Source organism: Arvicola amphibius, chromosome 1 (assembly GCF_903992535.2).
Source record: "Arvicola amphibius chromosome 1, mArvAmp1.2, whole genome shotgun sequence".
Taxonomy (NCBI): domain Eukaryota; kingdom Metazoa; phylum Chordata; class Mammalia; order Rodentia; family Cricetidae; genus Arvicola; species Arvicola amphibius.
In genome coordinates, this window is record NC_052047.1 from 54,545,403 (window position 1) to 55,122,118 (window position 576,716).

At 40.4% G+C, this 576,716-nt stretch overlaps 8 protein-coding genes, 2 long non-coding RNA genes and 2 pseudogenes across 22 annotated transcripts; 7 read left to right on the forward strand and 5 right to left on the reverse strand.

Moving 5' to 3' along the window:
* Positions 1 to 40,597: 40,597 nt before the first annotated feature.
* On the reverse strand, positions 40,598 to 109,173 carry LOC119817259. Of its 2 annotated transcripts, XR_005285885.1 has the most exons (5): positions 108,685 to 109,173; positions 106,384 to 106,480; positions 42,630 to 42,689; positions 41,936 to 41,959; positions 40,598 to 41,352 (listed from the first exon to the last, which is right to left on the reverse strand). It is a non-coding gene; the product is annotated as an uncharacterized LOC119817259 (long non-coding RNA). The 2 variants fall into 2 exon arrangements; XR_005285884.1 differs by lacking the exons at positions 40,598 to 41,352; positions 41,936 to 41,959; positions 42,630 to 42,689 and adding an exon at positions 98,522 to 99,549.
* A 285-nt stretch (positions 109,174 to 109,458) lies between these two features.
* Lcorl (ligand dependent nuclear receptor corepressor like) lies at positions 109,459 to 256,705 on the forward strand. 12 transcript variants are annotated; one of them, XM_038328353.1, is made up of 8 exons: positions 109,459 to 109,743; positions 159,510 to 159,575; positions 176,085 to 176,164; positions 177,106 to 177,235; positions 214,424 to 214,675; positions 222,921 to 223,014; positions 224,270 to 225,101; positions 256,399 to 256,557. In XM_038328353.1, the coding sequence occupies exons 1-8, from the start codon at positions 109,593 to 109,595 to the stop codon at positions 256,417 to 256,419; spliced, it is 1,626 nt and encodes a 541-aa protein (XP_038184281.1). In that variant the 5' UTR covers positions 109,459 to 109,592; the 3' UTR covers positions 256,420 to 256,557. The 12 variants fall into 12 exon arrangements, with proteins under 12 accessions (XP_038184281.1, XP_038184290.1, XP_038184298.1 ...); XM_038328362.1 differs by lacking the exon at positions 256,399 to 256,557 and adding an exon at positions 230,951 to 231,039; XM_038328370.1 differs by lacking the exon at positions 224,270 to 225,101 and having other exon boundaries at positions 256,399 to 256,705.
* Positions 188,952 to 189,836, forward strand: LOC119813216 (annotated as a pseudogene).
* A 1,208-nt stretch (positions 256,706 to 257,913) lies between the features above and the next one.
* On the reverse strand, positions 257,914 to 295,907 carry Ncapg (non-SMC condensin I complex subunit G). The gene is made up of 21 exons (XM_038314962.1): positions 295,797 to 295,907; positions 294,741 to 294,938; positions 294,158 to 294,386; positions 292,125 to 292,270; positions 291,804 to 291,888; positions 290,584 to 290,776; positions 290,014 to 290,163; positions 288,160 to 288,300; positions 286,360 to 286,483; positions 283,112 to 283,195; positions 282,668 to 282,847; positions 271,308 to 271,418; positions 269,398 to 269,517; positions 267,508 to 267,732; positions 265,753 to 265,934; positions 265,174 to 265,348; positions 262,983 to 263,144; positions 262,608 to 262,749; positions 262,181 to 262,255; positions 259,741 to 259,810; positions 257,914 to 258,885 (listed from the first exon to the last, which is right to left on the reverse strand). Exons 1-21 carry the CDS (start codon positions 295,905 to 295,907, stop codon positions 258,762 to 258,764), a joined length of 3,027 nt encoding a protein of 1,008 aa, XP_038170890.1. The 3' UTR covers positions 257,914 to 258,761.
* A 2,409-nt stretch (positions 295,908 to 298,316) lies between these two features.
* Positions 298,317 to 301,348, forward strand: Dcaf16 (DDB1 and CUL4 associated factor 16). The gene is given in 4 exon segments (XM_042054847.1): positions 298,317 to 298,361; positions 300,781 to 301,090; positions 301,093 to 301,170; positions 301,173 to 301,348. Coding segments are annotated over 4 exon segments (609 nt in total).
* Positions 301,349 to 311,765: 10,417 nt separating this feature from the next.
* Positions 311,766 to 407,243, forward strand: Fam184b (family with sequence similarity 184 member B). Its single transcript, XM_042054866.1, has 20 exons — positions 311,766 to 311,912; positions 354,575 to 355,333; positions 356,098 to 356,233; positions 358,250 to 358,377; positions 359,110 to 359,313; positions 368,961 to 369,071; positions 382,150 to 382,253; positions 383,796 to 383,925; positions 388,190 to 388,341; positions 388,686 to 388,833; positions 391,678 to 391,743; positions 392,479 to 392,622; positions 393,495 to 393,612; positions 395,193 to 395,341; positions 396,326 to 396,480; positions 399,568 to 399,714; positions 403,363 to 403,480; positions 404,745 to 404,849; positions 405,378 to 405,583; positions 407,150 to 407,243. Exons 1-20 carry the CDS (start codon positions 311,766 to 311,768, stop codon positions 407,241 to 407,243), a joined length of 3,321 nt encoding a protein of 1,106 aa, XP_041910800.1.
* Positions 407,244 to 410,809: 3,566 nt separating this feature from the next.
* Positions 410,810 to 417,981, reverse strand: Med28 (mediator complex subunit 28). The gene is made up of 4 exons (XM_038348615.1): positions 417,776 to 417,981; positions 415,151 to 415,217; positions 414,400 to 414,512; positions 410,810 to 412,501 (listed from the first exon to the last, which is right to left on the reverse strand). The coding sequence occupies exons 1-4, from the start codon at positions 417,932 to 417,934 to the stop codon at positions 412,304 to 412,306; spliced, it is 537 nt and encodes a 178-aa protein (XP_038204543.1). The 5' UTR covers positions 417,935 to 417,981; the 3' UTR covers positions 410,810 to 412,303.
* A 1,504-nt stretch (positions 417,982 to 419,485) lies between these two features.
* LOC119809054 lies at positions 419,486 to 420,238 on the forward strand (annotated as a pseudogene).
* Positions 420,239 to 439,260: 19,022 nt separating this feature from the next.
* Positions 439,261 to 457,894, reverse strand: Lap3 (leucine aminopeptidase 3). Its single transcript, XM_038326768.1, has 13 exons — positions 457,740 to 457,894; positions 455,795 to 455,910; positions 454,185 to 454,239; positions 453,691 to 453,796; positions 452,534 to 452,693; positions 450,963 to 451,127; positions 447,926 to 448,084; positions 446,659 to 446,783; positions 445,263 to 445,351; positions 443,876 to 443,978; positions 442,171 to 442,250; positions 440,433 to 440,542; positions 439,261 to 439,664 (listed from the first exon to the last, which is right to left on the reverse strand). The coding sequence occupies exons 1-13, from the start codon at positions 457,839 to 457,841 to the stop codon at positions 439,475 to 439,477; spliced, it is 1,560 nt and encodes a 519-aa protein (XP_038182696.1). The 5' UTR covers positions 457,842 to 457,894; the 3' UTR covers positions 439,261 to 439,474.
* Positions 457,895 to 496,761: 38,867 nt separating this feature from the next.
* Clrn2 (clarin 2) lies at positions 496,762 to 503,536 on the reverse strand. The gene is made up of 3 exons (XM_038318404.1): positions 503,284 to 503,536; positions 498,025 to 498,204; positions 496,762 to 497,027 (listed from the first exon to the last, which is right to left on the reverse strand). The coding sequence occupies exons 1-3, from the start codon at positions 503,534 to 503,536 to the stop codon at positions 496,762 to 496,764; spliced, it is 699 nt and encodes a 232-aa protein (XP_038174332.1).
* Positions 503,537 to 507,598: 4,062 nt separating this feature from the next.
* Positions 507,599 to 524,991, forward strand: Qdpr (quinoid dihydropteridine reductase). The gene is made up of 7 exons (XM_038324354.2): positions 507,599 to 507,780; positions 510,161 to 510,253; positions 513,472 to 513,568; positions 514,438 to 514,578; positions 519,161 to 519,269; positions 520,883 to 520,966; positions 524,393 to 524,991. The coding sequence occupies exons 1-7, from the start codon at positions 507,685 to 507,687 to the stop codon at positions 524,496 to 524,498; spliced, it is 726 nt and encodes a 241-aa protein (XP_038180282.1). The 5' UTR covers positions 507,599 to 507,684; the 3' UTR covers positions 524,499 to 524,991.
* Positions 524,992 to 530,385: 5,394 nt separating this feature from the next.
* LOC119801894 lies at positions 530,386 to 554,299 on the forward strand. Its single transcript, XR_005283316.1, has 3 exons — positions 530,386 to 530,621; positions 530,705 to 530,813; positions 554,241 to 554,299. It is a non-coding gene; the product is annotated as an uncharacterized LOC119801894 (long non-coding RNA).
* Positions 554,300 to 576,716: the final 22,417 nt, after the last annotated feature.

Consider the following 576,716-nt stretch of genomic DNA (forward strand, 5'->3'; position numbering starts at 1 on the left):
AACTAGGATTTAAATATCAACAGAAAATTACATTTCATGTAATACTGAAAGATCTATAGCATAACACACAAACATGCGTCCCCTTGTCTTCTTTCCTCCATATTTCAAAGACAAGCTTCACCATGCTGAACTCATTTTCACCCAACTACAACTACTCATCTCTATCTAAATATTTAAAGCTCCAAGAAGTGAGAGATTTTATGGCCTTTTATCCATATCTATAATTTATTTTTATCAATTTTTCTTTGTTTTCCATGAAGATATCTTTCTCGGTGAACTACACCCTGGAATTTCATTGTTGGCTCTTTCTGGAACACTTAATCAGGTCTGATTATGATTTTTGAGGCTCCTCAAATCTACCTCTTTACCTGATATTTTATATACCCTAAAAAATGAAATGTCTTCATCATCAACAGAGTCACACAGTTCCTAGCACGAAGCCTCCATGTTTAGGTTCCCAGCTTCTTAGCAGTGGTGGCAATGACTGAAAATCTTGCTGTCAAAGAACATCAACAGATTGCATTACAATCTGTCAATCGTTCTCTAGAGAGAGGAATTGGCAACTTGTTATATTAAAGAACGGCAATCAAGCATCTGGAATGTGGCAATGCACGCCGATTTTAATGTGAACTGATGAGTTTCCGCCATTTATTATCCCACCCTTTTTGACATTATCTTATCCACACTGTCTCTCACACAAATGTACATTCCACCTGAACCACAATTGTTATTCAAGCTGTGTCTGGCTGAATATCCTCCCTGCTATGAGAGGTTTATCTTTGTGGAAGTACATACTGATTTACTGCCAAACAAGAATTATATACATTTAAAATTTTAATTTAAAAAATATCTGCATCCTTCATTTGCTTCATGACTGCAGGAAAATTTAAACACCTTCTTGAAACACATTTTGTGTGCCCTGTAAAATAACAACCCTCTCACTTATTTTTTTTTTTCTTATATGGAGAATTCACAAACAGATTCTATACCGGAAGGGTCTGAAATCCAAATAGCTACAGTTTTACGGAACACTCATCCTATGACCAGTATTATGGCTCTGTTTTACATGCAAGTGTCATCACTGTGATCTACATCCCCATAACAAAGAAGACAACGAAAATTCGAAGAGTACGTGATCTGCACAAGTTCTGTGGCAAGGAGTTTGCATAGTGGGGGTTATCTGTCTGCTAGCTTTGCTGCAGTCCAAGTACCCCAGGACTGAGTAGCCTAACACAGCAATCATGTATTTAGCTCATAGACCTTTAGATCAGAAATTTGGACTGTACTCAATTAATCTCAGCTAAGCCTTGCTCATGAGTCCACATCGGCTAAAGAGCTAAAGCTGGTACTAGCTATGGTACCTGAAATATCATTCACACTTCCATCATCAGAAGGCTAACATAGGTATATTTCCTGATAGTCCCAGGGTTCCAGACACAGCAAGAAAGAAAAATTTCCAGCAATCATATACTTCCTTAAAATATATTCGTATTTGCCCTTTGACAGTTTCATATATATACACAATGTGTTTTGATCACATTCAAACAGCATTTCCAGGCTCAAACTCCTCCCAGGTCCGTCCACATTCTGCTCCAAACTTTGTGTCATTTTTTTCCTGTTCTTAAATAAATATCTTTGGGGGTGGGGGTGGGATGGAGGTAAGGGGAGATGGGGAGAGAGAAGTGAGAAGGGGAAGATGAGGGAGAACTTGGGGGAATGGGACAGTTAGGATGGACAAGGAGTGGATATGGGAGCAGGGAAGTATATATCTTAATTAAGGGAACCATTTGAGGGTTGGCAAGTGACCGGACTCTAGAGGAGTTACCAGGTGTCCAAGGAGATGTCCCCAGCTTGTTCCTTGAGCAGCTGAGGAGAGGGCGCCTGAACTGGCCCTATACTATAGCCACTCTGATTAATATCTTATATACCACCACAGAACCTTAATCTGGCGATGGATGGAGATAGAGACAGAGACCCACACTGGAGCACTGGACTGAGCTCCCAAGGTCCAAATGAGGAGCAGGAGAAAGAACATGAACAAGGAAGTCAGGTCCGCGAGGGGTGCGCCCACCCACTATGACGGTGGGGTTGATCTGATGGGAATTCACCAAGGCCAGCTGGACTGGGACTGATGGAGCATGTGATCAAGCCGGACTCTCTGAATGTGGCTGATAACGAGGGCTGACTGAGAAGCCAAGGACAATGGCACTGGGTTTTGATTTTACTCCATTTACTGGCTTTGTGGGAATCTAGTCTGTTTAGATGCTCACCTTCCTAGACCTGGATGGAGGGGGGAGGACTTTGGACTTCCCACAGGGCAGGGAACCCTGACTGCTCTTTGGACTGGAGAGGGAGGGGAAGGGGCAATTGGGGGAAGAGAGAGGGAAATTGGAGGAGGGGAAGAGGTGAAAATTTGTAATAATAATAATAAATAAATAATATATCTTTGACTCTTTGATAAGGACTGCTTTGACCCTATTGATCAATTTAGGCAATAAGGACATTGTAATAACATTAATTCTATTTATGATCTTGCACTATTTTACAATTTATTTGTTTTCTCTGATTGCTTTCATTAATGTTTTATAGCATTCAGTGCATGGGTCTTTCATTTCCTTGGTTATATTTATTCTTGAATATTTTGGGCACTATTATAAGCACTATTATATTTTCTGGGTCATCATTAATATGTGGAAATGTTGCTGATCTTTGATTTTGTTTCCTACTACTTTACTAAATTTACCTATTTGAAAAATTTTTAGGAGTATCTTTAGAATTGTCTTTATATGGAATAAATATAATCGCATGCATGTGTGTGTAAAAGGGGGGAGATGATATGCAAACAGAGACAATTTAAATTCTTCTTTTCCAGTTTGGATACATTTTTGTACTTGTCTAATTCTTTGATTTAATTTAAGGCACCATTAACACATATAAATTAGGCATTGTAGTAGGATGTAATGTCTTCATACATTCATAGAGTATACACTGCTCAAATGCAATCCCCTTCATCCCATACCATCTTCACCAACCATGCTTTTTCCAGCCTCTAGTAAATTCTATTCTACTGTCAGATCAATAATTTCTTTTAGCTTTCATTTATGAGAAACAGAAAAAAACATGCTTTTTTCTGTGTCTGGTTTATTTCATTTAACCCCTTTCTAGTTCTATTTTGCTACATGAAGCATTATTTAATTTTTTGGACCATGTTTTCCTTATTAATCCCCCCTAGTGATAGGCCTCTTGGCTTATTCTGTGTCTGAGCTATTGTTGAGCAGTACCACAATAAACAGGGATGTGCTGGGATATCTTTGGTGTGCCAAATTATTTTCTTTGGGTATGAAATGGCCGCATTATATGCTAGGTCTCCATAGTGGCTGTGCAAACTTACATCCTGACCACCAGTGTAGGAGTTCCTGTTCTCCAGACTTTACTATTGTTTGCATGATTGAGTGAGTGAGTGAGAGAGAGACTGTTTTTAAACGGATACTGTAGCCAGGAATTACAGTAAGGAAGTTCAAACAATTTGCATTTCTCTGATGGTTAATGATACTGAGTGTTTTTTAAGTACTTGCTCATTGTATATCTCTTTGGAGAAATATTGCTTGGTGTGACTTCTCCCATTTTGAACTGTATTACTTGGATTTCTTGTGAGCGCATACATTTTAAGTATTAATTGGCATCAGATAAGCAGGAGGCAGACATTTTCCCATCCTGCAAGTCATCTCTTTGCTCTGCTTAATTTTGGCTTTGTTGTGTAGAAACTTTCTAGTTTTATGCAATCTTGTTCATCAGTTTGGACTTCTGTCTCCTGTGCTTTGAGCCCTTCTAGAAAACCACTGCCTGCCTTGTGTCTTTGCCTTGTTTTATTCTACTGGTTTTAGGTTCTTGGGTCTTATGATCTATCTTGAGCTTATTTTTGTACAGGGTGAAAAGACAGGGTCAGGTTAGTGTGCTACACGGGAATATCCAAATGCCCCAGTACCACATGCTAAGATGCCATTCCTTCCTTAGCGTATGTCCCTGGCTCCTTCCTTATGAGCTCTAGATGCATGGGTTTATTTCCTGTATCTCTCTTCCAGCCCATTGGTCTGTATCTTATAATGTCCCCCACCCCTTTCTGCCCATCCACCTTCTCAGATATACACTTTTTATTCTGCCTTTTTCTGTGGACTGTAAAGGAAGAAATGAGTGCTCGGTGCCTCTTTTCCTGTTACCTTGGATCCCAAAATGTGATGCTTTTCATTTCTTTTTCTTTCATAAAACGTTTTTGGTTAGACTTCCTAACTAAAGTGAATGAACATAGCAAGGGTTCCCATCCTTATCTCATTGAACTATGAGAAAAGTATTCCAGTTTTTCACCACTGAGGGTTATATTAATATATATATGTGTATATGTATATTTATATACACTGCCCTTGTTATACTGAAGTACATAGGTTCAAGATTTATAGACCTATATATTCCTTCCATACTGTGTCCCCATTTGTAATGACATGGATAAAGCCAGACGACATTAATTGAAGTAGTCTAAATATAGAAAAACACTGCATGATTTTGCATATGTCTGAAAACTATGTAAGTGCTCTACCACCAAGCTACAACTACAGCCCCCTATGTCTGAAATCTAAAAATGTTGGACTCAAATAGACAATAGAATGGTGGTTTCTGGGGAATGGGTGTTTGGGAAAGTGGAGAGTTATTTGTCAGAAATACAAAGTTTATAGTGCACAAGAAGTAATGTCTGAAGATCTACTGCACAATATAGCTGTAGATAAGGCTGCTTTGTAAGCTTGTAATTTGCTAAGATAATAGATTAATATTCTCATCATACACAAAAATAGTAATGATGTGAGAAGATGAAAAGGTTAATTAGCTCGATAATGTCAACTAATCATAATATATGTATGTATACATATATATAGCTTCATCCCACATATTCAGTTTTTATCTGTTAACTATAAATCAATAGTTAGATAAAATGAAGTACTTTAGAGGATATATTAATAGAGGTGAGGATGTACAGCATTTGCCTATCATGCACAAGGTCCTAGGTTTGATTTGGAGCACTAAAAATTATGTAATTTAAATCCTTATTAATTCTGAATCTAAAAATATCTTAAAAACTGTTAGGAGCCATTTGACATATATCACACTATATTTTGCTTACTCTACTTTCAAAAGGAAGTTGAACTGGCTGAATAGGTAAAAAGCACTTGACACAGAAGCCTGATCACCCGACTTCAATCTCTGGAACCGACGTTGGAAGGAAAGACCGACTCCTGAAAGTGGTTTTCTAGCCTCCACATGTATAGCATGGCAAGCATGCACCTGCACTAATAAATACACACATGCACACACAGTTGGCAAGCAGTACATCAGGAATGAAGCAATTACAGAATTTTCAACTCTACTGTCTCCATATACATATATATATATATATATATATATCCACATATACACACAAGATAAATATATGTAACTTAGATTTTTAAAGAGAAGTTATTAACCCATTGATAAATCTTCTTACACTTAAAGTTCTGGGACATCTAAAAACTGCTGACCTTCATATGGGTTCATTTTCTCAATTAAGGATGAGCAAGTATCACACATTCTGCCATGTAGGAGTATTGTGGGTTAATGAGGAGACAGAGCTAACTATCAGGTACCTGACATAAACAACCTTTTAACATACTGCTTTTATCAAGTATATGTATTGAGCAAGTGCTCCTTTCTACATGTCAAACCGGATCCTTAAGACTCTGGGAAACAAAACAGAAACTAACCCACTTAGCTTCTTTCCTTAGAAGTCATCGTGTTTCTAGATATTGGGGAAAAAATTACAAACAATCATCTGAAATCTTATATCAAGTGCTTGCTTGACTACTGGGGCAATTCTGAATTCGGCAGTTAACAATCCCTGTTTATCCTCTCAGAACTCAGTACCCCCTGTTCTCCATGGCTGTCTATCTTCGGTGATCATTACCCCATCTTCTCTTGCTTCTGATCTCATCAGTTAAGAGTACTAAATAAATCTTTGTGTTTTTCCTCAGTACTTTACTTCCATGGCAAAATATTTCTTTAATTTTTTTTGTTACTAAAATTGTTCTTTCTCTGAAAAAGGTAGAGACAATGATTGCCTCCACTCTTGCTGTAACCAATGTCAGCCATCTAAATGACAGCCATCTGCCTGTCATTTCATTGTGTCCACTGTTTCAAGGAAATCCCTCTTTTCTGCATTATGGAGATATACAACATGAGTCTTTGATATATATGACTTAGGAAATTGTTTAATCAGCAGAAGAAAGCAACAGGGCTTTTGTTTAATAAATTAATACCATGCAGTCTATGTAAACATAGTTTCTTCGGGACTGTTCCAGAAAGAGACTGTAAGTAGAGTTTTGGCATGTAGTTGCTAACCTCTAACTGCACGCCAGACACACAACTTGCTGAGGACATGACCATAAACAGAACCCATGATCTCTGCCCTTCCAGAGCTCAACAGCTAAAAACTAAGAAAGATAAATGTCAGACAAGTAATTATATCTAACAGTGATGAAAAAAAGTATGCAAGTGCTATCAGAGCAAGCCAGAGATACCACCTATAAGATAAATATATTCCTTTCTACCATGTAAGGCAATGCTACTTTGAGTATGAGCCAGGGACCAGTACCCGACTACAAACTTTTCACTGGTGTTTATGACAAAAATGAGCATGGTCATACAAAGGTTGAGGACCTAAGGAACATAGAGAATTTTTATGAAGTAGTTTTGTCTGTTAAATTTTAAGCAAAAGTAGAATTTGTAGCCAGGCACAGAATCACGTTACTTTAATCCCAGCACGCGGGAGGCAGAGCCAGTAGGATCTCTAGGAATTTGAGACCAGCCTGGAGTATATAGTGAGTTCCAGGCCACCCAGAGCTACATAGCAAGACCCTAAAAGCAAAACTTGTCTTTTGTATGTTTTCAAATTCATTTTTACATAGAATAACATTTACTTGCATTTTGAAAATATTGGTCTGTGATAGATTACAGCACCCCTCCAGGGACCAACTTTTCTTCTCTCTATTCAACATGGATGTGAGACAATATGCTTCCATTTTCTTCCATTCACTGTAATCTGGAAACAGATGACTCCAGAGTCTAAAGGCACAAAATGAAAGGAGAAGCATAGTCTAAGGTTTCTCCAACGTGGTCTTACACTGTCTCATGCACTGAGGCAGCTTTTCCACAGCAACTGGTGTGTGGTGGACCAACAGAGAAGAAAAGAAGAGAAAAATGAAGGACAGCCCAAAGCAGGGCCCTTTTTCTGACAAAGAAAAGCTAAAGGCTCCATTAGTCCTTAGGGACAAAAGAAGTTTAAATTTGCTTATTAATTATAATGAACCATAATATAACTATACTTAAGTTATATGTGAAATAAATAAACTGTACATGTTTCTCATTGGCTGTTATGAATTTGGTTAGTCTCAGTTAACTCTTTCATTAGCTCTGTAAATTTTTTAGCTCCATAAAATTTTTAAATTTTTAGATACTTTATTTTTTATTTATTTATGTGTGTGTGTGTGTGTGTGTGTGTGTGTAGACACGTGCAGGCACACATGGAGGTCAGAAAAGGGCATTGGATCCCCTGGAGCTGGAGTAACAGGTGGTTGTGAGCTACCTGATATGGGTACTGGGAACTGAACTCCAGTCCTCTTCAAGAGCAGCTTGTGCTCTTAACCACTAAGGTATCTCATCAGTCCCAGCCTGTTAGGGGAAGCTGCTTGTTTATTTCCAGCTGCCCAGACCAGAAATAATCACTGCTTGGCCAATCACTTAAGTGCATTGCTAGCTAGCTCTTATATCTTTGGTTAACCCATTTCTATTAATCTGTGTATCACCATGTGGCTGTGGCTTACCAGCAAGGTTCTGGCTGGTGATTACATCTTTCCCCACTGGAGGCTCATGGCGTCTCACTGAATCTGCCTACTCTCTCTCTGTATTTCTTTCAGCCTGGCTTTACTCTGTTAAGCTATTAGCTGAAATCAGCTTCTTTATTGACCAATAAAAGCAACACATAGACAGAAGGACTTCCCACACCACAAGCCCCATAATACTTCTAATGAAGTCACACAAGCAGTATTAATTAAAACAATTGGTATAGGACAAGCTCAGCTACCACCCAGACCCACATCCTGGATTTGGGTTTGCCTACCCTAATAGCTGCCCCATCTATGACCTGCTTGAGTGCACAAAAGGACTGGTCCTACAGAACTAACAGTAGGATCTTCATGACTCGGGGTAACAATAGGATATCCAAAAGGAGTTTAGATGAGGGCCCAGTAATACCAGAAACCAGAGGCCTTAAACCAAACCAATGATGCACTCAAAATGAATATTTTGCAGGTGATACTGATGGGACAAAAGGGGTATATATACTGCATGACACACCACAGCTCCCAATGTGACTAGGATGAATAAAGACGTACTGAAAAGAAGGAGGAGAGAGGTGAGGTTTTTGCTTGCTTATTTGTTTGTTTTGTTTTTAATTAATTTGGGGAGGCATACTGCATGTGGAGGGGCAGATATGAAGGGACTGGGGGGTGAGTAGGACTGGGGGGCATGTTGTGCAATATCTGAAAAATCAATAAAAAATATGTTTAAAATAAAAAACAATTGCTTTAGTAATAGTAGTAGTATCTAAATGGTACTGACTCATCTAACAGTTGAAATTACTTATTTAAATTAAAACTATATTTTATTTGTGTGTGTGTGTGTGTGTGTCCTATATTCATTAGGCACATTCAGGCACCCACAGAGGACAGAAGAGGGTGTTAGATGCCCTGGAACTGAAAATATAAGCAGTTGTGAGAGGCCCAAAGTGGATAGTAAGACCCAAATTCTAGTCTTCTGCATGAGCAATAATGTTTTTTAATGTTCCCTCTAGGCCCTTATTTAGACTTTTGGTCTCATGTAACGGGGTCTCATGTAACCCAGGATGACCTTGAACTCCAGGGGATAGCCTTAAACTTCTGATACTCTGACCTCCACCTCCACAGTGCTGGGAGTACAGCCATGTATCATCATGCCTGGATTAAACAACTTTGGGGATCAAACCCAGTGTATGCAAGCACTCTACCAACGGAATCATAGCCCCTGCCTCAACAGTTGTATTTAATCTTTTGTAATCTGGAGAAGTAAAATAGAAAGCAATTCTTCCCTATCTACTTGTCAAAATGCTCCGAAATATATTCCATCCTGGATTTGCTGTGTACTGTGGGAGGTTTTTATATTCCTCCCTAGCATATAATCCACTTTGTACTTTTTATCCTGTAGCTTTATTTACATGTCTATTTATTCCCCACCGATGAGTTGAGTTTTCCAAACTAGTATCCCAGAGGACAGCCCTGCTGTAAAGGAATTAGTCATTATTTTCATGCGCAGAGAACAAAGTTTAGTTTCCCCTCGCTGTTGGCATAACACTTTCCCCCACACTCCCACCTCTTCGTGCACACGCCAAACATGTTGATCTCACAAATGAGACATTTGCTATAATAAGTGAAACAAACATAAGAGGTTATTGTGTTTTGAAATTTAGAAATCTGGAAGTTTTCAATTCTGCCTCAGAAAAAATCAGCCAAGGCTGAAGCAAGCTGTGCATTTGAGTTTGTTGGCTGAGGACCACCTGTTCTTTATGAACTCCAACGGATGGGTCTGTTGGCTTTAAACATCCTTCACGGTGACTGTGTCATGTGTATGCACACCCAGGGCACATCACAGATTCTTGTGGCTGGAGGGGAAGCTGAAAGAATAGGAGAGGAAGAGAAGAGGATAGAGGAAGGAGGGAGGAAATAAATGTAGGAAGTCGAGCTAGGAGACCAGGAGGGGCAAAAGACACTGCTGCGAACCTGATTTCTGTCTGACAGCAAAAGATTTTGAAGAATCAAGGCCATGGCTACAGAAAAAGCCAAAGGCAACATTCTTCTTTCCTTTGAATACTTGACTCCAAATGAACAGTATGGTGATCTGATGTGCACTTGGACTTGGGTGCTGAATAAAAAATGCATCTCCTAATTCTTAGAAGAGAAGAAGATCATTTCTATGCTAGAGTCTGCCTGGGCTCTGTCTTCACTTGGTTATTCCTGCAACCATCACCCACCTATCTCCTTCATGTCAAGCAGGATTCAGACCCCCATGAGAACTTTCCCAAGCACTCACTAGTAAACAACCCTGCTTGAGTCTCATTAGAAACTTACTACTGGTTAATGTGGGGGGTTATCACTTGTCTATTCTGTGGTAAGAACAGGTATTTTGCTCAGAAGGTTTTATTGTTGGCTTCTACCCAGTACCTAGAACCTAGTGACCAGAGAAGGCTTCAAATAAACGCTTAGTGAAACACTGATGTTTGTTTTTCTTTTGAAAGAACACAAGAAAATATCTGTGGGCTAAGGCCCACATCAGAACACATATTCCTACCACTGCTTCTAGACGGATTTCATATTCATTTTCGAGTCAAAAACTGGCATTTTAATGTATTAGTTTCTAGACTAGTATTCTAATTTCCTCATTTCTACACATATGTATCATTGCTAAATTTCTAAGAATTGTTAATGGTATTGTATTGACTCTGTAAGTAAGTAAAGTGGGAATCTGGGGTGGGAGGTTCACAAGTTCAAGGGCACCTTAAGCTACACAATGAGACCTCCTCTCAGACACACACACACACACAACAAAGAAAGCAAATATTATTAACAATGAAAAGGCTTGCAGATTTCTAATCATTCAGATAGGCTTTTCAAAGTAATTCAATCAATAGATATATTGCTGCGTATACAGACAAAAAATATGTTTACCAAGAAATATAAATGCCCTATTGGTAAAAGTTCTGTGTATTATAAACTTAGAACTGAAAATTCTCAGAAACCCATAAATTATACAAATTTATGTGACTGTTTTTCCTGTCATTCATTTGTTTCCATAGCAACTTGCCCATTCCATTGTATGCATGCTACCTTGAAGACACAAAGTGTCATTCTCTCTAAGCTATTTAAAGTGAAGTACTGTTATTTCTCACTGTTATGTTCTGTCTGCTTAATGAGAAAAGAAAAAAAACACTGCATCCATCCTACACAATTCTGTTAGTTTCATGTTGCTTGACTTGTAGTTTTGAATTCTCTTTTCTGTCAAAGTTTTCAAGTTGTTCAAAGAGATTGGGCAAGATGATGATAAAGTTAAGATGCTTTCTTTCTGGTGGGCAAAAATATTAATCAGGGTTGAAGAAATAACCAAGAAGATGAGAATCACATTTGTAAAAAGTGTCTAAAGACTGGCAGCATGAAAATGTGGGTATGCATTTGCAAGAACCGAGAGAGAGTGGAGACAAATTATACCATTTATTTGGGTGCTGTTTAAAGAGCTGGGATCATTTTGTGAAGTCTGCGGAGTATTGGAAATGTGTGCACATTTATGAATATGTGTTACATTCAAAAGAACATTTTAAACTTAAGTCAGTCTATTCCAAACACAACTATATTGAACCCAGAGGACAACCAAGCCTTTTTAGTAAGCAGGTGAGCAGTATACATTTTAGGTCATTGATTCACACACAGCAGTCTCTAGCTCTGGAGATTTTGCTTGCTCATCTTTGGTTTTGTACAATGCTAGTTATATTTTTAAAATTCTTTAAAAAACTTCCAATTATTGTGTGTGCATGCTAATTTATGTATATGTGTTGAGTGAGAAGATAATATCCTGTATTTAACTTCCCATGGGTCCTGGGAATCAAACTCACATTGCAAGGCCTGCATGCCACATACCATTACTGACAACATTCTGCTGGCCCTAATATCCTCTTCACTTGAGAACTGTAAAAACAAGTCAGGATAGTATTTGAAGTCCAGAGAACTTGGATCCAGGGGAGTAAATATAAATAGGAAAGAGAAACCACAGATTCAATAAGCTCTGGATCTCTGAAATTCAATTACACCTATTAATATGGTGATTGCATTTCTAGAATTCCTAATGATGGATCCATGACTTCAGAGAAACGTGAATTTCTGACTTAGTCATGGTGCTTACTTACCCTTACTGCACTATAGTGTTTTCATTGTTCATGTCTTACTAGGATGTTCTATCTGGATGTTTGTTTTGTTTTGTTTTGTTTTTTGAGACAGAGTTTCTCTGCATAACAGCTCTGGCTGTCCTAGAACTCATTCTGTAGACCAGGCTGGCCTCAAAATCACAGAGATCCACCTGCCTCTACCTCTGCCTCCATAGCGCTGGGATTCAAGGCATGTGCCATGACTGTCCAGCTTTATCTTGATTTTTGATGTAAGATAATAATATAATTTTTAAACTATTTCTTAAGCTGTGCTATAATGTTTTTGGCATCACAAAATAAAATTACTTAGGAATTCCTCCTATTTTTCCATGTTTAGAAGATATAAAATTGCCCTTTATATGTTTAGTAAAAGTCCCCTGTAAATTTACCTAGACCATGTATTTTTTTCCTTAGGGAGGGGAGAAGGGTGGTAAATAGAGTTAACAATAATAACAGTATGTGTGTATGTGTGTGTATGTGTATTTCTGTATGTTATATATGTATATATATGGCATGATATATTTAATATGAATGTGTATGTGTGTTTTACTTTAACCAAAAATACATATATTTATGGGATATTTCAATACATACATATGTTGAGTAACACTAATCATATGTAAACATATGTTCTAAGAACCTACCTATATTAACTTATTTAATCTGCATAACCAAATTAAGTGTTATCACCATCTTGTTCATCATCATCTCCATTTCACATCTAAAAAAATTAAAACACAGAAGGAATAAGTCTAACGGAAATACACATGACACATTTCAACAAATGGATTTAAAAAAAAGAAGTGTATTACACAGGTATTAAAAAGCCAGAAGAAGCAGGGAGCTCTGAAGAACAAGGGATATCACTGAAGCTGGTCCCACCCTTAGGAGATGGGCAGCAAAGGAAGAGAGAATGAAGTTACAGGAACCTAGGAAGTTAGAGCAGGAGCCCAGCTTCATCAAGAAAAGGACCTCGGGGATGCAATGATACCACTACACACAAGTAGAAAGGAACTAGTTTCCCCTGCTCAGACAGGGAAGCTGTAGGAAGGACGAACAGCAGAATCAACAAATAAATGAAAGGTCCTCTCTATGGCTATGGCCATGGCCTGTCGCCTCCCTTAGTGCCCCCTGTCAAGTCTTGGGCCCCCTGGTTTCTGAATTCCTCTGCCACTGATGCAATAAGTCAAATCAGATGAATTAATAAGTCCAGATTTAATAAACAGGGCAATGCAAAGCAGAGCACTCCCGGGTGGCCCTCAGAAAGGCAGGAGACAGAACACAGGGCATGCAAGCAAGGCAGATCTATGGACCAGGATCTATAGCCAGTAGGCATAGATCTTGAGCAGCCCTGGGGAGGGGCTAACTCTTGGTGAGCTTTCTGAGGGGACAGGGTCTGGGGAGAGAGAAAGGTGGGGCTTTCATCTAACCACTCCCTACTAGTAGAGGTCAACAGAGGAGCATGTAAAGTGCCCTGTGAAGAACATAAGGTGGCTACATGGCTTTAAAGTCCCTTTTCACTCATAAAAAAACTGGCACCAAAATTACATATATTTACGGGATGTCATGGGATGCTTCAATGCATACATATGTTGAGTAACACCAAAACAAGGTAATCATATCTATCTCCTCAAACACTTAGCAGTTCTTTCTGGCAAGAAGAAAAAAAGAGAAAAAGAAATTTTACGTTGCAACTTTTGCATCCTTTTCCTTCATTTGACTGTGTACATTTGATCATGTTTAACATTTCTGAACTAATCTAAACACAGAACTCAGTCTTGTTTAATAACTCAATCTAGAGGCCATTTTCCTCTTACAGGTGAATAAGGTACATTTACTGTTTCAGGGGGCAGGGGCCACTTGTTGGTTCCCAGCCACTTAGTCCCAAAATAATCACACAGAAACTGTATTAATTAAATCACAGCTTGGCTCGTTAGCTCTAGCTTCTTAAAGGATAACTCTTACATATTAATTTAACCCATTTCTATTAATCTGTGTATCACCACGTGGCTGTGGCTTACTAGCTAAAGTTTCTTCTGGCTCTGGTGGGCTACATTGCTTCTCTCTAACTCCACCTCCTTTTTCCCAGCATTCAGTTCCTTATTCCCCACCTACCTAAGTTCTGCCCTGCTATATGTCTAAGGCAGTTTCTTTATTCATTAATGGTAATCACAGCATACAAAGGGAAATCCCACACCAATTTATAAACACTGTTTTATAAGAACTGCTTTAGTTGTCGTTTTCAAGGGAGAAGCACGGAAGAGCCCACAGATGCACTCCTTGACAGTCTCTTATTTTAATAGGAGTGCTTCTGAGCTCTTAGGAAGGTTTTATTTATTTATTTATTTATTTATTTATTTATTTATTTATTTATTTATTTTGGTCCCTGCATAACTACTGATACCCTGATGTAACCTGAATCAGGTCTGGAGTTTTCTAAAAGAGACCTCACAGGATAGAGAATGCAATTTCACTCATCCTGTAAGGTATTATGGTGAAAACATATGAACAAAATCAGCAGAGAAAAGAGGTACAAGGAGGCAAAGTCTGGAGGAAAACCAGGCATAAGCTAAGAAAAACAAGGTAGGAACAAGCATAATACCTCAAGTTATAATGGCATGGGAGCTGTCCAGCAAGGAAGCTCATTGGAGATTGTACCCAAGGTAGCAGATCATATAGCAACCCTCTACCAAGCACATATAAAAATGCCAGCCTCCCAGAAGGAAAAATGTGTACTTAGAATTTTCTTTGGGCCACCAACTAGCTTCCTCAAATAAAGACATGGAGGCTTATTATTAATTATGAATATTTGGCCTTAGCTTAGGCTTGTCCCACTAGCTCTTTTAACTTAATTTACCCGGTTTCTATTCATCTACATTTTGCCTTATTCTGTGTGTCTTACTTTTCTGTTATTGTGTCTGACTGGCTGGACCCCAGCATCTCCCTGGCATCTCTTTTTATTTTTTACTTTTTTTCTCAAGCCTCAATTCCTCCTCCTACTTACTCTCCCTGCCAGGAAGTTCCAGCTATACCTCCTCCCTCACTACTGACCATTCAGCTTTTTATTAGACCAAGCAGGTACCTTATTCAGGCAAAGTAAAATAGCAACACATCTTTACATAATTAAACAAATGCCATAAACACATCTTTACATACTTAAACAAATGCAGGGCAAATGCAACAAAGGTACTTAGTACAAAACATACTTCACAGTTTAAACACAGCAGGTCTTCATACATCTAAATGGCAGACACTCTCTCCAAATCAAGTTACTAGGTACCAGCCAAAAAAAATAACCTTTATAGGAAGACTTTTTAAAGAATAATCACCCCAGGCCCTTCCTTAAACATTTTTTGAGTCTGTCCAGAAAACATACATATTAACTTAACATACTTAACTTTGACCCCCTATTTTAACTATGGTCTCCCCTTAGAACTTTCTATGTGTTTCTTCATTATCATTTAGTATGTGTAGCTCACCCTCTGGAAAATTGTCTTAAGAAAGACTTGGACAAATATTATGCCCTGATTTTTCTAAAGCTAAAGGTTGTAAGACGATTTAATGTTATATAAAATTGTCTTTACATTAAGTAGTTTCTAGATGTCGTTGTATACTTCTATAATATTACAGGGGAAGACATCCAGTGACTGTCTAATTTACTTTAACTTACATATGGGACAATCATTTACTTGTTTAAGAAAGAATTATCTTTGTGCCTTAAACTAGTGCATCTTGACAGTGATTATTCTGGGCCATTTTCTCAAGAAACACTATGTGCCCTTTCAGTGTGTAACCCAGAATTCTCGTTTCTAGAAGGATTTTTATGAGCTATACTTCCTGCATTTGCTACAATCCACTGTGTTCGGTAATCTTCAGAAACTCCGGTTGTGCTCCTCCATTCCTTTCTTCTACTCTGTCTTCTCTCCTCTGTTTTTTTTTTTTTTTTTGTTTTTTTTTTTTTTTTTTTTTTTTTTTTTTTTTTTTTGCACTTGCTTCTCTTCGTTGTTTCTAGTCCTTGTGACTCTTGCTGAGCATTTTAAATGACCTTCTCTCTTTTCTGCTCCTTGTAACTCAGTCTTAACTTCCAAATACTTGTTTCTTCTCTTTCTTTTTGGTACTCATTGCCTCAACTACTCCAATTATCTTTCTGGTGCCTCCTGATGACTCCTCAGCAGTTGTTGGCCTTCTTTTCCTTCTGTTTGATGCTCTTCCTTTGTCTCTATAATTACCACATTAGTTCTTACTATATTAAAACTTTGAATTAGAGGATTATTTTACTTTATATGTAATTTTCAACTGTTTCCCAGACAGTTTTTATTGACTTTTCTTCAATATGGCAGAGTTTGAATACTCCTTTGCACACATTTCTGACACTTTTAATTTTTAATTAATGCTTAAAGATGCTTAATTCATTTTTCCTTTCCTCACCTGGTCCGCTAAATCCCCAAGTTCCAACTTCCTTCATGCCCCTCACTCTCAAATTGATAGCCTCTTCTTTCCTGATTATTAGTGCTACAAATATATCTCTGCATATAAAATAAATATTCGTGTGGCTCTCATGTGTTACTAATAATCAACAGCTATCTAACTGGAGTCAAGGTCCACTCAATGGTAGGGAAACAATGCCTGGTACTAGAATTCTACCCAACTTCCTGGGCCTACAGAGGTCATGAGCCTGAAAAGAGAATCGGCTATCACCACTTTGCAAGATCAACATAACTGGTTGTTCTGGTTTTGTTTTGTTTTGTTCTGTTGTTTTGTTTGAGACAGGGTTTCTCTGTGTGGCTTTGGAGCCTATCTTGGAACTAGTGTTTGTAGACCAGGCTGGTCTCAAACTCACAGAGATCTGCCTGCCTCTGCCTCCCGAGTGCTGGGATTAAAAGCATGTGCCATCACCACCCGGCTAACCAACATAATTCTTAACTAACATTCTAAATATTATCCTTACACCCCCATCAAAGAAGTTTCTCTTTACGGAAAATGTAGACCACCATGTAAAACTACATCTAGATAGTGCAGAGGCCAATGCATCAATGGGGAGCCCAGCTTCAATAGATACAGATAACTTTATTTTTATCTTAACGATGTGTTTACTCCAGTCCTTACTCATTTTAAATCAGTTGGATTTTCCCGGATCACCTATTAGCCAGAAATCCCAGATACTGACTTCTAGTGTCTTTTGTTCAAGACTCTCCTTGGTTTCAGATGAGACAGCATTCTTTTCACAGCAGGACTCACAGGCCCCGTAGTCCTGTACCAGGATGACTCAGGAGACCTTCTAACCCATCTCCAATTGCCCATGGTTCCTTTATTTGCCACTGATATGGCAAGGGGTTTCTTTGCTTCTATTGTGTTAGAACATGGGATTTTCTAAGCTAAGTCACCTCTTGATTTTCCCTAGATGCATTCTACAGTATCTTTGCTCTCCTCCCTTAACAGTTACACCCTGATGCCTCAGATTCACCTCACAGAACTTCTTCCTCACACAGGGCCTGGCTCCTTTTGGAAGTGAATATTTGCTTTTGAGTTCTAACATCTGCCACTTCTAGGCCTGTATTTACTTCCCATGTTTACTCGCCCCAGTGGCAGTCCTCATGACTCCTCTACAGACATGAAATTCAAGTTTACCTCATTTACTTAGACGACTGCTTAGAGTTTCAGATTCTTTGTTTTATAGCTTTGCTGAGAGTCTAATTTGAGGGTAGGTTTTTTTTTTCTCTCTCTATCCTCCTAGTATGTAATTTACAAGGGAAAAAGTGTGAAGATTTTCAGCTAAGCTGCCACTACGCTCCTATCCTATCTACTTCAGCGATAAATTTATTTCTGCAGAAATTGTGGGGGCAAGGAAGAACTGACAATCTACTGACAAATTGAGTAGTCAAATGGGAAGCCTATGCCATGTATGTGTTTATATAAGTCCCAGCGTCCTTAAGGGATCATCTGATGTACTTTATAATGACTGTTGATCTGGAGAATTGATTGTAAATATTTTTTTATCTGAGCAATATATATACTGGAATCATAATATCATCTTTTATAAGCATGATGTACATACTACAAGCCCAGATAATAGTGTAATTCCCTATTTAATTATCTCCTCTGGCATAATAAAACCACCTACTTTCATATTACACTCAGCATAATTAAGTCATAGAGACACTCTGTCTCTGAATTTGTGAACACTATAACCTGAACAAAGAACAGAGAGTCAGAGAACAACTTGGAATGACTCTTACTATTTACTGAAATATTTTTCTCTTACAAGAAGGGTTCTGCTTTATATAGGCTTTGTGTGTGTGTGTGCAGTAGCAAAGGCAAATTCTAAGTTTTTTTTTTAAATGTCCACAGATGGTTAGAAAATCTGTCAAAAGAGGTACCATAAACCTGGATCTGAAAACTGGGGATGTAGCTCAGTTGGTAGAGAGCTTACCTAGAATATATGAAGCCCTGGGTCCATTTTTTTTACTATATAAAAGTGGGCATGGTGGTGTGTACCTGTAATCCTATTACTTGGAAGGCATAGAGACGGGAAAATCAGAAGACAGATGGAATTCTTGGCCACACAGTGAGTTCAAAGCTAGTCTGGGTTATATGAGCCATTCTTAATATCCAAATTGTCACATCTTAACCTACTCTGATTTAGTCATTACATCTGCCGGGATTAGACCCTCCATTCTTTGACTTTAGTAACCCAGTCTTTCTCTCCTTCCGTCTTTCCTTGCTTCCTTGCTTCCTTGCTTCCTTCCTTCCTTCCTTCCTTCCTTCCTTCCTTCCTTCCTTCCTCCCTTCCTCCCTTCCTTCCTTTCCCTTCTAAACCATTGTCAGACTTTCTTCAACCCATGCTAAGAATTATACACCAAACAGATTCATCCTAGTAAATTAACAACCAAATTGGCAATAATTGCCTTTCTTCTAGTCCCCCACAGCAGCTCCTCCAGGATTTGGAGTAGGAAGGGGGAAAGTTAGCATCAGTGATATACTGAGTCCATAAGCAGCTCTCCCTTATTGAAACTTTTCAAGAGACGTAGCTGGATAGACCCCCTCCTTTACTCACAAGACATGCTAACTATTGCTATTACCGTAATAAGTGTGGTTAGTACAGAATGAGCATTAAATAAATGCTTGATGGTTATATGGGTAGATGAGTGGATGAGTAGAGGTAGCTTGCTTCTCCTCCACCACTGTGAAAATAATAACATAAAGAAATACAAGGAATGTGTCTGGCAAAAAGGACTTTGTGACCGAAAAGAACAGTGTCATGTTGTTTTGGTGGCAAACATTAAGTGGAATAAACTCTTGAATTCAATACATGTTTCAAAACATAATTTTAAAAGCAGCATCCACTTTGAAATAAAAGAGTTAATCCCTTCATGTCAGCAGTCATGGATATAAATGAAATAAGCAATTAAATTTTCTTTCACTGCCAACATCCTTGAAACTATACCTTCCAATTATACAAAACACTGCTTTAACAATGCAGCCATAGACCTTGCTTCATTGGCTTGAACTACTGTAGCTAAACATTTTATTGCTTTTGATAAAAGGCTTGTTTTACTGTTAGAGCTTAGAAAAGCAAGTGAGGTAAGACAGCAACAGTTTGCCAGTCTAAGAGGAGAGAACAACTCTGAGAAATGTGGGTGCTCTTTTAATAAACAGCTGTGTATAAAACCACGGTCATAAAGATTTTCACAATTTCCAAAGCAATTGTGAATTTTATTTGCATTTCCATAAATTATTTTATGTGAACTTAGTTTCTGTGGTAAGTCATTTGTCTGACATTATTATTATCATTAATCTCTTCACTCTGAACTAATGTGAACAATTTTATGACCACTTTACTCTGAGGCTTTGGATGTTAATATGTCATCCAGGATTTTCCCTCCATAATATTCAAGACCTACAACCATGGCAATGCATCATAGACATGAAATAAATATTTGTGAATGAATTGTGATACCTTATATATGTAATGTTGGTTATCAGACCCACATGACTATTACTAAGTAAGTTACAAAGCCTTGTTTTATCACAACCAGTGTTAAAACACAACCAGTGTTAAAAGGTATTTAACTTCTAGAAATAGAAGGTATTACAACTCTATGCATCATCTGATGAGAAGATTCAGCCTGAGCCAGAAAGTAGAGTGTGGACAAAGGAAGATGAAATGACTTCTTCTCTTAGAACAAAGCCCCAACTAGATATCTCTTACCACTAAATAAAATCTTCAATGCCAGGAATGGGTTACGTCTAATTGAGTTGTTGGCTAACAGGGCCCCAAGGAAATCCCCAAACAATCCAGGCTATTGCCAAGGCTATTGTTTATTCTCTAAAAACTGATGGTAAGGTCCTATTGCTGAAGAAAACACCTACATGACTCATTAAACATAGAGAAGTTGAGCTAGTACCTACTAGAGACTTCACCCCTTCTGATGCATGTTCATGGTACTGGAAGGTATTTTACACAGTATCGGATGAGAGGTAAACACCAACCCAGATACAAATCCTTCAATCTAAAATGAGCTACCTGAAATAATATGCTAGTGCATACTGGTACAAAAGGTGTGGGAGTAACCAACTGCTACCTGATTTAAGTCCCCTTCCATAAGATGGAACTCATGCTTGACACTGCCTAGGTGGTGTACTGGTTAGTTTGATGTCAACTTGACTCACGCTGGAGTCTTCAGAGAAAAGAATGCCTCGACTGAGAAAATGCCTTCATAAGATCAGGTTGAAGGCAAATCTACCGGGAATTCTCTTAATTAGTGATTTATGGGGAAGAGCCCAGCCCATCAAGAGTTGGACAACCAATGGACAGGTAACCCTGAGTTCCATAAGAAAGCAGGATGAAAAAGTCATGAGAAGCAAGCCAATAGTATCTCTCTTCCATGGCCTCTACATCTGCTCCTGCTTCTAGTTTCCTGCGTTTTCTTAAGTTCCTGTCTGACTTCCTTTGATGATGAACTGTGATGTGTACACATAAGCTTAATAAACCCTTACCTTTACTAGCCATAAACAAAGGACACTGAGCCTATAGTTCATGATCTTAGAGAAGCTAAGTAATAAGGTGAACCCAAAGAAAAACATATATAGATCCACCAGAAAATTGGTAGCAGATGAGATTACTTGACAAAATTTGGGAGCATGGAGGCGGGGGTAGAAGGAAGGGAAGAAAGGGAAGAGGAAGGGAGAAGGGGAGGGTTGGGGGAGCTTGAGGGAATGGGATAGTTGAGATGGCGGAAGGACAAATATGAGAGCAAGGAAAGAGATTTCTTAATTGAGGGTGACATTTTGGGGTTAGCAAGAAACTTGGATCTAGAAAACTTCCCAGGAATCCACAAGGATGACCTCAGCTAAGACCCTAAGCAATAGAGGAGAAGGTGCCAGAACTGGCCTGGCCCTGTAGTCAGACTGTTGATTATCTTAAATATCACCATAGAACCTTCATCCAACAACAGATGGAAACAGAGGCAGAGACCCATATTGGAGCACTAGACTGAGCTCCTAAGGTCCAATTGAAGAGCGGAAGGAGGGAGAGTATGAGCAAGGAAGTCAAGATCATGAGGGGTTCACCCACTGAGACAACATGCCTGAGCTAATGGGAGCTCACCAACTCCAACTGGACTGGGAATGAACGAGCATGGAATCAAACAAGTCCCTCTGAATATGGTTGACAGTTGGGGCAGACTGAGGGGCCAATGACAATGGCACTGGGATTTGTCTCTACAGCATGTACTGGCTTGGGATCCTAGTCTTTTTGGATGTATACCTTGCTCAACTTGGATGTAATGGGGAGGGCCTTGGACTTTCCACAGGGCAGGTGCCTTGCCCTCTCTTAAAATTGGAGGGGGTGGAGGGAGGGTGTGTGGAGGGAGTGGGAGGGGAGTGGGAGGAGGGGAGAAAGTGGGAATTTGGATTGGTATTTTTAAGTAATAAAATAAAATAATAATAATAAAAAACCTTTCCTCCCTAAGTTGCTTTGGTCATAGTGTTTTATCACAGCAATAGCAACTGTAAAACAGGTGGCCAGGAACCTAAGATTAGATAGGCTACAGACCTAAGGGAAAACCAACTACTACTATTCTATTCATGGGACATAGCAATAAAATGACTCTTAAAGACATTTGTCTATACTCATATGTCAGTGTTTGGCTCAGTCATTATCAGAGAAGCTTCCTCCAGCAATAAATAGGAAGGAACAAAGACAATGGACAATGTTCAAAAAGTCAAAGACCTTGGAACACCTAATTCTAAATGGGATGTTTCTATAAATCCCTCCCTTCAGGATCCCCCTCCAGGACTCTGCAAAAGAGGAGGTTGAATGATTATAAGAACCAATGAGGATGGAAGACACCAAGGAAACAAGCCTTCCGGACACAACAGGAGTGATGCACACAGGAGCTCACAGAGACTGTAGTAGCATGCACAGAAGCTGCACATCTGACCCAGACTAGGGCCCAATGACAAGAGGGAACATGGACACAAGTTCCCATCTCTAACCAGAAGTTATCTTCAGTTGATAACTACTCACAAAGAAAAAATTAGTTTACTCCTGCAATATATCACTGGGTATACAAACCGTACTGATGGGTACATCCCATGCCAAGCAGGAGCTGGCCAGTAAAAAAAACAAACTCAGTGATATTTGGGGAGTTTTTTGTTTGTTTGTTTGTTTCATAATGCTTTGTCTGGGATATTTTTTAACCTTACAGGTCTTTTGCTTATATAATATGGTTTCTGACATTTTATGAGATTTCTGTGTGTACAATGCTCATGTCTTTGTATTTTTGTGTTTCTTGTGTTTTTTCTTTGGGTCCCTTTTTTCCTGTTTGTTTAGGGATTTTTTTTAAATCCTATTCTTGTTTGTTTGTTTGGTTTTGGTTTTTTAAGACAGGGTTTCTCGGGTATGTAAGCCTGGATGTCCTGGAACTCAGTCTGTAGTCAAGGCTGGCCTCAAACTCACAGAGATTCATCTGCCTCTGCCTCCCAAGTGCCGGGATTAAAGGTGTATGACACAACCTGCTTGTTTGATTTATTTTTGATTTACTTTATTCTAATTTATTTTTCTTTAGATGACTGTTTCTAATGAGAAAGAGAAAGAAAGGGTATGGATTTGGGAGGGAGAAGATGAGAGGAGCAGGGAGGAGCTGGGGGAGGGAAAACAATAATCAGAATATTTTACATAAAAATATTTTTTAAAACACCAACAAAGATGTGTAAAAACAAAATAAACAAATAAACAACGGGAAACTTGTTCATGAGTAAGCTAACCAGAAAAACAAATTTAAACTAAAATACACTGGAAAAATTCTGAACTCCAAAGAAGTTTGGAACGTTTTAAGTACCACAGCCCTTGGTGGCATCTAATGTACATTGGTACCTAGTGACTCTGTGAAGGCTTGAGAGCCTATGGCAAGAACACCTAGGATAATGTTCTGGGTTACCAAGATATCTGACTTCAAAAGAAAGAGAACTGATTTCTGACTCTATTTGTGAATGACAAAACCAACCAGAAATGATGAGTCAGAAACCAGAAAATCCAAGGAGTCACTGTGTATATGAGAAAAATTCTAATAAAAGATACTTGCTAGCTCCAGACCTGTGGAAATTTGGAATTGATACACTTTAAAGTATGACTCATTTGTATCTCAACCTGCACATACTATTCAGAGTATTAGTATTATCTCTAACATCAGAAGCTATACTTGAAATATCAAGACACAGGCATCTGTGTCATGGGACACATTAAGGACACATACAGAAGTCACATAAATTGTACAGATATGATACTTTAAAATTCCAGGCTTTGAATAGTCTTATATTTGTTTATGTCATACTTCTACATATTCTTACAGACTGTTGACATACAACAATCTAGAAAATAAAACTCTCTTAGAGTCTAAAAATTGGAAGGGACCCCTAAAAGCATCATGCAAGGCCACCATCTGACAGCCCCAGTTCCCCTCTACAGCACCCCAGACCACAGGAACACACGGGGTCCCGGAACTGTGGAAGATGAAGCAATAGTCTAAAACTGCCCACTGAGGTCACATTCTCTTCTGCAAGCCCTCAAATCAAAGTGGTGTTCAAAGCAGCACCCCCTTGTTGTGAGTCAGAGCTGCAATGGGCATGAATGAGGGACTTCTTGACCACTTGTCTTCCAGCCAGGAAAGCAGTTAATGTGTGCTTAGAAATCAGGCTCATCTCATAAGGAAGAGTGGGGTCAGAAAGCACATGTAGGATCCTCATGCCTTCCTCTCGGTTTTGCTATGAATCCAAAATTGGTCTAAAATAATTTGCCTTTTATTAAATAAGCAAGATTCCTAATTTAAAAAAAATCAAGTTTGGAATCTGAAGGCTAAGAGTCAGAATTCGTCTGTGGGTGGAGGACACAGACCCTGCTGGAATCCGGAGAGAACTTTATACTGTCGTCTTCGTGCACACACACACAACAGCTATTTTGTTAACTCCTCCGACTTATTTTTGACATGAATTTCAGAATATTTTTTAAATCTACAATAAACATGTCCAGTGTAGGGGCAAGACATTATGGTAATTTGGCTGTAAATTGCTCGCACATCTTATGAGAAAAAAAGAAGTGGGAAGGAGCTGATCATGAATGTGTTGGTCTGTCTTGTTCTCTGCTCTGCAGGGTAAAGTCTCAATAAGGATTGGAGATTTCTGAAAGGAGCTTTTAAGGACTCGCATAGTGTGGGTCCTATTTCACACACAGAAAGGGGCATACAAGGCATGCAGATGGCTTTTAATTATGCGCTGCTCCTGATTACACCATTTTTTCGGGCTGGCTTATTGGCTTTTTCTCTCCTGTCAAAAAGCACCAAGTCAGAGCATTTAGGTCTCCAGTGGCTTGCTTTCGAGACACAGCACTTCTTTCAGATGCCAGGACATAACCAGAGCAAAGCTGGGACGTGAATCGGGATTGCACAGAGCCTTTTAGGGAGGGATTATTAGAGCGGTCTTGCAGGGTCGTGTTGTTCAGGTAGCTGCGTGTACCATCATCCAATATTGCTCCGTGGAGAACTAAAATGATTGCCCCGAGGAGTATTCTCACCAGTGTTTCAAAATTTCAGCTACTTCCAAAGTAAGAGTTTTGAAGGGACAGTGGCTTGCCAGGTTCCATGATGAGCGAGCATGCATTCCATGTGTTTTAACAGGACGATTGTCACAAATATTACCAGCGCTCTAGTCAGGACATCAAATGTATTCTTGGTCACATAAAATATTGAAAAGGTGAAAGCTAAATCCCTTAAGAAAAATATGCTGAAATTTTAAAAAAAAAATTCAACAAAAATAGGGCTCCTTTGGGGGTGGGGATTATGACAATGCTTTCCTTGTGGCAATTATTTGCCGTTGTATTGAAGTCTTGCTTTTGTTTGCATCAAATAGAAAATAAGAAACTAAGATGTGAGTTACAAGACACAAATTGCTTCATAGCCTGTATGTAGGAAATGTGTTTAAGTTAGTAAACAATTACCACTAGCGTTTGACAGAAAAGACAGGAGAGAGAATAGAACAATTGTTTAGATTCTCAGTCCAAAGAACATAACATCACTAGAGGTCATGGAAAGGCATCTACTAATACAAAAAAATGTCAGAGGACAGGAGATTAGAGCTCATTTTACAGCTTTTATTGGACATTCTGAAGCCAAAGAGCTGGAAGTATGTGGAAAGGATTTATGCGGCATAAAGAATGGTAGACATTGTATTATTAGAAGAGTGTAAATGCATTATTCTTTATCAGAACTATTATAACTGCTCAGAAAGCCATTTTCCTCAGACATTAACCCTCCAAAATGAATGTGAATATTTTACCTCTCCTTAGAATTGGAGCCCATCTATGTATAATACAATCCCTGAAATATTCAGGAGTGTCAAGACTTACGCTTTTCCGGGAGTCTCAGGCTTTGACATCAAGTAGAAGGCTCTTATTTTTAGAAGTCATAGGAATCAATAAGGACAAAAGTGCAAATTTTGTTTTACTTAGGGACCTAAGCTACCTCGATGCCTTTATCTTAAGTACAGTCAATTTGCTACTTTTTCTCTAGCAAGCATAGCTTTGCAGATCTGTTGTAATGGGAATATAAGCCTTTGGTGTCATCTGTCCTTACCTGTTTTAACTTCTTTCATAGCTGAGCAACATGATTACAAATGTGGTTCTCTCTCTCTCTCTCTCTCTCTCTCTCTCTCTCTCTCTCTCTCTCTCCCTCTCCCTCTCCCCATTTCTCTATCTCTACCTCTTTTTGTGTAGAAGGTGTGTGTGTGCTTTTGTGTGCCTGTGTGTGTGTGTGTGTGTGTGTGAGAGAGAGAGAGAGAGAGAGAGAGAGAGAGAGAGAGAGAGAGGTGCACATGTTCATATGTGTATATAAGTATGCTCACCCCTATTTAATTGTGAAGGCCAGGAAATCCTTTCACATTATTTTTTGAGATAGAGTCTCTCACTGAGCCTGCTAGATTGGTGGGTCAATAGAGCCTCCCCCAAGATCCACCTGTCTCTGTTCCCTACAGCCAGGATTACAGGCAAACACTGCCATGTCCAGATTTTTACAGGGTAATGTGGATCCAAACTTGAGTTTTCATGTTTGCACAAGTACTTTATCCACTGCCCCATCTCCTTAGCCCCAAACATGGTCATTTGAATGCTTCCAGAGTCTGTTTAAATCCTTACTAATTTAAAGTCTGACGGCTGCTGAAAATTCTGAGTCACCTATAATGTAATTGATATAGGCATCCTTATATCACTCATGCTAACTTCACGTCTACAAAAAAAAGAGAACAATAATCATAACTTAGCCTTCTTACCATGTAATACTAATATCTCTAACTCAAAGTTGTAGGAACATGGAAATCAGAAAGCATTCAAACAAGATAGTCCATCAATATATAACAATAATAAAATATTGTTTTACTTATCAGTTTGAAAAAACTAAAAGTATTTAACCAAAATGTTAGAAATCTGTGTAAATCAATAATTAATTAAACTTGGCACCAATCACTACAATAATAATTCATTTGAGGTGAATTATAAACTACACTGGAAACTCAGATTGATAAAGTTCCAAATAGAAAAGAGAAGTGACCATGTGGTATGCAAAAATTTCTTATAATACATAATAAACATATTATTTTATACAATAACTAGAAAAACAAAAAGATGATATAGTGTGGTTTATCCTAATTTAAATGTCTGTTGATAAAAATGCTTTCTGGGGAAAAGTATACACAACATATACACTAATAAAGAACTTGTATCTATAATTTACATGGAAGATCTACAGATGGAAAATAAAAACAAAACTCAATTTGAACAAGAAAAATCTTGAGCAAACCTTTTACAAAAGATGTGTCAACATTCCATTAGGACACAGAAAGCAGTTCACCACTGTCAGCTGTGCAGAAAATGCAAATCAACACTACTCACCATGAAAATGGTTAAAACTCAGACTGACTATGTCAAGTGTTTGCAAGACGTCAGGCCACTGTAACTTTTGTGCACATGCACTGTTGGTGGGAGCATTAAGTTGTACAAACATTGTACATAGCCAAGAATATGTTGGTGACAGTCAAATGTGCATCTACCCAGTGACCCAGCAACCCTACCCTAAGATTGTTACCCAAGAGAAATGAAATGAAAACCATATGCCCACAATGTCATTTTCATAATAACCTCCAAATTGGAAATAACCTAAATATGTATAAAGAAGTGAAAGGTTTTATTTTGATGTGGTAACTTCATACTTCTCATCATTATTGACATTTTTAATAATACACATGGATCCCAAAACAAGAAGTCAAGAACTGTGCAATTCTCTTTATTAAGTCCCCAAATAAGCAATTAGAAAGAAAATGGTAGCCTGTGTGTAACAGTGGTTGAAAATCGGCACATGATAACTTTCTGGATAATGGAAATGCCCCATATATTTCTGAGCAGCAATTACATGGTGTGGTGGTTTGAAAGAAAATGGTACCCAAAGGGAATGGCATTAAATTGTATGTTTTGAGCATCAACATCAAGGATGGACAGCAAAAGGAAGGCTTAGCACAAGACAGGGCTAAATAGGAGAATAAGGGAATGAGGTAAGAGACACAAACTGGCAACCACCAAGACACTAAAATGCTGAGCGTGCCCTAACTGGACAGTGTGAGGAAAAGCATGTGGAATTCCTTGGGATTCAGGAGCAGTGGGTTTTTTTTTGTTTGTTTGTTTTCGTTTGCAGAAAATCTGCATACTTACTCTGAACAGAAAAGACAGGTTCAAAACATAAGGTCAGCACATATTGTTACTTTATAAACAACTGACAATGACATAGACACTAAACAGACATGAAAAACCATTTCTAAATTTCCCACAATTACTGTATCCTCCAAGCTTTACTAAGTGAGTCACATAAAGTAACACCCAGCTAATATTCAGTGCAATCTTATGGGTTACTGCTGTGACTGCTCTTTCACTAATAAGGGAACTGGAGTAAAGAAAGGTTAGCTTGCTTGCCCAGTTACTCAGCCAGTGAGAGTTAGAGGGAGACCTAAAACACATGTATCCAAGCTGTGGAGTCTGCTCAGAGACACAACCATTTCTTATCATTTGAGTATTGAGGGGTTTGACTTATTCACATGCTGGAGCTTTCTCTCACACTATTGATCTTTTCTTCTGTGAATTGCCTTTTCATCTTCTTTGCACATTTTCTCAGCCAGGTGTTCGCCAAATCCATTTCCACATTGATGCATAAGAGTCCTTTATAAATTAATGACATTAACCCTTCATCAGTTTCACTTATTGGACCATTTTCTCAGGATATTTTTTTCTTTTGTCACTTAATAATTTTTTAATTTATTTAATTTTTTTTTAAAAAAGAAAACAATCTTTTTTACATACCAATCCCAGTTCCCACTCCCTCCACTCCTCCCATTTCCTCCACCTATCCCCCCACCCCACTCCCCATCCAGTCTTCAGAGAGGATAAGGTACATTGCTTTGGAGAAGGTCCAAGGCCCTCCATACTCATCTAGACTGAGCAAGGTTTCTATCCAAAAAGAATAGGTTACCAAAAAAGCCAGCACAAGCAGTAGGGATAAATCCTGGTGCCACTGCCAGTCGCCCTGCAGTCTGCCCCAGCCAGACAACTGTCACCCACATTCAGAGGGACTAGTTTGAACCTGTGCTGGTTCCTTCCCTATCTGACTGAAGTTGGTGGTGTTATCACAGGTAAACTGTTTCAGCAGGTATTCCCATCATTGTCTTGACCTCTTTGCTCATATTCTCACCCCTCCCACTCTTCAACTAGACTTTGGAAGCGCAGTCCCGTGCTTCCACGTGGGTTTCTAATTCTGTTTCCAGGGATGAGAGCAAGGAAAGAGATATTTTGACTGAGGGAGCCATTTCTAGCAACAACAACAAAAAAACTCTGGCACTAGTGAAATTCCCAGGAATCCACAAGGATGAGCCAAGCTAAGACCCTAAGCAATAGAGGAGAGGGTACCTGAACTGGCCTTGACCTGTAGTCAGACTGATAAATATCATAAATATCATCATAGAACCTTAATCCAGTCACTTAACATTTTTATAATATTATATTCATTTAAAACTTTCAAAAACATGTAAATCCTCATTAAATACTACCTGTGGGTCTTTTATTCATTTGATTGTTGTTTTTCTAGAAAGGGTTTCTCTCTGTAGCATTGGAGCCTGTCCTGGAACTCGCTCTGTTGACCAGTCTGGCCTCGAACTAACAGAGATCCACCTGCCTCTGCTCTAGAGTGCTGTGATTAAAGGTGTGTGCCATCACTACCCAGATTTTTTTGTTTTGTTTTTGTTTTCTACCTGTGAGTCTTATCGATAAAATACCAATGCACAAAATAAACAGCTTGTTTCTCACAACTTTTCCAGTTGCCTTTCACTTATTATATACAGTTTAATTGCAAGGCAAAAACACTTGCAATGTTTAAATACAAAGGAGAAAAGTCCATATGCCTTTGCCATGTCAAGGATAAGAGAATCATCTATCTCCAGTATAAGCCAAAGACACAGATATTTTCTTTAACTTTTCTTTCCTTGTTCTTCCCATATTGTCTGCCCATCATACACACACACACACACACACATACACACACACACACACTTACATATGTTCACTTCTCTCCCTCCCTATCACCACCATCAGAATTAAGACTCTAACATCTACCTCTCTGGTGATAACCAAGTATCACCTCTTCTATATTCTTGTCTTGTCAACATTCATTCTCTTCCTAACAGTCAAGTTGATCCTTTTTTAATAAACATATGATAGCTTCATTCCCGCTTAAAACTTCTCAGGACGTTTCTTTCACAGTTAAAGTAAGAACCAAATCCCAGACCACAAAGTTCTAGGCTTGTACTATGGGCAAACAACCTCCAATCTCCCTTTTTATTTTACATTTTTTTTGAATTTGCTAACATTCTTTGATTTCCAAACTTTATGCTTCTTCCCCAATATAAGTTGAACATATTCACTGCATGCACTGTGCTGACTGAATACTGTGTGATGGTAGCATTGTCAAATTATTTCAGCTTTCACCACTCATGCTAAACACCACACCCCTGCCTATGCTCACGTTCCCTTGGCTGCCAATTGCTCCCATTCTTTACCTATACTTTGATCTTTCAATGGTCAAGTTCTGGTTTTCCTATCTCGTTGGGATAGTTTTTGGTCTTGAGAACTTAAACACCAAATGACTGCTAAGTACAGCTACAGATAGGTAGCAAGTTACATAGGCCTATTATCGCTACTCATGGGACACACACATCTGTACAAGGGACAATCTGCAGTTGCTGGTTCTAATCTATCTCTAGAATTTCTATTACACACGAAACATATTTTAACATTTTAGTTCATATGGTGGGCCTTTAATATATAATAAAAGCTTACTAATGTCATTACTGAATGCAGTTTATCCAAGAAAATTGGGAATGAAAATGTTAAACTAGCTCCCAAATTACAAGGACTCTACAGTTGTAGAAATAATTTACAGAGTCATCAAATTCCAAAAATAGACAAAAATAGACAAATAGATACACTTTATAGATTTCCAGAAACATGCATATATGAATATTGAAGCTCCCATTTGAAGACTTTTCTCTCCTTGGCCACTAATTCAAAGATACATTTTATTCCCCTGTGCCATTACCCCTTAGACAATCAAAGGGAACCATATGTAACTATAACTCAGTTATAAACCATTTACTTAAGAACTATGCATGCCTGCTCTTCTAACTCTAATAATTGAATACTTCAAGGAGATTGCTGGTCTATCAGTAATTCTCTCAGAATAAGGTTGGGAGTGTGTTGTCCTCCGGCAGAGCAGTGGCCTTCACACCTGTTGTAGGGGTCAAAGAAGTAGGCTTTTCTGTCTTACCACAATTACATATAGTTTATTGCAGGGAGAAATATCTTTAAGTCAGCTCTGTTGAATAGGAGGCCCTATGAATATTTGATTGTCCTTGATCACGCTTTTCAAATGTGAAGAATTTCCACATCTATATAAACAGTTTTAGTTTCTTTGTATTTGTTCCAAAAGAACTGTGTATTCATAGTTCAGCAAATGCTGTGGAGTGATTTATTTGTATAAATTTGCCATTGACTTTACCTTTCTCCACTTGGAAAGTGAAGTATTTTTAAGTGTAGGCAGCTTGTCTACATTTATATACAACTCCATTACGCCAAAGACCTTTTTATGTTCAGTGCATTAAAAAGCTCCATCATTCCTACCAGTCAAAGGAGACAAGTTGATGCAAATTATGGGAAGCTGTCAGCTCAGGGCACTGATGCAGGGGACACCTGCCCAGCAAACTTATCTAGTCTTTCACTAACTTGCTGGTATTTCCAGCTGGAATAAGGAACTTCTAAAAACAATGTCATGATAAAATATATGTACCAGGAGCTTTTTACCTCACTGCTAAATAAGCATTATGCCCCTAACGTTGACAGAAAGCAATAGCTAGTGTTCCGCTGGCTTTCTCCTTTTCCCATTTTTATTCAATCCAGGCCCCTGGTCTGAGGGGTGGTACTGCCTGCATTCAAGGTAGGTCTTTCCTTTTCATTTAACCCTTGGGTAAACACCATCCCTGATTCACCCAAAGATTCCTGAGATGTTTCCTGATTCAATCAAGTTTGAAATCTAAGTTGGTCGGCTATTGGCATTGGCTCAGTCTGGCCACTGGCTGTCACTTGTCGGTGTCTTCTTCCATGTGGAGATGTTTTGCCCTCCAAAGAACTTCCTTTAAAAACCAGTTTTTATTTTCTGTCTAAATTATCTTCTACATAATACAAGCAGCGGCTTACCATCCACCAGAGAAAACCATTTATGGTGAATATAAGGAAGACCTCTCAAAACATTAGCGGCTTTGTTTCTAACCCAAGGCATCAGCATGGCTTTACTAGGTTTGCAAATATAAAAGCTCAACAAAACAGATGTATAAAAAAAGAGATTCTTTGATATCTGAAGAGAACATGTCAAAAAGATCTGTGAAACATTAGAATTATCTTTTCATAGTGGCTCATCTGAAGTGCTCCCTTCTTTTGTCCTGCCATAAGGTGTTTGGCCCTGACCCTAACCCTAACCCTAACCCTAACCCTAACCCTAACCTTAACCCCTACCCTAACCCTAACCCTAACCCTAACCCTAACCTTAACTTTTATTCTCACAGGCAACAAATCCCTGGGACCTACATGGGGTTAGATCCAATCAGCCTAACTTGGTCCATTGTCCTCAAGAACTTCCTGTCCAACATTCAGCCCTAAATCCTGGTGCTTTAGAAAAACACCTCTTTGGATGCACCCAGTCCACCTATTGTGGTGTTTCAGACTCATACCATGAGACAGACAATCCCTGCTCATAAAGTAACACATACTGTGCACACCAACCTAAACTCCAGACTGCCTTACATGCATAAAAATCTCTTGTGGGTCCATATTTTAAGAAACACAAATTTTAAATCATGTTCCATCATTAGAGTAAAATAAAAACATCATTCAAGTTTGTTCTTATTCAATGGCAACCTAAGCTCGTAACCTCTGAGTCTACCGAACCCCACATTTTGGAAGCCAGCACCTGTGGTAAATATAAGCCTCAGATTTCTAACACAAGTGATGCTTTAGTTCATTCATTTAGTTCCCCGAATCCTATCTCATCTCAGGGTGGATCCCTCTGTCAGGGCTTTGTCTTTACAAGTTCTATTTCCTTAAAAAGGAAGGGACTCTGGAGTGACTTTTAAATTTCCATTTTTCCTACAATAATCTGTATACTGTGAGAGTAAAGTAGGCCAAAGATTATTTTAAAAAAAAGATAAATGTTGGGACAATAACTTTATATAGCTCCATTCCAGGATAAAGCCTAAAATCATTAGTGTTTATATATTTTCTATAACACAACACACAGAATGTATTCCTACTTATAAATACATAAAACTCATCCAGAAGCAGTAAGAATTAGGTACACATTATAAACTCTAAAATAAACATACTGAACTGCAGGCAGAAAATCTGCAACTTGGATGATTCTCATTTTCTTCCAATTCTTCTCAGCTTCTCTATTTTTCCCACCTTTAATGCTATTTCTATACAGAAAGTGAAATTACATTTCTTTCCAGCCAATACAGAGGTCACCACTTGAAATTCAGCCAACAATTCTAACCACTTTGAACTTACATCTCTCTCTCTCTCTCTCTTTTTAATTACCAATGCTATATGCTAGTTCCCTAGGTAACCACTGCAGAAATGGACTGGGTAGTCAAAAGAAAGTATAACACATATCACACCATACCAAACAAAAAGTGATTTTCTTCATTTGCTAAAATAAATTTGACCAAGTGTTTTTACATGATGACAGATGGGAGCTGCATTAATATTTATGCTGGACATAAAGAACGGCTTGGAAGAAACAGACTTTCAATTGGAGATTCCTTCTTGGAGATGCATGAAAAATCAACTTATTTTTGCTTTTGTAGAATGAGCATAGGCTCCAAAGTGGGGGTTTGAATCCATCCTTTTCTACATTATCATAATTTTGACATGTTCTTTGATACCTGAACCTCAGTTTCCCCATATGTTAGAATTAAAATTTAAAGGGTGCCATGGAGATTAGAGACAATGACGCTTGTGGATGGTAATTATTGCTACTATTTCCTGTTCCTTCCCGTGGGACAGAAACAACATGATAAGATAAGTAGTGAGCCTCCACTTTACTTAAAAGAAAATAGGATTGTCAAGTGTTGCTAGTTAGTTCATGGCCTCACAACTAATGTTAAAGTCAAGCCCATGCTTTGCAGACCACAGAGCTCATACTGTGGATCTCAGCTACCCTGTTTCATGATAATAAACATGGTGAGCATTCATTATACTTTTGTGATTAATGAATTAATACTGTAAATGCAAAGAGTACCTTAAAGACTTCCAAAGTGTGGAAGTCCATGAAGCCATTTATGATACAGCACAGCTGAGAAACCATGTTGGCAGTGCACAACCATCGTGTCTACACAGTGGCCTAGGGAACAGCTCTCCATAGGATTCTGTAATTAAGAATAAAGAAATGGAAACAGACTTGAAGAAACATTTTTATTGCACTGATAGCAGGTCTGAGATACTGTGTCTTCCACACATCTTTTGAACAGCTTATACATGGTTGAAGAATTTACTAAATTATGTCTCTCACCATTTCAAGGGAGAATGCAGAATTCTTTTTTTCTAGATTATCCTGTATGGAAAGTTTGAGTACAGTATAAGATCTGTATTGATACAATCAAGCTTCATGCAGTATATCAAATAAAGATCATCTTTATTTCATTTCTAGAGAGCTATATAAACCTCTACTATTGGAAGGAGGCCACTGTTCTTCCCGGCTGCCTGGCTAGCTTAGACCTAAAATAATCACACAGAAACTGTATTAATTAAGACACTGCTTGGCCCATTAGCTCTAACTTCTTATTGGCTAACTCTTACACCTTAATTTAACCCATTTCAAGTAATCTGTGCATGACCATGAGGTCATGGCCTACTAGCAAAGTTTCAGCATGTCTTTCTCCAGTGGCTCCATGGCTTCTCTCTTTGACTCTGCCCTTCTTTCTCCTAGCATTCAGCCTGGCTTTCCCTGCCTAGTTCTGTTCTTACCTGCCATAGGCTCAAAGCAGTTCTTTATTCATTAACCAATAAAAGCAACACATAGACAGTAGCAATAATGTCTCCTAAAGAGTTTTCTCTTCCTAAAATCAGCCATTGAGAAAGCAATATTTTTCTGCCTGTTTATTCATGTGATGTGCTTGGTATAAGAGGACAGCATACAGAAATAAATGGCTTAACTACCGCCTTCCCTCACAACCTATTTCAGAAGGCATCAGGGCTGGCCTTATGCCCCCTGGTGCACCCAGTGGTGAATGTAGGTATGTATACATTAGGATGCCCAAGTCAGTGGACACTGATTAGGTGGCAGTAGCAGTCTGAACCCCAAATCAAAAGGTATAGACATGGTATAGAAAATGATTCATGCATAAAAGATGCAATTCATTTTTCACAGAGGAAAAAAAAGAATAACAAAGTAACAACTGTAACTAATTTTTCTTTTGTCTTTTAAAATATTTTGCTGTTTTCTATGCCATCCTTCAAGTAATTAGGAATTTTTTTCTATTGAGCTATTTTCCTAGCTCAGCTCTCTCTTTGGTTTCATTAAACCCTCACCTGAGCATTCCCAAGGCTCTTGGCAATATAAATTAATTCCATTGAGGCCAATATAATCACCTGGTGACAGAGCTGTAGCAAGAATATTACCTGCCATGGGTATCAGAGAGAGTTTCCTGGGCCAACTCAGTTACAACCCTATATTCATGCAGGCACACCCTTCAACAGAACCTTAACCCCTTCTACTCTGATGGTGGCCTTAAAGACTTACTGCTTCTTTAGCACGTGGCCCAATACACAAAGTTGCCCTTTACCCAAACACTGTTTACCCAGGTTGGCTTCCTCAGTACCCTGTAAGCACTAGTTGCTCACTGCTTCTGTGCTTAAACATTTGTTCTTGCAGAAGCCACCCATCTGTGTCTTCTTTTGCATATCAGCAAAACTCTTCTACAATGCCTCGTCTGGCTCTGACACTTACAAAATGAGTATAAGCACCCATCTCTTTGTCTACACACGGCACCTTCAGAACATAGACCTGTCCTCGGGGTTGCGTGAGATGCGGTCTGTAAGGTACCCAGAAAAGTGCCTAGACAGAAGGCAGTTTCCCTACCTTTCCCACTCAGTCTGCCTGTCCCAGCATGTCACCTTTCCATGAACCCCTTTAATAGACAACTATACCTCCTCCTGCATTCATCAAAAATCCTTATAATTTGCTTTCATTTAATCCATTCCTTCACTCATTTGGTAAGCAAGAAATTTGTGCAAAGCTTTCCTACAGAACTGGGATACAGATACACTTGGAGCCTAACAACGCAGAGTAGGACAGTGAACGTTTGAAACTGAACAAAACTGTTCTACAGTGTAGCCTCAGCTGGAAACATGGGATGAATGAAAGACAGAAGGACAAACACTGCTGGGGAATACTAATGAAAAGATATTGAAATTGAGCATTAAATAATTCATTGTGGTGAGAGCATAGCACACACAATCACACAAAAAGCAAGCAAAGGAACACATTTTATCATAAAGAAATAACTACACATTTAAAAAATATTCTGCAGGCATATCCACCCCTATAATGATCTACAAACTATAATGATCAAGAGCGAATTTTAAGCTAAAAAGGAGTGCACACAAATACAAAGAAAAGTGGAGTAAAAACAAAATACTTTAGAAACTTAGAATGCATAATGTGTTTTGCTTTCCTTAAAAGCAAAACAAATGAACTAAATCTTTTCATTTATTTTTCATTTTAATTTTTTCCCAGCCTAATCACAGCTCCCCCTCCCTCCTCTCCTCCTAGTGCCTTCCCCCAACTTCTCCTCCTCTCCCACACCCAATTCCTTCTCCTTTCTCTTCAGAAAAGTGCATGCCTCCCATATATATCGGCTGCCATTGCATATCAAGTTGCAGTAAGACTAGGCACCTCCTACCCTATTAAGGCTGGATAAGGCAACTCAGGAGGAGGGAAGAGTTCCAAAAGTAGTTAACAAGAGTCAAAGACAGCCCCTGCTCCCTCTGTTAGGAATCCCACAAGAAAACCAAGCTAGACTATTGCAGCAGAGGACCTAGGTCAGTCCCATACAAGCTCTCTAGATGGTTAGATAATTGGCCAAAATCAAGCTCTTATAAAGCCTTTATCAATGATAATAAAAGAGAAAGTATAATTTTGTTGTGTATCTTCAGATAACATAAAATTGAATGCTTTTCTAATTATACGTGGACAAAGACTCTAAAGGAATACACAAAATAAAATAGCTTTGGGTCTTGAATTGTTAATACGTTTTTAAAATTTTATGTATATGGGTGTTTTCACTGGAAGTATGTAAATGCATTATGTGTGTGCTTGATACCTGAAGAGAGACCCAAGGTGGTGTGGGGGCCCACAGATCTGAGCCTGTTCCACCTTGACTGGAGATCAGAGAGTATGAGCTTATTCTTCTTCTTTCAAAGGTGTTGACAACAGATGTGGCTACAAACAAGATTCTGACTTAGGGTGTGGTTAATTAGTGTTTTGGGTGGGTAGTAGAGGTGGAACCACTCCACCCAGACCAAAGGTCAGAGAATTCATGTTATTCCTTGTATCGTGTTAATGAAGTCTGTGTGTCATTCCCCCCCACCTTCTCTTTTGAAATGAAATGTATAAGCATGTGAAAAATAAACATGGATGGATTCAGAATTCAGTATTGACTAAGTTTCCCTCTCGATGCTGTTTTGTGTTTCTGTCTCTTATTTCTCTCACATTTCTGTTCCTTTTGCTTAATAATTCTAACCTCATGCTCCTACCCTGGAACGTACAAATTTTGTAGAGGCTTGTCTTCAACAAAAGGGCTTCAGATCCCGTGTCTATAGTTACAGACTGTTGTGAGCTTCTGTGGGGATGCTGGGAATCAAACCACGTCCTTTGGAAGAGCAGCCAGTGCTCTTAACACCTAGCCATCTCTCTAGCTGCAATAAAAATATTTTTAAGTCTTTGCATAAAAACTCACTATATTAAAAAGCAAAGATTAAATATCTATATTTCAGAGACACTTTTATATCTACAAAATTATTTTCAATTATTTTCCAGTTTAATTCATAGCAACTTTTCTATTTCATTAAAAACAACAAACCAGACATACATCATACCAGATGTCTGAATTCCTAATGATAATTTATCCTGTGTCTTCAGGCTCTCCCCTTTCCTCCAACCTAGAAAACTCAAATCATTGCCATCTATAATTCTGGTGAGTGTTTTGTAGAATACAGCGTGCTCAAACCACAGAGTATTTAATTACTTACAATCTGAGATTTTCAACCAAAGCTGCCTCCCTAAAAACACATTTATTTGAAGACAGCATGAACTTTCCTAGTTATTATCTTTTCAAAACATTAATATAAGCCAGAAAGACCTTCACCAGGCATGTAATATGAATGCATGAGATTGTTTCCCCAGTTAATGTGGTGTCCGAAGGAAAAATAAAGGAAAATTAAAGGTTAAGAAAAGGCAACATGTAGATAGCAATTTATCATATATTTCAAAACAGCCAGAAGAGAAAATTCAGAAGGTTGCTAACATGAAATTGATGTGTGTTTGAGGTGATTTATATGCCAGTTATTCTGGTTTGATCATCACACTGTATGCAATGCAAAATATTATATTAGACCTCATAAATACAAATAATAGTTCTGTGCCAGTTAAAATTTCAAGAACATTTTTTAAAAGAATCATGTAAAGTTCTTGTATTTTTCTACTTCTGTTTCCTAATATTTAAAGTCATGAATGGTTTAGCATTTGACTTTAGCACACTTAAAAGGTTCAACTTGGAATTTCTTATTAATTGGTTCTTAGAGAATTTTACAGGATTAATGCATACATTTTAAAGAATATATCAAAATAATTAGAAAGCATAGGAAATGTCACACATCTAATTTTATAGAAGGAAACTGAAATGATTTTTATATTGTTACTAAAGCATGGTAAATGCGTATATGCATTTTATTAAAATTTTAATAAATGTGACATTCTGTACTACAAACAGTAAAATAATCATTTCCTTTCATATTCTAGGCAATTTTTCAATTGTATTGGATGCCACAGGTTCTTTCTCGTAGGAATTATTAATCTTGAAAGGTCAACTATACATATCTTCTCCTAATAACTTTGTGGCTGGTTAAAGTTGAATATCTGCCTAATGAGCAGCATGTCTGTCAACTTGAATTTTCTTCTATTGCTATAGGTGGTCAGAAACTCGCAATGCATTTCCTAGAGCAACCTGGGATCAGGAACCCAAATCCTTCTGAAGAGCCGCCTAGTGTGAGAAGCTAGCAAGGGGATCGAAGAAAGATGATGACCTTTTTGAATGCATAAAGGCACCCAGAAGATCGGGAACTGCAACAAGCCTCTGACATATTCATAAATAAATCACACTTAAGCAATATCCTTGTCTTCAGAGAAGGTGTAATGAACTTCAAAGCACAGTAACATAGATATGGTCACTCAGCCATGGAAGGGCTTAGAAATGGAATTTCCCAAATCATAAACTAGGCTTGTCCAAGCACACCGTCATAGATCACAGGCCTTCAAATTGGAGGAAGGTGAGCTTACATTCTGATCCTGCTGTTTTCCACCACAAGGCTTCTATGCCTTGGCTTCATCGTCTATCACAAAGGGTTCGTAGAAATCCAGATTGCATGGAGCCATGATCTTGAGATCATGAAGATAGCCCTTAGCAGACCTGCAGCTCCTGGAACATCTTAATCCCAGTCGTTGCACTTGTGACTGCTCTTTGTTATTTATCCCTAAATGGGTATGAACATTGGGAATTCAAATTTACTCAGAACCATTGCTGAGTAAAATTCATGTGACTCCAGACAGGTTAGGAAATTTCTTTTCTTAAAGTTTCCTCTGTACAACACAATATGATAGTGAAACCTCTCTCTAGGTTCTTAGAAGAATTAAATGAGTTCGAATGAAAACACTTTAAAAAGTGGTTTGAAAAATGAAATAAATATCATTTTTATCTGTTGTATTTTTTAAATTAATTTTCAGAACCTGCCACCATGTTCCAGATTCTAAATCTATAAGAAGACAGCAGAGATTCCATGATGTGGAGAATCTAGCAATACATAAAAAGAAAGCAATGCTTCTTGCTTTGGTTAGTGGTTGTTATGGTTGTAGAGTGTGTGTGTGTGTGTGTGTGTGTGTCTGTGTGTGTGTGTGTGTGCGCCTATCTTAGTCTTTATTTGTTTATTTGGTTTGGGTTTGGGTTTAGTTAGGTCTTTTGTTGTTGTGTTGTGTTGTTTTGCTTTGGTCTGTAAGAAAACATCTCTCACAGGGAACTAGAACTCATCAATTGCGTTTATTGCTAACCAGCAAGCCCCTCAGGTCCTCCCTTCTTTTTTCTCTCCAGAACTGGAATAGGAAGTGTACCACCATGCCCAGTTTTTCCATGGGTGATGGGGTTGAACTCAAGTCCTCAGCACAGCAAGCACATGAAAGACAGATATCGATGCCACCGTGCAGGAGACAGAGCCCTCAAAACAGTAAACAAGGCATAATTAAAAGAAAGCATTTTGGAAAGTTTTAAACAACTGCTTCGAGAGAGACTACTTAAACAACATGTAAGTTGCTTATAATACAAGATACCATATTCTAATCTCAAGAAAGGGTAACGATAACAGCTGAGACAGGTGGTAGAGACATAAAACTATTTTTAAAACATTAGTCTCTTCTCTTTGGAAACAGAACTGCTTCATGAGGGTTGATCAGAAAAAATCAAGGTTCAAAGAAGGAAGGAAGTAGGGGACATAGATTCAGAACTCTAGAACCTGTGGACCTATCAACTTCGTTCAGTAATAACAGGGGAGAGAAACAGAGCTTTCCAAGACCTCTTTATCCTGTCAGGGGCAGACACTAATAGAACTTCTACTTACATCTTAACTCCTTTAAAAGGTATTTTAATGTAAATATTAGACAAGAGGACATACTCTCAGAATAACAAACAACCTTGTTAAAGAGGCATCAGGGGAAAAGGCAGACAGAGAAGGGTGTGTGTGCTGTGTAGATTCACACGTGTATCTGATGTGTTAACAACATTGTTCCTTTGTTTTCAGCTTCTCTTCAGACAATCTACAACAGGACAAAAACACAGAGTGGTAGTTAGCAATCATTGGGGCGACACGCACCACAGCACGCAACAGGTGTAAGGCAGGTCTTTCCCGGAAGGACAAAGAATTGAAATTAAGATAAGCTGAAATAACATACAAATAAGCTCTATGTTAATCAGCCCTACCCAAATTTTGCTTTTGTTTCCTGCTTCAGCTTTTGAAGAATAAAACCTTATTTTAGACTTATGCTAAGACCATCAGCCCATGGCCATGTGAGCTGCAAGGGGTTAATTGTAAGCCAGGCCAATAAATGGAGATGAATGGTTAGTGTTCCTAGAAAGAACAGCCCAGTTTTCCAGATTTCCTGAGGAAGGAGCTGCACAAACTGGCTTATTTGATTTTGCAGACGGAAGCAGGTAGCATGAATCAAGCAGGAAGCAGAGCCCTCAAGAGAATATTCAGAGAATGATTAAAAGGAAGCACTGTAGAATTTTTAAAAAAAATTGATGACTTCAAGCAAAATTAGAGAGAGGTTGTGAAGGAATGAAGATGGAGCTTAATCCCTGTGCCACCCTTTACCAGTGACATCTTGGAGCCTGCTGTACCTTTCTGAGCCTCCACTGAGTCATCTACAAAATATGAAGGGAGATGTACTTGGCAGGGTTAAAGATTAAATTATAATAAATTACAGCTTAAGTCAATTGCCTGACCTATACTACATGTTTAATATGGATGGCCATAATAATTTTAATTACAAGCTGCCCTCAAATGAGGATCACTAAGGTTATTTATTCATCCAGAAAATATGTTTTGGGGACAGTTATAGTACCAAAAAATTCCTCAAATTCAATGTCCTAGACCCCCAGCAGTAGAGATTTGAACTTGAGCAAATAATGTGACTGATTTTACAGCAAAACCATGACTCAGTTCTGGAATCATGGCCAGAACAATCTAAAGCCTAGGAGAGGAGCTCAGGGGAGCAAAGTTCTCAGAGCCTATCTTAGAAGGCATGCCATGTTATGTGTGGAGAAAAGAAAAAAATGGGGTTTTACATTCAAGAAAATATCTATTCTTTCTAGAGAACATAATAACTTCCTAGAAACCTCTGAACATTTCATTTGTCATGAGGATTTTAAAAGGATGTCCATATAATTTTACCAAATGCAATATCTTCTCACAATGTAACATTCATTGTGCACCACGCACAATGCAAATACAACTATAAAGTAATTGGTCACTTTTTCCTACCCATCATTCAGTCTGTGAGCACTTTGGCAGGTTCAAAGATTTAATTCTCACCTGTAAGGAGAGAAGTGGTGGTAGAAATAATTTCTCCCATCATTCCAGTCTTCCTCAATTCTGTGAGTGAGACACATTTTTTTACATAACGATCAATTTCTTAATATCTATTAAATGCAAAAATGTGGTTTTCAGCATGCACAGAGTTCACATACATACATGCAGCCAAAACATTCATTAACATAAAGAGAAATAAATAAATGTTGAATATTTTAATGTGAAACTAAATATATATGTATAATGGTAAAAACAGATATATCAAAGGTAGATAAATGATGGATGAATAGATAGATGATAGATAGATATAGATAGATAGATAGATAGATAGATAGATAGATAGATAACCTTTGCTTAGCCTTGCAGTTCTAAAACACTACATTTTCTTGACTAACTATTTATGATCCCACTTAGCAAATTACAGAGAGAAATTTCTATGGTCATAATGTAACACACACATTATTTCATGCCAAACTAATGCATGGATTTAATGCAAATTCTTGTCAAATCAGAAGAGACATCATTCTGCTTTCTACAATGTCAACTTTTAACTGAGTTCTTGGATGTTTTTATCAATAGCTTAAAAAATGATATGCTAGTAGTCTTTAGCCAAAATCTTGGGATACAACACATCTTTCCTAGGCTCATTTAGTCTTAAGAATGTGAACTATTCACTGAGAGAAAAAGAAACAAAAAAACTCAAAGGGTAATTTGTAGTGAAGGCAATACTCATTGCCTTCAGTGTGATATGTAGTTGGTCCTTCAAGAAGCAAGATGGGGCCATCACTGCAGAGCCATAGCAGGATATAAAAGAGAATTCATTTTCTAGATTGAGAAAGTGTCCTTGAAAATTGAAACTAACTTACTCACCTATGCAGTTATATGATTTAGGACTAAAAACCCAAACCAAGGAGGCTCAGGCAAATAAAACTTTTCCCTGTGGGGACAAAGCTGTCCAAAGGTGAGGCTGACTTTTGGGTGTGGCTGACTGCAGGTGACCAAATGGTGTTGGCAGCACAGTTGCTCTTTTCCTCCTAATCTATCATTACCTTCTGCTCTCTTGGCTTTTAGTCAAGGCCACACAGTAGTAACCAATCCAGTCCCTCCCAATGACAGTGCCATAAGAAAAGAGGAGGTGCTGTCTAAACCTCTTTCCAAAAGGCTGGGAAGCTTTTACATGAGTCTGCTTTGGTTATGTGCCTGCTCTGAACTTATAATTGGAATCAATGAAAAGCAGACTCTGACTTTCAGGACAAGATAATGCCTGAAGAAACAAGTAGAGTCCCATTTAGGTCACAAAGACACAATATGGGGATGCTACGGGCCCTACAAATGTAGTTGATGCTGGAAGAGAGGGGAGAGTAGTTAAGATGATGAGCACCCAGTTAGTCCCATATCTCCTACTTCCCAACTACTGCCAAGGACAAGTTGGCATGCCACAATTCATCTCAGTCACGTCAGTAGTAAGATTTGAAGATTACAAGACAATTAAGCCTAGTTTTAGATGCATACACATGCACAGCTCAATGGTATAAGTCGGAAATTTTTCTAAACTGCTTAGGGAAAATATCTAATTATTCACTAGTCTTCATAGTTACAAATCAACTTTCACATGCCAATATTAAAATACTACTTTATCTAGGTGTAAACTAGAATACATGTACTTCAAATAAGAAAAATCTTAGCATGTGGCATATGAAACATCTCTTAATTCTGAATCCTGTTTGAATGAAGAGCATTCATTTGACTGCCTATAGGATTCAGGAAATAAAATGACAGGTAATAGTCTTCAGGCAACAGACTTGAACATGGCAAGGGAGGAGGGGTCTGTTATTGTTGTTTTTCCTTCCCCAAACCAGAATGAACCGAAAGCCTCTTTCTGCTTCATTGCTCATAAGCAGTCATAGTCAGAGGCATTATTCTGAGGACCACCACTTTATCTTTTCCTATACTGCCTAGATGTCTGCAGTAGGGAGTGGAAATGAAGAGAGCTAATGCAATACATAGTAGTTGCAGTCTAACTAATGGTTGAAGAGTAAACTGAATGTAACCAAATGAAGTTGCTCTATATTATAGAAGATGACACTGGCACCACAAGCAATTAGTCCAGGGGATACAATTCAACATGAAAGCAAAAAAGAAAATTTTTCATATGTATATATGTAGTGAGGGTGTATATGTGTTTGCATGTATGGGAGTACATGTATATGTGCTGGTACAACCAAAGGTTAGTGTTGGGTGTCTTCTCAATCTCTGTACTTCTTAGATGATGAGACAGAATCTCAGAATCTCAGAATCCATAGTTTGATGATTAAGCCAGCCTAGCTATGCAGCTGCTCTGGGGATCCCTCATCTCTACCTCCGGCACGTTGGGTCTTCAGGCTGGCCACCATGTCCGCCCAGCTTTTATACCTCCGTCCCTCATCTCCATCTCCTGAACGCTGGGTCTTCAGGCTGGCTGCCATGTGTGCCCAGCTTTTACAGCTCTTTTGTTGGGTCTGGGGAATCCAAATCCCCATCCTCACACTTGTCAAGCAGGCACTTTATCCAGTGAGCCATCTCCCCTACCCAAAAAACAGTTTAAAAAGTGAGGATTTTTACCAACCACCTTCCAAAAAAAAAGCTGTTTGAAGACAAGATCCACACCTTAGTTATCATCACACCTACACTCATTAGCACACTGCACTTTCCATCACTGGTAGTGGTTCAAAAATTATTTCCAAATACATTTTATTTAATGAGCAGAGATGAAATGCAACAATAAATATTAAGTTACACTTCTGACAAACTCACTGCGAAACAACACTCTGAAGATAAGCTGAAGCCAGGTTTCTAGCCATATCATCTATCTATTAACCTTTTCATTGTTTTCAGTATTCTGGGTATGGAATCCTGAGGATGGAGAAATCAAATACAGTTAGTTATCTGTTGTCTAGTTTGCACTATTCGGTCACTCTTTCGTCTCTCTGATATCTGAGCTAAATCAGTTTAAAGTTACTTTCCAAGGGAGAATTGAGCAGGCTAAATCCATGTTTTATGGTAAGGTCTATACTTAACTTTTAGCAGAAGTTATAGCAATCCCAGTAGCATGACTATATATGAACAGGGATTGCAACCTGGGTAAACAGCACTCACAGGCCATGCAAAATAGTTACAGTGTGCTGGGATGGATTCTAATATCAACAACCCACCTTGAGAACTGCAGAAGTAACTTCTTTCTGATTTGGTGTGTGTGCTGTATCCTAATAACTGGACTCTAAAACTGAAATACTCATTCTCCCATAATTCCCCTTGCTTGTGTTTCAAATGCCACAGACAGATTGGCACCTCCAGTTTAGGGATCTCAGTATGCAGACATAAACAGAAGATACTGTAAGGAGGGGCTATTTCTGCAGTTTTCTGATACAGAAACTAAGAGCTAGAATCTAGAATTACCTTGACAGCTCTCCACCCTTCGCATGGACCCTCTATCACATCTGAATAAAGGCAGTGTGTGTAGGTTGGATCATGAGACACAAATCTACTGTGGTACTAGTTTTGTTCTTCTAAGCTCTTAGACACTCACTTTGGCCCATGTGATGGGACATGTGGAGTCATCTTAGTGGATAATTCATTTTGAAACAAAGCAGACTCCATCATCAGAGGCAGCCCAGTCACTTTACCTCCCATTTAACTCAAGACTCAGGGCACCAAACTCCCCAGTTCTAAACTAGCCCTAGCCTATGGTGATGGAACTGCCCCTAGAGGTAGGACCATATAAAAGAACAAAGGCAAAGTCCTTTATCTCAGAAACTTGCCTCTAAGAGTGAATACATGCAAGATGATACATACACACTAAATTCATTGGATAATTTGTGGATTTCTTCTTGATACATCATACCATTTGTCACAGTTTTTTTATTAAGAGTATTTAAGATATTAATGAACAATATTGACAATGTGAAGGGATACTTTAATATCAGACTTGGGTAACCAGGGAAAACTAAGTGACTTCTCAGATGACAGGTGAAAGATGGATATTTAGGCCAACCAAGGACAGCACTGATTAATGCCCCAGGGTAAAGCAGAGCATGTCAGAGTCAAAGACTTTCTAAAAAAAAAATTAAATAGTGCTCACCCAGAGAAAGCAAAGGAAGAAAGTGATCGGATGCTATGCTGGAACATCTGGCAAAAAATAGATCATAGACACAATGGACCATCACAAAATTAATGATGAAGCTTCAGGGTCTCCACTTCCTCAGAATCATTCCAAGGGCCTGGTATGGACCCTAGTAAGATGTTGTCATGAGGTCATGTTCTTGGAATTTTTAAATAGAAAGATAACAGCTGTCTACTCCACACTGACTTCCTCTACTTCAAAGTTCCTCTCATGCCAGCTGGTGTTGGACTGACTTGGAAGTTGGGGACATTAGGTTAATGTCATATCAGTCATATCAGCTATTGCTCCAACCTGAGTCTAGTGTCACAATCGTGTCTAAGAATGGGAAATTCATTGCAAGCCATCTCAGTGAAGGCAGGACTTTCTTCTTGATGGGTATGGCATGGCTGATGAAATTTAAAGACACAATTTTTATTGTCATTTAGAAAACCATTTCCATAAAACAGGTATGGGAATTGAGAACTATAGATTCCTAATGTGGGTGAATAGGAAGAGTATTATTACTTACCACTTTTAAATTATTTTTAAACAGTTGGTCTATTTCAAGTTAAAGTGAGCAATAAAAAATGAAATCAAAAGGAATTGTTCTGATGTTGATAAGCAAATTATAACAACAATCTTCTACATCGTATCAAATAAAATGACCAAGAGAAAGAAATACATTTTGAATAGAAGTAATGAACAGTCTTCTGGATGCTCCACTAATCTAATTAATGAAGAAGAGTAAATGATGTAACATATTGGGGAACACACTTAAATTTCTTGCTGATTTAACATGAAATGCTTACATCAACAAAGATGACTGCTAACACTCCCATGCAACGGGGCAAATTGCTTACTGCCTGAATTAACTCTACCAGTAGTGAAGATTTGTCACCAAACAAGAAACTTGAAATGCCCAGAATCTTACATGTATTTGAAAGCAATTTTAGAGGTTTCCCCAAACTTGACAGCATTATTAAATATGTACACAGCATATAAATAATGAGCTGTGAAGCTGAAAGTGATCTCAAAATATCATATTTTAAAAATCAAACTTGACTACCATGTCAAAGAAAAGACTGATTAATTTTTCTTCCATGCGCTATAGGAAAAAGTCACAAAATTATTGTCATATAAAAATATAATTAAAAATATACAGCTAGAATAACAAAGCAGGTATTCTAGCTGTATGGCAGATGGTTCATTTGAAGATATTTGTGACATTTTTCATATTTTTAAAATGGTTATTTGCTGGCCTTTACCTCTCCGTGTGGGGCTCAGTAGGTAAAGGCACTTGCTGGCAAGCCCAATGTTCTGAGTTCAATTTCCATAACCCACATGGTAGAAGAATCAACCCCCACAAGTTGTCCTTTAACTTCCAAATGTGTGCCATTGCATACATACAACCATATAGCGCACATACTTACCCACCCACACATAATAATAATAACAATAATATTTTAAATGTGCTAAATATTCAATTTTATTTCTCATTTGGTAGTGAAATTTTTGTATTTCTGAAAATTGTGATCAGACTGAAACCTACCCTGTGCTTGAACATTTCCCCAAGACATTGCCTTCCCCTCCTATCTGATCTATCATCCTTTATATCCTACTCAAATGCCATCTTTATACCATAGTTCTTTATGGTGGTGAGGTGTGTGTTTTCACAAGGCAAGAAGGCACTAAAATGTTTTAAGCAATTACTCTCTGATAGGTGCCCTATGACATAACCTCACTTAATCATCCTTGTCTTGAAAGTCAGACAATTGTTTCCATACTATTTCCTGCCAATCAAACCAATATGCCAATTGTCATAATTTTTGCTATCTATGAATGCTATGGTGCTAATTATATAACATAACAAGTACTGCTTAAGTATGTTTGTTAAAGATAAGCTTTAACCCTTCAAAGGAACCATTTCAAACTCATACATGGATTTTAAAATTTGGGTTCTTTGTCACAACTACCAACTGTTGGAAGAAGACCACTTGCTTGTCCCAGCTGCCCAGAACCAAAATAATCACACAGAAACCATATTATTTAAATTACTGCTTGGCCCTTTAGCTCTAGCTTCTTATTGGCCAACTCTTACATATTAATTTAGCCCAATTTTATTAATCTGTGCACGCCACATGGCTGTGACTTACCAGTTAAAGTTCCATCTGGTTCCAGTGGGGCTCCATGGCTTCTCTCTGACTCTGCCTCCTTTCTCCCAGCATCTATTTAGTTTTCCCCACCTAGCTCTGTTCATCTATAGCTCTACTATAGGCCCAAAGCAGTTCCTTTATTTATCAATGATAATCACAGCATACAGAGGGAAATCCCACATCAATCAACCTTGCAGGTGCTACAGTTATGTGCGCAAATCGTTCATCCATATTAAAAATAAACATATATGGATTGAATTGCCACACCTGGGACTTGGGGTACACTCGATTTTCTGTATGCATTGTGCTTGAATATATTCCCTTTCAGCCCATCCTAGTCAGTTCTTAACATCCCTATTGAAAATGACACTCTAATCCTCAGGGATTATGCAAACACTGCCCCTGGTCTTCTGCATTACATTGTTAATCCATTAGGATTTAGAAAAATACAGCTTGAAGGAAAAAAAAAGGAAATAATTCTATTGCCCATAATTTAAGATGTTAAAATCAGATCAGTTAAGGCTGCCAACATAAGATATAATTAACACAGCCATTGTGTGAAGGGTATCGCAGCACATATGGTATGGTGTGTAAAACCAAACAATGTTTTTTTTATAATGTGTGAATATGGATATTCTGGAGTGAAAGATCAAGTGGGCGCCTTCATTCTGAGGCTGCTGCGTTTTAAGCATGGCCCTGACTGTATCAAGCGCAGGTTCCCTATCTGATGATAAAATTCTCTGTTGACATAGAAAGTTATACCCAGTTTTTTTAACTTTATATGTCAGGTTCTTAATAGTTTCCTAAATAACAAGGAACACTCTTAGTCAGTTGGCATTTTCCAGTGTTTTAATTGCCTGCTGTGATATAATTATTGTGACATTTTGGGATGTTTTTAACATCCTGAATTAAATATTCTGACATCCCACAGAGCACTTCATGAAAACAGTCAAACTGTATTCAAGTCATTAGCAGTCTACAGCTGTCCTTTAATATTAAAATTATTTTCTAACACAAAACACAGATGAAAATTAAAGTATTTAACAACTTTGAGCTCAGGTTAGATTTTATTCTATATTACCCTAATTTGTCAAGTAAAGGAGGACAGGGCAACTCTGAGATTCTTCCATTAAACTTCATCTGAAGAGCAAGCAAATTAGGGCCACCTCTTGATAAAAAGATAATGAACAAAATGTACTGATTTCAAAAGTGCAATTAGCCCTGGATTACACAGTCACAAGTCTGGATCAGGATAATCACAGGAACACCCCAGCTCCTTCTCTATTGTCCTAGAGAGCTGACTCGCTCCATTTTATTCTCTTATTTATCTGTGTCCCTGTTTGCTTCATCAAATATGTTCAAAAAAGAATGTGACATCATTTATCTAATTGGTGTATTTCAAACCGTAGATCCTATCCTGAGCCTCTTGTGGTAAAATGCTGAAGGATTTCTGAGAGGGAGCCTAGCTGGAAGAACTAGTGGTTGGTAAAGCAAAAACTTTTCATCTAAAGCCTCATAAGCATCTCGACCCTTAGCACATCTGGAACTAAACCTTCCCCCTTTGTATCAGTTGCATTTCCTGCTGCTTTGCTAAAGCACCCTGACAAAGGCAACTTAAAGGAAGAAGATTTTTATGCTCACAGTTCTGGGATATTGTCCCTCGGGAAGGGGGAGTCATGGTTGGGACAGCTAAGTACATTAAATCTACTCAGGAAGCAGGGAGCATTCAAGGTTAGCATGTATCTGGCTTTCTCTTTTTTATTCATCCAGCATCTCTGCCTATGGAAAGGTGCCACCCAGAGTGAACGCAGGTATCCCATCTCAGTTAATGCAATCTAGATAATCCCTCATAGAAATGCCTAGACACAGGTCTTCTAGATGAATCTAGATCCTGTCAAGATGACAGTATTAAACATAATACCTTCCCCCCCTTTACCTTCTTCACCCGCAATTCCTTTCATATTAGAAAAGAACAACTCTACAGTTTCAGTTCCTCAGACTCATAAGGTTGGTATTATCATTGACTTGTGCCTTGTTCTTAGACATGAAAGCTAATTGAAATCTTATGATCTCATCTTCAAAATATATATGAAATCCAGAACTTCTTACCACTTCTCCACTTTTGCTCCTTAGTTCAAGCCAGCATCATATATCTTTAATTGTGGTAAAATAAACACTACATAAAATTTACCACTTTAAGCATTGAAGCCGAAAACGCTACATTCACAGTGTCACCACTTCAGCCCCTGCTAACCTCGCTGCTTTCACTCTTCATGGAACTGATTTTCCCAGGCAGCTATGGAACCATACAAGATTGTTTCTATTGTACCTGGCTTATCTCACTTAGAAAAGTGCCAGGGAGTTCATCGACACCGTACTGTGTGTCCGAACATCTTTTCCTTTTAAAGCTGAGCAGTAGTCTATTGCATGTTGATGCTACCCATTCTTCTGCCAGTGTTCGTATGGATGGCCTCCAGCTTTCGACTGCAGTGGACAGTAAACTATCAAAGCTGGTGAACACATTTTCGGAATCTGAGTGTTTACCTAGATGGAATTGCTAGATTCCTATGGTGACTTATAATAATCTTATGATTGAGTAATTATGAAAGTACTCTATCCACTCTTGCAACCTCATAGTCCAGTCTCCCTAGAAGAGTCAGGGTGATGTTTTTAGATTTTGTATCCTATCATATTTTCTCCTCCAGGAACTTCTGAATCTGCCTGATCTAGCTCCTGACAGTCACCTCCTCACCCTCCGACTCCCCCAACTCTCCAGTTTCTCAAGTCTGACTATTCCAGTGACTGTTCCCATATCCTAGACACCCAATGGAATGATTAATCTTGCCGACTCGATGGGATTTTGAGGCATGTAGGAGGCACACTTTTGGGTATATCTGTGAGGACTTTTCCAGAGGGGGTTAAAGGGTAAACACATACTATCAATGTAAAAGGCACCTTCCAGCAGTTGCCTTCTGCATGCCTTTGCAGGTCTCTGCTTCTCTGTGAAGGAGTCAATCTACTATCAATGCTGCCATCATCGTTGGCATCAGACTCCAGCATGTCAGTCTTCCAATATGGACTCAGTATCAGCAACATTCCAAGGAGCTTCAGCCTTAAGCACTAGATTGAGTCTGCCAGGTATTCAGCTTTGTGGACTGAGCAGTACTAGGTAGACTGCCTCTCTAGTGTGCAGACAGTCATACTATCCAACCCTTTATAGCACACACACACATATATAATTTTGGCTTTATTCCTTTATATTAGTTAGATGTCAAACATAGCCAGGTGACTTAATGAATCCAGCTCTCAGTTCCCTTTAGGTGTCTACTCAAATATCATCTTTTTTTATTTATTAAAAATTTCTGCCTCCTCCCTGCCTCCCATTTACCCCCTCCCTCCTCTACTCCCCCTCCCTCTCCTGTCCAGAGAGCAGTAAGGGTTCCCAGACCTATGGGAAGTCCAAGTTCCTCCCCCCTCCATCCAGGTCTAGGAAGGTGAGCATCCAAACAGGCCAGCCCCCCTACCCCAAAGCCAGTATGTGTAGTAGGGTCCAAATCCCGTGTCATTGTCCTTGGTTTCTCAGCAGCCCTCATTGTCTGCCATGTTCAGGGAGACCGGTTTTATCTCATGCTTTTTCAGTCCCAGTCCAGCTGGGCTTGGTAAGCTCTGAATAGATCAGCCCCGCCAGGGTTTCCTTCTCCATCTCCCTGTCTAAGAATTACATTGGTATGCACATACCACACTACTCATTATCGCCCTCTTAACCTATTATAGTTTTTGTAGATCTTTTTAAACCTGATTCCTTGTATAGTTTATCTATAATTGATGGTCTTTACTTACTGAAATGTGGAATTTCTGAGGTCAAAGCTAGAGAACTGTTGGCTACTATATTAACACTGAGGGCTTCCCAGTAACTACGGGTGATTCTCTGCTAATTCCCCCCCCCCCCATTGCTCTCAACGGAGATTCTAGGTTCTAGTGAAAGGAAATGTAAGCATCAGCTACCCATATCATTTGCTTCCAACAGTCATCAAAATGGAAGGTTAATATTCATAATCATCTTGACTATTTCTGTAGATATATGGATGTAATATGAAGAAAATGGCAGTAAAATTTTTTCCTTCTTTTCAGTAACGTTTTTGCTCCTTACAAAAATAACACATTATATTCCCTGTAGAAAATGAAAAAAAAAATCTAGCCAATCACAAAAACGAAATTAAAAATCACATATAATACATCAGCAAAAAGTCATAATTCTTAAAGTCCCTTTACATCTCTTTCAAGTCTTTTTCTATACATTTTTCAAATAGTAAGATCAGATACATATTTTTATACTGTCTTTCTTCACTAAAATGGTGCATATTAAAGCAAGCCTGGCCATTCAATGCTCTTCCATACCACCAGGTTCAAAGGCTGAATAATATTCATTATATATTATAATTTAACTCTGAATAATAGATATTTAAATAGCTTAAAATCTTTTTGGTTATCAGCAAGGTGACATTCATCAAGTTTCATCTTTTACTCTACAATGAGTGAACATGTCTTGTTAATAAATTTCCAAAAGCAGAATTTGGGAATCAGCGGCTATGCAGGATTTTAAAGATTTTCCAGGTTCTATGAATTTATACTTTTCCAAGCAGGGCAAAAGGGACATGTTTCAGTGATCCCGTTGTCATCCATAGCTAGTACAATCACTCAGAAGAATAAGCACCACAGGAATAAACCCACATTGGTTGAATTTAAAGGACTATCAGAAAAAAAATCCTAGCTCAGAGGGAAGATACCAATTTGACCTGGAAGTGGGAGGGGTGTTATCAAACACAGTGTTTGCCTCTGCTAACCAGTGTGGTAAATAGCAGTATGGTAAGGACATCATAAACAAATTCTAAGTATTCAAAGCACATAATGAATATTAATTTTGATGTGAACAGTGCATTGACTACACTTGATTTTCCTAGGACTCTTGAGTTAACACTTTGTGAAATAGCAATTCAAAGATTCAATGTTTTGTTCTGATTATTTCAATACATGGCTTCAAAAGATTTATAGATCATTTCACAACTGGAAAATACAGTTCATAAAGATACAATTGCATAATAGAAGACAAATCGGACAGAGTTTGGCAATAATACCAGTAACAACAGTGGATGGATAAAATTCACATTTCAAAGAGCAGCAATTGTTTGAGCATTTTAGTCAGATTCCACTCAGATTAAACCTTTGCCAGACATTTCCTTGAGGCTGACAGAAAGTCTGTACTGGAGAGGAAGGAGGTCTTCCACATTCTCTGAAGTTAAATTATTAAACCTCTTCCTACTGATGCAGTTTATTTGCAAATATACTTTCCAGAAATTTGCTCACTTTTGAATGGTCATTTAATTGGATCACAGCAATGTAACCTACAGAATTTCCCTATTTGTTGTTCTCTTTCTCTCTCCCTTTTCTTTAATTTTGCTTATGGTCTAAGAGGCTCCAGTCCATCATGACGGAGGAGACATGGTGGCAGGAGGGTGGGGTGATTGCTCACCCTGTGTCCGCATTCAGTAGGCAGAGGTAGATTTGCATAAACTGCAACAGCAGGGAGAGGTTTAGCAATTTAACTGCAAAGAATATGGAAAGAACTCCTTCCTTCCCAGGACAGACTTTCCTTCAGTGATGAATGGTAGCACTTGGCTCACTTTCCCCCTTTTCATTCTGTCTGGAACTCCAGCCCGTGTAAAAGTCTTATCCACATTCAGATCGGTTCTTGCCACCTCAAGTAATCCAAAATCTAGGAACTTCCTAATAGACGTGACCTGGGGACTATTTCTGCAACTACTTTAAATCCCATCAAGATAACAATCAAGAGTAACCATCAGGGCTCTACCCTTGTCAACCTGACACCCAAACACAGCATGGTCAAGCAATAACTAAACACCCTTGATCTTCATAGGTGCATGTAAAAAAATGCATTTGATTTAAAAAAAAAAAAACCCTCATAGTCCTTTACAATCCTAACACTTTCTCAAAAGTGTAAGTGCAAAATCTCTTCTGAGACGCCAGCAATCTCATAAAGGTGAGTTCCCCATACAGTTAAAAATAAAATACTACCAAAATTCAATAGCAATGAGTAAAAATTCTCATTCCAAAAAGGAGCAATGGGGACATATCAAGAAAAGATCAAAGCAAACTAAGATTGAGACCCATCAGGGAAAACACCCCATCCTGCAGCTCCCTACTATGCATCTGGAGCTGGTAATGAAATCAGCAAGGCAACAAAAGAGTTGGGTAGTCCCATCCCTCCAGCTCTGCTACCTACAGCCCACAAAAGCTGTCTTGGAATGGCTCTACACTGAGCCTTTGAGTGCAGCTTTTCTCAGCAGATGTTATAAGGTTCAGGTATCACCAGCATCTTGGGATTTTCATCGTAACTTCGACTTCACCTTCTCAGCTTTATATAGTGTCCTCTTGGTACCACCTCACAGAGAATCCTAATCCTGCTGGAACATTGGAACAGACCTCCATGTACTGAAAAAAAGCATTTTTCCTTGTTCTTTGTATTTAAATTGCTAAATCTCTTTTGAATGATGAAGTTCTCCCTTTTTTGAAGCTTATTGAAGAATAATCTTCTTACCAAAAAATCATACTTTTTAAGTGTGAAATTTAGTTCTTTTAAAATAAAATTATAATTATTCAATCACCACCACAATCCAATTATGAAATATTTCCACTATCTCAAAAAAAACATCCTTTTAGCTACTTTACCCATTTAAAAATACCCATTGTAAATATCATGCCTGTTTTCTTAAAAACTACTTTTTTGGTCCCATGACAACACATTCAATTTCCATCCTGTCTTCTTAAAAAGTATATGTTATTAATTGGAAGAGAAGTACACACTTTCCCCATCCCTTTCCTCTTTCCAGCCCCTCCCTTGTTCATCTTATCTATAATCTATAAAGCAGACTGCAAATTTTTCACAACAGCCTCTGAATCCCCACAAACCAATTTCTGTGGACCCTCGATCTCACTAGACTTTCCCGTTCATCCTTGCTCACAAAGCCCACCACCGCAATAGAGACCCAAAGCCTCATTGGCTCAGTAGTGTGCTGTTCCTGCACTTCTCTCTGAATCTCTCCCCCTTTTAACTTCAGATTTTATTTAATATTACTCCCTGCAAGGAAGCCTTTTCCCCCTGATCCCCCATTACTTGTCTGTTTTTCTGCAATACCCCCTCACAGACACACAAGAAACCAGAGCCAAAGAGGAGTTAAAGAGATTGGGAGGGGGGGATTTGATTCAGGACTATTTCAACAGGGGGAAAGAGGCCTCTGTGGACTTCTACTCAATGCCAAATACAGTGTGGTGGCTGGAATAAAAGTGTCCACCACAGACTCATGTACTTGAACACTTGGTTCCCAGTCGGTGACACTGTTGGAGAAGACCTAGCAGTTACAGCGTTGGTGGAGGCAGGTCTTCTGTGAGTGCTAGTTTTAAAGCTTCAGAACCTCATGTCATTGCCTGTGTTCTGTCTCTGCTTCATGCTGTACTGCAAGATGGGAGCTCCTAGCACCCTGCTGCAGCCATCATGCCTACCTGCTACCTCCTCTCTGCCGTCATGGACTCTTCTCCCTCTGCAGCTCTAAGTCCAAATGAGCTCTTCTGTAAGTTCCCTGGGTTAAGGCATCTTGTCACAACAACAGAAAAGAACTAATACATAGAACAGAACAAATAAAAATGAACGAATGAATGGGAAACTTACTAAAAGGAAGTACATCGGTAGTTAGGAGAATTCTGGCTAAATTGAGCTGGACGTCTTGCTGACAAAAGGCCAGCATAATCAGACATCACTGGAGATGAGGGCTTAAAGGACATCAAACCATTTGGATCTAGTAATCATTTAATTGACTTGTCAGGCCGGGCGGTGGTGGTGCATGCCTTTAATCCCAGCACTCGGGAGGCAGAGGCAGGTGGACCTCTGTGAGGTCGAGGACAGCCTAGTCTACAAGAGCTAGTTCCAGGACAGGCACTAAAAGCTACAGAGAAGCCCTGTCTTGAAAATCAAAAAAAAAATTGACTTGTCAGAATTTTTGATGAAACTTGGTTTTAAACCAAAACTTAGAAGTAGAAAAAGAAGGACCCAGAAGTAGAAAAAGTAATTTTGATGGATCAAAAATCTTTGTCAATATTTCCCTATTTTTTATTTTGTACTACTGATTACAACTGTGATAAAATAGTAATCTGTATTATTTAATGTCTACTTTACCTCTGTAGACTGTAATCTCCAAGACAACCAAGCCAATACCAGCTTTGTTTTTGTAACCTTAGGTCCTGGCTCAGTGCCTGACCCAAGCAAGCTCTCAAATTCCCAAAGGCTCTATGGTTTCATGTACTACTGATAGAAATCCTGAGTGGTAACCAAGATCAAACCAAAATTTTATGCACTGTATAGGCAAAGAAACTAGGATTCCAAGAAATGGCTAACTTGCCCAAGATCAATCACAGGATTTTGAAAGCATAAATAGAATGATGCATTGAGCAATTTAGAATGCCTGTTTAATCAAAGCTGAGTAATGAATAATGACACTCATTGCCATTACTTTTGTTGAGCTTTTAAAGAAGTCTCCCAGCAAAGCAACAAAAGAAGTTCAACAGCTTAACGAAGCAAAGTTCCAACTGTGCATCCAATTTTTAACTCTTGAAAAATTGCTTGCAAGGTAGAAATTAAATTAGTTCATCTAGAAAGGCCTACCTGATGGCCAGCCTATTATTGGTACGCACCATACAAAGATAACTGATGGAAAAAATCCAAGTTTTTCCCACTTCTCATTCAATAGCTAGATACTGACAAAGGCTGCAGTGAATCAAGGACTCACTAAATGCTTGGTAGTATGAGGCAGAATAGCAATGACACTCTAATACACTCATTATAAATGTGCGGTGATTGATAGAGAAATGAGCTGAAACTGGAACTATATTTCAGACTCATATTTTGCATGTAACTTTTTTAGTTCTTTGTCTATAAGCTTTGTATGAGCTAGCTCTTTAATGAATAATACTATCTGCCCAGTAAATCTGTCTTCACTACTGCAAAAATAAAAGCGAAATAGCTCATCATTGGAGTCAGGTGGATCTAATGAATTTTCTTTGCAGCAGCAAGATTTAAAAGAGAAGCAAACATGGGTGTACAGAAGGAGCTGCTCTTAGAGCAACAGTGAATAACAATGCAAAAATCATCCTGTTCTTTGGAAGAACTAAACTGCCTAGCTGAATAAATGTTAAATTTTATTATTGTACTCCTAAAGCAAGCTCACAGTGGACATAAGTATGGTAATTGACATCCCTGAAGTGACAGCTTCTACACAGACTATTCCTTTCCCAGACCTATTCTCTCTCTCTCTCTCTCTCTCTCTCTCTCTCTCTCTCTCTCTCTCTCTCTCTCTCTCTCTCTCTCTCTCTCTCTCTCTCTCTCCCCGCTCCCTCTCCCTCTCCCTCTTCCTCTCCCTCTCACTCTCCCTCCCTCCCTCACTCTCCCTCCCTCCCTCTCTCCCTCCATCCCTGCTTCCCTCCCCTGTCTCTTTTTTGCTATCTGGACAAAGCTAGGGATGGATGAAGATGGAAAGTCGCTATATGCTAATGCAGAGAATATATTAATCAACATTTGCTTTGAACTCTATTTAAATTAGTAGTGAGACTTTTAGAATGAGAGCTCATGGGAAGCCAGTTTGTGAATAATGTTGATTAATCATTGGCCCACACTATACATTCACCAGGCACCATACAGAATAGACATGCTATTGTAGATTGCCCTTTATGTCTCTGTGTTATTTAGCTAATAGCAAAGGTCTAAGAGTGCATTCTTATAAATGGTAGAATAAAATATACAAAATAATAAGAAAAGACACAAATCTCAACAGATGGAGACATAAAAGGTTAAGGTTGAGATTTCTTCTTTAAAGTCAAAGCAATGGGGTGAGGGTAGAGAAATGTCAGACAGAACGAAGGTAAAACAAATTAAATTCTCCACTGTAGACAGCTTATGTCAAAATCTCAAAGGTGATGAGAAAGGCCTTTGAAGTCTAAATAAAGGTGGGAAAATATCAATAATTGTGCTTCTATTTATCACTTTCAGGAGCTGGAGATATTTTACAAAGTTTAACTCATTAATCCTCACAAAATGATTATAAGTCAAGTGGATGACAACTGGTCTTTGTTGTTTCACAGAAAAATGATGAGACCCAGGGGGCAGAATAAGTGGCAGAGATGTCACACCATGCCTGTGAAGTAGCCAGAAAGGAATCTAAGCAGTACCTGGCAATTAGAAAATGCAGACATTAAATCCATAGAAACTAAGACCCACAAAGTAATGTCCCATTATAACCCAACTTAAAAGTCTAAGATCTAAAAGCCATTTTCTTCTAATGAGCTTCTGAGACTATGATTTTCGGGTCTGTTCTTTCTGGGTGATAATGAGAGAGTTCTCCATTTGCTGTCATTCCGTGAAAGAGAGCATAATCGGGCATGGTCTTACGTCTTGTGTTGCCCCCCTCCCTGCAAAATGATTAAGCAGCCCTACTCTACTAGTGTCAGACCCCACCCTCTAACCACCTTAACCAGTGAAATATGAGGGAAAAAAAGTCACTCTTGTCACATTGTGAATGAGACTTAATGGCTGAGCCACAGTTAACCACATATGTTTTCCCTGTGACACATAAACTGTTAGTTGGAGCTGCTCTAGAAAGTTGTTTAGGGCCACACTCGTAGAAAGGACAGAGATGAGATTTGAACACAGCACCTATTCTCATAAGCATCATTCCGTATGTTTACCAGTATTAGAGTATGGCTTCAAAGAGACAGGAAGAATTTTTAAGTTGAAAGCTTGTCAGCAACTATCTTAGGCCTTGGAGAAAATCTGGCAGGGGCCTAGAAGGACAAAAGTTAATTAAATATTTTTATTATTCTCTATGTTTGTTCAATTCTTTATGAAATATGTTCATTTTTATATTAGATAGAAAGTTATGTTTATTTTTTAGGGAAAAGCACCTTCTATGTGATACCTACCTATCTTTCAATTCTAGTATGTCACTCCTAACGCCAACCCCACTGTGAACAGTGCTTTGGAACTAAAGTGTTAGCTCCCTAATTCTTCCCTCCATTTTGCATGTCACCGTAAAAGTTACTCTTCCCCACGGACAGAAGTTGCCTAAAAAAGCAATGCCCATGTAAGAGAATCAGCAGACTTATCAATGGTTTTAAAAATTTGTGACTGGAGAAAACTGGGGTATTGTGACTAGAAAGTCAAAATTATCTCCAACTATCTTTAATCTCTTTCATGGTCACTTCTCGCCCTTCTGTGTGTCTGGCCTATATCCATGTAGATATTAAGCAAAAATCTTAGGAATGTATTCTTAACAAACTGCTGGTTTCCACCAATCCAAAAGCTAGGAATGTCATCACATAACATGGGAAGCCTACAACAGTTTTCTTTACTTTACTGTAATCCATCTCTGTGTTTAGCAATAAATTGATTTATGGCTGCCCTTTATTCTGTGATTATAAAAGCTAATGTCACCATTTTCGTGGTGAGACATATTAGTTAGGAAACCCTAAATTTTTGTTCTTGGGCTACAGCAATTCATCTTTGGCTCAGAATAAACTTTCATAGTCCTTTTGCAATGAAATTTACATTTTATATCAACAGTTTAAAGTTTATGCCTCCCCATTCAAAAACTGAACCCCTAACTCCCAGTGTGATGGTATTTGGAGATGAGCCATTTGGGGGTAGCTAGGTCTAAACAACACTACAAGGGCATGCTCTATGAAGGGATTAAATCCATATAAGAAGAAGAAACAAAGCTTGCTCTCTTCACCATTTGAGGAGTAATGAAGAAGACAACTGCATGAAGCCAAGAATGAGCCATCCTACTGGCAGTTTATTCTTGGATGTCTCAGCCATAAAAATGAAGGGAAATAAGTACCAGTAAGTCAGTCAATCTATGGCATGCTTTTAAATTATGTCTTCCTTTCCAGTGATTCCTTGGTCCACCATTCTTTTCAGGTCTGGAAACAGATACAAACTATGCCTTTTGAATACAAGATTCTGCTCCACTTCCCTTGTCTGCCCATCTTGACAGTCATGGGCTATACTAACACAGTTCAACCACTCATGCTCCACTCCTCTCGTTTGCTCCTTCCCTTCACTAGATTCATCATCATACACTTCCACTCTGTTTCCAAAATGCACCGTTCATATTCTGTTTCTTAATTGTTCTGCCACTCTTCACAAATTTTATGCCTGCCTCACCACTTAAGATTCCCACATGACACCCCTAACCTGCTTCCATCTGGGACCTCCTACAGACTGTTCTCCACAGAGCCGCCAGGGCCCTTACCAGAGATAAGTGAGACTATGCGCCCTCCTCTTCTACTTCCATTATTCTCATCCAGGTCAGTATTGAGCGGCCAGCAGGAAGTCACTGAACACAGGTTTGGGAAGAGGTGTAATGCTACTGATCTCTTAAATCACACACCTGCCTATCTAAGTTTTGCCTTATCAAAAGGCCAAGGCAGTTGCTTTATTAACCAATGAAAAATACAGAAGAATCTCCTACACCATTTCCCCTTTTTCTGTTTAAACAAAAAGGAAGGCTTTAACTTTAACATAGTAAAATTACATATAACAAAACAGTTATCAAGCAAGAATTACAGGAACAATATTTATATCTATTTTATCTTTTATTATAACAATGGAAAACTATAACTATCTATCTATTTTTTAACTCCATCAAAGACTCCAGAAGGATATAATACCAGTTAGCCAATAAGAAGTTAGAGCTAATGGACCAAGCAGTGATTTAATGATACAGTTTTCTGTGTGGTTATTTCGGGGCTAAGCTAGCTGGGTGGCCGGGAAGAACAAGTGGGCCTTCTCCCTACAACATCACTGGAAATCTAATCAGGAATTAAAATGAGACTGTTAGGTCCCTGACACTGTCTGCTTAGCCTCTTGCTATACTATACAGTTTCTTTGATGGTCACTTTTGGGTCACAGTTGATTTCATTTACTTTTCTAATTTTGTGTTAATTCACCAGGATTCAAGTCCCAGGAGCAGCACCACATCCAGATAGTTTGGTCCTTGTGTCTCTACTTGGCCCAGAGAAAGAAGCATGGCACATTTCTAACAGTGCTCTCAACCTTGCACAAAGAAGATCCAAGGGAACCCATGGTAGAATCACCTAAAGCATCAAAATACCAAAAATCTCTACCATATCATTTAAGCCAGTTTTCTAAGATTTTCAAGATAATTTTCATTCCATACATGTTTGATTGTTATAAACTCTCCAACAGTCAGACAAGAGCAAGAGCAAGACACTAGTGTATTTTACAAAACACACACACACACACACACACACACACACACACACACAAATACACACACATGAGGAGAGTGTGGGAGGGAGAAAGAGAGAACTGAAGACTATTCCCTGTCCTTTTAATGTGTTTAATGTGTACCAGTGCACTTTGCTGTTGTGGGAGCTCTTTTCCTGGAGAAACATTAAAAAAAAAAATAAAAAAAATAAAATCCACCTTCTCTTTGTAGGGTAACACCGATACTATTCCAACCAAAGTTCAACTCGGGGAATCAATGAGTTTATTGGACTTACATACAGGGCATGGGTGAAGGATTGCCCACAAAAGTGCGAGTAACACCAAAGCAACCATCCACCAGAGACAATCACCCCAGCGTGGATGATGACTTGCCCATGGCTAGACAGATAAGAGTCGCCCCTCCACTTACCCCTCTGCAGTGTATACTTGTCAGCACCTCCTAAGACTACAAGGTCACACACAATTAGGACAGAATTATATACAAACGGGCTGGGAGGTGGAAGGTCAAGCAACAGAAATCTTGAGTGAGGGCTCAGTGGCCCTCACTATACCCACTTCTTTTGACTGAAGGTCAGTAGTTAAGAAGCCCGTTTTCTGAGGTCACGTGAAAATGTTTACACCTGTTCTGATAAAGATGATGGCTATTATGCTGGAAGAGAAGCTATCTACAGCATATGCTAACAACTTTACATATATTCTCATTTTATTTTGTCAATGCTTTGACATAGTCCACATCTGAGAACATGGGGGGTGGTTGGAAAAGTCTAGTGGTTTGCCCAAAGCAACCAATCTTAAGGCTTAAATGTCAATTTGTCAGATTATAATTTTAATGTATAATTTTTAATGTATAAAATATTAAAATATGGTTGAATTGTATCAAATCTGAAGAAGTTCTTCTGGTGCTATGAAAACAATTCTAAGCATATGTAATATACATAACATGCAAATTATTTTATAATAGAAACCTTTGAAGATTAAATTAAATCATAAATGTGAAAATATCTTAAAAGTTAAAAGCACTAATCAGATGGAATAAATTAGGCTATAATTGGTACAAGGATATTAAAATCACACATTGATTATAAAAATACATTGACTGAGTAAAATGTCAAGACTCTCCTTTATAACAAAGCATCATAACCTTGAACTTCAAGTACACATCTTGGGTGTCGATATGTCTCTGATCTCCAGCCCAGACAGGGAAGAGAGGAGGGGCATTTGAGAAGATAAAAAGGTTGCATGCTGATGGTGTTTTCTAGTCTCCCCAAATCAAGTCAGCTGTCCAGGCTACTTCACCCTCCATCTTCCATGAGAATAGAAAGATCAGAGAGGCTTTGCTAAGAATAGCTGTTTCCTTTGACTTCAAATGACTGTTTTAATAAAGGGGAAGGCAATGCAGGGGAAGTTCTTTTCTTCATAAAATATAGGGAGCCACACTGAAAAGAATGGCGCAATAGATAAATCTACAACTAGTCTTACAAATCCACATACACTTGTTTACCAATTTGTGAATAGTTGGGAATGCATAGCATAACTATGCCACGAACACATCACATGTACCATGTGTACAATAAAAATACAAGGCTAGAACTTTCGACCAAAGATAGAAACAGCAAGTAATTCAGATTAAGTCATCAAGTAATTACATGACTCTGCCCAAGTCATTTGATTTCACTTTGCCCTTTGGTCCACCCTCTTCCCCCCCAGATAGGAACTACAAAGAAAACCCCTGAATACCAGATGTTACATCAAAGTCAGTATTTCCTGGAGGCCAGCTTTGCTGACTTCTTTGAAACATACTAAATTTAGACGTAGCGTGCGAATAACATTGCTCAGATTAAACTCGCTTATTAGTGGCCCAGATGATAATCAAAAGCAAACAGATGGTCGCTTAATGAATGTTATTGGAAGGAAGACATCTTTAAATATAGGATTTGTGTGAAAAGTTTGCTTTTTCTTGCAAGTTATTTTGATGATTATAGTAGAATGTTGGCATGTCTTTTCAGACTATAGCTTTGTGGGGCCTCGCATAAGCATGCTGGGAAAGATCAAAGCTTTGCAGAGCCAATGAAAGGGTTCTCTAAGTCTAGTAAGCAAAACTATTCAGTTAAGATGGAGATCAAAGCCTTAATAGAAAGCATATAGCTACTGTGCCAGACTATGTATTTCAAGGAATCAGAGACATCAAGTATACCATGCTTTTAGAAACCTGACACGTGAAACCAAATCTACATCAGTGCTAAAACAAGGAATTGCTTGTTTTACAAAAAAGAAAGGCATGCTTTATGATATAAAGTACCCTATCATGTTTAAAGCAGGAACTGACTTTTTTTTTTCAAAGAACATCTAGTGCTCAGCAAAGAACTATGGCTAAGTAGCTACATATGATCCCTTTCTATATGGGAGACAGAGTTAGAAGCCACATTGCAAGCAGGCAAATCAACATTCTGCCTGTCTACTGGAGACCCAACCATCATCTGCTCAAATTAACTATGTTGACAAACATTAGTCAAAATGAATTTATCAAAACTTCATATACACACATAGTGGTCTTCCTGGCATAAAGCATAGACTAACACAAAACAAAGCTAAAAGGTTGTTGTATAGTTCAAGGTCTAGAATACTAACCTGGTGAGGTGGTTCATACCTGCAAACCCAACATTTGGAAGGGAAAAGCAAGATGATCTTGAGCTATATATCACATTCAAGACCAGCTGGTGCTAGATGAGACCCTGACCCCCTCAAAAATTATTCAGAACACAAAAACCAGACAAGTTATGTGTACAGAAAGAAATTAATACTACATGCATTATGAAGTTGTTAACTAGGTAATGACGTGGTCATAAGAAAACCCAAAGTAGGTCTTTGGGGCCACAAAATCCCACAGCTCAGCCTGTTTGGGCTCTGGGGACCTGGAATTGAGTGCTCCCAGGCCGGTGGGAGGTCCCCTCCTTCATTTGACTGCCCGGAGCAAGGTAGGCCTTTGTCTGAGAGCTGCTTGGCCTGCAAGGGGACCTGAAAATCTGCAGGAGGATCCATCGTTCTTTGGGGTGAGTGAGGAGTGAGTGCCCGAACCGCGGCAGCTGCCCGGAGAGGGACCACCGACTCTCCACAACCCCCTCTGCCACCAGCACACTTCCTGCTCTTCCTGCAGGGGTTATTCTCCCCGGATACTGCCTCTCTCCCCCTGTCCCTTCCCAGCTTGCACCCAGAATCCTCCCCCCCTCCCCCTTCCTCATCCTCCCGTCTTTGGGGCCACAAAATCCCACAGCTCAGCCTGTTTGGGCTCTGGGGACCTGGAATTGAGTGCACCCAGGCCGGTGGGAGGTCCCCTCCTTCATTTGACTGCCCGGAGCAAGGTAGGCCTTTGTCTGAGAGCTGCTTGGCCTGCAAGGGGACCTGAAAATCTGCAGGAGGATCCATCGTTCTTTGGGGTGAGTGAGGAGTGAGTGCCCGAACCGCGGCAGCTGCCCGGAGAGGGACCACCGACTCTCCACAACCCCCTCTGCCACCAGCACACTTCCTGCTCTTCCTGCAGGGGTTATTCTCCCCGGATACTGCCTCTCTCTTCCTGTCCCTTCCCAGCTCGCACCCAGAATCCTCCCCCCCTCCCCCTGCCTCATCCTCCGGTCTTTGGGGCCACAAAATCCCACAGCTCAGCCTGTTTGGGCTCTGGGGACCTGGAATTGAGTGCACCCAGGCCGGTGGGAGGTCCCCTCCTTCATTTGACTGCCCGGAGCAAGGTAGGCCTTTGTCCGAGAGCTGCTTGGCCTGCAAGGGGACCTGAAAATCTGCAGGAGGATCCATCGTTCTTTGGGGTGAGTGAGGAGTGAGTGCCCGAACCGCGGCAGCTGCCCGGAGAGGGACCACCGACTCTCCACAACCCCCCCCTGCCACCAGCACACTTCCTGCTCTTCCTGCAGGGGTTATTCTCCCCGGATACTGCCTCTCTCGCCCTGTCCCTTCCCAGCTTGCACCCAGAATCCTCCCCCCCTCCCCCTTCCTCATCCTCCCGTCTTTGGGGCCACAAAATCCCACAGCTCAGCCTGTTTGGGCTCTGGGGACCTGGAATTGAGTGCACCCAGGCCGGTGGGAGGTCCCCTCCTTCATTTGACTGCCCGGAGCAAGGTAGGCCTTTGTCTGAGAGCTGCTTGGCCTGCAAGGGGACCTGAAAGTCTGCAGGAGGATCCATCGTTCTTTGGGGTGAGTGAGGAGTGAGTGCCCGAACCTCGGCAGCTGCCCGGTGAGGGACCACCGACTCTCCACAACTCCCCCTGCCACCAGCACACTTCCTGCTCTTCCTGCAGGGGTTATTCTCCCCGGATACCGCCTCTCTCTCCCTGTCCCTTCCCAGCTTGCACCCAGAATCTTCCCCCCCTCCCCCTTCCTCATCCTCCCGTCTTTGGGGCCACAAAATCCCACAGCTCAGCCTGTTTGGGCTCTGGGGACCTGGAATTGAGTGCTCCCAGGCCGGTGGGAGGTCCCCTCCTTCATTTGACTGCCCGGAGCAAGGTAGGCCTTTGTCTGAGAGCTGCTTGGCCTGCAAGGGGACCTCACAGTCTGCAGAAGGATCCATCATTCTTTGGGGAAGAGATGGGCAGGCGCCAATGCAGGAGCTCCTCCAACAACATGAAAGGCAACATGACATCACCACAAGCCAGACATCCCGAAACAACAAGAATTGAACACCCTACCCCAGAAGATATAGAAGAAACCGACATTAAACAGTACTTTATAAAAATAATAGAGGACCTTAAACAGGAGGTAAAAAACTGCCATAAAGAAATGGAGATGACAAACAAAAAGGTAGACGAAATAAATAAATCTCTCAAAGATACCCAAGAAAAACAAGAAAAACAAGAAAAAGCAATCAAACAGGTAAGGGAAACAGTACAAGACCTGATAAATGAAATGGAGGTATTGAAGAAAACACAATCTGAGGGACGACTGGAAATGGAAACTCTGAGTAAACGTACAGAAACTTCAGAGACAAGTATTTCCAACCGAATACAAGAGATGGAAGAAAGAATCTCGGACTCTGAAGATACTATAGAAGAAATAAACTCACAGATTAAAGAACTAAACAAATCTAACAAATTCTTAACACAAAACATTCAGGAAATCTGGGACACCATGAAAAGACCAAACCTAAGAATAATTGGGGTAGAAGAAGGAGAAGAATTACAACTCAAAGGCCCAGAAAACATATTCAACAAAATTATAGAAGAAAACTTCCCCAACCTAAAGAAGGATGTTCCTATGAAGGTACAAGAAGCCTACAGAACACCAAATAGACTGGATCAAAAGAAAGCATCCCCACGCCATATAATAATCAAAACACAAAACATACAGAATAAAGAACAGATATTAAGAGCTGCAAAGGAAAAAGGTCAAGTAACATATAAAGGGAAACCTATCAGAATTACACCTGATTTCTCAATGGAAACCATGAAAGCCAGAAGAGCTTGGATAGATGTGCTACAGACACTTAGGGAACATGGATGCAAGCCTAGACTATTATACCCAGCAAAGCTTGCATTCACCATTGATGGAGAAAACAAGATATTCCAGGACAAAAACAGATTTAAACAATACGCAGCCACAAATCCAGCCTTGCAGAAAGTAATAGAAGGAAAATCACAAACCAAGGAGTCCAACAACGCCGACAATAACTCAGGCATCTAGCGACCCTTCACCAGCACAACTAGAAGAAGGGAAACACACAAACTCTACTACTAAAAATGACTGAAGTTAACAACCACTGGTCATTAATATCACTTAATATCAATGGACTCAATTCACCTATAAAAAGGCACAGGCTAAGAGACTGGATACGAAAACAGAATCCAACATTTTGCTGTTTACAAGAAACACACCTCAACCACAAAGACAGGCACCTACTCAGAGTAAAGGGTTGGGAAAAGGTTTATCAAGCAAATGGCCCTAAGAAACAAGCGGGTGTGGCCATACTAATTTCCAACAAAGTTGACTTCAAACTAAAATCAATCAGAAGAGATGGAAAGGGACACTTTATACTCATAACAGGAAAAATCCTTCAGAACGAAGTCTCAATCCTGAATATCTATGCCCCTAATATAAAAGCTCCCACTTATGTAAAAGAAACACTTCTAGAACTCAAGGCAGCCATCAAACCACACACACTAATAGTTGGAGACTTCAACACTCCTCTCTCACCAATGGACAGGTCAATCAGACAGAAACCTAACAGAGAATTGAAAGACTTAATGGAGGTAATGAACCAAATGGACTTAACAGACATCTATAGAACATTCCACCCAAATAGGAAAGAATATACCTTCTTCTCTGCGGCTCATGGAACCTTTTCGAAAATTGACCATATACTTGGTAACAAAGCAAACTTCCACAGTTACAAAAAAATATTAGTAACCACCTGTGTCTTATCGGATCACCATGGATTAAAATTAGAATTCAACAACAATGCTACCCCCAGAAGGCCCACAAACTCATGGAAACTGAACAGTCAACTACTGACCCACACCTGGGTCAAGGAAGAAATAAAGAAAGAAATTAAAGTCTTTCTTGAATTTAATGAAAACAAAGACACAACATACTCAAACCTATGGGACACAATGAAAGCAGTGCTAAGAGGAAAGTTCATAGCACTAAGTGCCCACTTAAAGAAAACGGAGAAAGCACTCATTGGTGACTTAACAGCACACCTGAAAGCTCTGGAAAAAAAAGAAGCAGACTCACCTAGGAGAAGTAGAAGACTGGAAATAATCAAACTGAGGGCAGAAATCAACAAAATAGAAACACAGAAAACAATCCAAAGAATCAATGAAACAAGAAGCTGGTTCTTGGAGAAAATCAACAAGATTGACAAACCCTTAGCCAATCTAATCAAACGGCAGAGGGAGAACACGCAAATTAACAAGATCAGAAATGAAAAGGGGGACATAACCACAGACACAGAGGAAATTCAGAAAATCATTAGATCTTACTACAAAAGCCTGTATGCCACAAAATTGGAAAATGTAAAAGAAATGGACAGTTTTTTAGATAAATACCATATACCAAAGTTAAACCAGGACCAGGTAAATGCTCTAAATCGTCCTGTTAGTCGCGAAGAATTAGAAACTGTTATCAGAAACCTCCCTACCAAAAAGAGCCCAGGACCAGATGGTTTCAATGCGGAATTCTACCAGAACTTCCAAGAAGACCTAATACCTATACTCCTTAAGGTATTTCATAATATAGAAACACAAGAGTCACTGCCAAATTCCTTCTATGAAGCTACAGTTACCCTGATACCTAAACCACACAAAGACTCAACCAAGAAAGAGAATTACAGGCCAATCTCACTCATGAACATGGACGCAAAAATTCTCAATAAAATACTGGCAAACCGAATCCAAGAACACATTAGAAAAATTATCCATTACGATCAAGTAGGCTTCATCCCAGAGATGCAGGGCTGGTTCAACATACGAAAATCTATTAATGTAATCCATCATATAAACAAACTGAAGGAAAAAAACCATATGGTCATCTCATTAGATGCTGAAAAAGCATTTGACAAAATTCAGCACCCTTTTATGATAAAGGTCTTGGAGAGATTAGGGATACAAGGGTCATTCCTAAATATAATAAAAGCTATTTACAGCAAACCGACAGCTAACATCAAATTAAACGGAGAGAAACTCAAGGCTATCCCACTAAATTCAGGAACACGACAAGGCTGTCCACTCTCTCCTTATCTCTTCAATATAGTGCTTGAAGTTCTAGCAATAGCAATAAGACAACATAAGGGAATCAAGGGGATCCAATTTGGAAAGGAAGAAGTTAAACTTTCATTATTTGCAGATGATATGATAGTATACATAAGCGACCCCAAAAACTCCACCAAAGAACTCCTACAGCTGATAAACTCCTTCAGTAACGTGGCAGGATACAAGATCAACTCCAAAAAATCAGTCGCCCTCCTATACACAAAGGATAAGGAAGCAGAGAGGGAAATCAGAGAAGTATCACCTTTCACAATAGCCACAAATAGCATAAGTTATCTGGGAATATCGCTAACCAAGGAAGTGAAGGATTTATATGACAAGAACTTTAAGTCTTTGAAGAAAGAAATTGAAGAGGATACCAGAAAATGGAAGGATCTCCCCTGCTCGTGGATTGGGAGGATCAACATAGTAAAAATGGCAATTCTACCAAAAGCAATCTATAGATTCAATGCAATCCCAATCAAGGTCCCATTAAAATTCTTCACAGAGATTGAGAAGACAATAATCAACTTTATATGGAAAAACAAGAAACCCAGGATAGCCAAAAAAATCTTATACAATAAAGGTACTTCTGGAGGCATTACCATCCCTGACTTCAAACTCTATTACAGAGCTACAGTATTGAAAACGGCTTGGTATTGGCATAAGAACAGAGAAGTTGACCAATGGAATCGTATAGAAGACCCGGATCTTAAACCACAAACCTATGAACACCTGATTTTTGATAAAGGAGCCAAAAGTACACAATGGAAAAAAGAGGGCATCTTCAACAAATGGTGCTGGCATAACTGGATGTCAACCTGTAGAAGAATGAAAGTAGATCCATATCTATCACCATGCACAAAACTCAAGTCCAAATGGATTAAAGACCTCAATATTAATTTGAACACATTGAGATTGATAGAGGAGAAAGTGGGAAGTACTCTACAACAAATGGGCACAGGGAACCGTTTCCTATGCATAACCCCAGCTGCACAGACTTTAAGGGCAACATTGAATAAATGGGACCTCCTGAAGTTGAGCAGCTTCTGTAAAGCAAAGGACATTGTCACTAAGACACAAAGGCAGCCTACTGACTGGGAAAAGATCTTCACCAACCCTGCAACTGACAAAGGTCTGATCTCTAAAATATATAAGGAACTCAAGAGACTAGACGGTAAAATGCCAATTAACCCAATTAAAAAATGGGGCGATGAACTGAACAGAGAATTCTCAACAGAAGAAGTTCGAATGGCCAAAAGACACTTAAGGTCATGCTCAACCTCCCTAGCTATCAGGGAAATGCAAATCAAAACAACTTTGAGATATCATCTCACACCTGTCAGATTGGCTAAAATCCAAAACACCAATAATAACCTTTGCTGGAGAGGCTGTGGGGTAAGGGGCACACTCATCCATTGCTGGTGGGAATGCAAACTTGTGCAACCACTTTGGAAAGCAGTGTGGCGGTTTCTCAGGAAATTCGGGATCAACCTACCCCAGGACCCAGCAATTCCACTATTGGGAATCTACCCAAGAGATGCCCAATCATACAACAAAAGCATATGCTCATCTATGTTCATAGCAGCATTATTTGTAATAGCCAGATCCTGGAGACAGCCTAGATGCCCTTCAGTGGAAGAATGGATGAAGAAACTGTGGAATATATACATGCTAGAATACTACTCAGCGGTAAAAAACAATGACATCTTGAATTTTGCAGGCAAATGGATGGAAATAGAAAACACTATTCTGAGTGAGGTAACCCAGACCCATAAAGATGAACATGGGATGTACTCACTCATATTCGGTTTCTAGCCATGATTATAGGACATCGAGCCTATAAGTTTGGGATCCTTGAGAAGATAATAAGAAGGTGAACTCCCAAAAAAGATATAGTAATCCTCCTGGATATTGGAAGTAGACACGATCGCCAGGCAAAATTGGGAACTTGAGGGTTGGGCAAGACTGGGCCAAGGGAAGATGGGGAGAGAAAAGTGTGAAGGGGAGAGCGGGGGGAGCTCGGAGGAATGGGGTGCTTGGGATATAGGAAGGGTGGATATGAGAGCAGGGAAGCATATATCTGAATTTAAGGAGCTACCTGAGGGTTGTCAAGAGACTTGACCCTAGAGGGGTTCCCAGGTTTCCAGGGAGACGCCCCCAGTTAGTTCCTTGGGCAGCTGAGGAGAGGGAGCCTGAAAAGGCCAGTTCCTATAGCCATACTGATGAATTTCTTGCATATCACCATAGAACCTCCACCTGACGATAGATGAAGAAAATGACAGAGCCCCACCTTGGAGCACCGGACTGAGCTCCCAAGGTCCTGATGAGGAGCAGAAGGAGAGAGAACATGAGAAAGAAAGTCAGGACCGTGAGGGAACCTCCAGCTGGCGACAGATGGGGAAGGTGACTGAGCCCCACATTGGAGCACTGGACTGAGCTCCCAAGGTCCCGATGAGGAGCAGAAGGAGCGAGAACATGAGGGAGAAAGTCAGGAACGAGAGGGGTGCGTTCACTCATGGAGACGGTGGGACAGAACTAATGGGAGATCACCAACTCCAGTTGGAATGGGACTGATGGATCATGCGACCAAACCCGTCTCTCTGAGTGTGGCCAACAGCGGGGGCTGACTGAGAAGCAAAGGACAATGGCTCTGGGCTCTGATTCTTCTTCATGGACGGGCTCTGTGGGAGCCTTCTCAGCTTGGTCGATCACCTTCCTGGACCTGGGGGGAGTTGGGAGGACCTTGGTCTTAGCATAGAGTGGGGAACCCTGATGGCTCCTTGGCCTTGAGAGGGAGGGAGGGGAGGTATGGGTGGAGGGGAGGAGAGGGAAGGGGGAGAAGGAGGGGAGAGAAAGGGGAGAAGGAGGGGAGGGAGGGGGGAGGAGGAGGGAAGGAGATGGAAATTTTTAAATATAAAAAAAAAATAAACCATGAGGAAAAAAAAGAAGAAAAAAAAAAGAAAAAGAAAAAAGAAAAAAAAAAAAAAAAAAAAAAAAAAAAAAAAAAAAAAAAAAGAAAACCCAAAGTAGTGGTGGGTGCCTTCCTAAATGTTTCTTTCATGTCGAAGAAAATGGACCAAAAGCAATTGCCTATTTCCAGAGTTATTCAGTATTATTCCATGATTCCTCCATGGCTGACTTTCAGCTACCAATGACCACTCTAATCACTACTAGAAATACTCATGAAAATTTCAAGTAGCCAACAGGCCAAGCATTCAGGAACAAAAGGAAGAGATGAGAAACTACTATCACCAATTTAGCTGTGTGACCTTACAGAAATAAAACTTAGTGCTCAAATGCTGCTGGAGAAAAAGCAGAAGGGACACCCCATCTGAGTGGTCTGGTACTAGTGTCCCAGTGTGGAGAACAGTTTTGTAAAGTGTCAGATTCACCTCCAGCTGGATTTATTGCCTATATCAGAAAGCACTGTCATTGCTGGGATGGAAGAACATACTAGAGGCAGCAACGGGAAGCAGAACAGACTCCAATAGGAGCAGACAAGAGTCCAATCCATACTCTTCTTCAACTAACAGTCTTTCTTTAGTGCTCCATAATGGGAGAATAACAGGAAATCACCAACACCATGAAAGCATTTTTCCAGGCCTCAGCCCTATGTTTTGAAGCCGTATTTAATGACAAGATGAAAGATAGTATTTTAATAATATGCAGAGTTATATTAAGAGTAAGTATTTGTCCTGCAAAATGCTTTACATTATGCAAAGATTTTTTTAAAAAAATCATTTAAAATAATAACCATTACTACTATGCATTTAAGTCGTGCTAAAATCCAAGAGAAATAGTTTAATTCTTTCTTATTCTTTGACCTCTTCATACATGCACACACAGTTTTATTAATTCTCACTCCGGTTACCACTCTTCATCCTTCTTTCTCCCTCTGAAACCTTTCTTCTCCCTCTACTTTCAAGTCCTTCCATTTACTTTCATGCTTTTTTCATATGTGTGACCCATGCCGCTTGCTTGAGAAGGGCTGAGAGGCTATTTACTGAAGCATAGACAACTTAACCAGTGTTTATGCTACTAAGGAAAAGGAGCAGCTCTTCCCCAGCCACTGTTAACTGTCAACACCCTCTCAGCAAGGAGTGGGACCTCATGGGCTCTTCTCCTTTCCATGATGAAATTTTGATGAGCTCAATTTTGTGCAGGTAGATCTTGTTGCTGGTGGCCAAAGCCATGGTGAGTTTGTGAGTACATTGGTCATGGCATGTCTAGAAGCCATTTTTTTGCAACACTCCTCCCCATCCTGGGATCTTGCATTCTTTCTCCTTTCTCTTTACATTTTTTTCTGAGCACTGGACGGGGGTAACAGAGATTACTCATTCAGAACCATATACTCTACAATCCCTTATTCTCTCTTTGAACTTTGACCAGTTATGAATCCTAACTGTCACCTGCTGCAATAAGAAGCCTCTTTGATGCCCTGTGGTGGTGGTAAAAGCCTTTAATCCCAGCACTCAGGAGGTAGAGGCAGGTGGATCTCAGTGATTCTGAGGCCAGCCTGGTCTACAAAGCAAGTCCTAGGACAGCCATAGCAGTTACACAAAGAAACCCTGTCTCAATAAACCAAAAAGTAAAAAAGAAGCCTCTTTGACAAAGGCCGAGGAAGCACTAGCACACACAAGTATTTAAAAGGCAGTTTAACTAAACGTTCATTTATCCAAACAATGATAGTGGGTTTTCCTCTAACGCCTGTGATCTCCCTAAATGCTAGCTCTTGACCAAGATTACAGTATCAGGAATGCCTTCTAACCTGTGAGTCTCAAATCCAATCAGAATGAGGGTGGTTACCTGATGGAGGAGGGTCATCTGTCTATGTGTTACTTTCATTGGTTAATAAAGAAACTGCCTTGGCCCTTTAATAGGACAGAAAATTAGGTAGGTGGAGTAGACAGAACAGAATTTTGGGAGAAAGAAAGCAGAGTCACACAGATGCCTCAGGCAGTTGCCATGACGCTCCTCTCCGAGACAGACACAGGTTAGGATCTTCCCCGTAAGCTACCACCTCGTGGTGCTACACACATTAATAGAAATGAATTAAGCAAGATGTGAGAATTAGCCAATAAGAGGCTGAAACTAATGGGCCAGGCAGTGTTTAAATGAATACAGTTTCCATGTAATTATTTTGGGTAAAGCTAGCCGGGTGGCAGGAAGTGGCCCTCTGCCGTTCCATCTACAGTTACCCCCAAAGCATTACATCAAGGAGTATGTGTTTCTGTGCCAGTCACTGTTGCAGCTCAAAGGAAAGAGGGTCCAGTAAATTGCATGATCTTGTCCAGGTACATCTGTAGGCAGGCTGTCAGGAAGGATGGGTAGAAACACTACTACAGTAGCCAGGGATGCAGTCCACAGGTACCATTCCTGTTCCCTCAGGAAAACCTAGGTTCTGTTCTTCACACATTTCAACAGATTGGATCAGGCAACTCAGACCATTCAGAGATAGCTGATTAAAGATATTTGTCACATTTACAAGATGTATTTACAGCAACACCCAGGAAATGTTTAGATAGAATAAGCTAGGATTAGTGTTTAGCCAAGCTGATGAATATAATTGCCACCACATTCACCCATCTCTTCCCTCCATCTGCTCTGAGTGTGGGTACAATCACAATGACCTGGATTTTCCCAGATGTTGTAGTCCTACTTCCCCTCTCTCTTTTCTTCCCTTCCACTGTGTAGAGTCTTCATCTCACTCAGATCTGGCTAGTTGTTAATATGGGGTGGATGTAAAGATAAAATTTCTCCTGGATAAATAATCAGACTAATGCAATATGCATAAAAAATGGGGATGCCATATAGCCATGTGGAAACAGGATGAACACAAACTTCAATAGTTAGGAATTATTTGCGAATGTTGGAGCACTGAAGACTAATAAAGAACTGAGGCCCTCAATTCTTGCTTCTCTATTCTTGATTTAAGTGTACACGATAGATATTAGTACTCAGCCCTTATAATCAGTTAGGAATATAGGTCACATTACCTTATGCAATGTTCCAGTTTGCTTTTTATTTCTCTGATAAACAACACAGTCAAAAGCAATCTGAGGGTGGAGTGATTTCACCTTACAGGTTACAGTTCACCATCAAGGGAGGCTAAGATAAGAACTCAAGGGAAAAGCATGAAGCAAAAATCATGGGGGAACATTGCTTACTAGCCTGACTCCTCTTATCTTTTTTATACAGGCTAGGTTCACAGTCCCAAGAATTTGTCTGTCCACAGTGGACAGGATCCTTCCATATAAATTAGTAGCCAGTAAAATATCTCACAGACAGGGACTGCAGGCCAATCTGATGGAGGCAATTCTTCAATTAAAGTTCCCTCTTTACAAGTGTGTCAAGGTGACAACTGAAATGAGCCATCATAAACAATCCCATAACCATTCTGAATCTGAGTTTCTTCAGCTGGAGTTTGTATGATTAACAAGCCTGACAAGTTGTGGAGTATAAAATGAGAAAACACAGAGGTATGTAGCACAAAGACCAGCATAAAGTTTCAAGGTTTTAAAAAGCTGACTCGTAGCTGACAGAGTAGGAGAAAGAGGTAAGCAACTTGTGATCCGAATCTTTGAAGACCATACAAAACCCAATGAGAAACTGACATGGAAACCATTTCAATGTGGTGTAAAAATCCAACAGGAGGATAAAGCCAATGAAAAAACAAGTAAGTATATCAACATCGGGCTCCTCGGTAGGAGTTCATATGGGCCACATCACTTTCATGGTCAAAAAAAAAAAAAAAAACCAGCAAGGGCACAGCAAGGATAATGAAGAACATGTGGAGATAGCAAAGACATGGATGAGCACAATGTGCCTGGAAGAACGGCAAGCTGTCCCCTGTGGATGGAGTGTCAGGTGTGTGTGAGTGCAGAAGAGTCATGGGAAGGGTGGAGGGTGAGAATGAGAGGACAGTGAGAAACCAAGTATCTTCTGAAGTCAGTAAGGCACGCTAGGGAGTTGGGGCTTCATTCTGAAGACTGCGAGGCAGACTTCCAACTCTGCTTTAGGCCACAGAGCGACTGTATTGCAAACTGATGAAGCAGCATTTGTATTCACTTGTCTACCAGCCAGACATAGCAAATGCACATCCCTCACGGATATGATATGTTCCTGGCCAGGATCTTCAGTAATCAGGGCAGAGTAAGGACAGAGGGATTACCTATAACAAAAACAAATCAAACATAGCGCCCAACCCAGCCTGACACCTTATACCACTACATGGAAGTCTGGGGAAGAAAGGCAAGTTGCTTAGTTAAAACAAGGAACTATTTTCCCAAATAGTCTCTCTCCTCTCCCCTCCATGCATGCAAGCTCTGCACTGCTTTGCACGCTGGCCATTCCCTCCTCCTTTCAAGGCTTGTTTCTCTTGGCTTCTGGGAAACTCTTTCTCCTGGTTATTTTCCCACCTCTCTGGATGACCCTTCTCAGTATCCTCTGTTGGTTCCTCTTAAAGTTGGATCTCCAGCTTTCAGTTTTTTGGACCTCTTCCCTCCCTTGGTGACTTCATCTAAATTTATTACTTTAAATACCATCTATGTGCTGACAATTTCCAAATTTATATGCCCAGCCTAGACCTCTCTGTTGGATTCTGGGCTCTATGCAATTGCCTGCTTGATATTTCTACTTGAGATGTCACACATCTCAAACTAAGATGGATAAAACCAAACTTTTGGCATTCGAAGCCAATCCTGTCCAGTAAACATAAATCACACTACTCCTTTTAAAAACGTAAATCACCTCACGCCTCTGTTCAAGTCTGCCCAGGATTCCACATTTCATAGAGGAATGAGGAGCTAAAGTACACATAACCTCCCCCAAAATCCAGTTCCTTTCTGATATTGGTCCCTGACGCTTTCCACCTTGAAGGTTCCGTTCCTCAAACAGTGGCTTCCTCATGTCCTCAGATCTATCGAACACCCAGTAGCCCCAGAGCCACTGCACGGGCTGTGCCCTTTGCTAAGGAGCTGTATCCCTGAGATTAACTCAGGACAGGCACCGTTTCCCCAGTGACATCAACCTTATCCATCTTATTTAAGACATTAGCACTTATAGCACCAATTCCTTTTTCATAACACTCACTCACCTTGTCTTTGCTTCATCTTCACAGCACTAACCATCATCTACTGCTACATTTTCTACTTGTTCATTTATTATCTTTCGGCCTCCCCTCCCACCACTTACCAGTAAACTATAACAAGGCACGAGAACTTCCTATTTTCTCTGTTGTTCATTGTTCTCTCCTTGGGGCACAAAACAGAACCTAGCTCAGAAAGCCCAATAGTTTTTTTGTTTTCTTATTAATATATATTAATTTTACAAAGGGGTTTCATTACTACATAAACATATACTGTACTTTATTCATATCCACTCCTGTGACCATCTTTCATGTTATTCCCCCACCACCTTTTTTTTTAAATTAATGAATCAGGATAGAAAGAAAGTGGAGACTTTGAGTTTGAAGATATGTACATTTCAATATAAACTCCATGGCTTATTTTCTTCTTAACACTAGGTGATTAGTCCAGCCTCTTTGGTCTTGGCTCCTTTATTTGTGGCAGAGTAATTTGGATTATATGGAAAAACATGATATGATAGGCATTCAACTAGATGCTATATACTTATTTAACTTATTTAATTTTGTCAAAACTAAGAGCCTGTAAGAACCCCACATATTGTTAAGCCATTCTAAGCCAAAATACAAACTGTAAAAGCTAAGTTTAAAAATATACATTTAAAAACACTGTCATCTACATATTTCATATTAAATTCTCAAACACCAATATAAAGTTAAGGATAGATTAGCAGGTTGTATTTTTATGTTAGGACTTCATTTGGTTTGGTAAAATTAGTCCACAAACATTTATTAAGTATATACTCTGTGCTAAACACTTTTCTGGACTCCAGAGATGGACCAATGGACAAGGACACATATGTCAATACGCTTATTATGTTGGGGAAATAAACAAGTATACTGAAACACTGTGCTATGATGAAAAACGCAGTGGGTCAGCGAGTAATAGTGAAGACAAGGTTGGCATTTTAAATATGTTTTATTTATTCTTACAGAATTGCATGCATGTGTATCATCCCCCCCGCCAGATTATTATTCTCCAACCCCTCCCGAATCTTTTCTCTATATCTTGTTGCCAACTTCACACACACTTAATGGCAGCAGTCAGTGTCAAAGAATGGTATTTTTGATGCAATAGTCTGATAAAGTGACAGTAGATTAGAAACCTGAAGAAAATAAAGGCCTAACTTCAAGGATCTGTTGGAAAATAGTAGCACATGAATAGAAAACAGCAAGAAAATGGCCCTAAGAGAGAGACACAAGTGTAATGTGTTGAAGAAGCTAAATGTGCCCATAGCTGAGAGTTCAATAGGAGAATCCAAGAAATGTGACATATTAGTTAGGGATCAGAGCATGTAAGGAATTACAGGTACTAGCTGAGCTACTATCCATCAGTTTCTTTTTAAAGACCAGGATATACATTTTAGGATTCAACTACTGATATTTAATTAATATTTTGGCATATTTCATATCGATATTTTAAAGAAATTAAAGTGATCCTTCTAACTTCATCATAATCATACCATAGATACAACTTTGAATTTTGTTTTTGATATTGACTATATCATAATAACTTTGAATGAACTTAATCATTCTTTTACTATGGGTCATCCTCATTTAAGGAGATTTCCACTTACTGTTTTGCTGACTTCGCTATTTGAAACAATCTCAAACTATTGCACTAAAATACTGTCTAGTGTTCCTAAACACAAGAAAGTATTGTTGCCTGATAAAGAAGATACACATATTTGATAAGCTACGCTCAGGCATGAGTCAATGATTCAACTATATATAATATTTATATATCCATATATATTAAACAAAACGTCTTTAAATAGAAACATCCATAAATCAAAATTGGCTATCCATCAATTATTGAAAACTCTGTGTCCAGAGACTCACAGGCACCTAAACCTGTATTTCCTGAAGGGCCAGATTTCTTATTTGCCAGCTCAGTGTTTGCAGTAACTTAACTACCATGAGATCAAAAACTGACTTTGCAGTGTTTGCCCTCAAGCAGACCACAAATTATCACATACTAGATAATGTTGCACAAATAAAAAGCAACTTATGTCATTTAAAGACTGGAAAATATTGTGCCACCATATTCTTTAACCATTACCATCCTGTTTCCATGTTTTTTGATGCTGAAATCGTCTAAATGTAATGTACCATTGCTAGCCCATTGAGCGCCTAAAACACAAAAAGAGGGGCTTGTGCTTTTTATCCAACGCTTTGCCTGGACAGTCAATCAGAATGTGCTTTCTCTTTATGCAAAAATCACTATGAATTCTTTTCTTTTTTGATTTATTATCTTCTTAATTGCTTTTGGAATCCTCTGTAGGAACCTGCAGTACAGCATCCATTTCATGAAAGAAAATCCGTTTTTTAATCCAACAAGTCAAACTTCTGTAACTTAAATAAATTTCTAATTTTTTTCAGAAATGCTGATCTGCTTTTAGTCATTTTCACCTTTTCAAAAGAAATTTACTAAGAATTAACTCGTGAAAAGGATCGACACACAAACAAAATTAAAATTTAAAAAAGCAGTTAAAGATAAATAACTATTTCAACACTTTGGAAATATTTGCTCTTACAAAAATGTCCTTTCAGAGGTCATTTCTTTTTTAATTGTATTAAGCAACACAGTACTTCTTAAAACAAAAATTGATCTGCTATCGCAATTGTTCTCCCTTATTTGCATATCTGGTAAAACTTCTTTCTGTCTAGCTCTTATCTGTACTGCTGAGACATTTGAAAGACCTAAAACCCCAGGGCTGATGGGAGTATCACCTACTAAAGGACAATTTTATTCTTGCTGCCTTTGCACAGAAAAGTTAGGAAGCTTGCAATTCATTTTGGAGTCAAAGGTCATGAGAAGGTAGAAAATGAATTCTAAAATCCAGTTATTCTGAAAGTGTGCATTATTGACCCCAACTCCTGTTTGTCTCTGTTATGATAAAGAGGAAGAAAGAGATTACCAGTTTGCCAGGAGCAAATTGCCCAGTATGGAGCAGCATACTTCTGAAGAGGACTTCTTTGAGGTCCTGGCTTAATAATATCCAGCTTTAGACAAAGAGAAAGAAAGGGGGAAAAAAGAGCCCTTCCTTTCACAGAAAAAAAGAGGCTTAATGATGGTAGGGAACCCAGATAAGGCTGGAAGTGGGGCTGTGTAATTCTTCTATTTCACATTTTTCTTGTGTGGTCATCTTTTCCACCGACTGCCATTGTTTTCTTCTGATCAGAGATAAGATATACTTTACAAAAACTAATTCAAAAGCTCCTTTATATAATTGAGAAGTTAAATATAAAGATTTTTTTATCAGCCGGGCGGTGGTGGCGCACGCCTTTAATCCCAGCACTCGGGAGGCAGAGGCAGGCGGATCTCTGTGAGTTCGAGACCATCCTGGTCTACAAGAGCTAGTTCCAGGACAGGCTCTAAAGCTGCAGAGAAACCCTGTCTCAAAAAAAAAAAAAATTTTATCACTTCAATGTAACAGAAACAGAACCAGTTTTTAATTCACTCTGATTAAAATTGGAAGATCATTTTTAGGTGTTCAAAGTATTCTAATGTTTCCTGTCATTAAAAGTAACTGAACAAATAAAGATAGGAATGAGACGTCTGTATTTTGTTCCACCAATAATCTGAATAATTTGATCGTTTTCATTGTTTGTGTCAATGACAGAATACTAGGCTTTGGAATATGGAGTAGAATCAGCACATTAAACTACAAAGAAGATAAAGAGACATTGCAAAACAATGACCGGAGGAAGCTGTTCTGGCTTTGTGTTTGTTTGGTCTTTTATTTTTTTTTTTATTTTTTTTTTTTTTTGGTTTGCTGTCATTTTACAACTTGTTCTACAAAGTTGTTTTCCACTTACTGACTTGAATTAAACATAATCATCTTTTAAATAATCATTTGAAGTAACGATTGTATTTTTGTGTTTGGAAACAACTTGCTTTCACTGTTATTAATTGCGTGTGCATGCCTAAGTGTGCTCTTTCACACATGCACAAGAATGCATAGCACGATACATATATGGAGGTCAGACGAAAACTTGTAGGAGTGAATTCTCATCTTCTACCATGTGGTTCCCAGAGGAGCAAACTTGAGATGTCAGGCTCAGTGGCAAAAACATTCATTCTCTAAGCCATCTCACGGGACCCTCCAAAAAGTTTTTAATAGTCTACAGATATTAATGAGAAGCCCTCAGTATTTCAAGTGAATGAAATGGTAAACTAAAATGTAGATTTTAAATTGCTCTTCTAAACAATCTTTCAATATTTTTCTACTTTCTGCATTATTTCATGCATAAACGTATGTGTCATGTCTTATATTCATATGATAAGATCTCTGACAACAAAATTATCTGTTGGTTTCATGTCTGTAACTTCCCCAGAGCCTGTGCAGAGTCATTCAATGAAAAGCAAACCAGCTTAGTTTTGCTTGAATCGTGATCTAACATCAGTCATAATTCCTTTCCTGATGCCAGTTGAGCACCATAATCTAGTCACGTGTTTTGTAAAATATTAGTGAGGGTTTTGTGGGTAGCAAATCCTACAGTGACATGTGAAATATATTACCTATACATACACTTGGCTTCTAGATTAGAAATCATCACAGCTCCTTAACTTTAATTTTTAATTCATGCTCATCTCCCACATGTTGCCAACATCTCAAATCTCCATCTCCTTAGTTCTTCTCTATTAAAAAAAAAAAAGGATATTTGAAATCCTTAAGTTTTGTGGATACCAAGTATCCTGGTGGCATCTCTCCACCCCATCATCAATCCTCTGTAAGAAAAGAATATCTCCAATTACGATTTAAATAGAGCATTATAATTTTGTAGTTTTATAAAATAAATGTTTTCCTTTTGTATCCCTGCTGACATTGAAACATTGAGAATCTTCACTTCTTCTGAGTACTCCAGTTCCTTTTATCTCACTATACTCCCAGAGCTGACCTCACTATGGCTGGATGCACTCAGGCAATGTTGATAATTAAGGTCATCAGTTGAGACAACCTCATTGCTTGTTTATCCTGGCCTTATGCATGAACATCTGGACTTCTTAGGGAAGCCCTGACAAAAATAATATCCAGGGAATTAATCAGTCAGTGTAGTCTTACATTACTCAAAGGGGGATATATAACGGAATAAAGAAGAAAGGGAAAAGAAAGGCGATAGAGAGAAAAAGAAGGAGAGAGAAGAAAAGAAATTTTATGGTTAAAAAAAGCACACTAATAATTACACAATATTTAGAGAGAATACATTTTGTATTATACCTTTAATTCATACTTTTTATTCAACCATCAGTACAGCTTGGATGTAAGATAAAATGCTGCCATTTTGCTGCAGAAGAAACTCTCCAGTTAATATCTACAAAAGATTTTCATAAGTCCTTCTTCCCTGAAGGGAGAAAAGACGCCTTTTTTATGCCCAAAACCTACATTCCATGCCTGTACAATGGAAGCTGCTTAACAAATGTGGGTTTTTCAGAAAAATCAGATGCATATTCAATACTAAACAATAAAAAGTTGTTTCAGTGTTTATTTTTGACAGCTTAGTGATTTTTTATTTTCAGTTTTGCTTCACCTAGATTTACCCAAGTGTGTTTGAACAGTAGACACTATTTTTCAAGGATTATCTTTAAATAAAAAATAGTCTTTCAAAGATCAAATTTCAGGAAATGTTGCCATGCACAGTGGATGAAGCCAAAGAAAACCCACATGGTTCTACAGGTTGGAAAACATTGTTTGTTTGAATTCTCTAGCATATTGACAGATCCTGAAGGCTGTCAGGTTCACTCAATGGCCTAAATAATTCTTCTTGGAGAGGGTGTTAATGAAGAAAGTAAACAGCATAGCAGATTCAAAGTGCTGGTATTTCTTGGCATTATGGGGATATTAATCAGCTAAGTAGTTTGAAGAATATCATGGCTCAAAGTTCTCTAGTAGCCTATTTTTCTCAGGGCAAAAATCAGTTTGCCATCTTTATCACCTTTTTAAGATAAAAATACAACTCTTCAGCTCAACTATCAACAGCTTTTCTTAGAGTTTAAAACAGTTTCGATCTTGAACATTACTCAATGACCTAGTTTTATAAGCACAGAAAGGTCCAAGAATCCTAAAGCATTTTGAACTAAAAAAATCTGTTTTATATTTTTGGAAGCTTTTGGAAAGCAAATATTAAAAAAGTTTCGTTCCTTCAAAAATGTTGACAATAGCCAAATTACAGAATCAGCTTAAATGCTTATCAAAAGAAGGATTAAAAGAGGTGATAAACACAGACAGACAGATAGACAGACAGACAGACAGAGTGAGAGCGTGAGGAAAGAGAGCGGAGGGAGAGAATGGTTTATACCCAGCCACAAGCAAGAATGAAATGACAGTATTTTCAGAGAAATGGATGGAACTGAAGGTTATCAAGCTGAGTAAAACAGGTCAGTCCAGTGACAATAAGGATCGCGTTTTCTCTCATGTGGAATTAAAAGACAAATAAAAGAACATAAAAGTAAAAAAGGAACTATTAGTACTGTGGAAGTGGAAAGGGGAAAGGAGGTAAAGCTTGGGGTAAGAAAGAGTGAAGGAGAAGTAAATGTGATCACCATGTGTTATAAGCATATAAGGAAATGTCACAATGGAGCCCTTTACTAGACATGCCAGCAAAAATGTTAACAATGATCTTATTTATATTTAGACGTCTGTTTCTTCATGAGCAAGTTGATTAACTCTGGTTCCTCAAAACAGACCTCAACCTTTCTTGTTTTTAAATGGATTGGTAGCTATGACAATTGATTCTGCTAAATAAAAAAAAATGATTAAGAAAAAAATAAACAAGCATCCGAGTATCAGCCACGAGTCTAAGAATGTCTTTATCTCTGGGGCTGTATAGATGGCTGCATTATTCTGAAGGGTTTTTCTTTCTTTCCTTAAACTCTGTCTCCCCAGAAAAGCATCTACTGTCATAACTGCCTTGATCATCTAGGTGGATAACAACATATTCTACCTTCACTCTTGACCCTTCCTTGTACGCCTCTGTTTATCCAGCTGACTCTAGACATGTCTGTGGGACTGACACTCTATTTTGTTTTCATTCATCATGACTGAGATGTCAGTCACTGTTGACCCACTGTAGCCTCTGTTCACCATCATCCATCTTTCTAAATAAAAGAAACAAACTCCTATATTAAGTAGAAAATCAACTGATTCTCAGACCCTATGGGCTAGCACTCAGTACCATTAGGAAGTCTAGAGGAACAACCTCAAGAGAATTAGCACAAACCAAGGAGAAATACATCTCCACTCTAAGGCCAGGTTGTCAAGGATGCTGGCCTTATGTCACCCAAAGCAAATGCTTTCATGTCTCTAATTCCATAACTCTGCCACAAATAATAATCTCTAAGTATCCATTGATTCTTTCCATCACTCCCTGGTGAACTAAAATTCAAGACAAGAACATCCGATATGCTGGGATAAAGCACATACTTCAGAAGTGTGCAGAGGGATCATCCGCTCCTGAAAATATACAAATATACTGTTGCCTCTTATGGTCAAATGTAAACATATAAATCAATGTTATCCAAAGAAGCTGAACAAATAGGTCTCTCTCTCTCTCTCTCTCTCTCTCTCTCTCTCTCTCTCTCTCTCTCTCTCTCCCTCACTCACTTTCTCTCTCTCTCTTTCTCATGCACAATCACATGCACATGTTTATGGAGTCTGGAAAATTCCATAACCTGCTGCCTACAAGTTGGAGGTTCAGAAAATCCAATAAAGCTACTCCTTTCTATATCTAAAATCATAGGAACCAGGAATATTAACAATATAATTCCCAATCCAAAGACGAGAGAAGAATAAAGTTTCACGTCTCGCTATCTTATGGTGATCAGATAGGCTCCATTCTTGATGTCTCATGAAAGAGTCCTGGGAAGTACTAATTGGTGTGGCTGAAGCAAAAAGTTTCTTTAGCGGGACATAGTGGTGCACAGCTTGAATCTCAGCTTTTGGGAGGCAGAGAGAGGTGGATCTCTGTGGGCTGGCAACCAGCCTGGTCTACATACTGAGTTGAATAATGGCCATAGCTACATAGAGAAACCCTGTCTCAAATGTACTCTCAACAAAAACCATCCTCTATACTACTGTTAACATTCTGTATGGATGTTTAATGCTTGTACATGTTATTCTAACACATAGACATGCATTTGCGTATAAAAGAAATAACATATATTGTTAAACATTAAAAAATACCCTTGACCTAGAAAAAAAAATGGAATCTTTCCTTCCTCTTCCTTCTTCTGTTTCAGCCCTCATAAGACTGAATGATCTAATATATCTACTCATATCACATTACAGAAGGTCATTTGCTTCACCAGGTCTACTGACTCTTGTTAATAACATCAAAAAAAATTCCTAATTGCATACCCAGAAATAATTCATCTAAGGTTGACACATAAAATTACCAATCACAATAAAATCTTGTCATTTTATTTTGCTGTTTTTAAAAATATTAACTGTTTAAATGAAAGGCATTCAAACTAATACATATCTATCTTTCTAAAGACCAACTTCCATCCTTGACAACCTTGCTTTTGTTGTGATTCTCAAATCTGCTTGCAGCTGGTGGAAGCTACTATAGAGATCTACAAGCTGGTCAAAATGTGGAGAACACGTGACCAGTTGTCCCAGTTAGTACATCTACGAGAGGGCCAATAGGGCCCAGGGAACAGAAGAGGGGATGGGAAGACTCTAAAAACAGAGAAAAAGGTTACTACCCCAGGATAATGCCTTCTAGACATGAGAGGGATTCCGTTTTCTCTCATCTGCCTCCCCCCCCCCATAATTCATGCTATGTGCACAGAAAACTAGCAAGGGGAAGGAACCACGGTCCACTCTGGTCTACGCTGTATATCCATCGCCATCAAAGCACCAGAACATGCAGACAACAAATACTGCTAACTGAATGAATGATTGTATCCTCTGTCCCTCCTCTGCCCCATTCCCACCAAAACCAACACATTTTCATAAACCTGCCCTTGCAAGCACTTTTAAGACAGTCTTACCACCACTCTCTATTCCAGTTTATCTACCACTGTAGGTCTGGGTTCTTTATGTACTTCAAAAAGACATCATACCAAGGTGGCAAGGAACTGAAATTCAACTTTTTCTCTGCTCTTCTGATGGGAGTCCTGGCATATGTCTACTCAGAAAGGGTGTCCCTCCTAATTCTCATGTATTTCAAGTAGGGTAACAAGGGTCCTATCCTGACTGAACTTACTTCTATTCTTGAGTCTATGGCCCTTCTTTACACTTTGTCATAGCATGAGTCCTGCTTCCCTAAAAAGTTAAACTGCAGTCCATTCCCCCAAAATGTGACCTTATTTTGAAACAGTCATTTCAGCTGTAATTAATACAATATTATAAAAAACCATCATGTGAAATCAGAGACACACACAGGCAGAAGGTCACATGACAATGAAAGTAGGTGTTGTAGTTAAGTTATCGTAAGCCAAAAATCTTCAAAAAATTGTCAACAAAACCCCAGAATCCAGGAGAAGCGATGCAGACTTCCTTTTAAGTTTCAAAGTGAGTATGGATCCATCAGTGACATGATTTGCTGACTTCTGGCTTCCAGAACTGGAGGATAGCATGTCACATGCAGATACTCTGTTGTAACAGCCTTTAAAACCTTCTACATATAACTAATATTTTTTCTTTGTCATGTAGGATTGATAAAGGCTTGGGGACAGACACAGAGATAAAGAGCAAACATAATACCTTGCCCATTGTGCTTAGCAACTACTTTTCTTGATACTTTATCCCCCATTGTTGAATTGAAATATTCAATTGCAAAATAAAAACTACATTTTTATTTATGAAAATAGTCTCTATGCATCTAAGGCTATCTGATTTGTGTGTGAGCTTGCCAAAAAGAACATTATAAAATCATTTTTATTTTATTTCATTTTTAATTGAGTATATGAAGGGAATGAACTATGTACACACGAGTATATACAGATGTCCATGGAGGACAGAAGAGTGTGTAAGAACTTTAGTTACAGGTTTCAAATAGCCACTTGAGAATGAAGCAGAGGAAGGACAGAAGATACAATCAGGGTAGTGGGAACTGAACTTGGATCCTCTGCAATAGCAATATATGCTCTTAACTGCTGGACCACCTCTCTGGTCCCTTGTGGAATTAATTTTAAGCTCAATATTTTTACTTTATGGAAAAGTCTCTTGTTGCCTACAATATGGAACCATTCATCCAAAATAAATCCAGAGATTTAGATAATAATGCCATTGAATGCTTGGCATTCAATGGATAATAAATTCATTCCTGAGCCCCAACTCTGAAATTGAAAACTTTCTATACCTGAAACACTCCATGACAACAAAAACATATCTGCAAAATCTTTTCACTTTTCTATATTTTCATTCTGGAGAGAAAAAGTAACAGGAAATATATTAAATAAAAGCCAAGGAGACAATGTGGCATATCATGTCAAGGCACAACTATAGGCCACATTGGTCGTCCAACACTAATCTCCCACCAATAAAGATAGAATACTATTTCAACAAAATAAGTGAAATAATGAAGTCAAATTCTACACTTCACAGAGGATATGCCACTGTGGCTATAGAAACATGCATTTCACTGACATTACTTCAATCATGGAATTATCAAATATATCATCTTATAACAAGAAATACTTCAAAGAAAAAAAGTCAAGCCAAGGTTGTTGGAGTTGTCATTTATTTGGCTTCATTAATGAATGGAATTCTCGACCTTTGGCCTGAAAGCCTTAGAAATTATTCATCTTTTCTAAGAAGCTTAATCAAAGGAGTCATTTTTAAGTACAATATTTTATCTAATCATCATTTTAAACTTTTTAGGAAAGAAAATCATTCAGGCAAATGCTTTGATTTTATGGTGTTCGCAAAGTCAGGCTTAAGCTGAAGCCAGTAGATGCCATCTAGTAAGCATAGAAAAAAGTGACTAGCATTTTCCATGTGTTTTAAGCCAATCTGTTTTTCTTCTGAAGACTGCTAATACAAATTTACTTTTTAAAACATGCCAATATGATGCATTTTCTATTTAATTCTGTAACAACAGCACTTGATCCTAAATTTTTTCAACCATCCTACATAGGAGGTAAAGAAAGAAGTGAAATTGATGTATAAGGTAAAGTTAAAAACTGAATGTGTCCCATGAATAATTCCAGAATTTAGGAGAATTAATAGTGTAAATAAAATATATTTATACTTGTAATTCTAAAATGTATAAAGTATTTGGGGAGAAAAACAAATACTTCTAAGGTTTCATATCATTCCAAATACTGATTTAATATATTATTTTTTTAAATGAATTATGTGTATGCCACAGCACAAAAAGTAAAGATCAGAGAATAATCTGCAGAAATCAGGTCCCTCCCTCTGTAAAATGGGTCCCGAGGATCAAAGCCAGCTCATCAGGTTTGGTAGCAGTTCCCTCTACTTGCTGAGCTATCTCACAGGCCCAACTTGCCATCATTTCACTTGTTCCTTGTTGAATTTTACCAAGTTCCTGCTTTACAAAGGCACTTCGATGAGCTGCCGCCTTATTATTCTGTGTGCTTAGCTCCTTTTCTCAAATGGATGATTTATTAAAATAAGAGGCTTAGTGTTTTCCTAGTATTCCCCTCCAATGGAATTTATCAAACTATTCAAGGGAAACTATGGCAATTAAACACAACTGTTGGTAGCTGTACGAAACTGCGTGGTTGGCTCACAATTCTCTCTTCTAAGTACTTGCCAGGTTTTGCACACGTAGGGTGTATATATATATATATATATATATATATATATATATATATATAGTATCTCACTATATTTTGACTTGGCCATGTAACTTGACAAGTGTAGCAATGGGTGTGACAAAGGCGAGGCTTTTAAGTGATCTACGTTGTCCTGCTTGCCTTCAGGTACTTTCGTCATCTTCAGAGTCACAAATCCCAGAATAAGGCATATGGAAAATACATACACCTAATTAAAAAACGGAAGCCAAGGCCTCTCGAACCTATAAAACCAATAGGTCCAAGGTAAGAGAGAAGACAGATACAGAAACATAGACAGACTTGATATTGTCATAGGCCATAGATGCTGGGAGCTAATGTAGAGCAGAATAACAGTGATGTGTAGGCCTCCTCGTTCTAGCTTGCCACAGCAACTAAAAGGAGAAATTGCCAAGTCAAAAGGCTATATTTTGAAACCGTGCTCTTGTTACCAAAAGTCCATGTCTCCAGGTGGTGCTATGAGGAGGCAGAGAAATTTTAATAAGAGACATCAAGTGTGAGCTCCTTGGGTCGTGGGCAGGCCTTTGAATAAGATCGCAGAACCTGAATGTTGCTTCCTGAGAAGATCAGCATTTTGATCTGCAGTGCATTCCCGTTGTTATGTGCAGCTTGTATCAAGCCAAAAATAACAGGCCCAGTTGCTTATGGCCTGCAACCTGCAAAACTGTGAGCCAACATAAATCTTTTCTCTTTATAAGTAGATCATCACCCAGGTTTGCTACAATGTTGGAAAGCTGCCTAACTCAGTCTAGGAAACAATAGTTTCTCCCAGTTTTTACAATGCTTCTTTACTAAACATACACATATGTAAAAAAGTTTCCCAGCTATTTAATGAATCTGTAAACAAGAACATGAGAAAGTTTTCTTTTTTATATAATAGAAGAAGTAGGATCCCAGAGGAATCAACTGAGGATAGAGAAGTTAACTTTAAAATAAGTTTAATGGCTAGTCTCAGGTATGTTTAACAGGAAGATGTGACATAAAGCAAGAATGTGATGCTATAAAAATAATAATCATTTTGTAAACAATGTATATATGAATTGTAAAAGCCTGTTTTTGGAGCTAACAAAATAAGAATCATTACTAAGCAGACACAGTGGTTTTTTTCACAATGTAGAAAAACAAAACAACTATTAAAACTATGAGAGAAAAGGTTTTAAGCCAGGGAATAAATCCCTGATAGGACTATAAGAAAGGAAGGAGAGGAAAGGAGTTTTCTAAATAAAAGAGAACTTCCCGGAGCAGAAATACATCATTAAAACTGAAACTTCTTTTTAAGTATTCTGTGTAATGCATGAGTTCTTTACTTTCTTATTTATTCAGATAGAGTATTAAATTTCAAATAAATATTTCAAAGGTCCCAGAGATTGTTTTCTTAAATGGCCTTACAAAGGAATGAAACATTTAAACTGCACAAAACTTCAACTGTTCAGGTTGCTACCAGATATGGCACAGCACGCCTCAACGTTCTAAATAAACAATGCTTAAGGGTGAAGAAAGACTAGAGATATTCAAAATAGAAAGGTTGAGGACATTCACTTCTCAAGGTAACCATTTCAGAAAATGTCTGCAGGATATGTTCCCACACATGAAGGGAAGAAAGGAAAGCCATGAGATCAAGGAGTCAGTTTCTGAGAAGCGTGGCAAGGGCAGGGAGGACTACCTGGATCATCTCCCTAGAAGACAAAGAAGGCTTCCAGATGAGCCCTCTGGGAAAAGAGAGGCTATTTGCAATTTGTAAATATCCTCAAAAATTCATTTCGATTCTGTAAGGATTCATAATTCATGAAGAAGACATGGGAATTGGGAACCTTGAGAAAATGAAAAACAAACTACTTGACTGTTAAGAGAACACCATCAGACATTGTAAGCATCTGTGGTTTGCCCATTTATAGGCTCAACCTAAAGCAAAGTTAACTATGGTTAGGGAATGGATGCCAAGGGTTATCAGAATGGATATGAAAGTATACAGGATGAGAAGTGGAAAATGGAGGGGTAAGAAAGAACAAATAGAAAGAGAAGGGAAGGGCGGCTTTAAAAATTAAAAGTTAAAAACAACAACAACAAAATTTGTCCTAATAAATGGAGAATCAAATACACCCTGGGTGGTTGGTGAAACAAATCATAATTTGTTTAATCATGCATTTATGATTTAAACTATTTATTTCTTAAATTTCAGTGTGGTTTTCTAGTGATGTTATGACAACAGAAATGTAATCTTTCTCACACATCTAAAGCCTAGAAGTCCAAGGTGAAGTCATCAGCAGAGGTGGTTTCCCTCTGAAGTTTCTGGCCTTTCCTCAGCTTGGGGATTGTTGGCCTTTAGCCAAGTCTAATGGTCTGTTGTCAGAATGTGTCGTGGCTCATATTCCCGATCTTTGTGTGTCTAAACAGCCTTTTCTTCTAAAGACACCAGTTATATTGAACCAGGACATATTCAACGTCTTTACTTTTATTTAATAGGTTTATCTACAAATAGTCACAGTCTGAGGTACTTGGACTATGAACATCTCATGATCATGGGGAGTGTTTTAGCCTATAGTCATAACAAATTTATTTTTTACATGCACAAAGCTAAAGATATAAACTATAGTTAAAGGCTTGTTTTGTCCCATTCCAATGTGTTACTTTTTGTTTTCTCTTACTTTATTTTGTTATTATCCCTTGGAAGTCTGTTTGTTTTCTAATGAGAGACAGAAAGGAGATGGATTTGGATGGGAAGGGAGGTAGGAAGGAACTGGAAGGAGTAGAGGGAGGGGAAACCATAGTCAGAATACTATATGAGAAAAAAGAAAAACCTGTTTCCAATAAGAGAGAAAAAGGAAAAAGCACATTTTCTTACAAAACACAGTTAAGTTTTTAAGAAATCAAGGAAACATTTTATTCCTACATTTCCAGCTATAATTAACATTAATGATATTGAATGCCTTATATAGATATTTGTCTACTTTTCCAGTTGAACTCACAGGTGTACAAATTGAATGCATATTGCCTTCTGTTTCAGTCATTCTTTCTTAACCATCTTTTAGGAGGACAGGTCATCTGCTCTATAAAATGTCCCATTTCTGGGTAGCTGGTGTCTTTTGGAATTACCTTAACTGTGATGAGTATCTTCCTCTCTCAGAGTACCTTTTTTGGGCACAGACACCCAATTTATTTGTTATTTGTCCCAATTTTGGTGGTAATAGGGTTATTGTCTTTTTTTTCAGTTGACATAACTCACATTTGTCAGTATGGCAGAAAGTATTTTCCTTTAAAATAAGTAGCTTATGGAAAGATATTTTAAAGTGATTAATGACTATAGGATCTGGCCTTTTCCGGCTCCCTCTCCTCAGCTGCCCAAGGAACTAACTGGGGGCATCTCCCTGGATACCTGGGAACCCCTCTAGAGTCAAGTCTCTTGCCAACCCTAAAATGAAAATGGTTCCCTTAATTAAGATATATACTTCCCTGCTCCCATATCCACCCTTCCTATATCCCAACCATCCCATTCACCCAAGCTCTCCCCATCCTCCCCTTCACACTTTTCTCTCCCCATCTCCCCTTACCCCCATCCCACCCCGCCCCCAAGTTCCCAATTTTTGCCCGGCAATCTTGACTACTTCCAATATCCAGGAGGATAACTATCTGTTTTGCTTTGGGTTCACCTTCTTATTTATCTTCTCTAGGATCACGAATTATAGGCTAGATGTCCTTTATTTATGGCTAGAAACCAATTATGAGTGAGTACATCATAGAACCTTCATCTGGCGATAGATGGAGATAGAGACAGAGCCACACATTGGTGCACCGGACTGAGCTCCCAAGATCCAAATGAGGAGCAGAAGGAGGGAGATCATGAGCAAGGAAGTCAGGATTGCGAGGGGTGCTCCCACCCACCGAGATGATAGGGCTGATCTAATCGGAGCTCACCAAGGCCAGCTGGACTGGAACTGAAAAAGCACGGGATAAAACTGGACTCCCTGAACATGGAGGACAATGAGGGCTGCTGAGAAGCCAAGGACAATGGCACTGGATCTGGATCCTACTATACATACTGGCTTTGGGGGGGGGGGAGGGTCCTAGCCTGTTTGGATGCTCACCTTCCTAGACCTGGATGGAGGAGGGAGGAATTTGGACTTCCCACATGGCAGGGAACCCTTAATGCTCTTTGGACAGGAGAGGGAGGAGGAGTGAAGGGGGAGGGAGAGGTAAATGGGAGGCGGGGAGGAGGTGGGGGAGTGGGATGCTTGGGATATAGGAAGGGTGGATATGGAAGGAAGCAGGGAAGCATATATCTTAATTTAGGGAGCCATCTGAGGGTTGTCAAGAGACTTGACTCTAGAGGGGTTCCCAGGTATCCATGGAGATGCCCCCAGCTAGTTCCTTGGGCAGCTGAGGAGAGGGAGCCAGAAAAGGCCAGATCCTATAACCATACTTATGAATATCTTGCATATCACCATAGAACCTTCACCTGGCAATGGATGGAGATAGAGACAGAGCCCCACATTGGAGAACCGGACTGAGCTCCCAAGGTCCTGATGAGGAGCAGAAGGAGGGAGAACATGAGAAAGAAAGTCAGGACCATAAGAGGTGCGTTCACACATGGAGGCGGTGGGACAGAACTAACGGGAGATCACCAACTCCAGTTGGAATGGGACTGATGGAACATGCAACCAAACCGGACTCTCTGAATGTGGCTGATGGTGTGGCTGACGGTGGAGGCTGACTGAGAAACCAAGGACAATGGCGATGGGCTTAGACTCTACGGCATGGACTGGCTCTGTGTGAGCCTTGTCAGTTTGGTTGAGCACCTTCCTGGACCTGGGGGGAGTTGGGAGGAACTTGGACTTAATGTAGGGTAGGGAACTCTGTTGGCTCTTTGGCCTGGAGAGGGAGGGAGTGGGGGTATGGGTGGAAGGGAGGGGAGGGACGGGGGAAGAGGAGGGGAGGAGATGGAAATTTTTAAAATATTAAATTAAAAAAAGAAATATGTATTTGTAAGACATCACGGTATTAACAAAGAGTGATTGAAAGAACAAACAAATAAACAAAAAAATAAGTGATTAATTACCCTGTTCTTGGTCAATATGCTAACCTGTGATTCCTAGACAGGCCTTTCTTATTATGTTTGTTGTTTGGAGTTTTATTATTATGACCAGCTTAATTAATTAATTAATTAGATCAGTGCATTTTCATAGTATATATTTTTAAAAATGAAAAGGAAGTAGATAGCTTGATAACATGTAAAACCAAAATCCTTAACGAATGGTAGACATTATGAAGGCTGCTGCATGAAATATGGAAATTGTTTGGGGTGTGATCAAATATGGTTGTTCTTCTTGACCATAAGAATGGGCTGGTTCTGCCAGGCAGTGGTGGCACATGCCTTTAATCCCAATACTCAGGAGGCAAAGGAAGGCAGATCTCTGTGTGTTCAAGGCCAGCCTGGTCTATAAAATCTAGTTCCAGGTCGTGCTCCAAAGCTACAGATAAACCCTGTCTCAAAAAACAAACAAACAAACAAACAAACAAAACCAAGAATGGGGACCTAAGGCAAGGCCACACCATGGCACTGATTGTGGGAGAGGAATCTAACCTCATGGTATCAAGTCGGGGGGAGAGAAAGAAAGAGAAAGGGAGAGACAGAAGGAAGAAGGGAGAGAAGGAGAAAGAAAAAGAAAATAAGCTGGTGTAATAGGCTTCTTCCTTCCTCTTCTTTGTTCCTTCCAGGTCCCCAGAACACTGGACAGTAGCACATCAACTGCTGTCTTACAGGCAAATGTTTGAAACACCTCATGGACATACTCAGTGGTATACCTAGCTAACATCCTAGGTTTCTCTTTATCCAATCAAGTTGATGAGAGCTACCATAATATTCTTGCAGCACCTGGCCAATAAAAGGTGACCAAAGTGTTTGCTGAATTTTTATGTGATATATGTTACTTTCTGGCTAAAATATATTTTTATGATAAAGTATACATCTTAAATATTGATATTTTGAGACTAAAGCACCAAGCTTACAGTAATACATATTATGCCTGTGTAAAAGTTTTATAGTTGCACATAAATCCCAACCATGCTCAATTTACAAAATAAAAGCATATTACTTTTTGGTACATTTTTGTAGTTTAGTTTGAATTGAGAAAAAAAATCAAGAAAAACCCATCCAAAAATATTTGACATTTTGAATGTATTATTTTAGCTTTTCATCTTTCTCAATAAGTGCTTGAGAGCAGTACTATGAAAATGCCACTTCAGCACTAAATTGTACATAATTCCCAAAGAAGCAAACAAGCATTTGAATCTAGGGATACATAATCGAAAACAATCCTATTTTTTTTAAAGTACAGAAAATCACTTGTGAGGATTTTCTCAAAAGCCAGTGCTTGCAAGCCTGACACGCTGTTAGAATAAAGGTGTGCTGAGGTATGAGCTATCCTGGTTTCTGAGAGTCCCCAACTGCATGATGCAATTCTTTCATGAACTACATGCGAGTAACTTGATTCTTCTAACACTCCCTATTCTTCGTAGAATTCGTCTGGGCAGCTTTCTAATGCTACTAAGCCAAATTCTTTCTTCACTTATTCCTGCCAAGTAGTACCATACTTGTCATCAGGATACGATCATCTGTTTCGCATTGCTGTCATTCATGCGGAATTAAAGGTTCAGTGCTACTTGCCATTTCATTTCAGTCCTTATTCTTGAAAAGTAGAAAATACGCAAACACTTCATGTTATTCTATTTTCAAAACTGTATTCCAATTACAACTCTGTGACTACATTAGCATTATTCTGTTTGATTGAAGAAAGCCCAGCAGAGTGGAGTGAGAAGGTTATTAAGATAAGAAACTGGCTGAAGAAAGGAGAAAGGGAGGACTCTGCCTGGTAGTTTATAATGTCTTCCACAGTCCAGAACGGCTCTACTCAGAAGAGTCTTTGCATAGTGACTCTGAAATGTGACCAATCTAACTTAAACTCGCTGTAATTTAAAATACACAGGGAATTTCAAGCACTATAGAAAAGAGAGTGAAAAATATTTCATTAATAACTTTTATGTTGACTATATGCTGAAATGATTAATTTTTAGAGAAATGAGATTAAATAAAACATCCTTAAAATTAATTTCACCTTACTTTTTTGTTTTCTTTGTTTGCTTGTTTGTTTTGTTTTTCAAGACAAGGTGTCTCTGTAGTTTTGGAACCTGTCCTGGAACTAGCTCTTGTAGACCAGGCTGGTCTTGAACTCACAGAGCTCTGCCTGCCTCTGCTTCCCAGGTGCTGGGATTAAAGCCATGCATCACCACCGACCCACTCTCACTTTACTTTTTAATGGCGGCTACAAGTAAATTTAAAATCACAGATTGCATTTATTTCTATCTTACATAATATTTCTAATGAGTATGAACAGTTCTCATATATCATATACAATGCATAGCAGTTAGAATGTTCAGAGATGAGACAGAGCTGTGTCATAGCATTCTCAATGCTATTTCTAGGGTTGGATGGTTTATCTGGAGAAATAAGATGTCTTAGTTACTACTGTTAAAATAAAATACCCTGACCTGGTGTCTTGTAAAGGTTTCTATTGCTGGGAAGAGACACCATGACCATGGCAACTCATAAAGAAAATATTTAATCGGGGTGACTCGCTTACAGTTTCAGAGATTCAGTCCATTGTCATCACGTCAGGGAACACAGCGACATGCAGGCAGATATGGTGCTGGAAGAGTAGCTGAGAGTCTTACATTTTGTCAGCAACAGGAAGTCAACTGAGACACTGGACAGTGGACAGTATCCTGAGCATGGAAAACCTCAATGCCTGCTCCCACAGTGACATATTTCCTCTAACAAGGCCACGCTTCCTCCTAGCGCCACTCCCTGTGAGATTATGGAGTCCAGTTACATTCAAACTACCACACCTGACAAGAATACCTAAAGGGTGGGCTGCTTTATTTCAGCTCACAGCTGGAGTGACAGTACATCATGGCAGAGGAATCGTGGCGGCAGGACAGCAGCGAGGAAGCAGAGAACTTAGACTCAGCTTCCTCCTCAAGATTCACATCCAGCCCGTAGTGCTGCCTCTTTTCATGTGTGTCTTTCACCTCAGTTAACTTAATCAAGACAATCCCTCACAAGCATGCCCAGGGAAAAGGACTCCTCACAGGTGTGCCTGATTTGTCTCCTAGGTGGTTCCAGATCCTGTCGCATTGATAACACTACTTTTTGAAACAATTTTCAACTTCCTGCTGGTTATACCATTTCTGTTCACTTTCGTCTCAAGAAATTCTTTCTTGGGTTCCCCTCTACCGTCCTACCTGCACATGGAATTGTTGCTTTCCGGGTTTATTTTTGGTCCTCCTCTCTGGGTGTCCTTTCTCAGCTTTGAGATTATTGGACCTTTCTCTTAGATTCGTGTTTCCTCTTAAATTAGATTCGTGTTTCCTGGCTCCCTTGCACTCTTTGCTTTGGGTTTTTGTTGTTGTTGTTGTTGTTGTTTTTTTGTTTTTTTTTTGTTTTTTTTTTTTTTGGAGACAGTGTCTCAGTCTGTAGCCCAAGCTGGCATTGAATTCATGAATCTTCTACTTCACTCACCCAGTATTGAAATTATAGGCATATATCTCCATCTAGGCTCCTCCTCTTTGTTATAAAGAAGCCTATCTTGTAGCAGTATTCTGAGAGGGGTTTATTGGAGGTCAATGTTATGTGATTTTGCAGTCCTGAAAATCAATTCACACAGCTGACTGCTGCTATGACACATCTTGGAGTTCTAAATTGGTGATCATTTTCCGAAATAATTTCAAAGGAATTGCTCCATTGTCATTTGTTGAGAAGCCTATATCTCTTGATAAGTTTCTAGAATTTTGTCATTATTTATAGGATATAACATTTTCATTATCATTTCACTATCATATGTCTTAGAATGAAACTGGAGGTTCATTTCTCTCAGCTCTGGAAACATTTCTTTCACTATTTCCTTAATAATATCCTTCCCTCAGTTTATATATGGCCCTTGTAGAATTAACAGCAGTCAGTTTGTGTACCTTCTATATTGATCTTGAAATTTTCTAATCTCCTGTGATCTCTTCCTATATCCTTCTTTTAAAAAGATACTTCAAAGAAATTTCCTCATCTTTATCTCTCCATGCTTCTTTTGAATTTTAAATTTCATCTGACATATTTTTAATTTCCACATTTTTTGTTTTCTCATTGTTCTCTGTTGCTATAGCATCTCCATTCAAAGCAGTTTCTGTTTTGATGATACAATGTCTTTTCTCTTTGATGATGTTAGTCATAATTAGAACATCTTTTCTGTTCCCTGTAATGTCTCTACTCTTCTCCAAATTCTTTTTATCTGTTGATGTATTCTCTTTGTGTCTTTCAAGTTGGGTGCTTTCTGCAAAGCACAGTACGTGGGCATGACAAAAGTCCTTCAGTGTTTAGGGCAAGCTCTGTGTAAGGGAGAGGGTTCTGATGACTGCTTGTTGTTTGTTGTTTGGCTTTACTGAAGCGTAATCAAACCAAGGCCAGCTCTCCATCAGAGAACAGTCAAATGTCAGGATTTGGGAGTCTTTTCTGCAAAACTGTTGAGCTTTTCTTCAAAAGGTATCTCGCTTCCCTGTGAAAGGCACAAATCTAATTACATGATTTCAAAAATTGAAAAAAAAATCAGCAAATGGTTTATTTCAGAATCTGTGCTCAGTGTTAGTCCCATGCTCCATTATGCTCAGCAGCCTTGAATCCATAAACTTTCTGTGCAATTCTTTCACAGAGTAATTTGACACTGAAGGTCAAATCCTGTTATCAAAAGCATTAGAAAATAGCTGTCAGATCCATAAATGGTGCATATTTCTGCTTCATCAAGGCATTTAGCAAATAAGATGCTGATAAAAAGAAATCATAGCTAGTGTCATTTTTATTGGGAATTTTAATATGAAAAGGTTGCTGGGTGGTTGTGGTATGCACCTTTAATCCCAGCACTTGGGAGGCAGAGACAGGAGACCTCTGTGAGTTTGGGACCAGCCTGGTCTAAAGAGTGAGTTCCATGACAGCCGGGGAATTACACAGAGAAATCCCGTGTCCAAAAAGAAAAAAAAAAATAAAAGGTTAAATGTAGTAACTCTCTCCTTTAAAAGACAACTCCTGTTAGTATGTGGTCATGTCAACTCCTTCAGCCACTATCTCAATGTTAGGGATAAGAAATAAGTTTGGCTTTTAGAGGAGGTCTTGAGAGTATGGGAAGGTAACGATGAAAGAAGTTCAGTGTCATCCATGTTGTTCTTTACTCACTGAAATTCTAATGTTTTGTTCTCTCATTTCAACTAATCAAGAGTCTTGTTTGTACCCTGTGAGTGTAGGATGCAGGTAGATAGATACATTAGTAACATTACTCATCATTATGACAAAATATCGACCAGAAGAAACTTAAGGGAGGAGAGGTTTATTTCCTTGGATTCATAGGGCTGTAGTTCACTGCCATGAGCAAGGCACAGCAGCATTCAGGTAGTGGGAATGTTCTGGAACAATTTGTTCACACAGTAGTAGATGGGTAGATGAGGAGCAGAGAAAAGAAGCAAAAACCAGGAACAGGTACAACCTTGACTGACCTGACGTAAGTGACAACTTCTGCCAGATAATCCCCACCTCATACAATCTCCACAACACTCAAGCTAGTGCCATTTACTATAAAGCAATCATTAAAAATAGGATTTTAGATTCAAACTATAATCACAAAGATAGTGAACCACCCAGCCATTGAATTCATAAGTTACAAAATGGTTGCAAGTATATGACATCACAAAATAATTTTAATACATGGGAAAATATGATTAAAACCTGAGGAAAAGTTTGAAGGAAGAATTTTGAAAGTGCAGAAAAAGTAATCATCATTCAGTAGGAAATACTGGGCTGATCAGAGAAGGACTCATGGGATGATTGAGGGGAAGGTGCACAGCAAAATCCATCTGGCTTAATGAGAATGAAATATTTGGTTGTGGGGCAAATTGTGTATCTCTAAGTTTGCTTGTTTCATTAAGGAAATACAGTGGGATCATCAGTAGCCCCTCCCTAAAAACAAATATAGCTCGAATTCCTGAATTCCTTTCTAAATAGCTTTGCCATCTTTTTTTTTTCCTGTTCTTTAAGGGACAGTAATAGTTGAATTTGAAGGACAGAGGTTCAATTTCTAAGTTCACCACTAACTAGATGCATAAGGCTGGTCAATTAATTTAACTTACCTGTTCCAATTTGTAATTTTTCTAATAGTAATATAATACCCAAAGTGCTCATTTAAGATTATGGTGAACACAGAGTAGTACTGCATTGTGCAAATGTACCACATTTTCTTTATCCATTCTTTGGCTAAGGGACATCTAGGTTGTTTCCAAGTTCTGGCTTTTATGAATAATGCTGCTATGAATGCAGATGAGCATATGTCCTTGTGGTATGAGTGTGCCTCCTCTGGGTATACACCCAAGAGTGGTATTGCTGGGTCCTGAGGTAGATTCCCAATTTTCTGAGAAATTGCCATACTGATTTCCAAAGCAGCTGGACAAGTTTGCACCCCCACCAGCAATGTAGGAATGTGTTCCCCTTACTCTGCATCTTCTCCATAAGCTATAATCAGTGTTTTTTTATCTTAGCCTTTCTGACAGGTGTGATGGTATCTCAGAGTCATTTGATTTGCATTTCCCTGATGGCTAAGGACGTTGAGCAATTCCTTAAGTGTTTTTCAGTCATTTGAGATTTTTCTGTTGAGAATTTTCTGTTTAGGTCTATATCCCATTTTTTAATTGGATCATTTGATATTTTGATGTCTAGTTTCTCTATTTTGGAGACTAGCCCTCTGTCAAATGTGCAGTTGGTGAAGATATTTTCCCATTCAGTTGGCTGTCATTTTGTCTTATTGACTATATCATTTGCCTTACAAAGGCTTCTCAGTTTCAGGAGGTTCCACTTATTTATTGTTACTCTCAGTATCTGTGCTACTGCTACTAGGGTTATATTTAGGAAGTGATCTCCTGTACCCATGTATTCAAGGCTACTTCCCAATTTCTCTTCTATGAGGGTGAATGTGGTTGGCTTTATATTGAGGTCTTTGATCCATTTGGACTTGAGTTTTGTGCATGGAAAGAGATATGGATCTATTTGCATTTTTCTACATGCTGACATCCAGTTATGCCAGCACTGTTAATCAGCAGTAAAAAACAAAGATATCTTAAAATTTGCAGGTAAATGGATAGAACTAGAAAAAAAACATCCTGAGTAAGGTAACCCAGACCCAGAATGACAAACATGGTATTCACTCACTCATTAGTGAATATTAGACGTAAAGCAAAGGATAACCAGCCTATAGTCCATGACCCTAGAGAAGCTAGGTAACAAGGAGAACCCTAAGCGAGACATACTTGGATCCCCTGGGAAGTGGAAATAGACAAGAACTCCTGAGGAAATTGAGAACATGGAGGGGGAGAGAAGGGAGGGCAGAAGGGGAGGAGGAGAGGAGAAGAAAGTGTGGGAAGAACATAGATAAGGAAACGACAGAGAGGGAGATCAAGGAAAGAGATTTCTTGATTGAGGGAACCATGATGGGGCTAGCAAGAAACCTGGCACTAGGGAAATTCCCAGGAATCCACAAGGATGATCCCAGCTAAGACTCTAAGCAATAGTGGAGAGGGTACTTGAACTGACCTTCCCCTATGATCAGATTAATGGCTACCTTAATTGTCATCATAGAAACTTCATCCAGCAACGATGGAAGCAGATGCAGAGACTCATAGTTGCACTGGGCTGAGCTCCCAGAGTCCAGTCCAAGAGAGGGAGGAGTGATAGTATTAGCAAAGGGGTCACGACCATGAAGGGGAAGCTTACAGAAACAGCTGACCTGAGCTAGTGGGAGCTCACTGATTCTGGTCTGACAGCGGAGGAACCTGCACAGGCTCAAACTAGGCCCTCTGAATATGGGTGACAGTTGTGTGGCTGGGCAGTCTGTGGGGCCACTGACAGTGAGACCAGGATTTATCCCTAGTACTTGAACTGACGTTTTGAAGCCCATTCTTTCGGAGAGATACCTTGCTTAGCCTAGATATAGTGGGGAGGGCCTTGGTCCTGCCTCAAAGTGATGTGCCAGACTTTGTTGACTCCCCTTGGAAAGCCTAACCCTCTCTGAGGAATGGATGGGGTGGTGTGGGTAGAAGGTTGAAGGAGCGGGAGGAGGGAAGGGAGAGGGAATTGCGATTGGTATGTAAAATGAGAAAAGATTGTTTTTAAAAAAATATGGTAAATTATTACAATATGGAATAATGGATACCTCTTATTAAAGCAAAAAAAAAAAAGAGTCAAGAACAAGGCCTGTTTGTGCCATCTTTGTGTTTACAGTCTAGCACTTGTGGTACAGCACCAGCCTTGTCTGGTGAACGCCCCAGACTTACCCGCTAGAACCATCCCCTCACCGCCAGGCCTAGTCCAGCCACACATATCTTTTTTTGTGGTAAGTTCCTGAAAACCAAACTTGCCCATACCATCTCTATACTCCCAGGCCTAGTTACAGATGCACAGTTCTTGTACCCACCTAGCTGGAGGCGGGCCTGAATCTCACATCAGACACATAATCAACGAAAGAAGTTCACATGATCATAAATAAAAAAAAAAAAACAATGATTGTGAGGGACCAAGACAACACGTTTTCCCCAGAAATCCATAAGCCTTATAGACATGTTCTCCAATGACAGTTACTGAGATGAACTTCAGGACAGAGAATCAGAGAATTTAACAGAACAATTATAAATTTTATTGAAGATTTCAAGGCATTCCAGGAAGTTAGGAACAGGGAACTCAATGAACTGAAGGAGGATATCTAGTAAGAGCCTTAGGGATGCTCAAGTAAACCCAAATAAACAAATGAATGAATCAAAGACAGTCCAGGATTAGGAAACTGAATTCAATCAAGGGTTAGCAATATCAAGAAGCATATATATATATATATATATATATATTTTATATATATATATATAATATATATATATACACACACACACACGTATATGAGTGTGTAATAATAATAATTAAAGATTATATGAACTTGAGAAGTAGGAGGCACAGGTGCTGGAAGGAGGAACAGGATGGGTGGAAATCATGTAAACATAGCACCCACTTATTAAATCTCAAAAATTAAGCAAAACAAGCCGGGTGGTGGTGGCGCACGCCTTTAATCCCAGCACTCAGGAGGCAGAGGCAGGCGGATCTCTGTGAGTTCGAGACCAGCCTGGTCTACAAGAGCTAGTTCCAGGACAGGCTCCAAAGCTACAGAGAAACCCTGTCTCGAAAAACCAAAACAAAAAAAAAGCAAAACAAAAGTCAAAGGAGTCCAGACTAGGAAGAAGGAAATTGAACTCTGGATGAGGTGTTTTATGCACAAATGCTGCGACCTACATAAATTGCTTATTCTCTCAGGATCCCAGTTTCCTTATCTGTAAATCTATGAGTCGATCCATATAATCTTTATTTCTTCTAAACTAATAGTTTAGGTGACATAGATAACATTTTTATTTGGCTTTGATATTGAGCCATACAATTTGACTAAATTTGATCAAATTGCCATTATTGAGTCTCTAATACATTGAGATTTTATTAAGAGACTGAAAATGAAAGTGGTAATGACGCATTAGTCCACGGGAGTGATTTCTAATGGACAGAAACCGTAGCGATAAATCGGGTCCTATTATCAGGCCTGGATGCAAGAGAAAGAAGATGGCAACTGGTATTAAATTCGAATACCAATCTCTGAGGTGTATAATTTTACTTTTTTAAAAATGGAAATAGGCTCACCCTAATTTTAGTATTGGTTATATTGGCAGTTTATCACCTAAGTCTACCAGTAAAGTAAAAATTATATGCAATTAAATGATATTTGTTATGAAGATAAAAGGATCCATCAGTAATGCTTTTAAAATTCTCCATAGTTACACTTATTTCAGATCATAAGTATAAAATTTTTGAGAACCCACCCTGAGAGGAATGACAGAATTGGAGTAGCTATTAAGCCTGTTCTTACGTACATTTGGGTTAATTCTAGGATAGGAAAGATTGTGCAGTCCAAGAAACACATCTCATCACCATCCTCTATTTGTTTATGAAATTTTATTATTGTTCCTACAAAATGTACAAAAAGCTGTTGTTGGCATTTGGAAATTATTACGAAGACAAAATAATCTATCTTAAGTATCTTTAAGATTCTGCTGCAGCTGGGCAGTGGTGGTGCACGTCTTTAATCCCAGCACTCAGGAGGCAGAGACAGGCAGATCTTTCTGAGTTTGAAGCCAACCTGGTCTACAAGAAATAGTTCTAGGACAGCAAGGGCTGTTACGTAGAGAAACCCTGCCTCAAAAACCAAAAGAACCAAAAGCACACACACACAAAAGAAGATTCTGCTGCAGTACTGATAACAAATGTGTTATATGTATAAATCTGATACGATACTGTCCACAGTCTATGCTCTCATAAGAAAAAAAGGAGACTGTGAAATCTGCTCATAAATACAGATGAATTTCAGGTATCTGCATGTATGTCTAAAATGATGAAATTTGTGGCTAATCAGAAAGTTTGTGTACAAGGGCTAAGGTCCATGTACTAATAACTGATTAATCAAATTTCTTTCTGATTTTTCTTTTTTAATTGTAATTTTAATTGTGCATTATTAATAGAGTATACTGTGCTAATTGGATACATTTATACAACGTGGAATGATATAATCATGGTGTTTCTGACTTTTTTTTTCCAAATCTCCAATCAGTGCAATACATTATAGTTCAGAAATAAAGAAAATAAAATAAAGTGTGATTATTTAAAAGAAAATATTCAAAATAGAGCTTACTATTATGCTTTCTATGATTAATTAAGGTATCTGTTATGCTTTATAATAAGAAATATGTAATATACACAAGTGTTTCAATTTTATTAAATTGTATGTGTTTTTGTTTACATGTTGATAAATTTATAATTGTATAGGAACTTTATAGTCTTACTGGTGTACTAGATTATTTGCTTGTATAATAAAGTAAAACATATGGCTTTAGTGATATTGTTCTGCAAATTTTTTATTCTTTTACTGTGGAAATATATTGCAATCTACTGTATCATCTTCATTATACCATGCTTTCCTAAAACGTCTCTTCAATTTGAATGCTAAATGTTCAAATAAATACATCAGTGATTTGGCAAGCAGTTTAGCGTCGTATAAGAAGTCACAGGTGTACTGTCAGCTTTCGGTGGGTATTAGTGAAACTGGGTGGATATCCATGGTGGTTTGGTTGCAGGAATGACCCTCATGTATTGACCTTTCTGTGGTTGGTTTGTTTGTACCCTTCCACTCACATTTTGGGTTTACTTTGTATTTGCTTTGGCCAACAAAAGAGTGTCAAGCAAACAGAGAAAACATGCACATGTGCGTACTTACCCTCTTGTGTTTCACATGCTAGCTCTACCTAAAGAAGCTTCAGCAATGGCAGTCCCAGACAGGATTGGCAGAACCTCGCCAAATCAGCCCATCTGACCTGTAAATTTAAGAGCAGTAAGGAATGGTAGTGCTTTTATGAGATTGACTTGTTACGTAACAATACAGGAATGATACGATAGGTACAGGAAGTACATGGGGCAAGACTGTCTTGTTACAGAATATTAACATCTTCATATCATACATTTGTTATTTTATTAAAGTCTGTTTCAGCTGAATTTTTGGTGCAGGAGACAATCTTGGATATTACCCTCCTTTTCCTGTTGGCTTTATAGATATTCTAAATAGTCATCAAATCAATTGGTAACAATTAAGTATTATCTGAGTGTCAGCAATAACACTGGATGCTTAGAGGGAAGCAGCTTGAGTGCTATAAGTTTATGGGGTTATTATATGGCACTGACATACTTGCTATGAGGGATTCTTTGCTATTGTCAGTGAAGCTGATACCCAAAGTGAATCCCATTAACATCTGTCATTATTTACAGTCATGGTTTCCCCCTTTGGAAAAAAGGGGGAAAAGTCTAGAGATCTGTTCTATTCCTCTTTGCGTTTCCCCTTTATTTGGGAGAAACATTTAATTCCTCCTTTTCATGTGACTTACACATCTTCCTATTGTGTGGCTTAATATATTACCCGTATTAACACCGGGCTTGGCCATGTTACTTGTTTTAAGCATTGGGATCTAAATGTAACCCATGTTGACTTTTAAAATGTTTATGAATATGGGTTAGCCCTCATGCTACTCTTGGAACCCGTGACAGTCACCACGTGAACAAGTCAGGGGTAGCCCCTTGAAAAGTAATTATTTGGTTTCTGCGATCGCGGATGACAGCTATCTCTTAGAAATGGAACTGTCTAGCTGTCAAACAGCTGGCAACAGCTAGCCACAAAACCCCAGTCAAAAGCCACATAAAGGTCCAGCCAAACCTAGGACAAGTTATTTCATAGAATCATTAGCTAAAGTCATTTATTTTTAACTATTTATTATGTGTGCGTGTAAATGCGCATGTATGTGCAGATGTACATGCTTGTGCTGCAGTATGTTTGTGGAGGTAGGTCAGAGGAAAACCTGGAGGTCAGTTCTCTCCTCCCACTATGGGTTCCCAAAGATCAAAGTCAGGTTGCTAGACTTGATGGCAAGTACCTTTACCTACTGAGACACCTCACTAGCCCATAGTTAAGTTTTGGGGTGGTTTGTTAGGCTCTCAAAGTTATTTAATGTACCATTCCTTTGAAGTTAGCATGACCACATGCTTTTGCCAAAGTGCGACTTTGGTCAGAAGCTACTAAGAGATAGGTCATAATTTTGTGTCACCGCTCTCTTGTCATGGTAGCTGACAAGACCTGAATAGATATGGGACATTCTTCCAGAGTCCCAATTCTAAACTATGGGGATAACATAGTGAAAAATAAAGGTTTGTATTAAAATCAGTGTTACTTTGAATTTCTGTTACTGAAACACCATCTAGCCTATCTCTGTTCTACACATAACCCTTGTTCTAGTCTTCCAAAAGACCGGGCTGCGAACATGCCATACGACACATGGCTTCCAACTTCACACTCAACTTTTTGATGAAGATTTAATATTACATTTTTTTTTCTAGTGAGGCAACGCTGAGCAACAAACCGCTCTCTCAAAAGAAGGAAAAAGAGGATCTCTGTGAGTTCGAGACCAGCCTGGTCTACAGAGCTAGTTCCAGGACAGGCTCCAAAGCTGCAGAGAAACCCTGTCTCGAAAAACCAAAAAAAAAAAAAAAAAAAAAAAAAAAAAGAATATGCCACAAAAAAAGAGAATACTGCAGAGCTGAGAAGTTATGCGTGCCCAAGGATTAAAGTGTATTTCTCCGCAGAACTGAACATAAATGCTGGGTAACACACAGCATTTCTCTGTAAACTCTAGATGGCTCACCAGCTTTTAGCTCCCTGGGACCACACAAAAATGACTCAGGTGCAAAGGAGAGGGGTGGGGAGTAATTTTAAGAATATGTTTAATCAAAAGATTCTCCTCTCTCCAAGGAAATTTTCTTTAAAACAGCGCGGGATCCACCCTTAACAATTACAAAGTGCTAATCCCATGCCACGCACTGTATTAAGGTTAGACAGCCCAAAATTAAGCAAACAAATAAAAAAAGATTCAAAGATGTCAAGGCACCAAACTCCCAGTGAATCATAACCCTCCAAGAGTTTACATTTTGGGCAGTATGTGAAATTTCCCTCAAGTTCTCGGCCAGCTATACTCACTATTGTGAAAAGCCCTTGATCGTTTCCTCGATCTCTGCAAATAGTCTCACTTTTCAAGATCTCTTGGCTTCGTAAATTGATGCCCGGTACATCCTTCCCGAGTACAGTGGGATGACTGGCTTGCCCTTTCCCTGAGGAGCGAAGACCCTGAGGACAAGGAACCTGGAAAGTTCCCAGGCTGGCCGCTCAAAACGCAGTCAACTCTTTTTGAGGTTTCCACCAAACTTCCCACGCAGACCCTGAGGAAGCTAAAGATAGGCCAGGGCAAGACCCGCCCTGCAGGCTTTTGGGTGGAGGGAGTTGAAGGCTAACCCCACCACCAGCCAAGCATTTGAAGTCTGTCTAGGGCCCCCCGCTGCCAGCTGGAGAGTGCGAACCCGCTCAGAGCGCGCTCAACGCGAACGGACTACAAAGCCCAGAGTGCACAGCATCGCGCCCGTGGGCTCCGCTTCGGGACCCTCACGCAATGGAGGCTGGGAAATGAAGTCTGCGGACTTGCAGCGCCCCACGCGAAGGTAGAAGGGAGGCGTCCCTAGTCCGCTCCTTCTGCACGCGGGTTCCTGGCTGGCCTCGGGGTTTCTCGCTCCCGCTCAGGGTTTTCGCGGCCAGCAGGAGCGGTATGGCTCGCCTGAGTAAACTCCGGCGGGAGGAGGGGAAGGGAGTGGATAGGGAAGGAGGCGGGGTCAGCGGAAGCGGCAGGTTGCTTCCTTCTCTTCGCGCTCCCTCCCCGCCTCTCCCCGAGGGAGCGGTGGGAGGGGGGAGGGGGAGGGCTGAGGGAAGGTAGTGACACGTGTCAATCAACCCCCCTCCGGGGGGCGCGCGCTCCGGGGCTCGCGCCGAGGGCTCGCGCCCCTGCCTCGTGCCTGCGCCGCTCGTATGTAAATGAGGGCGCGTGACGCGGGACGCAGATGGACAAGGGAAGAGAGAGAATGGCCGCTGCCGCCGCTGCTGCCGCCGCCGCCGCTGCCGCTCAGTGCCGGAGCCCTCGGTGCGCGGCGGAGAGGAGAGGATTCCGGCGGGAACTCGACTCTTGGCGCCACCGCCTCATGCACTGTGTAGGTAAGAGAGACACGGGCCGGGCCGGGCTCGGCGCCGCTGTGCGGCTGCCCGAGGAGTTTGTGGCAGAGGGGTGTAGTTGGAGCTCCGGTTCGGGTCAGTTCAATGGGGAGCAATGGGAGCGGCGGCGGCGGCGCGGCGGCCCCGGCGGCGCCTTTTGTCTCGGGGCTCCCTGCCTGGCGCGGTACGCGCCCGGCCGCCCGCCTGCCCGCCTCCGGGCTCCCGAGGAACTGTTAGTTCGGACCCCCTCTCCTCCGAGCTCCCCGCGTAAGCAGCCCGCCCCGGCTCGCGCTGCCCCGAAACTCCGCGGCGTCCGTCTCGCCACCCTCCGGTCCCCCCTGTCACCGCGTCTCTCCGCCGGGGCGGAGGGGACCCAGAGGCAGCGGGCCGGTCCGCGCCCTTCGCCGGACGCACACACACCCCCTTCTTGCCGCCGGGGGGCTGGACGGGCAGAAGCTGCCGAGTTCCCGGGACGCCCGACCTGGGGGTTGCGGGGCGCTCGCGGGGCGGGGGCCGCCGAGGGCCGAGGGTCGGTGGGGGCGGCGCCCGAGGGGCGGGGGGGCGGCCGCCTCTGCCCTCTCGCGCGCGGCCTCGGATCTGTGTGTACCCCTTTAAGAAGGAGCCGCTCGAGCGCTGACGGTTGGGATTTGAAGTTCTTCCTCCCTCTTTGGAAGTCTGGACGGATGGGGGGGGTGTTGCTATGACGACGGCACCCTCCCCGTGCCGCGTCCCCCCCTCCCCTTTTCCTTGAGGACGCCCCGACGACTCTGGTCCTCTTTCGCTGTCATGTGATGGACGCGCATCGCCCTCCCCACCTCCCATTCCCGTGCTAATGCCATTCAGTTTTCCGATTCGGTGGGGTCTGACTGGTTTTTTGCTTCAAACTTCCGCGCTCCGGGCTGTCATTCAGTGTGCCGCTCTGGATAGCGGGAAGTCCTGGGACTCCCTACCTCGTTGCGGTCCCCGCTTTTCCCCACCCCGAGTGAGACGAGTCCCCTCAGCTGTTACCCAGCAGGTTGGTTCAGTGCAGTAGAGGGGCTAACCCGGGTCGAGGGGGCTGCAGGGCGTGTGCCCCGGCGGGGGTCACAGGGTAGCATTTGAGAGGACGAGGAGGCTGCTCGGTGTTAGGAGTAGCGTCGCTGTCTTTTCTGATGAGAGTAAGTGTCAGTATTGGGAGTTGAGGAGTAGGTTCAGTTCCTTGTGAAGACAACTCTCCTACCTTGTTTTCATCTGTTCTTGCGCCACCTCGCGCCCTGTCCCCCTACCCCACCCCTTGGCTCGAGCCTTCAGGACTGTCTTGTTTTCACTAGTGAAAAAGATCATAATAGATTAAGCCAGAGGCAATTTCAGTGCCGTACAGAGTAAGATGTATATAGGGAAACAGAGGGGGAGAGACTGATTTAGGAACATTTCGGTGATGTTTAAGCAGTTTACTGTTTTGTATCACCTCTATAGAATTTTTGTGTGATCTGTGACAAAGTTATGGGGGGAGGTAGTTGTAAAAACTAAACAAAGACCAACACCTCATACTGAATGTGTTGGTACTTTGTACTTCGTGAATGCAAAGTGGACCCGTTTTGACAGTCCACACATGCGAGTATCTGTTCCGTTGAAAACCCGCCTAGAAATTGTCGACTTCATTCCCGTGGAGTCCAACAAATAGCACCGACAGCGTTGCGCTCCTAGCTCACTGCATTACTGTCTTAAGTTTTGATAAGGCACACAGTGATTTAAAAGTGACCATGGCCGAGTTTGTTTTATAGAATGTGAGGATGTTTTTCTCAGCTTGTGTCTTTGATTACATTGAGTATGGTTTTAAATCACAACAATGCATGTACTTTTGAAAGTCAAATTTTAATTGAGACAAATTAATTTAACGGGAGGTGAAGTTAGTTTTTTTGAATAGCTAATATGTAATCTATATTATTACCCTTTCAATGATATACACAATTATTGTACCACATATGAAAATATTGTTTTCCTGGGCAACAGCCATCCTTTGAGAATTGTTTCAAACAGTCCCAGTTCTTTGTCGAGAGACCTACTGAGATCCATCTCATATATTGTTTTGTCACTGTTATTTTTAAGTAGCAAACCCTTCTAAATAGGATGTGCACTGTTGGTTAGGTTTATTTTTTATTTTATTTTTATTTTTGGTGTCATCTTTAATTGTGGTGTGAATAGGTGTTAAATTTCATTGGTTTTGATGTGTACTTTGCAGAAAAAAACTTTTCTTGTTCTTTATATGTATGAGTGTGAGATATATACGGTGTAGATGTGTAAATGTGTACATTTCTTTATTGAGTGGTCCGTGCTCTTATTGCTTGAAATACTTTTTTGTAAAATATTCTCTTGGCTTTTGAGAAAACCAGTCATTCAAAAGTCTTGGTTTTCAGTAAGAGTTGGAAATTCTAAGTATCTTCAGGTTGTATAACATTAATATTGAATCTCTAATGAAGTTTCTTGAAATTTCCCTTCTTCACTTAACTACTTAAACAAATATGATTCTTCTTTTGACGTGTATATTTGAAAATTTGGGGAAGAAAATTATATTCACTGTTAGTGTGAATGGTGATAGTAATTGAGAAGGGAATATGTTTGAATCCATCTAGAATAATGTTTACTTTCCTTTATAATTATAAAACTCATGTCTAGATTTACTCCTCTGATTCATTCCTAGTTTTGTTTTAGATTGGAGAAGTGTCCTTCAAGCTTTGTCTGTTTATAATGGACATTTGTTTTATAGTTTTCCTATACTAGAGTATAATTTTGAGTATCCTCATGTAACCAATGCTTGCGTGCATATTGGACGTTGTACTGTTATCCTAGTATTCACAATTATACTGAGCATTAATAGACTGTCACATATTTTATAGAGTATGTTACTAGTATCTACTAACTAGAATGACGCTGACATAGTCCTTATGGAATAATACTAGTATCTAATGATTCACAAAATTAAAAACAGTTAAGCAAGTATAAAATAAATGTATTAACACAGTTTAAAACATTCAGATTTGCAAAATAATTATAATATTAATCTGGGACAGGACAGTTTTCTAAAAATTTTATTGTGGTATAGTTTGCATCTTAAAATATTAAAGGATAAGAAACTAATATTTACATTTGCCAGTGTTAACCAGTTGTTTGCATTTTGTTGTATTTCTTGTTATTCTTGTCCTAAATTCACACACGCGCGCGCATGCGCGCTCTCAGAGAGAGCGAGAGAGTGCAGTTTGAGAGTAATTTGGAGCCCCAAGCTCTTCAGTGTTCCCCAAACAAGAACATTGTCTACATACACTATTACCTACTTTATAGTTCATTTTCAAATTGTATCTGTTTTCTCTATCCATCTCCTGTCTGTGTCCTAGTTCAAGATTCCCTCTTAAGGTCATGGGATGCATTATTGGTTATCATGTCTCTAGTCCCTTTTGATTGGGGATACTTGTTCAGCTTTTCTTTGTTTCTTGATCTCGACATAAAAGAGCAACAAGACGACATGGCATTATTCTGTAGGATGTCCCTTAGTTGGAATCTGTTGTTTTTTTCATGATTAGTTTGTTGTGCCTTTGGCAGGAGTACTAATGAAGAAATGCTCTGTTCTTCCCAGGACATCATATCTTGAAGTTCATAATGTCGGTGTGTCTCAGCCATAAGATTTGGTTTTGTTTGCTGTATTTCTTCTTGAAAATTATTCACCATTTTGCAGTTAATATGCAACTTATGGGAAATTTCCTTCTGTCAAGAACAGGGTATTGCCATCATCTCATGAGAATCTCGCCGTTGTTTAACGTCTGTCAGTATTCTGGCCTGTTCCTTCTTTTTAAGGATTGATACTCATTCAGTTATACTTTGTATGATTTCATAAATTCTTATTCAAAGATAAAAATATATTACTGAAATTATATTGACTATCAAATTTTGGCATACTAAACTTAGTTTCTCTCTCTCTCTCTCTCTCTCTCTCTCTCTCTGTGTGTGTGTGTGTGTGTGTGTGTGTGTACATGAGTGTGTGTGCACTTGTGCTTCTAAACAAGATAATCCACATTCGTGTATTTACTGTCCCGGGTATAGTATTAGTTATTTTACCAAAATGACCTTCAACCTTTTTAAAGGAAAAGATGAATTTAGATACCAATACTAAGCAGCGGATTTTAGGTCTGTTTTAATCCCTATTTCTTTTTTTCAAATATATATATTTTTTTCTTAAGATCACAAAGTAAAACAAGGAAAAGATTGGCTTAGAAACATTCTATAAAACACTAGTGTCTTTTCTATATAAAACTATCCAAGCTGGATGATGGTGGCACACACCTTTAATCCCAGAACTCAGGGAGCCAGAGGCAGGTGGATCTCTGTGAGTTCGAGTCTAGCCTGATCTACAGAGTTCCGGGACATCCAGAGATACACAGAGAAACCCTGTCTCGAACCCCCCCCAACCCCAAAAACCCAATAACAACAAAACCCAACCCCCCAAAAACTAGTTCAATAATTGAGTCGAATATGAAATATTAAATCTTCTGATAACCATATTCAAATACATTTATGTAGTCTATTACCTTTTTATTAAAAAACAGTACCTTTTTTACTAATCCATGAAGAAATTGTTAAGGAGTTGAGTTACTATTCATATATTAGAATTGGGTGTTTTACATTTGGACTACACTTCAATATGAAGTATCTGTTTAACTACAACACATGGCAAGTGAACCTCATTGGGCATTTTAGTTTTCTTGATTTCCATGGTATCATTTACCTTAAAAAAACTCTCCATAATAAAGAATATATATTTTACCCTGATCTTTTATTTGATTAGTATAGAACAAACAGATCATTAAAAAAAGTTTTAGAGCTAGACTTCTGAGTTGGAACCTAGTGGCACTATTTGTCAATGGGCAAGGTTCTCTTTTATTTTTCAGTATCATCAATGATTTGGAGAGAGTTAGGTTACTAAAGAAGAAATTTGTTGATTTTGTGCCAATATGCTTCTTCTGTATAGAAAGCACCCAATAAATGCTACCTATTATTGTTGGTGATGGTTTTTCTGCTTGGGCTTTATGATTTTTGTCAGTTGGCTTTAGTAGAAATGGTGCTACATAACTAAAACAAGATTATGGAACATACTAAAGTAAAAACAAAGAGTCTAAATGATCTGTATTTTCCAGTTTTCTATAGCCTTTTAGAGTGTTATAGAGTTTCGAATCATGTAACTTTGTACTAGCTTTCTGTGTGAAGATAGCATTTTTTTTACCATTCTAAATTCTAAGGAATCTGTGGTAACTGATAGAAGAAATGAGATTGTAGCTCATTAGAAACTCTTTATTTTTTTAATTTTTTTTGCTTTATAAATAATACCATTCAAAATTTCCACCTCCTCCCATTTCTCTCCTAGCCCCCCACTCCTCCTTCCCCCTCCCCCTCTAGTCCTAAGAGAGGGCAGGATACCCTGCCCTGTGGGAAGTCCAAGGTCCTCCCTCCTCTATCCAGGCCTAGGAAGGTGTGCATCCAAAGAGACTAGGATCCCAAAAAGCCAGTACACGCAGTAGAATCAAATCCCAGTGTCATTATCATTGGCTTGTCAGCCCCCATTGTCAGCCACATTCAGAGAGTCCAGTTTGATCAAGTGCTCGTTCAGTCCCAGTCCAGATGACCTTGGTGAGCTCCCCTTAGATCAGTCACACTGTCTCAGTGGGTGGACGAACCCCTCACAGTCCTGACTTCCTTGCTCATCTTCTCCATCTTTCTGCTCTTCAACTGGACATTGGGAGCTCAGTCCAGTGCTCCAATGTGGGTCTCTGTCTCTATCTCCATCCATCACCAGACGAAGGTTCTACCATCTTACACCTGTCAGAATGGCTAAAATCAAAAACACCAGTGATAGCCTATGCTGGAGAGGATGTGGAGTAAGGGGAACACTCATCCATTGCTGGTGGGAATGCAAACTTGTGCAACCACTTTGGAAATCAGTGTGGCGGTTCTCAGGAAACTGGGATTCAACCTACCTCAGGATCCAGCAATTCCAATCTTGGGAATATACCCAAGAGATGCCCAATCATACTACAAAAGCATTTGTTCAACTATGTTTATAGCAGCACTATTTGTAATAGCCAGAACCTGGAAACAACCTAGGTGCCTCTCAATGGAAGAATGGATAAAGAAAGTGTGGCACATATACACATTGGAGTTTTACTCAGCGGTAAAAAACAATGACATCTTGAATTTTGCATGCAAATGGATGGAAATAGAAAACACTTTACTGAGTGAGATAACCCAGACCCCCAAAAATGAATATGTTATGTACTCACTCATTAGTGGATTCTAGCCATAAACAAAGGACATTGATCCTAGAGAAGCTAAATAATAAGGTGAACCCAAAGAAAAACATATATAGATCCTCCTGGAAATTGAAAGCAGACAAAATCGCTGGGCAAAAGTTGGGAGTAGGGTGTGGGAAGGGGAGGGAGGAGAGAGAAGGGAGAAGGGGAGGATTGGGGAGAACTTCAGGGAGTGGGATGTTTGAAATGGAGGAAGGGTGGATATGGGAGTAGGGAAGAAGATATCTTAATTAAAGGAGCCATTTTAGGGTTGGCAAGAAACTTGGCTCTAGAGGGCTTCCCAGGTGTCCAAGGGGATGTCCCCAGCTAGGTCCTTGTGCTGTAGAGGAGAGAGTGCCTGAACTGGCCTTGTCTCATTAGAAACTCTTTATCACCAAGTGCAGAGATGCACACATTACCTTTCATACCAGCACTTGGGAAGTGGAGCAGGACTGCATAGCAATAACCCATGTTAAAAACAAAACACATAATAAAACACTGTCACATTAGATCATCTTGAGGTTGTTTTTTGTTAGCATGAACTCCATTTTCCCTTTCCATTTAGTCAATTCAATACTTCCTTCTGGTTTCTTCTTGCCTGTTCTTCTGTTATCTTACCGTGAGTTCTCTCTCATCATTGTTAGCACCTGAATCATGGGAGAACTTAGAAATCTGTATTGATGGGTTACTATATGGTTTGGGCAACTGTCAGAAAGTGTTGGCTATACAGCTTGTTTCAAACACCAGCAAAAATAATATCCATTTATTTTAAGTGATGGCAGTTGGGATACCATTTAATCACATACCTTGCATAGCTAAAATCTGTGGTGCTGATAAGTAGTTGAATAGGTTAAGACATATATTCAGATTCACTTTTTAAGAAAAGCATCTTGGATAATTTTGTATGCAAAATATTAAATTCTGTATACTCCTGGATCATTTTATACTTGCAGAGTAATGTTCTCCTGTCTTTGAAACCAATGAATGAATGAATTTTGAAATTTTTTTGCAAGTTTTTTTCCATGGCAGGCTGCAGGCAGGTCTTTTTTTAAAGATGTATTTGTGTGCGTGTACATGTGTATGTGTGTGTCCCCATCTGTCTGAATTTATTATCCCTATCAGTCTATGCCCCATGTGTGCAAAGGGCCCTCTGCTGCTTGAGGAGGGTGTGGAATCCTGGAGTTACAGGAGATCATGAACTCCTCTGGAAGAGCAATAATTGCTTTTAACCACTGAGTCGTCTCTCAGCCTGCAGAATCGTATTCCTTGGATTGACGTGGCAGCACACATGACTAGTTGCTGTATGTGTCCCAATAGTCCTCTGACCTTCATTACTTGGTCTTTAGTTCTGTCTCAATGCAGTCTTGGGAGTGACAGCAAAGATGTGTACTTTTTGATTGCTTTTGTTTGGTTATAGAAGTGTTTTTCATTAGTACATCTAGTTTCACAGTTAAAATATCTTCCTTTGGGTGGTGTGTGTTTATACTTTTCCTTTTTGATAATACTCTTTACTTGCGATATATAGATGGCCCTTAGAGTGGTTAAACATAAGATTCGCCACCTTATAATATCATAAAAGTGATAGTTAGCAGATATCATTTAAATTTTGAATTTTGTTTTCTATGACAAGCAATACATAGTATGATATTCTTGATATGCCAAGTGGTAGCTTGAACCATAGCTTCACATATTCATTGGCATAAACAATTGATACTTTTACAGTGTGCTTCTATCATAGTATTCAGTAAGTTACATGAAATATTCTACTCTTTATTGCTTTAAAATATGTTTTGAATTTTTATTTTTATAACTGTTGGCAGTTTAAGTGTCCTGAGCACATTTAAGTCTAAGCTATGATCCTATACTAAATCAAAGAGTATCTATTGTATACAGACTAGCATTTATCACAATACTGAGGCCCCCACATAGCCTTATTACAGTACAGATTTAGCATTAAATCTGTAATCAATGTATCCTTTAAATTTTTTTATTTGTAACATAACCTAGAGAAGAAATTGTGATGTGTCCAATGCAATCGGCTGTTACTACTAGGAATGTAATTAATAAATATGCTATCTTTGCATTTGAAGAACAGCACATTGTTCTTAGTTAAAGCTAAATAAAATTTTTGTAAGAGTTTTTATGTTTGCTATAAAATTAAAAAAATAAAATGAATCATTTTTTTCTATATCTTCTTTCCTTTTGTAGTTGGCAATAACCTTATCCTACTTACATTTGCATGTTTGGGTTTTTTTTTTTTTCTTTAATCTGCTGCCAAGTTAGTACTTTCCTTGAAATAGTTCGTGGATTTAGTTTTTCTGATAGTGCAAGCAGTTGGGCAAATTGAGATAAGATTCTGGTTTATATCAGTAGATGCATTACTGATTTTACCGCCTTGTGGTGTAACTTATAACTTAAAACATAGTAAATCATTATTTGAGCAGCGGCTTTGATTTCATAGTTCACAAGGCATTTACGTCTCCCATTTGTCTCTTTATCAAGTATTCAACTCTTTAGTCATAGACTATCAGAGTATTTCTTTCATATTGGTTCTTTAGAACAGCCTTCTCTTTTCATCTGATTTTATTTATTACTGATTACATCAGATTCTTTGGTATCTTCATAACCATATCGTCTTACCTTGGCTCCTTAGTCACCTTTAAAATTTAACTTCAGTTATGAATAATACCTTGAGACATTTCTCCATTAAGTCAGATAGGCCTATTCTCCTCTAATGGGTATGTGCAGGATGTGGATATTGGAATAACTTTGTCCATTAGTCTTCATTTTACTAAAGTCTTCATTTTACTAAACTATTGACAGACAAGGAACTAAGTCTTAATAAATACAAAGAGCTATATAGAACACTGATCCTTTTTAGTATTTCTCAGTATAATCTTAGGCAAAATTCATTTTTTGTAGGAAAATTTATGAAACTGAGGTAATGTCATTGCTCATATGTTTACCTTTTTGGCTTAAAAAAAGTGTATTGAAGCATTTGACTTAAAACTGTGATTAAAAATAGGTGTCATTGCTAATGTGGAAAACAACTTCTAAGACATTTTCCAGTAGGGAACAGATATAAAGATGTAGTCAGTATTAGTAAATTTTTTCTTTTGAGAAGACAGTAAAATATTAAAGAACAGAAGCTTTTCCTCTTAAGAATGTTTTATGGGGAGTTCTGTTTTATGTGCTATCAAGAACTGGGAGTTAAAATGCTCCCCTTTGTCCTGTGGGTTTGTAATTAGATTTTGTTTAGAAAGACTGAACTGTGATTAAGGTGCTGGGTGTTAGACATGGTATAAACTGATGGAAAGAGAGAAGAAACAATTTCTCAAATGTCTAAAATGACCAGGTTTCATAGAATTGAGGAACAGCAAGAATTAGGAATCTTTTAACTATAAAAGAATGGTTAATAAATATTAGGACAGTAGTCAAGTGGGGAGGTTGAAGCAGCCTTCCTCCCCATCTAGTCATAGATATGCTAGAGAAGCGCAGTGTAATATGAGCAAGCTACAGGTGTGTTCTGTCTGGATAGTTCATTCCCAAGGGCCATCTGGTCTCTGCTGGAGCTAGTCACCTCTGCTGTAATGCAGAGGCAATGCAAAGGCAATACCAAAATGAATAAATATGGCTGGTTTAATAAGAATTTATTTTTATAAACAAATGAATTTGGCTTGCCAGCCATAGCTTGCTGATTCTAAAGTTTCAAAGATGCTATATAAACCAATTTATGGAACAGTCTGAGAGGAATAGTGTAAGCAAACACACAAATAGCAACATATCCTGAAAATATTTAGCATGGAATCACTGAGTGTAGGGTGGACATGGAGCAGGAATGCAAGTATAAGTTCTGTTCCTGAGAAGAGATTTGAGCCTTTGAAATTTTGTTGATAGGTAATAATAAGCATGATCAGATATGTCACTTAATTTTTTATTTTGAACATGTATTGTTGGTAAGTTTCAGGTGTTTTGCTTTTGTTTACTTTTTTGTTTATTTTGGTTTTAAGAAACTCAATTGTACCAGCTGTTTTATGTCAACTGGAGATATGAGTAGTCTATAGTGTACTAATGAAAACATTGGCTAGCCAAAGTACTCTTGGGTGAAATTATTTCCCCCGCTTTTTTCCTGCATGAACTTTGAACAATTTGAACAATTAAAAACAGAAAACAAATCCTCCCCCCCCCCTTTTTTTTGGCCATTAATAGAGTCATAGGGCTTCAGGTGCTTTACAGGAATGCAGTATACCCTATCTTGTCTGGCTTCAGTTCTCTGGATGACTCTCTCCCAAGGCAGAGAGGCAGAACTGGGCTTGTCTGCTCAGTGATTCCTAAAATCAACCATTAGAGAAGTCATGTCCCTTTCTGTGGATGAAGAGAGGTTCAAATCCTACTTCTGAAGCATCCTTTCTGGTAGAAACCAGGAAGAAGGAGGAAGGTTGTGAAACCTGTAACAGTCAGGGTTTATGTATGTATGTATGTATGTATTTATTTATTTATTTAGTATGCTGTATTCTGTTTGCATGTATGCCTGCAGGTCAGAAGGGAACACCAGATCTCATTACAGATGGTTGTGAGCCACCATGTGGTTGCTGGGAATTGAACTCAGGACCTCTGGAAGAGCAATCAGTGCTCTTAACCGCTGAGCCATCTCTCCAGCCCCACATTCAGGTTTTTTAAGACTTTTTTGAAAGATTGTATCTGTAGATAAGTGTACCAGAAACAATGCAAATCTTACTGTATAGAAAGAAACGTTACATGTTCTGGATATTTAAAAACTTTTAAATTCTAGTATTCTGAACAACCTTGTTCTTAAAATTCTTAATAAATAAATGCACTTTGCTTTTCTTTATATATTACTATTTAGTTTTAGCTAGGACTATTTCAGATACTTTAAAAATGCACATTAAGATGAAAAAGAGGTGTTTTTCTTTCTATATTGTAACTTTCATTTGAATGTTTAAATTTAGAAGGAGTTATCTTTTATTTTTAAGATTATTTTTGCCTTTTAGTTATGTCCTGAAGAGTGCAGGTATCCATAGAAGCCATAAATATCCTCTGAAGCTGGAGTTGCTGATGGTGCTAGGAACTGAATTTGGGCCCTATGGAAGAGGAGGAGTGTGTTGTGCTTTAACCGCTGTGCTGTCTCTCCAGCTCCAGTAGCTCAGTGGTGGAAGCAGGTTGGCTTAGCCCTCCACGTCCAATTGTGTGTTCCCATCTATGGATTCAAACATAATATTTGGGGGAAATTGTACCAGTTTGTTTTTTTTCTTAAATAATAAAATGTCTGATCTTAAAACCAGTTCTCTAAGGATATTGGAAGATAACTAACTATACTTTGAAAAATAAATTACTGTTTTCTTTAGCTTTGATTGTAGGTGCTAATATAATTGAGTTGCTGGTGATTCCTTTTTTTTCTTTTATTTTTTGATAAATGTCACCAAGTATTCTGTGTCTGCTTTCTCTTTTTCTTCTGAATATTCAGAACTAGAACTATCACACAAGATCAACCAAGAGTAGGTGTCCACACTGGGTGAGGTGTATTGGCATGGCTATGTCCTGTAAGAGCCTAAGGGGATGAAGAAGTTAGCCACCTGAGTTGATGGATTTCTGTATTAGCAAACCTACTATTGCAATATATTAGAGCCTGTGTTATGGTACCTTTAGAAGAGAGTGGTCAACATAGCAGAGGGTCTTTTGATCTCAGAAAGAGATGTTCAAACCTCTCAGAAAGGTAATAAGAGGACATAGACTTGGAGGAAGAGTTAGCCTTCTCTGTATGAGCTTAGGACCCCAGTAAGTAGCAGGAGAGCAGGAGGATATCTGTGTTAGAAGTACAGCTTTGTGCTGTACTGATGCTTAGGTGGGGAAAGGAAGCATCCATGCAAGGAAAATATCTGAGTGCAAGATTTCAGTTGTGTCACACTAAGATCAATATCTAATCATTAAGTGTGTCTTTAAGTACAAGGTATTAGAACTGCAGTATAGGAGGTAAGCTGGCATTTTAGTGGAGATATTTTATGGGCTGTCAGGCAGGAGCAGGTATACTTGTATAAAGGTTATACTTGTTAAAAGGGTGCCAGATCTGAGGAATAGGAGCCTTTACAGATGAGGAGATTATATATATTGGGCAGGTGGGGGTTAGAGTAGTAATACCAAGATGGATGGGAAGACTGTCAGTGCTAGAAAGTGAGTCATGAGAGGTTGATCATGTATAAGGAGGCTGATTGAGTAAATAAATAATAAAAGTAGTGGGAGCTAAATAGTTGGTTTTTGTTGTTGTCATTGTTTATTGTATGAGAAGTAAACTACTGAATTGCCATCTGTAATGTTGGTTTGGAAACATGGTATTTCAGGAACTCATTCATTAGGTATGGAAAAGACAAATATAGAAGTGTGTGTCCATAAACCCACATAAGCATATGCCTTAATATTGGTTGCTGAGAAGATACCTAGAAGCATCAATAGGAAGAACACTGAACAAAATTTGTCATTGTCTACAAGAGCTAGTTCCAGGACAGGCTGTAAAAAAGCTGCAGAGAGACCCTGTCTCGAAAAACCAAAAAAAGAAAAAAGAAAAAAAAAATTTGTCATTGTCAGTATGTTGTGTATCGTTTTTCTATTGGTAGAGATTGTTCATAATTTCCTAATTTTAGTGGTCGTTTTCATAATTACATTTTGCCAAGAAAATTGAAGGATTTATTTATGTACAAAATTTAATTATGAAAAGTATTTTTGATATTCCAGAGAGAGTTGTTTTATTTGATCTCATATAACATTGGAAAACATACACATTTTATAATCTTTGTTAATAAATTTTAAAACTTCAAACAGAAAAGATGTTTTCCCTTTCCCTTCCTGATAAAACTGTATTTTAAAAAGATATTTTAAGTACTAAATGTTTTAAAATACAGAATCCCACTCTGAAAAGTCTTGAAAGTATTATACTGTATGCAGACATCAACACACACACACACACACACACACCACACCCCTGCCCCCCTCACATACACACGGGAAATGAAAATTGACTTTAAAATTAGCTTTCAAAAACTTGACACTTCTCTAGAATCTTGCAATCTATAAGTAGTAAATAAAACTAAAGTGACTTCATATTATGTTATACAATGACACACAGCATTCACAGGTAAAAGTTATTTCTGGGAAATAGAAGCAATGATGTATGTACAGTTCTATACCCCCTAGGAGACAATTCATAGCAATTTAGCAGGCTGAACAAAATTAATTCAGATTGTAATAAAAAACCTCTCTGTAGTGTTGCTTGTGCAAGAATCTAATGAGTTTATTTTTTTAGTTTTCTGCACTGGTGACACTACAGAGCCCTTACCTGCTGTCATTCAAATTCATGGCTTTTTTTTAGTAATTATTAATTGCATGTATATATGTACATATATACATATGTGTGTATGCATGTGCATGTACAGACACACATGCACACACATTCCTTAAAATAGCCTCAGTCCACATAATGTTACTTGTATATGTGTTTTCAGGGCTGACCATTTGTAAACTGGACAACCATCTGTGTAAAGGGCTTCACTGGTTCCTCATTAACCTTTAGATAAAGGTTAAATTTATAAAATGTCTTAGGAAGCCCTGCTTTAACTTGCCTCCCTTACAATGCTCTACGTCTTTTTCTTGTTCTACACTGAACTCCTTAAACAGTTGAATTAATAGTACAGTAGTGATAGTGATATAGTGACTATAGCAGCTGATACTATTGACCACCATTAATACTTAGGTTGTGTAATATGTGCTTTACAGTATTAGGTCTTCTAAGCCCTATAGTCATCTTGAGTAGTAACAGTATTATAATTTTTGAGTAACATTGAACACTTCTCAGATTCTCAAACACTGCCTCTAGACTTTGTTTTCTCAGTAACTGTTCCATTGTTTCTCTCGCAAACCTTACAGATACAAATACATAAAGAAAAGTATGAGATCATAAATGTATTTCTCAGTGAAGAAAGTGAGCATATTCCCTTAAGTACTACCACCAGATCAAGATCTAATAGAACCTCTAGAAGCCCTCTGTAGACTGAGTTTTCCTGTCCCAACTGTCAGTCCCAAGTAACTGACATGAGAGTTAAGGTTCCATACAAATGCTCAGCCAGTTGCTCAGGCTTGTTACTAGGTAACTCTTACACTTTATTTTTTTTTTAACGCATATTATCTACCTGCTGCCATGTTACTTATGTGACTTATTTTCTACACGTCCTGTTTCCTAGGCATCTGGCAGGCTTCCCTCTGGCTCTGCCCTTTCCTCATCCCATCATTCTCAGTTTGACTTTCCAGTCTAATTTTATCATGTTCAGCTATTGACCAGTCATCTTGTTTATTAAACAAATCATAGTGACATTCACACAGTATACAGAAGGACTATTCCACAGCTTTCCCCCTTTTTGTCTAATTAAAAAGGAAGATTTTAACTTTAACACAGTAAAATTATATACAACAAAGCAGTTATCAAGTAAGAACTACAGTTATAATATCTAGTCTATTTGTATTTGGCAAAATTAGAGAAAATATTCTATTATCTATCTTGTGAGTTTAAAGTTTTGTATCTAATTTACTTTCTATCATAACTAAGGAAAACTGTAAGTTTAACTGTTTAGTCTTTAACTCCATCTAAGTCTTTAACATTTTATCAAATAAGGATGAAATGTTACCTAATGACAGGGATATCAGACTTCCTGGACAGTCACCCAAAGTTTCTCTGCAATGTTGGGACATCCAGCTCTGGCCTATAGGCATAGCATATCTGACAGACTTTCCTATGAATCAGAGAATTTTGAAGGACTGTCATACCTTGTCTTGGCAAAGTTTGGCAGTCACCTTTTTGTGTCCTGCTGGTTCAGTTTGGATAGTAACTATTGTCAGCAATTGAGGCAGGCAAAGGCAGTTTCTTTGCCCACTTGGCTAGTTTTGCTATAAAAAAAAAAATAAGATTCCACATGGAGTTTCTTGGATGCCCATCTTCTCTAAAGTAGATTGGTGATGCCAGGAGCAGACCTGTCTCACTATCATGAAAAGCCTTAGGTTATTAAATATATTAAATGTTATATTCTGTAGGTCTTTGAAATGTTTGAAGACCATCTATCTAAATATATCTGTGTATGATCTTGAAAACATACCTAACACAACTATAAGTTTGACTCTTATAGATGACTATTGACCTGTATTCTTAATTATACATTACTTTTTAAATGAGCTGCATAAACATACCTTAAATAAGAGTAAAAATATACAAACAGTATAACAAAATTAACTTTAAATTTGTATCAGTAGACAAAAATCCATACCAATGTAAAATATTTAAGATTAATAGCTGTTTGGGGGTTAAAGTAGATTTAATAATCTACCCTTTTATTCTATCATTTCTATATTTCCCTTTTCTTTTTAGAATGAGACCCTTGAATCTAATCTTTGTTTAGCTTTGTTTTGACCATTGCCAATAATAAGCTGTAACCAACCACCCCTTATATGATAATAAATATCTATAACCCATATTTTGGGAATGTGGGCATAGTTCAATAGACTACTTCCTGTTGTTTGGGAGCATTCACATCTTTTGGAGATCCTTGAGAAAACTGGATAATTGTTAAGTCTTTACTAGAGTTTTCTGTTAAATCGCAGTCAGTAGCCTTGAAGCTGTTTTGGATGCTGGATTACCTGGGTTGTTTTTATTGGTGTCTGGTTGCTGTGGAATAATCCTTGTGTACAAGGTAAAGATTTGCCACTCTAATTGGTTTAAAAATGCTGATTTGCCAGTAGCAAGGCAGTAATTATAGTCAAGGCAACTAAATTGATAATCATGGGAAGAAGGAGGCCTGAGTCAGAGTTGCCAGCAAAGGCAGAGAAGTAAGATTAGAATGCCATACTTAGAAAAGTTACCAAGCCATCTGGCAAGACATAAATAAGAATTATGAGTTCATTTAAGTGTAAGAGTTAACTTGCAACAACCCTGAGCTATTGGTCAAGCATTTGCAATTAATATAAGCCTCTGTCTGGTAATTTGGGAAGCATATGCTGGATATTTGGGAACAGGCAAGTGGGAGAGAAACATCCAATTGCATATGGTGTTGCATCGTGTGACTGAAATTTCTACATAAAAACCTGAGAAAGCTTAAAAAAGGATTCTAAACACACAAAAACAGAGCCAAACTTGGCTTCTTGGTAGCTACTTTTTCAAGGGTAGGCTCTATTTGCTAGCGGCAAGCAGAGGTGTGACTCCTTTAAGAAATGACTTCCTGGCTTGGTGCTAGCAGCAAAAACGGGCAACTGTTTTAAGAGGCCTTGCTACCAACCACTTAAATGTTTATGAACAGTGGGTGGCATGCTACTTGATGATGGCATAGACCTAGAAACTTCTCAGAGTTGGGTTGGTAAACATGGCTTTCAAAGCTGGCAGTAAATATGCCTCCACCTTGAGTCAAGATATCTTTAAAATAAATAGGTTGAACCTAGAAGTTTACATAATCCAGTGTTTTAGCAGCCAAAAAATGCAAAGACAATACAATAACATACATGATCTAGAGTCTCTATTTCTCATCTTTATGTGACTCATCATATTTTTATTACTCCATTCCTTTTTAAGGATTTTTTTTCTACCCGTTTTCTTTTTTCTCCCCAGCCTATGTATATTTTTAAACATGCTGTAACCTATTTAGAGGTTTTTATTGTTGTTGTTGTTGTTGTTGTTGTGTTTTTTAATCTGAATCTGCCTTAACCTTTTCCGTCTGCATGAGCAAAAACCCCATACTCACTATGCAGCATGTTGGTGGAGCTTAATTCTGCACGCAGCATCTGGGAGAAACCTCTCTGTACTGAGGCCCCAGTGAGAGACTGCAGGAACCTGTCACACTTGCTTAGCTTTCGATGGGTGGGGATTGGCTTTATCTTGCAAGCATCTTTTGGGAAATGCATACTGCAACTGGCATGAGACTATGAGACTAGGAAGCTGTATTTGGCTCTGTTTTTGTGTGTTTATATCCTTTTTAAAGCTTTTTTAGTTCTTAAGTGAATCTACGCCAGATGGTGAGTGCCATTTATAGGTGGAGTTTTTTTGTTCCAGCCACCTGCTTCCAAATAACTGACTTAAAATTACTTATAAATGCTTGGCCAGTAGCTCAGGCTTGTTACTAGCTAACTCATTTTTAAGTTGACCCATGTTCCTTATTTATGCTCTGCTACATAGCAGTATCTTTATTAGCATGATACATTCATCTCCTGTTCCCTCTGCATCTGGCTGGCAACTTTAGACTCTGCCCTTCTTCCTTCCAACATTCTCCTAGTCTCTTGCCTAACCTTACTCTGTTCAGCTATTGGCCAGTCAGGTTGTTTATTAAACCAATCATAGCAACCTTTATTTACAGAGTGTAAAAGAATATTACACAGCAGATCCCATAGCCCTTCTCATTCACAGCTTTTTATTCCTCTCTCTGAGTGCACACAGCATGTTGATTTTGTAACACAGTGGATTAATTTTTCCCTAGTTTGGGACACTTTGTATAAATTGAAGTATATAATTTATATTCTTTTGTGTTATCTCAGTGTTGTGTTATTTATTCTTTCTTCCTTCCTTTTTTGTTTTTTGTTTTGGTTTGTTTTTTGAAACAGGATTTCTCTGTAACAGCTTTGACTGTCTTGGAACTTTCTTTGTAAACCAGACTGGCCTCAAGTTCACAGAAATCCACTTTTAATCCCAGCACTCAGGAGGCAGAGGCAGGTGGATCTCTGTGTGATTTATTCTTAACACTTACATGTAGATAAGTATTCATTTTGAGTTCTCCATGATTTTATAATATGTAAATATTTCTAATACTTTCCTAAAATATTATGTTTATTACCTGTCTTTTCAGGGATATTTGGCTTCCAGTATATATTGTTAGAAATAAACCTTTCATTATACTGGACTATATTTTACTTTTTCTGGGATTCCTCTTAATCTCTCCAGGTTTGGTAATTTGTACTCTTCTGTTTACATCAATACTGTTTGTTCCTCCTTTATAAAACACTCATGTTGCTGGGCGGTGGTGGCGCACGCCTTTAATCCCAGCACTCGGGAGGCAGAGGCAGGCGGATCTCTGTGAGTTCGAGACCAGCCTGGTCTACAAGAGCTAGCTCCAGGACAGGCTCTAAAAGCTGCAGAGAAACCCTGTCTCGAAAAACCAAAAAAAAATTTAAAAAAAATAAATAAACACTCATGTTGTATAGTAACTGTTCGTTGCTTATTTAATACCAGGGGTGTGTGTGTGTGTGTGTGTGTGTGTGTATGTGTGTGTTTTATACAGGTATGAAGGCTTGCTTTGTCATCAAATGTGCGGTCATTTGTTGTAAATGCTCATTATTACACTACCATTGCCTCTTGTTTCAAAACTTACAGAAAAGATGTTATGATAAGTATAGTTGATTCTTCCCTCCCTTCAATCTAATCTATAACATGAAGCCACAGGTTCTTATTACTGATTGTTCAGCTGTGGTTTTCAACTGGTGAAATGGAACTTAAGACCAATCAGAAAGTGGTTGGTTACACTAATGATGTTTGTGACATTACTGGTATCAACAGGCATATATCTTGCCAGGGTGGTCATTGTTTTAACTCAAAGGATTTGTACCTACGTAAGATTGGTGATTACTTTTCTGCTTTTGAAGTATGCATAGCACCTTCCAGCAGTAGGGCTGAATTTTTCAGGTGAGTGCCGTCTTGATTTCTCTGTATTTTAAGCATGAAATGTGTAGTGTCTTCAGCAATAGAGTCTTACCATCAAGTTCTGGAAAGCAACCAATAGCACTGGCTATATAGCCTATAATGTTTGGGGGTCTATAGGACTTTACTTAACAACAACTCCAAAAGAAGTAACCCATTTTTGGCACTGGGCTTTTTAATTGTGGTGTTTAGTATGAGCATTGTTGTCCCATTTTCAGGGTTTAGGGTTAAACTGTTTGCATGTGAGTGTGTGTGTGAGTGTGTGTGTGTGTGTGTGCGCGTGCGTGTGCATGCGTGCATGTGTTCGCTCTTCTACAGTAGGTTTCCATATGACTTTTTTGAGATATCGTTGGTGTTAGTCTTCCCCTCTCATCCCACTCCCTATTTATCTCCCCATTCCATTATTTTCCTCTCTCTCTCTTTATACCACTATGTAATACAGTTCTTCCCTTGAAATACTATCCCCATGACTGCCTGATTTCATGCCCACTTCTTTTTCACTGTAGTCTGTGCTACTTGTGATTTGAATGGTCTCTTTAAAAATAATCCTAATAGTATTTTATCACAACAAAAGAATAGTAAGCAATACACCTTTCATCCCAGCTATACTGTCTTTTCTGTTCTGTAGTTTTGGATTTTTTAAAAAAAATGTCTTATATTTAAATCCAGAAGTCATTGATTAATAGTAAAATCTAACAGAGATGAAAGTTGTATATGAGTGTATAGTTTTTATGTATTTTGAGCATGGTACATGATTTACCACTGTGGAAGTAAAGGAGTACTTAAATGAATTTCTTTCCTCATTACTAACTGAAGAATCACTTAGTTAATTGTGACCTGAAGAAAAGACCACGCTTGTGTAATAATTTTGCAGATAAAGTCAATAGATTGACTATATAAACTAGAATAGTGGCATGTGTTTAAAACTATTTGAAACAGAGAGTTGAATCTAGCAATTTAGAATTTTTGTGTTAGTAAATAATAACTTTACAGGGGAAAAACTATTTTTTCATTTCTTTGAAGTAAAGTGATAATGGTCCACTTGTGTTGTATGGTGAGCAGCAGGCTGCTTCCTGCCACCCTGATAGCTTAACCCCCGAAATAATTACACAGAAACTGTATTCATTTAAACATTATTGTAGTAAGGAAGAGCGGGCCCCTTGTTCTGTCCCATCCGGCTAGCTTACACCCAAAATAACCACATGGAAATTGTATTAATTAAATTACTGTTTGGCCATTAGCTCTAGCCTCTTATTGGCTAACTCTCACATCTTGATTAACCCATTTCCATTAAATCTGTGTATTGCCACTTGACTGTGGCTTACTGGCATGAGTCTAAGTCTTGGGCAGGAGAAGCATGGCGTCTGCCACACTTCCCTTTTTCCCAGCATTCTGTTCTGTCTACTCCACCCACCTAAGGGCTGCCCTATCAAAAGGCCCAGGCAGTTTTCTTTATTCAACCAATGATAGCAACACATAGAAAAAAGACCCTCCTACACCACACTTGAATCATTGCCATTGTGAAAAACAGTAGAGAATATAGAAATTATGTTTGCTCAGAGCAGAGGAAAACAAATTGTTTACAGGAAATTCAGAGTCTTGTGGTCTGCCTCCCCCAACATATCCCCTTTTCTATATAATTAGACCAGGATTTTGGACTGGCACGGGTGTGGCACAAATAATCTGCCACAGGGGCTGCAGTGGTAACAGTAGCGGCCACTACAGGCCACGGGGATCCAATCCCAAAGTCTCTCTGGCCAGGGCGGCTCCACCAGGACAGGCCCTGACTGGTCCCGGGAGATGCGCCTCCTGCCACAGCTGGGAGAAAGCCCACCACTTGCCGCAGACTCCTGGGTGCACAGAGTGGCACCACCACCATCTTCTGGGCCTCTCCGCAAGCACTCACAGTAGTCAGCTGCCTCCCTCTGCTCCAGCCGCCTTCTTGCTCGAGCCATGCTCACTCCAGGTCCTAAATGGTTCAGGGAGCAGAGTGGGACTCCAGACTGAGCTGCCTCACCTTCCTCTGCCGCTGTAGTGCCCACAGCCTTCAGTAGGGAATTTGGGCGTCATTCTCACTCCAGACTACTTCCTGCTGTTTATTTGGCGAAGTATCTTTTGGGGGCCCTTCATGGCAACATTCAGGGGGTCTGCACTCATCTTCAGTCAAAAAAGAAAACACAATAATTAACAAAAACAAAACAAAACACAATAACACATATCTGTTCACATTCCATCTTTTTGCAGCCTCCAATTCACCTTCCAGCCTCCTCTTTATTACTTTTATTACTTTCCTGCTTGCCAGCCTTCCTTAGAGCTTCCTTCAGAGAACCTCTAGTTCCCAATATCAGTGGTGCCTCCTGTGCACCACTCGGAATTGCTATCAGGCAAGAGTCTGGAGATGAAAAACACGTATAGACACATACACATCTTCAATTCACTCTCACCATTCCCAATGGCGATCTCTCAGTGTCTCCCTACTTCCCGATCTCTCTGGGGCCTCTACTTGTAGCTTCCATGCTATCACGGGTACTACGGTCCTATAGTGCCATGCTACTATGGTATTATGCCTGTAGCATACTTCCTGCACTACGGATCATTCGATTGTTCGCCAGCCCCGCAAGGACCCAGAGAGTCAAATACACATAGACAGAGACATGGGTCATCCTTGGATTCCCCAAGAATGCCCCTTTATTGTGTTCCAGGGCAGCTTATATAGGAATCCTTAACTCATAGCCGCACCCCCAGCCAAACCCACCAGAAACCACTCCCCTGCCATCAGGAACTCCTGAGGGTCTCGTGCTCAGAGCAGCTACAAACACAGGAAAACAAGTTGTTTTGCTCAGAGCAGCTGCAAGCACAACAGGTTGTTTACAGGAAATTCGGGGTCTGGGGGTCCTCAGCCCCAACACGCATCAAGCAGTGTAAGATTTTCACGGGGGTAAATTTGGATGCTGAGTACTAGAAAACATCTTCATGGTATATAGAAACTAATAGCTTTCCCAAGTATTTCTGACTTAAATTATTAATATTAGGAAAGTGTCTTAGTCAGTGTTCTATTCCTGTGAAGAGACATCATGACCACGGCAACTCTTATAAAAGGAAGCATTTAATGAGGTGTGTTTAAAGTTTCAGAGGTTTAGTTCATTATTACCATGGCATGAAGCATGGCAACATACAGGCAGACATGGTGCTGGAGAAGTAGCTGAGATCTGGATCTATAGACAGCAGAGGAGAGCCACTGGGCCTGGCTTGGGCTTTGAAAACCTGAGCCACCTCCTGTGATAACACTTCCTCAAAGGAGGCCATGCTTCCTAATCATTTCAAATAGTGCAACTCCCTGGTGACCAAGCATTCAAATTTATGAGCCTTATGGGGGCCATTTTATTCAAACCAACACAAAAGTATGGTTTTTATTTTGTCGGTTCCTTAAATATTTTTTCCCGATAGTCAGTTGATTTTCCTGCTCTTTTACTGCCCTTTCTTATCCCCAAACTCTTGTCTTTGTTTCCTCTTCTTGCTCACATTTACTTCATGCTCTCATACCACATGTCTTCTAATACTTTCTCCTTTTTGTCTTCTCTCCCTTTATTTCAGATTTACAATTTCTTCCTCCTTTTTTGTGGTCCCATTTCTACTTTCATATCCCCACATATATATTTCTACACACATGTGTGTATATAAATTTAAATCTGCAGTCTATATAAGGCAATAAACATGCACTATTTTTCTGAGTCTGGCTTATTTGGCTTAATATAATGATCTCAAGTTCTAGTCATTTTCCTTCAAATATCATGATTTCAGTTTCTTTTTGGCTATGTAAAATTCCATTGTGTATGTGTGCACTTAGCTACTGTTTGGTAACGTACATTTAGGATGGTTACATTTCTTATCTATTGTGAATTGTTTAGCATTAAGAATGGATACACATACATCTCTGTTGACTTAGAATCCTTTGAGTATATTCCCCAAAGTGTTATATCTGATCCTATGGTAGTGGTACTTTCAGTTTTTGTTTTGTTTGATGTTTTTGAGAGAATTCACACACTGACTTCCATAGTGACTCTACCAGTTTACCTTAAAAACCAGTAGTGTATAGAGCTCCTCTTTCACTGCATCCTGTCCAATATTTGTTGCTTTTTGTCTTAATGATGACTATTCTGACTGTAGTGGGATGGAATCTTAAGGAAGTATTAATTTATATTTCTCCCATGACTATAGGTGTTAACACTTTTTTCAGATATTGATGATTTATATTTTTTTGAGAATTGCATATTCAGTACATTAGCCATTTATGGATTTGAATGGTGTACGTATGTGTGTGTTTCATATATTTTAGACATCAGTGGATAACTGGCAGAGACACCCCTCCCATTCTATAAGCTATCCTCACTTTAGTGCTTTCTTCCTTTGTTCTACAGAAGGTTTTAAAATCTTTTATAATTCTACCTGTTTGTTCTTGGGATTGTTTCATGTGGCACTGAGTCTTTTTCAGAAAATCCTTGCCCATACTCTTTTTAAAAGTATTTTACCTATGTTTTCTCCTCTCAGTTTTAATGTTTGAGGCTTTATGTTGAAATATTTGATTATCCCAGGTTTGTTTTATTTGTTGTTTGTTTTATTTTTATTTTTGTTAACTTATGTTGAAGTTAGCTGAACTTGGGGGTGAGGTAGAAAGACTTCATTGATTTGACTTGACTACTTAAATGGTGTAACAATAGGTACAGTGATGTAGGTGGGTCTTCTATCTGTTGCTTTCATTGGTTAATTAATAAAGAAAACTGCTTGGCCTGATAGGTCAGAACATAGGTAGGCAGAGAAGACAGAACAGAATGCTGGGAGGAAGAAGGCAGTGAGGCAGACACCTCATGCAGACGCCATAGCTCTCCTCTCCTAGGTAGACGCAGGTTAAGATCTTTCCCGGTAAGCTGCCACCTTGTGGTGCTACACAGTTTTATAGAAATAGGTTAATCAAGATGTGAGAGTTAGCCAATAAGAGGCTAGAACTAATGGGCCAAGCAGTGTTTAAATAAATACAGTTACCATGTAATTATTTTGGGTAAAGCTAGCCGGCGGCCAGGAGCCTGGTGGCAGGATGTGGCCCTCTGCTCCTTCTGTAGTACAGTAGACATGTTAACTAAGTATTATTGAGGAATGAAAGAACAAAATTTTAGGTAGTCAAAAGAAGGGATGGAGAAGTAAAGGCCTATCAACCCTCCCTCACCCCAAAAGGAATATGGGTGTATTTGAGGATGGTCTTGAGACCGAATAACAGCATCTGCCTATGGTTGATAGTTCACTAGTGCTGAGATAAGTTATTCTAGATTTGTATTTCCCTGATGACTAAATATGTTGAATAGTTCCTTAAATGTCTTTTGGCCATTTGAGATTCTTTGATTGAGATTTCTCTGTTTAGATTTGTATCCCAAGTATTTTTAAATTATTTGGTATTTTGATGTCTAGTTTCTTGAGTGTTTTATATATTTTGGAGATCAGCCCTCTGTCAGATGTAGGATTGGTGAAGATCTTTTCCCATTCTGTAAGCTTGATGTTTTGTCTTATTGATCATGTCCTTTGCCTTACAAAGGCTTCTTAGTTCCAGGAGACCCCATTTATTAATTCTTGCTTTCAATGTCTGTGCTACTGGTATTATATTTCGGAAATGGTTTCCTGTGCCTATGAGTTCAAGGCTACGTTCTACTTCTTTTTTGTCAGGGTCAGTGTAATTGAATTTATGTTGTGGTCTTTGATCCACTTAGACTTGAGTTTTGTGTGTGACAATGGATATGGATCTATTTACGTTTTTCTACATGTAGACATCCAATTATGCCATACCATTTGCTGAAGATGCTTTCCTTTTTCCATTGTACGATTTTGGCTTATTTGACAAATATCAGGTGTTCATAGGTGTGTGGGTTAATGTTAGGATACTCAGTTCGTTTCCATTGTTCTACATGTCTGTTTTTATGCCAATACCAAGGTGGTTTTATTACCATAACTCTATAGTAGGACTTGAAGTCAGGATGATGATGTCTCTGGAAATCCCTTTATTGTACAGGATTGTTTAGCTATCCTGTTTTGTTTGTTTGTTTGTTTGTTTTTCTGCATGAAGTTGAGTATTGTTCTTTCAAGGTCTGCGAAGAATTGTGTTGGGATTTTGATGGAGTTGCATTGAATCTATAGATTGCTTTTGATAAGATTGTCAATTTTACTCTTAATCCCACCTATTCAAGAACATGGGAGATCTTTCCATTTTCTGATATCTACAGTTTCTTTTTTTAAAGACTTAAAGTTCTTGTCATACAGGTTTTTCACTTGTTTGGTTAGTGTTACCCCAAGATATTTCATGTTATTTGTGGCTATTGTAAAAGGTGATGTTTCTCTGATTTCTTTCCCTGCCTGTTTATCCTTTTTATATAGAAAGGTTACTAAGATTACTGAGATGTTTATAAGCTGTAAAAGTTCCCTGATAGAATTTTGGGGTCACTATACTATCATATCATCTGCAAATAGCAAAAGTTTGACTTCTTCCTTTCCAATTTGTATCACCTTGAATTCTTTTTCTTGTCTTACTCTAGCAATAGATATGGAGAGAATGGACAGCTTGTCACGTTCCTAATTTTAGTGGAATCGCTTGGCATGTCTCACCATTTAGTTTGATGTTGGTAGCTGGCTTGCTGTATATTACCTTTATTATATTTAGATATGTTCCTTGTATCCCTGTACTTTTCAAAACCTTTATCATGAAGGGGTGTTGGAATTTGTCAAAGGCTTTTTCAGCATCTACTGAGATGATCATGTGTTGTTTTCTCTTTCAGTTTGTTGATATTTGTTAAATTTCATATGTTGAACCATCCCTGAATCTCTGGGATGAAGCCTGCTTGATCATGGTGGATGACTTTTCGGATGTGTTCTTGGATTCGGTTTGCCAGTATTTTGTTGAATATTTTCACATCAATGTTTATGGGGAAGACTCATCTGTAATTCTCTTTCTTCATTGCTTCTTTGTGTCGTTTGGGTTTCAGGGTAACTGTAACCTCATAATAGGAGTTTGGCAATGCTGCTTTTGTGAAACAATTCGAGGAGTATTGGCATTAGCTATTCTTTGCAATTCTGGGTAGAATTCTACACTGAAACCACCTGGACTTTTTGTTGTTGGTTGGTTGGGAGACTTGTGCGGGGCAGCGGTTCGAGACAGGATTTCTCTGTAGCTTTGGAGCCTGTCCTGGAACTAGCTCTTGTACAGCAAGCTGGCCTCTAACTCACAGAGATCCGCCTACCTCTGTTGGGATTAAAGGCATGTACCATCACCCTCTGGCTGTTTGGGAGACTTTAAGGTCTATTTAAATTGTTTATCTGGTCTTGATTTAATTAAGGTATGTGGTACCTATACTGCCTCTCCAGAAAAATTGTTCAATTCTTTTAGATTTTCTAATTTTGTGGAGTACAGGTTTTTGAAATATGACCTAATGATTCTCTGACTTTCCTCAGAGTCTGTTGTTATGTCTCCCTTTTCATTTCTGATTTTGTTAATTTGATTATCCTCTCTCTGCCTTTTGGTTTGTTTGAATAGTGACTTCTCTATCTTGTTGATTTTCTTGAAGAACCAACTCTTTGTTTCATTGATTCTTTTTATCGTTCTCTTTGTTTCTATTTTGTTGATCACAGGCCTCAGATTGATGATTTCTTTATGTTTATTCCTCCTGGGTGAGTTTGCTTCTTTTTGTCCTAGAGCTTTTTGGTATGCTGTTAAGTCACTAGTGTGGAATTTCTTCAAATTCTTTATATAGGCATTTAGTGCTGTGAACTTTCCTCTTAGCACTGCTTTCCTAGTGTCCCATAAGTTTGGGGATGTTGTCTATTCGTTTTCATCAAATTCTAGGAAATCTTTAGTTTCTTATTTCTTCTTTGATCCAGTGATGATTCAGTTGAGCAGTGTTCAATTTCCATAAGATTGTAGGCTTTCTGTAATTTGTGTTGTTGTTGAATCCTAACTTTAAATCTGGTAATCTGATAAGGTACAGGGGTTATTCCAGTTTGTTTGTTTTTTGTATCTGTAGATATTTGCTTTGTTAGCAAGTGTGTAGTCAATTTTAGAGACGGTTCTATGAGGTGTTAAGAAGAAGGTATATTCTTATGTTTTTAGGTGGAATGTTCTATAAATGTCTGTTAAGTCCATTTGAGTCATAACATTCTGTTCCCTTTTTTCTTTTCTTTATTTATTTATTAAAAATTTCTACCTCCTCCCATCCTCCCATTTCCCTCCCCCTCCCTCCTTTCCCCCTCCTCCTTCCTCTCCAGTCCTAAGAGAAGTCAGGGTGCCCTGCCCTGTGGGAAATCCAAGGCCCTCCCCCCTCCATCTAGGAAGGTGTGCATCCAAACAGACTAGGCTCCCAAAAAGCCAGTACATGTAGTAGAATCAAAACAAAGTGCCATTATCATTGGCTTCTCAGTCCGCCCTCATTGTCAGCCACATTCAGAGAGTCCAGTTTGATCACATGCTTGTTCAGTCCCAGTCCAGATGACCTTGGTGAGCTCCCATTAGATCAGTCTCACTGTCTCTGTGGGTGGACGCATCCCTCGCGGTCCTGACTTCCTTGCTCATCTTCTCCCTCTTTCTGTTCTTCATCTGGGCCTTGGGAGCTCAGTCCCGTGCTCCAGTGTGGGTCTCTGTCTCTATCTCTATCCATGGCCAGATGAAGGTTCTGTGGTGATATGCAAGATATTCATCAGTGTGGCTCTGGGATAAGGCCAGTTCAGGCGCCCTCTCCTCAGCTGCTCATGGACCTAGCTGGGGAAATCCCCTTGGACACATGGGAACCCCTCTAGAGCCAAATCTCTCACCAACACTAAAATGGCTCCCTTGGTTAAGATATCTTCTTTCCTGCTACCATATCCACCCTTCCTCCATCTCAACATTCCCATTCCCCCAGCTCTCCCCAATCCTCCCCTTCTCCCTTCTCTCTCCCCATCTCCCCTTCCCCCAACCCACCCCGTGCTCCTAACTTTTGCCTGGCTATCTTGTCTACTTCCAATATCCAGGAGGATAAATATATGTTTTTCTTGGGTTCACCTTGTTATTTAGCTTCTCTAGGATCACGTAGTTCCTTTATTTCTCTGTGAATTTTCTGTCTGGGCAGATCTGTCAATTGGTGAAGAGTAGGGTAGTGAAGTCTCCCACTATTAGTGTGTGGAGTTTGATATGTGCTTTAAGCTTTAGTAACGTTTCTTTTACATACGTGGGTGCCCTTGTATTTGGGGTATACATGTTCAGAAATGAGGTTTTTTTTTATTGTGATGAATATGAAATTTCTTCTCTTTTGATTAATTTTATTTTGAAGTCTATTTTGTTAGATATTAGGGTAGCTACACAAGCTTGTTTCTTAGTTCCATTTGATTGAAAAATCTTTTCCAAACACTTTACTCTGAGACAATGTCTATTTTTGAGGTTGACACGTGTTTCTTGTATGTGCAGAAGGATGGCTCCTGTTTTCGTATCCATTCTGTTAGCCTGTGTCTTTTTATAGGTAAATTGAGTATATTGATATTAAGGGATATTAATGACCAGTGATTGTTATTTCTTTTTATTCTTTGGTGTTGTTGGTGGTGATAGTGTTTGTGTGTTTTCCTTTTTGGGGTTTGTTGGTGTGAGGTTATTTATTGCTTGTGATTTCGTGAGTATAGCTCTAGTACTTTCTAGAGTATTCCTTCTAGTACTTTCTGTAAGGCTGAATTTGTGGATGGGTATTGTTTACATCTGGTTTTGTTATGGAGTATCTTGTTTTCTCCATTTATGGTTATTGAAAGCTTTGCTGGATGCAGTAGTTTGGGGTGGCGTCCGTGTCTCTTAGTGTCTACAAAACGTCTGTCCAGGATCTCTGGCTTTCAGAGTCTCCATTGAGAAGTTGGTTGTTAATTCTGATAGCTCTACCTTTATATGTTACTTGGCCTTTTTTCCTTTGCAGCTCTTAATATTCTTATATTCTTCCTTCTGTATGTTTTGATTATTATATGGCGAGGGGATTTTTTTTTTGTCCAGTCTATTTGGTATTCTTCTACCTTCATAGGATTGTCCCTCCTTAGGTTGACAGTGTTTTCTATGATTTTGTTGAATATATTTTCTGTGCCTTTGAGCTGAAGAAGAAGTCTCCTTCTTCTATCCCTATTATGAGTAGGTTTTGTCTTTTCATGGTGTCTCAGATTTCCTGGATGTTTTGTGTTAAGACATTGTTGGATTTTGTTTTGCTTTGTTTTTGACTGATGAATCTATTTCCTTTATCCTATATTCATCACCTGAGATTCTCTCTTCCATCGCTTGCATTCTTTTGGTTATGCTTGTATCTTTAGTTCCTGTTTATTTACCCGGATTTTGCATTTCCAGAATTACCTCGGTTTGTATTTTCTTTATTGTTTCTATTTCAATTTTCAAGTCTTGAACTGTTTCTTTCACCTCTTTGATTGTCTTTGCTTTCTTGGCTCTAAGGGATTTTTTGATTTCTTCCTACTTTTTGTCTGTTCCTTGATTTCTTTAAGGAATTTTTCATTTTCTCTTTAAATACCTCTATTATCTTCATAAAGTTATTTTTAAGGTCGTTTTCTTCTGCTTCTTCTGTGTTGGGATGTTCAGGTCTTGCTGTTGTGGAACTACTAGGTTCTGGGTTTGGAGTAATTATAGATACTGGTGTTGATTCTTGTGATGGCTTTGTTGAATGGGTCTATTGTTCTTTATTGTCTGTTTTCCTCTATAGACTTTTGGCCTTAATGGCCAGGTGTTCTAGTGATTGGCTCTTTGTCAGGTTGAGTACAGTTGTCTCAGCTGAAGTTTGTGGAGGTTTGGGGACCTAGATCCATTGTATTATTCAGTCTGGCTGGTGGGGGGGGGTGCGTTACTTGTGCCTATCGGGCTGATTTTCTAATTGGTTTAGGTTTTGCCTGTGCCTGTTATGAGTGGTGTTGCACTTATAAGGTCTGCTGATGTTGCTGGAGAGGGTTGTTCATGGGGAGGCTCTTCTTCCAATTTTGTGGAAGAGGTGCTTGTGCCTGTAGGAGAGGCATGTCCACAGGGCTCTCACCTGTTGACTGGCTGCTAGGGCTCAGATGGAAGGGGAGGGGCATAAGATGTGCCCTGGAGACTGGGGCAGTTCAGCTGGGAGAGCAATCACTCCTTTAATCAGTGCATCCCTGGCACTTGTGGCAGGGATGGGAGTAGAGAGGTGGGAGGGGGATGGGACAGGATGCTACAGGACTGATGCCCTATCTGTGCTGTTCTATGAAATGTCCTATCTATATGACCATACTACTTTTACTCTCCAGAATCCTTTTTACTTGAAAGAAGCTTTTCTGTGTGCACTTTATTGGTGCTTTTTTTTTTTTTTTGGTTGTTTTCTAACCATTTATGTCCTCATAAAAAGCTAAATAACTTTAATTTTGAGGATCATGGAATTTTTAGTATATTTTTGAACATTTTGAGAGCAATTTTATTGTTTGGAGATAATATAGTTCAGTGATCAAGCATGAGCATATGTTTAAAGAATACATGAGGTCCTGGGCTCAGTCCCCAAGCACCACCAAAAACGTTTTCATTATTCATTCATAAGTTGAAGAGCATTTAGGTTATTTCCATTTCCTGACTGTTATAACTAGAAGGACAAAGAATGAGGCTGAGAAAGCATCTAACTTCAACTTCTAGTGTATTTAAGAAAAAATATTTGGCCGGGCGGTGGTGGCGCACGCCTTTAATCCCAGCACTCGGGAGGCAGAGGCAGGCGGATCTCTGAGTTCGAGGCCAGCCTGGTCTACATGAGCTAGCTCCAGGACAGGCTCTAGAAACTACAGGGAAACCCTGTCTCGAAAAACAAACAAAAAAAAAAGAAAAAATTTTTTTGTTTGATTGTTTTTGTTTTTATTATTATATTTTTTGTAGATTACCTACCCTTTTCTTTCTAGGAGAGGAATCACATTCTGAACAGCTTTTTTCATTCTAAGTGGGGCACACACAGACTGTACTTTAAACAAGAAGTCTGTCTTTTAGACTTCTTAGCTTAAATAATAAAGAAAAAAAATTAATGTTTTATATTTGCTGTTAAGCAAAACTGTAGTATACTAATTTAATGAAGTAAATACTAGTTCTTTGTGAAGTCACATTTTAGTTATGTTACTTGAGATATTCTGAATGAAAAAGATGGAGACTACAATGGTTAATATTGTTGATGATATATTCATTTTTGTACTCACTTGAAAGATAATAGACCTTGCTTGTCTTAGGAAAGTGTATTTTTACTTCTTTACCTCTTGTTAATAATGTTCACTAAGGTAAGGTTACAAAATGCACAAAATCTCTGCAATGAACCATAGATTAAAGGTGGAAGTAAAATGTATGTATAAGTGAACAGGAATCTAAGCTTTAATTAAAGTGCTCTTAGAATATTTCGAGGTAATAGCAATGCAATTCTAACATTTGAAAAAAGATAAAAGAATAAAGATAAAAATCTGATAATTTATGCATGACTTTCATTAATAATGAACCTTATCTTAAATGTATATCATGATGGGCAAAATTCTAAGATGGTTATGTTAGAAGGCAAGGTTGACATTTAAGAAGCATATTATCTAGGTGATCCTGATATAATCAAATGAGTCCTTTAAAGACAGAGAATTTCCTACTGCTAGTGGAAAAGGGTAAATGAGATATTTAGGTTTGTGTATAGTTGCTAGATAAACTGTACTAGGTTATGGTGCTGGGGATTGAACACATAGGACCCTGTGCAGGTAGGCAAATGCTTTACCATTGAACCACACCTCCAGTTCCCAAATTAAATTTTTTTCTTTTAAAAAATTTGAATATGAGGTATATAGTCAAATTTTTACTGAATAGTAATTTATGTTCCAAATTATAAAATAGACATAAATGATGCACATAGAATTCTTTCACATGGATTGTGTACTATACTATAAATACTTTTGTTTTTCTCTCATCAAAATATCTGGTCCATGAGATTGTCTCTCTGTTCCCTGTCTCTTTTCTTATGTCTCCAGCTACCAAGTTCTATTACTCTGGAAAAAATAAAAAGAGATACAACAAAAGGAAATATTTGTGGTATTAAATATAGGTTAACTACCAGAAACTCACACCAAGCATTACGTGTGAATTCAAAATGTTGGAAGATTTTTGTTTGTATTTAGTTACATTCAAAGGATGCTCTCCATTGCCAGTTCTATTTAGCACCAACTAGAAGCCATAGTCAACACAATAAAAAAAAAGTGGCTGTTAAGAATTATAATTTTGGTTTTCATAGGTAGTTTGCTAGAAATTTGAAAGAAAAAATACAGAATATTAAATTTGGAGTCTCATCCCTTATCTACCAGTCTGTCAACCACCTCACCTACCTAGCATGCTAACTTGGGACCTCAAGAAGTTTGAACATGAAGCCCAGATGGTACCATCAGACAGGAACTGTACCTGGGACTGTTCAGTACTTGACCTGTAATCTTAGAGACATCTAGAGTAAGACCTCTGCCATCCTACTCATTGTGTGTACCTGGGAACTTAGAGGATTTGAATCTCAAACCTTAAAGTATCCCAAAGACTGAAAACAAACCATCCAGCTAATCCACAACATGACAAGTTGGAATAACATTAAACTAAGATCCAAATAGCTAACTAACAAAAAGAAGACCAGATAGCCATACCAAGAAACACTTAAAACAGCCTCAATCCAGGTTAGATTTTAACTTCCCACACCATCCCCAAAATACAAACAAACAAACAAAACAAAACAACAACAAAAAAAACCACTAAGAACATGAATAACCAAGACAGTATGTCCAGTTCTCCAAGGAAAACAACTTAGCTGATACACAAGACAAGGACTTCAGAATAGCAATTATAAATTACGTTCAAGTAACTTGGGGATATGACTAAATTCCTGAATGAAGACCACAGGGACACACTGTTGAATGAAATAGTAAAAACTATTTGAGATATTAAAATAGAATTTAATAGAGAAGGAATCTTTGAGGAAATACCTAACTGGAATAAAATGCAAAATGAAAAACTCAGGAAGTAAAATAAAGTACCCAGAAGAAATTGGATAAAGTGGAAGAGAATAGGGGGTGGTAATATAATTGTAAAATAACTTCTTAAATGGTTGAAGAGAGAATATCAAGTCTGAAGGACAGTATTGAAGAAATCAATCACTCAGTCAAAGAAAATGTTGATATCTGTGGGCTGAGTTGCTACCAGAGGCTGTATTGCTTTTGTTAGGCTGTACTGCCACCGAGGGCCATGATGGTTATCTATGATCTGTACTGGCCGTATGGATATCTATGGTCCGTGTTACCACTGAAAGCTGTATTGATGTTTGTGGTCTATGCCCCTATAGGAGACCATGTTGAGGTCCATGGTCCTACTCTCAGAGACTATGTGAATGTCAGTGGTTCATGTTAACCACTGAAGGCCACGTGGATGTCCATGGTCTGTGCTGCCACCTGGATCCATTTTGATGTCCATGGGTATGTTTCCACCAGAGGCCATGTTGATGTCTGTAGCCTGTACTGCCACCAAAGGCACTAATGGTGTCTGTGGTTCATGCTGGCCATGTAAATGTCCATGGTCTGTGCTTCCATTGATGTCCGTGGTCTGTGTTATTACCAAAGACCGTGTTGATGCCTGTGATCTGTGCTGCTGCTGGAGACCACGTTGAGGTCTGTATGTGGATGTCCATGGTCTGTGCTCTTGAAGGAGGCCATATTGATGTCTGTGGCCTGTGTTACCACCGAAGACCATGTGGATGTCAGGTCTCCTGCCACAGAGAGAGAGACAGAGAGGTGGGGGAGTAGGGAGAGAGGGAAGGAGAATATCTAGACAGGATGCCATTGAAGAGAACTATTAAAAATTGTGATAGAGATACTGAAGAGTTTATAGCTTCTGACGGGGTGAGAGTGGGGAAGGATTCAGTTTTCTTTAAGGGGCTGGCCATACTCCAGTTAGTATATGGGCAACACAAATTGGACTTGGTCTTTTTTTTTCTTTTCCTCTTTAATTGGGGGAAATCACAAGAGGGAAGTGGATCTGGAAAGATTGTAAAGTGAATGTGATCAAGGTGCATTGTGTGAAACTCCCAAATAATCAATAAAAAATATTATGTTGGGAAAAAAGTTAAAACCAGAAAGAAAGAAACTAGAAACAAAACATCCAGGAAATCTGGAACACTATAAAAAATGTCAAACCCATGAATTATAGATATAAAAGGAGAAAGAAACCCAGATCAAAGGCAAAGAAGATATTTTCAACAAAGTAATGGGAGAAAAATTCCTAACCTAAAGAAACATGGATAAGTATATAGAATAAAGAAAGGATATTGAAAGGCATTGAAAGTTATAGTTAAAACAATTCATAATAAAAAATATCTGAGAGATTTATGTCCACTAATCGAGTTCTACAAAAAATACTTCAGTCTGAAGGGAAGATTACATATATGCAAGGACACAATAAATAAATTGATAAATTGATAAGTAATTTCAAAACAGTTAACCAGAAGAGGTCTAAAAAACAGTACAGCAGAATAATAAGGATTAATAAACACCGTTTAATAACAATATTAACAGTCTTGATTCCTCAGTATAAAGATTCAGACTAACATATTAATAAAAAGGATCCATTCTTCTACTGCCTCAAAGAGACATACTTTGCCATCAAGGACAGATTAGAGTAAAAGGAAAGAAAACGTTATCCTAAGCAAATAGAACTAAGAACAAAGCAGACATAGTTATTCTAGTATCTGAAAAAAATAGACTTGAAATCAAAACTAGGATGAAGGAGTAAGGAAGGGCACTTTATAATTTCTAAAAGAAAAATTCAAATAAAGAATATTAGAATTCTAAACATTTATGTACCAAATACACCCCTACTCAGTTTCATAAAAGAAACAGCATTAGATTGAAAATTACTGATATTTTCTAACAGAGATAAGTGAGTTCAATACCTCACCCTAACTAATGTCCAGATAGAATATCTGGAAGAGGACAAAAAAATAACTAAATGGAAACTTTGGAGTCAAATGACATTATTAATAAAATGAATCTAATGAACAGCTACAGATCATTCTACCCAAACAATAAAGAGGACACTTTTTTCTCATCAGCCAATAGAACATTCTCCAAATTTAAGAAAATTGCAATACCATTTTAAAGCTAGTTATATAATAACAATGGAAATGGCAGAAATAGCACACTACTGAAAATTGGATCAAGGGAAAATCAAGAAGGAAATTTAAAATTTTCTAGAATAAAAATGAAAATATAGCATATCAAAGTCAATGAGACATGATGAAGGTAGTCCTAATAAGAAAGTTTATAGCACTAAAGGCCTACATAAGTAAAGCTGAAAAGGTATCTTATTAATAACTTAATGATGCATCTGAAAAACTTTAGAAAAATAAGAAAAGAAACATCCAAAATGGAAAAAGAAAAAAAAAAAAAGAAATCAAAGTCAGTGCCGAAATTACTGAAATATAAATAGAAAAAATATAATCAATGAAATTGAGTTGATTCTTTGAAAAAATTAACAAGATTGATGAACCTTTTGCTAGATTAGCCTGAAGAAAGAGGATGCAAATTAATAATTTTAGAGATGAAAAAGGAGACATTATTACTGGACCTGAGAATTTAGATAATCATCAGGTTATACTTTAAACGTCTATAATTCACTACACTGGAAAACATAAAAGAAATGGATGAATTTCTAGATATATATGATTTATCAAAGTTAAATCAAGAAGTAACTAATTTAAAAATATACACAAATCTTATGAGACAGACAAAGCAATCAAAAGTTTTCTAACTGGAAAAAGCCCAGGGCCACATTGACTAAGCAGAGATTTATACCAGACCTTCAGAGTAACACCAATACTTCTCAAATTTCAGCTTCTCTGTAAAATAGAAACTGAAGAAACATTTCTATATTCTTTTACAGAGCCAAAAAAATTAACCCTGATAGCAACAAAAATGTGGTCATTAAATATGTCTGATGAACATAAATGCAAAATTTTCCAGTAATTATTACAAACTGACTTAGTTAGGTTTTCTATTGCTGTGAAGAGACACCATGACCACCACAACTCTTATCAAGGAAGACATTTAATTGGGGCCGACTTACAGTTTCAGAGGTTAAGTCCATTATCGTGGTGGGACATGGTGATGTGCAGGCAGACATGGTTCTAGAAAAGGAGTTGAGAGTTCCACATATTGATTTGTAGGCAGCAGAAGGAGACTGTGTGGCACAACAAGCACAGCTTGAGTGTATGAGACTTCAAAATCCGCCCCCACAATGACACACTTCTCCCAAAACACACCCTATGGGCCAAGCATTCAAACACATGAGTCTTTTGGAACCATTACTATTTGTACCACCACACAGATCAAATTTAAGTACACATAAAAATTTATCCACTGTGACCAAGTTGGCTTCATCCCAGAGGTATAGTGATGATTCAACATATATGAAACTATGAACATAATCCATTGCCTAAGTAGAATGACAGAAACCATATGATCATCTAATAAAATTTAGAAAAGACCTTTGGCAAAATCTAGCATCCCTTAATGATTAAAGTCACAGAAGCACAGGGAGACTAAGGATATTAGGACATACTTTGACATAATAAAGACAAGTATACATGGCCACAGTCAATATCACTCTAAAAACAGAGAAATTCAAAACATTTCTACTAAACATCAGGAACAAGACAAGAATGTTCAAGCTATTCCGGTTTATTAGAATGCTTGAAATTTTAACTAGAACAATATGACAAGTGAGAGGGATTAAGGGAATACATACAGAAAAGGAAAATGTCAATATACCTTTATTTGCAAATGATATGAATTATACATAAAAGATCCTAAAGTCTCCACCAGGAAACATTCACAGCTGATAGATACACTCAACAAAGTAGTAGAAGAATACTAAATCAATCCACAAAATCATTTTTTACACAAGCAACATTTGAGAACAGAGTAAACAGTTCCATTCACAGTAACCTCAAAAAGTGATTACAATCAATCTAACGAAGACTTGTATAATAAAAACTTTAAGACACTGAAGATAGCAGAAAATGGTAAGACCTCTCATGAATTGGTAGGATTAATATTGTGAAAATGGCCATCTTACCAAAAGCATATTCAATGCATTCTCTATCAAAATGCCAACATAGTTCTCAGAAATTGTTTTAAAAAAAGAAATCTTGGGGCTGGAGAGATGGCTCAGTGGTTAAGAGCATTGCCTGCTCTTCCTGAGTTTAATTCCCGACAACCACATGGTGGCTCACAACCATCTGTAATGAGTTCTGGTGCCCTCTTCTGGCCTGCAGACATACACACAGACAGAAAATTGTATGCATAATTAATTAATTAATTAATTAAAAATATAAAAAGAAATCTTAAGCTTCATATGGTAACACAAAGACCAATATGGCTAAAACAATCCCAAGCAACAAAAGAACTGCTCTGGAGCTATCACCATTTCTGCTTTTAATTTATACTGCAGAACTATAAAAAAAGCAGCATGATATTGGCACAAAAACAGACACATTGGTCAATAGAATAAAATTGAACACTCATACATAATCCCCATACCTGCAGACACCTGACCTATCTTTCTTTCTTTCTCTCTCTCTTTCTTTCTTTCTTTCTTTCTTTCTTTCTTTCTTTCTTCTTCTTTTTCTTTTTTTTTCAAAGACAAAAAAGAATACACACTGGAGAAGAGGCAGCATCTTCAACAAAGGGTACTGAGCAGATTGGATAGCTAAATGTAGAAGAATAATACTAAATCCATATTTTTAATTTGCAAAAAACTCAATTTCAGATGTATCACAGACTTCAACATAAGACCTGATGGCCTGAATCTAATAGAGAATATGTTTAAAATTACAAGAACAGGAAAGGACTTAGTGATCCAGGAGCCCAGTAGCACAGGCATCAAACCAATAATTGATAAATTGACATTAAACTAAGAAGCCTCTTCACAGCATAGAACACCATCATGCCAGTGAAGAGGGAGCCTACAGAATGAGAATTTTTTTTCTTTTACTATTTATGTATCTGACATAAGTTTATTATCTAGGGTATACAAAGAAGCATTAAAACAACTAGATATCAAGAAATTAGATGAGCCAAGTTTAGGTGGCACTGAACTAAACTGAGTTCTCAAAACACTAAGAAACACCTTTTAAAATGTTTAAAACTTAAGCCATCAGAGAAACGCAAATTAAAACTATTTTCATCTTACACCAATTATAATGGGTTAAAGAGCTACATGTGAAAACCAAGTTCACAGATACAGAAAATGATTGATGTTCACAAATTTTCTTGTATAAAAGAAAATCATAAAACAAGACAAAGTTAGATTATAACATACAAGTACAAAACATCTGTATGAAGGATGCTTGTGCTTTATAAAAATTGATAATTAAATGAGTATATGAAACTATTTTGAAATTCATAAAAGGCCCAAAGCCAAATTATAAAGTGTCAAAAGGAAAGTCTGAATATAGATATGTGATGTGAAAATGTTCTGCACCTCAGTAATTGGGAATTTTAAATTAAAGTGACAATTTTATAGTTACATGTTTGAAAAATGTTTTATATTGGCCTTTGATCATTTAATGAAAACAGGATGTTAGATTTAAATTGACTTAATTTCATATCCCAGAACCACCCAATTCCACTTATAAATTTCTACCTAGAAGAAAACTCTTACACTTGAACACAGCAAGGTATTTATGAAATAAATGGAAGCTGGTTTAGCCCTCTAGCAAATATGTGACTTCTGCCAATTAAAGAATTTCAAGTCATTGTATTTAGTCTGAATCGTGTATTAGTTTCCTTTTGCTATTGTAACAAAGGTCACAGGTTTGGTGGCTTAACATAGTATATCTTAAATCTTATAAATCTAGTGGTTAGCAATCTGAAATTGGTGTTATTGTGCTGTAGACTATGTTATTTTCTGTATCTCTTTCATTATTTAGAGCTGATCAATAGTCAATGGCTTTAATCTCCTTAACGTGGTAAGGAGCCACCAGTAGTCATTACGTCTCACAATACAATTTCATACTTAAAGGAATAAATAATAGTGCTAAATATTTGCAAAGAGAACTATTAGAAAGCAAATATTTGGAAATAACTGAACAAAATTTGTTTAAATAAAATTACTCAAGTTAACAAATCAGCGAGAATAAACTTTTTTGACAGCTAATAAACTAGAACACAAGCACACAATGCATGCATTTAAAAATACGTTTAATATTTGCTTATTGTGTATTTATGTGTTTGTACATGTGAATGTGCCATAGTGCACACAAATGGAGGACAGAAAACACTGGTGGGATTTAGTTCTTTCCTTCTACCATGTAGGCTCCAGGGATACACAGTATCTCAGGCTTAGCAGTATGGCAAGCTTTTTTGAACTACCAGCCTCCAAATCATGACATGGAGACTTATTATTAGTTATGAATGTCGGTCTTAGTTTAGGCATTTCCCACTAGCTCTTATAACTTATATTAACCTGTTTCTCTTCACCTTTGTTTTACCTTTGGATTTTTATCTTTCATTCTGTATATCCTACTTTCATGCTTCCTCTGTGTATCTCTGGTTGATGGCTTCTGACTGGCTGTCCCAGGGTGTCTCCTTCTCTTTCTCCCTTGTTGTCTTTTGAGCCTAGATTCCTCTTTTCACTTATTCTCACTACTTGCCAGCCCTGCCTATCCTTCTACTGCCTTGCTTCAGCTTTTGTTGGACCAATCAGGTACTATAGGCAAGCAAAGTAAAACAGCAACACATTTTTACATAGTTAAATAAATGCAGCATAAACAAATACAAACATCTCTACATTGTTAAACAAGTATTCTATTCCATAACATAGCAGCAAATGCCTTTGACCTCTGAGCCATCTCACAGATTATGGAGCATTTATTTGCAAAAAAAAATTGTGACATTGGAAAACAAGGCGCAGGGCGTAGTGGGACAGGACATAGAAATTGTCACATAGCTAAGTCATCCAATGTGTAGAAAAGCACCAAGATCAAGTTGGAGAAATGAACAATCTTTTAATCCAGTGATACCAGGACAATTGGGCATCTCCATATTGTTATAGGGAGGTCAGCTAAGGAAGTCAGACCTCTTCTGTCTAGGTTCTTGGTATAACAGTTTAAAAAGTTATAGATGGACAGAAGACTAACAAGCAAAAGCTGTAAGTGGTTGAGGATATAATTGAGAAGACACAAGCATATGTTTATCCCAGGGAACAGTGCAAAAACCTTGCCAGTGGGGACTGTATTGGGATTAATTGAGACATTAATTTTTTATGATCTTACATGTTGATGAGGGGGAAGAGTGTAGTATTATTGCCATTTTTTTATGGTAAGCCATATAACAGACCATAGTCATGCTTCAGGTGCATGGAGATTACTGATTTGCCTCTGGGCTATGTATAGTGGGATCAGTTTTCTGCTACCAGTCAAATACTATCAATGAAATACCTTATACCAGTCATCTGATGGGACTTTAGAGCACTACATATTCCTAGGGGCTTTGCAGTTGGCTGTGATTTTTCAGGGTTCTGAAGAGCATCTGGGAAAGCTAGAGCCCCTTTCTTCCTGGTTGAATGAGAGGGACAAGCAGTTTGTCTCATTGTATGTAACATAAGGAAGAGATAATGAGAGTTGGCCATGGTACCTAAAACCTGACTTTCTGATTAGTAACTCTTTGTCATATGTAGAAGAATAAAATTATATCTACATCTTACCCTATACAAAAATAAACTCAAACTGGAGCAAAGACCTTAAAATAAAAATTATTTATTTGAAACTACTAGAGGCAATCACAAGAAAAATGCTTGAAGCTATAGGGATGGGCAATAGTGTTTTGAATAAGACGCCCATTAGCACAGGAAATAGAATAAGAAATGGGCTCTAGGAGAAAAGGTAACAGTTCCCAAGTGAAGATATAGCCTGATTGAGAGGATAAAATCGTTGGCAATTGTTCTTCTGACAGGAGAGTAATATCACAAACATACAAAGAATACCAAACTTCAACACAACACCCAATGAGCAAACAATTTCAGTCAACAAATGGTATATGAACTAAACAGAAACTTTTTGATAGAAGTAAAAATGGCCATCAAATACATGAAAACATGTTTCAACATCTCTGTCTTTAAGGAAAATGCAAATCAGTACTACATTATATTATCTCTTCCCAGTCAAAGGGCTGTATCAGTAATTTAAAAAAAATTCTTGGTAAATGTACCATGGAAAAGGAAACGTTAATGCACTTTTAGAAGGAATATAAATTGATCTAGATGGCATGGAAAGCAGTATGGAGGTCCCTCAAACAAAGCCTAAAACTAAACCTATCGTGTCCTTTAGCCATACAACTCCTGAAGAAGTCAGTATAAAATGCCTACCCACATACCTGTATTAGGTAACAGAACTTTAAAGAGTGAATCTCTCTCTCTGTGTCTCTCTCTATATGTGTGTGTGTGTGTATGCATGCATGCATGCATATATATGTGTGTATGCAATATGTGTATATGTAGACATGTATAATGTATGTACACACATGCCTTAGGGTTTCTATTGCTGTGAAGAGACAGCATGACCATGGCAACTCTTATAAAGGAAAAGCATTTAATTGCTGTGACTTTTATTTTTAGAGGTTTGGTTCAGTATCATCGTGGTGAGACATGGTGGTGTGCAGGCAGATATGGTAATGGAAGGTTAGCTAAGAGTTCTATATTTTGATCAGGCAACAGAAACTGGTCTAGCACACTGGGTAGTATTTTGAGCAAAAGAGATCTTAAAGCCCACCCCTCCACAGTAACATACTTCCTCTAGCAAGACCACACTTTCTTCAGCAAGGTCACACCCCTAATAGTACCACTCCCTTTGAGGGCCATTTTCTTTCAAACTATCTCAATATATGTAAAGGAGATTTATTAGAATGACTTACAGGCTATATTCCAGCTAACCCAACAATGACTGTCTGTGTACACAAGGTCTGATAATCCAGTAATTTTTCAGTCCACAAAGCTGGATGTCTCAGCTGTTCTTTAGTGTATGCCAGAATCCTGAAGAAGTAGGCTCTAAAGCCAGTGAATGGACTTGCTAGCATGGTGTTGGAGGAAACTGCTCATTCATTTCCCTGCTGCTCAGACCCAAAATAATCACATAGAAGCTATATTATTTACAATTATGTTTGGCCAATAGCTTGAGCATATTGCTAGCTAGCTCTTGTATCTTAAATTAACCCATTTCTATTCATCTGTGTATTGCCACGTGGTTGTGGCCTACTGGTAAGGTTCCATCTGGCATCTGTCTCCTTCAGAGACTCCATAGTTTCTCCCTGACTCCTCTATCTGCTTGGAATTCCCACCTTGCTCTATTCTGCTAAGCCACTGGCCAAAACAGCTTCTTTATTAACCAATGACAATAAAACATATTCACAGCAAACAGAGGAGAATCCCACATCTGCAAGGCAAGAGCAAACAGGCAAAGAGCAGAAGTTTTTTCTTCCATGTCATTGTATAAACTTCTAACTGAGGACATGGACAAGATTAGAGGTATACCTTTCTACCCCAAAGGTCTAAATTAAAGGTGTATCTTCCCACCTCTAAGATTCTGAGTAAAAATAGATTCCACTTCAAGTTAAGCAAAACTCCCTCAAAGATGTGCCACTCCAGTTTTAGATTTTAGTTAATTTCAGATGTAATCAAGTTGACAGCCAAGAATAACCATCACAATACTCATTTGTTTATTGGAGCACAATTTATAAGAGCCAGGATGTGAAATAGTTTAGGAGCCCATCAATGGACAAAAGAGATAGTGTGAATACACATATATACTCCTACATACATACAGTAGATATTACATACATACAGTAGATTACTATTATATTGTAATATAATGTAACTTATTGTATATATTATATTATATATCATTATAAATATATATTATTCAGCCATAAAGAAGACTTGAGTTATGTCTATAGGAAAATAGATGGAACTGTGATATTAAGCTAAATAAGCTAGACTGTCTTAGTCACTGTTCAATTACTGTAAAGAAACACCATGACCAAGACAATTCTTTTTTTTTTTTTTTTTTTTTTTTTTGGTTTTTTTGAGACAGGGTTTCCCTGTAGTTTCTAGAGCCTGTCCTGGAACTAGCTCTTGTAGACTAGGCTGGCCTCGAACTCAGAGATCCGCCTTCCTCTGCCTCCCGAGTGCTGGGATTAAAGGTGTGCGCCACCACCGCCCAGCGACAATTCTTATAAAGAGAAAAGAGAGTTTAATTGGGGCTTACAGTTTGAGAGGGTTAGCCCATTGTTATGGCATGGTGCGTGGTGGCACACAAGTAGACATGGTGTTAGAGAAGTTCTATATCATGATCCGTCAGGCAGTAGGAAGGAAAAGAGAAACACTGACCTGGCATGTGCTTTTGAAACCTCATAGCCCACCCCAGTGACACACTTCCTCCAACAAGGCCACACTACCTAGTCCTTCTTTCAGTTTCCACTTCCTGGTTACTAAGTATTCAGATATTTGAGCCTCAGGGGGCCATAATTATTCAAACTACCACATTTCACTCCCTGCTCCCCCCATAGGCTTCTAGCCATATCGCAATGCAAAAATAAATTTAGTCCAACTTCAAAAATCCCCATAGCCTTTTAGTTTCAATGCTGTTTAAAAGTCCAAATTCTATTCTGAGACTCCAGGCTATCTCTTAACTATAACTCTGTAAAACCAAAATAAAAAAGCAGATTACATACTTCCAACATTCAGTGGCACATACTATATATATATATATATATATATGTGTGTGTATATATATATATATATATATATATACACACATATATATATACATACATACACTTTCCGAAAGGGAAGAAAGGGAGCGTAATGAAGATATGCTGACCCAAAACAAGACCAAAAACCAGCCAGGCAAACTCCAATTTCTGTGTCTCCATGTCTGATGTCAGTTATTGCTTAAAATCTCCAACTCCTTTCAACCTTGTTGACTGCAACATACTTCTTTCTTTTGGGCTGCTTCCACACCCTGTTAGCAACTGTTATTGACAGGTATCCCACAACTTTGGCATTCCTGTTCAAAAGTATGTAAAAATGGAGGAAATAGTTAGAACTTGAGATAAAGAATAAAAGTAGATTAGATCCTGGGTTTAAACTTGGAACATTGGTAATTTAAATATAATAGCTAAACTCAGAAAACATGGTACAGCTTGAAATATAGTTGTAAAAAGATAACTGAAATGGGACAGGTATGGAAGAAGTAATAAAATGTATTAAAACCTTGTAGTATTAATTACTATAAATTATGTTCTGATGCCCAAACTGCCAGAACAAAAATGAGATTTCTATTTTCCAGAACTATATATTATTTATAATGTTATATACTATGACAAACCCTTGAAACTATAACACAGTTTTTCAGTTGTCAAAGAAAACAGAAACCCAGAATCTAAAAGAAGATTTTATATACTTTCCTCACAATTGATAACAACAAGCCGACATTAAAAAAAAAAAAAAAAAAAAACAGAATGTCTAATAGTTAAAAGTACAGTGTTAATGCTGTGGACAAATTTAGAACCCTGCACTTAATGCTTTGTGATACATATTCCTTTCAATTATTTTGAAAATATTTGCATAAAAACAAGTGCCAGCAAAAATTCAGAGATTGGAATCAGATTGAACATTTCCTTTTCCTAAAACGCAGTGAAGTTATTAGCTAGTTTTAAAGAGAGAGAGAACTCGTCTCATGTGGTTGGAATTTGATAGATTTATTATTGCCCCATAGATCAAAACAGTTATCATTCCAAAGTTAGTAAATATTTTAACTAATACAATTTATACATATATAGTTGTAGGATACAACTCCAAAGTAGTACTTAGAAATTTATAGCTTCAAGTGCCTGTGTGCAAATGAAGAAATGCTGAATATTAGTGTGCTAATCAACAACCTCAAAATAGAGGACAGAAAGAAATCAAAGCAGAGCAGAAATTAATGAATAATAAAGTGAACATAATAAAGTCTAGAGAGGTGGCTCTGCAGTTAAGAGCATTGACTGTTGTTGTAGAGGACTTGTTCCATTTCCAGCATCCTCATGCTAGCTCATATCTGTCTGTAACTCCAGTTTCAGGCCTCCACATGCACCAGGTACTCATGTAGTTTAGAGACATTCATTCATTTACGCCCCAGCAATAGTTAAGCATACGTGGGCTGCCTGTTTATGGCAGTTCTCCAGTTCCTATTCTGGGCAATCCTAGATGCTTATGTTATTGTCATATCTAAGGTTCCAGTCTGTCTTTATGCTGTGTTTTTTGTGCCTTCCCTTTCACCTTATCCCATGTATGTTGTATTGAGGAGTGGCGGGCCGTTTTTTGTCCTGCCCGGCTCCCAGCCACCCGACTACCTTATCTCCCAAAATAACACACAAATTGTATTCATTTAAACACTGTCTGGCCCATTAATTCTAGCCTCTTATTGGCTAATTCTCACATCGTGGTTAACCCATTTCTAATAATCTGTGTAGCACCACGAGGTGGTGGCTTGCTGGGAAAGATCCTAACCTACGTCCGTCCGTCTCAGGTCAGAGAATCATGGCGTCTGCCTGACTCTGCTTCTTTCTTTCAGCATTCTGTTCTGTCTACTCTGCCTATCTAAGCTGCTATCCTATCAAAAAGCCAAGGCAGTTTCTTCATTTGACCAATGAAAGCAACACATAGAAAGAAGACTCTCCTACATCACATGTACTCCTCCAAGCAGTGCTTTCTTCGGGTATCTGCCATCATTCATTCTCATAACATGGCCAAAGTATCTTAAGCGCTGTTGCCATATCCCATAGACAATCTGTAGACAGAGATTTTGTAAATATCATTGTTGTACAGTGTATCTCTTCGTGTGACACCAAGAATCCTCCTGAGACATGGCCATCTCAAACACATTCAGCTGCTGTTCCAAGGATTGTTTCATTGTCCAGGTTTCGGAGTTGTAAAGAAGGCAGCTCAAGACAAGTGTCTCATATACTTGTAATTTTGTTATCGTTGTGTCTCTTGCTGACCAAACCTTTCCTAGTGCCTGGAATGCAGCCCTCACTATCCCTATCTGCATCTTGATGTCTGAAATAATTCCCTCCTTTGAACTGAGGTTTCCTCCCAGATGAACAAAGTTGACTGCATGAGGTTCCGATTCTTTATTACAATGTTAAAAGTTGACTGTTTGTAGCCAGGCGGTGGTGGTGCACACCTTTAATCCCAGCTCTTGGGAGGCAGAGGCAGGTGGATCTCCGTGAGTTCGGGCCAGCCTGGTCTACAAGAACTAGTTCCAGGACAGACACCAAAGCTACAGAGAAACCCTGTCTCGAAAAACTCAAACAAACAAACAAAATAATTGACTGCTTGAGTTTCTGATTCTTTATTACAATACTAAAATTTTTGTAAGTATGTAGACATATGTGCAGGCAAAGCATAAAACAAAATAAGCATAATAATATAAATAAATTTAAAAATTGAGAAGCATCTACTAAACTTTATTGAAAACGTAAAGAATAAAAAGCAGCAGTATTGATTTTGTGACAGGAAGTAAAGACATAGTGAAAACTATGCAAATATCTGTTGTTTGATACTAGAGAAGGGAGGAATATCCCTGTACTCAGAGCAGTATCAAAACATGTACAAAGGAAATTTTGTTTTAATCTTTTAAATTTAAATGTTTTCACATTGTTTTCCCCTTCTCTTTCTTCACTCCTCTCATGTCCCCCCTTGCTCCCTCTCAATTTTATAGCTTCTTCTTAAATTGTTAGTTGCATGTGTGTGTGTGTGTGTATAAAAATAATCTGTTCAGCCAGGCGGTGGTGGCGCACGCCTTTAATCCCAGCACTTGGGAGGCAGAGGCAGGCGGATCTCTGTGAGTTCGAGGCCAGCCTGGTCTATAAGAGCTAGTTCCAGGACAGGCTCTAAAAAAGCTGCAGAGAAACCCTGTCTCGAAAAAACCAAAAGAAAAAAAGAAAAAAAAATAATCTGTTCAACAGTCTATTTAGTGTTATACTCATCTATTTTTAGAGCTGATCATTGGTATTGGATAACCAGTTAGGGGATCATGCCTGGAAAAGACTATTTTCCTGCTCTCAGAATTCCTTAGTTGCTTGTTTTGAGGTATGGTTCCATGAGATTTCTCCCTTCCATATTGTTCTTGTTCAAGTCATGTCTAAGGCAGCCGTTTTAGTGAGAGATTGTGCTTGAAATTTCCCAGTCTTTTCTCTGAGATTTTACAGAAGGCATCCTGGTCCTCTGGCTCTAACAATCTTTCCTCCCATCTTGCTTAATGTTAAAGGGAAAACAGTTATAAGCCAATTTCATTGGTGAAATTTCAAAGGAGATACCAGAGTCAGAAACCTGACCAGCATGTAAAAAATGTCATCTGATACTCAATATCCCTAGGAATGATACTCAGTATCCCTAGGATTTGACATTCAGAATCAGTCAGGGATGTTTACTGTAGTTAGAGGTTTTTAAAAATCATTAGTTCAGTAACCAAAATAAACCTGATAAAATTAAGTAACATTCACGATAGGAAATCAATGCTTGCCAAGCTAGAAATACAAAGAAATTTCTTTGAGCCAGTTCATCTTTGTTTTTACATACATACATTTATCCAGGGATGACCAATAGGGATTGGATAGTCTATGTGGGAGGGCCTGTCCCTGGGGGCATTAGATTCTCATCCCTCAGCAAGCACTGACCATCTGTAGTTCTTCTTGTCACCTGGTTTTGTCATTATGCTGAGTTTGTTCATGTAACCGTATATTAAGAGCTTATGGGTACAGCTTCCTTATCATATATAGAAGAGACTATCTAACATTAGTGGTCTTGGTCTTCTTGATCTTAAAATCTTTCTGCCTCCCCTTCCACAGTTTTTCCTGAGTCATAGATATTGGTGTTGCACTGAAGATATATCAATTGGATTTGGGCACCCTATAATCAGTTATTATCTTTATTTTGACCAATTGTGGATCTCTGTAATAGTCTCCTTCTCTTGCAAAAAGAGACTTCTTTGGTGAAGGGTAAAAGATGCCATGGTCATTTGTGGGTATAAAGACAAGTGTTTAGAATAATACAGTTAGAAATTATATTGGCTTAGGAAACTATCAGTAGAGAGTTCTACCCCATCTGTGACCCCTTCATCAATTGGAAGTTGGCAAGAGTTACAGTACGAGGCATGAATCACTTCCTGTTAAGTTGGCTTAAGTCCAATTAGATAACTGTTGTCCCAGGATGTAAGTGCCACTATTGCATCACTGGATAGCTTGCCGATCCAGTCAGTGTTGAGATTTATGGGCCTTAGATCTGGGTGGAAGTACCAACTGTTCTCTCCCTTGGCAGTTTGTGTACCACCTTCTGATATTCAAGAGTTTATTACTAGGGAGAATGTATTCAGAAAATTTCTAGAAAATTCTGTGTCTGAAGTATGTGGTGTCTTCAGCTGTAGTGCTTCAAGTTCTGGGAGGCACTAAAAGCCTTGGAAGTCTGTTGGACTCCCCCGATCAATAAGTCAAAAAGGAGATGCCCCTGCCTGGAACCAAGGTTTTTGTTAGTCTATGGCTCTTGTGGGAGCAATATCACCCTGAGTGGCATAACTTTATGTAAATTATTCCCATATTTATACACATGCATGCATATTATTTGTAAGTAAGCGTAAAATCATGTTTTCTTGTGTCTTTTTCAGTCATCTTTGATGTTCTTTATCCCTCCTTCTCTGTCCAGTGTTTCCCTCTCCACCTCCCTTTCACACATAAAGTCGCCCCTCCCTATTTTTCCTATTGCCCTTTTTATAGCACCTCTTTTCTACTATGGCCTTTTTGTAACTCTCCCCACCTCCAGCCCCTTTTACCTGGTCCCATTTTTACTTCACTAGTTTCAGCAGTATGGTTTCTCCAGACTATATATTCACATCTCAATATTTAAGCTAGGATTCAAAATAAGAGAGAATATACATTTGTCTTTCTGGGTCTGAGTCACCTCGTTTAGTATAATGTGTTCTAGCTTCATTATCAAGTTGCCTGCAAAATTCATGACTGAACTTTTTTTTTACAGTTGCCTAGTGTTCTATAGTATATCCATACCACATTTCCATTATCCATTTGTCAGCATAGAACATGTAGGCTGTTGCCATTTCTTTGCTGTTGTGAGTGGAGCAGCAATGAACATGGCTAAGTTAGTATCTGTGGAGTATGATGTGAAGTCCTTTAGGCATATGCCGCATAGTGTTTTAGGTGTATCATATGGTAGATCTGCTTTTCCTGCTTTGAAATTTTTCCACGCTATTTTCCATAGTGGTTACATAGTTTTGTTATCCAACCAACAGTGAATGACTGTTACCCTTTCCCCGTATTCTCATCAGCATTCTTGTCTAAAATATTAAATTATGCTTGACAGTACTTTAGCTTGGGTTAATATATACATTTGGAAATTCTAATTACTTTACAATCTTAATTTGACAGTCACTATATAGTTAGTATACTGTCTAGTAATTTTTTAAACTGGGTGAAAATAACATTATACTATGGTAAATTATTTGCTGATTGACATAGGATTAAAGTTTTTGATCATTAAAAAGTAAAGATTTTCCAAGAGCTAATAAACTTTTCTCTCTTTGAAAACACAGGTTTTGAGAGTATTTTAGAAGGGCTTTATGGACCACGGCTACGAAGAGACCTCAGTTTATTTGAAGGTAATTCATATTTTAAAAAAAATTAAAGTTACAACCTCCTACCCTATTTAACAAAGTTGTTCTATCAAAACTATATATTAAACATAATTTTATGATCACTTTTAATTTGACAATTTTTAAAATAAAGTAATACAAATACTCATATATTTTATTACATATATGTGTTATAATTTTTTGAAAGGCACAGTGGCTTCAAATAGAAAATTAAATTTGTCTTCATCTTAGTAATATTTATTTTTATGTGTCAGTTCTTTTATAAATTGCATATCCTGACCTATTCTTAAATTGGATTTAAATTAAAAATTACACAAATGTCAAATCGGATTAATCAAATTAAGATACTTAAATTGAATTAAATAAACGTTCTGTGAAACAAATGTCTGCTAAAAAGCTGTTACTCCAGTTTTTATTTTAGCTTTTTAAGTTTCACACAAATTTGTATTTTATGTTCAGCACACTCCCTACCCCCATGCCACCTACCCTCCATCTTCATTCCCCTCTTATTCCTGTTAGTCTTTTGTTCCCTAGACAGTATTTTTTATTAATTTTGTTGAGCTCTACATTTTCCTCTGCTCCCCTCCCACCCTCTCCTCTCCCTTCTACCCTCCCGTGGTCCCCATGATCCCAATTTACTGAGATTTTGTCTTTTTCTACTTCCCATGTACATTAGATCCATGTATGCCTCTCTTAGAATCTTCATTGTTGTGTAGGTTCTCTGGGATTGTGAATTGTAGGCTAGTTTTTATTTTTTATTTTGACTTATGTCTAAAAGCCACTTATGAGTGAGTATATATGATATTTATCTTTCTGGGTCTGGGTTAACTCACTCAATGTGATGTTTTCTAGATCCATCCATTTGCTTGCAGATTTCAAGATGTCATTATTTTTTCTGCTTTGTAGTACTCGATTGTGTAAATGTACCACTGTTGACAGAGGTTTCTGTCCCACCCAGTGCCGCAGTCATTCAGTCTCAAAGAAACACACAGAGATCTACATTAATTATAAACTGGTTGGCCTATTAGCTCAGGCTTCTTATTAACTCTTATAACTTACATTAACCCATAATTTTGGTCTGTGTTAGCCATGTGGCTTGGTACCTTTTGTCAGTGAGGCATTCTCATCTTGTTTCCTCTGTGTTTGGGTGACGACTGCAGACTGCCTTTCCTCCTCCCAGAAATCTCTTGTTCGGGTAGCCCTACCTATACTTCCTGCCTGGCTACTGGCCAATCAGCATTTTGTTAAAATACAAGCACAAATCTTTACAGGGTACAAGACTGTTGTACCATTGTCCCACAGCATACTACATTTTCCTTATCCAGTTTTTGGTCAAGTGGCATTTAGGTTGTGTCCAGGTTCTGTAGACAGACAGTTTTACTTAATACATTATTTTATCTATAAATTCTAGGAACCACAGGTGAGAGAAAACGTGCAATTTTGTCCTTTGGAGACAGGCTAAATTTACTCAAGATGATTAACTCATCTGTTTTTTTTCCTCTGCAAATGACCTAATTTTGTTCTTTATGGCAGAAAAGAATCCTGATGTGCATACATACCACATTTTATTCTTCCTCTGTTATTGAACACGTAGGTTGGTTCTATGACTCAAGCTATTGTGCATAGTGCTACAGTAACTATTGATCTACAAGTAAATATATGATGTGTTGATGGTTTTTGTTCTTGGTAAAAAAATTTTTCTGCTAAATATCTGAGAATGATTCTAACTAAGTCATAAGGTAGAGTGAATTTTATTTTGAGAAACAGCCATATTGACTTTCATGATGTTTGGATTAGTTTGCATCCACTAGCAGTGTCTAAGTATTGATTTTTTACTTGTTTGTGTCTTAGTTATGGTTTCTATTGCTGTAATGAAACATCATAACCAAAAAGCAAGTTGGGGAGAAAGGGTTTTTTAGCTTATGCTTCAGCATTGTTGTTCATTAATGAAGGAAGCCAGGACAGGAACTAAAACAGGGCAGGATCCCAGAAGCAGGAGATAATACAGAGGCCATTGGAGGGGTGCTGCTTACTGGCTTGCTCCTCGTGTTCAGCCTGCTTTCTTAAGAGAACTCAGGACCAGCAGTCCAGGGGCTGGCACCACACTTTCATGGTCTGGGCCCTCCCCCATTGATCACTAATTGAGAAAATGTCTTACAGCTGGATCTCATCAACTGAGACTTCTTCCTCACTTGACTCTAGATGACTCTAGCTTGTGTCAAGTTAACACAGATCAAGCCAGTACAGTTTGTTTGTTGTTGTTTGAAATTTATATTATTTTTAGTTAGGTATAGGTGTATGTGTCTATATGTGAGTATGTCCATGTGAGTGCAAATGTCCTCAAAGGCTAGAGGCATTGGAGAGCTGGAGTTACAGGTGGTTGTGAGCCTCCTGACATGCATGATAGGAGCCAAACTCAGGTCCTCTTGAAGAGCAGCGAGTGTTCTTAACTGGAGACATCTTTTCAGCCTGTTACTTGCTAATGAATGCCATTTTGACGAGTATAAGATGGAATCTCACTGTAGTTTTGACTTATTTCTCTGATAGATAGTGAGGTTGAGCATTTTAACTTTTTGTTAGCTATTTGTATTTTATCTTTTGAGATCTGTCTATTTAATTAGCCTTTGTATTAATTAGGTAGTTTGACTTATTGTTGGTTAGTTTTTTTGAGTTATTTGTTCTAACATTAATCCTCTGTTAGATGGGTGACCTGCAAAGTCCTCCTCCTGTTCTGCGGGCTCTCTTTTTACACAGTTGTTTCTTTTAATTTGATGATGTCCCGTTAATTATTGTTGAGTAACTGAATGATGTCCCATTTATCATTCCTGAGAGACTAAAGTCCTGTTTCCTACTTTAGTCAGGTTTATTCCAAGATTGTAAATGAACTGTTTAGGTCTATCTATCCACCCTGTTTATGAAATCCTGAAGCAACAACAGGAAGTGACTCTGGACACAGCCATTCAACCATAGACATTTTCTGAACAATTCAGGCTGACTAGAGTGCTTCCTGGCCAGACAGGACTTTGATAGCAGTGTGTTCTTCAACCAATCAGGGTATTTCTTGGCTAATCAGGGATTTGGGATTATTTTTAGCTAAATGGGTATCAGAAGGTCTCCTTGTCTAGTCAGAATCTAAGCATAGTTAATCTAGGAACGGGGATCTTTCTGGGTAAATTTGAGGCTAAGAATATGTCATTTCTGAAAACATATTGGTTTAGTATCTAAGGAATGCACCCTAAATTACTACCACCTTAGTTGGGACAATGGAGTCCTGTCTCAGGATGCTGGAGAATTGATGTTGTCCAGTGTCAGAAAGGTTGTATAGAATAGGTGCTATCAGAAGGACAGGTCAAGAATTTGTGAGGTTACAGAAGCAGTGAAGGGGTGCAGGAGGCGAAAGACAGGTGTCAAGCCTTGTCTAGGGAGGAGGTGATGTCATCAAGGTGGACTTAGGACAAGAAGACTCCTCTCAGTGATAAGTGAAGCTAGTTGCCCTTGCAGCTATGCTAGATATAGTCGAGGCTCTCATCCTGTCCCTTATGCTCACAATAGTAGTGCAATATGTGCTGCAGAGGGGATTGCGAACTTCAGTGGTCAAGAGGGACCGTGCCATAGTCACATAGTTCTGCTGCAGTTAAAATGGTAAGTGAGCCTATGCTCAACCATGAATGGGACATTTTCCTGTCCTTGTCCATTTCACTCTAGAAGAGGTCTCTAAATGTTGCATGCAGTCAGCAGCAATAGCATAGGCCTCTCTCATTTTGGAGAACACAAGGCCTGCCCACTGGACGAAGTTTGTACAAGGCTTCCCTGGAGCTTCTACATCTTGTTAAGGATGGGGAAACAAAAGCTGAACCTAGTTTCAGGGTTCTTACTGACAAATTCCTGGGACCTCCTCAGCCTATTGCATTGGAATGGGTTACTTCCTGTTGACTACCTTGACTAAATGGCCAGTGATAAGTGCATCAGTCATGGGGATGGTACATTCAGCCTATTCAGACCAGGATATAGTTTAATGCCCAACAGGTGGCTGAAACTTGTAATGCTAGTATGATGTAACTATACACTGCACCAAAAGGATGGCATCATCCTGTTGAGTGTGTTAGAGCTCTAACCATTGAGGTGTTCTACTTCTTGAGGTTGATGGGCTAATGCATGTAGACTAGCAAGGAGTTGTAATGGCAGATTCCATTGACAATATTGGAGCTATACAGATGGGGAAAGAGGATTAAAACACTGCTAATTGCTGCTTTTTGTTGCTACTCATCTTTCTCTGGTGTCTGCTAGCATGTAAGGGCCAGAATCCTGCAGGTTTCACAGAAGTCACACTTTCTAGCAGCTGCAAGACACACAGTGGCCAAAGCTGTAGGGTTTCAGTCTCATCAAGAGAGAGTCTTCAGCTGACCCCACACCATCCATTAGACCTGTCAGGGTCCATCATCATGTACTTGGGGAAAGTCATACTGCATTTATAGATAAATATGCATTTCTTGGATGAAGTCAGCTTGATCATGGTTACTGATTTTGTGTTCTGGATTTGATTTTATAAATACTATATCAAGTAATTTTGTATCAGTTCATCAGCAAGATTTTTTTGTCTGTAATTTTCTTTTTTATCTGGTTTTGAAATTGGTATTACTGACTTCATAAAAAGAGCTTGATAGTATTCTTTCCTTTTCTATCATGTGGAGTAGTCTGTAAACCATTTGGTGGTTGCTCTTTAAAGTTACTGTAGAATTTTGCAATCTGTGGATCTAGACTTTTTAGAAGGGAATTTGTTTTTAATTGTTATTACTGCTTCAATACCTTTGTTTACTATAGGTCTGTTTAAATTATTTATCTTGATTTAATTTTGATAGGTTATATGTATCTAGAAATGTATTTGTTTCTTTTATATTTTCCAGTTTAGCAAAATATATTTTAAGGTATTCCCTAGTTATTTTATCAGTTTATTGATACTAGTTCAGATTATTTTCCTTTTATCTCAAATTTTATTTGTCTTTCTCTTTCAAATTGTTTACCCTAAGTGTCTTATGATTTCTATTGCTGTGAAGTTTTATTGCTATGACCACAGCAACTCTTATAAAGAAAAACTCTTATAAAGAAAAGCATTTAACTGGAGCTAGCTTACAGTTTCAAAGGTTTAGTCCAATGTCATCATGGCAGAACATGGCAGTACACAGGCAGACATGATGCTGGAAAAGGAGCTGTGAGTTCTACATCTGGATCAGCAAGCAGCAGTCAAAGTGACACTAGGCCTTGCTTGAGCCTCTGGAACCTCAAAGCCTACTCCCAGTGACACACTTTCTTCAATAAAACCACACCTGCTACAAGGCCACATCTCCAATGATGAGTCTGTGAGGGCCATTTCATTCAGACAACACTAAGAGATAGTCATATTTATTGGGCTAGAGAGATCGCAGAACAAATCTGTCCTGCTAAATTAACATTGGATGTTAAATAAAGTAAGGGAACGTGGAGAGCAGAGGACTAGATGGGGTACATATTATGAATCCAGTTTGGCTTGTTTTGCCCAGTGTTGAGCCCCTTAGCATTCCCAAATGCTTGCCATATTCCTGGGCCTTCTTTTTCTCAGATGCTGGTTATACCTACTAAGGACCTTTCAGATGCTCTTCTCACCTCCAGACTGTGCTTTGGAAAATTGGGCTACCTATGCAAGTTCAGTAAGTGGGCTTTTCTTCATAAGCACAGTCATAGATGCTGGTCACACCTGTGGGCAGTCCTTCAGGAATATGATTGGGAATGCTGGCTTTGCCCCTGAGCAGCGTTTTGCAAGGTTGAGTCTAGGTCTTTGGAACCTTAAGTGTATTTATCTAGAAACCTAAATTTCTGCCTCTATGACTAACGGTTACTGTGTGATTCTGATTCAGTTTCTTCCCTGTAGTCGAAAGTTCTGCTGACCAGGTTTCGGTGTATAGTCTCTGACACTTTGCTGAGCTTGCTGGGAGAATAGATCATAGAAGTCTTTTTAACATGGTCTTGCATGGCTTCTCCAGGTGGGTGCTGAGTGCCAAGAAGAGAGGTGTTCCTGCCATCTCCAGTCTCTGCCAGTGCCAGTGTGCATCCCTTGTCTGATTCTCCCTTCTTTTCTGCTTCTTAATAGTTTCGTTAGTGTAAGTATGTTTCAGGTTTTCTAAGTCCCTCTGCCTTAATACCTTGAAGCTGGCCATCTGCTATTGGCATTCTTTGCCCTGACAGCCAGGAGCTCCTAGACTAAGACAATCCTGTCAGAATGGACTTTTAAAAGACTTTCTCTCCTACTTTGTAAAGTTCCTTGTTTTACTTTGCTCTTGAAGCTAGAGACATTTGAGTGTCACTTACCTTTCTGCTAGCCATTGTCTGGCTTTCCTCACTGTTTCTTGGAGAGTCTGTTAGACCACACTTGCTTGTCAACCCAAGGAATCATAGATTTTAAGGGACCAATTAAGTGAGTTTTGTTAATTGTATTTTGGTTTTTATTTACTTTTCACTTTATTTTTATATAGATTTTTTTTTTTTGGCTTGGTGGAAAACTTGTAAATTTTGAGAAAGGAGCACGGAGAATTTATGCACTGAACTTACTGTCTCTTTGTCAGGGCATTTCTTCTGGTATAGATTCAGAGCTTCTCTGAGACAATGTTTAGATAAAGGTTCAAAAACAAACATTGAAGAGAAGTCAGGAAACAGGTTTTTTGTTTGTTTGTTTCTGTTGAGTTTGGGGAAGTAACTTGTGTTTGTGATGATACATTTAAAAACTAAATTTACCTCTTTGCTAGCATAGGTTCTGAAAAGTGTAGAGCTTTTCATTGCCATTCATCAAGGGAGGAAAGTCCTTGGTCATATTGGCAGTAATGACTTTGGAAGTGACTAATAATAGAACAAAAAGTGTTTCAGTTTAACAGGAATATATTTTTTCTTTTTAAAAAATAGGTTTTTTCCCCCCACATATAATGTATCCATAGTTTTCCCTCCCTGTACTTCTTCCAATTCCTTCCCACTTCCCCTCCCATCCAGATGTGCTCCCTTTCTGTCTCTCATTAGAAAACAAACTTCTAAGAGATAATAATAAATTATTATTATTTTAATATTTATTGTGTTAATGTTATTTACATTATTAATATGTTAATATTATTAATAATAAGATATATAATAAAATGTGATATAAAACAAAAACACACCGAATTGAACAAAACCAACAGAAGAAAAGAGCCCAAGAGAAGGCACAAGTGCCAGGCCCACTTGTTTCCACACTCAGGAATCCCATAAAAACAGTGAACTGGAAGCCATAATATATAAACAAAGGAACTGTTGCAGACCCATGCAGGTGCTGTGAATACTGCTGTGGTCTCTATGAGCTCATAGGAGCTCTAATCATGCTCATTTGGAGGGCCTTGTTTTCTTGAGTGTCCTCCATCCCCTATGACACTTAATGTTCTTTCTTCCTCACCTTCTGCAGGGTTCCCTGAACCCTGATGAGAGCATTTGACAGATGCATCCCATTTAGTGCTGAATGTTCCAAGGTTGAAGGCATGATACCATTGTAGATAAGAGTGTTTGTAACTGGATTGGTGTTTTATGTTTCACTTTTGGTAGTGCAGAGTACTTTTCTGTACCAAGATACAGCATGAATGGGTGAAGGCTCTATGTAGGCACTATCTTGACTTCTCCATGTTCAAGGAGTTATATAGGTGTTGTCTTCAGCAATGGGGCCATGTGGGTAGTTTATGGTAATCAACATGTAGTCTTAATAACAGCCTGGGTTGTTTGGAGATTCCCATGGTACCACTTTGGTCAACAACTCATAGATGTAATACAACCCCAGATCTTGAAGCTTCATTTGGTGACAAGAGATGACTAGTTGGAGTGCTCCAATTATTTAGTGATTTCCTTTAGATGACCTTCTTTTTGTATATATTTTAGGAGGCTTCTACTATATTATGTTTCCATACTGCTCTCAGATGGCCCTTAATTTTAGCTGTCTCTCCCCATAGTCTCTCCTTTGCCTCTACTCCCACTTGATCCTCCTGTTCCATCTTCTTCCCATCCATCCATAACTGTCTTTTCTATTTTCCTTTCCTAATCTAATCATTCTGATCAACACCCCCTCCCCCGACATTTACCATATAACTAAACTCTGTGGTCCTACAGGTTATTATTGATTTAATAGCTAATGTCCACATTTAAGTGAATACATACCATATTTATTTTTCTAGCTCTGGAATACCTCCCTCGGAATAATAATTTTTCTAGTTCCACCCATTTACCTAAAAATATTATGATTTCATTGTTTTCAAAGGCAAGTATGCATTTTTGGGATATCTAGGTTATTTCCCATTTCTGGCTGTTATGAATAGAACAGCAGTGACCAAACATGGTTGAGCAAGTACCTTTGGTAGGATGAAGCATCCTTTAGGTACATGCCCAGGGGTAGTATAGCTGAATCCTGAGCAGATCAGTTTCCATCTTCCTAAGGAACTACCACACTGATTTCCAGAGTGACTGTACAAGTTTGCATTTCCACCAGGAAAGGAGAAAAGTGTTTTCCTTGCTGAACCCACATCCTTGTCAACATTAACATCACTTGTTTTATTGATCTTAATCATTCTTACAGGTGTAAGAAGGAATCTCAGAGGAATTGTGATTACATTTCCTTGATGACTGTGGATGTTAAACTTTTCTTTAAGTGTTCCTCAGCCATTTGAGTGTCCTCTGTCAAGAATTCTCTGTTTAAAATAAGAGGCCTTGAGCCAGACCTAACTCAAGCCAATGAATGCTTGCAAGTCAAGATGAATAAACTAAAGGGTAAACTGTGTATCTCAACGGCTATGCTATGGTTTCCACAACTAGAGTCTTCCTTTTTTCTTTTGTTTTGGTTTGATTTTTCTTTTAAATTTGGTTATGATTTGGGAAGGGGGTGGGTTGCAAGAGCAGAGGGCAGATGGGAGGAGAAGGGGTGATAAGTGAGATCAGAATACAATTATGTGAAATCCACAAAAAAAAAAACTGAGTAAAAGTAAAAACAAATTATCTGTTTAGACTTGTACCACATTTTTAAATTGGGTTATTTGTTTTCTTGATATCCAGTTTTTTTGAGTTCTTTGTATATTTTGAATATTGGGTCTCTATCTGATGTATAGTTGATAAAAATGATTTTTCTTTCTGTAGACTTTATCTGAATGACACTGTTCTTTTTTAATTTTTATTTATTTATTTATTTATTTATTTAAAATTTCCACCTCCTCCCATCCTCCCATTTCCCTTCCACTCCCCCCACTACCCTCCCCCTCGCTCTCTAGTCCTAAGAGAAGTCAGGGTGTCCTGCTTTGTGGGAAGTCCAAGGTCCCCCTCCATCCTAGGAAGGTGTGCATCCAGACAGACTAGGCTCCCAAAAAGCCAGTACATGCAGTAGAGTCAAAACAAAGTGCCATTATCATTGGCTTCTCAGTCAGCCCTCATTGCCAGCCACATTCAGAGAGTCCGGTTTGATCACATGCTCGTTCAGTCCCAGTCCAGCTGGCCTTGGTGAGCTCCCATTAGATCAGTCCCACCGTTTCCGTGGGTGGATGCACCCCTTGCGGCCCTCACTTCCTTGCTTATGTTCTCCCTCCTGCTCTTCATCTGGGCTTTGGGAGCTCAATCCAGTGCTCCAATGTGGATCTCTGTCTCTATCTCCATCCCTCACCAGATGAAGGTTCTATGTTGATATGTAAGATAGTCATCAGTGTGGCTATAGGATAAGGCCAGTTCAGGTGCCCTCTCCTCTACTGCCCACGGACCTAGTTGGGTAAATCCCCTTGGACACCTGGGAACCCCTCTAAAGCCAAGACTCTTGCCAACCCTAAACTGGCTCCCTTAGTTAAGATATCTTCTTTCCTGCTCCCATATCCACACTTCCTCCATCTCAATTATCCCATTCCCCCAGGCTCTCCCCAGTCCTCCCCTTCTCCCTTCTCTCTCCCCATCTCCCCTTTCCCCCACCCCACCCCACCCCCATGCTCCCAACTTTTGCCCGGCGATCATGTCTACTTCCAATATCCAGGAGGATAACTATATATTTTTCTTTGGGTTCACCTTCTTATTTAGCTTCTCTAGGATCACGAACTACAAGGCTTAATGTCCTTTGTTTATGGGTAGAATCCACTTATGAGTGAGTACATACCATATTCCTTTTTTTGGGTCTGGGTTATCTCACTCAGTAAAGTGTTTTCTATTTCCATCCATTTGCATGCAAAATTCAAGATGTCATTGTTTTTTACCGCTGCTACACCTTCTTTATCCATTCCTCTATTGAAGGGCACCTAGGTTGTTTCCAGGTTCTGGCTATTAGAAATATGCTGCTATGAACATAGTTGAACAAATGCTTTTGTAGTATGATTGGGCATCTCTCGGGTGTGTTCCCAAGAGTGGAATTGATCCTGAGGTAGGTTGACTCCCAGTTTCCTGAGAAACCCCCACATTGATTTCCAGAGTGGTTGTACAAGTTTGCATTCCCACCAACAATGGATGAGTGTTCCCCTTACTCCACATCCTCTCCAGCATAGGCTATCATTGGTGTTTTTGATTTTAGCCATTCTGACAGGTGTTAGATTGTATCTCAAAGTGTTCTTTACTGTGCAGAAGCTTCTCAGTTTCATTAGGTTCCATTTATTAATTGTTGATCTTAGTGACTGTGCCATTTGTATTGTGTTCAGAAAGTCTTTTCCTGTGCTAATGATTTCAAGACACTTCCCCACCTTGTCTTTTCTCAGGTTCATTGTTTCTGGTTTTATGATGAGGTGTTTGATCCATTTGAACTTGAGTTTTGTGCAGGGTTATAAGTACAGATCTGTTTGGATTTTCCTACGTATAACTATCCACTTTGACCATCACCATTTGTTGAAGATACTGTCCAGTGTGTATTGCTGGTTTTATCAGGTGTCTGTATGTATGTGGATTTATGTCTGGATCTTCAGTTTGATTGCATTGATCAGTGTGTCTGTTGTTCCAACACCATGCTGTTTTTATTACTATGGATCTGTTATACAGCTTGGAATTGGTGATAGTGATACCTCCTGAAACTTTTTATTCAGGATTGTGTTAGCTGTTTTTTGTTTGTTTGTTTTTGTTTTTTGTATGCATGTGTGTGTGTGTCCATATGAAGCTGAACTTGCCCTTTCGAGATTTGTGAAGAATTGTGGTTGATGGGGATCACATTGAATCTGCAGACTGCTTTTGGAAGAATGGCCATTTTTTACTATATTAATCTTTCCATCTCCTGATATCTTCTTTAATTTCTTTCTTCATTATCCTAAAGCTTTTATCATACAAGTTTTTTACTTGCTTGCATAGAGTTAACCTGAGATACATTACTTGAGGCTATAGTAAAATGTGTTGCTTCCCTGATTTCTTTCTCAGTCCCTTTGTCATTTATATATAGTAGGACTACTGATTTTTGTGAGTTAATATTGTATCTACCTACCTTGCTAAAAGTGTTTATCAGTTGTAGAAGTACCCTAGTAGAACTTTTAGGGTCACTTATGTATATAGTATTATATCATTTGCAAATAAAGATATTTTGATTTCTTTCTTTCTAGTTTGTTTCTTCTTGATCTTCAGTGTTCTTATTACTCTAGCTAAGACTTCAAGTACTATATTGAATAAGTATGGAGAGAGTGGACAGCCTTGTCTTGTTCCTGATTTTAATGGAATTGCTTTGAGTTTCTGTTCATGTAATTTAATATTGTCTTCAAGCTTGCTATAGATTCCCTTTATTATGGTTAGGTATGTCCCTTGTATCCCTAATTTCTCCAGGGCTTTTATCATGAAGGGGTGTTGGATTTTGTCAAAGGCCTTTTCTTCATCTAATGAGATGATCATGTGATTTTTGTCATTCAGTTTGTTTATAGAATGGATTACATTTTTTGATTATTTATATATATTGAAATATTCCTGCATCTCTAGGATGAAGCCTGCTTGATCATGGTGGATGATCCTTTGGATGTGTTCTTGGATTAGGTTTGCAAGTATTTTTTATATTTATTTGTTTGTTTGTTTGTTTATTTATTGTGTATACAATATTCTGTCTGCGTGTATGCCTGCAGACCAGAAGAGGGCACTAGACCCCATTACAGATGGTTGTGAGCCACCATGTGGTTGCTGGGAATTGAACTCAGGACCTTTGGAAGAACAGGCAGTACTCTTAACCGCTGAGCCATCTCTCCAACCCTGTTTGCAAGTATTTTTATTGAGCATTTTTGTATCTATGTTTATAGAAGAAATTGTTCTGTAATTCTCTTATTTTTTGGTTGGGTCTGTATGTAGTTTGGGTATCAGAGTAACTGTGATCTTAAAAAGAATTGGGCAGTGTTCCTTCTGTTTCAGTTTTGTAGAATAATTTAAGGAGTATAGGCATCAATTCTTCTATGAAAGTGTTATAGAAATCTGCACTTAAACCATCTGGTCCTGAGCTTGTTTTTGTTGGGAGAATTTTTAATGACTGCTTCTATTATACTTAGGGTTATAGGTCTGTTTAAATTGCTTTAGCTCATCTTAATTTAATTTTGATAAGTAACATGTATTGAGAAAATTATCCATTTCATTTAAATTTTCCCATTTGTTGGAATATACGATTTTTAAGTATGTCCTTATGATTCTCTGGATTTCCTCAATTTCTGTTATATTCATTTATATTTGTTATGTTGTTATATTAATTTCTAATTGTATTAATTTGGATCTTTTGCTGCATTTTAGTTAATTTGAATAAGGGTTTATTGATCTTATTGATCTTTTTCAAAGAACCAACTCTTAGTTTCATAGATTCTTTGTATGTTTGTTTATCTTGTTTCTCTTTTATTGATTTTGGCCCTCAGTTTGATTATTTCTTGTCATCTACTCCTTTTGAGTTTGATTACTTTTTTGTTTTAGAGCTCTTGGGTGTGCTGTTTAAATTGCTGAGTATGAGATCTCTGCAGTTTTTTATGTGGGCACACAGTGCTATGAATTTGCCTCTTGGAACAGCTTTCATTGTGTCCCATAAGTTTGGGTGTTCTTTCTTGTTCATTTTCATTCTAGACAGTCTTTATATCTTCACCCAATTTTCTTTCAGTAGAGAAATGTTCAGTTTTCGTGAGTTTATAAGCTTTTTGCTGTTGTTAATATCAAGCTTTAGTCCATGGTGGTCAGACAGGGTACAGGGTGTTATTTCAGTTTTCTTTTATCTCCTGAAACTTGGTTTGTGTCTAAGTATGTGGTCAATTTTGGAGAAAATTCCATGAACTGCTGGGGAAGAATGTATATTATTTTGTGTTTGAGTAAAATCTTCTCTAAGTATCTATTAGATCCATTTGGTTTATGTTAGTTGGCACCAGCATTTCTCTGTTTAGTTTACTTTTTAATTTTCTAAAGTTTATTCTTCTTGCATATATTATATCCCAACTGCAGTTTTCCCTCCATTTCTCTCAGCTCCCCAAACCTCCCCTCTCCCCAGATCCACTCCTCCATTTCCCTTCAGAAACGAGCAGGTCTCAATGGTATCATAACAACCTAACAAGTTACGATAAGACTAGTCACAAATCCTCACATCAAGGCTGGATGATGCAACCCAGTAGGAGGATAATGGTCCCAAGAGCAGGCGAAAGAGTCAGAGACACCCCCCTCCACATACATATTGTTTGAGTCCAAGAACACCAAACTCACAACCATAACATGTATGCAGTGGACTTAGTTAGCTCAGACCAATTCATTCTCTGTGAGCTCCTATGGGCCCTGCCTAGTTGATTCTGTAAGCCATGTTCTCGTGGTGTCCTCAACCCCTCTGACTCCTACAATCCTTCCTCTCCCTCTTCTGTGGGGTTTTCCAGGTTCCGCCTAATGTTCGGCTGTGGGTCTCTGCATCTGCTCCCTTTAGTTGCTGGATGAAACCATGGCTGTACCACACTGAATCTGTTTGATCTTGTCTCTGTTTAGTTTTTGTCTAAATGATCTGTATATTGGCCAGAGTGGAATATTTAAGTCTCCCATGATCAGTGGGGGGGAGGGGGATTTAAGCTGTAGTAGTATTTCTTTTATGAATTTGGATGCCCTTGTGTTTGGTGCCTAGATTTTACAAATCTCAGTGTCCTCACATGGATTTTTCCTTTGATGCGTATCATGTCCATTCCTGTCTCTACTGATTAGTTTTGGTTTAAGTCTATTTTCTCAGTAATTAAATTAGCCACACCTGCTTACTTTTTAGGTAAATTTGCCTGGAATATCTTTTCCATTCTTTTACTCAGAGGTGATGTTTTTCCTTGATGTTAAGGTGTTTGCTGGATACTACAGAAGATGCAACAGAAGAATGGATTCTGCTTTCAAATCTGTTCTGTTAGTCTGTGTCTTTATGGGAGATAAAGACCATTAATGTTTAGAGATATCAGTGAGCAGTATTTTTTGATTCCTGTTATGTGGTGGTGGTGAGTGTGTTTCATTTGCTGATTTAGGATTATTTATTATTCCATATGGTTAACGTCTTTAGGTTGGAGTTTTCCTTCTAGTGCCTCTTGTTTGACTGGATTTGTAGATAGGTATTGCTTAAATTTTATTTTATCATGGACTATTTTCTTAGTCTGTTGTGAGTAAAAGTTTTACTGGGTATAGTGTTTTCTTATGACATCTGTGATCTGTTATAGAGTCTGTAGCATATCTGAGTAGGCCATTCTGACTTTTAGAGTCTCCATTGAGAAGTCGGGTGTAATTCTGCCTTCATATGTTTTTTGGTCTTTTTCCGTTGGAGTTTTCAATATTCTTTCTTTGTTTTGTACATTTAGTGTTATATTTATTATGTGCCAAAGAGACTTTGTTTTCTAGTCCAGCCTATTTGGTGTATTGTGTGCCTCTTGTACCTTGAAAAACATCTTTGTTTAGGTTAGAGAAATTTTCTTCTGTGATTTTGTTGAAAACATTTTCTGTGCCTTTGACCTGGATTTCTTCTCCTTTCTTTATTCCTATTATTCTTAGATTTTGTAGTGTCCCAAATTTCCTGTTATTTTATACCAGGAGGTTTTTAGATTTAATATTTTCATTGACTGAGATATCCATTTCTTCTATTGTGTTTTCAGTGCCTGAGATTCTTTCATCTCTTATATTATGTTGACAAGGCTTTCCTCTGAGGTTCCTGTTCCAGTTCCTAAATTTATCTCAGTTTGGGTTTTCTTTATAAATTCAATTTCCACTTTCAGTTCCTGAGGTGTTTTACTCATTTCTTTATACTCTTTGTGTTTTCATAGATTCTGAAAGGGATTTATTCATTCCTCTTTAATATCATCTATCATATTTATAAATGCCACTAAGATCTCTTTCTTGTGCTGCAGGTATATTTCCATACTTAGGGCCTGCTCTGGTAGGGTTGCTGGGCTCTAATGGAGATATAGTGTCCTGGCTGTTAATTGATTATATTTCTTCTGTCTACATTATGCTCAATAACCTCCTTCCCACCAAGCCCCTCTGCCCAGCTCTCCTTTCCTAAGTTTTTCATGCCCCTCTACATTTAATTAGAGTGCTTGCAACTTGGTTATTTACTTGAGCAAGGACATCTTACTCTTCCCTTCTGCCAGCATCTACTAACTTCCTTTAACTCTTCATGGGGAAAGTGAGGCCTAATGAGCCCTTTGGCATTTATGATGGAATGTGGATAGGCCAAGTCTTCTGCAGGTAACCACTGCCTCTCCCAGTACATAGGTGCAGTAGCTCTGTCATGTCCAGAATACAATACTTCTCTCATGCTCCAACTCTTAAATTTTGCTCCTTCTTCCAAGATGTTCCCCAAGTGTCAGGGTGGACAGAATGTGATATAGATGCCCCATAGGGCGAAGCACTTAAAAATCATTTGTTCTCAGCACTTTTTGGCAAATTATGAGTCTTTGTATAACTGTCACCACTGTAAACAGGAATTTCTCTGACCAAGGCTGAGAGCAGCACTAATCTATGGGAAATAGTATATGGTTTGCATTGGATTATATACCCTATTTGTTTCATCCATTTTTCTTGTAACTAAGCTTTTGGAAATAAAAAGAGTCTGGCCTTATTTTTGATTTACCAATGGATTGCTACTTGTTTTTGTAAGCATCATTCCGTTTTCTCAAACTTGGTGTTCTTGACACATTGGTTCTTTCTCTGTGTTATATTTTCTCTCAGATTGTGCACAATTTATTTCTTTCTTTCTTCCTTATATCACCCACTTTGGTCTGCCTGTCATAATGAAAATAAAAAGGAAATGAATAGTTATGATTGGATCCTTGAAGTGATTAGATGATACTTAAAATTCTGTTAGAAAATTATTAATGTATAACCAGCTCATTTTCTTGATATTTTATGTCATGGCCCATTGTTTATTTTTCTAGATATCAAGAGGTTAATTTGAAAGTTAGACTTTCTCCCCTTACTTTTAGTAGTTAGGTTTTGTTTTTTTCATTTTTCCTTTTGCCATTGCTGTGGAAGATGGTGATTTTGCTGGTTTTTATAAAGTTAGTATATTTAATGAATATTTTCCTTCTTTTAAAGACTGTGAACCAGAAGAGCTGACTGACTGGTCTATGGATGAAAAATGTTCATTTTGTAACCTACAGAGAGAAGCAGTCAGTGTAAGTGCTAGTGCCATGAAATTATTTTAAAAATAATTACACAATTGCAATAGTTTTTTAACTTAATTTGTTCTGATAATTGTGACTCAGTGAAAATTTAAATACTTGATTTTGTTGAATGGAAAGAATATGTCCAACATTTAGTTTAGCTTTTAGAATTCATAATTTTTTTCTTTTCTTTCTTCCTTTTGGGGGGAGTTCTTTTTGTTTATTTGTTTGTTTTTGTTTTGTTTTTTATTTTTTGTTTGTTTGGTTGTTTGATTGGCTTTGGTTTGATTTGGCTTTCCTCCTTCACATTTACTTCTTATTTCTCCCTGACTCATGAACTTCACCTTAGGTCATGTTGGTAATTTAGGTATCCAAGGGTGAACTTGGAGACCTAGTTTATGTAAGACCAATCTATAATCTGGTTTCTCAGCATTTGGTAGTAAGGGGATAATATGCTACTATCTGTAACCCTTTCACTACTTTTAAAGTCTTTGGCTATCAGAAATATATCCTGTATTGATATGAAATATATACCTACTATATGGAGGACATAGATGTGTATAACTAACATCTTTTTGTATGGTGAGAAATCCTGATTTCTTATCTTTTGTGATGAGAAGAGCTAAGAAGAATTTGAGACTCTGTGAAGCTCATCTAGCAGGATTACTTTATGGCATGCATATAGTAAAATTTCAGCAGTGCCTGCCCACCCTCTCCTTTGCCTCCCAGTACACACATTTTATCATAGTTTTGGTAAGGAATAAGGCTATTTTGCTTCTGTTCAAAATACGTTTGTGTTTTTTTTTCCTGAATCCTATTAGACTTTATATTCTTTTTATGTAATTTTATATTTTATAAAAGGCAGAACAACATTGAAACAATTTTCACATACTTAGTTGGAACTCAGGTTTAAATGAAAAGTAATTAGGTTTGTTACTTTCTTATAATTTTAGGATTGTCTCCCATCTCTTGATTCTTCACAGTCAACGCCAACAGAGGAGCTATCATCTCAGGGCCAGTCCCACACTGATAAGATTGAATGCCAAGCAGAAAATTACCTAAATGCACTCTTTCGAAAGAAAGGTAATACTGGCATGCTTTGTCATTTCACATGTGCAGTGTTTGAATTCTTCTCTAGAGGACTTTCATTCATATGTCAGGTCCCACTTTACTTTTAATTACTTTCTTTGTTCTTGTAGGGCCAATAAGATTATCAGTTCTCTTGTGCTAGCCATTTGTTTTCAACATCCTATTCCCAAATTTCTCCTTCATAGGCACCTTTCAAAAGATTTTTGTGCTTCTGACTTTCATTATTTTATAGCTGTTCTCAAGTCTTAAAAAATTGTTAGATGATAAAGTTATAGAATGTTATGTTGCAGACCTATCCTTAATGATGTGTCTCTTACATCTTTTGCCAACTGGCATACTGCTTTAGTGTCAGCTTGAGTATGCATAATTGACATTAAAAAGTCTGCTCCGTATTTGTCTGTCTGATGTATTTCAACCAAATGTGTTTTGTTTCACTTATGCTCATACTTGACACATATCTATAAGGTAAAAACAGTTTTTATATTTAAACTACTTGGGAAAAGTATAGGGTCTTCCATGTATGTACCTAAACATTCCCATGGTTGTAAGTTGTCTTTCTTCAACCCCATGTGGATGTTTGGAGAAAGGAGTGTTTGGGTTTGTGTGTGATGAAGTTATCTTTAACTTAATAGAGATCAAGAGAACACTGCTGTGTTCTTACCTTGGTGCTGATTCTATTTTACTCCTCATCAAAGTTAGGTTCCAGCATATATTTTCTGCTAAATTATAGCTTCATAGTTTAAAAATATTGAACATTAATATTAAAAGTACTGTTCACCTTTGAGTCTTTTATTAGAAGAGTTGTTGACTCTTCTAAGTTCTTTGGATTCAATTTTGAGAATCCTGATTACAACTATCACTAATATAATTAAAAGGTCTAAAATCTACTTTTCAAAAATCTGAAATAACTTAGAAAAAAGCCTATCTGGTATATTACTAAAATAGTTTTGGAGAATTTGTATTATCTTAAAAGTATATTTCCTCACAATTTTTTACAGGAACCATTGTTAAACTTAGTGATGCATTTTCTTTAAGATTTGTAACACACTAATTTAGAAAAATATTCTGCCAGTGTGGTTATAATACCTGGTTGTCAGTCTTGGACATCTCAGGATTAAAGTTAACACAGTGTGGTTTGATTTACACTGGAATTCGTCATTCCTTATTTTTCCTTTGAGGCATTTATAGTGGTAATAAATAGAGTTGTCAATATTAATAACTTTCAGTTCATTATAGTATGGAGTTAGCCTATGCTCCATTGCCTTGTTAAGAGTAATCAGTAAAAACTTGGTACTATTTCAGCTGATTCAAGCATCTGGGTCTCCAAGAGGTCTCCTACCAATAGTTGGGTGAGTGTTGCTGGGTATTTAGTGACCTCTCCATTTGGAATTTTCTTATTTTCTTAGTGATTGTTTGAAAGATTACCAAGAATTTAAGTGAAAGATTCTTATTAGTATAGTACTTTTGCCTTATTTCAGGACTTTGATAATTCCTGTAGTTTTAGTACATCACCATTTTTTGGATTTAGCTAGGGTTTTGTTATTATTGTTTGACTATTTTCCTTCAGTAGAACTGTTTTAGAGATGTCCATTCTGGTTTGACCAGAATAAGGACAGAAAAGAATACTTTCTTATGGTATAAACTCTATTAAATAATTGGTTTGTTGCTTTACAATAATGTAATAAACTATACTTTGACATAACAGGTAATAAATGTTTTCAAAGACAGGAAATACGTGAATGTTTGGAATAGCAGCTGAGATATTGATGAAGCTTTTGCTTTCTGAAACATTCCTTAATTTGATCATTTTTAGATATTCTGGATATTCACAGCAGTAGTATTGCTACTTTGCTATTGAATTTGAGCAACAGGTTTATACTAATCTCGTCTAAATATAAAGTAAAATTTATATTCTATTCTTATTTATTTATTGTGTTTTTCTAACATAGAAATTTGAGGGATATGTTAATGATAAATATAAATAATTATATGTGGATTAATAATGTCATCAATTAGGATTGAACATTTAAAGCTTGTGTTAGTCACTCTTCTTATTCAATGACAGAACTACTTGAGAGAGTTATTTTGACTCACTGTTTCAGGAGATTTCAGTCCTTCGTGGTGGGGAAGGCATGTAGACTTAAACAACTCTAGCTTTCATAGTTCTGTGTAGGAATATGAGGCACAGCTCCTTGCACAGCAGCCAGGCAAAGAAACAAAGCATAATACCAAAATGTGGGCTGTAAGCTTTAAAGGCCTTCCTTCATCACCCATTTCCATCATCCTGGTCCCACTTCTAAATTTCCCACAGCTTCCCTCAACAGTATCACCAGCTAGAAGCCACAAGTTGGAAGATTCAAGCCTAGAGAGTCACCTCTGTTGAGACCACTACAGTGCTGCACCCTTCTGATTCTAGACTGTATTAAAAGAGAAGTTGTTACTGCCATGCTAACGGCAGAGAAAGTGGTGCTCAAAGTCACACAGCACCTCAGGTCAGGGTTTTGAACCTAAGGAGAAATGTCTAACCATCTCAAAACCTCAGCATTTCAAGAATAAATGAATGAGACAAAGAATGTTCTGTGTCATGAGCACCTTAATTTAAAAAGAGAAAAAAAGTACATTTGCTATTTTTGTAGCTTAGTATTATAATTGTTTTATTTAAATTGAGTAGTCTAGAGAACTATGAAAATGTTGGTATTTGTCATAAATTTATATTTTCCCCTTAGAGAGCTTTTCTTTCTATTTTCCATGATTAGTTCCTTATATAGGATGCCCTTGCATCCTATATAATTTTTGGAATGGAGGATCTCTATTATTACTTAAACCAAATTCAGGCTGGGCAATCTCTTGTAATTAGAAGCAAGTGAAAAGCTTGTTGAAGCTTGACAAAGAATGGTAGAGGGATGTCCTAGTACACAGACAAACTTTTACTTATTTCCTAAATGAATTTTGTCTGAAGTTCAACTATAAAATAGAAAACAATTAAGTTTTATGTTAAAAGAAATTTCATTTTTTTACTCTATTCTTCAACTTCCAAGGAGAGAACCTGCAATATTTTAGTCTCTTAGTCAAGATTTTCTTTCTTTTTTGAGTCCAGAAACTCAAAATCCTCCAGTCTCAGCTTCTCTGGTACTTGTATTACAAGTATATACTACTAGCAAATCTTTTTTATTTTTTGAAATTAAAATGTAATTGTATCATTTTTCCCTTTCTCCTTAGACCCTTCCCATGTACCCCCTTGCTATCTCTCAAGTTTTTGACCTCTATTTCTTTGTTGTTAAAGTTGTGCGCATGCATGTGTGCACGTGCAGGCACGCACGCGTGCGCACACGCACACACATTCCTAAATATATGAATACAACCTGCTTAGTCTGTATAATGCCACTTGTCCTCCTCCTCATGTACTTGATTTTAGAACTGACAACTTGGTATTTTGGATAGCCAGTTTGGGCACTCTTCCCTATAGAAGACTATTTTCCCACTTCCAGCATTCCTTAGTTACTTATAAGGTTTTTGTTTTATTTTGTGTTTTGTCTAGACCTGAGACCACATAAGATTCCCCCTTCTATATTAACTTGTCTATTGGTACAGTCCTTGTTCGGGTCATGTTGATGAGACTTTATGGTGTGGCTTTTCTTACATTTCTAAGAGATGAAATTTCACAGCAAACTTTCCGTTCCTCTGGCTCTCACAGTCTTTTCACTCCCTCTTCTGTAAAGATCCCTGAGCCTTAGGTATAGGAATTGTGTTGTAGATGCATCAATTGGGACTGGACTTCACAACTGCATTTTGATCAGTTGTACTTTTCTGCAAATGGCTTGCATCTATTGCAAAGAAGTTTCTGCAGTGAAGGGTAAGAAGTACACATATCTGTGGGTATAAGGATAACTATTTAGAATGTAATTAGGGATTATGCTGATTTAGTAAAGTAGAAGTTATAGGTTCTCAGTTTTCCTTCAAGATCCATGTCTTTACTAGCCCCAGCTAGCTGGCTGGATTTCTAGTACCATCCATGACTTCCCTCTTGTTGAATGGGCCTTAAGTCCAGTTAGAGCTGTTGGTTACCACCAAGGTATATGCCACTTTTGTAACCTTAGACATACCATGCCATGCTGCTCATTGTTGTATTAATAGGTATCATAGCTGGGTGGGACTACTAGTGGCTTTCCTCCCTTGGAAGCTTGTGTAGAAGGAGTTGTGGGCAGCTTCCCGCCACCCGGCTCTCGGCTGCTTGGCTAGCTTATGCCCCGACATAACAACATACAAATTGTATTCATTTAAACACTGCTTGGCCCATTAGCTCTAGCCTCTTATTGGCTAGCTCTCATATCTTGCTTTAACCCATATTTAGTAATCTGTGTAGCACCACGAGGTGGTGTCTTACCAGGAAGGATTCAGCATGTCTGACCTGGTTGCTGGCTTCATGGAGACTGTCCCAGAGAGGAGAGGTGTGGCAATTGCCTATGGCGACTGCCTGAAGCATCTGCCTTCTTTCTCCCAGAATTCTGTTCTGTCTACTCCACCTACCTAATTTTCTGTCGTATTAAAGGGCCAAGGCAGTTTCTTTATTAACCAATGAAAGTAACACATAGACAGATGACCCACCTCCGTCAAGCTTGCATATCACCTTTGATACCATAAATGCTAGTCCTTGGGAGGAGTCTTTCAGGTTAGAGCCAGCTCAGATCCTCTGGGACCTGTGTCCAAAGTATGTTATCTTTAGCAGTAGGGACTTACATTCAAGCTGTTGGAGACAACCGTGCATAATAGCAACAACCATTGTTTGGTGATTTTCTTGGACAACCCTGACCAACAACTCAAAGGGAGCTTCTCATGCTTGGTCATAAGAGTGTTTGTTAGTCTGTGGTTCTTGTGGGGTGCATTGTCAGTCCAGATGTAAAAATTCCATTTAAACTGTGTATCTATACACAGACTTAACATGTATCATATATAAACTTATGATTATGATTCCATGTGACTTATTCTGATACACTTACTGACTTTTTTTACCCCCTTCCTCCTATATTAATCTTTCTCCCACCTCGCTAATTAAAGCCCCCTCTAAGAAAATATTTCTTGAGTGAATAATTAATAAGATAAATTATGTTCAATTATATAAGCTTCTCTAAGCATTTACTAGTGTTAGTGCTTCATTTGATTTATTTAAAGAAGTACATTATTTAGTGCCTATATGTATAGTTTGCTTTTGCTATTTGTAGTTAAAATTGCTATGTATAGTATGAATATCAACCCATTTCCTTGTGTTTTGCTTTTGTAGTACTAGGATACAAACCCAAGCCCTTCCTATACTAGGCAAACAGTCTACAAATGAGGTATATTCCTAACCCTTAAGTCAGTTATTTTGTTCTGTTGTTTTTAATTTTCTTTTAATTTTTAATTTTTAGATTATATTTAATAATAGTGTATGTATATATGCACATATATGCATGTAGTCAGGTTTTTTATGTATATAATCATAATTCTGTAGCTATTTATGGCCTTGTCGAATGTTGTCTTGTAAACTAAATTATATTTTGGATTTTAGGTTCATATTCTCTGATTACCTATAGTATGAAAGTCATTCCTATATGGTTCCAGAATATGAAATATGCTGATTTTTTAATTAATATTGCCTAAATTGGACAAAGTATGTACATAGTAAACCAAGGGCCTTGAGCATATGAAGCAAGCTCTATTCTGAACTGTATCCCCAGCCATGAACCTTTAATTTCCAGAACCAAGTGTCTACTTTTGACTGCTTCAACCCCAGAGTGTTTGACTGTCAATCCTCCCCTCAGAAACACATGTTGTGGCTCCCTGAGTTTTTACTGCATGGTTTCCTTCCTCTTCCTTTATTCCTTGTACACTGTTTGTGTTTTTCTCTCTACCGTTTTCCTCCTGTGCTGAATTCAATAAAGAAATGAAGAAAGAATGAATATGTTAGATTAAAGAAATTCTGTTTAGAAAAAGCTATAATGATTTATTGTATGTTCGTGTGATTATAAGTGCAGTTGTACTACCATGTGTGTGGATGGTGTGGGAAGACAGCTTGCAGGAGCAGGTCCCCTCCTACCATGTGGACCCTGGTGATCCAATTTAGGTCTTCAGGCTTGGTGGCATTTGTTCACTGAGTCTCCTTATTTGTCCTGCTTTTTCCATTATTCCAAATTCGTCTGTGAAATGTTTTCTTCTAAAGTTAGAACTTCAGTCTCCTTTTAATTTCATCCGTTTTCAGTACCTAATCTTACCTAATTCTGAGAGCTTCAAGCTCTCATTTTAGATTAAAAAAAAAACAACTTTTTAGTCCTGACTGCTGTAAGCTTTATTTTTATTTATATGTAGATGTGTATATCTCTGTGTTTATGTGTTCAGGTTACCACAGAGGCCAGAAGAGGCCTTTAAATCTGCTGAAGCTAGAGTTAACAGGTGTTGTCAGCTGCCTCGCGTGGGTGCTGGGAACTAAGCTCTGGTCCTCTGCAAGAGCAGCAAGCGCTCTTTAACTGTTGAGTCATCTCTTCAGCATCCTGTCCTGAGTTCTCAAGTTCATATTCCTGTTTACTTCTTTCTAGGTATAGGAGACATTAGGTGTGACACGAGCTTTATTTACTCATTTTCAACTCTTCTACATCCTCTTTGCTACACTGTTAGATCCCTATACAGTGTTTTTCATTCCCGATTTATGCCTTAGTTTGTCTCTCTTCTGTTAAACTGTAAACTCTTTGTTGCCATGTTTTATTTAATTCTTTGCCTATATTAACCATATCAAGTTATGCTATATAAGTGAATGAATTTTTCCTCTCCAATTTCCCAGGAAATGGAAGGCTTTAAAACCTGTTATGTATATTGGGTTCTTTACATAGCTAACTGAAGCCAGGTGGTGGCGGCGCACACCTTTAATCCCAGCACTCGGGAGGCAGAGGCAAGTGGATCTCTGTGAGTTTGAGACTAGCCTGGTCTATAAGAGCTAGTTCCAGGACAGGCACCAAAACTACAGAGAAACCCTGTCTCCGGGGAAGGGAAGGGAACCATAGCTAACTGATATACCCAGTTCTGTTGAAAAGACACTACCTGCTAAATGCTTCTTATAACTACCTTTGTCATGGATCCATTTGTTTTATCTTGAAAATGAGTTTTTAAAAAATAATTTTTAAAAATTTTGACACTAATTTTAATTTTAGTACAAAGGCATAATTATCATACTTAAAAACCTTTGCCTGTGTTTTGCTGCTTAGTACTAGCATCAAAGGCAACTGAAAATCACATCCATAGCATTTTATATTCCTCTCTTCTGATACATTTAAAATAATCTGTGAAGTAAGAAATGTTCTACTTTTCTCAGAGACTTGGCCTGTTTTTAATTCCACACAAAAATTAAATATACTAGATTTTCTAAACCATTACATATACAAAATGGAATATAAAGTAACTAATTAAAATCTGAATCATGTTATTTTTTTTACTCTTCTACCCAGCTGTAATCCACTTGATAGGTGTACCGGCGGTCGGAGGGGTTTGGAAATAACCAAAATAGTCCTTTTATAATAAATCAGTTTTAATAAAAGGGGAAATAAGGGAACTTACAGAACCAAGGGTCCAGCGGAGCAGAAGGTAACACGGGGAAGAGCAAAACAGGGCTCCTTCCAGTGCCCCGATCCTTTTTAAGGGTATCCTACTCCCCTGGGGCAGCCACGCCCCTGAACGCAGGGATTGGGCCAGCTTCCCCAACAGATAGGGACCACGAAATGGGCAATAAATGAATCAGCTATTTTTTTCTTAGTTTTAGGTTCTACTTTCCACATAAACTGTAGTTATTTCAGTAAATAGAAATACTTGTAGGATACTTTAGAGAATTTTAAGAATAATTTTGACTGCAAAATGTCAATTGAGAGTATTAATCTGTGTAAACTTAGAACTTTAAAGGGAGAAATTTAATATTTTAGTCTTTTATATAATAAGTAATGCCTAATATATTACATGGTATTTTGGCCATTCATAAAGCTGCATTGTGTATGCCTCTTTATATGTATAGAGAGAGAAAAATGGAGGGAAGGAAATTATTTCCTGGTGTCTATGAGAGATTGGTTGTAGGACTCCTGCAGATACAAAATTTCCTACCTGCTCATGTCTTATAAAATAAAATGGTACAATATTTGCATATAACCTGCATATATCCTTCCCCTTATTTACTTTCTACAACAGACATTTCTTTATTTCTTAGAATTCATTGTGCAGTATAAATACCTGTGTAATTGTTGCTGGGAAATAATGACAAGAAACATATCCGTACAGGTTTGGTATAAATGTTTCATGAATGTTTTTGATTCACATCTTAAATCTAAGGATGTGGAATCTACAGTATGTAAAGGGCTGTTATGCTAGTCATTCAGTTTATATGCAGTTTAAGCACACATTTTAGTTATAAAATGTCTTTTTAATTAATTATTTATTTACTTAAAATTTTTGCCTCCTCCCCTTCCCCTCGCTCTCCAGTTCTAAGAAAAGTCAGGGTGTCCTGCCTTATGGGAAGTCCAAGGCCCCCCCTCCATCCTAGGAAGGTGTGCATCCAAACAGACTAGGCCCCCAAAAAGCCAGTACATGCAGTAGAATCAAAATCCAGTTTCATTATCATTGGCTTCTCAGTCAGCCCTCATTGTCAGCCACATTCAGAGAGTCCAGATTGATCACATGCTCGTTCAGTCCCAGTCCAGCTGGCCTTGGTGAGCTCCCCTTAGATCAGTCCCACTGTTTCCGTGGGTGGATGTGGTCCTGACTTCCTTGCTCATGTTCTCCCTCCTTCTGTTCTTCATCTGGGCTTTGGGAGCTTAGTCTAGTGCTCCAATGTGGGTCTCTTTCTCTTTCTCCATCCCTTGCCAGATGAAGGTTCTATGGTGATATGTAAGATATTCATCAATGTGTCTGGGATAAGGCCAGTTCAGGCGCCCTCTCCTCTGCTGCCTACGGACCTAGTTGGGGAATCTCCTTGGACACCTGGGAACCCATCTAGAGCCAAGACTCTAACCAAAAAAAAAACAAAAAAGTATGTGCAGTAGCTGGGCAGTAGTGGTGCACATCTTTAATCCCAGTACTCAGGTGGCAGAGGGAGGTGGATCTCTGAGGTCAAGGCCAGCCTGGTCTACAAAGCAAGTTCCAGAACAGCCAGGGCTACACAGAGAAACCATCTCGACAAAAACAAACAAAAAAATGTTTGTATGTTGTGTTCTCATCAGTGGCATTTACAGTAGTATGACTCAAAGCTTTAGAGTCTCACATGTAACACTATATTGTAGGACTATTAGGCCAGGCCAGTAAAGTAGAAGTATGAGTTAAAAAAAAATGCCAAACTTGGTAGGCCATCAGGCCTCAACCCTATGTAGAGCTGTAGGTAACTGAGGAAAGCTGGGAGTGGGAGCATGGTCTTTCCCAGGGAGGAGCACAGCAGTTTGTTGTACAGTACCCAGATGGTCGGCCCTGAAAACATACATATAAGTAACATTATATGGACTCAACAAGTGATATTTAGGTGTGTGTTTGTGTGTGTGTACAAATAATATATATACATGTAATAACAGTTAATGAAAAAAGATACCATGAATTTGAAGGAGATGGGTATATGGGAATGTTTTGAGGGAGAAAAATGAAGGGAGAAATATAAATAGGTTACAATCTCAAAAAATGAAAACAACAAAAAACCTTTTTGAGTTGATAGAGATGGTTCGATGTTTACAAGCACTTGCTGTTCTCGCAGGGGACAGGAGCTATGTTCTTAACACTCGTGTCCAGCAGCTCACACTAACGCCATGGAACCACAGCTCCAGCAGACAGCCACACTCTTTTGACCTCCATGGGCACACAAATTCATACCCTCCAAAAGACACAACATACAGATAACTAAAATGAAAATAAATCCTCTTTTTAAAAATATGTTGATACAAAGGTCATTTCCTATTCCTCATTCCCCTTTTTTGTTAGCATGCATTCAGAAATCATGAACTTTTTAATATGTTTTCTAAAGTAGAATTAATTTGGTTTTAAATAAAAACTCATGGTTTCATATTCACTTGGCACAAAGTTTATAGATGTTAGAAAATGCTGTGAAAATGGTTTGTCTTCTTTGGGCTTCTTAGTATAGCTACAAATCTTAGAGGTCTTCTTGTGCCTGATTTTTCTTTCTGTTTTCCTTTTTATATTTTATGTTCTTCATGGAACTTTTAAGTGTTTTCAGTTAACCTACAATAGTCATTATTAGTTTTGTATACTTTTAAATTGGTATTAGTATGTAGAAGGAGCAGCGCGGCTGTGTCCTGCCACTCGGCTAGCTTTACACCCGAAATAATTACTCGGAAACTGTATTCTTTTAAACACTGCCTGGCCCATTAGTTTCAGCCTCTTATTGGTTAATTCTCATATCTTGCTTTAATCCATATTTAGTAATCTGTGGTGGTTGCTTACCAGGAGAGATCTTAACCTGTGTCCATCTCAGAAAGGAGAAGCATGGCGACTGCATATGGCGACTGCCTGAAGCGTCTCCCCAACTCTGCTTCCTTTCTCCCACAATTCTGTTCTGCCTGCTCCACCTACCTAATTTTCTGTCCTCTTAAAGGGCCAAGGCAGTTTCTTTATTAATAAATGAAAGCAACACATAGACACTCCTCCATCATTAGTAGTTTGCCATCTCTGAATATACCCATGATGGTTAAGTAAGCTTTATGGTAAAACCAATGTTACAGTTCTGTCACTTAGTTTTGTTATAGAAATATTTTATTGAGGCATAAAACAAAACTTTTGTTGCCCTTACAAATACCTGTAAGTTCTAATATAGAATTTTAAAAACTTAATTTCTTTTTTCTATTCTAACTATGTGACTTTCCTTTCCTGTCTCCCCTCCCCAGTTTCCCCTTTCAATTTAATGTGTTCTTTTTTTTTTCTTTAACTATCTGATTTTACTTAGTGCTGCCTGTATGGTCATGGGTATAACATATGTTCATCTAGTAAAAGCATGGAGACCCTCTCTGGGGCTACCCCCACCCAAAAAAACCAACCAAACAAAACACCTTTCCTGTTTGTGTTGATTTCATTCCTTAATAAAGAAACTGCCTTGGCCCATTTAATAGGCCAGCCCTTAGGTGGGTGGAGTAGACAGAACAGGAAGAAGGAAGTGAGGCAGATGGCTCAGACAATTGCCCTGCCTCTCCTTCTGGGACAGTCGCCATGAAGCTAGCCACCAGGTCAGACATGCTGAATCTTTCCCGGTAAGACACCACTTTGTGGTGCTACACAGATTATTAGAAATGGGTTAATCAAGATGTGAAAATTAGACAAAAAGAGGCTGGAACTAATGGGCCAGGCAGTGTTTAAATGAATACAGTTTGTGTTGTTATTTTGGGTTTCAAGCTAGCCGTGCGGGAGCCAGGCAGGACGAAAAGCAGGCCTGCTCCGCTCCTCACTACACTTTCCCTCTTCTAGTAGCCGTCAGTTGCCAATAACTTCTCAGCTGTTGGTGGGCCTTTGTGAGCTCTTCCCCATCCCTGGTGGGATTTTGGCTGGCTCAATCTTGTGCAAGTAGTTACAGCCACTGGGTTGATATGGACAACAACTCCTGTCATTTCCAGAAAATAGTGTTTGGCTACATATGTCTGCTACTTTTGGCTCTTAAATTTTTTCTGATTGGCCTCCCTGGGACTTCAAATGTGCTCCATGTGTGGTTACTTTTTCTCTGGTCTCAAAAACTGCCCTCATGACCAAGGTAAAGATGAAGGTGCAACCGCTGCAGGGTGTAGATCTGGTAGAAATAAAACACTGTCTCACATAGAAGCCAGATAGTGGTCAGTGGCCATCCATGAGTCATTTAAATACTTTAAAGAGTAATACAGGTCTTTTATATAGAATAAAGGATTCTCAGAAAACTTAAAATTAAGATGTCCAATCAGAAAAAAAAATGGTCTATCAAATCATGGAGGATGTAGGGGATGAAGGAATGTGGAAGAGAGTTGTTTCATACTAAAGTTACTTGCCATTAACAGAAATCGACAAAATTCTCAAGAAATTGGCAAGTAAAATGCTTATCACAGATAGAAAATCTGTAACAGCCTTCAAGAAGAAGGTTTTTTGCTCTATAACCTGCAACCAGACTTATCTGTCACTGATGGAGCCTGGTACAAGGACCAGGATTTTTAGTCTGAATTTGTTAAGATGGTTAACTATTAATGTTTCTCAAATTCCTACAAGCCAAAGCAGAAACAAATGATAAAGTAAACAGACTCCAATGATAGAAACAGACAGTCCATTTGCTTCATCACATGGAGTGTGGAAGTACATCAGTGAACTGGGCATCAGTAAGGGCAAGTTGTCCATGGAGAACATTGGAACCATTTTGAACACAGTTATGATGGGAAAGTGGAGATGTCACTCATTGCTGTGAAGGAAGGCTCTTTTGGCAGTGTTGATGGACACGTGAACAGGACAGTCAGCCCAGTCCTCCACCACAGGCTTGGTCTGGGCACCCTGTGGACTCTGCCCAGTTTTTTTTGACAGCTGTGAAGGTGGTGAGCTTTCATTATCTAATTATATTTACAAAACAGAGTGGCTTGAATTTTAGTAGCGAGCTGAGAAATTTCAAATGGACTTATTGGAGAGCAAATAATTCATGATGGAACATCAAATTTCTTTGAAAGCATACTTCACAGTGGTGGATACTGATTTCACTACTATGAAAACATTGTTTATGAAGACAGAACACAAAGCAAATTAAGTTTAATGAGGAAATCTGTTTTTCAGTAAGTAGTAGAATATCTTGAAGCTATGGAAGACACATCTTTTGATGGTTCAAGGAAAAAGAATCCAGCTATTCTCTAATTGACCAAGTGCTGTGCTAACAGAGCCAGAAGATGTGTAGCTTATACTAAGACACCAACTTTCAAATGTTTTCAGACCACTGGCATTCCATCCTGAAGGGGATTATCTTACTCATATTTCATTGTTAAAACTGTAGGTTTCGCTGTGTGTTTAATTATATTATTTGTCAGAATTTCTCTCCAGATTCTTATTCCATGTCTACAGTGTGACCCTCCCTACTACTAGCACCAAATTTAAATGCTGTAATCCCTATGTGGAATGTGTAGGCAGGACCTGTGGAAGGTGGCAGATGATGAGTGCAGGCCTGTATAGAGAAGACCCAGTGTTCTGTCGCCCCTGTGCAGCCCAAGATTCCCAGATTCTAGAATTAGGATAAATAAATAATTTTGATAAAACATCACTCTACAATGTTCTATAAAAGTAAATAGAAGGACTAGACAGTATCTATTCTCTTAACTAAAATTAAAACCAGAAGTATCTGGGTGTGGTGGTGTGCTCCTTTAACCCCTGCACTCGGGAGGCAAAGGCGGGCAGATCGCAGTGAGTGAGTCCAGTCCGGTCTATATAGGAAGTAACAGTATAGCTATAGACAGCCTGTCTCAAAAATAAAAAGAGATCATTGCCCCTTATTCACAAATCCTTGTTCTCACAGTAATTACAAGATACTGGGAAATACGTTATAAGGATGAGTAAAATGTAATAATGAAACCATTTCATATATCTAATATATGCTAATATAAAAAGTGATCTTTCTGCTCTCTGAGCTGTAGGGGTGGGATATATGGATATCCTGTTTAGAACTAAAAACTCAGGTCTCCTATTCTCTGCATGTTGACCACAGTCTACTACACTCTTATCCATTATCAGAAAAGCCTCTTCTTTCAGTTGGGATACAGACACCCAGTTTTCATTTCTTACTGTCACATAAATATTTTGTCAATGCAGTTTTCATAGAACTAGTATTTTGTTACAAATACTGTAACATAAAATTTTCACATCTCATTTAGCAATATGATATAGCTGTAGTTCCATTTAAAAGATTGTTTAGATTCAGTTTTGGAGTCTCAGAGACCACTTAATTTCTAGGTTTCTCTTATTTAGTTATTTATTTATACAAGGAACTTAAAATTCTTGTAATTTGGTCAATTCTGACCTTTTTTTAAATGTGACCAACCAGTTTTGAAAATTAGTATCTCACCATTTAAAATGTTGATGTAACTGAATTATTTGGTATAGTTTAATATTTTTTGCTGAGTAGTTATATATTTTAACTACAATTCACTCACTCTGTTTTGTAGTTTGTTGGCTTTTCAGCCCCTGAACTTAGAAACAAGTGAGTTATCCATGCTTATAAAAGGTCCATGATACACACTTTTTGTAACAGTGTGTGCATGTATTCAGGGTATATAGAAGATAATCACTGAAGCATAGAAATTGATTTACATGGAAATACATTGACAATTCTTCTGTATAAAAAAAATCAAGGCCTCCTAAATTAGTGTTTGTTTTCATGGCTTCAGATGGGAAAACATAGGATACTGGCTTTTGGAGCATGTTTATGTGGAGCATGTTTTAGAAATTAAGAAAGTGCAGTAAAAGAATTAAAATAAAAAGGGCTACTGATGGCAGAGTTGAAACAATTTGAGAATTAAATAATAATCATTGAACTTTATCTTACAACCCATTTAATAATAACCCATTAAATAAATGATGCATGTTTTGTGCTGATAGCATGTAAGCAAACAAACAAATGAAGGAGGGATAGCTTTTTTTTCATAGAAAACCTCCAATTTTTGTTTTTTTATTTTTTATTGCTTTATAAATAATACCATTCAAAATTTCTACTTCCTTCCCTCCTCCCATTTGTCTCCTGCTCCCCATTCACCCTCCCACCACCCCCTCCAGTCCTATGAGAGGGCAGGGTACCCTGCCCTGTGGGAAGTCCAAGGCCCTCCCCGCTCCAACCAGCCTAGGAAGGTGTGTATCCAAATAAACTAGGATCCCAAAAAGCCAGTACATGCAGTTCTGCGGGAAACCTCCAATTTTAAGAATGCATAGAAAATGAAAGAAAAATGCTTACACTAGCATAGTGATAATTTGTGTACTCCATAAGTACTAAAGTCAGTGAGAAAGGTATGTGCTTTGTATTGAGATGCTTGGCTATACTCTGCCTTCTTTATAGATCAGAACCCCAAGCTGATAAACCCTCTATTAAGTATTTTTCTTTAATAGTTCCCTTCAGTGACTTCACCGTTAAGTAATTTTGTGAGGAAGTGAGGAATATTCTGTCATTTTTCTATGAACTGTAGTTTTAATTTATTACTTTAAATTTTTGTGTTTTTTAAATTAAAATATAATTACATCATTTTTCTTCTTCTGTTTCCTCCCTCCAATCACTGCCCTCTCACTCTCTGAAACCCATGGCCTCTGTTTCTTTATTATTAGTGTGTATGCCCTTTTTTTTTTTATCCTATTCTGTTGTTTTTTACCCCATCACTTCATTCCACCTCCACCTCCCCTTTTTTAATGTAAGGAATGGGTCTTTCATGTTTTCCACACTGGCTCTGAACTATTATCCTGCTTTAGCCTCTTAGTAGCTAGGACTAAAAAGTACAGATCATGATCCTATTAGATCCTAGATACTTGATTTTTAGTAAATGCATTCGTAAAAACAAAAAGGCAAGCTTTAGTTAAGATATGGCTCTGTGTCTTTGCAGCTCTTTTTAAAAAATACTTAGTAATAATTTGCATTTATCTGGAGTCTTGTACGGTAACTAAAGACGGTAAGTTCCAAAAGCAATGCTTGGAAGGGTGTTATTGGCAGATACTCAGTGGACAAAAACAACACAGAAATATGTTTTTAGTTCAGTATTAGGCCTCACTGTTTCCTTCTGCTGCTGTAGCATTTGAACACTAGATGTAGGGTTTATTTGTTTGCTTGTGTTTTTTGTTATGACCAGTATGTGATCATTATGTCTAAATTCTATAGTAGTCATTAAATTGAACTTGTTTAGAATGGACCTTTTAGCCCCTGTTGTCCCTTATTCACTCTGTTGTTAAAACATAGCATTTTACTTGGTTTTATGTTTTTCCTACAAGTAACCCAGACATAGCACAGACTCACGAAGTACTGAGAACCGTTATTTGTTAGAGTGGCTAAGTTTATCACTCAGACATTTGTGACACTTCCAGCAGTAACTTCAGGCTTCAGCTTTGCTGAAGATGGTTGTATAGAGAAGGAAAAGGGCTTATCCAGACAACGAATTTGTTGGTCAGAGATTGAAGCAGAATAACCTATTACTAAAAATGATTCAGCATTCTGAATACTTTCTCATCACATTTCTGCCATAGACTGTGGGTAGACATAATGTGTTGTTGAGCTAATATGTTTTTGAACAAATTACCAAACTACACCCCCATATGAATAGAAACTAATTCACCCTTTCTGTCCAGTGTCATTATAAGTTTCTTATTTTGCAATAGCAGTTAGGCCAGCTGAAGAGTTAGCAGTTAGGCTACTTATTGTTTCTTCTGAACTTGTCTTGGATAATAGAATATATTAGCATGTTGTGTACCACATAGCCAAAGGAGTCCCTGCACTAAAATGTTCACGAATCCCATTTGTTCCTTTACTTTTTGATCTTCATACTTTGCTTATACTGCCCTACCTTTAAGAATGTATCTGTAGATTTTCTGTGTACATGTAAAATTTTTGACATATACCTATTCTGACTTTTAGATTTTTCTGTCTGCCTTTAGTGACTTCGCCACTTAACCTGTGCTTAAATGCTCACAGTCTCTATTAATAAAGTCTGTGTTACTTGCTAGGCCTCTATACGTTGCAGGAGGAATTTTAAGCTCATTAAATTTAAAGCTAAGCTTATTTTCTGTTGTAAAGCTGTTCTTTTTTTCTGAGTAAGCACTAATTAGGGCTATTGATACCATCTGACCCAAAATTAAAATGAAAGTTGTTTTCCTTTATTCTTTCTTGTTCCTTCCTTAGAGAGGAGCTATTAATAAGTATCAAAACATTACTAATAAGGCTGCTATGACCATTCTTAGACAAGTTTTTGAGCATGTATTATTCCTCTAGGAAAAATTCATAAATATTTTTACCAGGTCATAGGTCTTTGCATACTGAAAATGTGTTGATAACGGCCAGGCCATTCTCTACAAGCACAAAGATCTCCATACTCCAGGCCGTGTCAGCATTGCTGTTGTCACTGGTGCTGCCTTTTCTAGTGGGTGTGGATTGACGTTCTGAGCAAGTTTGTGCACCTTTCTTTTTAAACTGTCTGCTGAAATTATTGGGCCATATTAATTTAGTTGTCTACTGTCATTGGTGGTGTATAGGCATTATTTATAAACTCTCAACAAAAATCCTTTATCAAATAATTATCAATGTTCCTTGTTTCCTGAATGTTGATTATTTTACTGAAGTACTTTTATGCCTTGTACTTGAGTTGTTGGGTAGAGTAACCTTATAAGAGTTAAGACAATCTAAGTTATGTCCTTCATGTAGTAGTAGAAAAATTATATACTTAGACCCGTAGAAAATGAACATGGCTAAGAAACAAAAGCAAAAGCTCTGAAAGCTTGAGAGAGGCTTGGCAAATTTATGTTTGGAGTGGGCTACAAAATCTTTATATTTTAAATGTCTTGTATAACAAATTAAACTTTCGACATATTTATAAAATGAAATTATAGTTGTAAAATGATTATAGGATCTATAAAAAGTATTACTTTAGAGGATAGAAATTTGGTTTTAAGATTAAGCCTTTTTCCCAGGCCCATGGTGACAGCCCGCCTAATAGGCCGCTGAGGAACATGACTGGTTCTGTGGTCCTGCTGCAGCCAGGGTCTTTGTTGATGTCTGTGGCCCTAGTTCCCAACAAAGTCCACAGGGATGCCTTGCTTCCAAGTTCCAGTGAAATGAAGAGGGGATGAAGAGGCAAAGACAGAGGAGCAAAATGTTGTGTTGTTTTGTTTGTTGATTTGTCTCTATTTCTCTTTTAATTTTCCTTTGGGGGAAATACTACAAGAGTGAGGGGCAGATGTGGAGGGACTGGGAGATGGGTGGGTTTGAGTTACATGATAGGAAATTTCAAAAAAAAATTGTTAAAAAAGATTAAGGCTTCTTATAATCCTGACATATAGAAATATATAACCTTATTTGAAAAGGGTATTGTGTAGGTACATATGTGTGCATGTGGGTATAAGTGAGAGAGAGAGTTGTGTATAAAATTTATAAATGTGGGGCTCAAGGCAAATGACTTTCCTGTTTGCTCTCATGATAGCTACAGAGCTGGACCATACTTTTTTCTGCTCTATCATCCTTTAGTTGAAAATACATACCTTGGTTTACCAGTAGGTAAATGGAGAATTGATAGAATAAACATATCATTTCTATTTATCTTAGCTGTATTTCTTGGGGTTTTTTCTCTTTAAGCATTAGTTTATTAATTCTCAGTGAAGCAAATTTATAGTCACCCACTGCTTCCCGAGCTCTTGGTGACCAGTATGTTAAAGAAAGAGAAGTGCCGTATTTAGTTGTCTTGGGGAGTCAACAAAGTCTGGCACATTGTTGGGACAGAATGAAGCCCCCCCCACACACACACACACATTAAGACTGAACATGACATCCCACTATAGGAAATAAGCTCCAACAAGTTAGCTTATGCACCAGGGATAGATCTGGTCCTACTGACAAGGGCCCCTCAGATTGTGTGGGAGACAGTGATGAAACTTGGACTATCTGACTATCCACTGTCTCCTATACATGGAGAGGCTCCACACTGTCAGTCTAGAGTTCATGAGTTTCCACAAGATTGGTTCAACTGTCTCTGTAGATTTCTCCATCATGATCTTGACCTCCCTTGCTCATATATTCCCTCCTCCCTCTTTCCAGTTGGATTCTCAGAGCTCGGCCTATTGCTTGGTTGTGGATCTCTGCATCTGGTTTCATTAGTTACTGGATGAAGGCTCTATGATGATAATTGGTGTATTCACTAATCTGATTACAGGAGAAGACCAGTCCGGGCACCCTTTTTACTATTCCTAGGAGTCTTAGCTGGGATCGTCCTTGTGGATTCTTGGGAATTTTCCCAGCTCCAGGTTTCTCCCTAACCCCATAGCGGCTCTCTCTGTCAAGATCTCTCTTTCATTGTTCTCCCACTCCATCCCTCTTCTCCTCAACCATCCCATTCCCTTATGTTCTCACACCCCTTCTCTTTCTTTTACCGACCTCTTGCCCCTGTTTACCCAGGAAATCTCATCTGTTTCCTCTTCCTAGGGCCATCCATGTGTCCTTCTTAGGGTCCTCCTTGTTACCTAGCTTTTCTGGAGCTATGCATTGTAGTCTAGTTATCCTTTGCTTTATATCTAATATCCAGTTAGGAGTTTCTATCTAGAAGAATCCCCCCCCTTTTTTTTTCTTCTCTAGATACTACTTTGATTCCGTGTAGTCTTTTCCTAGCCCCACCGTAGTAGCCTATAGTACAATTTACTCCTTTGCCAGGGAGTATATTACAAAATAACCAGACTCCTGTATAAGACCATTTGTCCTTCATCTGAAATCAAAAGTTGGGATAATAAGTTTTATCTGATAAATGAAAGCTGCTTCATTTGTTGGCCATAAAAGTGTACATCAGGTTTATCCAATGGAATGCCTGTGGGTGAGTGACTAGTTGCTTGATGAATTAAGGTGTTAGCATCCTGTTTTTGTATTATATATTTTTAAATTCCATATATGTATGCTATATTTACATCATTCCTGATCTCCTCCCTCCAAGGCCCCCTATAAAGAAACATTATTATGTTTCAGACTGAAGAGAATAGAAACTTTAAAATATCTTCATGCCATGTTTAATGCTCTTCATTCTGGAGAAAGAAAGTTTACTGAGAGGCTTGCTTGCTAGTAGTTGGGAAGTGTCAGCTGAAACTGCTGTGTGAATGCCACAGTGAGTCAGAATTTGGCTTGTAAATAGCGTCGTATACCACCTTCTTGATTCACCAAATTGGCATTCCTACATTTCCAAGTTTAGGTACCTAACTATGGAATGACATCACTTGCACTCAAATGTAGAGTTATTGATAAATAATACCTCTTTCTTAGAGCATCAGTCATATTATTTATTAGTAAAGAGGATTTCAAAAGCATATATAAAAACAAAATATGAGTAGCACTGTGCTTCTTGTTATATATTCTAAAACAGTCGTACTTAACCTGTGGATTGTGACCACTTTGGGGGGTCAAACAACCCTAAAAGGGTTGCCTAAGACCATCCGGAAAACACTTATTTCTGATGGTCTTAGGAACTGAGACACCATTCTATTGTCTCCAGGCAAGTCCACCTACATGCTTTTACGCCCACATTTAAATACCTGACTTGATGACATTATTACAGCCAACCCCATCACATACACCCCAAATAGATACAAGTGTATATGACAGGGTCAGCACCATAATGTACTTACATGGGACTAGTCACACACTAGAGCAGCTACTACTGTGTTAATATCAGCAGTATTGGAGGAAAATATTTCATGAATTATAATTACTGGGTAGATGTAAAATCGTGTGCTGTAAAAAAAAATCTGTATCATGGAAACTTAATCTGGATGTTGATCTTTTTTTTTTATATTCAGCTGTGGTTGATGTGAATACTGCCCCCTTGTGATAGTAACAGGTATGTTTTTAAAAAGCAGAATGGTAAATCATGGGAAATTTTAATGAACTTTATTGACTGAACTATGCCATGTATCATCTTTTGTATTATTAAAGCTATTGTTATATATTATTTTCATTAGAAAACCATCCCATAACATTGGATCGTGTAGAGAAGAACGTTAAGAAAAGAAAATATAGTGAGGATTTTTTACAGTATGGTTTTATCTCAATAATTACAGCAGGAATTGAAAACCACAATGTGTTGTTTGTTGTGAACTTCTATCAGCCAAATGTATGAAGCTGAACAAATTAAAATGTCATTTTGATAGCAAACATCTGAGCTTCACCGGCAAGAATACCAGCTATTTTAGAAGCAATGCTGATGGACTCAAGAAATCCAGGCTTGACACTAAGTACCACAAACAAAACATAATAGCCATTGAAGCTTCTTATTTGGTGGCACTCAGAATCGCTAGAGCCATGAAACCCCATACCATTGCTGAGGATTTACTGTTGCCAGCAGCCAAAGACATTGTTGGAGTTATGATTAGAGACAAATTTGTTATACATTGGGTGAAATTTCCTTATCATTAGACACTGTCCACAGAAGAATAGATATGTATGCTGATATTATAGAACAAATAATCCAAGAAATTAAATCAGCTCCACTTCCAGTATTTCGTATCCAGCTTGATGAATCTACAGATGTTGTAAACAGTTACTGGTTTTCGTAAGGTATATTAATGATGGCGACTTTAAAGATGAGTTCCTTTTTCGTAAACCTCTTTAAATAAAATTACTGTGCGTGATGTATTGGTGCAGTTGGTTCATTTCTGAAAGAGCATAAGCTCTCTTGGGAAAGGTTTGTGGTGTTTTCACAGATGGCACTCCGGCTATACTAGGATGTTGATTTGGTTTTCAGTGTTTGGTATTGAATGAGTCACCAAAGTCATTGGAACTCACTGTATGATTCATTGGCAAATATTAGCAATGAAGACAATGCCACAAGAGTTACAAGAAGTAATGAGAAGAGTCGTAAGTTCTGTCAATTTTGTCAAGGCGAGCACTTTAAACAGCCAATTGTTTTCAGAACTGCAATGAGTTGGATGCACCAAGCAAAGCTCTGCTATTTCAGACTGAAGCGAGATTGTTGTCCAGAGGAAATGGTTTTTTTCCCCAGGGGAAAGGTTTTAAAACAAGTTTTTGAGCTTCATGATTAAACATTTTTTAATCAGAAATCAAGACCACAGTTTGAATCACTTTTCAGCAATAAAAATGAATTGCAGAAAATAGCTTACTTGGTGGACATCTTCGCCATCTTGAATAAGTTAAACTTATCACTGCAAGGACCAAATGCAACATGCCTCAATTTGTCTGAAAAGATCCAGTCATTCCAAAGGAAACTTCAGCTTTGGCAAAAAGAAGTTCAGTGAAAGTAAAATTTACATGTTGCCTGTCTTATCTGTTTTGTGGAACATAACATTAAACCAGACAAAAGGATTATGACATGCTTGCAGATGAAATTTGATCATATTTTCCAAATCTGCCTGACACCCTATTTGTGATTGCCAGAAGCCCATTCACAGTCAAAGTTGAAGATGTTTCTGAGACAGCACAAGAGGACTTCCCTGAACTTATTACAGCAAGAATTGAATTCTCTACAATGTCAATTCTGGATCAAGTGTTTACAGTCATATCCTGTTCTGTCTGGGACTGTGTTGTACCTTCTTCCATTTCCAACAACATATCTTTGTGAAACAGGGTTTTCCAGCCTGTTAGTTTTCAAGTCTAAATACAGAGATAGACTTGTGGAAGATGATCTTCGTTCTGCAAAGACTGCCCCAGGAATTTCTGATCTAGTGAGAAAGAAGCAATCTCAACCTTTGCACTTACATTGGCTTTTTACACATACTGTTACAAAACGGAGCAATGTAGTTTACTTTTGTTATATTGTTACCCATGCTATACCATGCTTCAAGACAAAGTTTCATTTATTTGTAATTAGAAATAAATATTTCACAGCCTATTGTTTTGTGATTAATCATTATGCTTTAATTAAGTTCAAATTATAACAATAAAAATACATCCTGCATATCAAATATTTACATTATGGTTAATAACAGTAGCAAAATTAAAGTTATGAAGTGCAAGAAAAATAATTTTATCGTTGGGGTCACTACAACATGAGGAACTGTATTAAAGAGTTGCAACATTAGGAAGGGTGAGAATCACTGTTCTAAAGGATCTCTGGTGCCATCTACTGAAAGATTTTTTTAAGGAAGAACATAAAAACAAATACAGATTTTTCACTTAATCTTTTTAAAATTATTTTTTCGTTAACAGACCTTTTTGTTTTTTCAGGTGTGGTCTGATTATTTAGCCATACTGATCATAAACTTTAAATTTTTTTGCCTCAACCTCCTGAGTATTAGAATTACAGGCATTTACTACAACACCTAGTTAAATCTGTTTTTTTAAAGAGTGAATTTAAGTATGCAAATGAAGCAGAAAGCTCAGTGTTCTCATATATTTTTTCCGCTTTCCTTCATTTTCCATTATAAACATCTCATTCATTTTGTATTTGATACAGTTAATAAACCAACATTGATGAACAACATGGCCAAAAGCAACCTGGGGATGAAAGGGTTTATTTCATCTTGAACTTCCTAGCAGTTCATCACTGAGAAAAATCAAGGCAGAAACTCAAGCAGGCCAGAAACCTGAAGGCAGAAACTGAAGTAGAAGCCATGGAAGAAAGCTGCTTCCTGACTTTATTGCTTTCTTACAGCATTCAGAACCACCACTGCAAGTGTGGCACTGTCCACAGTGAATGGGCCCTCCCACATCAATTACCAATCATGAAACTATGCCACAGGCTTGCTCACAGGCCCACCTGGAGGGTGCATTTTCTCATTTGAGGTTCCCTCTTCCCACATGACTCTAGTTTGGGTCGAGTTAAGATAAAACTAAACAGCACATATCTAAAGTCCATAATTTACATTAGGATCATTTTATATGTGTTGTGCATACTTGTTAAACTTATTTGTAGGGTTTACCCAAAGCATCCTGGCTTGCAGGCTCTTTGGAAGTGTCAGGCAACAGTAGTGTTATATCCTGAGGATCTTCTGTATTCCATCTACTTATACCCCATCCCATAACATCTCCAAATGGTGGCACTTTTCACTATCAGGATCAATCTATTTCCTCCATAAGATCCTTTAATTGGAACTGTCCAGAATATATATTCTTTGGACACATTTTTCACGTAGGAATATACATTTAAGGTTTCACTGTTTTTTTTTTTCTTATTAGCTGAGTAAGACCTCCATGGTAAGAGTAGACTGTAGTTTTGTTTATTCATGTATTTACTGAAGAACATCTTGGTTACTTCCAGCTTCTAGTAGTTACAGAGTTGCTTTAAATATTGATAAGTTTGTGTTTGTATGTAGATATCTCAGTGCAATGACTGCATTATATGGTAAGTCTCCTTTTCAGTTTAGTAAAAAAAAAAAAATGCTGCGTTCCTGTGTAAAGAGCCACAAACCTACCTATGTCCCTATACTAAGTAACTACCATCTTACTTGTCACCAGAAATGAAGTTCACTATATTCATTTTCTCCAATGATATGGTCCAGAACTGTAATAGGTTTGCATTTTGCATTTAGGCATATCTGTACTTTGACTTAATTTTTGTGAAAGGTGTATATTTAGTTCCTGTCTTTGTAGGTGGATATCAAGTTGCTTCTGTGCTGTGTGTTAAAAAGACTTTGCATTAAGGACCCTGTTTTGAAAAACAAAAGAGAAAAAATTTATTTTGTTGGGTGTTGGTGCATACCTTTAATCCTAGCACTCAGGAGGCAGAGGAGGAGGTAGGTAGAACTGAGTTCCAGGGCAGCCTGATGTACAACCCAAGTTCCAGGGCAGCCAGTGCTACAGAGAGAAACCCTGTCTCAAAAAAAAAAAAATGAGACAGAGGAGACTCTTTGATATTGCAATCTATTCCTGCTTTTTAGAAGACATTTTAGGCAATTGGTGAATCTCTTCCTTAAATGTTGGTAAAATTCACAGGTGAAATTATCTGAGTTGATGTTTGACTTGTATTACTAATGAAGTTTCTTTAAACAAAAGCTACAAGCCATTCTAATTATTTGATTTTCTTTTGTTTCTCGAGACAGTGTTTCTCTGTGTAGCCCTGACTGTCATGAACCAGCTCTGTAGACCAGGCTGGCCTCAATTCATAGATCCACCTGCCTCTCTCACTCTTGAGTGCTGGGGTTAAAGACATGCCACCACCTAGCCTGTGATTCTTTCTGAAAGTTTTGACAGATTACTTTACAAGAAATCAATATATTCCCAACTATTAGTAAAATTTTAAGCATGAACTTATTCATATCTTTATTCTCTTTTTAATTCATTGACATCTATAATAATGATTCCTTTTATTTCTGGTTCTAGTAAGCTTCTGTGTGTTTTCTTATTCTTTATATTATAGTTAGGGGTAATCAACCTGATTATCTTTTCAAAGAACTAGATGAATTTTATTTTTTTTACGGTGTAAAATACAAACCATATTCTTTATTCCAGTCTAAGCAATACAATTTCTTGATGTTTTTAAAGCAAAGAAATCATGGAAGTTTTTGCTTTCCTTGTTTGCATAGACTTTCTTGACTAGAGCACAGGGGCATCAGGAGAGGGATGAGGAGATGCTGCTTTCAGGGCAAATGACTGGGTGGAGAGGGATTTACTCTGGTTCATATCTGAATGAATTGTACATTTTCAACATAATGAATATGGATAATTTGGTTTCAAATGAATCATCAGTTATAAGAAATGCTTTGGAAATTTGATTATTTTAAAATATCCTTTAATATAACAGGGGAATTTATAATCAAGGAAGCTTTTTGTCCCTAGTAATAAAGAAGATGAGAACTATAAGAGTCTCACTAAACAAAATGCTCTGACAAAAGCAGAATAAAACTGTAAGACAGACAAAAAGAATTCTGTATCCAGAGGGGGGACTCTTCTCTGGTAACTTATCAGAGAGGGCACAGGTAGGTGCATGCCATGTGGAGGTCAGACAGACCTTTGGGTGTCCCCATCTTCTCACCGGGTTTGAAGAAGGTTTTCTTTGCTACAGTATGTTGTAGTGAGAGCTGCGGACAGGCCTGCTTTTCATCCCACCCGACTCCCACACAGCTAGCTTTACACCCGAAATAACAACACACAAATTGTATTCTTTTAAACATTGTTTGGCCCATTAGCTCTAGCCTCTTACTGGCTAACTCTCTCTTGCTTTAACCCATATTTTAGTAATCTTTGTAGCACCACGAGGGGTGGCTTACCAGGAAGATTCTAGCCTGCATCCATCTCGGAGAGAAGAGTCATGGTGACTGCTTGAGGCATCTGACTAACTTCCCTCCTCCCCAGCATTCTGTTCTGTCTACTCCACCCACCTATGTTCTGACCTATCAGGCCAAGCAGCTTCTTTATTAATTAACCAATGAAATCATCAGATAGATAGAAGATACACCTACACCAGTATGTAGAACCAGGCTAGCTTGCCCAAAATTTCTGGAAATTGTCCTGTCTCTCTGTCCTATCTCCCTTCAGGGACATACTGTAACCATTGTTTATGGGCATTCTGGGCATCTGAGCTCAGGTCATTAGGTTTGTTCAGGAAGTGCCTTAACAGTTAAGATTCCAAATTCACACTGATTCAGAAATCTGAAATTCTCCAGGAACCTGGTAAAACGAAACAAACAAAGAACACATCCTTAATTAATTTTTGAACATTCCCAGATACAAAGTTCTCTAGAACATTTACTTTCCCCCCAAATAAGTAGGTTATAACATACAAAAGAAAGAAAAAAACTGGAAGAAAATGATGAAGAGCAAGACCAGATCATCAAAGATGAGGTTTAGAGTTGGAGAAATGGCTCAACAGTTGAAAGCCTTGCTCTTGCAGAGGAGCTGAGTTAGATTTCCAGCCCCCATATAATGGCTCAAAACTATCTTAAATCCAGTTTTTGGGGTATCTGACATCCTTCCTGGCCTTTATGAGCATTAAGCATGCAGATGGTAACATACTTCCATGTGGTCAAGACCTTGTGTTTATAAAAGAAAAAATCCATTAAATAAACAAGGTTTTCTTTAAAATAGTAAAGAATGAAAAACGTGGGTTAACAGCTAGTACAGCATGGGACTGTAGAGATGGCAAGGCAGTAAAAAGCTCTTTCAGAGGACCTGGGTTCTCTTTCCAGCACCAACAAAGTGGTGGTTCACAAGCATCCGCACTCCAGTTCCTGGGTATCCAATACTCTCTTATGAGATCACAACCATCCATAGCTCCAGTTCAGGAGATCCACTGTTCTCTTCTTTCCTCCCTGAACACCAAGCTTGCATGTGATGCACATACATTCATGCAAGGCCAAACACTCATACACATAAAATAAATTTAGCTAGACATGGTGGCACACAGGGAGGCTCAGGCCAGCCAGAGATACAAGTGACCCTGTCTCAAAACTAGAAATAAATCTTTTAAAACTTTTAAAGTTTTTTGACAGTGAAGCATATATAAAGTAAACAATCAGAATATCTAAAAATTCAAATCACTACAATGGAAATTTAAAACAAACTTTTAAACAGTATGTTGCACATAGCAAGAGTTATTGAAAGTAAGAATTCTGAAGAAGCCATGAATAATTGAGCTAAAAGTTTAAAATATTAAAAGTGCTAAGAAACAAAAGGTAGAACAAAATAGCTATTATGTATTTAATGATAGTCAAGTGGGAAAGAATTAGAGCAGAGACTAATGCCAAACAGTACCTGGAAATCATGATATGACTAAAACTAAAGACTTGTTCTTCACACTTTATAGGACAAATATGTTAAGTGTAGACATTGATAAGAAAGATAAGCTTTTGAATATTTTGAAAGAAAAACTGACAGTAAGGAAAATGTAAATGAAAATATCAGTTATCTAATTTGTTAAAATGGATTATCAAGTATCATAAAATCTGTCATTTGAATGTTCTTCATAGTGGTTTCAGCACAGATTAAAAAACTAGTCAAAAATAAATGCTGAGGGACTTAGAGAAAAGGCTAGTGGTTAGCATGCTTGCTTCTCTCGCAGAGGGTCTGAGTTTAGTTCCCAGCAATCTACAGCAGATATGACATCTTCTACTGGCCTCAGTGGGCACCTGCATTCCAATGCACTCACCTCCACACAGACATACAAGCATGCATACATACAATTATAGATGAATCAACCTTTATAAATAAGCACTAAGAAACTGTCCATTCATATATGATAGCATAATAAAAGCAAACATAATGAAATTCTAACAAATGACAAATTGAATCTGTGAGTCAAAATAATATAGGTTAAAAATAGAACCCAGAAAATTATTATAGTTTAATATTTTAGTTAATTCCAACAGCTCAGGATTAAGAAGTTGTGCCCTATGGCCCATTCCTTTATTTTAGTGTCCAGTAAGGTAGAAAAAAAGAAAACTCGCAGGAAGATTGCAGTGTTCAACAGAGCTACATAGTGAAATCCTGTCTCACAAAGAGGGGAAACTACAACATTTGCAATCGTCATTACTATGCCATGTGGATTGAAGTAGCTGTCTTCTATTCTTAGTGTGTTAGTACTGTTATTACAAAGGCTTGCTGCATGCTGTTAAGTGCTTTTTCTGCATTTAAGGAAATGATGCTTTTCTGTGATGTATTCTATTAATAAGTAATTTTATGGTTACTAGGTGATTCTTATTTGTTGACCCAAACTACAGTCCATGGGATAAGCCTCTCTTATTTTGTTATTCAGTCCGTTTTCCGTTTTATGTATTGCAGGACTCTATTTGAGCCCCCCCCCCTCTCTCTCTCTCTCTCTCTCTCTCTGTGTGTGTGTGTGTGTGTGTGTGTGTGTGTGTGTAAAATGAATAATTTTCTCTCCTTTTTTTCGTTTGTTTGCTTTGTTTTTTTTTTCCCAAAACAGGGTTTCGCTGTATAACAATCGTGGCTGTCCTGGAACTCACTTTGTAGACCAGGAACTCACTGAGATCTGTCTGCCTCTGCCTTTCAAGTGCTAGGCATGTGCCACAACTTCCTGGCTTGTTTTCTTTTGATAGTGTTCAACATGCCTTTTTTGTCCTGTCTTGACATCAGATTTATAACCTTACAGAATGTGTTAGTATAGCTGTTTTTGACTTAAAGAGTTTTAGAAGAGTTCGAACTAATTCTTGTTTAAATGTCTGATGGCAAAATAGCAATCAAAACCATCTGCTTCTGTATTTTTTCCCCTGTAGTAAGTGTTTTTGTTTATTGATTCGATCTCTACCTGCTTTAAGTCTGCATATACTTTCTGTTATTATTTCTTGAGTCAGTTAGCCAGCTGTGTTCTTCTAGGAATTAGATTATTTTGCCTAGGTTATTTGATGTATTGAGGTATCATTTTTATAGTATTTTCTTATATTTCTGTGTTTTTTCTTAAAATCGGTGGTATTACTTTTCACCCCAGTTTTTGCAACTATAAGCTTATCTAGTTTTTCATTATCAGTCTAGTTAATGTTTTACATTTTTTAATTTTAAGTAATGAACTTTTAGTTTCATTGGTTTTTGTTTTTCCATTCTGTATTTCATTGATTTCTTCTCTAGCCATTTATTTACATTCTGTTTGATTTGATTCAGTTTTTAATTCATTTTCTTTTAGCGTGAGACATGAGGATATTGATTTGGACTTTTTTGTATATGTTTAGAGCTATAAACTTCCAAGCACTGTTAGCTGCATCTCCTACCTGTTAGTATATTGATTTTGTTTCATTCAAATTATACTTGATCATAATACTCCTTCTAACTCTTGACTGTGTGTGTCCAAATGTATGTGCACATGCTGAAGGGGATACATGTGTGTGGAGACTGGTGTCTTCCTCAGTCACTATACACTTTACTTTTTGAGACCGGTCTGTCAATGAATCTGGAATTTGACAGTTTGGCTAGGCTGTCTGTCCAGGAGACCCCAAGTATCCTACTATTTCTTCCTCCACTGTTCTGTGGATACAGGAACATGTCACTATGCACAGGTTTATGTGGGTGCTGAAAATGGAACTGGGGTCCTCATGCTTGCAAATCCTTCAGATGTTTTTAATTCTTCAACATGAGACTTGTCTTGAAGCATAACATATCCCTCTCCGTGGAGAATTTCCATGTGCACTTGATAGCAATATGTATTCTCCTGTTAATGTCACGGCATTCTGTGTGTGTGGTAGAGCTGTGTTCATCTTACTGATTCTTTTCACTTTTCTATAAAGTTTACTTGTCTTTTTCATGTTGTGTTTCTTTTTCAACCTTTTTCTTTAAACTTGTTTTGAGTCTTTGAATTTAATGTATCTCTTTTAACAGCATACATTTGAATAATTAAGAATTTTCAAACCCATTCTCCACGTCTCTGTATATTGCTAGGAATGTTTAGTCTGCTTATATTTAATATAAATGCTGATAAAGTTGAATTTCTATTAGTCATGTTATTACTTGGTTTCTTCATGTCTTGTTTCTTTTTGGTTTCCCTTTGCCTCCTTTGTGACTTTCCTTTGTGATGCTTTTGTAGTGGATCATTTAATTTTGTTGCTGTTTTTAAAATTATTATTTCAAATATTTTCTTGATAATCGTCATGGAGATTACAGTTAGCATCTTAACATGCAATAGTCCTATTTGAATGAATAGCAGCAACTTTAAAAATATATGTAAAGCTTATTGCCATATGTTCTCACTCTGTCTTAATTCCTTTATGTTGTTACTGTCATTCTATTTTATCTTTATACAGAGGATGTCGACCAACTTAGTTTTATAACACTTCTATTATACATAGTTTCTAAATGAGATAGGAAGAAGGAAAGCTTAGAAACAAACATACACTGATAGTTTTTGTTTTACATGCTACTCTATGGTTACCACACTTTTGCACTCTTTATTTCTTCTGGCCTCCATGGTTTCTGATGTGAAGTTTGTTATTAATTTTACTGAATCTCCCTTGTATGATTTCATTTGTATTTCTCATTACATTCATTCAAGCTTTATTGTTTTCCATTTTTTCTGGTAGTTTGATGTGAATATATCTAAATAGGAACCTGGCGGAGCTTACTCTGCTTGTCATTTAGTTGAGTTTCTGAATGTGTAGACAGATGTTTTTCATCAGATTGGGCAGTATCACATTTTTCACATTGTGTCTTTTTTTTACTCTGTCTCCTGTCTTCAAGGATATGTTTAAACTCCATGAGTCTGAAGCCTTTGTTGCCCTCATCTTCTACTTCCCTTCTTTCTCTCTTGCTCTTCCTTTCTTCCAGCTGCCTGAATAATCTCACTTGGTCAGTCTTTGGGTTTATTCATTCTTCTGTTAGAGTGAACTCTTAGTTTTAAATAGTATTCATTCAACTCCAGATTTATGCTTTTTATATATTTTCTGTTTATCTACAGATTGTTTGGTGGACTGTTTATTCTCTTTATACTTCTTTAGAACTTTGAGTCTATTTCTGAATCAGTGCTTTAGTTTCTGACTATTAAGTGCAAACATTAGGTTTCCTCAAAGACATTTTCTTTCTTTTTTTTTTTTGTTTTTTCTATGTTTATTTTTTTTCTGTTTTTTTTTCCTCATTTTTTTATTCAAGATTTCCATCTCCCCCCCCCTTCCCTCCCCTCCCTTCCACCCATACCCCCACTCCACCCCTCTCCAAAGACAAAGAGCCATCAGGGTTCCCTTCACTATGTTAAGTCCAAGGTCCTCCCAGCTCCCCCTAAGTCCAGGAAGGTGAGCAACCAAACTGACAAGGCTCACAGTGAGCCCGTCCATGTTGTAGAGTTCATGTTCATTGCCATTGTCCTTGGTTTCTCAGTCCTCCTCCACCGTCAGCCACATTCAGAGAGTCCGGTTTGGTCCCCTGTTCCATCAGTCCCATTCTGACTGGACTTGGTGGTCTCCCGTTAGATCTGTTCCACCGTCTCAATGGGTAAAAGCACTCCTCACAGTCCTGGCTTCCTTGCTCATGATCTCCCTCCTTTTGCTCCTCATCGGGACCTTGGGAGCTCAGTCCGGTGCTCCTATGTGGGGCTCTGTCATTTTCTCCATCCAATGCCAGGTGAAGGTTCTATGGTGATACACAAGATATTCATGAGTATGACAATAGGAACTGGACATTTCTGCCCTCTTCCTCCCAGCATTCAGTTTAGTTTTTCTCGCCTAGCTAAATTCTGCCCTGCTATAGGTCCAAAGCAGTTTCTTTATTCATTAATGGTAATCCCAGCATACAGAGGGGAATCCCACATTAGCAGTGTGACAGTGTGGGCCTCAGATGATCCCCAGTGCCAGACTTACTTAGTAACTCCTCTGCACTGTTTTCCTCTATGTTAATGCTCTTTTCTTTGTTTACCCACTGATACTTATGCTTTGATACCAGTTAGTAATAGAGGTTTCCTTCTATGTCTAGAACCATAAAACTCATTCTTCTCCAGTGCGGGGTTAGTGGGTGTGGGAATATATGAATTTAAAGGTTCATAGCCTGCAGCTGGGGATGCTAAAATGCTCTGAAACCAAAAGGTGAATCGAATCTCTGGTTAATTCTCAGAGGGGTTTGGGTTTTTTGTTTGTTTGTTTGATATTGTAATATCACTTTGATTTGATACTGTGACATCACTTCTCCCTCAAAAATAAAATCTCAGGCTGGGTATGTAGGCACATGTCTTTAATCCCAGCACTCAGAGGCAAAGGCAGGGGATGCTTTATGAATTTGAGGCTAACCTAGTCTACATAGTGAGCCCCAGGCCTTCCAAGACTGAATAATGAGACACCCTCTTTAAAACAAAATAAAAATAAAAGCTTAGGACAGCAAATAAAAGCAATCTATAGGAAGCCCACAGCATTCAGCAGCAGGAAACTAGTGTCCCAGGTGTAAGTTTCCAGTAGTTCTCTCATTTGATCTTTCTGAATAACCATTCTTCAAGTTGATCATCCTCTCTCTCTCTCTCTCTCTCTCTCTCTCTCTCTCTCTCTCTCTCTCTCTCTCTCTCTCTCTCTCTCTCTCTCTCTCTGTGTGTGTGTGTGTGTATGTGTATGTGAATATGTATACATGTATATATATATATTTATATGTGTATATATACATATATGGAGATAGATAAGTATGAGAATTTTTAAATAGGCATGACTTGATAGCATTTATTTTAAACATTTCTTCCTTTAATTTATCTCCATTTTCATTTTAATTTAACTAGCAAGAACAAACCAAAGTACTTCCATTTTCTCTTAGAAATTTCCCCAGATCTTCAACATTAGGCCCATTTTATTTTGACTTTGGAAGTTACTGTACACAAAATAGATTTGCCGTTACATAATAAATATATATTTATTTCTCTATATCTAGTATCACTTCCTAGTTTTCCTACTTAGTTTACTCTTGAGGCTATTTTAGGCTTTCATTAGAATCACTTCTTAGCTCATGGTCTGGTTCAAAAGTCACTACTTTAATCTTTTATTAAAATAGCATCCCACTAATATGTAACATAAAGTACAGTATTTATTTATGACAAATTACCTCTGAAATTTGGCTGTTTAAAACTATAAAGATATATTCTTTCACATTTTATCTGGATCACAAATCTGAAAATGACTATTGAATGGATTTGACTCACGGTTCTTCACAAGGCTGCAATTGAGAATCAACTGAGATTTCAGCCTTTTAAGATTTTGTTAATGTGGAATATAAACTTCCAGGAAGTAAACTATTGACTTTTATAAGGGTGATTTTTCTTGTGAGCCTCCCATGAGGGCTGCTCACTCTTCTGAAGAGAGAAATAAAATGGAAGAGGCCAGAGAAAACAGTGAGGGCAGAGTATGACTGCAAGTGGTGGGGAGTAAGAGCATGAGCGGGTGTGTGAGATGGAGAGCTCCGTCGTTTATAAACAGCGTCTCGTAACATACTTCTGGGATATACTCTTAATCACCTCAGCTGCCATATTATAATAATGGAGTGAATTACACGACACTGGAATACCAGACAGTACACAAATCATTGACAGCTATCTTGAGTCAGCTAGCACATGAAATATGCTTTAAGGTTTTGTTTTGTTAGCTTTGAAAAATGAAAAAATGAGGCAAAAAATTAGTAAGTCCATCTTGGGCAGTAAACCCGTTTCTGGGTGGCAACCTTCTTTCTTTTCTATCCAGATAGCATTTTTTCCTCAGTACATGTGGAGGACTGCTCTCTAGACCATCACTGCTATTTATTACCGTAAAGCTAAAATCCCTGGATGCTTACATTGTACATGAAACAGCATGATTAAACTTGTTTCTCAAGGATTGGGCTATCTCTCACCCGTAACCTTAACTACAAATGATTCTGTAATGACTGTTCCAGGAATGGCAATCATACCTTTGCTTCAAAAAGTTATTCTTAACCATTTTGAAACCCTATCTTTGTTTCAAAAAGTTATATAGCCACCTATGACTACCTTGTTAGGCCCACCTTGCAACTATGTCTTTGTTTCAAGTCATTAATACTAACTTGTTCTGTGACCCCCTCGTGCCTTGCCCACTAAACCCTCCATTTGAAAAATCCCTATCCCTGAGCTACAAAAGCCTTGTCTTCTTCATATCTAATACTGATCCCCTCAACCTTCCCCCCAACTTAAGGAGAGGCAGCCCATGTACACAAATGAAAAAGCTTGCTTTAATTGCCTGCTTTAATTAATTTGGCCATGATGATTTGGGTTAGTGGTTTTTCTCATTGCATCTTTGGTATTAACAATATAATCTGCATATCCTTTCAGATGATACTTGCCCATAAACCTGAGTTTAAACTCGCTTATATAGATCTTAAGTTACACTTTTTTGGAGTTATAACGGTTGCACGAGCATCTTCAGAGTAATATTAACTATTGAACAGCTGAGAAATGTCTCTTTCTCTTATCCCCTCTCACTTGTACATATTCCATAATATACCATAAGGGGACAAAATGTGACTTAATGAATAGAACAGAATTTAAATTTAGCTTTAAACTCAGATGTGATCTAGTTGTTCAATGAGCTGAATTGTTTTTGTTCCTTCTGTGGTTAATTTAATCATTGTGAACTGGTGAGTGACACTAACCAATAGACTGCAGGGATTTTACACAAAAATACTTAACTGTGAAACTATCATCTTAAAAACAGATACTGTGAAGCAAAATTTAGTTTTTAAAAATGAATTTTTATAGAAGCCTTCCAGTTTTCATTAAGGTAATAATTAATTGTGTTAGTAATTTTTGTGTCCAATGAAGAAACTGTTTATTTTGCTTTAATTAGGAAGCATATAACCACTGGAGCTTGTATATTATTTCAAATATTTCATATTTAAATTTGAAATAATATACTTACTTGCCATTTTAACTCTGATATATAAAATACCACGCAGTCTATGTCTGTTTGCTTCTCTTATTCTTACAAACTATAACCTCTGATAACAGGTCACATTTACTAATTTGCTTATATGACCAATATAGTTTCATATTTTAGCTACAGTCTCATAATTTCTGCAGTATTTTATGATGAAGCGCTTTTATGATAAAAGCACATTCTTTCATCACTCCTTTAATAAATGAGAGACAAAACATGGAGACAGTATATGGCTAGCCTCAGTTCACAAAGGTTGCTAAGATTTCCACCTATCTAGGTCTTCTGGTTCATTGCCACATTCTAAGCAGAGTCAAAGACTAAAGTTCTGCTCTTATATCCCATGGTGCCTTCACAGATGTTCTTCATAATTTAAAGTATTTGCTTTGAAATAAACAGTATGTTATGCAATGTCTCCACAAGGTCTAAACGAATGCGTCATGATTTGATAATGGTCTACTGGTCTATAATTGGATTTATATTGACTTTGGTTGAATTTTGTTACAAAAAAAATGATAGTAGCCACGTTAAGAATGGTTTTCTTGAGGAGCCAAGGACAATGGCGATGGGCTTGGTCTCTACGACATGTACGGGCTCTGTGTGAGCCTTGTCAGTTTGGTTGCTCACCTTCCTGGACCTGGAGGGAGTTGGGAGGACCTTGGACTCAACATAGTGTAGAGAACCCTGATGGCTCTTTGGCCTGGAGACGGAGGGAGTGGGGGTATGGGTGGAGGGGAGGGGAGGGAAGGGGTAGGAGGAGGGGAGAAGATGGCAATTTTTAATAAAAAATAAATAAACTGGGAAAAAAAGAATGGTTTTCTTGGGGCTGGAGAGATGGCTCAGCGGTTAAGAGCACTCACTGCTCTTCTCAAGGACCCGGGTTCAATTCCCAGCACCCACATGGCAGCTCACAACTGTCTGACACCTTCACACCAATACACATAAAATAAAGTTAAATAAACCATTAAATAAATTTAAAAAATGGTTTTCTTCCTCCCTGTGAATTTTAATATTTTAAATCCTTTTTTTGTAGAGCCATGAGCCTATTATGATAAATACTATTGGAATAATTTTCTTTTGTCTATTTAACAAGTATTCTAACTAGTTAATACTGAACAATGAAACTAGAGAGCATTACCCCCTTTTCTCATACAGCTCTGGGCCAGACAGGTCTGTCTGTATAGTACTGGTCTACATAAGTAAGAATCTCTAGGTCTGTTTGGAAGAAACAGGAGGAAGCCTTCCCAAGTGTGCTCAATAATCTTTCACAGCTTTTCATTCTTCTGCCTCTGCAAACTAGAGCAAATAATGGGAATCAAATGAGGCCAGATCTGTTTGTAAAAAAAAGGTTACTACTAGGCCAAAGTGTCTTGCTGTTATTCAGTGTTTATGGATGACCTGCCATTATCCTAAACTTGATACAGTAAAGTCATTTGATTTTTTTTTTACAGGTTCTTCCAGAAGAGGGTGTGTGTCTGTGTGGTGTGCATGTGTGTGTGTGCCTGTGACTTTGTGAAACTACTAAGGTTGTAGCAGATGAACATGTTTTGTATAATCAAGATCTCCAGTAATAACTAATACCACCCTTTTATAGAAGTTTGTTGTGAGTTTTTTTAATAAGTGAAATACCCTAGTTCTAGATAGCTTGTTTTCAGTGGCTTCACAAATTTAAGAAAAGAAAGCAATTGTGATAGGATATTAGTAAATCTTGAATCTCGATTGCTGCTGTCTGTGCTACTGTACTTGCTTGATGTTCTTGATAATGATAATTTCTCTATGTAAAAGAATATAAATCATTGATGACCTTGAGAGTAATATATGAAGCACATTTGACAGAGTGTTAAAGAAACATTGGTATAGAGTTCAAACAGTTCAGATGTCTTCTTAGTCACTGATATATGTTGTATATGGCCTACCCTTGGCTCATATATAAAGTTTGTATTTGAATACTAAACTTAATCTTAATATCTAATAGAATGTTTAAACATTTAACTATGGAGATAACTCCTGCTTCGATGACTAATTCTTTGATCTGTACTTTTGTTTTGGGTAGAAATAAATGAATTTTTTAAAAAGTCACTTTTGGAAGAAATGCAAAACTGCATCTACATAGTTGGCATTTCTAAGACACAGACTGCTGGCCACTGTGGATTGCTTGTAGATAGTGCTAATGTAATTTTCTTGTGAAACTCCTTGGTTGTTTGTATTCGCCTTCTAATGACACTATGTTTATTTCTTTCCCAGATCTTCCTCAGAACTGTGATCCTAACATTCCCTTAGTTGCTCAGGAATTAATGAAAAAGATGATACGTCAGTTTGCCATTGAGTACATTTCAAAAAGTGGTAAAATTCAAGAAAATAGAAATGGTTCGATTGGAGCAAGTCTCATATATAAAAGTATCCAAATGAACCAAGCAGAGCACTGCATTCAGGATGAGCAGGAAGGCCCCTTAGACCTCACTGTGACTCGAACGCAAGAGCAAACCGCTCAGCAAGGTACGTTGTTTGTTTAGCATGTGATACTTACTGTTTTTGTTTTAAAACATTTAAACATGGATGTTTTATGTTCAAAGGGGAGGGAAGTCATCTTTCCTTGATTCATTTATATGGCATAGCCTAGAGATTAGAAAGTGTACATTTACATTTTTAAGATTTGAGTTATGTATGTGTGGTTCTAGTGCACATGAGTGAAGGTACCCAAGGAGGCCAGAGAGGGAGTCAAATATCTAAGCTGACCTTACACACAGTTGTGAGCCTGTTAATGTAGGTTCTGAGATGCAAACCTAGGTCCTCTGGAAAAATAGTATATGGTCTTAACCACTGAGCCATCTCTCCAGGCCACTGTACTACATACATAGTTTATAAGAGAAAATTTGATGTTTTGTGTTTTCAAAACAGTATCTCTATATCCAACTTAAAAATAAAGGACTTGTATATATAAAGAGAAAGAATTGTTTTCTAGACATTAATTTAGTATTTGTTCTTTTGTTTCTGCACTGAAATGAGAAATAAATAGATGCTTTACCATCCGGTAGGTTTTTGTTATTTTTTAGATTTATTTGTTTATATGTATGAATGTTTTCCCTACATGTATGTCAGTGTATCACATGCATGCCATGTGACTTAAGAAATCAGAAGAGAGTATTGGACTCTCTGGAACTAGAGTTACAGATGGTTGTAAGACATTATGTGGTTACTGAGACCCAAATTAGGTCCTCTTTAGAGCATCAGATGCTTGAAACTGCTAAGCCATCTCTCCAGTTCCCCCTTCATCCAGTTTTTTATGATGTAACTGAGAAAGGGGAAGTTGAAGTTGTATCTGTGATAAATACACTACACTTGCATAACTAAGCATAACAGCAAAATGTTTTCATTTATACCATGTTGCATTTATATAAAGAAGGGTTCATGTGTACTATATCTGTGACTTTACAGAAGAAAGACAGTGTGGGGGGAATACCAAATAAACAGCTTATCTGGAGATGAGAGAACAAACAGCTTTTATCAGCATGGCTTAGGGATCATGTTACTTCTTGAAGCTGTGAAAAGAAAGGTATTGTTGACGTGACCTTAGAATGTATTGGCGTTAGGACTTCAAGGGTGAGCACATCATGGTCATTGTTTAGAGGAGACGACAGTGTTGCAGGAGGGGCCACTTGTTCATCCCAGCTACCCAGAACTGAAATAATAATAGTCACACAGAAACTGTATTAATTAAATCACTGCCTGGCCCATTAACTCTAGCTTCTTACTGGCTAGGTCTTACATCTTAATTTAACCCATTTTTATTAATCTGTGTACCACCACGAGGTTGTAGCCTACCAGCAAAGTTTCGGCATGTCTATCTCCGGCAGCGGATCCATGGTGTTCCTCTAACTCCACCCTTTTTCTCCCAGCATTCAGTCCTGTCCTCGCCACCTACCTAAGTTCTCCCCTATCAACAGGCCAAGCAGTTTCTTTATTTATCAATGGTAATCACAGCACACAGAGGTGACTCCCACATCATGACAGTGTGTGAGATCCATCAGTATTGAAACAGAGAAGTAATGCCCCTTATTTGGTCCCTAATTTTAGACTTTGTTAGTTATGTTTATAAGAAATATTAAGTTTTTAGTCTATTATAAGGGTAAAATAAAGCTGCAATATAAGGCTTAAGAAAAATATGCATCTGTACTTTGACTTTTGTACATTGTAAGCACAGGGGTTTTTTTAATTTTTATTTGAGGCTATATTTTATATCTCCTCTCATTTTACAGAAGCAATTTAGCATTCTACAGGCTAGAACATGAGCCTTTTTATGTGACAAACTTAGAGTTGCAAATAAGAAAGGATGGCAAAAGTAAAGGAAAAATGAAACTTAACAAACCTTAAGTTCAAAATCCTAAATAAATTTCAGCAAATTGAATACAATAAGATACTACATACATCCATATATTCTCAACACTTAGAACGTAGAGGCAGGAAGTTCAGAAGTTCAGGGCCGGTCTGAACTATATGAGACCTGTTTGAAAGGAAGAAAAGAAAGAAAATTCATAATAAATAAACACCAAACAATGATTAGTCTTTTAGCTTTTCATAACTTAAATATAATAATGTACATTTATATCAACTGGTGATCTTAACCTCAATATTACATTCTGTGGTAAATAGAGAAAAGAAAACAGATACTATTTTAATAGATGTGTATTTGTGCACAAACATGTTCTTAATAAAGTAAGACAGAAATAATGATATGACTTGATTCTGTAGTGGTTTGTGTGGCCTCCTCTGGTATTTATAACTACTGTTCTGTAAATGGATTTATCACTTTATAAACACCATTCTGTATGTCCTCCACCTTCAGCAGCTCTTAGTTCTTTCACTGGAGTAGTGACCTATATTTTCATTCCTCAAGAGTCTGTGCCCTTTGTCGTCCAGCCTAGATTAGGTTGTTGTAGTTACCCATTGACTCTAATCATATGGTAGCATCAAGAGATACCCTAGAGAATCTCATACACTACAGATGTAATCTTCCCTACTTCCAATTGCTCTTTGGTAGTCTGGATCAGTCACCCCTTCTAACACCTTTTTTTCTTCTCTTCTCTTTCTGTCTGTCTGTCCTTCCTTCTTTCCCTCCATCCATCCCTCTCTCTCTTTGCTTTCCTCCTCCTTTTTTAAGATTTCTTTATTGTGTAGGTTTTTGGCCTGCATGTATATCTGTTACTATACATGTGCATTGCCTGCAGAAGCCAGAAGTGGGCATCAGAGTCTCTGGAACTTGAGTTACTGATGATTTTCAGCCACCATGTGGGTGCTGGGAACTGAACCCAGGTCTTAGAAGAACAGCTAGTGCTCTTAATCACTAGTCAATTTCTCTAGTCCATGTTGTTCCTTTTTTATCCATCTGTTAAGGGCATCAGAGTCCAAAATAACCAGTTCAGTGGAAAGTTTAATCTGTCTCCTAATAGAAGTATTCCCTTCTCTGAAACCAAAACTTGTAAGCCAGTAAAGTATAAGGTTACAGGAACAGGAAGTAAAAGTTTTCCTGGTCCGTCACTAGCAGTGATAGTATGTGGTAGCTCCTAGTTTCCACCCCTTGATTCTTGTACCTGTTAATCCTAGCTATAGAATAAACAGTACCATATATTGGACACTGATTCCAAGCATATACTGCCTTCTAGATAAAATTCCCCAGCACTCCAACTATTGCCACCTATTTAGTGCTGGAAATGCTTAAAAAGCAATTTCACTGTTCTATCAAGCTAAATGCTTCAAGATCATGGGGAACATGGTATGACCAGTGGAGTTCATGACATTGGGTATACTGTCATATTTTTCTGGCTATGAAATGAGTTCCTTTGTTAAAAGTGATGCTGTGTGGAGTACTGTGTGACTGGATGGTAGTTTGGGCAGAAGCATTATATACAGAAAAAATCCATAATCAGAATAAATATCTACTCCTATAAGGACAAAGCATTACCCTCTTCATGAAGGAAGTGGTCTGATTTAGTTAACCTACCACCAAGTCACTGACAAGGAATGGCACCAAATTAGGGGCTCAGTGTTGGTCTTTGCTGCTTGGTGATTTGGCACCCAGCAGCCTTGTCAAGTGAGAGTCCATCCTATCAGGCCATTGCTCCAGCACAGCACTTTGATCATGGCTCTTGCGCAGTAACAAATAAGGGTGAGCAGAGAAAGGCTGACTGCACAGAATGGGTAATGCTGTCTACTTGATTGTTGAATTCCTCTGCTAACGTAACCTTTTGATAAGCATTTACGTGGAATAGAAATCACTTCATGTCCTTTGTCCATTTAAAGAGGTCTTTCCATGTATTTTCCATGTACTCACATGTCTTTCTCACCAATTTTCCAGTCATGCTTCTTCAAGTCCCTTGACCATTCAGTCAAACCCTGCAAAGGCACTTTGTGTACTTCCCATCATAGAAAAGAATTGTAGCTTTACCTATCTTTGATTTTATGAACCTCAATTATTTTCTGGCTATCAGTTAAATACCCATGGTTAACAGCTAAAACCATAAGACTTCCCCTAAGAGTACAATAAGAAAAGGGCTAAAGACTTACTAAACAGTGCATTGGGTGAAGAGGAGAGGAAGGGTCCTATTTGAAGAGATAGTTAAGGAATGGCCAGAGAGGTAAGATGAAGATGGCCTAAGGGATTTTTAATATTGGCATCACTTTGTGTCAAGCAGTGATTATGGCAATTTCATTATTAGTGATAACTTTAACATTTTGGTGGAATTTAATTTTAAATAGTTTTTCTCTATCCAGACAATGTAAAATAGTTTCCTTTTCATCTATATTCACTGTCCTTCATGAAACGAGTAATCATTTGTTTTATATATTTAATATTCATGATAGATAATGTGGCTTCAAAGACTTTTGAACTCATGTCTATAGTGGAGTATGACTGAACTTCCTGATTTGCATTATAAAGTAACTACAGACCAATAATATTGTGAGAAGTTAAACATGTTTTTCTCACTTAATATTCATATTCAATTTAACAGTAATGGTTATCTTGACGTTTCTGAAGTAAGTCTTTAAGATTTTTAGAATCCAGCCAATAAAGGAATTGATTAAAAGTCACTTTTAGCTCTTTTGGGGAAGCTGCTAACACTCTTTCCCAGATGATCATTACTGATTCAGTGAACAAAGGTCACTGATCTCAGTACTATTCATTAGTCAATAAGAATCTACTGTATACAATTCTGTGTGCTGGTTATATGTGCTGTGTGTAATACAGAATTGAGTAAGCCAGTAATAGGTTAAGATAATAATTATTGAATTACTACCATTTTTGTGTCATTATTTTAAGAAGCAAATATGAGAAAATCTATTTATTAACTGTAAAGCTTAAATAGACTCTAAACCAGCTTACCCCTCAGACCTTAATGGATTGATGGTTTTAGACCAGGGAAATTAAAAGAAAGTGACATAGTATAGAATTGATATACATAAGATGCTGTGAACTTTTTAAAGGCAACTAACTAGGGGATGATGCTGAAAGATGGGTGGAAATTAGCAAGGCTAGTGGAATACCATATAACTGAGTTCAGAGTAACAAATTTAATCAGAAATGAAAAAGTACATGACTTAAAGAGTAGAAAATTTTGTATTGTGAAGAATTTTTTGTCAATAATTTGCAAGATGAGGACATTTTATAAACAATTTTTAATTTTTTGTCAGGCTTGATAAAGTATTATGCCAAAGAAATCATTCACTATGGTCATAGCTTAAATTTTCAAATATCAGTCCACTTTTGAATTTATCTCTGCTAGTACTGAATGTACAGTTCATTATATATTATTTAAAAGTTAGTTGCCTGCATTCTGAATATTTTGCTGTAGGGTTTGCTCACAGGATGTTAAGTTGTAATGTTAAATGCCAGTCTGCAACTAGTAAATGAAAAGAGTGTTGTTTTATCTTGAGGGCAGTTTTAAAACAGACAGAAAAATACAGCTTAATAACCGTACACTGACACCTAAAATTAGTTAATATACTATTGGCTCATGTATTTCTAATTTGTCTAGAAATAGAAATACATGTCTAGAAATATAGTTAAGATCTCTTTAAATCTTTTATTTGACTAATTGTTGATATCACCAATTTATGCATTTAATGGAAAGTAGTTTTCTACTTTCACATAAATTGTATGCTGAATGTACTGTTTTTAATTATGACTGTTTGAAATACCTACTAATGTTGAATATGCACATGGCCCATTGTCTAGCACTTCGACTTGCAGGTATAACTTAAACCTTATAACTTAAAACATGAAGTGACACACGGTAAGGTGCTTGTTTACATCATCGTAGTTGCTAAGAAGGAAAATTGTGCATGAATACTAACAGGTGAAGGGAAAGAAAACTATAATATATTAGAGATAACAAATCATTCCTTCCTCAAGTATATCGTCATGAAAGCATAGTGAATACATAGTTCTTATTTACTAAATTAGTCTTTAGTACTTTAGATATGTACATACATGAAAGAGAAATACCAGTAGATGGATCCACCATTTGACAATTTATGAATTATTCCTAGGATCAAGGAATAGTCTGTCTCCTTTGCTCTTTCTTCTAAGCTGTCCTCCTTACCCACTGTTCTTTTCCAGTTCAGACAATACTAGGAGTATTTTTCCCCTTTCTAGACAGAGGGAATGCTCTATTAATGTTTGACAGGTGTAGTATCTTTAACTAAACACAAGTGATTAGATGCATGAGAAATAATGTTTGGTGAAAACGAAGCATATTGGGCTGAATTAGTAAACTGACCGAGATACTTGAAATAACTTTATGTAGCAGAAACTTTGTCTCCCTCCTTACACTTCTAAGTGTTCTAACCTATAACTCAACCCTAAGTTTCTTCCAATTTTTCAGGTTTTTATTTAGCAAATATTCTCTGAACAGTTGGAGCAGGCACTCTTGCAGACAGAGTGATGTATTACTGAATAAAATAGATGCGCTGGCTGTGTAACTACAGCAGCTTGAAGGTGACTAATGCATATAAGCAGTGCTGTAATGGAAACCTAGCATGATGACTGTCCACCTAGTCCAGATTATGTCTCAGCTGGCTGGGCAATGCCTAAGATTTTGGAGGAATCAGTGTGACTATAAGGGGGAAAGAATAGGAGAAAGAAAACAACTAAATTGTGAAGCCTTAGAGATGAGAAACAGCATAGAGCTTTCCACATGGAGTTCCCTGTTGACCAGGCCTTTGTGGTCATTTCTTCACACAGCATTGAAGCTTTATAAAAATGAAATCTTACCAGATTGCTGGACTCTTCCCATGGCTTCCTGTCTCCTTCAAAATTGAAGTCATGGCCATGTGATCCTGTATGACTTCTGCTACATTTCTGCTCTTACCTCTTCTGGTGTTACTCTACTTCAAGCAATTTTATATGGTGGTCCTTCTGTAGGAACCATTCCATCTAGAGCCTTCTCCAGTACATCTGTTTGATTGTTCTCAATCTCACCTTGCTCAGAATCCTATTAATAAATAGCAGTCCTACACCTGGGTGTGGTTCTCAACAGCTGTAATCCTAGTACTAAGACAGGAGATCACAAGTTGGAGGTCAGTCTGGGCTAGTTAGTAATTTCCAGATTAGCCTTTTCTAGGTAGTAAGTCTGTGTTTTAAAAAATAAATAAAAAGATGTATGTGAATATGTGAACACATGTGCGTGACCTGCTCAGCCCAAGCTCCATTGTTCTATAAACTTGTTTGCAGTGCCCTTCCTAGGCAGCACTTTTGTCGTTGGCGGGAGCATTGTACAGCTCGGGTTGTTTTACTTTTACTGAGCACCATGAGAATGGGCATTTTGCGTGACTTTTCTTCTTTTCCTTTTTTCTTTTTGTGCTGCCATTCTGCCATGTTGCTTTGTACATTATGAGCACTCAGTACATGATTATTTCTCCAGAGGAGGCTATGGATATGGTGTTTTATCCATTCATCTTTATATTTCCCCCAGACAAGTAAATATGAGGATTGACCTTGTTAGGTTTTTGGTATACTTTTAAGCTGGTATTTTTTTTCCTCCATGATTCCTTTCCAAAGGCTTAATTTTTCAGTTTTTGAGGAAAAAGAAAGACGTGTCTTCTTGGCCTTATTTCTTATTGGATTTTAAGTTAATCATGCATTCTGTGCTGGCCTTGTCCTTAAACAATTTCTGAATCATTTAAGTTTTTTATTTGTGAAAACTCACTATTATATCTGTGATAACTATATTTTAATAAAAAAATACTGAAAAGTTGTTTTATAGCCATTGGATTTCCTAGTTTTTTCTATATTGTTATTTGTAGTTTCTTTATCTAGTCTTAGTATAATGTCGGCACAGATTGAACTCTTGTACATTTCAGCAGTTTAAAGTAGTAGATAAGTCATTATTCAGTTCTCATTCATAACACATCCTTGCATTGGTTTTGATTTCCCAAAGTGCCAGCCTTGGGAAAACAATCATGGATGAGCTGTCAAGTTGACTTAGCACTGCAGAATCATGGGAAAGTGACCAAAATTTGATTTTAAGCAAATCATGTGTTTGTTCATGTTTCCTTACCACCTGGCAGTACCAGCTCTCCTCTCCTTTTTCCTTATGTAGCCCCTTCCCAGTCATGTCCTGTTCCTAAAACTGGATCAGATAGGTGTTGATTTATATCATTAATACATCAGCAAAATAAGATAGGAAAATGTAAGGGCTGGTGTTCTATTGAAAATATAAAGTTTTTTCTCTTGCAATAATTATAGGGGATGGAGTGTTAGATCTCTCTACAAAGAAAACCAGCATAAAATCTGAAGAGTCGTCCATATGTGATCCTTCTTCTGAAAATGCAGTTGCTGGGTAAGCAATATTACCTAGGAATTAATCCAATGTCAATATAAATACTTCTTGCAGGAAACACTTAGCGCTGTGCTGAGCAGGACGGACAGGGTTTCCTCAGAAGTTTTGTCACTCACAAGTCTGTCTCTCTCATCTTTTCATTTGTCCTTTCTCTTTCTTTTTTCTTTCTGTTAAAGAAAAGTTATCAGAACAATCACCAAACTTCAATTCATGTTACTAAAATGAACTATCAATTTAATCATGGGGTACAAACTAAGAAGCAGGACAAGTAAGATAACTTGAAATACTCAGGAGGCAATTTAAAGGGAAATATGTAATTTTAATATTTAGATTTTTAAAAGAATGAACCATTTCTAAAAGTGCTGTAGTTACTAATTCTAAAACTAGCATATATATTTATAGTTTTTGCTTTAGTGTGGTGGCAAACAACTTAATATTTATCTAGTAATCACCACAAAAAAAGCCCTTTCATGTCTTTAAAACTGTCACTAAATTAATTTAAATAAACAATTACTAGTGAAATGCTGTTCTGTTGGATTTGGGGGGGGGGGGTTGTAACTTTTGCATCTTCTCATTAACTGCATAGAAATCTTTTTTGTCCCAATTAAATCTGAGATAAATTTATTTCAACTAAGGCTGTAATAGAGCTGGAGTCACAGGTGTAACAGGCTTTAGAAGATTACAAAGTTGCATTTGAAATAGAGTAACATTCTCAAATGGAATTATTCATATACATCTTTGTTGAAATTTTCAGTTCTATGCAGAGGAAAGAGTCTGTGGAACTGAGATGTGTGTTTGGGAGTTCTCTTGCTGCTGCAAATTCCCTTTAAACGGGTTGACTCTTTTATTACTTGTTTAGCGGTAACGTCACGTTTCTACTAACAAAAACTCCTTGAGGATTTGGGTATTTTTATAATGGAACTCTAATTGTAAATAAAATTTTAAGTGTTGCTCTGCAAGCAGCTTTCAGAGGAAAAGCAACATCATGAGAATATTTTTACAAATACTCAGTTAGGATTTTATGTTCTTGGAAGGTCTGCCCATTGCGGCCACCGTATCATTGACACATTGTCCTACCAGGACTGTAGCGTTTGCTTTGATATGGAGTAACTACTACATTCCACAGACCTAACGTGTCATAAGCAGTGATGTTACCTAAGCAAGGAGTAAAATAAAGGAGTGGACCCTCCCCTTCCATAGCTGTGTGAGAGTCTCTCATACATGAGTTTACCATCGTTTCATTCCATCCATCCAGGAGCCTCCACAGAAACAGAGAGGACTATGTGGAAAGAAGTGCTGAGTTTGCAGATGGTTTGCTCTCAAAAGCTTTGAAAGACATTCAGTCTGGAGCACTGGACATAAATAAAGCAGGCATACTTTATGGCATACCTCAAAAAACTTTACTTCTCCACTTAGAAGCCTTACCAGCAGGGAAGCCTGCATCTTTTAAAAACAAAACTCGAGATTTCAATGATAGTTACTCATATAAAGACAGTAAAGAAACTTGTGCTGTGCTGCAAAAGGTAGCCTTGTGGGCAAGAGCTCAAGCAGAGCGCACAGAAAAAAGTAAACTCAACCTACTTGAAACCTCAGAATTAAAATTCCCAACAGCTTCCAGTTACCTCCATCAGTTAACTCTACAGAAAATGGTCACTCAGTTTAAAGAAAAAAATGAAAGCCTTCAATATGAAACTTCAAATCCTCCTGTACAGTTAAAAATTCCTCAGCTACGAGTAAATTCAGTTTCAAAATCACAACCTGATGGTTCTGGTCTGCTGGATGTCATGTATCAAGTTTCCAAAACCTCTTCAGTCCTTGAAGGATCAGCTCTCCAAAAACTGAAAAATATACTCCCTAAACAGAACAAAATAGAATGTTCTGGGCCTGTAACTCACTCAAGTGTTGACTCTTACTTTCTACATGGGGACCTCTCTCCTTTGTGTCTTAATTCTAAAAATGGAACAATTGATGGAACCTCTGAGAATACTGAAGATGGATTAGACCGGAAAGATAATAAGCAGCCCAGGAAAAAACGTGGCCGCTATCGGCAGTATGATCACGAAATAATGGAAGAGGCCATTGCAATGGTAATGAGTGGGAAAATGAGTGTTTCCAAAGCACAAGGAATTTATGGGGTACCTCACAGCACTTTAGAATACAAGGTAAAGGAACGATCTGGAACACTGAAGACTCCTCCGAAGAAGAAACTACGATTACCAGACACTGGGTTATATATGACAGATTCAGGGACTGGCAGCTGCAGAAACAGCAGCAAGCCTGTGTAGATTACTGTTAGAGAATGTCTGTGTGTGCGAGCACAGGTGTGTGTGCACAGGTGTGTGTGACTGTGTGTGTGTGTGTATGTATGTGTGTATCTACATACACACATGGAAATTACAAATGCTCACTCTGACAGGAGACATGAAATTTTACAGTTCAAAAACCACTTACATGCCTTTTGAAAAAGTTTTATTCAGGGTTTTCACTGTGGACAGAATTATAGAGTTGCTTATTAATTCTGATAGTTTGTATTTAATCCTTGTATAAATAGGTGAAAAAAGATTCAGGTTTTCTTTAGTAGTCAATAGCATAAAATGTGGGAAAACAAGTAATTGTCAAGTGATACATTTTTATTGGTAAAAGAACATTCTAGCCATTCAGTTGAACCATCTTAAAATGGAAGTATGATATTAATAGTTTGTGAACACTTTTGTGTAACATACCTACAAGTACTGTGAGTATGTCAAAGAACCCATCAAAGTTAAATAGTTCTCTCTGCACCAAGAGTGACTAATAGATACAGTATTAATATACTGCAGTGCATTCTATGAAATACAAAATGCACTGGAGTGCATCCACCAGGACAGAAGAGAAAACCTTAAAGGATATGTATAGTAAAATTTAATATTTATCATTTAATTGTTGATTTAGCAGGAAGTTGGGGTTATAAGTATATAATTTAAAATTTAAAAACTGACATAGTTAACCCCAGCAGCTATAGAATCCTTTAATATAAGATGGATTACTAAAAACAAAAAGTAATTTAAATTTAATTATTAAAGTAATTTAATTTTGTTTTTCATTTGAAAAATAAGCTAATGTGTAAGGTTAGAAAAGAAAGTTGGAATGCAACTTAGAGCATGTTTATAATGTGCACAGAACAAGCTTGAGAATGGTCATTTTGGTTAAATGTGCTGGTTAGTTGATGTTATGACTACTTTAAGGATTGTGACACACTCCTATTGAAAAACCTCAGTGTAACTTTAATATATTTGCTGCTGTGACATTTCAAAACATTTTCAGTTTATCAAAATGAATTACAGATTTCATTTTGGTAGGTGATACATTATCATTTTGCTAATAACCAAATTTGCAGTTTGTTCAGGGTCTTGAATAGATTTACAGATATATAACACTGAAGCTGTTTTGAACATTCAGTAATGTAAACTCTTTACTAATTGGATAGTTAGAAGCTGGGCAGTGCATTTTAACTTTTACTACTCATATGAGACCAGGAATTTTTATAAAACAGTTTTAAAACTATGGATCAGAGTATTCATGTGGGTTTATGGAGTGTGAGGTTTGGTAGTAAAAAGCATGTACCTCCATGTAAAGAATGGAGATTTGCTTTATAGATGAGAATCCTCCGCAGTGCCCCTTTTCTCTGTTAGAATTCAGGTTCTGGTCATTTTCCTAAGCCACTTTTTCTAAGTCCAAAAGGAATTCTTACAGCTGAATTTAAAAAATGAGTGCACCTTTTCAAATACTTGTGTTTTACACTTGTGTTTGTGTGTGTTTAATAATCACATCAATATGTGATTGTTCAGCTACTAAAATTTAAAACTGCTTACATATATTGAAAGAAACTGAAAAATAAGAAAATATATAACCAAGTAATTACTTGGTCTCTGAGATCTATATTGAACATGTTCAGCTGTTAATGTTACCTGCATACTAGGATATGAATCCTCCTCATCTTTTTCTTCCCCCAAGAAAAATATACATAATAGATTACAAGACAGCATTTGTCAGGGTCATCTTTCTTTTTAAAGAATTAAGCCATATTTTGTGAGGACCGGAACATGGATTATTTATTATATTTCCCCCTATTCCCATTGATAAACAAACTTAAAAAGTAAATGCTTCAGAAACAATTTTCTTGACCTCTTTATACAGAATTTTGCTTGCAAAACTTTGGGAGCTCGAATGCATTACATAATATTTATATTGTATTGACCTTTTTTATTCCTCACACTATATTTACATTGATAAATTGATTGAGAAGTTTATAGTAAAGGGAAACTTACAGAACACTTTTATATCATTTAAAAGATGACCTGACCAAAAACTTTACAGGATTCATATATCAGGGATCATTTTGCTATTGACTTCACAGTGATCAGTAGTTTTATAGGTAATATTATAATTAATTTGCAGCATTTTCGTACTTGTATTATTTATTTTTGGTCAAATAGTAAATTAAATATTTTTTGATAGTTTATAGGCAATGATCAACCCATAACTTTTAAAAGAAACATAATATTTGTATTACTGAGTTGACTTTTTGATTATACAAACTAGGAAAGGCAGGGAAGTTTATGGGTTCTCCTCTCCCCACTGATTCTATTAAGATATCCTTTATGTTATACTTTCAAAGTACTTTATAAATTTAGTTACCAGTTACGACTTTAATTGACAGATTCTGAAAAAAGTACAGTTTCAGCTGACTTTTAATGAACATGAAAGCAGCCCTTATGTGCTTTCTACTTATTTGAATGTTCCTCAAGTATTTTATATTTAAAATAAAAAGAAGGAAAAGAAAAAAAACAGTGCCTCTGTTTTTAGAAAACTACTGCTCAGTAAAGTTGTTTAAAGCATTTCTGGTAGCTGATGACAATTTTATATTAAACTGTATACTGACTTTAGTGAGACTGATTTTTTTAGTTGTTTACAGTGCAGATACTTGTGTTTGTTTTTAATTGCAGTATTTTCATTGTCGCAGTAATTTAGTAAAACTCTGTGGCTGCCTTGATTTTGACAGATTTTGTTAATATAAACTGATTGTTAGGCAATTAGTTATATTTATGCATAAATCAATTGCACTATAATTCATGAATTATTTATTACAATATTTTCTAATGAATTCATGTATCTGTCTTGTGTTGTACATGTACTGTAACTTTGTTCCTACTTTGTGTTATTATATATCTAAATCTGATTGTATGAATTTTAATTGTTCAGTTAACGTGTTTCTAGGTTGTAATTTGTAGTAAAGCACTTCAATGCTTTTGCACTTAAATTTACAACACTGTCGGTGTGTGGTTAATTTACTCATTCAGTAAAAGAAAAGAAAAGTAAAACTGACTACCCTGAATTCTTTGATTCCCTGTGAGGAGTTTTTGGTTTCTGTTTTTTAACGGTATTAGAAATTGACTCTCAAAAAAATTGCCACAACAAATTTCTAGCAGAAAGGGGGCAGAGTAACATAAATGAGATGTTTGGACTTATAAGGAACAGGAAAGAATTAGAAAGAATTGAACCTAGAAAAAACATGAAAACCAGTGAGACTAAGATGTCCTTTAATCTCAGCATTTAGGAGCCAGAGACTGGTGGATCTCTGTGAGTTCTAGGCCAGTTTAGTGTTCATGGTGAGGTCCAGACCAGCCAAAGCTACATTCCGATACTCTGTCTCAAAAATCACAATTTTAAGAATTTTACATAGTTACTTGAGAATAAATTCTGGATTGGAGATTCATACATATGCCTGTTCACTCATTACATTTGTCTTTGAGATTCTAAGGTGGAACAAAAGAGAGGAAAAAGCTTTGAAACCAAATAAGACTATTTTAAAATTCTGTAATTTATTAATGTAGTTGTCCACCAGGATATATAAGATAAAATCTAATATCCGAATATATTTGTACTAATCTATTGTTCATACTGCTAGGTGAGTATCAGTGACCACTGATATTTTTCAACTTCCAGTATAAAAACTAGCAAACTGAATAGGAAAACTCTTCCTGTAAAATAAAGATTTCCTTGGAAGATCAGAAAAGTCATATAGACGTCAGTGATTTTCATAATTTTATGATTAACAAATTGAAAATATAACATTTTTATATTACTTAGCATTTGCTGCTTTTTGATCATTTACGCTTTGACAGGGCTTATTTATTTTTATATTGGGAATTGCACCCTGGGCTTTGGACACGCTAATCAGCACACACTCTCCCATCTCCTCACTGCTTCTGTACAAGTCATTTCATTAGCAGCATTTTAGGAACTGCTAAAAGGATATATTGTAATTATATAAAACATACTCTAAAAGTTTGTAAGCACTCCACTTAGTACTACTTAATAAGTATGCTTAGCAAGCCTTAGCATTATTTCAGAAACTGTTTGAATCTGCTTAGAGGGTGTTGACTTTTCTTTTGCTTGTCTGAAATCATAAATTTGAATTGCTGGAAAAGGATATAATTTTCTAATATTTGGTAACTATCATTTGGTGTTACCTTTGCTCTACATTTTTTAAAACTTTTACATTGAATCTTGAGTTATTTCTTATCATTGTATACTCTACAATATAAAAGTAGATTTAAAAAATATTTACAGAAGGGACCGATACTGGGGCTATTTATCTTCTTCTGTCTGGAGGCAGCTCTGAACTTTAAGGTCTTTGCTTATTTTGGTTTATTTTCACTTTGTTTGCTTCTGTATGTCAGAACATGTTGCTAGTCTCACTAAAACATTTGTAAAATATGATAATTTTTTCAGTGAAATTTTGATCACACGCTCAGAACTTGCTTCGGTACTTTTTAGTACTCAAACAACATAATTGTATAAAACTCAGTAAATTATTGTGTAATGGCTATAGAGAAAGTTATTCCAGTGTCAGGTAGTAATATAAAAATATTGATTTCACTGCTATTTTAAAACAAACCCCTTTAATTTTTAATACCATGAACATAGTGTTTATTTAAAAGAAAAACACACATTCTTCAATTGAGTCAGTTGTAAGTAGTATATCCCAATTACAACCCTAAGTAACATTTTTTTTCAGACTAGGAACAAATGACAGGCAGATTGGGTTAGGAGAGAAGGGCTGTTCCCACAGAGTTTGGTGATGTTTCATTAAAATGGATACTTTTCTGAAACAGAATTCCTTTAATATATTTTATTCTTCTTGCTGCTGGTATTGAATTAAAAATAAAGGCGTCTATATTGTTGATAAGCAATCCTGGGTTTTAGTTAAAGTCAGATATGTATTAGTTTCTGTGGTGGGGCATTTTCCAACATTTGAAATTTAATAATTAGGTAAGTAATACCTTTAGTTTTCCTATGCTTTTCCATAGTTTTTAAAAATCAGTTAAAAGTAGATTTAATTTTTAAATAGCTTCCTTTTTCTTTTATATTCTTCCTAAGTTAAAATGACTGCAACGTAATCTCAGAAATTTGATAACTTTGTGATTATGCAGAGCTCTTTTAATATTACATTTCTTCTTTACTACCTACCAAAGTATTTTAAATAAAAATAAGATTTTACTCCTTACCTTTTTTATTTGCACTAACATGGACATGATAATTATAAAATATGGCAAAGTGTCATACTTTACAAAAAAATTTATTCCTTCTGAAGCACTTTTCCTAAAAGTTTATTAATATATCCAAAATTCTTAATATTACCAATGTGTTAATCTAATAATGTGGAATCACCAGCTTTGTATTGCAAAGGCTTCACTTTGACTCCTGTACTTTGTCATAGGAAAGTACCAGTGCTTCATACTTTTTCTGCTATAAGTAACCAAGATGTCCTTGGCAGTTCCGTCTGTAGGAGTCAGGAGTCCAGCAATATCAAAATACGTCATTCAAACGCTGTCAAGAATTATAACTCCTTATCTTTGCTGTAATTCATTTTTTGTTTGATTTTTATTTTTAGTTCAACTGTTGATGCAAAATCAGAGGAAGCTACTAAAATGGAAAAAGGAAAATCAGCATTAAACAAAGTTTTGGAATCTTTGTGCATACATCACCATCAACAAGTTTTGGCTATGTTGAAATTTCTAGTCCAAGAGCAGAATGCTGCTTCTATTTGCTGTTGTAACTCATCATGTACTATGTCTTCAGAATCTCAAAAACCCCTATTCGAAGATGATTTACATGATCTGTTCTGTAGCTGTGAATATAGACTGGCAGAAAGAGGGTGTTTACACAATGAGAGACAAAGCCCTGGTTTAATGCCTCTGCCAGTCTGTATTAAAGAATTACATTGTCTGTCTTGTCAAACTGTAACTGTTGAACACATTAAGACAGTAATGAATAGTGGTGTTGAAAGCAGTTATAATGCACACAGGTGCTGTTGTGGACAGTTAGCAAAGAATAACTCGACAAAATCAGCCTTTCATAGTCCTCTTTTGTCAAGGGAAGTTTGTGATCTTTCAGTCAGTCTTAAAGATGCCTGTAGATCTCGAAGTCCCTCACCCCCACCATTATCACCTGTGGAGACTGGAGGATTTGAAAAGTGCAAAGACATCGTCTCAGAGCTTTCAACCTTAGAAAATAACAAACTTGAGTCAAGCATTAATCAGCCTCCATCTCTCACACCAGCCGAGATAAGCATTCACAAATGTGATCAAGACAACAAAATAAATAAAACTAAGCAGTCAAGTAACTTTGATTCTGTGCTCTTGGATACCAGCAGTAGTTATTCCTCAAATTATGAAAACGGTGAAACAGCTATAATTTTTCAAGATTTAATGGATCGTATTAATGAAAAATTAAAATCAATAGAAACCACAGATACATCAAACCTCATAAAATTATCTAGCACTGATTGTGATCCAGATAATGATTTTAAATTGGGAGATTTAATAACATCTCTCTTGCACAGTGCAACAGCCAGTGATTATAGTTTTATGGAATTACTGAGTCAGCATGATAAGAAGGTAGAAAATAAGATTATTCAAACAAGATTTCGAAAGCGTCAGCAGACCTTATTTGCTATGCACAACTCTCCTGATTCCCCTGTGGTCAGAAGGCAATCATTACAGATAAAAAGAGAACTTGCCAGTCTTGATGAAAACTTTCTGAGGAAAAGATACAGTGAAAAAAACCCAAGAAAATTGTCATGCAATGATAAGATGCTTTCTCTGAACAAAGAACTCCAGCCTTGTCAAGAACCTTTAAAAAATTCTAAGAGCTTTCAAGATAAAAATCGTGCAGAAACACTTTCTTCACCAAATGATGTAGCACCATCACTGCAGGTGCCTCTTGAGAGCTTAGGAACTAGCAAGGGTTTTGATCAATTTTCAGAAAACATTAAAGCAACTTCATCTGAGAAAAGGAGCCAAAGAAAATCACCAGAGAAATGTACAGCTGAAAAACTGACTGTACAAAATAATAGTGAAAATACAAAACTAGAAAATACTCAAACACTTTTGAGAACGGATGCTCCTTGTCTTTTAAGCAGAACTAAACGAAATATTGTGCCTCCAGGGTGGTATTCTATATATGTAACAAACAATTCTGTTTCCAAAAAATTCACTGAGGGCAAAAGAGTATCAGACTCTGCTCACGGCAAAGATCCAGTCAAAGATCCAACTGAAAGTCTCCAAAATAGAGACTTAAACAAAATTGCAATGAATTCTAATTTGCAAGTTGTTGTGGAGCGTTTGGAAGACACAATAAATATGGCTCAGAGGTCTTGGACTAATCAAGCACAATCTGAAGGATTTAAAGCCTCTGAGAAATTGATAGGAACAGATGGTAAAGACCAAAATGGGACAGATTTGACCTGTACTTTAAGTAGAATGGCTTGCAAAAGTCAGGGTTTATCAAAATCTGTAATACCATCTAGCAATAAAAGAAGTTATGATATGCCTGTAATGGATCTGAACAAGAGACCTCATAATCCAAAAATAGCACCCATTTTAGAGAGGGGGGGCTTGACATCCAGTGTTGAAAGTGTGCCAACAAAATGTGAAGGAATTGAAAGTTCTATTTCTAACTATTCTAGTCCTATCAAACTCATGTTTTTATCTGAGATTAAAAGCAGTGAAGGAATCAAATATACCTTAACTTCAGTCAGCACATCACAGTCAAATGCTGAGTTTTCTTCTCACAAACATAAAACCCATCAAGTAAGTGGAAGAAAAAGAGAAGCAAAGGAAGACATATCATGCATTAGCTTTGAAGATTACAGTTCTAATCATGATATTAAGTGCCTTCAAAGCAAATTAAACAAATTTAACTGTGTACAAGAGGCCACACCATCATCTGCAGAGTTTACTGACAGTTTAAACAATGATAAGCCACAAGAAGACCCTGAGGGAAAGTCAAGTGGTGGTGTTGACTTACCATATAAAAGAAAGCCAGGGAGACCTAAAAAAATTGGCCCCCAAGTTGTGAAACAGACTAAACGACCAATTGGAAGACCACCCAAACCTAAGACTGATCAAACAGATGTCAGTGTTGGCCAAAATGAGCCTTTTAATGCTGGAAAGAAAAATCTAGAATGTCTATCAGAAGTGAAAGAAGGTCTTTATAGAAAGAGTATTACTGTCACTGTTGTTTATGGAAGGTCAAGAAGAACTAAGAGATGTGTTTCTGAAGGAAGCATGAACATCAGCAACATCTCATTGAACAATGATATCTCTGACTTTGCAGTTAACTCTAGTAGCCTCAGAAATGCTAAAAATTATGAGACTGACTGTGGTGAAAGTCTAAGTGCTGTGTCAAGATTGACAACTGAAAGTGGGGTTTTTTATTCTGACTTTGAATATGTTAGACCCATCAAGACCAAGTCTGTGATCCCTCAGGCTTCCAAGAACATTATTCGACCAAATCAAAAGCCTTTGTCAATTGTTAGGAAGCCGGGGAGACCTGCAAAAGTGAAAATCTCTGGTATATCCGTGACTGTTAGTAGAATTTCACCTCAGGAAAGAGAAGTATGCCTTAGCAGCAGCTTACCTCCTTTAGAACAGGAGACTATGTTAGAGAAAACTTGCCGAGAAGAAAAGCTTGACCACCAGTGTAGTAAGTTAGATAAGGTCAGACCCACTGATGTTGACATAGTTAAGAATGAATCAAATAGTGATGTTGTTTCTATACCTCCACAACATTCCATTGGGGCCAGAAAACCTTTCCATTTCTTACATTCACTTGCATCTTCTGGCTCACTTACTTACAAAAGTGGTTTGCGTCATAAATCATGTAAACTCCATTTGCAGAAAGGCAAAAGTCCAAAGAAGAAATACAGGCAGTCAAGTTTTAAACTAGCTTCCAGAGGATTCCCAGGATCTAGACGTTCAAGGAAAGCAGAAAAATGTTTGGAAGATAAAAAATTCATGCCCATTTCTGAAGTATCCTTGGACCCTGTTATTTCTTCTAGTCCTTTACTCAGGTGGTGGGCTACTTCTGCTTCAAATGATTCATTGTTAGAGGAATTGAATAATAGATTTGAACAAATAACAAATGCTTGGGTGCAGGTGAGTAGAGATGAAGCTCAAAATTCCGTTCATAGAGCAGGCTCCAGTGAAAGCGATGGTTTTAAAGCAGCAAGCCCTCTGGAAACCTGTCTTGTAGAACTTGAAGTCTCACCTGTAAAAATGCTTTTTCAGAAAAAGTATAATTTGAATGAACTTTGTACCTGGTTTATGCAAACAACAGAAACACAGTCCCTTTCTTTAGTTAGAAAAGCAAATGCTAGAAACCCTTTGGAAGTGATAAGCACCAAAGGCATTAAATTAGGGGTGAAATGCTGTGCGTTTAATGCCAGCCCCTTCAGGAAGCACTTTAAAAAATTTGCTGTCTCCTCTCCTTCAAAGTCAGCAGGGAAATTCCATATACTACATAAAATGGTTGGCTCACCACTTTTAAATGTGAGAAGAAATTTAACATTAGCTAGGTTGAAAAGGACTGAGTTTAAGAGTTTGCACTGTGAAAGGTGGAGAAAAGAGGAAAAGCCTCACAGCCACAGAACAATTGATTGGAACTCAAAAAGAAGGAACTTAAGATTTTTCTGCCAGAATCAATTTTTGACTAAGACAGAGAGGGAGACAAATGCAGTGACATCACTCCGTGGGAAAAGTACAGTGGGTAGCCAGTGGGCCTTGCCACCGGAAACCAGAGTCAACTTTCCTCAAGAGAGGGTGGCAGTTAATGATGTCACCACACCTGATAGTTTAGAGAATAAAGTTAAGTCAGAAACAAAGGAGAATGGAACAGGGTGTGGCCAGACTGGTTCTGAAAAGGGACAAAGACTAGAAAATGTGTTTTCCAATAATTGGAAGTCAAAAACTTTAAAAGACTGTAGAATATTTTTGAGGAAGATCAATTGTCTTGAACACAGAAATACTTTTAAGCTAAATACAATCATTTATTCTCCTGAATCTGTTGACAGTGAGATCCAGGTGCAAGGAGAAGACTCAAAGCGTTTTAATTTAAGGTCCCATTCAGCAAGGCAAAATTCCTTTAAAACACAAAATAAAGAAAGAGGAAATGCCAAAGCAACTAGTCCTGCAAGTGATAGATTAACTGATGAACTTGACAGTAGTCAGTTAAGTAAGCTGGTTAATTTTGAAAAGAATCCTGATCATTCTGAGGCTCTTAGCAAATTAAACAAAAGAAAAAGACCACCATGGAAGACCACAGAAATGCCACCTAAAAGACATAAACGACAGTCTTGCAACAATGGACAAAAGGCAAATTGTACAAAATCCCAAGTAGGTAAGTTTTTCTCTCCTTAATCTTAAGTTTCATTGTAGGTGCCTTGAGTAAAACATAAGCTAGTGGATAGAAAAGGAAGAGCTACTTGGATTCTAATTTATTTCTAAAATATTTGAACAATCTCATTTCTTGGCACCTAGTCTGAAACCCCTGAAATCAGGTGCTGCGAGATGTGGCGCACTTGGCCACTCAGCATCAGACAAACAAGTCCATTAGAAGAGATGTGAAGGGCTTCCTGAGAATACCCATGAATATATTTGATAGATGGCTGTGACAATAAGCTAGACCTTCACCACCACAGGCTAACACATGCTTTTCCTTCTCAAAGCTAACTATGACAGTATGCAGAAAACTGCTAAGACTCACTAAAGACGTGACACTAATCCTAGGGTGTCAATCTTCCTTAGGAATCCGTTCCTCCTGTTGATATTGCTTTGAAAACCTGCTGCAAGACTGCTTATTAAAAAACCAGTAACTAAAAGTTTCTCAGTGATCAGCAAGTTTAGTGGACATCTGTGTTTCAGACATTGAGCTCACTTGTATAGATATAAAAAGGAGAATTCCTTTGTAGCTGAGCAAGTCACTGTTAAGGTCATGTCAGATTTAGAATACAAACAAATTAAATTGTAGTAAGGTACCTTACATGGGTACCCCATGGAGATTATTACCCTTGTGAATGTAAATGAAGTGAAAACATGAACATAGTAGTTGCCAGCATAGCTATTGCCATCTGTTGATGTAGTAGGTGCTGGACAGTGCAAAATAGATACTAGAGATGGGAGCCCATGAGAGAATGCCAGGTTACATTTAGAAAGAAGAATACTTTACGGTTCGTGTTCATTTTTACATTTTATAGTTTAGAGAAGTCTTTGAGGGCTGAGGGAAGTATTGGTGTCTTACCAGAGTCGATAGCATCAGGTCTCATTCAAACATTCAACACGCCAGGCAGTGGCGGCGAATGCCTTTAATCCTAGCACTCGAGAAGTAGAGGCAGTGAATCTCTGTGAGTTCAAGGCTAGCCTGGTCTACAAGATGAGTTCCAGGACAGCCAAAGCTACACAGAGAAACCCTCTCTCAGGGGAAAAAAAATAAAATTAAATGCAGCAATTAAGTTGAAAAGTTTTAAATACACTAATGGTTTTGTGTGTTCCCCCAATTCAACTAGGTAAACAAATTTAACATGCAAAATTCTGTACTATGTAACACATAATGATTAAAATTTTAAATATCTATCATGAAATGACAAAATGCTTAAAGGAGGTCAAAGTAGAATCTCCATTATGAAAGGTAAATAAAAACTAGAAAGAATAACTTGCTTGTGATACTCAAGAAGGCTAAAAAACTAACATTATAACAAATGCCATGTCAGAAAAATACCTAATAGAGAATTTTTAAGCTTATAACTTACCTAAAATATGTATACAAGTTTCACAAAGAATAAAATATAGTTTCATTTTTACTTGTTTCATCTTCATCTCGTTGCAGATTTTCAAAAGTAATTTGCATTAATTCATTTTACAAGAGAACCGTATTTTATCCTTGCAGCTTCTCACCCATTGTATTTCCTAACAATCAAACACAACCTTACTTTAATATTATTCTTTACCCTGCCAAATATAAGATTACCCTAAAACAGGAAGATGGAGAATATTTAAATATTACTTTTGCAAATTAATTTTAAAATCCTTTTGGGGTATTTAAAAATTAGCATCATATGAAGAGTTTGTCTTTCATCTTTTCCATTTTAAAATTTACTAGTACTGTTTCCTGTTCTGCTTAAAATTTTATTCATCTTTACTGATAACTTTCCTTCTTTATTTTTAACATCCTTTTTTAATCAACAAGATCATTATTTTTATAAAATTGTATTTATAACAATATTTGTTATGTTCATGTGATTTTTAAATGTTTCTTGCAGTGTTGTGTTCTTTTCTCATTATTCTTGGCAGTCCATACTTGTTTTTGCCTTTCTGGAAGTAACACTAAAGCTCATCATTAGTTTTATGTGTTTTCTTTTGCATAGAATAATTAGTGACCGGAGACTTGAAATACTGTTAACCACAGGACTTTTCTAGAAAAATTCTTGGGCAATGTATGTTTGACTTTTGAAATATTTCTGTTGGTGAAAAAGATTTGTCTCTATCTTGAATGTTTTGCCTTTGTACATATTAACTATCCAGATGTGTTTAATACTAAAGATCTCACTGCATTTTCTTTGCTCTGTATTAATTGTAGACATGGGAAGAAAGGCAAGTGCAGTTATATCCTCTTGTATTTCTCCTATTTAAGGAATGGCTACAATATGTTCTTAGTCAGTGTGGAAAGTTCAGGAAGTTCCGTTTCATCTAAGTGAGAAAAGACGCACACGTTTATATAAATAAAATTATTTTGTGTTGTGAGCAGGAAACAGTGATTAATGTCATGGGTCTTGCTCTTAGAAAACTTAGGTTTTTGTCATAGAAAACTAAATATGCATTGAAAACAGAGTAATGTGACCAGGAAAAAGTGACCTGATGGAACATGAAGAAGGGAAATGGAACTCAGATGCATCCAACATTGCTGCATAAGTAGTGAGACTTGAAAGAGCCTCAAATACTAGAAACTAATAAGTGGTGGGCAGAGTCTAAGTAGAACAAATTACACACAGAAAATTTAGTCAATAAAGTTGGGTCATTTGGAACAGTGACTAATTAGTCAGAGCTAAGGTACGAAATAGGGAATATGCATTGGTCGGGCTGAAGGTATAAAATCACAAAAGGCAGAATCACTGGGGGAGGCATTGTTTAAATGGTGAGGTCAACATCAGTTAATAGGGAAAACCGTTCTAAGCCCTAAGTAGAAGATAAATTTTACAGAAGTCTATGAAATAAATCAGTGCCTTAGTAAAATAGAGGAATGAAATGAAACATCAGAATTGAGCATCTAAATACACTTTGAGGGTTCGGTTTTAGTTTTAGGGGTTTAGATGTCGTTAATGGTTTCTAAAAGAGATGTTAAACAAGGTAGGTAATGTGAGTCCTGTGCAGAGATGAGGGCAGAATTGAGACAGACTGGCAAATGAGCAAGTCTGGAGTGGGAGAGAAAGACTGCAGGGTCCTAGCCTCCCAGAGTCGCCCCAGGGTGGAGGAAACAGGTGCGCATGAAATGACGCTGATGAAAGTCGTCAAGAGAAGAGGACAGAGACGGAAGGAAAACATTTTAATAGAGGAGTGTAAGTTGTGCTTAAGTCAGTTGTGATGACTGCTGAGATGGCCCAGTGATTGCAGAAAGGGGCCATCCTGCTGGAGGAGGAGACACATGTACTGAGTAATAGACACAAAAGCCACCTTCAGTGTCAGGTGCTAAATGCTCAAGGAGGAAATGAATATAGAAAACCAAGAAGCTGTGAGGAGACGGGAGATAATGGTGGGTAGCATTTGCCGAGATTTAAACATTTGAAATGTTTAAAAGCCAGTAAGAAACAAATATATAGGTCGAATATATGAAAATGAGAGGGATTGATAATTGAGTATAAGACCAGAAGTTCTTATTTCTCTTAAAGTGGGAAACAATAGGTGGGGATAAAAGTCAGTAACTCATGGGCAGAATCTTGAGATATTTGAGTTTGTTATAGTTAAGACTCAAGGTAATCTGGGGCTACGGGATGGTTTAGTAAAGTATCTCCTATGGAAGCATGAGGACATGAATTTGAATCCCCAGAATCTATACAAAATCCGGGTACAGAAGTATGTACAACTGTACCTCCAGCACTGAGGAGGCAGAGAAGGGTGGATGACAGGAGCTCACTGGGCCTCTTTCAGGCTAGCCAGATCACAAGTTCAGTTTCAGCCAGAAAACCTGCCTCAAAAAATAAGGTGACAAACTATTAGAGGAAGGGTCCCATTACTATTTTTTTTTTTTGGTTTTTCGAGACAGGGTTTCCCTGTAGTTTCTAGAGCCTGTCCTGGAGCTAGCTCTTGTAGACCAGGCTGGCCTCGAACTCAGAGATCCGCCTGCCTCTGCCTCCCGAGTGCTGGGATTAAAGGCGTGCGCCACCACCGCCTGGCGAAGGGTCCCATTATTGACCTGTACTCCCACATGCATGCTCACATGTACACACATTCGCAGTTGATATATACTGTGAATAGTTTGGTTGGATTAGGAAACATGAGGTTTGAATAGCTGTCTCTAGATATATAGATCTAAATAGTGGTGTATTCTTATCTCAGCTGCCAGGGTGTGCTTTGGTTCATCATGTGTGTAAAGAAAAAGGCTAAAGGAATGAGTCTGCTATGACTAGCATTCTCTGAATAAAGATCCATATAATCAAACTGAGTTATGAATAATCTCTTCTAATAGTGGCACAAAACATGGGAGTTGGAGAAGAAAAGGAGCATTTGATTAGATGTAGTTTACATATGTATATATAATGCTACAACTTGAACCCAGGGCCAAGTACATGATAGAAAGACACTCTGTCACTGCACTACATCCCCAGCCCTAAAGTGGGGTGTGTGAAGGGCCAGGTGATTAGGACTTTTAGGTGATATTGACCTAAATGGACTGTGTTGTCAACAAATGGTAATACAGACCTTTGCTGATGTTCATGTGTCTCAAGTCCAGAGCAAACAAACATGTCTGTCGCTAATTGCTAACTGCCTGGCTAAACACACACTGACATTGGACATATGTGACTTGTTAAGACTGCCAACCTACTAAGGACTTGTAAGTACTGTAGACTCATTTGAATCATCCTAAAATGTTGTATTTTCTACAAATACTCAAGAATTTGAATTCTCACATAACTCTTAAAATATTAAAAATACCAGCTTTTCCGATTTTGTCTTCTGTCCTGAAAAAAATGACTGAAAATTTTCATTTATTTTGTGTTCAAAAAGCTGCTTTTTCACAAAAATTTATCACTTAATGGGCGACTTTGAAGTAACAGATACCTTCAGCTACCTGAGACCAGGGCTGAAACTTTAACCCACCCTCTCCAGTACCCTTAGAACATTCAGTCACTTGGATGATTGAACACAAAATACTCTTTCAAGTCTGTGGAGTTCAGGTACCTCATTGTGGCATAGTCACTGTAGTTTTTATTATTCAATATCATAATTGTCACATAATGGATAAACTTTCAGGTTCAGAGTGGATTATTCCTACATAGTTCAGTCACCTAAGCTGTACTTTCTGTACAAGCTTCCAAAGGTGGATTCCAAGGAACATCAGCACTATGACACTCGTGTGTGCAAAGCTCTCTAGCACCAAATATACTGGAGTGAATCAGTTTTGCCTCGTTTCCCCTAAGGCACAGTTCCTCCTCAGTCAGCTCCCCCATCAGCATGTTAAATTGAATTTCCTAAACTTTTTATGTCACTTTTTGTTTACCTTCTTGGGAGCATTTCCTTTCAGAGTTTTCTGATAGGGATTCAGAAAAGGATGTGAGTGTAAAGATAAGGTGTGTGCCATGTGTAAGGCTGTTCTGCGTGGAATCAAACCCAAGTAACAGGCTTTGGTAACATGGCAGCAATGAAGGAATACTGTGGCAAATGCCATTCAAACCAAGATGAATCATATTCTGGTAACTAGTTTTGCTTATTAGACATTGGCTCAGATTACTTTACTGTTGCATTTATTGGTAGGTTATAGCTAGAAAACAAGTTCTGGCTAGTTTAAGAAACATAGCTCAAAATCACTTTTATTCATTCCCAGTTCTGGCCCCACCTCTGCCAACAGTTGTGACTTTAGCTGTGGTGTTCTCTCACGGGAACAGTGTCCATCCTCATCCAGCAGCATGGTGCTGGGGAGCCACAGGCAACAGATTTTCCATCTTACAGATATGTATTCTCTTATTTCAGATTGTAGCCCTGTTTTATCTAGCTGAGGTAAGTTCAGAGGTCATCCTCTTCCTGATGGCCGGCTCCTGTCATTTGCTAGGGGTGATTTCATTGTTTCACATCTGCCTCGTATGATCTTGTTACCTCATAAACTCAAGTAGACTCTGCCATTTGTATTTTTCTTCATTTTAATTTAATACTTTCTTGAGACAGGCATGCAGTATTATACAGGCTTACCTTGAAATCCTGCCAGTCAAGTGGCTGTGTTTCAAAACGTGGCAATCAAACCCACTCCATATTTATTTCTTCACTTGAGAATTCAAAATGTGGACTGGAGACAGGATTCAATGGATAAAAGCACTGGCTGCTCTTCATAGGACCCACAGTTTCTAGCATATACATGGTAGCTCACAACTATCTCTAATTCAAATCCCAGGGGATCTGACACCCTCTTAGCGCCTCTGCAGGCACTGTATACCTGTGGTGCACAGATGCAAATATGTATACAAATCTCCAAAAGAAAGAAAAAAATCCAAATTCTTGGCAGGTTTTCTTTGACCTAACATGCCTGGTGCTCCCTTACAGTGTTCTCAATAGCTTGTCTTTTTCTACTCTGATCTAAGTAACAACAGTAAAAAACAAAGAACTCAGAACTCATAGGTCAGCTCTCCTACTTCCAGTTACTTTCCGTCATTTTTGCTAGACCATAAACAGCTTTCATCACTGTACCTCTAAGAATTATGGCATTACATCACTAAGCCTGACACAGTTACCTATTGATGCTTTACCCAAAAGGTAAAAGTCAAAACATGAGAGGTATATGAATGATTTTTTTCCTTGTTTATATTGGTTGAATTTTCAATCAAGCATTGGCTTATTCCTTCCTGTAGTTCTAGGCAACACTGGGAAGCCCATTGTTTATGTTGATTCTCTGTTATAGGAGCATAAAAAACTAGATTTTATTTTCTATTAATACATTCACTCAGAAGTGTTTGTCACTCCTGAATGTATATAGTGCACACCTGTAATCTCAGCCCTTGGGAAGCTGGGAAGGAGCCCAAATTTCAGGCCAGGCTGGGCATAGTTCAAGACCCAGTCTCAAAAACAGGTTCATCTTCGCTATGCTAGCCAGTATACTGAACACAAGGGAAACAATGGGAAATAATAAAACCAGATACAGTTCTGCTAGGTTACAAAGATAAAGGCATGGAAAGTGTGTTTCAAGTCAAGAGAAATGGAGAAAACATAATAGCAGATATGGTAAGGTCTGAAGAATAGATAAAGGGTCTTTTGGTGAGCCATGAAGCACTCTTGTTGACTTCCCATCACCCAGATTTAGACTTCATGTAAATGGGATAGATACGTGATATCCTAAAAAGATCTCTGATTACACTGTGAAGAAGAGGTGGTATAAGGAAAGAGTGAAGGCATAGAGCCTATGGTAGTTCAAAAGAGATGAATTTACCTTATAACAGTGGGTCATACATAGTCTTTAGTGTATTTTGGGCATCATCAACAAAGTAGATGTTGACTGGGGCCCAAGGGATGCTTATACTGTTGATCCAGGTACTAAGAGAACTGTTGGCCTAAAGTGTAATGTTACAGAGATGAGAAGATGAATTCTTTATTGATGTTAGCATAATGCTGTAAACTTCACTCTAAATACTTGAGGTGTATTCAAATTTTGCTCCAATATATTTTCATTAATTGAAATTTTAAGTTACAATTTTTAATAAAAATCATTTTATTGCAATGAGTTCACAAATAAAAAGATCATGCAGCTAGATTAAAGTTTTCATTACCAACCTCTATATTTCAATGAATTAAGTTAGAATGACCATTCTGAAGCCATAAAGTTTGGCTTGGTGCTTTTGCACTTTCATTAACAATTATATTTTTTACAATTATCTTCCTCAATAAAAGAAAGAAAACTGTAACAGAGTTAAAGCCAGAAAAACTATTAGCTTCATATCCAAATCATTAGCTTTTTCCAAATCATGTGTCTGTTTGCCTGCATTCCATCATTCCTCATCTGATATTACTGACTTGTCAATTTGTTATTTCATCTCGCTCATGGATTATTTTGAACTTTGTTGTTTCGTTTCCAAATAGTTGAGATTTTTATTGATCCCTGTTAGTTATTTCTAATTTGTGGCTTTAAAGAATAATTTACATCATTCCAGTCTTTATTAATGACAGATTTAGTTTATGCGCCAGAATCTTTTACTGCATTTTATTTTTTTCTGTTTACTTACCTGTATGTGTGAATTGGTGGTCAAGTGTACACATATGGTGCACATATGAAGATCTGAGGACAACTTCTGGAAGTCAGTTCTCTCCGTCTAGCATGTGGGTCCCTGGGAATCAAACTCAGGTCACCAGTTGCTCATGGAGCTATCTCCTTGGCCTTCAGGCTCCAGAATCCATTTAAATCTTTTTAAATGATCTCTGATGTTGAAAACGGTGTAGATGCTACATCTTTTGAGGGCCCACTGAATGCCAGTGATGCAAGTTCGTAAATAACCCTAAGGATGTCAGTTTACTCGCAAGACTTTCCTTAGAGAAGTGTCAGGCTCGGGCTTTGAGCTTTTCTTTGTTTCAGTCTCAGTGCATTCTGAAGCACTATTAGATGCAGACATAATTAGAATTATTAACTACTTTGTTAAGCTGATTTCTTTTTCATTGTAGAATGAACTTCTTGATCCCTAAAATGCCCTGTACTCTGGAGTCTATTTTATTTTGTGATGATTTCTGACTCAGTTTATACTATTTTTATGGTATCTTTTCTGTAACTTTTTCCCCAATTATGCCTTTATATTTAGATGAGTTTCTCTTAAGCAGCATAGAGTTGAGGCATAAGTCTTTTTTCCAGTTTGATAATTTCTGCCTTTTACTAAGCCACTTATATCTCACGTTATTATTAATATAATTTATTTAAATCAGCTGTTTTCTATTTAGCCTATTTTTCTTCTCTTAGTGTCCATCTAGTTTCATAGTCTATTTGATTTCTTCATTCTTTTTTTTTAAGTGGTTGTTATAGTGGGCCTGTAGACACAGCTTCTGATCCGAACTACTTGGGAGGCTGAGGCCAAAGGCTGAATGAAGTCCAGCCTTGAAAGGTTTAACAGGAGGCTGCGGATATAGCTTAGAGTGCCTATTCATGTGGGTGATAGCCTAGACTGAATCCCCAGGGCCACACATACAATTTAAAATGGTGCTGTTAGATTTATACAAGATTATCGTTTGCTTATCACCTTCAATTATACCACTTCATGAATAATAAATTTTTTATTTATTTTTCATCCCTACTGCAGGCCCCAGCCCCTTTCAATTCACCTCTCTTCAGTGTTCGCTCAGAAAGGGGCAGGCCTCTCCTGGACATCAGCAAAGGATGGCACATCAAACTGCCATAAGACAAAGAACCTCCCCCTGTATTCAGACTGGGCAAGAAAATCCAGCAGAAAGAGGTCCCCCAAAGCCAGCCAAAGCACCAGGGACAGGCCCTGCTTTTATTATTTAGGAGTCCCACAAATAGACCAAGTTACATAGCTATATATGCAGGTCCATCCCATACAGACTCCCTGGTTGTTAGTTCAGATTCAGTTAGCCAGGCTAACTGTTTCTTTCACTTTTCCTATAATATCCCTGACGTGCCCCCACCTTTCCACAGCAGGACTCCCTGAGTAGGTGTCTCTAGGTCTCTGAATCTACCTTCATCACTCATTGGATGAAGGCTCTCCCATGACAGCGAGGGTAGTCACCAATCTGATCACGAATGGCCAGTTCAGGCCAGGAGTCTTAGCATGAATAACAATTTTATAACAAAACATTTCGCTTCCTTCCCCAGGTCTTTATTGCTGCCATAAATTTTACTTCTGTAAATGTACAAACTGTACAAATACTATTTTATAAATGGTAATACTACTATTCCTATTTTTCTTTTGCACCACATAATGTTTTCTGTTGCTATAACGAAATACTTGAGATGGTCACTTTAAAAAGAACAGAAGTTTATCTCATGTCTTGGAGACTGAAGGATCAAGCAGCCTCAACTATTCAGCCTTTGTCAAGAGCCCCGAAACTTGGCTCACAGCATGCAGAGGCAGAAAATGATATGACCACCTACAAAGGTGGGTCTTGTGAAAACTACATGATTCTCCTCTGAGGATAGTGTCCTCCCACTAGGGAGCCCCCTGGAGGGTCTACCACCTTAATATTGCTGTGCTTCTAAATCACGTGAATCCTTGGGAACACACAAGCTATGTCCAGGATGTAATGCACAATCATCTTCCAAGTGGATTTCCTTAAATAGGATGAATTTTCCATTTCTGGTGCTCTTCATTCTTTTTTTTTTTTTTTTTTTTTTACAAATAAAGATTTCCATCTAAATTTCATTCTTCCTGAATCTTTTGAGTTTCCTGTAGTACATTTCTGCTGTGGACTATTTCCATTCAGCTTTTACTCCTTATATGACATTCCTTTTTAGAGCTGGGCAGAGGTACACACCTGCATTCCAACTCCGGATTGTGGGTTTGAAGGTGTACATGAGTTCAGGGCCAGCCTGAGGCTCTTCAAGTGGGGCTAGGATGTTCAGTGGCAAAGCGCTTGCTGAGAATATGTAAAGCCCTGAGTTCGAACCCTACCACTGCAAAGTATTTTTTTTCATGAATATGGATTTCAGATTTGGCTGGTTTTCTTTTAGTATTTTAAAGATGCTTTTTACCTTACTGTTCCTGAAATTTAGTCTGCTGCTATGGTTGATGTTTGTCTTCTGCACATTAATTTTTCCTTATGTTAGCAGTTTGTGAAAAATCTTAGCATTATTCCTTGTTTTCTCTACTTAGTATTTGTTGAACACCTTGAATATGAGTTTAGTTTAGATATGTATAATCAGAAGTACCCATCTCTCTTACTCCTGTAATATGTATCATATATATTCTGCACACACGGCAAATACTCATTCTGTAGTTACCTCAATTTTCTCTTTGCTGATTGTAGATAGTACTGCTTTTTGTTGGTTTTTCTTTTACTGTAGCCCCACATTGGAACACCAAAATGGTGTTGTTGGTTTCTTACTCTTTGCTTTTTGGAGGCCTGTAGTGAGGAGCGGCAGGCTGTGTTCCTGCCCGGCTCCTGGCCGCCTGGCTAGCTTATGCCCCGAAATAACAACACATAAACTGTATTCATTTAAACACTGCTTGGCCCATTAGCTTCAGCCTCTTACTGGCTAACTCTCACATTTTGATTAACCCATATTTAGTAATGTGTATAGCACCATGAGGGGTGGCTTACCAGGAAGATTCTAGCCTAAGTCCATCTTGAGTCGGAGCTTCATTGCATCTGACTCACTTCCCTTCTTCCCAGCATTCTGTTCTGTCTACTCCACCCACCTATGTTCTGACCTATCAGGCCTAGCAGTTTTCTTTATTAACCAATGAAATCAACAGATTGATAGAAGACCTTCCTCCATCAGGAGCCCACCACCCAGCTCCCAAATAAATCACACACCAAGGCTTATTCTTACTTATTACTTAAACGCCCGCCCTTAGCTTGGCTTATTGCTTACCAGCTTTGTATTAAAAAAAAAAAAAAAAAACTACCTTTTTTTCTCTGGGTTTTTTCCTTTTCTTACTTCCTTATATCTCTCATTCACTCTTACACCCTGGCTGCCTCCTAGCATCCTCCTCTCTTTGTTCTGCCTTGCTCCTTCTCTTCCCATATTTCTCCTCCTATTCTCTTCCTGCCAGCCCCACCTGTTCTTGCTCCTGCCTCGCTATTGACCTTTCAGCTCCTTATTAGACCATCATGTTTTAGACAAAATCACAACTTCACAGTTAAACAAATGCAGCATAAACAAAAGCAATACACTTTAAGTATATTTTCAATACCTATATTGACCTCCTTTTGTGCTAGCTTTATGTGTTTTCTGTCCCTGTGGACTTAATTTTTGTTGTTAGGAATCATATTTTCATCTGTGACATGTATAAAATGTGAGACATGAACTTTACCCTGTTTTCTGCTGGTTTTTTCATGATACTTTACATGTTTGGACTCTGAGAAATGCTTTGATCCTTTCAGGTCTAGTTTTAAGCATTGCTAGAAAAAGCCAGAATAACCTTTAGTCCACAACAGTGGTTCTTGGGGGTGAATTTGCTCCATAGAAAACAGTTTTTACTGTCACATTTAGATGCTGTGGACATCTATCTAGAAGGCTAGGGATGTTGCTACACATCTTCCAGTGCATTGGGTGCCCCTTCACAATAAAGAATTATGTGGCAAAAAAAAAAAAAAAATTGTGGCTTCCAAATGCCATGACTGGAAAATTCCCCATTTGAAGCAGTCTTAACACTCATGAAGACTCTTAAAAGGCCCAAAGTCTGATAGGTGGGATTGCAAATTATATCCAGATGTGTATGACCTCATAATTTTGTACCTGGTCCTTTTCACAGCCTTGGAAAACTTTCATGCCCTGCTCTCCAGCATGTCTAAAGATCTGGGAGACAACTAGCTAGCTCACTCCTGCTGGGTTTCTCTCAGAAGCTCTCAATTGTCTCCTTTACTCTAAAATATTTCCAATCCCTCCTGGGGTCCTCTCCCAATCATGCAGATTGGAAGTCTGTGAGGTTCTAAGTCAGCTGTAGGCTTTGTTTCCTGTAGGAATAGTTTAAACTCTTTCAAAGCAGGAAGATAAATCTGGCTCCTATTACTTTATTGTGGCCAAAAGCAGAAATCCCAGATTTATTCTTTCAACAAGCATTTTCCCACTTGTTATGTGCTCACTGCTGGAAAGAAACGCTGAACAAAACACAGCAAGGATCTCTGCTCTCCTCGTGCTTGTATTCAGTGAAAGAAAGAGAAAAAAAACAAACATGAAGCAATGGTAAGCTGTGTTGAAGATGCTGAACACTAGAATGAATTTCTTAGCAGCAAGTTTGGGTAAAATAGTTAAATCTTTTGTGAAGCTGTCAGTTGAGTTGAGCTAAGATAGCTTTTACAAACACAACAGAACATGGAGGAGGACCTTAAAGTAGAACTTGCAGAGTGAGAAGAGCCTGGAACTCAACTTTGAGAAATCCCAACCTTTATTTTTCAGATAAAGTGGCATGCAGTGGGAAAGGCAGCCAGGTAATATGTCTGGTCTCAAAGGCCAGAAACTGTTTCAGGAAAGCTTAGTCTGCTTGGGTTGACACAAATACCACAAACTTAAACAAGTCATCTGCTTTCAGTTCTGGAGGCTGAGCAGTCCACAAAGTCCAGCATGGTTTGGTTTCTGGCTTACAGAACTTCTCATTGTTCTCTTATATTCAAAGACTCTGATATCTCTTCCTCAAAGCAAGAAACCAGTCTGGTCTGTATGACTGATTTATCTAACTTTTCAAAGGCCCCATTCCTGACGGGGGGAGACATAGCAGGGGCCAACAGTATTGAATGAATGTTGCTAAGCAAACAAGGTAAGACCTAAAGATGCACTCATCAATGTGATGGCCAGGGGTGACTTGAATAAGTACTATTTTCATGAATGCCAGACAGGTTTAATTTACTGAGTGAAGACACAAGGAGATGGTAATACCAAGTATAAGATTATTCATTTAAGCCACCTAGGTCTAAAGGGCTAATGAGGAACAAGAGTTGTGGTACATTCTTTTTCAAGGTTTGATGGGGGACTTCAGCCAATCGCGTGCTGTATAAGGTGTCCTGTCCCCCACCCCCACCCCCGGGGACCCAGAGAGCCTATAAAACCATCGATGTGCGCTAGTTTTCTCTCTGGTTCCCTGCGCTCCTGGTGTTCGCAGGATCTTTGGTCGTGTAAGTTTTCCCTTTTTCCTCAATTATTAAAAACTAAATCTTTTGTATTGATCTGGTCTGGTTATTTATCAATCGACCACGCCCCTACAAAGGTTAAAACTACACTGACTAAAACCATATGGTGAGGATCCAAATAACAAAGTGAAAATACCCAACAGCACTGACATCTAACACTCCAACACCAAGCATTTATTTACTTTACTCATGAGTCTATACTTAACAAATAGCAATCCAGTGTTGATTTTGGTTTTGCTCCCCCACTGTCTGTTAGCTGGCTTATCTCTGGTCCATGAAGCTTTCACATCCTTCAAGCAGGTTTGCCTATCAGCTGTCAACACCACTGCTAACAAACCACTTGACAGCAATCACACTAGTGACTGGTTATAGTGCTGAAGGGTGAATTTAGAAACAGGTAAAGAAATTAAGTCATCGAACAATTCAGTTTGTCATAAGAGAAACAATATTAAGATGAATCCTGAGAAAGCAGGAACAGTGCAAAAACAGTCATGGCAGAACCTCCAGCTAGTATTACTTTAAACCCCCACACATTGTGTTCTTCATATTTAACCTATTAAGTCTAATTTGTGCTAGCTATATCCTGCTGGGTATGGAGCCATCTACTGGGAACCACAATTGATCTATTAGGAGCCACACCTTTAAAGAAAAACTGACTCACTCTCCCTCACAAGCCATTAACTGCCCATAGGTCCACAGTTTTGTGTAGGGATTCATGAATCCTTTCCCCTCCATGCTAGAATGTTGACAGGCTTATCTTGTGTAGGAAGCCATAGCCGCTGTGAACTGGTGAGTGCTGTAGTCATGTCCAGAAGACACTGTTTGACTCTGATACTCCCCAACCTCTGGCTCTGAAAATCTCCCCCTCCATTTCCATGATGGCTGCTGAGCTTGGGGCAGGGGTTCCCATTTGTGGCTGAACACTCAACAAACATGTTAATCACTGTCCACTGACTCCTCTGATGTGGTATGAAACCTGCTCTAATAGACAGGTACAGATAAAAATTCCGAGGTAGTTTGATACTATATCCATTTATGAGAACAATCATAGTAGGTTTACCATAGCTCTGGTGAACTACCTAACTGTGGGTTCTTGACAGTTTATACAGTACCAATGAACCAGGCCTTAAATCCAATCAGGATTGTAACATGTGCCATTGCTGTATCCATGTGCATATCCTGCCACATCAGTCATCACTGTATTTTATAATAAAGTTCACAGTTGGGTAAAACACTAATAACTACCCCACCCACAGTGCTCATAGGTCCAGAGTACATTCAAGTAACAGCAAGCCAGGAAGGAGGAAGATTCTTGGTTAGTACCAAGTTGATTTTTCTGCATCCTGAAGCCAACATGTGGTGTTTTCAACAATATGGTCTTAAAATCAAGTACTGGTGAACAACCATATATTGCTTCAGGGGAAGAAGAGAGGGTCCTTCAAGACACCTCTCAGCAACAGCTTGAGGGGGGGGGCATCCCCCACCTGGTACTAGGTGTTTTGTTTTTTGGCAGTCCATTGCTTCTAGGAAGAGCATATCTTCTATGTAGGATAACTCTAATTAAATTTATATGAACATGTATATGTGTATATGCTTATAAAATAGGCTTCTATAAGTCTTTTTGAAAGACTCTTAGTATTCAAAACCTACCCTCCCACCCTTCTTACCATCTTTCTCTTGATAACAGCTGTGTTCTAATAGGCCCCTCTCCTTTAAGACCCTTTTCCCCAGGTCTCTTTCTAGTTTCTTCACTCCTACAGGTACTATAAATTAAATACGCAAATCCAAATACTTGACAAAATCCACATGACTATTCTTTCTGGGTCTGTTACTTAGCAGAATAGAAACTAGTACTTTATTCTACATTTCTTGTGAATTTCTATACCACGGTTTACTCTAACACACTTTGATATCATAAACCAGTTATTAAGCACACACTTGTATTCTACTATGACAGGCTTTGTGCCACTTTATTTAAGAAAACTTTAATGTGATCTTTCTTAAACTTGTTGGAATAAATCATAAGATTCTTGGTTTTGCTTGTGTAATGTAATACTTTAAATGGGTATTTAAATGAAATAGGATCTACTTAGCTGTTGTCTGAGGTTTCTGTCCTACCCAGTTCCCACAGTCATTAAGTCCCCCCCAAAAAAATCACACAGAGGTCTACATTAGTTATAAACTGATTGGCCTACTAGTTCAGACTTCTTATTAACACTTATATTAGTCCATTATTCATGTCTATGTTAGCCACATGGCTCAGTACCTTATTTGGTGAGGCAGTCACATCTTGCTTCTTCTGTGGCTGGGTCACGACTATAGAATGGGACTTCTTTCTTCCCAGAATTCTCCTGTTCTCATTGCCCCGCCTATGCTTCCTGCCTGGTTACTGGCCAATCAGAATTTTATTAAAATACAATCGACAGGATACAAACCATTGTCCCACAGCACTTAGCTCATGGTTCTGAAGACTTAAGAACATGATACTAACATGGACTTCAAAAGGGAAGAAGAGAGAAGACAGGACACTGAAACCATGAAAGAATCAGGCATGTTCTTTTATAACAGCTAATCTTGCCTCCTGTAAAACCTTACACAAGATTAAACACTAATGTCTTCAAGAAATCATATCCCATTAGTCCCTACCTTTTAAAAATTCTGACATCTTTTAAAACTGTATACTGGCTGGGGATCAAGCACATATGCTTATAGGAAGTGAACCATAAATAAGTCCTATCAAGGATTACACTCCACAATTATTAAACTTCAAAGTGTGCTCTTACCATGTTTTCCTGCTCTTCCAAATAATCACATCAGATCATAAACAAGTCAAAAGTGAATGTAAAATATTCTGCCTTACTACCCATGCATTAAAATTCCTCAGTGCCATATCATTGGAAATCTGCTTAAGACATGCAGACAGACAGACAAAAAATTCATAATCTTTTGCAATGTGCCAATCCAGTCCTGAGTACCTAGTTTAGATCCTGTGGCTCTGTTGCACTTGATACCCTTAGGCCTAATAGTATTTATTCCCTTTGCACACAAGTTAAACCTTCTTACCTAAAGACACTACAATCACACACAATCTACTGTACTTTACCATCAGTAAAAACATGCATCCTTTAACAGGAGTAACATCAGCTCATTACTTGAGGAGCTATACTATATATAGTAACTGGCCCAGAAATTTTACATACATTCTATGCTTGACATAAATACACTTAATCATTCCACTAAAAGAAAAAAAATGTGGGCTCCTCAAGGAGCTGAAAAGTTTTGTTTTGTAGTAACTACTGAAATTGTACTCAAGCACATCAAAGTCCTTCACTTGAGTAACTGCTTAGTAAAGGTTCTCTTACTAGCTTTGTGCTAAACTTGACTTTATATTTGAATACTCATGAAGACAGTAAGTTACAGACTCAAGCTCAGCCGTATTAAATACTTAATGCACTTATATTTTTAGAGGAAAGTAAACAAGTCATCCAGAATGTAGAATTGTTATCTGGTTTAAGTTTGATGGTGTCAGGCATATTGCAGTCACTGTACAATCCAAAGCCTGTACAAAACTCCAGCTTAGCTGTGCATATAGCGACTTCTAACTCCCTCTGAGCAGACATGGATCCCATGTCCATCTATGCCCTAACTTTACAGAAATGAAGGAATCAAGCCCTTTATTTAGCTGCTACTACAAAGAAGCTTTATGTACTCAACAGGGCTCTCAAGGGGCTATTGCTGCCTAAAGCAAATAAACCTCTGTCTCCCAAGTGACAAATAAGTAGTGTCGCAGAACAACAGATGGCTAGGGAACAGATAATACACGATTCTTGTATAATGGGTTGCATAATGGGCAAATCACTTCTCTAAGATTTAGTAGATGGTGACTACAGAAGAGACTTCATACAGAACCTAGTCAACATGTTCTATAAAAATGTTATTTTCAGACATGTAGATTATACCAAAATTTACAGGTTTTTTTGTATGTTGACTAGCTAATGATAAAGCTTATTGGGAGTCGATGTTACATAACAATGCAGTTGACTGTCTAAATGACACCACAGCTCTACTAATGAGCAAGCCTCATTAATTTTGAGGTTCCATGATCCTCAAAAAAACACATTACAAAAACATATACATACTTTTTAAATTGCCTTGGGATCCGTGAGATCACTAATACTGAAATAACCTGAGATGTCTAGGTAGTCACTTCAGAGTTCTTTTATCCCAGTCAACCATTGCTTCCATTTAGCTCCTGCTTTGACAGAAGAGTCCTCTAGCTTCTTCCTTTGACCAGAATATTAGGTACTACACATGTTAATTGATATATACAGATTTTTTAAAAGTATTTCAAAAGGCTCACTTAAGTTGACAAGGTATCAACTTTTTCATACAAACAAAAATAGACTGAAGGATAAATTTACTTTTGTAAGGTCAAAGAATGACAATTAGCATTTTTAGAACTTTGTAGTAGTATAAGTATATATGAATTAAACATTAGTGCATACATTAACAGTAATTAATAGTAAGTTTATTTCTTGTCTTTTCTGCACATATAATTTTGTACGCCCTTTGTCATTTATGTAGTAATAGCACTCACTTTAAAGGCATCACTGTCAAAAATGGCAACTGAAACAATATTTATAACTATGACTTTTCTTTTTTTAGCTTTATGCTTAATATGTTTAGCTGCCAACCCTTTTTTTGACATATAGCTTACCTTAAGTTCTCGGAAACGTGTCTATCAAATGCCTGCTTTAAAATGACAGTCAGTTCTATCAGTGGCACATCACTTAGATCACTTGCCAAACTGTGATGTCTTAGGTTCAATCCCCACCCAGAATCAAAACCAAACACTCTCTAAAACAAAAGTGTTTTTTCTGCTAGAAAGATGGTTCAGCAGTTAAGGACACATATTACTCTCACAGAGGACCCAAATTTAAGTCCCATTCAGACATTTCTGATAGTCATTTAGACCTTTCTTTCATTTATCAAGCAAAATTTTATTTTAAAGATATTAATATTTGCAAATTGCATCTGTTTTCACTTTTGCTTAATATATTTCTATGACTACCAAGCTAACATAGTTTTTTGTTTTGTCTAGTATAATTATATAAATTGAAACCATGTTTTTAGTAGAAAATGCTTGTGCCTGGAAAAAAAAGAGACTGCCAGTGGTATTAGAACACAGTATAGCAGGTTTGGTGTACTAATAGCTGTAAATTGGACAGAAGAATCAGAAATAGGTTACGGGATCTGAATGCGCTGCTGCCCAGCTCTATCAAGTCACACTGAGAAATCTCAATATTCTCATTACCAATAGGAAGATTCATAGCTGGAAAAGGCTTAAGAGTTGTATTCATTTAAACCAACAGTTTAAAGTAAAGTGGAATAACTTTTCTTCTGGACTCAAGCTTGCATAAATTTAAGGAGCTGGATTATTCTAGGCATTTCATTATTTCTATTTTTATGTTTTTGTTTTTGTTGAGCAACTTGCCATATATTCAGCATTGCTTTATCTCCAGTTAAGTGTGTCAATCTCCTTTAAGATCTAGAAAATGATATCAGACATGAAACAATAGTAGAAAACCAAGAAAAGTTCTGTCGTTCTATCAAGTACTAAAATAGGTTCTGAGATCTGAGATTTGGGTCAGGCTCTGAAACATTGAAAGGTCTGATTAAGCTTAGTGGTAGGCAAGGTTACCTATGATGGCATTCAGGAACAAATGGGACTGTGCCCATTAACATGTGAAATAAGACAGTCTTGCAAGAACCAGAGGGCATGCATTAGAGATTAACCAAAGGAAGACATCTGACCAACCCAACCTAAATTCAAATAAGCCATCAACTTCATTAATATAAGGAAGAAAGGAGGGAAGAAGGCAAGGAGGGAGGGAGAGAGGAAGAGAAATAGGGGGGAGAGGAAGGGAGGAAGGGAGAGAGGAAGAGATGGAGGAGAGAAAGGAAGGAGGGGAGGGAGGGAGAGAGGAAAAGCAAGAGAGGGAAGGAGGGAAGAAATGAGTCCTATGTAATAGGAGCTGCCTCTTCCTGCGTTAAGCTGGCCACCAGATAAGATAGGCTAGACAACTTGGCATTCTTCTACCAAAACATGCCTACTTTTTATATCTACTCCTAATGATTATTCAGTCCACTAGAGAGCTAACAAAGCAAGAGAAAGGGTTGTTTCCAGTTCTACACAAGTTACAGTATGACATCATATTTGTACTTAACTTTCAGAGACTCAGCTTATCACTGTAAATATACAACCTTGGTTAGCTATGAAATTAAAATGAGGGAGCCTAGAACACATCAGGAATTAACAAATATTCATTCTCTTAAATGTAGTGCTGATGCTAAACCTTCTGGTAAGTAAAACACCTTTCTTATATAGACTAATGTAATATAATGATTGACATCTTTTGTACTGAAGTATCTGAGTGAACACCTCGAGGCACACTTACAAATGGCATTGTTGATCACAGTTCACTAAGGCAGCATACAGAACAATGACTGTCAGTGTTGTAGGAAGGCCGCTTGGTCATTCCGGCTGCTCGGCAGCTCAGCCCCGAAATAACCACCCAGAAACTGTATTAATTAAATCACTGCTTAGCCTATTAGCTCTAGCTTCTTATTGGCTAGCTCTTACATCTTAATTTAACCCATCTCCATTAATCTGTGTATCGACACGTGGCTGACTTACCAGGTAAAGTTCCTTCCAGCGTCTGTCTCTGGCGGGGTTACATGGCTTCTCTCTGACCCCGTCCTCTTTCTCTCAGCATTCAGCCTAGGTTTTGTTGCCTAACTAAGTTCTACCTTGCTATAGGCCAAGCCAGTTTCTTTATTCATTAACCAATAAAAGCAACACATAGACAGAAGGACCTCCCATGCCATGTCAGGATGATAAATGTTTTGCTTACTTGCTTTAAGGTGCAAACAATATTCCAAACTTCTCTTCTACAAGGTTGACAAGTGGAAATTTAAACTTAAAATCTTTTGTCTTACTTTTTTCTTTTCTTTATTACAGAGTACTACAAATGAAAGCTGATGAGAAAGTGGATTTGTCTGATGGGAACACAGCAAGCTGCCCACTGAGCCCTGTTAAGATGTGCCTTAATCATCCTGTTGAGTGGAATCTGACAGCAGCATCTCTAGCAAGCTGTACAGTTAATAACCAAAATCTCAAACATGAAGAAAAATAGTCTAAAGTCCTTGCACTATCGTTATTTTATATGTCAATATTCTTTCTCATGAAAAACCAATTGATCCTAAAATATTTCTAGTCCCGTGATGTCTTTATATTAAATCATTAGTGTTAATCATTTTTATTATAATTCTGTTTTTTTTTTTTTTACAAACATTACATAAGACCATTGTGGAATTTTGTAACAAAATTCCACAAAAAAAAAAAAAAAAAAAAAAAAAAAAAAAACAGATTTTGATGTTTCTCTTTTTATTGGTAATTGCCCATTTCTATTTCTGTGCAGTTTTGACATATAAAGATTCTGTAATTTAGAAAGCTAGTATTGTAAAGGTGTGTGATAATGACCTAACCCATGAACAGTTGTGTAACAGGTGGATACTAACTACCTCGAAGCAAACTGGGAAAGGCAAAGGTATCACTTGGAAGTATATCTCTTCTAAAGTTATATATGTATAGAAAAAGGTTGATTAACTTATCAAATAGCATGTTTTCATTCATTAAAAAAAAATAGGTTATCAATTCTCTTTCTGTAATTTAAACCTCTCATCTGTGAGCCATAAGAGCAATGGCACAATTGCATGTTTACTCTTCAGCAAATTTGTACCTCATGGTAAACAAGAACACTGGTTTAAGTTAACAATTTTGAATGAAAAAAAAAAAGGTTAACTGTTTTTATACCTGTTGGTTTCACTGTCTTTTAGCAGTTTACTCCAAAGCTTACAGGGATATCCTGTAGAAGCTGGACAATATTCCTTACTAATCTAATGATGCAAAGTACACCTGCAGCCATGGCTATTGTCTAAAATCTGAGTAGTTAAGACTACTACTAATGGCTTAGTGATTAAAAGCTGCTTTTCCTATGTCAGAAAAGCAAGCTTTGGTACAGTGTCTACATGATCATAGCATCTTTCCTTTTGGATATTCTACATATATATAAATGAGATCGTAGTTCATTCCTAATAGGTTTACTTCCTATTCTCCATGAGTTTTTTTAAGGCAGGGATTTAACAGGAGGTATAACAATAAGGGATATGAAGCACAGGAAAAGACACAAAACCAAGAGATGAAGAACAACAGTGTTTTTCATTGGTTTATATCATTAACATATATGCCTTTTCCTTTTACTTAATGAGCATTCTCACTTTGTAACTTTGACTCCTTTTCTGAGTTCTATAAAGCACATATTATGTACATAGAGTAGCCTTTTGGTTCTAAAAACCAGCAATATTACCTTCGCTCCATCTCAGAACATCAGCTGAAATAAATAGCCTCTGAAAAATAAATTTAAAGAAGCACAATTTATAAAATTTCCTATTAGGACATTTTTATCCGAAACAAAGAGAAAAGGTCATTAACAGGAATAATAAAAGGTATTTCATTGGATATGGCAGAAATAAAGGTCTACTTTTATACAATGCAATTTTCAAAACATTTGTTTTATAAGTGACAATTTTAAAAGATAATTGAAATTGATAGCAAAAAACTGCTCATAAATCAGTACATAAAGATGACTTCTTATAACTTTCATTTCCTATTAGTATTGTTTATTATTCCAGGTAGATTATATTTTGATGTGCCCAAAACCAATGTCTTCATGATTAATTTGTGTGGACATCTCCCTAATCCCAGAAACATTCATAAACAAGGGTTCTTATATGGAAAGCTTTAGGAAGAGAAAATTACCCATTGAGGTAAAATTATCAAATAAATACTTAGTATAGGAATCCTACAATTCTCAAAGCCATTGTTTAATGTAAATAAGGAATGCTTTGGGGTTCATTATACCAGTCCTCAATGGTAATAGGCACTTCTTTAAAACTATACGTACATACTTCACCCTTCAAATGCCATTTGTTTGATGTCTGACACTGTCACCTATGTTAGATCTACTCTATCTAAGCTTCTCAAATATAAGCTACTGGGCTTATTACAAATCTTTCCAAATGTCATAGTTTCATAAGGTTCACCTAGGAAACCTATTTAAAAGTAGGTTCCTAGGTCCACTTAACAGTCCAATAAAAACAAGCATGTATTCATGCAGATGGATCACACTGGCAGATGCCAAAGTTATGTGGCAACATTCCATGTTTCCAGAAACACAGCAAGGATTTCTTATTTTTACCACAGTAACTATTAAAGCAAAGAAATAAGCACAACTTCAAAGGAGTCCATCCTCATCAGCTCTCTTAACTTGGATCTTCATTAAGAAACTGTGCAAGACCAAGTTTACTTTTCATTAGTGCTGCTGTTTTGGCTCGTCTTGGTAATCTCATCTTCACTTCTGAAGGTGGTTCTGGAACACCATGATCACTGAAGATATTGAAAATACATTCAATTTAGATATAAGCTTTAAAACTCAGAATATTTATAACTAAAACTTTTAATTTCTGACATTCTAACAGTGTATAATTGACAGTCCAAGTCTATTAACTAAGCTTAAAACTAAAATCCCAAGCAATAACCAAAAAACACTGGCTGGATGGCTGTCCGGCCACATGAATCACAGAAAAGCTAGCTAATTTGGTAAGTTTTAATCCACTGGTAAAGCCTGGTGTCATATAGGAAAAGAAGCAAACACCAAGCTTTTATTGTGACGCTTGTAATTACATAGAGACCACAACAATCTGTCCTAAAGAGAGTTTTGAAATTCAAGAGAAAACTAGTACTATGCTCTCTTAATATAGTTAGTAAATCACTAAAACATGGTTAAATCCTTCCACTAAGACTTAATCTAAGAGAAAAGGCACAGTCCAATAAAATGAGTAAACAAATGCAGAGCTACAAACTTTTCAGGCTCCATTATGGCTTGACACTGACAAAAAACACTATTAATACAAACCACTAATATACTAAAGTTATAAGCAGAATTGTAACTGAAAGATACAGAGTCATATACACAAAGTCAAGTAATGAGAATAAGAATACATGAAAATTGAGAACACATTAAACTACCACTAAGTGTAATGCCAATGAATAAAAATATACCTCTTCATAAGTCTAATGTTCCTGATGGATAATTTTAATTGTTTGCCAAAGTCACAGATATTTATGGCTTTTATTATCTTGTAATATTAATTTCTCTCACAAGAAAATTACAGTTTTCTACTTCTGAGAAAAATTAAAGTGATTGGCATCTTCTGTGTCTTGTAGAAACATACGACATACCTTTCAGAGTCAGTCTCAGGAGCCTGACGCGTCCTGTTAGTTCTAGATGAAGGTGGTACTTTTTTCCGTCCTTAAAGACAGTATAATTAATTAGCAATATTTCGAATAGTTTCATGTTTCTAAATACAGTTTCCAGGCATCTGAATCTTTACTTTCAGCACAACAATCTTCAACACACTTCCGTATTCCTAGAGCCACCTTGATGCTTTCACTACACCCGGGGGGACGGGGGTAGGGGCTAAAATCTGTATAAATTTCTTTGGATGAATACTATAAATACATGACAAAGAGGCAAACTTCAGCTTGCCATATGCGGTAATCAAAAACATTTTAGGCTGGTATGACAGCTCAGTTGGCAAAGTGCTGGCTCTGTTAAAGATGAGGAGTAGAGTTTAAATGCCAGAACCCACACAACAGTCAGGTGTGGGGGCGCAAGCTTATAATCCCAGCACTGGGAAGGCTCCGTACTTGGGAGAGCTCTAGACCAGTGATGAACTCTTGTCTCAGAAACAAGTAGACTGTGACTAAGAAGCAACACCCGCATGCATACTTTTGCACACACGCAAGGTAACACTCATATATGATTTTCTCTTTCAGCAGGGGTACAGTGTATATGAAAAAACTAACAAAAAGGTTACAAAGGCAAATTCAGTCAATGAAGAGCTACAAAATAAAACTTTGTTTTTGTTATATGTATTTATCTTTGAAGCATTATGTTGCCTAGCTAGACTGGCCTAAAACTGATGGGCTCAAGCTATCCCCACACAGTCTCTAAAACAGCTGTTATTATAGTCTGACATTATCATACCTGACTTCAAATTTAAACAGCAAGATACAGTCTGCTTGTAAAATACTTAAACATATACATGGCAAGTTCAAGTTCAAATGTGCTCTTAAATATAATTCAATGTTAAAAAAAAAAACAAAAACAAAAAAAAAAAAAAAGATCTCTATACACCAGGGTTTACCTGTTAGACTATTTTACAAGGTTGAGAAGTAAGGACTAGGGAATGTAGTTCAGAGAGTAGAGTGTTCACCTAGCATGTACAAAGCCCTGGTTTGAGTGACCATGTAAAATGGAGCATGGTGGTATACCACCTATATTCCCAGACTGAATCAGAAGTTCAAGGTCAATAGTGAGTTCGAAGTTAACCTTATATATGAAAACCTATTCTGATAGATAAGAAAGAAAGGAAGGAAGGAAGGAAGGAAGGAAGGAAGGAAGGAAGGAAGGAAGGAAGGAAGGAAGGAAGGAAGGAGAAAATAAAATTTAAGAAAAAGTGGCATACTAAAATACTAAATCTGGCCTACAATGTTCCTCATCTCTAAGAAGTAAAATGTAACATGTACACATTAAGTTTGGAATATTAAAAAAAATATAAAAGGAGTTCTCATACTTTACTCTGTAACTAAAAGTAATCTGATCAAAATCAATTGTTCATTTGACAATTTATTTGAAAACTGTATATGCCCTACTCATTGTTACATATTTCCTCCTCAGTTTATTTATTTGCTTTCACTAATGTATTTATCCCCAGGAAGGCATCCAAGAATATGGAACTAATTTCGAACAATATCCAGTAATTGGTGTTTAAATAATTGTTTGCAATGAAACTATATTATGGCCAGATTCTATTCTAGAAAAGATTAAATATACTTAGAACAGAGCCATAAAACTATTTTCAATAATTAAAATCATGTTTGGCTCATGGGTGGGACTATTAGTGTTCTTGATGGTAGGTCTGCTTGGATGTACTTTCTTATTCTTCTGTAATAAGCATGCATTGCTTTTGTAATAAGGAATTAATAAAACAATTAAAAAGGCCTTGAATTTCAGATGTTTTCCACATGGTCCCCTACCAGCAAGCATGAATTTATCCTAACAAATATTCTACTGTTGGATACCCCTTGTGAAATTGAGTTAGAAAAAAAAAATGAAATTAGATGGGGAAAAGGAAGTAAAAGGGGAAAAAAAGTGCTCATTAACAAAAATTCTAATACTACTAAAACTATAAAGCTATTATTTAACCTTGTATTGTTTGGTTGGCTTTTGTTGTTTGATACAGGGTTCTCTACATAGCCCTGGCTGTCTAAGTACTCACTGTGTAGGACAGTCTGTCCTCAAACTCAGAGATCCACCTGCATCTACCTCCCAAATGCTGGAATTAAAGGCATATGCCACCAGACCTGGCAATTTAACATATTCTTGGTTTACCTACAAAAAGCCCTTAATTGTATAATCTTTTGCATATTTTTTATTTAAAAGCATCTGGAGCACAATGATCTTACAATCCTCAGAAAAATCAAGAATTTCCATCAGCTGAAGAGAGTAAAAGAAAGTTAAGGATACCTAAGACATTTGAAAATTTGTATTCCTAAGAGAGTAAAGTTAGTATTTAAATTGAAAACAGTTGTAAGATGAGGTCAGTCCATATCTTACCTGTGTTAGTCTTTCGTTGTGTGGATTTTGATGTTTGAGCTCCTTTTACATCCCTCAGAGGAGTCATATATGCTTCTATACATGAAATCATACAAAAATACAAACAAAAGACAGTCTTATTTTTTTAAGTGATCCTTTTATCTCACATAAAACGAACAGAAAATAATTTTATTAGTTGCTACCGATGGTTACAATAAATCCCCATTCCAAAAGTGTGAATACTACAAAATGAAGCTCCTGACAAGATGGTTAGTAAGAAATGTACTCAAATACATTGAAAAGTGGAATAAATACACATATAATAGCTTTTCCCAAGAGATTCAAAGAAAAAGATTTTTGTTCATTTCTTAAATTCAATCAAAACAATAAAATTCTCAATAGAGATGAAAAATATAATTCACAGATATTCAATTGAGAATGTAATTACCATCTTCATTCTGAAGAGCTGTAGTCATGTTGGTATCCTGTGCTTGGTCCTGTGCTACAACCTGGTACAGTTCTTTACTCCCTTTTTCTAACTGATTCTTGATTTTCTCCAAAGCTCTCAGACATGTTCTATCTGTTACTTGCTGGGGGGGGGGGGGGTGGGGGATGGGGGTAGATATAAAATAAATAAAAGTTACATGCCAATATCAAGTTGTTTGAAAACATTCTTAAAATTATATAAAATTCATGAAGGAAACAATTATTTCTAATGAACAGGTAAAATACATAATAACAGGCATTACTTAATACACCCATCTAAATTCCATTCTGATAAATATGAACACAAACTACTTGAGAGTAATAAAAACTGCTTTACCTCCAGAATCTCATCCAATAGAAGCAGAAGATCTTTTGTAACACTGCTACTGAATTCTATAGAACTCAAAGCTTTTGTATAAACCCGATTTTCTGGTGTGCATGGACTTGTGAGGATCTCATTACAAATTTTTATAGCCAAGTTGTCATGTACTGTTAAGGCCTAAAAAATTAAAAAGAGAAATCTTTATAAAATGAGAATGCTTTATCATAATACAGTTCTATATATCAAGCAAAATATTTCTAACTATCTTGCAAAATGCTTAAACCTAAATTTGTATCTCCTTGCCTCCAAAAGAAACTCCTTCCTTTATTAGACATAGTGGGTACTATGGTACAAAGAGCAGATCTATCCCCTTTAGGACTGATGTATCAAATAATGATGTATTTGAAATGATCCAGGCTGATCAAAGTGGGCCTTTTCCAAACTCACACCACTGCCCTTAAAGGTCAATGCACACCTAATGACTAGCCAGCCAATGCAGAGGTACCACAGTGGTACTCATTTCAATCCTGAGCAACTCAAAAACAATCTCAGTTCTAGAACTCCTGTATAATCAACTGAAACACCTATTTAAATGAAGTGTATTGTAACTCACACTTAAGATTGTAGACTTTTCTTGGATTTCAGCATCTCTTTTGCCTCCCAAGCTTTCTCCAAATCTTCTCACCACTTCACCTCATATAACCATCAGTGACCATTAAATGAGTCTTCTTGGTTAACAGGTCTTATCCTATTAACCCTTTAATAACTAAGTCCATTTATACACTGACATAGGGCCAACTACAACCTTTGCAATCATATCTTTCCTATCTACTCAAACCACTTTTCAAATTCCAACCAGGCCCAATGCAGCCAGGTCTGATGATACACCCCAGTAATCCTAACTACTTGGGAAGCCAAGCTTTTGAGCACCTTAATAATGCCCTGTCTCAAAATAATAAATAAAAAGAGGGCTGGGGATATAATTCAGCAGTAAAACAGTTGTCTAGCAGCAATAAGACCTTAGTTTAATTCCCAGAAATGCAAATAAAACTGACGATACACTCATCATTCTTATAACAAATCTTCTATTTTCCTAAAGCCCAAAAGCATTTGATGGCTCTTAACATATGTTCCTTAACATAATTTGCTTCATTTCCTTTTTAATATAATCTTCCTAGTACATAATGCTGTGACAAAGTAGTCACTAAATAACAAAAAAAGTAATACACAAACAGAACAAAACTGTCAACTTCCAGTTGGCATCTGAAATCATTAAGACATCAACTTTCTACATATTCAAGCAAATGTCATTAAAGAATTTGAAAATCCAGTTAATATTAATTAAATTATAAATGAGCTAGCAGTTGACCTGTATGCTCCACTTAAGAGCCAAAATAAGCTTGAAATAAACTCTTGCCTTTAAATTGTCCTCATTACATTTGCGGATTGTAGGTGTGTCTTCTATCTATCTGATGATTTCATTGGATAATTAATAAAGAAACTGCCTGGCCCATCTGATAGACCGGCCCTTAGGTGGGTGGAGTAGACAGAACAGGAAGAAGGAAGTGAGGTAGATGGCTCATCAGATGCCACGCCTCTCCTAAGTTAGTCAGACTGCCATGCCTTTCCTGAGAGAGATGCCAGATGCGACAAAGCCAGCCGCCAGGTCAGACATGCTGAATATTTCCTGGTAAGACACCACTTTGTGGTGTTACACAGATTATTCAATATGGGTTAGTCAAGATGTGAGTAATAGGCCAGGCAGTGTTTAAAAGAATACAGTTTGTGTGTTGTTATTTTGGGGTATAAGCTAGCCGGTGGCCGGGAGCTGGGCAGGATGAAAAGCAGGCCTGCCAGCAGCTCCTCACTACACGGATGTAATAAGTTTTAGATAACAGAGGTCATTACTTCAAGGATTACCACGCGAGGTGAGGAGAAAAGTAATGGAAATACTAAGTTTTAGTAACTTCTAGGTTGTGAAACATTTTCAATCATTATTTCTATTTTCATGATGTCTCCACATTTCCCCAACAATCTTTTTCACCTTTTGGACCTGGCTTTATAAACCAGAAAAACAAAAACCTCAAAATATAAATGTAATTCATCACAATTTCAAAGAACCCAGCAGAGGGAATTCTTTAATCAAACAACAATGATCTTCATGCACATGTGAACGAACTTGCCACCCACAGACTAACATACACACCTGATAATCTTGGGAATTCTTCCCCTGAGGATTCAATCTACTTGGTCTTGTCAGATCAATGAGCAACTCAGCAACATTTGTGACATCTACTTCAGCTAAAGGAGATGACGCTGGGGCACTGGCCAGCGTTTGCAGAGTCGGAAAAAAGGCTTCTTCAAAGCATTCTTGATTAGTCCTATTGAAAAGCAATTTAAACTTTCAGAACAAGGCCAAGGACATCTGCCCTGCTAAAGACTTCAGATCCCTTTAACCTTTTTGGCCTTCCCTAACTTCAAGCTTCTGAATAAAGTTATTTGACCAAAAAGATATACCAAAAACTCCATTTACTAGTATGTTGGCAAAACATTAAGGGAAAAGTTTAATTCTAAAATATGCACAAAATGTATCTATTGAAGATAAGACATATTTCCATGCAGAAAAAGCTTAAAAAATCTGGTTACTTAAAATGTATGCTACATTTTTATCATTCATCTACTGAAAGAAGGTGTATCAACAACAAAATGACATAGATATAATTCAGGTGTGCATCAGGAGAGGCTGACTCTGACTTCAAATAAGATTTTATCAAGGGCTCAATACCTGCTTGCAAAAGCAAACATGGGAAAAAACACGCCTAGACAATGTCGAAGTCGGACATCTTCTTCAGTCACGGGATTATACCATAACAAAATGAGACGAGAAAGAATCCTGCTGCTGACTAGAAGCCCAGAGAACATCAGCTTGGCTAATCCTTCTGCAGCTCCTGTCCTGAGTTCAGACACCTAGGAAAAATGACACTCAATCAGAAAGTTTTATCTCTAGTTTCTTCTGAAGGTTATGTGTGATATTTAAAATAACTATCCAAAAATCACTAATTTTATCATGAATTTGATAAGAGTAGAAACGCCATTGCAGGTCTGAAGCTAGACTTGCCTACAAAGTAAATTATAAACTAACCTGGGTTACAGAATATGGTGGTCTCAAAAACCAGAAGTAAAATGAAATACTTAGAGGATTACAATAAATAGTGGTCAGAGCAAAGTTTTGTAGTAAGACACAGCTACATTAAAAAAAAATCTCAAATCAATAACCTAAATTATGCCTCACTGAACAAGAAAAGAGTAAATAATCTGACTGTAAAGCAAACAAGGCTTAGAATTAGGTAAGCAAAAGAAAATATGGAGAAAGAAAATCAGACATCATAAGAAAACTATGGATGACTGTCACTTAAGAAAACAGATGAAAAATTTTCCATCAAAATAGTAGCAAACAAAATTCATTAACACAGTGAAAGAGTCATGCATCATGGGCAAGCAGAATTTTATCACAGAAATGCACAGGTGATGCATACCACAATCAAGTATGAATGTTACATACCATTATCAACAAATCAAAGAGAAGAAAATCCCTCATGATCATATTGACTGAAGCAAAAAGAACACTCAGCAAATCTTTTTATTAAAATACAAACACAAAATAGCCAGGGATAAAAGAATAGAAAGCAATCCTCTCAAAATGATAAAGGGTATTACTGAAAACCTTATAACCAATACCACATTTATTAACAAGATTCATAACTTTCACCTTAAAACCAGGAATATGATAAGGACATCTGCTTCAGAAACCAAACACTGTACCAGAAGATGATGAAGCAGAGCAATTGAACAAGAAACAAAACACATAGCATTAATATTGTACCTATTCAGAAAAGTTTTACACAGAGGAAAAATCCCATGAATTCCCCTTTCCAAAATTACTTGTTACTAAGCCAGTTTGATCAATTCACAAAATTTAAAGTTACACACACACATCTCAGCTGAATTTCTGTTCTGAGAACAGTAAACAATCCAAAAGGAAATTAAGAAATATATATATATATATATATATATTATATTAAATAAAAATTTTTTAAAACAGAAAACTGCCCATTTGCAAAAGTATCTGTTCTAATTCATTTGTTACTATGTTAGAAACACTGTAACAAAGGAACCTTCAATTCTTTGCATACTAATTTGATAATGAAAACTAATAAGATGTAAAATTTAAATTTTAAACTAATATTTTTTTAAAATAATATTGTGGCCGGGCGATGGTGGCGCACGCCTTTAATCCCAGCACTCGGGAGGCAGAGGCAGGTGGATCTCTGTGAGTTCGAGACCAGCCTGGTCTACAGAGCTAGTTCCAGGACAGGCTCCAAAGCCACAGAGAAACCCTGTCTCGAAAAACCAAAAATAAAAAATAAAATAAAATAATATTGTGTCAAAGGTAAACTTTGGTAAAAAAAAAAAAATAGAGCTAAGAAGATAAACACAGGCTGCAAGTGTTTCATAACTGTAGAGCTGAATGATCCCTTACCTCGCTATCTAAGAAGTCAGTGAGAAGTCTGAGAACATTCTTAGCTGTAGCGGTCTCTTCAGCATCTTCTGCTTCTTCTTCATCACCACTGTTTATTTCTGCACCTTCACACTGGACGGTCTTAGCTTTCGTAGTTTTAAATGGTTCAATCCCAAATGTCATCAGTTGGTCAAATATTGCCTTTAAAGCACTCATTTTTATTGTGACGTCATCAATTTGCAAAACCTACAATTAGAAACCCCCCAAAATTCAGCAAAAACAGTACATTTTAATGAGTTTAAAACTTTGTTACAAAAGAATCAAAACCAAATAAATTTTCTTCACTGAATCATTTATATTGAAAATCTCTATTTTTACAGGGTAAGTTCTTAGAAGATATGAACATCCTGCCAGCTCTTTCTCCTGTTATCCATCACTTTGCTTAGACTTTCCTAGTGGCATGTCCTCCTGTTCCTCCAACAGGCAAAGCAAGATACCACCCCAAGATCTTTCTCCTCTGCTCTTCTCTTCACTAAGAAGCTGAGATGTCTGAGCTGGAGAGGTTGCTCAGCAGTTAAGTGTTGGATAATATTATTTTCAGGTGTATGACTTGTTTATGCTGCATCTGTTTAACTTTGTGAAGCTGTGTTACTGTGCCTACCTAAAACACATGATCCTAATAAAGAGATGAATGGCCAATAGTGAGGCAGGAGCAAGGATACGTGGGGCTAGCAAGCAGAGAGAATAAAAAGGAGAAATGAGTCAGAGGAGCAAAAGAATAAGGAAAAGAGTACATCAGGGGCCAGTCACCCAGCCAATCAGAGTAAGAAGGAAAGAAAGGTATACAGAAATAGAGAAAGATAAAAAGCCCAGAGGTAAAAGGTAGTCAGGATAATTTAAGAAAAACTGGCAAGAAACAACCCAAGCTAAGGCTGGGCATTTATAACTAATAAGTCTCTCTGTGTGTAATTTATTTGGGAGCTGGGTGGTAGGCCCCCCATGGTGCATGTACACACACACACACACACACACACACACACACACACACTACACACAGACAGATATACAAAGAAAAATAAAATCTTTAAGAAAAAAAAGGAACGAGGGTATTTATAAGGCTTGCTCTTTTAACTTTTCTTTATGATCCTGAATGTCAAAATATGACTAAGGCCATGTCAATGTAATAGTTCCTTACCCTCTTCTCATTCCTATTCCTGCTGCTGCTATGCTCTATGCTATTGTTTCTGATGGAGGAGTGTCTATGTGTTAATTTCACTGGTTAATAAAGAAACTGCCTCGGCCCTTTAATAGGACAGAAAATTAGGTAGGCGGAGTAAACAGAACAGAATGCTGGGTAGAAGGAGTGAGGCAGGCGCTTCAGGCAGTCGCCATGTCTCTCCTCTCTGAGATGGACGCAGGTTAAGATCTCTCCTGGTAAGCGACTACCTCGTGGTGCTACATGGATTACTAAATATGGGTTAATTAGCCAATAAGAGGCTGAAACTAATGGGCCAGGCAGTGTTTAAAAGAATACAGTTTCCATGTAATTATTTTGGGTGTAAAGCTAGCCGGGTGGTGGGACGCAGCCCACCGCTCCATCTACATGTTTCCCCTTCAGCACAGACTTAAGTGGGTTCTCTTTATCATTTACTTACTGTTTTTATCCTAAACGGAGGACACTAAGAGCAAATAGTATGCACTCATACACGGTACATGATCATCTTAAACTGTTACTTCAATTTCTTTCTATAAGAACATCTTGATAAGATATCAAGAAAAAAACTGAATCCCTAAAGATTATTCACAATCATCAATAAGCATCTGAACACATCCAGAATATTAACATATGGCTAGAGATACAGAGTATTTCAGGAAACAGACACATGATTTTTGTCATAAAATCAATCCTACCTGTAAGAATAACATAAAGTGTTTACTTGCAAAATCCTGACTCTGTAGTCCACAGCATCCCAAGCACAAAACAGCCAGATTTCTTACTACAGGATGAACACTTATTATTCCAGGAAGAATCTACAATGAAGTAAAATTAAAATAATTTTTATCAAGGCAAAAAATTTACAATGCTATATTAAGGTCAAATTGATGATTTCCATATGATTTTGTAAAGCTATTTCATTTCCATACTATTACAGATATTAAAAAAAAGTTTTCAGTTAAAGAAATGAAAAGAGGTAACTATAAAGTTGATTAAACAGAACAAAGTCAGAGAAATTTTCCTGTTTCAATATGTAACATTCCCACATCTGCTAAAACTGATTCAGATTCCCAGTGCTAACAGCATGAGACAGAATTCCTTAGTGTAAGGTGCAGTCCTTCCTGCATCCTCATCTCAGACATGCTTCACTGTCACTTCAGCACGGTCAACTGTCTGACTTTGATATCTCCTTTTCAGTGCCACTCAAGAGAAATAAAATAGAGGCCACAAATAGAAATCACATGTCATTTTGGTTATTTTAAAATCCACATTAAAGCAAAAAGAAATCAGTAAAAGTACTATTTTTAACATAGCATAAGATTAACATAAGAGTTAATCTTATATATTCTAAATATTGCTACTGAATGTAAATGATAAAAATTATTATACAAATTTATATTCTTCATCTTTAAAACTGTTACTGTTACTATATAAAGGGAGACTGCTCTTTCCTTTGTTCCCAGCCACCCAAACCTGAATAATCACACAGAAACTATATTAATTACAACACTGATTGGCCAATAGCTTAGGTGTATTGCTCACTAGCGCTTATATCTTCAATTAACCCATTTCTATTAGTTTACATTTTACCACAAGGCTCGTGGTTTGTTACCTCTTGCTTCTTGGGCACCTACCTTAGGCAGCTACATAGCATCCCTTTGACTTTCTCTTTATCTCTGTTTTGATTTAATGCCTGGCTTTACTCTGTTAAGCCATTGGTCCAAACAGCTTTATTCATTAACCAATAAATGCAACACGTATACAGAAGACTTCCAACACTATTATGATAGTATGTATCAATCTAAACTAGTTTTTAATATTTACATATGGCTCTGGTTTTAAATGTTCTTCTCTCTTCACATATCTTTTTTTTTTTTTCGAGACAGGGTTTCCCTGTAGTTTCTAGAGCCTGTCCTGGAGCTAGCTCTTGTAGACCAGGCTGGCCTCGAACTCAGAGATCCGCCTGCTTCTGCCTCCCGAGTGCTGGGATTAAAGGCGTGCGCCACCACCGCCCAGCTCTCTTCACATATCTTAAGATATAACAGGATCGTCAAACCCTGCAATTACTAAGTTTACTTGTGACCATTGAAATCTTCATAACCAGTGTCAATAGCCTAAGTAACTAATTTTTATATTTTAATTACAACACCTTTCCCCCATCCCTTTGCTCCTTTCATGTCCCCTATCACCCACTGCATGCTCCCCACATTCCTTAGAAATTGATGGCCTCTTTGTTATTGTCACACATAGTACATAAATATACATAGTATCTATTTTTTAACAATATTGCCCTCACTTGAGCAGAAGATTCAGGATAGTATTCTATGTTTTATATTTTATGTATACTATATTTCAAGCATTTCTTAGATAAAATGCATTCAATGAACATATTCTAAAGAAAGTTTGTATTTTATTTTAAATGATGACTATAAAAATGCATTATCTTATTTATTCCTCATACTATGAAGTAGTCATTATGGATATACATAGTTCACTATTTATAGTCATCAAAGTTTTCAAATGGTAGTCTTTTAATTATTTTAAGCACTAATAAACATATTATATAAGGTAGAGGAGTAAAAGGCCTCAGAGACCAGCAGTGTACCAAAGATTCAATGATCCCATTCATGGTTGCACCAATTCCAGTTGAAATGGATATCTGCTTCAACAGTTCATAGCACAAAATAAGACACTTCTGTAATGTTTCAGCATCATTCTAAAATAAAGGACAAAATATCCAGAATTAGTAAGAATAACTTTTGCCTATCTCTTAAACAATTGCTCTCTTGAGACTTTTCTATGGCTATAGTCACTCTTTGTTCCCTAGGCTATTTTATCCAAACATGCAATTCTATTTTTCATTTATGAGCTAGCCAAGTGTTATCTAAGAGTTTCCTGCTAGATTGAAACTGTCCATCCTAAGGGGGAGCTCCTTAAACAGAAGGTAAACAATTCAAAATAGATTCAGGAAATCACCCAAACTGACCAGAATCACAAGCCACCTGCAAAAACACCAGACCAGAAGCCTGGAAGAAGCAGAAACCAGTGAGCTGCCTGTTGGAAGATTAGAATAACTGAGGCAACTGGAAAAGACATTCCCCAACCTGATGAGCTACCTGCGGACTGTACAGCATGCTCCAGATTCCCAACTCTGTGAGCTGTCAGCAAGTCTAGGGTGGGCTTTGGTGATGCAGATGTCTATGAGTCATTTCTGCTCCTATAAGTAATCCCTCACTCATATTTCTGTAAGTAACTCCAATAAAACTCATTGGTTCACCAAGTTGGACTTTGGTAGTATCTGTACTTTGGTTTATTGTGGGATCCCTATCTGAGTAAGAAGATGTGTGTGCTGTATCTCCCTAGGAAAAGTTTTGTCACATAATAGCCAGCTATTTTCAAAATTTCAACATCTTATATACAAGTATAAGACACTTCTTGCATGTTCCATGGGCTCCTTAAAGACAACACATCCAAATTAGAACTAACTCATTGCTAAGCTTCTAACTCATGCATTCTATCATATCATGACCATCTCTCTATTTGTCCAAAGCAAAAAAGGTCCAAGAAACTCGTTTCTCTCTTCTTCCTACTACTGAATCTTAAACAGCCCTGACACACATCTCTTCTATTTGTACTCACCATCACCTCATTCACAGGGCCTTAGTCTCAAGCTATTCTTCTAAAAGTCGGCCAAGCAATAAGACTATCTAGGCTTTTATCACTCTCTATTTTCAAATACTAAACTTTCTAAGACAGAGTACTCATCCTACACTTTAAAATATTCCTGTAAGGTCTGAGGATTCCTGCGGAGGGGTGCGGGCTCCTTCAGATTGTGCTGCCAGGTTCGCTGTGTGATATTCCATCCCGCCCTGCCCCCACCTTGGCCCTTTTGTCTGGGCGGCGACCCTGGGCTGCCTGGAATCCCTGATCCTGTGCACTGACATTCCATCTGAACCGGTGAGTGAATGCAGACCCTGGGGCAACCTGCCCTGGAAGAGAGCACAGACCCCCTCCCTCCAGCTCCCTCTGCAGGCTTGTCTCTGTTTCTCCCGCCCCGGTCTCTCCCAAGCTTTCCCTAGTGTTCTCAGGTGTCCTGCTCCTGTTCTAAGGCCATCCACCCAAAGGGGTCAGACTCTGGCCTCCAGGCAGGTCTGAGGATTCCTGCAAGGGAGTGCGGGCTTCTTCAGATTGTGACGCAAAGAACAGGTCCTCCTCTGGCACTGGGGAGATCCAACCAGTTTCAGTCACAGCAAAGATTGGTCTAGGACACCAAGCGCCTCCCGGCTCCTTTTGAAGGAAGAGATGGGCAGGCGCCAATGCAGGAGCTCCTCCAACAACATGAAAGGCAACATGACATCACCACAACCCAGACATCCCGAAACAACAAGAATTGAACACCCTACCCCAGAAGATATAGAAGAAACCGACCTTAAACAGTACTTTATGAAAATAATACAGGACCTTAAACAGGAGGTAAAAAAACTGCCATAAAGAAATGGAGATGCCCAGCACTCGGGAGGCAGAGGCAGGCGGATCTCTGTGAGTTCGAGACCAGCCTGGTCTACAAGAGCTAGCTCCAGGACAGGCTCTAAAGCTACAGAGAAACCCTGTCTCGAAAAACCAAAAAAAAAAAAAAAAAAGAAATGGAGATGACAAACAAAAAGGTAGATGAAATAAATAAATCTCTCAAAGATACCCAAGAAAAACAAGAAAAAGCAATCAAACAGGTAAGGGAAAGAGTACAAGACCTGATAAATGAAATGGAGGTATTGAAGAAAACAATCTGAGGGACGAATGGAAATGGAAACTCTGAGTAAAAGAACAGAAACTTCAGAGACAAGTATTTCCAACCGAATACAAGAGATGGAAGAAAGAATCTCGGACTCTGAAGATACTATAGAGGAAATAAATTCACAGATTAAAGAACTAAGCAAATCTAACAAATTCTTAACACAAAACATTCAGGAAATCTGGAACACCATGAAAAGACCAAACCTAAGAATAATTGGGGTAGAAGAAGGAGAAAAATTACAACTCAAAGGCCCAGAAAACATATTCAACAAAATTATAGAAGAAAACTTCCCCAACCTAAAGAAGGATGTTCCTCTGAAGGTACAAGAAGCCTACAGAACACCAAATAGACTGGATCAAAAGAAAGCATCCCCACGCCATATAATAATCAAAACACAAAACATACAGAATAAAGAACAGATATTAAGAGCTGCAAAGGAAAAAGGTCAAGTAACATATAAAGGGAAACCTATCAGAATTACACCTGATTTCTCAATGGAAACCATGAAAGCCAGAAGAGCTTGGATAGATGTGCTACAGACACTAAGGGAACATGGATGCAAGCCTAGACTACTATACCCAGCAAAGCTTGCATTCATCATTGATGGAGAAAACAAGATATTCCAGGACAAAAACAGATTTAAACAATACGTAGCCACAAATCCAGCCTTGCAGAAAGTAATAGAAGGAAAATCACAAACCAAGGAGTCCAACAACGCCCACAATAACTCAGGCATCTAGCGACCCTTCACCAGCACAACTAGAAGAAGGAAAACACACAAACTCTACTACAAAAAATGCCCGAAGTTAACAACCACTGGTCATTAATATCACTTAATATCAATGGACTCAATTCACCTATAAAAAGGCACAGGCTAAGAGACTGGATACGAAAACAGGATCCAACATTTTGCTGTTTACAAGAAACACACCTCAACCACAAAGACAGACACCTACTCAGAGTAAAGGGTTGAGAAAAGGTTTATCAAGCAAATGGCCCTAAGAAACAAGCGGGTGTGGCCATACTAATTTCCAACAAAGTTGACTTCAAACTAAAATCAATTAGAAGAGATGGAAAGGGACACTTTATACTCATAACAGGAAAAATCCATCAGAATGAAGTCTCAATCCTGAATATCTATGCCCCTAATATAAAAGCTCCCACTTATGTAAAAGAAACACTTCTAGAACTCAAGGCAGCCATCAAACCACACACACTAATAGTTGGAGACTTCAACACTCCTCTCTCACCAATGGACAGGTCAATCAGACAGAAACCTAATAGAGAATTGAAAGACTTAATGGAGGTAATGAACCAAATGGACTTAACAGACATCTATAGAACATTCCATCCAAATAGGAAAGAATATACCTTCTTCTCTGCGGCTCATGGAACCTTTTCGAAAATTGACCATATACTTGTTAACAAAGCAAACTTCCACAGTTACAAAAAAATATTAGTAACCACCTGTGTCTTATCGGATCACCATGGATTAAAATTAGAATTCAACAACAATGCTACCCCCAGAAAGCCCACAAACTCATGGAAACTGAACAGTCAACTACTGACCCACACCTGGGTCAAGGAAGAAATAAAGAAAGAAATTAAAGTCTTTCTTGAATTTAATGAAAACAAAGACACAACATACTCAAACCTATGGGACACAATGAAAGCAGTGCTAAGAGGAAAGTTCATAGCACTAAGTGCCCACTTAAAGAAAACGGAGAAAGCACTCATTGGTGACTTAACAGCACACCTGAAAGCTCTGGAAAAAAAAAGAAGCAGACACACCTAGGAGAAGTAGAAGACTGGAAATAATCAAACTGAGGGCAGAAATCAACAAAATAGAAACACAGAAAACAATCCAAAGAATGAAACAAGAAGCTGGTTCTTGGAGAAAATCAACAAGATTGACAAACCCTTAGCCAAACTAATCAAACGGCAGAGGGAGAACACGCAAATTAACAAGATCAGAAATGAAAAGGGGGACATAACCACAGACACAGAGGAAATTCAGAGAATCATTAGATCTTACTACAAAAGCCTGTATGCCACAAAATTGGAAAATGTAAAAGAAATGGACAGTTTTTTAGATAAATACCATATACCAAAGTTAAACCAGGACCAGGTAAATGCTCTAAATCGTCCTGTTAGTCGCAAAGAATTAGAAACTGTTATCAGAAACCTCCCTACCAAAAAGAGCCCAGGACCAGATGGTTTCAATGCGGAATTCTACCAGAACTTCCAAGAAGACCTAATACCTATACTCCTTAAGGTATTTCATAATATAGAAACACAAGAGTCACTGCCAAATTTCTTCTATGAAGCTACAGTTACCCTGATACCTAAACCACACAAAGACTCAACCAAGAAAGAATTACAGGCCAATCTCACTCATGAACATTGACGCAAAAATTCTCAATAAAATACTGGCAAACAGAATCCAAGAACACATTAGAAAAATTATCCATTACGATCAAGTAGGCTTCATCCCAGAGATGCAGGGCTGGCTCAACATACGAAAATCTATCAATGTAATCCATCATATAAATAAACTGAAGGAAAAACACCATATGGTCATCTCATTAGATGCTGAAAAAGCATTTGACAAAATTCAGCACCCCTTTATGATAAAGGTCTTTGAGAGATTAGGGATACAAGGGTCATTCCTAAATATAATAAAAGCTATTTACAGCAAGCCGACAGCTAACATCAAATTAAACGGAGAGAAACTCAAGGGTATCCCACTAAATTCAGGAACACGACAAGGCTGTCCACTCTCTCCTTATCTCTTCAATATAGTGCTTGAAGTTCTAGCAATAGCAATAAGACAACATAAGGGAATCAAGGGGATTCAATTTGGAAAGGAAGAAGTTAAGCTTTCATTATTTGCAGATGATATGATAGTATACATAAGCGACCCCAAAAACTCCACCAAAGAACTCCTACAGCTGATAAACTCCTTCAGTAACGTGGCAGGTTACAAGATCAACTCCAAAAAATCAGTCGCCCTCCTATACACAAAGGATAAGGAAGCAGAGAGGGAAATCAGTGAAGTATCACCTTTCACAATAGCCACAAATAGCATAAGATATCTGGGAGTATCTCTAACCAAGGAAGTGAAAGATTTATTTGACAAGAACTTTAAGTCTTTGAAGAAAGAAATTGAAGAGGATACCAGAAAATGGAAGGATCTCCCCTGCTCGTGGATTGGGAGGATCAACATAGTAAAAATGGCAATTCTACCAAAAGCAATCTATAGATTCAATGCAATCCCAATCAAGGTCCCATTAAAATTCTTCACAGAGATTGAGAGGACAATAATCAACTTTATATGGAAAAACAAGAAACCCAGGATAGCCAAAAAAAATCTTATACAATAAAGGTACTTCTGGAGGCATTACCATCCCTGACTTCAAACTCTATTACAAAGCTACAGTATTGAAAACAGCTTGGTATTGGCATAAAAACAGAGAAGTTGACCAATGGAATCGTATAGAAGACCCGGATCTTAAACCACAAACCTACGAACACCTGATTTTTGATAAAGGAGCCAAAAGTACACAGTGGAAGAAAGAGGGCATCTTCAACAAATGGTGCTGGCATAACTGGATGCCAACCTGTAGAAGAATGAAAGTAGATCCATATCTATCACCATGCACAAAACTCAAGTCCAAATGGATTAAAGACCTCAATATTAATCTGAACACATTGAGCTTGATAGAGGAGAAAGTGGGAAGTACTCTACAACAAATGGGCACAGGGAACCGTTTCCTATGCATAACCCCAGCTGCACAGACATTAAGGGCCACATTGAATAAATGGGACCTCCTGAAGTTGAGCAGCTTCTGTAAAGCAAAGGACATTGTCACTAAGACACAAAGGCAGCCTACTGAATGGGAAAAGATCTTCACCAACCCTGCAACTGACAAAGGTCTGATCTCTAAAATATATAAGGAACTCAAGAGACTAGACGGTAAAATGCCAATTAACCCAATTAAAAAATGGGGCGCTGAACTGAACAGAGAATTCTCAACAGAAGAAGTTCAAATGGCCAAAAGACACTTAAGGTCATGCTCAACCTCCCTAGCTATCAGGGAAATGCAAATCAAAACAACTTTGAGATATCATCTTACACCTATCAGATTGGCTAAAATCCAAAACACCAATAATAACCTTTGCTGGAGAGGTTGTGGGGTAAGGGGTACACTCATCCATTGCTGGTGGGAATGCACACTTGTGCAACCACTTTGGAAAGCAGTGTGGCGGTTTCTCAGGAAATTCGGGATCAACCTACCCCAGGACCCAGCAATTCCACTATTGGGAATCTACCCAAGAGATGCCCAATCATACTACAAAAGCATATGCTCATCTATGTTCATAGCAGCATTATTTGTAATAGCCAGATCCTGGAAACAACCTAGATGCCCTTCAGTGGAAGAATGGATGAAGAAACTGTGGAATATATACATGCTAGAATACTACTCAGCGGTAAAAAACAATGACATCTTGAATTTTGCAGGCAAATGGATGGAAATAGAAAACACTATTCTGAGTGAGGTAACCCAGACCCAAAAAGATGAACATGGGATGTACTCACTCATAATCGGTTTCTAGCCATAATTAAAGGACATCGAGCCTATAAATTTGGGATCCTTGAGAAGATAATAGGAAGGTGAACTCCCAAAAAAAGATATAATAATCCTCCTGGATATTGGAAGTAGACACGATCGCCAGGCAAAATTGGGAACTTGAGGGTTGGGCGCGACTGGGCCAAGGGAAGATGGGGAGAGAAAAGTGTGAAGGGGAGAGAAAAGTGTGAAGGGGAGAATGGGGGGAGCTCGGAGGAATGGGATGCTTGGGATACAAGAAGGGTGGATATGGGAGCAGGGAAGCATATATCTTAATTTAAGGAGCCACCTGAGGGTTGTCAAGAGACTTGACCCTAGAGGGGTTCCCAGGTTTCCAGGGAGACGCCCCCAGTTAGTTCCTTGGGCAGCTGAGGAGAGGGAGCCTGAAAAGGCCAGTTCCTATAGCCATACTGATGAATTTCTTGCATATCACCATAGAACCTCCACCTGACGATAGATGAAGAAAATGACAGAGCCCCACATTGGAGCAGCGGACTGAGCTCCCAAGGTCCTGATGAGGAGCAGAAGGAGAGAGAACATGAGAAAGAAAGTCAGGACCATGAGGGAACCTCCATCTGGCGATAGATGAAGAAAATGACTGAGCCCCACATTGGAGCACTGGACTGAGCTCCCAAGGTCCTGATGAGGAGCAGAAGGAGAGAGAACATGAGAAAGAAAGTCAGGAACGTGAGGGGTGTGTTCACTCATGGAGACGGTGGGACAGAACTAATGGGAGATCACCAACTCCAGTTGGAATGGGACTGATGGATCATGCGACCAAACCCGTCTCTCTGAATGTGGCCAACAGTAGGGGCTGACTGAGAAGCAAAGGACAATGGCGCTGGGCTCTGACTCTTCTGCATGGACGGGCTCTGTGGGAGCCTTCTCAGCTTGGTCAATCACCTTCCTGGACCTGGGGGGAGTTGGGAGGACCTTGGTCTTAGCATAGAGTAGGGAACCCTGATGGCTCCTTGGCCTTGAGAGGGAGGGAGAGGAGGTATGGGTGAAGGGGAGGGGAGGGAAGGGGGAGAAGGAGGGGAGGGAAGGGGGAGGAGGAGGGGAGGGAAGGGGGAGGAGGAGGGGAGGGAAGGGGGAGGAGGAGGGGAGGAGATGGAAATTTTTAAATATAAAAAAATAAACCATGAGAAAAAATAAATAAATAAAATATTCCTGTATCCACCATCATCTCTGAATAATGTAGTTTTTTTTTTTTTTTAATATTGACTATCTGAGGCCTTTCATTTATCTGGTCCTTAATAGTTCCTCTGATTTATCTATTTTCTATCCAATCCTGTCTCCACGTAAACCTAAAGTTTTGAAGTAAAACAAGCACCTTTTTAAAACTCTGGGCCATCAAACATATCATTACAACATCTACATTTCCTTAACTATTCATTAAGAAGAGACAAGACAAAGTGTGTTAAACGTATAAATTCAGAGTTAACTACTTAGGTTTGAAAGATAGTAGGATTTGGGGGCAATTAGAATAATGAATTCACATTTGTAAAGAATTTGAAGAGATAATCACCTGACTAGCTTACTACAGAAAAACCATCCTTTAACTTGTTAGTCTGTACTATGACTGATGATTAACCTTGTAACAACTTGGATTAGGCTGAGAATCAGCTAGTAAACATTAGTAAAGCACATCATTGGATGTATCTTTGAGGGTTTTTTTTCAAAGACAAAGAATGGAAGACCCACTCTGAATACAAGTGGCACCAACCCACAGGGTAGAAACCTGAACAAGAATACAAGGCAGGAAAGGAAAAAACAGCTTCGGCCTTTGGCTCCCTGTCAGTCAGGATGGGAGCCTTTGGGGGAATATATTATTTTAAGGTGTGTTACTTTTGTTTATGCTGTGGAGCATTTGTTTATTGGTGTAAAGATATATTCCTTTTGTTTGTGTTGTATTTATTTAACTCTGTGAAACTGTGCTTCTTTGCCTGCCTAAAACACCTGATGGTCTAATAAAGAAATGAATGGCCAAGAGCAAGGTAGGAGCAAGGATAGGAGGGGCTTGCAGGCAGAGAGAATAAACAGAAAGAGCAACAAGGAAGAAGAGGACATCAGGGGCAGCCACCCAGCCAGCCATGGAGTAAGAGTGAAAGTAAGATGTGCAGGAGTAAGAAAAGGGAAAAGCCCAGAGGCAAAAGGTAATCGGGATACTTAAGAGAAGCTGTCTAGAAAAACACCAGGCTAAGGCTGGACATTCTCACTAAGAAAAAGCCTCCATGTGTAATTTATTTGGGAGTTGAGTGGTGGGACCACGAATGAGTAGAAAAAGTAAAACATCACACAACAGGAGCCACTCTATTCTACCACATCCTCTCAACCCTAATGTGTAGAAACCCCTGAACTATGAACCAAAAACAAAAAAACCCTCCTTCCCTCCCAACTGTTTTCTTAGCTAGTGTCTCATAACAAAGAAAAGCCGAGCAAGTTAAATTTCTTCACATCTCAGGCTAATCTACTTCTTCCTCTGGGGAAACCAGTAGCATTCTACATATACACATCTCTCAATAAAGTTTCCGGTTTCCTGATATCACAACTTCTATTATATTAGAATTATAATAGCTATGGCTCCCAAATAAGACAAAAAGACACTCAATATTCAAAGAAGTCAAGAGATTATTAATCAGGCAGACCACTTTTACAAATGTTTTCCTTATCTTTGGGGAGAAGCAGGTGGGGTCGGGACAAGGCTAGGAGGGGCTTCCATGTGCTAGGCAGGCACTCTCATTACTGAGCTACCTCTCCATTGGATCCATTGGATTTGTAAAACAGGGCCTCACTTATATAGCCCAAGATGGCCTTGACCCAGGACTGAAAGCACTAATATTACAGATACACACCATCACACTTTTTCAAACAGTTTCTTAATTTGAAATTTTATTTATTTATTTACTTACCTACTTATTTTTAGTTTTCTAAGGCGGGGCTTCTCTGTAGCTTTGGAGCCTGTCCTGGAACTAGCTCTTGTAGACCAGGCTGGCCTCAAACTCAGAGATCCGCCTGCCTCTGCCTCCCGAGTGCTGGGATTAAAGGCATGTGCTACCACCACCCGGTTGTATTGTTTTAATTTTTGTTGTTGTTATTGTTATCTCAAATTTAATAGGCTAGGATAGGCCACATATTATAAATAAGCTACTGACCATAAAAATAAATGAGACATTCTCATTGGAAGGTGAAGTGTTAGGTTAGCATATGTTTATAACTAGGGAGTTTAAGGATGCACAATTAACTCTAAAACTCTCTTATACACAGTACGCTTTCTTGTTCAGCACTGTCTTAAGCACTTCCCAAATAAAAAGTGCAATTATAGTCAGGTGGTGGTGGTGCATTGCTTTAATCACAACACTTGGAAGATAGAGGCAGAAGAGGCAGAAGAGGCAGAAGATCTCTGCGAGTTTGAGGCCAGTCTGGTCTATAAAGCGAGTTCCAGGACAGCCAAGACCGTTACACATAGAAATCCTTTCTCAAAAAAACAAAAAACAAACAAAGAAAAAAAACGAGCAAACAAAAATAAGTGCAATTATAAGTATGTTCATTAATACAAAGACAAGATCTTTAAAAACATAAAACACACAAACTGATACATTCTATCATATGCTAAAATAAATTGATGACCAAAGACATAATCCTTTTAAGAGAAAATTTGTCAAATGACTAAGTTAAAAAATAGAAAAACTTCAAATATTACTAAATATCAAGTGTTTCATTAAAAATAAATAACAAAGTTGTGACTGGGAAGACTTTCAGTGGTTCTTAGTACTTGTTCTTCTTGCAGAGGACCAGATCTGGTCCTAGCACCCACATAGCAACTTGTAACCATCTAAAACTCCAGTTCCTGAGGATCTAATGTTCTCTTCTGACCGCCACGAGCACCCGGCATACACGATACACATACACACATGCAAGCAAAATACTCATACACATAAATAAGTTTAAAGAAAAATAACAAAGCTGCTTTTTTTTTTCTAACTACGCATATGTCCATTTACCAAAGAAGATAAGTATTTCTTCACCAAAGATGTTTTATCCTAGCAATAAAAAAAGTCATGGACCTCCTTTCACAAAAGGGAAAGATAGATGCAATTCCTTTTTAAACCATTCACTGAAAATAAATAAAAATGCCTAAGGAAATCACTAGAGGACTAGTTTTCTGAGAAGGAAGAACGTATTCAAATTTCAGGGTTAAACATGACAAAGGAACAAGTCCTAGCTATAAAAATTAAAGGTATTTTTCCAAGTCCAAAAATGTCAGGTGTGGTTGTGGTGGCATAGACAAGTAGATCGCCATTAGTTCAAGGCCAGCTTGTTCTACAAAGCAAGTTCCAGGCCAGTCAGAGCTATGTAAAGAGGTGTCTCAAACATCACAAGTCTAAAAAATAAAATGGAAGTTTCAAAATTAAAGTCTTTTTTCATTTTAATTCATGGTATTGTCACAACTCCCTCCAAAGTAAATACATTCGGGTAGTTTAATGAATTAAAGAAAATGTTTGTTGATATAAAAATTTAGTATAAAAAAATGACATATACCTTTTCTGTGTGAACTTCTTTAATTTCAAGTTGCTCTGTCTCTTTTAGCAAGTTTATTTTGGCATCTTCCAAAGTTTTTATCTCTTCTTTTAATTTTGATGCCTGGTCAAAATCCTGTACAGCAATGCAATTTTCCAAAGCTTCTTTAGCCTCAATAAGCTTAACTTTTATTTCAGCCATCTAAAAAAAAGATAGAAATTGATCAGCGACACAAAAATTAACATGTGTCACAGTATCAAAAAAGACTCAGGATTGAAGCAGTCAAATATAAGATTTCATTTTCCTGAAACACAGATCAGCTAATCTGTTGTAATCTGGTAATGATTTGCATACCCTTAGAGTATAACACTTAAAGACTTGACTTGATGAGAATATTTCTGAGCAGTCTAGCAGGAGGCAACAAGGACATCACTAAAGCATACCTTTGATTTAGAAGAGACTTACCTTGAGTTCCTTCTTTCTAGTATCAGATGGATCAACATGAACAGTAATGATGGGTGCACGAATCTCTGAGATAATTTCTGTGACCTGATAGTAATAATTCAAAATACAAACTGTAAGCCATGTTTTATACAAGCAAATGAAAACAAACAGCTACATCAAATTGTCATCTTGACAAGCAAATGTCATCTTTGAAAGACAGCAGAAGAATTATCTAAAAGTCATACATACTCATTTGTTACACAATCCTAAGTAAAGAATGTGCTGGTTCATCTTGTCCATTTGATTCGACTTGGTATCACCTGATAGTCACCATGGGGGTTTTCAGATACTCCCCAAGCTGGTGACTCTTTCGGTGAACAGCCCAGTAATACAGATGCCATAAAAGAGCAACGCTGCCTGCCTGGAACAACTGACCATAAAGTGACTGTGCTTGAGAAGAGATAGCCTGCAAAGGTTAATTAATTTTATACCAACCTGGCTACATTTGGAATCATTTAGGAGACACCCCTTTGGACATGCCAGTAAGGGTATTTTTGAAGAGGTTTAACTGAGGGAAGAAACAATCTAAATGTGGCTTTACTATCCCACACGCTAGGGAGCTATACTAAGTCAAAAGCCAAAAAGGAGTAATAACCTAACTGAGCATCGGATTCGCCTCTCTGCTTTCTGTGGACAAAATGTGACTGACCAATTCTCATGTTTTTTCTCAGCACCATGCCTTCCCCATCAAGACAGACTGTACCATCAAGGAAAAACAAACCCTCCCTCCCTTACTTTCTCCTTTCCCTCCCCCCATTTCCTCCCCATGCTTCTTGACACTTGTATTACTTACTTACAGCCGGGACAAAAACAACTGAAGGAAGGAACCATTCGTGTTGGTTCAGTGTGAAACTGACAGTCTACCACTGAGGGGAGGGAATGGCAAAAGGAGCATGAAGCAGTCACATTGTACTAGCATCAAAAAGCAAAGTGAATGCTGGTTTACACTCTGTCAGCTCAGAACCTTAGCCCATAAAATGGTGCCATCATGTCTAACCCAATATAGAAACTGTCTCACAAACATACCTAGGTCTGTCATCTAGTTTATTCTAAATCTTGACAAGTTGATATGAGTAACCATTATAACAGGCATTTGGCCATAGCAACAACACAGCAACTAATACAAAGATCGAATAATAAGCCGGGCGGTGGTGGCGCACGCCTTTAATCCCAGCACTCGGGAGGTAAAGGCAGGAGGATCTCTGAGTTCGAGGCCAGCCTGGTCTAGTTCCAGGACAGGCTCTAGAAACTACAGGGAAACCCTGCCTCGAAAAACCAAAAAAAAAAAAAAAAAAAATCGAACAATAAGACTGGAATATAATCACCTTCATGCCTTTAATCCCAGCATTTGGGTGTGGTGCTATCTTGTTTGTACAAATAGTTTGCCTGAAGATCAGAGGGCAGAGCTAGTGATAAGGTGGGAGGAGACTGACTTTATTTTCTTTTCTGCTGAGAAGCTGAGTAGGAAAGGTGGCTATGGTTTGGTTCTTCATCTCTCTCATCTCTCATCATTGACCCTATATCTGACTCTTGGCTTTTATTATTAACACCTATTAGAACTCATGCTACATTTTGGCACCCAATGTGGGGCACACACGCACAAAAGAGTCGCTTGTCTGTGGCTTGCAGCCACTGGGGCTGCATGCAGGGCTCCCCCTAGAGTTACCACCCAGATGGCTAGGTTCTTCACTCTTAGTCCCTAAGCATCTAAGCGAGTTTAGGGTTTTTGTCGTTGCTGTTATTGCAGGCTCTCTGCAACAAACGCCACAGTCCAAACTCCACAGGCACCTGGGTTCCAAATGCCACAGGACTTACCCTACCTAGACCTGACTGGCTCTGCCTTCAGGCAGTTGCCGCCTCAAGTGCTTCTTCTGGCACAATTCCATGTGTATTTTTCAAATGTGGTGCTATCTTGTTTGTAAAAATAAAGCTTACCTGAAGATCAGAGGGAAGAGCTAGTCTGTACAGACAGACAGGAAGTGATATGGTTAACTAGCAGCAAGCTTTATTTATACAAACAAGGTATCACCACACTTGGAGGTACAGGCAAGAGGGTCTCTGTGAGTTTAAGGCCAGCCTGGTGTACAGAGCTAGTTCCAGAACAGCTAAGACTACACAAAATGAAACGCTATCTCAAAATAAATAAATAAAAATAAAAACAAAACAAAAAGCCAAATGAACAAACAAAAGAACTGAACAGTTTAGTCAGATGTATTATTTGACTAAAAAGTACTAATTTAAGTCATATGGATACTAAAGACAAATTATCGCTAATGCAGTATTTAAAAAGTAGAAAAACTGAACTATTGTACCCTAAGATTACTCTCTATAATCTAAAATTTTTAACTCCTTCAGTTTTGTGGAAGTTAAATTTTAAAAAAAAAGAAACAATTTTTTTTCTCCCTTTAGTACACAATATAAGCAATAAGCAATGATAATAATGACTTTCCTTTCAGAGTCACTTGGAATTCGCTAGTTCAAAAAGGGTGCCTCCCATCTGAATAAGGAAATTCTAGATAACCACTAATTAGGAATGGTATAGGAAGATGGGAGGGTAGGGAAGCAGGTGAAGGGGAGGGAGGGAGGAAGAGCTAGGGTTGACATGTAAAATAAAAAGTAAAGTTTTTAATAAAAAATATTTTAAAAAAGCTTTAAAAATATGTAAGGAGAGATTTGGACAAACTCAATTTTAACCAACCAACAAGCAATTGGTTTTCATTAATCAATACAAATATATTTCTTTTTGCTAACTATCCCCAAGGGGTTAGACCTCATTTCTGGAACTATTATAGCACATTCAACAGACTTGTGTGTCTATCAAACACTTTATGAGCATTACTAAAAGTTTACATCAGGTATTTTTTTACAAAAAAAGGTTTTGCAGATGAGTAAAATAGGCTAAAAACTTACCCAACGCCACAACTAAGGAATACATAGTTCAAGTCTTCCTTCAACACACTAGTTCCCAATAATTACAAATAAAACCTCATCCCAATTGTTCCCTCCTCCCAGACCTGCTGCATTGATTCAAAGTAACAGGCATGCTAAGAAGTGTTTTAAACTGTGTAAGAAAAATGTGCTCTTCTTCCTTTTTGCAACATGTTGGACAACACTAATACAATCAAAGGCAAGGGTGCTAAAGAGAAATTGTGACTCTTGGATGTCACTGATCAAAGTTTCTTAACTATATCAAAAAGAAAAACACTTACAATCTGTATCCTTTTATTATCGTCTAAGATGATGTGGAGGAGTATCTCAACAATAAAAGTAACTAAGGAAATTGGGGTTGTAGGCAGTATAAGAGTCTCCTGCAAAATAGCCAGCAGTCGTTTCCTGTAATCAAAAAGATCTTTTTAAACTACCACTCTGACAAAATACATTATTTATATTTTTAAACATTTTTTCTTTATTTTCTGTATGCATACGTGGGAGGACACAAGCCTAGAAGTGAATGTGGAGATCAGAGAAGAAATTACAGGAATTAGTTTTCTCCTTCTACCCTGAAGGTTCCAAGAATCAAATAAAAGTCATCGGGTTTGACAGCAAGAACCTTTAACCCCTGGGCCATCTTGCCAACTGAAAATACATTTTCTCTAACATTTCTCTTTACATCTGTTTTAGTTTTTACTTTTGTTTACAAACATAAGTACAAAACTCCATACATACAAACTTTAGGTTAAAAAAAAAACCCTCATATTCTCCAACTGATTTAAAAATACACATATAAATTATATTTTTATACCTTGATCTTAAATTAACAAAAATTTGGGGGGAGTGGTGAATCAAATCTTCTACATAGCACTACTTGCTCTCTTTGCAATAAATATTTTAAACCAAAAACTTGGAAATTACTTACTCTGAAATTATACTAGGATTATATACATATATACCCACAGAAACATGCATACACATGCAATCATGTGCCACATAATGATGTTTGAGTAAACATTAGGCCACATACCCAATGGAAGTCCCAGAAAATCATTATGGAGTTAGAAAATATCAAATGCTTAATGATATATAGTAGCCCTAATAATGCTGTACGTAAATGCCATTTCTCTAGTAATGCTGGTGTAAACAAACATATATTGCCATACATGTAAGAGTACAGTATATGCAATTATATACAACACATCATACTTAATGTTAAATGACTGCTACTGGTTTATATAATTATCATAATGTAATCTTTACCATTACCGTAGTGTATACTCAGCATACTACTACTATGAAAGTTATATTTGCAACAACCTCATACATACTTTGTCATCTTCTAATTATATACCAAACGACCACAATGAACAATTAACCTATAACATCTAAATTTATATACTACGCTTGTACACCAACAAAATCACCTAACACATTTCTCAGATTAAACCCTAATATTAATTAACTAACTATATGTGTGTATATACGTTTCAATATACAGAAATGGGAAAGAAAATTTTATAGCACTTCTAGATTAGACAGATCTAGTCATACTGTAACAAACTGTATTTAAACATAGGGATTTAGCCAGAGTTAAGAGGGAGTGATAAGCTGCCCAGTTGCCCTCTAGACAAGACTTGGCTGTTACACTCATGAGATCAAGGCAGCTGTGGTTATTTGCAGGTGACCTGCAGCCAACACTCCAGTGCAGATGGGGTGAGGGCTCCTTAGGCCCTATCCCCCCCCCCCCCAGGTGAGAAGCTACCACAGTAGATAGCTACTAGGGGAAGGAGAATCATTATTCTTCTGGAGTGCACTTGGTGGAATGCTGCCCATAATGGGGAAGCAGGAGCTCAGGGTAGAAGGAACATGATGAGGATCAAAAGGAATGGGAAGAATCTTGAGAGGGATATGAAATTATTCAATAAAAGTTATTCTTTAAAAAGCCTGATTATCATCATCATTTATAGTTACACTAAAATTAAAATCAGAATTATCTTTTAAAAATTAAACCAAGGTAGGTTACTAAATAAATGAAATTAAAAGAAATTAGATCAAATGTTAACATTTAGACATACCTTCCTCCTTCTTCACTGGTATCCAGAGATTTTATAATTAGAATCAATTGCTGACATATAAATTCTCTTGTCATCAAATTTCCAATGTAGGTAAAATTACCTCTCTGTTCTTCATTAACTACTGGGAAGCTCTGGACGTAACTAAAATAAGTAGAATAAAGTAGACGTAACTCAGGGGAAGTGCACTTACAAAGCACACAAGGCACTCGAATAGTGTAACACCACATACCAACAATGATTTCATATACAGGTCAAAAAAAAAAATAAAACCCAGAAAAAAAGTGTGTGTGTGTGTGTGTGTAAAATATGCTCTGTTTTCAAAAGGAAACTTACATGTGCATTTAAAACGTAGAGAAAAAGATTTGAAAATTCACACTCTAATTATTTTGTTGTTAACTCTACAATGATTGATGGGACTGGGGATGAAAGAATAAATTTACCTCTATATTTGAATTTTAAGTATTTTTTAATTTTACACTGAAATAGAAATTATATTGTCTTAGTTGGTTGTCTATTATGATAAAACATCATGACAAAAAGTAACTTGGGGAGGAAATGGTTTATTTCCTGTTTCACACTACAGTACATCACTGAAACAAGTTATGTCAAAAACTCAAACAGGGCAGGAACCTAGCAGCAAGAGCTGATGTATAAGTCATGGAGAAATGCTTATTCCCCATGGCTTGCTCTGCCTGTTTTCTTATAGAAGCAGGACCACCAACCAGCCCAAGAATGGTAAGCTATGCCCTTCCAAATCAACCATCAACCAAGAAAATGTACCATCACAGGTCAATCTAGTGGGAGCATTACTCCAACTGAGGTTCCCTCTTCCAAAATGATTCTAGCTGAGGTCAAGTTGACATAGAATTAGCCAAGACAGATAATTTAGAAAAATAAAATTTTAAAGGTAAGTTGTTTTATTTTTAGTGTATTATTAATCAAAAAAGACATTATACTAAAACTGGTCATATATCACTATTCTATGATTCTGACAGTAGTCCATGCACCAAATCTAACCATCATGATACCTGTTTTTGTACATCTTACAAATAATGTAGTGGCACTTAACTTGTATCTTAATAAATCAAACTTGTCTGAGGATCAGAAAAGTAAAACCAGCCACCAATTACACACTCCTTTAACTCCAGTAGACACACTAGCTTGCCATAGAAACCAGAAACATGAAACACGCTTTTAATCCCAGAACTAAGAGGATTATAAAATGGGAGGAGATAGCTTGCTGATTCAGTCTCGTTCTGAGATTCCTGGAGGCAGGATCACCATTTTCAGATTGAGATAGAGGTAAGAGTTAGTGGCTGGCTATTTTGCTTTTCTGACCTTCAGGCTGAACCCCAATTTCTCTGAGTTTTTATTAATCGTGCTTCAAAATAATTTTTAAGAATTTCATCATGGCTGGGCAGTGGTGGTACACGCCTTTAATCCCAGCACTCAGGAGGCAGAGGCAGGTGGATCTCTGTGAGTTCGAGGCCACAAGAGGTCTACAAGAGCTAGTTCCAGGCCAGGCTCTAAAACTCCAGCAAAACCCTGTCTTGGGGGAAAAAATTCATCATATGTGAATATTAGATAAAATTCAATCAAGAAAAAAAGTTTTATCAGGGAAAGCCACACTAATCAGCTGCTAATGTTGAGTCACTGAGACAGGGATAGTATAAACATTCAATATACTAACCATACAACAGACTCTTGAGAAACACTCAATGAACACACCCATTTATACCTACTTGAATAAAACAGTTTTTTAAACTTTTTTCCAAAGATGACTTTAAATAAGAGGGCTATGAGATCGGCACATGAGCAATGTAAGTACAGTTCAAACCAAAAGAAAAATTTTACCTCAGTAAATACTCTGCATATACTACAGGCTCTGGCAAAATCTGCTCTAAAAACTCTTCACCTTCATCTCCTTTTGATTTCAAATATTCACAAAGGGTGCGCCAATACAAAGCAAGTTCAGGAGTTAATGTTTCCACTGGAATCAACTTCCTTCATTTAGAAGAGAATAAGAGAGCATTATTTTTACGGGCAGTTGAAAAGCAGAAGAATGGAATAAGATATAGATTTCCTTCAATAACTAAGTATTTTAATTACTAAGTCAATAAATGACCCATCCAAAAAATTATTAAGAAAAGAAACTTAAGATGCTTTAAATAAGCTTAATGTGGCAAGAATGTACATTTGGGGATGTTTTCACGGTAAATGTAATACAAAAATAAAATTACAAAATGAAAGGGCACAAATGAAGCGGTAGTTGACAAAAAGTAATGAGTTCTTATACCAGGGGGAAAAAAAGATATTCATGAAAGAAATGAGGGACAGATAAAAGATACTGATGAAATCTGAAAGTACAAGGAGGGAAAACCAATTTTAATTGTGGAAGCTCGATTTAAATACTTTATTATATACCTGTCATCATTGTTTTTACAGATTCCGACCAGTTCACTGAGAGGAGTCACTGAGAATAAGGAATTAAGAACAGAGACTGCCACATCAAAAGAATTTTCCACATCTAACCGATGAAGTAACTCCAATATATTTCCTTCGGTGAAGCGCAGCCAGCCTTGGAGAAGATGCTTCTGCACTGCTTGTCTCACAGCATCTGGGGAGTCATTTCAGACAGGTAAACAACGTACACTCTAGACTTCCCCCACTAGCCCCACTCTAATTAACTTTTATTGAGTCAATGTTAACACTGATATTAACAATACAAATAGATTATAGGTAGAACAAAGCATGCTAACAAAAGATGCAGTATTACTAAGACATGATAATGCCTATTTCATATGGGAGTTCAACAGTAAAAACTTAACTCCTATATAGCCGAATAAAAAATTCTTCATATTGTCTGAGTATCAAGCATCAGAATATAAGAAATCTACTACTTCAATTGCTGACTTCTATTATATGAATTCAACTTGCAGTATTGAAATCACAACATACTCTACTAAACAAATTTTATTTGTATCATTTAAGGCAGTGGATCCCAACCTTCCTAATGCTACAACCCTTTAATACAGTTCTTCATGTTGGGGTGATGCCCAAACATAAAATTATTTTCACTGCTACTTCATAACTGTAATTTTGTTACTGTTATGAATAATGTAAAAGATTTGTTTTCAGACCCCCAAAGAGGTTGTGACCCACAGGTTAAGAGTTGCTGATTTAAAAGCATCCTCGTCAGTCCTCTGACAATATTCACAAACTCAAGTTTGCTTTCTTGGTACAGCAAAACTGAGACTAAATGTTTCATGAGAGCCAACCAGAATTTTTAGAACATCTTTCATATAAGGAGATCCTCTAGTTTGACCTATGAGAAGGGTGAGGTATTATACAGGGCTGCTCATTCCTAGTTGTTTCTCATGCACAGAACACATTTATGTATTACAGAAAATCACAATAGTACGGTCTAAGAAAGACGGGATAAAAAGAAAGATTCTGTCAGACTTCTGAAAAAAGCAACCACATAGAATTTAGAATAGTCTTCCCCTCCCTAAAGCAGAGAAGTCTAAAAGAAATGCCTTGTTCCTTCAAAATACCAAGGCCTTTAACCTCGAAATGTTTCATCAAATTTATGGAAATGATAGCTTTATTAACTTCAAGTCTGACTTACAAAATGTATATCTTACCTGACCTGTCATTAAGACCTTGTTGAAGAAGCAGTACTCTCTGAGCAATGGACATAGCTCTTATATGAACTTTTTCAGCTAACACCTTAAAAAGGTAAAAGATAGCCATTAATCTCAATACAATTCAGAGATATCTTACTCATGAATACTGTATTATTCAGGAAGTTAACCCATTTAATACAATAACACTCTTATCTAAATTACCTATATTCTTCAAAAGTCCTAATTGAAAAAAAATCATTGTTACCAAGATTTTTCCAAAATGCCATAAGTTGGCTCATTTTCAAAAACATGCCTTCTGAAGACGTTTAACTTATTTACCTGATAAGCCAGCTTTCTGACAGCCTCCTTTACATCCTTTGTACGCCCCACAATTTTTGGCAAAGTCTTTGCTGATGGTGCAATACAGGATAACACTGCACGTCTAACTTCTGAATTTGAATCATTTTCTATCATAGTAACATATGCTAAAAATAAAGTAATACATTTTAATATTAAAATTGTTCTTTAAGTCATAGATATGTCCACATCCTGATATTTCATTTTTTTAAATAACAGAGAGACCATATACTACTCTTATATATTCACTTTTAGCAAAAAATGAAAAAAATTTCAGTAACTTTCTGAGAATGGAATTAAAAATTAACATACTGTGACTGGAGATTAAAAAGGAAAACAACCTCAAAAGTCGGGAGATGATTAGAGCAGGCAACTTATTTTAAATTGATATGGTTTTCTATAAGGATTTATTTTAAACTTTATTATAAAAATGTTACCTCCCCCAAAATCACACCCCGGAATTAAAAAAGAACCAAACCCAAAGACTATACAACTCAATGAACTTCTATACAGTTAGAATAGTTATTCAGAAGGGAAGTTATAAAGGTTCACATTTGACTTTACACTTTTAACCTTGATAAGTGGCTGTCATAAATTCATGTGTTTAATATAGTTTTACAATTGTTTGAGTGTACTCCTATTCATTTTTAAAAAATCTTGACTATACATGAGTATGTAATGTCATACATGTTTAGTGGAACTTTTGACTGCACCAGAAGTCACACTGAGTGATTGAACTTTACAATCCATTTGTCCAAGTACACGCTATGGTGTTACAAAAATCACTTATAGTAATACTTCTCAAATTGTACCACCAATATTAAGCAACTCATGATGATCACATGATAAATTTACGAAGATGGGTAACAATAACATATACTACATAGGGCATCCAATTTTAAAATGTGATGAAACTAAAGAGGATATGGGTCAATGGACACTTCCATGCCCCATTACTGAGACTATTAATAAGTAAATCGTGTTTTAGACTATTCCACCTAGTCTAATAAAGTGGGGCCTATAAGCTAAGTATAACACTACAAAACCCTTTCATCTATGCACTGAAGCCATGTATAAAAATCCTAACACTGGGGGTTTTTGTTTGGTTGGTTGGTTTGGTATGGTTTTTCAAGATATGGTTTCTCTGTGTAGCCATGGCTGTCCTGGAACTCACTCCATAGACTAGTCTAGCCTCAAACTCAGATCTGCCACCTCAGCATGCTGGGACTAAGGGTATGGCACCACCACACCCTGCTTCTAGCACTGTTTTAAAGCAAAGCAATTGCAAACAACTAGAGGGGCCATTAAAATGCAGAATAAACTCCATAAAACATTAAAACAGAGTAGAAAAAAAATACCATGCTAAAACTAGAAATAATTTTGAAGGAAAAAAAGACACAAAAATGTAGTATGGTCCATCAAAAAATAGCAGACAAAATTTAACACTGAAACAAACACCAACTGTCTAAAGTTTAGTTTTTCAGGCAAATAGGGCAATTAACCCAAAATTCACTGAGAAAGGGATACAACTGAAGTAAGAGCAAGGCAAAGTTAAAAGTAATATGTTCTCATTTTAAATTGTTGGGTTGATTCTTCCTTAACACAGGGACATAAATAATTAATAAGTAAAAATTCAATGCTCAGTTAGGGAGATGGATTTATTAGTATGGTACTTGCTGTACAAACATGAGCCTGATGTTCCATTCCAATCCCCAAACCCATGAAAAACCGGGCATAGTGACAAGAACCTATGATCTTAGCACTGGGGACAAGGAGACAGGATTCCTGGGGCTTGCTGGCCAATGAGTCTGAGTAGATGAACTCTAGATGTAATGAGAAACGCTGTCTCAAAAAAAAAAAGGTAGAGAGCAACTGAAAACATCTGACTAACCTCTGGCTTCCATGTGACTATACACACCCACACACACATGTATATATACACACACACATCAAATCCAAATACAGAAAAATTAACAGTCAACGTACTGAAATAAGATTTAGGAAACCATACATACCATCAACTACTGGGCAGTCATCATCCTTGGGATCTTGGAGTCGAGAGAGAGCCAAAACTGCTTGTATTCTCACATTTGGAATCTTATCTTTCAATCTAATAAGCATAGCTTCATTAATTTTATCAAACAAGTCGTCATCAATTTGGGCATTTTCTGGCATACTCCCCAGAAGCTTATTAATGAGCTGGCATACTCTAAATCTGACTGCACTGCTGTTTGCTTCATGAGACTACACAAAAACAAATAAAAAGTTATTCCTAGTCACATTCCATTCTTAAATAGGCAATATAATCTCAAGTGGTCTGGAAAAATATTTGCTATACTAAACAAAATAAGCATATTCTTCTCTGTAGGAATGTTTCACTTCCAGGCAGAAAAATTTCACAACAAAATGAGAATTTAAACAGGCAGTAACAACTCAACAACTAGAATTATCCTTTCAGCTTAATGACAGTCAAGATTTCCTATAAAAGACTTACTCTCATACATTTCCTCTACCACTGGTATTTCTCTGTGGAAAACGACAAAACACCATGGAGAAATTCTCTTCATTACTTCCCCCAAAGTACTGTTTTCACGGTACCTTTAATAGAAAAGTGAACAAATAATTTAAAATGCCACCATCTTCCTCTTCTTCTTCCTGATCAGACTGGTGAAATGAAGTAACAAACTTTGCAGCGAAGTCGACGACCCTCTCCACAGCAGGCTCACGTTTATATACCACCATGGCATATTTAAGGTAATGAACAAACTCCTCCTGAAAAGCTGTTTTATCATCCATCTGAAAGACGGAAGAAACGTCTCCATGAGCTGCAGTAACGAAGATTCTTTATTTCCCACACTACCGTTAACACTGCTGAAAGCTTTGGCTTTAGGGCAAACTAAAATCATTCTCAGGAAACTCTCAATTATCCAAACCAAGAAAAGGGGAAATAAACCTGCCCAAACTTCTCTTCGGCATATAATCTGCACTTCTGAGAAAGTAGAAAGCATAAACTTTGACTATTTTTCTTTCAAACCCCTTGGATTCTCAATGTTTTTCTTACTATATTAATGCAACACAGACTTCGGCAAGAATAACTCATTTTATTTAGGCCTTCCTAATATCCAGCAATTTCTTTTTAGTGTAACTTCCACAACCTAGTCCATATCCTTAATCACGTCCGTTTTTACTTTTCTCGAACTTCAAAATAATTGATCGGCCTCAAATTCGCTCACAGCTCCACTCGTTGAACAATTAACATAACTAGGAAAGGCTAGGTTCTACTATTTGGTGAAATGAATTGGATTTTTAGCTTAGGAGTTGGTTGAAATAACACAGTCGGATTTCTTACGATGAACTAGAGACCCCAAAGGGAAATAGGACGCCTGAAATTCGCAGACCAACGTCTCCAAGTCAATGCCAAACTAAGGATAACGGATCGCTCCTCCCGGGCTCCGGGGAGGAGGGTGGAGAAAACTGAAGGAAGACGCCGTGAGGACTATGCCCGGAGTCGTGATTACTGGCTGGAGACCAGGAGACCTCGGGCAAGCCTCTGAGCACCTGAGCCCAGGGCACCCCGACGCGGGTTGCGCAAATGCAAAAGGCTGAGCGGGGGCGGCGGGGGAAAGGCGCCGGCGCCGAGGCCGGGCCGCTTACCGCGCCGTACGTGCGGCTCAGCGCCACCACCAGCTTCGCCTGGTTCTGGTGTGGCTGCTGCGCCAGCCGAAAAGCCTCCTTCACAGAAAGCCGCTTCTTCTCCGCCGCCATGGCGTCGAGACAACAAACGCCCACGACCGGTCAGCGAGCCTCCCGGGCGCGGTTACCGCCACAGTTTTGAAACACCTCTCGCGAGAGGGCGAGACTCCGCGGGATTTTCGCGAGAGGCGGGACCCGGAAGCCGAGAGAGACTCCGGACTCTCCGACCGGTCCCAGAGCTGAACTGCCGCTGCTGATACGCAGGCGCCGAGGGGGTGGCCCGCTGTGAAGATTCGGCGTGGGCGTGGCCGGAAGTGGTGTCGTCGTCAAGGAGCCGAGCGGACGCTGGCGTTCAACTTTCTGCGCGGAGCTAGTGTTGCCGGTGTAGTCTGCTCTGCAGAGGAGAAAGCAGAGAAGACCCGCCGCAATGAGAACGCGGTCTCCAGTCCTGCTGCCTGGCGCGGGAATCCGAGCGAAGGGGACATTTGAGGGAGTCGGGAGGGCGCGCTCGGGGGTCGGGGAAGCCAGGGGTTCCGAGGTCGATCTGGTTCTGCGGACGCAGTGGGCGGCCGGCGGCCGGGCTGTCTGGGGGACCTGGAAGAGAAAGGCGGGGTAAATGTAGTCTGCAGCCGCTCGGAGATGCTCCAGCTTCTCGGGTTTGCTTCACACGCCTGCGTAACAACTCTTCCCGACGGAGGAGAACGCAGACTGTGCAAAAGGACTTTGGGGTCCTGGCGAAGACATGCAGTGGTTATTATATAAAATTATCTCCCAAGGAATGGCTCCGCTGGGGCTTAGGACACACCTCTCCAAAATGGGTAACTTAATGTGGCTCCTTGTCTAGTGATTGTACAAAACTGCAGCCTCCTGTCCTGTGTCGGTTGGTGAAGTGTATCCGGAAGAGGGCTGCTCCAGGCTAACTTCTGGCTGGGAGGCTTCATGTTTCTTCACCAGACTCTTCTTCCCTTTGTATAGCTTGTGCCACCCGCATTGTAGCTGTGTGTGGAGTTTATGCCTCGATCATCTTGGTCTTTCATGTTCACCCGCAATCCCGTGTCTGGCTTTTGTTTTGTCTTCCTTACGGTTTGTTTTATATCAACTTAATTCATAATTCAAAGAACTTGCCCTGCACCTCAGCATCCTTTGCGAAGATGGAAGAATGCTCTCTGAACATTCCGAAGCCACTTGGATGCCTTCCCCTATCAGAAGTAACCTGTTAGAATGAAGTTTTTCATTTTTACCACCCAGATTTTTACCTGTATCCACATGAGTAAATGTTGGAATGAGTGAATTAATGTATTCAATGGTTTTTGTATTTTAACCATCTATAAATACCCATAAATGCAACTGGCTTTTTTAAACGCCTTCTGTTTTAGAACTTTATTCATATATGCTAATACTATCAAAATTTATTGACTCCTTTCATGTGACAGACACCATTCTAAGCTCTTTACTTCATTGAATCCTTTATTTAGATCTCCTTTTAGTATGAGTAAATTGAGACACAGACAGGGTGCCCCGAGATTTCATCCTAGGAGTGTGCCATAATTATCCTCCTGTTTCATTCCTAGTTTCTGAACAATTATAGGTACACAATTTGCTGGTTAAAGTGATAGCTATGGTGGTGTTAGGTGCCTGAAATGAAACCAACACCATGTCCAGCTGAGAAAGATACCCCAGGTTAATCACTGGGAGCAAAAACAAGCTAAGAATGTGCATTCTGTGGAGGAAAGACAGGGAAAGAATGCCTAGACGCTACTGCTTAAAATCACTAGCCATATAATCAGTATACATTATTAAAAAGATAAGGCTTTTTTTCTTGTCTTACTAAGACTTTGCGTCTCTGGGTGTTATTTTGCACTAGTGCTACTTCAGATGCTTAGTAGGCTCATGTGACTGGTGAACATACAAAACCTTGTTTATTTTGGGGATCACTAGAGAAGCTGGGGAGATGGGTCAGTGGGTAAAGTGCTTGCTGGACAGCATGAGAAACTGAACTCACATGCTCAGCACCCACATAAAAATCAGATGTGCCCATCTGTAACCCCAGCACTTATGGGAGCTAGAAACAGTGAATCCCAGGACTTCACTGGCCAGCCAGTCTGCCAAAATAAACAGCATCAGATTCACTGAGTGCCTGTCTCAAAGAAAATAAGACATAATCAGTGAAAGCACCCACTGTTTAAGTCTCTGGCCTAAACATGCATGTGCCACACCCAAAATAAATAAAATTTTAAATAAATGCTAATAAAATGAGTCTGTGTGTATCATTTGTTTTTAATGTAAAATAAGCTGGCAAACTAAAATGTAGAACATACCAGTATTTTATGACAGTTTGTGGCCTTTAAATGTCTCTGTGTTGTAGATACTTGCCTTTATTGCTTTGTTGATAAAAAATGTCTTACGATACATCTTTACATTATTTTATCTGGCTATTTCACCATCAGTGAAATAAAATGAGTCTGGCCACTAGAGGTCAGTATGACTGTTTTGATTGGAGTTGTGGGTTTTAGTAATACTGTATGGGTTTGGTACTTATTCAGCATTATAATGAGAACTTTTCCAATATGCTTTATTAAATTCAAACAACATAATCTCATTATTGTAAAGCTGACATAGGTCTTGACTATTTTTTTCTGTGAGAAAAGAACAAATACGTACAGGAATGTCATGTCTTTGACAAACTATAGATAACAAAAACTAAGTAATAACGTGTTAGTTGTAAGGTTATACTGAATTCTGAATTTTAGATCAGTCATTCTTGAAAACTAAATTATGCATGAAAATGTTTAGAATAAATGAGGATAATTTGTTTTGATACGGAAATATATACAAGAACTATAAAAGAAAAATAACAGGGATCACTTGTATGTGTAGAATTTATGTCTTTTAATACACCTCTTTTGTTGCGTATTCAAAAGGGAGATTGAGTTAGCCTTTTGAAGAGTACTTTGAGAAATCTTACAGATGCAGTCTATTTGAGATGATAACAAAATTATAAAAGGACAGTCCAATTTAAAGGCAGCCCCTCTTATCTCACTAAAAGGCAAACTTAAGGTAAATAACAAAGTATTCTTTTCAGAATGAAGTAGATACTGTAACTAGGTTTGAGAGCATGTTTGTGTCTGTTGCTTAAAGGTGAAGTATAGGATTTTGCCTTGTTTTGCTGTGGTGGCAAGTGCTCCCTTTACTCGTCCCCTCACAGAAAATTGGTGTTCAGATACCAGGTACTCGTTTATTCTGCCTGAGAGCATGTCGTTTTAGATACATGTTACTCATTGGTTCCTCTGTCCATTACATGTTTAGGGTTTTGTTTTCTTAGTGTGAAATTATCATTTATTTAAAACGTTGACTAAGATTTCCAGTAGTATGTCAGAGTGTCATGCATGAAGGTTTGGTCAGCCTTACTAATGCAAAAAAGTTACTGTTCTTTCTTAGATAACTCTTACTTGATAATAAAACTGTCTCACCTGAGTTAAGTAGCATTTAGAGGTTTGTAAATAAAGTGAGCTTACCTTTATTCCATTTGCCTCTAGATTTACATTTAATGTGTCTCCTTTATAGAAGGAGCTAATGAACATCGTGCTTCCTCACAACCTAACAGTCTATACAGAATTGATTATATGACTGCTACTTCAGAGGTCACTACAAGAATCTTGACACCTAACAACTCTACCACCAGGACAGGCCCCGTAAAACATCCCAACAAACACATCTGAGGTAAAAAGGTAAATTCTTTAGAGTTTGCGGCATAAGAGATGTGCTCTTCCACAAAATAATTTTGGGGGTGAAAACAAACCAGTTCAGTTATATATTAATAAAGGAATGAAATGGCCCAAACTCTTAGCCAGTTTTGTTACTGTAAGCTGTCCACAACAGCAAAACTGCCCTTAGTCTGTAAGACAGAAATGGGACTCTGATCCCAGCACTTCAGAGGCAGAGGCAGGTATCTCTGAGTTTGAAGGGAGTCTGTTCTACATAGTGAGTTCTAGGGAAACAGAGATTCTGCCTCAAAAAAGAAGATAGAGATAAAAAAAAAAAAACTAAGCCTTGAACTGTATCCATTTCTTGAAAGCCCTAAAATTAGATGGTAATGCTACTTAGGACATTCAGTCCTTAACATCATGTCTCTAGTCTTGTTCACAGGTTGAGGCTACCTTTGAAGATAGTCCAATTACTGAGACACCATTTCAGAGGCCATTGAATTACCTTTAGAAAACATCAGATCTTTGAACAACATGTTATTGACTTTTTTTTCTTTTTTACCAGATCATAGCTACTGCAAAGTCACTCTACTGGCAACTAATGGTCCTTAATTACCAACTGGATACATTGTCCCTGCCAACAAAACCAAGTACCCAAAGTTTCTCCATAGTACCACTCCCAGCTGAGACTGCTGAGAATCAGCTTGCCTAGATGAGAACTCGGCTCTGCTTGAGTACAGTGGGGAGGAAGTTCACTGGTAAGAGACTAGCACTTTTGAACACTGAACTGGTCCTGAGGACTAACATACTTCCCTGTGAGTGGATAGTGTGCAGCATAATCTTCCCGGACTGCACAGTGTGGGCCTGAGGCATGCCTTTTCTGTGTAATGGGCTGAGAGACAAGTTAAAATCCATGAAGAGGTTTTTATTTCTGTTCACTGGGGTAAAGGTCTGCATTCTGCCTTAAATGGTCACCTTTTCTGCTTACATGCTATTTTGTTCCAGATCAGTGGTTCTTCACCTTCCTAACGCTGTGACCCTTTAATACAGTTCCTCATGTTTGGTAACCACTCCCCCAGCCATAAAATTATTTTCATTTCTACTTCATAACTAATTTTGTTACTGTTATGAATCATAGTGTAAATATTTTGAGAGATAGGGTTTTTGCAAAGGGGTTGCTACCCATAAGTTGAGAACCACTGTTCTGATGGGTCCCCGAATTTCATCTGATCATTGAACAGAATCAAAAGGTGAAGAAGAAAGAATGGTCTACAGATCTCTCTGAAGAAGACCCCAAGATGCCCAACCTAAAACTTCTTGAGAATCTTTCCTGCCAGGTTAATGATCTTTTAAAATATTCTAGAACTTGGAAATGTTTAGATCCCAAATCCTAATTGGATTATGCTGAACTCTTAGAACAAAATAATGCAGTCCACAAACTTCAAGAGACAGGTCTAAGACTCTCCCATTGTTTCCCATTGTGTCCCCAAACTCAGGAACCAATTCCTGAGTGGCCCTCTCTGGCCTCTAGTGGGATCCCAGCTTTTCAAAAAGCCCCATAAAAGTCAAAGCCAGACATCATGCTACTCTAAACGGAGCACTGCAGTTTGCTACTAAACAGCTAAGACAGACTACCTGACAAAGGGAGTAAAGGAAACAGCCTGTGCTGAATTTTTTGACACTTTTTCCTACACTGATCTCCAGAAGGCAGTTACCAAAATTCTAGCTGCTTCAATAGTAAGCATTTCCTTTGATACTGGTGTTGCCTGTTTTAGAAAAGGATACAGGGGCAGGAGACGTGACTCATAGGTTAAGAGCACTTGTTACTGCAGAGACTCAGGTGTAGTGAGGGGCAGCAGGCCTCCTTTCCCGCCCGGCTCCTGGCCACCTGGCTAGCTTATGCCCCAAAATAACAACACATAAACTGTATTCATTTAAACACTGCCTGGCCCATTAGTTTCAGCCTCTTATTACCTAATTCTCACATCTTGCTTTAACCCATATTTAGTAATGTGTGTAGCACCACGAGGTGGTGGCTTACCGGGAAGATTCTAACCCACGTCCATCTTGGGCCGGGGCTTCATCGCATCTGACTCACTTCCCTTCTTCCCAGCATTCTGTTCTGTCTACTCCACCCACCTAAGGGCTGGCCTATCAAATGGGCCAAGGCAGTTTCTTTATTAACCAATGAAATCAACACAAACAGAAGACTCTCCCACATCACTCAGGTTCAAGTCCAGCAGCCACATGGTGGCTTAAAACCAACACTCTTCTGACCTACTTGGGTACCAGGAATGCATGTGGTACATATATATACATGCATGCAGAACACTCAACATGTAAATAAAGCCAAAAGAATGTTTAAAGACTACAAAGTAAATCACAGACCCTTTGGAAAACTGACGCCTTTTCAACCTAATGATATCCCTGACAAGCTAAAATGCTACCTGCTACCCAATGACTCAGGATATTGTCATCCAGCTAAAGGAAAGGTAGTGTTTGAGCATGCCCTCTCAGAAATTATTCTTAATGGGGAGATTGAATTAGCTGAAATAACTATAAAAAGAATTGATATATTCACCTGACACCTTTTAAGAGTTCTTGTGTCTTATGTTTAGGAGTGGGAAGGTGTGGAATGTGAATTCAACCCTAGCCTACCTTACTCCAAGCCTAATAAAGGTACTTCCAAATGTTTCATGAACACTCTGAATGTTAGGCCTCCACCAGACTCCACCAGGCTAATTTGGCCTGTAATATCATACCCAAGAATTAAACAGACTTCTGTAAGGGATATTTTTCTTAGATCTTGCTATCAAGATCTTTTTCAAGAACAAATAAATAAATTCAGATTATGGAAAGAACAAACTTTCACCAGAACTCGTGTTTTCAGTATTAATTACAAAATGCTTAAAATATTTTATCTGTATTAATTTCCTGGAACAGAAGTTTGTGTTTGCACCATTGCAACCATTTCAGAAATCCTCTAATCTTAAAGATGCCTCCTACAAAACTATCCAGATCCAAAATTAAGAGTTTTATTAGCAGTATGGTTTTCTAAGTAGATATGCTTTCAATCTTTGTTTTTCTTTTTTCTTTCTTTTGGCTGAATAAAGATAGTATATGTGTCTGCTATGTTTGTTTGAGCCAAAACAGGTATCATAAAGAAAATGCATAGGACTGTTAAATCCTTTTGCATACCACAAAATAATAAAATTTATGTGTGATACTGGATAACTGATCATCTAAATGGAATCAAAAAACAGGCTATTAAAATATATATCTTCATTCGGTTTTGTTTTTTATATAATCTATAATTGAGTACAAAAATAAGTAAAAATTAAAATGATAATAAAATCATAATTCTGTAAAATGTAGCAAGTTTTAGGAGAGTAAAGACTGCTGAACCATATTTGTCCTATCTTCAGGATAAAGAAGTGTATTTTAAGAAGAGAGAAGAAAAAGTCTCATTCCATCGGAACCCAAATTTGAAAGCATGTTTGTTTCTGAATTTTAATTCAAGATGTAAAGAATGAAAGCCTTAATCTGTTGCTTATTCTTGTTTGCTGGGACTTTGGGGTAATGGAATGAATTTGCCACTCTCACATTCCCCATATGTGGGCTTCTGATTAAATGTATTCACTACAAGTAGGATAAAAGAAAATAATACCATATTTAAAGTATATATATATATATATATATACATATATATATATATGGATATAGTCCTTGAAGTAAACTAGTAGGATTTCTTAACTGTGACATTAATAAGAAATTTCAAAAGTTATATCTTTCTTAATGATATTAAGCATGTTTTGTTAAGTTGTGCATATACCTTGAATTGTAGACACCCATAATCATGTCTTAATCTCATCTGTTTCCTAAGAAAAATAAAAAGCCATACTCTGGAGGAAGACAAATGGTAGTGACATGGACCAGCGAGTTGTTCTTTAGTGATTCAGTTCATGGGAAAGAGAAGCAGGAGTAAGAAATAATAAAGAAAACAAGGAAGTTTGGAATCAGGAGTTCTTCCACAAGTTCATACAAGCAAGTTTCTTGAGAAATTCAACACCATGTACACTGTATGCAGGAGGGGGCGGGGCAAAATGGGACACATTCAACAGGAAGCTAATCAAGCAAAATTGCGTAAAGAGAACACAGTATCTATCAAGTTCATCACAGACAGACCAAGCACTTGGGCCTTGGAACTGATAACTCCAGTCTTTACAGGAGGAGAAGTCAGGCTCCCAGGAACTGAAACCTTAATTCCTTAGAGTCTCTAGACCTGGCACCAGACCAGACCCTGCCAAGTCTGCCCCTGGGTAAGGACACAGAAATAGTGTTCCCTTTGTTCTTTCATTGGGTATTATGAGAACCTTGGGTTGGCCTTGCTCTCAAAAGATAGGTACAATCCAGGGGAATTTCCTACCGTGTCTCCTATCATGTACATACCTAAAATTTTCCCTGTAATGAAAATAATGTTTCAGTATTAAAGGAAAATTAAAGCAATGAAGGCCTTACAAATGACTTGTGTTATTTTCATACCAATGCATGTAAAATAAAATGACGTTCTGCTTTTGACATCACTGTTAGCACAGTGCCTACTCTTAGAAATTGAGTTATCTGTCCAATAATAAATAAGAGTAACTACTGGGTTCTGAGGTAGGTTGATTCCCAACTTCCTGAGAAACTGCCATACTGATTTCCAGAGTGGTTGTACAAGTCTGCATTCCCACCAGCAGTGAAGGAGTGTTCCCCTTACTCCACATCCTCTCCAGCATAAGCTGCCATTGGTGTTTTTGATCTTAGCCATTCTGACTGATGAAAGATGGTATCTCAGAGTCATTTTATTTGCATTTTCCTGATGGCTAAGAATGCTAAACATTTCCTTAAGTGTCTTTTAGCTATTTGAGATTTTTTTCTGCTAAGAAGTCTCTGTTTAGATCTGAACCCCATTTTTAATTGGATTACTTGGAATTTTGATGTCTAATTTCTTGAGTTCTTTGTATATTTTGGAGATCAGTCCTCTGTCTGATGTGGGGTTTGTGAAGATATTTTGCCATTCAGTAGGCTGCCTTTTTGTTTTATTGACTGTGTCCTTTGCTTCACAGAAGTTTCTCAGTTTTAGTAGGTCCCATTTATTTACTGTTGCTCTCAGTATCTATGCTACTGGTGTTATATTTACTATGTGGTCTCCTATGCCATGATTGAAGGCTAATTCCTACTTTTTCTTCTATCAGGTTCAGTGTGGTTGGATTTATACTGAGGTCTTTAATCCATTTGCACTAGAGTATTGTGTGAGTGGATAGATATGGATCAATTTACATTACCTACATGTTGATAGCCAGTTCCAGTTATGCCTGCACCATTTGTTGAAGGTGCTTTTTTTTTCATTGTATAATTTTAACTTCTTTGTCAAAAGTCAGGTGTTCATATGTGTGTGGATTAATTTAATATCCAGGTATTCGATTCTATTCTATTGGACAACCTTTCTGTTTTTATGCTAATATTGAACTGGTTTTTTTTTTGTCTTGTTTTTTTCCTGTAATAGAGCTTGATGTCAGGGATGGTGATGTCTCTGGAAGTTCATTTATTGTACAGGACTATTTGAATATCCTGGGTTTTTTGTATTTCCATATGAAATTGCATATTTTTCTTTCAAGGTCTGTGAAGAATTGTGTTGGGATTTTGATGGGGATTGAATTAGATCTATAGATTGCTTTTGGTAGGATTGCCATTTTTATTATGTTGATTGTACCTATCAAAGAGCATGGGAGATCTTTCCATTTTCTGGTATCTTCTTCAGTTTCTCTCTTCAGAGACTTAAAGTTCTTAACATAAAGATTTTTCACTTTTTTGTTAGTGTTACCCCAATATATTTTATGTTATTTGTGGCTTTTGTGAAGGGTGATGTTTCTCTGATTTCTTTTCCAGCTTCTTTATCATTTGCATATAGGAAGACTACTGATTATTTTTAGTTAATCTTGTATCCTGCCACCTCACTGAAGGTATTTATCAGCTGTAGGCATTCTCTGGTAGAGTTTTTGGAGTCACTTATGTATACTATCATATCATCTGCAAACAGCGAAAGTTTGACTTCTTCCTTTCCAATTTGTATCCCCTTGATTTCCTTTTGTTGTCTTATAATTCTAGCTAGAACATCAAGAACTATGTTGAATAGATATGGATAGAGTTGACAGCCTTGTCTTGTTCCTGATTTCAGTGGGATTGCTTTGAATTTCTCTCCATTTAATTTGATGTTGGTTGTTAACTTGCTATATATTGCTTTTATTATTTTAGATATATTCCTTATATCCCTGATCACTCCAAGACCTTTATCATAAAAGGGTGTCAGATTTGTCAAATGTTTTTCAGCATCTAATGAGATGATAATGTGTTTTTTCTTTCAATTTATTTATATGGTGAATGCCATTGATAGATTTTTGTATGCTGAACCATCCCTGCCTCTCTGGAATGAGCCTGACTTGATCATGGTGGATGATATTTTTGATGTGTTCTTGGATTCATGCCAGTATTTTATTGAGTATTTTTGCATCAATGTTCATGAGGGAGATTGATCTGTAATTCTCTTTCTTGGTTGAGTCTCTGTGTGACTTTGGTATCAGGGTAACTGTAGCCTCATGGAAAGAGTTTGGCAATGTTCCTTCTTTTTCTATTATGTGGAACACTTTGAGGAATATAAGTATTAGCTCTTCTTTGAAGTTCTAGTAGAATTCTACACTGAAACCACCCAGCCCTGGGCTTTTTTTTCCTTTTGGTTGGGAGGCTTTTGATGATTGCTTCTATTTCCTTACAGGTTATAGGTCTATTTAAATTATTCAACTGGACTTGTTTTAATCTGGTTTGTGGTACCCATCCAGAAAATTATCAATTTCTCTTACATTTTCCAATTTTGTGGAGTACACGTTCTTATAGTATGAACAAATGATTCTCTGGATTTCCTCAGTATCTGTTGTTATGTCCCCCTTTTCATTTCTGATTTTGTTAATTTGGATGCTCTCTCTCTCTACCTTTTGATTAGTTTGAATAAGGGTTTCTCTATCTTGTTAATTTTCTCAAAGAACCAGCCTTTTGTTTCATTGATTCTTTGTATTGTTTTCTTTAACTCTATTTTATTGATTTCAGCCCTTAATTTGATTATCTCCTGTCGTCCATGCCTTCTGGGTGAGTCTGCTTCTATGTGTCCTAGAGCTTTCAGGTGTATTGTTAAGTCACTAGTGTGAGATTTCTCCAGGTTCTTTATGTGGGCACTTAATGCTATGAACTTTCCTTTTAGCACTGCTTTCATTGTGTCCCATAGGTTTGTGTACATTGTGCCTTCATTTCTTCGATGAATTCTAGGAAGTCTTCAATTTAGTTCCTTATTTCTTCCTTTAACCAGGGGTGGTTCAGTTGAGCACTGCTCAATTTCAATGAATTTGCAGGCTTTCTGCAATTAGTGTTTTTGTTAAATTATAACTTTAAAGCATGGTAATCTGATAAAATATAGGGGTTATTTCAATTACTTTTGTATCCGTTGAGGTTTGTTTTGTTACCGAGTTATCTGGTCAGTTTTAGAGATTTCATGAGGTGCTGAGAAGAAGGTATATTCTTTTGTGTTTGGGTGAAATGTTTTGTAGATGTTTGTTTGTCCATTTGAGTCATGACACCTGTTGGTTCTTTTATTTATCTGCTAAGTTTATGTCTGATTGACCTGTTCTTTGGGAAGAGTGGGGTGTTGAAATCTCCTATTATTAGTGTGTGAGGTTTGCTGTGTGATTTAAGCTTTAGTATTTTTTTTTACATATGTAGGTGCTCTTGTATTTGGGACATAGATGTTCAGGATTGAGACTTCATCTTGGTGGATTTTTCTTGTGATGAGTATAAAGTGTGCTTCTCCATCTCTTCTGAATGATTTTAGTTTGAAGTCTATTTTGTTAGATATTTGGATAGCTACACCCACTTGTTTCTTAGGTCCATTTGATTGGAAAAAATTTCCCAACCCTTTACTCTGAGGTAATGTCTTTAGGCAAGTTCAGTAGTCATTTTTCTGTGGGTTCTGCATATCCAGTTCATACAGCATACCATCAAACAGTCCAGGAAAGAACAGTTTCTTGCCCAAATGGCTAGCCTTGTCACATTGAAGGCAAATTCCATAACAAGTTTCTTCAGTGCCCATAAACCCCTCTGAAGTAATTGGTGCTGCCAGAAGTAGACATGGCTCACTGTTGAGCAAAGTCTAAGTTCTTAAAACATCTTAAATACCATATTCTGTAGGTCTTTGAAATTTTGGAAGAATATCCATCAAACTGAAATTTATCTCTGTATATCAAGAAAACCTAACTAATGTAACTAAAAGTTTGATTAATATAGATAACTATATATTAATCTGTATTTCTTAACTACACATTACACTTTAAATGAGCTGCACAAACATAATACCTTAAGCAAGAGCAGAAATACATATACACAGTGTAACAAAATTAACCTTAGATTTATATCAATAGACCAAGATCCATACCAATGCAAAGTGTTCATCTCTATATAATATTCCCCCATTTTTTTAAAAAAAGAGATTGACTGTGACCATTTACAATTTTTACTAAACCCCCTTTAAATGAAAACAATCATTTATGAACAATTATTCTGGGAATTTGGTCATAGTTTTCTCTAAACTGCTTCCTGATGTTTGTTGGGCAAAGTAGTTTTAGGGTTAATTGTGACCTTTCAGAGGGTCTTGTTCCATCAAATCACACTAGCCTGGAAAAAAATCCACTGGCTCTCATTTAACTTAGGAAGTGTTTCTACTGCAGTCCATCCCTTAAGCTTATGGAATTTTATAGGTATTTAAGTCATAAGAGTTATTAAAATCAGTGTTGAAATAAACTGAATAAAAACTAGACTTCGGAATCACAAATTTCAAAATGAAAAAAAAATTCTAATGTATTTCAGTTTCTACTGTTTCATTTAAAATATCAGAGTAGTAATCATAATCTGCTAGTAAAATGTAATATTCCAAAAGTTTCATCAAATGCCTCCTGTGTGGAAGCTCCAAGATCTCTGCCTGGCACAGTTCGGTCAGGGCTACCTAGGATTCAGGAACTGTAATATGAGCCAAGGCTTGAAGGCTGATGGAACTGGAATAGGAGAAGGGGTGAGGGAAACATCACAAAGCAAGAAGACGTAGACAAGGCCTGCTTGTGTCATCAAAGCAACATTCAAATCAGTGTTTGCAGTGCTCAACAGCAGTGTAACAGAAGTAATTGTTTTTACTTCCTCAGCCTTGTCCTAGGGAATCAACGTTTCTGAGGTGGGGAGCCACACTGCTCGTTTAAACAAGTTCCTAACGATTTGAGGGTTAGCTGAGATTTGAGAATTTCTAGCTTCATGTAAATGCTCTTGATAGTGTGTGTGTGTGCGCGCGCGCGTGTGTGCGCGCATGTGTGTGTGCACGTGTGTGCTCACACGCATGTACGTGCACGTTACAGTGACAGTATAAAACGATTAAAATAAGGCGGTGGTCAGATCTAGAAATAGAAATTAAGAAATAACAATTTGGGGGCTGGAGAATGACTCACAAGTGATGAGCACTGGCAGTTGCAGAGGACCCGGGTTCAATTCCCAAGCACTCACAGAGCAGCTCCCATCCATATGTAACTCCCTTCTTGCCTCTGCAGGCACCAGGAAAGCATGTGGCTCACAGACATACATACAGACAAAACACAGATATATATTAAATTTTAAATTTATTTTAAATGATGTACCTGTATTCCAATATTCAACTGTATGTCAACTACATTACCAATACGTAATTGCATTTAAGTATTTGCTTTCCATTTAAGTGAGGAACATTTGTTACAAATGTAACTAGGAAGCTTCAGGTTATTCCCCCTTTGGTAAGTTCCATTTACTTGACTTCTAAAAATAGACCAGAAATAAAACTACAGGAGTGCCAGGTCCATTCCTCCCCATGAACTCTAAAGTCAAGTATGCTTTTCAAACTGACTGTTTCCTGTACAAAGAAGGTGTTTGTGCCACTGTGCCTGCCCCTCTTCTCTCTTCACAGGGCTCCACACCTCTGGCCACTAGCACGTGTCTGAGGAATGCAGGAAACAATGATATTACCAAAGACTTAAAGGCAGCTCTTTCCAAAACAAATTGTAGTGTCCCTAATAATCATATTAACATTTTATATAACCCAATTGTATTTTTGCCTCAACACATTTTATTCCAAAATGCCATATTCTGTGGTCTTACATGAATACGCTTAATGAAATCTCAGAGCAAATGTTGTCTTTTTGTGACAAGGTGTTTTGTTTTTATATCTCCCTTGGGAGAGAAGATTGAGAAACTATGCTTCTGGCTCCGAGTGCTTGGATTTCAGGAGTTATCCACCATACCCAGGCCTAACACATATTTTAAAGTTGTTTTACTTTCTCGACATTAATGAAAAGAAGAAATGAAAGGGATGAGATTACAATTAATTAATATGTATGATTTTATTACAGTGTAGTACTCAGGTGCTAGCACATATTAGGAGATTCACCAGGAATGTGGCCATTGTGACACGTGTGTACTCACACCCAAATACCCTGACTCACAGGGCCACTGGTGTTGATAATTCAAAATGAGTCATTTTTTGCTTTCGTGTTGTGGCTCCATGAAGGCTAACTTTCTTCTCATTTGCACAGTGGTTGAATTCCTGTAAAAGTTGGTGTGTTATTAAGATCCTGTAGGTGCCATTTTACATGACTTGGAATTAAATAGGGAGTTTGTGTTTTAATACTTGGACTGCTGGCGCTGATTCCCAGAGATTTTGTCCCAAGGAGTCCTAGGATAAGGCCTAAGATTCTCTTGGTGGCTACTGTGGGTGCTGTGACTGCCTGGGGAAGTGGGTATAAAACCAAAGTAGTAGTATAGGTGACTCCATTTCACACCCAACTGTTAATTTACCTCACCTATAAAAATGAGTAGTGTCACCTCCAGTATGGAGGGTCAGACAGTTTATAAAATAAAATATGTTAGCTGTGCAAACTCATAACGATGACGGTATTCACACTTCAGAAAAAATCTGCCAAAGGTCCTGTCATGTTTTCCAGAGTCCACTGTTTAAAACCAAGAAAAGTCAGAAAGGGATTTGGTTCTTTCGCTCACCTGCTACCCATCTCCTTCCCAAACTAAAGGGAGCAACTTCAAACGGTGACAGGATTCAGCCTCAGCCCTGTCCTAGGTAATGGCACATTTTGACGGGCCACTTCACTCTAACTGGACAGACTTGGCTTTTCAGCCACATCTGATGCTTCTTGTGCCTTCCTTTCCTATACCAGCTACCAGCCTCTTTACCTGCAGCATGACTTCTCTGTGTTGCTGCTAACCTTTTCCCTACCAAGAGTTATGTGGGGTTTTGTTTTGTTTCGTGTTTTGGTCACTATTGGCCTTGGACTTGACATTGCTGGAGATCTCTAGCATTCAGTACTGAGCGGGCTCCTCTCCAAGCTGGGGGATTGGGAGTGGGGCTCCCAGTCAGTCTCGCGCTGTGATTCTGAGGCTCCAGCACTGTCCGATGTTGAGCTCTGGATCCCAACCTCCTTGAATCAGCCCCCTCCCCCACCTTCCATTCCCACCCCCTGCCACTCAGCATCCCATCTCCTGCCTTCACCCTCCAGCATCAGGGTTGCAAGTATTGGACCCGCTGTCTCACCTGTCCCATTCACAGGGTTTTAGGGTATTTTCATTCTGACTCACCGGACTCCTAGGGACTACGGCCAGCATTTTTTCCTCTAAGCTCGGCCAATCAACCTTGGGCTGGATCGCTCATAGAGGAGTTGGGAGCCCCATACCATCCAGTTGCCCAAGAAAACTACCAGTCCAGGGCAGACCTCCCCAACACCCCTTAGAAGCTGTCCTCTTGCTGGTGTAGCCCGCACCCTCTCGGAAGCATCCGCAGATCGTGAACCCCAACGTGCAGAGCGCCAGCGCCACTCTGCAGGGTGCGGGTGCCCGTGAGCCAGCTAGCCAGCGAACGAGCACGAGCAGAGGAAGGTGGGTGCGCGAGAGAGCCCGAGAGGGAGGCACCTCCGGAAAGGGGAGCCACGCGGCTGTGCTGGCAGGACCGCAGTGCCTGCCATCTCTCTGGAGACAGCCCTCACGCCCGCGCTCTCACGTAAGTGCACACGGCCAGCAGGCAGAGTGCGAACCAGAGCTTTATAGTGCAGGGCGCCTTAAAGCGATGGCATCTGCCCTCCACAGCAAAATCCACACGCCAGGAACCTGCGCGAGCTCTAAAGCGGACGCCCGCCCTGGCTCGGACTGGAGAATGGACTGTGATCCCGAGATGCACGTGAAAATGTGCAAGAAAATCGCTCAGCTCACCAAGGTAAGGCGGGGCGCTGCGGGTGGACCAGTTGTGCGCCAGGGGCACCCAGAGTAGAGGTGGGAATGCGGACGCACCCCCAGGAGAGATCTTCACTGAACCTCAACAAACTTTGTCTTGGAGACCAAGGGAAGCTGTCCTATAGCTGGGTGAAGTAGTGACCTTCCAGAGACAGCATTTGGAAGCAACAGACAGGATCCTTGCCAAGGAAACTCCTGCAGCCTGCTTACTGAGCAGGTGGGCTATGCTTTCTCAAGGTTAGAGTGTGAGAAGGGGTGTGTGTGTGTGTGTGTGTGTGTGTGTGTTCATGCTCCCTTACCAGTTCTCTTTGCTCTACAGCTGGGGAGATCATGTGAGCCCTATTTAAACACGATTCATTTATTCCTTCACTCTACAAATATTTAAATCATTTGTTGAGTGCCATCAGCCTTGTGTGGCATCCTCCTAACCCTGGAAGGCAGCCCAGGGGACTTACTATCAAACTGACTGCAGGCATGGGTAGGAGCGTAGTGGAAAAAAAAGGGATTCCGGATATAACTGTGGGAATAGAAAAGACCTTGGGAGGTCAGCCAGTCCATCTCCCTACTTCATCTCAGGGTCCTAGTTGAATATACTCAGGCTGTGTGTCTGAGATGTTACCATTGCAGGCTGTTAATCCCTTGCAATTCCCCAATTAGGAACAACTCCTCCCAGATTCTCTCCGCATGTCTGTAAAAGAAAAATGTCCCTTCCCATCTTTCCTATAGAGTTTGAGTAGATTAAATTAGCTGTTTACTTGGGATTTTTCTTTTCGCCTCTAACTTCTAACACAGAAGACCTGCTCCAGGTTTTGTCCAGAGTGTAATGAAGGACACGCTCTGCTCTCTTTCTTAAGCATCTTCCTCGCACGTCCTACACCTGTCCTTTAGAAGGATGGACAGGCACCCTTGCCAGAGGAATACAACACAGGTTTGAGACAGAACACTGTCTTCTCTTGTCCTGCCATTAACTTCTTCATATTCTTTGCACACACGCCTGTCTCCAAACAGTCGCTTCTTGGAAGCCTTGCCTTGTGCCACTATGTAACCCATACTATCTCATAGCACCAATAATAAAACCTATGTTTATTATTTAAAATTCGTTTTTAGTACCTGGAAAGGCGATTATGGTAGATGCCACATTCTCTGTCTTCAAGATGCTAAAATGTAGTTTTTGAAGGGAAGCAAGACTTGAGATAGCAAGAGAAATTTAAAATGCATACAGTTGCTACATGTGATAGTTCAAATAAGAACTTCTGTGAACTGCTGTGGAAGCAGGAACAGAGTATGCCATTGTGTTCTGAAACAGGATCATTTTTATGAAGGAAATTATCCTTGAGTTGTAATAGTAATGGTTTATTATCACACTAAGAGTGTCTGCTGTATTTAAAATATTAAATCTTTTAAAATCTTTTTTATTATTTTTACTTATGCGTACATGTGTGTCCGTATATAGACTCCATTGGATGGGTGTCCATGGAAGCCAGAAGATGTGGGCTTCCATGAAACTGGAGTTATGGGTGACTGTGAGCCACCTCATGTAACTTCTGGGATTCAAACTCAGATCACCTGGGAAAGCAGCAAGCACCATTAGCCACTGAGCCCTCTCTCCAGCCCCATATCCTGAATATTCATGCCATAAAACCTCAGCGCCTCCCTTCCTGGCTAGTAGAGTCATTTTGGAAGAGAACTCTTGAGAAAATGCCCCCATAAGCTTTCCCTGTAGGAAAGTCTGTAGTGCAGTTTTTAATTATAGTTAGAGGGCCTAGCTGATTGTGGCTGGGCAGGTGGTCATGGGTACGATAAGAAAGCAGTCTGAGCAAGCCAGCAAACATTCTTCCATGGCCTCTGTTAAGTTCTTTCCCAGACTTCCTCGAATGATGGACTACATCCTGTAAGATGAAATAAAACCTTTCTTGTTCAAGTTGCCTATGTGATAATGTTTTATCACAGCAATAGAAACCGCAGTTAAGACACAGTCCTTTCCTCTGTAGTATGTCGAATACATAAACAGATCACTGCAGAGGGATTGGATAATGATTCCATTCAGTAATAATTATGGAATACCTATTATTTGCTAAGTCATGAAGACCCAGCAATATAGAAGGCAAACACCATCCCTGGTGATCAGCAATATTTTTAGAGTATATTCTCCATTATAAATCACAATTGATTCTTGCTATGTCGTGCCTCTCATTGCCACTTTTCATGCTAATTGTTTCTATTAAACTGCTCTTTTTTGTCTGCTATTTATACAGTGCATATTTTCCACATTTGCACATTTAATATTTTCATGAATTTTTCTTTGATATGTGATTGAATCCAGATAATTACTGATAGTCTATCATATTTGTGTTTTTCAACCATATTTCTCTTCTTTAGTCTCTATCCCCATGTTCTGTAAGATTAGTGAAATGATTTATATTCTATTACTGGTTTGAGTGCTTGGGACTTTATTCAACTCAGTCTCAGAACTGTCTTTAATATTTCAATATAGTTATTTAACTATGACATTTTCTATTAAAGTTACCTGAGTGGATTTTCCAACAACAACAAAAACTATCTTTACGTGTCGGTGAAATTCAGCCTGTTTTTAGGCATCCATAAGCAAAGTCTACTTGGAGAACAGGTCCATTTCCTATGAACATTGGAAGTTAGTTCCTATTCATACCCCTCCCCAGCAACTTTTCATTCTTTTCTGTCCCTTGCAAAAGATTTACTTACATAATCGTGTGTGTGTGTGTGTGTGTCTGAGTAAGTATATACACACATGTTTTGTGTGCACATGCTGCTAGCCAGAAGAAAATGCCACGTGTCCTCCTTTATCAGTCTGTTCCGATGAGGCAAGGTCTATAGTTTTTATATGTAGTTTTTATAGTTTTTATATGTAGGCTAGCACCCAGCAAAGTTCAGTTATCCTTTTATCTCTGTCCATTTCAGAGTTGGTGTTATAGTTTGCTGTATGGGTGCTTGAATTTGAACTCTGTTTCTTACGGTTGTTCAACAAACGCTCTTAGCCACAGAGCCATCTCTCCAACCCAAATCTCCAGGTTCATCTCTTCTGGGCATTCATATAAATGAAACCATACAATATTTAATTTTTTATTTCTAGCTTTTCCTTTGAGGACTATCATGTTATCTCATCATCTATTCATCCCTTCTATTGTTCATGCATGCATCTCTTGTATAGTTATCTCATATTTTATTTATCCTTTTGCAAATTGATAATTTTGGAATAAACTTTTGTGGCTATCATAAACAATATTGCTATGAACATTATATATTCATATGCAAGTCATTATGTGCCTTTGGATGCAAACTTAAAAGAAAAATTGGTTGTGCCTACACTAAATTTCTGCTTAGCTTTTTAAGAAACTGGGAAGTTTCTCAAAGTCACTGTATAATTCTCCAGTTTTCAATTCATTTTTTCAGCAAAATTTTTTAATCCATACCCCTATTCCAAATTCTGAAATGACAGTCAAGTACAATCCCAGGCTTCACTTTGTACATATATTTCATACTTAATGATTATTTTTAATTTTTAATTGATGCATAAAGCCTGTATGTATTTGTGAGGTACATTGTGATGGTTCAAATATGTAATGGTCATCTCAGAATAGCCGGGGTCTCCATCACCCTCTTTCTTTGTGCTGAGACTATTCAACCTCCTCTCTAGCTATTCTGAAAGACACAACTATTTGTTGTCCACCAATGTTCTCTGGAACCTTAGAAGGCATTCCACCTACCCCACCTGTACCTCTACATTCAGCACCAGCCGTCTCCTTCCTCTTTGCTCTTCTTAGCCTCTGGTGACCCCATTCTGTTTTCACCTTCATGGAATCTATCATGTTAGCTGCTATAAGTAAGTAAGAAGATGCAGCATTTGTCTATCTGTGCCCAACTCACTTCAGTTACAGTAATGCCTTCCAGTTCCATTCCTGGTGCAGCAAATGACAGGACTTTGTTCTGTTTTATAAGTGGATAGCATGCTGTTGTGTATGGATAACACATGTTCATCCTCCAGTGGATGCATCTCATGTTTTGGCTTCTGTGAATACACATTCCTCCCCCTGTTTTCCTCTTGTTTCCTTTCCTGAATTGGCTTTGTTGTTAAAGCTTGGATCACATTTACCTTTTAAGTTCCCCTTCCTTGCAAAAAAAAAAAAAAAAAAAAAAAAAAAAAGCCTTTGAAAACCTTTTTTTCTTTTAAATGTGTTTATTATATGATAATTCATTTTTGTTATCCATCTGTTTCTCTTGCCGTTGATATAGTAACTGGCACAAAATAGAACCTTACTAAGTTTGTTAAATTCTATTGAAATGTCCTCCATGTGTGAGGCTGGAGAGACAGCTTAGCAATTAAGAGCTCGACTGCTCTTCAGAGGACTCTGGCTTGATTTCCAGACCCACATGGCAGTTCACAACCATCTGTAAGTGCAGTCCCAGGGGATCTTATGCCCTTGTCCTGTCTCTGAGAGGACTCCTCACAATGGTACACGTACTTACATACAGACAAAACAGCATTTAAAAATGTTCTTCCCATGTAGTTGGTTAATATTTCTTTCATTACACTGATATATATATATATATATATATATATATATATATATCCCAAAATAAAAAAATCCTTAATTTTATGTATAGTAGCATAGTGCTGGTAGTCCAATAAGTAAATAATAAAATGATCCAAAGTCCAAAATGCACATGAAACCACCTGGAGAGCTTTTAACAACACGGCCATTTGCTGGGTATTATAGTACATATCTATTATCCCAGCTGCTCAAGAGGTCGAGGTGATGGAAGTAAAAGCATTACAAGTTCAAAGCTAGCCCTAGCTACATAATGAGCTGCCTAGGCAAGTTAGTTAGCCTTGTCCCAAATTAAAATTTTAAAAAGCCTGGGGGTATAAGTCAATAGTAGTTAGTATGATTGCCTAGCATACACAAAGGCCCTAGACAATCCCTACTCAAACACACACACACACACACACACACACACACACACACACACACACACATGCACACCTCTAGTTATAAACTTTATCACTAAATGCAATTGTGACCCTAAACTGGATTCTGCCCTTCTGATTTTTCATGAGGCTTCCTAACATGAGATAGAACTATCCGGTTCCAGGAGATGTTTGACCTCCTGTCCTGAATCTGATGCACTGTAGAGGGTGAATACAGCACAATAAATTGAGGAATGAACTGTTACCCTGGTAACCTGGAGAACAGCAGCCCTTCTCTAGCCTTGGAAGCCAGGAAGTATCGTGAGGCAATAGGAATGATGCCTTGCATCCTCTGTCACAGGCTGCCACTTGAGCCCCTGTGCGTTCTTGGTTTAAAGGAGTTACAAGTTTCATTACACCCTCCAACTTGACTCCACCTACTTCCCTGAAAATATTCTTGTGCTTGTAGACGCTTGTTAGGGGACCAATATTTAAGTGGTTGTACTTTGAAAACTACAGATCTGTTTTAACAAGCCCACTCTGTTGGAATCTTGTAATTTAACGATCTAACCCATGATGTAATGTAAATATGTTCATCCCTCACTCTCCTCTGGATCACACCATAAGACGGCATAAAGTGTGCCCTAAGCTGAGTGTCCTTGATCCCACTAAGATGTTTCAAGTCGCATCCTCTCTCTCTCCTTCCCTATCTCCACTCCACAGTTTTCCTTCAGTCTTTTCTCCACAGAGCAGCAACCAGAGTGATCGCAAACCCTCCCGTATTGCTGGAAGAAATTCAAAATAATGTGGCCACTTTGAAAAATGGCCTCAACAGTTCTCTAAACAGTTAAACAGAATGTTGTAGGACCCAATAATTACATTGCTGAGTGCCCAAGAGAAATGAAAACACCTGTCTCCATAACATTTTTTATGTGAATGTTCATAAAAACATTACTTATGTATGCCTAAAAAATAGAAACACATGCTAAAAAATAGAAACAAACTAAATGTCTGTCAACCAAGGTGGATGAAATACACAAAATATATACAAAAATGTATATACAAAAATTGGCAGTTGTAAATGCTAAGAAACACAGTTCAAATATGGTATGGAGAGTGGCTAAGGGTTTTTCCTTCCTTCCTCCCTCCCTCCCTTCCTTTCTTCCTTTTTTTAAGAGTCTCACTGTGTATCCTGGCTGGCCTATAACTCAAACTCAGCTCCCCCTGCCTCTGCTTCCTGAGTGTCCCGATTAAAGGTGTGTGCTGCCCTACTCGGTCTAAGGATCTTGGCTGAGGGTAAAGCATGTTCTGAAGTCGGATGGTGATAGATGTGACTCAATATACTGAATGTCATTTCTCTGTATAAGGAAAAGTTGCCTGGTATAAAAATTCTATCTTCATAGAACTATTAAAAACAGAAACATGAAAGGAGCTATGTCTGTCTCCTTTCAAGATGTTGTTCTGAGTCAGTTCCATATGACTTTATCCCAAAAAGAATTTGTCTTCGTTGTAGTACCATGTTGTTCATAATATGTCAGTTCATAATAGTAGCAAAATTACAGTTATGAAGTAGGAACAAAAATAATTTTATGGTTGGAGATCACCACAATATAAGGAACTATATTAAAAGGTGATAGCATTGGGAAGGTTTAGAACCACTGGTCTAGAGCATTGGTGTGTATCCTGCAAACCCTCATCCCATCAACATAATAATAAATATATATTTTGCTGGAAGAATTTAAGGGAAAAATTTTAATAAAAATTTTTGTTATTAGATACAATTTTCAAAATTTTAAAAATGCTTTAAAAGTGTTCTCCAGAAACTATACAAAACAGAAATCATAGATAACAGTTACATTATTAAAAGAGGACAATTTACTCATAGATCAATATAGACTAGCCATATGATAATAACAGAATTATATTTTCATAAAACAAGGCCACAATTCCATAATTATCAACCATGAAACTTTATTCACCTCACTAACTTTGAGCATCTTCCCAATCATACAGGTCTAACTAGCTCAACAATTTGTGCTATTGTTCTTAAGGGTAATAAGGTGGCTGAAATAACTCAGAGTATAGCCTTCTGTTAATAATATCACACTAAATAAATATTTATTTCTCATCTACCTGTATCTCACAGAGACTGAGAGATAACTTATTTCAGAACTCAGCAATTAGCTCAGTGCCTGTCACAGAAATCTGTCCAATAACCTAATTCTATTTCACAATGTGTTTATATAAAGCAAAATATATTTATCAGTTATATCATGACTGTGATTCTTCTGTAACTTTGGCAAATTGTTTCCTGAAGGTGATGTTCTAGCTTTTAAGTAATTCTTATAATTTTTTTCTGGAGGTGATGTTATAGCTTCTTCCTCATGATGATGTTATTACTTCTAAGAAATTCTCTACCTATTTTTCAGGTAGTTGATAATTATTTGTTTCCATACATTTTAACTATAATGGTAACTATAACAGCTAATCCTTCATTTCCTTTAAGTGGCAATAATGAGTAAAACACTCAGTACAAATTCCGTTAATATATCTGCAAAACCCATTTCTAAGTGCAATTGCTTCACTGATGTTTTCTCCAGTTAGGGGAACTAATGCCCAATGCTATTACACAGGTAATATATTTTATTTGTCTGTTAGTGAAATGTGGGGCTTCTGTCATATGCTATGAGAAATAAAATCAGCATTTTTCAGGCTTGTATTAACCTTTATGATTATGTAGTAAGATATCTCAGTTCTATAAAGTGTTAATTTATTTAAATGTGTCACGATTCTGTATTATCAGAAATAAAAGAGAGAAAAGTAAAAAAAAAAGAAAATGGGTCTCCTTCTACTCTTCGTGTGTACCTCCACGCCCTCATCCAGGTTTTGCTTCTGGCCTTCAACTCCTGCTGTGGCATTCTCTTTGATCACTCTCACGCCTCCTAATGTGGCAAGAACAATATTTTAATGTAAACCAAAGCTTGTAGCTATAAAACTTAAAACCCAAGAATGGTTTGTTTTGAAGTGAAATTCCAGTTCCATTTAGAATGAAATTTGTTCACCTATAATAAATTATTTACCATAATCACTTGAGGTGGCTCTTTCCCGCCTCTAAGTGTTATCTCCTATACCACAGCAGCCTTCAGTTCTCTGACAATAACATCACACCCACTGTGTGTCTGAATGTGAAAAGTTGCCCAGAGGCTGGCCCATGTGTCTGAACACTTGCTCCCCGACGTGAGGTATTATTTGGGAAGGTTATGGATCCTTTCGGAAGTGAAGCCTTGTTGGAGCAAGAGAGTCATAGTGGAAGGTCTTAAGGTTTTATAACTGGGCCCTACTTTCAGTTTATTCTCTGATTCCCGAGTGTGGTTGACACGTGACCAGACAACTTCCTGCTTCCTCTTCCATGCCTTCACTGCCTAGTGGCGTGTTTTGTGCAGCATGCTTGCCTGGAGCCCTCTGGAAATGAATTCCCAAATAGAACTTTTCTACTTGAAGTTGCTTTTGTCAGGGTATTTTTCATAGCAACTTAAAACCAAGACATATTCCATAAAACATTTGTATTATTTTTCTAGTTTTAGTGTCTTTCATATGAAGACTGAGAATATGTCACATAGATGAGTCAGTCAGAGTTCTTAATGATTCTAAACCATCTGCACCCACTTGCTAATCTTTTCCTACTTCTTCATAACACCTATGTTGATGCTGTATTAGTTTGTTTGGTGTGTGTGAATGGTGTATTGTTATAAGCCTCTCTTTGTTTTTGGTCTGTCAGAAGCCTTCAACAAGAACTTCCTTTTCACATAAATATATAATTGATGTAATCTGGCATAATTACAATAATAAATGAAGATGGGATAAACAGGCAACTCTGGACCCCCAAAAAATGATGAAAAGTAAACATTTTTGTAGATGGGGATTGAACGGGGACTTATGAAAGATCATCTATTGCTTGTGTACAGAAATACATTACCATGGTAACCGTTTACTAAGGGAGAACTGGGATAGCCCAAGTAATCCAAATGATCACAAAGTTTCTTTGTCCCTGCCAGCATTTTGGTTGATTCCAGTTTCTCCTCACTATAGTCAATAATATGAAGGTCTCTCTTTTGACTCTCTGCCTCTGCACACTTGCTGGAGCCTTTCCTGGAGATGACTCCTTTAGCGGAGCTTACCTTTGTTACAGATTGGTGCGTATGAAGATCGGGAAGATCGGAAGGAAACAGCCTAGAAAGAGAAACGTTTAATGATGTTTCAAACAACTCACAGGAAAACATGTCCTGGGAACCCGAGTTGTTCATTATAAACCTCACATTTTTAAAAAGATATTTATTGTAACTTGATGGAGGCGGGTCTTCTATCAATCTGTTGATTTCATTGGTTAATTAATAAAGAAAACTGCTTGGCCTAATAGGTTAGAAAATAGGTGGGTGGAGTAGACAGAACAGGAAGAAGGAAGTGAGGTAGTTGGCTCAGACAATTGCCCTGCCTCTGCTCTCTGAAACAGATGCCATGAAGCCAGCCACCGGGCCAGACGCAATGCAGCTCCAGCCCTAGATGGACGTACGTTAGAATCTTTCCGGTAAGGCATCACTTCATGGTGCTACACAGATTATTAGATATGGGTTAATCAAGATGTGAGTAAGAGGCTGAAACTAATGTGCCAGGCAGTGTTTTAAAGAATACAATTTGTGTGTTGTTATTTTGGGGCATAAGCTAGCCAGTGGCCGGGAGCAGGGCGGCAGGAACACAGCCTGCAGCCCCTCACTACAGTAACTCTCTTCTCTCATAAATCCAAACACAAGAACAGATCTATGAGAGAAATCTCTATAGTTACAGAGACAATAGTATCATTTTGTTGTTGATTTGTTTTGAATTTTGAGGCAGGGCCTCTCTATGTATCCCTCATTGTCCTAGAACTCACTATACCAGATTGGCCTCCAGCTTACAGAGATCTACCTGCCTCTGGCTCCTGATTGGTGTTCAACACCACCAAGCCCAGCTTACATCTTTACTTTTGAACTACTTTGACATAATCACAGCTCAGGCTGTTGGATCACTAGAGTCTATTTGAAGCTACTTATAGTGTTGTGAGCTCCAGGGAAAGAGAATATACCTGGAAAATGCCCCTAGGTAAATTAAAATATCAGAGGAACAAATGCTTTTCTCATATTTCAGAGGCCCACTAAAAGCACACATACTAGCAATTACCTGGGAGACAAGTCATTGACCTTGGTCTCCCTAGAAAGCTTTTTTCTTAGCTGTAGAACCTTCAAAGCAGGGAGCAGAAAGACCCACTTTTGCATTTTTGGTATCATCATTGAGAACAGTGTTTTTCCAGACTTCTGAAGTGTAACAATGTTTTTTTTTTAAAAGGGTTTTCCTAAAACTATATTCCCATGCCTGCTGAATTCCAAATGAGCACTGTGTAGCTTTGCTTCTTGACCCCGAGACTCTTGTTTAGTTGAAATATAAGTTTGTAGGATCATTCAGCGTCCCTTCTTGATGTGTTGTTCATGGATATTGCTTTCTCTTGATACTAGCTGCAAAGACTAAAAAGTCATGCATGCACGCGCACACATGCACACACACACATGCACACACACACATGCACATGCATGCACACAGTGTCCACATCAAATCCCTATGACGAATGCTTGGAAGAATACTGGAGGAAAAGAGTATTTGCAGATATAATGAGGCAATGAGATGGTGCAGGAGCCAATGAGATGGTGCAGGAGACTTAGGTTGCCTGACTGGGCCCTAACGTGCATCCTTATAAGAGAAAGACAGCAGATGATTTAATGGAATGGGAGAGGGTACAGAGGACAGGGAGGACACATGAAGACTGAGGCAGGATTGCGGTGATACACAAAGATCAAAGACTGCCTGGAGCCACCAGAAAGTGGAAGAGGCAAAGAATAAATTCCCTGTAAGGCTCAGAAGGGAGCAAATCCTGCAGTCGTATGGACTTTTAACTTCTGTTTCCTAGAATTTGGAGAGAATAAGATTATTTTAATCTTGCAAGTGTGGGGTAATTTGATATGTCAGCCACAGAGAACAGACAGTCTATTCCATTTCTCTACCATTACCAAAGGCGTCTTCCTTCCCAGAACACTACTGAAGCTCTCTGGGGGTCACCAGCCATGGTTGGAGAACTCACATTTTAAGTGCGCTCTTAAGTGACAATACAGACTACAGATTGATCGTTCTTTGAGATGATCAAGTTTTGTTGTTGTTTTCATGGGTGTTTGTTTGTCGTGGTTTGGTTTTGAGCTTCTTGCTCTTTAAATTACCAGTAGCTCCTAACATGCTTCTGGGAACTCACTCATCCGTGTGAACTGATGGCTTTGAACTGCAAGACGAGGAAGATTTTAATACACGTTTAGCGCTACCGTTGATGCCAGGGCCCAAGGAAGTACCTACCAGTAAGATCCAGATTAAAGAATGGATGTGGAAGCAAAATTCCAGTCTGAGCAGGATGCTAAGTCACGCCTGGGTACCAGCTCACTGTGGGCACTAAGCGATGCACAGATGGCGGAGCTCCTCAACCACAAGCAGGACATATGCTTCCGTGCTCCGGTGAGCTGTTCTCTTTTAGAGGTGCAATTCGGAAGAGCCTTGTGGAGTAATACGTGATAATAAATACGCTGCTCCGTGAAGAGGGAAACCTCTGATTAACAACAGGCTTTTATTTTACAATATGCAGATTTGAGCCCAGAGCTAAACAGCTCCTAAAAGTTAGAAGATTTAACTCAAACCAGTCACCCCATCTTTCTCCACTTGTTCTCGGCAAGCTTTTACATGGGCAGTGTCCAAACGAGCTTGAAGGATGTCAGTTTCTTAGTTTCTGTGTCTCTTGGTTTAGTTTTACATTTTGCAGGTTAAGTTGTGGTTGATTTATGGCAGAAACATTTGTAGATAATGGCACATAGACAGGTGCTAGGGAGTAAGGAGATGAGGATATGGTGCATTCAGAATTTGAAGCCCAAATTTATCTAGATCAGAGTTTGGTTAAAGGCAAGGGAATGAAGGAGAACCTGTTTCTGGTTTTGTTCATTTTCCTGCTAGGGCAGCCTGTCCTTGAAAAGCATGCCCCTCAAGCATCTGATATTCCTTGTGCTTGCAAGCTCATTAATGGCATGTTCCAGAGACCCAGAAATAGCAAATTCCATTAAAAGGCTTATCATTAAATACAATGCATCCCTTTATGTAGGAGAAGGATGGCCTCTGAAAAAGAGTCCATTAGGGCTCTAGGCTGGAAAAATTAGGTCAGCTTTCTTTTAAGGGAGAAATTAATACAGCAGGCAAGTGCTAGCTATACTGCCAACATTCATCTTGGAAAGCTCTTCCTCTTTGTGCTGCCAAAGTGCTTTCACCCAGACTTGCTATTCCTATCTTCAGCCACAGGGAGCAAGGCCCATTTGTCCTGTGGAAGACTATCAAATTATCTGATAACAACCTAAGTAAATATAAGAGGGAAAATTAGAACCAATCTCTCTCTCTCTCTCTCTCTCTCTCTCTCTCTCTCTCTCTCTCTCTCTCTCTCTCTCTCTGTGTGTGTGTGTGTGTGTGTGTGTGTGTGTGTGTGTGTTAAATGTAATCTAAACCAGGATATAGAAAAAGCAAAACTAGCTAATAATTGACCTCTCTCTCCTTTGGAGGGTCCTAATGTCTGTCTCACTGCAGAATCCAGTGATACTGTCACTAGGAAAGACCGATGAAAAGAGATTATTTTCAATGTATCGCATCAGGATTTAAAAGGACTACCCACTGTCCAGTTTCCTCATTGCCACTTAGACACACTGAAGCAGAGAAGGAAGGAGGAGGTCTTGTCAGCTGAGGCCAACAGTCAGGAGGAAAACATACCAAATAGAATGAGAGGTGGAAAATGGATTTAGAAGTGCCATCAATATAGATTCTCAGAAGTGTAGAAAACACACAAATGAGTCAGGCCAGTGTCTGTCGGGGGAGAGTTGTCCAGCTGTGTAGACTGGAATAGTGGGGCTTTTATGAGATGGAATGGGCAAGAGTCAAAGGAACTGACAGTAGTAGACAGACTCCAAGCTTGGAATGAGGACATGATGACCCAGCTCCACTCTTAGCAAAAGCACAGTTAGTTAAGGAACTTGTAGACTTTTAAAGCAGGTAGCAACTTTGTAGACTGGACAATTGTGCTAGTCTCGGTGATCTTACTCCCCTCACCAACCCAGAGGTCTTTCCTCATCCCACTGAAGACAGGCTTCTTTCTGAGATGTAATTTGTTCTCTGGAACATGAGAGAGTGTGGACATAGACGAAGACCTTAAGTGAGCTTGTGAGGCTTAACCACTGCCAGGAGGAAAGTGAGTGGCCACTGTGCTACCACCTGGTCTTAAAGGAGCAGAGCTGCACTCAGCTTCAGTTCATAGCTAGAGTCCACACAGCCTTAATCCTAGCGCTGAGAGCAGACCATTGTCCAACCACTGTAATCCTACACAACCATAAAGGCTTCTGGGTGTCTACATCATTGAATTTGGGGAGGTGATCGTTGCATGACACTTCTACAGGTTGTCACTGATGCATTAAGTCTAGAACTCAGAAAAGGTACCTAGGCTAGAAATCTAGTTTTTAAAGTTATCGCCTCACAAGGGAGAGTGTGTTTATTTGTCCTTTCATTCCTTTACTTGGCAGATATTTAGTACAGATTTATTCTGGGAATTCCTTAGTGAGGCAGACACTAAGGTCCTGATGGAAATAGGTCTTGTGGCAGCTTTCCCAGGAAAAGTTTTCAGAGAGAGATGAGACTGCTATATATAAATTTAAAAAAAAAAAAAAAAACCTGAAATTTGAGGATTGCTGGCCCATGGCGAAGCCCTAAGAAGGAAGCAGAGACTCAGAGTGAAGGCAGTACTTCAGACACCTAGGAATGAAGGAAGGAGAGCCATCATACAGGAGAGAGTGCTGACTGGTTGGTTGTAGGTAGACACCTAGGAATGAAGGAAGGAGAGCCGTCATACAGGAGAGAGTGCTGACTGGTTGGTTGTAGGTAGAAACCTAGGAATGAAGGAAGGAGAGCCGTCATACAGGAGAGAGTGCTGACTGGTTGGTTGTAGGTAGAAACCTAGGAATGAAGGAAGGAGAGCCGTCATACAGGAGAGAGTGCTGACTGGTTGGTTGTAGGTAGAAACCTAGGAATGAAGGAAGGAGAGCCGTCATACAGGAGAGAATGCTGACTGGTTGGTTGTAGGTAGGACAAAGACATGAAGTAGATTCAAGTCTGTGAAAAAGAAACTTATAAAATCAAAGTTGGTTATTGGTGGCTCTTCTGCCAATAAAGCAATGAGTCAGAATTGGAAGCTCCTAGTGTAGAGCCAGCTATTGGCATTTTTATTCATCTATACAGCCTACAGCAAGAGAATACCACAGAGTGTGTGGTTAAAACAGCAAGTTTTTAATTTCTCATTATTCTGAAAGCTGAAAGCCCAAGATAGAGGCGTGGTAGGGTGTTTTCTGGGGAGCACTCTCTTCCTCGCTTCTGGTTTCTTCACATGGTCTTTGCTGTGTACTCACAGGGAAAGAAGGGAGGTATTTTCCTCTTCCTACAAAGGGACACCACTCCCACCTTGTGGTTTAATTTATCCTCAGTTACCTCCCTACGAGGAACCTCCCAACAAAGACCACATGGACTGTTCAACAGGTAAAAGGCACTTGCTGCTTGCCACCAAATCTGATGACCCATGTTTCATAGGAAAAAGGAGAGATCCACATAGCGAAGGGAGAGAAGTAAATTCCACATGTTGTCCTTTTACACACATGCACATACACGCACATGCACATGCGGGCGCGCACACACACACACGTGCGCACACACAGAGTGAGATATTATTACCTCTCTACAGCCTTTTCCCCAAAGGCATCATTCTGGAGGTTAGAACTGCCACATATGAATGTGGGTTATGAGGAGAACACAGTTCTGCTCATCACGGCATGAAAAGACTTGGCACTAGCTCCTGCCTTACCACTAGGTAGACGACTTCCTGAACTTACCCAGGGCTCTTTGCCTTTGTCTGTTTATTGTGCATGGTGCTCAGTTTTCTCTCCTGCCTCGGGGCTACTGCAAGAGAAAGTGAAATGAGACTCCTTAAATCCCCAAGCTGGCTGCTTCTCCTTTCCTCATTGTTGCAGTTGGGGGGGAGTCCTTCCCTGGAAAGAGAGTCTCCTACCCTCCGTTGCTCTTGTTTCTCCTGGAGAAGGAAGGTATCTGTATCCTTGGGCTTGTTGCTCCCTAGTAGGAGCCCTAAGTGCACTTACTTTCTCAAGTTTCTGAAAGCCCATACTGACAGCAAAAGATGTCCCCAAACTGATCTCCCTTGCTGCTGACCTGAGGCCCTGCATGGAGGCTAAGCATCACTCTTCCCTTAAGGTAGGCAGTCTTAGCCTGAGTACTGTTGACACTTTGAGCCAACTGATTCTTCAGAGTAGGTGCTATCTAGTTCAGCAGAATTGACACTAAAACCCACAGCCCTTTCCCAGGTAGGACAACTCAAACTGTCTAGAGATGTTGCCAGATTTCCCTTTGGGTGGAGTGTACAGCCTCTATGAGTCAACTAATGGTAACAAATGCCTTTGGGTGGGATCTTTTTGTATACAAGGCTGAAATACTCTTGGCATTGACTTTGAGTAAGTCCCAGTTTTCTACAGCAGGGGCTCAATACAAGTCCCAGAGTCCTCTGGAGGAGGGGCAGTTCTTTCAGAAAGATCACCCAGCTCTTAGAAAACTTGCAGAAGTATGGTGGCGTCTACTTATCAGTCAGAGCTTCTGAGAAGGACTTAAGGACTAGAGCCCCCTTTTCCCAGAAGCCCTTCAGGATTCCATGTGTTCTAGCAATTAAAAGAACATTTCATGCCTAACTAGCAATAGCAAACAACATCACAAGCACAGCCTGTGTCCTGAAGATATGTCTTGTTGTTGGTTTACTTGGAAAAACAGAGAATAGTGATATTCAGGATATCTTGAATGCTAGGAGGCCTGGATTTGGGTTGAACTCTGAAACTTTCACTTCCCTAGAACTTCGGTTCTTTGCCTGCAAAACTGATTAAGACAGTTGTGGATTGCTCTTCAAGTCCTCCTAGAGGTGTTTCTAGGCTTGGAAGATAATTTGTGTATGAATTCTTAAGGAAGCAAGCATTTCGTAAAATACTGAGATGTTTAGGGAACCCAAGGTGATCCAAGAGAAGGATCCTGGCTGCGTAATCCTGATGGAATAACATCAGCACTTGCCATGATCTGTCTGGAGACCCTGAAACTACCCACCAGCTTCCTTAGACTCCTTACCTGACAAGTGTTGGAGCTCTAACCACCTTGGCCGATAGAATAGTACCTAAATGACATAGTCACTGGCTGTGATGCAGACGAAAGCTGGAGACTGTAAAATGATCTTTAAAAAGACTGATACCACGTGCCACTGCTTGTTGAGCTCTGATGGTTTACAGAGCCACATCCCACCATTCCTGCAGAAAGATCTGCTATCCTAAATTTCTATATTTGTGGTCCCTGGTAAAGTGGAATCCAGAAAGTAACCACCAAGAGACAGTGTTTGCAGAAGCAGGACAGTACATGAGGAAAACAAGCTGGTCACTAAACTGAAACTACATAGTGAGACCCTTTCTCAAACCATCACCCTGAAATTAAACAAACAAACAAAACTTCTGGGTACTTGGGCATTGGTCACACTGTATTCCGATTGCTTTTGTCATTGTAATTTTAGTACATGCACCTCTCTTGCATTCAGTGTAGGCCAAATCTGTGCATAACACACTAGATTTATAAGTGTCATATATCTCATTTGTGGTTTGGTATTCATCTACAATTCTCATTTAAATATATGACTTACAGTAGGGGATTACTATCCTTTTTTTAATAAAGCAAGGTATTGTAATGCATGCTTGTAATCCCAGCACTTTGAGAGTCAGAGACAGGATGATCACCATGAGTATAAAGGCAGCTTTATCTACTTTGCAGGTTCTCAGACAACTAGGGCTACATAATGAACCTTGTGTCAGAAAGAAAGAAAGAGAGAGAGAGATAAAGAGAAGAAAAGGAATGACAGTCAAACACACACACGTTTTGTGTAGTAAGCTTGTGATATCTAGGACCCTCTCCTACTATCCGATTTTGGCATATAATGCTCAGGCCACGGAGGGGAGCTGAACTTTAAAAGAGGAATACAGTCTACCGAAACCTTCAGATATTCTTTGCCATGTTAGAAAACGGCCTCTGGGACCCAAGTGAAAAGCAAGAGTTGTTGCTACAGATTAGCCATTGCTCTTTCATCAATCTGCCCCAACCCGCCACACAGCTACCTGGTTCCTTACTTTTCCGCCCATCAAAGATTCTTCCCAGTCACTCCTCTGCCTACCTGCCCTCCCATACATCTACCCTTCTTTCCTATCCGTATTCACCCATTAATCCATGCCAACCGTGGGATCAAAGTCTTCCCTGAATCCCTGCTTCCTGGCTGTTCCATTGCACCCCATACTCTCTTTAAGATATGGTAGCACTAGCCCCAACCGCCTCTACCTCTTCTAGTCCCTCTGTACTACTGGTACTGAAAGTCACCACCTGCAATTCTGCCCAGTGATCACAGAGCAAATAACTCTCCCAAGAGCTCCCGTTTCTGTCCAAAGTGTTTTTGGAATTATTCTCATTATACTTCCACCTGTCTGGATGTACTTGCTTGCTTGCTTGTTCAGGGCCAGAATAAGTTCTCTGGTTTTATCTCTCTGGCTGAACATTTCTTCAACAAGCTGAAACAGCCTAGAGAAAGACCCCTGATCAAAGATGACCCCTATGACAATATTCTTGCCTATTGCTCAATCTTGGGCATTTCACCATTTCTGAACAGTGTATTACATAGGAGCTCTTAGAAAGCCAACTAAGGTGACACATAGAAGGATCTGTTTGAGAAGAAGCGTTTCTTTTGGTCAGTAAAGGAAATCTTTCTCAGATGCCCATGTTTAGTTGGCTTCTCTGGGTCAGGACAGAATTCTGGTTACAAACAAAAGCTAGTGGATAAGACTGGAATGACTGCTGGGCCAGCAAGGCCAGGCAACATTACACGTAATTCAGCCCCTGTGCTCATATTAGCAAAATCGGGGCTTTGTTGGCAAAGAAGAGATAGAAGTGTTGAGTGCAGACTATCAGATCTAAGCTACCCAATAAGACTTTATCCCTGGAATGCACCCTGGATGACTAGAGCTGTATCTTTCCATTAGAACAATAGTCAGGGACTATTTCCTCCTGGGTAGTTTTGGTTGTATTGAAAGATTATTTTTTGGTTGTCAAAACTAAGGGAGTTACTGGAATCTAAGGATGCTTCCAACTTCCTATGATGCACAAAACAATCAGCTTCAACAAAAATCCTCCAATGCCATCAGTGCTGAGGTCAAAAACCTTTCATTAGCTGGGAGTAGGAGGGAAATCCTTTGTCCCAGCATTCAGAAGGCAGAGGCAGGAGGGTACCACATCCCAAGGCAGTATGGATTACAGAAGGAAACCCTGTTTCAAAACTAAAAAAGAGGGAAGAACGGGGAGAGACTGGAAAAGAGAGGGGGAGAAAGAAGAGCCAATGAAAGAAAGGACGGGAGGAATGAAGTCAGAAAATGAAGTATGATTAATTGAAAAGATAAAACTGTTTACATGTGTTTGCAAAAACATTTGCTAATTTTCTGCATGTGTGTGACTTTGATTTTTAGTGGCTCCCTGCCACCACTGAGAATCAAGGCCCATTGGGTTAAAATAGAATCATGAAAATGTAATCAAGTTTTGGCCAGCAGTGGAGATTAAAGAATAAAATGTCCAGAGTCAGCGAGGACATGGTAAGACACAGACTGTTGTAGGATGGTGGTAAGATGAAACGGTAGAAATGCTTTTCAAAAGCAATTTGACAGCGGGTATGGTGACTCTTAAGAAGCCTCACAATCCTTTCACACTTAAATTCCATTTCTGAGAATATATCCTAAGAGAAGAAAAATAAGAGAAACGTTGTTGCAGAGCTGAATCTTAATTATAAGAAAACACTGAAAAAAACATTTCCAGAAATGGTGGAACTTTATATCAGTTTTAAGTGTAATATTTATAAAGAAAAGCAGATTGCACTGGTAAGGCAAAAACTAACAACTGAAAGTGAATACATACCGTGATCATAGCTATGAAAATATGAATGTACAAAAACAGCCTGCTAGGAAATACAGCAGAATATTTATTAGTGTGATTATTCCTTTGTACTCTGGAGAATAGTTGGTTTTTATTCTACTTTTGATTTTTATTAAGGCAATGCAACCATTTTGTTTTTCAAGATGACACTTATTTTTTTTAAATGTAATTAAACCATGTGAAACTTACAGAGTTGAAGGCAGCAAAGGCAGGAGAACTGACAATTCAGTTAACTCCATATCCATTTTCATACACAGTTCTTTTTTCGAATCCCTTCTGGATTCTTTTTTCTTCGTGCTAAGGGATTCCTGAACTATAGTCCAAAAGACAGAGGTACATAGAGAGGCACAAAGGAAGATTCCATAACTCCTTTCCTGTATCCTTCTTGACTTTAAATCCAGAAGATGCATATTTTGCTGTCTTCTGGTACTGGAATCTGGCCCACTCCTAGTTTGACATTTGCATAAGCTTCATCTTGTTAATGGTTTCCTATACTGCCTAAGATTTTGATTTTTACAAGCTGTAGGATCAACTGGGTAGGGTCTTACTGAAGGTACCTCTTCATTAATTCCATTTAGCCTCAGGCTTTTCTTTAAGCTTCTTACATCCTTGAATGTAGGACTTGACTCCAACGTTATATTCACTGGTTCTCTTTTCTTCTCAGACTTTACATTTTTTATTTCTCGTGGTGTCACTTGCTCCTTTCTGTTATAGATCTGCATAAGAGTGATCACCAATGGTTGGTTATTAGTCACATGGTTTGTGACATGGTCAATACTAGGAGATCTTGAATCTCTTCTGCCTACAACATTAATACAAAGCTCAATTTAACCTCATGCAGAGTCTTAGGACATTGGCCAAAAAGCAGCTGCATCTTTTGCCAAAATAGTTTAAGAATGTTCTCCACCCCAGCTGCTATCATTCCCCTCCCAAACCTCTTGAGCTGAGACTGTGTATTTCACAATCTCTCTGCACTACAGTCTTCAAGCTCATACTAGGATGGCCCATTAAGCCCCAGTTAAAGTGTTCAACTGCTTCTCTAGTCCAAAGACCCAAGCCCTTCATATTTCTCTAAGAAACAGCATGACCAGGCATGGCTAACAATACTCTCTCTGGGTATCAACTTCTGTCTTAGTTACTGTTTTATAATTGTGAAGAGACACCATGATCAAGGCAACTTTTAAAAGAAAACATTTAATCGGGGGCTCACTTACAGTTTCAGGTTAGTCCATCACCATCATGGTGGAGAGACTAGAGGCCAGCAGGCATGGCACTGGAGCAGTAGTTGAGAGTTCACATCTGATCAGCAAATTGCAGCTAGAGAGAGGATAAGACAGAGCCTGGCATGCCCTTTTGAAACCTCAAAGCCCACCCCCAGCGACACACCTCCTCCAACAAGGCCACACCTATTAAACCTTCCCAAACACTTCCACCAACTGAGGACTAAGCATTGGAACATAATGACCCTCGAGGGCCATTCCCCTCAAACCACTACAGGTTCCCTTTACAAGCTAATCCTGCCCTTGCTTGCTGTTCTCCCTCCTATCTCAGTTACGAGAACATGACTTAAGCTGGCCAATTGGAATCTTTCTTTGGATCAGTCTTCAAAGACTAGAAAAGAGAAATTTTCTTTCCACTGATCTAGTGAAAGTATTGGTAGCCACCTGTATGCTATGCGAAGAGAAGTAAATTCTGAACATTCAAAGGAGAGATACAGACATTATCTCCTCCTTCAAGTTCTACTTGGTACTGACAGTTCCTTTTCCTACTTTCAGGGTGTCTTCTGACACTGGGTCAGTACATTCCTTTCACTTGGTATGGAAGGTAGATGTCTCAGATGGCCCCAAATTCCCAGCCCTTGGTCTATACCCACTTTCTCCCAGTTACTCAGTCATTCTGATTTAGTGTTGCTGTGAGGAGCTGTCATTGAGGTCCCAAACAAACAGATTTGCAGTGAAGTGGATTATCTAGGCCATCCAACTCAATCACAACAGCTCTTGTTAACACTAAACCTAGATATTAAAAATGAAGAAATCAGACTTCAAGTGTGAAGAAAAATTCAGAAATGAGATGAGACAAGATGGCAAAGCTACATACTAAAGGATGCAGCGATCCTCCTGGAGCTGAGAGAGACCCCTGCTGACAGTTTTCAGACCACTTATAACTGAATTAGTGGAACTTCTGCCACCAGTTCCTCTAGACAAAAACCCGTCTGTGTAAGTGCTTGGTTTCTTTCCGTCTGCAAAGCCCTGAGCAAAGAATTCAACCATGCCCTATCTATGCTTCTGACATGCAGGTCTTATTTTATGTGGCTACAGTGGCCATTTGTCAGCAGTGGAAAGACAATACACTTGCATGTAGTTTATTTACACCCAGAGAAGTCCTGACTAACAGAAACCTAAGTTCCTTTTGCTGCTGTGTGAAGATTGTTGAAGCTATTGTTCTTTACTGCTTTCCTTGGCCTTATATCTGCTTGTATGATGTCTACTACTGGCTAAAGTGAGTTAAAGAATCCAAAAATGTATGTGGAATGGGGCTGAGACAGCATAAAATGACTGTTGGTCTGAAGTGGCTGGGGACAATGAAGAATGAAGGAAGAGGAGAAAGTGGCTGCCTGGAGAGCTGAAGAGCAGCTTGACCAATTTCCCTGCTTCCCCTGCTCTTAACAGCAGTCAGTGGTGCTTATAAGCTTCAATCAGATTCTGTCTCTGCCTCAGACACGCTGTCCTCCCTGTGGAGCCATCAACCCTAAGTGCTCCTTTTTACCTTATGGCAGCCACCTCCCTCTCTCCCCTTCTCTTTCTCTCTTGTTTATTTTAAGGTAATGTGGTATAGTAAGAACACTTAGCATGGGATCTAACCTCTTAGCAAAATTTTAGGTGTACATTGTTGGCGATGTGTGCAAGGCTTACCACAGATCTGTAGAAACTTAACTCTTCTCACTTGGCTGAAACTTGACACTCACTTACTTTTCGCTTGACCCAGCTCCCTGGTAACCAGCATTCCACCCTTACCGTCCACAGCGATGACTCTTTTAGATTCTGCATGAGTGGAGCCTTGCACCGTTTGTCCTTTCGTAATTCATTTGTTCCACTCAGCATAATGTCCTCCAGGTTCATCCGCACTGTCTAGGACTTAGCGCTTGAACTCCAAGTGCTAATCCTTTAGATACTTCATTCCTCACTCCTTCATCTTTGCCAGAACTTCGCTAAGATGTTTCTCAGCAAAGCCCTCCTTGACTTCCCTGTGTGAAAATGTAACTCCCTCCTTGAATTATTCTTTCCTGTCTCTGGTCTTTCTGTCTGATAGCAATGATTGCGGTCTAACAAATTGCTTGTTTTATTTACTTGATATGTATGTAGTTGTAGGTTATTTTCTGATTTCCTCGTAGAATGTTAGTTTCATATACACCAGAGTTCACATTTGCTTTAAGCATGCTATCTTCTCAATACCAACAACAGCGCCTGCTACACAGTAGGCACTCAAATGTTTGCTAAAGGACTGAGCAAAAGGAAGATGTGTGCAGAAAGAGAGACATATATTTCCTAAGGGTATTACCTTCTTTCTTCTTACAAAGAAATTGGCGGTGCATATATTTTAGAAACAGAGTGAGGCCTTCATTTCCTATAGCTCCAGGAATCCAGGGCAAGAGACAGTGAGGTTTGGCAGCTTAATTTCTATGCAGAGCTGACTGTAAAGACTGCTGGGATGGAAAAAGAGATGGTGATACAGAACAGAGGTCCCTGCAAGGCTTGCTGCTGCAAAGCACTGGGGGCCTGAAGGTTGACTCTTGATGACAGTTATCTTTTATAAATATTAAGTAAAGGCAACCATAAAACCACTCACTCATCCTCCCTCCCACGAAGCAGCTGTCACTCTTTCTTGTCTGCCTATTGTGACCCAAACAATAAGGCCGCCCTGACAGCAGCCCTCTTCCCAAAGTGAGATGATAGACTTCATTTCAAGGAAGAAGTGCAAACAGCAGCCCAACTGGGTTTCAAAACCTACAGTGAAACATTTACTTATGTATTATACATGTATGCCTAATACTCATTTTCTGATTTCCTTATTGTATGAAGCACTTAGGGAAACCCATTATTTGTGTTCAGCACAGGGTGCTTTTAAAACACTTGCTTTGTATCAGTCATCACGCAAGGTGCAGGAGAGAAAAGTGATCAAGATAAAGAAACCTTTCTTTCATTTTATTGAAATAGATTTTTCCTCACATAATATATCTTGATTATAGTCCCCTCCCTCTACTCAGCCCAGTTTCTCCCCCACCTCCCCTCCCCTCCAGACCGATCCCCTTTATGTCTCTCATTACAAAACAAGCAGGTTTTGGAGGGTAATAAAATAAAATATAATAAGATAAAATAAAATCTAACATATAGAAATAGGACCAAGCAAACAAAAGGAAAAGAGCCCAAGAGAAGACACAAAAAGCAGAGACCCACTCATTCACACATTTGGAAATCCCATAAAAACACTAAACTGGAAGCTGTAATATATTTGCAAAAGACCTGTAATGTGAAAAGAGAAGGAAATATATATAAATAAAATAAAAATAATAAGATAAAAAATTTGAAGCTCTACATGGCGTTACGAGACAAGAACCCTGCAAACATTCTCCTGATTCCATCTTCTGTTGGCATCTGCTGGGCACAGGGCCTTCCCTTGAGAGCAGTCTGTTATCTCAGCGAGACTCCCTTGGAGGACACTAAAGTTTCACCTGTGAGTGGTTATCAAGCAGAGATTGCTTCTGGGTTAGGGATGGGGGCATGTGCTCACTTCTGAAAAGATAGGTTTGCTTGCTGCTTGTTTGTTTTGAGGCTGAGCCTCTCTACACAGTCCTGGCATAAGGGAGCATTAAACACATTCGTTCTAGTCATAATGACAATACATGAATCTGGGTATCTGGTGCTTTCAGACAGATACCTTTAGCTTCTTATACATGTCCCTGTTGTATTAGTCTGTCCGGCAAAACCATTCTTTTGTCTTACTAACAGGCTTTTCCTAATGGATGGAGAACAATATCACAAGTCATTTTAATTCATATCCTTCTAGTCCTTCTGAGCCTTCTGTGAGGTGCTCCCACAAAAGAACAGTTTTACTGTCTCCCCCTTTCCCTCTCAGAAACTGAACCATCTTTAGTTTCTGCAGGACACAAAAAATCCCGGTTAGGGATGTTGTTTTCTGGCCTCCGTGTGGCTGAGTGTGAACACAAAATTAAGCACAAGAGAGAGGAAAGTGAGCAGAGAAGAGTACCTCCAGTCTCTCCCAGCCTAAGTGCAAGTTGCTTGCTCTGGGCCACCTCTACTTCCTCCGTTGAGACTGATGGTAACCACCCCAGTGACCTTAGGGTCAGTAACAGAAACTACAGTTTAAGGGTTGGTGCAAGACAACAGCAGAACAGAGTGGCCACACCCCAGAGCTTTACATCTATTTAGGACTACTATCACTACTGTTTCGAGAAAGAGAATAAATTTGCACCTTCTTTAACCAGTACAATTAGCAAAATTGTTTTAGAATTATCTTCACCTGAACTCTGCCAGTCTTAGGATTAGGAACCACTTTGACTCAAGACTAGACAGACCACAGAATGAGGATTCATTGCTGCTTAAGTGGTATTCTTGTTGTTGGGTTTTTAAAAACTTTTTATTCTTTATGCGGGGGTGCCACCCAGCACCCAAGTAAATACACAGAGGCTTATTCTTTCTTATGAATGCCCGGCCTTAGCTTGACTTATTTTTTGCCAGCATTTCGTAACTTAAATTATCCCATCTATCTTTTGACTCTGGGCTTTTACCTTTCTCTCTATTTCTGTACACCTTTCTTCACTTCTCACTCTGTGTCTTAATAAGTGTCTTGATGTGTCAGCTGGGTGACTGAGTTGCTGAGTGGCTGTCCCTCCTCTCCAACTTTTCTTGTGATCTTCTCCTCCCAGATTTCTCCTCCAATTTATTCTCTTTGCCTGCCAACTCTGCCGATCCTTTTTCTCCTGCCTTGCTATTGACCATTCAGCTCTTTGTTAGCCCAATCAGGTGTTTTAGACAGACAAAGTAACACAGCGTCACAGAGTTAAACAAATGCAACATAAAAGAATACAGCACATCTTTAAACAAATACAGCATCATTAAACAAATGTTCCACGGCATAAACAAATGTAACACATCTTAAAACAACATTCCACAACATACTCCTGTTTTCTTTCACAGTGATTAGGAACTAAGCACTGAAGTCAGAACAGAATGGGATCCTGATTTGCCTGTGTTCCAGCGTCATAACCTCAGGCCTATGACTAGTTTCTCTGATCTTCAATTTGTATGTCTGTAAAATTGCTATAATGATGAAACTTACCTGCTGGGACTCTTATGAGGATCAGATGAAAGAAAATAATGAATATGTTATCAAAATGTCTTGAAAACCCTACAGGATTGCTAATTGATAGTAACATTATTAGCACTGCTATGCTTGCTTATCACCGTCTCATCACCATGATCTCGTCAAATCTTGTAAAGTTGATTTGATGAGCATCCCAGACTTAGGACGCTTAAGTAGTACAGTCAGCAGTACTGTGAGCAGTCACTCATTCTTACACTGTAGGATTCTCTGAACATCTGTGCAGCCCAGGGGGAGTTTCTTGCCATGCACAGCCTGTGCTCTAAGGAGACCCGCTGCCTTTACATTTATTCTCATGGTGCATCATCAGCAAAATGATTAAACTTGACGCTTCCTGTACCCATGACATTGCATGTTTGGCATTCTCTCTCAGGAGCCAGCACACCTGAAACAAGAGGGAACAAACAAGTGGTAAAAACAAAACTGCCGAGATAAGAATAGATTTCCCCCCACAGTTCTCATTTATAGATTTGATTCTAGATTATGCAAAGAATACCACTGGGAAGAATGTGATGAAAAAAACCTTAAAAATAGAAAAATCCTCTTTTCAACAAATATGTTAGATATAGGCAAACAAAACCTCTTCATAGTTGATTGTTTCAGCTATATATCATTCAAAATTCATTAATTCACCCACTGTCTGTTGAATTCAGGACCACATGCCTGAATAACTGTGGTCTGCTAGGTAATGAGGCTACACTGATTAACAGCAAGCAGTTCTTACTAGTACCTCCTACTAAGGATCTGCCACATGACCTACTATAGAATGCTAGTGTATGGCATTTGGACACATGGATGATTAAGTTGTGACCCTGCATCAACGTTGTCAGGTTCTGCATTTGATAGGTCTCCCATCTACAATGTTCTGCATTCAAATATGGTTGATGAAGAGTCTTCAGGGAATGCTGAGAGAGTAGTCAGCCCCTTGCCTTAGAAAGAACACCTAAGGCAGGCAAGGACTAAAAGAACGTTAAAGTGCAACAGTCCTAGGTGAGACTTTTTACAGGAATAGTAGCAGAAATTTCTAGGCAGTGTCAAGAGCCATGTTGCCCTTCACTTTACAAAAGCCAAATGTCCTTATTAACACTGCCTCTTTTTTTTTCCCCTGGAGAGGTATATATGCGGCTGAGTTCAGAAGCTACTCTCTGAAAGCACAAGGTAGCTATAGTCAATGTGCGCTCCATTATTTGACTGTGGCCTGTGGTTAAGGAGCTTCTTTCACGCCTCATTATGTCTCAGCAAGACTCTCTTAATCCCGTCTTTGTGGAACCAAGGGCCTTAGTGCAAAGAAAACACATTTACAGTAATTAGACTGCTCAAACCCAAACAGACCACTTTTGTTTCTCAGCAGCCAGGCAGGAGGCACACTGAAGCCAAATCTTGCAGAGCTGCAGAGCAAGCCTGAAAACTTGGCCCTTCATTGTCTGATTTATTTCTCCTTCCGGAGCTTGATTCTCAGGCGTATATACCCAAGGATTAAGTGATATCATCCTATTGCCCTACCTTTTAAAAAGAACATTTTCTTCCTGATTGTATTTGAAGTGCATCTCTCATAGTGAAACTAAGAAATGCATAAGAACAAAGCAGAAGAAGATAATAGATTAGGTGATAACATCCAAAGATACCTAATCATGTTTTGACATCTACTTGACCCTTTTGTTGTTGCTGTTATTGACATGCACTCAGATGAATGAAAGCATGCATTTAGAATGGTAAACTGTACTTTGTTATTAGCATCAGCTTGATAAACATTTAAAATATTTTTAACTCAATCTGTTCTTGTAGTTCTTGGTTTTTGCTTGCTTTTTAAGTTCTTGTCATAGTGGGCTGGCAAGGACTATATTCTTACAGATCTTCCTAGCAGTCAAAAGATGGACTGGCCATGAACGTAGCCCTTCAGTTTCTGGGGTACAAGTTAAATGAGCAGCATCTGCTGTGACCCACACATTGAAGCTCTGAATGAGTATTTGGCAGAACTCTCTGATGTTGCTTTAGGGCCACATGTGGCCTCCGCACAAGAATCCAGCATTGACTGGGAAAACAATTTCCAAAGGTAACCTACAGGTCACAAATGCATTCTTGAGCTTTATTAAGTCATGTTTGAATAAAGATTTGTAGCTTGAAACATACTGTTCATCCGATGATTTTGCAAAAGAGATAGTAAACAGATTAAAAATGTTTAGGGAAATTGTCTTATAGAAGGGCAGAAAAATAATTTAGGATGAGCATTAAAATGTTCATATTCATCAGACTGTGAAGTTTACCTTTAAGCTATTCATAACTAAAAAATGCTACAAGAAGTAATGTTAGTACTCCTTGCTGTACCAGTTATATAACTGGAAAGTGGATATGCATACTTGTATAAGCAAGCAAAGTCTGTGTTGTCAGTTACTTTTCTGTTGTGATAAAACACTATGACCAAGGCATCTTATAAAAGGAAGTGGTTGTTTGATACTTCTGGTTCTAGAGTGATGGAGTCTATCACCACCATGGTGGGGATTATGGCAGCAGGCAGGCCGGAGTGGTGTGGGTGCAGAAGCTGAAAGCACACATCTCAGTCTACAACAGAAGGCAGAGAGCACAATGGGAATGGCACAAGTTTTGTGAAACCTCAAAGCTCACCCACTAATGACACACCTCCTCCAACAAGGCCACATCTCCTAATCCTTTTCAAACAGTTCCACAAACTGGGGACCAAGTTGAACACAAACCTATGAGAGTCATTCCCACTCAAATCACCACAGCCTGATTTTAAAATTTAACTATATAAAATTGTAATGTAGCTGACTGAACTTGAAGAACTGTCCTGTATACTTTTGTGTTGACATGATTACTTATTTTTATAAATCTGTTTATTAATTATTTATTTGAGTGTATGTTTATGCATTGCAAGTACACACATGCCGTGTTGCACACAGAGGCTCTGAGGTCAACTTTCAGGACTCAGTTCTCACCTTCCCACTTGCTGAGACAAGGTCTCCCATTTCTACTGCTGTACTATTGATTCTAGGCTGGATCTGGAGCATTCTAACCATTCTCTTGTCTTCTCACCCCATTTCTAAGGAGTGCTAGGATCACAGATGTATGCCACTGTATCAGGCTTGCTAGGTGGGTTTCAGAGATCAAACATAGATCCGATCATGAGGCTTGCACAGGTAGCACCTTCAGCTGCTGAAACATCTCCGTGGTCCATGCGATTCTGTTTCTGTGCTTGTTATTACAGGTTCTTATGCCACAGCTCGGATTATTTCATGATGAAAGTGTCAACCTTTTTGTATATTCACAATAGGATTGTCCTTCACACGTGTGCATATAGGTTGACCAGTTTGTACCGCCAAGGGGAATCTCTAAACAAGTCATTTGAGTGAGATTCGAGGTGGACAAAATGGTCCTTTTCCAGGTCTCACATCTTATACAGCTTATAAAATTCCATGAAAGGAAGGAAAGTGGTTTCCAGGTATAAGTATCACAGTGGTTCCAATTAAGAGTCTTGCTGTGAGACTGTTCATAACTATCAACTGAGTCTTTTTCTAAATTGGTTTAGGAGACAGTGAGTTTCAATTACTGAGAAGCTTATATCTCACAGTTCAATGGCATGTATCAGGTACTTAGCAACAGCTCTCTGATGGATAATAATGAGATTTTAATTAGCATCTTGGATCTGTCTAGAAATTTATTCCAAGTTCATTTGTTTGAAGGAGACTAGCCTTGTCTGGGACCTGTTCCAATCTGTTTTCTCAAAGGAAGAGACAACAAGTCTATGACCTTTGCTTTTCGGAGTAGATCATTATCTAAATTCAGAGCTCCCTCTGGAGAATCCTTAGTTTTCTTTCCTTGCTTAGTTATTACTAGCTTAAGCAGTGTGGGGGTATTATAAGGAGATCGCTTGTTTCATTCCCAGCTGCTCACCCCTGAAATAAGCACACAAGAAACTATATTATTTAAATCACTGCTTGTCCCATTAGCTCTAGCTTCTTATTTACTAAGTCTTACATATTAATTTAACCCATCTCCATTAATCTGTGCATCACAACAAGGTCGTGGCCTACCAGCAAAGTTGTCAGTGTATCTGTCTCCTGCAGCAGCTCCATGGCTTCTCTCTGACTCCACTTTCCTTCTCCAAGCATTCAGATTAGTTTTTCCCACCTACCTAAGTTCTGCCCTATCAACAGGCCAAGGCAGTTTCCTTATTCACAAATGGTATTCACAGAATACAGAGGGGAATCCCACATCACCTTCCCTTTTCTATTTAAATAAAAAAGGTTTTAACTTTAACATAGTAAAATTACACATAAAAACAGGTATCAGGCAATAATTAGTTACACTATTTATATCTACTTCATCTTTTATCATAACTAAGGAAAACTACATCTATAACTATAAATTATTCAACTCCATCAAAGACTACAGAAGGAAATAATATTACCTAAGTAAACAAGAAGTGCATTGTAAATAACTTCCAAAACTCTAGAATTTATAGAGACATCTCATTTCCTGGACAGTCACCCAAAGTTTTCTGTACAATTGGGACATCCATCTTCAGCCTATAGGCCCATAGTATCCAGCAGAATTTTCCATGAAGCAAGAAATTTCAAAGACAGTTCTGCCTATACTGGCAGTTTCTCAGTCACCTTCTTCTGTGTCCTACAGAATATCTAGCAGACTCTTTCATCAAGCAGGAACCCCGAAGGATTGTCTCACCTTTAGGCAAGTTTAGCAGTCATTTCCTGTGGGTCCTGAATGTTCAGTGTATCACCAATCAGTCCAGGTAAGAGCAGTTTCTTGCCCAAATGGCTAACCAACTCCATAAGGAGCTGCTTTGATGACCAACTTCCTCTTGAAATAGATTGGTGCTGTCAGCAGCAGCTGTATCTCATTGTCATGAAAAGTCCTAACTTCTTAAAACATTTAAATGCTATATTCTATAGTCTTTGAAAGGTTTGAAGAATCCCTACCCATCTGAAATACATCTCTGTACATCTAGAAAATGACTACAAGCTTGACTATTATAGATGATTGTCTATTGACCTATATTTCTTAATTATACATTACATTTTAAAATGAACTACACAATCACAATACCTTAATCAAGAGCAGAAATATGCATATAGCAGAATTGACTTTAAATTTATATCAATAAACCAAGATCCATACCACTGAAAATATTTATAGCATATTCCCCTTTAAATGTAAAAAAAATTATAAATATTATTTGGGAATTTGGGCATAGTTATCTAGACTACTTCCTGCTGATTAGGGCATTATTAGTCAGGTCTTTCATGGTGTATCCTGTGTGCTAGGTTCATCTCAATCAGCAGTTGGACAAAGTAATATTTGAGGGGTAATCAAGGCAGCCTTTCAGAAGGTCTTGGTCCATCAAACCACATTAGTCTGGAAGGATTTTTACAGGTTCTTATCCCCTATGTAAACAAAAGAAGAACTTCTTTTCCAAAGCAACATATCCTTAGACCCATATTTTGAATTTAAGATACCTTTAAAATATATATGTTGACTTAACTTAGCAATCCCCAGAATCAAATGTTTCTCTGAAGTCATTCAAAGAAAACACAATAGTATACATAATCCAGACTCTCTGTGTATATCCCATCTTTACGTGGCTTATTCTTTTTTACTTCTTTTAATCTATGACTGTCTGTACTCTGTCTCTTTAAAGACTTTACCTTTTTTAAACCATTTACTTATTTTTATCATCTTTCTCCCAAGCCTACATACATTTATCCAACACTGACCCATTTAGAGGCCTTCTCCATCTGAATTTGTCCTATTGTGTATCTGTAATTCTTTACTGTCTAGGAGTGCTTCTTAAAATGTTAAGCATGTCCTAAAAACTTAAGATACGGCATTGCTAGGTCAAATATGGCACAATCTGCTTGCCCCCTCCCAGTTCAGCATGGCAGAGCTGTTCAGTGCCTCTGAGAGCCATGTACTTTGCCCCAGTTCCAAGTGTGCAGCCAGTCTATGTTGAGCCATCAAGCAGTTTGTAACACGCTGCTTACAAACCCCATTTAAATGCTCAGCTGTGGGCTGGAGAGATGGCTCAGCCATTAAAGGCTAGGCTCACAACCCAAAATATAAATATTTAACCTCCTGAAAGAGTCAGAGGTCTCTCTGGCAGCATGACCAAAGAAAGCCTGCATTTCAAAATGGCGTGACTTTTTTCTGCTATCACTGAATCAGTAAGACCTCTCTTAAAGGAGCCTCAGCATGCTGTCAGCAAGCAAAGACCATTAATGTGACTAAACTTTTTTTTTAATGTCTGGAATTTCTTTCCAAGCCCTCTCAGGTTTTACATGGATTTGGTCCATCACATTGGCATGCCAATTTGTTATAAGGAAGCTACATGTTTTGTTCCCAGCTGCTCAGACCCAAAATAATCACACAAAACTATATTATTATTTAAATCATTGCTTGACCCATTAGCTCTAGCTTCTTATTTGCTAACTCTTACATCTTAATTTTACTCATCTCCATTAATCATCACCACAAGGTCATGGCCTATCAGCGAAATTTCAGTGGAACTGTCTTCTGCAGAAGCTCCATGATGTCTCCCCAACTCTGCCTTCCTTCTCTCAGCATTCAGTTTAGTTTTCCATGCCTACCTAAGTTCTGCCCTATCAACAGTCCAAGGCAGTTTCTTTATTCACCAATGGTAATTGCAGCATACAGAGGGAATCCCACATTCCCCTTGAACAATTGGGTAGATTGGTTGGATTAAGAGCTGATTGATTGAAAAGGATTCAAGAAGGAAGGAGATGTGAAAAGTTAGTGACAATAGACAAAATATTAGAGGAGTTTGCTCTAACAGGTAGAGGAAATTTGGAAGGTGAAACCAAAAGAGTGAGTTTTACTAATGATAAAATATATAGAACCAGATATGGTAATGTGGATCTGTAATCTTAGCATTTAGGAGGCTTAGACAAAAGATCACTGTGATTTTAAGGCTACACAGAGCTGTGAGTCCAGACAAGCCAAAGTCACGGAATGAGGCCCTGTCTCAAAAACATATTAACAACAAAACTTAAAGCAAGTTTATAATGGAACTGACCTATTAGTGTTGGTGCAGAAGAACAAGGAGAAATACTAGAGTCATCACTATCTTACCCCTTGGTCATATCTTCCCCCTTGCCTTTCTCTGTTCCTCTGCAGACTTCTAGCAGAGCATCCCAGTTACCTACTGTGTATACTAATTACCTTACATTTAATGTCTGTTGTTGACAGAAGCTTCTGTTCTGCCTGTTTCTGTAGCTGTTCAGTCCCAAAGAAACACACAAAGGCTTATATTAATTATGAACTGTTTGTCCTATTAGCTCAGGCTTATTATTAACTGGCTATTACAACTTAAATTCACCCATAATTCTTGTCTATGCTTAGCCATGTGGCCTAGTACCTTTTCTCAGTAAGGTATTCTCATCTTGCTTCCTCTGTGTCTTACTGGTGACTGTATCTCTCTGCCTTTCCTTTTCCCAGAATTCTCTTAATCTGGTCAGCCCACTTATACTTCCTTTCTGGTTACTAGCTGATCAGCATTTTTATTAGACTAATATGAGTGGTAAATCTATACAATGTACAAAAGTATTATCCCACAGCACTCTTCTTGTACATCAGTGATATTTTCCTCTAATATTGTTGTGTAACAATAGGTTCTAATCCTCAATGCCTGCAACAATGATTGGTCTCATGCTCAGGTTGGCTGCCATTAATTCCAGGCTGTTAACTGGGGCTGTGTGTACTCCACATATCTCTCATTATGGACGTAGTGACAACTCTATACATACTTTTTTCGTGATAAAAGGCAGAAACATGAGAAAGGAAGCCAAAATACATTAACACATTTAAAGCCTCTGCGAGGAACAAGTCCACATTCTATTTCCTAAAGCAAGTTACAGAGTCAAGTTTAGCCTTATTATGAAAGAGAAGTAAATTCCATCTACACACTGGGAAGGACCATGGCAAGGAAGTAAAAATAATGAAACAAAAATGTTGACAAACAGTGTGGTCTCCAACATTCTACTAGCCTACAAACTTTCAAGAAAATGGTCTGACTGGCTCTATTTTCTAGGACATGAACCATGCTAATAATGCTCCCAATATTGACTATATACTACCAAGTACACTGAACACTGAATATTGGCTTTTTCCCAGCACCTAATTAAGAGTCCAAGTATTTTTTCCAGACAGGTGATAGCATTTAAGCCCCTGAACATTATCTCACTAGCTCTCAGTAAAACCCTAAGATATTATTCTTTTTCTAATTTTACTGCTAAGCTCCAATAAAGTTGAATCATTAATCCAGAATCTCCTGCTAAAATCCAGGAATGCTGGGACTCTGACTATAAACTGCAAGTGATTATTCAATCCATCTCTCAATGCTAGAAAAGCAGGAACAGGCAGGAATTCCATTTGGGTCATAATGAACATGGCAGAAAGTTGAAATGTGCTTGTCCTAGTCATTCCCATGAATACTTGCATACACCTCCATGTTTCAAGTTGTGTGGCGAGATCAATTTGGTGCTTGTAATTGTACCCCTAACCTCTTCAGACAAGTCTTATGATGCAAAATGTACCATCACACCCTTTTCCACAAGCGGAGACACCTTTTTCATTTCTTCCTATGAATCTTGTATTAATTATGAAGATTTAATTTTTCTAAGGCCATTTTCTGAAATTTCAAATTAGTCGCATTTATAAGCTGAGAAGCAAAATTCTACTTAATAGTAGAAATGAAAAAAATTAATCAAAATTTACTTAATGATGATGTATCAGGTAAATATGAATAATTTCCATAGAAAATTTCATCCTTACAGACAGAAATAAATTTTAGCTTAGCCAATGCAATAGCATCCAAAGTAGCCAAACACAAAAATGATGAATCCCTTTATGTACAGAAATGGCATGGCCTCTAAAATAAGTAAACAAAAAATCAAGATGCAAATGGATGTATATAAAATATGATATAAAACATAATATGGCATGTATTATTATAAAATATAGCATACATAATTAATATTTTTGTTTATGAGTCCTAACCATGGGTGAGTATATGACTATATGGGACAAAAAGGGGGTAGGAAAGATTGATCGTGGGCATCCTCAGAAAGTAAGGGGTTATCTAGACAGAACTCAGCACAACATAGCAGTTTGGAGAAACCCTTATGGGACTGTTTGGGGTCTTTCAAATAGACAGTGGGACTAATGTGCCCATGCCAATTTCTCTACAACGATTTATGCATATAATATGGGACTCTGGCTATTATTTCTAGCTTGAAATTTGATTATATGTTGATTTAAGAGTACATTGGGCGAATGTTCACATTGCAGGGAAGACTCATTTAAACATGCTTGAAAAACAGTCCATCCACCTATTTGACAAGAACTTTAAGTCTTTGAAGAAAGATTAAAGAAGATACCAGAAAATGAAAAGATCTCCCATGCTCTTGGATAGGAAGGATCAATGTAGTAAAAATGGCAATCCTACCAAAAGCAATGTATACATTCAATGCCATCCTCATCAAAATCCCATCACAATTCTTCACAGACCTTGAATAAATAATCGACTTCATATGGAAAAACAAAAGCCCAGGATAGCCAAAACAATCCTATACAATAAAGGAACTTCTGGAGGTATTACCATCCCTAACATCAAACTCTATTACAGAGCTACAGTAATGAAAACAGCTTGGTATTTGCATAAAAACAGAGATGTTGACCAATGGAATCGAATTGAAGACCCGGATACTAATCCACACACCTATGAATGCCTGATTTTTGACAAAGAAGCTAAAATTATACAATGCAAAAAAGAAAGCATCTTCAACAAATGGTGCTGGTATAACTGGATGTCAACCTGTAGAAGAATGAAAATAGATCCATATCTATCACCATGCATGAAACTCAAGTCTAAATGTATTAAAGACCTCAATATAAATCTGACCACACTGAACCTGATAGAGAAGAAAGTGGGAAGTAGCCTTCAGTGCATGGGCACAGGAGACCACTTCCTAAATATAACCCCAGTATCACAGACAATAAGAGCAACAATGAAAACATAGGACCTCCTAAAACTGAGAGGCTTCTGTAAAGCAAAGGACACAGTCAATAAGACAAAAAGGCAACCTACTGGGGCTGGAGAGATGGCTCAGAGGTTAAGAGCATTGCCTGCTCTTCCAAAGGTCCTGAGTTCAATTCCCAGCAACCACATGGTGGCCTTACAACCATCTGTAATGGGGTCTGGTGCCCTCTTCTGGCCTGCAGACATACACACAGACAGAATATTGTATACATAATAAATAAATAAATAAATAAATAAATAAATAAATAAATAAATAAATATAAAAAGGCAACCTACTGAATGGGAGATCTTCACTAACCCCACATCAGACAAAGGACTGATCTCCAAAATATATAAAGAACTCAAGAAATTAGACATTAAAATCTAAATAACCCAATTTTAAAATGGTGTTCTGAACTAAACAGATTTCTCAACAGAAGAATTTCAAATAGTCAAAAATTACTTAAGGACATGTTCAACTTCCTTAGCTATCAGGAAAATGCAAATCAAAACAACCTTGAGATACCATCTTACACCTGTCAGAATGGCTAAAATCAAAAACACTAATGATAGCTTATGCTGGAGAGGATGTGGAGTAAGGGGAACACTCATCCATTGCTGGTGGGAATGCAAACTTGTGCAACCACTTTGGAAATCAGTGTGGTGGTTTCTTGGAAAATTGGGAATCTACCTACCTCAGGATCCAGCAATACCACTCTTCAACTGGACTGAGAATGAATGATCATGGGATCAAATTAGTCCCTCTGAATGTGGTTGACAGTTGAGGCAGACTGTGTGGCCAATGACAATGGCACTGGGATTTGTCTCTATTACATGTACTGGCTTTTGGGGATCCTATTCTCTTTGGATGTATACCTTGCTCAACCTAGATGTAGTGGGGAGGGCCTTGAACTTTCCACAGGGCAGGGTACCTTGCCCTCTCTTAAGATTGGAGGGGATGGGGAGCGAGTGTGGAGGCAGTGGGAGGGGAAGGGGAGGAGGGGAGGAAGTAGGAATTTGGATTGGTATTTTTAAAGTAATTAAAAAAAAGAAAAGTAAAAAGAAAAACAGTCCCTCCTTCTAGGTACCCTGATTTTTTTCCTCAAATTGGTGTGACATTGAATTTTTTTTTTTATTGAGTGTTTTCATGGCTGTCAGGACATATCAGATCTGAGTTTGCTTTCTATTCTGCCAAGTATCTCCAAATCACTGCCATCAGTATATAACTTATTTTATCTTGGATACAATTACAAAGCTAGCTTCTTTTATTGTGTATGGGGGTGTGGTGTGTGCTGTGGGACAATGGTCTTGTATCCTGTCATTTGTTTTATTTTAATAAAATGCTGATTGACCAGTAGTCAGGCAGGAAGTATATAGGCAGGGCAACCAGGTAGGAAGTAGAGGCAGGGCGATGAGAACAGGAGAATTCTGGGAAGAGAAAAGAGTCAGTATGCATTCAACACAGAGGAAGCCAGACACAGAGGAAGCAAGATGAGAACACCTCACTGATAAAAGGTTCTGAGCCATGTGGCTAACACAGACAAGAATTATGGGTTAATGTAAGTCATAAGAGTTTATTTAATAAGAAGCCTGAGCTAATAGGCCAACCAGTTTTATAATTAATGTAGATCTCTGTGTATTTCTTTGGGACTGAATAGCTGCAGGATCTGGAGGGACAGAAATCTCTGTCAACGGGTGTATTTGGAGGTATGTAGTTATACTGACCCATGCGCATGCATGTGAAGGTCAGAGGCCGACACTGGCAGTCCTCCTGCATTGCTCTCCACCTTATTAAGACAGTGTTTCTCACTAAACCAGAGCTCACCATTTCTGCAAGGCTAGCTGACCAGAGAACTCCTGTGATCCTCTGACTCCAATGCTAGTGCTGGGATTACAGGCTACTGACAACATCCAGCATTTATGTGGGTTCTGGAGGTCTGAGCACGGACTCCCATGATTACAGAGCAGGCACCATACACAGAGGCATCTTTCCAGACCCCACAAAGCTAACGTTCATGGAATGAACTTCTCAAGGACATTCTCTTCTTTCCCACAGGAACTCCCCCAATCATGCTAAGATTTGTCTCTGTTAAAGAGATCCTTTTAATGAGAAATAAAAGTATTTCTCTATCATTTGAGGATATTACACATGCAGTAAGGAGCTAATGTGACAGTTTAAAGTTTGTTTGTTTATTTTTTTAGAATACAATGTTTGCAAGGTGTCTGACCCTCATCTGGCATCTAAGAAATTATCAACTTCCAGAGGGTCCCCTGCTCAAACCAGTAAGAACTGCTCTCACTATTCCAAACCATCTTTTCAAATGTCATTTTTACTGACTATCCGCTTTCCTTCTTTGTGTTTAGAACTTTGGTGCATGCCAAGAAGATGTTGTTTGCCTGAGCAGTAAAAACCTTGGTTGCTAAATCTTTTTTTCTTTTACTTTAGAGTGTTCCTTCCCTTCCTTCCCTCTATTAAAGTAAAAAACCTCCCACATATTCATCTTTGCTCTCTTTCAAATTCATACCCCCTTTTATCATTAATTGCTATTATACACACACACACACACACACACACACACACACACACACACACATATATATATTCCTAAATATAATCTGCTCAGTCTGTATAATGTTACTTTTAAGTGTATTTTCAGGACTGACCATTTGGTATTGGATAAGCCAGCATTCCTTAATCATTTGTAGTTCTTTGTGGAGGGTCGAGGTCTCATGGTCTTTCCCCATCCACATTGACATGGCTATTGCTGTTACCCTTGATCAGAGCATCCTTAGCAGATTGTTTGACATATATCACCACAACTTCTCACTGAGTGACTTAGTGCCTGTGAGAGGGGACTCTTGGAAGCTTTACTCAGCTTTACTCCCAGGCCCCTGTCCCTCAGCTGACTTTTCTGTACTAAATCACAGCCGTGGGTATGAATATTTGCTGAGCTTGTGAGTCCTTTAGTGAATCTTTACACTCTCTGTTGCATCCAGGGGAACTAGCAAATATCATGATTGACAAGACCAGGCGGTCAGAGGCTCAATACAGTAGTTCATTTCTAGGTTATATCCTGTGCTCCCAGTGGGTAGGTAACCCTTCTTGGTCCTTGAGGTCTCAGATGCTTTTCATTTTAAATTTAACCTGTAAATTCTGAGTTTTAGGTTTGTGAATGGCAACAGGAAGACCGAGAAGGACATACACCTTTGGTAACCTTAACCCCATTTTGTCCCTAACATGAAACTCACCATCCCATCTATCCAAAGGCTACTCAGATGGTCCCACTTCAGAGCAAGTGACTAGGAAATGCTGTCTCTTTTGATGTCTGTTTCTAGCAGCAATTATTGTCTGTGACAGGAAGGTATGCATTATTGATGATCTCTAACAATTCCATTATGGACATTTATTATGTGCCTATCATGCCCCTCTCTTCATATAAAGTGCTGAAGATCAACACAGAGAAATGAAATTGTTCTTGTGCATTCAGAAATAGACAGTGAAAGGGGACTTGATCACCTCAAGACTGAAGAGATGGGAAGGCTCACTTTTTTCTGGAAAATCAGAGTCCTGCCTCTCTTACCATATAGTAACTTATAGTCCTGTTATAGCATTTGTCAATATATATTGAAACACACACTTCAAATATATATGTGTATGTGTGCACCATGTACATCAGTATATATGGAGGTTAGAAGTCTATATCAAGTGATTTCTCTAATCTTGGTCAACATTTATTTTTTTGTTTGTTTTGTTTTTGAAGCAGGGTCTGTCTCACCATGAAACTCTGGCTGTCCTGGAAATTTTGTTGACCAGGCTGACCTGAATTCAAGGAGATCTGCCTGCCACTGCCTCCTGAATATTGTATACTACCAGATCTGACTCAAACATTTTTTTATTTGCTTATTTATTTACTTATTCTTAGGGTAGGGTCTGTCATTGAACCTGGAGCTCACTGATTAAACTAGACTAGATTGCAAGACCTAAGGACCCTGCAGTTTCTTTCTCCTTTGCTGGGATTACAGGCATGTCACCATACTCAGGTTTTATGTGGGTGCAGGGGAGCCAGTTTAAGTCCTCATGACAAGCATTTTACCAGCTGAATCATTTCCACAGTCCGATGAGTATTATTTTTAAGGTTGCAAATTCAATTATGTGTATTTCCAGTGCCTTGTCTGGAACCTAGCTCTTCCCAGGTGTGTGGAAAATCCATAAATAAGTAAATGACTAAAAGAATCCGCAAGACAGACTGCAGTCCTGGGCAGTGAGTGTTCATATTCCTGATTATACATTTTTAGGCTTTCTAAAAGTTATGGAACTTCTCTGCAACCCAATTCTCCATGGTAGAATAAGAAGAAAAATACCATCTTTGTAGAGTTGCCATGGGGATTTCCTGAAATAAAAATGTATGTCCTGCACCTACTCATGTAGTAGGCACAAAATGGGCTTATTATTAACACAAATCACCGCCCGTGGGATATCAATTTCAACTTCACTTACCAAAGATATGCTGTTAGACAAAAGTCATTAGGAGACTGTAGAAACTATCTGAAGTGGCTAGATACTGTGCACGGTGTGCAGTATTGTGAGTGGGGAGTTGGGGACACAGTAGCTTCGTTTATTGTGGCATCTTCCTGGGAGAGTGCAGTGGGAAAGGGAGGAAGATAAACAGAAAGAGGCAGAGAGGTCAAGAACAAGAACAAATACACCGGATGCTGGATTCATGATTTTTAAAGTGGAGCTGGTTTTCCTACGACTTCATGAGTCCATCAGCCTGCTCCCCTCTCACTTACCCATTTGAGAATCTTTTGAGTGCATCCACTTGGAGCCAGGCATGGGGATAGATAATGATAAACAAGAAACCAAATTCTTCTTTCATGGGGCCTGCATTCTGTTAGCAAAGACAAAAAAGTAAGTCATTAGCAATATCATATGGACATAATAAAAAACAGATGTGAGCTTCCTGGGTACTTACTCTTTCTTTGAGTTCTGTGGTCTCTAGTAAACTCTTATTAAATCAAGATATAATGACCACCTCTGGAAGTTCATTTGACCTTCTTTATGAATCATCTTGTAATTATAATTATGTATACACAGAGAGAGGAGATAGCCAAAACTTCCTCTCATAGATCCTTTCTAATCAGATTTCTCTCTCTCAATAATTGTTTCAATTTTTAAAAAGAAAAAGCAATAGAAACTTTTCGGGTTTTTCCTAAACTACACAAAATTGGATCATTAGTGTAAATGCTATTCTTCTCTGCCTGAAGAGAAGCAGGTCCCCACCTGCTCAGCCTCTACTAAGCACCCTGAAATGACACTCAATGTCCAAAGAGTTCAAGAGTACAAGGCCATGATTTGCAAAGCATGGGCGAGTAAGTATAGGAATCCACTATTTGGTGACCTTAATTTGTTCTTGGCTGAGAATGTAGAAGCCACATTCTCACCTCTGTATTGTGGTGGCTTCCTCATTCTCCTGTCACAAGTACAATGAACCTGTCCCCATCTCTCCCTCTGTCTCTTGTGGAAGACCCATTTCTGTGAGACACCCTACTCAGGGAATTTGATCTTTTACTGCCTTTATTCCTGGGTTCTCTGTCAGTCATTCCCACCTTACACACAGATATATTCTAGACTCTTTTGTAGCAAGCACCAGCAGCAAACAGATGCATAACTCTTTTCATTCTGTAGCCCTTTGTCTCTGGTCTCTAGCTCAGACTTCTCCCATCTGAACTCTTGCCTTGGTGTCTTCTCCATCAGTTATGTCCAGAGGTGTAGCAAATACTGCCAAACACAATTCCAAATTTTCTTCACCACACTCAGACTACCTTCATTTCAATTTTTTTTTTGTATTTCTTTTTTGAGGCTGTCTCATTATACAGCCCTGGATAGGCTGGAATTTTCTCTGTAGACCAGGTTGGCCTTTAACTCAGTAAACATTTAAATTTCAGTAAACATTTTCCTATTACCCAGATCATCTTCCTGGGCATTGTTCTCAATTCCTGGGCTTTGTGCTGGTTCTAAGCCCCTTTCCTACTGTTCTCCACTTGACATGCCAACCATCCTTTGCTTTCCTTTTTTTTAGGCACAGAGTAAACAGGTAATCCTAGCCTTGTTCTTGATCTTCCGAGGAAAGCATTCAGTCTTTCTCATTGAGTACATTTTTGTTGTTGTTGCTGCTGCTTGATTTTTAAGACAGGATTTCTTTGTTAGCCTTGGCTGTCCATGGAATTTGATCTGTAGACCAGGCTGGCCTTGAACTTACAGAGATCTACCTGCCTCTGTTTCCTAAGTGCTTACATTAAAGCCACCACTGCCTGGCTGAGTAGTATTACTGTTATTAACTATGGGTTTTTATAGCTATGCTCTGTCAAGTTGAGGAGTTTCCCTTCAAGTTATAGCTTATTGCACTTAAAAAAAAGTTTTTTTAGTCATAGAAAGAGACTGGGTTTTCCAGTCATGGTGATGCATGCCTTTAATCCCAGCACTCAGAGGCAAATCTCTAAGTTAAGGCCACTTTGGTCTACAGATCAAGTTCCACGGACGCCAGGACTACAAAGAAACCCTGTCTCGGAAAAAGAAAGATGTTAGATTTTCTCTAATGCTTCTTCTCTCTTTCTATTAAATATATTGCTGGTTTCAATTCTCTGAAACTTTATTGGATTTTTTGCATCCCAAAGCATTGTTTTTTAAATAAATTAGATCACATTATTTCTTTCCTTTAAAAGCCTTCCCTGGATTACCACTGTACCCAGGAGATCCTTTATACAGTTCCACCAAAATTTCCCTCTCAAATATTTGTGCTTGTCACTCCTTGACCTTGGTCCCACTACCTGCCAGACTCACTTCCCTACTCTCCTACTGACTTCTCCTGGGAACCATTTGTAATATGCCAAGTCATTGCCCCTCTGAAAATCCTTCTCTTGGGCTCTGCTTGTATGAGCAGATCTCGGCGTCAAGGTGAAGCATCTCTGGTCACGGTCACGCTCCCATGCACCACCTGCTTGCTCTCACTGTGCTTTGTCTGCGGTCCTGTAGGTGATTTATGCCCTGAATACCCGCCAGGATGAGGCAGAGGCCAGTGCGGAGTCACTGCGGGAAGCCCACCAGGAGGAGCTCCAGGATGCAGTGGCTGAAACCAGGGCCAGGCTCCTGCAAGAACAGGGCCGCCCCAGTGAAGATGCAGAGGCTCTTCTGAAGCGCATCCAGACCCTGGAGAGTGCCTTGGAGCTGCAGAAGAGGCTGACACAGGAGGCCCTGGCTGAGTCAGCCTCCTGTAAGTTAGAAACCAAAGAAAGAGAGCTGCGGGCAGAGGCTGAGCATGCTGAACGAGTCCTGACCCTTTCCAAGGAGATGCTGGAGCTCAAGGCTGATTATGAGAAGAGGCTCCAACTGCTGACTAACCACGAGGGCCCCCAGTGGGTCCCGCTATCCCAAGAGAGCCCTGATGCCACAGCCGAATCTGGCCAGCGACCAGGGATGCACCAGGTCCTGCTGGAAGTGGAGCGATTGCGATCTGAGAACCAGCAGCTGAGCCAGGATTATGCCCGCAAAGCAGAGGAGCTACAGGCCACGTATGAGCGGGAAAATGAGGCCATCCGGCAGGCCATGCAGCAGTCCGTTAGCGAGGCCCTATGGCAGTGGCAGGAAAAGGAGTCAGGCCTTCGAAAGAACTTCCAGGTCCAGGAGTCAGCCCTGCAGGCTCAGGTCAGGAAGCTGGAAGGGGACCTGGAGCACAGAGGGCGCAAGATAAGTGACCTGAAGAAGTACGCCCAGAAACTGAAAGAAAGGGTCCAGGTAAAGCCTCCTCTTCCTCCGCGGGGCGTAAGGGGCAAAGTTGCTACTTCTAAACACCCACCACTAGTCAGGCACTGTGCTAAGACTCCAGTTCCACCATGGTCGGTATCATTGCAGGTATCGGTTCATCCACATCCATTCAACAGGTGTTTATTAAATACCTGCTTTGGGCTGGGTCTAGGTTTACAGTCAGGGGATGCACAGTGAGCTAGACCTGGCCTCACAAAGCCTACAGTTTACAGAGGAGACGGTAATCCGGGGTGGGGGTAGGGGTTTAATGCCTGACCCACGTGACTATAATGTAAAGTTTTCAACTCTAGCTAGTATAATTCTAAATTATTTTAATTTTGTGTGTTCATTCTAAGAAAGGAAGGAAGGAAGGAAGGAAGGAAGGAAGGAAGGAAGGAAGGAAGAGAAAAAAGAAAAAAACTCGACTCTCTTGAAACCCTTGGGAAATTTTTGTTCAGAGAGCAGACCCATTGACGAGTCAGTTTTGTAAGCCCCACAGAAGCACAGAAACCCATGTCTCAAAGCTACAGCTAGCATTTCTCCTACTCCCCCAGTACTTTTTCTACATACTTTTACCTTATCCTGCCCTCTCTGGAGAAGAGACAAATAACTTTCCTAGGGGTCACACTACTACCATCGGCGGGTGGGTAAGGATTTGCTGACCCCTGAGCTGCTGTGCCGTCCTCACCCACCTTTCAGATCTAGCAGCTGTTCTGTGCACTTGGCATCTCCACTAAGCCCTTCCCTCTGTTTAGGACCTCGATGTGCAGCTGAGGGAGGCTCGGCAGGAGAACTCCGAGTTGAAGAGCACCGCGAGAAAACTCGGCGAGAAGTTGGCTATTGCCAAAGACAGATTGATGCTACAGGAGTGTCACGTGACACAGGAAACTGGTGAGATGCCCCAGACTGGTTCCTTTAAAATGGTGGATTAGCCACCAGGTTTAGTCTGTGTCGGGGACCAGGTTTGACAAGTATACCACTTACCAGGGTAGGGGCATGAGGATTAGAAAAATATTAAGTAGGAGACACAGAGATAAGAATCACTAAGACATAGGATAGTAACGGAGGGCAACTCAGCAAATACTGAATGCTGAATTTATTTTCCATACACCTTTTTTCTTTTCTTTTTTCTTTTTTTGTTTTGCTTTTTGTTTGTTTGTTTGTTTTTTGAGACAGTGTTTTGCAGTAGCTTTGGAGCCTGTCCTGGAACTAGCTCTTGTAGAACTAGCTCTTGTAGGCTGGCCTCGAACTCACAGAGATCCACCTGCCTCTGCCTCCCAAGTGCTGAGATTAAAGGCATGTACCACCACTGCCTGGCTTTTTTTCATACACTTTTATACCCCAATGCAAACAGGGGAAGGAAGACAAAAGACTGCTTTTTGACAACTAGAACAGCTTTTTGCTTCACTACTTGGAGACATCAAATCATTAGCATTCTGTTGTTTAGGTGGTGAACCCACCATAGACCAAGTATCTTGAAGGCAGCCACTCCCTAGGTCAAACCTCCTATTTCAAAAGAAGGCACAGAGTATGCTAGAATTTCCTGGCCATTGGTTAGCAGGGAGTGGATCTACCTGTATGGACCATCTTAATGTCAAAAGGATCAGGTAACCACACCCTAGGTCAGGATGTGTGGTCATAGTTGTTGTCAACAACTTGGAGCAACCTCAAACTCTATGACCTTCAGGAAAGGTGGAAATAAGCTCACATTTTTGGGCCTACACAAGTCTGGCACCAGGGGCATTCATTTCCTCAAGCCCACGAGAGCAGGAACAGGGCCATTGTATCTGACCTGTTAAGTTGACGAATCAAAACTGTTCTGGGCACAGATGGGTCAACATCATCTCCTCAGCAGGAGCTACACAGGCCAGACAAAGATTTGATGCAAAGGGATGCCTTAACCTCACAACGCTCTCCAGAAGGCCTGCATTTTTGCTTTATCTTCTTCTTAACTGATCGGGGTTTTGTATTTTTAGCAGCATTTTGCACAGTTCCATTACTGGGTCTTCCCCAAAATTTTGTGAGACAGGTGTTGTCATCCTCCCATGTTATAGATGATGGCGTAAGGCCAAGAGAGGGTAAATGACTGACTGGAGGTCAGCTAAATGTCTGGTGATAAGAGCTAGTGTTAGGATCTAAATGTATATAACTCTAAGTGTCTTTAACTGGGATTCCACAAACAAAAGTTTTTGAATATTTGAGCTATGACAGGATTGATGGCAAAGGCAGGAATCATGGGCTTTGTCTTTGGGAAGCTTGAGATATGGTCCCGTTGTGGTCCATACATGCTTTGGAATAGGGTTTTTCTGCTCAGGCAGCAGAGGATCAAGGTATCTGGGGAAAAAGAAAAAATTCCCTAAGCTGGGAGGGTGAAGAGAAGAGGTTTGTGTTGGAAACAGAAGGGTGTTTAGGGTTTAAAACAGTCGTGTCTAGAAATAGGTCACAGGAAATAGAGAAGGAAGGAAAGGAAAGGAAAGGAAAGGAAAGGAAAGGAAAGGGAAGGGAAGGGAAGGGAAGGAAAAGGGAGAGGAGGGGAGGGGAGGAAAGAAAGAGAGAGAGGGGGAAGGGAAGGAGGGCGGGAGGTAAGAAAGAAGTTATAGTTATATCTATTGCTTCTCCTTAAACTTCCATGAATATACATATACTGGAAAACATGATCAACTTTGTCAACTCATAGAACATGGAATAACATTTTTATTCAGGAAGGCAGAATATGGCAATTATTTAAGCTCAGGATAGTGTTTTGAATGAAGACAAGAATCAGTACACCGACCACACTTGAGGGCTGCAGGGACTTCTAGCAGGGACTACATAGAGGAATGGTAAGCAAATGGTTGAGGAGCAGACCTAACTTCAGAAGGCCTTGGACATGAGCATCTCAACTGATGCTGAAACTTCCCCTTGCAGATATTGTGAAGACTGAGAACGAAGTCCTGGGGAAAACAAAGGATCTGGAAGTCTGCAGTCTTCATCCTCAGCAGGACCAAGGCTTTCCCAAGCTGTGTCACTGCAGTAAAGGAGGCTCAGAAACCAAGGTAGTTTCTGACAGAACTGGGGGTGGGAAAGTCACAGAAGGTTGGCATGCGCTTCAGGTAGAGGCCATCCTCCTGACCACACTGGATCTCCTGGGGACCTCAAGCCCCACTCTTCAGGGATGTATGAAGAAAGCGTTGAGGCTTCACCAATGTCTTTTTATTTTATTTTATATGTATGGACGCCTTGCCTGTGTGCATGTCTGTGTACCACTTGCATGCTTGATATTTGCACAGTCCAGAAATTGGATCCTCAGAAACAGAAGGTACCCGTGTGTGTGAGACATCATGCGGAGAGTGGGAATCAAACCTGGGTCCTCTAGAAAAGCAGCTAGTGCTCTTATCCGCTGAGCCATCTCTCTAGCCCCCGACCAGTTTCTCGCCAGTTCCATGCCATTCAAGCTTAGGAGAACAAGGGTGTAGCAGAATTTTCCCAAGTTTGTATTTACTGGAGAAAATAGGCATCGCTTAGATCCAATTTCCACTCAAAACAACGTGTTCTTCAGACACTGCAATGTGGGCTGGAACATCTGATCCTGCGACAGCTAGGGTGTTCTGGAGAGTTCTCTTCCAATGGTATACGTAGTGAAATCTCTTACAAATATCACATATATAGGCTTGTAAAGTGCCTCACACTGTCTGGTACTTGCTATGAATTCGTATATAAAGTAGAAAGGAGAAGTGTGCCTCCCAGTTCCCCCCAGCAGTCTTACAAAGTTTTATTTCCCTTTATAGACCAAGAAAGGAGCAAGTGGTGAAATAGAGCGCTTGAAGCACAAATATGAAGAGGACCTTCGTAAAGTCAGGCATCAGACCGAGGAGGAGAAGCAGCAGCTCCGAGAGCAGCTGGGGAAGCGCCTGGAGGACCTGGTGAAGAAGCACACTGTGGAAATGAAGTCGGCGCGCTCTTCTGCGGAGGTGGAAAGAAAGAAGCTGAAGGTGAGCCGCGTTTGTGGATGGCTCTGGTGGTTTTGCTTTCTCCCACCACCTTCCCGCCTCCCTTTCCTCTTTCATTACCCAAACTTTCATTGGGATCCTACTTTGTGCACATCTTGGCTGGTTCTCTGATGACAGGTAAAGAAAACAATCACTGCCTGTAGGGAGCATACAGAGTCTCTTGTGGGCAATAATGGGGAACATGTGACGATGGAGCCTCTAGCTTCTGGGGAGCTGACATGGAGCAGGATTGTGTCATGTGACATTTACCTTAGGGAAATTCAATTCTGCTTACCCAACAAAAACAGGAAAACTTCACTAACTGAAAACTCAGGTTGCCAATATTTCCTAGACCCTAATTCCAACTCTGCTGCCCACAGGAAGTTATTTAGCTGCCCCAACCCACCTATTCTCAGCAATTCGGCACTCTGGAAGTTCCCCATTAATTCAATAACAGAACCTCGCTTGAGTACTGTGAGAACTGAAGAGAGAATCATGAGGAATTAAAGCATCTACCTGTGCCCTGTCTCAGTGTCTATGCTGATCTAACCTCCCACACAGATGGGACACTCTCCACAGAGAATGTGTAGGACCCTCCCCTCTCCTGTTAGCGGGAAAGAGTTTGTCACCTGTATGAGGACTGTAGAGAAGCTTACTCAGCACTCAGAAAGCTGAGGCAGGAGGATCATGAGTTCAAGGCCAAAATGGGCTATATATGGAGACCCTGCCTTAGAAAAGGGTGACATGTGAATCAATATTATTATGGGTGAAGGCTTCATTTGATTGTGAGATAAATGTCTTTGTGATTTGAGAAGTACAAGCGTTGTGTGTTCACTGCAAGATAGTCAGATATCTCTGCGGAACAGTGTTATACAGTGGTTAAAACAGTAAGTATTCAAAATATGTATTGAATAAATAAATATGAACACGTGAAACACCCACACTATTCCTGGGCCTAGGCTCTCACTCCTCCATAAGCTCTCTGTGGGCCTTAACCTCTCTGAATACAGCGTTTGCTATGCATATCTAAATATGGTGTTACATATGAACCTTTTGCTGGGTGTGCAGCATGCAGCAACAGTTCAACAGACAGCAGCTAGTGTTAATTACCACGTGCTTTGGACAGCATATGAAATGAAAATATTGAGTTCCTTTATAATTTATATTGAATGTTCTCGGATGCTTTGAATCTTTCCAGTGTTAGAGAGTAAGGGACTGGGTCCAGAGATGCAGTGCATCAGTCAGAAAGAGTGGGTACAAGAGCTTTGATAAACCCAACAACCTGTCACCAAAGCCTGTGACTCCCCACCTTCATATGGAGAAGACAGCGTTTTGAAAGCATTTTTTTCCTGTGAGCATCTATCTATGAGCTGAACATATATAATCTTCAGACAAACAAACTAAACTCCATCCTGGGACCCCTTTAGCAGAAAGGACAGCAGTCTTCTCAAGCTGCAGGTTGCCCTGGTAACCTCATGGGCAAATCTGACTCTCAATGTACAAATCTTCCTTCAATCTTGACCAGGTCACAAGTCCATTTGGGACATAAATCATACCAAAATAAACTGTTTGGTTCCTATCATTGTTTTCCTTCTTGTTCATACTTGAATCTGGAAATGTAAATATTGCCAATGAGGCAACATGGACTACGGAAAGACAAAACCTTGAAGAGACCTCCAATCCAGGGTTAAGGGGCTAAAAATAGATGCAAGTTGTCTCTGTAGCATTAAGGTTGCTTTATTTCTCTGAGCCTTTAGTGTGGGTAGATTGCATGCCCTAAATACTACCCTAACCTAAAGGAGCAAATGGCAGGACGTGGGCTGGATGGGCCTAGAAGACCGCACCTCTTTCCTGGTCACGGGACTAGAGGGCATCATCATGCCATCTTGGCAGATGGAATTTAGTGCATGTCCTGCTACTAACATTTGCACACAGTGCTTATTTGGGAAGGGGTGAAAACAGATTTACTGAGCTCTCCCAAGATCCGCTCCACGTGTCTTCATTTCCCATTTCACTTGTACCACTTAAGATTCCTGGGTCTCACAGATCCACTGGACAGCTGAGCAGAAAAAGGAATGTAGTGTGCAGTGAGGTGGTTTTCTGTAAGTTCAGGAGGCTCCGCGTGGAAGCTACCCAATGAATGCTAATATCCCAAATCCACTGAACAACTTAAGTGATACAGTTGTGTTCTACTGTGCGTGCAGTTTGACTATCTCTGATTTTTCAGGGAATTCGGATCATTTATATTTTATTGAATTCTTAAGCTTGACATTTTACCTTCCTTTCATATTTGTGAGCTGTCTCCACTTTTACTGTTTATTTTTGATGCATTGAGTATTTTTGATGTTTCATTTTTATCTCCACTTTTGACTTCTTACGCCTCTTTTTTGCAGATGGAATACTAGTGTTTGCTCTAAGATTAGTAATATCCATCTTTAAATTTATCAGTCTTTTTCAAATAATTTCATATTCCTTCATATATGAGAACCTTATTGTAATACGTTCCATTTCTTTTTTCTGCCCCCTATATGTTTGTTACCATACATTCTATTTTACCATGTTATAAATATGATGGTATATTACTTTTGTAGTAAGATATAATTTTTCAGACAGGGTTGTACTATGCCATCCTGGCTGGCCTTGCATTTTCGACATATACCAGGCTAATCTTTTTTTTTGTTTGTTTTTTTGTTTTTTTTTTTTTTTTTTTGTTTTTCGAGACAGAGTTTCTCTGTGGCTTTGGAGCCTGTCCTGGAACTAGCTCTTGTAGACCGGGCTGGCCTCGAACTCACAGAGATCCGTCTGCCTCTGCCTCCCGAGTGCTGGGATTAAAGGTGTGCGCCACCATCGCCCGGCACATACCAGGCTAATCTTAATCTCACAGAGATTTGCCCTCCTATGCCTCTCAAGTGCTGGAATTAAAAGTATGTGCCACTATGCTTGGCCTACTGAGGACATAATATGTTAGATTACCTTTGTTGAGCTAGAGGTATAGGTGGCTACAGAGTTATAACCACCCAATTAGTGTTCTGGGATCTGAGGTTCTCTTTAAGAACAATACATGCTCTGAACAAATGAGCTGTCTCTCTAGCATATACATATATATATGTATACATATGTGTGTACACATATATATATATGGCGTTGTGTGTGTATGTCTGTGTGTGTGTGTGTGTGTGTAGATGTGTATATTGTACTAGGAAAGAAGCCTAAGCCCCAGCACATGCTCATTCTACCACTGAGCTAAATCCCTAGTTATTCTTACTCTGTATTTCAGAAAAGCATCTCATTTTGTTGTCAGGATGATTTTGAATTCACTCTGTAGCCAAGTCTAGCCTTGAACTTATGGTCAACAGATTGAACCACTTGACCTTAGAGCAAAGCAAAGCTCTTGTCTTTATAACTTGCTCCATCATTGATATTGTGTTATCAGCAACAGAAAGCAGACTTAGGACATGGCAGCTCCTTTACATGTCTTTCCCTTCCTTCATGCCTGCCTTTGTTTATTTGAGGTGGAAGAGGTTTTACCACATAGCCCAGGCTGGCCGCAAACTCCTGCCTTGGCTTCCTATGATTTCAGGCACACACCACAACTTCCAGCTGTTTCTTTCCTGAAATTCCCAGTTAATGTGGACACTGTTGACAAAGAGTCAGAAAAAAAGTCCAGTGATGCTTGTATCCTGCCCCTGTGAGCTGCAGGGTTTCCTCTGTGTAAAAGCCTGCTGCTGGGCACATAAGAGTTCTGTGAGAAGGGAGTTCAGGAAAGCACTCTGAATTTGATAAATCCCCGGTGCACGGAATCCTCTTTGCAGGGTAAATCAGCTCATGTATTTGAAAGCATTATTCTATTTACTTCGTATTTTGACCTTGTGGAGGGAGAATATGAATGCTTCTGATGGAGTCCCGAGGTCACTTGACCTGAGCTGGGCATGCTTCTTTCTGCCCTGTTCTCCAGCTGACTCAGACCTGTTTCTCACAGTAGCCCATATCACCCTGTACCCGTGAAGATGCTTATTAATGCAAAAATTTACTGCTGATGTTAGTTATTTCCACCTGTAGGGGATTTTGGTTTCCACCCTGGACCCATCTGTCAAGGCACCAGCTGACACTGTGATTGATTATGTGCACCGGAAAGTTGTGCTACATAAAGTTCAAAACAGCCCTTGCCTTATGCCAAAAGCAGGCACACAATGTTTTCATTGGCTGTTACAGTGGGATTGTGTCTTGGCAGACTTCGCTTCCACACCAGTAAGAATGTAAGCTGGACTTTATTCAGTAAAAGCTTCTGTTGGTGCGAAGCTAATTGCTGAAATTAATTCTTTTTTGCTGAGGGATTTATATGGCTCCTTAATTTATTTAAACAAATTTAGTAACAAGGGGTAAGTTCTATATTGTCTTTTAAGAAGCAAACAATCCCAAACAGGAAGTCCTGAAAAAGTCAGCACAGGTTGACTAAAGAGAGATCACATACCAAGCTACCATGCCACCCAGTCCCAACAATCTAATTATAAACTCATTTATTTAGATTAAAAAAATGATTGATACAAGGGCTAAGGGCTTCCCCAGGGCCAGTGCCTGGTCTAGGCTTGGTCCCACCGAGGGGTGGAGGTGCTGTCCAGGTGATCAGCAGCATGTGTTTTTAGCTGTGCAGATCAGAAACCTAAGAATCAAATAGGACTTCTGGTGTTCAGCGCAGAAGTACGTGAATCCTGTTCTAGCCTGATGGCTCCAGAACATCTGAGTATCCTTTCCTCCATGCTTCCTGGTAGATCTAGTCAACATCCAGGAGTCATGGACCATGTCATAACCTGACTGCTTCCGTATCACCCAGTCCATTCTAGTAGGATCCTGTGCCAGCTCAGTCTTGGCTGCCAGCGACTCACAGCTCCCTGACATCGCAACAGTGAGCCTTAGTTCTTTCCCACGGTTCTTCAGACCCTGCAGAGTCAGGCTTCTGTTTGCTTCTCCTGCCTGTGTCCATCTCTGCCCTCTTTTTTTTATGTACTCGGTGTTATTGCTCTTTGGGCCTTTGTGCATAGATATCCCTTAAAGGAGAACAATTTCCTCCTTACTCTCAAACTCATCCATCTAGTTCTTATCTTAGCATCCTGGTTTAAATGTCAGTCTTCTCTCAAGTCTTCGCTGCCCAGCTCTGTGATGTTGGAGTCATATCGCCCTGTCCATACATTAGCTTTTATACCAGGCATGTCCATTTCTTTCTCCCTCATTCTCTGCTTCTTCTCTTCTTTTTCTCTTGAGCCTAGATTTCTCCTCTTATTTATTCTTTCTGTATGCCTGCCCCACCTATCCCTCTGTGCCTAACTATTGGTCATTTAGCTTTTTATTCGATCACTTAGTTGCCTTAGGCAGGCAAGGTAAAATAGCAACACATCTTTTTATAATAAAATAAATACAGCACAAACAAATGTAACACATCCTTCCATTGTTAAACAAATGCAGCATAAACAAATGTAACACACCTTTGCCTAGTCCAAGTAATAGCCTACAGCAGAAATCCCACTGAGATCACAAGGTACATGCTTTCCTTAGAAGTCCACAAGTAGTTAAATATTTTCCTTTGTAATAATTTTCCAACCAAAACATCTTCACCCCAAAGCAATGACTCTTTTATTACTGTTTAACAGGATCTTAAATAGGCTAAGTATATTTCAGTCAGTTCCTTCTGTGTTGGCAGACAGCTGTTTTCTACTTCAGCCAACCATCGATTGTTCTTTACAGACAATAGGGTCATTTAACTCCTTTCGCAACTTTGTTTTTTCAAAGTGCATTCTGGGCCTATGATTAATTCTGTAAATACATTTAATACATGCCCAAAGAACTCAGGCCTGGGGGAGGGGAGACGTAGGGAGAGGAGCAGAGAAAAATGCAGAGCTCAATAAAAAAATCAATTAAAATTTTTTTTTAATTAAAAGAAAAATAACCCCCACCAAAAAAAGAACTTAGGCCTAAGCTTGGGTATAAGGACATAATGGTTTTCTTTGATCATCTTGTTCTACAAGCAGAATTCATGGGTCTATAATGAGTGAAACTTCCTTCTTTTTATATTTCGTCTTCTGTAAATCTCATAGCTAATGAAAGGGGAGGTAACATCCAGTCTATTTTTGCCTTTCCTGCATCTCTTTATTGGGGCAATTGACAGAACAACCTAAACCATTTCCCTAATCATCTTGACTAGTTCTTAACCACCTGCATCTTTTAGACTAACTCAGAAAGTCCAACTAAATAATTGATTCAGCTCTGAGGACCTGACTTTGCAAACTCTGTTTTAAAGAAGGGGCTTTATTTTAGGTCACGTAATGGTAGGTGGGGGGTCAGATCTCAGTGCCAGAAATGTGCTGCAGTGGTGGAATTTGAATGGAAATCCTGAAAATAGCCAATTATGGAGCTAGGAAACAGGGCCATAAAATGTAACGGGGTTCAGATGCTCCTAGGAGGCCTCCTGTCCTTGAAGATACCGTATCAGTTATTAATGGCTCTTTGTTAGTATTTTGTGCCCAAACACTGACCAACAGTTTCAGAAACTACCTCATTCTATGCACTCCTTATTCAGTCCCAAGACGACAGGACATGAACTCTCCCAATTATAGCATTCCCCCCACTTAAAAGTTCTCCCCTTCCCTGGGCTGACACAGCATTTCCCTCACCCACTGCACTGGTGTGCTGGGGGTGTAGTCCAAACGCCAGTGTGTATATTAAAGATTCTCATGTCATTTGGATCAGAATCTGGGCTCTGTGAATTCATCTGGGGACATGTAACCTGGGCATAACACAACTAAATATCATTGCTCTTATAAAAATCATTATCATTATGAGCTGCAAATACATTGCCCAGAGAGGAGTGGGATTTTTCCCAAGAAACAATCATAGTACACTAGAGACAGTGGGATGCCTTTATAGAGTAATATAGCAGGAACATAGTAGATGCAAACAGAAGAAAGCACAGCAGAAGCAAGATGCATTCTGGAGACAATCCCCCACACACACTTCCTGGGTGTTAAGAAAAAAATAATAAGAAGGGGCAGCTCCACCAGCACAAGAAATCCAATTAGGTCAAATCAAAAAAATCAAAATGCCCATCTTTTTTTTAAGCATGATGCTCTCTGGTGGCTGAGCGCTTGGCAGGGAGACAGGAAAGCAGGGGGGTCATGCAGACCTGAAAACCAAGTGTTTCTCCTCTGGGAGCCCACTTAAATACCCTGTGGAGTGGTCCTGACTCTCCCCAGGGAGGGGTCCAGACCTGACATGCTGGGATTTGGAGTCCAGACCAATACAACTCCAAGGCCTGGGGGCTGGCATGGATGCCAAGGGCTGGGAGCTATGCTCCCAACTTAACACTGGGCTTTGTCTCTCCAGGGTTTAGCTCTGTTATCCGATGAATTGAACTCTATAAGCCCTATTGCTTGCTGACTGTAGCTCCTCTGACGTGACCACCATCAGTCATCGTGTTGGGGACATGGATAAATGACAGGGCTCTGTGTGACATCCACAGTTGCCCAGGTACACAAACCTCTGATAACAGATTCCAGTTATCTTTGCTCTTTGCGCCTCCCCTGTAAGAAGACAGCTCCGGTTCGTACAGCTTCCCTACCCTGATTTTGGCAGGCCCAGATATTTGCACACCTTCTCTGCAGCGGAACTGGGAAATGTGCCAGACAAGCGTGTGTCTGAGTTAAGAGCTGCATTTCCCATGAGAAATCGGCAGAGATGCACAGTCAATCCTCCTTCTCTGGTTCAGACCTTGGCATCTCCCTCACTGCCTGGATGACCCTGTGCAAGTCTTTGCACATCTCAAAGCTTTATTTCCTCTTTTTATATAAGAAATGTTAGTAATAAAACCTAAGAGTTGAAGAACTCATCTGTGAAGACTGAGTACAAATGGTAATCACTTGGTAAACATCAGCCACATTTACATCCATCCACTCTCAGCTAGACCAGAGACATCCATAGCCAGCCTCGAATTTCTGCTCTCCATATTCTTTTTCAGATAGCATAGCCTCACATCATATACCTGGAGTACCCAGGACTTGGACTGGGAGCTTCTTACAGTTGTCTTGTTTGTGTTTGTGTGTGTGTGTGTGTGTGTGTGTGTGTGTCTGTCTGTCTGTCTGTCTGTCTGTCTTGTTTTAATTTTAAGTTTGTGTGAGAGAGAATGCAGAAGCCGGAAGAGGGTGTCAGATCCCCTGGGACCGGGGTTACAGATGGTTGTGAGCCACCATGTGGGTGCTGGGACTCAAACCCTGCTTCTCAATCAAGCACAGCTCGTGTTCCTAACCACTGAGCCATTTCTTTACAATGAGTCCTCTTGCCTCCATTCCAAACAAGTCCACATAGCACCCTCTTGTCCAGCCACACTGTCACCATGGGCCCACCTGCCTCTCAAACTCACTCAAAAGCCACCTTCTCTATGGCATTTCTTTGGGCCAAACATTTCTTTTGGAAAAGTATCCAAAATCTTATTCTCCCTCTAACCACTCCCTTTCTTAGCCCTTCCTTCTCTTTCTTATTTTTCTGTTGAACATAGTGTTTATCATGCTGTACTTACTAACCTTTTGTTTTTCACTGAAATTTACACGTGTAAAGGTGTTTTTTGTGTTTGTTTGTTTTATGTTTTTCAAGGCAGGGTTTCTCTGTAGCTTTGAATCCTGTCCTGGAACTAGATCTAGTAGACCAGGCTGGCCTTGAACTCACAGATACCCACCTGCCTCTGCCTCCCGAGTGCTGGGTGGGATTAAAGGCATGCGCCACCACCACTCGGCTGTTTTTTTTTTAAAGTCCAACTCTGGGAATAGTTCCCAGCATGTGGTACAGCTCAGTAAGTATTTGCTGATGAATGAATGATGCTATCTAGCTAAGGTCAGCTGAGACCCGCAGACAGCCTCTCCTTCTAAATGTTTAGAGACTTTCTCTGTAAGTTCAGCCATATTGGAAGAGCTAGGCATTGTTTATTGACTGTTGCTGTGCTCCAAGATGCATTGTCACCTCTGTGGGCCCCAGGCACCCTGGCCTCCCTAGACCCCTTCTGCTATAACAAGTATATTAAGATTGTATGACTGCATTGATAGACAAATATAATCCAAACGGAGGCTATTTCTTTCAATTTTAAAAGAAATTAAAGCACAGCCTATAACACAGTGAGGAGATGTGCTCGGATTGACACAGCTAAAACGAGGCAATGCTTCTCACACGGTCTCCAGAATGTACTGTACCAGCTTCACACTGATGCTGGAACCTGTGGGAGGCACTGTGGAGGGCCCATCATTCTGGCTACTGTGTGGATCCTGTATAGGAAGATGCCATGAAAACAAAGTTGGGTTTTTCTTGTTATTTGTTTGTTTTGTTTTGTTTACTTATGGGACATTTGGAACATTCCTTTTCTTATTTGAGACCAGAAAATTTAGAGTTAAAGATCTACCTGCCACACCTTAACCTATCTGTACATGTACCAGGCTGTGTAGTATGGATTTAACGGTTTTTTTTCTCTTGATGAGCTGTGTACTTAGAACCCATGCGCTCTTAGAGTATTTTATTATAATGACTTCTTTGACCCCCTTCAGGAATAAGACAAGGTGTGGGTGTGTAAACAGCCTGTTTTCCCACCTTGTGTGGCTAATCTTCTAATCCTCATTTAGGAAGTAGAAGCTCAATTGGAAGAAGTAAAGACAAAATCAGAAAGGGAAATAAAGCAACTGGAAGACGAGAAAGCTGCCCTCAGTGTGAAGCTTCAGAATTCTCTACTCGAGGTAAACCCTAAAAACACAGTGCTTGTGAATGGAGGTTGTGACCCCTGGGAGTTTCTGGCCAAATGGGATCGGAAGTTCACCACCTCCCTATGTCCTCTGAACAAAATAAAGGGAGTCCAGCCAGGCAGGAAGGCTGTCTCAGGGTGGTGGAGGGTGACGCATAAATTTAGCTGCAAATAACAGAGAGTCTGATTTATACAGTCTTAAACAAAAAGGCCTTTAAAGCCTCACATAAAAGAAGGAAGCTGGAGGCCACTGCTGTTGGTTCTGAAGCTGAGTGATAGCAGGGGTGGTAAATCTGCTGTCCTTCTGCTCCAAGATGCATTGTCACCTCTGTGGGCCCCAGGCACCCTGGCCTCCCTAGGCCCCTTCTGCTGTAACAAGTATATTAAGATTATATGACTGCATTGATAGATGAATATAATCCAAATGGAGGCTATTTTTTTTTTAAATTTTAAAAGAAATTAAAGCACAGGTTCTTAAAAGTATTGAGAATTAGTGGAAGAGCTGGCAGCAGGATCTCAGAGTTGTTTTGGAGCCTGGTTGGAACAAAAAATATTAAGAGGTCTCTCTTTCCTCACTGCCCATCAAAGCTTAAAGAGGTCCATGTCTCCTAGTGCTCTCAGGGACCCATGAAGCTGGCTCCTCAACCCCACCTGTGCACCACAGCCTCTAGGGCGCAAAGCTATGGCTTTGGGAGGCAAGAGCTAACCTACTGAGCTACACACCTAACAACACTAAAGTCCTTTCCAGAACACAGAGACTATGTGCAAACTAGTGTCAATTGCTAGAAACACACATCCACGGAGAGAGATCTCAAGAATGCATGAGGGGGACAGAGTAGAATTTGGCCACTGGTTATTTCTGTGTTTGGGGTGTATTATTTCTTCTGACCCACGAATGCACAACTGTCAATCATAATTTTCTCTAGTTTTTTTTCTTCTCTAAAATGGTCATTTGAGGAAACAAAAACAAAATAACTGACGACTGACCCAGCCCTGCCTGAGACCTATTATTTCAGGATTTCACGTTGCCTTTAAAAGAATCTCTGCAGAGATAGTTTCTGCCGTGATGCTTTCTGAGGCGCTGCACAGCAAGGAGGCCTCTCTCTTCTCCCTTCCTCCCCTCCGTTTCTCCCTCACTCTTTCAGTGCCTCCCATTGTCTTACTGCTCCTGTGGCGACTCTGCTCTGCAGAGCTTAAAGTGTGTGAGACCAACTAACACCATAGAAATGGCTTACCTAATGGAACTGTCTCCTTAATCAAGATGCTAAGCCGTTTTGCATGTATTAATTTTCCAGCCCCAACCATCTTATCACACAGATGCTATTATTATCTCTAATTGAGAAAACAGAGACAGAAACGGTAGCTCTACTTCTCCCCCCCCACATGCATAATGAATAAGTAGCAGACATGAGACTCACACTCTGGTGGTGTCCTCTCACTGTTCATCAGTACGTCAGGGCTACCTGTGGGGTCACCTCTACTGACTGAGGATCCTTCAGGACCTGTCATTAGCCATGGCCATGGGCAGAGCTGCATCCCGTTCTTTGGCTTAGTAATTAGTGTTGTGAGCAAAGCCTTTTCACGGGGACTTCTGGTCATCGGGATATCAGGATGTTGTCACCAAGGTGCTCCGCTGAGATAAGGGTCATATGGGTTTTAAGATATGCAGACTATTCAGCATCCATTTCCCTGAAGAGGCGCATTCCTACATGGGTACTCCATCTTGAGTCAGCCTAACATCTCCCAGACCTCCCATTCTCAACCCGAGGCCCTTCCTAACCCCACTATCACAGGTACCTGGTCATCCACTCAGGTCAAGCCACTGTGGATGCTATAGCTCAACACTGTCTATATCCTCCCTGCTTTCTACACAATGTCTTGGGCAAACCTCTCAGAATTGTTCACCTCAGTAGGTAGGTCACTTAGAGGTGTTACATGAACAGTTACAGGCTAGGCTTGTGAGCCATGTCTGTAATACCAGCTACTCAGAGGCTACCACATGAGGATTGCTTGAGCCCTGGAATTTAAGAATAACCTGGGCAATATAGTTGTACCCTGGCTCTTAAAACATGGCAAGACAAAACAACAACAATAAAAAGCAAAACAGTTGTATATTTCATAATGTCTTAAAAACAATGCAGTGGGAGTGTTGTGAGGACTGAAAATTTTAATGTGACAAGAATACTGTCTTAGTTACTTCTCTATTGCTGTTATCCAACACCATGACCAATGGAACTTATAAAAAGAAGTGTTTATCCAGGGCATATCGTCTCAGAGCGTTAGAGTCCATGATGACCAATGGTGAAATTCCTGGCAGCAAAAGGCCGTCATGGCACAAGAGCCATGCTGAGAGCTAACGTCTTAATCCACAGGCACTAGACACGGAGAATTAACTGGGAAAGGTGTGAGTTAGTGAAACTTCTAAGCCCACCCCCAGTGGCACATCTCTTCCAACAAGGCCAGACCTCCTCATCCTCCCCAAACAATTCTAGCAACTGGAAAGCAAGTATTAAAATATATGAATTATTCTTATTCAAACCACAAACACTTTCGTGTGTTACTGGCACGAATACACGGTTAATGGTGTTATGTTGTTTTGCACATGTCTCCTCCGAGTGTTGCTATGGTTACAGACCTGTATCTCCCTCAAAATGACAACCATTTTCAGCACCTCAGAGGCTTTCCCTTGCTGTGCTCCTTCCCTGCCCGTCTCATGTGCCCTGTGATTGTGTCACAACAAGAACGAGGGCTGCACAGGTCCTGACGGCAGTTCGAGCTTCCATTGTGGTTATTGGCCTCGTTTTCCTCCAAGTCTGCAGAGAAAAGCAATCTGTTTAATTGACAAGTAACTATTAGTTGGCTAATGATTATCACCACAATTAAAACTTTATAATTTAATAGTACCTTCTGGCCAGTCTTCTCTCAATTTGTCTGTGCAGTTCTTCAGTGCTGTTTATTTTCCCCCACTTAAATGTCTTTTGAAAAGAAATTAAGGAATCTAATACTTTGTGCCTTAGGCTTGTGATAACTTTTATCTGTTCTTTTCTTCATTAGAAAAAGAGAATAAAATAAACCAGAGCGTCCTCCAAGCCTTTCCCACTTGGCCTTTCCCACTAAGTTATTGTTCCTTCCTTCCGCCACGTGACTGCTTTTGAAAAGAATGGTTTTCATTCTTCCCCATTTCCTCCTCCCTCTTGAGCAGCTTAGATTTAGTTTGCCTGCCCTGGGGTTCTTCTTTCAAATTCAGATAAAATTGTCCTCGAGCTTTCTATTCTTACACTCTACCATTAATGAGATTAAGAATCCCGAGAAGTTTCCTCCCTCCCCGTTTCCCAGGTAACATTTGGCACTCCAGGTGAGGCTCCCAAAAATTCCATCTTAGCAAGGCTTCCCTTAAGAACTGGTGTCAGGACTAGTGCCTGGAGGACTCGGAGAGTAAGTGCAGGACACCAAGGTGTGCAGAAATGGGCGAACATCCTGGGGAGGCCAATGGGTAAGTTTCAAACTCTGTTATATAGTTTTCTCCCACCTGGAGTTTACTAAACACTTAAACAGCAATAAAAGAAGTAAAATTTAAGCTAGGAGAATAAATGTCTATTGCTCAAGCCAAGAACAATTGCAAGTGCACCGCCATCATCCTGCATAATACAGCTCATAGCAAATGCAACACACAGGACCCGTTTCCACCCTTAGGGGTCCCTGCAAGGCCAGCTTCATAAGAAAGATTGCTAGAACAGGAAACAGGAGCAAGGATGTGGAGGGAGAGCTGGGGGCTGTGGTTGCAGCTCGACAGATTCAAGGCTCCTTCCCTTTTTTTCTTTCTGCTAGGCAGCCTTCTCAGAAGGAGATTAATCTGACAAGCTTTTTTCCTTTTCAAGTCACAAAGATAATTGCTTAGAACTTTATTTCCTTCATGGTTTCTGCAAATGGATTTTGTGCTGATTTTTTTTTCCCCTTAAGCATTTGTCTTTGCTGAGGAGCACTTGAAGAAGGCTGTTACTGTCAGCATATGTCACTGGGGATGTAAGGGGCTGTAAAGGGAGAGAGAAATATCCCTGAAGAGTGCACAGAAAGCTAAATGGTCCTCTACCACATCACAGAGCTGGCAACTTAAATTCTGGGACCCTGCTTCCATTCCCCTTGTGTTGCTGGATAAATTTCTTTAGCTTTGAAACCTGAAACAGAAGACAAGAGACTCTGGGTAATGAAACAAAGCCTCTTGAATATGATCATTAACCTGGGACTCAGTTCTTCTGGGTCAGTTAGACACATTTAAACAGGCTGCTACAAAAACCATCACTAATTAGCAGCTTGCTTGGTTCTAGAAAAAGATGGGCCAGTCGACAGCATTCTACGGTTTCTTCTAAAGTTATCCGTATACATCTCTATACTACGTCTGTAGAGCGATTCTGTATACAATCTCTATACTACCTCTATAGAGTGGCTTTCCTTGCCCAGGTGATAGACCTGCCCGAGTGATTATTTCTTAAAGGGATTAATCCACCTAGAGGCAGCTTGCATTCTGCTGACTGATAGATAACAGCTTTCCCCTAATGGCCTCTAATGCTACTGCAACAGGATGAGCCTTAATTAAGCACGTATTTACCCGGGAAAGTCTAAGTCAAGAATCAAGTGAAGTGGGTTGGGTAACATTTGGAACTGGTCAGTTACTTGGACTTCATTAGAGTCTTAACAATAAATCCATTTTATACAAGAAGAAAATGAAGGTGAGAGCAGTTAGGTGATAAATGAATTTAAAAAAAGAAATAAAAAGGGAAAGGAACATGACTGCTCTGAGGTCTGGTAGAGGAGAAGATTTACTGTAGATAGGAAGCAGAGCAGAGCCAGAGGCAGGGTCATCTGGGAGAATACAGAGTGGACATGACTCGACTAAGCTGTGCCCTGTGGGGAGAGGGCAGAGGGAAGAGAAGGAAACCACGTGCCCAGCCAGGAGGTCCAGAGTAGGCCAAAATAACTGGATTATATAGGGAAGGGCATCAGGGAGAAGGGCAGCCCAGCCTCTGAGCTGAACAAGTTTAGGGTAGGGAGTGGGGTGTACCAATCAGGAGGGCCCTGTTACAGGTAAGAACTGAGGGATGAAGGTAGAACCTGGTGGCCACTGTCCGCTTTTATATGTTAATAGGTGCTGCAGCCATTTGTCCCAGGTTTGAAACCTAACAAGTCCCATTCCCTAGCAGCTGAGCCTGGATGGAAACGCTGGCTCTGACGTCTTGTTCTTAGCATGAGACATAGTCACAAACCTTCCAGGGAGAAGGAGCCTCAGTTCTCTTGGGATTGGGGAAAGTGACCAGGACTCCCTCTGTTGGCCCAACCTTTCAGCCACGCTTTTGCCCACCTGCCATGCTAGAAGAGACACCTGAGAACCAGGCTACTTCCTCCCTGGGTCAGTACTTCGTGCTCTCCAGCTCTCCTATCCACCCTGAGGTTTCTACTTCAGAAGCTGGAGATGCTCTTATTCTTCCTCAGCTCTTAGCAACTAGCATTATATGTAGGAGTGCCCTGACAGAAATTTTGGGGCCACTTATGTGCACTATCATATCATCTGCAAAGAATACTTTGACTTTCTCCTTTCCAATTTGGATCCCTTTGATTTCCTCCAGCTGTCTTATTGCTCTAGCTAGAACTTCAAGTACTATATTGAGACTTCAAGTACTACATGGAGAGAGTGGACAGCCTTGTCTTCTTCCTGATTTTAATGGAATTGCTTTGAATTTATCTTCATTTAATTTGATGTTGTCTATAGAATTGCTATAGATTGCCTTTATTATGGTTAGGTATGTCCCTTGTATCCCTAATCTTTCCAGGACTTTTATCATGAAGGGGTATTGGATGTTGTAAAAGACCCTGTCTAATGAACTGGATCATGTGGTCTCTTCCTTTCAGTTTGTTTAGATGATGGATTTACTGATTTTCATATATTAAACCATCCTTGCATCTCTGGGATGAAGCCTGCTTGATCATGGTGGATGACCTTTATGATGTGTTCTTGGATTCAGCTTGTCAGTATTTCATTATTATTTTTTTTTCATCTACGCTGATAAGAGTAATTGGTCTGTAATTCTCTTTGTTGCCCCGGGTGTTTTCCCACAGAACTGAGGAATGAGATTTGGGGATTAAGTCTAGATGAGCAGAGAGGAAGGAGAAGGTCCTGGTTTTCTAACAGGTGTAGCCTGTGGTTAAGCAGGGGGGCCTGCTGGAGTTGGAGACTGGGATATGGGACAAGTTGGGGGAGGAGGGTTAGAGGGATGATCTGTGGGATCCACAGTAGACTGGGGGAGGGGAAGACTGCAGCTGGTGTCCTGTTGCAGGGCTAGAGATGAGGCTGGGGGATGGATCTTTGTCGGCTTTATTTTTAACTTCATATGCTTGAGTGTTAAAAACACATCAGTACGCTCCAGTTACAGCTTCATGTTTTGATAGCAACTGTTTTAGTTCTTCTTTATGCAAGAAGCTACAATATGTTCAAGCCTTCTCCTCTGATGGATCTGGGCTGTAAAAACACTTTTCAGTGGCACTATAGAGGATATAAGACATGGTATATGCAGTAGATAAACAAGCTCATCCACAACCAGCTGCCTGAGTTCTTACTGACTGGATAATCCTGGACAGACATTTGTCAAGGTTTACTTTAACTTTCCCACCTATAAAATGAGGCTATTGTTACCATCTACCTCAGAAGGGTTTGTGACAGCATATGTGCAGTACTGGAAACAGCACTTAACATACGTGAATAATTCTTCATGCTGTAGAACGTACTCATTCTCAAGATAATGTCTGACTTTGATAGATAGCTCCCTGCACTTTCCCAGTGATGCTGGTCCAGTGCACACTACAACTACCAGCGTCTTTATCAACACACCTTGTCAATATGATGATTTCTAGCACCTTCAGAACATTGCCAGTCGGAGTTTGGGAATTTAGTTCAAATATTTGCATGACAGCCCAGCGAGAAGCTTTGCCAAGGTCTAGATTTCATGTGCATAACATCACAACAGCATGCTGTCGTACAGCCCAACCTACAACAACATGAATGATATAGGGACAAGTTGCTCAAAGGAGCCTTAGAGGAGCTGTTCTGATGGTGGCATGAATACCAAAGCAGACTGCTAAATGCCAGCCTCCCCCATGATGTGCTTGCTGGACGGGGTCTATACATTTAAACTTAGGTTTTTAGTTTTAAACTTAGGCTGTTGGTTGTCCTGCCAAAGTAGCTTAGTGAGTCAAGAGTGGTAAAAATAACACTGTTAATTGAGAGCAGAGTTTCCACGCCCTAAGCATGCAGAGAGGGCTGCCAGGCCTGGGTGTGGCTCTGGGGTACGTCCCCTCCAAAGTTAGATAGGGTCTGACTAAATCTTTGTCCTTGTTCAGGCCTGGGTGTGGCTCTGGGGTGTGTCCTCACCAAAGTTAGCAAAGGTCCAGCTGAATCTTTTTTCTTATTCCTCATATCCAGTATTGTGATCCTCTTAGGCCTATAGTGTCATTTACTGGTTTTCACAAAGCCAATCTAGTCTTAGTAGTTTTGAAAAGAAACATTATTCTGGAAGACTCTTGATACCACGATACCATACTAGGGACAAAAAGAAGAGATTTTTATAGCAGCCCCTGCCTCAGTTCTCTACCGAAGGAAAAGAGAGCAGCTGTGACAGCTGTTAGTGAGGTCATTCAGTCCCCAAGAGAGTGTGGGCATCGTCACTGTACAAGACTTGAAGCTGGATGCCTACCCAAATGAGGCAGGGTTTTGTTCTCAGGGGGGCTCAAATTCAAATGGGAGAAAACAAATATCTGCTTAGAGAATACCATGGTGTGAGGAATGCGACAGCAGTATCAGAAAAGCTGGCGTACAGCCCTTAGGAGAGGGAACTCTCTTGGGGGGCCCAGAAAAGAACAGCATCTGTTGACATGTGCTGACATGGCATGATCTCACCAGAAAGGGTTATTCCAGGAGAAAGCACAAGATGAGATTCTCAAGGGCTGTGGGAAGGGAGAAAGCGGTACCATAAGCCTGAGGAGCATCTTTTGTTCATGGGAAGCCCTGTGTGACTTGCTGGAAACATACCTGAAAGGTTATATGAATTTAAGCCATGAGCTACCAAGAGGAAAGCAGCTGTGATGTCTCAAGTGCCCTCAGGCTATGAGGGGCTGGCACTGTCCTTCTGGTGTTAGCTGAGGGGCTAGTCCCATCTCATTGGGAACAAGGCGAGATGATTTCACCTGTTGGAGAGATTCCTGGCATCAGCGGAGAATCTCTGGAACCTGAGAAGACAACATGAGCAGGTCAGCAGCTCCCATCTGGGACTGAGGTACAGGTTCTGCCTGCTGTATCTCAGGCCTGCTTGTGACTTCAGACAAGTGTGAAACATCACTGCAAGATCAGTTCCCACATATATCATGACAGTAAACACAGAGAAAGCGAGAGAGCCCTGACTTGGTGTCCAGAGGCCCTACAGCAATCTGCAGGCACATGTTAGTATTCTCTTCATATTATGCATAGAAAACTGAGGCCCTATGTTACTTCTTTTACAGAAATGGCAACAATAACCCTTCCCTCCATACCCCCCGAGACTTGTGGTAATAGACAGAAGAAACCAGATGATAGCCTTTCTTGAAACCATTAAACATTCTACAAATGTAAGGTGACTTTACAGTATCTATTATGATCATTTCAGCAAAATACCATTACATTAGGGCCTCTATTTTAAGATGAACACAGTGCTACCTTGGAAAGATTGTCAACTGAAATTTAAAATGACCTTGAATGTTCCTGTCCAGGAGATTTCCTGGGAGTGGGTTTTTCTTTTAAAATAGAAAAAAAAATAAGAAAAGAAAAAGAAAACCTCTAGATGAGGTTAAGTAACTGAAAGATTTTAAAATAACCACCCTTGCTTGGGACGAAGCTCTTTGGTGGCTATTTCGGTGGAGAGGCAGAGTTGTTTATTTTGCTGTGTGCACTATTTATATTCTGGTCCCTGTAGCAGTGGAGAAAGCCCTGGGCTAAACCTGAGAACCCAATGGAGAGCCTAAGAGAGATTCAGGGGCAAGTAACATATGATACCCTCAGTCCCAGAATCCAGCAGTATCCTGCTGCGGGGGTGCTTGCTAGTAAGACAAGCTCACAACAACTACAGAACAGTGAGAGTCTCTTCTGGCTGGAGTTCAGAAAAGTGGGAAGCAGAAACAGTTGTACTCCAGCTGGAGCTCAGAGATGCGTAATATTCTAATGGTGTCCCCAGGCTGGGAGTGCTCATTCAGCCTCCCCTGATTGCTCTCCACAATGAAGTTCGTTTGCATAATATTCACACGCTATCCTTGCACCTTTTAAAAAAAATGGTTTGATGTTTATGTATGTGAGTGTTTGTATGTCTGTACACAACATGTGTACCTGGCGCCTGCAGAGTCCAGAGGAGAGCGTCAGAGTCCCTGGAAATGGAGCAACAAATGGTTGTGAGCCACCACGTGGGTGCTCGGAATCAAGCCTGGGTCCTCTGAAAGAGCAGACTGTGCTCTTCTCAACCGAATCACCTCCCAAATCCACCCCCAGCAACTCTGAATGATGTGTTTGACTTAAAACACCAGGTACATAAGGTCAGGTGAGAGAGGATTTCTCGTGGTTTGTTGGAATTCTCAAGCTATGTGTCACTTCCCCATGGGGACCATATGTTTGTGGGAATAGAAATTGTGTCTTCTTAGTTATTCTTCCAGCACCTAATGTACCTAAAATGGCTGATGTTCAACACCTTTCATGTAAACTTTTACCTGACACACGATTTGTCAGGGCCCCACAGTGAGGCAACACCTGTCAGGGTCCAGCCTCAGTGGGGTTCACATGTTCTAGGGTAGGAGCGTGTGGGTTAGAAATTTTAAGCACATACAAAAGAAAAAGACAGAGATACAGAATAGAGCTGGGAGGGCAACCCAGTGAATACTGAATCCACCCAGTGTTTATTTCTTACGGTCTTTAAATACCCCAATCCAAAAGAAGGAAAGAAAACAAAAGACCTTTTATTTCGTGTTACAAGGAACAAGTAATTACTATCTTAATACCCAAAATACCAAGTAACCACACCCTAGGTCAAGACATCTTTGTTAGTACTCACACTTGTCGTCAAACCTCTTGTCAATAGCCTTGAAGGAGCAAGAATAGGCCCGAACTTTCTGACCTTTAGTCAAGGTGGAACAGATCCACTTCTGTGGGTTCCCACAAAGGTTGAATGAATGGAAGAGAGGGTGCCATTCTCTAGTCCCAATAATTAAAAGGTTAAATTAGAAAACTCCTAAAAGAAACCTTTGTTTCAGAAGAACTCTGGGGTCTTTTTTTTTTAAATCACTGGTGTTAGAAGCATGATCTTTTCTTTCTCTGAGAAAAATTCTGCTTGTCTTGTTGCGTTACTACAATGGATACCTTAGGCGTCTTTATGGCCTTGTAAAGAGTTTTATCTAGCCCCAGTTTTGGAGTGTGACCAGCCCTGGTAAGAGTCTATGACAGAGGGCCTAGGCATGTGCAGAAACAAGAGCTTCCCCATGAAGCAGGATTTGAGAGAGAAACACAGTTTGGGGCCTGTGTAACAATGTGCTCTTTCCAAAACTCGCTTCATGAGACCAACATTCCTTTCTGAGAGTAGGATCTCAGTGGTCTAGAACTTCTCCCTAGGTTCCGTAAGTTTCTATGCCCCTAACTGTGGACAATCTCCCAACACAGCAACTCTTAGGGGCAAACCACACCCAAATAGCAGGTACGTCTGTCTCTTGTGTTCAGGAAAATGGACACAAAGGAATAGAAACAGAAAGAACTACTGAGTTTACTTCCATGTTCAATGAGGAAACTAAGCAACCTTCATCTCTCAGGTTGGTCTGTTTTTTATAGTAAGAATACTTGTCATGCACTGTACACGACGGCTGACTATAGCTACTATCTTGTATAGTGAACAGATCTCCAGGTGACAGTCATCCTGCCTGAATGGAGTTCTCTGCTTCTAGCTCACCACCACAGCCCTGGGAAATCATTTTTCCACTGTCTGCCAACTTGACCATGTTTTATTTCCCTAATAAGTGGAGTGATACACTCTTTGCTTTTCTACGGCGTTCATGTCCATGTGACATTTAATGCATCGGGACTAGATGAGACTCTAAGGCAACAAACAATAATGAAGTCCAAGGACTAAAGTTTGGGGCAGAAAGGGGGCCTTAGCAGCCTGGGAAAGGGCAGCAGTGCAAAGTGGGAAAGAGAAAGCGCAGGACAGAATTGCAGTTCACTGGCCTGCACGAACAAACGGCACACGTGGGTTTTGCCTGGCAATAGGCAAACTCTTGCATGAAAGAAGCAGGGAGAAGGTGTTTTAGTTAGGGTTTCTATTGCTGCGATGAAATGCCAGGACCAAAAAGCAAGTTGGGGAGGAAAGGGTTTATTCAGCTTGCATTTCCACATTGCTGGTCATCACTGAAGGAAGGCAGGACAGGAACTTAAACAGGGCAGGATTCTGGAGGCAGGAGCTGATGCAGAGGCCACGGAGGATGCTGCTTACTGATTTGCTCCCCATGGCTTGTTCACCCTGCTTTCTTATAGAACTCAGGACCACAAGCACAGGGACAGCACCACCCACCATGAGCTGGACCCTCCCACATTGATCACTAAGAAAATGCTTTACAGCTGGATTTCCTGGAGGCATTTCCTCAACTGAAGCTCCTTCCTCTCTGATGACTCTAGCTTGTGTTGTTGATTATAGAAAATCAGTCAATACAGTTGGTTATCTCAAAGTCTTCTGGGCTATTCAGTTAGCTACGCCTTGAGAACTGACAGTGTCTTTTCCTCGTAAAAGTGAACATTACCTTAGATGGTAAACTTTAATAGACGTTACAGTACATGAAAACGCAGAAGGTGTTTCATTCCAGGTCAGGCTGGGCATGGGAGCCCTAGGACCAGCCTTCCAGCTCACACTGCTTCTTGCTAGTCAAGCTCCTTACATCTAGGATCTCAAGAACAGTTTGAAAAACACAGATGCAAGCCAACCCATCTGTCTACATTAAAAAATAAGAAGAAATACGTTCGAAAAAGAAGGACCCTGACTCAAGGCCATGCAACTAGCTCGTGGGGGGGAAAGATCAGGTTGCAACTTAACACCATTTGCTGAAAGTCGAGAATAGATCTGTTCCTGCCTATCTTATCCCTCTGCTTTTTCAGGGGCTGCAGTTTTCATGATAAACAGAGAAAGGAAAAGAATCTTTGCCCTCTTACATTTCTATGAAAAGGAGAGAGGGATAACATGAACAAATGCAACTTGTTAAACACTCTGAGGCCTCACTGCTAGGAATCATTTCTTCACTCTTCCCATCTGTCATTTGTCAGGTTCCATGTTTCCTTACTTGCATAGTGAGAGGGAACATGCTACAGTCTAGGGTACGAGTATAGCAATAATGATGACTACAGTTACCTTTACTGACCACTGACTGACTTCCAGAACTGCCCTCTGACCTTCCCTCTGCCTCCCTGGGTCAGGCTCAGCAAGGACCATCTGTGCGGCATACTTGGGACTGTCTTTTTTTTTTTTTTTTTTTGGTTTTTCGAAACAGGGTTTCTCTGTAGCTTTAGAGCCTGTCCTGGAACTAGCTCTTGTAGACCAGGCTGGCCTCGAACTCAGAGATCCGCCTGCCTCTGCCTCCCGAGTGCTGGGATTAAAGGCGTGCGCCACCACCGCCCGGCGGGACTGTCTTATAAGGTGATAAAAAGTTCAGGTCTATCTAGCGTGGGAAGGCTCCATTGCATATCCCATTGCAGAATTCACTGATGATGGGAATTCAAGATACTCTTTCTTGGATTTGTTTTACAACTGTGTGGATTACCTTGCCTACTGCAAATCAGGAATGACACAAGGGTCAGAACCCACACTAACCACACACCTGGCTTTGTTCTAGGTACTTCACCATCCCAACCTTACATCTGCCAGAGAGGCGTCCAGTGGGTCTCTGTAGGCCCTTTCTCCCCTGATTTCTGGTTGTAACAAGCCAGGTGAAATCCAGGAACTTCTGTTAGTCTCATCTTGTCATTGTTCGTGCCTTAGGATCCATGCTCGAAGCAACAGGATCCTTCTCTGGCACTGCCCAGAGAAGAGGGCGCGGAGAAGCCGACGGCGGAAGAAGGAAGCAGCAGCGATGAAGAAGAAAGGTACGGGCACTGGGCAGCCTTCTGCATGTGCCAAGCATGAAAACTCAGACTGGAGGGTTTGCTTGTTCATCCCTTCTGTCCTTGAGTACTTACGGCTGACTTAACCTTATGCTCAGAGAGAGAGAGAGAACAGTTACATCTTACACGTTCTTCGACACTGCTATGGCTCTCCATAAACTGCCTTATTTAACTTTTGCGCCAACATAGAGAGCACTTTATAAAGAACATGAAGCTCAAAGTGATTAATAATTCTGCCCAAGAGTCAAGCCTAGATGGGTTACAGACTTTTCTTCTATTGTCGGGAAAGAAAGGGGAGCTCTGTTGCCAGAGGAAACCCCCATGTATTCCACCTGTATGACTGCTGCTACTTTATCAGCCACCCTCAAGATAGGTGGTGTTTGCCTCATGGTGAGCTACGTTTGTGCTTGGCTTGGCCATGCTTTGATGGGTTCATATAGCTTTGGCCCCTAGCTGAGGATGAGGTGTTAGGGCTCTGCCTTACTAGTTTCTTATTCACGCCTCTTTATGCTGGGACCCAGGCTGATGAAGTAATCCTCTAATTAGGGCATATTGTTGTCATGGTTACATGACAGTATGATGGGTTTAATTACTGTATTTTTATACATGCATATCTTTTAAAAATAAAAAATTATTTTATATTTATGAGTATTAGCCTGCATGCATGTATGCATACCTGTAGAAGCCAGTATAGGATGTCAGTTTTCATAAAACTGGAGTTGTAGACATTGGTGAGCCACCAAGTGGGTGCTGGAAACTAAAACCAGGTCCTCTGCAAGAATAGCAGGTGCTCCTAACAACTGAGCAACCTCTTCAGCCCAGTACATACATATCTTATGGCTGTGTGTCTGGACCTTCTTTTCTCTGCAAAGAAGAAGCCCTGGCCTCATGCCCTTCTCCACAGGGGATTTTACCCATGACCTCTGTTCCCCTGGTCTAATGTTCTTGCCATGAGAAATTGAAGGCCTCCGTGTGACATCCCTTCACGCTGTTCAACAAGGCAAACACTTAGCATCCCAATTTAAGCATTTTCATTCTCAGCAAGCTCCAGAGTTCAGAGTGGGAAAATATCTCTCTGAAAGACATTTGTCAGCATCTTTTCTAAGATACTTCTTCTCTATTTGAGCTTTTGACCAGCTTTTCAATAGGGAGAAGCCTAATAATTATCACCTCCCGGTTTACACCTGGGATAGCCAGTAAAAATTATGAGTATGCTTGGGAAGTGTGAAAAGCTGGACAAAAAAGGTTTGTTTTTTCTTTTTTCCATATATAAGAAAAATTATGAAACTTAGATATAGAGACCTATTTTTGGAGCTTTTCGGCTCCCTCAGAAGAACTCTAAGCTCACAGTCTCTTATTTGTTAAGCATTCGCTAAGATCAGGTAGTTCCTATAGAAACTTGTACAGTAAAACTTAAAACTCAAATTAGGTTGCTTTTTACTTCTCTAGAAGCTCCCTCCTCCATTATAGGAGCAGTTGAAACACCTACAACATCTAATCATTATATTGTTCATTTCTTCAAAGGATTGGAGAGCCTCTCAAGGAAGGAAGTGACCTACAACCTCCCCAGGGCTCTGCGCTGAAGGAGAAGGCAGTGGAGATTGGACATCAACCAGAGGACTGGCAAAGCCAAAATGTCAAACTAGAAACCCAGGTAGGACAGCTCTGGATAGGATATGCCTCACCCATCCCAGAGTGCAACTGTGCCTCCTCCTACAGGCAGCCTTGGAAAGCACACAGGGCCAGTTTCCATCTGGGGAGGGTGTTATAGGTCCAGGGCAAAGCAGACTTCTTGGTTTTGCTTATTCATTAGAAACTTCCAGTGTTAAACATGCACATAAATAAAAATAAATAAATCTTTTTAAATAGAGGATTGTAAGATGGCTCAGCTGTCAAGGATGTTGGTTATTATTCAAGAAGACACTGGTTTGATTGCCAGCACCCATATGACTAACAACAGCCTATAACTAGGGGATCCAGTGCCTTCTTCTGGACTCCTCAAACACTACATATATGGTGCACATACATATATTCAGGGGAATTGACCATACACATAAAATAAAAATAAATTTAAAAATAATAAAAATTTTTAAAATCTTTTAATATTTGTTTTATGTGTATGAGCGTTTTGCCTGCATGAATTTCCTCTGTGCACTATGTGTATGCAGTACCCACAGAGGTCAGAAGAGAAAGTCAGATCCTCTGGGACTGGAAATATAGATGGCTGTGCACAATCATTTGAGTGCTGGGAATCAAGCCTGAGTGCCTGGAGGGCAACCAGTGCTCTTGACTGCTGAGCTATCTCTCCAGCCCACAAAAATTTTAAATAGAATGACTATACGATCCAGAAACCTCACTATTGAGCGAGATTCCAAAAGATGGAAAAACAGCACATCAACAAAATGTGTGCATTCCTCGCTGCAGAATTATTCAGTCACCAAGATAGGGAATTGTGGTGGTTTGAAATAAAAAACAACAACTTCCAGTGCTCATGAGCACCCATGCTGAGTCACAGGGATCTATCAATGAAGAAATCAGACAAAAGTCCTTGTATTTTGTATACAGGAGGTATGTACATATGCATCAAAGGCCAAGCAGACTGTATAAACAGTCTGTGTCATTGGTTTCTGTATCTGTAGATTCAGCCAACTTCAGGTTGAAAATGTTTGGTGAAAAGTCTATCTGTACTGAATGTGTGTATACCTTTTTATTGTCATAATTTTCCTAAACAAAGCAGCTTGATGACTGTAAATATAGCATTTGGTATTATAAGTAATGCAGGAAGGCTTTAATACATTAAGGTGTGTGTGTGTGTGTGTGAGAGAGAGAGAGAGAGAGACAGACAGACAGACACTACCCTGTTCCTCTGCAGCTACAGAGAGACAACTGTATTTTCTACATTACAGAAGAGGTGCTAAATACTAAACACAGTACATTAGAAGAGTTTCAGGAAGAAAAGCCTTAGTAAGGAGTGAGATCTGAGGTGTGAGAGGCTGCCCTGTGGACCTCTGCAAGGTTTCCATTTCTCTGGGAAGGTTCATGTTTCAGCCCACAATCTGCTCTTTCCCAACACTCCCTGAGGAGTCTTGTGAAGCACTTACTGCCAAAGTGTCTGAAGGCTTACAATCTCCCTTGCTCCTCGGCTCTTCCAAAGATGAATGTTCAGCAAAGATGAGGTGGCCCTGGAAAAGCTGACTTTAAGGACAATAGTCTTAGGGCTCAGAGGGACCTGACCTGAGGCTGCATGTCTGTCTCAGCAGGTCTCCCAGCTGTAGCGGGCTCTGAAGCAATGTGCCAGCGAAGGTGGATGCTATAAAGAAATCCCACACTAGCTCAGGACTGAGTATAATGAAGGGTTATTTATTTAGGGGTAGACTCACAGATCACAGTCCTCAGCACAAACGAGGAGCAGCACCGAATCCAGCAGCCAGAAGAGAGAGGGAGCACACCCATTGTGTCAGCATTTATAGTATAAGAGGCCACGCCCAAGTGGGCAGGTAACTTAAAGGCTACGGGCTGTAGGAATTCCTACAGCACCTCCCCCTTTTGTTTAAATAAGAGAGTTCTAAGCCTAATACAAAATTATATACAATAATAACAAATATCAGGTATAAAAATTAGAATTACAACCAGCCTAAACAATATCAAGCAAGAAACATGTAATGTTTCAATAATTATCCTATCCTAAGGAGTTTAAGTCTTATATTATAAATAACTTGGCCAAGTCATGAGAGGAAAGTAACTACAACTATCTAGTCTTCAACCCCATCGAACACCCGAGAAGGGAAATAATATTTCTTGAGTAAGCAGGGAGTACAATCAAGCAACTTTCAAAATGTGAAAAAATGACAGAGACAACTGGCTCCCTGGGCAATCACCCAAAGTCTCATTTGCGACATTTGAACGACCAGCTTTGGCTAAGGCCTAGAGTAACTGACAGATCATTTTCAGAGGCAGGAAATTTTTCAAAACTGTCTTAACCTGCTTGGCAAGATTTGACAGTCTGTTTTTCTTGTTTTTTGTTTTCTTGTATTCTGCTTGTCCTGTTGGACATTATGAATTTTGTCAGTGGTTGATGCATGGGCAGTTCCTTGCTCAAAGGCCAGTTTTGCCAAGAAGAAAACAAGCGCCAAGTGGAGTGTCTTCAGTGCTCAACATTCTCTCGGGAATAGATGGGTGCTGCCTGGAGCAATCGTGTCTTACTGTCATGAAAAGTCCTAAGTTCTTAAACACTTTAAATGCCATGTTCTGATAGTCTTTAGGATGTTTGAGGAATAACTATCCATCTGAAATATATCTCTGTACATCTAGAAAACCTAACTAACATGTCTACAGGCTTGACTGTCTAGTAACATATTTCTTAATTATATATTATATTTTTAAATGAGCTGCACAAACACAATATCTTAATCAAGACCAAAAATACATATATACAGTATAACAAAATTGTCCTTAAATTTGTATCAATAAACCAAGATCCATACCAATGCAAGCCTCTATAGCATATCCCCCTTTAAATGTAAACAAACATTTATAGACAATATTTCGGAATATGGATGTAGTTCTCTCCAAATTGCTTCCTGCTGCTTGTTGGGCAAAGTAATTTTTAGGGTTGTTCATGGTGACCTTTCAGGGAGTCTTGGTCCATTGAGCCATATTAGTATGGAGGGATTCAACAGGTTGTCATCCTCTGTGGAAACAAAAGAAGAACTTCTTTTCCAAAGAAACCTATTCTTAGACCCAAATTTTGAAGACAAGATACCTTTAAAATATGTATGTTGGTTACTTAGCTCCTTCACAGTCAAAAATTAAAAAAAAACAATAATATACATAATCCAGACTCTCTGCATATATTCCATATTTACAAGACTTATCATTTTTACTCTATTATTTAATATTTATTTTATTATCCTTACTCCTTTAATCTATGACTGTCTGTACTCTGTCTCTTTAAAGACTTTGTCTTATTTTTTTAACTATTTACTTCCTTTTATGACTCTCTATACTCTTTATCTTCTCTCTCCCAAGCCTACATACATTTTTTTAAACACACTGTGACCCATTTAGAGGTCTTTTATGTCTGAATCTGTCCTAGTTGTGTATCTGTAATCCTTTTCTGACCAGAAGCACTTTTTTATGCTAAGAGGGTGTGGCTAGGGCCAACAGGGCCCTGCCTGCTTGCTCTGTCCAGTCCAGCATGGTGGAGGCCTCTGTAATGCCTCTGGAAGTTGCACACACTGCCCCAGTTCCAAGTATGCAGCAGGTCCATTAAGCAGTTTGTAACATGCTGCTCACAGACCCCATTTAAATGCTCCATAGCTGGACCTCCTGAGAAAGTTAGAGCCCTTTGTGCTAGTGAACCAGGAAGCTGCCGCTTTTTTTTTTAAAGAGGCCACACAATTTTTGCTGTACCTCTCAAAATAGCTGCAGTGCCCTTGCTCACCATGAGCCCATCTAGAAAAGAATTTTGAGCTACCGAGAAACTGTGCTAAACTCTGTTCTTTTTTTTTTTTTTTTTTTTTTTTTGCCTAGAATTACTTTTCAAGCTCTCTCAGGTTTTACATGGATTTAGTTAGCACACATTGGAGTGCCAATTTGTAGTAGGGAGGCTGCTTGTTCATTTCCCAGCTGCCCAGACTCCCAAAATAAACACACAGAAACTGTATTAGTTAAGTCACTGATTGGCCTATTAACTCTAGCTTCTTATTGGCTAACTCTTACATATTAATTTAACCCATTTCCATTAATCTGTGTATCACCATGTGGCAGTGACTTACCAGCAAAGTTTTGGCATGGCTGTCTCTGACTCTGCCTCCTTCCTACTAGCATTCAGTTTAGTTTTCCCCACCTAGCTAAGTTCTGCCCTGCTATAGGTCCAAAGAAGTCCTTTCTTAACCAATGGTATTCACAGCATACAGAAGGGAATCCCACATCATGCCAGTGACCACAGGGAGGACCTGGAGGCATTCAAGCAGCTGTCAGACCAGAGGAGGGAGAAACTGCAGCAGGGTCTCCAGGAGAGCCTGCAACACAGCCAGAACTTCAAGTCCCAGTTTGAGGGTGGCCACCAGTGAGCCCTGAGCATGCTTGAGAAAGCCAAGCCCAGGAGCTCAAGGTATGGTAAGCCTGCGAAGTGGGCAGTTTGCTGGGCATCTGCCCTCCCAGTCCCTGATAGGCTCTGATGTTCTGCACAATGCCTTCCATCCACTGTTTCCATGGACTGCAGCAACCACAGGGACATTGTTATTCTAGTACCCTTTTCCACATGAAGAAAGATCTCAGAGAGATTTCGTAGCTTGCCAGCCAGAGTCTAATTTATTACATAACTGGTTGCTTTTTCTTATTTTTGCATACTTTTACCTACATAAGGACAGTTTATACAAGGCATCATGGTAGCACATGTTTGTGATCTAGTACACTGGAAGATGAAAGAGGGAATTACTATGAACCTAAAGCATCAGGACTATACAGCAAAACCCTATCTCAAAGAAAAGAAGCATCTTGTTTTCATGTCTTCAGTTGTGCTGCGTATGATGCATGCCAGCAAGTCAAGCTTATCAAGGTAACCTTAAGACAAAGGGGAAAAGCCAACTGAAAAGGATGCTGAGCTGGAAAAACCTTCCAGAGCGTATAGGAAGATGCAGCATGATGGCCAGGTCATGACATTTAATGCAGCAGGCAGTTCAAGCAACTTCAGCACCTTGTACCTGCTACCTTCTGGCCAGTCTCGAGCATCACATCCTTTTCTGTTATCTTAGGTCTTCATGGCTGGCTCAAGTTGGTATGGGAGTGGTTCCCTAATGAGACCAAAGAAGTCAGGCTAGGAATATAGCTCAGTGGTAGAACAGGCCTTGCATATGGTAAGACTAAGGTTCAACCCCAGCATGACAAAAAATATAAGATCAAGGGATCAAATCCTAATTAAAAGCAAACTTTCCACTTAACAAAGTGTGGGAGCTCAGACAGGTAACTCAGCTCCTTTGCTCCTCAGTTCCCTCTTTACCAAATGCAGGGAAGAGTACGCTATGGGCTGGAGTACCTAGATTAGGACATGGTCAAGAGCTCAGTTTCTAGAGGTTCTCCCCTTGTCAGTGAAGCTCCTGTTCTGCAGATGTTTCCTGAGCCTTGGGGATAGGAGTTATATTGAAGATGTAGGCATTGGACTGCCCTTCCCACCAATCATTATCTCTGCATTCTGTCCAGTTGTGGTTTTCTTTTTTTCTTTTTTTTGGTTTTTTGAGACAGGGTTTCCCTGTAGTTTGTAGAGCCTGTCCTGGAACTAGCTCTTGTAGACCAGGCTGGCCTCGAACTCAGAGATCTGCCTGCCTCTGCCTCTGCCTCCCGAGTGCTGGGATTAAAGGCGTGCGCCACCACCGCCCGGCTCCAGTTGTGGTTTTCTGTCATGCTCTCCATATGCTGTTAAAAGAAACTTCTTTGGTGGGAAGCCATGTTTCCTGCCATGATGATAATGGACTAAGCCTCTGAAACTGTATGTCAGCCCCAATTAAATGTTTTTCCTTTATAAGAGTTCCCACGGTCATGGTGTCTCATCACAGCAATAGAACACTAAGACAGTGACTATCAGGTGCCACTTGCCACTATTGAACCTTTAAGAATATATTGACATGCTGGTCAATGTTGTAATCTTATTTGGCCAATTTATAAAACCATTAAATTATAGGAGACACTGATCAGAGTGCACAATATTAAAGCGTTTTTAACTACCTTTGCTTAAAGAGAATAGTTAAAAACCCATGAAAAGTTCAACATCATTGTCAACCCTAGTTTGGAGGACACTGACATGGTAAAGCTCTCTCCTATCTTAGAAGTCTCTTAACACATAAAGGAACCAGTGACAGTTAGCATTATGACACAGAAGGACTACACCAAAGTCCTAAATGGTAAATTAAATAGTAATTTGTACCCTGTTTTTAAAGCAAAATTTAGGATGTTTGGTTCGATATGATAATAGAACTATAGTACTGACAACATACACTTTTTTAGAGTTTTTACATATTTAGGGAATGGTGTTAAAGACAAATAGGCTTATTTTCCGAAGTAAAGTGCATCATATATATTATATATAATACTATATATGATATATATATGTATATATAAACAAAATACTTTTTTTTCAGGGCCAATAGAGGCAGGCCAGGCTTTCAAAAAACAGGACTACCCAAATGGCAGGTTTGGGTGGCTTGGGGTTTCTTTTGTTTTGGGGGGGCTTTTTTGTTTTGTTTTGTTTTGTTTTGTTTGAGTGGCGTTAATCTTAAAAAAGCAGAAATGTCAAAAGAATTCCACTGGTCATATTGTTCACTTTGCATACATTAATCTTACTGTAACTGCAAACTTTCGCACATTAGACAGTTCAGACACACATTAATCACACATGCATGAGGTACACAATGGACAGAAATTGCCTAAAATTACAGGAGCCATGTCAGCCATCCACTGCGCCCAAGGATGACAGGAACCACAAAGGTCTGTGTGAATTCCACGTGTGTGCCTATGGCCATGATGGGCAGAAGAGAACATGGGATACTCTGGAACTGGAATTACAGACAGTCATGTGAACTGGGTGTTGGGAATTGAACTTGAGTCTTCTGGCAGAGAAGACAGTGCTCTTAGTCACAAAGCCATCTCCAGAGCCTCGAAATCTGTTCTGTAAGCCAGTTTTTATGAATGTTATTAAAAACAGACCTGTGTCTTAAGAAAATACCATTGTTTAAAGCGAGGGTTGGATTTTATTTTTATATCCATGTCCTTAATTTTAATAACCTGTAATCATCATACATATATCAAACCTTATATGACTTACTAGAACCTTCTATGATATACTTAAGCATTCTTGTTTTGTCTTCATCTTTCTTTTTCCATTTTGGAAATATTCTGCTTTTTTCTCTTAGGATAAACCCTTACTCGGCCATATAAAAGATTTTTTTCAAGAAAATTATCTTTTTAACTTTTATTATCAAAATATATCCTGATGTTTATGGTTTCTCTTAAATTTCTTTCTCTCATTCTTACTAATTACTTTTTACCTAATCTCCTTATTTAATATTATGAGACAAAACATACTTATCAACTTATTTTTATTTTGTTTTGTTTTTTGGAGACAGGATTTCCCTGTGTAGCCCTGGCTGTCCTGGAACTCAGAGACCCACCTGGCTCTGCCTCTGGTGTGCAGGAATTAAAGGCATGCCACCACACCAGGCTTTATTTACCAATTTATTAAAAGAATGTTTAATCCAAATTACACTTTGGGCATAATATAACAAATTAAGAACACCACATATTGTTCAACTATAAGGTTCCTTTTCCTTTTAAGTCCTAAGCAGACAGCATGGCTTCATGGATTTGTAAAATGATTTCCTTTAAGCACTTCTTTTCTTTGTCTGTGCAGGATGTTACTTTCTATCAAGAGCTGTCCATGATTACAGCTTCTAGTGTTCTTGGACAATCATCTTGTGTGAGCAATACAAAGGCAGAAGATAAAATATACAGATTAACCCCACAATTGTAATTTGGGATACAAAAGACATATACTTCCTTCTGAACTTTGGGAGATCAAAAACAGCAACCTTCTTACCACAGATGAAAAAACATAGAGCATCTTGTGAGAACACAGCCCCAAGGAACTGTTGCCAGAAACAGAGGCTTTGCTACCCATTCTAACAGTCAGAGCTCTGAAATAAACCAGATGGAACGGGACAGAAAGATACTTTGCAATCAGAGGCATGAAATCAGGAATGAAAACAGAACAGAGCAGAACGAGCTAAAACTGAGGCCAAAACATATAGCGATTCAATTTGTTAGACAAGAACTCCAGAGAGTGCCAGGAACAGAGGAGGGGAAAGTCCCCAGGTAAAAGTACTTGGCTACCACTCTGGAGTTTCTCATCCTGGAACCGAACCCAGAGCCCCAGCCCAGCAGCAGTTGTGATTCCTTGTCAGGGGGAGTCCAGATGTGCTTGTAGAGTCAGTGACATGTCAGGGAGAGTCCAGATGTTGTGCTTGTAGAGGAGTCAATGACATGTCAGGCGGAGTCCAGATGTTGTGCTTGTAGAGGAGTCAATGACATGTCAGGGAGTCCAGATGTTGAGCTTATAGAGTTGCCAGAATGCTGGTGTTCCTGTTACCGCTTACGAGAAGCCAGTAACCACAGATAGAATTGAATTTGAATCTTTCATTCTCGCTTTCTTCAGAAAGCCAGTAATCAAGGAAGGCAGCAGGCTAACATCCTAAAAACTGCCTTGTGTCTCATCTCCAGTCAGCAGATCCCATGGGAGGAGGAGGCAGCGGCAGGAAACAGTCAGTGGTTCCAGAGCTCAGTCTTGCCTGTCCACTCAGTTGACAAGCCACATTTCTGAGAGCTGTGGTGTCTGTGTTTGTGCTGTTATTGTTCCTTGAACTCTCTCTCATTCTGTGGATATCTTGGCTCAAGTACTTCCTGAGATGCTGGGTGTAGTTTTTTTTTTTCCTAGTATTGACTTTACCTCTGAGCTGGTGAGGAGGAACTCAGAACAAGCAAACTTTTAACAGTGTATATGTGCTAAGCTGTTAATAGCATGTGTATCCATGCTTCCGTTCCATCAAACACAAATGTGTCATTATAACACAGAGTATGGAAGTGCCCCATCCATCCCTTCTGCTCTCTATCAGGCATACAGTGTAGGATATGGAAGTAGAAAGAAGGGAAGAAACAGTCTAAAGGGAGGAGAAAGTGGACATAAGACGGGGTAATGGAGAGCATGTGGCATGAAATCTGAAAAGGGAACAACTTATTTGGAGGACAGGGGCCAGCAGAAGCATGTGTGGGTGAGGAAAGCAGCAGGGAGGGAAAAACAGAACAAAATGAATCGGGGGCTGTTTATGTACTTTACACACAATTAGGGTGTGTGATGGCACATGCCTGTAATCTGTTTGGAAGGTGAAGGCAGGAAGATTAGTGATTCAAGGTCATCTCAGCTACAAAATGATCTAGACCAGGGCGAGCTACCTGAGATCCTGGCTCATAAGAGGACAAGAAATTAAAAGAAAGAAAAAAAAACAGCAAAGTGTAATGAACAAACCACTGTAATGAAACCTGTAACTTTATCTGCTAAAAGGCATCACAAAGCCTGTGATGTGGTCAGGTCATTAGCGCACCACAGTCTAGTGAGCCACAAAAGTCACAAAAGTGTCCTGTTTCATGTCTCATTCCTTCTGCTTCTGCCCACAGGCTGCAGAGGAGCTCCTGAAGGCCTCCGGTCACAGCATCCAAGCGCTTGAGGGGGAAGCCAGACAAGAGCTGCAAGAGGAACATGAGCAGACACAAGCCCAGCAGCCTCTGCTGCTTGGTAAATATCCCACTGCCCATCTGGGAGTTCCCAGTCACCGGTGTGCTCCACACATGGAAACCAGTGGCAAGCAGAGCACACAGGCCACAGCAACAATCCCAGCTCCATTTCCAACTATCTATTAGACCTGGGGGACAGGGCTGTGCAGGCGGAGTTTTCCCATCCTAGCAGCTGCTTCCAAATTACCACACTGAGGCTTTTATTACTTATAATTGCTGATAGCTCAGACTTATTGCTAGCTAGCTCTTACAACTTAATCCATTTCTATTAATCTACATTTTGCCACATGGATCATGATTTTACCTGTCCTCCATCATGTCCTGCTCCCTCTGCAGCTGGCTGGTGTCTCTCTGACTCCACCCCTCCCTTCTTCCCTTTATACTTAGTTTGGCTTTCCTACATAACTTCCTGCCCAGTTCCCTTGACAGATTTTTATTAACCAATGAGAAGAATACATACTCAGAGTGCACAGAATGATTATTCCACAGCAGGGGTGGGGGTTCTAGGCTGAATTTTCCTATAAAAATGGAGCTATAACTGTCCTTACATCATAGGGTTGTTACATGGATTAAATGGGGTATTAAATATAACATGTCTAGCAAACAACATGAGTCCCAGTAAACATAGTGGATACTATGGTTACCACTCGGTGGAACTCGTATATGAGTCCTCTCGCAGGTTTCATTGGATTGCCTCAATTCTGTGGACTTCCATTCCAGTGGTATCTGAAAACTGGGGGGTTCAGGCCCCCAGGCTTCACCTGTCTTTCTTCTGCTTGCCTCATGCTATCCCTAGCATGAAATTTACCCCTGGTTACATTACAATATCAAAGCCCACTCTCTCAGTGTTCCAGAGGTCAACGAGAGGCAGTTAAGATCTGTGGGATTAGACTTTCTAAGTTTCAAACTTAATTCCTATACTCACAAGCTGTGTGGCCTGGGAGATCGACCATCTATCTGTCCAGTGAGGGCAATGATAGTGTTCACCTCACGGGGCTGTGGTGACTTTTGTGAGTCAGCTTCTCCTGGCAGATACTGGCTTTAGTCTGAATCCTGATGGATAACAATCTTCTTTCCCTATGAGCCAGCCAAAATAGTATGCCCATGGCTAGGAGAACTTGCAAATGTTTCTTTTTTCTTTTTTGAAAGAGTAAATTTAAAAAAGAGAAAGAGAAAACTGACATAAATATCAAGATTCTTAACTTGAGACCCTTGTTCTTCCTTTGATTTTCTGACTTGGTGCCCAGGCCCAGTGTTGCCTCAGGATCTGATGTAGACTGAGGCCAACACACCTTAACCTATTCCTCCTCCAAACTAGCGAGAAGTAGCCGGACAGGTGATTCAGGACAAAGAAGAAACTCTTGAAACGCTGACTGCTGCTCCACCACTTGACAGCTGTGTAGCTCAGGGCTGCTTGCCATTTCTGTTGCTAATAATAAAATGGAGCTGGGATGGCAGGGTGGAGGGATAATACACACCATACAGGGTGGTGCAGGACACATCAAATGCCCCTTATGCCATACTGTTGCTTCTGTGATTTGGGAATAAGTTTAGGAATGACCTCTCTGTTCTTCCTTCCAGAGTCCCTGAAGCAGGAACTGGCAGAGCAGCGATCTGCCTCTGAGCAACAGAAGGCCCTGGAGGTGCTACAGAATGAGCAAAGGGCCCCGGGCCCCTTGGGGAAGTGGCAGTGTTCAGGGAACGGCACAAACCACACCTTCACTTCAGAGGTCAGTTCCCTGCCCCGGTCCACACCATAGTCCTTCTAAGACAGCATTAAGCTCACAGAGAACAGCCCCATATGGGTGGACACTGGGAGACCCTGTTCCCGTTCCTCACCCCTAGCAACACTTGGCAGTCTGCGACCTCCCAATTTTGAAAAGCAGAAAGCAGATCTAAAGTGTTGCAGGTTACTTATAGTTCCGAAACCCGTTCCTACCTCTTAGCTCTCCAGGTAGCTGGTCTGGGTCACTCTTCCAATCTGAGGGGGGAAAATCTCAGAACACTCCAATATCTCAGAACACTCCCCAGACAAACTCCCTATTTAGACATCACAAATCTCCTTCCCAGGACCCCAGACAAATCTCCTTCATTTTCCTGTTCAGTCTTTGCCCATCAGCCCCTTCCCTACACATCCCTAATTCCTACTCCAGCTGGCATCGTCTTGCAACAGTTTAAGCCCCAAGCTTCGGTATTGGGATAACACACAGCATAACGTTGTGGCTGTTAGTGGAGTAAGCTCTAGATGCCTCAATGCATCATGGAAAAACCGCCGCCGCCACTGGCGACACCCGGTGTGCACCGGCACCCTGCCTCTGCCTCCTTGTGAGACTCCCCCTGCTTGAGGTGGAGACAGCTCCACACTAGGGTCACGGTTCGCCCAGACCTTCCACACTCAGAGGAAAACTGAATGTTGGCACAGCACAACTGACCCTGGAATCGCGTGACTATTAGGACAGTGACCGCAGGGAAGTGGTAAGGGAGGCATGGCAGCTTAAAATAGGTGCAATGTGTGGTTTATCTGATCTCTTATTAAACTCTCAGAGGGCCAGATTTAGCCAACACCCCAAACAAGAAGAGATTGCATGGGAGCTCTTCATCAGGACCCTGATACAGCTTTGTCAACAGCGCCTCCAAATCCTGAGTTGGCCGTGGTGCCTCCTGGAGAAAAAAATAATTTTTCAAAAAGTCTCTCCCTGCTGCCTTCTCCTCAGGATGTAGGTGTTACAAGGCCTCCTGGTTCGGTGCCCTGCACTGCAGAAAAAGGGCTCCTGGCTGAGAATGCGCAGCTCCAAGACACTGTACTACGCCTGCGTGCAGAAGTGGAACAGCACCTGCAGGAGGCGCTGCAGCTGCGCGAGCAGCACCGGTGAGCCTGCAACCCAGCTTCCATTGTTTTTCTTCCCCCACATTCCTCTCCTCTCTTTCCCCTCTTCCCGCGAGCATTGCTTAGAGGCTCTGAGGTCAGAAACAGTACAAATAGAATCAGACCAGGAAGAGACCATGAAATGGAATAGTTCAAACAGTGCCGTGCGTTCTTGTGCTTTGTTTTATTTTTTGTTGTTCTTTTTTGAGACAGGTTTTCTCTGTAGCTTTGGCGCCTATCCTGAAACTAGCTCTTGTAGACCAGGCTGGCCTCGAACTCACAGAGATCCGCTTGCCTCTGCCTCCCGAGTGCTGGGATTAAAGGCGTGCACCACCACTGCCCTGAATAGTGCCTTGCATTATTAACTAGCTATGGCTGCATCTTTACAAAGGGCCAATATCATCATGCAGTAATTAAAATGCAAGACACATGGAGGAAGCACCAGACTAGGTAAGTTTCCTGTTTTGTTGGAAAGTTTATAATACAAATCCGATGAACAGGACTTCTTAGGGTATCTGCTTCTTTAGCAATAAAATTTGTTGTTGTTGTTGTTGAGGAATTTGTGTGCTTCATCTGTTTTTGAGTGTTTCGCCCAGAGTTAGTTACTTGTAGGCAGAGGCTGCTTGTTTGTTCCCAGTCACCCCGACCCAAAATAATCACACAGAAACAAGAACTTCCTATATCAGTTATTCACAATTTTTCTTTTGTCATCTTAATACACAGAGGATCCTCTTTCCTCTGATTATTTTCTCTCTGATTATTTTCCTCTGATTATTGCGAACCCTACTGGGTCAGCTCTAAACTATTTCCCGCTTTGGTTGTACTTGGCCGTTTAATGTTTAAAACACTTTTTTTGTTGTTGTTGTTTTTTTCGAGACAAAGTTTCTCTGTAGCTTTGGTGCCTGTCCTGGAACTAGCTCTTGTAGACAAGGCTGGTCTCGAACTCAGAGATCCGCCTGCCTCTGCCTCCCCAGTGCTGGGATTAAAGGCGTGTGCCACCACCGCCCAGCGTAAAACACTTCTTTATAGAGAAAGGGGAGATGGCTCAGTGGTTCATATAGCTTGCTCCACTACACACTACAGGTGTGTAGGAAGGTTGGGGTTTGCACCTTGGTCAACAATTGTGACTTTTTCTCTTGTGTATGACCTCAACCAAGATTTTTCTTTTTTTAATTTTCCCAGGCCTCAGTTGCCCAGGGCATCAGGCATGGCAAAGCCCAGCACACAGGGGTGGAGAAAATTAAGAGAAAGAAAAGAGATGCCGCGTGTAATGGCAATGCCTCTACTCCTAACACTTAGAGGGCTGAGGTAGAGGAATCTCGAGTTCAGTGCCAGCAGACACTACATAGTGAGACCTTTCCAATTCTACCCTGACACCCCAGAAAGGATTCCATGCCAAGTATTTAGAACAAGATTAGGCACATAGCACTGACTTAAAAGGGAGGTCGGTTGTTAAAATTTATAAAACCGAGCTTAAACCTGGGATCTGGGAATATAGATAGTGGCAGAATGCTTTCCTACCAACGGAGAAGAACCTGCACTTTCACACACACACACACACACACACACACACACACACACACACTTCATTGAACACTTTACTAAACTCATCCCCATATCAGATTCAACGGAGCTGAGATGGAGCCTGAAAATTAGCCTCTGAATTAATATTAGTTAAAATTTGCATTTCTGAAAATTCCCCCAGGAGATGATGGAGTTGGCAGGTGAAACTGGCACCACTCTGAGACTGTGCCTCTCCCTTGCTGCTGTAATAGTCAAAGGTGAGGGGGTTTCCAGAACAGAGAATGGAGGAACTGGCCTCCGCCAGGCAGAAGCATCTAAGTAAGACCAGTCAAAAAAAGCTGGACCTGGAGGCACATGCCTGTAATCTCAGCACTTGGGAGGCTGAGGCAAAACTGCCAAGAGTTTGGGGCCAGCCTAGGGTACATACTGAGCTCCAGGCAGTGTGAACTCCAGAGTAAGACCCTGACTCAATCAATACAAAACAAGCAATGTGAGGGTGTCCCTTAGTGGGATGGCCCTGGGTACTAGTGTCCTGGGCAGAGAGGCCTACACAAGAGAGAACCATGTTTACAAAGCTTCTCTGAGTTCCACCCCAGTTACAGAAAAGCTGAGGAAGGGCCTCGAACCTTGGATGCTGAAGAGAACTTAGGTAGTCCTAGTGCCCACAGATGGCGAGGGGAGCTTACCACAGGACCCTCCCCACCCTGTGCACTCACCTGATTGTGAAGTAACTCAGCCTCCCTCTAACTGAGGTCATGGGGCTTCCCTCCCAGGTGAACCTGAGATATGAGTTAATCTAAGAAGAGCCAGGAGCCCATCTGGCTGAGATGGAGCACCATAGATCTAGAGATGCACCACGTGGCCCTAGGCAAGTCTCTCTTCAAGGGAAGAAAGCAATGATCCCTCAGCTGGGAAAAAAAGCATACAAATGTGCCTGTCCCTCCTGAGAGTGGAAGACTCCCTGGGACTCAGCTGTGGTCATTAGGATCCTCCTCTAGGTTAAGAGCAAGGAGAGCTAATGATTGGAAAGGGCTTTGTGCCATGTGCTACTCCGGATATGCATTAGTTCAATTCCCCTTTGCAATGACCCTGTAAGGTAAGTACCATATCTCTCCCATCTAATAGAAGAGGGCACTGGGCCCAAGGTCACACAGTTAAAAATAATAGCAACAAACAAGGACTTTAGCAGCCTGGCCCTAACTATTACTCTTTTACCTATTCCACCCACCTTTCTGGAAACCCTGGATAGGGTTCTCCTGGCTTTCAGAGTTCTAGGCCCAGCTGAGAGAGTGCTGCCTCTGCCTCAAGAAGAGGGTACGGAGGAAAGGAGTGTTTTCTGGGGCTCCCTCTGGGTCTCTTTTCCTTCTTCCAAGGAAGGCAACTCCTTTGATCAGGGTTCTCCTTTGCTGATGCTAGAGTGGGAAGGTATCCTTCTCATAAGGTGACTGGATATCACTTAGTTCAGGGCCTTTTAAACTAGGCCACCAAACAGAGAAATGAGCCCCCGAGTCCAAGGGCTCAGGCTCAGCGCCTGGGTGACCCTGCCTGTGCTTCCATCCTTCACAGGTTGCTGGAGGAGGACCAGAAAGCCCAGAGAGCCATGGAGGTGGAAGCACTCCGCCAAGAACACCGGAAGGAGATGCAGGCCATGGTGGCAGATTTCAGTGGTGCTCAGGCCCGGCTCCAGGCCAGGCTGGCGGCTCTGGAAGCCGAGTGAGCAAAGTCTTGGGCCCAGGTGGAGACGGAGTAGCAGGTTACCATTTGGGGAAGAAACCAACTCATCCTAGTGTCCCTAGGCTGCCATGGTTTTAAAACGTAGACATTCCCTGGGTTCTAGAAGCTCTTCATTTTCAGGCAAATGAGGATAGTTGGCCATCCCTCATTTTATTTTATTTTTCTCATTTTACTATTTATTTGAAAATTACATAAATGTGTAAAAGTATAATTTGTACTACCCACATATTCTTGAGTATGTGGCCATCCACTGGAAGAGCATGGGCAACCGACCTACCAGGGGCTATACGCATAAAGGAAGATGACTCCCTATCCCACAGTTATCGTTTGCAAATAGTGCCTCAGCTAGGTGTGGGGTTTGGTGTCCACCTCCCGTCTCCATGTTGGGATTTTGTCTATCTCGAGCTTGTATAGATCTCATGCATGTTGTCACCACCATTGTGAGTTTATATGTGGCATTGCCTTGCTGTGTCCTAAACAGCTTTCCTGTAGTCACTCACGGCCTCTGGCACTCACAGTCTTTCTGCCCCTCTTCTGCAATGATTCCTGAGGAGAGGGTGTAGCAACCCCCCCCCTCTTCTCTCTCTCTCTCTCCTTTAACTGAAATTTTTGTTGCATAATATACATTATTACAGTTTCCCCTCCCACTGCTCCTCCTAGTTCCCCCTCACATCCTCTCCAATCCAGATCCATCCCCTACCTGTCTCCCATCAGAAAACTTAGACTTCTAAGGGATGATAATAATAAAATATAAGATAGTATAATGAGGTAAGACAAAGCCTAACACACTGAAATATGACAAAATAAATAGAAGGAAAGGAACCTAAAAAAAAAGCACATGAAACAGTGATAGATACCAAGACCCACACGTTTGTACACTCAGGAAACATAAAAACACTAGACTGGAAGCCTGTATGGTAAAGAGAGAGGGAATATACATAAATAAAATACAAATTAAAAATAAGATAGAAAAAAAGGGAACGTGCTGACATGACATCATGAGTCAAGGCACCCGCAAAAATGCTGTCAGTTTGTCTTCTGTTGGCGTCTACTGCTGGACAGGCAGCCTGCCCTTAAGTCTCACTTGTTCCCCCTGTGTGACTCCCTCGGAGAAAACTAAATTTTCACTTGCAAGTGGTCAACAATTTGAGATTGCTCCTGGGTTAGGAAATGGAGTACATGTCCACTTCTCCTTTGAGCTCTGGAATCGTCTGGTGCAGAGGAGTGCAGGCCCTGTTCACGCCCCTCAGTCTCTGTGAGTTCAGATGAACATCGTCCGTCCTCGCTTTAGAGAGCATTGTCTTCCTGGTGTCCTCCACCCCCTCTGGCTCTTACAATCTTTGAGCCTTTTTCTCTGCAGGTTTCCCTGAACCCTGGAGGGTATTTGATGGAGACATCCTGTTAGGGCTGAGGGTTCAGCAGTCTCTCACCCTCTGCATACTGTCTGGCTGTGCCTCTCCATGCTTGTTCCCATCTGCTATAGAATGAGGCTTCTCTGATGGTGGCTGAGCAAGACACTGGTGTATGCACATAGTAGGATGCAATTAGGAGTCATTTTATTGGTACATTTTGCTTTTCTTTTTCAGAACAGTAGTTTTTGGGCAATCTAGTCTCAGGTTCTTGTTCACACAGCAGTGTTGGGTATGGGTTCCATCTTGTGGAGTGGGGTGGGCCTTAAGTCAAATCAGATCTTAGGTGACCGCTTCCACAAGCTTTGTGCCGCCATTGCCCTAGCATATCTTGCAGACAGGACTCCACTGTAGATCAGTGGGTTTGTGACTTGGTTGGTTTTTATTCTTCTCTGTCGGTAGAATGCAGAGTCCCTTCCTGTACCAAAGACACTAGCATGTAGGGGTGAAGGCTCTCTGTAGGCACCAGCTCAAAATCTCCATGGTCAGGGAGTTGTATAGGTGTTGTCTTCAGCAATGGGCTTTGCCATCAGTTTGTGAAGAGCAACGATATAGCAGTCTCTCGTTTTCTGCACTTTGACTAATTCATTGCTTCTGTGTTCATTGCCACCTACTGCAAATAGAAGCTTCTTTGTGAGTTGAGGGATGCATTAATCTATAAAGATTTGTTATTATTTATGTGAATGTGTGCTTGTATAATTGCATGCTCCACATGTGACAGTACCCTGGGGGGAGGCAGAAGAAGCTTTCTTCTAATTGCTGAATGACAGAGAAACTAAAGGAAGGGATGATTGACACGAAGACCAGTTAGGAAGTGAGTCAGCTGACAGGTAAAACATCTTTCCCATGGTTATATAGTAGGAAGTGAACGTAAGAGCCTGTGTTCTGAGAAACCAGTCTTGACCCAGAACAGTTGCAGTGTGTCTTGCCCAGAACCACAGGCCTGTAATCCTCTAGAAGGAGCTGGGACAAGAGGATTGCAAGTCCCAAGCCATCAAGGGCTGTCAAACAAGTTGCAGAGCCATCAAGGGCAGTGTAGTGAGGTCATAACGCAGAATAAGAAGGTAAAAACGGAAAAGCATTGGGGAGATAGCTCAATGCCTGCTCATGACGCGCAGCCCCCAGCTCTGAAAGAAAAGCTGCGGTGAGGTGTATCAACCAAGCCCCATCCAGTGGGCACGTGCCATGTGCCCGTGTGCCAGTCAGCCTTTACCTCACTGGCTCTTCACAACCAACCACCGTTGAATGCTCTCTTTAAAGAGGAAGGAACTGCTGGGAAGAGTTGCACATGGAGGCAGAGACAGGTGGATTTCCATGAGTTCCAGGCTAGCCTGCTCTATGTGGTGAGGCCAGACCCTGTCTCAACCACACAGCTGCCCTCTTCTCCCCTCAAAAGAAGACAGAATCTTGGCTCCAGGAGAAATAGCATCAGTGATGAGGCAAAGAACTAGAAAGCAGCAGATAAAGGGTTAGCAGGGGGCGGGGTTTCTCACTCTCAAACCTTCACTTGTCATCAGCGCCATCAGCACTGTCTCTCCCCGTCACCATCCCTGGCTTATTTCCTCTATGGCTACACCTGAAGGGCTTCTTGACTGTGCTCTGGGTCCCCAGCAGATAAGGCAAGAGCCTCATGGGCATCAGGGGACCCTGCAGGCCTAGGGTGGAGCAAGGCTCTTGTTCCAGAACCACACCTCACCCCAGAAGCCTGGCTGCATGTAGAAACTATGTGCACACCCCTTAGTTCTGAAGGCGTGGGAAAACTGATGGGATCCAGAACAGGAGTAGGCCCTGGGTGGCCATGCTAAGCACAGTCTCCAGGAGCTCCATCAGGTATAGGCCCTGGGTGGCCATGCTAAGCACAGTCTCCAGGAGCTCCATCAGGTATAGGCCCTGGGTGGCCATGCTAAGCACAGTCTCCAGGAGCTCCATCAGGTATAGGCCCTGGGTAGCCATGCTAAGCACAGTCTCCAGGAGCTCCATCAGGTATAGGCCCTGGGTGGCCATGCTAAGCACAGTCTCCAGGAGCTCCATCAGGTATAGGCCCTGGGTGGCCATGCTAAGCAAAGTCTCCAGGAGCTCCATCAGGTATAGGCCCTGGGTGGCATGCTAAGCACAGTCTCCAGGAGCTCCATCAGGTATAGGCCCTGGGTGGCCATGCTCTACACTATTGTTACCCTATTGAGAAACCTCTGTAGGACTGACTACCTACTTCAAACAGGCTTAAAGATTCTGGAGAGAAGCCAGGGAAAGGAACCTCGCGGCCAGAGGACCTGCAGCTCATAGGCCGCCTGCAGACACGCCTGAAGGAGAGAGAGGACATCATCAGACAGCTGACGGTGAGGCCCAGGCCAGCAAAGAAGGGGAGGTTCTGCCCAGTGGACACATTAAGGGTGTTAGCTTTGAACCTGGCATTTCTGTAGCTGCCTGTCCATCCTTCATTATTTCCCCCATTACTAAGAAGTACTCATAAAGAGAGAGAGAGAGAGAGAGAGAGAGAGAGAGAGAGGCAAAGAAAAGAAAACCATCCTTTCCCCAAGTTTAACAGCCTTTGTTTGATGTTGATTCTGTTTTTTTAACCTACAGATTTGATAAAAATCCATTTACTTACCTTGATTGTAATAGAATCATTCAAATTTACCATTGTTGATCTATCAATCACCTGCTTTCGAGTAGCACACCCATTCTAGTAGCAAGACCCCTTGAAGAATTATTTCCAACTCCTTTAATGCTGTGCCTCAAAATCTTCAAGACCTGATGGGACGTCTCTCCCCTTGGTCTGTCTTTGACTCTTAGAATTATGTTAATAAGGAATAACTGCTACTTGGTAAGTGTAGGAAGGTACTATAGTTATTAGTCTTTTTATTTATTTATTTTTATTAACTTATCTATATTTAGGTGCATATGTGTGCACATCACATGTATACAGGTCCCTTTGGAGGAGAGAATAGGGCATCAGATCCCCTGGAGCTGGAGTTACTGATATTTGTGAACTCCCTGATTACAGGCACTAGGAATTGAACACAGGTCCTCTAGAAGAGCAGTAAGTGCTCTTAACCACTAAGGATTATCTTAAAAGAATAACCGCTCAGGTTAAGAACACTTGTTGCTCTCACAGAGGGCCCAGGCTCAGTTCCCGGCACCCACAGGTCATGCTTCAGTCCTTAGAACCACACAGATCAAGTATGGTAGCACATGCCTGGAACCCAGCTCTTAGGAGTCAGAAACAGATCAGAAGTTCAAGGCCATGTTCATCGTTGGCTAAACAGTAGAGTATGTTTGAGGCCAGCTTGAAGTGCATGAGGATCTGCTTCAAGCAAAGGCAAGGGAGAGAAAGTTTGGAACATTTGCTTAGTTACTTTCACTTTTGGACTAGACTTTGCTTTCAGATGCTCAGTAGAGTTAGATTTTTTTCCTCGCTAAGGCAGCTTGTTCTTTTCTTCACTGGAACCATGAAGCCATGGTACCACCTCCAAGGTGCTCCAGTGACTGGCTGCTGATTGCCACTCACCCACCCTCCTTCTCCAGGGCCCTCCCACCATCTGGACAAAACCAGTGACGCATGCCTAAGCTCTCTAAGACCTGGTTGCATTGATTTTCCAGGAAGAGAGAAGATTTCACTATGCAGCCTTCCCCAGTGCAATGTCCCACAGGAATCGGTCCTTCTCGTTCAATCCTCACCCAGGATACTTGACCCCTTCCATGAAGGTAAAGCAGTTTTATCACATTACATAATGTGCAGGCTTTTCTCCTCAAAGTAGCTGCAGCATACTGATGGGCTGGTGGGCATCTCGTCAGATACGCCTATTCGCTTTTATAATAATGCTGTTTCCTGGGTATTGTAGTAAGGCCGCTTGTTTGTTATGGGCTGCTCAGTCCCGAAATAACCACACAGAAACTGTGTTAACTAAATCACTGCTTGGCCAGTTACTTAAGTGTATTGCTTGCTAGCTCTTATATCTAGAATTAACCCATCTCCATTATTTTATATTTTATCACAAGGCTTGTGGTCTACGGGCAAGGTTTCAACATGTCTGTCTCTGGCAGTGGCTTCATGGCTTCTCCTTGACTCCGCCTCCTTTCTCCCAGCATTCAGTTTAGTTTTCCCCACCTAGCTAACTTCTACCTTGCTATAGGCCAAGCCAGTTTCTTTATTAACCAATGGTATTCACAGCATACAGAGGGGAACCCCACATCACCTGGGTGGCATTAACAGCCTTCCTCTGACACAAACAGAAAAAGAAGATGGAGGAAGTGCCCAGCCGAGTGGTGAGCGTGCCAAACCTTGCCTCCTATGCAAAGAACTTTCTGAGTGGAGATCTGAGCTCCAGGATCAATGCCCCTCCCATAACAAAGTCACCCAGCCTGGACCCAAGCCCCAGCTGTGGCCAGCCCACCAGTTACAAACCTACCCAGTTACTTGATGGGAAAACTGCCACAAGGTGCGTGAGGGAGAGGGTGAAGATGTACTCTGTTCTTCAAGGGCAGGAAAGAAACTGGTATTTTCTCGGGTGCCTGTTAAGTATCTGGCGTCTGGTCTAAAGAGTAGGAGCCCAGCCTTGGACAATGACACTCTAGCCAAATGGAAACACTAATGATAGAAACTGTTGTTCTTTGGATTTTGGTGCCAGATTTTAGAAGGCCTAATTTTTATGGAATCGCTTAAGATCTGTATTCAAAATCCATTTTTTTTCTTGGCTGTGCGGCCTTGGACAGGTGACCTCTATGGTTCCCTACATTTCTGTCTTAAAAGTGAATACAGCAGCTGCCTGGTAAGATTGGTGTGACTAAAGGAATTAATCCATAAACTGTTCCCAGCCTGGGACCTGACAGGGAACTGTGGCTTTAGCTAAGGCTACTTTTCAGTGAGGATGGTATTCTTGAGGCTGTTAGAGCCTCTGGGTGTGGGCGTGGCTGGCACACCTTCCATGTTTTTCCTCTTCCCAAGGCCTGTGGGCTCACCTTGCTTACTGTTTCCCTTCTCATCAAGCCCTCCATTCAAAGGGTGTGCTTTAAATTCTGAGCTGCGTGGGCCTGCCCTAAAACGCTATGGTTGCAGAAGCTCTCTGCATGCCAGCCTGACCCTGGCTCTTTAGACTGGAGGGGAGGTAGAGACCTGACTGTGGAGCGAGGACTAACTTGCCACCCCTGAATGAGTATAGCCCCTTGAGTCCTGCCTGAGGAGAAAGGTCTAGAGCAGAGCATACCAGTTTGCCAGCTCCTGACTCTCATTGGTAGGCACCTGCTTTAAACTATTTTGTTTTTTTTTAATCACAGTATTTATGGGTCAAGTATGCACACCTTTAATCTCACAAGTGAATCTATGTGAGTTCTAGGCCAGCACAGTCTATGTAGTAAGTTCTAGAACAGTCACTACAAAGTGACCCTTAAAATATTGTATGTTATTAATGGGGGAGGGAGGCATCTGCCATGCACACATGCTAATGTCAGAGGACAACTTTTGAGAGTCGGTTCTCTCCATTCACCTCGTAGGTTCCAGGAATCAAACTCAGGTTCTCAAGCCTGGCAGGCTGCTATTTTATATGAAATTTCACAAACGAAGACTATTTAGCCAGGTGACAGTTCGTTGCCTACTCTTTCTTCTTTTTTATTAGGCAAATTTCATAGCTTCATTAATATGCTCACAAGTAATATATAAAAGGTTCATGGTGGAACACTATTTTGATAAACTATTTTAAGTTTTTAAAATTTGGCTTCTTGTCTGATATGTGCCTAAAATAAGATATAGAATGCTACAAATGGCATCTCGTTAGTGCCATGGCCATCAGGTCACCAGTGAAGGACTGGAGAGCAGTTGGTGGTTAAAACAAGAACTAGACCCTCCCTCCCACTCATCCTTCCCAACACATTTCCTGCTGCTGACACAGGTCATGGCCTAGCATTTTCTGAGGGGATAGCAAGCACTTAGCTTCTCCAGGAATGATGGCAGCATATTGTTTTTTTATTGAAAAAGTTTCAAAACCATGTACATTTTTTTCTTTGATTAGGGCACAAGATGGCGAACCAGGTCAAGCCAAAGAGGCCCCACAGAAGCAAGGCTCTCCACATCAGGAGTGGTTTACCAAGTATTTTTCATTCTAAGCTCGTCTTTGGGATCTGTTCCAAGGGGTGCATTAGAAAAGCGTTTCAACCATCTGAAAGAATGAATTAAAATCATCCAGCCAGTAACTAGCTGAAACTTTCATGTGATAGATAGCTAAAACAAAGTGTGGCATTAACATTCCAGTTTCATTGTGACACCTGCTTACTTTACAATTCTTAAAGCTGAAACAAGCCAGTTATTAACAAGTATCCCTTGGAAAATGCTATTAATCTCTGATGACCAAATTACCCATTGTATTTCCAGTGCCTGTAATGTCACACTCCACTTGCCGGGATATCAGACTAGTGACTGCCATGGTCTGCTTTAAAAGTGATTTTTTTTCTTGGTCATCTCCAAAGAGTTATGCTATATATTTCCACATATGTAAGATGATAATTTCAAAATGCACATCTAACCTCAATATGAAGAGGAATAAAATAAAGCCAATGAAGACAAAACATCAGACCTACCAGGAACGAATTGCAGCACGCTTGGACTGCATGTTTCGGCTTCCAAGGTCTAGCACAGGCCGCAAACTACAGAGGGACAACACCTACCTCAAAAGGGACTTTGCACAGTTAAGGAGCATAGTTCAGGCACAGCCATCAGCCTGAACTGATGCTCAGTGGACAGCTGTACTTCACCTGCCAGACATATCGGCTTCAGTGACCACTGTGCTAACAGTCTTGTGAAGGATTCCAGACTGTCTGGTCTCTAATGTCAAATATTGCTGGACCCCTGTCCTTTGCATCTGGGTCACCTGCCTCAGATGTAGGGCTTACCCAACGCATGGACTCCCCGGAGAACCGGGAACTGTCCGTGGTGCTGAACCTGCGCTCTGTCCACCGTGTCTTACCCGCTGACAGTAGAGCCGACCCAAACTTTTCGTGGGTAGATTCTTTTCTCTCTGGTGCTGGCCCAGCAAGTGGCTATTCAACAGATTCAACTCTATGCATTGTCAAATATTTGCTCTTTGAATAAAACTCTAAACTGGGCAATAAAAATGGCTATGGCTTGTATAATTAGATGAAGATAAAGCTCTGAAACAAATTTCACATTATGCTCAATCAGATCGTCTACAAATAAAATGTAGGTGACTAGATCACTTTTAGAGAAATGTAACTAAAACAAGTTAAGAGGCAAACAAGACTGTTTTTCTTTCAGTGTTAGAATTTGCAAACAAGACTTTTTTTTTTCTTTGTTTTCCATGTTAGAATTTGAGTACCATGTTAGAATCTTGCCCCTGTTTGGGGAAGTGTTACACCACTGACCTAAACTGCCAGCCCTGTGACACATTTTTTAATGTAAGCGTGTCACCATATTTGGAATGCCACACTATTTTTCAGTGCCAACTTTTTGTCTTTCCTGCTCAGGATGTCTAATATAACCTGAAGACACTGCACGGTTGGGCTGCTGTACTAAATCAAGACAGGGTTAATTTAGAAAACGGAAATGGATGACTTGAGGGCTAAGAAAACCTAGCAGAGAAACCATTCTTTATAAATCTCCACAACAGGACCTCATGTGCAACAAAGCTGGATTAGACCTCTTAAGAATGGGACACACGTGTTGATATTTCCTCTGTATCCACCCTAGTCTTAGTGCAAATCCATTTTAACTCAAAGTATGGAAGGTTCTACTTATTGTGTCGGCACTGGAAACGTTTACATTTGGGAGTAGTTTGGATTAGGAAATGCAGTCTGTTTCCTACTAAGTATCAAGTTCCAATTTGATAATTAGCAGTGTGCATTGTTTTTATTGAGGGCTTTTAGAAATCAGCTACAGATGGTTCTGCTGTTTTGATCTGGGCACTTCCCCAGCACTCAACCTTTGGTGAGGAGAAGCACAGACTGCTTTTTTACTACCCACTGTATTATCTTTTTGCTGCTGAGACTAAATACCTGACAAAAAGAACTCAAAAATGTTTATCATGGTTCAGTGCACCATGGCAGGGAAGGTGTGGGGACAGAGTTGAGGTTGAGGGTCACACTGTATCCAGACGGGAAGTGGACAGCAAAGAATTCTGATGCCCAGCTCATGTTCTCCTTTATTCGGTACTGAATCTCAGCACATAGAATGGTACTGCCTACATATAGAGTGGGCCTTCCCACCTCAAACAGCATTAATCTAGAAACTTCCTCACAGACACGCCAAGAGGTCTTTCTCCTAGGCAGGTTTAGATCCTATCAGGTTGATAACAGCCATAAAATGGGGCAAAGGTGACAGGCATTCATTTCACCCAGCAGGATGTCTGGTAGTTTGAATGGTATGTCTTTATTTTGGACTGTACACGTGCCCAATAAGATCATTGTCTGACTTTATCACCACTTCAGGGTGACTGAGGTTTGGTGTCCTGGTCCTGTTTACATCAGCAGAGTAACAGGACAGGCACTGCTGAGTGCTGACAAACTGTGCTAAGAGAGTTCTAAGTCTGGACTAGGGTGACTGACACTGTTGCTGAGCAGACTGCCCACTGGAGGAGCCCATGGATGGGCCTGACTGTAGCGGCCGTGCTGGGTAGGCCAATATCCAGGACTGGCACAACCAGTAGTGGTTCCTATAACTGTTTTATGCAACAGCATTTTCAAAAGCAAAACTGAGTAGAGTCTTCAGCTAGGGACCCAACTCTCAGGAATGTCAACAGTAGGTTGGATAAAGCAAAGAAAAAAAAAGGAAGATGTGTTACAAAGCTAAGTCTAGGTACAGAAGATAAGGAAGTGAGTGTCCATCTGATTTGTGGTCAAAGACATCACAAGAGCAACTGTAGGATGGACAGAGTTGTGGAGGAAGCAGAGCTGGGAAAGATCGAGAAATGTTTATGAGAGAATTTGGGTGAGCTGAGAGAGGCCAAGGACAGACAGTTGCAAGTGGCAGAACCAGCAAGTGGTTAATCCTAGTGAAAGTAACTGGCTTGGGACCCAGGCAACAAGTGGAAAGATCTTACTCAGGTAGGCGGCTCAAACTAAAAGGTTGGAAAAAAGCTTCCTTAACTCTGTTGGGTTACATGTGGAAGCAGCAAGCCAAGCAAGGGAAACCCCTGAAAGGAACACAGGCTGGAATTTGTGTTCATTCACCAACCAGCAATCTGCCGCATAGTAAGAAAAAGATAGACGGAGCTGGGTTGACAGCGGAGATAGTTCAGTAAGTGACTTATATGCAAGTCAAAGACCTGAGCTCAGATCGCTTGTGCCAGAATAAAAAGCCCAGCAGAGTAGCTCAATCCTAGTGCTGAGAAGAGAGGCAGGAGGATCACTGAGGTTTGCCAGCCAGCTTGTCAGGTAAAGTAAGCCCCATGTTCAGAGAGAAAGTGTGTATCAGAAAGTGAGGTGGAAGGAGATGCCACATGACATGGATCTCTGGCCTTCACAAAAAATTCACATATACTCCTCTCCTCCCCCAAAACAAACTCACAGATAAAACACAGATGCTTACAAACTGACAAAGTGGAAAACCATTTTACCCTTTGAACTCAATACAGTAACAGTAACTTGTATATATACTAAGCACCAAGAACAGTTTCTAGTACTTTCACCACCACATTTATTACTAAAAACTGACCAAAATATAAAAAGTAAAAAGTTTATTTAGGTCTTAGCCAAGAATCCATGAGATGTAAAGCTGCCGGTCAGTGCTTCGTAAAGTGGGTGGTTTCAGGGGTTTGGGAGACGGAGCTCATGGAGCCTACAACAGTCTCAAACTCTGACCCTCCTTCTTCTACCTCCAAATGCTAGAATAAAACATGCCACCATGCCTACATTTTTCAACACTGCTTAACTTATACATTCCATTAAGGGGACTTGATGGCCTCAGGCTGGCTCTCATTGGTCCCTGTGCTAGACATCACACAACCAAGCACACACATGGAAACAGGAAGATCTTGCATAATTAAGGAAGTACCTAATTCTCACAGAGACAGCCGCAATTCATAATGTATATGGAGAAGTTATGAAAGTTGACAGAATTTAAAAAGGCTATGCCTTGGGACGCAGTGAAGAGAATTCGGAAGCTTCACAGACCAGATGGCTGTACCCAGACTAGGCAGGGAGTAGACATCAATGCTTGTGCTCAGGTACTCAAGACTCTAGAAACCAAAATGGACAAGGCCAAAACCAAGCTGGAGATGTACTGACTGTTTAAGAGGTATGGAGTATCTGTGTTTGGTAAAGAGAAGTACTCTGCTCTGAAACAAACAAACAAGAGACAATCCAAGCCAGCATCTGACCCTCAGACCCCACCTGTGCCTTCTTCCTGTCCCCCATCCCCTTAAACGGGCCATCACTCACAGCCTGAGAGCACTCAGCACATGCTCCTGCTGTGCGTGCCTTCAAGACAGTGAAAAAGGATCAAAAAGCGCAGCTCACCCCAGATAATAATGCAGCATTAAGGTAAGCGTCCTCTCCTGTAACACACCAGCAGCATATTTAACCTTTTCTGAGCCACTTGCAAAAGATGCGCACCCAGCGCCACTCTGGAAGCACGGCACCGTTGAGTCAGATTCCTTGTGAGGTAGTTCAGAGTTTTGAAACAGCAGATTAGATCTGCCTCTACTACCACGGGTGGCTCGTAAGGCTGACACCAACTCTATATCCCCTGGCTTCTCAAACTATTAAAAAATCTTTTCCTTCAGGTTTTACCAAATTCACAACTAAAAACAAACAACAAAATTAGAGAGATGAAGGCACAAACAAAATGTCGTCAAAACAAATGGCAAAGGTCAAATAAGAACGTGTGTGTGATCATTCTCACAGTCCAAACTTTGCTAAAGAATTTGAAAAAACAAACAAATAAACAAAAAACCCTTTACTTGGTTTGTGAAAGCTTCAGGCATTTTATAAATAACTCCAGGAATTTAGAGAACTGGCAAAGCTGAGGAAAGGGAAATCATAGGTTCAAGGTCAGCCTGGGCTTCATGTTTAAATCCTACTCAATAAAGAAATCATAAAAATGGGCAGGACATAAACTACCACCCACACATTATCAACAAGTTCTTCCAAAAGACCATGTCCACACAGAAAGACATCAGGCAGGACTACACAGCCTCATCTCAGGCAGAGTAATCTTAGGTCGGCTTCAGAGGGGCAGGAATATTGGCAGATGCCTGCTCCAGGTAGGCCAAGGAGCCCTGGGGGATCTCAGCTGGCTTCTTGTGCTGCACATTGATGTCCTCCAGCACCTGCTGCCAGTGCCTCAGCTTTGTCAAGTGCTTCTGGACCAGCGCATCTTTCCGTTGCAGTTCACTCCTTAGTTCTGAGACATCCTACAGATACAGTGGGGGGAGAGGAAGGAAAGGGATGAGGTTAGTAATGGCAAACAGGAGTAAAGGAATAAAACCCCTCCTTAGTCAGGAGCACTAAGAACGACCCTGGTGGTGTAGGCCTGTAACCCTGCTACTTGGGAGGCTAGGGAGGGATCATAAAGTTAAAGGTCGGAGTGACTTCAAGGCCAGCTTGGTTAACACAGCGAGGAAATAAAGTAAGAAGAGAGATGGAGACAAAGTTCAACTGAGGAGTACTTGGCTAGAATGCTGAAATGGTACCAAAGACACAAAAAGTCAACTCAAAACCAAGGGAGTCCACCACAGCCCTCCACTCTGCTGCCCTCTATATGAATCAGCAGGAGCAAAACTTTTTGTTTGTTTTTTGAGACAGGGCTTCTCAGTGTAGCCTTGGCTGCCCTGCCTCCCAAGTGCTGGGATTAAAGGCCTACGCCACCACCGTCTGGCAAAAGCAATTCTTCCAATGAAAGATGTCTGCCTAACAATAAGGATTTTAATGTTTAATGATTTTTATTTTAGTAAGTAAAAACACAAGACTTAAAATTACCTCAGAATCTAAAAGACCACTGCTGAAAAATACCAAACACTGAAAATATGAGACAGGTGTTAAGAGCTGTCTGTAAGAATCCACATTACTGTTCTATAATTTCAGATTATACATATAAGGTGTTAAAACAGTACACCTTTTTCAAAAGCTTAATATGAACAGTGGTAGTAAATCCTTTATTAAAATTTGGCTTTGGGTCCGAAGAGATGGCTCAGTGGTTAAGAACACTTGTTGCTCTTGAAGAGGACCTGAGTTTAGTTCCCAGCACCCACAAGGCAGCTGACAACCACCTATAATTCTAGTTCCAGAGGAGGCAATGCACTCTTCCAGCCTCTATGGGAACTGCATATACATGGTGCACATACAAACATGAGGGCAAAACACTTATACACATAAAATAAAAATAAAAAAGCAAAATGTTTAAATGGTAGCCTTAACCATTTCCACTATTCATACCAAGTATTCATACCAAGAAGTGACTGATTACAACAAAGAATATAATCTTACTATTCCTGTTATCAACAGCTGGTCTCGTGGCTTGAAAGGACCCTTTCTGATTAACTGGTCATGGTCAACTTGTTATTTCAAAAGCTCCAAAGTCCACTGCTCTCAAATTTCTTGGTGGCAGTACCACTGGCCTTGGGGCTGGAAGTTCAGGATCTTCTGTATCATCTCACTCCTTAACATTAAAGCTTCCTAATTCTTGTGGCAACTCATTTGAACAAATATCTCGGTTTAAAGCAAATGAGACTAACCTACCCCTTTTATAGAATCTGGGATTCTATAGAATCTTTTATAGAATTTGGCTAGAATATTTACCTTCTCTATTTTTTAAAGAAACAGAATCTCACTAGATAGCCTTGCCTTGCCTAAGAACTTGCTATGTAGGTCAGACTGGTTTTGAACTTACAGAGAGAGGTCTGCATGCCTCTGCCTCGTGAGAGCTGAGATTAAACACAGGTACTACCATGCCGGTTACAATATTTACTTTTTGATTCCTTAATCAAAATGCATAGACCATTTCCAATGTGCAAGGTACAGGTAAAGCTACTTGGGGGTACAGTCCCTGTTCCTATGCAAATTAACTTTTTATCTCTACTGACAGCTTTCCAGCTGCTCTCAGAAGTCAGGGTGTGAAGTAAGTAGGCAGAGCTGTTGGCAGTCCTGCTCTCTCCCCATAACCCCTAGTGTCATAAACACTGTACCCTCAGCACATCCCTGACTTATAAAGACCTCCTACCACTCACAGGAAGAGAATACATCTTATTAAGACAAAGTGGAATCTTAATGACACTTGCTCTCCTTAAAAGTTGGGGGGAAACCAAATTTGTACCTCTTTGATAACTTGATCTGGTTTCTGGACAGACAACTGCAACCTTTTTTGTAAGAAAAAACATTCTGTCTGTCTTGCAATGTCCAAAAACTTCTGGATACACTGGTCAACACCTTGAAAGAGAGAGAGAGACCAAAAGTTTTAAGGAAAACACTAGATGTATTTATCTCCCATCTAAACAAATATCTAAACAATTTTAATATCTAAACAATATTAAAAGAGCATATTCTCACAGACATAATTCAAGAGTTTAGTCTGGATTAACAGCAACATCTCAATCACCTTCAAGTTCCCACGTGTAACTAGCATGAACTCAGAGACCTTACACAATATAGAAGTCGTGAAGTCTTCTAAAGAAACACGGCCTAGACACAGCAATTAGGCAGGACCACAATTTCCATTTAAAATGGAATACTTGAAATATTCAAGTCATTGGACACTGGAGTTGAGAATACGCACAGAACACTTACTCCTTGTCAGAGCTGTCAAAAGATCAATATATATAATCTGTGCGTTTTTAAATAAGCACTTCTCGCTTGATTTCTTTATGTACATGAAAAGTTTATTTTAATAGACTCAGAAACGTGTGTCAGCCAGTGAACTGAGCAGAGGCAGCAGCTTATGGAGACTTTCTGCATCTATCTTACTCTCTGGAAAAGTTCTAAGATACATGCAGGGCTGAACACACAAACATAAAATCGGCATAGGAACCCTGCTGAAGAAAAACGGTCTGCAAAGAGGGAAATCTTACCAGTTCGAATTTCCTCCTGATCAGTTCCGTTGACATAATCCTGACTTACAAGGGAAGCGAAGCAAGCCTGTGTGTGCAAAGCACAACAAATGTTATTCACACAACAAGCTCTTACCTATGAACAAGAAATCACCCTCTCCTGAGCCAGTCAACGAGTGCACACTTTCTGAGTTTGTACCTGTGAAGACCTCAGTAAACACTTGGTAAAATAAATCTCAACTAGTTTGGCAACTAAGAAAGCAGTGTTTGCTGGCACCATCACAGGATCTCACTCCTACCACCTGACTGCCCCTCACTCTTTTCCACACCTGGGCACCTTTCAACCCCATCGCAGTCACGTTGGCTGAGCCTTACATGAACTGCATATATTCACTATTCAAGCTGCAATCCGTCTTCTCTTTCTAAATGGTGCCTCCCCTCCCCCCCCCCCCCCCCCCCCCCCGCTCCTGCTCTGCAGTGGAGTCTGACATTGTTATCCGCTCTTCTCAGCCACTATCAATTGTCTTCCAACAGTAGGTCCGCCTGTGTGGTTCAGCACTATATTCTAAGTACCTGGAATGCCACTTGGCATTTAATAAGGAACAGCCGTGTCTGTGTAAAAAAATGGCCAGTGTCACATGGATAATCAAATCCCAAAAGATCTCCTGAAAGGGTACTGTAGTGATATTTCATTTGTATTTTAATAAATAAAGCTTGCTCGAAAATCAGAACACAAAACAGCCACACTAGTCTGCCACACAGTCCAGGCAGTGGCGGCACACATCCTTCATTCCAGCAGCCATGCTCGTTAGCCACAGAGGCCGGGTGGGGCGGTGTACACCTTTAATCCCAGCAGCCATGCTAGTTAGCTATAGAGGCCGGGTGGGGTGGTGTACACCTTTAATCCCAGCAGCCACGCTAGTTAGCTATAGAGGCTGGGCAGTGGTGGTGCACGCCTTTAATCCCAGCACTAGAGAGGGATATAAGGCGGGATGAGACAGGAACTGGCTCTCTTTCAGTCTGAAGATTTCAGAGGTAAGAGCTCTCTAGTGGCTTGGCTGCTTTGTTTTTCAGATCTTCAGGTTGAGCCCTTGAGGCTACACATGGGAGTGCACCACAGAGGCACAAGCAGCCCCCAGAAAAGACAAAAGAGGTGAAAGAGAACACGGGTGGCAGCTGACAAATGAACACAGGCTAGGAGAGATGAACCCTGCTGGTGATGAGCAAACACATTTGATGTAAAACACAAAGACACAAACAAATTTAGGTTCCAAACTTAAGCCACAAACACATGTGAGGTTCCTTTTGGAAGCAATGAATCCTTCTGCACAGCTCTGGACTTAATGTATAGAAATCATCACAAGGGTTTCCCACCCCTGCAACCGCTCAACAAATCAGACTGCCCATTCTGTGTACTGTAAAAGTTCATTCTTGTTGGACTTTTGGGGTGTGAGCAGAACGTGCATACTTCAGGAGACCCGATGGCCCATAATGCTTGGGTGGGTGTGCCAGAGGCCACGCAGAGTTGCAGAGCTGAAAATCTAACTTCAAGCCGGGTGGTGGTGGCACACGCAGTGGGAGGCAGAAGCCTGCAGATCTCAAGGCCTGCCTTGTGGACCAGAGAAAGTTTCAGACAGCCAGAGCAACACAGACAACAGACAAAACCTGTCTCAAAAAACCAAACAAACAAACAAAACTAACTTCCGAAGCTTTAGTTCCGGGCGCACCTCCCCGCCCCCATCATCCTTTGAAAAACATTTAAAGCATGGGCCTTTATCGACAGCCAGTCTTATGAAGGAAAAACAAATGCATGTAAGTCCATAAAAAGGCAAGTATTTAGGACTGGCGGATGGCTAATCATATAAAGAGGTTTGCCACCAAATCTCAGTTCCATCCCCTGCACGCACATGGTAGGCGTGGAGAACTGACTTCAATGTGTTCCTATGAGCCCAGAAGCGCATCAATAACACAAATTATTAATAAAAATAAAACGCAATGCGATTTATTTTATATTTTAACGAAAAATACTTTTCAAAAGTATGACTAGGCCAGCTTTTACCTGGAAAGGCAGAAGGCAGGAGTACTAACGTTCACTTGTACATGGACACGTTACTTCTGAGTCTTAAGGGGACGTGGGATGAACACAAATCTTCTACCAAAGCTTCCCCCCACGGTAAGAGCTCCCAACAAATTTGTCCCAACAAAGCGCATTCACCAAACGACTAGAAAGTGAAAGCCAGAGACGTCAAGGGGTAGCATCCAAATAGAAAAGCTAACAGGTAAGCAAGTGTCAGGGGCCACTGGGAGGTCTACACAGAGGAGAGAAAACCGGGAAAAGCACGTACTAGGTGACCTGAAAAACTGAACTCGGAGGAGCTCAGGCGAAAGGCCACGCTCCAGGGAAGACCAGCTCCAACCGGACCCGCAGAGCTGAACGCCGGTTGGAATCCAAAGAGCCCCGAGATTCTGAGAGTTGTCTCCAGAAAGGCCGCGGGTGCGGGGGCCCCTGACCGCCGGACACGGGCGGCAGCCAGCCTCGGGCAGGCGGCTTCGGCTCTCAGACCCCCGGCACCCACGGGTCGCAGGGACCACCGAGACAGGCGCGACTTCCGAAGGCTGCACAAGGACGCCCACGACGCGGCTTACCTCGAATGACGACTCCAACTCGTCCACCAAAGTGCTGTTCGACGGTCTCGGAGCCCCGGGCGCGGCTTGCAGAAGCGAGGCCTGGCCCGGGAGCCCGGGCGGGGGCGGCGGGGGACCAGGAGGCTGCCCGGAGAACATCCCTCCCAGAGACCCCGCCATGTCTGCAAGAGCGGACGGAGGCGCCACTGGGCCTGCGTGCGCCGCCGGATCACGTGGCGGGCGTGGTCACGTGACGGGTGGAGCGCCTGTCCCTCCCAGAGGCCTCTAGAGCCTTGCTTCCCTGAGATCGCCTGGGTTAACTCTTCACTGACTTTAGTACTAAAGGCTTGGGCTGGCTTAAACCGGTCACGTACAGAGACTGAACTCGCGCGTGGGCTTCCCTGCCGTTGACCAATCCCTGTGCTGCTCCTAAAGACTTTCAGGGACCTTAGCCAAGTCTTTCCTTCGGCCCCTTAGTAAAACGAGGAGTCATCTATTTCTTCAGGGTGATTGAGGGCTTGCTATGTACCAAACGCCAATTCACTCACTTGTTTTATCTAGAATAACATGAGTTCCCACTAGATTTTGGCGTAAAGTAAGCAAAACGACTGACTGACAACCTGAAGGCCACCCATGCTCCTGACCCGGTTCTTAGCATAGGATGGTAACATCAGAGAGAAAGTCAACTGTGCTTATGCTTTAATAACTTGGTTTTAAGAAGCCAAGTAACTTTTGTGTTTAATTTTACAACACTTAACTGACTGCTTCCAGTTAGGCACTGTTTAATAATCTAGAAGTAGTAGTAAACACCCCAAATAGAATGTGTGTGTGTGTGTGTATGTGTGTGTGTGTGTGTGTGTGTGTGTGTGAATGTCTATGTATGTGTGTATGTATATATGCATATTTATAATTATTTGTAGAGATGAGTACTAAGGAAAATGTTGCTTGTGAGAGAACAGCTAAGTGCTCTTGGACAGGTGATTGAGATCTGAGTCGGAATGAAAATTTAAATAGAAGACCTTTCTAGATAAGAATCCCATGAAAAAATGACCTGCCTGGTTAATAATATATACCTAATATCCAGAACTCTGCCTGGCAAATATTGAGAATGAAAAGGCTGCGGTCGGGGAGGACAGCAGAGCCCCGACAGAGCCCAGCCCTTAGTTTCACTGCACTAGAAAGGGACAGAGCTGAGCAAGCAGGTCTCATGAAAACCACAACCTATGGGTGACCATCAGCAAGCAGCCCTACAAGCCTTTCTGCTAGCTCAGCAGGCCCCCAAAGCCCCGTCTGCTAGCTCAACAGACGCCACCCAGACTTCTACAGGCTAAAGATAGCTTTCCCTACCCTGCTGCTGGAAGGTCCCTAACCATTAGGACCTCCCACCAATCAGCCCCCATACTAAGCTTTCTTCCACCAATCAGTTTATATTCATCCCTCCTCTCTGGAATTCCCCTAACTCCTAACTCTGCTTAAAAGGAGCTTGTGACATTTTGGGGAGTCGCCAAGTACCACCTCAACGTTGGAATTAATAAAGTGCTCTTGTTATTGCACACATGTCTGCTGGCCATCTTTGGGGGCGTCTCTCTGAACAGAGAAACATTTGTTGACTGAAAGAATAAGAGAGGAGGCTTGGGCGGAGGGCTGACCTCGGGGCTGGGAAGGCTGCATCTGAGCCCCCGTTGGGCAGCTGCAGTGGACCCAAACCAGATGTGAGGTGAGCCTACAAAGATGGTGGTTCATTTTGAATCTGAGGCTTTTCTAGGTTGGCTCAACCATTCTTTGAGCACAGGTGAGGAGTGGACCTGTATATACATATACAGGTCTATGTATATGGGAGATGGACACCATCAGATTGTCCACATTCATTCTGTCACTGCCTTGAAACGCTGTAGAAATTTCTCTAGAACAGCAATTTGCAACCTCAACAGAGGTAGCAGGCCACCCCTGAGATGTTGGCTGGTATCATTCCTACCGTCATATAGCCACTTGGCTTTTCATGTTGATGTCCATACACAGGGCATGTACTAATAGATGGATCAAAGCTTTGTAGAACTTGTTCTCATGTTTCATAGAAGATAAAATCACAAAAACTGGTCAGGCATTCTACACTAGCCTCCATTCCATGCAAGCCCAAGAGAGCTCGGAGTTTGAGAGAATCGAAATCCCCATCCATACTGAGCCTCGTCTCATTATGAGGAAAGTACACCTCAGAGAAACAGAGGATCCGGTGTCAGGAAAAAGGGGATGCATCTAGAAGGATTTACAGTCTTCCACATCTGGACTCAGTAACCAAGATCCATAATGGCTCTGTGTTTACCAAACGTGTGCAGTCAGATGTTAGCAGTCTGTGGGCCTCTACTGCAGTGGTCAGAGAACAAACTGGAGTGAAACCAGCAGCATTTGCAAGAGTCACAACAAAAAAAGAAAGGCCTTATGGAAGAGCTGTCTTTCCTAGAAAAAAGCATGAGGGAAATGTGGTAGATTAAAATATCTGGATATAATTTATTAAACAATAAATTTTGAAGATGATAAAATTGGAGGGCTCTCATTACATATCTTCAAGATCTATAAAGTTTCAGTAATCGAGGTACTGTGGTATTCACAAAGAGCAGACATATAAATCAATGAAACAGAAAAGAAAATCCAGCACTAAACCCACAATAATATACTTGACAAATTTTGACAAAGTACAAAAATGATTCAAGGAAAACAGGACAGTCATTTCAGCAGATTGAACCTCCACAGGTCAACAAAATCAATTTTAAAAGTACCTCAAATGTATCATGGATTTAAATGTAAGAAAACTTTTAGAAAAAAATTCAAGAAAAAATTTAGGAGTCAAATTCTGAAACTTCACCTCAAAAACACAGTCCACAAGAAGACAAAGTAGATACATTGGACTTTGTTGAAATTAAAACTTTTTATTCTGTAAAGAAATTAAAAAGCAGACAAGGAAGAAACTATTTGCAAACCATGAAATTTCATGAAAAGCCATGAAATAAAGAATAATATGCTCAAAACTCAAATATAAATAATCACAGTAGAAAATGAGAAAAGACATAAACATTCCCTCCAAAGAGAATACATATATATGGCCGATGGTGACCGAAAATATAGTGGATTTCATAAGTCATTGGGGAATGCAAATTAAAAGTACAGTGTGATATGGCAAATACTTACCAGGCTTGCTAAAGGGAAAAGAGTGGAAGGATGCAAACTACATTTCTCAGACAACACGACAGCAATGTAAGATACAGCTATTGGGTAGAAGAGTTTGGAAATCTTTATAACGTTAAACCTACACTTACCATGATCCATCAGTAGAACTTGGAAAAACAAAACAAAATGAAAACAAGTTATACAGAAATTTTTGTGGCAGCTTTATGTGTGAAACAATCCAAATGTTCTGTAGTGGGTTAATCATTAACCAAACCTTTCTTACCATGGAATATTACTTGGCAGTGGAAGGGAACACACTACTATATACATACACATATATCTATATCTATGTTTTTCTTTTACAGTCTCCGGTGACATCTAGGTTCTCACAATCAACTCACCAGCCAAAGCTGGATCAATTCATTCTGCATTCTGTACCATTCTATCTCCTGTGGGCAATAATACATCAGGTTTTTTCCTATCATCCTGTAAGCAACATAAACTAAAAGCTTCTAAACATTTGGCATGTTCTCATGTCCCCATCCTCTCAGCTTCCTACAGTATTGTCACAGCTATTAGAACTGAGGGCGCTGTGGGTTTCTATGATACTGCTTCATTTCCTATTCCTAGACTGTGTGTGTGTGTGTGTGTGTGTGTGTGTGTGTGTGTATGTGTGTGTGTGTGTGTGTATATATATATATATATATATATATATATATATATATATATATATACAGTTAACAACATGCCAAGGCTTTCAAATAGGAAAACATAGTTCTTTCATTCACTAGTGTTTTGACAACTCTGAGATAATTCAGCTGGACCCCCCCATATCACGTATGACTGATAACTAAAAATGTATCAAAGATTTAAATCTAAGAGCTTGTAGCTATTAAAACATTGAAACAACAGTGGGGGGGAAGAAAGGAAAAACTAAGTGTAGTGGTTTAAAAGAAAATGGCCCACATATGTTCATAAGGAGTGGCACTATTAGGAGGTATAGATTTGTTGGAGTAGGTGTGGTCTTGTTGGAGGAATTGTATCACTGGGGGGTGGGCTTTGAGGTATCAGATGTTCAAGCTAGGCCAAGTGTGGCAGTCTCCTGCTGCCTGCAGATCAATATGTAGAACTCTCAGCTCCATGTCTGCCTGCATGTTGTCATGCTTCATGCCATGATGATAGTGGACTAAACCTCTGAAACTTTAAGCCATCCGCAAATAAATATTTTCTTTTAAAAGAGTTGCCATGGTTGTGGTGATTCTTCACAACAATAAAACCCTAACTTAGACAGAAGTTGGTACCAGGGATTGGGGTATTTTGGTAGCCTGATAATGCTTTTGTTTGGAAGAATGTGGACATTAAGACTTTGGATTAGAAAAGCAGCTGAATGCTTTAAGCAGAATTTAATGGATCATAATGGTAGGAGCATGGAAGACAGTGGTGCTGAGGGTGATTTGAACTGTGGGGGGCCAACTCAAGACACTTCAAAGAATATTAATATCTGATATTTTTGCAAAAATGTTGCTGCTTTATTCCTTTGTCCAAAAAAATGTACCTGAGGCTAAATCAAAGGATTAACAGCTTTAGCAGAGGACATTTTAACAACTAGCATTGATTGTGTTGTGTGTTTATTAATGTTCATTCTTAATGCAGGTCTATAAATGAAAAGGAGCAAATTGAGCAAGGAAAAAATACAAAATGTACAAAATAAGTGCACCAAGAAGTGGAATGGAGCTAAATCCTCTGTTCAAGGAGATAAACATACTAGTGAAAATCCTGCTGTTAAATGGTATGAAGAGAGTGGAGACCTCAGGGCAAGATTCCGCCCAGCTAAGATCCCAACTTTTGAAAAGAAATTAAAGAAAGGCTTAGAGCCAGGTGTGGTGGATTCTGGCTTTGTTCCCAGAACTCCGGAGGCAGAGGCAGATAAATCTCTAAATTTGAGACCAGCCAGGTCTACAGATCAAGTTCCAGAATAGTCAACTAACCCTAGGCCGTGAAGGAAACTCATGGAAAACACAGAGCTATCTTTAATCCCAGCACTTGAGAGACAGAGGTTAGCATGTTTTACGTAGGAAGTTCCAAGCCTGCTGTTGTTACATTGTGAAACCCTATATCAAGAAAACAAAATAAAAAGCAAATTAATCAAAAGAAAGAATAAAAATAAAAACCTAGGAGCTTGTCTGCAAACTGTTTTGATCTCAGGACCCTTCTATATTCCTAAAGCTTATTTGAAGATCCTGAAGTTTTGGGTAATGAGGATTGTGTTTGCTAATATTTATCAAATAAAACAATTTTTAGGGTTGATTAAAAGTAATGAACACATTGCATGTTAACATTTTTATGGAAATCACAACTCTTCTAAAACGACAACAAAGACAAATGACTTAGTTGTCCAGGAATGGAGTTGTGGGAGGAGAATTCTGAGTGCTTGTGAGAACACTCCACAAAAACAAGTCTTGTGACCTCAGTTTCTTCAAAACACAGAATTGTTCTCGGTTGTTTTCATGCTTCTTCCAGTTGTAGTAGTAGATAAGAGTGAGTTTACTTCAGAGAACTCATTATTCCTTGCTGCTGTTAAGTGTTTAGACGATCCTTTATATTCCTCTATGGAAAGACATGTTTTCACCATATGCAGCTTATCCTTTGTGATTGCACACAACTCTTTAGTCATGTGGCCTTTACATGAGAGCTTCACTCGTGTGACCTTTCTTACACCTCAGAGTATAAATTGTCTGAGGCTCTGAACAAACTTGGCTATTGCATGAGACTTTAGTCTGCCTCACTAATCGGTTCTATTCTCCCAGCCCCACCGCCTCTAGAGCAGTGACATGTAGTGACAGAATCTTACCTTTATTTGCAAATCTAGTACCCAGTTAGTCTAACCATGACGTAAGTTGCCAGTAACACACCAGTGGTCTTTCTCCTGGATTCATCCAGAGAACAAAGCCTCCACTTCTTCTTTTGCTAAAAATCGGTTTCTTCACTCATAAAATGGGAGAGGACAGTCTTGGGAAGATTACTAAAAGTGAGACAAGTTGTCTGTGATGGTCCACACTGTAGTAGTGTACAACATGGTCAGCCTTGTAGCCTGATGGAGACTAAAGAGTGACAGTGTGACCTTTAGAGCGAGTTGTCCACTGGCTGGAGAGATGGCTTGGTGGTTGAGAGCAAGCCCTGCTCTTCCAGAGAACCCACACCAGGTAGTACACCATCACCTGTAGCAATAGTATCAGAGTATCTAACACCCTCTTCTGGCCTCTGCAGACACTGCACTTATTTGCAAATCCACACAGACACATGATTTAAAATAAAATTAAAAAAAATAGCTATCCACTGTGTGGTGGTGGTGCATGCCTTTAATTCTGGCACCTGGGAGGCAGGGGCAGGCAGATCTCTTAGTTAAAAGCTAGACTGGTCTACAAGATAGAGTTACAGGTCAGCCAGGGATATACAGAGAAACCCTGTCTCAACCCTCCCTGCAAAGTTATCTATTCGTGGTTACAGGCCACACCAATGAACTGGGCAGGGGGAAAAGAAGGTATGGCATAGACTCATTAGGAATGGAATACAGATAAAACACAGAAGGACTGTAATAAAATGGTAATTATTGAATGTAGGGCCTAAATGAATATTTTCCTAAGATCATGACAAGAACAAGCTCACAGTAGATGTTAAAGCTACAGTAAAGGAAGGACCCCAGAGAAATCAGGTAATATTGTCAGCCATGAGAATATTCCTAGAACTCTTCTTCCCTCAACCTAAATGGAGAATTTAAGAGCAGGAACTACATCTTGCTTTCTCTGCCTTACTGAGCACGAAATATTTGCTGAATCAATAAATTTACTCTAGCACAGCAGAACATTTCCTACTTCCTTGACCTTCCTTGGAGGATATGTGAGAATCTTTTTTGCTAATTTATTCTTTTAAAAATCATCTTTTCTCATCTTACAGACCTATCCCTGTTCCTGCTCCCTTCTCTCCTGCTGCTTCCCCACCTTCCTGCCATCCCACCTCCCCCCACCCCCCGCAATCCACCACTTAGAGAGGGTAAGGCTTCCCATGGTGGGTCAAAAAAGTCTGACACATCACTTTGAGTCAGGATCAAGGTCCTTCCACCTATATTTAGGCTGAGCAAGATATCCCTCCAAAAAGAATAGACTCCAAAAAGCCAGATCCAGCACTAGGGCTAAATCCTTGTCCCATTGCCAGTGGCCCCATAGACTTCCCAAGGCACACAACAGTCGTCCATATTCAGAGTCGTATGTAGGTCCCCCGCTATCAGTCTAGAGTTGGTGAGTTCCCACTAGCTCAGGTCAGCTGTTTCTGTGTGTATCCTCATCATGGTCTTCACCCCTTTGTTCATATTATTGTTCCTCCCTCTCTTCAACTCGTTTCTGGAAGGTTGGCCCAGAGACCAGTGCTTAGCTGTGGATCTCTGCATCCACTTCCATCAGTTGCTGGATGAAGGTTCTATGATAACAATTAAGGTAGTCATCAATCTGACTACAGGAGTAGGTCAGTTCAGGCACCCACTATGATATATGAGACTCTTTAAATGTCCTCTACCATAATCCGGAAACTTCCTTTAGCTGTCAATCAATACCAAGAATTCATCAAGTTCCTCTTCTATCACTCTTCTCATCCAAGGGAAAGCATTCACTATTCTTGCTTTGAACTCTGAAAAATACCACAAATAACATAAGCTTATCTTCATTCCCTCTCCGAAACCAATGGAGATACCGTGTCCTCACATCAAGTATTAAACACTTAGTAGCCAGTTTATTTATTTATGGTTCTTTTCTTTTAATAGTCTCGTGTCTTACTAGGAATTTCAAACAAATTCTGTATTTGTTAACTAAACTGAAAGAACTTGCTATTATTGATTAGTAATGTATCTACCTGGATTTAATTCTCTGCTGTACCATTTATTAGCTGTGAGATACTATTGACATGTTATTAATCCTGTCTCAGAGTCCATTTTTCTATTCTGCCATATAGGGATAATAATACCTACCTCATGGAGTTATCTGAATATATGAAAATTGTTTCATAAGTTGATAAGCTCAGCTACTAAGTGCCCCACAGTGGTTATTAACTTTAAGAAAATAACTCTAGGTCGACCCAATTTGGGCCTGAATCAGCAGAGGACACAGATTGCACCCCCAACCCCAGACTTTTTGATCTGGAGGGGCAAATCAACCAGGATCCTGCCCCATGCCTCATGCCCCATGGTGGTCGGGTGCCATCATACTAAGTATTGCCTGAGGTTTCTAGGCCTGGGCATGGGAGAAAGGAAAGGCAACAGCTCTATGTTGTTCTTCGTGGCTGGGGTTGGCAATGCTCAACCAAGAGCCTTGTGACCCAACCAAGAGCCCTGGCCCTGGGCGTCCAGGCACCATTGTGGTGAGAGAGTGCAGGATGCAGAGGTGAAAGAGGGAGAAGCAGAATGGTTCATGGCTGGGGAGAGAGGCCGATCTGGAGAGGTGAGGGTGGTGAGGAACAGGCTGACGTTAATGGCCCCGTTGGCTACCTGAGTCCAGGAAGATGTCTGGGCCTGGACTATAACCAAGGGTCAGGTCTTGCTTGGTCCAGTGAAGGGGAAGCCTAGCCCAAAACCTTGTTTTGTAAGGCGTGTCCCCCTTGGTCTAAAGGCGTGTCCCTCTTAGGCGTGTCCCTCTTAGGCGTGTCCCCCTTAGGCTAATATTGACTTATAAAATCTTGCGGGCCTGCGGCCCGCCTGCTCTTTGTTTTCCTGCCCTCCTCGCTGGAACCTTGGATTTGTAAGTTCCCTTTCCTTTCCTTTATTAAAACTGACATATATATATTAAAGCTTGTCTGGTGAATCATAACTGCCGATCAACCACGCACCTTCATTTGGCGTCCAACTAGGGCATTTGGGAGCCTTCAGCTCCAGTTCCCACACTGCGTGGCAAGGATTCGGCCTTGGGCTCTTGATTGCTTCAGAGCAGTTTCCCAGACTAGCCTGTCCCAGCCCCGCTTGTAGGGAGCAAAGGACGTGTGTGTGCGCAGGTGACTCAGTCCGAGCTCGCTAACCCCTCAGGCAGCACCAGTCCCGGCTGAGTTCGGCCTGGGCCCTGACCTGCCGGAGACTAGTGGTTACTGCCGGAGTCCCAACATTCGAGCTCCGCCTGTACTGCAGACTCGGTTTGGCCGAGCGGTTATTGCCCTAGCGACCTACTGGCAGGGAACGGTCATTTCAGGTAAAATTTCTTTTGATTAAAAAAAAAAAAAAAATGTCTGACCATATCACCGTTGAAAGCTTCTGCAATCTATTTAATTATACTATGGTAGAAATATTACAGGACACATATGATATTCCCATAACTTGGATGTTTATAGGGCTTGCAATTTTTCTCGTATTTGGTTTCTCCCTTACATGGTTTGAAATAGAAAAATGATAAAGTCCTTACAGAATGAAACCAGGATTCTTAGGACAGAGGTTGAATGCTTAAGAAAGGGCACAACTGTTTTGAGTGACAACTTTAAGTCGGTCGAGGTATTTGCAAAAACAATTCAGACTGACACCAAGAAAGAGTTTGAAGGTCTCAAGGAAGGGAATAGGGCTTTGTCTGATATGACTCGGTCAAATGAGCAAAATTTAGAAAAACTACAGTCTGATATTAAGGAGAGACTCATTGCTGCGGAGGAGAGAACAGCTGATTTGGATCGTAAACTTCAGTCCCTGTCTGAAACATTATCAGAGAGAATTAAAACTGCTGAATGTGAAAATCGGATTTTGTCTAAAGGATATGACAGATTGGCTGACAGATTGTCAATACAAGAAGGCACAATTCATGCCATGAAAATTCTATCCAAGGATGAGATACTAACTCTACTGGACAAACTTCATGTTTTGGAATCCTCCATGAAGGCCTTGGAGCATAATTCTGGACAGGAGATCCAGGCCTTACAGAAGGCAATAGTAAGCAGATTAGAAAAGATTGAGGAAATTATAGAACAGGAGCAAACGGTACAAAGGCGAAATTTAACTCCGTCAATGAGTAAAACTCTCCGGGATAATTTCCATAAAGTTCTACCTGCCTTTCCAATAGTAACGTCAGAAAAGGTGACTGGTTCCAAAAACCCTAAAGTCATCAAGGAATATACATGGGAACCCGTCCGTATGAATGATCTCAAAGAAATTAAACAAGCTATTATGAACTTTGGGCTACATTCGTCCTTTGTTAGAGAGATGCTCAAAACTTGGTCTATAAGCAATAAGGCAACGCCCCATGATTGGGTACAATTAGTATCAGCTGTTCTAGAGAGTGGGTCACAATTAAATTGGAAATGCATGTTCAGACAAGAGGCTAAACTTTTAGAACAGCAGGAAAGAGCAAAGGGAATTGAGATCTCCCTAGATCAAATTCTAGGTGAAGGACTTTTCTCCGATCCTCTGGAACAAGCGAATTATGATGAACACACCTTATCCATATGTACTACAGCAGCTTTAAAGGCTTGGGACAGGGTTCAAGACCCAGGACAGAGACTGGAATCATATATCAGAGTTAAACAGGGTCAGAGAGAACCCTTTAGTGATTTTTTACAAAGGCTAACTAAAGCTGTACAGATAGGGATATCTGACCCAGAAGCAAGACGTATAATAATTGAATCTTTGGCTTATGAGAATGCCAATGTGGAGTGTAAAAGGATCCTGGGGCCTTTAAAGATGAGATCAGCGCCCTTGGACGAATGGGTCTTACATACAATGAATGTTGAATCATTTGACTATGGCACTGAAGCATGGGTCGAAGAAGCAATTTCTAATGCAAAAAGGAGGCATCAAGTTACCAAATGTTTTAATTGTGGCAAGATGGGACATATTAAAAGGAATTGCAGACAACGGATTTTCAGAAATAATAATAATAATAATAACAACAATAATAATAATAATAATAACAATAATAATAATAATGCCTCTTCTAGAAATAACAGACGTAGGAGGACTCAGCCTTCAGGTATATGTAGGAGATGTGGAAAAGGCAGACACTGGACAAATGAGTGCAGGTCAACAAGAGATAGACAAGGCAACCTGTTGCCACTGGGAAACTCAATGGGGGGCCTCTCGCAGGCCCCCATGGCGAATGTGGTCCAGTCATTTCCAGTTACTGCCGAGAACATGCCTCGTCAAGAAAATTAGAAAGCCCCATGCCTGCTGTTAAAAGCAAAAATGGCCTGAAAGATGAGTTACGTGTATTTTGGCAGACTTTTATAAATGAACAAAGACCAAAGTTAAGAGTGTGTGTAAATGGCATTTTTATTACTGGCCTACTGGACACAGGTGCGGATGTAAGTATCATTACTCCAGAATCTTGGCATCCGTATTGGCCTCTTCAGGATGTAAATGTTCAGTTCCTGGGAATTGGAACCCTATCTCAAGTAAGGCAGAGCACGAGATGGGTTGAATGCATAGGGCCAGAAGGACAAATAGGAAAATTAAGGCCATATGTAGCCAATATTGCAGTGAATTTATGGGGCCGTGACCTGTTGCAGCAATGGAATACCCAAATTAACATTCCTGCTGCTTCTAGAGCCTCTATCACCGAGGGAAATATTAAAAGATATTACAGAAGGCAGAAACCGGCTGTTCGGGCTGTACAAGAATGCAAAGCAATTGATGGCCCTTCAGAGATACGAACAGCACTGCCTCTAAAATGGTTGACTGAGAAACCAATATGGACAAAGCAATGGCCATTAGCTGAGGAAAAGTTGCAGGCTTTAGAACAGCTGGTACAAGAGCAATTAGATGCTCGACATATAGAAGAATCTACCAGCCCTTGGAATTCTCCTGTATTTGTTGTTAAGAAAAAATCTGGTAAGTGGAGAATGGTGACAGATCTCAGGGCTATCAATAAGGTTATTCAACCTATGGGCTCTCTGCAATCTGGAATTCCTCTGCCATCTTTATTACCAAAAGGATGGCCTCTCATAGTAATTGATTTAAAGGATTGTTTCTTCACTATACCTTTACAAGAAAAAGACAGAGAAAAGTTTGCCTTCACAGTGCCTACTTATAATAACTCTCAACCTACAAGGAGATACCAGTGGACCGTCCTCCCACAGGGCATGTTGAACTCTCCCACCCTGTGCCAATATTTTGTAAATCAACCATTGCAAATAATACGCAAGCAATTTCCCAACTCTATAATTTATCATTACATGGATGATATTCTGTTATCTGATTCAAACATGGCTACTTTAGAAAGACTGTTTGAAGAAGTAAAAATACTTTTACCTAAATGGGGATTGCAGATTGCTCCTGAAAAAATTCAGAGAGGAGATTCTGTTAATTATCTAGGTTATAAAATAGGTTTGCAAAAAATTAAGACACAAAAAGCACAAATTAGGAGAGATCGGTTACGGACTCTCAATGACTTTCAAAGGTTGTTAGGAGACATTTCCAGCTTACGACCAGCTGTTGGCATAACACCTGATATGATAATTCATTTAAATAAAACCTTGGATGGTGAAAAAGACTTAAACAGTCCCAGAGAATTAACAGCTGAAGCAGAAAAGGAGCTGAGAATGATTGAAGAGAAATTACAAGAGACACATGTGGACAGGGTGAATCCAGAGCTCAGTTGTATTCTCGTCATATTGCCTTCCAAAATTTCTCCTACAGGAATTTTAATGCAGAGAGATGATATTATCTTAGAATGGATCTTTTTACCACATAAACCAAGTAAGAAAATAAAAACTTATGTGGAAAAAGTCTCTGAATTAATTATAAAAGGCAAATTGAGACTTCGTCAACTAGCAGGCATAGACCCAGCAGAAATTATAGTTCCTTTCACTGCTGATGAACTAAAAAAATTGTGGGAAGATAACGAACCATGGCAAAGAGCTTGCGCTAATTTTTTGGGAGAAATCAATAACAACTATCCGAAAAGCAAGAGGCTTAACTTTATAAAGAGAACTTCTTGGATTCTCCCCCGAATCATCCGTGATGCTCCAATAACTGGAGCACGTACATTTTATACTGATGCTAATAAATCAGGGAAAGCAGGTTACAAATCAGAAGATTTGAGTAAGGTGGAACAAAGCCCTTATGATTCTGTCCAGAAGGCAGAATTATATGCCATTCTTATGGTGGTAAGGGATTTTAAAGAACCACTTAATATAGTTACTGATTCACAATATGCAGAAAGAGTAATCTTACATATTGAAACTGCTGAATTTATACCTGATGATACAGAACTAACCTCATTGTTTATCCAGGTACAAGACATGATCAGGAACAGGCTTTGCCCTATGTATATAACACACATCAGATCCCATACGGGTCTGCCAGGTCCTCTAGCAAAAGGTAATGCAGAAATTGATCAATTGTTGATTGGTAGTGTGCTGCAGGCCTCTGAATTTCATAAAAAACATCATGTCAATAGCAAAGGCTTGAAGAAAGAGTTTTCTATTACATGGCAACAAGCTAAGGAAATTGTAAAGAAATGCCCTACTTGCTCTTTTTATAACCAAACACCACTGCCTGCAGGGGCTAATCCAAAGGGCACTCAAAGGAATGAAATCTGGCAGATGGATGTGTTTCACTTTGCAGAATTTGGCAAATTAAAATATGTACACCACACCATTGACACTTATTCAGGTTTTCAATGGGCAACTGCTTTAAGCTCAGAAAAAGCTGATTCAGTAATCACTCATTTATTAGAAGTTATGGCCATCATGGGTATACCTACACAAATAAAGACAGATAATGGTCCAGCTTATGTCTCTAGGAAAATGAAACAGTTTTTTGCTTATTACAATATTAAGCATGTTACAGGTATACCATACAATCCTACAGGTCAAGCAGTCATAGAAAGATCAAATAGAACTATAAAGGATATGTTAAACAAACAGAAAGGGGTGGAAAATACCCCTAGAAATAGGTTACATAGTGCTTTATTAACCTTGAATTTTCTCAACGCTAATGAGAAGGGGACAACGGCTGCAGAAAGACATTGGGTAATGGAAAAGTCTGCTGAATTAAATCAACCAGTTTATTTCAAGGATGTGCTGACCTCGCAGTGGAAGCCAGGAGATGTGCTGCGTTGGGGAAGGGGTTTTGCTCTTGTCTCCACAGGAGAGGAAAAATTGTGGATACCGTCAAAATTAATAAAGGTTCGGTTTGAAGAGAAGAAGCCCCTTGGAAAAGAAAAATAATTCATTCACAAGGATGATGATCATACTGATGGTAAGAAAAGCATATAGGTTGGGGGCAGGGTTCTTTTCTTATCTCCACAGGAAACCACTCATCTTCAAAGAACTTAAGGGACCCTGGATATTTAAATACTGATGCATGGACACTAGTTACAACCTAATATGGATCAACACAGAACCCGAATATGTTTAGTAAGTATAAAACATTTTTTTTTTACATATATACTGTGCCTTTATTTATATGTATATAGAGCTGGTTTTGGAGTTGGACTATGGCTCAGTCCTTCTTCAATTCCAAGCCTGTTTATAAGAGATATCTCAGAGTTTCTGTCTCAGGTCAGGAGCCATGAAATGGGACAGAATAATAATAATAATAATAATAATAATAATAATGATAATGATGATGATGATGATGATGATACTTGATAAACTTTCTTTGCCTTTCCTCATATCTGTCTGTCTTTATTATACCTTCCATCGAATATATATGTCTGTATATGTCTTTGTAGATAATGTTTACCTTTCCTGTAACAAACAACAAATTTTCCTTCAGTAATCTTTGAAGTTTCCAGGATGAAGATGGGGCCCCACAACATCAATTTCACCTGGTTACTATGACGTCATGTTTTTAATAGCGCTAAAATTAGACCTTTTTTTGGTTTTTTTTTTTTTGGTACCAACTACACAAGACAGTTTCAAATGGTGTACAATTTTGACAACACTCTGGCCGGACCTCCTCAAAACACTCAGAGGCTAGTTACAATTTCCTCGATCAAATGTTATTCTGGGAATTTTACCATCATTTGCTTTCATGGAACCCCCTGAGAAGAACGTCGCCCCCATGTCAGCTAGAAGCAATCTTAGAGGACGACGCCCCCTCTCCCAACAGAGTTTGCCCTCTGGTTTAGGGACATCATTTAGTAGTTGGTATAGGATTGAGGGGATGGGGCAAGTATTATATGGACTCAGGGGTGTTTATGAAAAAAAAAAAGGGGGGGAATTACCTGGTTTGATGGGATGATTAGTATTTGTGAATTATTGTTATTAGAAAATTGCATTGGTGTTGATTCTTGTATATTGAACATTGTATGTGAGTATGCTTCTACCTCTATTGTATGAGAGTATGCTTCTACCTCTGTTTAAAACAATTGTTATATTGAGATATTTATCATATTGCAATGTACATTTCTACCTCTGATATTATTTGTATAATGACATTGTTTACGTTTGGGGATATTGTCCTCATTTATTGCACAGTTGTTTTTCAGGTTTTTTAGATACATAGAAATTATATTTAGTATAGATAGTATAATCTTCGACCTCTTTGAAGAGCTGTAGAACATGGCCTTTAATCTAACCTAGAGTTTGATACTTATGAGACACAATCACTCCTGGCAACACCACTCTACTCCCGAGAGAATGTTGAGCACCAAAGACACTCCACTGGGAGCTTGTCTTCTTCTTGGCAGAAGTGGCCTTTAGGCAAAGAAAAAGCCCATACCTCGACCACTGACAGAGTTTCAGAGTATCCGTAAATGGATAAAAACAGGATTGTCTTATCTTGCCAAGACAGGGTTGGACAGTTCTACAAAAAGTTCCTTGCCTTTGAAAAATGTTATGTCAGTTGTGTTAGGCCTTAGCCAAAGTTGGTTGCCTCAACATTGCAAAACGAAACTTTGGGTGACTGCCCAGGTAGTTAGTTGTCTCTGTCATTTGTTGCACATTTTGGAAGTTTCTTGTTTGTACTTCCTGGTTGCTTAAGTAATATTACTTCCCTTCTCAGATCTTTGATGGGGTTGAAGATTAGATAATTGTAGTTACCCTCTACATTATTTAGACTCCTTGAAATAGAATGCTTAGTAAAACTTTTGTTATATGTTTCTTCTTAATATTGTTTGTAATTTTATATTTATTATTTGTTCCTATTGAATATAGTTGTATTTGGTTTGGTTCTGTCTTATTTAGACAAAAGGGGGAGATGAAGGGGAAGCCTAGCCCAAAACCTTGTTTTGTAAGGCGTGTCCCCCTTGGTCTAAAGGCGTGTCCCTCTTAGGCGTGTCCCTCTTAGGCGTGTCCCCCTTAGGCTAATATTGACTTATAAAATCTTGCGGGCCTGCGGCCCGCCTGCTCTTTGTTTTCCTGCCCTCCTCGCTGGAACCTTGGATTTGTAAGTTCCCTTTCCTTTCCTTTATTAAAACTGACATATATATATTAAAGCTTGTCTGGTGAATCATAACTGCCGATCAACCACGCACCTTCAGTCCAGGGCCCTGGAACAGCTGAGGTGGCCTGTGTTTATATCCAGGGCTCCTGTTGCCACCAAGGGCTGTGCAGATGACCAGAGTCTAGTCAGCCATCTCAGATCATATCTGAGCCCAAACCTTGCCGAGTCTGGGGCCATGCTGATCTCAGTGGCTGGTGCCGTGGAGCCGTGGAGATGTCTGGGCATGGGCCACTGCCAGCGGCTATGTCTGGGTCTGTGCCCCTGTAGTGGCTGGAGTCTGGAGTGGTGTTTATGGTTCCTGTTGCCACCAAGGGCCATGAGGATGACTGGAGTCTGGTCAGCCACCTGGGACCATGTTGTTGACTAGGGACACTAGGGAGACCCTGCCACCAAGGCCATGCCGATATGGGTGGCTTGTGCTGCTTGCTATTGCGGTCCATAGTGGCGCCTGGGCTCAAGACGCTGCTGAGGGCCATGTCTGGGTCTATTGTTCTGCTGCAGCTGGGGTCTGTAGTGATGTCCATGACTCTAGCACAGGGGACATTGGAACCTTCACTGGCCCTGGGATGGCTGGCCCTTCCCCTTGCTGGGTATGAAAGCAGGCAAACTGGCCCTATCCTTCAGGAAAGAGCTCACTCCTACACTCAGGGAAGATGGTCCCATCCCTCACCTCACCTGGGCAACACACTAGACTCTGAGGAAAGCTGATCCACCCTCCCTAGCCTGCCATGTGGTGGCATGGGTGAGAAGATGCCCTCTCCCCCTTACCCATTGTCACCTGCAGCAGGTGAGAGAGCTGGCCCCTGATTTAGCAATGCTTTCTCATCGGGACTGCCAGCCCACAAATAACAACACGGAGACTTATTATTAATTATGAAAGCTTAGGCATTAGCTTAGGCTTGTCCCACTAGCGCTTAAAACTTGAATTAACCTGCTTTTATTAATCTACGTTTGTCCACATGGCTCGGTTACCTCTATCTGTACATCTCTCTGACTTCTTCAGGGTCCCCCTAGTGTCCCTTGTAATTCACATGCCTAGATTCCTCCTCCTCTTCATTTCTCTTCCGGGAAATCCCGCCTACCCTCTCCTGCCTAGCTATTGATCACTTAGCTCTTTATTACACCAATCACAGCAACACATCTTCACACAGTGTACAAATATCCCACAACTCCTGGCGTCACAAGAATGGCAGAGCTAGTCCTTTCACTGGCTGCAGCACAGAAGAAAGGAGGCTGTGCTTCCTGTCTGGGCAGCACACTAGAGCTGACCCTAATGGCAGTAAGTGTGTGTGGGAGCTAGCCTTGAGGGCATGAGAGGAGAGCTGACCCCTATTCTACCTATAGCAATCAGGAAAAGGGCCCTGCACCTTGCCTAGGCAAAACAGTAGAGTTGGCCCTGGCTATGTGAGTGAGGGGGACTTGATCTGAGGGCCTGAGAGCAGAAGTGGCTCTCAGACCCTCAGATCCCAGGAGCGCCTTGCTGTAGGCTGCATCAGGTGAGCTAGCTGGGGCAGTGCTGGAGAGCTCACCCAGATACTGAAGATGATGGAAAGCAAGCGAGCTGAACAACGCAGCTTCCACCTAGGCCCAGAACAAGGGCTATGAGTTGGCTCACCCTAACATCCACTGAATCTATGAACTGTTGGAGCATGTGAAGGGGACGAACCTACATATCCAAAACAGCAGGATCTCCATGACACAGGACAACAGGATGTCCAAGAGGAGCCCCAGTTAGAGCCCATAATCAGTGGTGTAGCAGAAACCAGAGGCTTTGAGCCAGACCAGTGACTCAAGCAATGGACACTGCTTGAGTAAAGATGAGTGGACTAGAGGGTGAACTGTGTGACTCAGCGGGCCACACCACAGCTTCCACGAGATCCTTCTTTCTGTTTGTTTTGGTTTTGGTTTTTCTTTTACATTTGGTTTTGATTTGAGGGGGAGTTTGCAAGAGCATCGGGTAGATGCAAAGAGACCAGAAGACAAGTAGGAGCATGTGAAATCCACAAAGAATCAGCCAAAGTTAAAAAAGAGTAACTGTGAGCAAACGTCATAGCCAACCCAGAGATCACAGACAGTATCTTATTTCTAGTAACTAGCTAGATGTGGTGATTTGAAAGAGAACGGCCCCCATAGGCTCATGTATTTGAATAGTTGGTGCAATAAGCAGGACTGTTTGGGAAGGACTCAGAAGTGTGGGCTTGGTGTCACTGGGGCTGGGCTTTGAGGAAAAGCTTCCCACCATCCCCCCTGTGCTGTTTGCGAATCCAGATGTGAATTCTTAGCTGCTTCTCAAACACTAGCCATGCTGGTGATGGACTCCTATTCCCCTCAAAATGTTACCCCAATTAAACCCTGTCTTGCAAAAGTTGCCCTCATAGCAATAGCAAGATACCTAAGACACTAGGTATACTGGTGTACCCCTCTAACACTAGTATTTGGGAGATGGAGGCAAAGGATCCCAAGTTCAAAGCTATCCTTAGATGCATTAGACTCACACCCCCCACCCTCAAAGAAAACCAAACCCAGGGAACTAGCTCTTGTAGACCAGGCTGGCCTCTAACTCACAGAGATCCGCCTGCCTCTGCCTCCTGAGTGCTGGGATTTAAGGCGTGTGCCACCACCGCCAGGTGTAATCTTTCTTCTTAATTAAAAACATATGCTCTAGTCAGGTGTGGTGGCTCAGTTCTTTAATCCCAGCACTCGAGGCAAAGGTGGCAGATCTCAGAGTTTGAGGCAGCCTGGTCTACAAACTGAGTTCCAGGATAGCTAGGACTGTTACATAGGGAAATCCTGTCTTAAAAAACAAAAACTCAAACATATGCTCTAAAATTGATCAGGAAGTTAAAAATTTAATAGCCACATGGAGGATATTTTAAAAGTCTTGCAAAGCAGGGCATTGCAATCATTGCAGAAAATGAAACACAAATGAAAATTTCCTTTTGTTCTGCATTTTAAAACCATTCAAGCTCGCAGGAACTGTATTTTTAAAAAGCCAGAGATTACTTAGCAGTAATCTAGTGTTGCAGGATATTTGATCACACTGTGTGAAAGGCACTTTTTGATTGGTTTAATAAAGGGCTGAATGGTCAACAGTTCAGCAATAGAGAATAGGTGGGACTTCTGGGGAGAAAGAGGAACTCGGGATGAATCCAGGTGCGCGAGACACTGAGGAGGAGAGGTAGTCACGTGGCAGAACGTAGACGCATAGAAATAGGTTATTTAAGTTGTAAGAGCTAGTTGGGAACAAGCCTAAGCTAAAAGTCAAGCTTTCATAATTAATAGTAAGTCTCCATGTCATTATTTGGGGAACTGGCGGGCCCCAAAGAAAGATCAGCTACAGTCTAGCAGAATGAATGAGACAGTGTTCCTGGGCTCAGGTGGATTGTGTCGTGAATCTGGGCGCCCAGTGCTCTCAGTACAGGCCTCCAGCTGTAGCAACCAGGGACCATGAGGGAAAAATAGGCTAAACAGAAAACATGGAGGCAGAGATCACGGATCTTCAAAACAAGCTCAACGAGCGTGAAAAGGAGCAACTGAGAGCTGCATGGAATGGCTTACAGCTACTGGGGAAGCACACAGGAGCACTTGGACAGATGCCATGAAGAAGCGATGGCCATGACTGAATTACAAACAAGCATGTATGGCCCTCAAAGAGAAGCCGAGCTCAAGAGATGGACGGTAAAGTCTGAGCTGTGAATGTGGCTGTAAAAGAACTGAAAACGCAGCTGGAGCAGTTAGAAATGCGACTAACAGAAGCCACGGGCAGGAAGGGAATAACCTGGAAAGTAAGTTAGAGAACTGTGAGCAGAATTAGATGACTCAAGGCTCAGTGACTGTCAGCTGGAGCAGAAGCTGGACCACCACGACTTCTCCCTCACCAACCGGAAGACCGCGGCTAACATCTGAGCAGCAGGCGCTCAACAGCACGTCTTGGCGGTGCTGGCTCTGTAGACCGAGCTAACAGAAATGGAAGGTGGGAGGATCGCCCTCAAAGAAGTGAACAAGCTGTAGTGCAAACGAGCAACCAGGATGCCTCCACACTCGCCTACCGCACGGGGCAGACCCGCTGAAAGAAGAGGGGGAGGAAGAAGCAGTGTCTCACTGGAACGCCTTAGCGAGAGCTCGCGCCACAGAAACTCAAGACCACCAGGTGCAGCTGGCTCACACTTCACAAGCCTCGGATTCCAACAGTGACAGAAACTCTGTTTGCAGAGGTGGAGGACTGAAGGTGGCAATGGAACACAAGCTCAACCTCATGAAAGTCAGGATCAGGCACTGGAGAGGCAAAATGCACTCAGCAGAGCGTAGAGGGCAGAATGCATCACAGATCTCCACACTGCTCAGGGTGATGAGGGTCTCAAACTGAATCTCAACAGCAGGAGCAGTTGTCTGCTGTGCTGGAACGGAAGGATGGTGAAATAAAACACCTTTCCAGGTAAAATCAATAATCTGGAGAAAATGAAGGACCGACTGTCCAAAGAGAGGGTGAAAGCATACTGAGAGCCAGCAGACTGGATATTTAATGAGAACCTGGCAGGTGGAAGACGCCTGCAGTTTTCACAATGTCAACTATGAATCAGAGCTAAGCCAGGTGAAGTAAAGCTGAAGTGTGACCCGCAGGGGAAAGAGGTGTGGGTGCTGCCACTGGGGACACTCCTAGGTTCCGACTTCAGAGACGACACTTTGCTGTGGGAACAGCCAGCCTGTAGGCATTCAGCCAGCCAGTCTGTCCTCGCGAGAGCCGCCTTTGGATATGCTGCTAAAGAAGGAAAACGTGAGAAGCTTGGGGCCGGTCCAGCCAACACTGAGTGGAACACCCCAGCGCCCCCAGCTTAACTGCTGAATCAGGCTTCCAACAGAAGTGAAGGAAAGAAAAGAAACTACAAGTAAACTGGAAAAAGGAGCTTGTCTTGTAAAATAGTAAATATGGCTTGAACAGACATACTATGATAAGACTTTTATTAGTCTAAAGGGCCTATATTCATACACATATAAAATTTAGATTTTCATGACTGAAGCATACTAAAATAATTTTGAAAATAAAAATAAAAGAACAACATTCATTTTTGTCTTTAAAAGATTTTCATTCATTCAAAAATATTTTGAAGCCCAAATACCCATTTGAAGTCACATGGAGGGATTTCTGAGTGTTAGAACTAAGAACTGTCTTTACTGAAGCGCAGTAAGAACTCGATCAGGGTCCTGGTGGGCCGCCCACTCATGCCCTTCCGCAGGTACGGAACCTCGTCCTTGTTGGTCATTACGCCAGCTATGTCCAAATGCGCCCACTTGGAATGAGTCACAAACTCCCGCAGGAACGCCGCGGCTGTGCATGCACCTGCAGATCTGAAGAGAAAGGCAAAAAGGATTACTTTACCTCACGTCAAAGTGCATGGAGGATTTCATCAAGCTACCTTCAGAGCCAGTGGGATGACTGGAATAGGGCGCATGATGCACAAGCCACACAGCCTGAGCCCCACCTCTGGAGCTGGCACACATGTGGACTGAGGGAACCTGGTCCACAAGGTTGTCCTTTAACCTCCACATACATTCTATAAGGCCATGGCACACACATCACCCCACACCCAATATATACCTTTTAAAAACAATAATACATTTTTGCTGGCTAGGTTCTACTACTAAAGAGGAAAAGTTAATCCAGGACAGCCAGAGAGACACAGAAAAACCCTGTCTGGAAAAACCCAAAATAAATAAATAAATAAATAAATAAATAAATAAATAAATAAATGGAAGCATACTAAAATAATTTTGAAAACTTAAGCTCATGTAACCTATTAAGAAATTAACCAAGAAATCACTTCTAGAATATTTATTTTTAGATATGGCTTTCTAGGATAAATGCCAAATTCTAAATTACTTTACTGTGTAATGAATTCCTATACTTCCCATCACCTTGTCTTATCACTTGCTTAAAGTAATTTTTAAATTTCAAAATTTCTAACATTAAGAGAACTGCTAGAGAAGTATTTTCAAAATGTAACACCTTAGTAAGCTCAGAAGCACTCCACCAAAAGGAAACTGGTTAGTGTTAGAATCTTCTGTGACTAGGATGAGACTAGAGAGTAGTTTGGAAACCCAGGATGATTGACATACCTGTATTTTCCAATGTTATTGACATCAGCAAGCTGGCAATCTATGACCTGTCTTGTATAGTGCTCAAAGAGAGGCATCCTCCAGACTCGGTCCCCAGTCTCTATGCTGGCCTGAAGAAGACAACATGGCAGTGTAAGGACAGACACTCTAGTTGGATGCATGGAGGAAAGACCTGTTCTGGCCCTGTTACTGCAAAGCAGGGCTGTGAGAGTCATGTCTAAGAGTGCCTTAGGTCACCAAAAGATTCATTTCAGAATTAGGAAAGAGGGATATTGTAAAATAATCCATGCATCGGTAGGACATTTAGTAAAGTCTCAGTTTGAACCTGTAGGCTGAATTAGGGTAGAATACTCTGGAGACCCTGGTCACCTTGGTCTGCTGGAGACATGCACGTTAGGCCTCCATTACTGAAAACCAGAGACAAGATGAGATCACTATGTCTTGCCTAGCCTCTTATTCATTTGTTTATACTAACTGAGCTTTAGGTCACCACTGAGCCACAGTACTGACACCGCTGCCATCGAAAGGACCAGGTTAAGCAGAGTCAGGCAAGCAGACATTACTCATTTTCAGAAGTCAAAAATAAAGTCTCAGAGTAAAAGGCCAAAAAGCAGGAGTAGAACCTGTTATTTTATTTTAGGACCTAAGTATATATCAGATGCATCAGCTACCTCTGGGAAGACAGAATATGGGTTGCTGACTGCTGTCTTAAGTATGCCTATGAACACATCATTTTAGTCAGGAAAATAAATTACTTGAAAAACTCAAATGTCGTATGTGCCATGATGACAGAGGGACACTGGATAGTGCGAGAGGCCAGGAGAGGTTCCTGGCTCAGCCTTCAGGTGGACAGCTTGGCTCGTGCAGCGGCTGAGCGTGAACTTCGTAAACAGATAGAGAAGGGGGAAGCACAGATCCAGGACCTCAAACAAACCTCATACATGTATTCATGGATTGTGTGCCTACTCCCCAGGGTAAGCTGCCATTACCAGCCTGTGAAAGGATACATGAGCTGCCTGGAGCTGCCAAGCAGCCCCACGGAGCACTGGAAACACAGCTATTAGCAGCCGTGTATTAGACAAGTTTTATCACGAGGACTCTGAGCATGCATCAGGACAGGAACTAAACACTGTCCAAAGAGGATAAAGCAAACAGCTAGCAAAAAAGCCAAAGCAGGAAAGTCACACAAATGAGCCAGAAGAAAAGACAATCACAGAAATCAAGGACCACAGTCACCAAGAGATCACTGCCACCTGTGATTAGAAATGGGCTAGGCTAGGTCAACACTGGTATTGGCAGTGAGTGACAGGAAGCAAGGATGGAGGATGATGGGAAGGACACAGAGCGCAGCAGTGAAGGGACCCCTCATCCCTGACTCACTCAGCAGGGGAGTCATGTTTACAATGCTGAATCCACACACATCCATTGTATGTGTATGGCCACTCTTTCACAAAGTTGGCCTCATACTCTGCACTTCAGGAATTATCAATCACGGCCATGTCAGTAATTTTAACATCACTCTGAGGCTACAAGGACAGGGAAGTGATGTCATACCCATAATTTAGGAATATATTGAGAAAACCCAAAGCAACTGAATCAAGCTTATTGCTATGACCTATTTCCAATTCAAAGGCAACCCAACAGGAAGAAAATCACTTTAGCACAGAGCTTGAACAAGCATTTTATTCGAAGGCCACAAAAATTATTATCTTTATAACTTATGGGTATATAGGCTTACCTCAAAGAGTTTGTTCCATAGCCAAGATGAATTGGTAAAGACTCCGGTGGCACCTGATCCCAGGGCTATGTCCATGGCACCTGTAAGAAACAGTTCCTAAGGTCAGGACCCATCTCTCAGGGCCAGGAGGTTCCTGTTACTTAGACCACAACTGTGGTCTCTAAGTCTATTAATAGCTCCTTCATACAAAATGTAAATAGGCTTGGGAAACTGTCACTTCTACAGCTAGTTACACCTCACAAACTAGAATTCCCCTTTATTGTGGAAAATTCAGGAAAGAAAATGATATTAATTATCATCAACAATCTCATCCCAGGGTAAATGTCACTTATGTCTGATAGTACTTTCTAGAGTTCTAAACAGCTAAGAATATGGCCTTACTATATACCCTATATCCTCAGCTACCAGAACAGTCCTTGTATACAGCAGGAGCTAAATGCATGCTGTCATTCATTTGGCATCAACTGTATATATCAGATACTATAGTAGATAGTAATTATTTGATGCCTATGAGGCATCTATGTGGGCCACATTTTAGTCAATCATTTTAATGGCTTATTTTTAAAGTTGGTCGGTTTTGATAATATTCATTTGTCCTCAATATTTTAGGTACTGAATAGGGAGAACAAAAGCTACATAAATAATATAATACTTACTTAAAAACATTTATGAAACTGCCATTATGAAACTGTATCTCTGCATGCCAGATATAAAAATTAATTACAAAGGGCAGAATTCCAAAAAATTAGAAACAAAAGGGAATTCTTAGTAAACCACTGTGTACATATGAGAGGAATAGGAAATGACTTTTGCTCCAGTAAAGGCGTCCAGAACTCAGGAAGATGAAAACAAAGGGTCCAAAATGCCCTGAATTTTCATCTTAAAGAAGTACAGACAGATTCCTAGCGAGAGATTTTGGACGGATGCTTTGAGTTTTGGAATCGTGCAACAAGCCACCATCCACCTCTTCACTCTCTACAGAGCCTCTACATCAGGCTGCCCTCTGGACTCCTTCCAGCCCTAACAACTGTCCTCACGTGCTGACGCTGGGGGCCAGGAGCTCCCTGGAGGCTGCGGTCAGTAAGCAGTGTTACAGCCACGCTGGTCAAAAGTCAGGGCTTTCTTTGCATACTGGTCACATTACTGTGTGTCCATTAAAGACTGTGCCACCCCATGATATTTTTATTTCCTTAACAATATGAAATCAAAATTTGGAAAACTGACTGGATATCAGATATATTGATTAGTATATTAAAAATGCCACTGATTTTTAAATGTATTGATCTTTTCAGATTTGTAGTAGATGGCAGTCTTAACAACAACAAAAGCCCACCCCTCTCACTCTCTTTTAAGTCTGGCCGAGTCGATCTGACCCAGTTGTTAAGTTACCACTGGAGAATCAGAAAGATGGCTTAGTGCTTGATCCCAAGCCTGACAACCTACCTGATTCCAACACCCACATGGCGGAGGAAGACAAAATCACACAAGGTGTCCTCTGACCTCCACACACGCACTGTGGCATATGTGCACAAGACAAAATATTCCCTTTTTTAGTAACTCTGGAATGCTTTAAGGCAACAGAACGAATACTGAGAACGTGTTGTAACAGCAGAGGCAGTTTCTTTGGTGAAGGAACGCCGGGAGTACAGTGTGTGCATTGCACACAAGATTTCCTGCAGACATGACAGAAAAGATGGGGACTGACCTGTCAAGGTGGCAGCATTGATGATGATCTTGGGATTGAAGGTGTGTGCGTAACAGAGAGCATCAGCCAGGATGAGCCTCCCCTCAGCATCTGTGTTATCCACCTGCAAAGAAGGTCAAGAAGAGAAGGTGTCAGACAACCTGAGGACTGGATATGAAACCCAGACACAACAGCACTTGATCTCAAAGTTGGAAGAGGGCAGGGTGGCACCTGTCACGAGATAGTATGTAGACACTTGTATTTCAGCCACAGCTGGAACATATCTAACCTGATGGTCATGCAGGCAGGCAGTCCTGCCCTAGCTGAATACACCACACTGAAAAGTAAGGGACTGTCTGGTCCACTTTAATGGCAAATACTGTTAACAAGAGGAAAACTGGGAGTAGATAGCTAAAAGAGTAACAGGCTGAGCATGCAGCACGCCTGAGACCCTAGCTTCCCTCTCGAAGCACCAAACAAAACAAAGTCCTTAAGGGAGTTAAAACTGAACGGCAGCCTGGAACTCCAGGCTCAAAACTCCTAAAACTTGGGAAACCTTTCTACCCTATTCCATTCCTTCAGTAAAACCCAGGATCCTGAGCAGTGTCCATGTGTACATTTCTAGCCCAGTTCCCTTCCTTCCACAATGACCCCAGGGTCCTGGGCAGAGTCTGTTTGTTAAAGTTGTGCTTCACAGATGCCAGAGAACAGAATCCAAGTGAAGGGCTGTGTTGTCCAATTGAAACATGAGGAAAAAGTTCATGACGGCACAACTAGAAAACAGCCCATGCTTTACTGGTGTGTTGGTGTAAGAGGTCCTTTTTTCTATGTGTTGTTTTTATTGGTTAAATAAAGAAACTGCTTTGGCCTTTTGATAGGGTAGAAACTTAGGTAGGCAGGAAAGACAGAACTGAATTCTGGAAGGAAGAAAGCAGGGTCAGAGAGAACCGCCAGGTCAGACATGCTAAATTCTTCCTGGAAAGTCAAGACCCCATGGTGATACACAGATTACTAGATATGAGTTAAAGCAAGAAGTGAGAGTTGACCAATAAGAGGCTAGAGTTTATGGGCCAGGCAGTGTTTAAATGAATAGAGTTTCTGTGTAATTATTTCAGGTATAAGCTAGCCAGGTGGCGGGATGCAGCCTGCTCCTCTCCATACTACAGTGTGTCATGCTCTGCAGGCCAGGCCAAATATTCGTGATTTGTATGTAAAACACTATTAGTGGAAGATACAACACAGAAGGAAAAATACTCAAAAATTTCCATCAAAACTAATGGCACTTTGCATGAAAAGGTTCTCAGCACTGAAAGCAGCACCCTGGCCCAAAGTGCAGCTGGGGTCCTAACCCATGGCATGCTGCAGCTGGGTGGTAACAGATGGCATGCTCTGTTGTCCCCTCACGAACCTGGATGGTCTTCCCATTCCTGGCTCTGACGACGTCTCCTGGTTTGTTGGCCTTGCCGCTAGGCATATTTTCACAAAGAGGGGCCAAGCCTATTGATAAAACATAAAAAGGAACATGAGACACGCTTGATTCAAAAATGCTATCCTACAGGACAGGAGGATGCCGGAGAGCCATCAAAAGCATACCAGATACAAGTTTCACTTTCAGAAGTGACAAAAGTTGGTATTACCAATGGCACAACTGAGGTCAGCAGAGACATGTGTAGCATGGTCTAACTGATTCTAATCCAGAAGAAATAAATGCAAATTACACAACACCAGCACTGCCAGTGTCATGAAGTGAAGAAAGGAGAAGAAATGGGGCTCTTGGCAGGAAAAGTGCTATCTTTGCTAGGGATCTAGATTTTAAAACTAAGTAAGGGGCCTGGAGAGATGGCTCGGGGTTAAGAGTGTACACTGCTCTTTCAGAGGACCTGAGTTTGATTTCCAGCACCCAGCCTGAGACTCCAGTTTCAGAGGCTCTGATACAATCATTTGGCCTCCATGGGCAACCGCATTTATATGTACACAGAACCACACACTGACACACATAAACACACATAATAGAAAATACCAAATATAAAAAAATGGCCTTTTTTTGGACTATTGGGAAACTTATTAGGTTACTGTATAGATCCTTTTGAAATGTACCTATAATCATTACATAGAATGTTCCTTTGCTTAGGAGACATGTTAAAAATACTCAGAGGTAGAAACATGTTGAAATGTCAGCAACTTGATTTCCAGTAACAGTTGTTTTTTTTTTTTTTTTTTTTTTGTTGTTTTTAAAAGACTCATTTCAGAAGAAAAAACTATGATGCTGGAATGGATGGGTAAGAGAGATTCTGGTCAGATGGGTTTACCTTTTTACCATTTTACCTTCCTCATACACAGGGATGAAACCCAACTCTCTGTTCCTTTTAACCTTGCTATAAACTCCCAGCACTGCTTCTGGAGGTTTGCATGTGCAATACCAGGAGACCCTGCATACTAATTGCTTATTCTGTGTTAGGAAACTAATCGACCACAGTCCTGTGAGGCCGTCAGTAAATCAGCCAGGGATGATAAAGATGATGTCCTCCACTCCAGTGACTTAGTTTTTCTTGCTGGAGTAAAGTACACACGTGACATATGTGTTCTTGATGGCTAACCACTTTTGCCTAAGTAAAACAAATCAATACAAGTTAGAGCCTGCTGGCTGTAAAACACATTTAGCCCAGTCACCTCAGACAGAAAATATTTATTTCAGCCAAACAGCTTCCACTTGATGAAAACCTGCTTAAAAATGCCTTTTGGTCTTTTTAGAAGGAAGGAAATGGCTCCACCATCAGACTAGACTTTGGAAGCATCCTACTTACCTATGATATTAATGGGCAAATTGAGCTTGGCGGCAGACACAATGGCCGAGCATATTGTCGCAGCTCCTCCCATGTCGGCCCGCATGAGGTCCATATTTGCAGAAGGCTTGATGGAGATACCGCCACTGTATGGAAGAGATAGTGTGCAGCAATAGTAACAGCAAAGCTGAAAGTCTGAATCACTTTCTTAAAACCAGAGACACGGTCAGTGATGCCCAGTGTGACGACCTGTGTTCGATCCCCTGAATGGTTTCCTCTGGCATCCATACGACTGCTGTGGCTCTTGGGTCCCCACATGCATACATAACATGCATAATAAATAAGTAAAATGTTAAAAAAGTCATCCATGTGTGCTGTATGCCTCCAATCCCAGAATTCAGGGGCTAAAGCAGGATTTCAGCTGAGGCCACATTGGGTAACTTAGCGAGACTGTCTCAAAACAAACCAAAGCAAACTCCTATAGACACTCAGAGCTCACTACCACACAAAAGCACTACACACCTGTCAAAGAAAGTCAAATTTCTAAACTTGTGATCTGAATTACTTCAATTCTGTAGCCTTTATAAAGACAGAAAATACTTCCAGAAACATGGATAAGTGAGGGAGGCCCTTTTATTTCTATCCGGATGAAACTCGACCAGGTTCCATGGGAAACATCATCATGTACCACCAGTCCACCTAAGAGCCTCCTCTGCTTCCTATCAGTAACATCTGATACCCACAAAGATTGCCTTTTCAGATAAAATAAAAAAAAAACTTTTTGATTTGATTAGCCCATGAAACTCAAAGGTCATAAACTATTAAGGAAAGCTGACAAGCTCACAGAACGCTGGTGCGTTCCTCTCAAGCACACAGGACAGAAAGGGAATAGTTCTCCTGACACCTGCTGGTGGTAGGTGGCTACTGAATGGGAAAAGGCATAAGGAAGGTGTGATGTGCATGTACATTTGTGTAATGCATGCCAGCATGTGTGTGGGCATGACAAGCACTTTGCCAGCTGAGCCAGCTCCCCAACCCCAAATGGTATGACTAAACAAATAACTTCTGAATTGTGGTTTCCTCACCTGTTGGTCACAAAAGCTCACAGGGATAGGAGCAGGACCATGATTTATAAAATTCCTAATTATCTTTGGCATATTAAAGTATTGCAATTCAAAATCAGCATGATATATTTACTATAAGACCTGATCAAACCCCATCTTATGGATCACACTATACATACATAGCATTCTCTAAAATAGAGCGCGCAGACACCCCCACGAAGTACCTGTCAAAGGTAATTCCCTTTCCCACAAACACCAGGGGAGCTTCAGTTGCATTGGGACTGCCTGTGTAGTGTATTTCCAAGAAGACTGGTGGTTCTTCGGACCCCTTGGCCACACTTAGAAACGAGCCCATTTCTTGTTTCTCTATCCAAGACTTGGGTCTACAGCGCAGAAAGAGGGAAAAGGAGAGATACAATTACATATTCCAAAACAATTTAGAAAAATTTCAACAAAATGCTAAAAAAAAAGTACAACACACAAATTATCCAAATTCTGAAAGGGACCTGGTACACTCAGAAGTAGGGCACTTGCTTAGTATGCGCAGACCAGAAGCTCCATCCCCAGCATCAGGGGAAAAACACTGGACACAGGCTGAAGGTGCCAGTGATCACAGCCTATTGTTTGCTTCTGTCTACTCACAGGCAGAAGGCTTGACTCAGGACACTTTAATTGTAAAATGAGATCAGACCTTCCCGTACCAAGGATTACACAACTACTCAGAGAACGTGTTTGTGGTAACTAATACAATATTAGGTAACAGAGTGTTTAGTCAATAAATAACAGTCCTCCTCAATCTACTCAGGTACTTCTGGTTTTAATTTGAGAATGAAGTTAGCAAGGCCATGGGTCTACAAAGGGGAAGTTAAAGACTGTTAAGGCATCTAGTTTTATTTATTTTTTTTTTTTACTAATAATGGCACACACACAAAATAAACCAAGAAAACTAAACAAAGCTATCCTGTATCAACAGGAGTAAAATATCCTGAATCTTTGCAGTCTTTCAATGCTGGCGCACCACTGCTCAGAGCTCCAAGTGCAATTTGAGATGTCTGTGAGTGGAAAACTACTTAGTTCTCAATAAACACAGGCTCAGTGCAGGTAACATGAACCCCCACCGCAGTGCAAACTAGAACACAGACGCCATATTGCTATTCTTTCTAGGGTAAGGAATAAGGGTTCCGTACTGATTTCTAGCCACAATAACTAGGTCTGTACTTCCAGACAGACTAACACTAGCCAGATCCAAGGACTACTCGAGCACCTGCCTTCCCCTTAAGTCAGACTATTACACTAAAATTGCCATCGTTATTTCAAAGGGAAACCAGACACATACGTCTCATCAAAAGAAACACGCTGTACCCTGTAGGCATTCCCAATCCCAAACTTAGTACCTGTTGTTTTATTGCTGTCTTGCCCTCCGGAAGAACTGTATTTCTTTGATGCAGACCCACCTACCCTAAATGGGGTGTGGTACAGCCACATCATAGCATGAGTCACAGGCCACCCATGCATTACGCTGGTCTCTATCTGAACTCTTCTTCCCTCTGCTCACCCATAAGCCTTGCTGTTTCCAAGACTACTGCACACCTTACCTGAAGCCTGGTCTGGTAACATTTAAAGTGACTTTTAGGACTCTGCTGGGCTCCACTTTCACTCCCAGCCCTCATCCTGCTCCTGCAGCACCCGCCGCTACCTGCAAATCTTATGCCTTCCCTGACCTGCAGCATCACCACTACTGGCTGACACAGCAGAGCACTGGCATCCCCTCCTCCGAGACAGGGCACGGCCACAGAGCCTACACATGAATACAGACTTAACACATGGGAACTACTCAGGGCATCCTAGCAAGCTCTCAGTCTGTGTTTCCTACACATTATTTTTTTCTTCATTCTGTCTAAAGAGGGACTTTTCTTAAAACAAAACAAAATAAAACAAAAACAATAATAAAAAAAGTCTAATCACAACTAAGTACTGAAGAATCCCCTTAAATGAAAAAAAGTCTTGAAAAATAATTTTGAAAATGAAGTAAAACAAGTATCTGTTAATTTATTTTAATCGGAAGCCCCAATAGCTCAAACTTGGGTGTTGAACAGATTGCAGAGAATTCTCAAAAGGGAAATGGAAACCAGAGGAATTGTACTTCAAGTCCTATCACCCAGCACTGACAAGCATTGGGAGGCCTGGGAATGTGATCCCACAAGGTAGCCAAGGTCATGGGCAGGTGGGCTCTCACTCTATGCCCAGTCAGCATTCTGCACTCTTGCATCATAAACAGAAATGTAGAAAGGGTAACACATCAAAACATGTAAGCTCCTTAAATGTTAACCAGGGCTGGAGAGAGGGCTCAGTGGTTAAGAATACTGGCTAATCTTCCAGAAGACCCAGGTTCAATTCCTAGCTCCCATATAGCTCATAACTGCCTGTAACACTAATTCCTGGGGATCCAGCACCCTCTTCTGATCTTCTTGTGTACAATGCATGCACATGGTACACAGACATCTATGCAGGCTAAATACCCATACACATAAAATAAAAATTATTTTAAAAAAGTTAATCAGTTACCGTTTGACCTAGGAATTCAACTCCCAAATTCTTACTCAAGAGAAATGAACTGTATAGTAAGCAAGGAATGTCTCAATAGAATGGATAAAAAAAATCACACAACACAGTATGAAGTCATGGAACCATCTTAAAAGAGAGGGGAAAAACCCTTAGAGCAACCCTGTAACTATCTGATCTTGTGTATAGCTGCTAGTGGTCTCAATTTACTCCTCTGAACATAGTTCAATTTTAGGATCTCACTTGTGTTGGTCAGGGTTTCTGTTGCTGAGATAAAACACCACAGCCATAAGCAACTTGGGGAGGGAAGTTTATTTCAGCTTACACTTCCAGGTCGTCCCTGAGAAAAGTCAGGGCAGGAACTCAAGCAGGGCTGGCATCTGGAGGCAAGAGCTAATGCAGAAGCCATGGAAGGCTGCTGCTTACTGCCTGCTCCCCATGGCTTGCTCACTCTGCTTTCTTATAGAACCCAGCACCACCAGCTCTGTGATGTCAGCACCACAGTAAGCTGGGCCCTCCCACATCAATTGTTAATCAAGAAAATACACCACAGGTTTATCCACAGGTCAATCTGGTTGGGGCATTTTTCCCAGTTGAGGTTCCCTCTTCCAAAGTGACTCGAATTGATCTAAAACCAAACAGCACACACTGCTCTTTTGGCTGCACATCCCCTGAGTCTATGACACAATCATAAATTACCTGATATGGACCTCTGCTTTACTACTGGCACTTTTGATATTTTTTTCAATAATTTCAGCAAATTTGGTTGGCGTCATCTCATTGGCTGGGGACTCCATCAGCTGGCGGGCCAAGTTCTGTCCAGAAGCAAAGAGGACCCCTTTCTCCCAAGCCTCCTGATCACCACTGTGGAAGAAAAGAGTTACTCTCAAACAACATCAGAGCACTGACCTTTCTACTGCTAAGCGAGACACTTATCTTTAAAAAAAAATCAAGACTATAAACAAATAATGATTGCACAAGTCCTAGAGCCATTCTGTGAGCAAGAAAACAGGCCCCACTGAAGAAGCAGGTGAGATGTGGCTACGCAGCAAGCTTCAAGGATCTCCCCCTGCATAATTAAAAATGGGGGAGTGTGTGGAGGGTGATGGGTTTGCAGCTGTAAATCCATATGAAAAGGTTTTGTAGATTCCTACCCAGATTCAGTTCACTGCAAAGAAACATCAGTCCCAAGTCCTAACTTTGAGACCAGCATGCAGCAAACACTCAGATATGGAGTTGTAGGCTCTGCAGCCACTGTGCCTGGATAAAGCTCTAAATCCCAGCCCACTGGACAGCGAGGATTAGCGTTACATGAGAATGCAGTAAGGTGATGTTGAATGGCCCTAGTTCAACAGCAGTTAATATGGGTAACATGGAAATGGACAAATAACAGCTGGCTCCTCAGAACATTCACCATGTGCCATCCACTTGACATATTTGTCTTTCAATTTTCATACAAACGATGATATCAGCCAGGAATGAAGGCACATGCCTCTATTTGTGGCAGTGCAGAGGCTGAAGCAGTGAAACTGTGAGTTCAAGGCTAGTCTAAAGACATATAGTGAGATCTCCCAAAACACAAAAATCTACACCAGTATTACAACTCTCCTATACAAATGAAGAAATAAAGATTTGGGTCACTTAACTGAGGTTATCCCAAGGAAGTGACAGAGACAGGATTCAAATGCATGTTGACTGCAGAGCCTTCGTTCCCGGCCACTCTCTACCAGATACTAACCACCGTTCCATGCCATGAGCAACCCACTAGCCTCATGGCTCCTGGGACTGACAATCTCTCATTGTCTATTACTGACAGCAGAGACCTGTCCCTTCAAAACTAGAACAAGGCCAAAATAACTATGGTCAGTCATCTTCTGAAAGCATCTCCTACCATGGACCACAAAGGCAAAGATGGAACACTGTCAACCATATAGGTCCAACATTCAGCATGTTAGTAGATGTGAGTTCAGTGGGGAGGACTTGGCTTAAAGCTCACTAGGATATTCTATCGAGTCATTCCTCCTTCTGGGGAAGAGACAACATTGTGAATGCTTCTTAGTTACCAGCAAGTATAGAATGTTCTCAGGAGCCACGGAGGACTCACACACATGGCAAGTCAGGAGCAGAGCTTGGGGACATTACCACAGTGTAAAGAGGGCCGAGACACTAAGGAGGACACACACAAGCCATACAGTGCTGCTGGACACTGGAAGCAGGCATGCTGTCAGATGTCTGGGAGTGCCACCCACACCCCGATTTCCTTCCATCACCTTCCGTAGAGCTTCGCTGATACAGCCACCTTCTTTTTCTGCTTTAGGTCATCAAACTCATAGAGACCAAGCACGGCTCCTTCTGCAGCAGCCTGAGCATCTCCACAGGGATCCACCTCCACTGAAGGCAGCTCCAGGTCTTGAACTTGCCTGCATCCCGCTTCAGAATGACAGCAGAAACAGAAAACTGAGTCAGCGCTCGGCAGAGGCACGAGGTGGAGTGCCGGGGAACAGAACGGACTATTGATGGTTCTGGCTCGAAATTTTCATCTCCCCTTCCATAAAGTGTGCATGAGTGTATGCTCACAGAGAGGACAGAGGTCAAAGGCACAGCTCCTCATAAACGGGGAGAGACCCTCAGAGAGAGGCGGATATTACCAGTAGCATTTCTGAAGCATTTCTGAGTTTCCTGATAAAGCTTCCCAACTGCCAGATTAAAGGGACCAAGAAATGATGACAGCAAAGTTACACCCAAGCCACTGAGTAGAGACCATCATTAACAGCGTTTATAAGAAGGTGTCAGCAAAATCTCTCAAATAAAAGTTAGAAATGCCTACTTAACCCCGAAAGTAAACTTAATAAGCATCTGTGACAGATCCAGGGCCAAGGATTAGTTACACAAATTACTGCCGCCTCAGAGTATTTCTCAAAGTGCATTTGGGGCAGTCGTCCTGTGGGACAGGCTCTCCTTGCTGCTAAGCAACAAAGTGACTCAACGGCCTCAGCCTTAGTTCCCCCAACCCAACTGGGACAGGCCTGTGCCTTTCGCTAGCAATGAGTAAGTAGCTCACACTCTGCTCCTGTTTTCCTTGATTTGTAAATGTAACAATTCCATGTTACCTAAAAGCTGGGCAACACTAGTTGCATTACAAAATGGAAAACTGTCTACAAATCACAATTTCTGACAGAATACAGTTCTAAGAAGAAATGGTAGCAAACCACCCAACAGAAACCAGAAATACTAGAAGTGTCATAAGCTAGCCTCTTTACCTAGGTAAGGTCAACATAGTCATATAAACTGAACTCGTTGAGCTATTGCATGCAAGCATGTAAGCAGGGTAAGGGTGGAGGCAGTGACAGACAAAGGGAAGGAAGACCGTCTTAAGGAATGGACCCTTGAGAACCTTCAGCCTTTAAAACATCAAGAGCAAGCAAACCTGCGACAGCAGCTCTGATGTTTTCTTTGCCTTCGTTCCAGTTCTCCTGTTCATCGAATCCAGCCGATCTTTTGCCAAGGCCGACCACCACCACACTGGGGAAGTCCTAGTCCACAAACACAGCCAGTTAGCACTGTGAACTCTTTAAACAGCTCCTCACCAGACAGGAATGCCAGAGGGAGGCGGCTCTCACAGAGTCACTAAGAGCAGCCCTGGGTGCTGATGAGCAAAACAGATGTGACAGGCAGAGTGAGAGCAATTCTCCAAACAACTCTGAACGAGGTGGCGGTCTTCCTTCACACTGAGGAAAACAAGCTAGAGGGAGACAGCCACTCTCCTCATGAGCATAAGCAGCCCTTCCTTACGCTTAACACAGGAACGAAGCTGTACGATCAAACACAAAAGCTCTAGCATGACTAGGCAGCCACATGAATGAGCATACATGGGAGGTCCAACATGGATTTTGCCAGACGAACATGACTTTCATTTCATACCTCATGTAAACCATAGAAGGTTCGGGTTTTGCCTGCCTTCAGAGGAGGTCCCGATCTGAAGCGAGAGGAAATGGTTGTTTCAACATTACGGTCTGTGCTGGTCTCGTGGTCAATAACCTAAGCATCAGCAGGACACACTTGCTAACTTTCTGTTCTGAGCTTCCCTTCCAGCTTCACAGAATGCACACAGGCCAGGCTCCTCAGACGCAGCCCAGCAGCCCAGCACTTCCACCTCTGAAAGTACTGAGTCAGTTTCCAGGTTACACGGGACAGGAACATCAATAATAATAAAACGAACAACAACAACAACAACAAGGAAGCCGGGTGTGATGGGTCATGCCTGTAATTCCAGAACTTTGGAGGCTGAGGAAGGACTGCCATGAGTTGGAGGCCAACCTGGACGATAGTGAGTTCTGGTCTAGCCTAGACTACCAAATGTGGCCGTGTCTTTTTTTTTTTTTTTAAGCAATGCCATAGATGGGCAAGGGGATCTGAGCACTGGATGGTGACTGTACTAAATAATGGAAACCTTTTTTAATAAAAGTTTTAACAAAAACACCAAGATGAAAACCAGTGTGGTGACCAAAGCAGCTGACTTGACAACACCATCTCCAGCACAGGTGTTTCCCATATACTGTTTACTGAGATAGAAGAGAGACGTGGCAATTTCCACACAAAAGAGGTATTCCACAGTAGCCAGAGACTCAGGCTGTAGTCAATGGTGATCCTGCAGCAAGACCAGAGCACTCTGGACTCTTAACAGGTCAGCTTCTGGATTAATGATTTAAGGTATCTGTGAGGACTACCAACTAAGCAGAGGTACAAGTCCTACACAATCAGATGACACCGGGTACCCTCTAACACATCCTAGAACCTGAGTAGCAGGTAGTTGGGGCTTATGTTGCTCTATTTCTGCCAAATGTGGCCAGCAACTCTATAGTTTTCCCTACTTCCTCCCAGATCTCACTAATCTAGGAGAGGTCAGATCTCAGACCCTCTGCACAGGTACTGAATTTCTTGCTAATCAGATAATCCTCTTATACTTTAACATTTGAAAGGCCACCAATGTCCAGCCAGGCAATAAAAGGGCAGGACCTTAGGCTGTTGTTAACTGGTGGGGCACTTTTAGAGTCTGGTACCGGACAGGAAAGCAGGGATTGTAAAGCCAAGCCCAGGGAGTGCCCTGAGGAAATCTATTCCTTTCAGGATCCCTGTCAATCCTTCATAAGAAGTTTGTGATCTGGCTAGAAATCACATGACTTCCCAGAACTAGAGACCCACCCACGCTGAGACAACTGCCCAGCTTCTTCCAGAACCCACTTTCATTTTCAGAGATCCAGCTAGCCAGGGCCCCACTAACTTTATGTGACACTCTAAAAAGAATCTCTATCAATCTTGGGATCTTCAAGAACTGGAACCCCACCCCGTGGCACAGCGTACACCACACACACACACACACACACACACACACACACACACTCCAGAGAATGAGGCAGGTGCATCTCTGTGAGTTTGATGACCAGGACAGTCACAGCTACCTTGTAAGACCCTGTTTCACAAATCAACAAACACACACACACAAGAGGAACCCCAAATACAGTAATACTTACATGTTCAACATTTCTCTCAGTTTTCCAGCCACCAACTTATTAAAACTCTCTCCTGCACTTGTAAACTGGGGTATGTCATCCTCTTTGTCTTTGGAATAAATTCCTAAAACAAGACCCTGAGAAAATTAAGAAAGACAAATACAGTCAGAGTGCATTCCTTAGGAGACTAGGATTGCCCAAACTCTAGAAAGGGCAAACAATTCCATTAAAAATGTGTCTTCCCCAAGGGGGCAAGAGCAGAGGCAGACAGCAGCAGCCCTTACTTCAGCAGCTGAAATCCCTGCCAGGGCCAGACTGGACCTGGGGTGTGTGAGAAATATTGGGCCCCACCCTAAACACGAAAGTCACTTGTTTCTGATACACTGTTTCACATTTACAATCCCTTTAAAGACCTGGTGTTTTGACTCTGGCAGTCATTGGGTTGGCTGCAGGACTTTGTGCCTGCAGAAATGTCAGGGGAATGCTCCAAAACCCTGAGATTTTGGAGCACTTCAGATTTCAGGTTAAGGATGCTCCCACTGTCTAGGAAGTGGACTGTCAATCAGGTAGGGGGAAACACGCAACTCTGTAGGGCCTTCTCGAGAACTTAGTGGTGGGGCCCCTCATCTCCCTCACAACTGTCAGGCCCCAAACATCTGAAAGAGGATGTAAAGCCACTACTCATCACATGGCAATTCCAGACTTTTAAAATATGGTTTCCCATGCTGGGTGGTGGTGGCACAGCCTTTAATTCCAGCACTGGGAGGCAGAGGGATCGCCACACAGCCCAGGTGAACTCTGAGTTCAAGGCCATCCTGGTTTACCGAGCAAGTTCCAGGATTAAACAGAAACCAGTCTCAGAAAACAAAAACAAACAAACAAACAAACAAACAAACAAAAAACCCCAACCAACCAAACAAACAAGCCAAAATCCTGAAACCTGCTTTCCGACACACTAGCGCCTGGGTGGTAAAACTTCGACGATGCGCATGCCTTCTCTTTCTGGCCTTGGCCCTTTCCAAAATCCCCAGTACTCGGGCCACACAGTGCCCCATCTTTCTGCCTAAGATATCTGGCTTCCTTGGCACAGTAACTACGAGGTTCTACTTGTCCCCAAATTGTTCCCTAGGTTCCACGCGACCAAGCTGCGACTGTCCACTGTTACTGAGCAGACCAGACCGATCACAGGGTTGGAAACTGTACTGACAGGTGTCCGTCTAACTCCCCCCACCCCCGCCCCACTATCTGTGATACCTGAAGGGGACCTGTGCCCACCTGGAACATTCCTCCCTCACCAGGTCTTCAAAGCAAGACTCATTCCGATGAGCCAGCACCCTTCCAAATCCTTCCTTCACATGTAAAAGTAGCCTTCATAATTTCTCACAGCCCAACTAGATGGTGAAGATGCTCTTTCAATTGCAAGATGACCTCTCTGGACAAAGTCCTTTTCCCTAGAAACTGCTTTTCTCCAGAAACCCAATCCAACAGCTTACTCCCCTGGGGCCTTTCCTGACATTTCACTTCAACGGAGGGAGGGGTCCCGACCCTGTGACTGGTTACTCAGGAACCTTAGCTGACTTTGGGACAATCCTGACGCCGTCCTTTCTAGGGTCTCGGTGAGAACTCAAAGATTCGACGAAGTAGGCGCGGGTAATTTTTAGGAGCTCAGTTGGATGGACGAGTCTGTAAAGACTGCTAGGTGGAGCGTGCGGTTCTGCTCGGAGTTCAGAACCCAGCACTGTCCAGGCAGGAGGAGAGGGGCGCGCCCTCCGCAAGCAGCACCGGTCGTCCTCGCCGCAGCCCGGGCTCGGGCTGGCGCCCTGCAAACTCAGGGAACTTTTTTTGTTCTGCTCAATTGTGCAACTTGATGCGTCCGTCCTACACACCGCGGCCTGGACCAGCCTGGCCACCCCGCCGCCCGGAGCCAAGGCACGCACGGCCGCCCGGGCGAGCCGTCCCCACTCACCTTCGTCATGTCTGCGGTGGACAGACCCCGAAGCCAGAGACGTCTCACTCCCAAGCGGCGGAGAGCGACTCGCGCGGCAGCCGGAAGAGGCAGCGGGAACATCTTCTCGGCTCGGCCCACGGCGCCGCCCTCCAGAGAGAGCACGTGGCGCGAGGGCGGGCGCGCGCCTGGGGGCGGGACCTCCGGGGAGTCCGGACGCGCGCCTGGGAAAGCGGGACAGGTGCGGGGGCCGGGCTGCCGGCCACTGGGCGGAGACACGCTAGCGCGCCTTGGGGGCGGGGCAGCAGGCCTAGGGGGCGGAGCTTTCTGTGATTTGGGGCGGGACGGGCAACGTGAGGCGTGGTTTCTGCTAGCTCAGTGGCGTGGGGGTCTGCCCTTGCAAGTGCCAGAAGCCTGAGAAATTGGTATAAGACAGAGTAGTAGAAGTTTGTGAATTTTATTTAACAAGTTTGTGTGTACATGGAAGCCCTTACAGAAAAATGAGGATCCTGAAAATGGTTAGGTCTAAGTGCTTTTATTGAATGAAGGGTAATGGTTCTGAAGATAACTAAGTGAAAAAAAAAAAAAAACCTAAGAGAATGTAAAGATTAACTCTAAACAAGGCTCGTTTGTGCAGATTTCTGTCTTCCTTAACTCCTCACCTCTGGTGATAGTATTTGGAGATAACGTAGTTTATATGGGAGTTTTAAAGTCCTGCTTTGGGTTTAGGAGACCCAAAGATGGCTCTTCTTGCATTTGCTACTGTTCAAATTGCCTTTAGCACAAAATATTTATGCCTAAATGGTGTACTTTAAGGTAGCATATCTTCCATCCTTCTATATCTAGGTGGGGGCATAAAGTACAAAACCTGTTTTAAAGATCGTTTTATATAGACACTTGTGGTTGTGGGCCATGATTGTCTCTGTCCTGTGTGTCCCCCATCCCTCCACAGCCAAAGCTCCTGTTTTAAAGATATGGTCAGAAGCTTGTGGTACTACTGGGAGGAGGTGGAACATTTAGGATGTGGGACCTAGGAGAAAGAAGTCGGCTGGCTTCAGGTGCGCTCTGAGAGCATTGCTGTGAAGAGCATTCTGCCATGTCCTTTCAGCAGAATTGCTATGGGCTATCACTAGCCCTAAACTCCAGAGCCAAATGACCGAGGAAACCACTGGAGCTATGAACTAATTTTTAGTTTTTAGTTTTTAGTTTTAGTTTTTTAGTTTTGTCATGGTGATAAAAAGGTTACTAACGTAATATGCTCAAGTTCCCTGTGCCTCCTTTATTTTGTCCAGTGCCATTTCTTCCAAGAAATGTCTCCAGACCCTCCCCGTGTGGGTTATGCATCTCCTTCTACTCCCAAAGCAGCCAGTCTCAAAGTGTTAATCAGCTGTATCCTGCTCTTTTTTTTTGGGGGGGGGGTGAGGTTGGCTTTCACCTTTGTGTACTTGTGCCAAAATCTGGCATCTGGTCTATATCTAGGGCCAATGCAAACAAGGTGTTCATAAACATTTGAATGAATGTATGATCAAAGTCCAGTTGAGGCAGCAACATTTAATTAGAGAACAGGATGTGACTTCCTGATAATAAACTGCATGAGGAGATAGATAATTAGAAGGGACCGTCACCATCAGGAAGTGTGTGGGAGAGTGTTGGCTTGGCATGGGGTGGAGAGATCGGGCTGCCTGGAATAAAAAGATGTAAAGAGAATATTGCTGGATTAAAGAGAATCTTGAAAGGCAGCAGCATTTATTGTGGATGAGGGCGGCAGCAAGGAACCAGTGATTTTAGCAGAAGATGCTGCAGGGAGAGCTGTGTTTTCAGAGCTGCGTCGGTTAAACACATTAGAGCAGAGGCACCAGAATGTGTCCGCGTCACATGGAGATTAAAAAAAGTCAAGGCACTTCTCTCTTGGAGTAATCTGACCAAGAGTGAGTATAAGTTTGAATTCCTGGGCAAGAAACTGCTCTTGCCTGGACTGTTGCATAAACTGGACACAGAGAACCCTCAGAGAGAGGACTGCTGAACTTGCCTAAAGGTGAGATGATCTTTCGGGGTTTCTGATTCATGAAAGAGTCTGTGAGACATTCTGCAGGACACAGCAGATAGTGACTGAACTGTCTTTGAAATTTCCTGTTTCATGGAAATGTCTGCTGGATACTATGGGCCTGTAGGCCGAAGATGGATGCCCCAACGGTACAGAGGAACTTTGGGTGACTGTCCAGGCAGAGAGATGTTTCTGTCATTTCTAGAGTTTGGAAGTTGCTTATTTCTTGTTTGCTTAGGTAATATTATATCCTTCTGGAGTCTTTGATGGAGTTGAAGAATGGTTAGTTATAGTTTTCCATTATTATGATAAAGATAAAATAGATTTAAATACTGTAACTATAATTCTTGCTTGATAACTGTTTTGTTATATGTAATTTTGCTATGTTAAAGTTAATGCCTTCCTTTTTGTTTAAACAGAAAAAGGGGAAATGATGGAGGAGGGTCATCTGTCTATGTGTTATTTTCATTGGTTAATAAAGAAACTGCCTAGGTCCTTTGATAGGACAGAAAATTAGGTAGGTGGAGTAACAGAACAGGATGCTGGATAGAAGGCAGACGCCTCAGGCAGTCACCATAGCTCTCCTCTCCAAGATGGATGCAGGTTAGAATCTTCCCAGTAAGCCACCACCTCCTGGTGCTACACACATTAATAGAAATGGGTTAATCAAGATGTGAGAGTTAGCCAATAAGAGGCTAGAGCAAATGGGCCAGGCAGTGTTTAAATGAATACAATTTGTGTGTTGTTATTTCAGGGCATAAGCTAGCCAGGTGGCTGGGAGCCGGGTGGCAGGAAGCAGCCCACCAGTCCTTCTACACAAATAAAAGACCTTAGCCAATTATATGAAGATGATAGACATCCTTAGGAGAAAAGGACTAAATCCCTTAAAGAAATCTAAGAAAACACAAACAAATGGTTGAAGGAAATGAATACAACTTCTCAAGACCCAAGAATGCAAATAAAATCAATAAAACACACACTGACTGAATTCTGGATGGGAAAAAAAATAGGAATTCTAATAGGAACTACAGAGACAAGCTTCTCTGTAAGAGATGGAAGAAAGAATCTCAGGTGTTCAAGATATGATAAAAGAAATGCATACATGGTGTTGGAGCCCACAATTATTATACAGTAAATGTGCAGCTGACAGATTCCTAGACAGACCCACAGTGTACAGTTTATGGGGGACCTAATTGCAGAGCTTTGGGAACACTTGTCTCTTGGATGGTCTTTGTCAATTCTGTAGAAACTTTGTGAAGCCATGACTCTTCTCCCCTTCAAAATAGGATTCATTCCCAATATACCTCAGCAGTGTAACTGCCTCCTGTATGGGCAATGGAATACCTTTCATGAGGCCTGAGAGCAATAACATTCTCTCTTTGTTCTAATAATCAAATAAACATAAAAATCACCCCCCCCACACACACAATTAGCTTTGCTAATAGACCGTGTAGGAATTTCAGAAAAGTAGGAAGACAGTGTGCCCACCCTTACCAACAAACAGGAGATTGGGGTGAGGGGAGTGGTGAGTCCAGGGTTCAGGGACCTCTAGTAATCTTATCTAATGGTTTGGAATGTCAGGTATTTCCCCTTGGATGCTAGCCTTTCCTGGATGGTGTCACCTTTTCCTGAAGTGCTGCTTTCTGGTTTTACTTGTTTTTTTTTTTTTATTCTGAAATACATGTTGATATCATTGTTTTTGCCTATGAAATTTTTTAACTATGTCTGCAAAAACTAAAAACCTGGTGGAGATAGCCCTTCTCTCTGCTTCTTCACCTAAAGTATATAAAGGACATGCAGAGGTAACGTGCATGAGTTAGCTTATTTTGTTTTTACCCTCAAACCCTAATAGTCAGATTTTTGACTGCTATAGCAAATATTTCTGAACCCCAAAATAAACTTCGATAACATGGGTCAAAGAAAATGTTAATTTAAAAATCTCCTGGCACAAGACATTCAGGAAATCTGGGACTCCATGAAAAAACCAACCCCAAAAATAACAGAAATAGAAGAAGGAGAAGAATCTCAGCTCAAAGGCCTCGTTCATGATAAAAGTCTTGGAGAGATTAGGGATAAAAGGGACATACCTACACATAATAAAGGCAATCTACAGCAAAACTATAGCCAGCATAAAGTTAAATGGAGAGAAGATCAAAGAAATTCTACTAAAATCAGACTGTCTGCTTTCCATATCTATTCAATATAGTACTTGAAGTTTCAGCTAGAGCAATAAGACAGCTGTAAGAAATCAAAGAAATACAAATTGGAAAGAAAGAAGTCAAGCATTGTTATTTACAGATGATAGTATTTATTAGTGACCCTAAAAACTCTACCAGGGAACTCCTACAGTTGGTAAACACTTTCAGCAAAGTAGCTAAATACAGGATTAACTAAAAAAAAAAATCAGTAGCCCTCTTATATAAAAATAACAAATAGACTGAGAAAGAAATCAAAGAAACACTACCTCTAGCAATATAAAATATCTTTGGGTAATGCTAACCAGGCAAGTGAAAGACTTGTATGATAAAAACTTCATGTCTTTAAAGACAGAAATGGAAGAAGATATCAGAAGATATCCCATGCTCAGGGATCAGTAAGATTAAAATAGCAAAAATGGCCATTTTACCAAAAGCAATGTAATTCAATGCAATACCCTTCAAAATACCAAAACAATTCTTTCAGAGCTTGAAAGGACAATTCTCAATTTCATAAAGGCTCTGGGGGTCTGTCTTCTCCATCAGCTATATGGTCTCTCATTGGCACCTACTCTATCTGCTTGGAATTCCTGCCTTACCTTATTTTGCACTGCAATAGTAGCTTCCTTGTTAACCAGTGGTATTGACAGCATACAGAGGGGAATCCCACATCAACTCCCCTTTTATGTCTGAATAAAAAGGAAGGTTTTAACTTTAACATAGACAAAACAGTTATCAAGCAAGAATTATAGTTACAATATTTAATCCATTTATATTTGGCAAATTAAGGTAAATACTCTATCATTTATCTTATTTTTGTGAGTCTAAAGTTTTATATCTAATCTATCTTTTATAATTATAAACTGTCTTTCTTCAACTCCATCAAAGACTCCAGAAAGATATAATATTAGCCGGGCAGTGGTGGCATACACCTTTAATCCCAGCACTCGGGAGGCAGAGGCAGGTGGATCTCTGAGTTCAAGGCCAGCCTGGTCTACAAGAGCTAGTTGCAGGACAGGCTTTCTAGAAACTACATGGAAACCCTGTCTCAAAAAACCAAAAAAAAATAAATAAATAGAAAGATATAATATTACCTATGTAATATTGTAAGCAACTTCGAAAGCTCTGGAATTGACAGAGACATATTGCTGCCTGGATAGTCACCCAAAGATCTTCTGTATCATTGTGGCACCCACCTTCAGCCTACCAGCCCATAATATCTGGCAGACTTTTTCATGAAGCAGGAAGTTTCAAAGACAGTTCCACCTATGTTGGCAGTTTGTCAGTCACTTTTTTTGTGTCCTGAGGAATGTCTGGCAGGACATTTCATGAAGCAGGAACCTCGAAGGACCATTTCACCTTTAGGCAAGTTCAGCAGTCATTTTTCTGTGGGCCCTGCATGTCCAGTTCACATAGCATAACATCAAGCAGTCCAGCCAAGAGCAGTTTCTTCCCCAAATGGCTAACAAACTCCATAAGGAGCCTCTTTGATGTCCTTTATCCTCTTGAAGTAATTAGTACTGCCAGGAACAGATGTCTCATTATCATGAAAAGTCCTAAGTTTTAAAAACATTTTAAATGCCATATTCTATAAGTCTTTGAAAGCTTTGAAGAATAACTATCCATCTGAAATATATCTCTGTACATCTAGAAAACCTGACTACAAGCTTGACTATTATAGATGATTATCTATTAACCTGTATTTCTTAGTTATACATTACATTTTTAAATGAGCTGCACAAACAAAATACCTTAATCAAGAGCAGAAATATACATATAACAAAATTAAATTTGTATCAATGAACCAAGATCCAGACCAATGCAAAGTATCCATCTCTATAACATATCCCCCTCTAAATATAAATAAACATTTATAAACAATATTTGGGAGTTTAGACATAGTTCTCTCCAAGCTGCTTTTTTGTTGGACAAAGTAATTTGGGGGTTTGCAAGAGACCTTTCAGGTCCATCAAACCATATTAGCCTAGAAGGAATGCACAGGTTCCCATCTTCTGTGGAAATAAAAGCAGAACCTCTTTTTCAAAGCAACATATCTTTAGACCCAAATTTTGAAGTCAAGATACCTTTAAAGTATATATGTTAGTTTAGCTTAGCAGCCTGTACAATGAAATGTCTCTCTGTAGTTAGTCATTCACAGTCAAAAAATTTAAAGAAAACACAATAATCTATATAATCTAGACTCTCTGTGTATAGTCCATCTTTATGTGGCTTACCTTTCTTTTCTCCTTTAATCTATGACTGTATTGTGTCTCTTCAAAGACTTTGTTTTATTTTTTAAAAAAACCTTTTACTTCTTTTTTTACAACTATTTCTTTGCTCTCTCAAGCCTATGTACATTTATCCAACACCATGACCCATTTAGAGGTATTTTTCATCTAGATTTTTCTTTATTGTGTGTGTATCTGTAATCATTTTTTGATCAGGAGCAACCCCCCTCTTTTTAAATGCTAAGCAGGCATGGTTAGGATCAACTCCACCCAGTCCAATATGGCAGAGGTATGTCCCTGCCTCTGAGAGCCATGCATGCCACCCTGGCTCCAGGGTCACAGCAGGTCTATGTCATCCTTAAGTAATTTGTAATATACTGCTCACAGTCCATTTAAGTGCTTGGCCTCCTTAAAGAGCCAGAGCTGTTTGCAACTAGCATGAACCAGGAAGCCCTCCCCTAAAGAAGCCATGCAACCTTCACTGAGTCAGGAATACCTCTCTTAAAGGAGCATGGCACCCTTGCATGCCACCAGCAAACAGAACCCACCTTCCACCCTCCAAAATGCAGATACCAAGAAGTTGTGCTAAACTTTATTCTTTTGTGTCTAGAGTTTCTTTTCAAGCTCTCTAGGGTTTTTATGTGGAATTAGCTGGCACATGTTTGTGCGCCAATTTCCACCAACATGTGGACATAGAGCTGGCAGACATATCTCTAAATCTTGATTCCCATGGTTGTTGTTTGGATATGGAGTTCCTCTACCAATAAAAAGGCTCATGTGTTAAAGGCTTGGGCTTTGGCCAGTGGCATTATTGAAACATGATTAGATCATGAGAGAGTTAACTTCATCTCTGGATTATTAGGAGGTAGAGTCTGGCTGGAGGAAGTAGGTCCCTGGGAGCCTGACCTTGAAGGTTCTATCTTGCCCTGACCCTTTCCTGTCTGTCTTACTGTCTGCTGCCGGCCTTCAGGAAGTGAGCATCTCAGCCCACCCATTCCTTTCCACCAGGACATTCTGCCCCACCACAGCCTATAAACACAAACCCAGTCAACCTTGAACAGAAACCTCTACAGCTACACAAGAAGACACATCTTCCCTCTTTTTAAATGGCTTCTCTCAGATATTTGCCAAAGTGTTGGAATACTGGCATACCAAGTTAGCACCCAGAAAACAAGGCATCTTTTAAGGTTTCTTGGACCCTTAGGGTGAGCTGGGTCTTTGTCTCAGGGAACCTGGAAAGGCCTGATGTTGAGTGTACTATTTCTGTTTACTGGTCAAGCTTGCTGAGCCTGTCCAACTTTTCTGATTGGTTTTATAAGTACAGTGAGAGTACACAGTTGAGTTTATGGTATCTCATGTGTCCTGACTGTAAGATGTCCTGATATAGTAATGCATGACTAATCCTGTCGGGAGGCCCCACTGGTCAGATGTTGCAGCCACAATAGCTGAACAGCTCTCCCCAGGCCGGCACAATGTGGAGGATGCCCCCATACTCCCCAGCCACCAGCAGGGGCTTCCTGTTCTCTGCCTAGCCTTATCTGGAGGATATCTCTAGGCCCAGATGACTGATTTAATCTCAAGGATGACCTTTGACACTGTTCCTTGCAAATGCTCTTCTCCTGCTGCTGACATGGTAATTAAGTAACATGTTCTGGCTATTTTCAAAGGGTCATGCTGCCACTAATCCAGGTATATGATAGGAGTGAGCCATCTAATGCAAATTAGGGTTTGCCCCAGCTACCACTTCAATCCTATATATCCCCTATACCCTGGAATAAAGTTGAGCTGTCTCCCTGAAGTCGTCTCCTAGAAAGCTATTTTATGTTCACAGGCCACCCAAGGCTCTCTGTCATCGTTTCTGCCCTCTCATGAACTGGTGGCCAATGAACCACAAGGAAAAAGGAACCCCACATAATCTTGACACACAAGATGTGGAGACAGGAGGGTCACAAATTGGGGACCAGTCTAAAGGACATACCGAAACCCTGTCTGGAAAAACCAAATGGTGAGGATGTTGCTCAGATTTAGGGCCATTTGTTTAGTATCCACAAGGCACTGGGTTTGGCCCTCATGAGTCCCCAGTCCAAGAGGCATCTTCTCAGTACCCCAGGCCACCCAGCATACGTTACAGACACACACAGGTTCACCAGGCCCGTCAGCTTCAAATGTCCCAAAGGCAGTGACAGGGATTGTTGAAGAAGCTTCTAAAACCTGTTGCTACAAAGGGCATCACCAAAACTGCCTTCATCCTTAACTGCCACTTGGCCTGAGACACTTAGGTCTTGTCCCATTGCCTCACAGAAGCAGCATCTAGGCTCTGTGAGACTTCTCGACTTTTGCTCTATTTGTCCCTCAATTTTTATGTTTTTTTTTTTCCAGAGAAGGGTCTTTTCTCAGTTACTTTTCTATTCCTGTGATAAGACACCAGACAAAGGCAAGGTATCTCAGAAAGAGTTTGCCTGGGACTTAGGATTTCAATGGGTTAGAATTCATGACCATCATGGCAAGGAGTGTGGCAGCAGGCAGATGGGCCTGGAGCAGTAGCTGAGAGTTTATACCCCAATCCACAAGCACAAGGCAGAGAGAACTATTTGGGAAAGCTATGGCCTTTGACACCTCAAGTCCCACCCCCAGTGACACATCTCATCTGATATGGATACACCTCTAATCCTGTTTACCAACTGGGTACCAAGTAGGCAATGATAGGAGCCTATAAGGGCCATTCTCATTCGGACCCCACCACACTCTGCTCTTCAATCCTCAAGTTTCCTTCTCTGAGAATGGCATTGTTTCAACAGTTTTGTTTTCAGCAATGCTCCTTCTCTGAAACTTCTTCAACAATTTTGTTTTCAGCAATGCCAGTGGCAGTTTTATTTTAAGTGAAGACAAATCTTTTAAAGAAGCCTTTTAAAAAACTTTTACTTATTCTACATGTATTTGTGTGAATGCATGCTACCTGTCTGTGTGCCTGAGTAGGCCAGAAGACTGTGTCAGACCTCCAGAAGAGCAGCAAGTGCTCTCAACTATTGAGCAGTATCCCTCCTTGTTCAACGCCCCGCCTCCTCCATTCCTTCCCTCTAAAACAGATCTTTGGGATCTGAAAGTGGCCTGGACCAAGGGTATGGCATACCCTCTTCCCATTCACACTGTCTATATTGGCCTCTAGACACATGACCATTCTGGGGATTTCCCTGTATGGCCAGAGACGTCAACATCTCAGTCAGTTCATCATCCCCTCCCCAGGGGCAGTGGTGGGTTCCCTTGGAGACTGGCTCCCTGTACCAAACTGGGGAGCAAGTGGCTTCTATTGCTTGTTATCTCTGTGCCTTCAGCAAAGGTAGATCCAAAGCTGGTGGATCCGTCACCCTGGGAACGGTGCACAAATGTTTTGCCGTTGGAGCTCCTTAAGGCTCTTGCCTTTGGCGAATCCCATGCCCCTGGAAGGACCCGTGGAAGTGACGCTGCAGACCCACACGCCGATCCTAGGAAAGTCACGGGGTTCAGGCCGCTCTCACTTTTGCTCTGCTTATTCTTACGGGGATTCTCACTTTTGCTTTGTCAGTTGCTATTGTGGCTGAGTTTACTGGGAAAAAAAGCTGATAAGTTTTAAAAGTTTCTGCAAAGAAATGAATGATTCTTGCTTACTTAACTATCCTAAAAAAGACATAACTATATTCCAAAGAACTTCAGAACTTGGGAGACAGTTTCTTAATTAGAAGCTTAAAGGAACACACAAGGAAACGAAAGGATAAGAAAGGTCAGATCTCTTTCTGGCGCCAGGATGTGAAAGGTTAGATTTTTTTTTTCAGATAAAACTCCCAGTTCCTTTGGAAGTAAAAGTACATGTAGAACCTGCCAGGAACAATAGAACCTTGGTCCCAACAGTTAAAAAGTTAGGTAATCATTAACATTTTGAGAATTTATAAATAGGATTACAGCTGCGGTCCACATAAAAAGTGCTCTACAGATTATTTAGAAATTGACTTACACCAGAAAATAATATCCTAGGTATGGCATCATACACTCAGCTGATCAAAGAGGTAAAAGTATCACATTGTTAATCATCAGGCTTGGGTCTGTCTGCCTGCCTGTCTGTCTGTCTGTCTCTCTCAACCGCATGTTTGCTACTGGCTAGGGCACACAGTATGAATAAGATGTGACTGGGTGGATATAATCATTTGGCTTGCAATATAAAATTTCCTGATATGGGGCAAAGGACAGTGACACAAGGGAGTGGGGAAGAGGGAAAGAAACTAAAAGAGGTAAATGTTAATGGCGCCTGAAAAATGATCGAAGAGAAATGTATTGAAACTGCTCATGCTTGAATGCATTAGAACTTGTATAAACAAAAGCATCTTCAGTTATTTGATGCCGTCTGTTTAAAAGAGAAGCAGTGGACAGACTCTTCCATCTTCACCTCCATCCTGCGGCTCAGAACCACACCGGAGCTGGTCTCCAGCACAAAGTGAAGGCAGGTGTCCTCATGCACATTGCTCTGGGCCCAAGGAAGGGGCCGATGCTTCTTAACAAAAGCAGCTTTAATTTTCTGTTTCAGATTTAGTTTCCCAGAGAAGTGATTTCTTGAGTCCCCTACTGGGTAAGATGCTATTTGGTCACGATTTTTAACATCCGACTGGTTTTGTTTTCTTTCACAGGGCTTATTGCCACAGCAATCAAATTGTTGGGGTGGCTCTCCTCATCCTCTGTGGGTTGTGAGCTGTATTCTTTGTGATTGCCTTTCCAGTGCCCCTAGAGCTATTGGTAAAGAGTGTGTTCAGCAAATATTGTGATCACATCAGAAGGCAGAGTCACAACACAGCTATTTTACCTGTCTGAAGGGGTTTTTATTTGTAATTCTGGGAGTTGCCAGAACCCCATTATTATCAAGTAGAACATGTGTTTCTGTTACCCAGAGTCCTTCCAGGAATAACAAGCCGCAGACATAGGGGTAAAAGCATTTAACAGGTCGGGCATGGAGGTGCACACTTTTAATCCCACCACCCAGGAGTCAGAGGCAGGCAGATCTCTGAGTTTCAGGCCAGCCTAGCCTACATACCAAGTTCCAGGACAGCCAGGACTACATAGAGAAATCCTGTCTCAAAGCAGAAAAGTATTTACCAGAGCAGGCTAAACCAGATGTGTGTATGTTTATGTATATAACATAATATATAATAAAGAATATATGTTGCAGAACAGACAGAGACACATGGTGGATAAATTCTGAGAGAAAGAGAGAGAGAGAGAGAGAGAGAGAGAGAGAGAGAGAGAGAGAGAGACTTAATACGTACCATGTGAATGCAGCTGCCTGAGAAGGCTGTTGGATTCCCTGGAAGTAGAGTTACAGGCAGTTGTGAGCTGCCTGATGTGGGTGCTGGGAACTGAATCTGTACCCTTGAAAGAGCAGCGAGCACCCTAACCACTGATCATCTCTCAAACCCGTCATCTCACCATCTTATAAAGACATGAATGTTACAGCACCAGCTGTCTTTTCTTGAGGTTAGCCACTTGGGTTAGGTACTTCATTAGGAACTCGGCCTTACATGTTCCTATAACATCACAAGTCACTGGGAGGAGGTTCAGGGTCTGGTCGTTAATAGGATATAATTTGGACTTTTTTGGTGTCTGCATTCCTCTCCTTATCCTTCACTAGCTGTTTCAGGACTGAGAAGGAGGGTCAGAGAGCTCTAGTTGGCATTGCTCATCTGTCATAGGATTTTAGAACAATTCAGAATAAAAACCTGGATTGTATTTTGGAGAGTAAAGTTCGTGGTTATTGTCAGAGAAGCCACTGACTGAGCAGGGAGGGGCTTATGTGAACACACAGGAGGAACCATCAAGGCTATTACCTGAGGCTGGATTTCGGAAGATGGGCTATTGTAAGCAAATCTGGGAAACCACATAAGACATATGTTACATATGGTTTGTAACTAAGGGTGCTATACCAAAACCATGAAGGTTTGTGTGATGTTAAATTGCGAGCATCACCCCAGTCCCTGGCATCCATCCCAGCCCACTAGCCTGGGAGTTGTGTTGGTCTGGACTCCAAATCCTAGCATGCCAGGTCCTGACTCCTCCCCGAGGAGAGTCAGGATCACTCCCACAGGGTATTTAAGTGGGTGCCCAGAGGAGGAACACATGGCCCTGGGTTTTGCATGTGCTCCCCAGTTTTTTGTCTCGCCTGCCATGCTCTCTGCCACCAGAGAATGCTGCATTTATTAAAACATGGGCATTTTAATTCAGTTTAATTTGGTTTGATTGGATTTCTGATATGGGAAGGTCTTCTGCTTTAATAAAGAAACTGCCTTGGCCAGCCCTTAGGTGGGTGGAGTAGACAGAGCAGGAAGAAGGAAGTGAGGTAGATGGCTCAGTCAGATGCCACGCCTCTCCTAAGTGAGATAGACCGCCATGCCTCTCCTCAGGGAGAGAGATGCAATGAAGCTCCTGCCCAAGATGGACGTACGCTAGAATCTTTCCTGTTAAGACACCGCTCGTGGTGTTACACAGATTATTAGATATGGGTTAGTCAAGATGTGAGTAAGAGGCTGAAACTAAGGGCCAGGCAGTGTTTAAAAGAATACAATTTGTGTGTTGTTATTTCGGGTAAAGCTAGTCGGGTGCCACGGGAGCAGGGCAGGAATGCAGCCCGCCGCTCATCACTACAGAATGGTGCCCACGTGGATAACCGAATCCGCAGAAAGCTTGAGAAAGCTTGGGAAAGAATAGAGTAAAGCTCTATTTTTCGGGTCTGGCAAGCAAGCGCTCTCATCTAAGAGAGGCTTCCTGACTCAGCTTCAGCTGCAAAACCCTGCAGCTCATTAAGAGGTCCTGCCACAAAACACTTAAACGGTGTTGATGAAAAGCTGAATGCATGCTTTTCAGTTTTCAGCTGTAGCAGGAAAAAAGTTGTGCTGTTTTAAAATGCTGGCTTTCTGGGCCATCCTGCCAGGGCAAACTCTGACTCTTTCAAGCAAGCAGTCCTGACTATGGAGCTTTTGATTGTTTAACACTGTTGCAGCTTGCTTGCTGGCAGGGACCTTGAACCGCCACAGAGTTGTGGTGATAAACATGGGTACAGCTGGTACCTTTGCCATGAAGCTGGAAAGCTAAGGAATGGGCTGGATCTAGCTGTCAAAGCCACGGCTCTAGTCCTACCCATATTGCTCAGTAATTTAAAGGCTCATATGGTCAGAAAAAGAGAGATAGAGTAAAGAAAGATTCAAAAACAAAGAAAACCTCTAAATGATTTACACTGTGTTAAAAATATATGCATGATAAAGGTTAAAGTTCTTAAAAGTAAAAAAAAAAAAGGAAGCAGTTGTGTGTGGTAGTACACACCTTTAATCCCAACACTTGAGAGGCAAAGGTAGATTGACCTCCGTGATTTCAAGGGGCAGAAGTGGATTGACCTCTGTGACTTCAAGGTGTGGTGCATACACCTTTAATCTGAATGCCTGGGAGGCAGAGACAGACAGATCTCTGTGAGTTCAAGGTGTGGTAGCATACACCTTTAATCCCAGCACTTGGGAAGCAGAGACAGTGGATCTCTGTGAGTTCAAGGACAGCCTGGTCTAAAGAGTTATTCCAGGACAAAGAACGTGCAGAGAACGTGTCTCAAAAAGTAAAAGTAAAAATAAAAGAAGTAGAGGTTAAAATAAAGCCGCACAAAGATGGAAAATATACAGAGAATCTTGATGCTGTATACTATTATGCTCTCTTTGAATTGTTTGAATGCTGAGGAAGGAGCAACAGCTGCTAAAAGATATTTGTTTACAAATGCTGCTGAACTATTCCAGAATAGATATTTTGAAAATACCTTGACTTTAAAATTTGGATCTATGGACATGATGCTTTGGAAAGGAGTTTCTTTTGTTTTTACAGAAAATGAGACCTTGTGGATTGCTTCTATCCCAATATGGTATGATAGACCACGCCCTCCTGAAAAGTTGCTGTGAACACCTTCAGAAAATTACTTCACCCAACTGATGACTGAGATGAACCTGGCACACAGGTTACAACATGAAAGATCTGATTAACAGCGTCCCCATTCAGCAGGAAGAAGTTTGGAGAGAAATAACTGCGCCCATATTCCCAAATATTGTTTGTAAATGTTCTTTTACATTTAAAGGGGGATATGATATAGATATGAATAATTTGCATTGTTATGGATTTTAAGGTCAATTTTGCTATAAGTATATGTATTTCTGATCTTGATTAAGGTATTGTGATTGTGTAGTTCATTTTAAAAATGTTATGTATAATTAAGAAATATAGGTTGTTAATGGATAATCATTGATAATAGTAAAGCTTATAGTCATGGTAGTTAGATTTTCTAGATATATAGAGATAGATATATTTCAGTTAGATAGGCATACTTCATATCTTCCAAAGACTACAGAATATGGCATTTTAAATGTTTTAATAACTTAGATTTTTCATGACGAGACATGTCTGCTCCTGGCAGCACCAATCTACTTCAAGAGGAAGATGGGCATTGAAGAGGCTCCTTATGGAGTTTGATAGCCATTTGGGCAAGAAACTGCTCTTGCCTGGACTATTGCATAAACTGGACACAGAGAACCCTCAGAGAGAGGACCGCTGAACTTGCCTGGAGATGAGATGATCTTTCGGGGTTCCTGATTCAAGAAAGAGTCTGTGAGACATTCTACAGGACACAGCAGATAGTGACTGAACTGCCTTTGAAATTTCCTGCTTCATGGAAAAGTCTGCTGGATACTTTGGGCCTGAAGGCCGAAGATGGTTGCCCCAACAGCACAAAAGAACTTTGGGTGACTGTCCAGGTAGCAAGATGTCTCTGTGATTTCTAGAGTTTTGGAAGTAGCTTACTTCTTATTCACCTAGGTAATATTATATCCATCTGGAGTCTTTGATAGAGTTGAAGAATAGATAGTTATAGTTGTTTTCCTTTGTTATGATAAAAGATAAAATAGATATAAATATTGTAACTGTAATTCTTACTTGATAACTGTTTTGTTATATGTAATTCTGCTGTTAAAGTTAAAGCCTTTTTTGTTTAAACAGAAAAAGGGGAAATGATATGGGAAGGTCTTCTGCTTTAATAAAGAAACTGCCTTGGCCAGCCCTTAGGTGGGTGGAGTAGACAGAGCAGGAAGAAGGAAGTGAGGTAGATGGCTCAGTCAGATGCCACGCCTCTCCTAAGTGAGATAGACCGCCATGCCTCTCCTCAGGGAGAGAGATGCAATGAAGCTCCTGCCCAAGATGGACTTACGCTAAAATCTTTCCTGTTAAGACACCGCTCGTGGTGTTACACAGATTATTAGATATGGGTTAGTCAAGATGTGAGTAAGAGGCTGAAACTAAGGGCCAGGCAGTGTTTAAAAGAATACAATTTGTGCAATGTTATTTTGGGGCATAAGCTAGCCGATGGCCGAGAGCAGGGCAGCGGGAAGCCGCCCGCGCAGCTCCACACTACAGATTTCTGTGTGCTGGTGGAGAGGATTTTTCTTAACAGTTTGGATGTAAAGAATTTCAGAGTCTCTTCCTAAATTATATGCTAAACAAGAATTAGTGGTCTCCCAGTGGGGAGAAAAGCCACTTCTTTACCCTTAGGGACTCCTGAGGGTTGGCTTCCTTTATCTTTTGCCTTCACATTCCACCAAAGTGTGACCTTAACCAGGATCCTTCAGTAGCCAATGGAAAATAAGGCTTTGCACCAGGAATCAAAGGAACTCCTTGCTGTGGTGGGTGACTGTGACCTAAGTCACACCCAAGAGGCTTTCAGGTTTCACAGGAGGCTGATTCAGTGGACATCAGTCAACCATTATACGTTATAAAGAGTAAGAGAGGTCGAGGGAGGCAAGGAAAGAGTTTTCTGCCTGGGCCACCAAGATATTATGCAGGGATGGACAAGCTAGAGGTGCAAGGATAGGGTCTTAGCTGGACCAGAGCCAATCTAAAACAGACTGAATAAGGAATAGTTGCTGTGGGAGAGACAGGGACATAATGGAAGAGTTATCAAGGGAGGAGGAGAAAGAATGGGAGTTACACCTATGGTGATTAGAATAAGAATTCAAATGAAATAAATTCAAAATTCAAATTGAGAATTCAAAATTTGTGAGCCCACAGGCTCATATATTTGAGTGCTTAGTCACCAGGGAAAAGAACTGTTTGATAGGATTAGAAGGACTAAGATGTTGGAGAAAGTGTGTTACTAGGGGTGGGCTTTGAGGTTTCAAAAGATCTCTCTCTCTCTCTCTCTCTCTCTCTCTCTCTCTCTCTCTCTCTGTTTCCCTCCCTCCCTCCCTCACCCTCTCCCCCTCCCTCCCTCCCTCTCTTCCTCCCTCCCTCTCTCCCTCCCCCCCTCTCTCTCTGCCTGTAGATCAGGATGTAGCTCTCAGCTACTGTTCCAGCACCATGCCTATTTGAATGCTGCCTTGATGACAATGGACTAATCAGAAATAGCAAACAAGCTCCCAATTAAATGCTTTTTCTTCTAAGAGTTGCCTTGGTCATGGTGTATCTTCACAGCAATAGAACTCTGAACTCTGACTAAGACAGTGCCTGAGAGGGAATGGTCATTCTTTCATGACAGTTACAGGAAGATGGGAAGTTACCATTGTGTGAGTCGTATGTCTGGCTAAGAAATAAATTTGTTTGTTAGTAAGTCTTACAATGCCAGTTTTTTATTTGTTTGTTTGAGACTGGACATTTGGCTTAAGGCACCAGGAGTCATTAGGAATTAGTTTTTTAACATTTTGATATTTGTATAAACATAAAGTCATGAGGATTAGGCTCTACGTAGGCTGTTTGCTAAATTGCTGCCTTTAATTTTTGGCATTTTTTAAAATCTCTACACTGAGTACTTATATTCATAAATTCATAGCCTTAGTTTCCCTAATTATAAAGAAATTAGGAACTGTACCTGATGAAGAAATTAGTTACAATTTAACAAGCAGAGAGAGAGAGAGAGAGAGAGAGAGAGAGAGAGAGAGAGAGAGAGAAAGAGAGAGAGACTCAATTTCTCTCTATCTTTTTTGTGATAGTGTAGCAATCTTGTGGAGGAGAATGGCAATCTGAGTATGCTAATTTAGGTAAATGTTCAACCCTATGTAATAGCCCTTCCTGATGACATTCCTCCTTTGCCATTCCTTCAGATTCCAGGACGCCTGAGAAAATATAACTCCTTGGGGTCCACTTTTCTAAGAGCCCTGCTTTATTCTGATACTGGGCACAAGAGGATGGTTTTGTAGATATTCAAGGGCTGAAGGCAGCAACAGAGAAATAGATGGCTGTTTCAAAGTTCTCTGACTTCCTTGTCACAGTACTCAAACTGGCCCCTGTAAGTGTTGACTGAGGTTTTCTGTCCCACCTGGTCCTGCAGCTGTTAAGTCCCAAAGAATCACACAGAGGTCTACATTAGTTATAAACTGATTGGCCCGTTAGCTCAGGCTTCTTATTAACTCTTATAACTTACGTTAGCCCATAATTCTTGTCTGAGTTAGCCACGTAGCTTGGTACCTTTTTCAGCGAGACAGTCACATCTTGCTTCCTCTAAGGCTGGGTCAAGACTGCAGACTGACACCTCTCTCTTCTCAGAATTCTCATGGCTCTGCCTCTACTTCCTGCCTGGTTGCCCTGCCTATACTTCCTGCCTGGCTACTGGCCAAACAGCATTTATTTAAAATACTAGTGACAGGGGACAGACTGTTGTCCCAAAGCACTTGACTGTCTGCTAGTTCACAGCCATCCTGTGATTGTGAAGGCCAAGTGCAGTGTCTGTTTCAACTTTGTACAATCAACAAAGGTCAGGTTTCACTTAAATCCACGCAGGGCTTCCCTGTTCAAGCCCCTGAATCTGTGGGAAAGCATTGTAAACAAATATATGTACCTAAGCTGTGTTTTCTCTCTAATAAATGCATGAAACCTGTGAAAACTTTTTGTTAAGTTTATAACTTTGTGTTGGGCCACATTCTTGTTCTTTAAGATCTGTGGCCACATGTGCCCTGTATGCCAAAGGTTGGACAAGGCTGTAAGCTAGCTGGTGTTGGAACTTGGACCTTGTGTGTGGCTGTTAGGACAACGGATTTGCTCTCCAGCAGAATGGGGACAAGATGGTACAAAGGACATCAGAGGAAGCAGAAAGCACTTCAGTTGCTGGAGAACCAGATTGCCTGAAACACAAGTGCCTGATGCAATGGTCACACTAACTCTGTACATTTTTTCACATTTAAACACAAGGTTTAAATGTTTAATTTTACCATCAGCAGAGTGAATCTGGAAATGCAAAAAAAGACTCAAGGATCATATTAAACACATTTTTATGTTCTTTGTGTGTGGGGGAAATTACAGCTTTTTTTAAAAAAATGAGTTTAATCCCAACTAATAACTGATATTAATAATAAAAATTGAGATTTTAAAAATAATTGACTTTAATCTTCAATCTCATTAATATATTATGTCTTTTTAAAGTTACGCATAAAACTGAAGGGAAATTTCTGGATGTTTTAAGAAACTAGGTTCCTAAAAATGACTTGAAGCCAGGCCACATTATCGTTATTAAAGCAGTTGGGATGCCTTTTGGAGATTCATCAGAAGGGCTTGAAATGTCTCCATTTGTCGTGTTTAAATCCATCCAATTGCACCATGGACCACACATGCTGAGTAAGATGCCTGCAGCATGTGGATCAAACTTTGCCATTCTAAAATAATGTGTGATAAGCTTTATGGCTCACATTTTGATAAAGCCATCACATAAGTTGTTTTCCAAGTAGAATAAATCTCACGTGCAAAGACCATTAGCAGTGTGTCTTCTGAGTAGGACCCAAAGGCTTTATAACATGTTAAGAATCTAATCCAAGCAAGTTAAAACAAGACATAAATTTTAATATCGATTTCCTTTCTTACTTTCCTTTTGACCTTCCAGCTTATGAATAGGTCAATGATGTCATCAAATATTTAGTTTTCATGAGCTTTATTTTCTTGTTTGTATGGTATTTTATTATCCATCTATACACGTTAGTTAAACTTCCCCTAAAGATTTGTTCTGCTCTCTGAATTGTGTACTTCTTCATTATTTTTGTTTTCATCTTTGCTGTTGGATCTCCTCAAATGTGGAGTAATATGGCAATATTTTTTTTTGTTGTTTTTTGTTTTTCGAGACAAGGTATCTCTGTGGCTTTGGAGCCTGTCCTGGAACTAGCTCTGGTAGACCAGGCTGGTCTCGAACTCACAGAGATCCGCCTGCCTCTGCCTCCCAAGTGCTGGGATTAAAGGCGTGAGCCACCATCGCCCGGCTAATATGGCAATATTTTAAAGTGAGGTATCAAATGTCAAACCAAGCATTTTTATTCAAGAGGGAAGAACTTGACAATAATTGTCACCTGGGATGATTAGACAGAACCAGGTCATTTCACTAACACTCAGCTAAGGGCCAAAATCTACAGCCTTTTCTTTTGACCAGTCCTTTACCCTAATATGGGCTCATTTTTGGTTTGTCTGTGCTTCTGTGGCCTGACTGCTAGTTTTAAGAGCAAGTTGGGAGGGATGTGCTTGGTTTGTATAATCCAGCTTTTAGCTTTCTACCTAGTTTTCCTACAGTCATCTGGGTATTTCATCTTCCTCCAGCTGTTCCCAGGGCCCTCGAATTTGGGGACTCTCCAATCTATTGGCTAAAGTAGAAGACATGATCTTCTGAGAGGGTGGGGGAAATAAATACATTTTCCTGAGGGAGGGTGAAGAAGCATCTATAACTATTAATTGCTAGGAAGGTGGCTCAGCGGGTAAGAGTGCTTGCTTGTAAGCACTAGGACATGAGTTCAAATCTCTAGCACCTACATAAAACACAGGACATGACTTAAGGAGCCTGCAACCTTTGCATTAAAGAGAGAAGACAGGCAGATATTAGGAGCTTACTGATCAGTTTCCAGTGAGAAACCCTTGTCTCAAGGGAATAAAGGAAGACATCTGACTGTAGATGGAAGTTTCTGTCCCTCCCAGTCTCACAGCCATTCAGTCCCAAAGAAACGTACAGAGGTTTATATTAATTGTAAACTGTTTGACCTATTACCTCAGGCATATTATTAACTAGCTCTTACAACTTAAATTAACCCATAATTCTTATCTATGCTTAGCCACATGGCTTGGTACCTTTTCTCAGTAAGACATTCTTATCTTGCTTCCTCTGCATCTGGTTGGTGGAGGCATCAGACTTTCCTCTTCCCAGAATTCTCCTAGTCTGGTTGCTCTACCTATACTTCCTGCCTGGCTACTGGCCAATCAGCATTTTGTTAAAACAATACAAGTGACAAATCTTTACAGAGTACAAGAGCATTATCCCACAGCATCTGATATCCTGCTCTGGCCTCTGAATGTGTGTACTGATTCACTCCTTACTCATGTGTTTCTGCCTCACCAGAGATCTATTTCAATGGTTTCTTGTTTCTAATGCTACATTCCTAAGTAATTGGTGCTGTGATTGCAAGAACCTATAGCTAGATATGCCCTAGGCCCTAGAGCCTAGTACAATTACTCTGCTAATTGTACACACCAATTGTGATAATGGGCACAGTATAAAACTGACTCCAAATGGCATTGCATACACAGATAATGGCATCTCTCAGCTCTCATGGAAGAAGCTTCTTCTTGCAGTAGATGGTGGTTAACACTGAGACCCACTGCTGGTCAAGGTTCAGAGGATAAAAGACTAGGGATTACTTAGTCAGAAATGGGATAGCTATAGTATACTTCCCCCTCCACCCTAAGGCTCAGCGATCATTGCAAAAGAGGTTAACACAATTTTTAAAAGATAAGAGATGGTGGCTAGTCATCAAGAAAGCAATGGACATAACAAGATAATTGCAATATGAACCCACACAGTTGTGACAGCATGTACGAGGTCTGTGCAAGATTAAGATGGGCAAAATCACAACATGGGGGGGGGGACGCTGACACAAAGTCCCATCCCTAACTGAGTAACAGTTGGTAGTCGGTGGTCGCTAAGACAGAGTTGGTTTTCTTTAAAGGTATGGCTCTTGGTAAGTTGGCCATGCTCCAGTGGATGGCTACATACCCAAGAATATATGGGCAACACAAATTGCCCTAATAGATAAAAAATAAAAGAGTACACACACATGGCCATGTGCCAGTGTGTGGGGTGTGTGTGCGTGTGTGTGTGTGTGAATAAAAGAGACTGGATCTGATAGGAGTTAGGGAATCATTATGATTAAATATTATTAGATATGATTAAATATGATTAAAATACATTGTATGAAATTCTCAAGGAGTTAATAAAAATAAATAAGTCAGGGAAAAGAATTGAAGGGATATTTCTCAAGGAAATGAAATAACAGACTAAGTAATTTATCACACTTCCGTCAACAAGAGTAGAAATTCACTTCGTGTATTTCTCCATTAGTTCAACAAGTATTTTCTGGATAACTGCTTTGTGCCAAATGCTGTTCCAAGTCCTGAGGGTGTGGCAGTTAACAAGACAGACAAAGATGTCCTGAGTTATGTGAGAGCTATGTGTTCACTTAAGTACTTGAGAACCTACTGTCCTAATTTCCCATTGCTGTAACAAAACACCGGAGACTATCAACACTATAGGAGGAAAGACTTATATTGGTTCACAGTTCCAGAGGTCTCAGCCCATGATCAGTTGACATCATTGTCTTTGGATGTCATTACAGAGACTATGTTGGAGTAAAGGTATTTACTCCATGGTACTGGGAAGTAAATGGGATGGGAAGAGGCCATGTTCTTAGTGACCACTTCCCAATGGTGTCACAATCTGGTGACCAAATCAGTATATATACAGTGTTGGGGGACATATCATATCCAAACCATAGCACTTACCATATGGCAGGTAATGAGCAAAGCACCGGGGATCCAAGATAAGTAAGACTCAATTGCTGCCTTCACTCAGGACATCGAGCAAGAAGGGAGAAGGGAGATTTGAAGGGAAACACAATGGTGTGCAGTGAGTAAGGACTGCAGAGCAATAACGAGAGACCCTCATCTGTGTGAGTCAGAAAGGTTCTCTTGTGTTGATTCTGAAGCTGCCACCTTAACAGTGCACCTGACATAAATGGGTGGGAGGAGAGGAGGCAGATGAGGTCACATGAAAAGGCTAAAGAATGTGAGCAAGTCACTATGGCTGCAGGGTGGATGGACATGGGACCATAGGGCAGAACTGGTAGGCAGAACACAGTGGCTGAAGAGCTTGGTGGTACTCTGGGAAGAGCTAATGGTGGCTGGAGCAAAGAAGAGGTGTGAGAAACAGTCCTGCTGCTGTTTGGAAGATGAATATGGTGTTGGACTGAATTTGAAGAGTGAGAGAAAGAGATTTAAAGATAAGCCATAGCTAGGCCAGAACAGGCCTGAGGCAGTGAACTCCACAAGAGCAGGACTGAGCCAGTGACCTGGGCAAGTGCAGACCTGAGACAGTGAACTTCACAGGAGCAGGTACAGGGGAACAACCGCTGAGCAAGTCGGCCACAGCCAGAGACTTCTGCAGGTCTGGGCATGAATCTAGGACATTCGAGGGAGTAGACCTGAGACAGGACCCCTGTGGGTCTAAGTGTGAGTCTGGGACCTCTTAGGAACTAGGCCTGAGCCAGGACCTCTGCAGACCTGAGCATGAGTCTGGGACCTCCATGAGAGTAGGCAGGAACCAGAGACCTCTGTGGGTCCAGGAATGAGTCTGAAACTTGTGAGGAATTAGGCCTGAGAACCAGATGGCAGTAAATAATCAATCTGAGATTTAAATCAACAAAATAGAAACAAAGAAAACAATACAAAACATCAATGAGACAAAGAGTTGGTTCTTTGAGAAAATCAACAAAACAGACAAACTTTTATCCAAACTAACAAAAAGGCAGAGAGAGAATATTCAAATGAACAAAATCAGAAATGAAAAGGGGGACATAACAACAGACACAGAGGAAATACAGAGAATCATCAGGTTTCGAATCATCAATATGTTTCGAAAAACTGTACTCCACAAAATAGGAAAACTTAAAAGAAATGGACAACTTTCTGGATAAATATCACTTGCCAAAATTAAATCAAGACCAGATAAGCAAATTAAACAGACGTATAACTGCTAAAGAAATAGAAACAATCATTAAATCAAAAAAAAAAAGCCCAGGACCAAATGGTTATGGTTTCAGCTCAGAATTCTACACAATTTTCAAAGAAGAACTAATACCAATATTCCTCAAATTGTTCCACACAATAGAAACAGAAACAACATTGACAAACTCTTTTTATGAGGCTACAATTACCCTGATACCCAAACCACATAAAGTCATTACTAAGAAAGAGAATTACGGACCAATCTCACTCATGAACATGGATGCAAAAATACTAAATAAAATACTGGCAAATCAAATCCAAGAACACATCAGAACCTTCATCCACCATGATCAAGTCGGCTTCATCCCAGAGATGCAGGAATGTTTCAACATACGAAAACCTGTCAATGTAATCCACCATATAAACAAACTGAAAAATAAAACCACACGGTTATCTCATTAGATGCCGCCGAAAAAGCTTTTGACAAAGTACAACATCCCTTCATGATAAAGGTCTTGGAGAGAGCAGGGATACAATAAGCATATCTAAACATAATAAAGGCAATATACAGCTAGCCAAAAGCTTGTGGCGATTTCTCAGAAAATTAGAAAACAACCTCAATGAAAATCAATAAAAAAAGACAAGTAATAGGCATCTCATTAAGTGACAGGCAGGTGCCTCATTTTTAAACATTAATTCTCCAGGCTGGCCTTAAACTTGCTATGTATGGCTGGGCCGTGGAGTCAAACACTTAATCCAAGAACTCAGGAGGCAAAAATGGCAGATATCTGTGAGTTTGAGGACAGTTTGGTGCACAGAGCTAGTATGAGGACAGCCAAGGCTGTTATACAGTGAAACCCTATCTCAGAAAACAAACCAACAAACTTGCTATGTATATAAGAGTGATCTTGAACTACTGATTATCCTGGTGGCGCCTTCTGAATGCTAGGAGTGCAGACATGTGCCACTGGGCCTGGCTTTATGTGATGCTGAAGACTGAAGTCCAGGTTTTGTGTACACTAACTAGGCAAGCACTCTATCCAGTGAGCTGTTTTCGGGCCCTACATATCTGCCTTTATCTGAGACAGGGTTTTCTTGGGGGAAAAAAACCCTGGGGAGTTTGAAGGACCTTGGGCCACCCAAGAGGGAGTATGCAATAGACTTCTAGCTGAGTAGGCGGCAGCTCGGGGGAGCCATCCTGGTGTGATGCCAATGCTTGAAACATGAGCACATGGCTGGAAAGGAGGCAGGGAGATTGGCAAGGAAGGGCACTTACACTCACAGGCTGCGGGCACCCCTTGCATAACCACAAGGACAGGTGAGGAAAAGAGCCTGGGAAGTGGTCTAGACAGGTAGGTGGTAAGGACGCGGATGAGAGGGCCGGAGGGTGAGAAAAAGCCACCCAGCAAGAACAGCAACTGAAGAATCCTGCAGTGTGGAGGTTAATCTTTATCTCATCAAGAGAGAGTGCCATGGTTGACTTCATCTGCACAGGCCCTGTAGAGAAGGAGGGCAGATGGATACCACTTTTCTGTTCAAAACTCAACACCTTCTCTGTCACTTGCTTAACAGAATTTTCATAGCTCACACAACTCTGGATCTATCTGACCGCTCCACCTTCAAGTAGCCACCTCTGCTCAGCCACACTGATGCCTTACAGTTGCTTCCTGCCAAGGGGCTTTACACTCTCTGTCTGCGCAGGCAAAAATGACCCTCTTAGATTCTGCTAAACTCACATCTCTGCCTCCTACAGGTTTTTTTTTCCCCAAATACGACCCTTCAGTGTGGGCTCAGTTGACACTTTATTTAAGTCACAGACTCCCTGAATGTGCCATCCTTATTCCCACTCTACTTTTCATAGCACCATTCTACCATTACTGTTAGACTGTGCCTCCGAGTCTTCACCGCGGTATGAGACCAGCACACCGGCTTTATAAAGGGTGTAAGAATGAATCAGTACATCAAAAGCCCTTTGTGTAGAGATTTGCGCATCAAAAGGGCTCAAGCAAACTGGCAATAGCTATGATTCCTCCCAATCTTCAAAGGCCGATGCAGAGTTTAGCGTTTGGTATACTTTTGTTTTCTGTGAGAACATGGTGGGTGTAGCTGACGCAATGCCTGTGAAGGTGTGGATATAACCCTGCTAACTGTGGCTCATCCTTTCTCCAGTAGCTGAGAATTCGTTTTTAGAATTACCTTCCTCCACCTAATCATATGGATACCTTTACCATATCCTTAACTGCAACTATGGCATCACTGGCAAACTTGTACAATGGAGGCTTCTACCAGTATTAAAGTTGGATGGTTGTTTTATAGATAGGTACATACAGAATCACAGGGGAATAGAGTTTGCTGGCCTTTTGTTAACACTAGGGGTTTGCAGCAACTTAGACATTTCTGTCTTGAGAACATGCTCTCCTGTCATAGGAGTCACTGTTCTCCACTGTGGGTGGCAGGGACTGAAGATCAAGCCTCCACACTAGGGGGGCATTTTCCTTGGCTGCAGTTCAGTGGGCGGTTTACACTGCATTGTGCTCTAGTCTGGCTGGGTTCCACTGGCATTGCTTGTGCAATGGGAATGCTTACAAAGCCAGCGTGTCTCTGAGGTTGTTAATTAATCCATCTTCACTCCTTGGGAGCTGATTCAGGTGTATGTATGGCGTGATCTTTAATAGGCAGAACCACATTTCTCAGAGTGTGCTAGAGCCAGAAGCACAATTCAACTGAGTTTGTTTTAAAGATACTGACACCTAGGTTTCACCCTAGACATACTCTCTCAGAACCTGTAACATTTACTCTGAAAATCTGCTATTGTGAATCACTTTCTAAGGACAATTTAGTATTTGATAACTCTGTCCTCAATTCTTTAGAGTGTGGTTCTAATTATAAAAGTCCATTCCAAAAAGTTGAGTAGAATACAGCCATACACGAAAGTGGCCACTTGAATCTATGCATAGATTCAACCCAAGGAAAAGGGAAGGTGTAGGGGATGTGTATTATGTAGTACACACTTGGCAGGGGCAGACATGAGTGTGTTAGCACAGGGGCATGCTACCTGGCCTCTGAGAAGAGAATGACTCAGAAAATAAATAGACTCCATTTTTTATTAGCTTTCAAGTAAAAAGAACGGAACCCCACATTTCCCCTCCTGAGCCCTTGAGATCTGTGTGGTTGTCTGATGTCCCTATTAGAGGTGTCTACCGATCATCTTACAGATCCTGGTAATTCTGCATTTATATTGGAACAGGCAGGCTGAGGGTCCTACTGGGCTTAGGAAAAGGTGAACTGCAGTCAGTCTTGGTGTGATTCACACAGCTCCACCCTCTACACTAGGGCATTACAGGCACAGGGAGATCTAGAGTGGTTGCCTGCAAGGATGTGTGATTTTCTACAGGTCCTCTGCTGCTGCTAGGGGCTCATGACCTCACTGAGTAGTGGCCTTGCTTTTGGCTTCTCCTTCCTTCTTGCATTCATTCTTCCCTCTCTCCTTTCATCCTCTCTCCTTCCTTTCTTCCCTCGCCCCCACCCCCAATTCCATGTGTGTGCATGTACAGTGTATGTTGAGTGTGCCCTTGTGTGCATGCGGGGATACCAGGGCCTTTCTCTCTCAACTTCTACCTCGTTTTTGGAGACAGTCTCTCAGTGAACCTGAATTAATTTTTTTGTAACAGTTCAGCTGGCCTGGGATGGAACTTAATGATGGTTCAGCCCTTGTCTAAAATGACTAAGACCTTGTGTTTGGTTCGTAGAAATGAAACTACTCCCAGCAATTTTGAACTTTGACCAGGTAACTTCGAATTTCGCTACTGGAATAAGTCTTTCTACACCCCTTCTATCTTGCTTCTCTTACTCCTCCAAATGATGTAAGGTATTGACTAGTCATAGAGATTTAAGAAAATAAATAAAAATATAATCAGGATTTTAAACTTTGCTTTCTTCTCATAATTTTGCATTTTACAGGTTTTATGTTATTAGAATGATGGTAACACTCAAGAAAGGTAGACATTAATAGGCAAAATATTGAGTCCTGTCATTTTTCAGAGGTACCCAGCCTGGGTTCTACCTTATGTTTGATGGGTTGTAATTTTAGATCCCTCTGTTGTTGCAGAAGATCAGAAAGACATTTCTTATATTGATGTGGGATTCCCCTCTGTATGTTGTAAATACCATTGGTTAATAAAGAATCTGTCTTGGGCCTGGCAGGACAGAATAGAGGTAGGTGGAGAAAACTAAACTGAATGCTGGGAGAAAGAAGGCTTCCCCACCATGGTCTCGACATCTTTGCTCACATTCTCACTCCTCTCACTCTTCAACTAGACTTTGCGAGCTCAGTCCAGTGCTCCAATGCAGCAAATCTCTGCCTCTGTTTCCATCAGAAACTGGATGAAGGCTCTATGGTGATATTTAAGATAATCATCAGTCTGACTACTAGGCAAGGCCAGTTCGGGCACCCTGTCCTCTATTGCTCAAGGTCTTAGCTGGGGTCATCCTCTTGGATTCCTGGGAATTTCTCCAATTCCAGGTTTCTTGCTAGCCCCAAGAAAGACTTCCTTATGTGACCCTACTCATGACAGGTGATTTGTCAGACCTCTACAATTCTTTTTCTGTTCCTGGGGTCCTGTAACACCCAGAGAAGTGACCTCTGATATACATAGAAATAGCGCATGGGGTAGGGAACCCTGATGGCTCCTTAGCCTGGAGAGGGAGGGAAGGGGGTATGGGTGGAGGGCAGGGGAGGGAAGGGGGAGGAGGAGGGGAGGAGATGGAAATTCTTAAATATAAAAAAACCATGAAAAAAGAGCAAAAAATGTACAAACCAAATATTGTAAACCGGGATACAGAAAGAATATTAGACAACACGAATATTGAGAACCATTGCCTTCAAACATAACAATATCACATCAAATTTGTGTTTCCCATGTGCCCTTGGATAGAAGTGATTGCCTGCAACATGGTCCAACTCTACTACAGGCCACACCCTTATTGAAAATAGAATCTCAACATTGTAGCAGTTATCAATGGCCTACAGTGCCTCAGTTAGGCCTGGGACTTTCTGCCTGCCTCCCTCAGTGATTGGGAAGGGCCCATTAATGAACATAACGTAACAACTGTTCAGAGTTCATAGCTTCAATTGCTGTATGGTGTATAGAAAACGTGTTGTTGACTTTGTACCAAATGTGTTATGCCTTTGACCATCATTCTGGCCTCTTTTTGTGATGATACTTGAGGCTTGATATGAGAGAAAATAAAATAGACACCATATTTAGAAAAAAAGAAATAACGCATGGGATGTGAAAGAAGCACTTCTTACTCAATTGAGACTAGAAAGTGGGATTTAGCATGTTAGAATTATGATTTATTGTCTATTGTTCAACCAGCCATCCTGCGATCCAGGCTTTAGATTGCCGGTAGACTACTTCCCCCTAGTGGGGAAGCCGGTTGCAGCACCTCGGTTTTCACAGGTACTTAACATCAGAATCCTTATGAATTAATCTGAATTAGTGTCATGGATTGATTTTGCTATGACAGTGACAACACATATATTTGTGATCCTATCACACAATGCTAAAACTGCCACATAGTTATTCTAAAAATTAAATCAGTAATATCCAAAATATTCAAAGTTTGTGCCTACTTCCTTTCCGACTCACCATTTCAACTCATGAAACAAATTATTTCTGATTTGCTGTAAAGAAATCTGAAGTAAATGCATTGAGTTATGTCACTCATTGTCCTAGTTAACTGTGATTGATAACTTGACGTGGAGTTGGTTATCTGAGAAGAGAGTCTGAATTGTAAAATATCCCCCACCTTCCTTCTTCCCCCATTCCGGCTGGTAGCAGGCATTTCTTAGGGGAGGTTTGTTATGCCCAGAACACCTGGCCAAGTTCAGAGACGTGGTCCTCTTTTCACATGTTTGGTCAACTCCAACCTCACTGCAAAAACTGGGTCCATCCCTTTCCTACTTTGCGAACAATGTCAGCTAAGCACTTCCATGACCGCCTAGACGCTCTCTCTCGCCCGGGCATGTGATTCCTGCTTATGACTTTCTTTATAAACCTATCACTGCCCGAGCAAGGCTGTGTCAGGATGCGATTGATCCTGTGCCCAACCTTTTGTTATGATGCAATGAATTATTTGTGCTTCTGCCTCCAAACAATGTCATATTCATCTGTGTGTGCCCCGAGTCCAGCAGCATGGCAGAGATAGTGTAATGCTCCCATGATTTCTACCGAGAGTGGAGCTGAAATAGTCGGGTCCAGGGGAGCACAGAGCAGGGGCAACACAGCACAGACCTGGCGGTGCTTCGTTAAGATCATCTTGTCAAAGGAGAGGGGCTTCAAGGTTTGGCTGAAGCATGACTGGACCAAGCTGACAATCTCAAAACACACTAATCAGCACATAGACTACGTCGCTGTAGTCTCTATGCTTTTAAATATATTTGAACTTCTCCACGGAGAGAAACAGACCCACATCTGTTTGAGATACACAGCGCAAGAAGGAAGCAGCCGAGTGATAATGAACCAGGCTGTTACTTCTTCATGGAAAAGCTTGTTTACTTAGCCTTTTGTCACATTGTCCCTCTATGGGGAACAATGACTAGGACACCTGCCCCTTTTAGGGGAGAAGCCCAGATGAGGGTGCTGACTGTGTTGACTTGCCAGCCCTTGCAATGGGTCTTAGTTTCCCAGGGATAAAACCCCCATTCAACTACGAGAAGTAACAATTGGATCATAAAGCGGGTATGGTTACACGTCACCTTTTGGCTCAGATCCTGTAAACTGATTCCTCTTTAACAATGGCCTGAACACGAGATCACAGGAACCGGTGGCATTGTCTGATGTGAGAAGCCTGGAAATTTCCACCACAGGGGGATGATGTCATGGGAGTTGATACCAATATAGCCATTAAAAAAAAATTTCAAGGATGAAAGCAACTTACAAAAAAGGAAATAGATTTAATTTCTTTATGTGAAGAATATAAAATAAAAATAAGTTCATGGTAGGTATATAGATGGGAAACAGTGTGATGGCCTATCTACAAAGGTCAGAAGGTTGAGGTGCAATGCTACACTCATGGATGAGCTTGCAAACATTAGGCTAAGTGGAAAATTATGATCATATAATCATACACTTATTATTGTATTTCTTTGGAATATCCAGAATAGTCATATCTGTAGAAACATCTAGAAAATGAGTGGTGGCTAAGGTCTGTGTAACACACACACACACACACACACACACAGAGAGAGAGAGAGAGAGAGAGAGAGAGAGAGAGAGAGAGAGAGAGAGAGAGAGAGAGAGAGACGTTAATGGATCCAGGGTTTGTTGTCGGGTAATGAGATTGCCTTAGAACTATGGTGATGCTTCATGATTCTACAAATACATTGAAAACCATTGAATTGTCTACTCTATTTTTTTAATGTAGGTTTTGATTATATGTGTGCATGTATGGAGTGCATGCACGTGAGTTTAGTTGCCTTTAAAGCCCAGAAGTTGGTCTTAGATTTTCTGCAGCTGGAACTGCAGATGGTTGGGAGCCACCCAACATGGGTACTCAGTACTGAACTCAACTCCTCCGAGTAACACATAACACTAACTACAATGAGAAGAGTGGTAACTACAGTGGAGAAACACGGCTGTGCCACTCCGCGAATGCCAGCACCAACAGGCACAGGAGGTGAGGGTTCCATGGGTCTTCTGTAGGATGGACACAAATCATTTTGCTGACCTGTGCCAAGAATGCAATTCAAGTCTGAAGGTGAATTGCAGGAAGTCTAAGCTGAGAGAGATTCTATTAAAGAAATCTGTGTTGTTAAGCGAGATAATCAGCAATAATGGACCAAGACCTTCCGAGTTTAAAGGAAATGAAAGAACTGCACAGTCTAAATGTAACCTGGGCCCTGCATCAGGAGAAAATGTTAAAACCCACAACTGTAGGACCAAGAGGATGGCTCAGTGGGTGTGTAATCTGTAAGCCTGAAGACCCGAGTTAGGATCTCCAGAAAACTGGAGTAAGGTCTGTAGATGAGACAACAGGACTGTGACAATATTTATTTCCTGAGTTTGATCATTGTACTGTATTTATTTAGATTTTAGAAAATACAGATAGAATTATTTATGCGTAAGGGATGTCTGCACGTAACGCTCAAATGGTTCGATAAAAAATTCTGTGTGTTGATGCCCAGGCCCATGACATGAGAAATATTATTTTTTGAAGCCAGTGCAGAACTTTAAATAGTTGGCTGGAGAAGCACAAATCAACACAGATGGTAGACAGCAGACATATAAGGAGGCACCTCTAGATGGGTCAGTGTGAGTGGCACCTAGGAAGAGCATCCCCCTAGATGGGTCAGTGTGGGGACACCTAGGAGGAGCATCCCCCAGATGGGTCAGTGTGGGTGGCACCTAGGAGGAGCATCCCCCTAGATGGGTCAGTGTGGGGAAACCTAGGAGGAGCATCCCCCTAGATGGGTGAGTGTGGGGACACCTAGGAGGAGCATCCCTCAGATGGGTCAGTGTGGGTGGCACCTAGGAGGAGCATCCCCCTAGATGGGTCAGTGTGGGGAAACCTAGGAGGAGCATCCCCCTAGATGGGTCAGTGTGGGGACACCTAGGAGCAGCATCCCCCTAGATGGGTGAGTGTAGGTGGCACCTAGGAGGAGCATCCCCCTAGATGGGTGAGTGTGGGAACACCTAGGAGGAGCATCCCTCAGATGGGTCAGTGTGGGTGGCACCTAGGAGGAGCATCCCCCTAGATGGGTCAGTGTGGGGAAACCTAGGAGGAGCATCCCCCTAGATGGGTGAGTGTGGGGACACCTAGGAGCAGCATCCCCCTAGATGGGTGAGTGTAGGTGGCACCTAGGAGGAGCATCCCCGTAGATGGGTCAGTGTAGGTGGCACCTAGGAGGATCATCCCTCTAGATGGGTCAGTGTGGGGGCACCTAGGAGGAGCATCATTTCCAGCACACAGGCTTCCACAAGGACAGTGCATTTCTCCCTCCAGCCGTGCCAGGAAGCCTGCTGTTCCCATGAGCATCTGTTCACAGCTCTATGGCTCCGACCTGCTGAAGTCTCTTAAGGTTGAGAAAATTGCTATGGAATGAGAGAAGAAATGCATTTCAACCAAATGTATACTCTTCTCCAAGAGTTCAGAGCAAAAAAAAAAAAGGCTGATTCTGCTGGACAGTCATTTGTCATTTTGATTATTATTCCCCAGCCCAAACAAAGTGCTGGGAAGAACAATTACATTCCATGTTTTTATGTTTGTTTTATTAAGCCAAGAGCACAACAATACGTATCATAGAATATTTAATGAAGATAAAATAGAAAGGGTGGTGGGAATCACACAATGTTGAAATTCCACTTGTCATCTTGGTAATCAGGTCGTGAAACAGCCGACACCATCACGTGGGAGGTAGTATCCATTATAACCCATGTATTTTATATGGCATTGGCTCGCCTTAAAGTTTTTACAGTATGAAGGGAAAGGAGAGATCAACTTACGCAGTTTCCTTCTTTCATAAGTGAGAAAACCATGCTTTTTAATATTTAACTCAAAATCTGGCAGTGAGGAACTATTTCATGATGTTCCACGCCCCTTCCCCCCCCACCGTGAGACCTGGCACATGATGATCCTTGATTAGGATGAAATCTTACTCCCAACACATTCTGATGGATGGAGCCTGACTTAGCCCATGTGGGTCAACATCAAGGAATTCTATTTTTCTCTACATATTTATTAAACCAAGTGACATAATGCAAGGGGATTTTAAGAATCAGATATTTAAACTCCTTTCTTTCTGCTCTGCTAAATTTCATTTAGGAATCTCTCCCATAGTGTCTCTGTGAGATGCTCTTCAGACTGAGCCTGATTTGGAATATTTGAAACTTCCAAGAGGTTATAGATACTTCTATGATTCTTTTGTTTTGCTTTTTGAAATAGAATTTCACTGTATAGCCCCGGCTGTCCTGAAACTCACCTTGTAGACCAGACTGGCCTCGAACTCACAGAGCTCTGCCTGCCTCTGTCTCCTGAGTGCTGTTCAGTTTCAAGCTTGTTGAATGAATAAATGTCCCAAGACCCTCAAATACCACATAAACCATTTTCAGGGTCTTTGCATTCTATATAATATTTCCTCTTGTTTTCAGTTCAGCATAGCTGTCTGTTGCTTTCTTTTGGATTCTTCTCTTGTCAGATTAACTGTCTCATCTAGCTATGTGCCACCTATTTGTCCATGGATGATGTTGAGGTTTGGCCTGGGATAGGGATGAAGGGGTGGAGAGAAATCATAGCATTTAGGACAGAGAAGACACCATGAAATCTTCCTGCAATCTTACTGCTAAAGACTCCATATGCTGTGCTTTTAGGGGACAGAGAAATCAAGCTGAAGTTGATTAGATGCTTCCTTCCTCACAGGTAGCCCCCTGTGGTGGTTTGGTTGAGATTGTCCCTCGTAGGCTCGGAAGTTTGAACACTTCATTCCTGGTTGGTAGTGCTGTTTGGGAACATCTAGTAGATGTGGCATAACTGGAGGAAGTACATCACTGGGGGTGGGCTTTGAGTTTTCAAAACCTTGTGCCATTTCCAAGTTGCTCTCTCTACTTTGTTTTATCACAGCAATAGAAAAGTGACTAATATAGTCCCATAGTATTTGATTATTAATTACTCCCATATTATTAATATACTCCCACAGCATATTATTCTAGCACCCCTCATAGTGCTGGAAGGTGCTTTAGGTTGTTGTGGGTAAACTGTCTTCAACAGTCTTGCCCAACTAAGGACCCCACATGCAACACTACTGAGAGGCCATCCAGAATGTGCCCACTGGCACAATAGCGACAAGGCCATGTTTCCAGGGGTAACCAACCATTCAGTGATTTAATTTGAGTCTCTCTTTACAGGAGGGGATTGCCCTACTCAAAACACCATGGCTTGCGATGTTAACAGTCCTAGTGGGGAAACTACTAATACCATTTTACTGAATGGGCATGCTGTGCCCATCAAATTGTTTGCTTTCTAAATAACCATGTTTAGACCTGCAGACCAGTGATGCTGCCAACTTTGGTCAGAGAAGCTTCTTCACGCAACGAGCACCGTAGCTTCTAGCGAGTTCCATCATTGGCCTTTGAGATGGAAGAAATGTGAGCTCATGTTCAGTAAACTGAACATCTTTATCACCTGTGCCCTGTCTTCCAGGGCTCAGAGAACACCATAGCACGAGGGTGTCCTAGTTTGTTTTCTGTTGTTATGATAAACCGCGTGACCAAAAGCAACTTGGGGAGAAAAGGGTTTATTTCATCTTATAGTCCATTATGAAAGGAAGTCAGGGAAGGAACTCAAGGCAGGAACCTGGAGGCAGGAACTGGAATGGGGATCGTGGAAGAATGCTGTTTACTGGCTTTCTCTCCATGGCTGGCTCAGCTTGTTTTTTTAATACAACACAGGATCACCCACCCAGGGATGGCACCACCCACAGTCAGCTGGTTCCTCCCATGTCAGTATTTACTCAAGAAAATGTTCCACAGACTGGCCTCCCAGCTGATCTGATGAAAGCATTTTCTCTATTGAGGTTGTCTTTTCCAGATGACCCTTGTTGGTGTTGACAAAACAAAACAAAACAAAACAAAACAAAACAAAAGCTAGTCAGCACAAAGGGGAAGAAAGAATGTAAGAGTCAGAGAAGGGAAAAGTGGATGGGTAGAAATGGACCATGTGCTTACTGCATAAGATCTGTGTAAGATTGGACCTGCCAACATCCTGTCATGGAAGGGGAGGAGCTCATGAAGCCCCACTCCCTGAGGATTTATATACAGTTAATGGATATTGAGGGAGGTTTAAGATGTTTTCTTCAGTGGTGTAGTTACTAGTAAGCTGCCCAAGTTCCTGCAAACAATCCTTTATCCACTCTCTTATGGGCAGCCCTAATGTAACTTACCATATTATCAAAGACAAAAGAAAGCAGGCAAAAAGTTTAGGAATATTGGTTGGGAAGAAGAAGAGGATCCATGGAGGTGGGAGGGGTCTAAAGGTGTAGCTGGGAGTGAACACAATCAAGGTGCATCATGTAAATGTGAAAGTGTCATAAAAGGGTCCATTCCCTATAACTCATATCTACTAATAGTAAATAAAAATTCATTTAGAAACAAGAACGGTCAAATTTTAAACAATAAAACAAAGCAACAATCATCTCCTTCCAGTCTTCCTGAAGTCATCAGGTAAGGTGTAAATTTTTAAAAGAAGTAAGGAGTTTGGGAGCTAGATAACCTTTGCCCAGCCTGAAGATAGGATACTACAAAGATGGTCATCCTAGCTAGCTGGAATCACTGACAAAATGGATGAATACAGTTAATAGTTTCTCCAGAAAAACAGAGCCAATAGGCTGTGTGTGTGTGTGTGTGTGTGTGTGAGCGCATGCACGCACACTCAGTTAACTCTCTGTATGTGCAGTTCAGCAACAATGCATTTAACTAGTCATATAAATGGATTTGAGTTTGCATAGCTGTGTCTGTACTGGTCATATACACATTTTCCCTTCATCTTTATTCCCTAAGCCACACAGCATGACAAGTGTTTCCAGGGTAGTCACATTTATTAGGTGTTCTAAGGTGCCTGGTGGTAATTAAGTACATGCAAAGAAAAGCAGGTTATACACAAACATCATGCCATTTTATACGGTGGATTTGACTGTCCATGAAAGGGATCTGGGTATCTGAGAGAGGTCTTGATTGATTGGTTCTTAGGAGTTAGTTCATGTGATTGTGGAGGATGACATGCCCAAGTTCTGCAGTGCCAGCTGGTGGAACGGAGTAGGCATAGAGCTAGATGTGAGGGATCCAAGGAAGCTGCAGCTGAATCTTGGTAGCTTGTCCCCTGGTCGGGCAGGGAGTTAGATGTAAGGGAGCCAAGGAAACTAAGTACACAGATCTTGGTAGCTGTCTCCTAATAGTAAGAACTCCACTTGGTGGTTACACACACAAGGTGGTAACCTTGTGTTCTTCCTTCTATACCAAACCCTGAGCCACTGAACACTTTCTCCATCACTATATGTGTGCAATAACGAGGGAGTCTGCATCCTCAAAATAGTCTGACCTCATTGTAATGTCATTTGCACTTGGTCTTCCTTGCCAGCTGTTTAGTATCATGGAAGAATTATCCATGCAAAGGGAGCTTCCCCCCCATGATTTAGGAGAAAAAAAAAGTCACTTTACTCTCATTACTATGACACTCATTTCATAAATACTTATAAACCTTCATAAATATCTTCAATTCTTGGCCTATGGACTGGTCCCTCCTTTGGGACTGCATGTGCCATTCTCTCTTTGAAGTATATGCTTCACTTTGCTTTGCTAACTGAATACCTGCTTAAACTGTCTGTATCTCTACCTTCAATTCCTCCTTTGGAGAAGATAAGAACTGAGGAGAAACTTTCACCAGGTGATATCAAAGACTGGAAGGAGACTTGGGGATCTAGAGCAAAGGCAGAATTCTCTCTCCCTTATGGTAGGTCAGTTTCTTCCCATTAAGATATTCAACTGGTTGGATAATGCTCTCGAATTTATAAAAGGTCAGATGCAAACATTAACTTGATCAAAAAGTGTCTTCGTGGAAACATTTAAACCTTTGACTGACCGACTCCCTGGCTGTTATGGCCTATGTAAGTCGACACAGTAGACGAGCTCTTCCCAACTGCTTAGAAAATGTCCCTCAAGACCTTGGTCTTAACATAGAGTAGGGAACCCTGATGGCTCCTTGGCCTGGAGAGGGAGGGAGGGGAGGTATGGGTGGAGGGGAGGGGAGGGAAGGGGGAGGAGGAGGGGAGGGAAGGGGGAGGAGGAGGGGAGGAGATGGAAATTTTTAAATATAAAAAAATAAACCATGAAAAAAAAAGAAACAGAGATTTAGACATCACAGAAAAAAAAGGAAAAAAAAAAGAAGAAAATGTCCCTCAAAACAGGCCCAAGAAGGCCACATTCTCATCTCTCTCATCACTCTTTTGAGTGGCCTTCTGGGGACTCCATGCCTTGTGTGTTCCCTCATTACTGACTCGTCTTGGGATTCTTTATCAACCCTGCATGCCTCGCCACTGGAAAAAGCCTCCTCATCTTTCACAGTTCAGATCAAATGTTAGCTCAGCGAAACTTTAATACCATACTCCATCCAGGAGACTTCATTCCTCCCTGGTTCTCTGTGCCAGGGCTATTTTAGCATCCGTACATTGCCCCGCTTGTATATCAAACTGCAGATCAGCAGCAAGGGTTCAAAGGTGTAGGGGGATTTTCCGGAGGTGGCATGTGTTGGAAGGAACTACTGGTCCTAGGAGGAACAAAGGGAAGACATTAGAACTGTGAAGACTTAGAAGCTCAGAGCCGGGGTTCCATAAAGCTGAATGACCTAAGGCTGCTATTGGCCTGGATTTGATTTATGTGAGCTTGCCGGATGGGCTGCATGGGCGAGAGACCCCACCCCAGCAGGGATGGGCATCACCTGTTTGCTTCTCTCCACGTTTTAGTTAACTGTCACAAGTGTCTGGAGGTGGGAAAATTTAAGGTGTTTTGCTTTGCTTTGTTAGTATGGCTACTTAACCTAATAATGTATCTTTTGGAATTTGTTCTGTCTTTGTAGTTTCTGTCATAATTGAGGTAAAAAGTTTATATAATCTGAAATAATATAGATTCTGGTACCAGACTTGCTAGATTTCATTCCTCATTTCACCAAGTTACACAGCTTGTCTGAACCTTGATTTTTCCATCTGTCAAATGGAGCTAGAATGGCTCTGGCCATATGGGACTATGAAGAGGGTTTAGGCAGTCAATAAGAGGAGAAGTCTTGGAATGGTGTTCTGGGTGGAGCTGTTGCTCAGTGGTAAAGTGCTTGCCTAGTATAGGCAAAGCTTGGACTTGATTGGCACCACCAGGAAAAAAAATGAGAAAAGAGAAAAAAACCAAGCAACCAAACAAATACGCCCGTGTCGAGCACAATAGTGGCCCCTCAGAAACCCTACAGTCATTTCCACTCCTAGTGCTATTGTTACTAGTTGATTTCTGTGTCATGTGGATACATTACTTCTTGAGGATATGGACACGATCATAGTTTCTTTGCTCAGCTCCAATACTAGAGAGAACAATGAGTCTTACTGGATTATGTGTGACCTTGTTTGCAGAGATCCGTGCTTGTAGCATCTCTGACAGCACCCTTGGAACCTCACAACAAAGCCTGCGAAGTCATTATTACTCCCTTTGACAGATGAGGGAACTGAGAATTAGTCAATAAGTAAATTGTCTGGTGTCAGACAGAGCTGATGAGTGCCGAGTCCCCAGTTCAGCTCCAAGGTCATCACAAAGAAGCATCAGCACCCTGGCCATTGGGAGTTGTTCCTCTCTGGCCCAGCCACCCTGTAGTCCCTCCACAGCCTTCTTTTTACTACCCAAAACAGCATTATGGATCTAGAAGGACTGAAAACAGAGAGGCCCCCATTGATATACCAGACTGACTAAGGGCAATGAGTGGGCAGGCGCCCGTTATCAATATAAGATGTCCTCGGGGGTAACTGTGGCCTCTTCCATTTTAGTCTTGATTTCTGGGAGGGGAATTTGACTGATTGCCACCACAACCAAGTTTGCCGCGTGGGCCGAGGCGCTTGCCACGCATATCCAAAATGACTCTTCGTACTGTTCTTCTATCACGACAAATTGGAAGAGCCTCTCCTGGAAGTTGGCAATTCTTTCTGTCAGGTCGTGGAGTTTCACTGCGGCCATGAAACTGCCGATGGCTAGCGCCACGACTCCACCTGAAACCCAAAACAGCGCCTTTACTTCCCGTTCCTCTTAGCAGTTGTAAGGTCTTCACTGGGGTGGCACTTCTACGACATGTGATGGAGAATTAGTAGAGCAACACAAATTTGAACTTGCATTTAAAAGCAGTAGGCGATACACAATATCAAAAGCAAGAGGGACAGTCCTCTGAAAAAATAATAAATTAATGGCAGACAGACTTGAATCTGGATCTGGATGCCTCTAACTCCTCTTTCCTGTAGTATTCCCATTAGAGGACCACTCTCTAGACACCTTACGCCTTCTGTGTAGAGAATGAGTGTTGGATAGGAAGACGTAAGATCCTATTCTGCAGGGTGAGGCTTCACCTGCCCGCTGCACTATTCTACAGAAGGTGGGAAGTAGTGAGGAAACCCTGGAATTCCAAACCTCATTTATCTCCCTAGCAATTGAGCAAAACTTAGAAGTTGTTTGATGGGTCTGTTTTAATTTAAATTGACACTCAAAAAAAAAAAAAAACCACACTAAACTGAATCTGGTAGTGCAGGTCTGTAAAGCAAAGGCTTGAGAGGCTGAGGCAGGAGGATTGCAAGTCTGAGGACAATTGATCCACACAAAGAGTTCTCTTTATTACTGTTTGGATACTGGCCAGAGGACTAGGCATGCGTTCAGGGACACTGTGAGCTTCCTCACTCATTCACTGGACTTTCTCTCCCTTTTCACCATGCAGCTTAGCAGCTTACTGACCTCCCTTGCTGAAACTGCCGGCTGTCTTGAAGTCATAGACTTTCTCTTTGCCATCCCCCTCCTCCTGGCAGCTGCCAAAATTTACAGCTTGTTTTTCTCTCAAACTCCAATAGCAATGTCCCTTAGCATCCTTCTGAGTCTGTTTTAAAATTCTTTTATTAACAAGATAGGGAACCCAAAAGGGGAGCTTCAAGTTCCCCTGGTTAACACTTGGGAGCCCAGCCTGAAAGTGTGGGCACCAGTTTCCCTCCCTTGGGGGTTCCTTACCTGCCAGGACATTCCAAAGGCAGATGCCACCAGGGCCATTGACTGCCCTGTAGGGGACCTGAATGATGTTGAGAATAGCAAAGCCCATGCTGACCAGAGCAAGGGCCAAGGCCAGGAAGAGGAGCAGCAGAATTGTGACGTGGAGGCTTGTATTGAGCTCCTTTACCAGATGCGGGAAGACTGTAGAGAGAGATGGTATTTCAAGGTCAGGACATGGCTCCTTTCACGATGGCAGGACTCGCTTATCCCAAGATAAGTAAGTAAAGGATAAGGGAAAGAGACAAAAATGCTGGGTTTCCAAAAAACAAGAGACTTCCTGAGATGGTTCCATGGACCCTAGAGTTGCCACTTGTTAATTGGCTGGAAATCCTCACTGTGGTGGAGTGAGCACAGATCTGAACGTGCCCCACAGTGGACTGAGCCTGCAGACCTGCGATCTGATGTTGACCGCTGCAGTTCACCTAAGCCCCAGGCACTGGCTGGGTGGGGCAGATGCTATTGCTACCACGTGTCACAGACACTTAATGCTCACATTGTATAATATTTCATGAAAATATCAATTTTCCATAGGAAGGTGGTTGAAGAGGTTAATTTGTTTCTCTAGGTTTGCCACTGGTACCAGCAGAGAAAATGAAATGATTCACTAAGAGGAGTTCAAATATTGTCCAGCGCAATCTGAATCTGCTCTCAGAAATGGTATCTGTGGGTATTGCTGTTGTTAATTGTACTCTCTAACGTGGGAGAGGCACGTGTCCTCAGTGGGAAGCTAGCAATGGCTGTGTGAGAGAAGGGTAATTGCCGTTTGCTGAGCACAGTTATGGACTGAACTCTTCAAAGTCATCATCTCATTCGCTGATCATGATAAGGCATCTGGAGGTTGTCAACTCCCTTCGCCCACAAGCTTGGAGACAAGGAGTTCATTGTCTTTGGGTAAGGCACCCTGAACTATATATAGAATATACAGTCCTGTGTATTATGAGGTATAATGAGTTTAAGGTCAGTTTTAACAATCCTATATAGAAATTTAAAACAATGAATACAAAAGAGTCCCATCCCTTAGCAGATTCCAAGGTTGGCACTTCTCAAGTCTGAAATCTAGAGGATTTTTTTTATTGCTTTAGACAGGACCTCATTATATAGTCCTGGCTGGCCTGGAGTTGGCTGAGTAGACCAGGCTGGCTGGCTTCCAACTCACAGAGATTCACCTGCTTCTGCCTCCTGAGTGTTGGAATTGAAGCATGTACCCCCTTGCTGGGTAGGAGTGAGAACCCTTGTTCTCCTTGTGCTATGTCATGCCCAGTGTTTCCAGGCACCACCCACATCTACATCCTGGGTTTTTAAAAATCGTATTTATTTTATTTTATGTGCATTGGTATCAGGTCTCCTGGAACTGTAGTCTCAGACTGCGTTGAGCTGCCATGTGAGTGCTGGAAACTGAACCCAGATCCTTTGGAAGAGTAATCAGCACTCTTAACCGCTGATCCATCTCTCCAGCTCCCACATCCTGGATTCCTACTCAACTTTCTTTCCACTTCTGTGTTTTCCTTTGTCATTATCTCTGCATAGTCATCTCACAGGCTTTGGAAAGTTTAGCTGGGAGATGGGCTCCTTTCCAAGGAGTTTGTCTTGCTCAGGCATTGTTTTTCCCTTTGTTTCCATTCCTTCTTGAAACTCAACATCCACTTTTCAAACCCTGTCTCTTCTTATTCCAGATATAGTAGCTTAACCTAATTACCCATCTAATTATCCTGTTCTTGATCATGCGATCCTTAGGAGGCATGACTCTTATAGCAACCCTTACTCAATCCTTAAAATGCAAAACAGTCCCTTACATGATTGGCAAAATTAAGAACTACTGTTGATAATGGTGTAGGAAAAAGGCACTCTCGAATCTCGTAAGGATGCTCAGTCCAACGTCATCAAAGGCAATTTCATTACTAGTCATTGTTGTCCAGACAGGTCAATGCATTCAAAGTTGTGTACATAGATTGGGTGTTCATTACAATAGCTAACCTTTAAGATAGATTAATTCCTCCAATCAACAAATTGGTTGAATAAATTTAGTTATGATGTCACAATCCAGATTTTTAGAAAGACCAGCCACATGTACATGATGATATGAACCTGAAACTGGAGCTGATTAGAAACTGACACCATATTATGATGATGAAGACGAGGGAACCTGGGGCACAGAGAGTGATGAGGGAAAGGAGGTAAAGAGTACGCAATCCACAGCCTTCAGCTGAACGTCTTAATTGTATACATACACTATTGGCACAGGGTGAATCTCTTTCTAACCCTCGCATTCACGTGTGTTACTCCCGACTCAGGATCTTCGGGGAACCGAGGTTTTCATTACCTTTTATAGTCACTAGTTAGAAATTCAAGAGTTCCAACTCAACAGTTCTTTCCATTAGCCCCCTCCCCCCCAAAAAAACCAGGGTTTCTCTGTTGTAGTCCTGTCTGTCCTGAAACTCACCATGTAACTCACCAGGATGGCCCTGAACTCAGAGATCTGCCTGCCTCTGCCTCCCGAGTTCTGGGTTTCCATTAGTTTTTGAGAGGAACTCTACATTTTACCCTGTTGCCCTGTGCTGCCCCCAGAAAGCTGTGGTTCACTCCTCTTCCAGTGTTTCCAAGAATTTTAGACATCTCCAACTTAATGAAATTGAACTTTGCAGCTTGGAATCCACAGCGATGAACACAGCAGATCCATGGCCACATATTAGTATTTAAACTTAGATAATTTGTTTGTTCCTGATTCCAGAGACATGTGATCTTTTGCCCTGGTGAGACAAACAAATATTCCCAGAATTAGAAGCCAAACCCAGGTTTTGGCTCTTGGGGAGGTAATTTTGGGGTAAGAAGTAGGGAGGGGAGCTGGGCGGTGGTGGCACATGCCTTTAATCCCAGCACTCGGGAGGCAGAGGCAGGCGGATCTCTGTGAGTTCGAGACCAGCCTGGTCTACAAGAGCTAGCTCCAGGACAGGCTCTAAAGCTGCAGAGAAACCCTGTCTCGAAAAACCAAAAAAAAAAAAAAAAAAAAAAAAAAAGAAGTAGGGAGGGGACTAGACAGCTAAACTGACCATACTGTATGGTAGGTACATTCACAGAAGTTGTTTCAGGTATTGATTTCTCTAATTCACAATTTCTCCTTTAATAAAATGTCATCATAAAATCAGGATAGAGAAAATGAACCACAGAGGTGGCTTCAGAGATTCTCCAGTAACTAGAGTCTAGTCTGAGTGAGTTCCATGTCTACTTTGCTGCACAGCAGACTTTTCTGGGCAGACACTTGTTTGCTCAGTTCATCCCTCTTTTCCTGGTGGTGCCTGGCTTGTGTCTACTCAGCAGGACACCTGAATGCATGTGGGTCATGCATTTAATGCTTGTGTCTACTCAGCAGGACACCTGAATGCATGCGGGTCATGCATTTAATGCTTGTTACTTTCTTTCTGCAGCCACTCCAGCATTGCTTTTATTTCAGAAGTTCAGAAGCTGTAAATGAGACACAATAAAAATCCCCTAGTCTAAGCACTTTCTCAAACTCCTCTCTGCTGATTTGCCCTGTGAACAGGGATCTTTTTCTGTGGACCTTCAGAAAGCGGGAAATCCTGTTCAGGGTGGGAAATGCTAATACATCCCTAGTTACTTTGAGTTTACAGTGTACTGCCCTTGAGAGCCCTGCTCTGAAGGAAATTAGGTTGTCTCTAGAGAAGTAGTAATACACACAATGTCCCTACAGCACATGATCGCAGGAAGAAGCTGCCTCAGGCTTCCCGAGAGCTTTCAAGCTTGGTGTCTTCCAAGGTACCACGAATGAACACATTATACACCCTCTGGGATGACCTGACAGCAGCTGAAAACAAAAATCCTTAAATATTTCGTGACTCACAGATGAAAATGAAACACCTTGTATGCATCTCACACATTTTTGATGCTTGAGACCTGATTTCACTAGAGGCAACAGGGTCTCTCACTGAATTCAGAGCAACACTGGCAGCCAGCAATCTGCCTGTCTCTACTTTTGACAGCACTGGAATTACAAGCTTGCACGTGACCATGCCTGAGCGCCTCTCCAGCCCCCTAGGTTGCGGTAGTAATGGAGTTATTTCTCCAATACTTAAGGTCCATTTTAATTTCTGGGTGAATATAAATATACTCAGAGATTTTTATCTCAGACATCATGAACATGTCTTTCCTTTCTATATAGAAATGAAGACTGTTTGCATTATGTTTGTCAAGGGCAGCAACAACTAATTTTCTGTATTTGGTGAGATGCATGTCCTGGCCAGGTTTTTAAACATTCCCACAGTTCTAAGATACAGAAATCAAGTGATGGATGAGATTTCCAGTCCCCATGTGATAACAAGCCATTGATTAACTATAGGTTTGTGGGACACTATTCTTACTACTGATCTAATTGACTGTTTTGCTTGCTTTGCTTTCTTTTTCCTAGAAGATCTTCCCCCAAGCCTTTTTTGGACTCCAGTCTTAGGTCTTTGTGGGCATACTTCGTTTACTTTCTGAGCTTTGAACTCAGGCCAGTGCTGCTGGCTGCTCATCTTTAAACCATTAAGTGCCTTCCTCAGTCTCCTTGCCAGGAAACGTGTCAATGGCTCTTCGAACCCCAGAAGTATGCTCCCAGCAAAGCCGTTCTGCTGTTCCTCAGGCTATGAAGCTTCCACACACAAGGGTGTGGGAACAGTTTACCATGCTTCCTGGAGGTCCCCTTCTGCAGGCATTCTGCACCTGTACACTGTCGTAGTGAAGACTGCCAGAGTCACATGGCATGAGTCTGGCATCTGGTTCTGTTGTTTCTGCGCAGAATGAATGACCCCAGATGAATTATGTAACTCTCGAACCTCAATGTACTCTGCTGAAAAATGGGAGCATTCACGATGCCTTTATTGTAAGTGCGTTGTAAAGCTTAAAAGAACCAGGCAATGTGCAGCTTCTAGTGGGAGGCCTGCCACATGAGCACTTGATATTTTACTAATCATTATTACTAGAAGTAACCTGCAAACTATACAAATTCCTATTTCTAGGATTTTTGTTTATCTTTTTTAGAAAAGAAAGGAAAAAGAAACCTCTTTGCCTTGCTCCATAGGAGCTGTTGGTGGCCTATAGACTTCAGCGTTATGTCTTAGATAGTCAACAGTCAAGTCTCATTTAAACGTAAGCACTCCTGCAGAGCAAAAAAAAATGCACACACCAGTTTACGTACCCCAGTATGCTCACATGCCCCAATATACTCACTTGTAAACTGTGACTGGCGGCCTCCAAGCCCACACTGCCGTACTTTACAACCTCGGAAGAGCCCATAGTAAATGTCCCCGATGAATTTGACCAGTTCTGGGTCTGTGGCGTTGACCAAATCCACTCCAGTTTGACACAGGATCTTCCCACTTAACCAATGGGGCACAGCCAAGGCGACGATGATCAGTAGGAAGGAAGAGAAACTGAGTAGAGATGCCAGCCCGTACCATGCCTTTTTGAACCATCCAGGCATGCTAGTAAGCGCAGATCATCCCCCAGGACTCCGGGCCGCAGTAGGGCAAGGGGACATCTTTCAGACACTCGACACTAGCCTGCTCCATACACACCAACCCAAGACCTGTAGTCTGTCTTCTCAGCCTCCTTCAGGGCCTGCCTTCTCGGCGTGTGTTTACTACAAGCGCATCCCCAGCCTCTGCAGATGATCTTCCCTTGACTCACAGAGCAGAGTGTGTTACCCAAGAAAGTAACTCTATATCTCCCACTGGACTAGGGTTTCAGCAGAGGCTTTAATTGCTCCTCCGTTCAAGTATTTAAGTCATCGTGATGTGGGCATCATAATGACCAGAGAGTTATTACCAAGTTAACCCAGGGACAGCTGCTGACAAAGGATGCTAACTAGACTTTAAAAAAATTGCACGATAGAAGCAAAGCAGAAATAGACCCATTAGCACGCGCAAGTATTAGCAACAATGTGCAGGATCAAATGTCGATCTCTTCCAGGCGTGCCCTGGCATTTCTTTCTCTAAAATGTCACTGCTGTCAGAATCCCTGGAACTGTTACTAATACTATGAATTGACCCTGGTTCATAAGGCTTACATCGAAATATATGACTTAGGACTGTATGAATTTGTTGCGGGCTGAATTGTAACATAAAATCTGTTGTGACTGCTGGGCCATCCTATCCCCTGCTCCCACTTTTCCATGGCATCTGACATGGGGCAGATACTTTTAGTTCTTTATTTCTTTTTTTTTTTTTTGGTACATTTTCCCTATGTGTCTCAGACCTTGAATTTTCAGAGAGTTCTCCTTCCTAACCTGGCTGTTAGGGTTATAGGAGTGAGGCTTGTTATCATCTAAAAGTCAAGATCTATCCATTTCTCTACTTACCTATCTCTATCATCTACCTACCTATCTATCTATCTATCTATCTATCTATCTATCTATCTATCTATCATCTATCTATCTATCTATCTATCTACCAGTCATCTATATCTATCTACCTATCCACCTGCTCATCTGTTATCTATCATCTATCTATCTATCTATCTATCTATCTATCTATCTATCTATCTATCTATCTATTATCTATCTATCTATCTATCATCTATCTATCTATCTATCATCTATCTATCTATCTATCATCTATCTATCTATCTATAATCTATCAATCTGGCATCTATGTATCTTTTGTCTCTTTCTCTCTCTCTATGTTTTAGAATCTCGTTGATGACTTCATACATGCATATAATGTTACTTTGATCATATTCTTCACAACTTTCCCACTCTAATCCCCCGTTCTACTCCATCTGGGATCCCTTATTCTCAGAAAGTCCCTCTCTCTGTCTTTTCTTTTAAACTTTAGGTCCCAGAAACGAATCATTTCTATTCTCTATTTTATACTGTGACTTTTTAAATTGTGACTTTTACTGTTGTGTTGAATATCAACTCAAAGGTCACATGAGATTGGCAAAAACCACTCTGTGAATACCGTGGGGAGCAAAATTGGGCCGAGGCAGCACAGTAAACTTTCAAGTGTTTCCTGTATCTGGAGGGGCTTCTGAAGCTGCACTGTTGGCTAGCAGGAAGCCGAGACCTTTTCTTGCAGACATGTGGGCATGTTATAGAAGTGACAGGATCCCTGCTCATGATGGGACTCACTACAGTGGCCTCTCCATAATGAAAATCAAGCACAGCATTTATGAAGCTTGTGGGCAGCTCTACTACACAACTAAGGGCTGTAGTGTGAGCTTTTGCATCTCTGATGCTCTAGCAACCCCATGAGTCATGCCGTTGCTTTTCTTATGGGCAAAGCAGTGGTGACACTGGGCTGGCATATAGGCCTTTGAAATACAGCGGCTTATCTTTAGCTCAGTGGCTTGGAAATAGAAAATGTTTATCTGCCAGCAAATGACACAGTGCATATACAAGCCCTTGAAGACTATTTGGCATATTAATACACGACAAATAATATCAGCTGACATTCTTCTTTTAGCATTAAGGATAGATTTAGAAGATAGGATGTGCTTAAGTCTTGGAGTTACAGTTCTGTATTAAAATGATGGGTTTATATTAACTTGCAATGTGTGGAGGGCATTCAGAGAAAAATCTCTCCGAGTTAATGCTGGTGTTCGAGGAAGCTCACGCCTTGCTGACTGAAGTGCTGGTTGAGAGGAACTCAAGCACTTCAAAGACCACATTCAGAGTCGCTCTCTTAGACAGGTGTTTGAGACTCCCACGCCTTGTGGGAGCCAGCCATAGAACTGTTGTGAGCAGAAAAGTGAACTGGCACATGCAGATTGCTTAAAACTGCCTAGCATGAGGAGGCCACTATCAGGTTTCTTAACACTTCTCCTTTGGATAATACAGCTCCTGATAGTGGACTCTTCTGCCAGCCACATCCTGATGTCCACAGACACAAGTCTGCAGGTCTGACCTGTTACAGACAAAACCGCCTGTTGTCTACAAGGCACCTGTAGGCTGGAGGTGCACGAAGAAGTTCAATATAGTATCCATTTCCAAAGGCTACAACAGAGACAGATAATGGCTCTTAACTAAAGGTGATTTTTTTAATACCTCTCAGGGGATCTTAGGCAATATTTAGAGTGTTTTCCCCCTTCGTCTCCCTCCCCCTGGCTCTAGGGATTGAATCTAAGTCCTTTGGGCATGTTAGACAAACACTCCATCATTAGGTTACATCCTTAATACATTTTTTATTTTAAAACAGGGTCTCATTAAGTTACCTACTCTGCCCTTGAATTCAGTCTGTTGTCCAGGCAGGCCTTGAGCTTGTGGTTGGTCCTCTTGCTTCAGCCTCAGTATCTGGGATTCCAGGCTTGTGCTACCAGAGATATATTTTTGATCTTTATGACTGAGGGCAGGGCTTGCTATTGGCTTCTAGGGTTAGAGTCCAGAGATTCTTTGGATATTATACACATGCAACTCTCGGTTCCAGTTATCTGAGGCTGAATGTCAGCGATGCAGTTGTTAAGAGACTCTGTGCTCTTGAGCAGAAATAATTAAACTATAAGTGGGGGATGACACCAGGATTTGCTGGGGATCTAGGATAACCCTCGCTTACATGCAGACAGAGAGGTGTAAGGACAGTCCTACACCTTGCCATAGCTAAATTTGTTCCCCTACCAGATGAAACCTGTTGTACTGTATAAGAATACTATTTTAAATATAGTGAAAGTCCCCATCATAGTCTTTGTTTTAAAGGTATCAATTCCAGAAATGGAAACATTTAAACTACAGAGCATGACAAATTTTGTATCACTGTTTTCGCAGATTTTCACTTTTAAGTGTGTCCCCAGATAGACACTTGCCTTCTATTTGGAAAAAAGTGTAACCGACTTCCAAGAGGCTCAGTGACTTTTAATAACCGGTACTGATAAGACTCATACTGATAGCCACACACTGCTCGATGTACCTTTTACACCTTTTTCTTCAACTCCAGAGGCACAGACTATTAATCACATTTTATTAGCGAGGAAACTGAGGCACAAAACAATTGAAGGAGTTACTTAGGCCACACAACTATTAGGCAACGGGGTCAAGCAAACTTCACACTCTTATCTGGGAGTTAAAATATTTTAGGTGGTCTGTTCCTGTCTGCAATTACTTTCCCCCTTTTGAACCCTGCAGCACCTATACTATTGAACTCTTGTTCCTGGCTGGGGCTTGGTGCTCCTAAAAGGCCGCTGCTTGAGGGCGGAATTTTGCTGCGGTCGGCACACCAAGTAGTATTTGGGCGAGGTGCGGCCCGCCTGCTGGCCTACAAGCGTGGGTGAGCCACAGGGCACAGTTTAGGGCACGCGCCGAGCTAGCTACGCTCCTATTGGCTCACAGGCGATGGAGGCGGGGCAGATGGGCGGGGCGCAGAAGAGCACGTACCATGCCTCCAAGGGGAGGCGTGGTTTACTGTATCTCAGCCTTAGGGAGGGGCAAGTCGCGATCACGCGCCCCTGCTGACGCACTTCTATTGGCCGAGGTGGGAGGCGTGGCTCTGCAATGCCTCCGTCTCCACCCCTGGGCGGAGCTTCAGGGGCGGGGCGCAGGTAGGGGCGGGCCACCCGCTTGAGTTCCGCGTTGGGTAGCAGCGGGCACGGCAGTGCGTTCCCGCTTGTCTTTCCGTACCGCGGGAGCCTATCGGGAGCAGGATGGCGGCTTCGGGCGAGGCGCGCCGGGTGCTGGTGTATGGCGGCAGGGGCGCTCTGGGCTCGCGCTGCGTACAGGCCTTCCGAGCCCGCAACTGGGTAACGCTGCGGGATGGCCAGATACTTGGAGTGGGTGGGTGGGGGAGACGGGGAAAACTACCGGCCCTGTGCACCCGTAGGTTACACTCTCGTGCTCCGGTCTGTTCTGGGCCACAAGTGTAAGGCCTTTGCCCTGAAAGGAGTGTGTGGTGTTAGGAGCTCCCTAGGCCTCCTCCAGGCCAGGAAGGTCCAGCGTGACTAGGGAGGGGAGAGGCAGCAGAGAGGCTCTGGAATTGGACTGCTCTAAGTTATAAGCCCAGTGACCTTGAATGGACTAATGGCCTCTATCCTCGGTTCCCCCGTAAAGTGAAATGGCGATAATATTCCTGTTTACTCTTGGATCGATCGTGATGATTAAACGAGATAACAGGTAAAAGCGTTTTAAATGCTAGCTGTCATCAGTATGGCAGCTAATAATTATTACCCGTGTTGCTTTAGCCCTCTTGGACCTGGCAGTCTAAGGCTCAGTCCCTCAGCTGCTGTCATCTTTGCTTAGTTAAGGATATTTCAACTACTTTGTCTAGTCCGGTGTCCACTCCCAGAGGACAAGTGAGCACAGAGCTGAACTTGAACCCAGCCTTTTAGCAGGGATCAGTGTGGCTCAGCACAGGAAACTTGTTCTAGAATCAGCCCTGGGGCTTGGAGCACCTTCCTACGAGTTTAGTTAGCAGAAGCCGCAGCCTGGGCAAGGGATCCCTTGGGACCAAAGAGAAGGGCCCAGGATTTTGTTCTGGCTTAAGTGTGGTACAAGAGTAATTAGAACATTGGAAGACGGGTGTCTTCCACGATTTGCGAAGATGGAGGGTGGAGACAAAGGCAGCATTGAAAGTGTGGGCTTTGTCTACCTCAACTGTACTACTTATCAGTTTTCTCTGACTCTAATTTCATTGAGCTCCCCTCTGCTGGTTAGCTTTTATCATCACATTGACGACCTAGAGTCACCCTGGAAGAGGAAACCTCAGTGGATGCACTGCTCATATCTCATTTGCCCGTGGCCTTTTCTGTGAGAGCTTGTCTTGAGGGATGATTGATGTGGGAGGACTTAGCCTGGCACTATCTCTAGGCAGGCTTGGTCTTAGCTTCATAAGAGGGCAGCTGAACATGAGCCAGAGAGCCAGCTACTAAGCAGTGTTCCTCCTTGGCATTGTCTGGGGTGCGCATTTACTCCAAAATCTGTTCCCCTTTCTTTCCTGGCACCCTAGGGAGGGTTGGGGCGGAGCTGATTTTGTCTGAGTATTATTCCCCATGGTTTGTGGTATACAGGTAATGAGTGTTGTTGAGTGATGCTGTCCTTGCAGCTAAAGATAGATACTGGCCTCTGGGGTCTTCAACCTGAAGGACCCTGGAGGTTTCTGAAGTAAAACTCAATAATGCCTGGAGTGAGTATCCTCCATTTCATTTTGTCTTTACCAACCCTGTTAATCATTCACCCGCTTTCTTTGATGAAGAAGATTACCACTTTATGGCTGAGCCAGCATTAATAACTGAGTTGGGCATCTACACTGAAGGCCTGCCCGTCTGTCTGCTGCAGAGCAGGGGGTCTTCCTTAGGACAGCTGGACAGTTATCCATCTCTATGTACCCAAGAGTTGTGAAGGGTTTTACACTTTAAATGGATTTATAAAATGAAAAGAATACTAACGTGTGGCTTGTGTAGTTTATATCTTAGCATCTGGCATTTGCAAGGGTGGCTCATCCACACCCCTTCTATCTACTCTATTATTTGTGACTGTCTCCTGCACTAGCAGGCTTAAGTATTTGTGGCAGAGATTATAGGCTAGCAAAGCTTTTGGTTCTCACTAGGGGCTCTTCACAGAGGCTCTGCTGACCTCAAGTGTTTCTAGGTACATGTGGAGTTTGGCCTTGGGAGTCCAGCGGGGAAGAGGAAGGAACACGATGGCCTGGGATGAAGTGTGGTAGAAGGTGTATCAGCCGCAGTTAGTGGTCCCTGAAGGATTCCTGGGAGACCAGTTGTTATTTCCTTTCTTATTTACATGTTAAAAACATCCAAAAAATCCAAGATGTTTCTAAATCTGAAGCTTTTTAAGGGCTATGTGGTGCCTCAGCTGGGAAGTTTCATGACGTGAAACCCATTGCATGTTCAAGATTAATTACTAAAAGTATTGTGTAAAATTTGTTTTAGACTGAGTATACAGTGTATATGAAATATGCATTCCGAACGTGAATTTTGTGTTCAGATTCCAGTCCTATCCCCAAGAAAAGTATATGCAAATATTTCCGAATCCCACATTGCAAACTGGAAACATTTTTGGTCCTGTGCCTTTCAGTTTAAGCCTCCAATTGCTCCCATTTGAGGGAGTGGCTCTTTAGACAAGTAGCAGCTCCCTGACTCCTAACTAAAACTGTTTTTCTTGCTCCAGTGGGTCGCCAGCATCGATGTGGTGGAGAATGAAGAGGCCAGTGCCAGTGTCATCGTTAAAATGACAGACTCATTTACAGAGCAGGCTGACCAGGTAATTCTAAAAGGTCCTTCACTGTGACAGGAGAGGCCCAGTGGGCGTTCTTAGGCTGTGCTCTTTGCCAATTCTGAAATCCTCCAGAGGAAAATGTAGAAAAAGTAAAATACAAAACTAAAAGCAAAAACAAAGATAAATTTTAGGATCCACTTCTGACTAGCTTATTTTAGCATGTTTCCGTGTCTTAGCTTTGCATGCTGTGTTAACTGCTTTTGCATGTCTTAGGTTTATATTGATGGTTAGATTTTTAGAACTTTACCCTTGAGTTTAAGTAGTTTGTCTTGTTTAAATACTTTGTTGACATACAATATTTTATTTTGTTGATTGGCTATGGCTTACTTAGTTTCTCTTTATTGTATGCCTCAGGCTTTTTTAAGTTCATTTTTTTTTGTTTGTTTTTACTATTTAGCGAGAATAGTGAGCTTAAACATCTTTGTATATTTGATATATTTTGAAAAGTAAAGCTTACCTAGTTCACAACATAAATACTAACAATATATTTTCAGTTATGAAATTATGTGTAGATTGTAACACAGGAAAATCAATAAAAATCTAGAAATATGTCAATGAATAGTAAATACCACCTTTCTCCTCAACATAGTGCTATTCCCCAGAAGGCACCATTGCCAGTTGCATGAATGTCCTAGTCTGAGTATCTCATAGGCTCTTAAGCAGTCTTGCCTATGGAGGAGTCCTTCTGATCAAGCTGCCTGGAAGACTTAGGCCTAGGCTCCTACCCTCATTCCCAAGGAAATTCCCACCTCCTTCTCTGCGTGGTGTGCTGTGTTCAGGACTCCTGTGTAGGCAGGCAGGTGGGCCATGTCACAGTGCGGTCACTAGGTTTCAGCCGGTGACAGTCTGAGAAGCTAGTTGGTGCTAGGGTTAGGGAAGGAGTTGTCTGTTGTGACCTCAGTCTGTAAGTGGGTCTGCCTCAATCTACTCTCTGCCGTGGTCTCAACACCAGCTGATAGTTCCTGCTCCTTGGCTGTTTTGAATCACAGATGTGGGAAAGACATGCAGAAAGATCCTGGTCTTTGCCTAAGGTCCCACAGGTAGGAGAGTAGTGTAGCTATGGTTTGAGCCCTGGCAGTGGTCTTTCTGGTTGTACTTTTGTGCTGCGGTTGTGTCTCAAAGCAGTCATGTGGGTTAAGCAATAAAAGCTAAACCTCAGGAGAAGATCCAGGAGGGCTTGGAGAGCCACGGTCCTTCCAAGTGTGGGTTCTGCTTTCAGTGCCCCTCAGTCCTTGTTAAGTAGAAGTTCAATGGCAGTGTGGGTTTATTTATTTAGGAGGGGGGAGAAAGGGAGGCAAATAAATGAGAATGTCAGTGTGGGCATACATGTCATAATCGATGCGTAGTGGTCAGAGAGCAACTTTTGATAGATAGTTCTTGCCCTCCACCACTTGATTTAGGGTCAAACTAACAGGTCCATATATTTGTTGAATCATCTTACAAGCCACCGTATCAGTTTTCCAGTGTTGAAGTTGTCCCCACCTGAGATTTGATTATGTAGAATGTATCAGTAGGGCAAAATGCATCATGATCATCTTACCTTTTAAGATCTTACTTCCTTCCATCCCGTTGTGAGTTTCAGAGTCAACAGCATGACACTGGATTTTAATTTTGAGGTACCAGAAGAGGAAGGTGGAGAAGAGAACTGAATCTCTGGAAGACTCGTGGGCAGAAAGCAAAATTTAAGAGGCTGGAATTTAAAATTTCCTTACATTTTTTTATAAGAATGAAGCAAAGGTGTTAAAGTCAGATGGTCCATAGTTGCTGCTTGTTCTGTGCTTTCTTTGAAAAGTAGGCTGGGTGGCATGGATCCTGTGCCTATCCAGATGTGGGGAATTGATGTAACCTCTGGCAGTCAGGGTCCAGTCAGTGGTTTTCACCCTTCCTAATGCTGGAACCCTTTAATAAAGTTTTTCATGTTATGGTGACTGCTTAGCCATAAAATTATGTCGATGCTACTTCATAATTGTAATTTTGCTACTGTTATGAATCATAATGTAAATATCTGTGCTTTCTTATGGTCTTTGGTGACCTCTTTGAAAGGGTTGTTTGACCCTCAGCACCCAAAAGGGTCATGACCCACAGATTGAGAACTGCTAGTCTACATTCTGGCCAGAGAAACTTGGTTTCTGAAAGAAGGGAGGGACTTCTAGGATTGCTCAGGGTCGTAGGAGGAAGATCAACAATAATCTAACCAGAGAAGGTAGAAAGCACAGGATTCTAGAATCTGCCTAAGAGGAAAGCATTCAGTGTGATGTGCAGGAGCTTGCTTTCCAGTGGCCGAGCAGTCCCTTTGAAGGAATGGTTTGAGTCTTCAGAAAAGAAGGAATGGTTCGAAGGAGCTGTTGCTGGAGAGGCTCTGGGTTTTGGTATGAGTTTGCAAAAGATGGATACTGAGCACTTGAGAGGCATTACCCAGACATTCTAGCCGAGAAGAGCCATAGTGACTGGCCAGCATGGTCTGTCTGCCAGACTGCCCTTTTAATGAATGATAATGTGAGATAATGTGTGGATATAGTCTCAGAGCTTTAACATCTCAAACATAGAGACCATTGAAATGAACCCCATGTACTCAGAATGTACTAGCATTTTGCCAGTGGCTGTCACTTTCTTGCTTTTGTGTTTCTTAATGATATTTCTTTGTTTAAGATGTTTTTGTGCTGGGTAGTGGTGGTCCATGCCTTTAATGCCAGCACTCGGGAGGCAGAGGTGGGTGGATCTCTGTGAGTTTGAGGCTAGTCTGGTCTATAGAATGAGTTCCAGGACAGCCAGGGCTACCCAGTCTCAAAAAGAACCAAAAAAAAAAAAGGTATTTTTGTTGGGGGTGGGGTAGGACGAGTGGAATAGAACCTTCTCAGATCACGAGTCCATGGTTCTTGAAGAAAATTTGTAAGGGAGCACACCAGAGCTTCACTTGCTTATCACAAGGCTCCAGCGATTTTCTTAAATCTCTTTCCCCCCTTTCTTTATATTTGGATTTCAGGAAGTACTTATGCTTTTTAGAATTGTTCATGTAGAGGTCCAACCTTATGAAATCCATATTGAAAAGTTGTTGGCTTCACTACCCAAAATGCACGGAACTTCTTCCATCTAATTTCCCCAGCCAATTGCTAGGTACTGGTTGAAGGTACTGTAAACTGCTGAAGAAGAAGAGAAAGAGAAGCGCGGCCTGTCTCAGCTCACCTTGGCCTCTTTTGTTTAAGGTCACTGCTGAGGTTGGGAAGCTCCTAGGTGATCAGAAGGTGGATGCGATTCTCTGTGTGGCTGGAGGATGGGCTGGGGGCAATGCCAAATCCAAATGTGAGTCTTTTTCCGAGTTAATTATTGCTTCTGCTCTGCTCTTTGTCTAGCTGACACAGCTCTGGTCTAGATGGGGCACCAGGCTAGCTGGTTTTCTGTTGGTCTCTTGGGATCCTTGCCATAGCTCTGTCTCTTCATTTTATTCGTGATGATGGAAGTGGGTAATTGGTGGGGATTGACTGCTCACAGTTCTGCAGGCTGGGAAGACACAGTCTGGTGTCTAGTGAGGGTTTTCTCTCAGCAGCATCCCATGGAGGAAGGTGGGAGGTGAAGAGAATGTGAGAGCTGGGGTGGTGGGGGGAGCCTGACAGTGTGACATGCGTGACCACCTGTTCCTTTTGAGTCTTTGGAATGGCTAGAGGGCCAACACAGCTGTGAAATGGTTGCTGTTTCAGCTCTTTTACAGACTTTTAAAGGCTCACATTAACTTTATCCATGAAAATGTAACTCTGTTAAAACCCTCTTTATAGCTGTAGGGTGATCGTTTCATGGATTTTTTTTTTTTTTAAACCAGGGGAAGAAGCCAGAACAGGGATAGAAGTTCCTCTTATAAGCCTAACAGCCTTCATAAAGTAAAGCCATTTTTGAAGGCCTGACAGTCTGGTGAGTCTGTTGACCCCAGGTTTATTTGCTAAAATTTATTGGCTGAAATTTTGGCAGTTAGCAGGTGAGGAAGCTGAGACCCAGGCATCAGCATGACCTGTGTTTAACCCTGTGCCTCTGACCACTGAGCCCTGTGCTGTCTTTATTAGATCCCTGTGGTAGACTAGCAGGGCCTGGTGGGTTTCTTGTGGTGCAGGGCAGTGTGAGCTGTCTTCTGGGTTATTCTCTGGGAGTGATGAGTTCACATTTTTTTGCCCTTTTCCCAGCACTCTTTAAAAACTGTGACTTGATGTGGAAGCAAAGTATGTGGACGTCCACCATCTCCAGCCACTTGGCCACAAAGCACCTGAAGGAAGGAGGCCTCTTGACCCTGGCTGGGGCCAAAGCTGCCTTGGATGGGACTCCTGGTAAGCCTTTGTGTGCAGTGTAAATGCTTCTCCTGCTGGGGCTACTGGGTACATCTTGGATTGAGGAGGTGCAGTTCGCTTTGTGCCCTCAGGAGCTTTCTCATTGGGTAGATGTAATTCCTTTTATGCCAGAGTTGTCCTATAGGGAGCAATCTTAATCTTCTCATTTGTATTTGTCCCCGGTTCATGGTTCTGTAATCTGGCACCCCTGCCTGGTTTATGGTCTGTGACCAATAGAGAGATAAACAGCAAACTAGACGTGTATTGGTTACTACTCCCATTTTATCATTACGTTGTAACCCTGGGTCCCAGGGAAGTGTTTTGGCAGGTGGATTTTTGACCCTGATTCCCTGGTCAAATGTTTGCCACAGTTCCTTTAATTGTAAAACAGTGACAATATTATCTAACTTAAGAGCAACTGCAGAGTTATTGACACATAGATGGTGCATAGCACATGGTAGGTCTTACTATATTCACATCAGTATCAAGTATTATTATATAGTCTTTCCACTTCACCATTATTTTTGTTGAATCGTGGTATAGGCATCATTGTTACCTTTCCAATTCATTGGTTAGAAAAACAAGATTTAGAGAATTAAATAAATTGTCCAGATTTATTTAGTGAATATGTAATGAGTATACTTTGACCTAACCCCTTGACTATTTCTAAATTGTGAGTTGCTTCCATTCCATCACGAAGACCCTTCTTTTGCATTTCTTATTCCCTGTATTCTTTTGCTGGGGCTCCCATGCCTTGGCTTGCTCAATGAACAGACACATGTTTCCTTACCATCCCAGAGGCAAGGTGTCTAAGACCAGGATGTTGGAAGGGTTGGTTTCGAGGCCTTTCTCACTGACTTGTGGATGGCTGCTTTCTTACAAGATCTTTAAAGTGGTAATTAAGTTAAAATGAGATTGTTAGGGTGCAACCCTAATCTAGATGGGTCCAAGATGCTTCTAAGGGGTAGAACTTAGGACCAAGACACACAGAGGGATGATCATCTACCTCTTAAAAGCACCTTGGCCTGTCTAGATTAGGGTTGCACCCTAACGATCTCATGTTAACTTAATTGCCACTTTAAATATCTAAATATAGTAACTTTCTGAATTATAGAGGGATTAGGACAGCCTACAAATTTGGGGAGCAGAGTGCATATCAAGTCACACATTCATTTAGGGGCAAGGATAAAGGGACTTAAGGGGCACAGAGGGGTGATCACTAAGTCTCATCTGTAATATCTGGTTTAAGAGGTACACTTCTTCGAATGGAAGTGGTAGAGATCTTGGGGCACCTTCCAGTTTTAATGAAACTCATTGAACCATGAGGCTCTTGTTAATTAGTAACTTATTGCTGCTAATCGCATTTCACAGAGCATAGATCTAGCAGGTCTGTGGCTGTTGCAATAATTAAAACTGTGTAAATGTTAGATGTCTGTCTGGTTGAAAGCTGCTTTTTATTAAAGGTGACATAGGGCAGAGGTACTAGAGAGTAAATAGAGAAATGAGTAATAGGTTGACATTTCAAAAACAAAACTCCAGGACTGAAAGACTAATTTTTTAAAGGACAAAGCAGGCTCCCATTTTCTTTGGTTTTACAAGTACAGGTGGTTCCATGTGATGGTTCATCTTAATGGTCCTGCTCTGCAGCCATTCTGGGCTGTGGTTGGAAGCCTCCCTTGAGGGACTGTATGATCACATTATTATTTAGAAGAAAGTGTCCAGCATAGTTGTATGCTCTCTTTTAATATTTTGTGAATGATCTCATATCTGTATTGTTCTGTTGAAGTAAGCCATGGGTTGCTCATCGCTCATTTCTTCCCTTCTAAAGCTTTTTGGCCCTCACAGTGTTGGGATGAAAAAGTAGACAGTGCCCTGTACTTTGCTGAGCTGTATTTTTAAATGACCATTGGCTTACGCTGAGGGTGGCGAAATACTCCTCTAAGTAACTTCTTGAGACCTTGACCCTCTTTGGCAATCAGTTGTTGCTGAAGCTGGTCAGGGATTGGTTGCTGGGCTGGGCTGTGAATCCCACCTCCCTGGACTTAGGTCGCCTCTTCTGCTATTGCACTTGCAGACCTTCCATGACAACAGCGTCAGACTTCATTTTCAGGGGAGAGGGAGCTAAAGGCAGCCAGCCTATGTGCTCATGTTAAGATGTGTTCGGATGGGATGCCCTGTGTGTGCAGTGTCTTATGCACATTACACTGTCACTGGAAGTCTTTTCTCTGTCTCACCCAGTCCTGTTAGATTGGTTTCTCTCTCACCCTCTGGTCCCTGCAGCCACTTAGGAAATAATCATTTGGAGGCTTAATATTAACTATAATTGTTTGGCCTATGGCTCAGGCTTATTACTGGCTAGCTCTGCATGTAAACTGACCCATTTTTAATAATCTGTATGTTGCCATGTGTCCCGTAGCTTACCAGTAATTCTCTGGTATCTTACTCCTCTGATATCTGTGTTTGAATTTCCTGCCTAGCTATCTTCTGCCTTGCCATAGACCAAAGCAGCTTTATTTATCAACCAATGAGAGCAATACATATTCACAGTGTACAGAAAGAAATCCCATATCATTACTTCTTGGTAAATTACTGTCTAAGCAAATGTCCTGGACAACTCAAGGGCAGAAGATGAGAGAGTTGAGAAGATTCTGTCCCTGGAAACATTCTGTGGAGGAGCTAATGTGACCAAGGGTTCAGAGCTGTTGAACAGAACTTATGGGAGAAAATGGGATGGCTGTGTATTATTTGTATCCATGTATTTTTATATTAGCGTGTTCTAACCAGTGCATGTAGGAAACACTCACATGGCACTTTAAAACATACATTTAATGGGGAGACTGCTCAAGTGCCTGCTCCCTATGGCAATCTGAAGGTAGTTGGCCATAGACCTTGGGCAGCCTTTTGGAAGCATTCTATATGTGTTTTTATGTGCACCCATACCACACTTCTGTTTCAATTCATATGTTTTTATATTAGAAGCATTCTTTTGGAGAGGGGTGTAGCCTGGAATGAACTTGAATTTATACTCCAGTTTCTAGGATGGCAAGCGTGTGCCACCATGACTGTCACATTCATAAGAATAAAAGATGTGTTGAGGGCTGGGGAGATGGACTTTGTGGGTAAAGGTATTCGTCACCAAGCCTGATGACCAGAATTCCATCCCTGGGACTCACGTGGTGGAAGGAGTGAAACAACTTCCACAAGCTGTCCTCTGATTTCCATACATGTGCTATAGTATGTGCACACATGCCCAGTCACACATAATACATACATATAAAATAAATAGATAAATAAATAGATATAATTTAAAAATATATTAGATACTACGTTCTGAGGCTGAGTGTGGTAGCTCATGCCAGTAACCCGTAGGCAGAGGTAGGATTGCTGCAAGTTTGAGGCCCAGCCTAGTCTACATAGCTGGTTCTTGTCTGGCCAGGGCTATATAATGAGAACCTGTCTCAGAAAGCAAACAGAGGCTGGAGAGATGGTGCAGCGGTTAAGAGCACGTGATGCTCTTGCAGAGGAACTGAGTTCCCAGCACTCCCTCCAGGCAGCTCACAACCACCTGTAACCCAGCTCCAGGGGGACTGATGCCTCGGAGCTCTGAGGCTACCTGCACTCGTGTAGTGGTGGCCGGTGGCTGGAGGGCTGCTGATTCTCCTTGAGTCACAGTGCCGAGGACTTACTGTGCCCTTAGCCCTGACCCTCAACTTGGATCCTGGGTTTTACCCTTGGAGTCAGGGAGCTGCCTTGTATTTTCACATGCTTAGCCCTGAATCTGGGGATTCATGGTCAGAGGAGTCTCCATGACATATGAGGGCTAAATGGGGGTTTGGTGCATGGGAGCAATGACAGCCTTCATAGGATGGGCATGAAGAGCATAGAGAAATAATGTCAAGGTCAGTTGTAGCAGGCAGCCGTGTCAGGATGCACAGTCTGCTGCTGTGTATGCTGGATAAGGAAGAGGATGCCCCCTGCCCCCAATGGACAGTAGACTCCTGCTCCATGGTGGGGATAACTGTGCACTAGTGAAGATGCCATGAGTGGGGGTGGGGTGGGAAAACATCTTCCTTTATGCTCCTGGGCAAGTGGCTTTGTCAGCCTGGTCCTGTGCAAAGCCGTGCCGTCGTCAGCTCGGCAGTCCCTCCCACCACCTGACCTCTGTGGCCTCCTGGCTCTTCCTGGTTGGTCCTCAGTGCAGCCTTGATGGGTAGAGGTGTGCACATGAACAACCAGGCTAATGAATCTGTGACCATTACAATCATCAGGAAAACAGGCATGAGAGCCCCACTTCTGAAGTACCCAGTCTAGGACCTTTTGTAAACCTCCATGCCACCTCAGGAAGTGGAATGGCTCCTGGCCACAGTGCCTTTTAAAAACCTGCATTCTTGTGAACTGCCCAGATGCCACACCCTGCCCACCTGTCCCATCACCTTTCTCTGGTTGCTATTTTGGTAGGGCAAGTGAGGGTGCCCTGCTTGCAGGAGGATACCCAGTATGTGGCTAAAGTCTTAAGGGAACGGAGAGCTGAGGAGATGGCACCTAATGTCTGTGTAACCAACTGTTTTCTTCACTTTCCCAGGGATGATCGGCTACGGCATGGCCAAGGGCGCCGTCCATCAGCTCTGCCAGAGCCTTGCCGGGAAGAACAGTGGCATGCCACCCGGGGCTGCTGCCATTGCTGTGCTCCCGTAGGTGCTTAGGAGTTTCCACTGCTTACACCTTGTCTGATGCCTAGTGTTGACATTTTGAGGGTCCCTTTCTATTGTGGCTTTGAGTGTGTGTCCCCAAAGGCATGTAAGCTCCTGTCTTATGTATACTTGCTACTGTGCACCGTACCCTAAACTAGGTATTTTATAAGGCACAGAATTGTACTGATCATGGTTGTATGGATTAGAAAGTCCAAGTTGAGGATGCCAGCAGGGTTGGGGCCTGGTCAGAGCTTGTTTCCGTAGAGCAGTGGTTCTCAACCTTCCTAATGCTTCGACCCTTTAATATAGTTCCTCGTGTTGTGGTGACCCTCTCCATAAATTTTTTGTTGCTACTTCATAACTATAATTTTGTTACTGTTATAAATCATAATGTCAGTATCTGTGTTTTAGATCAGTATCTGATCAGTTTTAGATGACCCCTGTGAAAAGGTTGTTTGACTCCCCTAAAGGGGTTGCGACCCACAGGTTGAGAACTGCCGCTGTAGGGGTACCTGCTGTCGTATGGTAGAAAGGCAGATGGGCTACCTTAGCCCGCCTTCTCTAAGTGTCCCAGTCCATCTATGGAGCCACACTCAACCTAATTATCTCCTAAAGGCCCTACTCCTGTTATACTGCAGGCTAGGCTTCAACCTAGGAATCTGGGCTGAGAGGTACATTCAGCTCGGGGCAGGATTTCAGGGTTTTGATGATCTGTCTTGAGGGATGCATCTCTCTTTTTGCCTCTTTTGTGTTTTCTTCCCTACTCCTACTTTTAAAGTATCCACACACTTTATACAGTTCTTCCTGTTTTCACATTGTTATAAAGTCGTGTGGTGTGTGTGTGTGTGTGTGTGTGTGTGTTTAGCTAGGCATGGCAACAGTGTGGGAGAGAATAGGTAGGAGATCAGAGAAGTCTATGGGAACATTTCTAGCTGGCCAGGAAGTGAATCCCTAGTCAGCTGTTTCAGGCAGAGGCAGAGGTTACTGCCTTGGACTTGGCGTGTTTTCTCAGTACCTCTTGCTTCTAGTCTGTAAAGGACCCTGGGGCAGCTCAGGGACTAGTTAGCTTTCCGGTCCTTCACTGGTGAGGTTTTATGACTGAGCTGCCTCCCGGCTGTTCTGACTGATGTCTCAGGCCCAAATGTTTTGTGCCAATTCATATTATCTCCCTGAAAATCCTAAGTTTCCTGGAAGGCAGCCATATACTTAAAAATAATGCTTTGCACTTTTGATCTTTTGAGGACTGTTATTTCACATAAATGTTTAGAAATGAGTCTGCCGCATTTCAGAGTACACGAGAACTCAATAAAGCCCTTGCTTTCGATAAAGGCTGTATTTGACGTAAAGGTAAAATGTGATTCTCCTTGTTTTGTTCTTGCCTGCCCTAGTGTGAGCCACAAAGAGCCTTATTGGATTTCCCTCAGCTGTGATTTTTGTTAATGTGGACAGCTTGCTGGTCTCTGATTATCCTGTCTGATCTCTCCATGTAAATGTCATGCTCAGCGTCAGAGGCTCCCAGTGGTGATGCTGTGTTTGTCTTTTCATGGCCGAGGACCAGACTCCTGTTATTACAGAGGCGATGCACAAATGACACACTTATCTCTACATTGCAGGGTTACCCTGGATACGCCGATGAACAGGAAATCAATGCCCGAGGCAGACTTCAGCTCCTGGACACCCTTAGAGTTCCTGGTTGAGTGAGTATCACAGGAGAGGCGGTGACTAAGCAGCCTCCAGGCTCTGTCCCCTGCCCTTTGGGGACTCTCGGTGATCCTGGGTGAGGTTCTGGGGTCTGAGGTCCTGATGCACTTGAATTTGGAGAGCAGCATTTGTGTGGAGGGATGAATAGCCCTGACATGAGTCCGGACGTCTTTTCCTCTCCCTGTCTGACCAAAGTCAGCACGATTGTAAACTGCCCTCAGACACAGAGCTTGCCTGTGTGTAATGAGGTCCATGATGATGGTGCAGAGAACCAACCGTGGTAGAGTGTGTTAAGTGCTTGGCAGTGTGTCTGACCCATAGCAAGCACTCAGTAATCCCCATCTCTGGGTTATAAATCAGCAATGTATCCAGGAATAACTCTGTGGCAGGAAGACAGGGAGGAAGTCTCAGTCCTATGTCTCAACCAGTGCTGAGCCCCAGATGTTTGGTCTTCATTTTTTAAGGTCCTAGTCAGTGGTCACTGACCAGGAAGTGACTCCCTAGTCATCTAGAGACAGCTTGAAAGCTCACTGGAGAGGGAGTGGGTTTTACTGTTTGGTGATGCTTTACTCAGTTCCCAAAGCCTTCTATTAAGTAAGTCTGGGCTCACTGGATGCCTACTGTGGCCATGTGCTGCCTTGGCATGGGATGGCTGGGTCATAGTCCCTATAGGAGATGGCCTTCCCCAGAGTGCCAATGCCATAGCTGCTCCGATGGCTGCAGTGGGTGTTTGTTTCTGACCTGATGTTAGAACTCATTTAAATTAAGTGGAAAAAACTTATATTTATGTTTGAAGTCAGTACCTACATAGTTATATTTATGTGCTATTAAATAAGTATTCTAAATACTTACGTGTGTGTGTGTGTGTGTGTGTGTGTGTGTGTGTGTGTGCGCGCGCGCGCGCGCGCGTGCGTGCGCGCATGCGTTGGAAGTCGGGATTGACATCAGGTGTCTCCATCAGTTATTTTCCACGTTTCTTTTTAAAGATGTGTTTTAGTTTTAGTTATTTCTGTGTATTTGTGTCTGATGGTGGGTGTGTGCCCATGAGTGCAGGTGTTGGAAGAGGCCAGAGACTTGAGGTCCATGGATCTGAGTTACAGAGTGTTGGGAACTGCCTGATGGCATGCTAGGAACTGAACTCAGGTCCTCTACAAAAGCAGTATGCATTCTTAGCCCCTGAGACAGCTGTATCTTTATCCTCTTCATCTCTTTTTATGAGACAGCCTCTCACTGAATCAGAAACTCAAGTTTCCACTCCACTGGCTGGCACGTGAATGCCAGAGAGCTTCTCGCCTCTGCTCCCCAGCACTGGTTATAGGATGTGGAGAAATATTTTTTTTATGCGAGTTCTGGAGACCTAAATTAGATCCTCATGCTTTTGTGACAAGCACTTTACTGAATGAGTCATCTCCCTAGCCCACAATCCTTTTACCTTATTTAATGCTCATAGAAAATTATTTTCATTATTTAAGAGTTGGGGCTGAGTAGTCAGTCTGCCCAGAGAGTAGCAAACCTAGGCTCTTACTTAGGCAGTGTGGCTGCGGGCCTGTGGGCCTGCTAACCACATGGTGAACTGGGAGTCATGCTTTAATACTTGATTGAGAAAGGAGGTTGCAGAAGACACCATGCTTTGGTTTGTGATTGCTTTTACGTTTCTCTTTAAAGGCCAATGTGCCCATAATGCGTGAGTGATGTACTAACCTAGAATCTAGACTGTGGACCCAGCACTGAGGCTCCTGGGCCTGAATTCACACCCAGCCACAAGTCAGCCGACAGGGGCTGTCAGGCCCTTTGCTCTAGCAGTCACTTTACCCACTTGAAGCTCAGTTGACAAGTTAGAGTGCAGTTTGTTTAAGATGCTTGTGAGCACGCTACCTTCTTTACCTGCTGTGGTAAGCATGCCTTCTGTGTCATCCACTTCCTGCTGGAGAAGCCAAAGGCAGGAAAGACGCGTGATGAACACAGAGACCCCCTTGTCTCTCTCAAAGGTACCCAGCTCATCTAGCCCAGGGATGCGACCTTGATCAGTGGCAGCATTTCAGGGTGTTTAACAATTGTTTTGAGACCCTTGTATACTTTGTTGAGACCACTGTATACTCTGTTAGCTTGTACAGTAGCCAGAGAAGGAGCCTGAGAATCTGGCAGATTACTGTCAAATCTGGTCTGCATGGTTGCACATTGGGACCACAGAGCATCCTAAGAGCTGAGTGCTTTTCAGAGGTCTGAGATCCTGGCTGTGGATCCTCAGGTGGATGGTACTCAAGGGTATTCAGACGTAAATGCTTCACTGTTAGACACCATTACCTGCTTGCTGCTGTTTCTTCACAAAATCTTGCACCTTCTTCTCCATGTTTTTTTTTTTTTCTTTTTTTCTTGAGACAGGGTTTCTCTAGCTTTGGAGCCTGTCCTGGAACTAGCTCTTGTAGACCAGATTGGCCTCGAACTCACAGAGATCCACCTGCCTCTGCCTCCTGGGTGCTGGGATTAAAGGCGTGCACCACCACCGTCCGGCTTCTCCCTGGTTGTTAAACTTCATAACCAGGGTCTTCCTTTTCTCCAGGCAGGTTTAGGTGCCCATCTCCACAAACAGCTAGATGTTTTAAGTCTCAGTATATTTTATGATAGTAGCCTGCTGTTTGTATCTCATCTTGGCTACCCCACACGTGTTTGCTGAAATTAAAGAATGAGTTTTCATTGTTTTAAACTTGAGAAGGAATAAAGCAGAGGCTGGCTTTCTTTATCTGTGGGTTCTCATGCATCAATTCAACCAGCTTCACATAAAAACACTGGAAGAGATGCTTCTGTACTAAGTAGGTGGAGACAGCCCCTTGTTATTTCCTAAAGACAGCACAGCTTTAACAGCTGCTTATTATGTAGTATGTGTGTGGTGTGAGTTACTGTTATTAGTCTGGGGTGATGTGGGGAGTACATGGGAGAATGTGTGGGTTATATGTAGTATGTAGTATGTGTGTGGTGTGAGTTACTGTCATTAGTCTGGGGTGATGTGGGGAGTACATGGGAGAATGTGTGGGTTATATGCAGATAGCATGGTCCTTACTTAAAGGAGGCCTAGTAACTTCCTGGGATATTGGGGTCCTTGGCAGTTTGGGAAACTCAACCTCCATAGTTACTCAGGGATGCCTGTATGGTACATTTATCTTTCTCTTACAGTTAATCACCTAAAATCTGTTTATTAGTTAAATACTACTGTGTTGTGGAGAATTTTCACCATATAGAAAAGGACAAAAGCAAAAGCAGAGATTACATTAATTCCTCGTCAGTCACAGTTTATATATCTCTATGTCCAGTGGTCTTCTTGTAGCTCCCTCCAGAAACCCTTTTACATCCAAGGCCACCAGATGAATATTAGCAAGTACCCAGAGTTTTTCTCTAAGAATGTAAACTATCTCTTCTTATTCTAGAACGTTCCATGACTGGATCACTGGGAATAAGCGGCCGAACTCAGGAAGCCTAATCCAGGTGGTAACCACAGAAGGGAAGACAGAGCTTACCCCAGCGTACTTTTAAGCCTCATCTCAGTGCCTAGGAGGGCCCTCCCGAAACATCACTAACCTGGGTGTGGCCGCATCTGGCCCCACGTTTTCTGTATTCAGTCCTGTTTGTCTCCTACATAGCGTTCGCTCCTTTGCCGTCCTGGGACAGCGTGGTTTTGAGAAATGAGCACAGAGGACTGTAGGTAGCAGTACCAGTGCTGAGGCCTCGGGAGTGTGCGCCGCCTGCGTCATGGCATCCTGGATGGCACTGGAGACCCTTGATAGTCCTCTCGTTTGTTGGCATTCGGGGCACTTTGAAGTCCAGCCTGTTTTTGAATTCCATGTTGGTGCCATAGATGTGATTTTTGTGGTCTGAAACTGAACTGCCTTGAAAATTTTTTTGTGATGTAAGCAAACCCAATGGACTCCGTCATGATGTCCTTTTGTGTCCCAGCCTAAGCTAAGTATGCAGAAGAACCACTTGTGTGAGTTTGGCGTGTATTTCCTAATAAACACACTTCATGTTTTGTGTTGTCTTTTTTTGACTCAAGTCCTGACTTGTACACAGTGGTCCTAGGAGAGTGGAACCGTGAGATATGGGGGTCTTTTCTCCTGGTGTATTAAGAGGGGAGAGTCAATCTGAGACGAGTGTTTTCCACAAGGCAGCATGGTCCCAGCCTGCCATGTGTGCATGAATTGGGGGGATGGCTCTGTGAGGTCAGAGCAACTCTTCATGTGACTGATTCAGACTGTTGTGGTGAAGGAGTTGTGATATAATCCAGTCTGGATTATAGATGGGGAAACTGAGGCCCAAAGAGATTAGTAGCATTGTCGTTGCTGCTAGGACTTGCATAAGGCCAGAATCCCCTCAACAGATAGTCACCTTCTATAACGACCTTTAGTTTGCTTTCTCTTCTCATGAAATGATAATCCACCAGCCATTTTAAGGCAAGAGTTTCATCTTTTAAGATACAAGTCTGGCATACAGCCATCACCTCACCTCTAATTCCAAAGGTCCTCCCCTCCCCCGGGATAGGCTTTCTCTGCCTTTGTTTGTTTGTTTGTTTGTTTTTGTTTTTTGTTTTTCGAGACAGGGTTTCTCTGTAGCTTTGGAGCCTGTCCTGGAACTAGCTCTTGTAGACCAGGCTGATCTCGAACTCACAGAGATCCGCCTGCCTCTGCCTCCTGAGTGCTGGGATTAAAGGTGTGCGCCACCACCGCCCGGCTTGATAGGCTTTCTCTGTATAGCCTTGGCTGTCCTGGGACTCACTCTGTAGACCAGGTTGGTCTTGAACTCACAGAGATCCACCTGCTTCTACCTCCCGAGTGCTGGGATTAAAGGTGTGTGCCACCACTGCCCAGCCCAAAGTATTTTCACTGGCAAAGTCAAATCCAGGGCTCTTAAGCAGTTCTCAGTGCCTCCCTCCCTCTGGCTCCTGGTCACCACTCATCTTCATTCTATTTCAGTGGGTTTTCCTCTTGTGGTATTTCATTAACATCTGACATCTTAGGTCTGGCTCACACAGGGCATGGTCTTCACAGTCTTCCTTTCAGACTGTGTATAAGTACATGTTTCCTAGTGATGGAGGAATGCTACTCCCTTGTACCAAAAGACATTTTGTTCATCCAGTTGACAAGTGGATGCACTCTTGGGCTCCCTCCTTTAGGCTGTAGTAACCGATGCTGTAAACACTTATATAGAAGTCCTTGCGTGTCTGTCTTCAGCCAGTGCAGGTGACAAAGGTGATGACAGCAGCAAGGAAACAAGCTGGTAACTGGCACTAGAGCTATGCAGAGAAGACCAAGGCTTGAGCTGGCTAAAGTATAGAGGGGCTGGAGAGATGGCTCCTTGGTGAAGAGTACTGGCTTCTCTTTTCAGAGGCTCTGGGATTGATTCCCAGCACTCCCATGGTGCCTCGCATCTATCTGTAACTCCAGTTCTAGGGGATCTGGTGCCTTCTGTGGGAACCAGGTACAAGTGATGCACAGACATACATGGTGGCAAAACACCCATACACATAAAAGTGAACTTAAAAAAAAGAGTAATATAAACAACATTAGTCCATCCTGAGACACTGGAGGCTGGTAACTACAAACAAAATGGTTCGTGTTGCTCATGTTTCAGGAGATTAAAGGGCCCGTATGTCATCCATGAGGGGTTAAAGCTTCAGCATATCAACAGAGGTCACGGACCATATCCAGAGAAGAGCAGACACTGATGGGGAACAGGCAGAAGAAGAACTAAGGATGCAGTGTGTGGGGGTTGAAGAGCATATGTCAAGGAGAGGTGGATGGGGATGTTAAAAGCTGCTGAGAAGAGAAATGAAGGTTGAACCAGCTAGTGGCTCTGTGATCTTGAGAGGCTTCAGTAGGGTAGCAGGTATAAGAAGATGAATGATCCTTAGTATTGGTGGGGAGCAATTGCTGCCCAGACACTGTTAACCCTTGATGGGTGGAGTCTCGTGCATTTAGTTCTTGAATGTAATCTAGAAGGCTCCATCAGGTTTGGGCCCTGTTTTGTTCTCACAGGTAGGCTCTACTGCTAAAGTTAAGAGGAGCTGGACTGATAGATGTACTTTGAATTTTGGCTTTCAGGTTCTCTCAGCCTGTCTGGACTGTGGCCCCTAGGTGCTCATTTTCAGCCTGATTGTTCTCAAAATGGGTTTTGCTGGCTGGGAGGTTGACCTGCGTGTCTCTGGAAGCTGGGCTGGTTCACAGCTTCTGGGAATGGTCAGGGCTGCATGGCTTGGCTGTAGAAGGCTAGGAGGGAGCCTGTGGTGGGCTGTTCCAGTAAGCAATCGAGACCTTTATCTTGCAGCGTTCAGCTTGAGTCTACCTCACCCACAGCAGTGGGAGAGAGAAACAGGGAGTCTGAAGAAGTCAGTGTGCGTGGGACTTAGATCTTCCAGATACTTCTGTTACACTACACACCGGACTTAACATGCCATTGTCATTTTGGTTATGGTCATCCTTGTGGATATCATACCTTCTCTCACTGCAGTTTTGGTTTGTATATCCCTCGCTGATGATATTATCTTTTCATGTGCTTGGTGGCCATTGGATATATTTTTTGGTGAAATGTCTGTTTTGCTCCTTTGCCCATTGTAAATTTTTGTTGTCTAATCCTCAGGACACTGGGGTGGGAGCCCTGGTGGAAGAGTGGAGGGAGGGGGTAGAGATGAAGCGCCCTGCACGGTATAGCTCATTGGCAGCACCTCCTGCTGTGGTGGCATCTCCAGCCCCAACACCTACTGGCCAGCCCCTCCTTCTGGAGCCGCTCTCTGGGGTGTCTACTCTTCCTTCTGACTCTCACCCTGAGGTGGTGGGGGCTTCTGGCCATGGCTAAATGTGGTATCTCATCTCATTTGGATTCTGTATTTTTCCATTACTCTATGACTCACTTATATTAAATTCTGCTGGCATGTGTTCACGCTGGTCAGTGAAACGAGAATGTTAATATCCCCTGTCTGGGGGGCTCTGGGTTCATTTCCGGGAAGACGGTTGTGGGTAGAAACCTGATGATTTTCTAGAATATTTTTAGCATTAAGAAATCATCTGTGGGACCTAAGACACTCTTGAGTTAAACAAGTTTCTTTCCTAAGTTTCTCAAGAAACCAGATTCTATGCTTTAATTTCCTCAGGTTTCTGGATGTATTGTTTATTTCTGGGCGAATTTTACACTATTTTTTCCAAATTATTTTTATCCATGGATAAGTAATATGGGTTGTGAATCTAAATGAAAGGAAAACTAGAATGTTCCATCTCACCAGTCACCTCAGAGCTATGCCCTGAAACAAGGAGGCAGTAGCAGTGGGAGATGTCCGATTAGGGCGATTTCTACTTTAGTGTGTGTGGAAAGGCGTTTTCACAGAGCTTCTTTGGGAAGTAATTCAGTGGTCTCCCTCAGTACTCTAAAAACTTCACATCACCTGAGCTAAAAATCCCACAAAATGCTAGGTAAGAACCAGACACCAGGTCAGAAACTGGTAACAAATGTAATGTCTGTGTTATAAATGACTGGAATCTGGAAATAACCCTGAAGACCCACAGTGAATGCTCTTAAATAAGCACCACATTGGCATTTCTCTCACATTTGCCTGGTGTGGGATCTACTCCATGAGCCGTCACTCACCTTCACAACTCCACGGAGGAAACTCTGCTCCTCTACCTGGTCTGCCGAGGAGAGTAAGGTGTGGAGAGTTCCCAACCCCACGTCACACAGCTATGGAGTAGCAAAGGCCAGCATCTGGGGGAGCTTTCAGGGCACTGCACTCCATCAGACCGCCAATAAGCAGCGCGATTAATTCGCACATCTGTGCTAATAATAATTATGATGGTGCTATTAAAAATCTCAGTTTGAAATAATTCTTAGCGATATGAGAAAGTCCTCACAGCTTAATGTTGTATGGTACACAGTTTTGAAGATTTCACCATCGCTGAAACCGCTGTTGTTCTGTTAAGGCTACTGCAGCAGTGCTCTGAGATTTGGTGAGGCTATAACATAGTTGTGGAATATTGTGCATGCATAGGTAGGAAAAGCTGGATGGAAATTTATCAGCTGGAGCTAGGAGTCCTAGTCATAGGAGATTTTTTTAAAAATAATTATTTTATATTCCTTGCCTGTCTGAGTGAATATTAAGTGAGCGCAGTGCCTGCAGAAGCCAGGGGAGAGCACCAGATGGCCCTGGAGCTGGAGTTACAGACAGATGAGATCAGCCTGAAGTCAGTTCTGGGACTTGAACTTGAGTTCCTTGGAAGAGCCACAGTGCTCTTACCTCCTGAGCCGTCTCTCCTGTCTTTGTGGAGGTTAAGTTTATGCGGGTGAGTTAATCCTCGATGCCGCCTTCTGTTGGAGACATCGGATTCATTTGGTTATTTACTTAGTTAATTATTTAGTTATTATTATTTGTTTATTTAGTTAACTATTTGTTCTCATTTGTATAGTGTCCACCTTTCTTGTTAGCTGTTGAGCAAACAGCAGACCTTGTCTAGTTTATGGAACTCTGCACCCTGCTGTTAAGTTATGGGTGATCTGGCTAAGTGGGCTGGCAGGCCAGGTGCCACAGCTGCTGATTCAGGGACTGATTCTCTCACTCGTGGGTCTCAGAAACCACGGTAACACATGGTGACCACCATGCATCAGGCTCCATTCTAACTCCTCACACCACTTACCTCATCCTCAAAATGGCCCTTTTGGATAGGCTCTGTCAACTCCCCGTTTTCCAGATGGGAGAGCAGGTACAATGAGGGCCAGCCACACACCTGGCTGGCATGCTCCTATGAGTGGCAAAACGCACTCCACTCCTACTAGGACAGTTTCACATTCTCTACCAGCCTTCCTGGAGCTTTCCCTTGGAGGAATTCTTTGGATTGGGGCCCACTGAACTGCTTTAACTCCACACAGAGGTTTAAACAACTGACAGGAAACTCCCCCACCTTCTGCTGATCCAGGGACTGGGGTGGGGGAGCCTCATCAACTGCCTAGTACTGACCCAACTGCATAAAGTGAAATGTGTTGGCTCCCTGCTGCCTCCCCCATTTTCTTCCTGGGTTCCCTGCCCCCAGTCCTTTCCCCTCAGACCAGTGTTCTAAATAAGCCAGTGCCCCAAACCCTTATCTGTAGTGTTCCTTTTGAAGGACGGGTGTTGTAGATTATTTTAAGGTGTGTTACATTTGTTTATGCTCTGGAACCTTTGTTTAAGGAGGTAAAGACAGATGTGTTGTTTTGTTTATGCTGCATTTGTTTAACTCTGTAGAAGCTCTGATTCTTTGCCGGTCTAAAACACCCCATGGTCGCATAAGGAGTTAAATGGCCAATAGCGAGGCAGGAGCGAGGATAGGTGGGGCTGGCGGGCGGAGAGAATAAATAGAAGGGAGGGCGGGCAAGACAGAACAAGGAGAGGAGGGCATCAGGGGTCAGCCACTCAGCTACACAGCAAGCCTCAGAGAAAGAAGTAAGGTATACAGAAATAGAGAAAGATAAAAGCTCAGAGGCAAAAGATAGATAGGATAATTTAAGAAAAGCTGGCTTGAAACAAGCCAAGCCAAGGCTGGCCATTCATAAGTAATACTAAGCCTCCCACTGTGATTTATTTGGGAGCTGCGTGGCGGGCCCCCCAAAAGAGGACAGATCCAAGCGAGTGGACAACAACCGCAGGTGGGGTGCGGTGTGGACTGGCCTAAAATTCTACCATTGTCCTTGCCAAATTGTGCGTGTGCTAAGTTTTTGTTTCCTTGTAGCACCAGACCGCAGGGTCTCCACAGCAGAGGCAGCTTCATCGGTTATGGGGTGGTTCACAAATGATTAATCCGGAAGCTGAAAGTTCAGGAGTCTGCCATAGCCAGCAAGGTAGGCACTGGGGGCCATGACCTTCCCGGGGAGATTTCTCCCTTGACTCTGCAACGACTCTAGGCAGCAGATGTTGTTAATGTTGTTAATTTCACTCGCGAGGAACAGGACGGGAGAGACTGGTTCACCTCCCCAAAGTCGCACAGCTTTGGGAATGAATTGGTTCAGTTCTGAACTCTAGTCTGACTCCCAAGTTTACCTCATCTGTTTAATTACCAAGGAACCACTGAGGTGTCTTCTGGGAGAATGCAGGCGGGTGGGAATGCAGTTAGAGGAGCACACGCGGGAGGCAGGTGCCGCATCACGAAATGAGTTTGGTCAGTGATTTTTTTTTTTAAAACTTTTTATTGATTCGTCGTGGATTTCACATCAAGCATCCTGATCCCACTCATTTCCTCGTCCCCTCTCTCATACCTTCTGGCCTTGCAACCTCCCCCCAAAGCAAAATTTAAAAGTACCACCCCCCCCAAAAGAACCCCCAAAACCAAAACCAAACAAAAATCTCAGCGTAGAAGCTATAGTGTGGCCCAGTGAGTCAAACTCCACATCTTTGTTAATTGAGTGAGTCGCTGGTTTGGTTCAAGGCTCTGGCTTCCACTGGCTACACCCATGATCCTGGGCCCTCACCGGGACTCCTTCTGGACATGCTGTTGTTGTCCTGTGTCGTGGAGGTCCTGTAGCTTCGGATCTGCAGGTCTGGTCCCTTCATACACGCCAGCAGTTCATAGACAAGGTGGATGTTGGGATGGGCTAACTTGTAATCCCGGTTCTGGGCCTGAGCGGTACCAATGTTGGTCAGTCCGTCAGCTTTACCTCACCACCCAGGCGAGCTCTCCAGCACTGCCCCCTCATCTGCCATGAGCCCTCCCTTCAGGTGAGAGAGCTGGCCACAGGCCATGAGCGTGAGAGAATTGGCCCTGCCCCTCACCAGCTGCAGCATATGGGAGAGGGAACCCTGCACCTTGCTGGGGCAGCACACTAGCTGACCTTGTTGGCAGGGGGCTTGGGAGAGGGCGGGGAGGACGTGGGGGCAGGTGAGCCAGGCCTGTGGGAGTGAAAGCAGGAGAGCTGCCCCTACCTCCTTCCTCATTTGCCATGGGGTGGCAAGGATGAGGGAAATACGCCCTCCTCTTTCCCACCTCTTGCCATCTTGACAGGCAGCAGAGCCGGCTTCGGGGACGGGGGGGGGGGGGGGCGCTCGAGAACAAAAGAGCTGGTGCTGCCCCTCACTAAGGACAGCCATACAGAAAGGCCCTGCACCTCGCCTGTGCAAAACAGTAGAAGAGCTGGCCCGGGTGGTGTCAGTGCAGGTGTGCGGGATCGAGGGCGTGAGAGCAGAACTGGCCCCGCTCCTTGCTGTCTGCTACATTGGATGTGATATCCTGGGCTAGTGATTTTTGTAAGTCACAGGGCTTGTTGAATCACTGAAACCATTTACTCAAAAGCATTGTGTGAAGGCTACATGCAGTTTGAAAGATTTCCACAAGGGGGCAGGCGTTGGCAGCAGATGCACACTAGCACTGGGGAGTGCAGTGAGAAACAAGGTCCTGTTCAAGCGCCGTCTATACAGACCTATGGTTCCTAAGTCAACTCTCACGCTGGAAACCCTTTCCTGTGCCTGCGGACTTTTTCTTGTCCCTGTGCCCTCCTACCACATTACTCATGTTTACTTCTTTCACTGAAATGAAAATTGGTTGAAAACATAGTAAATGCTTCCTAAACATCTCAAAATAGTGCCTTTAAACCAGCAGTTCCCAACTGAGGGTTGCACATCAGATATCCTGCATATCAGATATTTACATTATGATTCCCAACAGTAGCAAATTTACAGTGATGAAGTAGCAATAAAATAATTTTATGTTGGGGAGGGGTCACCACAACACAGAGAACTGTATTAAAGGGTCACAGCATTAGGAAGGTTGAGAACCACTGTTCTAAACCATCAGCCTTGCAAGACCTTAGAGCTCAATTCCCTGAAAAAGAAACACAACACAGCACAGACAACAGTCCTATCTTCCACACCAGTGTACTTCTCGAGGACACACCCCAACCCCAGAAAAAGATCTGGTCCCCTGCTCTTTGTATCAGGATCCCTCGTATAGGCTCTGTCACTCTGCATACTTAGAAAATGGCTATTGCTCCCAGTTTAGGCTCAGTTAACATTCATTGACCACTTAGTGTCCTGGGAAATTTAGCAGAAATCTCTCCCCTCCCCTTTCCTCTCTCTCTCCCCATTTCCCTCTCTATCTCTGCTCAAACTCGTTATGTGGCCAAAGACGACCTCCAATACAATCCTCCTGCCTTCCACCTCCCTAGTGATGAGATTACAGGTATGCCCAACCATGTCCAGTTTTTGTGGTCCTGGGATGCAAACACTCTCCCAGCTGAGCTAACATGCCACCCCTCTTTTGTGATATTGAAGAAAGTGTTCAGGGCCCTGCACGTGCTAGGCACACTCTTTATACGGAACTACATCACCAGGTGACCATATGCCATTTTTGACAAATACTCTGAATGCATTAGGATCTTCACCATTTAAAGACAAACTCACTGAGTCCTGGAACATTCAATCCTACCATTGGCAGTTCCTGGAGGCCTCATTTAAGACACATATTTTGGACTTTTTCTTGGTGGTTTCTGTTGACTTATCATTGTGCCTTAGGAGCAGAAGTCAGTGGTCCACGAGGAGAGGAGTGACATGCTAAGCAGCTGTTTTTAATGTCCACTAAACCCACCACAAAGGAACCGCAGCAGGAAACATGAGAATGGGAAAACGGGGTTGCTACTACTGTTGCTGCCAAGCTCAGCTTCCTGGGTCAGCACTGCTAGAGAATGAAGATGAAAGGAATGTACTTAGTGCTAGACTCAGGCCTAGTGGTCTGTGATCTGCTCAGCCATGACTGTGCCGCAGAGTCCTTGTATCAGCAGGTCTACCTGACCTGTTCAGAGGAGGAAACAAAGAACCAAGAGTATCAAAGTGAGTCCAAGTTCAAGGCCAGTCCTGGTGAGTGGGAGCGTCTATGTGCAGGTGTAAATGAAAGTTTCTGTCCTGCCTGGTCCCGCAAACATTCAGTCCCAAGGCTTATATTAATTTTGAACTGTTTGGCCTATTTGCTCAGGCTTATTGTTAACTATCTCTTACAACTTAAACTAATCCATAATTCTTATCTATGTTTAGCTATGTGACTTGGGACCTTTTCTCAGTGCAACATTTTCATCTTGCTTCCTTTTCCTCTGGGTGGTGACTACAGACTGAGCCTTTCTCTTCCCAGAATTCTCCTAGTCTGATCACCCTGGCTGGATACTGGCCAATCAGTGTTTTATTAAAACAATATGATGACAAATCTTTACAGCATACAGGAGCATTATCCCACAGCACTTTCCCTTCTTTCTTTTCAGAACAAGAAATCTGAATCTAATCTCCTTTGTTTAACTTTTTCCTGACCATTATCAATAATAACTTGTAACCAACAATCTAACAATGACAAACATCCATAGTCCATTTTTGGGGGGAATGGGGCCATAGTTTTCTAGGCTACTTCATGGTAATTGGAGGCACTGATAATCTTATGGGGATTTAAGGAAAGTTAGGATTACAGTAAAGTCCTGACTGGAGGATTCTGTGAGCCTGGATCATCTCAGCGAGCATTCTTGAGGCCGTTCTGGATGTAGAACTCAGAGGAAACTGTAAGAGAGGTGCTCTGAGATGTTGGATCATCTGGGCCATCTGTTCCCCTTAGAAAATTTTCAGGGGATCTTCCTTGATCAAACCTTATTTTCTTAACCCAGAATGAATCCGCAGCCTCTCATTTCCTTTGGAAACAAAAGCAAAACCTCTTCTCCAAAGTAGGATATATTTTGACTTAAATTTTGAAGTCAAGGCATTTTCAAAATATATAGGTTGCATTAATCTGGCAGCATTTATAATCAAATGTCTTTTAGCAGCTGTTCTGCCTTCCTCAACAGTCAAACAATTCAAAGACAACCCAAAAACACAGTATCTAGACTCTGTGTATTTTCATCTTTAAGTGGCTTTAAAAAAAACTCTATTGTTTTTATTATGTATATTTAGTTATATATTATATATTGTACAATATATAATCTATATAGCTATATATAACTATATATAATATATTATTATATTATTTATATACAAATATTTATTATTATTATTATTTTTTGTTTTTTTTGATACAGGCTTTCTCTGCATTTCTTTGGCTGTCCTGGAACTCACTCTGTAGACCTGGCTGACCTCAAACTCACAGAGATCTGCCTCACTCTGCCTCCAGAGTGCTGGGATTAAAGGCATGTGCCACCCCACCCAACTATATTTCTTTTTTAAGGACTTTTTCTAACCTTTTTCTTTTTTTCTTCTAAGCCTACACATAGTTTTAAATACACTGTAAACCATTTAGAGGTGGTTTTTTTTTTTTGTCTGAATCTGTCTTTATTGTATATCTCTCTTTTTCTGGCCACATGAGTTTTTTATTTGTTAAGCGATATGGCTAGAATTAAAGCTGCTGCTTTGGTGGCTTGATCCACCCCACACCATGACTTTCTGAGAGTCTAGCTTCATGGTGGAGAAGCATGCTGGTGGCTGTTTATAAACACCATTTAAGTGTTTGATGGCAGGACTTTTAAAAAGAGCTGCAAAAATTTTAATGCTGAGTTACAAAGCCTCTCTTAAAGGAACCGTGTCTCTGCTTGCCCCTAGAAAACAGAGCCCACCAGAGAAAATGATTCTATCAAGAATTCCTGCTTAACTCTGTTCTTTTGTGTCTGGAATCCCTTCTGAAGCTCTCTCAGTTTTTATGTGGATGTAGTTGTCCCATGTTGGTGCCATTTTGTAGACAGAGACTGCTCTTTTGTTTTCTGGCTGCCCAGACCTGAGTAAACACACAGGAACTATATTAATTACAACACTGTTTGGTCAATGGCTTAGGTGTATTCCTAGTTAGCTCTTAAATTACCCATTTCTATTAATCTGTATATTGTCACAAGGCTATGGCTTACAGGTAAGGTTCTGGCATCTTTCTCGCTTGGCAGCTACATGACATCTCTCTGACTCTGCCTAATTTCTCCCTGCAATCAGTTTAGTTTTCCCAACTAACTATAGTCTGCCCTGCCATAGGCCAATGTAGCTTCTTTATTAACCAATGCTAATAAAACATATTCATAGCGTACAGATGGGAATCCACGTCACACAGGCCAGCCAAGGTGAGAGGGAGAGCCATGGAGAACTCTGGTCCTCCATCCTGAGGACCTGGGCACTTTGTCCAGAACTTTCTAAAGCAGGGCACACACTGCTGTTTGCATGACATTTGGGGATAATGATAATAGACTTAATAATAATGTCCATTTGATGTATATTAGAAAAATACATAACAACTTTGTCAAAGCCCCAATACCATGAACATTTTTGGATGAGTTTAAATAGATAGTAAGTTTTAAAATGGATAAATTTAAATATTGTATAAAGAGTATGTTCTATGAAGGATATCAGTTTACAAATTTATTACCTCACAGCTATGCAGATGTCAGCAGGGCTGTGTCCCTTCTGCCTTCCTTGGCTTGAGGCCTCTCCCTTATCTTATTCTGACCTTGGTTTCTGTTGTCATGCTTCCTTTATTCCGGCTTAGATCATGTTCTCTCTCTCTCTCTCCTGTATGAAGATGTGTGGAAGATGGGTCAACCTTGGGTATCATTCCTTTTTACATTTGTAGGATCTTTTATTGCTATTTAGTCTAGGCTGTCTATTCAGTAAGCCCTAAAGGTCTGCCAGCCTACATGATCTCAGACCTGGGTCTACAAATGCACACCACCACATCATTAACATTTTTATTAAAATTTTTAACATTTTATTTTATGTGCATTAGTATTTTGTATGTCTGTGTATCATGTGTATCCTAGATCTGGAGTTGTGGGTGCCTGGAGTCTGGGACTCAAATCTGGATCCTCTGTAAGAACTATAAGTGCTCTATCCACTGACCCATCTCTTTAGCCCCAACACACCCATTCTATTTTTTAACATCAGTTGTGGGCTCAAACTCAGGTCTTCATGCTTCCATGGCCATACTGGGCCATCTCCTCAGCCTCTTTTTGTCTTTTTATTTATAGTTGTATTAAGCCCAACTGTCTGGTTAAGTGTAATTTCACCATTTTATTCCTATTTTATTATATCTGTAAGATCTTATTTTGTGAAATGAGACCATATACTCAGATTCTAGGAATTAGGCTCTAATTATACATTGGGGGCATTATTGTATACTACAGTAGAGAGAGATAAATATATGGGGACCATTGCCAAGTGAAGGTTGGGAATACCTTCTTATGTCACAGCTGCTTCATTAAAGGCCATTTTCCTTGGGATCCTTGTGGATATGGTTTAGGCAGAGGAAGACTTTGGTGTCTGAAAGTGTAATCACTTGCTAGTGATTGTAGGTCATGCCATGAGATCCCCTTTGGAGAACTGGTGACCTGGAGTTTAACGCCGAAGTTAAAGGTGTAAAGAGCTGACCTGTCCACACAGATTTGAGAAGAATTATAGTAAAGACAGCACTCACTTTTGCTGAGGTGGAACAACAGTGAACAACACTCAGGGCATTCATGATTTGTCTGGAGTGTCCATTTTTGCACACAATGTTTCCTTTGCTTGGAAAAATATGTAGGGTATGTGTGTGTGTGTGTGTGTGTGTGTGTGTGTGTGTGTCTGCATACACATCATGTGTGCTTCACAGAAATGACGGATTCCTGCTGGCTAAGGTTTCTCTCTCTGGTCCCTTCCTTTCCCCAGTTAAGGGAAGGCTGATTTCTACATCTGCATCTTGAGTGACAGAGAGCAGCACTGGGGCTGAGAAATAGCACAGACACAGGCGAACTAGAGAGCAAACATCAGGGGGGCCCCCGCCTTCTTCACACTTAGGAATTCTTACCATTACCCTTTGGATCCACAGAGATTACACAGTGACATTAAAAGGACCAGCTAGAATTTTAGCTGACTCTGTGTGACTCCAAGGGAGTTTTGGAATTTGTAACAAGCATATTGGTGACTGCTTTTGGGGGACAGGCTAATCTCAAACCTTGCCAGAGCCTTAGCATTGTATCAAGTTGATCCTTTGGGGTCAAGCTGGGCAAGTGCTGCCTGATGGTGCTTTGGTGTGGAGACGGACCTTTGATGGGCTGTCAAGGATCAACAAAACAGACATGGAAGTGGTAAGCACAGATTCAATCAACAGTGTGCTAGCGCAATAGATGGAAAAACCGAATTTTGTGCAGAGCTGGCTAGACATCTTAAAGGAAGGATGGAGGAGTAGGAAGGAGTCAGGGGAGGATCAGGACAGCCTGGAAAGTGACATTTTATAAAAGCTGGAATGGAGGACTTGGTCTCTGTGAAACCTGTCTGGGTTTGCTAAGCGGTACTTAATGAAGTCAGTCTCCTCCCTCCCATACAGTGTGGGAGATAAGCGCTATCTATAGAGACTCTTCAAACAGACAAGACATTCTTCTGGAAGCTTCGAGTTTCCTCTGGAAGGCACTTGAAGATGGTCAAGGGTCAGTCATCCTGAGGATGGAGCCTCGAGCTGTTAGAAACCATGTAAGTGATTTTTTCAAGTCTTTATGGGCCAAGCTTGATATAAAGTCAGGAAAGGTTTCAGAGCTTGGCTAGAGTGTAGGTAGGGAGAGAATCTTGGTCAGGGTATCGTCAGTGTGATCTTGCTCCATGACTGAGAGTGTTCCTTAGTATACCATTGTGTCATAGTGGGAACAGGAGACTGTGACAACAAGGTATCACTGCCAAGGAAAAGACCAAAAGTTTATCTATCTATCATCTATCTATCTATCTATCATCTATCTGTCTGTCTGTCTGTCTGTCTGTCTATCTATCTATCTATCTATCTATCTATCTATCATCTATCTCTCTCTATCATCTATCTATCTATCTATCATCTATCTATCTATCTATCTATCTATCTATCTATCTATCTATCTATCTATCTATCATCTATCTATCTATCTATCTATCTATCTATCTATCTATCTATCTCTATCTGTCTGTCTTTATATCTATCTTCTATCTAATCTATATCTATCTATATTTATATCTATAATTTATCATCTATCTATGTCTGTTAATATCTATCATCTATCCACCTACCTATCTAATCTCTATCATCTATCATCTATGAACTTATCTTTATATTTTCTGAGCTTCAAATCTGTATCATGTTATCTTTTTATTTGTAATTATTTATCATGTATGTATGCATAATGTGTGTATGATTAGGTGCATGTATATATCAATCTTTCCCTTGAAGAATTTCTCAGAGCCTCTAATACTGTACATTGTAAATTGCCAGGAGGGAGTTTTTTGGCAGTCCCTATCTATGGAAGCCATGCCTAGCACTGAGCAAGTACCCTGCGATGTGTGTGGCATGGGAGAGTGAGTGGCTCTAATAGATGACTTCGGAATGCTAAAGTGAGAAAGACGATTTTCCCCACAGTCCAGTGCAGCCTGGGCTATGACAGTGATTGAATTTATAACTATAACATTTGGGGCTAGAGAGATGACTCAGCAGCACAGACTGCTCTTTCAAAGGACCAACGTTTGGTTCCCAGTACTCATGCTGGGCAGCTCACAACTGCCTAAAATTCCAGCTCCAGGGGGATCTGACATCTCTGGCTTCTCTGAGTACCCATACTCAGGTCATCACCTTCCACCCCGCCACACAGATGTAATTAAACATAAGATAGACATTTTACAACTGTGGACATTTACTATGCTTATTACTACAGTTTACAAGGAACCTATTATGTGTCAGAGATGATGCTAGGCTTTCTTCTATTATGTTTTTTGTTGAAATGGGATCAAGAAACATAATCAATCATTTCACTGATTGAGGAGATAATTTTTGGGGCCTCACTCAGTCGAAATAATTATTATAAAGCAGTTGTAGTAGCCTAAAAAAGGCATCATCTAAGTTGGTATCATATATAAAGGACCAAAATCCTACTGTCCCTACTGCCCAAGCTACTTGAATGGCATCTAATTAATGACGGTGAGATGCATAATTAGTCACTAGGACTGTTCAGTTCCTTGACATGTGGTATTTACTCTGAATGTAGATCTTTCGTGTTTCAGGGAACCGTGGTGTCTTGTACGTCATTAGGGGGAAGCAGGCTGCCAGGTTAAACTCTAATTAAATGTTACCATTGTTATTTGAAAAATAACAGCTTAGTGTTGGTGTCATACTGACTTTATCAGTGGATGGTATTAGACCATTTAGACATGATAGGCCGTCCAATGCAGGCCTCACCCTGTGCAGGAAGCCTTCCTTGACTTTAGAATCAAGTTGAAACAAAGAAAATTAATATGGTGAGGATGTAAATGAGGATATCAGCACAGGGAAGGGATTATGTTGTCTCTGTTTTCCTTTGAACTTCTCTATCAAGGCAGAGAATGTGAGCAGGCTGGGCATTTTCCCGAGCTGTGGATTCCAAGTGGAAGTCATATTCCTGGAGGGCAGTTTGATACTCAATCCATCTTATCTTCCTATGGACAACATCTGTGGATGGGTTGGGAGAAGAAAACGTTGAGTCTGGAGAAGACATGTGCTAGGGATGCTCTTGTTAGATGGATGTTTGGGAAAATTCACAGTGGACTTCTGGGTAAAGGAGAGGGGAGAGTTGGCTATCCTTCCAATGTCAAAAGTATAAAAGCTGAAAAAACTATTTTCAAAATTAGCTTTTTGAAGGCATCAAGGTCAAGGCAGTAGCGGATTTTGACACTTTTATTTCTTGACTCAGGTTGCGTCTATTTAGTGCAAACTGATTGAGTTGTGCTTTTATGAAGGTGTCTGTGTGAAGGATATGCTTCAATAAGAACATTCACACAAAAATGAGATTGGATGTTGTAATCCCTGATTATTGTATGAGAATCAGATATGGGAAGATGCATATGGCTATTGACTTTCTTTCTGTTTCTTAGGAGTCCAGTCCTGCCCCTACACTTGCAGATCTGTATCAGATACTTTATATCTCAGCTGAACTGAAAGCTCCATTATTTTCTGATGCTTCTTGAAAATATAGCTTCATTCCCCTTCAAAAATGCCATTGGCATGGCCATTTCTTCCCTGTTATTTGTTTCAAGTTGGTTGTTTGGAGGAAACGATCATTGTAACCCTTGTCTCAGAAGTCCCAACAGAGTCGGCTTCAAGTTATGGGGATGGAAGGTCTTCACCTTAATGAGAAAACTACCTGCCAAACTCAGGGCTGAGTTCAAACATACCTTGATCATGATGTGCGCTGGCAGACACTCATTATTGAGGAAGATCCTTTGCACCCAAGTCAAGGGCAGCACAGCTTGGCTACATAGAAAGAACCCCGAGCAGGTAGCACTTTACAGTTTATGACTGAGTGAAGAAGGAAAATTTGTAATAAAGTTTAGCTTTCTTAAATAGAAGATACTGTTGTGCTTCATTGTCCTTTGACTGAAGGGTTAAACTGGGAAGAAGTTAGCTGTTTGTGAACAGGGACCCTGCAGGCATTTTGAACTGAGTGTCTGAAAATGCCCCTCAGAAAGGGCCAGACGGCCCAGCCCTTGTACTCAATCTTTTGAACAACAAGGGCTCCTTCATAACAAGTGAAGTGAAGTATGGCCCTTTGGAGTATGAGTCTTTTATTTCGGTAAAAATGAGGATAAGAATTGAAAATTGGCTTTAGAAGGGAAAAAAAAAAAAGAAGAGGAGGGCACCCTGGGATGACCTTGAGTTTTCTCTCCCAGCCCTTCTCACACTCCAACCCAACACGCAGTAATGTCCCTAGTCTACAGATCTTTACTGGGTGACTTAGAGTCACAGTTTCCAGCCAGCTCAGTTGCCTACAGTTTTTGTTTCATTTTTCTTTTCTTCTTTTTAAATCATCTGGTGTGGGAGGTCCTTCTGTATATGTGTTGCTTTTATTGGCTAATGAATAAAGAAGCTGCTTTGGCCTGTGATAGGGCAGAGTAGAACTAGGCAAGAAACCTAAACTGAATTCTGGGAGGAAGAAGGTGGAGCCAGTGAGATGCCATGTAGATGCCAGAGGAGAAAGATACAAGCTGCCAGCTGGAACCTTGCCTGTAGGTCACAAGCCTCGTGGTAAAATATAAAATACTAGAAATGGGTTAATTTAAGATGTAAGAGCTAGCTAGAAATACCCTTAAGCTATTGGCCAAACAGTATTGCAATTAATATAGTTTCAGTGTGATTATTTCGAGTCTGGGAAAATGGTAAATGAACTAGCAGTGTCCCCCAACAATCATCTTATGCATAGTCATTTTAACATTGGGCCCCTCAGTGCCCCCCTCCATTGGATGGGTAAATATCTCAGTTACTGTCTTGACGGAAATATGTCTTGTAGCTAGGAACTAGTCAAGCTGCTCCAGTAAAACACAACCAGCAGGATGTAGAAAGGAATTGGCTCATGTGATTGAAGACTGAAAGGCATAAGATCCACCGTGGGGAAGCTGGAGGCCCAGGATCCAGTGGGAGTTTCAGTCTCATGGCTGCAGGATTGAAACTTAAGCAGAGCTAATGTTTCAGCCCACACCCGGCAGCTGGAAGAGACAATGCCCCAGCCCACAGCCTGCCACAGTCCTGTCTTATTCCACTGTTGGATTCTCATCAGGGCACTGTGGGAGGCCCAGCACTTCAGAGAGAACCATCGCCTTTACTTTGTCTGTGCATTTGGGATGTGCATCTCATCCACAAATGCCATTGTGAACATACCCAGAAGAATGTTTGTCCAAATGCCTGGCTTCCCTGGCTAGGTCAAACTGACATGTGACATTCACCACCACAGTGTAATATTCAAGGGAAAGGAGATCTCCCCTTCAGATGGGTTCAGCTTCAGTTCTGGAATTGTTTTGTCCCGCTCCCTACGCATTTATTCATTCAACAAATACTTCCTGAGAGACTGCCTGCAAGGCATTGTGCTGAGTCCTGGAGCACTGTTAACTAAGCAGTTTACTGGGTGGAGCAGCAGCAGCAGCAGCAGCAATGAACCTACACTGCTTACATGAATGCTGTGTACAGTAGCACTCGACCATGTGCATAAAATCAGATATAGGATGAGAGAAAGTTTGTTTTCAACTAAAAACCTTAGAAAGCATCATTTATAACTGGACTCTCTGCTCATAATTTTAAGAGCTCTGTCTCCTCTCCTGTTTCCTTCCTTCCACCTTCTTCCTTCCTTCCTTCCTTCCTTCCTTTCTTTCTTTCTTCTTTCTTTCTTTCTTTCTTTCTTTCTTTCTTTCTTTCTTTCTTTCTTTCTTTCTTTCTTTCTTGTTTTACACACAGGGTCTCACTATGTATCTCTGGCTGGCCTGGAACTCACTATGTAGACCACGCTGGCCTGGAACTCACAGAGATCCACTTGCCTCTACCTCCCAAGTGCTGGGATTAAAGGTGTGTGCTGCCACCACCCTGGCTCCTGAATGTCTCTGTTTAGTTTTGTTCTTCCATAGCTGTACACAATTGATCATGTAAAGTTCTATGAGCATTCATCTGAAGCTAAGTGTCTGTCGCTTCAGCCATATGGATATAATCATCTTCCTGTTTACCTCGGTTCTATTAGCTGTCTGATACTCATTAACATTTTTTTTAAGTTTTTATTTTATATAATATAGTTAAGAACCAGTATTCTATAACTTATCAAGCAAAATAATAGCTATTTTATATACATACTTCTTTAATTGTTATAGGAATTTTTTTGAGTGCTTATTTCATCATGGGCTGGAAGTGCATTTCTGGACCATGCAACAAGGCTGCATTTTGATCAGTGAGTTACTAGGAAATGAAGTTGGTGTGGTGACCAAGCCCACCAGTTCTAGTCACGTCCTTTGTACACTAGTCCTCATGTATTGTGATCATGCTGATGACTGGTTTGCTGGTTACACTTCTCACATAATACAGAGTCTAACTCTAGTTGCCAGCCCGCATGTGCAAGTTCTACTTGATGTGAAGTGACTGTGTGGGGTTTCCTGTGAGTGGGACAGAGGGGGGTTGAGATAACCTCTGGCTACCTCATTTGACTTATCTCTTTGAGCCTCAGTTTACTTGACTGAACTAGAGTAATAATTACTAATCTCAATAGGTTACAAAATGAAGCCATCTCTTTGTAAAGAGGACTTAGTGTGAAACTTGGAGCACCGTAGTTATATAAGAGTATCTGAGCTGCTATTTTTTTTTTGTATTCAGATTTCTTTTAGGAATTTATAGAATTGTTAAGAGAATTGTTGTAGATGCCGTTATAATATTATTAACCAAATAGAAAAATAAAATTAGTCGCTTTTTGTTACCACTCCAGAGGTGGTGGGATGTAGGAGAATTAAGCCAATGAGGCAGACTGAAGTCTTATGCAGTAGCAAACAGAGCATCAGACAATTTATACTCTGAAGGTTAAGAGAAGTCACATGAGCAAAGTTCTTATGAGTTCCGGCTGTGCACAATCACAAGGACCAGCCACACATGGGAAGAATTTTTTTTCGTAGAGGCACATAGAGGACATTTAAACAATTGATTTTGAAACAACAAGTAATAATGAATAATCTGAATTAAAATCACTCCTTTCCACTACACCTGAGAGGAGCATGAAAACACATTCCAAGAACAAATCCATGTTTTGAAGGACCAAGGTCCCAAGACTCTTGTCTCGCTTTCTCAGAGTGTTCTCACAAGCACTCAGAATCCTCCTCAAGCATTCCCGGACACTGTTCTGACAGGTCGGGAGAGAACTGAAACTTCTCAGAGTTGACTTCTGTTTTGTTTTCGGGTTAAGGGTCCATGAGAGGAGAAGAAAGAGCCTTTAGAGGAGACAAGGGAGGGACAGAACACATGTGATTTGAGTGTCAAGGGGAAATACCATGACTGGAAGGGTTTCAGCAGGGATGGGATCGTGGAAATAGGAGAGCGACTGGGTGGGAGGAAAGTCAACCAAAGCTAAGTACTTACGAAAATGCCATAGGGAAATCTCTACTCTGTAAGCCAATTAAAGAAAGAAAAAAGAAAAGGAGAAATGAGGGTCCAGAGAGAAAAGTCAGTGGCTAACAGCACCATTGCTCTTGCCGAAGACCTAGGTTTGGTTCCCAAATAGTTGCATCGGGCACCTTACAGCCATCTTTAACTCCAGTTATTGGTGGCAGCCAATCCAGGTAAAGAGGGTGTGCCCTCTTCTTGCCTCTATGATCACCTGCATGCATGTGGCGAACATACATGCATTCAGTTATGCACACACAGAAAACGAATGCATCTTTTTAATAAAGAGATGAAATAAAATTAAAAAATAAGGTCACAAGCGAGAAAGGTCAGGAGTCTACACCTCCCCTCTGCTCTGTGCAAGGGGTTTCTGCTTCTGGACATGTGGGGGGACCTGCCATAGGTCCTTTGCTCAGGTAAGCATTCAGTGGGAGCAGCAAGTGGCTTTTTCTGCCTGCTTCTTTCTGTTAGGTGCTTGTGCTGGGCTGCTGTCCAAGTGAGTGGGCTCATGGGAGAATCACTTGTGCATCGTTAACTGATAAAACCTGAGTGACCCTTTCTAAGTGGACATTAAGAGCTCACCAATCTGGCTTCCTTCTCTTCTTGGACCAGAGAGGAATATGCTTCTCAGCTTTCTTGAGGTAAGCAGAGGTGCGTGCATGTGTCTGATTTTGTTCACAGTGCTATGGCTTATATAATGTCACTTCTGTGCCTAAGTACAGGATACAAAGACTCAGCATCCCTACATGCTTTAACTTTGCCTTGAGAAGTCAGAGTCTTAATGTGAGTGTCATCTCCATCACTGAGACACATGAATCACAGTCTGACAACAGTGAACTCTTCAAGTATGAGAAATAAACTCAGATGGAATTAAGGGACTGAAACTTGAGAACCATTGTGGCTGCCTTTCAACCCCATTCGTTGATCCTAACCAGTGTAACCTTCCCCAGGGGGTTTGAAAGAAGCTCTGGAACCTACCTGCTACTATCTTAAGAGTCTACCAACTAGTACCGTATTAAATGATGAACGATGAAGACTAAAGGTGGGAGATAAGAGAAGCATTGCATTTAGACAAGTCACAGCAGATGTACTATGTAATGCCTGATTATTTTTCAGGGTTTTGAATTAGCCTCTAATCTTCCTGCATTCCAGATTCACAAATTCTGAGCACTTTGCCTATTTCAAAGTGATTGCCCCTGAAGACCACTGTTTTCAAAATGCCTTGAAGGCTGCTCACAGTGAAAACCAGCTAAGTGTGTTGGTCCACCCCACGGCAAGCAGGGAATAAGCACAAGATTAGCGTTCACTTGATGTTAACTAATTTGGGTCAACAAATCCAGGTGGGAGATTAGTTCACATCAAATCACTGTGCCTGGCTCTCGGGACACAGAGATGGATGAGGCTTCCTTCCTGCCCTTGAGATGCTCACAGCCTATGGGGAAAGGGCCAGGCAGACAAAACAAGTTAGCCCTGGGGAGTGCTCCAGAGGAGATGTAAACAGACAAAAGATGCAGAGTCCAGGGATAGCAGAGATTCAATCCTGACTTGGGCAAATAGGAGACTATACAGTGCTTGAGCTAGTACTTGAAGGACAAGCAAGACCTTGGGAGCTTTCTGTGAGCTCTGAAAAGCAGCCAGTCTTTTTCGAAGCTTTGGGATTTGACTCTGTGTCATGGATACACCAGCTCAGGAGATGTGTGTAATTTGGCCATTTTCAAAGCCCACATGTCTAGAGATCTAGACTAATGGGGAAATAGTCACAATATTGTCGCCGAATGCGACATCTTGTTGATATATTTTGCTAAATTGCCCTCATTGAGTCATCAATCCCTTTGCTTCCTGCACTACCACAAAGAGTGCTGTAGAATTAACTCCCCCACAGCGCCATGCTTTGGGGTCCTGACAGCCTCCCTGATGTGGTGGTTCTCTCCAGATGTGCCTTTTAACACATGGATGTTAGAATCCTGTAATAATGGATGCTTGTAAGAGAGACAGAAGGCCGAGAGCCCATTTTCTATGTCACACAAGGATCAGCTTACTAAACTGTGATTCCCTGGAACAGTTTTGGAAATATTAGTAGGTGCACTGTATTCTGAGAGGCTTGGCTGTTTTTCTTTATTTCTTTTCACCCAGAGTGCAGTTTCTCTCACTTGTACACTCTCTTTCAGAAGACGTATAAAGCCTTTTCCTTTGCAGCAAACCTAAATTTGGTCAGTAGAGGGCGCAGGAGGGACATTGCAGGAGAAAGGAAGAATCAGATACTCCCAGCCCACAGCGCTCTCAGTGGCAGAGCAGCTCAACCCTGCACGCGCAGCGCGTACTCTAGGGAGATTTTCTGTTTACCTCGATCAGGCCTTTCAAGGACCTTCTGCTATCTGGAGGGCCTCAACCTCGCATGTTCTAATGACATCCAAATCCTAGCATTGAGGAAGAACCCTGCTTCGAAGCCTGTCATTCCTTGGGTACTTTTTCTTGGCTTCAGAGTAATATTTGGCATTCATCTTACATCTTTATACTTACTCTCTTGTGGTTAATAAGTATTTGTGTCAAACTTTTCCTGTTCAAGTTTCCATACAAAGTTTTTCCTTAGGCTTTATATAAAGTCTCTTTAGGCTCTTACTAACACAGTCAGGGTACAGCAATAACTCTCAAATATGTGTCTTGAGTCCATTTATATTCTTAAAGACCCAAAGAGCTTCTATTTAGCTATTGGTACATTGACTTTATCGGTATTTGTTATATAGGAAATTAGGACCAAGACATTTTAAAAATGTTTTAAAGCTAATACCTTAAAGGAGTTAAACCTATTACATGTTAAGCAATATTGGGGGGGGGGGGAGGAAGCACATTTACAAAAGGTGTTTGATGAATAGTAGTGCTCATTTTTGCAAAAGGTTTTTCATGTCTGATGATAGGAGACAGATGGCTTCTCGTAGCCTCTCTGCAATCTGTTGGGGTTGGTTGTTTAGCTTGACGTTTATGTAAGAAATCTCTAGCTCCCTACAGACATGTAGCTATAAATGGGGGAAGATATTAATAGCCCATTAGGTAAGTGCGGACTCTTTCTTTGATGATACATCAAAACTCAACAAGTGAGAGTTTTTGTTTTGATTGTGGATTGTAGTCATCTCCCCCATTATGCTGTAGATCAAACCCAAGGACACAGTGGTAGTATCTACAAGGTTGGTATCAAGGCAAAAGAGATAGACTGTCAACAAAAGATTCATGTACTGGGTTGGTTTCCAGTGTGGGAATGTGGAAGGTGAAGGAACCTTGGAGGTGGAGCGTCAGTCACTGGGGAGTGCTCGTGTACTGGAGTAACTGCTCAAGAAGAAAACTGGAGATTACCATGAGTCTTGCTGGATTTCTGTTTGGGATTTGACCTCCCCACCTTGCATGTGCTCTACCACCCACCTTGAGGTCTTCACCAGAGCAGAATTGAGATGATGTAGAAGCCATGTCCCTGTGACCTCCCAGAGCTCTAAGTGAAACAAAGCTCTTTTCTTTATAAAATTGTATAACGTATTTTATTATAGTAATAGAAAGCATACTAATACAATGTAGACTCTGAAACTAAAATTTATAAGTCTATCTGGTACTTTGAGTATGCTTTTTGCCCACTAATGATTGTGAAGTTGTTCATTGCTTATTTAGAAAATGTTGGTTCATTGAGTTACACAGATATTTTAATATTTCTATGTTTCTTTTATATTTATACTGGCTGGTTTTGTGTGTCAACTTGACACAAGTTAGAGTCATCAGAGAGAAAGGAGCCTCAATTGAGGAAATGCCTCCATGAGATCCAGCTGTAAAGCGTTTTCTCAATCAGTGATCAATGTGGGAAGGCCCATCTCATTCTGGGTGGTGCCATCCATGGGCTGGTATGCCTGGGTTCTATAAAGAAATCAGGCTGAGTAAGTCATGATGAGCAAGCCAGTGAATAGTACCCCTCCCTAGCTTCTATATCAACTTCTGCTTCCAGGATCTGCCCTGTTTAAGTTCCTGTCCTGACTTCCTTCAATAATGAACAGCAATATGGAAGTGTGAGCCAAATAAACCCTTTGCTTCACAACTTATTTTTTGCTCATGGTGTTTTGTTGCAGCAATAGAAACCCTAGATAAGACAATATCCATTTATGTTACAACTGATATAATTTTAAAAATTAAGTTTTTGGAGTTATTAGTCTTAGAGTGGCAGGAGTAATTTTTTCACAAATTATCCAAGAATCTGTAGTTTATCATCGGTAAGAGAACATTTTCAAACAATTAATTTCAAATAATCACCATTTGTCAGTGGGCCCTCTCAAATAAGAAAATAATTTTTAAATGAAAATGTGGCTAATTTGTCTTGTAGTCAAATGGTCCCAGTAGTGGTCATCAAGACAAGCAGGGTACTCTGAAATGCAGTGAGAGCTTTAGTTCAAGAATTAACATAGCCCTGCCACAGCCAGGGTTTGTATTGCTCTCCATGGCACCTGCTATGCCTGGAGGCTGTGTGAATGTCTGGAGTCTGAGCCACCATCTTGGCCACCCTGCAGCCAGGGCGATGCTTATCTGAGTGACCTGTGCTGTCATTGGGACTGTGGTGACATCAAGGTGCTGAGGACCATGTCTAGATCCGTGGCCCTACTGCAACCAGGGTCTGTGTTAACGTCCACGGCCTGTGGTGCCACCAAAGGCCACAAGGATGTCCGACTTTTATGGCCATGCTGGGATCTGAGGGATGAGCCACTGCTGGGGCCATGCCAATCAGAGTGGCATGCACTACCATCTGGTGCTACGGCGCCATCCAGACCAAGCTACTGCAAGGGCCATGTCTGGGTCTGTGGCCCTCCTGTAGCCAGGGTCTGCACTGATGTCCTTGGCTCCTGTTACCACTGAAGCTGTGTAGATGCCTGGAGTCTGGGCCAACACCTGAAGCCATATTGGTGCCTGGGCGTCATGCTGCCACTGGGGCCATATAGATTTGAGTGTCCCGTGCTTTCACCCTGGACAATGGTGATGTCTGGGCCTGAGCTGCAACATAGGGCCATGTCTGGGTCCATGGCCCTGCCATAGCCAGGGTCTGTGCTGATATCATAGAGTCTGTTACCATTGAAGGCCTAACAGGTGTCCAGGATCTGGGCCGCCACCTGGGCCATGTTGGAGTCTGGTGACCATGCTGCTGCTGGGTTGTGCTGATCTGAGAGGCCTGTGCTGCCACCTGGGGCCATGATGACATCTGGGCTTAAACTGCTGCTGGCGGCCATGTCTGGGTCTAAGGTTCTGCTCCATCTTTGTTGGTTTCTGTTGCCTGTGTTATCACAGAGACCCGTGCGAACCACATATTGAACTGTGTGTTTAAGTAAGAGGGCCGTACTGAGCTAGCCCCACACCTCACTGGAGAGCTGACCCTACCACCTTGCAGGCCCTGGGATAATGATCCCAATGACTCTGACCTGGGAGAGCTGGTCCTGTCCCTTATAGGAGAGCTGCCCCTCCCACACTTGAGAAGGCTGGTTCTACCCTTCACTACAGGTGTGGGAGATCTGGCTCCGCCCCTAGACTGTCTGGGGGACAGTGGTGCAACCCAGTGGGTTGGGCTGACCAACTCACCTACCACCTAGGCACATATCCAGGGCTTTGAGTTGCCACTCTCCAGCATCTACCCCATCTGTGATCTGCTGGAGGATGTGAAGAGACTGGTTCTGAAGAACCATAGCCACAGGATCTCCATGAAGAGGGCAACAGCAAGTTATCTGAGAGGAGTTTCGGTGAGGGTTCGGTATTGGCTGTGTACCAGAAGCCGGAGGACTGGAACCAGGCCAGCAGCTCATTTCACAGCGAGCATTTGCAAGCACAGCTGTCTGGACAAAGGCATCTACTACTGCGTGAGAAGCGGCTTCTCCCAGGACCGCTGAGATGAATGAAGAGACAGGAAGGCAGGAGAGATGGAGGAATTAAGTGTTTTTTGTTTGATTGGATTTTTTGTTTGTTTTTAAAATAATATTCTTGTTTGTATTTTTTATATTTCTCATTTTTTAAAAATTTTTTATTATTTCTTTTTAAGTTTTCTTTTGGGGCGGGTAAGCTACTAGAGTAAAAGTTGGATACCAAGAGACTAGCAAATGAGTTGGGGTGCAAGATGCAAAATTTCCAAAGAATCAATAATTTTTTTTAAATAGTCAAAGTGGTCATTTCTTGTGCCTCTTTAACCTATGAAGTAAAGATGCTATTGTTGCAACTGTAGCCGAAAAGGATGAAGAAGACAATGGTGCTAAATACAGTTTGTTGTTTAATGTGGGATTCCCCTCTATATGTTGTGAATATCATTGGTTAATAAAGGAACTGCTTTGGGCCTATAGCAAGCTATAGGGGAACAGAGCTAGGCGGGGAAAGCTAAATTGAATGCTGGGAGAAAGGAGGCAGAGTAAGAAAGAAGCCAGGGAGCCTTCACTGGAGACAGACACGTTGAACTTTGCTGGTAGGCCTCGACCTCGTGGTGATGCACAGACTAATAGAGATGGGTTAAATTAAGGTGTAAGAGTTAGCCAATAAGAAGTTAGAGCTAATGGGCCAAGCAGTGATTTAATTAATACATCTTCTGTGTGATTATTTTGGGGCTGAGCAGCAGGGAATGAAACAAGCGGCGTCCTACAACCGTTGTTACTGTTTGGACACATGTAAGGGCCAACAATTTAACCACAGTTAGTTCTCTGCCACTAATGTCAATGTGTCTCAGCACCATCACGAGAGTAGTTTTGACTCACAAAAGGTCTGAGGGTGCACAAGGGTCGACGGAGTCTGAGGACCACACTTGGCAACCACTGCTATCATCATGCTGTGATAATGATCAACTATGGAGCTTTAAGGGCTTCAGCTACCAGGGTTCACTTCCTGCTCATATTATCTGCCCATTATGGGATGGTTTCTGATTGTTCTGTGTCATCTGCACTCCAGGACTCAGGATGTGGAGCGGCTTGCTGCTGGAATACTGATGACTGTCATGTCAAAGGGAAGATGTGAGGAGCCATGAGCTGGGTCTTAAGATTCCAGTCCATCCGTGACCACAGAAAGTGTTACATACCTTTTATGCTGAGTCATCTTATAAGCACTAGTGCTCACTCTCTGAATGTCCCTAGAAATCACCCTTTCTCTCTCTCTCTCTCTCTCTCTCTCTCTCTCTCTCTCTCTCTCTCTCTCTCTCTCTCACACACACACACACACACACACACATACATTTACTTTAGTTCCTGATCATAATAATCTTAGTTATTGATTATAGCCTGAATAAATCCTCTTTATCCTCCAAATCTGTATCACATCCCACCCCATGTTGGCTATTATTTCTATTAGCTCCTGCATAAGTCTTTTTGGACTTTGTGATTATTATTCTGTGTGACGATTTCTTGTACAATTGAAAAACTCAGGGCGATAGGAAAACCACATCCAGCTTGCTTATCACTGCCTAACTTAGTGCCCAGTGTTTGGTAAATTATTAGTAAAGGTTCATTGAATGGCTGAAGGAACACAATGGCAGCCTGGAAGCTCCCTCATCCATTTCATGACTTTTATTTGTGCTATTTAAGTGGCCCTTATTATTGATTACCATCATCGTCATCAGTGGGGATATTTGTTAGAAAGTGAAGCCCTGATTCTTGCAGATGATGACAGAATATTTGACAACATGACCTTTTAAACAATAAAAGATTCCCCATATTAATCTAATCCTTGACCTCACTCATGATAAAGAGCTTGTTGCACCAGGTTGTTTTACACAGCATAATCAGAGAAGTGTGTGTCTTCTTAAGGTTCACAATCATATAGTATCAACTGAAGGGTATGTAATAACTATAGTTTGACCTATAGGTGATAAAACAAACCTCTGAGCAAAGACTGAGGATAGAGAACTCCCCTCAATTAGCAAGGGAACCATGGTAATCTGGCACATCAGTAAACATAAAAGTTACAGAAAGGTTCTTGGATAATTAACAAAATTGCATCAGGACAGGGTCATTTCTTTCTCTAAGGATTCAGTATTTCTCCTGAAGATAACTTCAAGTAAGGTCAAAATCATTCCATACTTGAATCTTGGTATTTGTATTTGACTCTCTCTCTCTCTCTCTCTCTCTCTCTCTCTCTCTCTCTCTCTCTCTCTCTCTCTCTCACACACACACACACACACACACAGTAATACTATTATGTATATTTGGGTGGAATTATTTCTTTTGTCTGTTATTGGTTAATCTGGGGTGAGTGGCTATTTGATCATGCCTCCCCAAGAAAAGTTATATAACCATGAATTATCTGTGATTACTACATGTTAGTTAAATTTATTCTCTTTATTTTTCTTAAAATATATATATTGAGCTGGGGTGATGACATACACCTTTAATCCCAGAGCTTGTGAGGCAGAGGCAGGCAGATCTCTGAGTTCAAGGCCAGTCCAGTCCGTTCTATAGTGTAAGTTCCAGCCCAACCAGAGCTACATAGTAAGACTCTGTCTAAAAAAAAAAAAAATAAAATGTATCTATTGAAAGTACAATGCCATGGCCTTTAAAAAGACCTGTTTGGGGTGGTGTTGGCCAAGCTATTATTAAGTTTAAAGTGAGTAGAAGTGAAGAAGGACACTAAAAAGAAATTCCACGCTAGTTCAAAATTGAGTATAATAAAGGGTTATTTATTTAGGGATAGACTCACAGATCACAGGCCTCTGTAGGAACGGGTTAACAGGAACCCAATGCAGCAGGCGGAAGAGAGAGGGAGTGCGGCTTTACCTTGGCATTTATAGCATTAGAGACCATGCCAGTGAGCTGGTATCTTACAGGCTGAAGGAGCTCCCACAGCAGAGAGGGGAAAACGCTGCCTCTTACATATGAACCCTTAGTCGTGTTCGGGTGTGCTAAGTGTTACCTGACCTGTGCTAGGTTTTCATTTCATCAGTCATCTTGTAGCTTGTTTCTCTAACTGACTTCTGTGATGTAAAATACATTTTACCCAACGATTGGAAACAAACTAAATTTGGAAATTTATTCTAAGGGGTGAGCAACACCTGACAATTCATGAATGTTTTAGTTTTAAAAAACATTTATGGCAATAGAATCTGGACATTTCTGGCTCCCTCTCCTCAGCTGCCCAAGGAACTAGCTGGGGGCGTCTTCCTGGACACCTGGGAACCCCTCTAGAGTCAAGTCTCTGCCAACCCTAGGATGGCTCCCTTAATTAAGATATATAATTCCTTGTTCCCATATCCACCCTTCCTATATACCAACCATCCTATTCCCCCAAGCTCTCCCCATCCTCCACTTCACACTTTTCTCTCCCCATCCCCCCATCCCCCATCCCACCCCACCCCCAAGTTCCCATTTTTTTGCCTGGCAATCTTGTCTACTTCCAATATCCAGGAGGATAATGAATATCTTGTATATCACCATAGAACCTTCACCTGGCGATGGATGGAGAAAATGACAGAGCCCCACATTGGAGCACGGACTGAGCTCCCAAGGTCCTGATGAGGAGCAAAAGGAGGGAGATCATGAGCAAGGAAGTCAGGACCGTGAGGGGTGCGTCCACCCATTTAGACGGTCGGACAGATCTAACGGGAGACCACCAAGTCCAGTTGGAATGGGACTGATGGAACAGGCGACCAAACCGGACTCTCTGAATGTGGCTGATGGTGGAGGACTGAGAAACCAAGGACAACGGCAATGGGCTTGGACTCTACAGCATGGACGGGCACACTGTGAGCCTTGTCAGTTTGGTTGCTCACCTTCCTGGACTTAGGGGGAGTGGGGAGGACCTTGGACTTAACATAGTTAAGGGAACCCTGATGGCTCTTTGGCCTGGAGAGGGAGGGAGTGGGGAGTATGGGTGGAAGGGAGGGGAGGGAAGGGGGAGGAGGAGATGGAAATTTTTAATTAAAAAAAAGAAAAAAAGAAAAAAAAACATTTATTTTATTTTTTAATCATGTGTGCATGTCGGGGGGGGGGATGTGCATGTGAGAAGATGTCCACAGAGGCCGGAAGAAGCATTGCCCTGGAGCTGCAGCCACAGGTAGTTGTGAGCTGCCTGATGTGGGTGCGAGGAACCGAACTTAGGCCCTCTAAAAGAGCAGCAGGTGCTCTTAAACCCTAAGTTGTCTTTCCATCCCTGAATGCTATAGTTTTCAAGAGGCCCAACATTGATGATAAAATTATTTGGGTTTATTTACTTGTTTTTATTTATATTGTGGCGTTAGGGATTGGGCCGAGGCTCTTGCACACATAGGGCAAATGCTGTACCTCAGAGCTATGTTCCCAGCTCGAATAGTTTGTGCAAAAACAATAATATAGATGCAACTTTGGTGTGACACAATTACATTGTAGGACAATCTTTTAACCAAATGATGCAACTTATGAGGGAAAATTACACTTTAATCTTGTACTGTATATGTAACTTGCTCTTGAACCCAGGAAAGCTGTGATATTTTATTAATGAAAATAGAAGCCCAGTGGGATGGCTCAGAGGGTAAAGGAACCCACTGTCTGACTACCTGAGCTTGGTCCCTGGGTAGATCCGCATGATCGAGGGACAGAACTGACTCCCACAAGCAATAGACAGTTAAGAAACTGATTGGAGGGCTAGGGAGATGGCTCGGTGGTTAAGAATACTAGCTGTTCTTTCAGAGGACCCAGGTTAGATTCCCAGCACCCATGTGGTGGCTTATAGCTTGTCTGTTACTCCAGTTCTAGGGGATCTGAATCCTCATTTTGCTTCCATGGATGCTAACTGTGCACATCGTCCTCAGACATACATACAGCCAAAACACCATATGCATAAGATAAAAACAAAAAAACCCAACAAACAAACAAACAAACAAACAAAAACTGATTGGACTATTAGCAATGCATGGTTAATAATTATTAGGATTGTTATTATTACTATAATTAATGTGTGCATAGTCATGTGTGTGTAGCTGTGTGCACCCATGTGCAAGCATCTGGTGGCCAGATCAGGAGTTTAGGTGCCTCCACTTTAATTCTGTGCCTTACTGTCTTTAGAAAGGATCTATCACTGGACTAGAGGATGCCCTATTGGCTAGGTTAGTGAGCTCTTGTGATGTGCCTGCTTCCATACCTCCAGTGCTACGATTATAGGCATGCACAGCAGTCCTTGAATTTCTTGGGGGGTGCTGGTCTTGGAACTCAAATCCACACACTTGCTCTGCCCATGGAGCCATCTCCCCATTCATGTTGATTATTTTTAACGTCCAGAAACCAGTGCAAAGAGATTCCCTTTCCACTCATTATGCTCTAATGTTTGTGCATATTTTCTTCTGGAAAAAAATCTTATTTTTGAAATGATTCTGGAATTGAACTATTTTGTGGGCCTACCAATTTAATAAAGCCAATCTGTTGACTAGAAAATACATATTCCAAAAATTTTTAGAAGCACAATTTAAAAAAAAAGGAATTCTCAAGATGCTCCACTGGAAATTTTGTGGTCCCACCAGCAATTGATAAGCTGAGAGTGGGTGTCAGAGAAGATGAGTGGGTTAGAGAAGATGAATGGATGCTTAGAAGCTTAGGAGGCCAAACCTGCTACTGACTGCTTACACAGCCTTCTAGGCTACAGGTTCTTCTCTGCACCTCTGCTCGGCAGCCCCGTCACATAACTTTGCATAAGTTTCCCTTAATGCCTGATAGCAGCCCAGGCAGTTTACTTAAAATATTTCTAGAAGCTACAACAGGCCTAGGTCTCAATTCATTGCTAAGCAAATTCATAGAGTTTGAGTCATTATTCTCAGCAAAGCGAGGACAAATGGAACTGGGGCAGAAGCTTTCAAACAAAGCCCATGGAAAAAAGCGAAGAAACCGAACTATTTAATATGTACACAGTATGTATTCTCCAATCCTGTGGGCTTTCCCCCCTTTTTCCAATAGTAAGCTGTAGCTGCCAAAGCGTAGCAGCCACTCCATTAATTATAAAGCAAAGGAAAAAAATGGGTATTGATCTCAAGGAGTTCCATTCCACTTGCTCAGAATTAATTGAAAGCTATTCCTCTGATGTTACTTAAAAGAAATTCGAGGCAGTATAGAAAATAATGTTTAAAATATTCAGGGTTAAGTGAACTCAGGGTGGCACTCCCATGGACATGGTATTTTAAAATCAGAATTAGATGAATAAGAAAATGACTTCTGAGTTCCCTTTCCAACTCATGGTGGACAAACTCACTTCTGATGGTCTGGAAGGGGTCAGAGTATTGGCTCAGTGACCTAGGAAGAGTGTGCAGCCCTTAATCCAGGAAGGCTCCCTTGTGCAACAACATCTATTCTTTCATTTGTTGACTTAATCAATCATGCCTTCTAGGCATGGGGCTGTGACTCTAATCCTGGTGGGACACCAACCCAGGTCTAAGACCGACTGGCTAATGCTCTTGTAGTACTGAGTAAAGGCAGAGTCTTGTTTTCAGTGTTCTGTAGGTCAATTCATTTATACTCACAATGGTGCACAGGAGAGATTACTAAACACCATTGCCACTTGCAGAAGAAGAACCTGAGGTACAGACAAGAGAAACACTTGTCACTCATCTGATAAAGATGAGTAAGATTTAAGCCCAACAAATACCTGTAGGTGCCATGCTCTACACTAAAGGAGTAAGTCACAAAAAAAATCCCACACCAGTTTGGAATTATGATTAATAAAAGGGTTATATATTTAAAGGGAAAAAACTTACAGATCACCGTCCTAGACAACAGTCCCCTGCACGACCAGGAAAAGCATCTGGTAGCCAGAAGTGGAGTCTGAAGCAAATGAGGGAGCGTGTGCAAGGCTGCCACAGCTTTTTCAAGCCAGAGAGACCACACCCAAGTGGGCTGGTATCTTAAAGGCTATTGGCTGAAGGAGCAGAAGGAGCTCCTGCAGCACTACACCATGACCTATATACTACAGTCATTAAAATGTTTTTCCTGGATGGTCATAGTGGGACCCCAGAAAGTGAGGGGTAGAGGCATGTGGATCTTTTGAGTCTGAGGTCAGCTTGGTCTATCTACTGTTTTTAGGACAGCCAGGGTCACATGTGAGATTTTGTCTCAAAGGCCAACCAACTAGCCAACCAACCAACAAACCAACCAACCAACAAACCAACATCTAGTAAGTTCTTTGGTGATAATAAAATGTTCTCACTGAGTGTTTCCATATCAATATCATGTCTTTGTGGACATGCAAGTGTGTGTTTGTTTGGGATGTGGCTGCAGTGTGTGTGTGTGTGTGTGTTCGCGTGTGTGTGTGTGTTGCATGCGTGTGAATGTGTGGGTGTTTTGTGCTCATTTGTGGTGCCTGTGAAGGCCAGAGCAAGAGGTTGGGTATCTTCTATTATTGCTCTCTGTCTTGAACTGGAAGCTCACACTTTCGTCTGAGCTGCCTAGCCAGTGAGCTCTGGAGCTCCATCTATCTGCTTCTTAGTGCGGTGGTTAAAAGCACATGCATCCATTCTTGTTTTTTTTTTTTTTTTTTAATGTAGGTGCTGGGGATTTGAACTCAAGTCTACATGCTTGTAGTACAAGAGCTCTTACCCACAAGGCCATCTCCCCAGCCCCATGTCCACATTCTAGAATAAGAACTGAGTACAGCTGGACAAGCATGCTTATAAGCCATGTGCTGATATCAGAAGTCTCTGTAATTTATAGTCAATTATTTCTGAAAATAATTGATAAAAACATTATGCAGAAATGGCAAAGTGACTCTTCAGGTTAGTTCTGGATTATGTTTTTATGTTTTTGGTAGAACACGTTATTTAAGGATGAGGAAGACCTGTTTGCTTTCCATGTTCCATCTTTAATTTTCTTATTAGCAAGTGGAAGACCTCTACATTAAATCTGATGTGTAGTTGGAATTTAAGACTATGAAGTTTCTTTGACTACAGGTACAACTCACTCATAGTTCTTGTTTGTTTGTTGATTCTGGGGCCTTTCAGAGGTTAAAACACACACTTTAACACTGTGCTATGTCATAATCCCTGTAATTCATTAGTGTTAACAGTCATTGTGCTATTTACAGCTATGAAGAAGTATTGTTCATGTTTATAGAATATAGATAGTGATAATAAGTGTCTGTTGGATATCAATTAAGTGATGTTTCTAGTATATACTGTATCCAAGGCTCTGAGAATATGTTTCAAATTGAGATAGGTCCCATATTCAGTGCAATATTACAACAGATGTCAACCAGGTGGCTTTGGGTATGGATTTGTCATGGCTTTTATACCTGTGGACTTGGTTTTTATTCTAGAGTTCTTCAATGAATGAACACAAATCCTAGTTTCTTTTTGAAACCTCCCCCTGGTCTCTGGTGGTAGATGAGATTTAGAAGCAAAGTTCACAGAATGACTATCAGAGATTGGGAAGAGTGAACACCCCAGAAACAAAAACGTAACACCCTTTCAAGAAGTACTTTGTCATTTAGAATTGGACATGGAGGGGCTGGAGAGATGGCTCAATGCTTAAGTGCATTTGTTCCTTTTTCCAAGGAACCAGGTTCAGTTCCCAGAACCACATGGTGGCTCACAACCATCTGTCACTCCAGTTTCAGGGGATCTGGATCTGGTGCCTTCTTTTGATGTCCTTGGGCATGAGGCATGCACAAGGTACACATACAAAAATTCAGGCAAAAATGTTTATACACATATAATAAATCTAAAGAAGCAGTAATGGACACTGGATGTTAGCATCTTAGGCACTACTCTAAGCCAGTTATTTTGCAGGTCTATCCTCTTGCTGTGCACAAGATGATGATTATGGTTGGTGTCAGCGCCAATGTGATGGCTAGTTTGATGTCAGCTTGACACAAGCTGTAGTTATCTGTAGTTATCTGAGAGGAAGGAGTCTCAATTGAAAAAATGATTCCATAAGGTAAGCTTCAGGCAAGCCTGTAGGGCATTTTCTTAGTGATTGATGTGAGAAGGTCCAGTGGATTCTGGGTAGAGCCACCCCTGGCCTGGTGGTCCGGGCTTCTGTAAGAAAGAAGGCTGAGGAAGCAATGAGGAGTAAACCAGTAAGCAGTCTTCCTCCATGGCTTCTGCATCAGCTCCTACCTCCAGGTTCCTGCCCTGTTTGAATATCACAACTTCCTTCAGTGATGGACAGTGGCGTGGAAGCGTAAGCCAAATGAAATCCTTTCCTCCCAAGTTGCTTTGGTCACGGTGTTTATCACAGCAATAGGAACCCTGACTATGCTAGTCAACTTGCCACAAATTAGTCAGCTGAGTAGGGAGCCTAACCAAAATAACTGCCCTGATGGCCTTCATTGATTCAGAAAGACCCCCTGCAGTTGTGGATGGTACCTCTGGTAGCTGCTCAGATACAAAGGGTTTGGCAGAAGGAAGATTATTTTTTCTTTTGTTTGCTTGGCCTTCCCTTTTGCTACCAAGTTGATTTATCCTTCCCTGATATCAGAACCAGCATTTCTGGTCCAGGCTTCCATCATGGACTAGCAACCAGTAGCTCTTTAAGAATGTTCCAGGTTTCCTGTGCCGTATTGGAACTGCTTAGGCACTCAGCCTTGGAAACTGGTACTGGCGTGTGTGGGGAGTGTCAGCCTCCTTGGGAAAGATAGTTACTATGGGCTACTCCAACAGCTAAGGCACCTAACTTCAAGCACTGGATTCTCAGATCCTCAGGTAAGATAAGGTTGCTGTTCTACTATTTTAATGTAAGGTGACATAATACATTCATATATATAATAAATCATACACATGAATATTTATACTTATCCTATTGGTTCCGTTCCCCTAGGAAACCCTAAGTGTTTAGATGCATCTGAAAAGCCCTTTACAAAGGACTGAATGCTATGTGAGCCTTATATTGTTAACAATAATATTAAAAAAGTATGGCCTTTTTCCTTTCAGTGTTACATAAATTAAAGGATACAAGTCATGCTGTGGTGGCACACCTTCAATCCCAGCACTTGGGAGGCAGAGGCAGGTGGATCTCTGTGAGCTCAAGGACAACCTGATCTGATGTGGGGTTTCCCTTTGTACGCTGTGATTACCACTGATAAATAAAGGGACTGCTTTGGGCCTATAGCAGAGCTAGGTGGGGAAAACTAAGCTGAATGCTGGGAGAAAGAAGTGGAGTCAGAGAGAAGCCATGTAGCCCTGCAGGAGACAGACACCAGAAATTTAGCTGGTAAGCCACAGCCATGTGGTGATACACAGATTAATAGAAATGGGTTAAATTAATATGTAAGTATTAGCCAATAAGAAGCTAGAGCTAATGGGCCAAGCAGGGATTTAATTAATATAGTTTCTGTGTGATTATTTCAGGGCTAAGTGGCTGGGAACAAACTAGCAGCCTCCTTAATACACTAGTTCCAGGACAGCTAGGATTGTTACACAGAGAAACCCTGTTTAAAAAAAGAAAGAAAGACAGAAAAGAAGATACATACAAAGATTTAGGCAATGGTATGGTGGCACACAGCTTTAGTCCTAGCACTCAGAAGGTGGAGGCAGGTGTATCATTGTGAGTTTCAAGTCAGCCTAGTTTACAAAGTGAATTCCAGGACAGCCAGAGCTGTTACACAGAGGAACCCTGTCTTGAAAAAATGAAACAAAGCAAAATAAAAAAAGATACATACAACAAATTGTGGGTTTTTCAATATTACATGAGACTCAGGAAATATGACCATTTGAGCTCTGAGTTACATTTTAAACTTTGAGCATATCCACTGGTTTTGAATTGAAAGCGGATTCTCTACAATGGATTCTATGTACACATATAGCATATGAACCTATTTTCCTAATCAGGAATTTCCTGCTTCGTAGTTCACTGCCTGCCCATGTGTCCCACTACCCAAACGGTGCATAAAAGTTAAGCTGGGAGTTGTTGCAGGGGGCCCGCTGCTTGTTCATCCCGGCTGCCTGACAGCTTAGCTCCAAAATAACCACGCGGAAATTGTATTAATTAAATCACTGCTTGGCCCATTAGCTCTAGCCTCTTATTGGCTAACTCTTACATATTGATTTAACCCATTTCTATTAATCTTTGCATATCGCCACGTGGCGGTGGTTTACCGGCAAGATTCTAACTGTTGTTCATCTCAGGCAAAGATCCACGGCGTCTCCCTCTGACTCTGTCTCCTTTCTCCCAGCATGCCATTTAGTTTTTCCCTGCCTACCTAAGTTCTGCCCTATCAACAGGCCCAAAGCAGTTTCTTTATTAACCAATGAAAGCAACACAAAGACAGACGGTCCTCCTACGCCAGGGAGTCTCAGGCATTGAGATCCTTTCAGGTATGTGTGTAGAAAGGCCCACATGTTGGACTTCTTTTTCCCATGCCCTTGATTTGTCCTGATATGAATGTGCACAGGAGGATAATGGTTCTTAACCTACGATCTGGCAGTTTTGTAATAAGGATATCTAAGTAAAATGGACATTTACTGTCTGGGAAGCAATCAGCTCAGGTTTCATTGCCTTTATTAAACTTCATGCAGGGCATATATTGGTTAGGTTTGGTCAGTTTGGCACAAACTAGAGTCACCTGGAACAGGAAACCTCAGTTCAGGAATTGCTTCCATGGTATTGGCCTGTGGGCATGTCCTTGGGGACACTTTCCTACTTAAAGACTGCAGGGGAAGACCCAGCCCATAGTGGATGGTTCCATACCTGGGCTGGTGGTTCTGGGATGATGCTCCTGAGTGGTATAAGAAAACAAGTTGAGCAAGCCATGGAGAGCAATTCAGTAAGTAGCATTCCTCTATGGTCTCTGCTTCAGACATGAGCTTCTGTCTGGGCTTCCCTCAATGGAGGAACGTAACTTGTAGGCAATTATTAAACCCTTTCCTCCTTAAGTTGTTTTAGGTTTTGGTGGTTATCACAGCAACAGAGAGCAAACAAGGACAGTTTTTCTGTTTCTTTGAACACTTGGTAATTTTTTTTTTTTTTTAACTAGAGGATAGGCATTGTAAGTCTCACCTTTGTGGGTACTGTATATTTCTCTACTACTGTATATATGTTTGAGGTTTTTTCCCCTCATCGGATGCATGAATTTAATCTTTGCAAGGTTCCTTTTAAGTTTTATTAGACAGGATCCGCCTTTCTATTGAGACCATTCATGGTGACTCTACCTGATGTCTGCCTATGAGTAGGAGATGGGGACACTAGCCTCTGCTGGTCTCCCTGATGGCTCCATTCCATTTCTGTGGTTCCTTTCATAACTTCTTGATAGTTTCCTCATGCAGCAGTGTTCAGCTGAGGTGTCTGGGGGCTTTTGTGCAGATCTCAGAGCATTATCTCTGCCCCATTGCTGCCCGATGTGTGGTTTTCTCCTCTCTGGGACTCTGTCCTTCAAGGTATAACTCCTTTGCCTCTTCTGTGTTCTCAGGCTCTTTGTATGACAAAAGGCAGCTACTACACCGCCCCTTCCTTCACTGACTGAAAACTGTCCCTGAGGTATCAAGTGGGGCATTTGTTGTCACTGTGTCCGCTGCCCCTTTCTTATGGATCCTTCTTCTGCATTGTTCCACACAAGCAATGTTCTGACATGTTATTAGTTTGTCTCAAGCTATGTTTGGTTTGGGGCTCCACTGCACTAGATAATTGGCTGGCAATGATCTCCATTGATCCTCTTTGTTCATTTGTGACAATGGAATGATGATACCTGCCTTGAAGAGTTGATGGGTAAATTAAATAAATAACTTATGCGGATTAATCACTTGCCAGGTTTTCTGAGGGCACCAACTAATCTAATCTTTGCAGCAGTATCATGATATAGGTACTAGTATTTATCCAAGGAAGGAGGAAGAGTTTATGTAAGTTGGGGACAGCTTTCACATTCAGGACTTTGGCTCCAGATTCAATAATCTGCACCACGGGCATACTCAGGAAGTTGTCAATACAGTTGTCCTGCCCCAGGGCTACATGGGGCACTGACTTAGGGACCTCAGGGGCCTCCTGTGACCACCATGCTAATGTCCATAGCATAACGTGAGTAATGCATTTGTACAACTTATGCAGATCTTCCCTTAGCTTTTGAGTCACCTCTAGATCACCTGTGACACCTCACATAATATGAGTGCTAGGTGAGTGCTTGTTTACAGAATAATAAGAAAGTCTGTATCTGTTCAGGGCTTGGGAGGTTCACTAGTCGGTAAAGCACTTGACAGACAAGCTAGAGGGCATGAGTTTTGGATTCCCCAGTACTCACACAAAAAACTCAAATAGTGGTGGTGCACACCTGTAATCCTATTTGTTAGGTTAGAAAAAGACAGGAGGATCCCAGGAGCTCCTGGGCCAGCTGGTCTTGCTGAATCAATGAGCTCCACGAGCAATGAAAGCTTGGTCCCCTCTAAATGAGGTGAAATGTGATAGAAGAAGTGGACTCAACAGTGATCTCCAACATCCCTGTGCATATATACACACACACACATCCATACACATGCACACACACATGCACACACACACGCACACGTATGTAGGTATACACCACATCCACTTGTGCATACAAAGAAGAGAGGAAAGTCTGTATATGTTCAGAATAGTCTGCTTTTGAATAGTTATGATTTGCATTGGTTGACTCCACAGATGCAGAGCCTGCGTAGGAGGCTGGCAGTGTTCCTGTTATTAACCGTCTTGGAGATCCAACTTTAATTTGAGTTGAATCGATAGTGATCAGAAAAGTGAATTGGCATGGTGATGCATGAAAATGTATTAGAAACTATGACTTCAGCGTAGCTCAGTGATTGGACTATTTCACAAATGAGGGCTCCACAGGGGGAGCTTCTTTCCATTTATGTGACCCTAACCTATGTGGGTGTGCATTATGATCGATCCATGTGTGTTCAGACTAATTAAAATTAAATTTAGTTTCTTGGTGGCACTAGTCACATTTTCAGCATGCAATGGGCTCCTGTGGTTAGCAGCTATGATGTGGGGCAGCTTAGACAGAAGATTTTCACCATCGCTGAAAGCTCCTATGACAGGCCTTGTCCATGTTCTCACTGCTTCTCTTCAACACGGCCGTCTTCTACAATTTCTCCAGGTTCTTCAGGATACCTTCCTTTTTATTCTGTCGCTACTTGCCAGACATCTCCATGTGTCAGCCCTTGCTGGATATGACAATGGATACAACAGGGCTGGACTCACTCTTACGATTCTGGCAGTCTTCCCTTAGCCTCAACTGTTCAGTAGGCTGCATCCAACCAAACCCGCAAGGGGGAGGTGTTAGAGAATACGAGTCTCAACGTTTCTCTTCTCCAGCAGCCTCCCAGGGGTGCTCTGCTTCTCCTAGAACAGCCCCATCATCCACAGCATGTGCCAGCTTCTCTGAGGGCAAGCCCCACCTTCATCAGCAGCTCATGTACTATCTGTACTCCGGAGCTTCTTTTGGGAGCTTTGATTTCTGCGCCCAGAGTCCCAGAGCTCTGTTCCTTTGACTTTGATCATGGAGAAAGGAGTTGCCACATGGGTAGGGTGGTGGCAACAACTTCTGAGACTTCTCCATCTGTGTTCCTCTCTGCCCTTTACCAGCAACTCCCTCCTCCTCCTCCTCCTCCTTCTCCTCCTCTTCCTCCTCCTCCTCCTCCTCCTCCTCCTCCTCCTCCTCCTCCTCCTCCTCCTCCTCCTCCTCCTCCTCCTCCAAGAGTTGCTCCCTCTCTACCATCTACTACATTCCTCTGCCTCCCAAAGGCACACCATGTGCTTTGTCCTCGGTGATGCTTTGTCCGCTTCTTCTAGTCTCTGTTATGGCAACAGCTCAGCCAGTATTTGAGCACCTGCTGTGTACCACCCACCCTGTGAACGCCTGCATATTCAGAGCCTCACAAGACTGGCCTTCATTCTCTACAAGTTCAGCATTTAACAATATGGATGGGGAGAGGCCAACTTACCAAACAGGAAACAAAGTGAGATGTGCGTTGATGGAGCCAAAAGCAGAGAAGTGAGAGGGTTAGATTGGGGTGGTCCTCATGGCTGCTTCCATGGGAGCAGAATGTCTCACTCACTGTCATTCTGTAGATGTGAAAGAAGGAAACACAACAGGAGTGAGGAGCATAACGCTTCCTTCTGTCTCACTAGTCCTCACTTGCTACACCGTATACTTCCCATGGATGCCTGCGATTACAATGATGACATCCCATAGAGAGGGACTCTGAGGCACCAGCTAGTTGCCTACAGCACCCTAGCTGTGTCAGAGCACCTTCTGAATTCAAGAATGTCTGGCTCTACATCTTGGTCATCTTATCACCCCAGCCAGCCTCCACCCGTTATGAATAGAGTTGGATTTTATAGAATGTCTAAGTGTTTCTCATGTAAATTGGGTTGATGGGCATTCAAGGTGGGGGAGAAAGGAAAGGTTGCAAAAGGTGATACACAAAGAATTAGTTATATTCAAGGAGGAGTGAGAGTTTGAGTATGCCTGAGCATTTGCTAACAGCCAAGACTGGAGATGATGGAACAAGAAATAGATTTTTTTTTGATTGTTAAACCCCCTTTTCTCTCCTAGTTGCTATGTAAAAAAATAAAAGAAATATTGATTGGTACTGCAGAATTCGCAGTTAGTAATGAGATTCCCTCTAAAAATCCTTTAAAGTCTCCATAATTAATTTATTTGGGAGGTGAATCAAACTGTGCACGTGAAATGTGTTAAAATTGTTAGCCTGCCCTGGGTCAGTTGCCCGAGGCTGCCTGGCGTGATGAAGGGTGCTGGGATTTGGGTTCACACGTGAAGTTTGTAACTGCCCAAAGTCCTAGTCACCAAATCAATTCTTGATCACACCTGCTTGGGACGGGCCTCTCCCAACCCTCCTGTGGCTGCCATGCTTGCTCTGGTTCTGCCTGACCCAGCCAGCTTCCAGGAGCCTGGGGAGGAGATTACACCCCCCCACAACCCCCACCAAGAACCTCTCTGACCTCATTCTCTTCCCCTGCTTCTGAGGCTCTCCTGTGATTTAGCCTGTGTCTCTGTTTTAGAACAGTATGGAGCGTTTAGAACGAGATACCATAAAAATCAGAACAAGAATCAGGAGAGCAGGTTTGTGGGGATGGCAAATGGAAGATGGGCAAGAAGGAGCCACGTGGGGAGACTCAGGTGGTCTCTGGGTGGGGGTGCTCCTCAAACTGTGAAGGTGCATATGTTGCTGTATATCCCGTATGGCTTAAAGAATACATTGGTCTTGTCGTTACCTTTCTTTTCACTGTAGAAGGATTAACATCTGGGCTGTAGAGATGGTTTATCTGGGAAGTACTTGCTGTGCGAGCATGAGAACCAAAGTCTGACCTCCAGAAACTGTCTTTAAAAACGTGAAGTGGTGCACACTTGTAATTCCAGTTCTGGGGAGGAGCAGACTGTCAGATCCCCAGGGCTCACTGGACGGCTAGACTAGCCTAATTAGTGTGCTCCAGGATCTAGAAAGAAACCCTGTTCAAAGAAACTAGGTGGATGGCACCTGAGAAATGATGACACCCAAGGTCCTCTGACCTACACACACACACACACACACACACACATACACACACACACACACGAGCACACATACATGCATAGATACATGAAAAGGGTGGCAATTATCTTTGGATGCATATTTAATGCTGGACATTGCTCCAAACATTTTTTTTTTAACTTGGAGGCATGATCTCATTATATAATTCTGGCTGGCTTGGGACTGACTTAAGTAGACTGGGCTAGTCTAGAACCCACAGAGATCTGCCAGTCTCTACTTCCCACGTGCCTGAATGAAAGCCGTGGCCAGCATTCTAAGCATTTCTTCATCTGCCTAATTCACACCAGAGCTCTGCGCAGTGAATATCCTATTAAACCCATTTTACAGAGGGTTACTGACAACTTGCCTAAGGGAGCACAACAGAGTGAGGTATGAAGCTCCTGCTGATTTTTTTCTCCATGCTGTGTCTCTTGCAGCCCAGACTTCTGTACTGTTGACTTCTTGGTTTCCAAGGGTAAATCAGCAACACTTTGGCCTGAGAGACAGAAGTGGAGCTGGGGCTCCGAGGAGGAGGATGTCCATAGTGTTGAAGCACTGATGTGAGCCTAGCCCCGGGGGAGGGGAGCCTTTGTGCTCCTTATTCCTGATTATCCTCAAGTGGAAGGGCTTCCGCTAAGGAGACTGTACAGACAACCAGCTTCTGATTACCCAGCATGCACCGTTGATCCACTCACACGCCAGTGGATCAAATCTGAGCCGCCCCTTGGGGGCCTCTCTGAGGACCGGAAGTACTGCTAATGGAAAAAGTACCTCCATTCCTGCTAATGTCCTGGGACTCTAAGATACTCATGTCAGGGTAAACCTACTCTGGATAAGCATCCTCACTCATGCTGAAATATAAATTAAGAAACATTTTGTCAGAGTAAAAGCTGTTGTAGAAAAAGCCATTCATTCAGTTTGTACTTGGCTTTGCAAAAATGTTTTTACAAATGTCATCATTTAATCTTAACAGCCACCCTATGAGAGGGGGATCACCACTCCCGACTGACAGATCTAGAGAGGATGAGAGTTTAAGGAGGGCAAATGTTGAGGCACTTCTGAAATCTAGGAATCCTAACTCCAGATGTGTTGCTTGTTTTCCTGTACCAGGATGTCAAAGGCACCCTGGAAGGGGGAAAACATGGCCAAAGGTACCACCCAGGAAATTATCTTGAGACAATGATAATGAACTCCAAGGCTGCTTCACATGAAGACTCAAAGACCAAGTTCTGAAGCTGGGATAGTGTGGTTTAACACAAACACACAGGTTGATGCAAAGGAAGGGAGTTAGTAGCGAATGCACTCACGGAAGAAAGACTACAGTATCTGAGCACTGTATACGCAGAGCCTCCTACCCTTCCATCTCTGGCCATCAGCTCTGCCTGATGATGTAGACCTTACAAAGACTAAAATTGAGGTTAGAAATGGCGCCGGTCAAGACAGGCCCTTGGGACCAGTACAATCAGAGAGATGCTGCAGGGATCACACCTGACTCATGGGTTTAACTCACCATCACTCTGATGAGTGACTGTGGGTTTCATTTGGCAGAGAACTCATGGGGCCAGAATGGGTGTTGGCAATGGGTAACCGATTTAAGGCCTCATAAATACCTGTGTCTCATGTGTATGGACTATGACTGTTTGGAGACTCAGGTGCCTCATGTATATTTAGTGAGTCACGAATATTGGATACCTGTTGGTTTTCCCATCTCTTTGCATGTTCAGCACGCATGCACTCATCTATTTGAGCTGTGCCAACACCTCTCCAGAAGTTGCCACTTTAATTATACATGTAACAGAGCTAATGAATTCTGCTTGTGTCTCATGAGCTATTTACATCTGTACTTAGTTTTTACTTCTTCTTGTTGTTTATATTGCTGATTTTTCTCTAGCAGAACTGAATATCTTAAATAATGTATCAGGCACATTTGTAAAAAGGAACAATTCAGGTGATTCTTGCCATCTCTGTGAGTTAAGTAGAGGGATGTGGGACCCTTTTGGACCGACTGACTGGTAGGAGGATGTCAGAATGCAAAGATGTCTGTGAGAGTGTGGAACAGATTTGCCCTTGAGCTCAGTTCTACCCTGACTACTGGCCCTGTTTCTACTAGGTAGGAAGGCCACAGACATGTCTTCCACCATAGTTGTTTGATGACTTGATAAGGTACTACTTCTCTGACGATTTGATAAGGTACTGCCTCAAGCATGAGGGCACATACTTGCCCGCAAGTATAGTTCTCAATCTATGTGGAGAGTTCATGTTGTTCCTGTCTTTGGTAAACCCCATGACTAACTGCCTGGAAGAGAAGCTACAATTACCAAGGTCACATTTTCAACCAGAGGATCTAATAAAAGAGAATGTTCACGTGTGCTCAGAGTAGGCATTCTGAAGGCCTCTTGATGCCACCAAGAGAAGGGGTTAAAGGGAGGGAGACACAAGAAACGGAGGCTCAGGGAAGGCTACTTGGAATGGGTGGGCCTTCAGTTGACATTGGCGGGGCAAATAGGACTTAGCTAATTGGTTTATTTAGCACTGGTTGAGGATGGCCCAGAGCTCTGATTTGGGCTTGTTCATGCAAAATGGAGCTCCCACCTCAAAGGGAATAGGAGATTGTCTATTCTGTAGGCCCCAGGAACAGAGATGCAGGTTCCCCCAAACACCGTGTTTGAACATGGGGATAGTTTCATGAAATTTTTATAGTAACAGAACAAAGAAAGTCCTGTTGGTGGGTACATCAGGTAGATGTACAAAGTGATGACATCTGTTACAGGCCTCGGATGCTATCTAGTGACATTCTTAACTTTTGTGTTAGTTGGAGCTAGATGTCTGCTTGTATATTCCAAAATATGTTTTCTTAATTGTCACAGATATGTCAAACTAGACACAGAGAGGGATGGTAAGTGGTTATTAAGGGCTAATATAACCGAGATAAATTGGTTCTGAGCCTGCACGTTTTAACTTGCCACAACCACAAGGGTTCTATTGATTATATGTCTTGCAGATTCTTTCATGTAGATAATGTCCACCATGCTCCCCCGTTCCCCTGTGAACTTTATTTCATACAAAGTAGCAATGATAAAGGCAGACGACCAAAGAGGGTCTTGAACACATTTAGAATCTGTGGATACTTTGCCTGGCTGTAAGGAGCCAGCTCAGGAGTGGGATGAGCTCTAGTCACATATGGACAGGTCCTTATTGATGGAGAGAGAGAGAGAGAGAGAGAGAGAGAGAGAGAGAGAGAGAGAGAGAGAGAGAGAGAGAGAGAGAGAGAGAGAGAACAGTAACACACACTGACTTGAATCTGAAGAGGAGGACTGTGATGCGAGGTAACTGGATAAGAAGTGAGAAATGTTTGTGGTTATTTGCTTATCGTAATTTCTCTTAAAAACGAAGCGTGAAAAGATTCTAACATACAGCTCAGACTCAACTCAAGGGTATTGAACTTTAAGCCAGGAAGGCAGAGGAATAGAGGCCCTGAGATGTGTCTTCCAGGACTTTGTTAATGTGCACCAGGCGGAGATGGCAGTGTACAGACTTAAACTTGGCGAGAGCATCGTTTATGAAGGAGCTTCATCCCCTTCATCCCCATAAGGGATACAGGAGGAAGACGCAGCAGCAGTCAAATTCATTCTCCCTGGCCTACAGTTTTGGAAGTGGCCTTGAGAGTTGGAGTGGAGGTCATGTTAATGCAAATGGAACTTAAGAACTCTTTCCAGGAAGCTCTCTGACAGGTCTGAGACTTCATTGCATTAAGTGGCTCTTCCTGGGATGACGCGAAGGAGGCTGGTCACCTCTCACCCTGACACAGCTTCTTTAAGAAAGGACATGAAACTTCATTAGGAAGAGCTGAAGGCTGATTACAATCCACTTTAATGTAGCTTTTATTCAGTTGGCCATTTGCTAATTTAATAAATGTTGCATATTCCCGGTGGCTGATGCTCAGAAATTTGAGAAGTCATTTCCTGAAGGGCCCATCAGACAAAGTAGCTCCAGAGAAAGTTAAAGATGTGCTGGTGGAAAGGATGAAGTTCCAAAGGAAAGAGCCACATGGGTGAAGGATATAGTGAGGAAAAGAAGTCACTGGCCCGAGTGGGGCTGTGTGACCTTCTTGAATGACACTGTGCCTTGAATAGGTCTGGGTTGGGCTACGTGACCCTCTTTGATGACACTGGGTCTGGTCTGAGTCCTAATTTGGGCTGTGTAGCCCCCATGAATGGCACTGGGACTGGGATAAGTTCTGGATCAGGCTATGTGACTCTTCTGAATGACACTGGGACTTGGTTGAGTCCTGAGTTGGGCTGTATGACCCTCCTGAATGACTCTACTTCTCTGTCTCATTTTCTTGGTGTAAAGAATGGCTATAAAAACATCAACATTCTAGAGCTGTGAACAATGATCAGATGAAGTATATAAACTGCCAATTCAGGGTCAATGACACAGTTTCCCACCCAACTTCAAGTGGGTGGGAGCCAGGACAGAAAGATGACTGTGCCCCAGAACCCAGGCCAGGCTAGGTATGGCCAGGACAGAGCTCAAGTCAACAATTGCACTTGTTCCAATGCGCTCTCTCTCTCTCTCTCTCTCTCTCTCTCTCTCTGTGTGTGTGTGTATGTGTTGTGAGGGATAGCTTCAGAGGATTGGACTGAGTGGGGCTTTTTCATTTGTCAGCACACAGTTTCAGGCACTGTTTTAAGTGAGAGGAGGCCCCTTGTTTGTTCCAGCTGCTCGGCTAGTTTATACCCCAAATAACCACACAGAAACTGTATTAATTAAAACACTGTTTGGCCATTAGCTCTAACTTCTTATTGGCTAACTCTTCCATATTAGTTTAACCTATCTCCATTAATCTGTGTATCACCACGTGGCAGTGGCTTACTGGAGATACAAACTGGCATCCATCTCCAGCGGAGGATCCATGGCTTCTCTGACTCTGCCCTTCTTCCTCCCAGCATTCAGTTCTGTTTTCCCTGCCTTTCTAAGTTCTTCTCTATCAACTAGGCCAAGGAAGTTTCTTTATTCATTAACCAATGAAAGCAACACACAAACAGAAGGAACTCCTACACCAAGGCACTAAAGGAAGACCTAGCAGGTGTACTCATGACTCATCATCCAGAAAGAGATGTAAGGAAAGGTTAATGCCTTTTTATGACAGGGAGAAAGATGGACAGAGAACTTTATTGTGTGTCTTAGTTAGGGTTCCTATTGCTGTGTAGAGGCACCATGACATGGCAACTGTTATAAAGGAAAGCATTTCATTGTGGCTGGTTTATAGATTCAGAGGTTTAGTCCATTATCCTTATGGGAGGAAGCATGAAGACAGACATGGTGCTAGAGAAGGAGCCAAGAGTTCTACATCTGGATCAGTCAGCAACAGGAAGAGAGAGAGAGACAGAGACAGAGACAGAGAGACAGAGAGATAGAGAGACACACTGGGTCTGACTTGAGCACCTGACACCTCAAAGCCCACACCCAGGGGCTCACTTCCTCCTACAAAGTCACACCTACTCTAACAAGGCCACACTTCTTACTAGTGCTATTTCTATGAGCCTATGGGAACCATTTTTATTTGAACTACGGAATTGTAATACTCTTTCTACTGAAGGGGTAGTTTGGGATTTCTTAGCCAATGAATATAGTAATCCCCATGTATGGGCTGTCAGCATTTAGTGTTGAGTTTTCATAGGGACCTCATAGGGTTCTGAGGTGGAGGAGGGACTGCGGCATTAGGTAAATTTCTTGAGCTAGGTACATATGGGGAGGAGCCAGGATCTGGGAAAGATAGTAGTCAATCTATACTGAAAATAGAATTAGAAAAAAAATTCCGTTCAAGAGATGCAAGAAATGGTAAAATTTATAGCTAAATAACCATGATTGGATAATGTAAGAACAGCTTTCAAATAATTTCATTTCCATATTCAGAATGATAGAGAAAACAATAGATAAGAACAGGTGAAACACGATTAATAAAAACTCAGGGAGACAAATTGGGGTTCGTTTTTAATTTCTCTTTCTGATTTTTTATTAATCATGATTTTTATAATCATGCTTTTTTAATAACTAACTATTGGGCATGAATTTGTGAAAAAATCATTTTCCTGAGGCTTTGTAGACACCAGCATAGACCAGAGCTGGACCCAAACCTAGCCACCTGGATTCAGAAGAGGAGCTAGAGCGCCAAGCTCCCATCTAACCTAGCTTAGCTCCCATATAAAGATGGAAAATACACAGAGAATCTGGGTACTATATGTTATTGTGTTGTCTTTGAATTGTTTGACTGCTGAGGAAGGAGGAACAGCTGCTAAAAGACATTTGATTATAAATGTTGCTGATTTAATCTAACCTATATTTTGAAAATGCCTTGACTTCAAAATTTAGTTCAAAAGATATATTACCTTGGAGAAGAGGTTTTGCTTTTGTTTTCACAGGAAGCGAGAGACTATGGATTTATTCTAGGTCAGGAAAAATAAGATTTTATCAAGAAGGACCCCCTAAAAAATTCTGATAGGAGCAGATGGCCCAGATGATCCAAAATTTTAGAGCATCTCTCTTGCGGTTTTCTCTGAGTTCTATGTTCAGAACAGCTTCAAGACTACTGGCTGAGATGATCCAACATCACAGAATACTCCAGTCAGGACCTGACCAGAATCCTAAATTTCTGTTGGGTCCACGTAAGATTATCAGCACCCCCAATCAGCAGGAAACAGCCTAGAAAACTATGCCTACATTCCCCCCTCCAAATGGGTTATGGATGTTTGTCTTTGCTTAGTATATTGATTACAAGTTGTTATTGAATAATTGTCAGGTAAACAAGCTAAACAAAAGAAATTAGATTCAAGGTTCTTGTTTTGAAAAGAAAAAAAGGGGGGAATATAGATGATAGGATAAAAGGGTAGATTATTGAATCCACTCTGAAAAGAAAAAAGGGAGGATATAGATATGATAAGACAAAAAAGTAGGCTGGGCATGGTGGCACACGCCTTTAATCTCAGCACTACGGAGGCAGAAGCAGGTGAATCTCTGAGTTCAAGACCAGCCTGGTCTACATAACAAGTTCTAGGATAGCCAAAGATTCACAGAGGAACCCTGTCTCAAAAAAAAGATAAAATAGTAGATTATTGATTGTACTTTTAAAAAAACAACTACTAGTTTTAAATGTTTTATATTGGATTGGACTTTTGTGTATTGTATACAAATTTTATATATTGATACAAATTTGAGATTCATTTTGTTAAAACATCTGTACATTTCAAATCATGTTCAAGGTAATTATACTATACAGCTCATTTATCAATGTAATGCAAATTTCTAGTCCTTAAAAATTATTATTACCAACTGTTTAGAATAATAAGAAAATATAGGATAGTAATTAGTCACCTATTAGAATTGAACTTGTAGTAACATTAGTATATTTTCAAGGTCAAAGAAAGATATATTTTAGATAGGTCATCTTCAAACACCTCAGAGATCTACAGAATATGGCTTTTAAGATGTTTTAATTATCTAGATTTTTGTTTTTTATGGCAATGAGACTTGTCTGCTCCTGGCAGTACCAATATACTCCAGAGAAGACAATGGATATTAAAAAAAAACTCCACATGGAGTTTACTTTCTTTGTGGCAAAAGTAAGCCACTGGGCAAGAAAATATCCCTGCCTTGACTGCTGATAGTATGCTGTCCTAGTTAGATAAGCAGGACACAAATATCTTGCTTTGCAGAAAAGTCTGTCTCATATTCTAGGCCTGTAGGCCGAAGATAAATGCTCCAACATTGCACAGGAGCTTTGGGTGACTGTCCAGGCAGCCAGCTGTTTCTGTCATTACTCACATTTTTTTTGGAAGTTGCTTGCTTGCACTTCATGCTTACTCAGTTACTGTTATTTCTTTCTTGGGTCTCCGACGGAGTTGAAGATTAGATAGCTATAGTTATAGTTTATAGTTTACCAGACACAGAAAGCAAGTTATGATAGAAAGTAAATTACATGCAAAATTTTGGACTCACCAAGATAAGATAGATGTGGAGTATTTTATCTGAAGTTGTCAAATGCAAATGGACTAGACATTGTTGATACATTTATTGCCTGTATATATTGTGTATAGTTATTGTATTTATTGCATATAGTTTTTCTTATATTAGTTATAGCCTTCTTTTTTTATTTTAGACAAAAAGTGGAAATGCAGTGGCATTTTATTTGTATAAATAAACTTTCCTGAAGATTAGCCCCATGGGGCAGCCTTAAAGACCAGGGGCAGTGGTAACACACTCCCAGTAGCCACACTAGTTGCCATAGAAACTGGGTGGTGCATGCCTTTAATCCCAGCCCTAGGGAGGATTATAAAATGAGAGAAAACAGCTCTCAACCTCAGTCTCATCCTGAGATTCTTAGAGACAGGATCACCACTTTGGACTGAAGTCAAGGTAATAGCCAGTGGCTGGCTGCTTTGCTTTTCTGACCTTCAGGTTGAACTCCAGCTTCTCTCTCTGAGTTTTTATTAATCATGCTTCAAACAGGAAATTATGGAGAAAGAACAGGTAGACTTGAGGAAAAAACAAACAAAAATTCAAGAAATGTTATTAAAAATTCATCATTGAGATAACTAAATGAATAAATAAAAGGGCCCGGGAAATTATGACATGGAAACAGTTGAAGACAGAACTAATCAAGTGGAGATGAGCTAAGTAACTGAACGGGAGCAGGCATGGGGCCGAAGAGTTGGCTCAGCAATGAAGGACCCTTGATTCTTTTTCAGAGGACCCACGTTCCATTCCTAGCACCCACATGGCCACTCACAATCATCTTTAATGCCACTCCCAGGGAATCCACTACCCTCTTCTGGTTGCCACAGGCCTTGTACACATGGTATACAGGGAAGCATGCAAGCAAAACACATATACTCATAAAATAAATAAAAAGCATGCGACTAAGAAAGAAATCATTAGAAGAGGTGTATGGATTAAGAACAATAGAAATATACCCAATAGCAGTGGCCAAGAAATAGACCAGACTATCCAACTGTGAGACTGCAGACTGCCAAAAAGTAAGAAAATAGCAGAAACCCGGAACAGAAGAAAGACATAAAAATAAGACGTAAAAACGCATGTGCTTTGAGAGAGTCTGAGAAACACTTCATAAAGGAAACTATCCCATGTAATTCCATTATTGTTCTTGTGGTTGGCTTCTGTTGTCAACTTGACACAACCTTGAGTCACTTGGGAAGAGAAAATCTCAACTGAGGAACTACCTGGACCAGACTGGCCTGTGACTATGTGTACAAGAGATAGTCTTGATTGATAACTGAGTGAAAAGGCCCAGCCCACTGTGGGCGGTGCCATTCCTAGGCAGGTGCATCTGAACTGTATAAGAAAGTGATCTGGTCATGAAGCAGAGAGGGAGCCAGTGACCAACCTCCTTCCATGGTTATTAAATGTCAGATACTGATGCTACATTGCCAGTGTGTCGTAATA

Bases quoted from the DNA above. Each gene is read 5' to 3' on its own strand.
- Fam184b (XM_042054866.1), top strand. From the start codon at position 311,766: ATGGCATCTGCCCTCCACAGCAAAATCCACACGCCAGGAACCTGCGCG. The intron at 382,254-383,795 runs GTACGGGCACTG...ATTTCTTCAAAG, and splicing joins AGCAGCGATGAAGAAGAAAG to GATTGGAGAGCCTCTCAAGG. The intron at 395,342-396,325 runs GTCAGTTCCCTG...CCTTCTCCTCAG, and splicing joins ACCACACCTTCACTTCAGAG to GATGTAGGTGTTACAAGGCC.
- Lcorl (XM_038328311.1), top strand. From the start codon at position 109,593: ATGGACAAGGGAAGAGAGAGAATGGCCGCTGCCGCCGCTGCTGCCGCC. The intron at 176,165-177,105 runs GTAAGTGCTAGT...TTATAATTTTAG, and splicing joins TACAGAGAGAAGCAGTCAGT to GATTGTCTCCCATCTCTTGA. The intron at 177,236-214,423 runs GTAATACTGGCA...TTTCTTTCCCAG, and splicing joins TGCACTCTTTCGAAAGAAAG to ATCTTCCTCAGAACTGTGAT.
- Ncapg (XM_038314962.1), bottom strand. From the start codon at position 295,907: ATGGCGGCGGAGAAGAAGCGGCTTTCTGTGAAGGAGGCTTTTCGGCTG. The intron at 282,848-283,111 runs GTAAGTCTCTTC...TCTTTTTTTTAG, and splicing joins CTAGAAAGAAGGAACTCAAG to ATGGCTGAAATAAAAGTTAA. The intron at 265,349-265,752 runs GTATTGAGCCCT...GCTTTTCAATAG, and splicing joins ATGTTTGCTTTTGCAAGCAG to GACTAATCAAGAATGCTTTG.
- Qdpr (XM_038324354.2), top strand. From the start codon at position 507,685: ATGGCGGCTTCGGGCGAGGCGCGCCGGGTGCTGGTGTATGGCGGCAGG. The intron at 507,781-510,160 runs GTAACGCTGCGG...TTCTTGCTCCAG, and splicing joins CCTTCCGAGCCCGCAACTGG to TGGGTCGCCAGCATCGATGT. The intron at 513,569-514,437 runs GTGAGTCTTTTT...CCCTTTTCCCAG, and splicing joins GGGCAATGCCAAATCCAAAT to CACTCTTTAAAAACTGTGAC.
- Lap3 (XM_038326768.1), bottom strand. From the start codon at position 457,841: ATGTTCCCGCTGCCTCTTCCGGCTGCCGCGCGAGTCGCTCTCCGCCGC. The intron at 445,352-446,658 runs GTAAGTAGGATG...TTTTATCAATAG, and splicing joins TTTGCCCATTAATATCATAG to GCTTGGCCCCTCTTTGTGAA. The intron at 440,543-442,170 runs GTAAGCCTATAT...TGTCTTCTTCAG, and splicing joins TATGGAACAAACTCTTTGAG to GCCAGCATAGAGACTGGGGA.
- Med28 (XM_038348615.1), bottom strand. From the start codon at position 417,934: ATGGCGGGGTCTCTGGGAGGGATGTTCTCCGGGCAGCCTCCTGGTCCC. The intron at 415,218-417,775 runs GTAAGCCGCGTC...TTGCACACACAG, and splicing joins AGTTGGAGTCGTCATTCGAG to GCTTGCTTCGCTTCCCTTGT. The intron at 412,502-414,399 runs GTACAAATTTGG...CTGTATCTGTAG, and splicing joins CAGATCAAGTTATCAAAGAG to GATGTCTCAGAACTAAGGAG.
- Clrn2 (XM_038318404.1), bottom strand. From the start codon at position 503,536: ATGCCTGGATGGTTCAAAAAGGCATGGTACGGGCTGGCATCTCTACTC. The intron at 498,205-503,283 runs GTGAGTATATTG...CTCTCTCTACAG, and splicing joins CCGCCAGTCACAGTTTACAA to TCTTCCCGCATCTGGTAAAG. The intron at 497,028-498,024 runs GTAAGGAACCCC...TTTGGGTTTCAG, and splicing joins CCTTTGGAATGTCCTGGCAG to GTGGAGTCGTGGCGCTAGCC.